The sequence below is a fragment of the Anas acuta genome, chromosome 13, assembly GCF_963932015.1.
Source record: "Anas acuta chromosome 13, bAnaAcu1.1, whole genome shotgun sequence".
In the NCBI taxonomy this organism is placed as follows: Eukaryota; Metazoa; Chordata; class Aves; order Anseriformes; family Anatidae; genus Anas; species Anas acuta.
The window spans coordinates 19786392-20333307 of NC_088991.1; the positions used below are offsets into that span (position 1 = coordinate 19786392).

At 49.9% G+C, this 546916-nt stretch overlaps 24 protein-coding genes and 5 long non-coding RNA genes across 63 annotated transcripts; 12 read left to right on the forward strand and 17 right to left on the reverse strand.

The window, feature by feature from the left end:
- The first annotated feature begins 441 nt into the window (after nt 1–441).
- LOC137863812 (uncharacterized) lies at nt 442–3597 on the forward strand. Its single transcript, XR_011101161.1, has 3 exons — nt 442–609; nt 734–2958; nt 3525–3597. It is a non-coding gene; the product is annotated as an uncharacterized lncRNA (long non-coding RNA).
- Nucleotides 3598–8633: 5036 nt separating this feature from the next.
- On the forward strand, nt 8634–18897 carry CHMP1B (charged multivesicular body protein 1B). Its single transcript, XM_068696893.1, has 8 exons — nt 8634–8801; nt 10552–10649; nt 11353–11499; nt 12150–12218; nt 12618–12725; nt 13743–13786; nt 14537–14609; nt 15287–18897. The coding sequence occupies exons 1-8, from the start codon at nt 8795–8797 to the stop codon at nt 15329–15331; spliced, it is 591 nt and encodes a 196-aa protein (XP_068552994.1). The 5' UTR covers nt 8634–8794; the 3' UTR covers nt 15332–18897.
- A 15799-nt stretch (nt 18898–34696) lies between these two features.
- TBX22 (T-box transcription factor 22) lies at nt 34697–41068 on the reverse strand. Of its 2 annotated transcripts, none has more exons than XM_068697187.1 (8): nt 40484–41068; nt 40244–40373; nt 39916–40017; nt 39669–39843; nt 39426–39536; nt 39265–39329; nt 39105–39190; nt 34697–36603 (listed from the first exon to the last, which is right to left on the reverse strand). In XM_068697187.1, the coding sequence occupies exons 1-8, from the start codon at nt 40980–40982 to the stop codon at nt 35993–35995; spliced, it is 1779 nt and encodes a 592-aa protein (XP_068553288.1). In that variant the 5' UTR covers nt 40983–41068; the 3' UTR covers nt 34697–35992. The 2 variants fall into 2 exon arrangements, with proteins under 2 accessions (XP_068553288.1, XP_068553287.1); XM_068697186.1 differs by having other exon boundaries at nt 39426–39590; nt 40484–41067.
- Nucleotides 41069–80614: 39546 nt separating this feature from the next.
- ITM2A (integral membrane protein 2A) lies at nt 80615–89931 on the forward strand. The gene is made up of 6 exons (XM_068696791.1): nt 80615–80778; nt 83873–84004; nt 84230–84418; nt 84924–85034; nt 86170–86320; nt 88823–89931. The coding sequence occupies exons 1-6, from the start codon at nt 80695–80697 to the stop codon at nt 88909–88911; spliced, it is 756 nt and encodes a 251-aa protein (XP_068552892.1). The 5' UTR covers nt 80615–80694; the 3' UTR covers nt 88912–89931.
- On the forward strand, nt 80799–83200 carry LOC137863562 (uncharacterized). The gene is made up of 2 exons (XR_011100962.1): nt 80799–81328; nt 83006–83200. It is a non-coding gene; the product is annotated as an uncharacterized lncRNA (long non-coding RNA).
- A 7471-nt stretch (nt 89932–97402) lies between the features above and the next one.
- Nucleotides 97403–100268, forward strand: LOC137863561 (uncharacterized). The gene is made up of 3 exons (XR_011100961.1): nt 97403–98558; nt 99247–99351; nt 99576–100268. It is a non-coding gene; the product is annotated as an uncharacterized lncRNA (long non-coding RNA).
- Nucleotides 100225–110518, reverse strand: GPR174 (G protein-coupled receptor 174). 2 transcript variants are annotated; one of them, XM_068696790.1, is made up of 2 exons: nt 110430–110518; nt 100225–103401 (listed from the first exon to the last, which is right to left on the reverse strand). In XM_068696790.1, exon 2 carries the CDS (start codon nt 102802–102804, stop codon nt 101818–101820), a length of 987 nt encoding a protein of 328 aa, XP_068552891.1. In that variant the 5' UTR covers nt 102805–103401; nt 110430–110518; the 3' UTR covers nt 100225–101817. The 2 variants fall into 2 exon arrangements, with proteins under 2 accessions (XP_068552891.1, XP_068552890.1); XM_068696789.1 differs by lacking the exon at nt 110430–110518 and adding an exon at nt 108166–108324.
- Nucleotides 110519–113073: 2555 nt separating this feature from the next.
- Nucleotides 113074–121429, reverse strand: LOC137863640 (putative P2Y purinoceptor 10). Of its 5 annotated transcripts, XM_068696964.1 has the most exons (4): nt 120419–121429; nt 120138–120222; nt 117843–118250; nt 113074–115314 (listed from the first exon to the last, which is right to left on the reverse strand). In XM_068696964.1, exon 4 carries the CDS (start codon nt 114958–114960, stop codon nt 113737–113739), a length of 1224 nt encoding a protein of 407 aa, XP_068553065.1. In that variant the 5' UTR covers nt 114961–115314; nt 117843–118250; nt 120138–120222; nt 120419–121429; the 3' UTR covers nt 113074–113736. The 5 variants fall into 5 exon arrangements, with proteins under 5 accessions (XP_068553065.1, XP_068553064.1, XP_068553067.1 ...); XM_068696963.1 differs by having other exon boundaries at nt 117843–120222; XM_068696966.1 differs by lacking the exon at nt 120419–121429 and having other exon boundaries at nt 113074–114902; nt 117843–120264.
- A 771-nt stretch (nt 121430–122200) lies between these two features.
- P2RY10 (P2Y receptor family member 10) lies at nt 122201–131390 on the reverse strand. The gene is made up of 2 exons (XM_068696968.1): nt 130831–131390; nt 122201–125465 (listed from the first exon to the last, which is right to left on the reverse strand). The coding sequence occupies exon 2, from the start codon at nt 125461–125463 to the stop codon at nt 124447–124449; it is 1017 nt and encodes a 338-aa protein (XP_068553069.1). The 5' UTR covers nt 125464–125465; nt 130831–131390; the 3' UTR covers nt 122201–124446.
- Nucleotides 131391–164532: 33142 nt separating this feature from the next.
- LPAR4 (lysophosphatidic acid receptor 4) lies at nt 164533–176889 on the reverse strand. 4 transcript variants are annotated; one of them, XM_068696915.1, is made up of 3 exons: nt 176067–176889; nt 173477–173718; nt 164533–166196 (listed from the first exon to the last, which is right to left on the reverse strand). In XM_068696915.1, the coding sequence occupies exon 3, from the start codon at nt 166041–166043 to the stop codon at nt 164997–164999; it is 1047 nt and encodes a 348-aa protein (XP_068553016.1). In that variant the 5' UTR covers nt 166044–166196; nt 173477–173718; nt 176067–176889; the 3' UTR covers nt 164533–164996. The 4 variants fall into 4 exon arrangements, with proteins under 4 accessions (XP_068553016.1, XP_068553017.1, XP_068553018.1 ...); XM_068696916.1 differs by lacking the exon at nt 176067–176889 and adding an exon at nt 175069–175995; XM_068696917.1 differs by lacking the exon at nt 173477–173718.
- Nucleotides 176890–208548: 31659 nt separating this feature from the next.
- Nucleotides 208549–220571, reverse strand: LOC137863685 (C-X-C chemokine receptor type 5-like). Its single transcript, XM_068697050.1, has 2 exons — nt 216229–220571; nt 208549–211079 (listed from the first exon to the last, which is right to left on the reverse strand). Exons 1-2 carry the CDS (start codon nt 216264–216266, stop codon nt 210389–210391), a joined length of 729 nt encoding a protein of 242 aa, XP_068553151.1. The 5' UTR covers nt 216267–220571; the 3' UTR covers nt 208549–210388.
- Nucleotides 220572–232983: 12412 nt separating this feature from the next.
- On the forward strand, nt 232984–237863 carry CYSLTR1 (cysteinyl leukotriene receptor 1). The gene is made up of 2 exons (XM_068697530.1): nt 232984–233181; nt 235831–237863. The coding sequence occupies exon 2, from the start codon at nt 235875–235877 to the stop codon at nt 236910–236912; it is 1038 nt and encodes a 345-aa protein (XP_068553631.1). The 5' UTR covers nt 232984–233181; nt 235831–235874; the 3' UTR covers nt 236913–237863.
- Nucleotides 237864–239211: 1348 nt separating this feature from the next.
- On the reverse strand, nt 239212–257094 carry LOC137863918 (uncharacterized). 4 transcript variants are annotated; one of them, XR_011101224.1, is made up of 6 exons: nt 256955–257094; nt 252384–252492; nt 249806–251410; nt 244447–244548; nt 244139–244353; nt 239212–239481 (listed from the first exon to the last, which is right to left on the reverse strand). It is a non-coding gene; the product is annotated as an uncharacterized lncRNA (long non-coding RNA). The 4 variants fall into 4 exon arrangements; XR_011101225.1 differs by having other exon boundaries at nt 239212–239652; XR_011101227.1 differs by lacking the exon at nt 244139–244353 and having other exon boundaries at nt 239221–239481.
- Nucleotides 240378–244162, forward strand: LOC137863919 (uncharacterized). Its single transcript, XR_011101228.1, has 3 exons — nt 240378–241606; nt 242257–242374; nt 243967–244162. It is a non-coding gene; the product is annotated as an uncharacterized lncRNA (long non-coding RNA).
- Nucleotides 256182–301786, forward strand: LOC137863916 (fibronectin type-III domain-containing protein 3a-like). Of its 4 annotated transcripts, none has more exons than XM_068697525.1 (27): nt 256182–256320; nt 260763–260866; nt 273745–273883; nt 277886–277961; nt 279173–279249; nt 283216–283447; nt 284757–285035; nt 286398–286453; nt 287607–287761; nt 288025–288084; nt 289457–289595; nt 290658–290711; nt 291394–291515; nt 291600–291774; nt 292021–292107; nt 292326–292464; nt 292980–293048; nt 293294–293412; nt 293512–293617; nt 294287–294462; nt 295065–295178; nt 295764–295913; nt 296272–296552; nt 297193–297405; nt 297762–297928; nt 298132–298253; nt 299189–301786. In XM_068697525.1, exons 3-27 carry the CDS (start codon nt 273788–273790, stop codon nt 299504–299506), a joined length of 3582 nt encoding a protein of 1193 aa, XP_068553626.1. In that variant the 5' UTR covers nt 256182–256320; nt 260763–260866; nt 273745–273787; the 3' UTR covers nt 299507–301786. The 4 variants fall into 4 exon arrangements, with proteins under 4 accessions (XP_068553626.1, XP_068553627.1, XP_068553628.1 ...); XM_068697526.1 differs by having other exon boundaries at nt 273748–273883; XM_068697527.1 differs by lacking the exon at nt 256182–256320 and adding an exon at nt 257101–257240.
- A 4439-nt stretch (nt 301787–306225) lies between these two features.
- Nucleotides 306226–309672, forward strand: TAF9B (TATA-box binding protein associated factor 9b). Its single transcript, XM_068697087.1, has 7 exons — nt 306226–306369; nt 306451–306532; nt 306770–306906; nt 306975–307109; nt 307600–307681; nt 308256–308369; nt 308514–309672. Exons 1-7 carry the CDS (start codon nt 306319–306321, stop codon nt 308678–308680), a joined length of 768 nt encoding a protein of 255 aa, XP_068553188.1. The 5' UTR covers nt 306226–306318; the 3' UTR covers nt 308681–309672.
- A 3326-nt stretch (nt 309673–312998) lies between these two features.
- On the reverse strand, nt 312999–333869 carry KIF4A (kinesin family member 4A). 5 transcript variants are annotated; one of them, XM_068697477.1, is made up of 29 exons: nt 333499–333869; nt 331386–331576; nt 331186–331278; nt 330235–330401; nt 329909–330003; nt 329572–329691; nt 328229–328404; nt 327122–327183; nt 326295–326427; nt 325964–326019; nt 325652–325757; nt 325281–325346; nt 324775–324960; nt 324020–324123; nt 323235–323379; nt 322630–322740; nt 321799–321882; nt 321539–321652; nt 321157–321312; nt 320673–320767; nt 320095–320224; nt 319172–319342; nt 318663–318770; nt 317900–317968; nt 317707–317808; nt 316822–316983; nt 315367–315486; nt 314498–314620; nt 312999–313829 (listed from the first exon to the last, which is right to left on the reverse strand). In XM_068697477.1, exons 1-29 carry the CDS (start codon nt 333857–333859, stop codon nt 313644–313646), a joined length of 3792 nt encoding a protein of 1263 aa, XP_068553578.1. In that variant the 5' UTR covers nt 333860–333869; the 3' UTR covers nt 312999–313643. The 5 variants fall into 5 exon arrangements, with proteins under 5 accessions (XP_068553578.1, XP_068553575.1, XP_068553576.1 ...); XM_068697474.1 differs by having other exon boundaries at nt 319163–319342; XM_068697475.1 differs by having other exon boundaries at nt 326295–326430.
- Nucleotides 333870–333885: 16 nt separating this feature from the next.
- PDZD11 (PDZ domain containing 11) lies at nt 333886–336437 on the forward strand. Its single transcript, XM_068697490.1, has 6 exons — nt 333886–334011; nt 334124–334207; nt 334339–334395; nt 334570–334668; nt 334824–334884; nt 335351–336437. Exons 1-6 carry the CDS (start codon nt 333925–333927, stop codon nt 335383–335385), a joined length of 423 nt encoding a protein of 140 aa, XP_068553591.1. The 5' UTR covers nt 333886–333924; the 3' UTR covers nt 335386–336437.
- Nucleotides 336438–337146: 709 nt separating this feature from the next.
- Nucleotides 337147–339142, reverse strand: LOC137863894 (START domain-containing protein 10-like). Its single transcript, XM_068697483.1, is given in 6 exon segments — nt 337147–337663; nt 337798–337866; nt 337869–338150; nt 338366–338469; nt 338681–338828; nt 338917–339142. Coding segments are annotated over 6 exon segments (969 nt in total). The 5' UTR covers nt 339061–339142; the 3' UTR covers nt 337147–337441.
- Nucleotides 339143–339197: 55 nt separating this feature from the next.
- Nucleotides 339198–355666, reverse strand: RAB41 (RAB41, member RAS oncogene family). Of its 6 annotated transcripts, XM_068697488.1 has the most exons (9): nt 355441–355592; nt 354439–354497; nt 352703–352756; nt 350787–350892; nt 347453–347561; nt 347094–347205; nt 343893–343986; nt 342004–342070; nt 339198–341486 (listed from the first exon to the last, which is right to left on the reverse strand). In XM_068697488.1, the coding sequence occupies exons 2-9, from the start codon at nt 354462–354464 to the stop codon at nt 341422–341424; spliced, it is 633 nt and encodes a 210-aa protein (XP_068553589.1). In that variant the 5' UTR covers nt 354465–354497; nt 355441–355592; the 3' UTR covers nt 339198–341421. The 6 variants fall into 6 exon arrangements, 5 of the variants coding, with proteins under 5 accessions (XP_068553589.1, XP_068553585.1, XP_068553587.1 ...); XM_068697484.1 differs by lacking the exon at nt 350787–350892 and having other exon boundaries at nt 355441–355658; XM_068697486.1 differs by lacking the exon at nt 347453–347561 and having other exon boundaries at nt 355441–355658.
- A 61-nt stretch (nt 355667–355727) lies between these two features.
- Nucleotides 355728–363260, reverse strand: ARR3 (arrestin 3). 2 transcript variants are annotated; one of them, XM_068697481.1, is made up of 18 exons: nt 361562–363260; nt 360666–360710; nt 360481–360511; nt 360220–360280; nt 359912–359956; nt 359496–359695; nt 359351–359410; nt 359089–359156; nt 358666–358801; nt 358460–358544; nt 358272–358344; nt 357641–357778; nt 357335–357418; nt 357125–357148; nt 356966–357018; nt 356691–356700; nt 356050–356052; nt 355728–355963 (listed from the first exon to the last, which is right to left on the reverse strand). In XM_068697481.1, exons 2-18 carry the CDS (start codon nt 360680–360682, stop codon nt 355864–355866), a joined length of 1188 nt encoding a protein of 395 aa, XP_068553582.1. In that variant the 5' UTR covers nt 360683–360710; nt 361562–363260; the 3' UTR covers nt 355728–355863. The 2 variants fall into 2 exon arrangements, with proteins under 2 accessions (XP_068553582.1, XP_068553581.1); XM_068697480.1 differs by lacking the exons at nt 355728–355963; nt 356050–356052 and having other exon boundaries at nt 356097–357018.
- A 155-nt stretch (nt 363261–363415) lies between these two features.
- LOC137863892 (phosphatidylinositol 3,4,5-trisphosphate 5-phosphatase 2-like) lies at nt 363416–373012 on the forward strand. Of its 2 annotated transcripts, XM_068697479.1 has the most exons (27): nt 363417–363625; nt 363759–364043; nt 364800–364863; nt 365519–365657; nt 365740–365884; nt 366060–366200; nt 367038–367125; nt 367375–367461; nt 367627–367731; nt 367810–367924; nt 367994–368100; nt 368350–368452; nt 368714–368910; nt 368989–369106; nt 369187–369283; nt 369415–369553; nt 369628–369727; nt 369948–370036; nt 370118–370199; nt 370296–370385; nt 370470–370586; nt 370678–370766; nt 370944–371031; nt 371136–371291; nt 371384–371964; nt 372087–372292; nt 372400–373012. In XM_068697479.1, the coding sequence occupies exons 2-27, from the start codon at nt 363907–363909 to the stop codon at nt 372422–372424; spliced, it is 3405 nt and encodes a 1134-aa protein (XP_068553580.1). In that variant the 5' UTR covers nt 363417–363625; nt 363759–363906; the 3' UTR covers nt 372425–373012. The 2 variants fall into 2 exon arrangements, with proteins under 2 accessions (XP_068553579.1, XP_068553580.1); XM_068697478.1 differs by having other exon boundaries at nt 363416–363625; nt 368714–369106.
- Nucleotides 373013–373713: 701 nt separating this feature from the next.
- Nucleotides 373714–378548, forward strand: P2RY4 (pyrimidinergic receptor P2Y4). 2 transcript variants are annotated; one of them, XM_068697103.1, is made up of 2 exons: nt 373714–373892; nt 376912–378548. In XM_068697103.1, exon 2 carries the CDS (start codon nt 376928–376930, stop codon nt 378056–378058), a length of 1131 nt encoding a protein of 376 aa, XP_068553204.1. In that variant the 5' UTR covers nt 373714–373892; nt 376912–376927; the 3' UTR covers nt 378059–378548. The 2 variants fall into 2 exon arrangements, with proteins under 2 accessions (XP_068553204.1, XP_068553205.1); XM_068697104.1 differs by lacking the exon at nt 373714–373892 and adding an exon at nt 375618–375869.
- Nucleotides 378549–379017: 469 nt separating this feature from the next.
- Nucleotides 379018–382784, reverse strand: LOC137863723 (diacylglycerol O-acyltransferase 2-like). The gene is made up of 8 exons (XM_068697105.1): nt 382395–382784; nt 381088–381216; nt 380892–380999; nt 380687–380757; nt 380307–380511; nt 379985–380159; nt 379707–379909; nt 379018–379553 (listed from the first exon to the last, which is right to left on the reverse strand). The coding sequence occupies exons 1-8, from the start codon at nt 382432–382434 to the stop codon at nt 379399–379401; spliced, it is 1086 nt and encodes a 361-aa protein (XP_068553206.1). The 5' UTR covers nt 382435–382784; the 3' UTR covers nt 379018–379398.
- Nucleotides 382785–383958: 1174 nt separating this feature from the next.
- Nucleotides 383959–388824, reverse strand: IGBP1 (immunoglobulin binding protein 1). Of its 2 annotated transcripts, none has more exons than XM_068697068.1 (6): nt 388598–388824; nt 388173–388499; nt 387034–387229; nt 385921–386006; nt 384747–384859; nt 383959–384487 (listed from the first exon to the last, which is right to left on the reverse strand). In XM_068697068.1, the coding sequence occupies exons 1-6, from the start codon at nt 388783–388785 to the stop codon at nt 384342–384344; spliced, it is 1056 nt and encodes a 351-aa protein (XP_068553169.1). In that variant the 5' UTR covers nt 388786–388824; the 3' UTR covers nt 383959–384341. The 2 variants fall into 2 exon arrangements, with proteins under 2 accessions (XP_068553169.1, XP_068553168.1); XM_068697067.1 differs by having other exon boundaries at nt 383959–384490; nt 388598–388823.
- Nucleotides 388825–394545: 5721 nt separating this feature from the next.
- Nucleotides 394546–397288, reverse strand: LOC137863769 (protein Wnt-11b-like). Its single transcript, XM_068697180.1, has 5 exons — nt 397098–397288; nt 396674–396909; nt 396315–396592; nt 395790–396082; nt 394546–395589 (listed from the first exon to the last, which is right to left on the reverse strand). The coding sequence occupies exons 1-5, from the start codon at nt 397286–397288 to the stop codon at nt 395415–395417; spliced, it is 1173 nt and encodes a 390-aa protein (XP_068553281.1). The 3' UTR covers nt 394546–395414.
- Nucleotides 397289–402622: 5334 nt separating this feature from the next.
- On the reverse strand, nt 402623–405243 carry LOC137863768 (transforming growth factor beta activator LRRC32-like). The gene is made up of 2 exons (XM_068697179.1): nt 405082–405243; nt 402623–404598 (listed from the first exon to the last, which is right to left on the reverse strand). Exons 1-2 carry the CDS (start codon nt 405199–405201, stop codon nt 402625–402627), a joined length of 2094 nt encoding a protein of 697 aa, XP_068553280.1. The 5' UTR covers nt 405202–405243; the 3' UTR covers nt 402623–402624.
- A 1583-nt stretch (nt 405244–406826) lies between these two features.
- EDA (ectodysplasin A) lies at nt 406827–478169 on the reverse strand. 6 transcript variants are annotated; one of them, XM_068696939.1, is made up of 8 exons: nt 477685–478169; nt 435192–435297; nt 420068–420097; nt 416321–416500; nt 415350–415384; nt 414959–415010; nt 412780–412859; nt 406827–411041 (listed from the first exon to the last, which is right to left on the reverse strand). In XM_068696939.1, exons 1-8 carry the CDS (start codon nt 478024–478026, stop codon nt 410790–410792), a joined length of 1077 nt encoding a protein of 358 aa, XP_068553040.1. In that variant the 5' UTR covers nt 478027–478169; the 3' UTR covers nt 406827–410789. The 6 variants fall into 6 exon arrangements, with proteins under 6 accessions (XP_068553040.1, XP_068553039.1, XP_068553037.1 ...); XM_068696938.1 differs by having other exon boundaries at nt 412780–412868; nt 477685–478168; XM_068696936.1 differs by having other exon boundaries at nt 412744–412859; nt 477685–478167.
- Nucleotides 478170–490676: 12507 nt separating this feature from the next.
- On the reverse strand, nt 490677–509608 carry NALF2 (NALCN channel auxiliary factor 2). Of its 2 annotated transcripts, XM_068696719.1 has the most exons (3): nt 508428–509600; nt 497783–497954; nt 490677–497330 (listed from the first exon to the last, which is right to left on the reverse strand). In XM_068696719.1, exons 1-3 carry the CDS (start codon nt 509175–509177, stop codon nt 496930–496932), a joined length of 1323 nt encoding a protein of 440 aa, XP_068552820.1. In that variant the 5' UTR covers nt 509178–509600; the 3' UTR covers nt 490677–496929. The 2 variants fall into 2 exon arrangements, with proteins under 2 accessions (XP_068552820.1, XP_068552821.1); XM_068696720.1 differs by lacking the exons at nt 490677–497330; nt 497783–497954 and adding an exon at nt 500699–508310 and having other exon boundaries at nt 508428–509608.
- Between the last annotated feature and the right edge of the window lie 37308 nt (nt 509609–546916).

A 546916-nucleotide genomic window follows, 5' to 3' on the forward strand; every position in this document is an offset into this window, starting at 1 on the left:
AAATCGATCCTCCCAGCAACGTCCTCCTGGCGTCACAGTTCACAAACCAACGCACATGAGCTCACTTGGCTTGGTCTTGCACCAATTACACGTCGTGAGGATTTCACTGAATATCGTAGGACTATTTCTCTGTCCAAATTACAGCATTGGATCATCAGGAGAAGAAAGTGCATGTGGGGTTTATGTACTTTATTGTACCTAATTGTAAAGTCGTATTGGGTTTTAAATGCCTTCTAGAAGTGAGCTATTTTATAGCAAGAGCCAGTCTGGAGGTTTTATGCAATACGGGACCTCAGGTAAATGTAAAATATGCAGGTTTCTACAGGCTTAGCTGAAAGGCATCAAACAAATACTATTTGTAATGCTTTGTTGGGCATGGATAAACCCACCATCACCAACCAACCTGTGACAAGAATTATATTTCTCTATGTCTGCAGGTAATGTTAAAGCATGTAGGAAAGGGAAACAAGAGACGGAAAAAGTGGATGCTGAAGGAGGTATAAAAACAAGACTCTGAGCTGAAAAACCACAGAGAAGGAGAATTTTATTTGCTTAATGAATGCTTTAAACCTCACTGCCTCATTCCTGTCCTAAAAGCCATCACCACCTGTAAGTGTATGCATTAAAATAGCAAATCCATACACCTCCATCATGTTTGGAAATTGAATTCTACTGTAGTTCTTCAGCACTCTCATTTAATAATTCTGGTACTTTTTTTTTTCCTTATTTTCAGTTCACTTCTTCCTTCTGGCTGATCCTCTTGTGCAGCTGAGTTTGTCAGGTTTATTTCTCCAAAGTGCTACGGAGGGCGCAACGTGCAATTCACAACTCAATAAAATTTGAAGAAAAATAAATGTTTGCTGCATCATAGATGAGATGGAGATTGTGGAGGAGGGAAGGTGAGGGGAGGAAGTAGGAGGCAGACTTTAACTAAATTGCTCCTTTCGGAAGAGGTTTGAGAATTGAGAGCAGGTAACTCGACAGAGCACAAATGTTCTAAAATGGACTTATCAAGAATTAAAATGCAAAGAGCGGAGGAAAGCATTCAGAAATAGTGGCTGTGCAGGGTGATTTCAGCCTAATGAGAAGTTAGCAGTCGGTACTGGAAATCTAAATCATGATGGGTTTGAAGTAAGGATTAAATTGTTTGAAATTGCATTGGCTGGAAAAAGTCAACAACTGCATCTTCATCTTTCAGAAAGACAGGACACGGCACACTCCTCCTCATTTCGGAGAGGCAGAAAGGCTGTACCGATAGTTCAGAGATTGGTCAACAGCTTTATTCATTTCAGAGAGGAAGTCGTTCGGATAGCAAATAACAGTGACTCAGATGTCAAAATTACCAACGCTCCTTTTCCTAGATGAGACACGATCGAGGGTCTTAGCACAGCCTGAGTTGCTGTAAGTGATGCCTCATTCTGCCCCAAAACACAGCTTCTGGCCAGCTGAGGAGATGCTACCCTGCCAAACAGAGCTCTTACTGGAGGAGGGACGAGGCAGCAGGATTTAACAGGGGCTGTCTGTCATAGAAAGCAATGAAGAGCTGTGCTGCCCTCCTGGAAATCCCTGCCTTGGGGCCTTCTGAGTGCAGAACTGCAGTGGTTCAAACCCTGCCTCTTCCACGATGCTTTATAGCCTCCTGCAGGAGTGCTGGGGCTGTAATTAGCCCCACGCTCCTCTAATGGCACTGGGCTGTGTGTCTGCAGCTCTCCCCGTGCTGTGGGGTCAGCATTTTAACAGAGCTCCGTGAATGCAGTTTGCCCTTCCAGATTTATTCCTTTCTCTGTGAAATAGTAAATTTCAAATGAAAACTTGCAGAGAACATGCAATTTATGTATTTTAATGTACTTTCAGTATGTTACTCTAATGAAAATGCTTACAAATATATGAGATGTGTAAGCTTCTTTGCTATTTACTAACTTCTTGGTGTGTCTATTACTTCCCCCACAGTAGGCAAGATATTTAATTCAGGTTGCTGAAGATAAGTGCCAGGTAATATGTATCTTCAAAAATTTTTATGTTCTTTTTAGTCATTAAAATTCAATGGTATATGTCTGTTAAAAAAAATGAAATTATAACCCGTATTTCCCTAGTAATGCTGCTTGCCTCTTAATCACTGCAGCACTGATAGGATTTGATCATTAACTGGTCAATAGTCCTGAAAATCTTCTCTACAGGTTAATCTTCTTACAGGTGACAGGACTGCAGAGAATAAGCCATGACATCTTCAGATAAACTGAAGAACGCTAGGTTTATGGGAGGGTGGAAACCACTCGGTGTTCACTCCTGTGGTTGAATGCTGTACTCAAGCACAGCTCTCCTTAAACAACCCGGTGCTTGGGGTGAAATCCATCTCCCATCGAGCCAACAGAAATCCTAGTGCTTCACATACTCGATACCGATATTAGCCTTCCAAGTAATTGCAAGGCAATAAAATCCCTTTTTCTTGTGGTACAACTGCAACCACAACGTTGCCATGGCAATGATTAAGATTCATTGGCAATATTTCCCTTACAATCCTCCAGCCATTTAAAAGTGTGTAGGATTCCCCCCCCCCCAAAAAAAAAAAAAAAAAAAGAAACCCACCATAATAAATGACAGTGTGAGTCAAAATAAAAGAAAAGAAAAGAAAAAAAGGCTAATTTCTCATTTCTCTAGGTATTATTATCTTGTTCAATCTCAAGGAACTCCTAGTCACTGGTGGCCACGTAGGTGGGGGAATAGGGTCCAAGAGCAGCTGCCACACGTGGCGTTGGAAATGCTCGGCCCTGCAGGAGGTTTGTGTTCACCACAAAATGGGAAGGGATCCCCGAGGAGCCCATCACCAGGAGGGTATTTCTTCGCAGGCCACAGGGAAAGAGGGATGTCGGCTGGTGGCGTATGCCCTGAGCAGCCTGGCTGGCTCCCTCCTGTGTCAGCTGTGTGAAGCTGATCAACCCTTTTTCAGGTTTGATTGAGGTAAGCTCCTATTTCTGAGCAGTTCTTGCTTCTTTGTTCTCTGATATTGTTGTATCTGTATTGTTGTATAATTAGGCCATCTTTACTTCTCTTTGACATCACTGAAATGAATCATTTTTTTTCCAAGTAGATGATCACTCTAATAGTTCCTATCTAATGTTGCTGCCACCTCCAAACCATGTCCTAATTAATGAGTTCCAGTAATAATATGAAAAAAAAAAAAAAGAAAAAAAAAAAAGAGTGGATATTCAGTGATCTAGTGTCTGTTTCTGACCCTGGAAAACCTTACTCGTTTAAGTAACTATTATACATGAGGATTATTGTGTAAGTTTCTAGGAGGTTGATTATAGCTGGGCTGTTCACTCCGGAGTAGTCTGCTCACTGTTAGTTCTCCATTAAATGTGTTCTCTATTAAATCACTCCTACAGCTCTCCAAAGACTTGGTTTTAAAACCACAGACAATAATACTTGCTTCTGTGAAAGTGATATTGAGAATTATCTACCGATGCGAATTGGATCCAGAAAATCGTACCCCATAATTGTGTCTCTTCCCATCTCCTGAACAGGTACTTTATATACACGTCTCCTGCTAAAACACAGAGCAGTGCAGCTGCTGGTCACCGCGTGTCTGTCACAGGTAGGCATTACAAAGCTTTTACAGTCAGGATTCAGCAATCTTTATCATTATGAATTCAGACTCCCGAGACACAAGCGAGAATAATTACTGTTACTAGCTTTGCTCAAAAGTGCCTGCTGCCACACTTATTATGGCTCATTTGCTATAAGTACTCCTACATTATTACCATATCTACAAGCTATTCATATATGAATTTCGGATAGAGGAGGCAAATGAGGAAGCTGTCGGTTCAGATGCATCACTTTTCCTGGCAGGTTTTTGCCGGAGATGCTTCAGCAGCCATGCAGCAAGCAAGCTCCCAGCCCTGCTGCTGCTCGGTCTGAGAGCAGCCTGAGGGGTCCTTGCTCCTTCACTGCCCCCTGAAGGGAGGGCAGGTATCTCCTCGGGACTGCTCGACCCAACCTCACACTTCCAGAGTAGCTGGAGAAGCCCCATGCACTATCTCAAGAATGTAAAAGGCCAATACTGATAAAAACTTTAGGCTAATAAATATAGACTTGAATTACTATAAAGCAGCATTAATCTCCTGTTCCAACACCTTTTTCTGGACACCTTATTTATGAAGCATATAAATTTATAGGGCCGTGAGATATGTTCCTTCATGTAAAGAGAAAACATGAACTCATGTTTGAAAGCTTAGCTAGCTAAAAACAATAACTCAGCATTTTTTTTTCCTAAAAATTCTGCTGTCTGAAGGAAACCTCCTGTGATGAAAGACAAGCAGTGAGGATGAATGTTTTCTCCCAAATTAGCCTTGACTGATTTCTTCTGCTTCTCACAGCTTCCAGCTACCAGCCAGAACACATTACCAGACTACAGTCAGTTTGGTCTTTTCCATCATGTATTTGAAGAGAAAATCAGAATCTTGCTATTTATTACTGCAACAAATAGCTGACTTAAAAGGACTACTGCAGAGTATGAAGGGTATGAAGTCTAGTTATGTTTACAGCAAGCTAGAAAGATTCATTAAAGAAAAAAAGCCTTAACGTAGTTTATTTCATCTAAAGTAAATGATAAATGAAAAATAAAACCCTCCATGGAAGATTGGGTCTTCATGAGAAAAATATCTCATCCTAAGCCTGACTGCAAACTCCTCTAAAATGTGGTGCAATTAACTCTTAAAGCCATTGTTACATTTACCTTGTAGCAAGGAAAGTCTGACCGTGAAAAAGTTCAGGCTTGAACTCCGGGAGCAGAACATGTTCTGTATGTGTGACAAAACTTCTGCCTTTCGCCTTGAGTAGCTGTCAGTGCTGCATTAACAGTCAAGTGCTATCAGAAATTAAGCTTATGACACTTCTCAGATGGGGGATGTCACGGCTGTATCACTCCGGATCACCAGATGGCTGATTTTCTCCCATTCGCTACTGCCAAACTAGATGAGAGTCAAACAGTGGAGATGGCAACTGTGCTTTGGGGAATGACACTGAGAGGATTCGTAATTCCCCCGAGTTCTTCTGGGATGGTGACAGACAGGCAGATTTACTTTATGGTTAGCTGCAAGTTAATAAATTAGTGACAAGAGGACTTTTAGCATCAGAACAGATTAGCGCCAAAATGTTGGTTGCTGTACGTGGCTCCTGTGCTGCTTGGAACTTCTTCAGGTGAAGCTTTAGCCATAGTTATCAAAGGAATGAAGATTAAAGGGAAATTAAATAAAAATATTACATTCCCTTCTCATTATGTACTTTGTATTTAACTAGGATGTATAGCTTTTTATCAAGCACTTTTATCACTTCATCCTGCAAAAAAATATGTATTTAATTAAAAGCTGGAGCACACTCTCTTCAAGTGATTTAAAGGGTGAAAAAAGTCCTTCAGCAAATGACATGCTTGTGAACTTTATTTCAGAAAGTTCTGTTCCAATAACTTTGTTCTGTCTCACAGTAAATCCAATGGCATAAATTCTTATTTTTTCACTCTTTTCTGGGTGTTGAATGGTTTATTAGATATGATGCAGGCTACTGTCATTTTGTTATTTCTTTTTTTGGATAGGCTGGATTTAGATGGGGGTCTTTGTCGTAGAAAAGGTCTCTGCAAATAGTTATGCTCCTGTTAACATACAATGCAAGAAATGAGAGTCCTCCTTGGTTGTTTCAAAGTTATTGGTTCAGGCTCTCAGCCTTTTAATAATTAGACACCAGAGCACTTACTTTAACAGCTTCTGTCTGAAAGATATAATATCAGGAAAAAAATCACATCTCAAGCTATCAGAGTGACTCAGCAAGGTGACTCAAGAAAATAATTTAACTTTCTGGAGGAATTACCACTTAATAAGGCAGACTGTCACGAGCTTATAAAATGACACCTCCAGCAACTCAACAGTGAACACAACTCACGTTTGCTCTTTGTGTTCAGGTTGATCCAAAGAGAAATGCTGCACACTTAGTCAAGGATCTTTTACTTATGCATACTGAAATACGTGCGATAAATGGAAAAATTTGGGAACATGATAAAATTGCTGTTTGGTATCAAATGCTTGTACTAGTGGCTGCTTGGTGCTATGAAGATTAAGGTCTCATTGCTCACGTGAATATTTGTACTAAATACAAGTCAGTGAAAGTTGCTCTAGTAATGTCAGTGGGTGTTAAATCTGTATCTTTTTTTTTTTTTTTTTTTTTTTCCCAGTTTATTTATCTTTTCCTCAGTATACTCAAATTCTGCAATATAGTCAAATTCTATTATTTTCAATCTCACAGGGAAGACCAGAGATGGCACCAGAATAGCCTACAGGTAGGACATGCTGCAGGGAATTCAGATGAGGGACACAAAATTTATAGAAAAATTGAATCGGAGTCACAGATCATTTAATTAGCTCTGTGCAATAGCATTCTGCTTCCTTTGAAAAGTAGTTCCACTAGTTTCCATAGATATTGGAGGACAAGAAACAATAGCAATAGAAACATCTGATATTACAGTTTTTCAACATTTCCCCAGTGTATCAGAATTTTATGTTCTTTGCTTGTCAAATTAAAAATTTATTATTAGTAAAAAAAGTATTACAGTGTATTAATATTACATTTCAGTATTTCCCAAGTGAAACGCCATATCCTGAGAGGGGATACTATTAAAAAAGAAACATAGCTTTTTTATGAAAGTATAAATAAATTATAGGTAACACAAATATGTAGTCTGTTACCCTTGCCCTACATATATAAAGCTCTCACGTATGTGTATGCATGTCCCTATACAAAAATATACATATTATATAGTCTACAATAATCTAGCTTTAGCCAAAGGTATGATAATTAACATGAGCTATAGCACTAAAAAACAACCGAGCACATATGTGTCTTTAAACATATGAATTAGTCCTATCGTTCTTTTGGTTTGTTTGTAGCTTGTTTGCAGAAGTTTAAATATATCATAAGATTTGGTGAGCCAGAGATATACACGCAGCAACACACAGGAAAAAAGTATTGTTGTAGTGTGCTTCCCTGTCTTCTTGGTACAGTTGCTTCTTGTTTCTTTTATATTTCTGTAGTCAAAACAAATCCATTTTATGTTCATACCTTTTAATGCAAATAAAAATATTCTGATCTATTTTGTAACCTGGCATATAGCATTTTTGTATCAGAATCTAATAAGAAACATCAAATTGGCATGTTTTAGCTATTTTATTTTATTTTATTTTATTTTATTTTATTTTATTTTATTTTATTTTATTTTAATTTTATTTTATTTTATTTTATTTATTTATTTCGGGCAGAAATGATTACGAATCTAGTCAACTTTTTCATCCCGTACAGAAAAAATAAATATAAATATTTAAATTGATATTTAAACTGAGGCAGCAAACTTTGCTCAGGTTGGCACATTCTTGGTGGGAAGACGAGAGCTGGTCATGAAGAACTGCGGGTAGCCAGTTTTGACTGGCCAAAAAATGACAGATGAAATTCAGTGCAAATATACGTAAAGCAATGCACCAAGGGAAAAAAAAAAAAAATATATATATATATATATATATATATATTTATACAATTATATATATATATTATACAATTTTTCAAATATAATGAAAGTTCTGAGTGATTTTTATTATTCAAGGATGTGTGCTGGGTTGTGCTAAAACTAAACAGACTGTTGGGAACCTCTACAAAGGAATGGAGAGTGGAAATTAAAATTACCATTATCAACCGAAACAATTTTATATGAAACAAGTTCTTTGCAAGAAATGAAGTTCAAAAAGTGCTTGAAATGAAACAAGACTGAAAAAAAAAAAAAAGGCTAACAGTGTTTATTATTATTATTATTATTTTATTTCTACGGAACAGTGTCAGAGTGCCAAGGGAACGGCTGTTTACTGCCCCTTGTGATCGCATTGTGATGTAATAAAACCAGCCAAGAGGAAGTTGAGAACTGAGGCACTTCGCGGGATGCCCTGCATGTATCTAAGGAAAGATATTTTGGATTCTGGGACTTGTAATGAATCCGGGTCCTGGGTGCGAAATGCAGCCGCACCTTTGTGGCTGGGTGCCTGGAGAGACCTGGGGCCAACACCGCTGGTGCTGCCCAGGCCTCGTACCGCACTCAGAGTGCCTGCTGTCAGCCCTGGGCCTTGCTTTGCCTTTGTGTACTGGTTCTGATGCTCCCAGGACACAAATTGCCACACAAATGTACATGGAAGCTGTTGAAACTTATTTAATATGTGTCCTGGTCTCAGATCCCGAGCAGCTGCCACCAAACCCGCCTCGCCATTCTCCCTCAGCCCGCTGTCTCCTTGTGTTCAGTATGACCCGTTTCAGTCCCAGAGCTGCTCCAGGAGCATCCCGGGTGCCACCCAGCTCAGCTAGCAAATCTCGGCTCTTTTTTTTTTAAGCAGAGAGGGGCCGAGACAGCAGCGGGACAAAATCCCAAGCGCTCCATCCAGCAGCGCCCAGCACCCCAGCCCAGCCCCGCTGCCACCGCAGCCTTCACCCATCCCACACCTGGACCCGAACCGGGACCGGGACTGGGAACAGGGCTAAAAAAAAACCCACGGAGCCCTCTAAAAGCAGCCGGGCGGGGCAGGCCGGGCCCAAGGAGGGTGCCTGAGGCCCGCAGCCATGCGCGGTCCCGCCCCGGCGCGGCTGCGCGGAGGGGAGCGGGGCCGGGCCCGGAGGCAGCAGCACAGCGCCGGCAGAGGGGAAGGGGACGAGAGCGGCCGCAGCCAGCCCTGCCCTGCCCTGTCCTGCCCTGTTCGGGGCTGCCGAGGCCGGCATGGAGAGTATCCGAGGGGATTCCGCGGCTGGGGGCTGTGGGGGAGCGGGAGGGAAGCCGGGGGAGGAAGGGGCGGGCGGTGCGGGGAGGGGAGCTGGGTGTTCCTGCTGCCTGAAACCGGCTTGATACACACACAAAAAAAAGGTGTAAAAGCTGACGGAGGTGGGAGAAACCGAAAGGTGGTGGTGGTGTTTGGCCCTGCTGGGGGTTGTGGTAGGGGCTGTGGGGTGGCTGTGGGGTGGCGGCTCCTCTGTGGGGCAGGGGTTGAGGGGACGCTTCTCCAAAGCTTCAGGATCCCAGGAGGCCCAAGCTAAATGCCCACACAAATAACCAAGGAAATTGTTCAGGAATAAGCTGCTCTGAATGCCCCTTCCCCCTGCGATGGGTGTAAGCGGTGAGCTCACGCTATGCCTGGTTGCTGTGGTCTCTGACCTGGTGTGTGCCTGGGCGAACACCCCTGAGGTATTTTCCTGCTTGGGAAATTACCTCGGCAGTGACTCAGTGCTACGTGTGTACTGCTGCGGAAAGGGGTGCTGGCCTAGGTTTGAAAACAACAAAATATAAATACAAGCAGAGCTTTTGGTTTTACCTCTGTAGTTACCTTGGTAGCTGCATAAGGCACAGCTGTAGGTGTATAGGCACAGCTGTCACTTTTTGTAACCTACTTGTGATTATTGGGCAAGGTAACAAACGTCAACAGGCTTCATAACCTCATCAAGTTGCTATTGGAGATCTAAGATGTGTGGCTGGACTGGAGGAACAATGGCTGTAGAATAACTTAAACATTTAAAATATTAAACCTCATAATGATTAGCTTTGTGTTTTCAATTAGCCGTTAGGCATCTTAGTATTTGCTACATTTTTCTCTGGGGGTGTCAAAAGGTGGCATGACAAAAATATAAAAGATCTATAAACCTTTATGCTGCTTTTTTTGTTTGAGAAAGCTCCCAAACAACATCAGTCTTTCATCAACAGTGCTTTAAAAACGTGTTATTTTCTTGTAAGAAAAACTTTGTGACACATAATTTATTGTCCCATGATAGTTTAATGTGAATCGTTTAAATCACTGTGAGAGGCTATTTTGCTGTCTTAGAGCTCTCATCTTAAGCAGAAGTTGAAAATTCAGAAAGTTTCTCTTCCAGACTTAAGCATTCTTCCCCAAACTGTCAGGTGACAACCATCAGGGACCCAGAAGTATTCACATGACCGAGGGATGTGAGGCTGCATGAGCAATTCCAACCCGGGTGTTGTGGCTGGGAAGGACAGCCCTGCCCCGCACCTGGGTGCGGTCAGCAACGCCAGTTTGCTCTTACCCTATAAATTATTCTGTTGTACTGGGGCGGATCCAGGCCAGCAAACTGCACTTCCATTTGCTGTGCTCTTCCGTATCACTGAGAGCCAATGAGTCTGGGTGTGTGAGCAAAAGCTGGCAGAGTAAGGCTTTCATTTTCGCTTGGGGTTTGTTTTGTTTTATCCATCTGTCAGAACTAGGTTTGCTGTGAAATGGAGCCAGTTGGGATCTAAGCTTCTTCCTTAAGGCCCATGATTTTCAAACCTGTATGATGTGTCCATATAATTTATAAACAGCTTGATAGGTCTCCCATTGTGTGAATTTTAAGGGCTTAGTTAAATTGTGTTCTCCAGGTTTTAATATCATTAATGGTATAATGCTGGGTTGGTAGCACTTTAAACAGGAGAGCAAAAATACTACAGTGTGAGGATTGGTCATGTTCTTGGACCCTTAACTTACACTGCAGAGCATCTGTTTAATTTGAAGTTTGCTGCAAAGGAGCTCAACAGAAACTCAAAAAAATGCGACAAAGAAGAAAAGTCTGAAAAAGCAAAAATTAAGAAGGTAAGCACTGACTCTGAAACTTGCTCTTTAGGTCTTTTGTTCACATATTATAGCAGAAAAACTTCTACTGTTTTGTTACCATTTTCTTGGTATGCATGCTGATAATACTGATAGATACTTGTGATTTAAATTATACAACTATAAATCTTCCCATATTAATAAGTGTAAGGATTCATTTATTAAGAACTTGTAGCATTTATTTACTAAAAAAAAAATTGTCTTAAATGTATTCCGGTAGGGGCTTATTCTCAAATTTAAAAATATATAATTTTTTCAGCTTGTATTAAAAGGGTTTATGAAGAGGTTCTTGAAACTAGTTTGTGAGTCCTTGAAGTAGTAAAGAGAGACCCTACATTCATTTGGCTGAATTTTTGTCATGAAATACAGCCAAGCCAACTGTATCTGTATTTGGGTCTTAAGACTGAAAGTTTTAGGGAAGAGAAACTTTCTGTAGTTCTGTAAAAACCTCCTACTTGAAACACATGCTGGACGCCTTGGTGGGAAAGTTAGAGGGTTTGCATTTCGAAAAAGTTTCAGAACTATTGTTTTGTTTGTGTTTTCTCCTTGTTTGTTTGTTTAAAAAAAAAGAAAGGTATTGTGATGAATCAATGCTTATTTCAAAAATTAAATAGGATATTTGGAAATTGTGTTCACAAAGATCAAGGAAAGCTAAAATGCCTTTTTTTCCCCCATTTTTAAACAGGCAATCCAGAAGGGTAACATGGAAGTTGCACGAATACACGCAGAAAATGCAATCCGACAGAAGAATCAAGCAATTAATTTCTTGCGCATGAGTGCCAGAGTAGATGCTGTAGCAGCAAGAGTTCAGACTGCAGTGACAATGGGCAAAGTAAGTCAATTTTAACAAATCTGTTGAAAGAATGAAACCTCTGATCCTCTTAGAAGTGACTTAAGTCTGCCTATAATGAGTTGAAAAGTTTGAGCTTTTCAGATGTAGCCATTAGTAAATCAGGTACTGAAATTCCCCTGGCAGTTTTCCTTTAGAAATAATGTTGCTATCCTCCATGTTTGTAGCTTGTAACTCCTTTTGCGTGTTGTTTATGCTCCTGAGGAGATCTTGTTCCCTTTCCAAATACATACAGTCCTACATGTGTAGAGCTAAAAAGATCTCTGGAATCACTAGTTCAGGCAGTCTTTTAAGGTACACTGTGTATTGCTCTTCAGCCAGGGAGACTATTCTGCCATATGATTTGTGTACCAATTATATCCCTTACCATTTGACAGGTTTTGGGACCCTCAAAAGTTAATGCCATGTAGATCTTAGTTTGTAGTGAGTTTCTGTTCAGAATGCGTATTTCAAGCAAATGAGTAAACTTATAAAACTTCAAATGGTAGGAGCCTTAACCAAGAGATATGTGAGATGGCAGTAATGTGTGCCCTGCTATTTGATACTGTAGAAACTGGACAGAAATAAGAGAACTTGGTAAGGAACTATTTATTTTTCTTTCTCTGTAATACATTTCTTTTATCTCATTTCAGGTAACAAAGTCGATGGCAGGGGTAGTTAAGTCCATGGATGCCACTTTGAAGAGCATGAACTTGGAAAAGGTAAATAGAAACTTTTCATGGAGATGTGCATCAAAATCAGAAAGGGAAATGTATACAAGTTCTTAAAAATGGGAATTTCAAATTAAAAGGCTTTACAGTGAGTGTGGTAGACCTGGGTACAGGTTGCCCAAGACAGTATGGTTTTCAAGTCCCAGTATGGGGTAGGTGGAACTCGACTGGATGGGGCCCTTACCAGCCTAGAGCTGCAGGGGTAGGTCAGCTTCAGAGTCCCTCCTGTGTGAGGGGTGTGCAGAGCTGGGTGGGTGAAGTGGTACAAACTGATCTCCAAAAGCTGCTTGCAGCCTTACAGTGTGGTTCTAGTTTTACCAGTTGAGATGTATTTTTTTTATGTTAATCTGCAGATCAGTGATTTAGTTTTGTTTTTTTTTTTTTTTTAAGATATCTGCACTAATGGATAAATTTGAGCATCAGTTTGAAACCCTGGATGTTCAGACACAGCAGATGGAAGACACAATGAGCAACACTACTACGCTAACAACGCCACAAGTAAGAAGAATAATTTTTTTTAAAAAGTGATCTTTAAAATTCCAGTTGTCTAAACTGTCTGCTTCTGTTCATTCTGCCTATTTTGAGGCACCAGGAACTGGAACATTTTAATTTTGTTTCTTTATGATGAAGAGACAAGTTCAAGTTACAGTCCCAAGTGTGGAGGATCACGTGTTTTACTCAATTTCAGTTTTATCAGGCTTTATTTTATATTACATATTGAAATACCTAACTGTGCTATTGACCAAACAGCATTTCAGTATGTTCTTAGTAAACTTCTTAGCCAGAAGATGCTTTAGCATTATTTAAGAAAAGCAAAATATACTGCAAGAGAATCAAGTTCTAATTCACTGATACTAAAAAAAAAAAAAGGCATTAGTCACCACAAAATTAGTAGTAGTATGTGTAATGAAAATGTTGATAATTACCTTTATATATGTTTACTAAAATTCTTAAACAATTCTTAAGATGGTTAAGAATACCGGGATAGTTAATAATGGGATAGTTAGCACCCATCCCATTGTGCTGTTCCACAAGATGCAAAGTGTGCTATTTCATCAGAAATTTTGTCAGAATTTTTTTGGAGATAATGCTTTGTAAATAAAACAGTAAATAAACCTAAACCTAATCCAGTAAACCAAATGTATTGAAGATAGGCTTTATTCCATGTTGTGCAAAGCAGTGTTTTAGTAATTCATAATCAGCAGTTGATAGCACTTACCGTATTCAGGTGTATGTTTAATTTTTTACAGATAAGTTTAATTCTTTGGAAATGGTTATTTTTTTGTTCTGTGTTTTTTTCAGAAGCTAAAGTTCAATGGGCTTTTAACAGACTTAGCTCTACTGCTCCTTTTGAGTTCATACAGGGCCCTCTGGTGGTTAAAAGCACTAATATGTTCTGTAAAGGACATTTCCCTTTAAATCAGTTTTGTTAAAAATTTGTTCTCTCAGGATTGAACAGAACTTGTTATAAACTACGGTGATACAACTGAATGGGTTTTGTTTTCCTTTCTCTAGAACCAAGTGGACATGCTTCTACAGGAAATGGCAGATGAAGCTGGGTAGGTAAAATGTTTGACTATTTTTTGGGTAGACCTGTTGGTTCCACCAGCCCTTCCATGTAAACAAGAAGATCAGATACCAGTGCTTTAAATGTGTCTGTCTCAAGCAGCCAAGGATCACTATTTTCCTTTCACCTCTGGGCATCACCAATTTATTTAGTTGCCAATATTTCATTCTTTTTTCACTCAAAGCTACTATGAATGCTGATAAAGCAGATGGTTGGGCAAAAGCCTAAAATCAAGTTATGTCACTTGTCATGTCAGAATTGTGTTATTTGCTTGGATTGCTTTAGCATTAGCAATCCTTACATTGTTTCTCCACACTTTTCCCCTTTTTTTGTCCTCATTACCAAATTAGAACTTCCTGTAGTTCTGTTCTTACTGGTTAAAGAAATATTTCAGAGAATTTTGCTTTTCTTCTTGGTGACACTTAAGTTGGAAGTGCCGCTCGGTTGTCTTAAGGACTCATTTTTAGTAAAAGTTGTCTAGGCTTTCTATCTTTATCTCACTCCTATGTATACTGCGTCCAATGCATCTTTGCTAAACTGAAATCTTGGTCAGTCCTGATTGCTGGTTGGAATATACAACTTGTGTTCTTGGTGATGGAGCTAGTTTCCTGGTCAAGCTGCCTAATGACCAGAATTGTGGTGGTTGTGGGATACTAGTGACCTCACGCTATTGCTCACAGTATTGCTCAACTTGGTGATTATTGTACTTAACTCCTTTGTTTTATTTTCCCATTAACTATAGTCTTGATCTGAACATGGAACTACCTCAAGGACAGACAGGTTCTGTTGGTACAAGCGTTGCCTCAGCAGAACAGGTAAGTTAGTTTCAACAGAAATCAATGTTTTGTAGAGAAGTGTGGGACAAGAATTAATGCTTCACTTGGTCAAAACAAAAAACATGCTTGCTAAGTTGTAATTAGATGTTAGCTGTCCAAAAGCAATACTGTGTAGTTAAGGCAGTCATATAAGCAAAAAAATTTTAACAATTTGTTTGTCTATTTAGTGTATCCAGTAAGTTCAGATGTTTTTGGATGGTTATTTCAGACTTCCAAAAAGCTGACTCCATTAACATGTGCAAGGCAGGGAGCCTCCTGTTGACTAATTTATGTAAGAGAAGCTGCAAATATTCCAAATTATTTTTAGGTTCAGTTTCACCTTGCATGTGACCCCCCAAAAATTTAGGCCTATGACTTAGTCAAGGCTGCATCCACGAATGTAATTCTGTAAAAGTTGACTTAAACTTGCAAAGATCATACATAGAAATTTATCCTTATGTGTTATGTGCTGAAACTCCTTTCTCTGCTAGAGATCAGAGAGCTATACTGATCTCTCGTCTAATCTGCTATAGCTGCTCTGAAGTAAATCTTGTTCAGATGGTGTGAAATTATCTCATGTAAAATCCTAACAAGAGATTGCTCGACCATTGCAGAACTTTCCAAAAGTTAATTTTCACATTGCTGATAATTGGTTTCTTTGTTTTACACTTCTGCAGGATGAGTTGTCACAGAGACTGGCCCGCCTTCGTGATCAAGTTTAAGTTAAACAAAGCTGCAGTCTGTGTACATGCTTTCAAAAAATCCTTTCTGTGACTAACCCTTCACTACAAATGTGGCTTAGGTGTTTAATATTTGTAATATAGGGTACTGCACTCAAAGCTTGCTCTTCTTTCTAAATACATTGAGTAATCCAAAAGTATCAGCTCTCTAATGTCTTTTTCTGTACATTTTGAAGTTGATATATTTTTTGCAAGCTTTTTTCACAAAATCAAGTTGATATTCAAAGTCAGCTGGCAATGTTGGCACATTCTAGCTGAAAGAAAAGCAGAGTGTCATTGATATATATTTTAAATTATGAAGTGATTTTTTTTTTTAAATTATGAAACTGTTTATGGTTGGAGAACTGATGTATTCGGTTCCAATGATTGTACTAGCCAACTTTCTTACGCAGCCAAACTCCTGGAACACAGAGGTGGACAGTGTGGACTTCATGAAAATACGCTTGTTAAAACAAATGAGTGGACTTCAGTCTGTGGTGGTTTTAGTATTTTAAAGATGCAGTAATTGTACTGAAGTTAATGGTTCGGTTCAAGAGTGAGTTACCAAAAGCTATTTTAATATAATCGGGAACTTGTACAGTTTCATCACTTTAGTACAGGAGGAATAAAATATATTTTTCAACTCTTTGTCAGTTCTGTCAGCTTGCTTGTTTAAGGTTGAGTGCTCTAGCTTCTCCTGTTTGCTTTCTTCTCAGTATCCTGAGGTGCAGCCAGTAATGCCACTCTCACCTCTGTTTTGACCAACATAGTATCTTGCTCCTGCTGATAAGGAGCTCATGCTATTCATTCTTTTTAGGTTCAAACTGAGAAACCATATATATAACTGAAGCCTGTTTTTCTTCATTCTTTGTCATGTTGGCTTTTTATTTGGTCACTTCTTAATATGCAAGGAAAAAAAATGGTGATTGTAATATGGCAGAAGGCTGAAGTATGGAATAAGAAATATAAAAGTGCTTTTCCTCAAGCTCACATCTTCACAGTCCTTTATCAGTCACAGTCCCAACCCTGGCTGCTGTAACCAGGGCACTCACCCAGATCAGCCTTTTCTCTGGTCTGGTGTTGGGGAGAGAGGTGAGAAGTGGAAGGGTAAGGTAGGGCAGCTCTGCCTCGAAGGGGCAGGCTGCTGGATGTGTACATCAGTTATGTTGGATTAGGAACAGCCACTTCATTTTATAAGGTGAAGTATTGCTGTCTGCAGGTGGAGTGATGTGATTTGGAATATTGCAGTCACGTCTGGAGAGGCTAGTTTGTTTTAGTTATCCCTTCACATGTCTGCGCAGGAAGAGAATCTGCTTTCAGTAGCTTCAAGCTCTTGCTGCAGTTGTGAAGTAAAGAAATGGTTGTAGACATTTGTAGCAGAAACCACTTGTGATGTGTTGTGATAAGCAATGGTGTTAAAAATCTATTCCTGACCCTTTGGGCTCGGTTTGTTTTATATTTGTAGGGATGAGAAAGGTGTGTAGCACTAGGCTTAGAATAAGTTCTTGATTCACTGGTTTTCAGGACCACATGGGTTCTTCAGTGCTGGGGAGATATGGGTTAAAAAACAACTCAGCTTTTTTAGTCGAGATTTTTTCAGTGCATTCAAAAATGAGGAAACATTTCAGAGCTGTTTCAAACTGTTCTTGATGCATTACTCTGGTCACCTTACAGGTCTAGCAGGCTGCTACATACGAAGGTGTTCAAGGCTACTGTAAAAATAAGATACAGAAAATAAGAGATACAATTCCACAACATTTCAGGTTGTTTTCTCTTTTAGACCAGCAGCCTAGATTAAAGTGGTCTGTTTAAAATGCGCTCTTTTCCCATGTTTACACTTCTTTTCAATGCAGCATTATTTTAAACACCCGTGAGTGTTCCTCCTGTAATTAGGGGAAACTGGAAGGTGTTTTAGAAACCATGTACTCAAAACTGTAGTCTAGGTACAATCCTTTAAAACGATTAGTAAACATCTTAAGAAAGAGACCATGTAGTACACTTTTCTTGCTAGCTCCTCCTGAACAGTGTGACAGAAACATAACGGTGTATCTATGCAACCAAGTTACCCACGGCTGTGGAAGCTGCTTGTGTGTGCCTTTGCCTTAGTGAACTTTTTTTGATGTTCGCTTACTTTACATCTTAGGACAGGACTATTGGGTAATAATTCCTCATCTGAATTTATTTTGCAGTTGCTTGTTGTTAGAACTGTACCATAAAGTACCGAGGCTTTCAGTGTCTGATAATTAGACAACTCCAGCTATCTTCTCTGGCTTATTTTGTGTTTTTTATGTTAATCAACATGCTGCTTTGGGACTGTTCTTGGTCTTTATTCGAGGGGGTAGACAGCTATTCTCAGGCCTCATGTATTTGATTTTCTGAGTATGTTGCCTTGCCTTGAACCTTGGGGCTTTGGAGAAATTTCAAAACAGAAGGACATGAGACTGATTAACTTGCTGCAAGAGGAGTATTAAGTAAGCTTCGTTGTCTTACTGGCTATAAGCAGCCTGTTTCATAGTTTGATCTCCCAGAGGTCCCAAGCTGAACTCTGGCACCAGAGTAGTTTTTTGGATCTTTTTAGGGATTAGCAAGTAACCTAGTGGCTCGATTGATGTAATCAGTGTAACCTCTGCAGGACTAGGATGCAAAGGAGTAGGCAGGCGTAGCTGACTTGAGGAAAAAATGTTGGAAACAAAATTTTTGCCTTGCTGCATTGCTGTGCATTTGAACGTAGCCGGGATTTTGTACCACTCACTTCTGCATGTAGATCTGCCCTCTCCTGGGGAAGGAGCACTTCTGTATGAGAGCTGGCGTTCACAGAGATTTACTACTTACACTTTTAATGTATGTATCTTTCTCCAGTCTTTTGGAAAATGCTTAAAACTGGAAGTTATTACTCTTAAAGCAATATTCGACTTTTGTATTGTTCTTCCATTCAGGTTCTCCTTGAAACATCTGCTCTTTTCTGAACAACTCTGGCTCCTCACTTTTACTTTTCTAGTGTTTCTTGGAAGTTGACTGTCTGTTTGTAGAAGCCCATCTCATGGTAAATAAATTGTACAAACTCCCATGTAACCTCATTACCAAGTAATAGTTCAATATTTGTATTTATGAGCAGACACATCTAAAGTGAAACATTGCTTGAAATGCTTCAGGGTGGTTTTTCTTGACACTTTTTTTTCCTGGTTTACTGAAAAACAGCGGTATTTTTGCATTGTATTTCCATCTGCTAGTGTAATGGTAGTCTTCGTTCTTTTCAATTTGAAAACTGAAAGCCATGAAAAGCTTCAGATGAGAGGAGGGGAGAGAAAAGTAATTTGTCTTTCTCAGTTGCGTTGGGATGAAATCATCACCTTGCATTTGTGGAGATCCTCAAAGCCAAAAAAAAATAGTGAAATTTTGTCACATGGTCAGCAACTATGTACAGAAATAAATTCTGAAGTTGGTGACGTGTATAGAGAAGAGTAATTTTTGTAGCTCTGATAGTGTTCATCTTGAAAACTGCATAACTTGTACGGGACAATTTGTAAATGTAACTGCAAATGGTAAATAAAAACTGTACAGCCAAATGATTTCAGGTGTCTTCCTAGGTTGTGTGGCTACCTACTGGCACGTCTCAGTGCTTGGGCAGACAAGTGGATGCCATCAAGGTTTTCCTGGGAGAAATAACCAGAAAATTAAACCTTTAGGGAGAAATAAGGAGAAAGTGAAGTGAGTGCTATCAAGAAAGACTTGGAACAACTTTTGGGGGAGTAATTATAATCAAGTATAAGAACATAAAAAAAAAAGTAATTTAAATTTTATGATGACATTTATAAATGTTTAGTCTGGTTTGGGACTAAAGCTTGTCCCTCGGGGTTAAGCATCTGAGGGGCTTTTCTGTCCTTAACCTATACAACAAGGGAAAACGGGCGGGAATTGGTGGGTGGTGGAGTTTGTCCTCCACAAAGCTAAAAATAAATAAAAATAACTTCCACTTCTATTTTCCCCTTCCGTTGTTGTTTAGTAACCAGCAGAGGGAGCCTCAAGCTTTGTTTTTACAGAGGTTCTGCAGAAATGATTTTTGAGTTTTTAAAACAAAGGGGGTTTCCCAGTCACTACCAACTTGTTTCAGCAACTGTGGGTCTCTGGTGGCCCCTTTGTTTCTGGGCAGTGTCCCAACCTCACCGGGAAGCGCCTGTGGCAGGGCATTCATCCTTGCCTGGCCGCTGCCCCATTTGCTGCCCAAAATGCAAACTGGAAAGGAGTCTGGTAGAGCCATCAGCTAATTCGTGTCAACATCCAACCATCGCTGCTAAACACACCAGGACTTTGCTGTCCTTGGGCATTCATTTGGGTCCTGGAGACCCACTGCTAGGAATGCAGTAGTGCCTAATTTTGTTGAAAAGTTGTTCTAAGTTCCTTAATTTTTAGTTCCTTTTTTTTTTTTTTGACAGTTGTGTGGTTTTGATTTTGCCCTGTGATAATTATATTTTATACAGAAGAAAACACTGTACACAGATGGAAAATAGGTTTTAATGGAAACTTTAATTTTCCCATTAGAAGTGCTGTCTGTGTCAGGACTTTATTTGATGAAACATATGCTTACTTTGATTTTGGGACTCTCTGTGTAGTGTATTGTATCTTCTTTTTATTTTTTGGTTTTAGTGTTGGCATTTACTCCGTTGCAAAGGCCTGGTTTGAAGTGACTGCAGCATAGTGCTCGGTGCTTTCTCTTTTGTCAAACAGTATTTTTTCAATGAAATCCCAAGAAGGGTCAGTGGCCTTGCTTGTATCGGAAGCAGCTCTCTTCGTTCCCATTCGGATAAGGGAAAAGACCGATGTGAACAATCTGCAACTAATTTTGAGTGCCAATTGAGCCTTTTTAACTTGGAAGAAGATGCAGTAAGTGAGTCTTACAGGCTTTCGCTTGACCTTTACTACTCTTTATTAAGAAAGTCATGCTGAATCAGCTGTGATATACAGTTGGAGATAGGAAATCGATGGGCTGTAGGACCTGAGCGCTTTCCAGCTCTTTGGAAAGCTTTGCGGGGTCTTCCAGCAGTGTGGGGCTTAAAGAAGAGAGGCTGCTTTCAGGCTGTTACCTACAAACGGGTGATTTCAGAGTGTAAAAGAGCTTAAGCCTCATGTTTTTAAACCAAAATGTTTTACTGTTCAGACAGGCTGTGTGTATTGGTGAGAATGGCCTAAAATGGTGAACTCCAAATGAAGCAATTATTTCACAAAAGTCTAAAGTAATAAACGTTGCACAGTAACAAACACATATCTGAGGAGATAATAATCAGCTTAATTTAATTTCCCTGCTATCTGATTCCTAATACTTCATTATAATCAATTTCTGTCAGAAAGAGCTGTCAGAGGAAAACATTTCAAAACTTCATTTAAAGACATTCAATATTCTTTTTTTGTGCTTTTATTGTTCACTTTTCAGATCTGTCATTTTTTATTTTTTTTTTTTCAAAGATTACTTCAAAAAGCTTTAACATAGCTTTGGAGCTTTTATAAGGGAGATTTCACTTGGTGCTTAGAGAAGTCAGGACTTGACTTTTTGCCTCTTGCTGGGAAAGGGGCTAACGCCAGAGCCACTCAGTGCTCTTGCTGTGATTTTGCAGTTCCAGGTACCCGCACGGAGCCCCAGCGTGGGACTTGAAGCGTGCAGGCATGGCAGGCAGGCCTCCGAGTGTTGTAAATTAGTTCCAGTCTCCCCGAGACTGCTGTAACTAATTGATATGACCTGGAAGTGGATAAAGTCCATAACAGTAAGATCGACTTTTCCTCCAGTAATTTGACAAACAGAATCTTTTTTTTTTTTTAAAGCCCTGCATAGATGACATCCCCCATTTGTTCACTGGTGATGGACGTTGTTTCCGCATGGAAGTGATAATGATTTTCCAGATTTCTGCTGATTTGTATAGCAGGTGCCTTAATTTATTAATGCCAGAAGAAGGGAAGGATTCAATAGCAACAACAAAAAAAAGGATTCCTGGCAGTGACCATATATCAAAGCCTTTGCTGATCCAGTTACGTTGCTGTGAGCATTTTGCTGCTTAAAAGCTTGATATCTCTATACAAAGTGTGTGGTTGTAGCAGTTTCTTCTGCAGAGAGATTTCTATTTGTAAAGATAGTTAAACACAATAATTACCACTAGGTAATATATATTAATAATTCTGTCGTTGCTTTTTTAAACAAATATTTAAAATATGTATTTTTTCTAATATATATTTAAATTATACAGTACTGGACAGGCTAATGCTGGAAGGTTTATTGTGATGCTTGGGAAATCTGGATGTTTTCTCAGGATGCTATTTACAGAATAGCACAAATATACACAATGATACACAAACAGCCACGCAGGAAGGCTGCTGGGCTGTCACTGGAGCTCATTGACCATTTTTAGCCCATGAAAATTGGGAAACCTCAGCGTTTGTACGGGGTTGGACTCGCAGGGTGCAAGCTGATGAAACGGGACCTGTGTAATGGAAGCTATTAGGTGCTCAGCATTTCAGTGCCTCATTCATTTTAAAATGAATAATTTTAGGATGTCACACACAGGAAAGCACACACAGGTTTCTGCACAGGGCTTTCTGTGGTTTGGGGAATCTCTTGGCATGCCCGCAGCCCCCCAGCAGCTCCAGCCGCCCCTTCCCCAGGGCTGGTGGGACGTGAACCTTGCTCTCCAGGGGTGAAAGGTTAGGGGACGTGTGTCTTGTTTACCTGCGCTTTTCAGATAAAGTTTTCGTTTAATCTGTTAAGCAGACACACCATTTTGTCCCGTGGCGTACAACGAGATCACTAACGATGCGCTTAATTACCACCAAACCCCAAATGAGTGACCGATGCCAACAGACAAGTGTCAAAACAGTTTGTCAGCCCGGAGGAATTCAGCGAGGCTTCTCTCCCCCCTCTCCCCTGTCTTTAATAGAAACATCTTTGGACAAGCGCTCTAGTGTCTGCCTGATTTACAAACAGCTTCAGCCGTGGGACTAAATCCTGTCGGGTGGCATTTGTAGGAACCTTGACTAATGACGAAGGGAGAAAATAGGTATTTAAGAGTAGGAATGAATAAGAGCATTAATTTGATTCTTGTGAAGGTTATTAAAGCAACAACACAAAACTGCACAAAACTACAGCTGCAAAGATTTAATTCAACCATTTTATCCACTGCTGACTTTCAGCACTTTTGAGGCTTTTTTCCTTGCTGGAGCTATGACGTTTCGACATTTGCATGTCGTTGCATACTGAAGGAGGCATTTGGACTTAATTTTTGGCCCTGCTGCCGAGCTGTTGTGTACATTAATCAGCCAAGGTACGGCTCGGTCGCATGCTGCGCCTGGGCTGCTCTGCAGACACAATAGGATGGAGAAGATACAGCAACACAGCTGCTAAGCATATTTAGCATCGAATAGTTAGTCACACTTCTGGCTTTTAATTGAATTACCTTTGACAGTGAACAGCAAACCTGGTGGGTGATCTCCTAAATTAAACTGATGAATGGGCTCCCTAAAATCAATTAGCATCGAGGGCTGCGAGCATGAACACATCCTGCTGCTCTGCAGGGACCCGAGCGGGGTTAGAATGACAGCAGCAAATGTGAGACAAAGTGAAAGCATGCAGCTCCTCCCGCTGCTGACCTCTGCTACCGACATGAAAGCAAAACAGGGGGCTAACAGGAGCTGAAAGAATCCGCCAGTAAATCATTTAAGCTCTGGTTTGCAGAGCCGATACGGGATGCTTCCAACCCGTTTGATTAATGCCGGGCAGTATATTAGAAGCAAGACGTGGTGGAGCAGGGAGGATGCTGCCAAGCACCAGCCCTGGTGCGCCAAGCTGCAAAAAATTGCAGCCGGCTGCCCTGTGTGCTTCAGGTGCTCAAGGCCAGGAGGAACTGGCTACCTGCTTTTATTTTGCTGGAGTGAGAGGGTCCTGGTGGGCGGCACGGAGCAGCATTTGCTCTTTTTGGCAGGCCGGTGTTGCTGCCTCGTGGCACAGCCGGGCTGGAGGCTGCTCTGACCTCTGCCTCCGCGCAACCTGACTCCGCGCACCGCTCAGCCCGAGCATGTAATGAGCTGCAGATGCTGCAGATAGGATAATTAAATACACCGAAATAGTCGAGGGGCTCTCAGGTTGTGACAAAGCGATAGAGGCAGCAATCTTGCTGGGGGATGCCGTCCTCCTTTCTGGGGGGGAGGCGTTGGAGCAAGCAGCGCCCTGGCCTGGGTGGCCAGGTGGTCACTGCCATGGGACAGAGCCCGTGATAAAGCTCAATTTATTCGGTTTGAGTATTGAAGAAGACTCACTTTGGACTATAAGCAGGTGAATCCCCCTTCCCTGCAGGTTCCTGCCCTGCACTCCCCTTCCCATGGGTACCACCCTATGGGCTGTTCTCGGGTCCGTGGAGGGCACAGCAGGGCTTTGCTCCTCACCTTTGTGAGAGAAAAGCATGGCAATGCCTCCTCCAGATTTATTTTTTCTAGGTGAAATGTTATAAAATAGTGCTTCCTAAGGAAAATATCCCAGGGAAGCCCCTCTCGGGAGCTCTGAGGTGAGCACAGCGTGGTGCACACCAGGTTCCTGCCCCTTCCCTCCAGGCTGGCATCGCCTTGCGGCCCTGGCACGCTGCTCCAGGACAAAACCACGAGGTGTCACTTCGTGCTTCCCATGGACGTGCCATCAGGACACAGTTGTGCCAAAGCCATCCCTGGCTCTGGGTTTCAGGCTGGCTGTGGTGATGTGCGGAGAGCTGGAGGAACCTCAGCCAGGAGCCGAGAGGAGCCGGGACGAGCAGCCTTCCCCTTCCAAACGCAGCTCCTGGGGCCCGTCCAAGTATTTGGCTTAAAAGGGATAAATGGGAGCACGGAGCCGAGCAGCGGGATCAGCCCCTCAATAGGATTTCATGCGTTTTCGAGTGATATCTGTCTTGGTTCGGAAAACAAAAAGCAACGAAAAGACAACAACCGAAAACCTTCGCGGTGCACAAAGTGAGAAATGTGGCTTTAATTTGGGCAACTAATCGCTTCCAGCTGAACCAGCCATTAAAAACAGTTGAAGAATTACAATGTAAATAGATTAATGCAGACAAAGCAACATGTGCACTATTCCATGTCTTCTTGTTACCTACAAAATACTTCAGCAGTGACACACTGTTAGTCTAAGCCACTTGTTAGGTTCTGTGCTAATCAGCTAAAATTAAATAAACATGACTGATAAAAACGAATGTTGTGTTTGAAAATTGATGCACCAACAGAATTTACTCCAGGAGATAATTACAGATGATTAAGTAACAAAGAAATAATTCCCCCAGCAAAGGGGAGAGCCCTGCAGTGCAGCCAAGGGCCGCGTCTGCGTGCGCCTTCCCTTTTTTCCGAGGGATGACCCCGAGCAGGAAGCCCTGTGGGCAGGCAGCGGGGTGTGGGACATCGATTTCCAAAGCAGAGCCACAGCTGAAACCCTTTGGATGCTCTTCTCTGGATTCTCGACCATCACTTGTTTTGCTTATTGCTGCCTCCTTGACGTGCTGGAGCTTTGTGTTCACCTGCATATGGCATGCTTGCAATCCGTTCATTAAATTTTGTCCTTTTAAATTCTTGGCGTTGCATAGAAGTGAGCACAGGCGAATCAGACAGGTGAGAAACATGGCATGTTTCTAAATAACAGTGTTAATTTTAAAAATAAAGCCAATTTCCTCTGTCTTCAGAAGGAGAGCAGATTAAGGTCGGTCTTCCAAAAGGGAAAATATTCTTCAGGCACTTTTTTTTTTAAAGCATTCATTCTTAAAGCGATTTATTTTTAACACAATAATATTGACTGGATGTTTAAGAAAGGGCGTATTTTCCAAATTAAGGAATGAACTCTTTGTTTGTTTGTTTGTTTTTCTTTTTTTTTGCAATTTTTTTCCTCCCCACAAGGCGCCTTGGCAGCAGCTCGGTGGCGACAGAGCCATCCAAACGGTTGTCAGGCTGACGGAAAGAAATAAATGCAAGCCGTCATTTGCAAAGCCCGGGCCCTTAATTAATTGAACGAAAAGGCCCTCATTAGTCACAAGTGAACTTTATCATCGCCTCCCAGACGAGCAGCTCGTTCCGGGAAGGGTAACGAGACACCCACCCAGGCTGGGGTCTGTGGAGGCGCCGTGATGTGAGCGAACTGATGGCAGCTGCACGCTTTGCTCTCCCCCTGTCCCTCACCAGGGGCCAGGGGTCAGCTCCTCTCCCAGCAGTGAGGATGGGATGCTTACGGCCACCTCTGTGTGCAGCATCACCGATCTGCACGTTTGGGTTCAGCCCAGCCCCGTGGGGACACCGAGGAGCTTTGGTCACTCGGAGCAACCTCGATGTCTTCTCAAAGCTTGGCTCCGACCACGTGCTGGCTATTTTGCTTAGGCTGCACATAAAAATATACATTATTTGCTGCTGTAGCACCCTAACACGTGTGTGAATAAGTTAAAAACCCTATTAGCATTTTTTTTGGGTGTATTTTAGCTATTGACCCCACTGAGGAGCCCCTGGAGATGCCCCCAGGCACTTGTCCAGGAGAGGGGGTGAAGAGCCAAGCCCCTGGCAAAGGGAGGTGTGAGCTGGGCACGTGCTGAGCACGTCGGTGTTTGCAGGGCTGGTGCAGCTGAACACGTGCTGGATCCGAGGGCAGGGAGCGGTTCCAGCTGCCGTGAGTGCCGCAGACACCAAGAAGGGTTTTTCACACATTTCACTGTGTTAAGTGAGATGTTTTGTCACAGCTCCCTGCTGCATTAAATCAGCTCCCTCGCAGAGCTTAACGCAGGCATTTCTGTGTCACTTCTCTGCTGTATTTTCTTTAGCACGTTCATATCCTTTAGCTTAGCACCAGAACTCATGTCCACGTTGAGCTCAGCCCCCATAAAATGAAAATCACTTGGGGTGCAGAGGGGGAAGTGGAATATTATTCTTCACCCTGAATGGAAATGCTAGAAGCTGACTTCTGAGCTGTACTTCAGGTTACTGAGATATAAATGAGATTGAAACTGGCCCACTGGTCCTGGAGCAGCCCGGAAAGGCTCATTCCTGTAGGATCCATCCCTGCCTGTGCCGAGGAACTCCCCAGCCACCCCAAATCCCACCTGCCCCTGTAGGGCAGCGGGCAGGGAGCGGGGCCGGGCGGTGGGAGCAGCACGAGGGGCTCTCCCCGAGCTCTGATTGACGTGCGGGGTCAGGATGTGGAAAGCATTTGTTGGACCCTGTCAGATCCCAGGGAGCTGCTGACAGCTCGCGCCACCGCTCGCTTCCTTCCCTCGCCGGCAAGATTTACGCCGCGATCGGCGGGCGCTAATTAAGCTCCACTTCGCAGGGATAAGCACCCCCTCCAAACCCGCAATTGCACATTTAATTCTGGCCTTTTATTCTGCAGATTCTGGATGGTCGGACTTCTGGGGGGGGGAGCACTGCTCTGTAATGATTTGAAATATTAAAGCAAATCCAACGTGACGTGCTGCGAGTGTGCACGCCTGGAGCCAGCGTCGCGCAGCGGCACTCAGCGCTCCTCTGCGGACCATTAGCAATTAGCAGTCAGCCCGGGATCGCCACGGATTGCCCATGACAGACGATATTAGGGGACATCTGATGCGAGGTGGGTCTCGTGCAGCTCCCGGGCTGGCCGAGGCAGAGCTGCGGGGAGAGGTTTTCGTGGTTTCTTGTCCAAGTGCAATTCAGAGCGTGCCAAAAACCCGTCAGCCGTGCCTGCGGACAGCGGGATGCCTGTGTGCTGCGGTGGGAAGGACGGGAGAGCTGCCCAAAACGGTGGGTTCACGGCTAATTTGGGCTGCTCCCTTTTCACTTGATCGTGGCCGAGCTTAAAATCCATTTGGGGAGGTGGTGGTGGTGCCGGGTAGGTTGGGGAGGGGGGATGCTGCTGCTACTCCAGCTCAGACAGAGGCACCTGAGCTGCAAACTCATCCCATGGCACGGGGACATTTGGTCACGGGGACGCTTTGGGCCTGTGCAACAGCACCCATGGGTGCACTGACAGTGGTGGTAGCCAAATGCTGCAGTCCCAAAAGCTATGGTGCAATGCAGAGCATGGCAGGAGGCATTTCCCATGGCAGGATCAGGCCCTTCCCTTTGCCAAGAGCTTGGGGCCAGGCACGGTGGGCAGCCAAAAACAGGCTCTGAGCCTTCACATGGCTCGGGTCTGCCCTGGTTTCCTCTTGCCCTCACCTCGATGCTGCTCGTCTTGCAGAATGCCTCCAAATCTGCAGATGCCTCAAACTCCGCAGTGTTTCTCTGTGAAAAACAGAGCTCCTCTGTAAATCAGGGAAGCATTTACCTCTGGATTTCTGTGCCAGGGAAGGTAAAGGTCCTCTATGAAAAATCAATGCTGAAAGCTCGAATCAATATACTCCAAGCCTGTATTTCCAAGCTGCTCCTGCTTTAACAAATAAGTTGGTTTTATCTTTCATTTGCTAGCACTGTGGATAGATGTATTTTAACAAAATCGGTGCAAAAGAGCCTCTTAATAATAAACTGCTGCTTTTATTTCAGTGGACAGCGGTGTTAATGCTGTGTGCTGGGGGGGAGAGAATGGGACAGAGAGCTGCCAGCAGAAGTGCTGGGGGCAGGCAGGACTTGCAGACACCATTCCTCACCCTTCTGATGTCCCGGCACCTGGGGGTGCCAGCTAGACAGGGGGCAGGTGCACACCCTGGGAGAATTACCATCCTTAATTAATTTGCTGGAGCTCAATTTATCGATGGGTGCAAACAAGGAAAAAGTGTGTTGGGCTGAGATGATTGAATGCAATGGGGTCCTTTTTCTTTTTTTGGAAGCGGTGAAAAATAGCAAAGGCATGACCAACGCATTAATATGCAGCTCATAAACACACTGCGGGGAAAAGCCAAGGGGAAGCAAACAAAAACCGAAATAGATTTATCAAAAAATGCTCCGTGAAGCCAAGGAATCTGCTGATGTAAACACAGTAATTGAAACTGGCCACATGAAACAAAGCCTCGCTTTCAGTGGCACCTGGGAATGGTGAGATGGAAGTAATTCCTCTTTAATGAAGATATTGTTATGTGTTTGAGGCTTTCGACAGAGCAGCAATCTCCGCTGCCTGGGAAAAGCGTGGATTAAGTTACAGCGCAGTCCTGCTGGAGGAGGAACTCGCTGCTTTAAGCAAAACCTTAGCTTGCATTATCTGTTTAATGTGTTGCACGCCATTTGTGGCATAAACATTTCCAGTTCATTTTAATTTCATATCATAGGAGAATAATAAAGACAGCGGAGTTATTGGTCACAGCTGCGTGAATGTGGCAAATGTAACTTGAAGAATTGTTCTGTCAAAGAGACAGAGCCAGATATTATTGTGTGTTTTTTTTTTTTTTTCCCTTACAGTCTTGCCAGCAGTTAAATGTGGGATTTTATTAAAAATATTTATGTAATTAAAATCTATATTCTTGAAAGTCTTTATAGCAACTGGAGTTAAACCAAAATAACACATTTACATTCAGATGTTGTCGGCTTGTAACAATATGACTCTGGTTTCGGTTTAGAAAGCAAAAGAAGAGCTTTTTAGCTGAAGCCTGAAGGTTAATATATCGGTAGCTTTGAAATGTGCAGCGATTCGAGCAGCTTGGAAGGATGGCTTTTCTAGGAAATGCTGAGTTTGGTTACAGAAAGCTGTGTCACTTGTGATCTTAGGCACGGTGCATTCTGAGACCAAAAAAATGAGTTTTATTCAATGCCCATGGAGCTTAAAAACAAACGACCAAGATCTCATCTGCTGTCTGTCAGCACGATGCATCGCCCCTTGGGCGTCCTGGTCCTTCCCTTCCCTACCTCATTTTTTTAAATTTATTTTTTATTTATTTTTTTTACCTCTAATTTTGGGGAAGGCGGCGGCCGGACCCTCCCCGCCTTCGCCAAAGCCGAAACAGGGAATTCTGCGCCGCTCCCAAAAGTGAAGGAAATTCCCCTGGCAAAAAAGCAGACTCAACAGCGATCCAGAGCCACGATCTTCTTTCTTTTCTTTTCTTCTTCTTCTTTTTTTTTTTTTTTTTTCTTGAAGCTTTGTCCAGTAATAAACAACTGTTTCAATCTGCTGCTCTGATCAAAAGAAATGTTTTAATCAGTCCCAGGCAAAATATCATGCTATTATGTTATCACTGGAGCAAATCATCAAAAATACAAAACAAAAATATCAGTTTAATACGCTCCAGATCAGGAATGTCTTGAAGAAACTCGCCTTCCTCGCAGGTGTGTCCTATTTTAAGAAAAAAGCCAGCAGAATTAGAGCGTGCGGGCTGGCTTTGGGGTGAGCGTGGCTGTCAAAGCAGAAACTGTGAGATCAAAACTGACCAAGCACAATTACTGGAAATAAAGCGCTCAGAGTGCTTCCCCCTGTCCCGTGTATGTTTTGATTATTTTTTTAAACTGACAAATTGTCTTAAAATCACCCATCCGTGTTTTCACCTGCTGCACAGCAAATCCTCCTCGTGGCGAGGCCTCTAATTTTCTTTCCTGCCATTAGACAACGAATTTGCTATTCCCGGGCTCGTTCTGCCTGTCAAGGGGAAAACGTTTCCGTGCTCTTTGGCGTTTAATCCTCCTGCTGATGCGCTACCAGGGGGTTCCTGATGCCAGCAGGAGGGAGGGAAAAGCTGCGGGCGAGCACCGGCTCCGTGCTGCCAGCTTTGGGGTCGGTTTCAACCCACGAGGGGCAAACCCACCCCCGTTTTTGGGAGCCATCCCTGCCACCGAGCTCGAGCAGAGCTGCAGCTCGTTTTCCTTCATGGGCTGTTCTGCGTCCAGGAGACCTACCCGGTGAAATTCCTCCTTTTTATGGCCCATGACTCCAGCTGCACGGGTGATACTCAAAAACAATTTAGCAGTACGTTATATTTCTATCACTGGGGGAGCGCTGGCTCGGAGCAGCCTCTTGCATGTGTCTTCACTGCCGGGGAGCTGGCAAGGCCCGTTTTTGGGATCGGCAGCTAACAGGAAGGCTTTCAGGGGCTCACATCGTGCTGAAGGGCTCCTGACTCCTCTCGGGTCTTCCCCACGCGGGGAGGCGCAGCCCTCCAGCACCACACAGCATGGCTTGACCCAAAACCACTTGAGAAAGTTGGAATATCAGCCTGGGGAGGAGAAACCACCGAGGCGCCACAGCTCTAGCCAAACCAACCCTTCCCCATCCTCCTTCTGAAATATCTCGTGGCAATGTCTTCTCATCCGCAGTTCTGCCAAAAAAAAACGCCCAAGCCAACACGAGGAGAGTCGGCGCTTCAGAGCGTGAAGGCCCTGGAGATGTTGGCTTTCGGGTTGAGATGAAGTCTCGGGGCTCGCTTTGCTTTGCTTTGCTTTAATCTGGAAAATCTTCAGCAAATAGAGCTCTGCTTCTTCCAACAGCCCGCCGCTCACCCAAGCACTGGTAGTGCTGAGCACTGGAGCAGAGGGGGCTGATGTTATCCGTCCGAATAGCCCCGATAGAGACATTAGCCCGTTTTTATGAAAGCCAAAGGCCAAATTCATATTTATCTGAGCTGCAGCAAAACCTGGCTTTTATCCTGGACATTACAACATACTGTTTCAATCTATGTTTTTATTAGCAATATTGATAACGCTGGAAGAAATACGATACAGGAAACGGCTTATCAACTTCACTTAATTTTACAGTTAAGACTTTTAATGAAGATAAAGGAAGAATTTGGTAAAGCTCTGAATCTAGAAGTGTTGTCAGTGCACAGAGAGGAGGGGGATGCTGAGAGTGATGCTGAGAGGTACCTGCACGTCCCGGAGCAGGCAGCTGAATATTCATGACAGCTTTTACCTGATGGAAGAAAATTGGTTGGTGGTCAATACTTATAAGACCATTAGTTATCCACTTTAAGATTGCCAAGGTTTTACTAGGGGTGTACGCGATGATTTACTGGAAGACTGTGGGAATCAAGGTATTTGTGTGAGCCTGAATAAAAACTGTATGGTGTGGGGGAATTTGTACCTGGGGCTTGTATCTGTGCCTGTAATGCCCTGGGGAAATGTTCACAGGGGAGCATTTTTTTATTCCCTCACAGGGTAATTTTTTTTATTTGTATTTATGAATGATTTATACCTTTTTTTTTGGAGCCTGCATGGAGGGATTGTGGTGCCGGTGGCGGATAAATCAGCCCAGCCACCTGGATTGCTCCCTTTTGTCCTGCTATCGAAAACACCCACAAAACACAATCCCACCCTCAGATTTAGCAAACCGCCATAAATACGCGGGGCCTTTTCTGCAGCACATTTTACATCTGTCAGGGGCAGGGCCTCCAAGGCATTTAAAGTACCATATGATGGAAGCTGATGCTTCCAGCTGCTGAGCGCTTGGGGTGAGGTGGATACGGCCAGGGCAGCACCCAAACAGGTATCGTGGTCCCTCTCTCAGCAACACTTCTGATGTTTAACCTCACATCTCTTTGACAGTATTTCACACCTTCCCGGTGAGTGCAAAAGCAGCAAGCACATCTTTCCAAATCTAAATAAAATAGTGAATTTCTGCTGGCTTTAGGTCGCAGGTCCGTGGTGAAGGGGTAGGGCAGTGACCATCCCCAGAGCATCAGCTGAGCAACAGCACGGGTATCTGCAAGCAACCCCACTGCTCCGTTGCTCTTTCCTCCCCTTTGGAGCCGAGGCCCCGTTTTGTTTGCAGCCTGACTGGAAGCAGATGGACCTGTCAGGGATCGCTCAGGCAGGTGAGCCGAATTGGGCTGATTAGCTGCTAAGTGCTCCCAGCTGCCCGCCGCGCACGGAGGAAATTGTTGGAGCTGGGACCCTGCTCCGAGAGGAGATCTGGAGCCAACGCCAAGAAGGAAAAAGTGGATTTCACCGAAAAGCTGCTCTCTCCAAATCTGAAGGAGTGAAGCTTTTATGATAACAGAAAATGTCTGAAAACCTCTTTAGTGCATCCAATATATCTTCAGACTTCAGAGAGGCAGAAACCATCCCAAACCCCTGCCCCTGTCTCTGGCTTTGTTCAGGAACTGCCTCTTCAGGCAGCAAATATTACTTTTACCTGGGGTTTTCCCTTAATGTCGGTGTTTTCCTCTCCAGAAACGTCTTGAATTTTACTTTCTGGTTTGTGTCATTTGATTTATAAGCTCAAAGGGTCCCTCGCGAAACCTGGAATACTTCTTCTGCTTAATTGCCACAATAAACTCCAAGGTCGGTGCTTTCGGAGAAGCAATCTGCTCCGTGCGGAAGGAAACTGTTTGATGTAAGGAAGCAGACGGTAGGTTCTCCTCATGAATGTCACCGGAGGGACACAGAGGAGAAGTGGATTTATAAATAACCATAAAATTCAGAAACTACACAAGCTCGGAGAAAGCGAAGCTCTAGTAAGCGTGAGCAGCTTGCAGCGTAATACCCAACATCTGCAGGCGCCCTTGCAGCCAGGATGGATCCCAGCAGCTCCGAGGGCTGCATCCAGGCTGCCCGGCACCGCTGTAACTCCTCCAGGGCCAGGAGGCTGCAAATTGCACGCCCCAGCCACATATGGGACAGAGTGCTTGGGGTCTGCACCCTAAATCACAAATCGTGGGGTGGCAAAAGGTGGCCAACGTGTCACGGACTTGTGTATGGATGGCAAGGGAGGTGTTTTTTCTCATCTGCTGCAAAGTGACTTCACACAAGCTAGCTGCCGGGCTGGTGATTTCAAAATGACGTGGTTGGACGCAGCACCTCCCGTTCAGCTTTGCTATCCCCATTTTACAGGAGTCGCTGCGCATTTTGTGCGTTCGCTGCACACAGATCTAGGAAGAAAGGACACACAAATACTGCGGAGTCATCTGTTTCCTATAGTGTGTGTTTACATATTAATGTGCAATACAAATTTGTAAACATGAACATTTGAAACTTTCGTAGGAACCGATACTGGCCTTTTCCCTTTCTGTAACTTTATTGGAACAACATGTCCAATGTGGCCTGAGCCACACATGTAAATAGTTTTAATACTGGATACATTTCAAATGTTCCGTGTGCTTATTTGTTCTGGTCTATATTGCTAGCCAATCCTCGTTTGTTTTGCATAATTGTGATACAAATTATCATCTAATTACAGAGCAAACCTCAAAAGAGCAAATGTAAACTAAGGCACTTCTATCAGTGCGGCTCCATCCAACGCTCCCTCTGTGCGTTTGGCCAACTTTAAACTTCTCCGGTGTGTCCACGAGATTTTGGTGAGGCTGGACAGTAAACCGCCCGTTGATTAAAAACATTATTGTTGTGTGTTTTTTTTTTTGTCTCCGTGGTTTTTAGATCAGCCTCTTGCTGTTTGAACACCAAGCCCATCCCACGTCCCAGTGCGGAGGACAAACGCGGCGCCTCCAGCGCTGCCGGTTTCATTTGCCGAGTGCTGTAAATGTGATCAGCGATTTGTGAGTAACTTCAGGCTTCTCTTGGGAAAGGTCAGGTGGCTAATAGCTGGGGTTGTTGAGCAAGTTCAATCTTTCAGAAAAACTTTTTTTTTCTCCCTGTTCCCATTAAAACAATAGCACAGTAACGCTGCGTTTATGTTCTCATTCACCCCCTACCTCCAGAAAGCTGAGAACTATTGCAATTGTCTCCAAATCACATTTAGCAGGAGGAAGCACAAAGCAGCACATAACATATGTGCATTTACAGGCACGTGGTCTCACCTGAAATGCTGACCTCGATTTCCCCACTTTCACATCTAATAAATAGCGATTTATTATACCGATGGCGATGGCAACATGCCCAACTTCCCCGCTAGAAAGTTCCCCACTAGAAAGTGCCATGCAGGCTACTTTGGGCATGGTTTGTCTCACATAAGCAGAGCCATTACGGCATGGTATGAACAAATCCAGCAAATTAATTTCCACTGAGAGCATCGCTGCCTCCTCCCAAAACCTCCCCGGGTCCCCGGGCTCCTGCAGGACCTGCCCTGAGCAGCGCCGCCGTGGGTCCCACCGAGTGGGAATTTGCTCAGCTGCAGTAGATGGGATTTATCTGATCTGAATTCAAACAGCTATTGTTACAAGATTGTCTGTCCCGAAAATAGCTATCCATCATCGGTTGAGTCTTCGGCTAGACAAACACGGGTCTGTTGGATCAGCAGCTCGTGGCCAGCAGCTCTGGAATATTTTACGCAACTGCAGCTATTTGGAAAATTGGACATTGCCCCCTGCATCCACCCACAAATCCGTAACTGATCGGGAAGAGCCTCCCAGCAAGCACAACCACGAGCAGAGCGCCCAGCCCCGGGATCGCCCCGCGTTTCGCAGGATCCGTCCCAGCCTCTGCTGCGGGCTCGCCCACCGGCGGTGAGTGACGGCTTGGAAATAAGGACTCCCAGAGGAAAAAAAAATTTCATTTTTTTAATAAAAACAGTGAGATAAACTGCTAAGGAACAGCATGAGAAAGCAGGTTTGCACAGACTGTTTAGCAGGGCCGGCGTGGCTTAGGGCTGCGTGCTGCTATCACCCGGGGCTCTGGCTGCTCCAAGCACGCTGGGGGAAGAAGTGCTGGCTGATTTTAGCAAAGACTCATGAAAGTAAAAGTGTGACTTTTTGTTATTTGAACCACTTGTTCTGTTCTTAATTTGGTGTCTGCCGTGGATGAAAATAAAACCAGGACTCTGATACCGGTTTTGGTTCTTAAACCTACGTTTAATCCCTATATATTGCTGTGTTATGTTTGTAAATACAGGATTCTCTTATCTTAATCCCCAAATACGGCTGGCCCCACTCAAGCACTTTTTTTCAAATCTCTGTCATATATTGAGTGATAAAACTGGCTTCAGATATGGACTGAGCACTGATCAAACAAAAAATATAATCTGTGCCCCGATTTATTGCGAGTTACTTTGCGCCCCTGGGACTAGAGATTGTTTACAGGAATAACAAGAATATCCACAGGTTATAATAAAATAAACAGGACTTTTGGAAGGGATTTCCAGTCTCGTGCTTCGGGGCTGGTCGAGCTGCAGCTCTCCAGAAAGGACCCATGTTCTCCAGCAGCTTCGGGAGGCATTTTTCCCTGCTGAGGTCTCTGAGCCAAGCCCCCTGGTGTGAACCAGACCGGGTGGCACACAGCAGAGGGGCTCCAGGCTCCGTGCCACAGCCCCTGGTCACTCGTCCTGTCGTCCTTCACCTCGGCAGCAGGGCTTTGGCTTCATGTTCCTGCTCGGAGAGCTGAGTTGCCCTGGTCTTGGAGCATTGAGGCACTTCCATGTGGTTAATTGGGGCTCAAGGCAGCGGGAGAGGACACCCAAGTGCCCGGCCACGCACGGCACCTCGAGGCCTCAGGCAGCCCCTCTGGGTTTAGTGGAAAATCTCCAGCGGGATGAGCTCACAGGGCTTTGGGCTAACTAAAGGAAAGCTAGATAGTTTCAGGAAAACATACTTGGGGGAGTGTATACGGCTACGTTCCCGCTTCAGAGTGCAAATATGAACAAGGTGACTGTACAGCTCGCTCTTAACCTACAACCACGACATAAATACCACCAACAGGTATCGCCTTGCTGGGATCATCGCAAATCCTCGCTCCCAGATCCTCCACACTCCCGGCGATACGACACCTTTGGCCACCAAAACTGAACCGCTCCTGCCCCACGCAGTATTTCGTACTCGGAAATTAGCAAGCCCCTGGGTATGGCTGCAGAACGGGCTCGCTTTACACGCCAATGCTTAGCGATATTACAAAATCCCACTAAAGGCAATGGTTAATTGTCGAGTGCCAGTTGGGGTGATTGCATCTGCCATCCCTCAGAGAAGCTGGAATGCTGTCACTCACTTTGAAATGGCTTGCTGCATTCATCAGTCTAGATGGCACGGAGAAGTTATAGCCGTACAAGCCATATGGAGGATGTAAAGAACAATTAAGTGCTTCCCGAGCAATGGGACTTGATGGGAAAATGTTTCCAGATGCATGTAATCCATACAGCATTTGACTAGCAGAACCGGGTACTTGAAGGCACTGCCCGTTGAAGTCTTCGGATTTACCATTTTTCAGGCTGGTTATGCCGAGGGCAGAGAGTTTGGGCATATCCACCATGAAGTGGGGCAAAGCCGGCGGGCTGGCGCCTCCCAGTTTCTCGTGGCTGGGGAAGACGAGGGATTGCTGCCTCAGGAAGCTCGCGGGGCAGATCTTGTAGTAGAGGGGCAGGCTGAGGCTGTGCAGGTAGGTCTCGGGGCACGGCACGCCGATGTTGCTGGCTGAGAGATGGAAGGCAGGTGGGGAGCACGACGGGGAAAGCAGCGGGTTGAGAGGAGAGGGCGTCCCGCCGCTGGAGGTCACTGGAGAAGAGCTGGAGCTCCCACCTGAAAACAGGAACAGAAATCACCCACAGTGACGGCCGCAAACGCGGAGCCCTTGGTGGGCTCCTGCTCCCACCGCATCTCCCCGCTGCTGGGCTCCATCCCGACACAAAGCAGCCCCAAAGCCAGCTCCTGGAAAATGGGAAGACCTCTCCCTAAGCTACACGTTGCTGTTACTTGGTGCTCGTCTAAGGAATATTCAGACCTGTCCGGTGCCATTAATTTGGCTGGGATAATGATGAGGTTCAGCTCCACGCCAACAGGTTCCTGCTGGGTCTGCGCCTCGCTGCACGACCGATAACCTCCTGTTAGACACACACACTTGCCACTTTCAGTTCCCTACTTCTTGTACAAATTATAGGCAGCTTTTCCCCACGTATAGAAGAACAAAAAAATGTATTCAGCCTGATGGAGAATTTTTTTTGTACCTTCCTGCTCACAGGAATTGACTAATTTTGCTTGGCTTCCCATGCAATTTGAAACACACACTCGACTCCTCTCGGTGTCTGCCGGAGCCTTAAACGCACATGTCATTTTGACATTCTCTTCTCCGAAACGAATCAATGGACACTTTCATAATTTGGTCGAAAAGCGACACCAGTTTACTTCACACGTGGCGAGCGCTCTCGAGGCTGCTGGTGTGTGTACCGCCACTGTTCGGCACCGCGCCTCCCAGCAGCGCCCGGAGCGGCAGCTTCACGTTCATCACCACGCTCTTTGAGAGGCTTTTCCCCCCACTTTTTGTTTCTTACCAAAGTCAGCTAGTACATGAAATCTAATAGAAAAAAAAAAGTTAAAAAAAAAGTAAAAAAAATACCCACCAACAAGAGCAAAAACCAAACCAAACCAAACCAAAACAAACAAACAAAAAAAAACAAACACCAAACCAAAAAAAAAAAAAAAACACAAAAACAAAAAACACACAGATTGAAGACTCAGTGCAAATTAATTTTTGCCAGCTCGCAGAGGATCTTCCAGGTCTGGTAAGCACCATCTTCGCAATAGCCCTGGAATGCCTGATTTTAGCGTCTCGCCCCTTCGCCACTGATGTCAGCGGCTGCTTGCGGACTGACATCGGTGGGAGAGGACGCGGGGAGCTGGGCTCCTCCTGGTGCACGCATCCTGACAGCCTCCCGGGATTTGTGGGCTTTCAGACATGTAAAAGGGTGCAGCAAAGCCAATGTTTGTGAGCATGAGGCAGCAAATGAGTCCCTGTGCAGCTAGCTAGGCAATACTGACTTCAAGGTATCCTAAGCAGTAGCATCACACAGCTCCCAGTACCAGTTTGGGACTGGGGGTAATGGTGGAGAGCACAGAGCAGCCTGAATAGCTGGCCCTTTCTGCCATTTCTACAAGCCTTAAAAATCCCAAGTTTGTTGCCATTTTTTTCTTCATCATATCATTCATGTTTCCTTTAAATTTGTCTTCTAGCTTTAGGGATTCAGGATTTTTATTTCAGCTTTTTTTTTTTTTTTTTTCCTTTCTTTTTTTCCTTTCCTTCTCATTTTCTTTCATTTTCTCTTTCTCTCTTTCTTTCTTTCTTTTTCAGAAATGCAATTTTCTTATTAGTGGAAATGGGGATTTTGTTATATTTACATCATTCCAGAAAACTGACCCTTAAAAAAAATGCTAATTATGTTACAGTTAGTAAAAAAAAAGAAATCCCAAGAAGCCCTAATATTTTAGCATCTGTATAATAAAAACTGCAAAAGCTGTGCTGGTTTTCTCATTCCTCACTGCAGCCTGTCCATCAGCTCCTCTCCAATCCACAGCCTGCCCAATAGGTTCAAAAAGAGCTTTTTACTTTAGAAATGTTTTTTTTTCTGTTTAAATAAATAAATAAATAAAAATAAAAAGTAGCTCTCTTTGCAATCTGGGAAACCTCTTAATTTCTCCAGAGCCTGATTTTTTATCTCTGCATTTTTATGCCCATACAGCACGATATTTTTTTCTTTTTTCTTTTTTTTTTTTTTTCAGCATTTTCCTACAGAGACTGGAGTGATTCGGTGTGCACCATTACAAGTTTGAAGAGCCGGTAACATAAAGGAGAGCAAAACCGGCGACTTTAACCCCAAACCGGAGGGCTCCAGGGTGCAAAAGCTCTGTCGGCTTTTCCTTCGGCGCTAACAAAAACCACTTCACAGTAACACCTCCAAAGGCTGCGGGGGGGCTGTAAGAGCCCCCTGCGGGTGCCAGCCGGGGCAGTTTGTGCTCAGTGCTCTGTTTCCCCCCCTCCTTGCCCCGCTTTGAGGGGCTGCGGGATTGCGGCACCGAAGCGGGCGGCCACTTTCCCTCCTGCGGGAAGCGCATTTTTCGGGAATAAATAAATAAATAAATAAATAAAATAATAAAAGAGAGGCTGCCGGTGTCCCCCCTGTCCCTCCCTGTCCCCCTTTTGTCCCCCACTGCCCCGCGGCCGCTTCCCAGGGGCGCTCCCCGAGCATCGCCCGGAGCCTGCGGCCGTCGGGGGCCGTCGGGGGGGCGTCGGGAGCCCCGGGACTCACCGTGGCTGTCGGCGCCGAAAGCCTTGAAGTCCAGGGCGAGGGGGGGCCGCCACGGGTAGGGCTCCAGGAGCCCGTCCAGGACTCCCCTGCGGGCGACACGGGGCTGAGCGCCGCGGAGGGGCCGGGACCCCGACGGGGGGGGACGAGCGGCGGCCGTTACCTGTTCCTGCCGGGGTCCCGAAAACCTTTGGCGAAGGGATTCCTGTCGATTTTCAGCTTCGTGATCTGCGGGGAAAGGGGAACGAGAGGGGCCGTTTATTGGGGTGTTGGAGGGGGGGGTCCGGACCCGTGCCCTGCGCCCGTGGGGGCGGCGGCGGGTACCTGCTGGTTCTGGTAGGCTGTGACCGTGGTGAACTCGGTCTCCTGGAAGGAGAAGGTGTGCACCCCCTCGGCCGGCAGCGACTGGATCTGGGCCAGGTCGAAGCGGGAGTCCTGGGCGATAACGTGCACGCGGGGCTTGTACTTGTGCATGGACTGCAGGATGATCTGTGCGGCAGGGAGGGTCGCGCTCAGCCCCGACGGCCCCACCGGGACGAGGCCGCCGCTGCCCTGCCCAGCACCTACGTGGCCCTTGTCGTCCAGCTCGTTGTTGGTGAGCTTCACCCGGTCGAAGCTGACGATCTGCCGCATCCACGTCTCCCCCGAGCAGGGCGAGTCGGGGTGGATGTAGAGCCGCGGAGTGATGCACGAGTGGTCCGTGTTCCCCGCCACCATCCACTGCGAGCTGTGGTAGACGTACCTGGGCCGCCGGCCGCCGTCAGGATCCGCAGAGACCCCCCCCGTGTCCCCCCCGTCGGTGCCCAGCCCGTACCTGTAGCGCTTGGAGTCCACGGGCACCACGTCGATGGCGATGTAGTACTGCTGCAGGGGCTGCAGCCCCTTCACCTTCACCCGCACCGACGGGAACATCCTCCTGCGGGCACGGGGAGGGCGTCAGAGGCGGGGGGGGGACGCGTTTGAAACGGCGACGAGGTTGAAAAATTAAAGGGAGATCGGAGAGGGGGGGGAAATTAATCGGAATAAAAATGCAGAACGAAAAATACCGAAGGAAAAAAGCAAAAATAAAAAGGGGGGAAGCCCCGAGGAAGGAGAAGCGGAGGAGGGAATGAGAGGGGTTTTTGGGGGGGTCCCGCCGCTACCTGCCGGCCTTGGTGATGATCATCTCGGTGCCGATCTCGTGGAACCTCCTCCAGAGCTCGGAGCCCTGCAGCTCCACCTGCACCTCGTCCCTCGCCTCCCGGCTCTCGGCGCCGGCCTTGGGCCGCTTCTCTGCGGGGGGAACACAAAGCGGAGGGGGCGCCGGGGCGGCTGCCGAGCCTGCCCCCCCCCCCCCTTTTTCCCCTTAAGCTCCCCCCCCCCGACCCCCCGACGCTACCAACCCGGCTCCGGGGCTCTGCGGCTCTGCCTGCAGCCGGCCCCGACGTCCTCGTCTCGCCCGTCGGGCACCTTCCTCTTGGCCGAGCGCCCCACCAGGGCTTCCACCGAGAAGGCGTGAGCCCGGGAGCTCAGCGCCATGCCCCCCTCCCTCGGGCCGGGGCCCCCCCGGGTCGCCGAGGGGCTCAGCGGGGCGGCGGGGCTCCCGGCGGCAGCTCCATGCGGGGTCCCGGCCCGAGCCGTCGGGGGGCAGCGGCGGGGTCCGCCCGCATCCGAGCGAGGCGAGAGGAGGCTGCGGCTCCCGCTGTTTGTTTTGGAAAGTGGTGGGAGCAGGAGAAAGCCGGAGTGGCATTTCGTGGGGCTGGGGCGGGGGAGGGGGGGAGGGAGGGAGGGGAAAGCGGGCGGCGGAGGGGAAGAGCGGGGGAAGAGGAGCCGGCCCCGTCTAGGATCAATAAAAGAGTTACTGTTCTCCATTAAATTGTAAAACTCAAAGAAATTTGACATAATTGCACACTAGGGGCCACTTTTCCAACAAAAGTGCAAATAACGTTTAACCAGAACCAGCACAAAAAAAGAAAAAAAAAAAAAAAAAGAAAGGGGGGGGGGGGGAATGAGACGGCTGCGGGACGGCTGCGACTCGGCTTTCCCGGCCCCCCCCCGGTCCGGCTGCTCCGCTTCTGCCCCCCCCCCCCCACCCCCGTCGTTTTTTTTTTTTTTTTTTTTTTCTTGTTTGTTTTTTAAAGACAGAAAATCCGCCCCAGCCCGGCCCGCTCTGGCATGACCCCCGGGATGTTTCCACGGCCCCGCTTCAAAGCGGCGGCAGCTGCACCGCATTAGGGGCACGAAGCCGGCTGATCCGCCCCCGGAGCCCCCCCAGCAGCCTCCCCCCCCCCCCGCGCCCCGCAGCGCCCAAAACCCTCGGGGGGACGGCCCCGGGCAGGGAAATGGGGGGGCAACAGGCGGGACCCCCCCTCCCTGCCGCCCTCGGGGCTGCTAGCCGGGCTGGGAGGCATTAAACCGACCCCAAAAGCAAGGCAGGTCTGTGGGAAGCGTTGGCACGGCACCGGGCAGGGCAGGTGAGCCTTCACCTGAGCCCCAAACTGTGCCCCAAACCCCATGCCACGTCCCCAAATGCCCATTTGAAGGATGCTCGTTGCTCTGCTTATGGTGGGTTTTTCACACCGATGCTCACGTACACCATTTTTTTCGCATCCATGCATTTCCCCACACATTTACACACCAAACTTCAGCTTTTTCTTGCTGGGGCTGAAAGCCAGAGCTCGGCGCCCAGCCCCGCAGCCCGACCAGGGAGCTGTGAACGAGCATCCAGGTCTGACAGCGAGGCACAGAAAGATCCAGCTGAAATCACACTGAGCTCATCTGGGAAAACTGACAGCACTGCTTCTAATGCCCATCCCTGTCCCCATCCCCATCCCTGTCCCCATCCCCATCCCTGTCCCCATCCCCATCCCATCCCCATCCCATCCCCATCCCCATCCCATCCCATCCCCATCCCCATCCCCGTCCCCATCCCCATCCCCATCCCTGTCCCCATCCATGGGGCAGAGGCTGGCAGAGGGCAGGGTGGGGAGGAGGCTGGGACCCACGGCGGGGTCGGCTGCACCTATGCAGATTTTTGTTTCTTTTTAGGAAGAGAAATGAAGCATTTCATGAACATCATGATAACGAGAACGGCATCAGCTCGTGGTTTAAAGCCAGGTGAAGCCCTGGTCCTGCCTGCAGCACGGCTGCGCTCACGGCGCTGATAGAAGCCAGCTGAGGGCACCGAGTGTGAACTTTTATCTCTGCTGACATGACATATTATTAAAAAGTATTTCAAGTAATCTTTTATTTCCTCAGCATTGCAACACATTTCAAGAACTTGGACGAGGATCAACCGGCCCTTTTTTAATTTCCTACAATGAAAAATAAAACAAAAATAAAGCCCAACCGAGATGATATAATCAGGAACATTTTGGAGGTTTAGGTCAAATTAATATGTCAGGGAAGTGTTTTCAGGGGCCTTGGAGAGCTTTAATCCGTCAAGGACTGACTCAGAGCGTTCTCAGGCTTTGTAATCTTATTGTCTTTACCAAATTATGTGGTGGTATGTAATATATTACCGTCATCAGAAAATCGAGCAAATAATCATTTGGCATAAAGTTCAGATTAACTAACTTAATTTTAAAGCAAGCGTTATACAATACCCCAGAAATGTTTGCTTAACTTTAAAATGATCTTTTACTACTGACCGTTAATCTGGTAGAGCACACAGGTAAACTCCAAACACAGACTTTTCTGGTCGTTTTTTGGGCAGATTTTGAGACATTTAATTATGTCCAAGCAGCGCTTGGTTCTGCCAAGATTTACTTTGCATTTAACAAAGCAAAACACACAAACAAACAAGCACCAAACTGAACTCGACTTGGGGCTTAGGGGCACTATGTGACACTTAAAAGCCACGTGCTCTGCATTACACGTCTAAAGCTTTAATCTTTTGTATCTCCACCTGATACGTCGTAGGTTTATGTAAAGCTGTGAATATAAATTTGGTGCTGAAACTTCTTCAGGTCCAATGGAAGGACTGGGAAGGACGGTTTGTTCTCTGCTTCAGGAACCATGAGCAAGAAAATCTTTCCTTTTATGTTTTGAAAAATAAAACCCCTTTTTCTGGTCTTGCAAACCTGTACATCCTTATGATGCTAACAGGAAAGATGCTCGCAGCTAATAGCAGAATGACAGAATAAAAAAAAACTAAAATGGACTCAAAATCATATGCTAACAAATATTTTGACTATGAAAACAGAACCGGTAGCATTGTATCTTTCATCTGGGTCGAACCCCTTCAAAACTGCCTGCTCTCCCTGTTCCTAACTGAGACCTTTAGCGGTCAAAGCACAGCATGTCCTGGGGTCATTTTTTTTTTTTTTTTGGCAGCCCTTTTTGCAAAGCCCTGCTGTGCCTGCCTGCAGAGCCTGGGTCTTCTGACCCTGCTGTATTTTCCTGCCATGTCAACATAAACCAGGACCAGCTTCTGGCCCTGTTTGTTGACCAGGACCAGCTTCTGGCTGTGTTTGGTGACCAGGACCAGCTTCTCACCATGCTGGTGACCCGCAGGCTGCCACCCAAGCAGAGGTGGAGCTGAGCTGCAGCATCTCCATCCTGGCTTCAGTGGCACTCGCCTCTGTAAGCACCAAGCAGTAATTTTAATGAGTGTGGCTGCCACTTCATTGGAATCATTAAGTGATTGCTTATTAACAGATTAATGAATATTCCTAGCAGGCAATCACTGCACAATACGCTCCCAAGGACGGAGTAAATCCCAGCAGGAAACACCCCTAGTAGCTCAGAGCGGCGCTTATGAGATGGTTTCCCCTCAAGTGCTCGAATGTCAGGTCCCACAGCACAGCTTTAATTTCGCTCTCGCTCTAATTTGGCCCCTGATGAACTCTGACGAACCCCGGCCTGGGATCCGGGCGAGGTGTGAGGACCAAACCGAGGCGTTGCAGAGCCCAGGGGCGAGGGGTTAGGAGTGGTGCTGAGCAGCAGGGTGCAACCACGCACTGGTGCACACCGTGAGCATGGCCAGGGCTCTGGGATTTCCACATTGATTTTGGGAATCAGGACATGGCACCCTCCTAGGATGGCCTTCTCCTTCCCCTCCTGCCACATGCGCTGTGTGCTAAAGGTACGTTAAAATCCATCTCCGTGATGTTGTTTTATACATAAGAATAAAACAAAAGGTTGTAGAGGGAATAGGATTAAGCTCTAAGGAAACGATTCAGTGAAGTAGAAACATTATACGTCGTATTTGGGGGAAAGTTAAACCGAATTAGGTGCCTCGGATCGCTTTGTGGTGAGGGGAGGGTGGGTGGTGGTCCCCACCTCACCCCGGGAGGTCGAACGCTCACCTGCTGCCTGAGACCTTCCCGAGACCACCACCACGGTGGGGCAGAGTGGTGGGGGCTCCTGCCCCACATCCCACTGCAAAAACAGCACTTTGTCTGGAAAAGCAAAATTTCTTGGCTCCTCTCTGTGAGGAGCATGTGTAGCAGCGCCTTCCCTCCCCAGCTCCTGCCTGCAGGATGCTGTTGGTGACCTCTTCCAAGCCCTGCCATGTGTCCAGGCATATTTATGGGTCTGGAGGAGGCTTTTCTGCCCGGTGGGAATGGGGGTTCATGGTGGGCATCCTCGTGGGAGAGGCATGGGAGGAAGGAGGAGCATCTCCCCCGGGAAGCCCACACCAGCCCTGCCCCTGTGCCCGGCTGTCCCAGCCCCGTGTCTTCTCCAGGGGTTCTCCGAAATACATCCCAGAAATATCCCCTTCCCCCTGCCAAGGCAAGGGGAACATTCCTGCCGTCTTGAACTCCTCCTGTAATACTTAAAGAAAATACTCCAAGAATGTGTAATAATCGGGGATTTGGAGAGAGCAAAATTAACCACAGGGACAAAGCGGAAAACCTCCAGAATGGCACCAAAATGTATCCTGTCCCACTTCACCACGGGGAGGAGTTGTGGGGTGAAGGACGGGGCTGGGGGACCTGGGGGACCCCCCCCTCCGCCCCACGCTTCTCTGAGCACAGCAGGGACCAGCGAGCGCTCTCCATTTAACTGCCAGGGGAACCACACCGGAGAAGGGAAATTAAAAATAGTGCTGGGGAAGCTGATTTGGGGTTATCCTATATCCCCGCGCAGGAGAGGATTGCTGGGGCCGCGTTTCCTGCCCCTTGCATCCCGGGGTCCAGCCGGCCCCGGTGGGGTGTTACAAGCAGTCCGTCCCTCCACGGAAAGGCACCTGAAGGCAGAAAAGCCTTTTTAAGGAGGAAAGTGAGGTTATTTTATTTTTTTTATGAAACGCAGCCTACATCCTGGTTTGCTTCACTGTAAATCCTAACGGGGTGCCTTGGGAGAAAGGCTCTTTGACGGTCTGCACCGCAGGTTACCGCAGCTCCATCTCACCAAATCCTGGCAGCTGCGATAGGATTTGCTCCTCGGTCCTTCGCTGGGCCTGGTGAAGGTGCATCCGAACACAACACAAGGATTTATCCCCGATCCCACCGGCTCTGCTGCTCAGCGCTTTGCCAATGGGTTATTTCTGACCGATTTCTTCCCACCGTGCACCAACCGAGTGCTTTGCAGCCGCCAGTTCGAAGGCAGGTCGGAGACGTGGTGGCGGTGATGAATTTTCTTTCCTCAGCTCTGTGTTGCTATTCTCTCCTCGGTTATTGCAGCTGATGACTGATGCAAATGCAAACAATGCTGGGAAGAGAATGAAAGCTTGGAAAGGGGATTGCGTTCGGGAGGACAATAAATCAGAAGGTTTGCAAGGAAGCTTTCGCTCATCTTCTGAGCACTGATGTGCTTTTGAGTTGTTAGCTGGCACTTTGGTTAGGAAGAGGCTTTTGAAATTAAACAGAAAAGATACGATCTTAATATTTCACGAGACCTGCCAATACAAATATCTGTCAGCAGATGTGTAAAAGAACAGCTTTAAAAAAAAAAAAGGGAAAAGAATCACACGCCATCTTCTAAGGAGAGTGATGTCACCCCCCGACCAAGCTATATATTCTTTGTATTTGAAATTAAAACCTCATGAACTCTCATTGCGAAGCTGGGTGAAACCCTGTTTTTCCCGAGTTTCCCCTTAGGGACGAAGGATATTATTTTCTGCTTTTAATTTGAAGCAATAAATAAGCGAGGTTGGCTTGCCACCCGACGGCACCATCTGAGCTGTGCACAAGCAGGAAACGCAGCCCGGGCATCTTAACGTGCAGGTAGCTGCCGTGCAAAGGCTGCCAGAAAGGCTGTCTGAGGCTGGGGTTGCTGTCGTAAGAGAAAGCCAGCGTTAGCTGAACTGGTCAGCAAGCTTCGCCAGGGATTTCAGATCAGAGAACAGGAAAATCTGTCTCCGTGGTATTATCCGCGCTTCCAAAATTTCCTTCTGGCTGCACTGGGTCACAGACCGCCGACTGTAAATTATACAGCAAGCAATCGAACGATCTTTTTCAATAAGGGAAGAAGAAAAACATGCAATGATTTAATATACGAAGCAGTTCGAGGTACGGGCTCCTTTTGTTCGCAAATGCGGACAGTCCTGTTGAGATCCCAAAACCACTCCAAACCTTCCAAATTAGCAAATAACCATCTGGTCCGGTGGCTCAACACCTTCCGTAGCCATAAATCCAAATCCCAGCCACGTTATCAGGGGATTTGCTCTGAAAAACCAGCTCGGGCCTTGGGTAATGTGAAAACAAGGTGGGCCGGGGAAGGGCGCAGGGGGAGCTGCGGCTGGGGGCAGCGCAGGGTCCGTGGGGCACCGCTGGGTGCCTGGGGTGAGCTGGGGCACCCCGCTGAGCCTCCTCCTGTCCCAAAACCATGGGTTGCTCCACGTGTGGCAGCTCCGAGCCTTGCAGCATGTTCCTGAGTTTGGCACAGCTAACACGGACATGGAGCAGTGCCCACCAGGCGTGCTTTCCTCTCTAAGGCCTAAGGTTTTAGATAAGATGCAATTTAAAAAGTAGCAGTAAAGGGGTAATATCCCTAAAAGGACTCATCTGCAGGCAGACGAGCCCCCAAATCCTCATAGCGGCTGTTTTTCTGGCCACCATGCCCCAGGAACTCAAATCAGCCCTCGATCTATCGCATCTGCCTTTATGCATCCTCTGCCCTGCCAGTCCTGGCCACGACTCTGAGTTACGATTGTAGCTCACGCACAAAATATTTGCCCCTTCCTCACCCTCAAGACCTGGAATAAGCAGCTGAGCCTGGTTTTGGACCTGCAGCAAGTTTTAGCCATCAGAAAAGTTGTGTATTCGTTGCACATCTGGTTGCGTTTGCGGTCGATATTACCTTTCAGTGCTGCTCAAGCCTGTCCGTGCCCATTAGTTACCAGAGCAAAGAGCCCCTTCATGTGCAGAAGTCCACTGTGGGCGACTTGGAGGCCATTTTACATTTAAATATTATTGGTAATTCATTACTAATTGTATGCTAGGAGCAAGTGTGGCATTAAACCAGGCAGATAGCAGAGCTGGCACCGAGGTTTTGGTGTGGGCACCTTCCAGCTGGTGCCCGCAGCCCCTTGCAGGCAGCTCGTGGAAGGGCAGGGGGGTTCCTTGAAGCTGCAGGGCGAAGGACTGTGTATGTTATCTGGATTTCTTCCTACGTTCTCGCATCTGCTCAGTTTTATTATCCCGTATCCCACATACTTCAAGCGCTTCCCCACACAGCGGAGTTAATCCCGCGCAATGGAAACCAAGGCGAAGCTCAGCAGCCACGCTCACAAACGCGTGCGGCCCCGCACATCTCCTAACTCGGGATCTTTGGGACCTCCCCAAGAAACTGCAAATGCAGTGAATCACGGAGGAGTCAGGAAAGCTTCAATTACAGCTCCGCTTTGCTGTTGGAGGGCAGGGAACGACTCCGTCCTTTATTTAATGTGCTTCCACCACCACTTCCCCAGCGCCGCGGCAGCACGTGCTGCGGCACTGCGCTGCCCGGCTCAGTGTGGTTTGTGTTACCCGGTCCGTGCAGCTGGAGGCTGGAGGTAAGAGGACTGAAAAATGCGTTATCCACTGGTCGTGAGAGTGCAGGGCAGAGCCACGGTACCTGGAGTGAATCTGCGCTCCACCAGCTAGAGAGAAATAAATACTGAGCTGACAGCACGGTGATTGATTTTCCTGTATTTTATATCAATAAAGCACAAGGAGGAAGGTTTGTAGAAAATGAATAGGAGAAATCTTGCCATTTAATCTCCATTGCTGGCAAATAAAGATGACTGTCAGAAAAGTGGGTCGGAGACCTGGGGCTGAGCTGTGCGGGGCTGAGCACGGGGCTCCTGCTGCTGGCGTGGCAATCAGGACTGCGCCCTTCTGGGGCGGCTGCTGCACGAACAGACCCCACTTTGCAAACTGTCCTCCTTTGCTTACCTGCAGAAAAATGAGGAACACCTTGAGAATGATTCGTAAGGCAAAAAGAAAAGTCTTAATTTTGCAAGCGCCTGGTTCAGCAGCTAATATTAACTGCACCGCGCCGCCAGGAAAGCCTCCTGCCGGGGTTTCGCACGTGCAGGAGACGCTGCTGCTGCTGCAGGGAGCTCCCGGGCAGCTCCTCAGTCATGAAGTTACAGAAAAGTTCTCAGTTTAAAGGAAGAAAGTCAAATTACAAACATGTAATGCGTTCTGTCTTGCCCTCCGTGCCTACAAATTGCAGCTCAAATCACTGTAATCAAGTGCAGTCGAAGGCAAACAGTATTTGTTACTTTCTGCAGCTTGTTTCCCCTCGCCCTCCTGTCGGGGGGTTCTCAGGTTTTCCTCTGCTTGTTGCCCAGGGCCTCCTCTCGTCTTGCTGGAAGTTTAAAAGCGAGGAGGGGAAATAATAGCAAATATTATTGTTATTTGTTATTAAAGGCACAATAAATCCAGGGGCAACTACAACAACTGAAATCTTTTCAACTAAGATTTTTATCTGTGTTTGATTTTTTTATTTTATTTTATATATATATATATTTTATTAAAATAGGTGCCTTTGATTGAGTTTTCCTTGTCATTGGGGCGCTCAGAGCAATAGCTTAGGAAAACAAGTGACAGAACTGCATTTAGTGAAAATCCTGATATTCACAATTTGTTAAATTATTTTCTTTCATTGTTTCCATTCTGTTTGTAGTTTGTGCCTAACCTGCACGTGTAGAAAGCTTTTATCCTTTGACTTCTGCAGCTACTGAAGGATTGGTGTAACAAGAGCCTGCAACTGCTTGTTACAGACAAATTCAGTGACTGCTTTCATAACGAAGTGATGGGGTTTGCCTGTGCTGGGATTTACCTGAGCTGTGGCAGTTAAAAGAAAGTCGTGGTTCTCCTGGTCCAGCCACATCGCGTTGTGTCTTGAACGTGACTGCAAATAATTCAGGGAAGAGATTTATATATAAAAAATAAAATAAAACAAAGTAAATGAATAATTCGTAATAATAGTAATAATAATAACTTGTACTAAAATAGCCTCGTTGCTGGGGAAAAACAAACAAAGAAACAGACTTTCAGCTCTCATATTTAGGAAGAGATTTAGGAAGGCTTTGGGCAGGGGTTAGGCTTTGGGCAGGACACCCAAACCCTCAGGGCTGCAGCACATGAGCTGAGCGAGGAGCCCCCCAAATTCAGCATCACTTCTTAGGCCACTGAGCTCTGAGCTGGGCTTATTTGGGTTTAGGGAGGCAGGAGCGTGAGGAAGGCGGGTGAGCCCGGGGTCCTGCTCGTGGTGTAATGGGTTCCGTGGGTTATAGCACGCTGCACGGAGCCTGCTGCTGGCAGCCCTACAAACAGGGCTCCTCGCCTCACGCCAGGTAGAAGCTTCCCCTCTGCGATCCAGGGGATTAGTCCAGAAGCAAACCTAAACCATCCGCCGTGTCCCCGACCTCTGAAATCCCCGGGGGTTTTGGCCCGGCTTTCTGGGCAGGCGGGATTTTGCATGAGGAGAGGGAAGGTATCAAAACCTGGCTGGTAGGCAGGGATTTGTTTGGGTAGGAAATATTTCTTACCCCCTCGCAAAAAAGCCCTGCAGCAACCGAACGGGAGGAAGAAAGCCTTCGCAATTAACCCCAGCCCAGAAAGCCTGCTCCAAACGAAGAAGGATTTTTAAATTCTGTTTAGATTTTTTTTTTTAAAAAAAAGGCGTATCAGTTTACATTTATAACGTTGGTATCATCCAGTATTTTAAATCAAATTATAGCTGTATCAGGCTGCTTAACAATGTTTCTTTTTAATTAGGTTTACTAGTCCCACATGCATTTTTTTGAAAAATAAATTAAACAAACTTAATTAAATTACATGACAGGGGTTAGGTAAGACTGCAAAAAGCCCAGCAAGAATACAAGGGCTGATAAATGCTTTCGGATCCACTCACATCTTGCACTTTTCCTAAAACCCGTCTCCTTTAGGCCGATTTCCAGAGGTTGTGTTTCCTCCTTGTGCCCCCACCACCTGCAGTGCCTTGCATCCACGGCACTGTCCAGGCTGTCTCTTTTTTGGTAATTTCCCTTAAAAATGTTTGAAATGCTGCCTTTGCCAGCAGCTTGAACAGGAGCTCCTCAGAAGGCTGCGAATTGGTGAATTTGCTTTAATTTACAGACTTTCTCCACGAGAGGTGCGTTGTGCTTGCAGGAGGTTTGCGTGCCTTCAGCGGTGACCTGCGCCGGGCATCCCTGGGGTCCCAGCTTTGTAACCGCCTGCCCCAAAGTCAGAGCCTGTCCTCAGGGTTTCCTCCTTGTTGGATTGCAGGAACCCTATCAAGATCGGGATTTCTGTGGTTCCTGCAGCATTTCTCGCTTCGCAGAATCCCCTCATTTTCACAGAAAGCGAAAGCATTTCTGCAACGCTGCCGCTACCAAGAAAACGGCCCCTTTGCTTTCATACTGGAAAGATGTGGATAAAAACGTATGGGGCGAGGGGAAGGGAAACCCCAAGGGCTGGGCAGGGGGCTGCAGGGAGCGGAACCGAACCCGCTGCCGCTGCTGCCTGCGGCTCAGCATCACAGGGCTCCTGTTGTCCCGTGCAACGCCACGGAGCACAAATATTTTGCTCATTTCCCTATTTAAAAGCGGTCTCAGGGAATTCCACAGCAGGGGAAAGCACCTTGCTGAGGAAGCACTCCATCAGGCAGATAGCATCGGGGTGGGTTCGCAGTTCACCGTGAGCTTCCCGTGGGTTTTTAAGGGGGGGGGGGGCAAATTGAATAATCCCATTGAGGAAGAGGAAAGCAGCAAAGCCGCCTGCCTCCAGCCACACGGGGCCGGGAGCATCCCGAAGAGCAGTGGGGCATCTCCCCGATGGAGACAGGCAGCTGTCACCGCGCCGCCAGCAGCGCTTGGGTCGTGCCGGTAATTCCCCCGGCTCCGAGGGCTCCGCATCTGGGGCTGCGAGGATGAAGTCAGCCCCGGAGCCGCTACGGGCTGGAAGTGATTTCACCGAGCTGCAATGCAGATGGATTAATTCCAGTACTGTAAAGTCAACATGGTCGAACACTGGCTACATCACAGTCTTCATTACTGTGGTCTGGATCGGGTTTTGATGAAGTAATTTCCCTTGAGTTTAGCACTTAGAAAACATATAGGGCGTCCTTCTCGGATTTGTCTGGAGAGCGGTCCCCCCCCCTCCCGACCCCCCCCAAATTGGCCTTTATCAGTTGCACATGGACCCCTGCGATTTGGAGGGCTTTCAAACGAGGCCCATATGGCCTGTGGCACACCATGCCCAAACAGTCGGCTGCATGAAATGGGACGCGCTCGCGGTGCGGACCCTGGATGTTATTAATAACAAATGATATAACACTCCGAGCCGGCGTCCCCAAACGAGGGCGGATTAGTGATCCTCCATCCTTCCTCAGGGCCCTGGCTCCCAAAATGCTCCCGAGGAGCACGGAGGGGACCCACAGCACCACGGCACGGCGAGCGGGGGACACCGCGGGTCTCACCCGGCCGGGCTCAGCCACAGTGAGCGGCACCAGGAAGCCTGTGCTAATCATCCTGCCCAATTTGTAGTTCCCGAGACTTGAAGAGAGCCCTTCATGCGGAGGAGATGTTTATTTTGTATTTTTTTTTCTTGGCTATAAACTGTAATTGAATCCTTGTCATGTGCAATTTGCTTCCTCGGGAGAAACTCCTGGAAACGTGACCCAGCTCCGGGCACCAGGCTCGCACTGCCACCAGCGGCACCTCCAGGAACCTTCCTGCAGGAGCCGCCTCCCAAAAAGTAGCTCCGGCTCCTCCACTTGGCACCAGGCCTGAGCAAAAGATGCTCTGAAGGGTCAATATGGTGGTGCCCCCAATACCAGCTCCTTCATCTCCAAAAACCTCTTCCCCCCACAGCTTGATGCTGGACGTCAGCACCCAGGTCCTGCTTTCCTGGAAGAGGGCACGAGGGGTGAATGGCAGGGAGGGCTGGATGTTTGCTGGAATTCTGGCTGTGCCTCACTGAAATCCTCTCAGAAATGCCAGCAGGCATCCCACTTCTCTGACTTGCAGCAGGGGTTGCGCTGAGCCTGTCCCCCCCACATCCTCCTCATACACAAGGACCAAATACCTCATGGTCAAAAACATCGGGAGTTTTTCCCTCCCTCCCCACCCTTGTTTTCCATTTTGCCTTTTTTATGAGTATGACCCCATGAAAATAATTTTTAAAAGCTCTATAAAAGCCTGCAGTGGGCTGGCAACAACAAGCAAACCCAGGGAAAACACTGGGGTGGCAGCAAAACGCTAAAAAAAAAGGAGGTGAAGAGACACCAAACCTGGCCAGCACGGAGCTAAAATCCATGGGGCTGAGCCAAGTGACTTGTATGGGGTCAAATGCCAGCATTTGAGCAGTCAGTGCCATTCCTGGGGTCCCACAGCCCCCACCTGCTGGCCCCCCACTCCCCAAGGTCTTCCTGGCTGGGGTCCTGTGGTGCTGAGCCTGGCGATGATGGGAGGGAGAGGCTGCGCTTTCTGCTCCCTCCCCGGTCTCTTTTTTGGGTGCTCTCTGGAGTGATAACGTGGAATTTCCTCTGAAACTCGAGCAGAGGGAAGGAAATTAATTTTCCCTTTTTATTTTTATTTTAATTTTTTTTTTGTAAAGAAATTATTTCATATGCCTGAGATGAACTGCCTTAATAAGCAGATCCACTGCTCTCGCACGGTGTTAGGATACTACTATTAAATCAAGGTGTTTTTTTTTTTTATTTTTTAACTTATTATAAAAAAATCACAAGGAAAAAATGTTCCCTGCTTCCCTGATTTCCAAAGCGAGTGTTTTAGGTCCTCTGCAATCAGGAAGAGCCCGTGGAAGGGGCTGCGGATTTACCAGAAGGACAGTAAATGGGAGCAGGAGTTCAATCACGGCGTCAGAAAGCGCCGCTCTCCCTGGAGCTGCTCCCCGGTGAGGGCGTGATTTACACCGCTCCTCTCCCTGTACATTAAATATTTCCAAACATTATTTCCCACTCTCTGCTATTTACCCTATTTGGTTTAATTTAAGACAAGGGGAGGAAATGTGTGTCTGGGTCAGTGACCGAGGGCCTGATCTGGAACCGGCAGCAGCAACTTTTGTTATTTTTTTTGTGTTAATCTTCAACTTTTGAATAAAACGACTTGTCCATCAAATCCTACCAACACTCAATTTTGGGTTATATTTGTCCATACCTAGCCACACAACCTTACATTACGTTTTGAGGCTGTGACAGAGGCGGCTGCTGCCATAAACCCCCTTGCCCCCCTCTCCGATAGCTTTGCTTTTCTAACCCAACGCATTTATTTTATTTTCCAGGCGCTGTGGCCCGCTCCCTTCCTGCCCTCGCCGACTGGAAAAACGCTTTAACCTTGATTTGGCGCAAAGAAAACCGATACAAGGGCCGCGGATTTGTAAAGGTATAGCTTCCTCTCCTTGTTTTCCTTGTCAATCAGCGTCCCCGCGAGCCCGCAGCGCACGGCGGCAGCACTCGCTATTTCCCCGCGCTGTCACAAGTCGCACTCCCCCTGTTAGGTGTTTGCTTCCAGAAGCCGGCTCCTGTTTTATAAAGTGAGCACTCCCGAGTAAGTTTGAATAATTTACATTTTTCTCCTACATTTAAAAAAAAAAAAAAAAAAAAAAGTTATATGAAATGTTGCAATTTATCAAAACACCTGAGGAAACATCCCGATTTTTAGGAATTTGTTCCAGTATTTATTCACCAGCACACAATTTATTTCTTTTACCGCTGCTATTTATTTACTCAACACCCCCGTGCACCCTGATGGTGGCAAAGGTGCAGGCAGATAATTTCCTAAAGCGGCCCCTGGGATTTCCCTGCGGGATTCGGATGCTGGACTTGCTCGGATCCCCTCCGGGGCTCTTCCATCAGCTCCGCAGCGCGGGACCTCCAGCTCTGAACTCACACATTTGCATCCCTGGAGCTGCAAAGCAGAAACGGCCGGGGCAGAGGCAGCTTAATAGCTTAAGTACAGAGAAAATTGTCAGGATGTGCAGGATTCAGAGCCTGCTCACTTGCCTTGGCTCTATGCCCTGCTAAAAAGGTTTTTCCTTTCATGGCCTTTCACAATACCACATTTCTTTTTTTATTATTATTATTTTTTTTTGACTGAATTGAGCCTTAAAAGGAGTAACCCTAGACAGAGTGAAATTTTCCAATCGCGGATCCCCCGGCTGCCCTGTAAGAGCTTCGCTGTTATTTTTGCCCGACAATGAAATATTTGGGACTGGGGAGAACAGAACACCCACCTTTTGCCGGCATCCGAAAAATATCATTTCTAGGAGCGAAACAGACCCCAGTGTTTGAATTATGGCCCCAAAACCGCGGCCTCGTCCCTGCAGCTCTGAGGTGGTGATGGAGCCATCTGCGGAGGGCAAGGCTCGCATCGCGGGCCGCTGATAAAGAAAGTGCCGGGGCTTTTCTGAGCAGAAGCGGTTCTTTCAGATCTCTGCTATGCGAGTTATTTTACACTTTGCCGATACGTGTTTTTGGCAACAGGAAAACAGGAAAGCAGCTTGGAAAATATTAACTAAATGGAAACCGAGGTCGTAAAGTCTTTCGGTCTGGCCAGCTTTCGTTCCTCCAATCTGTGAGCGCAGCAGAAGCAGAACCGTAAACCAATTAAAGGCAATTTCTTTTCAGAGGCTTCTCACGGAGGGAAGAGCTCTGGCGTGTCTGTGGCGGGGCGGCAAGCAGCGAGGACACCACCAAGCCCAGCACCTGCGGGGATATTGCAAACAGAGACGGGGCTGGGGCAGAGCGGGATGCGATGCAGATGTTCCCAGCTCCCGCATCCCTCCCGCTAGCTGCAGATACCAGACATGGGCCGCGCGGGTCAGATTCTCCCTCAATTATTAAGGGGAATCCGATGCCGTTTTTTTAATACCACCAGCATGTATTTTGGACAGGTTTGGGCAATTTGAGAAGTCATGGAAATTTAGCACCACATGGCCCTGGGGAAGAGCAAACTCAAAAAAAAATAAAGAAAAAAAAAGGCCAGGAGCATGCTGGCTTTGTCGTGTCCCTGCTCATCCCCACCATCACCACTCGGAAGCCTTCCCCAGGCAGTATTTTGCCTCTTTTCTCAGAAATTCCTCGGCTGCAGCGATATCCAGGCTGCCACGTCCTGCTCCCGAGCAGTTTTTCCCACAAGAGCCCTCGCAGCCGGAGGCCACGGACTCGTTTTTCCCCTCGGCACCCAAGCCGGCGAGCACTTCCAGCCCACTTTGCATACTGAGAACTCACCAACAAATTGCTTCCACACTGCACCACAGCTTCAGAAATTGTGCAGTACAAGGGTTAACCAACTTAAACGTTTAAAGAGTCATGAAATGGACTGTTTCCGCTTCCCATCTGGCTTTTATCAATTTTAAGTCGGTTTCAGAAGTACTGCTACACAATCAAAACACACAATCTCCCTAGTCAGATAATTCAATTTCAGAAATGAATTACTTATGTGCCTATAAGTAAATACATTCCTATGCGGGGAGATATTGACTGCTGTCAATGAAATAATGAAGTCCAGGGGATGCGGCCGCGGCTGCGAGCACCGACCCTTTGGAGATGTCCTCCTGTGGTGCCGTGGGACCGACGGAGCCCCCGGCACGTGGGGATGTGCTCGGACAGGAGGGGCTGCCCCGTGGGAGGGGACACCTGGAGCCTCCTCGTGTGGACCACGAGCAACGTCACGGGTGTGAAAGGGGACGGACTTGGCCATGAGTTTGAGACGCGTGGTAAGGAGGGGGAAAATATGTTGGAGGAGATGGTTGGAAGGCACAGAGACCCTGCAGAGGGGCTGCAGGAGGTCCCAGCCTACCCATGCAGACACATCTCCTCCCCGTATGCTGTTTCAGCCCTGCCTTGTTCCACGAGGTGCTAAAACCCACCCTTAGACCTATCAAACAGTGTGCAAGGAGACCTGATGATGCAGGAGGTGATTTCTCAGCCATTGCATTTTTGTTTGTGGGGTCTATACCCAACGGGGGCTCTGAGTGTGGGCACAGACACAGACGTGCACCCACATTAGGCAGGGCACAGCCTGCGGGCACCCATTTGGGTGTTGCACAGCAAAATGCTGCACACGGGGACATGCAGACTCCTGGTACTGAGCCCCCGGAGAAATTAAATCTGTAAAATCTGACGGCCATACATGGTGCGTATGATCTCAGCCCGGGGATGTGGCCTGGGGATTTTTGCTTCCTTCTCTTTTCATTGCTTCATTTAACAAGAAGCTAAAAGTGCCCCAGGGCTTGGATCGTGGTGGTGCTGGTGGAAAAGGATTCAACCGGGGAGCTGAACCTGCCTGGCTGCCAGGGCACAGGATCAGTCCCAGTGCAAACCCTTGCAAACACAAATATTTTGTGATTGACAAGGAAAGCACAACTCTTTGGGGGCTGTGTAACTGCTGAAGAGTGTTGGTCTTTTTTTATTATTATTATTTTTTTTATTTCCCCTCGCTATCTAACAGCATCAGACAGAGGTCTGGCAGGGCTGCCTGTCTCCAGCCAGCAGCTTTTCCCACTAAACCTCTGCCAGCGGGGGCTCAGCCCACGCTTTTGACCAGCTCAACGCTTTCAGATGCTGAGATTCCAGCATCGTTTTCTATCAACACTTCGATGTTTTTTTCCTGCACTTTCCCAAGTAGCATTTCCCATTTTCTGCTCAGTTTTGGTGAGCGTGAACACCACGAGCTGTGTCCTCACTCAGACCTCCGAGCCCAACCTGGGGGCAGCGGCGTTTCCCATCACCCAGCCCCAGCAGCAGCACCCAAGGGTGCTCTTTTGGGTCTCTCCGTTCCTCCACGCTCACCAAAAAAGCTCCCATGGGCAAACAGCCCGGCCCATTGCACTGCAAGATGTGGAGGTGAATGATGAGGTACAACAGGAATCACTTCGTGTAGGCAGCCGTTGGGTTTTCTCTTGTCTTTTCGACACCTGTTTAATAGGATCCAAGGCAAAAAGTCAAATTTTGGATAAAACATCATTGAGTCGCCTGAGGAGGGGCTGCCAGGAGCGTGAGCTGGTACCGACAGCTGCCAAGAGCACGTGCAGCCTTTCCCACCCTGGACCCGCACTTCCTTGAGCTAATCTCTCACTTTTTTCAGTTATTTCCTTTTTCTGTAGCGGGGATTTGGCAGAATTTGAGCAGCCCTGGCTGACGGGGCCGTTTTGGTGGGAGCTTTGCGGGGTTTGCTGCTGGGGTTTTGTCCACATCACAGGGGGGTTTTGAAAGTGGTACCAAGCAACCTGTAATAAAAAACGGATATTGCACATTTGAAGCGAAAATCAGAACCCTTTCTGTGATGACTGAAGCAGCAAAATCCCGCTCGTTACATCTTAAACCATCACTGAGGCTCTTAGGAAAGAATGCAAAAAAAAAAAAAAAAACTGCTTTGAACAAAAATGGCGAGGATTTGCTGCTAAATAAAAGTAATCCTTGCAGGCCTCCTGCAGTGCCTTTTGTCTCGTTGTCTCCATTTGGAAGCGCTCGGAGAAACACCCCTAATCCCCCCAAAAGCAGATGTCCCTGCCTTTGGGGTTGGTACGGGACTGATGGCCTTGGGGACACTGAGCGCTGGTGGCACATCTGTACCCTGGCCTCGTGGCAAAAATCCCGTCCCAGGCAGAACAGCATCACCCACGGGCGGTCCTGGTGATGGAAGTGGTCTCCTGGTGCCTTCTCCAACCCGGCACCCCAAACAAATCCGGCACATTTCTGCATTTTTGCAGCCCTGCCCCACTGGAGGGGATGCAGAGCAAGGGCAGCGCTCGCTCTCCTCTGCAGCGAGTCGATTGCTAAATAAATATGGTGCTGAAAGCCCGGCGAAATTCGGAGACAACTCTTCAAAAGGACAATTTTGGGGGGTACAAATTGTAACCGCAAAATCTGCATTTACATCTGCATCTGCGGGTAATTGTAAGCATCTGTAGGGCTGAGCGAGCGGGGATGGGAAAGGCACAGCCCCACGTTCAAGAAAATAAAATAAAAACCCCACGTTTAATGAAATGAAATGGAATGAAATGAAATGAAATGAAATGAAATGAAATGAAATGAGATGATGAAATGAAATGAAATAATAAAATAATATAAAAATGAAAATGAAAATGAAATGAAATGAAATAAAATAAAATAAAATAAAATAAAATAAAATAAAATAAAATAAAATAAAATAAAATAAAATTCCCATTTTAGTTTTAAATTTGAAGTCCAGGTGTGCTGAAATGCCTATGGAAAAGCCTCGTAGCATTTCCCATCCGAACCCTCTCTTGTCTTGGAGGGAATCAACCTGCCAGACCGTGCCGAAGTCCCTGCTACACCGAGCTTTTGAAAGCAACTTCTTCACCTTAGCCTTAGAAAAGCCTTAGGAGCAGGGTCTGCTCCTTCTTCTGCTCCTTCTTTTGGCACAGGCCAAAAATCTTTGACTCTCAAGTCTTATTTTTTCACTTGAGAAATTTTTTGGGTGCTGGCAGCTGACAGGCACTTCGCAGCCACTGTGGCTTTGGAGGGTAACATGCGTACTTTGGCACCTTGAGTTAGAAGGGAACTGAAGCAAGTTCTTGCCAATATCCCCCGAAATTGCACCTTCCCAGCTTTAGCTCTTTTTACCTTTTGGAGGCTGGACTCTTCCCGTACCCGTCACCAGACAAGCCGTAGCACCAACACAGTTGGACACTGCCTGAAGAGCAGCTTCTGAGTAATCAGCTCTTTGCAAAGTTCAGGAGGTCCTTACTTTCATGGGGGAAGTGCTTTAATCAAGATTAATTTTTTCCAGTTTTCAGTAATCGGAGCTCTTCCTGAGTTTTCCTCAGCTCTCCTTTAGGATGAAATTATCAAATTTCCATGGCAATTAAAGGAGAAAGCTGGAGCACGCGGCTCGCTCCGTACAATGCACGAAGGGAACAAGTGGCAGGGGGCTGGAAGAAGGGCAGAGCAGCGACCTGCGGGGAGCATTTTGGTGCTCTGCTGTGTCCTGCGGGGCCAGCCCTCTGCTCACCACCCTCCTGCAGCTGCAGCATTGCTTCAGCTTCGATGCTGGCTGGTCCCAAACCAAGCAGGTGCTTGGCAAAGGGTGCGTGGATGCCCGTGTTTGAAGCCTCTGCTCCTGTAGCGCTGTCCCAAGGTCTTAGGGAAGGACATCCCCATTCGGGGGTGTGCAGTTCCTGGGTCCCATTATTATTTGCAAAACCACAATCAGTCCCTAGGGGTCACAAAACAGCTTGGGAATCCCAGGAAGCTCGTGAGCCAACTGGAAATGGGATCCTCAACACGTTCCTGACTGCACACCCAATTTTAAAAGGTTTGGGCAGTCCGTGGAGGCAGAAGCAACGTGCAGCTGATGGGTATGGCATGCAGAGCAATCCATCCCAGTGAGAAAAGTAGGGGATGGGCTGAGCAGATGGGGATGCTGAGTGCTTACAGTGGCCACTCGTGCCCCAGGAAAGCAGCCCCGAACGCCAGCCCCCAGCCCGACCCTGCCCACGGCAGGCAGGGACGGGCTGTAAAACATCCAAAGCCCGGGGAAACGTACTCTAATTCTGTTATATGGCTCAGTTCCTCATTTCTGAAGCTGAAGAATAAACACTACTGAGAGCTCAGCAGCGGCAGCTGGAGGAGCTGGTGTTTGCAAAACACGGGCTGCTCCCAGCCAACGTCTTCTCCTGGGCTCCGCGAGGACCAGCAAGAGCCAGAAGGGGCAGTGCCACCCTGGAGAACTTCATCCCAGTGCTCTCAGGTGTTGCTCTGTGCCTCCCCTCCTTGCTCTCCTTCTCCTTGCCTTGAAGGAAGCCGATTCCCTGCAGGGACATGGGGCCCTTCCCCGTGCTGCAGCCCCAGCCCTGCCGCGGGCTCTCCCCGGCCATATGAAAGATATCATCCCTGCTCCGCAGGGTTGGGTTACCCTGCAGTAATTCACTTACAGTTAGCAAACGATAAATCCTCGCACAGTTGGTTGAGAAATCTGGGCTCAGAAGGTATGGAAGTGGATTATTAAATCCAAATGGCTCCGCAGCCCGCGCCTGTCCCACTCACTTCGCAGCAGAATTAACAATATCGCGGGGCATGACAAACTGCAGCGCTGAAATAGCTGCTCCCCGAGCACACCTGAAACAAAGCGACAGCTCTTTCAGTGAGGCTTTTAGCCTGATGCTAACTGAATTTTAGAGAGAAAGATAAATCTTCAGTATTTTTCTTCTATTTTGGTGCAATTTCATAACTTCCTGTCCTTTCTTGTTCCTGGTGGCAAAACCTTGGCTTAGAGCAAGCCTGGGGCTGCTCCTGACACTGCTGTGAGCCAGAGCTTTGCAGAGCAAGGCAGAGCAAGAGGCAGCAATCTCTACTGCCAAAAATCCCTTTAAAGGTGAATTTTGGCTGACAGCATGGAGCTCACACCCTGCTTTCTGTTCTCCTTCCCAGTAGGAGCCCCCTCGCTCCCATGCACCCCAAACCAGACCTCTCTGGCTTGGCTGGGGCAGACTTCAGCACCAAGTCTCTCCTGGCCTCCAGCTGCCCTGATTTGTCTGGCTTTTAAAATTTTGTGCAGACTTGAATCAAAATTCCCCCTTGAGACCCGAGAGCTTTTTCAGTGCCTTTCCGACTGCAACAAGGCAAGGAGCAGCTGCTCCCCAGGGCCGGCGTCACCCCAGGCAGCCCAGAGCTTTGTGCAGGAGGTTTGGGACATTCTGGAGACCTGGGTGCGGGAGGCACCGAGATGCCACCTCCATTTTCCACGTCCAAAACCACGATGTGAGCCCTGATGTGCAGGCTCCACGCTGCCTGCGTCACACCCGAGTGATCTGCTTCCATCAGGGATTTACAAAATGTAGCAGAAAAGAGCAGAAAGCCACTAAATCCTGACATTTGCCCCTTAGCATCAGACGTTTGCGCTGGCTTAGGACTTTTGTGTTTATCTCCCAGCAGAGCTGCTGGCTGCATTACCAAACAGTAACATTGCATTACCAAACAGTAACATTATCCACTCGGGCTTTCCAAAAATAGTCCGGGTTGTGCTCAGCAGGAGGACAATCGTGTTTTGGCCTCTGCTTTGGGCAGAGGTGAAGAATGAAGGAGGAAATCTCCGAGGCTGTGCTGGCCCTGATTTGCTGTCAGCAGCGTGATGCCTGTTTGTCCGACCTCACCCCCTGTGCCATGGCCATGTTTTATTCGTACGTGTGCTCCTTTTTTCATGCACGCATTCATTTCTTCACAAATCTATTTACTCTGTGCTTAGGGCTCTCTGCTCCCTTGCTCCCAGGCCGGGGGCTGGTTTCTGGGTGTGCACTTTAAGGAGAAGCAGCGGCACTCAGTTGCTTGGCCCCATGTCCTGGAGCTCCATGAGAAACCTCTTGAGCCGTTTCATAGGAACTGAGACGAAATCACGGAAAATCCAGGAGCACTACTTCACACCAAGCCACATGCTTTTTTTGGGGGGGAATTGCCCAGGGACTGGGAGGCACAGCCACCCTGCCACCAACCCTGTTCAAGGCAGGTTTGGAGAGGGCACAGGACACCACCTCCCGGGGCCACCAAGCGGGGCGGCTCGAACAAGGACCCTTTTTGTGGGTAAGGCACTGTTTGTACAGCCCCCTTCTGCAAAGCTGATGGCACACGTGCCCCTGAGCATGGCATTTATTTGTACCTTATGGCAAAGTCTGTCTGTGCAGCACAACACTTAACTGCTTGCTTAATTTTTAGCTTACATCTGCAGAGCTGTACCCTAAATCAGTGGGACATCCAATCAGTGGGACCTTGTCCTTCACAAGGAGCACCAGAACTTGGTCATGGAAGTCATGGTTTGTTTTTTTCCTAAAGACTAAGTTTATAAAAATGAATATTGCAGCATTGCTTTCAGGCTTATTAGCTGTGTCATACTGTTATTGCCTCCAGTCATTTTTTTAGAAAACAAATAAACAGCGAGTATTTGTCAATCTCAGCAATAAACTATAGTGGCAGCAAACTTAATCTGGTGTTAATTAGGCTTGTGGAAAACTAAATCAAGCATCAGAAACCACAGATTATTTTAGGCTTCCTCTAGCATAAACACAAAGGCTTGAGGATCCATAACATATTATTTTTGTTGACAGTTTTCCACTTTTCCCCCAATTTATTTCATGTATCCGATAGGCTGCTCCTTGATTGCTTTTAGCTCTGTCTTCTTTTGGCCTCAGCGTGGCAGTTTGTTAATCCTTCCTATTTTTGTGTATTTAAGCAGGATTACAAACTTCAAATACATTGTAAAAGGAACCTGTATACAATCTTTCAAAATCACTTAAGTGGGCCAATGACAGAAGTACCAGCCTTGCAAGTAAATACAGAACATTTCGGAAATCATCCCCAGTGTTTATTTATAAGCCATTTTTAATTACTCAGTGGGAATGAATGAAAGAACTAGAAAATGGAAAACGACAGAGGGTTTTGCATTAAGTTACAGCTCACGGAGAACAAGGGAGTGATCACAGCGCTTTCAAGTCGGGATGGTTTGAGTGTATAATTACACCCTGCTGGTTTATTGACAACCTAATAAAATTAAACTGCAAACTATTTTTCAAATAGCAGGAGGAGGATCTCTTGAAACGCTCCACGCAACACAGAGGAACAGCAGATGCCTTCCCTGGGGCAGCAGGTAAGGAAGGCAGGGAAATAGTGGGGCAGAACACTCGCCCAGGACCAGGACAGCGACTTTAGCATCACCGAGGGGGAGAAAGGCAGGCTCCAGCTTTTGGTCCCATCTGGGATGTGACAGCGAGGGGCAGCTGGGCAAGGAACCTGCAGGAGGTGGAAACTGTATGCAGAGCATGGCCTGCATGCAATGGGCATCACGGTGCTTCAGAGCGGGGTTGCACACAAAGCAAAGCTGTTGGAGACTTGGTCACTGAGCCACAAGTAGGTCGGGACTTCTTCAAACTATTTGCATGGTCCAGCCTCCAAAGCAGTCCTTGCCCCCGGGGCTGTAACTCCTCGCAGGTGCCACCCGCAGCAGGGTGAGTTTTCTTCTAGGAAGTGTCACTAGTGCAGGACTTCAAAATAAAAGCAAAATAAATAGCATTATTCAGAGTATCTGCAGCTACCAGGCTCTAGCTAAAGGCTTGCCAGTGATTTGGTGATGCTGTGAGACCAAAACGGAGGTGTGGACAGCTTCAGAGGACAGCTCCAGGGAGGTGGGAAGCTGCAGCGGGGGCAAGGGGAAGATGTTCCTCTGGAAATACTCTGCCCATCCCCAGCACCAAACCGGAGAGTTTTGTGGATTGGTCTGAGGGCCAAAATAATGAAGTGGGCTTGCCAAATGTTGGCATTTGCCAGAGCGATGCTGTGGGGAGTCCCTGGAGCCTGCACAGCTCCAGCACGGCTCAGCAACAAGCACAGCACGGTACGCTGCACCGCAGGAATGCGGGGATCTGGAAACGGGCAGCGTGCGCATGCAGCTCCAGTTTACGTGAGGCTGAGGAACAATTAATCAGCAACACATAAAGGAGAAAAAAACACGTGAAGGAGACAATCTCATTTCTGAAAAGCCTGTCTCAGGGGATGAGCAGAAAAAGCAGCACGCTGCGGCCAAGCTCGAGACAACCCTGCGAAAAGTCGCTCTGACCGTTAAGGCACAGGGATGGGAAATCTCTTACAGATGATGGCAGTTTAGTCAACAGCTTGAACACATTCCTTGTCTCATTATTCAGCTGAGGAGCTGGAGGTCAGCTTGTCTCAGACGAGCAGACGTGTTACGGAGACAAAAGGAGCAAAGTTCTCCGCGAGCCCCTGCGACTCGCTGGGAGAGCTCGAGCACGCTGGCTGCACACCAAAATCCAGCACTTGCTGTCCCTGCACAGCTCCTCCTGGGATGTTTAACTGCATTTCCATTGATCGCTTATAAATAAGTGTGCTGGTGGGGCTGTGAAGCGTCACTTACAGCTGGCTAGTAAAGAGTTAGTGCTGGGACTCCCTGCCAGAAGGGCTTTCCCCAGCGCAGAGGGAAATAACAGCGGTACCCAAGAATCACTGCCAGGAATCCAGGTGATGGAGGCAGGTGGCAATTTAGCATCTTTAAAAGCTTTTAAACTATTTATTTGATGGTCTGGGAAAGGTGAGAGGTCCCCACCCTACCCCAGGCAGCTGATTGAGGCCCTGTGGCTTTCCTAAAATCTCCCTTCGAGATTTTAGATTCTTAAAGTAGAGAGATTTCCTTGGAGATTAGGATGCACCAGAGGGGTGCCTCCTTCTGAGCAGCCCCCCAGGGAGGTAAGCGGCTGCCGTGACTATCTAAAAGCTGCAAAAAAATTATGCAAGCAGTAATTTTAGAAATGTAGCTACACGTTTGTGGTGTGCTCATCTGTATTTAGGGCAGTTGCATGGAAAACACTGTGAGTTGTGCAAGGCATGTCCTTAGGGAACAAATCTGTGAGTGCAGGAGGCAGTGCTAAGGGAAGGAGAGATGCTGTGATGCTATGGTTTAGCTAAAAAGTGTTTTATCTGCATTTCCCACAAAAACGCCCACGGCAGGGGAGGCTGGCTCCCCAGGCAGCTCGTGGTCACGGTAGAAGCACAGGGCCACGCTGACGGCTTTGTCCCTCCTGTCCTTTCCCGTCACATGGCTCAGCCCCACATTTACATAAAACAAAAAGGGATTTTCCTCATACTGCTGAAAAACTGTATTCCTTGCTGTATGCCGCATGTACACTGCGCAGTAGCACCTGCGTTCGGACACCACCAGCACCACCTTTACAGACCTCATTTTTCCCAGTGTTCATTCCTCCTCGAGTTTCTCTTCCAATAAAAGCTAGTGCTAGATGGCCTGAGAAAGAACAGCATGTTCATTTATCAGGACAAGATGATTTTCAAGCTGATTTGCATTAATTTTGAAAGTAAGATTTTTTGTTCCCATCTCTTTCCAGGAAAAACTGAAGTCATATGAGAGCAGACCATGCATTGCCTGGTTTTGATCACTTGGCATACTCCGAACCAAACTCCTCAAAGTAAATATTTCCTATGAAGATCATTAAGGGTGCGACCAACATGTAAGGAACAGCAACAGGAAAATACTGCTTTAAACCTAATACCACATCATGTTGCATTCATTAGTTGCTTGACATTGTAGCTGGAACAGGAAAAAATAAAAAGGCACGGAGCAGAAAGATACTTCAGTTCATTAAACGCTTCTGAATCAGTACAATTACCCCCAAAATTGCAGTAATTCCCCACACGTTGAAGAAATGCAGCAGCCGCTGCTGCCTGTGCACTGCCTTTTCCTGGTGGGCAGGGGAGGGAGGAGGTGTGGGAGCTCCGGCTCAGCTCAGGGCCACGCCACAGCTTGTTGCCAGAGGGACATCCCACATCCCCAAGACATTATTTGGGAGATGACACCGTGCTCCCTGCATCGCCAGAGGGAAATAATCAATTCACCAGGACACAGCCCACAGCCGGGACAGCCCAACCATGGCCCCCGGTGGCCCAGCCTGGATCTCCCAGGACAGCCAGCCGGCATGCTCGTGGGCCCACCCAGCCCTGGCCCTGCTCCTGGGAGCTCTTCAGCTTGTAACCAGCCTTACTTCACATTGGTTTATATTTAGCAAGGGGAAAAAAAAAAAAAAAGAAAAAAGCTGACGCAGTCTGGCGAGGTCCTGGCGGAAGGAAGATAAGGCAGTGGTTCTCCTTCCTCCCTGGCCACCCGTGTGTTATCTGGTGGAGGCAGGGCGGCCCAGCTCCTGCTCCTGAGCATGGGGCACGGCACCGGGGAAGGGGTTTTAAGGCATATTACAGCATTTTGGTAGCTGAGAGTGGCCAGCGGCCCTGATGGCCACGGCTCGTGCCATGCTGTTCCCCACAGGGACCTGGCTGCCCTCGTGGGTTTCGGAAACAACTCCCAAGCTCTCTTCCCTTTAGTCACCATCCCTTCCTGCCATGTTGTGAATAAAGATAGTAAACAGCAAGAAACAATCCCCCGGAAAGCGGAGGGAAGGAGATGTGGTCTGAAAATACGCAAGAAAGCAGTGAATGGGAGCGGCTGCCCCATGGCATTCAGCCGCAGGCCTGGTGCCCAAAGGCCCAGGCCTCATGGGGCCGGCACCTCAATCCTGCGGCCACCAGCGGCAAGGGGACGGCCCCACAGCCACCAGCACAGTGCTGGGCAAAGAGGATGACAGGCACGAGCAGGATTTTCCAGCATTTCATTTCTGCCCTCCAGAACATCAGCCATTTGGGCATTTCATGAATGTCACGGCCCTGTCTACTCCTCTGGGGTTCGCGATGGCGTTACACTGAACATACCCTGTACATCAGTGAGCAACCCCTTTCATCACCTTCAATTTTTATTTCACAATAAGTGAATTTGCTTTTCTTTGCCACAAGATGGAGCCTTGAGATTAAACTCGATGTTTGAGGGTTGATTGTTACTTAAGAAAATTAAGCCACGTTTAGAGATGCATGTGTTTAATTTCCTTAGATGATTATCTTTTTTTTTTTTTTTATGAATCATATTTTTCATCATCTCTTATTAGTCAGAGATGAGGAAACGAGGAAGGCTCTGCCAAAATAGGTGCCACTCTGGCACGGCTCAGCAGGGGAAGATGCTGAACAATGCAGCTTTTCTTCCTGAAGAAGAAATCAAACTGACACCACGCAGCATTCGGGGTGGTGCTGCAGGGACAGTGGGCAAAAGAAGCACATTGAGGAAAAGCCGAGGCATGAATGAAGGATAAGAGAGAGATTTGGGTGGCTTTTCTTCTCTCATATTTACCTTCTGCTTAAATATTACGTCTGAAAATCCCCTAGTAAGACACCCTACGGTGATTTCTGAAGGGCAATAGAGAAGCAGAGCTGAGAGGATTTTTCCGAGTGCTAGCATTCGCTGGGAGCAGAACTGCAAAGGCGCAGCCGTGCCGGCAGCACGCGGCTCTCCGCTCGCTGTTCGTCCATCTGTCTGTGTCACGTTCCTCCCTGACCTTTGCCAAGAGTTGCTTCCCCAAAATACAAAGCTTGTCTGTAGAAATTGTATTTCTCTTTTGATTTCACTTCCTTTCAGCCTGGAGGGATTGAACTTTGTGTTTTGCACAGTGCTTTTTTTTTTTTTTTTTTTTTTTTTTTTTTCTTAAAGCTATTGTGGAAAACATGGGAAAAGAATTGAGGTCTGGATTTTTCTCTGACGGCACTAGGTCTCTAGAAAACTCTCTGAAGCCGGTGGGAGTGGGTTTTACAGCTGCCTCTTGGCTTTTAAGGGAAGAACCATCTCCTGTGTTTGGGCAGCAGCCCCGAGAGCGGCAGCTGCACAGCTCCAGTGCACCCCACCCCTGCTGGGACCTGCGCCAGAAGGAGGAGGTTTGGAGGAGAAAGACCAAAAGTTTGAATTTGATTCAGTGTCTGCCAGAAGGCAGGGACTGATAAGGCTTGCTGGGCCCTTTGCGTCCCCCTTCGGACTCAGCAGTGACACGGAAATCGCTGAATTCAGCCAGGGGAAGGCAAATTGGCCAATACTGTGAGCAGATAACAGGCTGATGAATGAACCTGCTCTCTCTGGTCTCCACTAAGCCCTGGCCCACCTGGCTTCCCACAACACAGCAGGGTAACCTCTCTTGTCCTCCTCCATAGGGTGAGCAGGATCAGGGCACGGCTGCCCACAGCCTCAGAGAGCTTATCCACCAGGCACGGACAGCAGAGGACTTGGCTGGAGGGTGTGGGTGATCCTCTGCACAGATCCCAAAGGAATGGTCCAGCTCATGGCCAACCCAACGCTGTGTTTCACTCTTCCAAACTTTCCACTGCTCTGTCACTCTGAAACCTGCTGCCATCCTTTCAGACAGAGCTTAGCACAATGGTTGGACGGCTGCTGCTCATCCAAGTTCCCTGCTCCACACTAACATGCCCATCGCAGGCTGAAGGCACAAGCCCAGCAGCGTGGTTGTGCTGCAAGAGGCAGGGATGGGAGCGCAAATTCTGGCAGCAGCCTCCTCTCCTGCCTGCGGCACGTCCAGGTGTTGGGCAACCCTCCCTGGGAGCTCCACCCTTGGAGAGCCCTTGGTCTTTTGAGATAGAAGCCAACGCCCTTTCACATGGCTTCTTGTACCAGCTTTTACAATATCTATTGTAAATAAATAAAAAATAAAAATATCTATTTGCATTTTACAATATCTATTATTTAAAATGTATTAATTATAAATTATATATATGCAATATATGTATATATACAAATACAGAGCTGAGAGCACACAATCCCTGAAATATTTGTCTGTTGAAGAGTTAAATACACACTGTGCTTCTGTTACATATGGGGTCTGAGCATGCTGATTTATGGCATCTTTTGTAATCTGTGACTGTCTACTTTGTGGTTTCCTGTTGAGAAAATACAGCTAGGTAGGCAGGAGACATCACAGGCAGAACCTGGCTGCAGGAACATGTGCGGTGGAGGACAGCAGCACTCTGCTGGGCCACGGCTTCTCCTGGGGACAAGGCAGGGGAGGATGCACCGGGGGGGCTGAGCACAACTGGGGAATGCTTGGCCATGGGGAGGGACAGCCAGGCAGAAGCCAGAGTGGCAGGAGAGAGGAGCATCAGGGCAGCAGCCGTGGGTCTGTAACACGTTTGTGACACGTGGCTCCTGTGAGCAAACACACACACGCACATTTATTGCTGCTGAGTTTGCAGCAGATCCTCTCATACCGGTACCAAACCTTCCGACTCAGGTGTTGTAAAGAATTTCTTTATCTGTTTTCTGATTGCAAATGACAGTGCTCCCTCAGTAAGACTCAGAGAGACAGCGATGTGCTTGAGCACTGAGGCTGTACTTCTTCAGCATATGCAGGGCTCCAAACCCACCCTCAGTGCAGCGCTGCCTGATGGCTGCAATGCTTTGCACAGAGGATCAGAATGGGTATGTGAAGTGTAAAATGTTTTTAAAGAGCACTGGATTTTACGTTTTAGCAAGCTCTTCCTTCCTCTTTCCTCCAGTGCCGCTGTGCACTGCTTTCCCACCCATGCCACTTGTTCTTCTTTCCCTCCAGCTCTTTGCCCTGCACAGCGCTGTTCCAGCACCTCCTTTCTTGCTGATCAGCCTGATTAAAGCACAGAGAGCAATGTCGTTATGAAAACAACAATCTGTGCTCTGTCGTCAGTGGAATGACCATTTCCAATGTCCGCATGATGGAAAACAGGACTGAAGCTGCATGCACTTCATCCTTCTGGTACAGTAATTGAAGAGAAACTGCCCCCAGTTAATATTATTTCTAATAGGTCTTGAAATGAACCAGACACAGTTCTGCTAATTAAGGTGAAAAAGAAGCTCATCCGAATAATTGAAGCAATGTTCTCACAGAGCAATTCCAAAGACACTTCTATTTGTTATATTCTGTCTACTTATTATTCTCAGGAGGTTATGCAGGATGTAAGTGGAAGAATTCTAACCTTCCCATTAATTTCAGTGACATCTTTTTGTGTCACAAGACACCATCCAACTCTACCTAATGAAAGCAGCTAAATTTCAGAAGAGTGGCGATGCACGCTTGACACAGGGTTAAATTTGGATTCAAGATAGCTCCATCGCCAGGCCTCCGGCAAATGACAGAGAGCAAGCAGGACACAGCAGGGGAGATCATGTCCTTCACTAATGGAAATATTCACTTGGGAAGAAGGAGGAGAAAATAACCTAGAAATAAGGTCATCGTTCTCCAGACAGCCCCCTGGGAAACCCACGTAGTGCTGAGACTGAGCTAATTTTCCTGCTGAGCATGGCAGGCATGTGGACGCCACTTCACCGGGCAGCAAGAGCAGCAGGCTGTGAGCAGCAGAAGCAGCCCTAATGTAGGCTTTGGGAAACATCAAAACCCCAAGAGACTGAGAAGAGTCGTTAGCCCTTCGGGCAAATGATCCCATGTGAATTTCCAGCATACGAATTTCAAGATTATTGTTGCACGAAGCCGGGACATAATTTGGTTCCTAGTGTATGCGAGCATTACCAAAGGATGAAGCATTGCAACATAACCGCCAAGAAGTGTATTTCTCTGTGAGGCAATCCTTAAAGAAGTGGAAGTAAACACGCTGCTGCCTCTGCATGGCTCTTCCTGCAGGGTGACTGCATTGCAGGAAATGAAGCACTGACACAATTCACACCAGAAAGGCTACTCAAATTCCAAGGAATTTGAAACTGCAGAACAGAGCTGGGTTTGCCAGGACAGGACATGCACATTTCTGGAAACTCTCCATCCTATATGCTCAGTTTCATGACAGAAGAGCTGAGACTCAGAAGCAGGGCAGCAGGAACACGACCTCCTCCACATCACTGGAGCTGACCCCCTGGGCTCTGGCTGAGCGCTGCATCCTGCCAGCATCACCCTGCCCCTGCCCCAGCACGAAAGGAAAGCCCTGCTGGAAAGTACCTGGGGATTACAGCAGATGCCAGGCTGAGCGTGAGCCAACAGCGTGCTCGTGTCTTGAACAAGGCAAGCCACGTGCTGGGCTACATTACGATGAGGGAAACTTATTCCCTTCTACTGAGTGGGCTGCTGAGAGGAGTTTTGGGGGGGTGGCCCTAAGAGCTGCCCGCAGCTATCTGAAGGGCATTTACTGAGATGCCAGAAGCAAACTCCTGCCAGCGGTGCCAGAAGACAGAAGCAAGGTGCAAAGGCCACAGATTGTGGCTTGGGAGACACAGGTTGAATACCAGGAAACCAAAACTCAGTCGGAAGGCAGTGTGGTACAGGAACAGGTTACCAAGGCAAGCTGGAAAGTCTCCATCCTTTGTGTTTTTCACAATTCAGCAACACCAAACCCCATCTAATGGTGGTGGTGGCACTTCTCTGAGTCAGAGGTTGAACTAAATAACCAACCAAATTCCCCTCCAACAAACATTGCCATTTTTCCGTTATCTTAAATCTAGGCCAATACACATGCCCTTAACATTGCTTTGGTGAGATTCCAGCATATCCCAAACTGGGGATATATTCAGTACATATTCTGAACTGGAGAGCTTCATACAAAAGTGCCATAGAAGAAAACACCTTATTTATTTATTTTTTTGTTTGATTGTTTGTTTTTCAGGATTTTTTAGTTCCACTCCTTCAAAACCTGAATGCGATTCACTCTGCTGGCTGCTGGAGATTCAACGCGTTCAAAAATAGCATCGCACAGGGTCCCATCAAAGACTGCCAACATCACCAGGTGTCTCCTCAGCATGAAAACAAATTCTTTGATGAGATTTCTTGGAACAGGAAAATAAAGTACCACAAGTTATTTCCTGTATCGTGATGTGGTGTCATACGAGCAGAAAACACCTTCTGCAGTAAAACCTGCAGTCTGCAAAAATGCTGTGGACGGTAGATTTCCTTTCCATTAGAATCAAAAGCCGTCTTCTCAAAACTAATAAAAAAATAGCACTGCTACCAGGATTTGTTCTGACAACATGATATTTCATATATGCATCAAACTTAGCATGTGTATGTGTGTGTGTGTATAAGTGTGTGTGTGCACGTGGTTATGTTTCTTCCTCTCTTAATGCTTCTTCCTCTCTGCACTGTAAAGAGGAAGCTCAAGCTGGGCTTCGTAGCCTGCGTCTTACAGAATGAGCTTTCATCTTCGCCCCGGAACAGACACCACAACCTTGTTGAGGCTTTGCCTCTCAGAGCTCTAAGTCCCTTTGCTCAGAGATAAAGACCGTGACAGGATACCGCTATCACCTGTTCTGCTCCTTAACAGAACATCTCCAGCCCATTGCACAACTTTGCCTACAATCTGCAGGAAAAAAAAAAAAAAAGAGCAACAAATCTCTTTAACTGACAAGATTTGCACTCCAAGCTGCTGTTAGGACAGGTGTTCTGCGGTATTTCTATTTTTGACAGTACAGGCTTCACGCAGATGAAAAGGGACACCTGTACGCTAAAAAAATGCCTGGAGGAGTAGACGAGGGTGAAGACAGGTTCATTTTCCAAAAGTGCTTCTTTTCTGAAGATTTGTATTATATCATTAGTTGAAAGAAAATAAAACTGCAGAGCAACTGGCTGCAAAATTAGCAATGCATTCTTACTCAAAGGCAAGTACAAGGGCAATTTTTATCAGCATTAATGGGCAGCAGGTTGGTAAGTAAGGTGACACAAAATATTAGTTATATTGCTATCATCTCTAAAATATATACTTGCTCTTCTTCAGATAGACAAGTAACAGAAAACAGGGTGTATATCTGGAGGAAAGGTGTCTCTATAACTGTAGTATAGCTTTTTTTTTACCAACTATATGCTATCAGCTCCAATTTTCATATACCTCTGCATGATTAATGAAACTCTGCTACAGCCCATGAAAGATCCACCTACGAGTTTTCACCCCAGCCCTGAAACCTCCTATAGTCTCTTAGTGCAGTGCTCGGACTGGTGCCTGATTATATCATCTTGTAAATAAGCCGAGTCTCCAGCTGGAATGTGGTCTAGCTATAAATCCTTTATTAACAGCACATTAACAGATAGAGCTGGTCAATATGCAAACGGTATGCATGCGACACGTACGGATGCAAACAATCAGAACAAACCCCGGCTTCTTTCAAAACTGCTTCCTCACTGAAAATCTGAACTAGCGTTAAGCTGATCACTCCATTTAGGAGTGTCCCAGCTCTGCAGGCAGTATTTTCATTATGCCAGACAAAGCTGTGTGCAGAGCCCTATCGACACTTCCCAAAGCGCAACCACACGTAACGAGTCCAACGAGCTACACCAGGCGCTGCGCAGTTCTGACAGTGCAGGAGGGATCTGTGCCAACACAGACAGCTCTGTTGATCTGGGAAGATGATCACACGGCTGCAATATATGTATGGCTCTGGCTTAACTGCATTTGTAGGCAAGCACACGCCGAGCTCGGTGCAGATCAGAAAACACAGCCAAACAAGCTGCGCCTGTGTCCGTGCTTGCCACAGAGCTAAGTTCAAGCTAAGCCTGTGTTCACAAGCACAGTCAGCGCCTGGTTGTTTTGCTGATGCTGATAAGCCAGGCTGGACATTGCAGCAATGCCTGCCAGGCCCCAGCTGGGGGGCGGAGGTGTGGGCTGTGCTGCTGTGCTGCATTCCTGCACGGGGGCTCTGCCACCGCCCCGGCCACCACCGCGAGCAAGGCAGAGGGGGGTAGGCCACAGAGAAAATGCCAAGGATGGAGGGGTGGGGTTAACCCCAGCACTTTCCCATTTAGGGTGCCTAATAATAAGTGACAGCCCCATGGTTCTTGCATAGGCTGGGGTCCCTCGCCCGAAGCAGCCCCAGGCAGGTGGACTCGCAGCATGGTGCCATCGAGCAGCAGCAGAGCAGACTGAGCCTCAGCAAGCCCACCTCGGCCAGAGGGAGAATTGCTGGGGCACAGAGTCCCTCTGGGTGGTTCTGGGGGAAAGCAAAAAGGGGGGACCTGAGATGACACCCCTCAATGACCAGGTAAACAATACTCTGTGTCCAAAAATGCCTATTCGGTCAGTTCAGTAGCAGATAGCTTGAGCTTGGAGTGCTTATTGCTTTTCCTCTAATAAGAGGGTTTAGCAATGCTTTTTTAGACCTGCCAAGACGCTGGGGCCCTCACATCCCTCTGGTGTAATTGTGCTTGCTTCACTGCAGTTACACCAGAGGTGAATCTGGCCCTATAGTCGCTGGGCTTGCTGATCACTCTGGGCGTGCTGCTTGCTTTGCAGATTTTCTGGAGGACTGGAATTTCTTGCAGAATTCTGCTCTGTGAGGCATCTGCTGTGTGGGCAGCCGGGTCCTCTGCGCTGCTCAGGCTGAGCACAGTCATTAGAGGATCTGCTGTTGACGTTGCTGCTCGGTCGGTAATCACCTCGCCGTCGCTGTCTCCTTGAGGCTCACTTTTCTGCTCATCACTTCTGCAGTTCGTCACTACAGAGAAAATGGGCTCCTGACTTTCTCCTGAATGCAAATAGGCTACTTTGCATTTAGCTAATATTCTTGTTATAGTATTTGGTAATGAGGTGATCAGTAGGAATGAGTAATGTTTGCTGGCTCTGCCACAGATATTAATCTCACGCTGCTGTAACAAAGAAAAGCACTCCGGGAAGTCAGTGGAGCAAACACAGTAATCTCTGTCCAGAAACTGGTATCTTCAGTCAAAGGCCCAAATTCATCACAACCCAGGGGGAAAACCTTTCCCCCGTGAAAGTTCATATTGGCAGCTGGCAGCGTGGCAGTTTCGTAGTCTAAAGTGCTGATAGATTCCTTATCAACAGCCTTACGAACACGAGTGAGGTAGAAATGCAGGGACCAAAAGAGGAAAGAACCACGATCTCTGATCTGAGAAGTAGTGAAGACAGCGAATATCAGAGCTAGCGAGTGAAGGAAAACAGGCTGAGGAGATGAGGAAGGAGGAAGTCTTACAAAGAGGGATGAAAAGGGTCAGAGTTAAAAAACAGAACTTGAAGTATCTGGGTAACTACAAACAGTCAACATTAGGGAAAGTTTCCTTTTGTAAATGTTAGCACCCTTGTAGCTTCTCTTTCATTTTTAATGGTCTTATGTGATGTACTTATTATTTCCATTTTGTCGCACTTCTTTCAGTGACTATGCTATTTGTAAAAAAAAATATATATATCTATATATATCATTTGATGGATATAGTGTATATTTAAAACTGTTATCAATTACTTGTATTAATTATTGTTTCTCTGTGTGCTACCTTGATTCCAGGCTGGGGCTCAGCAGAGCAATGCTCCTGTATGTGTATTTAATAAGGGCCTGTCCCCTATTAATAATAAGGGCCTGTCCCTTATTAAATACACTGTACATGTGAACTTGTGTAAAGGGCAGAAAGAGAACCAAAGCCCCTGCTGCCTGAATGTGCACTTCAGTACTTAGCTACGTACATGGTTTGGAGTTTAACAAAAAACTTAAACACATGCTTAATATTAAGCTGTGAGTGACCATCGAAATGTAAAGCGTGTGCTTACATGTCTTGCCAGACTGCAGCCCTCTTGATCATACTTTTGTTTGAACTAGAACAATGCACATGACTGAAGACTGTGCACACACATAGTGCCTTCTACTTCAAAGCCCGAGAATACGAGCTATGACAAATGTAATACTATATTGTTCCCAAAAGGTAAAAAAGCATTCTCCTGGCATACGTGTTGCCTTCAGGGGGCAGTGGCGACCTGGTTCAGGAACGGCACGGCGGCCAACCCCAGGCCGCTCGGTCCATCGGCTCACAGACACCAATGTGGTGGATGGCAAATGGCGTTTATTGTCGAGTCACATGGGCTTATATACCCGAGGCCCATAGCGTCACTTCCGCTTGCTTACATCACAGGCCACACACTACTGTCCATCAAGGGAGGGGCTCCACCTTTCCGTACATCGCGACATCTTCCGGCCGCCAGACCCTAACTACCCACATTTCCCCCCTCCCTATGCACAACCAAATTAGCTAAAATATAACAATCTTAAGACGTAGACATCATAACTTAACTAAAAAACATAAGGCACAATAACCAGGAGAAAACTAAGAGGTAACTGGTAACCCTGAGTAAATACACTCTTAAAGTAGTTGTTGGTGTTCTACCAACATAATGTTAACTTTCTCTAACCAACTTTTAACAAACAACACAAGCATATTTAGTATACAAGGTCCAAAGATAAGATCACACAAAGGCATTGCAGCCCCCCACCCACGGAGGTTGCTTCGCTGGTGTCTGGATTCTGCCAGTGTGGAACTCTCAGGCTTAGACAGGACGCTTGCTGACTTATTGTCTTCTCTTGTCACCGGGGTATACAGATTACGGGGGTGCCCGATGATCCATTCCTGTGAACAGAAACTCAGTTTTCATTAGTTTTGTTCTGAAGTTGGGGTGTCGGCTGTTTGGAGCTTCTCTGGCCGCACGAGTTGCCATACCTTTGTGGGCCCTCAGGCCCTGGACTTGCGCCCGGGGGGTGATCACTGTTGGGTCCGTACCCATTCGCTGCTGCAGGCTAGAGCCATACAGTGTGTGATCTGTCCCAGTTACTTGGGCCTGTTGTCTCATACAGTTGTCCCCCCATTCTCGTTTAAAAATGATCATCCCACCCCCGTCAAAGATCAGTCTACAATTTTGTTTTATATCAAACGGGAGCACGTCGTCTCCCCTGAAAGCACCATCTATGAGGGTGGAGACCATTGCAGAATGAAGCCCTTTATCCACAATGGCTTTAACGATCGCTTGCACATCCTTAGGGTTTGTTGGTGAGTGAACCCTCTGCCCCCCGTCTGTCACCCAGACCAGGAACGCTAGCATGGCCGATAGAGCCAAGATGGTGCACGCAATCTTATTTTTCCTCCAATCTGTGAGAGGAATTTCTCTGCCTCGCGGTGCAGCTTTATTTCGGATGGGGATATTTTTGTTATCTGTCCCCATTTCCTCCTCCGAATTTGAATCGGTATCTGATCCGGAGTCAGAGCTTGACTGACTGCTCACCTCCACGTTCCGGTACCCTCCCATCGAGTTCCGGCCCCGCCCCCCACCCCTGCGGGGGGGCCGCTCCCTGCCTCGTGGCTCGCCCCGCCGCCATCTCAGCGAGGCGATTGCGCCACAGGAGCGTTTTTTCGGATGGCCGTTCCGATCGGCTCTCTGCCCCTCTCTCACGCTTCTACCTCCTCCCCGGTCGTCCCCGCAACCGTTCTCTTTTTCGCATTTCCACGTGTTAGTAAAACCTAACGCTTCATCCCCGTTCCCGCCGGAGGCTTCTTCACCCAATTCTTCGTCTTCTAGTTCAGCACCGTACTGGGGCGCACATGGCCGTGGTCTCTCCCAGATTTCCCCAGGCTCTGGGTCCCCACCGGCATCCCTGGCTTCCTCAGCCGAGCCACCCCACAGCTTCCACAACTTGGATACGACCTTCACAAGGGTTTCCATCTTCCTTGTTGGTCCGGGAGCTTCCTCCCCGCCGGGCTGGTCCCGCCGCTCCGGCCGCCGTTCACCCGAATCAGGAGTTTTCCCGGGTTTCGGCACCACTTGTTGCCTTCAGGGGGCAGTGGCGACCTGGTTCAGGAACGGCACGGCGGCCAACCCCAGGCCGCTCGGTCCATCGGCTCACAGACACCAATGTGGTGGATGGCAAATGGCGTTTATTGTCGAGTCACATGGGCTTATATACCCGAGGCCCATAGCGTCACTTCCGCTTGCTTACATCACAGGCCACACACTACTGTCCATCAAGGGAGGGGCTCCACCTTTCCGTACATCGCGACATCTTCCGGCCGCCAGACCCTAACTACCCACACATACGTGAGAAGGAGATAGAATAAACATGAACACGCTTTGAAGCTTGTGGTTTTTAAAAAGTGCATCAGAATAGTTTAAAAACTCCTACACATTGAAAATTAGTTTTAGTTCTATGGCAGGGTTGCTCAAAAAGATAGTTCAAGTGACGTTATCTGCTGAATCAATGATCGGCTCAATAAAACACACTACTGCACATTGCAATTAATATTCTGAGACTGTCTGGTCTACTTATGTCATCACTACCACTAAAATGAGAGGTGTCCGTGTTTAATATCACTTTTAAGAGACGTGGTTCACAGCAATTCATGAGCAGGCCTAAAGGCAACAGAATCATAGCCAATCCGGCACACCTGTTCACCCTTTTTTCTGGCCAAATTCCTCCAGTCTCTAAAACAATCCAAACTGTACATTTGTTACAGTTTAGAGCAGTATTGCTTTAACGTTACAAATCCAGAAGGATTAGAAGGATAATTAAGGATAAGGAGATTACCTCTTGCGTTTCAAGGTGATAAAGATGATCACCTGAATAAATACCAAAATAAAGAAAGAAATAAGTAAGGCCAGAATGCTTTAGTAGAAGGAAAATCAAAGATATTACTAAATTTAAAAGAATAAGTGATGCTACTTGTTTAGATGTCTTGGAATTTCCAAGCCTAAACTACAGCCAACATGTGGGAAAAGTCTGAAAGAAAACCGGGCCAGTACTAAGAGGCTAATACAAAAGCATTTTACAGACAAAACGATGAAGTCACCCATGGAGATCTCTAATATTTATTCGGTAGAACAGCCTGATGATTTCAGGATGGCAAAGAAATTGAATTGCCTTATGTCTGTGCATCTCAGGGTGGAATTTGTCTTCCCAGGCCTGTTACTTCAGATTACAGCTGGTCTACAAAATACAATCAGAATGTTGTACAATGAGTTTTATATGGAAGGAAAAGTTACTGACTAAATTGACAGCTATTATCAGTGCATAAGGATAGGAAAAAATTGTCTGATGATACTGGAATAACATTTTCCTGGACATTGCATATTTTAAAGAAGTTTTGAATATATTTTTTTTTCACATGTAGGTTGTCACAGATGCTACAAATGGCAATGCAAAAAGAAAAAACAAAACAAAACAGGTGAATCTTATGACAGTTCCAGTTTTGCAAATTCAGTGAATTAAGGTTAAAAAAAAAAAAAGTATTTGAATTGTTATCTGAGCACAGTCTTTCAAGGTGCATCCATCCCTTGCAGTGCATCACAGGATGTAGAGAGTGAAGCAAGCAGGATGTACAGACATTAGCCTTGATAAATAGCAAGGGTCTATTCCAGCTTTATTTCTGTGTCCTTTTTTTAAGTAAAGGTGTTGGGTAATTGGAAAATAAAGTCAATTCATTTAAGCACAAAATAATTAGCCTAGATTGAGATACTGAAATTTTCTCATATAATAGATAAACCGTCAGCTTGTAGAGCACAGATATTGCATTGGCCACACAGGAAATCTATCTAATCTCTTTTAAAATCTGTGTTTTAAGGACTATGCTAATAGTATGCTTTAACTCATTCTTAACATGCTAAGGCTATGAAGTATGAAAATTAAATTTTAGCTGGTTTCTTGGCAAAATGAGGTAAAAGTGTTTTCTGTTACTAGACGAAGTCAGGTTAAATAGACATAAAAGACTGTTCTTTGAACGAAGTCAAAATTCTTACTAACATGAAAGGCAGCAATATCAAACCTATGATCTTGAAAGGAAATAACAGTGATATTGCATCTGTAGAATAACAGGAACATGCTTTGAATGCTGGAATACACACTGCATTTTGTTTACACTTAGAAGAATTACTTATTGCAATATTTGCATAGTGTTCAGTTCTGTTTAATTACAGCTGTCTGTGGGGAAGAGTTCAATGGGATAGGCACCAGATTCAAAACAGATTTCTTTCAAGAGCCATAAAGTCAAATTCCAATGAGGCTGACACAGTCTTTCATCATGTGAAGGAGAAGATGGTTTCAGACGTTTTAGCACATGAAGCCTTTTCTTCTTCTCCCCCTTTGGAGACATTAATGACTGGTGAAGTCTTGTCTGTCTTCTTGGCTGCTAAAGCCTCCTCAGGCCGTATTTTGTAGGAGACGGGAGGTGGCTGTTGGTGCACTTGACTGAAAATATCCCAACGTGGTGCCATGCTGAGTATGGCCCTGAAACACCTCCTTTTCACCTGTGATGTGGTCTGGGGGCAAACAAATAATATGAGGCATTTGTGGGATTACCGATGTGAGAAATGTGCAAAGAGGGGCCCAGATTAAAGGAGGGAGGCTGTGGGATCGTGCAGCGGGTGCCATCTCCCTGCTGCTGTCCCCCCACCTCACGCTACCACATCACCGGTGGCCTCTCCCAGATTTGAGGCCATTTTTAGGATGCAGACATTTTAAGGCAGGGGTGAGCTCTGTGCCCTTGCCTGCAAAGCCCCAGGTGTGGCTGTGGGGCTGTGTGAACCCCAGTGGGGATAAACCATGGGGCTTCTGGAAGGCTTACTGGCAGCACGGGTTGCTCACTGGGGTTTGTGCTGAGGGCTGGGGAGGCAGGTGAGCCTCGGCATGGGGGACAGGCGAGATCCTGTGGTGGTCTCACCACCAGGCGCCCCGGTGAGAGGATTTATCCCCGGGTGTTCCCACAGCACCCACACCGCCGCCTCAGGCACCCTCACAGCCATTATGGCACCCTGCCTAATGGCGCCTGCGCTGCGTGGAGCCCACAGCACCCCGCACAGTGCCGGTGCCTGTTCTTTGTTACCCTTCATTCACCACTTTCAAGGACAAGATCATCTTTTTAGGGCTAAAAAGGGACTTTAGCACACTGACAGCCCCGCATCGCCTCCCCCCTCACACCCCCATACCCCCCCCCCCTTCCCCACCCGCCTCAGCAGGGGGCGGTGCCAGCGGAGGCCCCGCCCCTCGGGGGGGGGGCGTGGCCGCGGCTCTGAGGCACCGCCCCGGCGGCCGGAGCCCGTTGAGCGGCGGCAGGCGGCGGGCGGCAGCGGCGCCATGGTGAAGATCGCCTTCAGCTCCCCCTTCGCCCAGAAGGACGGCGCCAAGAAGGAGGCGGCCGAGGCGCTGGTGGCCGACAGGGTGCGGGCAGCGGGGCTGGGCTGGGCTGGGCTGGGGGCTGAGGGGGCTGAGGGGGCGGTGAGGGAGGGCGAGGAGGAGGAGGAGGAAGCGGCGGCCGCCATTTTGTGACGGCTGCGGGGCCCCCTCACGGCCCCCTCACGGTCCCCTCACGATCCCCTCGCGGTCCCCTCACGGTTTCGGCCGCTCCGGCGGCTTCCAGGCTGCGCTGAGTGGCGCTGAACTGGGCCGATTTACTCGGGGTTTGGTTTTGGAGGAGCCGTGCTCGGTGCCGGCGGTGTCAGGCCGGCCGCTGGGTCAACGGAGCGGGAGCGCTAGGGCCGGGTTTGTTGCTCGTGGCGGAGAGGAGCCGCTGTGGTTGGGTTTTTAGCCAAATAATAGCCCTGCACGCAGCGTAAGGAGCCTCCCCTGGAATTGGGGAAGGCTGTGCTGTGGTGTTGCTGCCCAGCGGGCTCCCTCGGGCTGCCAGAGCCGTGCCCTGTACAGCTAACGGCACAGCAGGTCGAGGAGGAAGCTGAGGCACTGCACAGAGGGCATGCTCTAAATCAGAGAGGTCAGTCAGTTCCTTCATCAGCTGCTCCTCACGCAGCTTGTGGTGTGCGTATCTTCAGCAGCCTCTGCCATGCAGCTGCTGAGCGCAGTCCTAGCGTTGCCCTGTGCCCTCCCTTCTGTTCTAAGGAGAGCTGAGCTCCAGTTTAGAAGCAGCTTACATCATTGTGTTACACACACCGCAGTGTTCTTGGTCAGTCGCTGTGTGCATACACGTCTGACTTTGTTTCTAATACCTCTTCGCTCTGACTTGAGGGCATGCAAACAGCGAGTTCACAACTCTCCTTGAAAACAAACTTGTTCTAATGCTTATTCTTTAGATGGGATATTTGAGGAGAGCAAACAAGCTCAGTGGCTAACATTGGTTGAAACAGCACAGCAGAAGTCCCCTAGGCTACCTGCAGCAAACCCTTGAGCTTGCAGAATTCTCTCCTTTCAGGTACTTTGGCGTGGACTGTGTCAACAGCAGCTCTTGACCTAGCTGCCCATGTTAACAGGAGTCATTTCTTTCCTCTGTTACTCCTTCTCTTTGCTTGTTACTGCACAGCTCAGAACTGCATTTTCCTTGCAGGTATTTTATTGCTCATATTGGTTTTAGAGGCTGTGTAACCTGTTGGAGCAAAGTCTTGAATTGTGTTCTCTTATCAGCTCCGTCAACTTGGTCTTCTGAGATCAGGCTTCTGACATTGCTTTTTAATATGATAAATAGCTTGGCTGTGTTTGAAACAAGTGTGGCGCAAGTGTAGCTACTTAGCCCTTGACATCATCCGAGCCCTGGGACGCCTGAAGTGCTGGAACCTGGTGCGGGCTGCTGCGTGCAGCTAATGAGAGGCCTCACTACCGATGAGTAAGGAGCGGCGAGGTGGAGGAGATGGCAGAACACGATGAGAACAGAACCAGCCTTGATCTTAAAACCAAGCTGGCTCTGAAAGATGGCTTCCACATAACGACATGTAAATGTGGCATAATTCTGACATGGAACTAGTTTAGTTTTTTGTTGTGACAAACACTTAACCAGCCAATTGTAGCGGCTTATGTCTTGCTGAACCAACGCTTTTCTGTTTGGAGGATGAGAGAGTGGAATGTAGGAGTGTTGACTTTCACTAAACAGTGTTTTTTTTGTCTCGTTAGTTGCATAGCTGATGGGTTTGACTTTTACACTGCCATATCTTGCTGAGCGTGGAAATAAGTGCAGCCTTTGTAAAAATACTGTGACTTGTTCTGATCACAGGTCACTTAAACGTATTGTGTTGTACAGGAGTGCAAATAAGGGGACCAGAATTAGGAATGGCCATGGAGGCTGCTGTGCTAAATCTGGGTGCTGAGTCTAGGAACAGCACAGAGGAAAACATTCATTTTATTTTTTTTTTTTGCACCCCATGTGAATTCATCTTTTTCTACATTTTGAATTGAAAGAGCAGGTTGTGAAAGCAAACTCTTAAATGCTGTAGTCATGAATCACTAAACGGACTACGTGCCAAACATGTAGGTTATCTAAGTATTTATGGCTTTTTTCTTTCTTTGTAGGCCTGAAGAGTTTATTTCTCCAGGTGAATGTCTATTATGATTGCTTAGGATTTGACAGTGCTTTTGTTCTTCTCTCAACTTCTCTTGTGTGGGCTTTTTGACTGAAAGCCTAGGAAGGCATGTAAAGAACAGGGCTTTAAATTGTGTCGTTCAGATACCGCCACCAACTCTGGATCAGCATTACACAAGTGATCACCGTGTTATGTAATGGTGAGAGTTGTTTCCTTTGGCTGCAGTCCTCTGTCTGCAAGCGCACCAGGAAAAAACAAGCCAGTGAACTACAGGCTTTTAGGCTGCTATATACAAAACATTACTCTTCCTTCCACCAAAGGAGCAGGATTTTGAAGCTGCAAGGTAGGATGTACCACAGGAGTTTGTTCTTATTTGACATAATTTGAAGCCGTGCTTGAGCTGATGGGTGGTTCTCCTTCACGGTGAATTTAACGTGCATATTCTGAGAAAGTTCTGAAACCCAAATGTGGGATTTATGTCAGATGCCTCTTTCCCGACTAATAGACAAAATTGCATCTTAGCTTCCTGTGTTAGTCCAGCTCTGTTAAGAACAGTAATGCTATTTTTCTTCCATCTGACGGAGGAGAAGAGGATAGGAAGTAGGCTTTGGGAACACTGTGTTCCTGAAAATGACCTTGCTCTACAAATCTTGCTTTCCTTGTACAATATTGTGGCTGCAGCACTGTATCAATTGTTACAGTTATTTAAATTTCTCACAGCTCAAGTAGTGTTTTTCAAACAGCTACAGTTTCCGGACAGAGGTTTGTCTAGAAGGATAACTGTAATGAGGAAAATATTCTCTATTCAGTGCTGTGTGAAAGCTCATCTTGCTATGATGCAGCAGTATTTCGTGGAAGTGCTTTCCTACTTCATGATACTTGACTTCTCAGCACACACCTAGAGGAAATAGAATCGTCGGGTTGTAGGTCAAAGTGAAGCACTTGGTAGCTGTCGACTTAAAATTGTGGGTGGCTACACCTTCTCAGTTCTTCTCCTTCTCTGGTTAAAGGATCCGGAAGTTGCCACACACGGAGGTGAAAACTCCTCTGGAAGATGTCTGTTGACTCTGCTGGGCTTAGCGTTCATCTTGGCAGGCGTTGTCGTCGGTGGAGCCTGCATCTACAAGTACTTCATGCCTAAGGTAGTGTGAAAGTTCTTTTTAACCATCACTGACAAAAAGTGCAATTACAAATGGATTACTTCTGTAATAGAAATCTTCTGGTAACTGGGACCTCAAGGCTTCTGTACCCTTTATAAAAGCTTCAGGTCTCAGACTTGCACTTCTTTGTAACACCGATGTTGGAAGTGTAGTTTTAAAGCAAAACTCACTGTAAAAAAAAATAACTAATCTTGCTCTTTCTTTCAGCATAAGGTGTACCGTGGCGAAATGTGTTACTTTGAAAATGAAAACCGGGATCGTGCTGTGGAACCTTATTTTCTGCCTATTGCTGAAGAAGCTGACATTCGGGAAGATGACAACATAGCCATCATCGATGTGCCCGTCCCGAAATTCTCAGACAGTGATCCGGCCGCGATTGTCCATGACTTTGATAGGGTAAGTACATGTGCAGCAGTAAGGAACAACTGGTTCACAGCTCGCTGGGAAACTAGAGTGAATGCTCGTCATGATAGCTCCAAGGTTTTCATTCTTGAGACCTGTAAGTGCAGGTGATTCTGGCTGAGTGCTCTGTGAAGTTAAATTTATTAAAAAAAGGGTGAGGGGGCAGATAATGTTGGTAATTCTAGTCTCTGCATTTTTGCACCCAGTGGTAAGGATGAAGTGACTAGGAAGACCTTAACACTTTCTCTAAACAATTAACTTGTAGAGAACAATCACTTACCAGCTTAGTCAGCTCTCAGTTCTGACGTAAAGTATAACTAACAACTTTGGAGAGGTGATAATAGCTAAGTTCTTACTTTAGACACTTGTATCAAAGCAGTGCATGCAGCTAGCTGTTCCTCATCTTTCTGAAGTTACTTCTTAGACTTTGTAGAACTGTGTGCTAATAATCAAAAAGCTGTGATTAATCAGTTGAAAACCTTTTTTCCCTCCAAAATAGCTTTTGACGGCATATCTTGACTTGCAACTGGGCAACTGCTATGTGATTCCGTTGAACACATCCATAGTTATGCCGCCAAGGAATCTGATGGATCTCTTTGCAAAACTGGCGGTATGTGGAATCTTGATTGTTTAGTTATGCTGATGAGAGAATTCTTGATAAGAATGCTGGATGTTGCTCCTGAACTCCAATCTTTTGCTAGAACAGTCCTCTTGCCATCGAAGTACATAATCCCCCTGGCTCAGTCACTGTACTAAAGTTCAGGCCAGCTGTCAGTGTATATTATGTTGAGTAGATTCGTGGGTAATGCTCTTATTAATACGTAGCTTTATGGAAGCTGAAAGCAACTAGTAAATAAGGTTAAATTTAGCTATTATAAAGCAATTTGATGAAGCTCCAAGTGTCATTGAAAGCCTAAACCTGAAAGTTGCCGCTGGAAAGCTCACTTCCCCCCCCACGAGTTTTAATGAAAAGAACAATTGTTCTGTTCTACTGGCACTGTAGTTATGAGCTCACCGCAAGCATTTTGACTGTCCAATGACTAAAAGTGGTATTCTTCCAAGAAGGCTTATCTTCTGGGTCAAGCTGATACAGCTTGCTGCTACTTCCAAATTAAATGTGATACTGAACTATCGTGTGTCGAATGTACTTTTTTAAAAAGTCATTGACTCCTCAGCATCTAATGCTAGGTGCCACCTGATGTAGCTTAGCTCATTTATTTTTTTTAGCTTAATGAAGATCAGCTTTGTGTGTCCCCTTGCCCCTGCTTTTAGGAGTTGAGGGGTGACAAGTTATTTCAATAGCATTATAACATTTTGGTGAAGACTTCATCTTTCAAGTTTGAGGCAATTATACCTAATACAAAGAATAAAAACAGCATGACCTACAAAAGTTAGGTATTATGAAAGTTTCCCTGTTTAAACTGCAAACTTTGTTGCATACAAATAAACCTGAATAAGTTCTCTTAATGCTTACTTCATATGAAGCAGGCAATTTGCAAAGCACTTGAAAGCAGAGTTAAGATTAACTGCACTCTACTTGAATGTAATTGCAGCTGTTTGACATGGCCTTTGTCAGTTTTTAACTTCTCTGGTGTGCAACTCTTCAAGACTAGCATATCTTTAATATTAAACAGATGGAAAGCTGAAATCTAGGCCTCAAGTCCTTCCAAAGCAAAGCAAAAAAAAAAGTAGTGACTGTCCGTTGTTACTGTTCTAGTGTATCTCAAGGTATTTTCTCTTTTTAGACTGGTTCTTACCTGCCTCAGACTTACCTAGTCCGTGAAGAAATGGTGGTTACGGAGGAGATAGATAACGTATCTGATCTGGGTATCTTCATTTACCAACTCTGTGTTGGAAAAGAGACTTTCAGACTTCAGCGCAGAGACCAGATAACAGGTAAGTTTCCTAGTTTCCTGCTGTTTTTTTTTTTTTTTTAAAAAAAAAAAAAAAAACAAAAAAAAAAAACCAAACACCTCCTATTGGAGTAGGGAAAGGGTAAATACACTGTCAGGGTTTTTAGACCTGGAAATCTGAGTGTTCAGCACAACTTCTGAGCTGAGGCTGCTGTTAGAACTGATGGATGTTGTTTTCCCTATTTTCAAATACATGTCTAAGTTTCAAGCACAGTGAGAGAAGCTTTTGGTTACAGAGTTAGAAGTTTTGTGTCCAAAACGGGCTTGAACATAAGCAAATGTGTTCCATTTTTCTGGTTGAAGCCATAGGTTAGTTTGGCCTAAAAACACCAACAGATTATGTGGGTCTCTGTAGATGTAGCTTACTCTTTCACTGTCCATTCTGAAAGTGGGTTGCAGGAGCATCAAATAACAACATTATCTTCTCGTTCATTTGCTCTGAGAAATACTGATCATCTAGATCTGGACATCCCAGACTTCTCCTCTGAAAGAGGAAGAGCACATCATGGGAACTTCTGAGCTCTGTTTCTGCTTCGCGTGTCTCTTTGTGGCACCCCTAGCCATTCTGTGAAAAGGAATGAATTTGTGTCAGAGGTTTGACACATTGGAAGGAGGCCTGAAGTACAGCAATGTGATGCTATGGATTTTAGTTCATTGTAGTTCTCAAACCATTTAGTCTGCTGCTCTCATCAAATGCATAGCAAACTAATCCTTTGTCAGTTACTGCCTTTCAGAATGCAAATGATGGGTTTGTCAGAACTCTCTGCTCCAGTTTTCCTGCCAAACTCTTGGGCAAGATTTTCCTCTCCCCAGTTACAGCTTGCAGCGTCAGGAGCCACATCTGCTGTTTGCTAGAGACTACGTCCTGTTACTACAAGACGGAAGGCTCTGTATGTGGCAACATAAAACAGTGGTCCTAAATAGCAAAAGCAGATGAAGAAACAGTAAATGTTCCTTTTATGGGAGGGAGAGGCATGTGTCTGAGCTGTTGTGAACAAGTCTGGGCTGACTGCTCTTGTGTCTGAAAGACTGTAGCTTACTGACAGTACTGCAGAGAGTGTTTTACGGTGTTTCCTTAAGATCATCTTGCTATAGCATGTTTCAATTCATGTTTCTGACAGCTCTGCTGCATGGTAAATGACTTCCACAGAATGCTTCCACAAAAGGATTCTAGCAAGCGAACAATGCCCCTTAGTACGGGTTCTTTCCTGTAACTGACCTTGTTTCCCTCCTGGTAGGGGGAGAAACTTCGAGTAAAATGGAGGACTGCTGCTGAGGAGAAGACTGTTCTTACTTTCCAGATTAGATTTCTAGCACACCTTTCTTCAAGTATGCGCAAAACCAGGCCAACTTAAATAATTAGGCTGCAGTGGATAAACTCCTGAAAACTGTGTGGAGGAGTCTGTTCACTTAGCTGCTGCTGCATTTGCCCTCAGATTTTGTGGAGTTGGTAGAGTGGTTTGTTAGATCAGACAGTTCTGAGGCAGTTCCCTCGAGGCCTAAGTGAAGGTGTGAGAGACTGGACAGGTCTTCCTGAATATGCAGTGTGTGTATCCAGTTGGATAGCCATTGGAAGGTTTTTAGCTAAAATAGAGGTGAATTGAGGAGCTAATAGTCCAGCTGTTAGTGTTTACAAAACAAAACAGTACCCTGCTGTGTCTGATTTAGGAGAATACTTGTAGACTTCTACAGATAGCTCTGCTTGCATACTCTGAACAATTCTGTGCTTATTAAACAAGCTTAAAGCTTTTTTCTCTAATTCTTGTATACCAGTGTATTTTAGTTGATCAGCTTGTCTCTGACTGCAGGACTACCATTTTCTTGTCTTCTATTAAAGCTTCACAGCTGGTAGAGGTAAACTGCCTGTATCAGATCCAGTGCTGGCATGTCCCAGAATAGAGAAAATCACCTTAACAGTGTTAGGAAAAAACTTCAGTAAGATCATCAGCTGAGTGGTAAATCCTCATCTCCCCAGGTGAAGACTGTGCTGTAGAATTACACTCTTTGTTATTGCATACTGGAGTGGAGAGAAGTGCTGATAAAGAACTATTTAACTATTTTTTTTTTACTTTTTTTTTTCCCCTGCACCTTTTTAGTTTTTCACCTCTTTTCCTGTAATTTCAGTCTTCTTTGCCTTACTTTTCTTTGTGGTTAGGAAGGGCTATGAGAAAGTCTGTTCAGTGCTCTCTTCTGTCACTAAAGTAATTACAGGAAACTAGGTTAAATGACAAGATCTTGCTTTATCCTCTGTCTGTATCTAGCCCCCTCTGAAATTGTCACTGTTCTGAGAATGGGGGAGGTTTTCTGATGGAAAACCAGCCTGTATCCAGCTCAGATGGTAATTCCTGGGTGTAAAAACAATATGCACAAAGTGATTGTATTTCATTGTTGTTTGTAATGACTTAAACAAACAAACCTGTAAATGCTTGCTGCAGAGTTACAGATCTCTTGCTTTACTTAGGCTCTCATCTTGTCTCGTCCGCAGGTCTGCAGAAACGTTCAGCGGAGAACTGTCACTCAATCAGACACTTTGAAAACTCTTTCGTTGTTGAAACAAAGATCTGTCAACAGTGAAAGACGTTGGATGGGAGGTGACTAGTTCACACCTTCATTGAGAAGTCTCACCATTAGATGTCGACTTCTTAAATTAAAATGTGCAGTGATAATCAAAAGCCTTATGCATTTTCTGTGTATTGCTTGTATTTCAAGAAGACAGTCACCATTTCAGCTTTTTTTTTGATCCTTGGTATACCTATTCTTAGTTTTCTGTAGAATTTAAATTTGAGTAAGGTGTTTTGGTTTTGTTTGTTGGTTTTGGTTTGTTTATTTTTGTTTTTTTTCAGAAGGGTAACATCAGTTTATCCATCGAATGCGTGTGATCTACAGTAATCTGGGAATGGCAGAAAAACATATATACAGAAATGTTAACCAACTCCTTGGCTGGAACCAGTTCTGTTCACCTTAACTTTCACAGGATGATTAATGTATTAATAATCTGTGGTTTGCACATCTTGTGTAGTTCTGTAGAGTAGCTCTGCACTCAGTCTCCTGGCTAAAAACCTCCTGATGCATATCATTGAAGGTTTATTTTAACATCCATGTGTGAAGCATGTAAAATCCAACCTCAGTGATCATAAACCTCTAACACTACCCTTTCTTTTTGTGCAATTACTGTATTGAATTCGTATGTATATTTGGAACCTTCCCTGAGCTTACACTTAATTCTTCTACCTTTGTTTGGTTTTGTGGTATTTAGTTCTTAGATTCAGATCAAGTTGCTCTTAAAGCTTGTCAGTATTTTGGTTATGAGTTGGTTTATCCTGTAACTTTCTATTTCAAGAATCTGTTCTGGTAATAGCTCACTTGTGAATGTGACTGTAGTTGTAAACTTAAACTACTGGCTTATACAAGCTTTTTAGATCAACTTTTTATGAGCAAGTAGCATTACTACTGCAGTCAGAGCATTGTTCCTTTTTTGAAAGCTGTAGTATAAAGACAGCGAAGACATAGCATCCTGCAGTTGATGAGAGTTTTATTAAGGGACTTTATATTGGCATAAATTCTGCAACCCTGTAATAAATGTTTCTCTAAAAATCTGGTGTTTGTGTGACTTCCTGGTGAGCAGAAGCAGAGGGCGCTACGCTGGTATATGGCCCATGAGGGGGAAGTGAGGGTTGTGGGTCTGGGCTAGCGTTTGGTGTTCTCCCTACCTCCTTCAGTCCATGAAGCCCCATTTCCTCTTCCTGTGAACTGTGGAAATGCTTTGTGGTGCAAAACAAACCGGAGGAACAGAGGGAGGAAAAGATGCATCACTAAAAACATGATCCCCCACGGTGTAGGTGTTAGTGAAGCTTAGTGCTACTATAAGTTGGATTCGTTGTGCAGGCTTCCTGGCATGAGGGCAGCAGCTCAGTTGTGGTATAGTTTAAAAAAAAAAGGGTGAATTCAAGGGTGAATTCTAGCACACATCTCTCAACGTTGTTGAGGAGGCTGGAGGCTAATAGTATGCTTGTGTTACTGCATTTATGGCCATGCTCATGAGATGAGTCTTTACATATTGTAACTCCAAGACAGCAGAGGATTAATCAAACATCTTACAGAAGCACCGTTCAGCTTTTACCAGCTTTAAGCACAGAGGTAGGAGACAGTGAGACTTGTATTAGTCTGATTGCTCAAAGAGTTAATGTACCAAACCCTTCTGGCTTTCCTGGAAAATATCTGTGACTTCTACAGCTGGAAGTAAAACAATAAGCAGGCTGTCTGTGCTGAGAACTAGCGAGTAAAATGCCACTACAGGAGGAGCTCCTCTGTCATTGTGAAAGTGTGCAGTGGAAAGGAGTTGACCAGCTTTGGGGCAGTGGGGAATTTTTTTGTTGTGTCTTGGAAATTAACGCAGCTCTTCTCCCTACATGTAGGGCAATGCAGAGGACATGTCCCAAAACCAGAGCTTTGCTCTCTTTGTAATCAGAGCATTTGTCTGTAAAACAGTAAGTGTAGCAGAGAATTTTGTGTCCTTAACTTTGTTACTGGACTACAGTGCTGTAGAAACCTCTTAATTTGTTAGAGAGCTAGGTATGTTTTACCAGGGGAAGCAGTAGAAACTTGTCCGTGCGGCTGCAGGCTTGCTGTGTGCTTGGACAAGTTACCGTGGGGAAGATTTCCGGATCGTCTGAGAGGATATCGAGGGTGGGGTGGTTGTCTGGTTTGGTTTGGTAGTGGGAAGATTTGGAAATGAGTTAGTTGCAGAGAGCAAGAGCATCTGACTGCAGCGTTCAGCTTTGGCTGGGTTGCAAATAGAGACGGTAACTCTTCCTTCCAGCTCTGAGCAGCTGTGCAGGGAGGGCTCTCTGTGCAGGCCTTTAACCTGCTGGCTGTCTCCAGCCACGGAGCAGGAACGCAAAAAACGCTTCCAATAGGCTGCAGCGGTTGCTCTTACCTTTGCCTGCTAAAGACTTTAAACGAATGAAGTCAGTTCCTTAAAAACCTATTAGATGTCCTAGGCAACGAGCCAGCGTATTGAAGGAACACATTGTTCTCCTCACCTCCTCGGGGCTCTGTCTTTCAGAGAGTAGCTGCAGCTTCAGCCGTGCGGGCGGCGTGCTGGGCTCATGCTCTGGCCCTGATGGCTTTGTGCTGCGGACAGGCATTCTGATCAAAGGGCTGCCGCTGCAAGGTGGCCTCCAATAAGGTCCTGGGAGCGCTGGTTATTTCCAGATCGGTATCTTTGAGGAGCTGAATTCATCTCTCCGGTCTGCAAGAGCCAGGAGGCTGCCTTGCACCAGTAGGTGGCACAGTCAGCAAGCCCTTTGCACTGGTGAGTGACTCAAACTGACACTGCACCTATTTAGGCTGAAATCGAGGTTTCCAAGTAACTACTGTACCTAAACACAAACGTGGCTTGGGGCAGGCTTCCTTCAGCTGGTGTTGAGTCTGGTTTTGGGTGTAGCTTACCTTCAGTGAAGAGCAACTTTATAACAGTAATGTGTAAATGTATGAAATACTACCCAATATCTGAGTGAGACTATGCTTCAAACACGAGTATTGTAACTGGAGGGATAATATTGCCAAGATGCAAATGCAAACTCCTTTACAGCAGTGGCTGGTTTTTACAAGTGTGCTGACTCAAAAAGTACTCGGCGTGCACAGGACAATCAGCAGCCTCTGTGCACTTGTGTACAGACAACTGTCTTTATGCCAGCTTGCAGATTATCTTTTATGATATTGTTTTTAAACTAAAGCTTTAAATACCTAAACAAATGTTAAAATGGATTCCAGTGCTTTGGACGATTCGTCTTCCAGCACTACCTTTGAGTTTTTTCAAGTTTATTTGTAACTCTGATCAGGAAAACATAGAAGAAAATGGCAAGGAAGAGCAGACACGTTTGTTAGTCGGAGCAGATGCTGTTGGCCACTGCAGAAGCCTGAAGGCTTTCTGTTTGAGTGTGACCTGTAAGATGCGGGTGTCTGGTGGTGGTGTGAGTGACAGACAGACATTGCCATTAGAGGAGATGCTACCCTACGCTAAACTTCAGGTTTTTCTTCAGCCTGGTCTTGTGGTTAAAACAAAACAAACAAAACACAGGAATTAAGTTGTTGCTTGCTTATATAAATACCTTGGGATGAAGATCCAGGTAAGGAAAAACGGGGACAGTGATGAAACACTTAAAAGACATACAGAGGCCTCAGCATGATATGAAATTAGAGCTGTAGCACCTCAGACTTGTTAAGCTGTTTGGCTAAAAGTGGGGCGTATTTCACCATAAGCTCAACCCTGTACCATGGGCTGTTGCAGCACAGCCTTGCTGGCGAGGGTGTGAAAGGCTCACCTCACAGCTGTATCGAAAGTCACAGTGTGCATGTAGGCACCCAGAAGAAAGGAATCTGCTCGGACTTCAGCAGGACTGGGCTGATTTCTGTGGACTTTCTTAGTTCTTTGCATCACAGGAAAAGCTACCAAAAACACAGGCGTGCTCAGAAGAGTTTCTGGTGGGTGATGGCAGAAATATCCCAGCTCTGAAATCAGCACTGCATTTCCCCGAGGAAGTTTGGTTTACTATATTTTTAATCCTCCTCCTGTGCTTGGGATTTGTTCTTCCCCGATTGCTTTGGCTCTGCTTACAGCAGGGTGAGCTAACTTGGACAGTCCTCTTCTTAATGACAGCAGGTGCCAGCTTTAGTTTCTGTAGGTGGACAATTTCATTTCTTGTCCCTTTCCAAAGTACTCAGGAGGGCTAGAAAGAAATAAAACATTATGGTTTCTAGGTAAAAATGTGCACAATCTGATGTGTTTAATCTCACATTCTCCTAACGTGCCCCAGACTAAAAATCCTAGGGCAGAAAAGAGCACGTGGAGGGCCGGATACATACAGTGTGGAGTCCCTGCAGGGGTACATGCTGGCCGTGTGGCTGAATTACCACTTCTGGGAAGACTGCGCTCGGGGTAGGGCTTGGAGGAATTAAAGCTGCTCTGACTGTCCTCGTTTTAAGCTGGCTGGGGGATGGCTGGGCTGCCAGCATGGCACGGTGCCCAGATGCTAGCACTGATTGAAGCTTTGAGACTCGAAGCAAAATAATTACACGTATATATAATTATAGTCACACTATTTCATTAAAATGATTTCTTTATTATGTGTTTATCTGCGTTCTATTGCCTAGGCAATAGAAATGGGTGTATTTCCTGTCTTGAGAATAATTAAAGCCTTGCCACCTAGCACTCCACCTCCAAAGGAAATTATTTCTTATAGCTCCGACTATTTTGTTTGCTTGAGCTTGTTTTCTGTCATTTTGTAGGGTGGCTCCTCTCCCCGGCTTCACACTGACAAATGTAGAAGTGAATTCACTGCCTTAAGAGCCGTTCTGACTGTGGGTGTAGGTGACCTGTGTGTGTTACCGGCGTGCTCAGCTTCTCTTGAGCTGTTCCATTTTAGGGCATGTTGACATTTGAAGTTGTTCCAGGTTAAGCCCGTATGTGGACACCTTCTTCTGGAACAAGAGCTTCCTTCCTGTCAGCCTAATCCCTGGCTGGAGAGGAGCCAGGAGCTCTTCTGCTGGCGTTAGAGTGCCTGCCTGTGGGATTCATCAGGAACAGCTCCACCGACAAATAATAAATAAATAAATTAACTAATAAATAAAAAATAAATAAATATTTATTTATTAATAAATAAACCCACAGTCTGTTTGATGATCACCAATCCCTCGTTTTGGGTCGGTGGCGTGTGTGTGTTTGCTTTCTTTGGGGAGGTGTGGCCTTTATTTTATTTATTTATACATATTTTTTTAGATGATATCGGTTGTAACTCTGCATTCTCACGTGAAGATCAGTAATTCAGTACTTTGGCTTCCCTGGGCTTGACAGTGACAGCTGCTTTGTCACCTCAGATTCTCAGGAGCCCCTCTCACTCCTTAATCCTTAGTGCTCAGACAAATCAGAGAGAGGTAGGAGCCACCGTTCGGGCTGCCCTGTCCGCACCGGTGTGCTCATCACCGGTACAGCGTGAGGCTGGCAGCAGTCAGGGCTCTGCCTCCTCACCTAACAGTGAAAGAGGAAGCCAGGCTGCTTCACACCAAGTAAATGACAGCGCTTCCGTGGCTGCGATCTGCGCTTATGATCTGAGCCGTAACTGCTGTTTTTCACTCAAGTTTGCGCTCTGAAAAGAAATGAAAGCATTCAGCCTTATCTCGTACATCTGCGCGGCAGTATAAGCTGCTTTCCTTGATGTCTGCTTGTTTCCTTGAGTTCTGCTCTCACCAAGGCTCTGGTATTCACTTTGGACAGTTTGCAAGGCACGGCTGAAGCAGGTGGGTAGCTGCCAAGCAGAAATGGCCCTCCAAAAGTGCCACCTCCTTCCACTGCTGACGGTCTGAAGGCGGGATCTGTGGTGTGGGTTTGCTTGGCTGGAGGTGACTGGGAGGTAAAACTGTCTGCCAGCTAAGAGGAGCTTGCATCTGGAGGTGCTGACTGCCACTGTACTTCTGGGGCCCTGTTTTGTGGTAGATTACAACCCTAGATTTTTGGAAGGGAAGTGACTCATGCTAACAGGAGGGAAAACAAAGTGTCTGGCTGAGCGCCCCGAGTGTGAGAGAAGGAGCTCCATATCTCAACAGCTTCTGTATCTCTTATTTATAAATACCACTGGATAATAGCATGTCCTAGACTCACAAAATTCATTGTTCCTTAGTGGAATTAATGGTTTCCCTGTACAAAACTTTTTTTTTCTCTTTTTTTTTTTTTTTTTCTTTTTTGCTTGATTTTCTACCTTTTATACGTTTTCACACGTGGAAGAGGCTGCACAGGCGGTGCCATTGCACTGGGGAGCATGGACGTGTGCTCCAAAGCCCTACTATCAGCCTTGCAGTGTTGCTTCTGTGTTCCTCCTTTTGCCTTTGGATGGATGGGGTTGCAGTCCCCATTTGCTAATCCTACCAAGGGCTTGTCGTGCAGAGATCAGATCTCTGAGAACAAACACCTGAGTCCCCAAAGTGAACTCATTCTGCTGAATGGATGTGAATGAAGGCAAACTTGCCCTCACACAGCCCTTGATGCTAACAAATCCCTGGTGCTCACCCGGGGGTTGGCACCGTGCACATCAGGGCCCTGCGCTGGGATCAGACATGGCCTTGAGTCGGCACAAGAGTATGATCCCGTTACAAAATACAATCCTGAGTAATCCTGAGAGGTGTGTGGATGTTCAATGGGAATCTGAGGGCAAACCCCATCAGAAATGAAGTCATCGGCAGGATTTCTTGTGCGTTTAGTTCAGTGCTCATGTGCCAAATTCAGCTCACTTATTTCCCTGCTGCTCGCTGGGCTGTCCCTTATCCCGGTGAGTACCAGCACCATTTGCCCCACACCAAACCATCCTGGGCAGCTCTGGTGGCTGTCTCCTGCCTCTGTGACAGGCAGAAGTTCAAGACGATGCCTCTGGCCCTGGGGCTGAGGCACAGAGGGGTCCTCTGCCCCCCGGGGAGACAGCGCCAGCTGCCTCACATCCCTTTTACTGGTAAAAGGGAACTGCTTGACCCTTGCTTGTAAAAGATTTCCTGGAATCTGTGGTGTTATTTCTAAGGACATCCCTATCCTGTGGCCGACGTGTTCCCTGGAACCTTTTGTAGCCTGTGGCTTGCTTTAAAGATAGCAACGTAATGGCAGGGTGGAGGGTAAATGCCTCCCTGACTGTCCTGCAGAGAGAACCTGGCCCTGTCCTTGTGTCCTTGTGATGGTGCTGGGACGGAGGCTTTGATGGTTGGTGTTAACTCAAATAAGAAACCTCTCATTAAACTAGAAACTCAAAGCCATGTGATTTTTAGCTTCTGTTTTACATAGGTCTCCTGGGAACTTTCTTTCTAGCTGCGCAGCCCTCTGTCTGACCACAAGGAGTTACCATTTCTTTAAATACCAGCCCTGTCATGTAATAGTGGGGTTTGGGCAACGTCTCAGCCCTGTGATTCAGTGCCGTTATGCAGCCTTCCAGCAGATTAGAGAACATAGTCAGCAAAACAGACCTCAGGGGACCTGCGAGTTTGAGGTAGATTTCTTCCTTTAGGACATTGGAAGGGGAGCAGGGAGATGAAGCTGGGCGTTTGGTGCTTGCAGCAGACCACAGATGACTGCAGGCCGTGGCTGGTAAAAGCCATGGCCTTTCCTCACCTGGAGCCCCACTGATATTTGTCCTTCTGGCATCATGGTTGAGCTCACTGGGAAAATGGGTAGGCAGAAGGGATTTGTTAATTCTCATAGTACTATATATGAACCATTATGTTACGTTCATCCTGCCTTTGCTGGTTTGTTTTTTCATTTATTCCCTTTTATTCATTTATTCCCTCCCTGAATTCTAGATTTAGGGGGGAAAGAAAGGCAGGGGGAGAAAACTTCATGAGACCTGCGCTGAAAATTGTAATCCTGACAACTGTAGCTCAGCCACTTGCTGACCGTGGAGGTCGCCAACCTCCAGGAGCCTTCATTCTCCCCCTCACTTTAACTTGGTGCTGCCACCTCCATGTCCGCCCAGAGCTGAGCACGGGTTGTGACCAGGTGGAGAACTCCTTGACGTCCCCTGGTGCCGCAGCCTGAAGGGGCTGTGGGGACATCCGTGCGTGTTGCCAGCCCGGCTTCCTTGGGTAGCCACCGCTTGGTCGTCACGTCCCCAGGGCAGGGTGGAGTTCCCTTATCGGGGAGTGCCAACTGCCACCAGAAAAACCCCACAGCAGCCTCCCAGCAGCTGGGGGTGTTTACGGATTGTATCCAGTGTTGGTTTGACGCAAGGTACAAAAATAGAGCGTGCAGCAGGAACAAGCACCTTCCCCTTTGAGGAGACAGCACTAACCGCTGAAAGTCATGTTTGGGTCTGTTCCCTGTACCCAGCACCAGCTTCTGGTTTGTCACCTTTTCTTTTTTCCACTGCTTTGAATCACCAAGAGCATTTCCATAGCAAGAGGAAAAAGGAAATTAAATCCCCTCTTGGATTGAGCAGGCATTTTGACCATTCTTCTTCCTGTACTTACAAGGAGGGGCAGTGACAGCTTTATCCCTTTGCCGTGTTTTGGGACCAGGATTTGCTCCTGCCAAAACCCCTTTACACTTAAATCTAGGCCTGAGTATATCAGACGGATACGCCTGGCCCTGGGCTAGGCACCTCCTTCTGTTGCTTGAAGATTGCTCTCTCAGCAGCAGGGGGACGACAACCACAACGGAAGGTGTACCAATGCCCCAAAGTAGTCTGTAACAGCTGGAGATTATTCCTAAATGCAGTTCAAGGCTTTAATAAAGCAGGAAGCAATAAACACCAGAGGAAAGATGTGATAAGAAAAGCAATGATCCCTGTCTCTGACTGCTTATTTCAACTGGAGTGTCGTATTTTCACCCCAAGATCCTCCTAGGGCTGCCCAGCTTCCCAAATGATCTCCTTTTTGGCACGTTTTTTTTAAATTTTGAGAAATCCTTGGGGCCTTCTGCTTTATATCAGCAGTGTTACCCCTGCAACTTAATTCATTAGTGCAAATCACTGTAGAGAAGGGCCAGTAAAGCAGTTTATTTCCCAACAAAATCATCACAGCAGCAAGTGGTGCTACCAAAACTACTGTGAGGATGTGCTTTTTGGGGCTATTTTATCCTGGATTAATAAGAGAACCTTTTTCAAAGCTGGATCTGGAAACTCTGTCTTTTGGGCCCTGGTGTATAGCATATGGCTCGTATTTGCATAGAGGTTGGTTTATCTGCCCAAAATCTGGACCCCGACCACGCTGGGTGTTAGCTGGCCGTGTGAACCCAGGCACTGCTGTGACCACTCCAGCTTCTCTGTTCTTTGTCAGGGTATTCATCAAACCATCTCTGATGATAGTTTATCTTCTTTCTTGTTTTTTTTCGTTGGATGGGGTTGATTTGTATCTGGCTCGGCCACTGTGGTTTTAGGGTACGGCCACGAGCTGTGTTCCAGGCTGCCCGGCCAGCGGTGCGGGCTTTCTGCGCGGGTGCTGAGCTGCTCTGGGGACACCGGGGGCGATGCTGATTTTTGGCCTCTAACAGCAAAGCAAAAAAGGAAGCGAACAGCGAGGTGTCGGAACTTGCTGCTGGTGCTTGCTTGATTGCATCAGAAAAGCCTAACGCTGAGTACAGAGAAATGGGCAGCGTTTGCTGGGCACTGACAACCCGATGGCAAAATAACGAATAAACGCAGCGCTGATGGATGGAGAGAAGCACATGGGGGAACAAAAACCATGCTTAGGTAAAGAACTGGAAGGAAGAGGATCTTTGAGTTATGTGGAGAGCTCCCAGTGCTTTTTTCAAGCCCACCATCAGCGACAGGTTCCTGGCTCCTGTGGCCTCCGACCTGGCTCAGCCACCTCGGGAAGGTCTGAAAAGGAGGACAGGAAGAGGGGAGGGCACAAGCTCCCCTGCTGCTGCAGCAGCCCTGGCTCGCAAGTACAACTGTACGCCTCGAGATGCAGAAACCCCGTCACGTCTCTTCCTTTGTGCATTGTTAGCAGGGGAAGCTGTGCGAGGCGGCACCGGGCTGTGATGAAACGGGCCACGGCTGGGGCAGGCGGTGCGTGGGCTCGGAGGCGCGCGGCGGCGGGGGGGCTGGTGGAAACAAGGTGGCGAGACGCTCACAAACCAGCACGGCCAGAGCTGAGAGCTCTGCTTCAACCCATGAGCCTGCCATGCTCTTCTCATGCAGGGCTTCCCAAAAAAAAAACCTGCCTTGGTGCTGCTCTTAACACTCAAAGGTCCCCAAGCATACACTAGCTTTCCGGGAAAAATGCTTTACCTGGCCTTGTGATTTATTTATTTTTTTTTTTAATTTAACTATTATTATTGTTATTTATTATTATTATTTTATTTTTATTTTTTAAAGTGAGAAACTGTATTTTTGACAAAATGAAAACTTCCCAGGAGGGTTTGATTTTTTTCAGGGTGATGGTGAAGGCTCCAAAGCTTCAAAGTTGAGAATAAACTTAATTCAACAATCTGAAGAAAAAATAAAATGTGTGGCAGTAACCATGCCTTCCAGCCTCGGGGTGAGTCCTTGGAGGAGTCTTGTTCCATTGCCAGATGACGAAAAACTTCCCTGAGATGTAACTGCTGGAAAGAGGATGCACCTTTCCTTTGGGCCTAGCACGAGCTGGGGGTTTGGGGTTTTGGGTTTTGGGAGGACACTGGAGCATCCTTCTGCTCCAAGCCACCCCTGGGCACGACGTATGCCTTCTGCTCACCTAAGCGAGGCAACATCTTTGTTCCCCAGGTGTCTGCAACACCGTTGGCCAAGTGCTACGAGGTGATGGAGAGGGCAGCTGAAGCAAACCCTGCCTGGAGCAGAGCTGCCACGGATGGCAGGAGAAGGCAGGCAAAGCACCTGAACCCGGCTCACGCGAGCTACCGCGACCATTGCAGCAGACTTCCTGTAAAAAGAGACCGTTAATAGTAATATGAATAAACCACACCGTGGAGGAAATGGCTGCTCTTGCGCCTACGGTATTTTCTAAGTGGGAAAATTGAAGCACGTCGAGTTCTTCTCGTCTGATTATTTCTGAACTTCTGACAACCTTTCATGTGATTTCTCTCCCCGCTCTGAAGCTAAAAGTGGCTCTGTGGGGTCGTGCTGGGCTGTCCTGCTGCCTCCCACATGGCTGGGGGAAGGAGGCCAGTGGTGGGTGCACGTGGCTGGCATAGCAGAGGTCAGGGACTCTCCCTCTGGTGCTGGGGGCTTCATTCCCATCCCACAGAAAACACCACTCAATTCACAGCCTGATGGGCCTAAGGGAAAACACTCCATTTAGGGTGGGTCTGAAACGTGTAGGTGTTCATAAATGGCAAAAAAAAAGCTTAAAATTGTGCGTTATCTTCAAATATGACCATTGAACTGATTATATACAACAGGAAATGCAAGCAGATATTGGAAAATAAATAGTTTTTTTTTATTGTTGTGAACAAATTACAATGTGCTGCTCGTTTTCTGCAAATTAGTGGTGCATACTCAGCTGAATGCATGTACAGACACAGGCTGGCAGTGTGGGCGGGGTGGTTTATTATACAGAGGGATTTTAAAAGTTTTTTAAAAAAGGTCTTTCTGTGTTCCAACAGTCTCTGGAATTCACATCATTTTTCTACAAAATGTCTTCATAAATAAAATCTATAAAACAGTATTTGCATTAAATAAAATCTAATATCACAGTATTTTTACAATTCAAAATGTAACATTTCAAATGTTCACGTAACAACAGATTATACAAGAAGGTGCAAATAAAGTACCAATGGAGCACGAAGCTTCTGTTGCTTGATTTTACAGACCTTACTATTAAAAATACATCCACATTTGAATATTTCTCTCAGATTTTTAAAGCCACCTGTGAGGTAGCTCCTTGGACTCGACATATAGTGAGTTCCCATCACAGTAAACTGCAGAAAGCTCAGCTTCCTGTGCCCCATCTTAACGAAGCTGGTGCTAATGACTTGAACTTCACTAAGGTGGATTTTTTACAACTACAGAAAGTTATCCCAGCCCCAAAATCATCGACTCCTGGACTCAGGGGCAGTTCACCGTAATACTGATGATAACACCACAGCAGGTGTTATGGTGCAGAGTCTCTTGTCAGAGAAAGGGGAACCATTTACCCCATTTTTGGAGAAAAAAAGGACCTGAGAGGCTCACTGGACCCTTACCCTGACTAAATACACTCAAAGCAGGGCCCTGTGTTTAAAGCTTATCACAGGCAGTAAAAAGGGCCGCTCGCGGCATTTTGCTACTTCTTACCCTGATCCAGAAATGACCTGATGGTAAAAAAATGGCTGATGATAGGAAAAAAATAGTGTCTGGGCACTTGATTGGCATTGTGATTTGGGGAGCTGTCAACTGATGCACCCCCAGAATCGAGTCCTGGGTGTTTATGGATGCAACCAGGCCTTCGGGGTGACCTGAGGCCTCAGGCACATGTAGACATTAAAGATGCTGTGCCATTGCCCGTTGCTTCAGAATAATATAATACTGGGCCACGTGCTAACTTTAGGACTGAATTCTTGCTGGATAAGGAAATCCCAAAGTCTTGGCAGCTTCTTGTCTGGTGCCAGGGTGTGACACTGGGCTATGGGTGGGTGGCAGCGGGGCAGGGCTGCGTGGCCTGCTCCTGCCAACACCAGCCTGCTCCTGGCTGCCCAGCTCTGGAGTGGGGCCTGTGGGATTTACACAGTGGTGCTTACACAGGGAAGACTTGCAGCCAAAGTATTAAAACATCAGGGGCTTGATCAGGCTTTTTTGTTGTTGTATTTTTAGCTCAAATCCTCCTTGGGGCCAGCAGAAGCGTGCCTGAGGAGCGGCTCTCAGTGTGGCAGAACCACAGGGCGGTTGAGTTGGAAGGGACCTCCAGAGCTCATTGAGTCCTGCTCGAGCAGGGTCACCTACAGCACGTGTCCTGGGGAAGCAGATCGGCCACGGGCCGGATCCGCACGAGCACCTGCGGTAGCCGGGGCCGTGCCCGGGGCAGCCAGCGCTAGCAGTCGGTGGCCTCCTCCTGCAGCGTGGCCTGGGAGTGCTTCTTGCCGCAGCTGTGGCTGTGCAGCTGCACGCTCTCCTGGAGCTCCTGCCGGGACAGCCGCCTCCGGAACTCGTCCGTAGTGAAGTAGTAGAGGATGGGGTCCACGCAGGAGTTGAGGCTGGCAAGGCACAAGGCCACAGCGTGAAACAGGGAGATCACCTCCTGGACGCGGCAGTTTTTAATCTTTTTGGTTTTGACGAAGAAATCCAGCGGGAAGCTGATATGGTAAGGCGCAAAGCAAATCAGAAATACCAGAGCGCAGGTGAGAATCATCTTCAAAGCCTTTTTTTTCTCTCCAAGATCAGGCGAAGCAACATTTTTTTCTTTTAATGACAAGATGGTTTTCCACGAGCAGTATACGATGATAAAAAGGGGTGTTATGAATCCCACCAATTCCCCTAGCGTCATCATTGCAATGGCAGTGGGAAGGTCAACTTCCCGCACGGGGAGGTCCACAAAGCACTTGTTTGCACCTTTTGCTTCTTCGCTTCTCAGCAGAGGGAAAGGCAAACAGCCAATGCAGACCACGATCCACCCAGCAATGCTGATGTACACATCACAAATGCGTTTGCAGTCGCTGAATCTGAAGGGGTACATAAGAAACAAAAGCCGCCTCACGCTGATGCAAACCAAGAAGTAGATGCTGGCGTACATATTGACATACTTCAGGTAGAAGCAAAACATGCAGAGGCCTGATCCAAACTCCCATGTCCCAGTCAAGTAGTAGAAAATCCTCAGAGGCAAGGATAAAACCTGCGATAAGTCAGCAATGGCTAAATTGATCATAAATATTACGGCCCGTTTAGTCTCTTTCATGTACCCGTAGAAGACCCACAAAGCCAATACATTTCCTATTAGTCCAGGGATGAGGATGAAAGTGTACGTAGCTGCATAGTAGGGCTTGAGGTTGGTGCTGTTGGAGCAGGTTGAGCTGTTCTCCATGGCTGGGCTCTAGATTCCTGCTCAGCTCTGGTTCCTTCCCCCAGAGCCCCCAGGAGCTGTGTGTAGATGGCGAGCAGAAGAGCTGTGAGCTCAGTAGCACCTCTGTCCCAAGCCGTTGCCTTCCTGCCTTTCGGGCACTGGTCACCTTTGCTCTTCATGAAGTCTTCTGCTGTGCCAACGCAGGCATGTGCTGTCAGCACTCCGGCACAGTAACATGGTCCTCACTGGCACCCCGCAGCCAGGTTGTCCTGAGGTTTTTGGTTCCTAAATAAACAGGTGGAAACCTCCTTCAGCTCTGATGTTTGTGCACGAGGCTTCAGCTAGGCGATCCTGTCCCATCTGGTGAGGAGCTCTGCTCTGGATTCATTCAAGTCCTGCTTGTATTGTACGTGTCCTTCCTGCTTTTTCAGAAGTTACCAGACCTTAACGCAGCTGCTTGCGGTGCTGGTAGAGCTGGTATCCCCATGGAGAAATCCATCTTTACGTGTTGAAGCAGTCAACAGTCCGGCGCCAGGTCTGCACCCTCGGTCACCTTTTGGGTGGCATTGCAGCCCCTTCCCTCAGCGCAGGAGTCTGACAGCAGGCACGGTCCCACAGCTGGAAGACAGAGAGGTGCAGTTACAGCGCCGCACGGAGCCACGGGTCGCACGCAGCAAAGCCTGCAGGAGGACTGCAGGAGAGGGAGGAAAATCTCTCCTCGACAGCAACCCCTCGCTAGAAGAGGTCAGCTCTTCACCCCTCTACCCAGCACCACCTCTCGCCCAAGGGAAGTCAGGAACAAAACACTGAGGAACGGATAGAAAATGGGTTTAATTGCACAGCCCACCCTGCAGCGGCTCCATCACGGGGCAGATTCAGCTCATGCCTGCTTTCTGCAGCCCACAGCCCCAGCACCATCCTCCCCATGGGTTCGATGCTCCCGTGGCCTCCGGGAAAGTCCTTCAGAAACTTCCCACACTTGCCACGGCTACAAAGAACCGAGAAGATGATGGAAAGAAATGCGCTGCTCATCTAAATGGCCCTGTGCATTTTCATGTAAATCTTCCATCAGCACAGACAGCGGTGCTGCACCTCGGCGTGGGAGCCCCAGGACGGTGGCTTTCACCAAACCGTCAGCGTTTGCAGGCAAAAGGGCAGCGTGGGAGGCGCGGACAGCGGCTGTCAGCTACCTGCCAGGGCTTTGGAAAGGCAAAGAAAAGGCTCAGCCTCCGCCACTCGTAAGGTGCATCAGCACAGGTGCATCAAAGCAGCGCACATTTTTTTTGGGGTGGGGGTCACCTTTTTCATTTATTTTTTGAAAATAAGACATTCGTACTGCAAGCAGGGACAAGTGGCCTGTTTATTAACTGCTTTTTGCCACAGAACAACGCACACTTTCTCCCAACAGCTTTTTCTGAGCCTTTCCATTCGCCACCTTGCAAGCAGCCCTGCTGCAGCCATGGGAAATACCAGGAGTCATTTCCCCATAAACTAAGCTGACTGTAGGAGGACTTTGTTTAAAAATTGTTTGCATAGTGGGCAGCTGATAATATCTGAATATGTCAGACCAAAAACCAACCAACCAACCAACCAAAAACCAGATCTAATAAATATAGAGGGAATTCAGATCTCTGATCAAACTTTCTCCAGGTCACCTTTTGCTTCAGCGTGAAGAACCAAACCTACAGGTCTACATGAGAAAAGTGTGGTGCCACGTGATGTGCCCGAGGCACATTTATAGATTAAAAATTTCACCCTGCTGCAATCCGTGATGCTTTTTTCCTGTACTTTGAGGCACAGGTGCTAAAATATGAAGCTTTTTAGTGAGGCTGATGTTCAGCACTTGTCAGTGTGATTGCACTGCAACTTTGGAGCAGCTTTCTGTAAAACTACAAAATCTGCCAAAGGAAACTGTTCTCAGGGCAGCTTTTATGTGCCCATTCATTTTATTTCTCTCGCCATACCATTGAGTGATGAGTCCAAAGAGATGTTTTCCTTTTTCCAGGGAGCCCACATCCAACTCAGTCAGGAGAGCAAAAGGGCTCGAGAAATAATCTCATTCAGCTCCAGAGGCGCCCATTAACGAGCCGTGGGGTCAGCTAGCCTCCTCTGCGAAGACTTTCCAGTCCTGCTATTAATTCTGAGGCTGACCTCTAGGGCACAATTAATTCTAGAAATGTGAGTAATCTCTCAGTCATGTAGGAAAACTGGTGCTTACCTACTCCTTGGTTTATCAGTCATGGGTGGGGAACTGGGGCTGAGGGCTTCAGTTTCCATTTGCTTTACTGGCACCAGTAACCGAGGGGCGTGCGGATGGGACAGGGTTTTGGCAGCGCTTGGTGCACTCCCGTGAGCTTCCCGGGGAGGGTTCAACATCGTGTGGTGTGGGTACAGACCCCGCCAGGACAAACCATCACTGGATACACAAGCTGCCTCTGTAGCTGCCCATGTTTCGCCCTCCCCACTGCCCAGGGACTTTCCTGCTACCCCCGCCTGGGCAGAGATGCTGCTGCGGCCCCGGGGGCCCCGAGAGCCCCGGTGCAGGGGGCAGCATCACCCGCCCCGTGGTGGTGAGAAAGTGCACTTTGGAAATCCCGGGCAGTCACATTGCACAGCACGGTGGTTCAGCCAAAAGCGCTGCGTAAAAACCAGCAGGAGGCTAAAAAAAGCTGCAGAAAGAGGAAATTTTGTTTCACGTCATCTGCACTCGTCTCTCGTCGGCTCAGGGCGCGTGTTGGGGGGGTGAGGCTCTCCCCAGGCACGACTTCCTTCTTCCTCCTGACCTTTTTTCCCCCTCTTCATTTTGCCAAGGAGACCCCACAGCCAGTCGCTTTAGGGTGCTTGATGAAGACAATTTGTTTGTCCTTAATGAGCCACGAACACCAGGTGAGGTTTGCAGCCAGCTGTTTTAGGGCCAGGACTCAGTAGAGCCGGGCACACGAGTCTGCCAGCTCCATCAGCAAGCCCTGCAGCCTTCACCCCAACAAGCAAAGAGACTGCAGCTCCTAAATTCCAGCTCAGCTCCTAAAGCCCAGCTCAGCTCCTAAAGCCCAGCTCAGTGGGGATTTCAGCTGGAAGCTCAGGGTCCCAATGAAGCCGTGTGGGTGGAGATGTTGGGGTGTGCGCATCCTTCCCATGGGTACCAGCGAGGGGGCACAGCATCACTGCCCGGTGCCCAGGCTTTGTACAGACCTGGAATTGTTTCTGTCCTGTTGTGGCAGTGGTAACAACCAGGCATTACAGTTAAAATAGTAATCATCATCATCATCATCATATGTAATAAATAAAAGTAGAAGTTATGCAAATATAAACCACTAATTACATAGGGCTGCTTTCAGGTTTAAAAAAAAAATAAAAAAAAAAGTCTTCTTTCTCCTGAAGCAGCTTTCTGGCAGACCTTTGGGTTTTTACCTTCTTCCCCAGGGGGGACACTTTTGCCTCTTGTTGTGTTGATTGTGGAAATTTCTCTCTTTACTTCTTTGGTAGCATCTGCCCGCGGAAGCCACAGTGCGTTTTTGTTGGCCATCCTCATGGTCTCGTTTACTTTGCCTCTGCTGAAACTTCACCGTACTTGGCACGAAGCAGCACAGCCCCTGCCTTTCTGCATTCCTGGCTGCCCTGGCACAGAGCAGACACCTCCGGGGTTACATCAGGAGCTGTGTGGTTCATCCTAACCCTGGGTACCAGTGGCCTCCCGAGCATCCATCCGCTCGTGCAGCACCCATTCTGCACCAAGCACCAGCTGCGCCTTGGGTTGCCAGAATAAATTTGCCAACGCCGTGTTTGCGAGGCAGTCCGGACACAGCCAGCTTGTTTTGCTTCAGCTGCAGAGAAGCCAAGCAGGTGCCTGTTCATCATCGTCTGTGGTTACTCGAAACATGAGTCACTGAAGTGCTGAATGTTCATTATGGGGGAAAAGCAGGGAAACAGCCAAGATGTTACAGGTTGGGGCTGTGGGGCATTGGCACAGCAGGATGAAGGGGTTTCTTTCTGTTGTTCGTCCTTAACCTTGTTTGCTCCTGCTCAGGGTATCGGTGCTTCCAGCCTTGCCTGCGCTCCCCGCGTTCCCAGCCTGTGTCCATGCTGGCTGGGTGTGGGGGATGGAGAGGTTTTGGCTGTCAGGTAAGCCAGCAAGGTCCCAAAACAACCCCAAGTACCATAAATCCTCACCACGCACTCCTGGGACTCCTTCTGGGGGGGATTGGGCATTTCTTCTACCCCCAGAGAGCTGGCTGGAGCTGTGGGTCTGCCGTGGGACAGTCAGCCAGGCCAGCAGGGGGATTTCAGTTGGGTAAATCCCCAAAATGTGCAAGAAAATGTAAACACTCTGGTTTAATTCCTGGTGACATACACTGCTTTTACCTTTTAGCCATCTGCCCAAGCTCTTCTCCTTTCTTGATGGTATTTATCCCAGCTAAAAATGGAAAATGTACCCCAAGGAGCAGAGCCAGCTGTCAGCCTGGTGCCCACACCCCTGTGTCCCTTCCCTGGCAGACGCCGATGGCCATGGTAGGAAGGTGCAGCATCAAACACCAAAATCTTGAATTTTCCACCCAAACTGTTGGTGCCCACCCTCAGGGCACAGCCACATGCCCGTGGCATGGAGCTGGGGCAAGCGGAGCCAGCGCTCCCGTGGTGCCCGCTCCATCCCATCCCACGCACACCAGGTTCACCAGGGCACCAGCAGGGTCAGGAACCCTTTTTCCTTTTCCACGAGTTTTTGCCATTGAGTGGCAAAAATTGCTGGTGGAAAATCAGCACACTGCCTTCTGCAAAGAGCAGCCCATTTAGTAACACTCCGACATGCTGAAGTGGGACGGGAGGTGAGGAGTAAATACACCACCTGTATGCACGTGCCGGTGGAGCCTGTGTCGCACGGTCCCCCAAAGCCCCCCTCCAGCCACATCCCTGCCCCAGCACCCCATCCCCTTTTGGCACCCCATCCCCTTCTGGCAGCCTCCAGCTCTGCCCAGGCTGGGGATCACCCACACTGGGTACGGGGCCTCGGGGTGCTCTTGGGGCAGCACCGGGGAATGGGGCTGGGGACCCGGCACCTGTGCTGGAGCCATGCCCCTCTCGCTGGCATGCTCGGGGCCTCTGGCCAGCACTTGCTGAACGGCTGAAACATGGAGACAGCGAGTGGCTCCTCGTCCTGCCCAGGGTCACTTCCTGAGCACCAGCTCAACCTGCCCAGCTCGGTGTCCTTCAGTTAATTTTGAGGACCCATGGTGGTTAATTCGGAGCCCCACCCGTCTCTCTGCTGGGCACCCCCAGCCCTCTCATAACGCAGGAGGCACAAAACCCACACGGCGATAATAACTAAAGAAAGCACAATCTAAACCTTGAATCGAAGGCAACGGGGGATAAGAAGCGTGCTCCTACCTTGGCAGGCTCGGCTGGCTGTGCCCGTGGAGCCCCGCTGCGGGCGCGCGCTTCCACCCCTCCCGGCACACAAAGCAAAAGTGCAACTTCTGCGAGCGTGCAGCCTGCGCCGGCGCGGGGCCCTCCCCGTCAGCCCTGGTTTATTTCTGCTCATTGTGCCAACAGGTCAGAGCTGGACCTGCTTTTTTTTTTTTTTCCCCCTTTTTTTTTTTTTTGTGGTGAAGAGAGATATCGAGGCGCCGCTGGGTTTGGTGTGTTTTGGAAACTGCCTCAGCGGCACGGAGGTTCCTGCTCAGCGTGGTGGGGCTGTGGCCCCAGCGGGGCTGGGGGGACCACAAGGGCTTGAATGGCCCCAGCAGTGTCCTGGTGGCATCGTGCAGGCACCCGTGGGCACCAGGAGAGGCTCTGGGAACCAGCAAGGGCCCTGGGCCAGCTCCTCCTTGCAGAGCCCCCCTTCTGCAAGGACACCGAGCTGATGAGACCGAAAGCTGTGCTAGATGTTTCATCACTCAGTTTCCTTTCTCTTTCCTCATTCTCTCCTCTGCTGAAGGAGATTATTTCACTCTTTTTTTCATTCCGCACCACGGAGGTTGTGGGCACAGGCCAGGGCTGCTGTCCCCATGGGCTCCCAGCACCGCTCTGCTCACTGGTGCCCAGCACAAACCCGCCTGGCCAGGGACAAGACTTGTGGATTCACACGTTTCTAATGCAGAAACACTTGCTCATCTCTGTATTTAGTGCTTCTTCCCCCTGCTGATGACAAATACAGAAATGGAAGAACTGAAAAGCCATGAGAAAAACGAGCATGTGTGCTAATTGACATCTTCTTGGCCCTGGGTGGGCGCACGCTGGGGTCAGTGGGCAGAGGGCCAGTGATGAGGGTGCGATGGGGATAAGATCTCTTTAGGGAAACTCAGCGTTGGCAAAGGGATCCCTGCCCTGGGGCAAGCAGTGCCAGGGCCAGATGCTGTCGGGAAACCACAGCCTGGTGCATGAGGGTGTAAGTTCTGTGCCACCCCTGTACCCTGCCTCAGTTTCTGCTGCAGGGCACTCGTGAGTCCTTCCCACGTTAGCCACACGGGACGTTATTCTGGGAGGCTGTGAGTCCACACAGCTGCTGTTTTGCAGGGATCTGCCAACACTGGGGTGGCCGTCAGCTCGTCCATGTCCATCTCCCAAAGCAGGAAGGTGGCGGAGCCCAGGTCTGAGCCCCTGTCACCCATGGTCTCACCAGAGAGGACAGTGCTGCCATGGAGGTGGATGGAGAGGGGCTGCTGGGGCAGGAGACCCCCGCTGCAGGACCCCACACCCCCTGCATCGGGGGATGCTTCACAAACTCCTTCTGGAGCTTATCACAGCCCCATTTGGGATTCCTCAAAAGGAGGAGGCTCTCTGTGGTCATTGCTCTGCTCTGCAAATGCAGTGCTGAGAGCAGCCTCAGGGACACAGGGACACAGGGACACAAGGTCACAGGGACACAGGGACAATGCTCCGGTCCCTGCAGTGGCACAGCTCCTTGCTGGGGAGCATCTCCCAAAGCACAGAGGCACTCGCCTGTTTGAGCAGCTCACGCTCCTGCTATATAAAGCATACAGCCATTGTTTTGGAAGCCTGGTGGTTGCTTAATGTGGGATAATTAATCTTGTGTGGGAGCCGCTGCTTTCAGCACCGTGGTATCTTCACCACAGAGCTGTTCTCTTGGGCTCTGGGATGCATCAGGCTGCTGCTTCTTTTAGAATAAAAGCACCCGAGGGGTTGGTGCTTCAGCGGGGCTGGTGGCCTTGTGGCATTGCCCCGAGACCCTGCTGAGATGCCGGCTCATTCGTGCTGGTCCTGTGGTGTTTCTGTAATTGCATCGGGCCATGGGAAGCTTCCCCGAGCGCGCTGCGCCTCCTGGCAGCTGCCTGTGCACGGTGCTCTTCACAAAGGGCTTTCACCTTAGCAGTTGCAAGAAAACCCTTTTTCCCTCCCCAAAATCATGTGATGTACAACCTGGCAGTCCCCAGGCTTCTGAATCATAAGGCTTGCCAAATTGCTACCTGAAAACAGGGCTCGCTGGGCAAAGTAGGAGCCAGCCTGCAGCCGTGTGCCGCATCTCAGCTGAGCTGCACCCTCTGCAGAACCTGCCCGTGGTCACATCACGCCTCTGCCGCCTCGTGCTGTGGGGTTTGCTGCTGCTGCAACAGCCAGCGGAGCGCCAGGAACAACGGCAGCACCAAAAACCTCCCGATTCCTGAACAGAGACTGGCTTCCGAAAACTTTACCTTTCCTTTTCCTGCTCAGATGCGCGGCGGGTGCTCAAGTTTGCACTTTCATTTCTGCGGAAGCCGGCCCGTTTATAAGAAAGCCTGGCCTGTGTTCGGGGTGGCAAGAGTGCTTACTGTACAGATCGGCTGCTTGTTTCAAAAACACCTTTCGGAGCATAACCATATCCTGTTTTGCCAGTGCCCCGCTCGGCGCACAGCTGGCGCTCGCGCTGCGCCGCGCTGCGGTCGTCCTTCCCATTTCATGTCACGCTGCAGCCGGCGCAGCCTCACCTTAACCAGCAGCCAAGTGCAAGGCTGGAAATTAGGGTGGCTGCCTGCCTGCTTGCCTCGCTGCTGGCCCAGCACACCCAAGGAGGAGCCCAGGGAAGGGCACCCACATGGAGCTGGCAGGGCTGTGACTGCGCCGCAGCAGAGCTGACCCGTGGCAGCCCTGGGCTTGCCAGCGCTGGCACAGCCCAGGCTGGGTGGGCACCGAGGCATTTTCTAGGTCCTTTCCCTTCTGCATGAGCAGGCATTTGTGGTTTGAACTGCATCGCTCCAGCCCTGGAGCTGCCAAACAGCCCCATATTTCTAAAAGAGTGCCACCCCGATAACCATCAGTGACCTGATCTTCAGCGGCTGGCTGAGTCGTGAATCAAAAAATTGGCCTTGGGTGGGATGAAATCACTGCTGTCTGGGAAGCCACTCCCTGGCAACAACGTTTGCTTGCTGTGCATCTGGGTTACCCTCAGCACTCCAGCCTGGCTGTGTCTGTTCCCGTGCCAGCCGCGGCACTTTCCCCTCGCCGCAGGGCGAGGACGGGAGGATCACCAAGTGGCCGGGAGCGGCGGCAGGGAGCAGAGTGCCAGGACGCACTGTGCCAGCACTCAGCGAGCCAGCACTCACCGTGCCTGGGGATCAATCCTTCCTGGGTGTGCAGCGCAGGCTCTGCCACCAGCGGGGTGGTTTTGCCAAGGTAAAGTTGGGAGGCACGCGGTCCCGGAGGCAGGACAAGGTATTTTTAGCAGGGTAGAGCGGAGCGGAGCGGAGCAGCTTTTCTTCCCGTCCTGCAGTGCACAGAAAGCGTTGTGCACGAAGGGCATCATTTTGGAGAGCCTTTATTTAGGTACTGGGGAATTTTGCGTGCTTAATTAACTGCGTGTGAGTAGAACAATTAATTGCATGTGAGATTTCAGGACACTGCGCTGCCGCAGCTGCAGGCAGAGTGGCCGTGGAGGTGAGCCTGCTGCTATCAACCCTCGCCCTCGCCCCTTCCTTCCCTTTCTCTCCGGCACTTCATTTTCCCATTTTAGCAGTCAGCTTGTTCTGGTCCTAAATCTTGCTGGGGATGCTGCAGTGCTGCCGGCTGTGGGACAGATTGGGCTGGCAGCCACCCGGGCTCCGGCAGGCAGGAGGCAGCAGCCTGCATAAGAAGGGAATTTCCTTGGGTTTGGGCCGGGTTTGGGTAAAACCCAGCGCAGCCTTATCTGCTGAAGCAGAACCAGCAACAAGAAAACTTTCACTTAGGCCAAGTTAGGAACAAGAACAAGTCCTCTCCTGGCATAAATCTGGTCAGGGAGTTATTAAAGATGTTATCCAACAGCGAATTCATCACTAACCTGTGCGGGTAACCCCAAAAAAGGGGGTTCTGCTCTATTTCCCCTGCAAGCTGCGGTGCAGGCAGGGCTGCCCGCAGGAATGGCTGCTGCTGTCTGCACGTGACAGCTTGCTGCGAGTTTTTATTTTGCTTTCTTTTTCCTGTTTTCCTCTCGGAGGCAGGGCTGCGTTGCAGAAGCTGCCGTGAAGCTGCGCAATCTGCAAACAGACTGGTGAAGCCCCGGCGGTAACTGGGGCTGCTGGGGAAGCTCCATGGGGCCGTGCGGGCTTTGCCTTCGCTCAGCAGGATGCCAGAAATGCCCTGAGTGGTCACCAAGGTCGACCTGGACGTCCACCCCCTGCACTCCAACGTGCCCCTCTGAAGCAGCTCTTTGCAGCCCTAAAAAGCCTTTTTTTCCCCAAAACCAAGCAAGGAAACCACACCCCTTAATTATTCTTTTCTTTTGTGAGAGGAGGAGGCTCAGGCCAGCAGGGGACGGTGTGAGCTGGAGCACGGTAAGCCCCAAAAAGCATTTCCCCAGGTTGTGTGGGTCTCCCCTCGTCTGCCTTTGGCTGGCGAGCAGTGAACTGCACCGCCTGCGTGCACCTCGCCAGGAACGCCACATGGGCTGGACATGTGCACCCAATTATCAGTAAATCTGTTCTCTATTTAAAAAAAAAAATCCTCTGCCTACATTTACTTATGTAATCCTCTGAGGGTTTTTGGCACGGCAGTCACCAACGCCTTAGTGCACGAGAGCAAACCCCGCAGCCCACGGGGCCGTGGTGGGGGGGATTTTTGGGGCCGCTGGCAGCCCAAGGGGGACCAGGAGCAGGACAGACACCCCCTGCACCTTGAGACATTGCTTTGAGAGTGATGCCGGTACCGAATTAGCTGATAAATAGAAAAAATGCAGCTGCCCAAGAAAAAGGTGCTATGGAAATGCTGCCTGGGGGTGGCCATCGGGGCTCTTGGGGCTCTTTAGGAGTGGCTTGAGTTGATTCCCCCAACCATGGGAGGGTTTGCGAGGGGCAGTGCTTGAAATAACACCCACAGTGCCCAAAGACGTGTTGAGAACATTTTATTTCCTCCCAAGTTTGAAGCCCGAAGGATGCACTCGGGTCTCAGGTTTGTAAACGTTTCTCGGTCCCAGCGAGGGCTGCACCCACCCCTGGTTTATGAAGCAGACCCGAGGGGTTTGTGTGACATCTGTATCGATGAGCAGAGGCTTTAGCAACACCCCAAATGGCACAGGCTCCTAGATGCCAGCACCAACTTCTCATCCTCTCTGCTGCAGTCCCAAGGTCCAGATTTAGTGTTGATTTTCTCGGAGGGAGAGGTTTGCTCTGCATGCACACCATTACCCGTCCTGATCTGGAGCCCGTGGCAGGATGCAGAAGGGCTGCCAAACACGACAAAATAGGTACAGACACTGACACGACAGCAAAGGCAGGGCACCACACCTAGCTGCAGTCCGGCAGGGGAGAAACACTGACGGTTGTGGCGGCTGTTTGCGATATTTTAGCGATAACACGACGGAGAACACTGTAGGGCGAACGGTCCCTGACACCTACAACACAGCACCCAAACCTCCTCCACCAAAACGTCCTCCTGGGCCCGATCCCAGCACCTGCTGCGCACAGGGGGAATTCAGCACGGATGTGGAGACCCAACGGGACCTTCACTCAAGCTACGGGGAGCACCTACGCGGCGGGGAGCGTCTTCTTTTCAAGAGATGGACTCCAGGAGGAGCTCGTCGGGCGGCACCGGGGGGATTTCCATGCTGTTTATCCGGCCGAAGAGCTTGGGGAGGGACCAAAGCCCGAAGCGGGGCAGGTTTCTCGGCTTGGTGCGGATGTCGTGGCCGGCATCCACCACGGAGAAGCTGCTGCGGCTGCGCGCGAGGCGAGCCCGCAGGGCGGCACAGCTGTGCCGCAGCAGCTGGTCCTGGAACTCGGAGGTCATGAAGTAGTAGAGGACGGGATCCAGGCAGCAGTTGAGGCTGGCGAGGCAGAGGGAGATGGGGTGGAAGCGCAGCGTGCTCCTGTGCACGGCGCAGTCCGTGATGATGTTCTCGATCACCATCATGAAGAGGGGGAAGTTGATGTGGTAGGGGGTGAAGCAGATGAAGAAGACGGCGGCGCACATCAGGACCATCCGCAGCGCTCGCTGCTTCTCGCTGGCGTTTTGCAGCTCTGTCTGGCACTCCCGCAGCGACTGCCTCATCTTCCACGTGCAGCAGGCGATGATGCCGAAGGGGATGACGAAGCCAAAGAGCTCCGCCACCGTCACCAGCGCGATGGAGGCTCCCGGCGCCAGCTGCTTCACGGCCAGGTCCGAAAAGCAGGTGTTGGTGCTGTTGGACAGGGCCGGGCTCCTCACGATGGGCAGGGGCAGGCAGGCGGCCCCCACGAAGAGCCAGACGGCCGCGCTGATGGCCGCGTCGTAGCGGCGCTTCCAGTCCTTGGCTCTGAAGGGGTGGAGGAGGAAGAGGTACCGCTGGATGCTGATGCAGGTGAGGAAGCAAATGCTGGCGTACATGTTGAGGTACTTCAGGTAGAAGCAGACCTGGCAGAGGAAGCTCCCGAAGGGCCACGTGTGGTTGATGTAGTAATACATCCGCAGCGGCAGCGAGAGGACGTGGGCCAGGTCGGCCACGGCCAGGTTGATCATGAAGATGACGGCTTTGCTCTTCTTGCTGATGAAGCGGCACAGGACCCACAGGGCAGCGCTGTTGGCCAGCAGGCCGGGGATGAAGATGATGGTGTAGGTGGCTGCGTACAGCGTGGACTGGAAGGCCATCTGCGGGTGGGTGCAGTTCCCAGAGGACGCGTTGCTCTCCATCTCGGCCGAGTCTCCTCGCTCCGTGGTGGATTCAGGCGGGTGGAGGCTTTCTGCAGGGAGCAAAAACAAGTGCTGTGATGCCCCAAACCTCTCAGTGTTGCCCCACATTCAATAAATGCACTTCAGGATGGAAGGACAAGCTGCATATACACAGGTGATTTCCGTGGGGCTTTGAGCGGGCTAATAAAACTGTCCTTTTGGATCCGCGCAGAGGTTCAGTGTAATTAGCCTCAGCAAACGATGCTGCTGGCAGCAGAGCGGAGCAGAGGCCAGCCAGGGAGGTGCAGACAGATCTATCACAGCCCTGGCTCCAGATCCAAGGCTGCTTTCCTAAGCTAATAGCCAGCCGAACGCACGCCAGTCCCTCTGTCGGTCCTGCTAACTCAATTTGGGCGCTCCCGGCACGCTGTGCAGGCATCGTGTTGTAGCAACAGACAGGATCTGCCAGCAGCAGCCCAGGCCCTGCAGGAAGACAAATACGCGTGTCTCAGAGCTGCAGCAGGATTTTTTCCCCCATTTGCCTGATTCACCTCCCACTGCCAGCGCGGGGGCATTGGCGAGTCCTGCGGGGCTCAGGGGTACGTGTGGGTCTCCGGAGGGTGGTGGATTTGCTATCTGGGAACAAAGCCCCACGCTGTGCAATTTGCCTCTGGGAGATGTGGTGCTGGAAACAGAGCCTCGGGCAGCCTGCAGGGTGTCAGGATGCCTGTGGCTTCCTTCCAGCAGCCTGCTCTGGGACAGCCCCAGCAGCTCTGCCCTTGCCACCGAGCCCCTCAGCAGTGGCATTTAATTAGGGAGCAGCTTCCCACAGCCCTGTGCCTGGTGTTTGACACAAGGACGGGTTTCCCAAAGCTAAACTAACTGCAAAAGGGAGCACGAGGTGTCAGGGTGAAGGCTCTGACCCTGCTCCTCCTCGGGAGGCAGCTGTGCAGGGGGCTGGCATGCAGGAGGAGGGTGCTGCAGAGCGGGGTGCTCCAGCTGTGTACGGGATGCTCCCTCTCTATAGATACATACGGGGAGAGAGAGAGTGAGAGAGAGAGGATGCTCCCTCTCTAGATATGTCAGATTATAAATATATATACATAGGATGTTCTTTCTAGATTTATAGGATGATATATATACACAGAGGATGCTCGCTCTAGATATATAGGATGATATAGGATGTATATCTAGATATACATATAGGCTGCTCCATAAAGATATGTAGGATGCTATATATATATATATATATAAATATATATATATATATCCCATATTTGTATCTTAGAGGCTCCAGATCTTACAGAGTATGAAGGCAGCAGCCTCTCGGCTGAGCTGCACCTCTGCTCCCAGGAGGGTCGGGGCGTTCACCCACCTCTGAGCCGAACCTGGCCATGGTGCCGGCTGCCGTTTGCTTTCTCCAGGGCTTGGCTGCAAGAACACGAGGCTGAAGTGAAAGCCCAACTGCTGCACTAGTTCACTTTTTGGCTGCTGACCACACTTAACCCTGCAGCCCTGGGTCAGGACATTTCTGCTTTCTCTGCTGAGCTGTGGCAGGGCGTGGGGGTGATCCTGAGATGTGGGGAGCCATCTCACCCGTTTTCTCCATTTTTTGGCTTTCCCTGGAAGCCCAGCACTGCGTTTCTCAGCATGGGGATGGGATGTTGTTATTTCAGTGTTTGGTTGATGCCTTTCAGCACCTGGCAAGAGTCAGTGGGGAGCTTTCTGCAAGGCACCGCCACCTCCAGCACAGCTCCTCCTGGCAGAGCGGGGATTTTAACTTCTTGGTGCTGGTTCCCTGTTTTCACTGTACGAGGAGCATTCACTGCGCCTTGCCCCAACCCCCTCTGGCCCTCCCTGTCTTTCACCATCAGTGATGCCAGTTTTGGGGCAGAAACGCTCCCGTGCTTTGGCAGGGCTGCGCCTCAGCGACGGCACCACACTTTCACAAAATATTCCCTGCCATTCCTTCATCGTTTTGCTATTCCTTATTTATTTATTTATTTGTTGTTATTGGTGCAATGGGTAAAGCCCTCTCCCAGCCCCAATTTACACACAGCCAGGAGCTGGGGGGGGCTTTTTTAAGCAGCAAAGCTGAGTTTTATCCAGCTGCGTGCTGAAATTAATTCCTATCCTGGTGGGTTTACGGGCTGGAAACAGAGAGAGAGGGGCAAGGCCGTTACTCATGGATGCAGCATCACTGAGCATCAGTTAACTTTGCAGTTCTTTAGGATGTTAAGGCAGCTATTACAACACCCACGTTGCCGTTCCTGAGTGTGTTAGCAGTATATTTTTCTGGACGCGTACATGGCTGTCATTATTGGAAATTGCCTGGCTACTCTGAATCACTGCATGCCCCACCCAGCTCTACATTTCTGCGGTATTGCATTTACTGCTCCCAGAGCCCCTGGCAAAGGCACCCTCATCTTTTCCACGGGTTTTTTGGACAGACAGTGCTGGACGGGGCCCTGGCCACAGCGGGATGGGACGGGACAGGACAGGATGGGACAGCAGAGCCTCGCTCTGGTCCTGTTCAGTGCTGGGATGCTGGAGGGAAATGCAACCAAGTCCAAAAATAGAATAAAATTAAATAAATAAAAAAAAAATCCACAATTTTGGCTTGAAATAAGTTTCGGATTTCAAGTAGTGGAGGCTTTTTGGAACTTGTTCTTTAAGCAGCAGTTTTGTTTGTTTAATCCAGGCACTGATAGGAAACACATAAACAGAGCTGATGGGTTACAGCAGCTTCTGTCCGTAACGACAAAGTTTTGCTGTTTTCTGCAAAAGCGGCTTTGCCCCGCGCACTGCCACACGCAGCAGCCTCCTGCCCTCATGCACACCCCCTGCAAGGCAAGGACACAGACACACCGACACTGCTGAGGATGTAGCACCAGGCTGCCTGATAAGATCTCGTGAAAAGAAAAAAAAAAAAAGCCCACCGTGACAACGTCGCTCGATACTGCAAGAGCTTCTATCTGCTGAAGAAAGCACATAGCAGAAACCAAGCTTACCTCCCTGCAGCTCCCATCCTTCAGGGGGAAGACATCCATGCTAGAGAGCAGGAGGAGCGAGCCCTCTGCTGCTGTTCCCTACCGGCTTTCGCAGCAGTCCCAGCCCCAGAGGCTCCCCTCTGAACTTCCACATGTTTTCGGAGCGCTGGAAGCCTGCCGGCATCTGCAGCCCAGCACGGTGGCCGCAGAGCAGGAAATCCTGTAGTTTGTTTCTCTTCGCCACACCAAATGTGAACAGCAGTGACGTTAAAACAGCTGGAAGGGCGATGACATCAGTGCATCCAGTGCCGCGGGACCGAGCCCGCGGACAGGGATTTCTTTCTGCCTGCTCAGAAGTTGAGTTGCACGAATGTGCCCTTCAGGCGAGCTGCTTCTCCTTTTCCCTGCTGTCACTCGCTTGCAAAAAAACTAAAAAATATAGAAACTTTTTTTTTTTTTTTCCAGTAAGTACTCACTAAAGGAAAACCAAAAGCTGTATCAGTAGAAACTTAGTGGAAGGTAGTAATTTTCTTGCATTTTCTTGGAAGTTTTGTTAACCTCAGACTATTTAGCCTAGAGGCTACATTTTCCAAGGGTTTGGACTTTGTTTCTGAAATAATATAATGGTTTCAGGTTGAAATTTTCCCCAAGCTGTGTTTTTTATAAAAACATAATGTTCATCATTCCCAATTCCTTTTTTCTTTTTCTTTCCTTTAATTCCTGTCCCATATATGTAAGTATATATATATAATATATATACACACACACACACATACATACATATATATATATATATATAAATTCTTGTACTGCCTGCTGAGAATGACCTTCCTCTTTTGGATTGCTGCAAACTGGCCCGCCTACAGCACAGTGAGACTCCTTATGAGCTGCCTCATTTCCAGCTGACCGATTTTACATGATATACAGTGCCGCAGCTCATGGCCCAGGGCTTGGGAAGATGACACGGCTGCTGGCACGCTTCCCTTTCTTGTTGTACATAATGTACAGTAGAATATAAGTGTTCTTAGATAATCTTCATCAGTCCCTTTCAAATATCCTATCCTATCCTATCCTATCCTCTCTTTTTTTTTTTTCTTGAGTTGGTCCCATGACCCTGCACCATTAACAAGAACATAACTGTGGAAGAGAAGTGAAAAAAGGGAGCTATCCTAACACATAACTGCAGTGTAAGCTCTGGCCCAGGCGTGGTGACCTTTCCCCATGGTGTCTGAGCCCTGCCACGAAGCTTTGCTTTGCCACAGCAATGTAGCAAAGGGAGAAGGGGACCCTTCACCTGGAGCTGCCTTCGGCTGGTGGACGTGCACTTAAATCCATTAGCCAACGTCCTCAGGAAGGCAAAAGGCAAGGCCACTTTCTCCACCAGCCTTTGCGGATGTGTCTATGGGCTACCTCATCACTTGAAGGAACCTTTGAAAGAACCCTACCAACAAATAAGCACCCGAGAAGCCCCATGTTCATTGTCTCAGGTGAGAGCAAAGTGATTTGGAAAATGCAAGAGCTGCTTATCACTTGTTTTCAATTCCCGTGCATCTTTTGTCAGCAGCTGATGCTGATCCTAGGAAGAAATACTGATGCATGAGCATCTGCAAAACGCTGGCAGATTTGTAAAAGGAAAGCTGGCCTTCCGCCAGCGCATCTCTCTCCGGAGGTGAAAGGTTTATCCCGAAGCGAAGCGGCCGCTTTACCAGGATATCCTGCCTAGGACATCCTCCTTCTGAGACCGAGGCACACAGCCAGCCCCGTACCCAGCCTCCGTGGCCCTATTTTTAGGAAGGTGCCTGCAGGGGGTCACTGGTCCCTGACCAGAACAAGGGCCAGGCACGTTGGGGCCTTCCCCTGCTCATCGCTGGGTGCTCCTGCAGGACACAGCAGCCTTCCTCCCTCCTCACCAGGGCTGGCGGGTCAGCAAACCTCGAGCCTCTGCCTCGACCACGTTGTACTGCACCTCTCCACTCTTCTTTCAGCTGCCTGTGTATTTTTGTCGAGCGTTTCTGCCTCTCTGGCTCATTAACAATACCAAGCATGCCTTTTACGCTACGCACATTTATGTTTTTAAAGGCAGCAGGCACAAAGGGACTTTTAAACAACTGTGAGACTTTATCTAAGGCCTCCAGATAAAGGCTGTCTTCACCTTTAGACTGGTATCCTGTGGGCAGAAGGCCAAGCGCAGATAATCAGCACCTCTTTGAGCGCTTGGCGTTTAGAAATATCTGACAGGATGCACCTGAAGGATGTATGAAAAACAAGCGTGGGCCATTCGGGAGGAGGAGAGGAGGAGGAGGAGGCTTTACTCACACAAAGGGCACCTCGCCCTGTGCTGCAGTGTGCCTGGGGCTGTCAGATCAGGGTCCCTGGGGCTGGGCGAGTCCATTTGCTTGCCCTACAGAGAAACACATTTTCTTTGTTTTGGGGTGAATTGCTCATGCACTAGGGGAGGAGCATGCCATGCTCTGCTGCTGCCCAGTTTTCTGTGCCTGCAGAGAGGCTGGAGAGAAGGAGCCCTCCTGCTCTGCCCTCTCAGCTGGGACGCAAACCAGCAAGGAGGGGTGAAGGAGCCTTTCCCCATCACTGCTCACCTAAGACCCGGCTCAAGCCACGCTGCTGCTGGCTGGGTCTGCTCTCATCCAGGGGAAATCCAGCAGGGAAGGGAGGGCACGAGGCACGGCACGAATCTTGGGCTCAGACCTTGGTGCGGGTGGCTTGGAGACCTCACCACATTTCCACCCTGGGCAGCTCCCCTTCAGGATGAGGCCTCACGTTATGGTGGCTCCAGCACTAGGCCCCAGATCCAGCCTTCAAAAGCCTGCATAGGCACATCCAACCTCTTCATCTGCTTAACTTCTGCCTTTGTGGCATCTCTTTTGGAAGACTTTTCTTGTGTTTCTTTGCCCAAGAAGCATGAAGACATCTTCTTCCTCACTTGCTGGCAAGTCAGGGCAGCGGGCCCAGCGCAGGAGATAACCCAGGAGCAACACCACGAAATGATATTTCTTCCTGCCAAAATAATGAGCACATTGTATGGTCACAGGAAACGGGGTGAATTACAGGAACTGGAGCTGGGCACATTGTGCCTCGGGTCGTGTGGGAGCACTGGCAGGCAAAGCCAGCACCTGCAGCACCTCCCAGCCTGAGGGCAGCCAAAATGCGGCCCTCCTCCACCCCTGCCTCTTCTTCTCTTGCAAGACGCTTCTGAGAGTTCGGAGGGCTTGAACGAAAAGATTTGAATTTCCCACATGAGTATGCAGAGGACACACTGATGGCCTTTGGTGTGCAGATTAGACAACGTGGTTAAATGGTCTCTTCTGGTGTTGGTGTGTAGGAAAGTAAGCCAAGAAGGTCATGGCAGCCTGGAGAGCAACAATTCAAAGTGAAAAGAGATTAAGGAGCACTTGTAATTTTCTGAAATCAGATAGGAAACCAAAGAGGCCTTAATTTGAATGGTTGCAAGTGTTGAGAGTGTGGCATTTCTGGGCTGGGGCTGCAATATGTCACAGGGACCGGTTTTGTGGGGGCCTGAGGGGGCTCAGAGAGAGCAAGGCAGGGGGATGGAGTGACAGCGTGAGCAGTTGAGGCTGAGGTGCTCAGAGATGCCACTGCGGTGACTGGTTATGTTATCTCTTATAGACCTACCAAACTTGTTGCTGGTGTCAGCACTGACTCACTTGGCACAGAAGTCAGGGGACATAAACGCAAAGTGGCCTCAGAGCAAGCGAGAAAGGAGAGAGCGTGCTGCTCCTCGTGTTGGGAACCTCAGGTCTTGTATTCCCACGGCATTCCCCAAACAAGCCTTTCCTCCTGAGATCCGAGGTTAATGATGGGAGAGCCATCCTCATGCTTCAGGAACGCAGAGGCTGGAGCAAGCATTCCCCTGCCAGCTCCACCCTACAACTTGCAGTACGTAGAGGACTATTTTTACCAAATTTTTGGCAAGCAATTTTTTACTTTACCTTAGCACCAATCCCATCTTAAATGATGTGAGTGCTTCTTCAAGCTGCACAGATCTGGTTCAGCAAAGTGATGGCTGGATGAGATACAGAGAGCTGGTTTCCGTGGTCCTGCCTGCATGTAAAGGCGAGAGCAGCCACTCCTCCTTACCCGGGTACATCAGGCAACAAAGGATGGGCTGTCCTCTGCGTTGCACCCTCCTGTCTTCAAAACACACTTAAATCCAGTGTAAGTGTAATTAAAAATAACAATAATAATTAACCACAGTCAAGGGGGGAACACCATTCTGTTTTGTATTTAAGAATAACAAAAGTTGCTAGTAATCAATGCACTGCCCCACGTGAACTCTGATCCATGGGAAGGAGGAAGCGATCCCATTCTGTTCTGTAGGTGTGACAACTATGAAACTCAGCTTACACTTGCAAAAACACGTTTATTTTTTAAGCATCAGTTTTGGGAAAGAACAATGTAGGACAGGCTACACAGGTGCCATAACAGTGACTTCAACTTTTTTTCACCTGATAAATGGAGATGAATAGCATGAGAGTGAAATCACAGTAAACACCTCCCAGTCACGTGCTAGCTGATCAAAGCCTACAAGCATCTTCAAAACAACAGTTGCAAGTAAAATCTCCTTCATTGATGACATTGTGCAGTGCCTAGCTTATGAGACAATTGTTACCTTGACAAAAACTTTATTATGCATGCTTGACTGTGTTCCTGAGTCAACCCTTGCTCACATTTTTTGACAGACCACTTGCAACATGTAAATGTGAATGTATATCATTGCCATAATCACTGCCAGTTAAATTGGTGAAAATATTTCCATTGACTTCAACAGCAGAGGGACTGTTTGCTTATCCTGCAGCTTTCTCATCAGAAAACTAGAGAAGCCTGCCATAATACTCTCTTCATGAAAGGTACTTCCTTCAGATTGGCATGTTTTGGTATTCTCACTTATCTACATGTAAGATTAAGTTCATCATACTGTAGACCATAATTATCGTTTCACAAATGGGAGGAGAATTCTAATAGCTTATTGTATTTAATTAATAGGTTTTTACTGCCATTTCGAGGAAGTCCAGCATTATGGATTTCTAAACCTGTTTGCTTTTTCCCACTTTACTGTGAAACAGTCAATTAAAAACCAGCAATGTTCAAAAAAAATTTGATCAAGTCAAAATTTAATTAGGTGGAATTGAGTAGTAAGATTTCAAATATATCCAGCAAGTGTTTCTGGTATTTTTTCTATTTTGTACTGACATATAAGATGCTGCCACTGGTGCTTACTGAGAATTTTACACGCTTGCTTTGGAAAGTCACCAGTTTCAAAGGGAATAAATCAGTTGCCTGTGCGTCTCTAGATATCATGAGGAAACCCTTGAAGTTATACAAAGTGGGTGAATTTGACCCACTTATTAAAATAAGGGGTAAATGACATCGTTTCTTGTCACTGCTTTTAACATCTTTATAGCTGATGAAAATGTAAACATTAAGATCAGCAGAGGAGCTGATGGGAAAAATCACAGCAAACAATTTGCTGAAGAAGTTAGCCTTTGCTCTCCTAGTGAAGCCACCTCGGCAAGGGCACCTTTCTCTTTTAAAAGATGCGTCGGTGGAAGCCACTGAGAAGAGCTTTCACAGCATGGTTCCATCGCAGGTACCTCTGGGCTGAAGAAGCCACATACCCAAAAGGCGAGGACCTAGATGGTACCACTGGGGGCAACAAATCTAACGGGAACTGATGCTGAGTCTGGCTGCACACAGCCCATGGTAGTGGCAGTGCTGCTCCTTGGGGTCTGAAGGTGAAGGCTGGGTGCTGAAGCCCCCCTTGCTGATGGGGACAGCTTGGAGGGGAAGACGGTCACTTGGAGCAAGGAAAAGTCCCACTCTACAGAGTGTTTGAGGAGCCATCAGGAGAACTTGTAGAGGGTAGCCCCCCACTGCAGTACCAGCTGTAGGTGTAAGGTACAGGATGTGTCCGTAATTAAGGAGCAACTTAGAGCTGGGTGAGGAGGAGGAATTGATGGACAAGAGTGGGAAAGAGCAAAGCAGAGGTAAGCACGGTGACCAGTGGACTTCACTACAAGCCAGGAGCAGGCAGCAGCAATCTGGGGCTGCCGGGCCGAAGCAAACAGCCACCCTTCATTTGTCTGCATCCCTGAGTGGGGAGACCAAAACTGCCATTTTTAACTACTGGCCACCTTCACATTCTTGCATGCATTGTGCATTTTTAGCAGAGAAGATATTTCAACAGATGTCGCTGTATGGATGAGTGACTGTCTTTGGTTTGACCATAGAGTCAGCAAAGTTGGAGTTAGAGTTGGAGAAATGGGGAAAAAAAAAAAAAAAAGTTCCTTGTATTTTTCCACCATTTCCCAGCAAAGTCTTTGTCACTCCCTTCTGTAGGTTTTCTGGTCCTGCTAGGTCAGGCATGGGCACCACAGTGATAGGTGCGGTCACACCCGTTGGGTCACTCATCGCCTTCCAACACATTGGTCTTAAAGTTTTATCTTGTATGTATCAAAAGATTTCCACTGCCACAGAACTCCCCTAAACACACATGCAGGATTTTGGCACTGGAGCTGGTAATTGAGTATCACAGAACAGTCCTGGATTTCAGATGAAATATCTTAATTGCTTTAAGCTGTCTTTCCTTTCATTCCTTAATTGATGAGGCACTCTCTTTGCTCATGAGCCGACTCCTGATGACCATGCTGCTATGTCTTGATATCTGGTCCTGAAACTCTGAAGTCATAAAAAAATACAGGATTGGATCCAAACAGCAGTCCAGGCTTGCAAGAGCTAAGCAAAAGGGTTGGGTGTGGAGCGTGATGCTACGCAGGAGGCAATCTGTGATAACGTTCTCTTTCACCATCATGTAGAAAAAGAAGTTGATGTGATACGGTGCAAAACACACAAAGAACACAATGGCACACATGGAAACCATCCTTAAAGCTTTCCGCCTCTCGTTGTTGTTTTGCAGTGGTATCTGGAAGTCCCGAAGAGAGTCCTTTGTTTTCCAAGTACAGAACAAAATAATGATGAGGGGGCCAATGAACCCAAAGAGCTCCGCTGTGACCGTCATCGCCACAGTGGCCACATTGCTTTGAATCTGTCGGACCTCGAGGTCCGCAAAGCAGGTTTCGGAGTTGTTTACGTAGCTCCGCATGATGGGGAACGGAGAGCACGCCGCCCCCACGAAGAGCCAGACGGCCGCGCTGATGGCTACGTCGTAGCGCCGCTTCCAGTCCTTGGCTCTGAACGGCTGGTACAGGAAAAAGTACCGCTGGATGCTGATGCAGGTGAGGAAGCAAATGCTGGCGTACATGTTGAGGTACTTTAGATAGAAGCACAGTAAGCAAAGGAATTTCCCAAAAGGCCACATGCGGTTGATGTAATAGTATATTCGCAGCGGCAGCGAGAGGACGTGGGCCAGGTCGGCCACGGCCAGGTTGATCATGAAGATGACGGCTTTGCTCTTCTTGCTGATGAAGCGGCACAGGACCCACAGGGCAGCGCTGTTGGCCAGCAGGCCGGGGATGAAGATCATGGTGTAGGTGGCTGCGTACAGGGTGGATTTGTACGTTACATTGGAATCAGAGCAGGTCCAGTTGCTCTGCGTCATGTTGGGGCTGCTGGAAACATTTGGCGCAGTAAATGGAGTGTGGGTCATTCCTGTAGAGAACAAAAATGAGAGCTGTAACAGCAAAGGCAATGCAAAAGTTGTCACTACTCACGTTTCCGTTTCCGATTTGACTATTCAGTATGAAGCAGAGGCTCAGAAATGTCCCCTGTGAAACATCCTGCTATCTTCTTCAAAGCTGCCCCCTCAGAGGTCTCCTCTTGTTCGTGCAGAGGAGGTGGGGCTGTCCCCATGCTGTCAGTCCCCTTGCCATGCTCTCCAAATTCCTTGTGGGAAAGGATAGCAGGCCTGAAAAGTTTGACAGGTATGAATGCAGCTGCTGCTCCTGAAGTGTGCTGCCACACAGAGACCTAATCCGATCACCAAATTCCATTTCTCACCAGCCTCAGACTGACACTTTTTCTTACCAAATAGTTTCATTCTTAGCTACTTCTGATTTCTGGCTCTTCTTTAGTTCAGGTGAGCAGAGATGTGCCACAATCTAGGCCATCTCTCTTTTGCCAGCTTTTTTAGCTGGGACTTCTCTTCAGGAAGGCAACACAAGCAGGCGTTCTGTTTTATAGGGTATTTCCCCGTAGGGTTACAATTCTTAGTATAGTGATTTCCTTCTATGTCTCATAAGATGTTTAAAACTGTATATCAGCTTCCTATTTCATGTGGTACTGCAGACACTGATTCACTGCTTCTGACTCATTTCCTTACAGCCCCACTTGTAAGGGGCATTTGCCAGAAAAAGTGTCTCTGTAGGTAGATATTAGTAACTCAGCCCTGCTACTAATGGTTCTTTTCTTCATGTTATGAAGAGAGGGAGAGAGAGGGAAGAAGTTAGAGCCCTCAAATGACAAAGAACACAAAAAGCTTTTTGTTCTCAGCTTGTTCATCACAGCAGCACCTGAACTTGGCTGCTTCTACAGACACTGTTTGAGTCTGCTGTGGAAGTGTTTTAATTCAGGCCCCCAAAACTCCTAGATGTGGCAAGGTCCCAGCAGGGGACAAAGGCCAGCCTTGCTGCAGGTGGCTCTGGCTGACATGCTGATGGTGAGCAGGGCCACCGCTTAATGTCAGCATCTGCAGGCTTTCCAAACAGGCACTGCCGACAACTTTCTTCCTTTTCTTTTTGTCTCCTTCAGCAAGACAGCACGAGTGCACTAAGTCATCCCAGGGCACACCTCCCAGGTGCCTTGTCCCTCTCAGGCAATCTCTCCAGTCTGTAATTCACTCCCAGTAACCCTCATCCCGAGGTGGCTCTGGGATGAGATGCCCTGCCCTGCAGTGGGATGTCCCCAGCTGCCCCCAGCCCAGGACACCACAGCCTTGCCCCTATCACAAGGCCAGGACATGTCCATGAGGAGGTAAGAGGACTAAAAGGACTCTGAGAAGGAGGGGGAAAGATGCGTCTGGCCTGTGGCTTTATCTCCACCAGTCTGAGAAGCAAAGCTGGGGGCCTCCCACTCCCCTTTCTGGTGCTTCTCAGAGGGCTGAGACGCACCCATGAGTGGATGGGGCAGGAGATGAGCACTGTGGTGTTCTCTCAGAGCATTGCTTCTCAGAGCAGTAAATGTGGGTTACATCCCGTTTCTTGGGAGGGCTGTGAATTTCTAGAGCTCTGGAGGTCTGAGATCCCTTTCCTTCTGGTCCATCTGCAGCTCTAGCTGGACACTCTGCCTGCTGCCCCTGCCTCTGGTGAGATCACTGCTCGCTACACCCAACTTCTCTCCCTTCAGGTGATCTCCCACCTGCCAAGAGGGCATTAAGCAGTCACTTTCAAAGTTCCTAGCTGCCTGGATTCCTCTGGATGACAAGGTTAGGCTGCCTGTCCTGTCCTCCAAAGCACAAGCACCAGCTGACCATTGACACCACAGAGGGCTAGGTGCATTTGCAAAAGTTTCCATTTTAAGGGCATGCTCATATTCAAATGCTGGCCAGCAGACACATGTTCTTCAGTGAGCCTGACTTCAACTGAGTCATAACTTCGCCTGTAGAGGTTCCCAAATACATTCGTCCTTTTTTACGTTTCATGTGACAAGTCAGGACAAGACTGCACCATCAGCTCTCAGAATAATCAGGCTCAGGCTGCTGACTCAAACTGGGCTCTGAATGGAGATCTTTAGGGTCAACGTACATGTCCAGGAAGTACCTGCTGAGGCTGGTGAGGCTGATGCTGTGTGCACACACTTGACCTCATCACTCAGCCTTTGTTCTGATGGCAGATAACTGCACCCAGGCCTGCAGATGAGCACAAGCCTGAGCCGCAAAGACTACAGCATGCCTGAGCCCACAGGGAAGTCCATGGCATGGAGACATTCCCCCTCTGGCTTCATCTTCATCTGCTAATTGTCCACAAGGTGTCAGAGTTAATCAAGAGTTTACTCCTGTGGCCTCCTCTTTTAAGCTTTCCAAATTTTTTCTCCAGCTTTCTACCCCCTGAGGGAGAGATGAAGGGGCTGGGGCTGGAGGCGTTGGTGGTGTGGCCACGTTCTCACGACTTTGTGCTGCTATCTTCTGGGGTGATCTCAAACCGAAAAACTCGTGTGTTGCTGATATTAGTGAAAAAACACTCCCAGGAATAGGCCTCGTATTGCTGGTGCTTACATGGAAGAGGGTTCTGAGAAGCTGGAGACCACAGCAGGCTGCTTTGAAGCCCTGAAGCCAAACGGTTACAGAAGCCACCCCATGGAAAGGCAGGGGATGTCTGAGCCCCACCACCCCGAGCAAATATAACCCAGTGACTTGTGGGCAGGGGATGTTTGGCCATTAAGCAGGGCCCATGGAGCCAGTAAAAGCCTCTCCTGTGCCTTCAGCGACCCCTGGGTCAGGCCATTTATGAAGTGGGCTGAGCAGGGTGACCTGGCTGAGTGCAGAAGCATTAATGCAATTAATATACGCATGGGCGATGTCTGCTGCTCATCAGCACAGGGTGCTTTCTGAGAATGGTGACTTCATTACAAAGTCATAAAAATATAATGACATTAATCCTTCCCTTTAACTAAATTGCATCCAGGCACATGCACAGAGGACCATAAAATGGCCGTATGGCTGCGCTTCCTCCCACTTGTTCAGATGGGAGATAAGTCCTGCCCTGTCCCCCTTATCTTCCCGTCTGAGCACAAAAGCAGGCACACAGAGATGCCACTGAATGTCTGAAACCAGACTTTCTACCTGCAAAGCTGTTAAGAAAGCGAAGGTATTTGCTGCATGATGTATGTACAGCACAGGTATAAGGCTGAAATCCTCAATCACATTTTATCATTAAATTCTTTATCATTATTGTTCTTGTTTACATGCTGCAGAGAGACAGCTCATAATGTAATATTGTATTCAGAATATACAATTTAAAAAATGGTAGTAAATAAATACAGTATTACCTAACTACAGTTTTGTACACTTAAATCAGAGTCTGTACTTCTGAGGCTGTTGCAATAAGGAATGAATTAAGCATGCACATAATTACTTGTAGCTGGATGTTTGGAAACCAAACAAGGCATTTCCAGGAAAAAAGATGATCATCTTGATAGAAATGAGAAACACAGGAATGTCATTGCAGAGTCCTGTGTCTTCCTGGTGCCTCCACCAGCAGGCTGGTTGATTTGTTTAAGACATAAATGCTTCTGAACTCTGCCCTCGTTGTATGGCTGTGAATATCTCAGGCTTTTGCACTCACGCTTCAATCTGAAACCTCTGAAGTCAGAAGTGGAAAGTTCTACAGTTATGGGTACTTTTTCTGTTTTTCTCCTTCCACAGAAAAAAAAAAAAAAAAAAAAAAAAAAAGGCAGATCTGGGTTGCGTGATCTGCTGCGATGTTTTCGTTTCGATGTTTCGTTTCATTTCGATTCTCACTTCTGCAGCCCTGGCAGCTGAAGAAGCCGGGCATGCCCCGATGGCAGGAGGCTGGCAGCTGGGTCAGAGATGGGGATAAGGGCTGTCCCACGCATGGACCAGCAGCACGGATGCTGCTCCCTGGGCTGCTGATGCTTGCACCAGTCCCAGGGCTCCCATTGACACATAACCTGACAGCGGAAAACCTGCTGTTGAGCAGCGCTCTTATTTCACACAGCCCAGGGTTCCAGATGAGCTCCTCTCCTACGCAACCCTGTGGCAGGGTGGTTTTGGCACTGACTCACCCTCGGTGCTATTCCCTTCTGATTTGCTTTAAGAAATCTTAGACTTAGGGTCTACCCAAGCTGGATTTTGTCTATAACTGCCGTGCCTCTGAGCTGTTTTGCTGTGCTCCCTTCAGAGCTGAGCTGCGAGTGCGGGTGCATGCTATCCCACCGGTAAACCACCTTTTACAAAATATGGTTTAAAAGCGTCAGTCGATGAAGTAAGCTATGTTTTAGCCAGTGACTGCAGCCTGAATTACAATTCGAATCTGTCTCAGGACTCTTGAGAACAAAACCACATCCAAGCCACCTTCTTATATTGTCATACTGACTCAAACAGTAATGTCCCACTATTGCAACCGTCAAAGAGCAGAGCGGATGGCACAAGGCAGCATGTAAATTATTTATTTGTTTGTTTTTGGTGGCAATATAAATTGCTGTTAGAAGAAAAAAAAAAAAAAAAAGATTTGCAACAGTGCAGTTGTTTACTTGCCTGTTAAGTATGATTTCCTTAAAGTAAATCTTACTTTTAACTAACAATTAAGTCTTGCTGTCAAATATGATTTTGAAGTAAAGGATATCACAGAATCACAGAATTGTCTAGGTTGGAAGAGACCCCAAGATCATTGAGTCCGACCTCTGACCTAACACTAACAAGCCCTCCACTAAACCATATCCCTAAGCTCAACATCTAAACGTCTTTTAAAGACCTCCAGGGATGGTGACTCCACCACTTCCCCGGGCAGCCCATTCCAGTGCCTTACAACCCTCTCGGTAAAGAAGTTCTTCCTAACATCCAACCTAAAACATCCCTGGTGCAACTTTAGCCCGTTCCCCCTCGTTCTGTCACCAGGCACATGGGAGAACAGACCAACCCCCACCTCGCTACAGCCTCCTTTAATGTACTTACAGAGAGCAAGATAGATAGGATAGAGGATATAGATAGAGGATATAGATAGAGGATATAGATATCCTCTGAGGAATCATGAAAAAGAAGGAATCTGTGCCTACAGTGACACTGGAGAACAGTCAGAGAACCAGTAATTGCCCACGCTATAACATTTTGCTTCATCTAGTGACAGCAACTTCATGCAGCCGCTGTTTTCACTCCTCCATGTGTTCACACAGAGGATTGGCACGCGAGGAGATCTGCTGTTTCGAGATACAAAGCTCCACAGATCTCCTCCTGGCTCCTAAGCCCTAAGGGAAAGCCCAAGAAGGGCAACACGTTCACAGGAGGCAGCAAAGGCTCATTATTGTTCTAGATCAGAAAAAGAGAGCTTAAAATCAGCCTTACCTTGTCGGGCAGAACCCCAGCGGAGTGCAGCCCTGCAGGCAGGAGGAAGTGTGCTGGCTTGACAGCTCGGCACCAGCCTTGTTTACAGCAGCGTGGAAGCCTGCATGACATCGCTGGGTGCTGCAAGGTGCTGCCCTGACTGCGCCCACTGGCACACGTCTCTGCTTGGGTGGGATTTGCTTGCCCACACTCCCAGCCCCGCCGAGCCGAGCCCCGGGCAGGCGCACACGATGTTGTGCCGAAATCAGGTCCGTGTGTCTTCACCCCTGGGGTTTTGTCTGCTGCTGCTCCACCAGGACGGCTCAGCTCCCTTGGTTTTCTGCAGGAAAGGGTCCCGAGTGGAGCCGTGCAGGGCTCCCCTTCCTCCTCTGCCAGCCGCCCTGCTCTGCACCCTTCCTCCCTCCAAGCACGACTCCAGGCTAACCACGGAAAGCCTCAAAGGTTTCTGCTCTCAGCTTTGCCCTCGCCTCCCGACCCAGGGGCTGCGCACACGCATCGCTGGGTGTGAGCCTCCGCTGGTGGTTGCTCTCTCGCACCACCTGCTAACTCCTGCTGCCAGTGGAGTCCAACTTCCCAATGGCTTTTTATAGCGCTCTTCTGAGCCTTGCTTGACATTTCTCCTGCACTTAATACGCCGGCTGCTCAGATTACAGATGCTGGGGCTGCTGCCAGCAATGTCAAATGGTGGCACTTCTTAAAATGTTTCAAGCCATGGGGTTAAGGCTGGCTTCATCTAGGGGTTAAACACTTTAGTGAGGCTCGGACCTCACCCCTTAGAGGGGGTCTAGATTTTCAAAAACCCACCAGCCCCCTGCTTGGTCCTCTCCAAAAGGAGCAGGAAAAAATGGGACCAGCCCCTAGCAAGCCCTTTGGTTTGTGGGCCATGCCTTGGAGTCCAGCATGGGCAATAAATTCTCTAACAGGACTTTTCAATTTCATTTTTCATTACCACTACTGTGGCCCTCTGGGCATCAAAGGATCAAAACCTAATGGCTCTAATCAAACAAGAATGACCCACAATGAACACCCCTTAAAATGCATTGCTGTGCTTTATAGGCTGCCCCGCTTCCATGAATTGTCAAAGGAACTTGCTAGAAGTTGGGAGATTGTCAGGTGTTTATTTTAAAACTTTTTAAAAGGGCTTCATGAAAAGCAATAGTGAGCTTTTGGCCGATATTGCAGTGTTTATCAGTACATCCTGTTTAGCTGATTTTTAAGTTGTTCGTCAGCAGTGGGAACGTATTTACTGGAATTTATCCAGTCTCAGAGCTGTCTTTTGCATTCAGTCACCTAACAGTAGCACAGCAAGCTAAGCAGAACCTTACTTGGGAACAGTAATTCAGAAATAGGTCAGTGATTGACCTGAGTAACATTTATGAAAACAAATATTTTCTCTTCTGCAGATGTTCTGTGGTCTGCAGGAGCTTCTGCATGTAACTCTTTCACCCCTCATTCGGTTGCCACTGATGGGCTTGATCAATTTGAGCAAAAGCCATATTCTTTGGAAAAAGGAGAGATGAAGTTACCCATAGCTGAACTTGTCCATGTTGGTATGGGAAATGCATTGACGAGTTGCGAAAGTAAGCCCTAAAGATACAAAACCTGGTCACAATGCACTGCATGCTTGTGAACAGCTCTGCTTACAAAATAGGGGCAGCCACTGCTGCTGCCCTATGCCTACACACACAGATTGTTCTAAGTTTAGTGCGGACGGTTATACAAAAAGCCTGGTAAGAGGACAGATTTAAAGGCGCAAATCACAGCACCTGCAGAATAGTTCTGCCGAATTTCTTCATGCTTGAGTTTACCCATCTGTAAACAGGGATAATATTTTCCTGTCTGAACCACAAGGCTGTTTGTTGTCTGGGCTTTTGGAAGAGTTGGCTAAAATAATGTATACAGCCAAAAACCTCCTAAGTCACCTGCCCAGTACCAAGCTACCACCCCTAAGGTATGTTTGGCACTAGAAGAGGACTGTGGCATAAGCAGCCTGGAGGATTCACGTATTGCTTGCCTGTATCACATATCCATTTCCTAACCATGTTATCCTGCAGGCAAGGAGTGAGGAAGTGGGGTTTTTGCTGATAAAACCAAACTCGCACTAGGGATTTTGCAGACAGTTACACTGGTTACAGATGTACTTCCCCCATAGATCTATTTGTCCTAATTATGTTGTTAAAATTTCAATTTGCATACCATGCCTAAAATTGTTCCTGCTCTTGGTTTTTGCTTACCAGAATGATGTGCTTACCAGAAGCATTTGCTCTCAGAAGTACCTACGTGAGAGGAGAGCTCGATTCCTGCAAAATGGCACGAGCAATAGCTGCAGGAATTCTGACCCGCGGCTCAGCCTCAGCCGTATCTGTGCCTCCTGGGGCTGGCTACTGGTGGTGCAGGGTGCTCTGCAGCACGGCTGGCTTCTGGGTCCTCCACTTTAGAGATGAGAAACCTGTGTGTGGAGCAAGGTCCCTGGCGAGAGGATCCCCTAGGGTGCCGCAGCCACGGAGCTACCTGCCTGCTGGGTTTAACCACAGAACCAGCCTGGACGTTAGAGGCTGCAGCTGTACGTGCCTGCACCACCGCCGCCACACGGTGCTTCAGGAAGAGTTGAGCAATACCTGCTCTTACTGCCTGATGCAAAAACTACTTTCAAATTTGCCTGTTTGGCTACTGGGAAGTTTGTTTCAACGTGCAAGAATGACCACATGCAGAAGCATGCTACCGCACCTTCTCCATGCTTCTCCTTCCTTTCTGAGCTCCTTTCCAAAATCCAAAATAAAGCTGGTGCTGTGTGGCTTACTGGGCAGGAACAGCACTCAGGCATTTTGCTTCACAAAACATGCGAAGCAGTTTTTTTTAGATAAGCATGCTTTCTGCACACAAGGAAAAAAAATCAGTCTCTGACAAAACAGATTACAGCCCTTTAGTGGGAGCCAAGACAAAAAGCAAAAACATGTCTAAATGATTATTAGTATTATTATTTTACATAATTACTATTTTTATATATTCATTATAAAGGCTATAATATCCTTATGTATATATTTATATATAGTATATAGAAAATATATAATGTATGTGATACTTAACATGCAATATGCAACATATACTATATAATATATAGTATATAATATTTGTTTACATCGTACATAACATTATATAACTTATATTTTTATCTCTATATAATTCTTATATATTATAAAGATTTATTTAAAGAAATAGTCACTTAGGAAGTGAAAAGCATATGTGGACTCTGAAGTACATAAATGTGTTGACGATTCTAAAACCCTCTCGCATGCTCTGAATCAGATAAGAAAAAGAGGAACACGGAAGGACAAACATTTCAAAATTTTCTACTCCCCCTCCTCCCTTCCTCCCCCTCCCAATGATGATAATTTTTCCTTTGAAGAAGAAGAAAAAAAAAGTATAAAAGAAGGTAAAAACTGGGTGTACTGTGAGAAATAATTTCTAATTGCCTGACTGTTTTTTTACAGCAACTCGAACACGACTGCTCATTATTGACTCTTTTGCTGTTACAGAGCTAAATTACATAGCACAGTTACATCATGTAGTTAATAATTTCCCCTGGTCCTAGTACCAGCACACATGTTACTTCAGTCCCAAAGGAAAGCAGATTCTGTTGGAAATAGGTTTTTAATTCAAAAAAGGAGCATTTGTTAATAGAGAAGCCTGCAAGCTGTGTCTTAGTTCATCACTTACAACATCCCACAGCACTCATTCCCTTCGGTAGAATATTGAAAAGGTTCATATTTCAAGAGTTTCTACAGTACCAAAAAATATATATATATATCTTCTCCAATAGCAGAAAGAACATCTTGTAACATCTTGGAGACGCACAACCTTAGAAGCTCACCCCAGGTTTTATTCAGGGCTGCTGAGTACCTTGAATCTCTGGAGCTGAACGAAACTGGGAAGATTTTCTTATGACAGTTTTGGGGTTTGCTAATACCAGCCACAAATAGTTACCTATCAGAACAGTTTATTTATTTTATTTTTTTTATTGTCATTTGCTTCTAAAATCCTGTGTGTTTTTTTCAGCAGAAACTAAAAAGGAGGAAACATGTCTTATAATCTAACACACCACAGCCTCTGAGAAGTATTTTCCATGCAGCTGATACTAAAAATAGGTTCATCCGTTGTCTTTGCTAAAACTTCTTTGCCATCCTAAACAACTCAGAATCCCTCAATGTGTAGAATCCAGTAACCTCTGGCTTTTTGGAATGGATGAGAGAAAATTTGTGTGTTGGAGGGACCTGGGGGGAATGCTTGCTTGTATTTCACAACGTGGTGATTTTAATTGCTTTGCCCACTTTGTCCAAGAGGATGGAAGAAGTTCTCTTTCCAAAGGTGTCTACATAGCATAAGTAGCCCATGCTCTGGAGGTGAGGAGGAAGACTGGCATCGTCTGGTGAGATCCAGCTAACTGTAAATGTTACACAACTAACAGGCTTTAGAGTCCTCTGCACAAGGATTCAGCTCTTCCTGGACTTCTGCAAGGAGTTTTTCCTATTTTTTTTTTTAGTACCACGTCATCAGACCAAGGGAGCCCAATCAACTTTGAAGCAATCATCTGCTAGAGTTGTGTCAACTCTTACATGCCTGTTTTTTTGTTGGTAAGCTAATTGTAAGAAGCGTGGTAATGAACATATGCAATGCTGGTGCGCAGTTGTATGCCCCCAGGTTTTTGCCATTGGGAACTTATACAAATATAGTAGCTGGCTTTCAGAAAACAAGGCTTTCAACCTGTGTTGGAACCTTTGGGGCATTCCCGTGCCCGCACCTCATACTCTGCCCAAGCCAGCAGGTGTGATAACTGTAAAGAGAGAGAGTGCCTGGGTCTCTTGTGGAAAGCTCATGAAACCAGTGTGGGAAGATCCAAGGCTCTGAGTTCAGGTATTTGCATGCTTGCATTACTTCCTCTCAGCAAAACAGGCCAAAGAAGTTCCCATCCTTTATGTGACACCACCTACAAGAGCACACATGGTGGTTTTGGTATGCATGGAAAGGCAAAGGAGTGAGCAGCAAGGAGGTTGGAAGGAAAATGGTGCAGCTTCAAAAGCCGTTGTCCCATCTGTGATGCTGCAGGCTGCTGCACCCTGCACAGGACAGCTGCAAGGTGAAGGGCAAGCATTTTCATGTGAACTGGAACACAAAAACAATGCACTCCACAGGGGATTCCTGAGGCTGGAAAACACCCTCCTAACAAATAAGAGCCACATCCACTCATGTACTTCATCACGTAAGGCTGTGCTTCCCCTTTCACTTCAGCTGGGTAGACAGCAGCAAGGGTTTCAGCTGAGAACTCGAATACATTTTAAAAAACAGGAATAACTTGATGAGAATGAGGTCAAACGGCTAACATACACAAATGAGGTCAGTACGCAAATCAAACCATACAAGAGCTAAAGTCAAAGCAAGTCAACTAAATGGAATATATCAATGGTAGGGGCATGACGCTAAAGCTAATTCCCTGTAAGAACCGTTTATATCTTCTGCCCTAAACCAAAGCCAGCTGCAGCTGAAGGAAGGACGAAATCCTTCCTAACTCCACTGACTGTCCTTCAAAGTAATATTCAAGTGCATGCAGCCAGCTGTGCATGGGGTAAGGCCCAGCAGCCATACGTGCTGCTGGCAATCCTTGGGATCTGCAGGAGTCCAAGCTGGAAAACTCTGCCCAGGGTCAGCAGAAAAGGGGTTGATGGCATGCAGAAGGGCGAGCAGATACAGGGATGGAGAACAGTAGGGCTGCAATGGAATCACCTTGGCTTCATGCTCTGTGGGGCAAGGCTGAGCTACAAACGAGTTATTTCCCAAGGGAGGCTGGCAGATCCCTGCATCCTCAGGCACTGTGCAAAGCTGGCAGCAGCACGCTGGATGCCGTGCAAGGGCTGTCAGGTGAGGTGTAGGACAAAAGAGGCGTATTGAGAACATGAGCACACATCTAAGCGTGTGCCTAGCTATCAAGATGTAAACCTCTTCAGAGAAAAAAGAAAGAAAAAAAAAAAGTTAAAAAAGTTCAGTGACATCAGCAGCTACCACAAAGACATCAGCAGCAGAAGTTACACTTCAGCTCTGCTTTGAGCAGCTGCTGTCTGGTGAAGGTCTCTAAGGAGAGTAATTCATGTGAGAAAACAAGTTCATGAAACAAATAATTTGTTGTTTCATGAAGATCAGAAACAGCACTGACAACACCTACAAAACAAAGCATCTACCAGAAGGATGTCACTGGTGGGTGGGAAGAACGAAAAGGCAAGGTTTGAGAAGGTTTTGTTCCTATCAGTATTTTCAATGATTTCAATAAAGTCTTGGGAGCTAGCTTAATTTCCAAAGGTAGAGGTGCAGGGATGTGTGTACACAAAAACAGAGTGGCTTTATCTCAGCGTTTCCTGAGAAGCATTATATTATCTAAGTGTACTCTGGTGGTGTTTTTGCTTATAGAGAACTTATATAAGCTATCGCTGGCACTGTGTGTAGCAGACTACCAAGCTGCCTCGCTGTACTTGGACTCCACTGATGCTGAGTACTGCCCCTGGGAACGCCAAGGTTGCTCCTCCCTGTGGGTACGGAGGGAGCCCTGGTTGAAGAGCCACAGTACGGCAAGTTGTAGGCAGCCAGGCAGAGGAGAGCTGGGAAGAGGCTTGGAAAGGGGCTGTGGCATCCCACAAGAAGGTGAATTTGATCTTCTGAAAATGGTGGGAGGGAGCAGAGCAGGAGCCAAGGGGAATGAATGCGTGTCGGACCTGGGGCCTGCTTCCCGTTCTGGCGAACGCTGTCCTTCGCCTGCATCTCAGGAGGGCTGTTAATAACTCCAGCTGTGTTTTGGAAGGAATGAATAAGCCAGTGCTGTTACAAGCAGTTTCATATGGACAGAGGAGTCAAGATTTCCTTGGCAATGACAAATCATTGGCCCTGTTGATTTTTTTCAGTTGCTACTTCTACTTTTGATGATTTCTCCAGTACCTCTATATTTAAGTTGTCTCTCTCTATTCTCTCTCTTTTTTTTTTTTTTTTTTTTTTCTGTTTTCTTGTTTTAACTTGTCTTTCACTCACCAGGCACTGCTTTTCTGGAAATGCAGCACAATAATATCTTAATTACATCAGCAGTATTCCACAGTTTTGCCATGGCTTGAACAGAGAGCATCCTTCAGATGCTGGAATGATACATTAACACAGATACATCATGCTTTTCTATAATTTCATCTCTATTTTCTCACTTTTTTTTAGTTTCTCACCTTTTATTAAGCTACTAATTCCTTAAATAGCATTGCTGAAGATTGGATATTTGTTGCCTTTAAGTCAGCCTAAGCTTATTTTTCACTCTGCATTACAGTTGTGTCTGGAGAGGGAAAGTGCAGCTGCCAGTTGCACTATACCTGAACCACTATCTCAAAACCCTTATCCTAAGGTTTCAAGACAAGCTGTAACTGCCAAAATACCATGCAAGCACTCCACACAGGTTCCAGGGCTGGTACAGTGTTTACATTTTTGCACAGAAATCAGGTCTGCTTGAAGTGCGTCTGAGCTGTGTGTGCAAATATTAAGAGCATTTACCACAAACATGTCTTGCAAACAACTTCCCACACACACTGCACACATTTAGCTAAGATTAGGGAGTCGGGTCACAACAGTTCTACGTCCCCTTGAGGAACCAGGTGTCCTACAAATTTCTAACTTAATTATAACATTCAGTTTATGCTGCTTTAAAATTGAAACTTTTGAGAATGTTTGGGGGATTTGAAAGAAAGCCTTTGAGACTGGAATAATCCCTCTTCATTTAAAACCTGTCAAGAAACCGAAGAATATAGTCAGGGAGGCTCCACACATAGAACATCCCAAAAAATAGGCAAAGAGAGAAAAAATTCAGAACTGGCTTCTTAAATATAATTCCAGACTGAAAGCAAACATTCTTATTTCCCCTCCTCCCTGAAATCAGTGGAAGAATGCCTTGTGGTCATGGGGACACTGCCTTAGCTCCACATTTCCAAGAAGCACATCAGTCCTACGATGCCCCGTAAAGCAAGCCAGAGGGAACAACAGTTTTTGGGGGGCTCTGACTGAGAACGATAATTGGCTTTGCACAAGACCATTTACACTTTCTCATTTCAGGCTGGGAAAGTGCAGGTGGTGTGTTTGGTTGTGGGGTTTTGTTTGTTTGTTTGGTGTGCTGACCTTTCTTGAAACACTTGGTGCTGTGTTGTTTTTTTTTCTGTTTACTCTGTAAGCAGAACACGGACATTTCACAGATCTGTTAGCAATTCTCAGGTTCCTCTTCCAGATCGACATCACCCCCATCTCTGTTTCTCCTAGGGCTTCTTAGCATCTTTGCATCTAGATAATTTTTTTTTAGCCACAGTAGATGTTAAAATATATTGTCTTGTACAGCTGCATCTCCTAAACACATGGTGCAGCCATTTTTTGTTCTGAGAACTATTAGACAGTTAAAAAAACAACACTGGTTTGTGGTCAAGGCATGCACAGTGATATGCGAACTTTTCTCAATAGAACAAAGGTGTCAGGGTGCAAAGATCTGCCCTGATGATTCTTTTTGCTTCCTTGCTTTCTAACTGGAAGGAGAGCAATAGCTGGAAGAAGCACTGAACAGTCGCTGTATCAGGAATTTCAAGTTAGCTCCATTAATGTGTATTTATTAGATTGACACGGAGCAGAAGACATCAGCCTTCCTCAGAGCATATCCTGCCTTTTGTCAGCAGTCTCAACAGATGCTTCAGAGGAAGGAAAGAAACACCTTCCTCAGTGTGTGTGCTGCAAGACAGCATGTATTAAAGTGGGAGGAAAATTCCAATGAGAGCATGAGGGGGATGTTGTGAGGGCTGGGGAGGGTTTCACAGCTCCTGCTGCAGCCTTGTGGTGGCCAGTGCATGTTTAGACAACTCAGGCGAGAAGTGCTGTGCCCTGAAAGGGGGTGCTGTGGGAGAGGTGCAGGAAACAGAAAGGGATAAGCACATCCTGAGCAGTTCATGGACCAGCTTGCATGAGGACGGAGGGATGGTGACCACACAGAGTCTGGTGCTGAGGCAGGCGAACCACAGAACAGGCATGCAGAGCACAGAGAGAGCACAGGACTGACTTCATGCACTGTCCGGCCAAATCTGCAAGCAGGAAATGCTCGCTATTTGCTGGCAATATGTTTTCTTGTTAAAACTGGCAAAAGTAATTAAACCTACTCTCCTGGGTGGTGAGTGGGCAATGGCAAAAAAATATATTTTTGCTTCCTGAAACTTAGATTTAAGCTACTGCAGAAGCCAGAGGAGCTCTGCAGCTGTGGGAACTCATTGTTTTTCTGTCCTAATTTAATCCTCTCTGTTGAGAAAAGATTACCAAAAGATGGAGGGAGGGCATTTAAATTCCACTGCTGTGCTGCTAAAATGTGAGCCTTTTCACATCGAGGTCTGAACTCATCTCCTCACATATCCAACAGCCTCCTCTGTTACATTTGTATGTTGAAAATTACATGTCTAGTGCCAAAACTCAGCTACCCTTCATCTCATAGCTGTTTCTTCAGACACAGCTATATATAACTTTCTGCTGAAACCAGCCTAGAGCATTTGTGACTGCTTCCTGCTCATGTATGCTGGGGCTAAAGCCAATGCATCTACATACCCTTGGGCACTAGGCAATGCCATGCCTGATGTTAGAGCACTGAAGGAAATGCAGAAGCTCTGTTGTGGCCCATGGGCTCTCCTCCTGTCCCGGGGCAGCAGGCTCCACAGGAGAGCAGGCGCTGCAAGCAGGGAAGAGCTCAGAGGAAAAGCTGAGTCCATGATGTGATCTTTCCCTCCTTCCTTCAACTCAGTGTATCTTGTATTCTTGGCCGCACAAGCGGAAGAGCTGAGAAAGGAAGGGTGGAGAAGGTGCCCTTCGTTTTTACAAGGAATAAGTGACAAGCACAATATTAGGGCAGTTTCCCCTGAGGTATGAGACATGGGTGGGAACCCACATTAAATGCCTGCTCAGAGCCTGAGCAGGTCCTCCAGCCACGTGGACATTACAGGCAAGGGGCAGCAGTAGCACCACCGCAACTGTGCATGCATTTGGTTTCTGTCTGTTTATTTTAAGCACCTCTGCAGCTGCTGTTTGAGAATAGCCTGTTCCCAGCAGCGCACTGTGAGCGCAGAGACTGGGCCAACTAAGCTCTTCGTGAGGCTTGAAGGAGCAGCTCTTTTCTGGATTCCAGCTGCACTGAGGCAGGAGTTGAGCTGGACAGGGGCAGCTCCAGGCTTGTGACACAGTTCCAGGGCCATTTGGTAGCACAAGTGGATTGCAAAGCGGCTGCAGCACTTGGTCTGATCCAGGGAAGTGGTGCCTGCATGAGACTGCAGTGTTGGTACCTTTGTTCTACCAAACCCACTCTAAAGAAGCCCAAATCCTTTGTTCAAGCTCATCTTTGAGTGTTTGGGAGTGGTTGCTGACAGAAAGCTGATCATTGGTGAAGACAATCAAGAGATCTCCCCTTGTGGGTCACCAAAGAAAACTTTGAGGGGAACAAAACACTTATCTCAATCTATTTCTCATTAAGATCTCAATGTATTTCTGATCAAGAGAGTAAATTTGGACAAAAGGCTGCTAATACTCGAACACCAACCAGGCAGCTGTATGACGTGCAGCATTACCCGGTACAAATTCACGGAGGTTTCACATTCTTGAAATTTTCACTTTGGAGCAACATGGTTGGGAACTGTTTGTCCTCTTGTATAAACTTGTCCTCTACTCCCCACTGCACGTCCTGGTTGATTTGACTGAAGTGTGACTACCCCAACCGGCATCCAAACCAACGCTGGCCCGCTGGATAATCCCATGGTGTCCAAGTCCCCACGTCTTCCTTCACGCAGTCACTGCAGCATGCATTACCTTCAGACCTCTTAGCTCCAGCATGGAGAACAGTGTGGTTGTAACAGCGTAGTTCCTTGCATGAGCTGTCTTAATATTTACACAGCTTTGTGGGCAGGTTTTATAGCCCACACTGTTTCGTGCAGCTGCGACTAGACCGTTATTAGTTCCCCAGACGGCAGGTCTAAAGGCTCCTGAGGTATGAGATGAAGCACAGACACGTTTGTATATTTATGTAACTTCACTGATGACTTATTTGAGCACCCTGTGGCCTTTAACATGTTCAGCATTAGGCAGGTCAGTGTTATTAGCTCTGTTTTATAGAAAGGGGACCAAGAAACAGGAACAAATAAGAAAAAAAGGCTTCTGATTTCTCATGTTGATCTTGGTCCCTTTACCTACACAGCCCTTTGTGTCAGTTTTTATTCAGGTCTGCCTCTGTAGCTGCCTGCCCTAGCCAGAGAAATCCATTTGCTCTGCAGCTCTGCTGATGGGCACATCGGCCTACTGCCCTCCAAAAAGATACTCATAGATTTTAGGGCCTTTTACTCTTCATAAAGACTAGAATGTGTCCTGCACTCCATGGCAGTCTCAAACACTTTGAGTGTTTCAAACCTCACAATCACTAGGGCTGGCTCCACTCTGGCTAAAGCTTCTTCTTCTTCTTTTTTTTTTTTTTTTTTTATATATATATATATATTAAGCAGTCGTGGAAAAGAGTGTGAGAGGGGTAGGGCCAGCAAAGGCAGCTGGATAGAGAGCTGAAATGAGCACTCAGTGCAGTGCACTGCTCACATCCAGGGCCTTGAGTTCAGCAGGGTGAACTTCTGTTACATCAGGTGAGGCTGCTCCCATCACCTAGGACCTGACTTTTCAAGCAGTCCATGTGAGAAAGGGCTCCAGATGAGGTGGATGAAAGACTCGTGCCAAGAACCACCGAATTTTGGGAGTTGCTCAGAGGTCAGCCCTGGCGCAGATGCGTTGGCCAGGAAGATGCGGGGTGGCCAAGGGAACCACAGCCAGCCACCTCTCATGGACATGCTCCTCACGCCAACCTCACCACTCTTTCACATGCTGCTTGGGCCTTGGCTCTTGCCTCTGCCAAAGCTGTGGTTGATGGCTACTGCAGTGGAAATCCACTCTCCGCTTTTGTAGGCCCTCCTCACCACCATGGGGCCACAGGGCACACAGGGTGCACACCAGCATGCAGATGGGCTGCAGAGACACAGGGACGGGAGGTGAAGACCATCAGCTGCTATCTCCTGTCCCTGTGCTTGCAGAAGGCCAGCAGAGACCTGCTGAGGGGAAAGGATCAGACCAGGATTTTCAAGACCACATTCCCACACTGCGGTCAGCAGTTACGGTGGTGGTGACGAGAGGGAAGAGGCCTCTGTTGTGCAGACAGAGCACTGGTTTACTGGTAAAGGAAGAAGGGTTTTCAGGGGCCTGCTGAAAGGAAGTTTGGTGTGAGAGTGACTCGGTGTCTTACTACACAAGTCTGGAAGGCTGCAGGGCTCCACAAGCAACAACCTCAGAGCAGCATGATTTGCTAGCAGCTACATGCAGTTACTCAATCATTACACGAAGTCAATACTCCTTAACAGCCCTGGAACAGTTTCACCTGGGCTCCCCGCACCTGCCCACGGCTCCATTTAAGCTCAGGCCAGCAGCCTCTGCTCTTTTCTGTGCTCTGTGCAGGCATGCCTGCCTCCAGCCCTCCTCTGGCTGTGTCTCTAAGATGGACACCAGCTGTGCTATGCAGGTAATTCCTCTCTGAGGAGGGTCCTTGGATGCACATTGTGCCTTGTCTTGAGCCTTGTCTTCGGCCTCCTGAGGGAGGGCTTTGTATCCAGGCTGTAGCCCGGTCTCCAGCCTTGCCCCTGGCCCTGGTTCTTTGCTCTTGCTTGGGCTTGCTGAATCAGCTCCAGGCCTGGCTCAGTGCTTGCATTGTCTGGGACTGTGGGTGGGATGAACAGCATTGCCAGAAGCCCACTGTGCCTGCCCTGGGAGGCTGTACCCTGTGGGTGCTGGGGCTACCCCTGGCTCAGCTGACCTTAGGGAACAGCCACCCTTGTGTCCTCTGTAGCTTGAGGTTGTACAGCTCCCTGAGAAGGCCTGAACATCTTCTGCTTCTCAAACAAAAGAGCTAGAGCAAACAAAGGACTTAAGGCTTTAAATCTCGCTGTTAGAGTGACTAAGAGTCTTTAGGGATCTTGCTGGAGCCCAAAGGAACATTCTGCACTTGATCAGGATTACTATGCTTAGGCAATGCTGAGTTGGTCATCTCCTGTGACTTGAGGCATGCAGCAGAGCTCTGGGGTCTTTGGCTACCAAAAAGAAATGAGTATGGTCAGGGTGTGATAGTTTTAGATGCCTGTTCTAGAAGATAAACTTTGCTATTGTAAGTGCTTGTTTTTCTCCAGTGACTAAAGGGAAGTCTACATGACTAATTAGTACCTAAGATTAAGCAAGTTGTACCCCATGCCCCGTCTGGAACCACTAAAATGGTAAGATCAGAAATGCCTGTAGAGTTTAGACAGTAAAAGTACAAGAAACTGCAGGATCTCAGTTTGGGATTAGAGGCTCTACCTGTGTGAGCTGCCAAAATCCTGTTTGGATCTACCCTGGCACACATGGTTTAAAGGTCAGAGCAAGACCTGGGCCTCATTCTCCTTTAACCTAGTGCCTTTCCAGCTGCTAAACTGCTTTTTCTTCCTTTCATTTATGAAACCACTGCTAATGGGGCTGTGTAGGCGCCTTCCCTGCCAACCTCTGACCTATTTCTTGCTCTGTGGCAGTCATGGCTGTGGAGTTAATTTCAATTTCATACAATTATATTTACAGGGTAAATTATTTTATAAATGGCTTAATAGCTTCTTGGGCTTACTTGCTATTTTAAGATTATTTTTCAGCAGCTTCAAACCCTGGCTAAACAGACGTTCCTCTGCTGAAAATGTGCATTCAGAACAGGAAGGAGCTTGACTTTGTAAAAATTTATTTCCCTTTTAACCTAATTATGTGACTATTTGTAACAATAAGCTTCAGTTCCACTCCAGATACTAAAATGTCTTCTGTAGGCAGTTACTTGCTTCAGGCTATAAGGTATTTACTATTGAAATGCAGTGAAATGAAGAAATTTAGACGTATAACATTGAATATGTGTTATTAAAGACTGGGCCCTGTCATGAATTGCTTGAGAAATCTAAGGAGCTGGAAATAAAATGCATGTGGAATTATACAAAAAAAGTTCATTTCTAAAAATCATTTGTGGCAATCAAAGTTAACTTTAAATGTTTTCTCAGTGAAATGAAGGTGAGTGAAAAAAAAACTTCTGTAGATGTGTAGGTGTAGGGAAAGCAGAGAATTATTCCACTGTTCAGAAAAAGTGAAATGAGGAAAAGATGTCACTTTGAAACAAAGAACCTTGTGAATTTTTGGTACAAAGTTTTCTCTTACATTTTCTCTTACAGATATTAGAGTCATTTCCATCAACCTGAACTTGCTTTTAGCAGTAAATATGTACCCGAAAGTTTTAAACAAAATTCACTTCAAGTGCTGCATCTTCCTGTTGCTTCATTTCCCCTTATTTCTTGCTCTGTGCAGCTGCTGTTACTTTAATTAAAGTATAATCAGGTGGGCACTGAGAACAAGGTCTCCTTGCTGCTGGCACAGTGTGGTGCCTCCATGCTGCCTGGCCTCTCCCTCTCAGGAAACAGCAGCTGAGGGGCTGGCAGCATGCTTAGCTGTGGCAGTGGCGGCTGCCTCCAGCAACAAGAGAAGTCCCTGCCCTTTCTGTGCATGTCCACATGCTGTCCTGGGGCTGTGTCCTCCCTCAGCTCAGCCCCAGGAGCCACAGCTGTGCTGGAGCTTTGTGGCCTTTTATGAATGAGCTGCAGGCTGTTGACACACATGGGTGTTGTGGCAAGGTCTTGTTCTTCGGATGTTCTCCTTGTTTTATTTCCTACTGTTACTACTATTCTTTTTTTGGCTTTTTTTTTCTCCAGTGTAGAATGGACCAAAAGAAGTGGTGGGCTGAGCTGTGCTGCTTGCCATCCCCAAAGCACTGGGAGTGTGTGTGGGTGGTGTGTCCTCTGTCCCTCCTCGCTTCCCCGCAGGTGCTGTGACTACTGGTGCACAGCACATCGACTTCATGCTGCCATAAGCCCTGCTGCTCGCCTGTGGGGGGCTCTTTTGGGGCAGAAAGGTCTTGGCAGCACTGTGGTGGCAGAGGGGAAGCAGCTGGGTGCCTGTGGTGTGGGCTGCTGGTGGTCTCATCCTTGCCAGCGGCCTCTGTGCTTCAGCAACGGCTGCTGAGGGAAGGTGTCTGTTTCTGTTAACTGAACCCAGAAACACTTCTCATTTCTGTCTCCACTAGTGTAACAGCCCCATGTGTTGCTTTTGCCTTCTGTACACACTTCCTGACAATAAAGATGTTTTTTTCTGCCTCTCTCCTTTCATTCTCTACTGTTCCCTCCCTCCCCCCCATCAATCTCCAATCTTCATAAAAGCCCCTCATCTGTTCTATTTTTATTTTTTTTGTTCTAGCCAATAGTTTTTGTCTCTGTCCTCCTTGGTTCTGAAGACCTTTTTCTTATGTAGGCAGGTCATCTCCCACACTTGTTTCCACTACCATTTTTGCAAACTTGGCTCTTGTTTTGTTCATTTCCTGCTTCGTTTCCTTTACCTCTCCCCTATCTTTTCCTTTTTGTCTCTGAAATCTTTAATCTGTCTCTAGACAAAGTCATCCTCCCTCACAGGCCCTTCAAATTTCAGTCCTCCAGGCTGTTTCTGCCCTCATAATGTTCGCTTTCACCTCCTTGCTGCTGCTTCCCACCCCACCTTCACACACCTCTGCTCAGCCCACACACACCCTTTCTCCTCCTCTGCCTGCTGGCTGTTGACAGGGATCTTCACTTAGCTTTTCTTCACCAGCCGTGTTCTCTGATGTCAGTTCATGTTTTTGTCTCTTCCTCCTGTGCTCCGTGACCTCAAAGATTTGTCTTGCACTTTGGCTCCTTCCATGTTGTCCAGCTTGACAGCTCCAGTCTCTGCCCTTCATCCCATGCCCTTCTGCTTTCATTTCTGAGAAGAATCTCATTGCCTTTCTCCACTGCATTTTGTGGTTTCTTTCTCAGAAATTTTGATTAACTTAGGGATTCTTATTTGGGTTAATCAAACCCCAAATCCACAGTTCTGACTGCTGCTTGTCACGTTGATTTATCCTGCAAGCTCCAGCCTCTTCCTGCCCTCAAACAACATTTCTATTTTTCCTCATATAAAAATGACAAAATCTGACTACCAGCTGAGACTACCTTGCCTGTTCAATTCTTCCTTGATACTCTAACCCTTCCTTTGCACAATTCCAAGTGCCATATATCTTTAATAACTACCATCCTGTCTTCAGTCTTAGTTTACCCTGTCAGCCAGTACTTCCAACTGTGCTCTGCCTGAATTTTGTCTTCCCTTAGCCAAAACAGCGTTATGTGGGTTTCTCCTATGTCTCCAGTCTTTCTGAATGCATCTTTGTCTGTTCTTCAGTCTCTTCCAGATGATCTCACTTAGAAATATAAAATCTTTCTCTATGCTAAGCAATGTACAGAGCAAACCCCTTGGGTGTTTTTGGCCTGACCCCACTCATCTGAATTAGCACCCCAGGTGCCCATTCAGCTCAGTGTTGTCCTTGCACTGCCTTTTCAAACTCATCACTGTATCCTTTTTTTTTTTTTGTCACAGAATGTAGCACAGAAGTTTTAATCTATCATCTGATATGGCTATAGCTGTCACATCACTTAGCAAGCTTCTTGGAAGTTCATGGTGACTCCTAGTGTCTATGGAAAGCAGAGAGCTGGCCATCTCTTCATTAGGGCTTTTACATACTTGAGGAAAAGCAGGGCCTTTTTCTGTTGCTGAAGGAATGGAGACTTATTAGTAATTAGGGGATGTTAATGACTGACTAACCTCCAAACAAGTAATTTCCCAGTTTCTCACATTCCTCACCTCAAGATGGTCTTATCTAAAACACCCAGCTTTGTTACCACGAAAGACTTCTGGCTGCTAATGTGTAGCTCCTGCTTCCCTGGAAAGAACCGTGCAAGCTAATCTCGTCCCTGAAGTTTCCAGTAAACCACAAAAGCATTTCAGTATGTGTATGAGTAGAACAGGATGGAGACAAGCTGGGTCACTGCGTGTAGGTGCTCAGGGCTGTGCCTGTGCTTCATTAGGAAAGGAGAAAGCCTACCATCTGACAGTGATGCTGTAGGGGTCCACACCAACCACCAGTGCTTTCAATTTGGAGTAACAACTTTCTAAGAGGTGTGAAAGTGGGGGACAAAAAGAGCTTTGTTCTTCTAAACCTCTGAGGTTTATAAGAACCAAAATAATTTGGTTTAGGTTTACATTTGAACAGATGGTTCTTCTCTCAGTTTTAACCACTTCTGTGTCTGTTTGGAAGCTCAGTTTCACATCAGCTTTTTTTTTTTTTTTTTTTTTTTGGTAAATCTAGGGGTCTTTCAGATTGCCTCTCCCTGATCATCTTTCTTCAAGATGAAAACAAGTGGTTTAGCCTTTTGGGTCATCATCACTGTTGTGGATCTTGTTGCAATAAGCCTTTTATAAATTGTTAAAAAAAAAAAAAAAACCTCCTGTAATGACCAAGTTCCCTTTTATGGCAGTGACATTCTGGATCAGGGGATTAATAAGGAGAGCCACCTAAAAGTACATTCAGTACCTCTATTTAGAGAGCCTCATACTGCTAATTCCCAGCACTCAGAGGTCACTGCCTGCAGAATTGTCTCTGCCATCATAATGCGTGTTGTCAGATGATGACTCTGAACTGCAATTCCAATTTGATAATCCATGATCAAAAGGAAAAAAAGTGGGCACAGCTGGAGTTTGTTCCACACCTGAGCCTTGCTCCAAGGTCTGAACCAGGATGGGGAAGCCAAGAGAGGGCAAGCCTGTGTGAGGAGCTGCTTGAATAGTTTGATTTAGATTAGCTCTTTTTTTTTCCTGTTATTTTTACTTTTGTCTTGTTTGATCTCAATTCCTAGTTGAGGAGAATATTTTATTGCATGCAGTAAGTATGCTGAGGAGGTGTATACAGCATTGCTGGTGTTATTTCTACAGAGGTAGTTTCAAGCTTAGTTGAGAAAATGAGCTTGAACTGCTTGGAGTGGTAAATGAGAACCAAACACTAATATCTAGGAGCAGATGATACACGATGGCTTGAAAATCTAGTGAAGCAGTGTTTCTCCTACGGAGCTGCTTAGGTCAGTGCTTTCTCTTGGTTTCCCCTCTGAACACACGATGGCAGCATATGCCTTCAGCAGCAGTTAAAATATTTTATTTTTAAAATAACTGGGAGCTAGCTTCTAATCCTCTTCTTGAAAATGGCTTGTGAGAAATTAAAGAAATATTTATTTGCCCATGCCTAAAGTCTCATTTTCCTTCCCTTTATAAAAATGTAGTCCATTCCTGATTCCTCCCTTTTGGTTTAGTTCTGCATTTATGCCTAATACGGCTGAATTCTCTTCTGATACCATGTCCTACTGCTCACAGTCAGTGCCTTTTGTGCAAGGTGAGGCTTCTCTTGTGGAGGTAATGCAGGTTTGTGGTTCTGATAGTTCAACCTGGAGCTCAGGCTGCTGCAGTGGGAAAAGCAATTTTTTTTTTTTTTTGCTTTTGAGTAGCAAAAATTTCATCCAAGGATGAATCTGCCAATGGTGGGACAAAGATAGTGGCTCGGGGAATGAGGACCTTCTCAAACAGTTGTAGGGAAATGAGTTCTTGCTGTGAATGTCAACAGGATCTGAAGCGTCTTAGCCTGTCCTGGAGATTTCAGATGAGCTGAGCTTTTTGAAGCACCATTATGATTTTTTCTTCTTACCTTTGCTTTACTTACAGGATCATGTGGATGCTAACAATATTTTTTCCTCCAAGGATATCCCCAATTTCCTATCCGGAGGTGGGTTTACGGAAGGAAACCCTGTCCCTGCTGTGTTTTAGCGGCCCCTGAGCTCCTGGTTGTTCTGTGTCCCACGGCTGCCGCCCGGTGGTGCTGGAGCTCCTCACGGGGCAGCTGCTGGGGAGCTACAGCCTGGAGTCACTGTGCTTTGTGTTTCACGTCGCTTATCTTTTGCCACTGCCCCTGTTTGAGGGTATGATTCTAGGGGCTAGGCTTGCATTAAGCCCCTAAATCAGCTAATGTTTTGTTACAGCAGGCAGTTAGTTGATCCCAGCCTCAGTTCTGATTCCTTAATGCAGGGTAGTGCATTTAATTACCTAACACCAAGGTTAGGGGGCTAAGAGTAGCTTGAGGAGATACATTTAGGGAACACAAGTTGCCAGGCAATATTCAGGCAGATTTCCAAGGGCAGGAAGATGACTGCAAAGCCAGCACCAGGGCTGGTTTTACCTTCAAAGGTGGCATAAGACTCTGTAAGCAGGACATGCCTGAGAGCAGCTGACATCTCTATGCCTGTGAAGTGACAAGTGTCCCGATGCAAGTGGCTAATGAACACATTCTGTTTCAGGATTCCCCCTCCAGATGGTGGGCAGAGAAGTGTAGTGATGATCCTCCTACCTTCTCCAGTCTCACCAGTCCTGCGATGTGTGTAGAGGACAGCCGCTGGCGTCACCCAAGCATCGCATCCCCCTTCTTGCTGAGCATCTTGACTTTGGATCAGTGTTAATGAGACAGCTGCTGGCTGTGCAGATCTCACTCCTTTTCAGATATACCATGCTTTTAATGCCCACAAAAGCTGAAAGGAAAAGATGCTTTGTTCTATCGTCTTCTGAGATGACATAACCTGCATTTTTAATTGTCACAGTGTCTAATGAGCTATCCCTGTGATGCTTTAAAGGACTGGGGAAGGTACACTGGAGCACACTTCCCTGGGTCTTGTATCAGTCAGTATCCAAACCTCAGCTCTCACTTGAAATGAGCTTTCCATGTGCTTCAAAGACCGAAGAGAAATCCTGGCATTGTCTATAAACTAAATTCTTGATATTTTGAAATAATTGTGCAGCTGTTGCCTTAGGCTCTAGCACTGAATAATGTCAGCAGTGTTTTTAGCATCACATGGCTGGGCGTGTTTAATGGACATGGTAGGGTGACTGGCCCTCTGAAGTGAAACCCAGCACACCTGGATATTCACAGCCAAATAATGCCCAGCTGCCTCCTTCCTGCTGCTAGATTTGTGTTGAGCTTTCAGGGGGAAGAACAATGTTGTCAGCACTCAGCTGTGAAGGAGGTGGCCATGGAAGCACTCATGCATGAAGCCCTGTGCTAGTGCAGGCAGTGGTTTGCTGCTTCAGGTGTCCAAACTGCAGGAGTTCGCAGACTCTAGACTATGCCTTGTTTTTTCTGGTTTGACTGTACAATCCAAAATCTGTTTTTTTGTTGCTCTTCTTGTTGGTTTTTAGGGAAAAACCGTCTGTCTCACTTCCATGGTTGGTGGAAAAAACACCCTATGCAAACCACTTCAGTTCTGATCCTGAAACATAGTGCGCAAGGAACGGGCATCTCTGCATGACCCCTGAACTAAAGCTCACGTCTTTCAAGCCTGTAATAGCTGTAAAAGCCTGTTAGAGAGCAGGGAGCTCTCTAGAGCTGATTTTTCCCTTTGATTTTGGGATGAAGGGGTGTGAAATTTGTTTGGGGCCTGCTTCAGTCCTACCTATGTCCCAGTTAGATCTTAGCTGGAGCATCTGATAGGGCTGTGCTTTTTCAAAAGCAAAGAATTGAAGGTGTGTAGCATGCTGGGCAATTTTTCAGACTATTTCTAAACAGCGTAAATGTTGGTTCTCCAGCTGATGAAGAAAGTCTGGGCCGATCAAAGGGAGATTAGTTTCTATGTCAGCCATCTGTCCTGCCTCTTCCTCTGTGTATTGGTGTGACCATAAAACAACTGCTACAGCACAGTTAACAAGCTAAAATGTTCCTGCATGATTTCTCACCACTGAAAATAAAGCCAGCTTTGCTCTCTTGCCCTATACTTTCAGCAGAAAGCTTGCCTCTTCCATCAGGAAACAGCATTTTAAGTGATGTATGGAAATGTTTCTCACAGAGTGAGAGCAGACCAGGAATGTGCAGATCCTAAAAGGGTTTTCATGCTAGAGGAGTTCTTATTTTTAAATAGATTGATCTTAAAAAATAAATCCAGTTGGTTTTGCACGTTTGGCATCAGATTTCTTGTAGTAGTAGCAGCAGTAACAAGGTATTTAAATAACAACCTTTTCCCTTTGCCAGCTTTCTCTGCTGTCCTGAAGCTAGCTTAAAAGGAGTTGCTATGGAAATTCAACTTTGCCAGGCCATATGCATGGGATTAGAGCTTGACTATGAATCAAGAAACAAAAGGAACTGGATGAAAAGTCTCTTTATCCAAATACACATCTTCAGCAGTGATCACTTGTAATCAAAATTCCTTCCCTGATTTTTCTGCTCGAGGCACAAAACAGCAAGTGTGGCTGCAGTGCAAGAAGAGCTAACACGAACTAATTTTCCATTGCTATAGTACTGGGAATAAATAGCCTTATTTTTAGGATGGAGCTTGCTAGCTAACAATTCAATTCCTGGATTATCTGCATCCCTTTGTAGTTCAACTTCTCTTATGCCCATATAGAAAATATTTTAACATAACTTTTTTTCTTGCCTGCTTTGCATGTTTCCAGTGTGAAGAGTAGCACAAATCAACTCAGCTACCTACAACCAGGTTTTTCCGTGAGAAGTGGCAACCTGGCAATCTCAATCACTTGTTTTTAACTTTTTGGGGTCTGGAATTGTGTGACATGGTGTGGCAGGCTGAGCTTCATTGCTGCAATATTGACTGGGGAGACAGGTTTTGAAAGGATTATTTCCCATAGTCCTGTGAAATAACTGAGGCAGGGGAGGTCTCTTTCCATAGTGTGAGGTTGCAACCTGACTGCTGCTCTGTGCAAAGTTGTGACCTTGAGCTGCACAATCTGACTGCTTTGATAAGCACCTCGCAGTTCTGGCTCTGTTATAAAGCCGAGACACACAGCTTTCATCAGCTCTGTAAGGGGCCTAGAGGCCTCTCAGGGTCCCTGGCCAGGCACATTAAAAATGAGCTGGTTAAATTTTTCCTGCGAACGTGTCCTCTAATGTATCTCTGGGACTTTGTGATGCGGCTCAGCCCATCCCGTGTAATGTCAATGATGCAGACAGATACCAGGCCCTGACTCTGGTCTTTATCCAGAGCAGTCATGCATGCCTAATGCAAAAAGGAAAAAAAGAAATAAAAATATGCTTGATATGTTTTCATGAGAGAGCACTGAAACATGTTCTTTTGCTTTAAACCCTGCAAGAAAGGGAAGTAAACTTGATCTTTGGTCCTTGCCTAGAGCCCTTAGGTTTCTTTCTGTAGCAGTCAAGTGAGACAAAGCCAGTAAAAATATATCCTGTTGGAGCCATTGGTCTCACTCAGCTCCAGCTGCAACTGTCTGTTCTGCTCTACCAGATGAAATTTCCCTGCTGGAGCAGGGGTTACACAACGGAGTGGTTTTTATGAGGAACTGTTTCAAATCTCCTGTGCTACCCATCTCCCCCAGCTGAAATATTCAGAATAGCAAGGGAAAGAGCAGTCCAGGGGAGGTGTGAAAGCAGCACCAGCAGCGGCTGCTGAAGATGTCACTGCATGTTCATAGAGCCCGGCGTGGTGTTTTCTTAATTTCCTGTTTGAAGCGCAGACAACCGTGGTGCTGATTCTTTACCAGATAAAGATCGCTTCTAATGGTGACGGTGTAGCTAAGAAGCACTGTGTAAATTTAGGGTAGTTGTAGTGTTTGTACAGGGGCTGGTTCTTTAATGGTGACCATTAATCACACCCGTTAGCAGAGGCTGTGTCCTCCTTGAAAGCCTCCAGAGGAGACCTTCATGTGAGACCGGGCCCATGGCTGTTCTCATTTCCCAAACAGACCTCTGTCTGGGACCAGGGCTCTCTTGCCCTGGATTGTCCCTAAATACAAACAGGAAGATGTGGAGATAGCCAAGGCCTGCTTCTGCGAGTTCCCACGCAGGAGAGAAGTCATTCTGGAACGGGTGGGTAATTCCAGCTCTCGCTGTTAGCTCCATGCCACAGACATCTTTCCATTACCAGCAGCTTGTTCCATACATCTGCTGTGTAGATTTCCTCGTAGCATTTCCTTCTTACCGAGATTTCTGTATGTTCCCTTTTTATTCCATACTGGGATAGTTTGGTATGTACTTTCCTGCAGGCACTCTCCACTGCTGTATCTGAACTGCAGCACGTTTTCCCCGTCAGGGCCAGGCACTTGGCTCCCTGAAGCCCCTGCCAATTCCACTCCGCAGCTCGAGTGATTTGGCACCCATTTCTCACAGAGACCCTCGGTATCCTACACCTCCGTACATGCCCCTGATATTTGTATTTATCTTTGCCTGATTTGGGCTCATCTGCTGTGGAGTTTCTGCAGATGTTTCTTTATTTAAACCATACTTTACGAAGGGAAGGAAAGGAGACACGCAGAGGAAGGAGGTGTGTTTCACAGTATCACATTTATTCTGAAGTGGCTCTGATGCCAGGAAAATGTGCACATCGCTCATGATTTTTCTCATTTGTTCTTCCCTCCGACTCCCCCCTCAGAAAAACACCAACAGGAATTCCTCGCTTCCTTACTTACTAATTAAATCTCTCTGCCTACAATAAACCAAGAAGGTCTATCAATGAGGCAGTATGTGGTCAAACGCTGGTTGGAACTGCTCAGCAGGAAATTTGGTAGGAAAATACGACTTCAGCAGCTTAGCAGGCTTTATTTTTAGGGCGCGTGAGCTTGTTTAACTTGCAGATGCGAACTGCCAGATTTCTATTGTTGTCAGATGGCTCACGTCCCACCAGGCTGAGTCAAACTGGTGACTCACCGCAAGGAGGAATCGCTTTGGCAATAGGCTGTGATTTTCTTCCCTCCTCCAGTCGAAGATGTGCAATAGATAAAAACTTGTTTTGGGAAGCGAGTTTCCAGCTTGCTCTGGTTTAAAAATCCCTGTTTGTAATCAAAAAGCAATCGGACTGCAGAAATTGTTTGAGAAGCACCTGATGTGTTGAGGTTTGGTGCTCTTGTGGGTGGATGTGGGCTGCCTCTGCTCATGCTCAGGGCTGCCCAGGTGCAAGCCAAGCCCCGAAGGGAAACAAGGGGGCCGTGTTTGCTCGGCGCTGATCCTTGGCCGGCAGCCCCTGCCGAGAGCTGGGATTTATTGGGCCGGGAGCACAGTGCTGCACTGAGGCTGGGACGGGGCTTTCAGGTGGGAGCTGGCTGGCATCTGGCCAGCCTGGCAAGTGGATGTAAATCCAAAGGCTCGAGTCCGTACGTTGTTTGGGGAAACTCAAGTTCTAGCTTGAGAGCACAGCCTCTCTTCTCTTCTCCCTGAGTCCTGCTCCTCCCAAATCCTTGTCCTCTACAGTACAAACTACTCCACGAAATCACTAAATTAATTGAGATACGTAAACATAGGATTATCCTGGACTTCTTAACGTGCTCACTTCTTGCTTTTCTGCCTTTGAGGCTCTTTAAAACCTTGTGTGCAATCAGATACTGGCTTGGATACGTGGAGAGCAGCTTTCAGGCCATTGCCTGTAGGGGTGAAAAACCCTCAGGGCACTTCTGGTTGGTCTTGCTGTGTGCTCCAAAGCAGCAGGGGTTGTGGGTTGGTCAGTCTGTGTGTACCAAGCGGGAAGGCAGCACGCCTGACAGGCTTTAAGCCATAAACAAAGGGCGTTTCTGTGGGCTCACGGCACTTTGCAAAGGTCTCGCCAATTCACTTGGAAGTTACTGATGGGGAACCAGCATTAGAGCATTTTTTGTCCTGTTGTCCCAGTCACCAAGAGGCATTTGGACCTAATGACTTGTCACCTTGCCTAGTGGGCATGTTGTCCAGAGCCCTGGTCCCCTGCACGTGAGCTTCCTCCTCTGGGTTACAGTGCGGAGGGCATTGCTGTTTGGCAGCTCTTCAGGCACTGAGGAGCTGGAATTTTGTCAAAGTTGAATTGCACTTGAGCATGCTCCTTAAAATGGAGACCAAACTCTTCCTCTAATGCACCACTAGGTGTTTTGTAGGCCTTGTAATTGGGAAGAAAACAGATGGCCTTAGCAAAAGGTGTAATTAAAAATCAGTCGGCCTACTACAGTACGGAATTTTTGCTTATCACAGGCTTATGTTGGTTTAATTTTACTGACTTAGGTACTGAGGGCTCTGTTATGAGTTCATAGTTTGGTGACTAAATGAGGTTTTTTGTTTGTTTTACTTTTAAGGAAATCTGCTTATTGTGAGTTTTACTGTAGCACGTCCTCAAGCCCATCACTGAAGCGTTAGATCACACAGCCTGAGGTCGTGGTGTTGGACAAATCCACGTATGATTTAATAACCCTAAATGGACTATGTCCAGTCCTGCAGTTTTTCTGTCAGTCTGGCCCAAGGCCATGGCAGTCTGTCACACGCAAGGACTCTGCAATTGTACACACAGCCTGACAGTGATTATCCAGCTCTTTTTTTCCTCTTTGGCCTTGTAACTGATCTGTATGCTCTAACTGTCCTGCTGTGTCTAACAGGGATAAGGTGATAGCTGTCCCTCCTCAGCTGCAAGCTTGCTCATAACTTTAAAGCCTGCATTTAATAGTAATGCTTATTTATTTTCCAAGGACATGCTGCTATCTCAGCAGAATGTACTTTAATACAGGAGCTGGTGTGCAAACCCAGACAGGTTAAGATAACCATGTAAAAGCAGTAGATTATGTCAAGCTCTGGAAGCAAGGAAGGTGACTGCTGGGGGACGCATGCAGCAGCAGTGGGAATCATGTTGGGTGATGGCTTCATTTCTGTTCTGAACTGTGAAATAATGTTTCAACCACCCTTGATAATTATGAGCAGTGTTCCAGGTATGTTGCTTTGCAGTGACCTCTATGGGTGAGACTGGCTTTGGTCAGGTACTAACCTCATCAGCCAGGTAGTTTAAAGGTAAAGGAAATAAATTTAAAAAAAAAAAAAAAAAAACCTTTATTATATGCCCGGCATTTAACCAGGGAGCATGGCTCTGTGATGCACTGTCCTGAGCTGCAAAGCTGGCTTTAAAATTTGCTGTTATCTTACACCCATTTCCCCCCCCCCCCCCAATTATGCCAGGACAGCCACTGAGGGGCTGGAGCTGGTAACAGGAACTGTGATAAAAATCCATGTTAAAAATACTGACCCTCAGCCTTTTGAGGGAGAGGGGAGGGGAAATAAGGGTTATATTTAACATCTCTTGTTGTGGTGATCTCCCGGTCAGTTGATGCAGAGCTTGAGGTGGTGGAAGAGCTAGAGAGGTGTGAGAAGGGTGGGTAGCTGCCTCTGAGACTGGCTTCATTTGTCACCACACCACCCGCCCCCAAAAAAGAAAGGATTGAATTGTGAACCCTGCTATCAGAGTATTAATCATCACTGCTTGTATTTGAAGAGTATTTTAGAAAATATACTCTGTGAATTTAGCAAGTGCTGCATGACAGTGAAATGTCTCACGTACCTCCCACATCCTCATTTCTATCTGGGGTCCCTGGCTGCAATGCTGGTTTCTGATGGGGAGATAATGTACGGGAACAAGATGGGTATCAGAACTGTCAAAGGTCAACCACGATGTGGCTGTACCAGCACAGTGACAAACAGCTCTGACCTCCAGCCCCCTTTCTCTTGGGTGGGATGGCTCCATCACACAGGTACACACACACACACCTCTTCCACACACACCAGTGGGAGCAGGATTGGGCAGCCTGTTCATTTTTTTTCCTGCCTACAAATAAATATTCCTATGAGCAATACTGAGAACAGATGCAATTCAAATGCTCAATCTGCAATGGAAAATCTTTAGGTTAGTGGATGAATTCGAAGTTGTTTTTTGCCCCTTGATCTGTGGCTTCTGAGCTGTGCACACGCTAAGTGACCGCAGCGAGGAGCTACCCTGCTTAGTGCGGCTCCAGAAATCACCTCCAGACAGATCTTACTGCAAGAAGAACATTTAGCAGGATGTGATTGTTGGACCTGAGGCTGAAGTTTGTCCTTTAATAAATTAGAACTGGTTTTCCTCACAAATCTGAAAATGAATCATAGTTTCATCAAATTACCCTCCGGTTGGGCTGCAGAGTAAAGTAGTTACGTACGTGGCTTTAGACTGTTTTTAAGTTATTTTGCTTACTTGATATTGTTTCATATGCAGGGAATCTTGTTTCTGATAGCTCTGAAGTTGCATGAGTGGATCTCAATTCTATTGTTGCTTCAAGCCCAATATGAGGGGCACCGATGATGCTATTTTTGCCAGAAAATATTCTCATGCTAAGATGCTTTTACAGCCTTACCTGGAGCAGCACGGTCAGCATCTGAGTTTGCAAAATCTCTATGCTTACACAAGATTTTTCTGGTATTTTGTCTGTGATGTTTTTGGTTTTTTTTTTTTTTGCGCAGGGGTGTAATGTACAGTTACAGAGCAGGCTAGAGTTTGTAATGTTAATAATGACGGGATTTATTATTAGAAGATAAGTTGACTTTTTTTTTTTTTTACTTGTGTGAGCTATGTGAAAGTTGTAGAGTCATGGGATGGGAGATGGTCCTACATCCGTGCTGCGGAAAGCAAGGTCCCTGGATTAGGAAATGAAATAATGGAAGGAAATAAAAAGGAAATAAAGGAAAGGAAAGGTAAGGAAATAAAATAAACCTCTGCCTGTCAGCTCCTCAGTCAGATGTTCAGGTGTGCAGTGCAGTTCAGACACCTTGGGTAGGATCTCAATACTCACTTTTGCCAAGATCACTCTTCTGCCAGGTCACTTGCAGTGACAGCGCAGCCTGATGCTAGCTCTGGAAGCAGCACAGCCTGGTCTGGTGGGCAGGAGACATTCGGGATTAATTTTATTCTTAGTGCGAGGACACAAGCTTTGTGCCAGGGTTGAGCTTGAAGTTAATGTAAGAGCCAAATCACCAGCCCTAGAGATGGATGCTTTCCTTTTCCCATGGAGGAGGAATAGGGAATAGGAGGGTGAGAGAAGAACTACAGATGTCCTTGCCAAAAGGAGGGCAGCTGCAGGGGGCACAAGCAGAAAGGGATTTTGGCAGCCCAGGCTCTGACTTTGTTGTCTGGTGCTGGTGAAGGGAGATGGGATGTCAGGGAAGTAAACTTATTAAAAATAGGCTCTCTGGCAGCTGTTCTGGCCTCATTTGTCAGTTGTGGTCCTAGGATGATGACTTTCGGAAGTGCCACGGTGAGTGAGTTTGAAGGAAGCATGGCACGACTGCAGGGACAACTGAGGTGGTGATGCACCGACTCAGATGCAGCCGGGGTGGGATGTGTAACAAAAAGTTAAAACAACCAGTTTCCCATGCTCGTGGCTTCCAGGAAACTGCATGATGGACGTAGCCAGCGTTTCTCAAGAACTCTACAGAAAACCTTCAATTTAAATATTATTCCAGTTAATGTGTGTATTTATAGAAGTCAGGAATAAATGAGCATACTCACACGTGCTGTTTTCCCGGAAAAAACTTTTTCATTATGCGCACGCACACACGTGCACACACATGGATTTAAAAAAAGAGCAAGCAGTGCAAAACATGCACGTTGTTAATTTCTGTACAGTATTTACATTGGTTTAAATCCCACAGGCAGAGAACAGCCAGTGTAGGGTTTTCTTAGGTACTTGACAGTTAAATGTTTTGGAAAAACATGCATCCAGTGATCCTAAAGAGAAAACTACCCGACTCCTTTCTTGTCCTGGTGTTTTAGGTGTGCTCATGAGTCCTGTTGTTTTTCCATGGAAGAGATGAAATCTAAGAACTGAGAGAACAGCCAGCACTGTTAAATATTATTTTTAAGTGAAGTGACATTTTCCATAGAAAAACAGGAATAGCACTGTTTTTCTTTCTTTGCTGTGAAATGGGGGTAAAATCACTGTACTAAGTGATGGGCTTAAGACTGTCTGTCTGTTTTGTCCTGCCTTTACCCAACCCCAGGCAGTTCCCTCACCCTGCAAAAAGCACAGCAAGGGGCAGAACTGACCCATGTTAATTTACATGGGTATGAGCAGGACAAACGATGAAAGATTCCAGCAGCTGGAATTAGTACCTGGAGAAGAGGATCTGTAATATCTATGGGAAGTAAGAAACGTGCCCTGTGTGGGTTGTTCTCGCTTTCAAGGCTGTTTGAGCACATTGTCTTGAACCTACCACAAGTCTTGCTTTGAAAATTCAGCACCTCGTGGTGGTTTGAGCTGTGTCAGAGGCCTGATGCACTGCTCACACCCAGGCAGGATTCTCAGGTAAGCTTGAGGTCACACAGAGTTAAAATACCTCCCTTCGAGCATTAGTTGGGGGAGAAACAGGGTTTGGACTTTTTAGCCTTGTGAACAATAGCTGTGCCTCTTAATGCTGAGCAACATAATCTGCTTACTGCAACAAGGACTATTTTGTTGGTGCCCTCACCTCACGCCCTTGCAGCCCGTATTTTTGGCAGCAGTGGGGATTTGGGGTTAAGCTCGCTCTGCAGGCACGGCCTGGCTCTGGTGTCCCACCCAGCGGAGCAGCACAGGGCGGCTCTGCAGGACGGCTGCCCCCGTGCTGCTCTGGCCTGTTTTGCTTGGATTTGTCGGCCTGGGTTGATGACAGTTTGAGCATCTCCACAGTGTGCTGGGGAAACAGCCTCAGCTGCTGCGTGCATGGCCCAGTTCCTCCCTGTTACCATGCGCCTCCTGTTTTCTTTCTCCAGACAGAGCCCTGTGTAAATGCTCCTTCACAGGGACTGTTGTTGTCTGCTGCTGTTCTGAGGCAGCATTTCCAAGACAGTCATTTCCTGCCCATTTTGCAGCAAATCCACCCGCTGGGAGAGACGCAGAGTGGTGCTGGGGAGTTGTGTAGGGACACCAGCCTTCAAGAAGATCACTAAAGGGGCTGTAAGAGTTCATCAGTGTGATTGGTCCTATTCTCCTTTACCTAATGTTTCCCAGAGAAACGACCTCTGGTCTATACAGCATGTTTCCCCTGGATAGAGAGCAGAGCAGGACTGGGTCTCCTTGTCATCCCTGCAGCACCACAGGGAGGCCTTCCAAAAACCATCCTGGGGGTGTTTTTAGAGGCTGAATCCACACAGCAGGGCTGTGATGGATGAGGGTGGGGGGAACAGCTTTGCTCTCTGAGGAACAGCTGTGTATGTGCATGGGCAGCACAGGGACTTCTCATTGTAACTTGTGCAAGGACCAGGGCATGACTTGTGTATGACTTTCGCTGCCTCCTTGCCCTTGTGCTTCAAATATTGGAGCCTGGGTAATTTGCACTGGTTCTGTGAAGATGGGGGAAGATTTGTGCTGTCACACAAACACTTGGTGCCTTTCTTCTGATGTAGAGCCTGCTGTGTTACCAAAAAAAATCCTCCTGTGTGAGGAGGGGCTTTCGGGGTGGCTGTTGTTCAAGGCTGGGCTTCCTCACATCATGACACCTACCCTGGGAACTGGGGCTGGCACGGCGCATTGCACAGCTGTGCATATGCAGAGGCAGTTGGGCAGAGGCTGCTTTTCAGAGCTCTGGCGTGCCAGCAGGGAAAGCACTGCAAAGTGCTGTGGTGAGCTTACAGCGAGTGAATCGCATGGGGAGGGATGGGGAATAGGAAAAGTGAGCTGGCTGGGAGCGGTGAAACCCTTGAATAACACAGTATGTTTAGCATCTGAGAGCACTGCCACATCCTGTCTCCTAGCTTCAGCTAGATAAAGGCATTAGCTTCTAATTTGATTTTTGCTTCTAAACCCCTAGTTGTGGTGCGTGCTGTTTGCTGACAATAGCCCTTTGTTAGGCAGAAGGAGCTCTGCTGCGTGTTAGCCAGAAAAACTGTGAATCCACTCTTCATTTACCACCATCATTCCTCCCAGCCTGGCTTTACCAGCATCTGAAAAATTACTTTTCTTCTTCCTGAATGCATAATTGGTTATTTATACACAAACCATAGAGCATTTACTTGGTATACCTGACCTAGAAAAAAGATTAGTCAAGAACTCTTCTACCAGATGTGAGTGTCAGTCAACATATGATCTCCATATAATTTATAAGGTATTAAATTACAAAATAATGAATCTTTTCAGTTAGCGTTTTGGCACATGATGATAGTATTACATTTTATGTGAGAATATCGACCGCAGCTCTTGCCCCATAAAACTGCAAACAGAAATTTGTAAGCATTGGCACTCATTTCACTTAGAAAAAGACAACCATTATGCTCGGATTACAGTCAAGCTATGTATGTACAGCCTGGAGGTTGTCCAGTCACACACAGTTCTTTCCCCCTCTCTTTTAACATTTCCTTAAGAAGGCTAGACAGTGGTTTCTAGGTTAGATGTTTTTTCCCCTGGCTTTAGCTAGAGGAAGGTCTGCGGAGCACAGAGCAGGTCTTCCAGGATCCTTGCAGACAAGATGTTGGCCTGGTGCTGAGCCTGGTTCTGCCCTGCTCAGCCCAGAGTGACCAGGTGAGAACAGCCTCATCCCACAAAGCTCCTAACCCCTGTGTGACGTGGGGATGCTGGCTTTCTGCTCCTTGTTTGCAAGTGGGAAGCAGCAGCTTTAAAGTAAGGTTTGCAAGCAGACAGTTAAAGGTTGCTCATTGCGAGCAAGCCAGCCTGTAAACAAGTTTCTAGTCTTTGTAAAACTGAAGAAAAAAGGCTTTTTATACCACGTACAAGAGCATGTACTCACGTGCCATATATTTTTCTAACCAACAGGCTGAAATGAATCTTCAGTACTGTAACCTCAGCTTTTTAGTGTATTCTTTTTTCCCTTCTCTCTCCCACCCCTGTGAATACAGCACTCATCTCACCCAATGCTATTTTCAAGTACCCATTAGTGGCAGAGTATTGGGGGTGGGTGCCCCATCCCTCTTGCCCAGCTTGGGATGTCTCCCAGCCCTCAGAGGCAGTGCTGTGCCTGGAAAACCCTGCCTCTCGCCTCGCTCTGCGTTTTGATCTGAAGTTATGGAAACAGCTTCTCTGAAATGTATACATCTTATGGCAAGTGTTGAAACAGGCTCATCAGCCAAAGGAAATACGAAACTTTAAAAGTTTAAAATAGTTCAGGCCTGTATGGGAAGGAAAGGGGCATGGCACGGACTTTCACTTAGTGTACGGTTAAGTGACTGTGCTGAATTACAGGGCCATGCTGGTGGATTTAGGGAGGAGCATTGGGAGGAGGCAGGTGAGAGCAATGCTCATTAAAATCAGATGTTGGGGTCTTGTGCTTTCAGTGTAAGGGGATGAGCAGAGGTGTTCCTCAGATATTGAGGCTTCTTAAAAGCTTCATTAAACACAACTCACTGCTTCTAGTTGTGGTAAACTTTTCCCAGCTGCTGACAAATTTATTGTAATTAATTTATTGTAACTGTGCCTTTGTCCTGCCACATCTATTTTATTCCACCAATGGGTTTGAATAATTTCTGCTTGTTTTCACCTTTTTCTCTGCTCTAAAGTGATGTCTAAGTTTGATGTGCAGCAAAAAGCTCCCAAGCCAGTCTTGTGTGCAGGTTTCTAGTGAATACAGCCATAACTCAAAGCTGAGGTGGAATAGTTTGGGTGCTGTAGTACTCTGCACATAATGAGCTAATCATACTTTTCTGCAGTAAGAGCCAACAGCCAGGGGCAGTAGATAAGTGGCAGCCATTTAGGGGTTAAATAGTGACCTCTAGGGTTTGCTTTAGACTTGGTAAGCTAGTTTGGGAAGACTTAATTCTAAGTGAATGTATTAATAAATACTCCATTTATAGCATAACATTTTTCTTTGCAGCTGAATTCTTTATACACTTCAAAAAAAAAAAAACTGATTGCTTTAAGAAGTAATCATGCTTGTGTAGCTTGATATCTCATGAGACTTGATCTGAGGGAAGTAAGATAAATGGCTGAGTGGAAAACATCTGTTCAATTAATATTTTGTCTTTTTTGGCAATATAGCCCTAGAAGTAGCGTTACGGTGTACCGTGGAAAATGTAGATTACTGATCTAACAAGTAATAACTTCATACTTCTTCATGTTTACTTGGTTTCCTCATTTATGTGTCTTATGCTTAAGAATGAATTGGCCTGGTAAAGTCAGTACAGCTTGAAATGCGAAACAACAGCTGGAGAAATGAACCATGTAGTAAAATGCAACAACATACAGATAGTTAACTTTCCACATATTTATATAATCTATATCTGTAAAAGGAAATGCAGGCTATGCAATAAATTAATTGCAAAACAAGAAAACATTGCAACTAGGAAGAGTGTGACTTATTTTTACTTTTTTTTTTTTTTTTTGGAGTTATTTTGAGACCTAGTTTAATTAGTTGATTTTGTAGCAAAAAAAAAAAAAAAAGCAAACCAAGCAATCACAAGATCTTCTGTTAATTGGATGCACTGACACCAATTTTCTATATCCAAACATGCTTTTTTGTGAGGTCAGTACTCCAAGGTTCTTCAGCCTTTCAGATGTATGTGATTTCCATGTAAGAGACTTGGCCTGGCAAGAACTCTGGGGTTTCAGGCCCTTTCCTTCAGCTGACTTTATGGGTTAAGTCCCATAATCTCCTGGGATGTAAAAACCCAGGTGCAACAGAGCAGTAATGTGCTCTTTAATTCTCCCTAGAGATGTCACTTAAAATAAATTACAAGACATGTTAATCTTACAAAAATGAAACTTATTTCAAAACTGCATCATTATTACTTTTTTTATATCAAGTAACTGATCTGCTTACTTTCAAAACAATTATTTACATTCCAAGCCTTTCCATACAATAAACTTAATATGCAGGTACCTAGTGAAGCCAGGATCTATATACTCTTGTAGTCAAGGAAAAGCCAAAAGCTTTTATTATGCCTTTTTTAAGCAAACATACATATTGTGTGAAGTTACTGAGTTAACATGTGATGATGCATTTCCAGAAGGCATGAAATATTGACAGATCTCTAAGAAAAAAATGTTTCCCAGCAGGTGCTATGTTAACCACTAGGGGGAAAAAATGCCAAATGTTGGCATATTAGGTTAAAGAATCTGTTCTGTTCCTTTCTTAGCTGGTGCATTTGTCAGCCATCCATGCTCTCCGAAGAGGTCCACCAGGAGTTTTATGTAATGCTTGCCTGTCACATCTGGTGGGGCAATCCCAGTATAACAATTTGTCTACCTGTGTAGTTATCCCCAAGTAGCTTTTCTTCATTAACGCCATGCAAGAACCCATATGCTCTGAAAGAACTAGTTCACACATGGTGTTAATCAAAAAGTAATGGGGGATAACTCCATGTGTAAACATGGCACTAGAAATGGGATTCAGATGTTGGATCTCCCCCATTTGTAATAGCTTGGTCACTTATTTCATCCTGTGGTGCTGGTAGCGTGGTCTTTGTGAGGGGGGTCTCAGTCTTGAAAAGAGAATCCATTTTTATCTGGGTCTTTATGTTGAAAGATTTCTGGAAAGATTCTGATGTGAAGTAATAGATGAACGGGTCAAAGCAGCAGTTCATTGTTGCAATGCACAACGTGATTGGGTACATTGTCCTCGCAAACCTCTCCAAGGAGCAATTTGCTATTGCTTGGGACCGCACGAGGGCATACAAGAAGAGTATGGAATTGTAAGGCACAAAGCACACGACAAAAATGGCCACGTGCACAATGATCATTTTCAATACTCTCTCTTTGTTCGTCCCGATCTGAGACAAGGTGGCAGGTTTCCGGAGAGTCCTGAGAACTAAAGAAGAGCACGTAAGGTTGAGTAGCAAAGGAATTATGAATCCTACCACTTCAATAAATATAGTGATCTTAGACAAATAGGTTTTCCAGATACGTTTGGAAAAACCTTCAAAACAAGTTGTGCTGGAGTTGGAGATGTTGGTTGTGGAAAACAACGAAGCTGAAATCCCACCACTGAGGACCAATATCCAAACACCTGCACAGACTATGGCTGAGTTTCTTCTGGTCCTTATGGTACGAGACCGGAATGGGTAGACGATAGCGAGGAAACGGTCAACACTAATGCAAGTGAGAAACAGCATGCTACCGTAGATGTTGGTGAGAAACGCTGTACCAGAAATCTTGCACAGGCTATCTCCAAAAGGCCAGTGCCTGTTGAAATTGTAAAAGATCTTAAAAGGCAAAGTGAACACAAACAGCAGATCTGAAACTGCCAGGTTTGTCATGAAAATGGCAGTTTCGCTTCGCATTTTCATCCGGCAGCAGAAAACAAAGAGGGAGGCACAGTTGGTAATTAAACCAAGGATGAAGACCACACTGTACACAGCTCCATACAAGTTGTACTTGAAGGAATCATCTGTCAAACAGGTATGATTGTTGCTGTGGTTTCCCATGCCAAGTTTGTGATGTGCTTCCAAAGAACTTCAAAGTCTACTTCAGTGCCGTCCATAAAACAAGGCAGGGATCTCTTTTCTTCCTGAAGAAATGCATTCCAGGAAGGTTGCTTGACACCCTGCTACCATGTCTTCAGTGCAAGTCCTTTCATCCTAAAGAAGAAAGAAATAAAGCCGTCAGTTTTGCAACCTCCTATCATATAAATTGTCTGAGTGCACACACTCCTCCACATGAATGGGTGTGCAAACAAGACCAGTAATTAATTTACCAAGTACTCTTCATAAATTCCACCATAACTGGGATTTTTCGAAGTTGAACACAGCAGTTAAGACATGGCTTTTGCCTTGCTTCCCCCTTTGCTCTCTTGTCCTCCGATTGGAAGAAGAGTGGTAGCTAATTCCAGCTTTCCACTTGGAAAGGTTTTTCTTTAAAATTTGAGATGGAATTGGCCCAGTGTGCTCGGGCAGAAATTAAATCACAGACCCATGATATTGCCCAGTTGTGGAATTAGGTCTGAAATCTTCACCCAAGCTTGTGACAAGAGCTGAAGGAGCTGAAAGTTTTCATGTTTGTTTTGAAAAGTGCAGGAATTAAACTTATGAATTTACAACTTAATGAAAAAACAATAAAAGCAATAAAATCATTGACAGATTGCTATTTTGTCTTTTTTCTGCTTGGAAATAGGAACATCCTTATGTTTTTCAAAGTGAAAAATGTATTTCAGAAGTCCTTCTAAAATGCTTTCCAAATTTATGCTTGCCACTGAAAAATTTGTGTTTTTCACAGAAACTAAGCGTATCATTTCACTGTTTTCACAGAAACTACATGTATTGTTTACTGAAGGGATGGGTTTCAGATGTAAAATGATTTGCAAAATCAACTCTCTAAGTTGCACTGACAATTTTCTTATTTCCCCTCTTTGTCAAGTTTGAGAACTTGAAATTTGTAAAAATTCATGAACTACGCTCTTGTAAGACTTTGTCCAATTCAGTAAGCTTTAGAGAGGTATAGACTTAAAGTAAACAATGGTGTTTGTTTGAGATAAGTGCTTTATGAACAATAAGTGTTGTATGGACTGTCCTGGTGTTCTTGTATCACCCTGTGAGCAGAAGCGAAGGGAGAGTCTCACCGACTGGGTTTGTGAGCTGGAAATGGGCATGGCAGTGGGACATTTTGGAGCTGTGCAGCAACGTTGGGTAACTTGGGCAGAGAACTTTGCCTCTTTAAACAAAGCAAACCAAATACAAAGCGAAGTTTGTAAATTCTTTTGTAGTTTGTAATCTAAGGAACATCTTAGTAACTACAACTGCAGAGTAATTTCGAGATGAAACCGCTGTGAAGAGTAGGATCTGTTCCAGAAAGTGCTTCTCTGACTACATGGTTACAACAGCAAACACGTAATTGAATGTGTTTGTGTTAGAGACTGAAACAGCAACACGTAAACAAACAAACTGGGGCAGAAAGCATGGAATGGAGACAACTTGAGATGCAAACTGATCAGAATCAAATGTTTTCCTCCTGGGAAAAACTCACGCTGACAATTATTGTTACATTCTGGCAGCGAGTCTGCTGGTAAAATGTCAAGTGCTGAGGAAGACACAGCAGCCATGGCTTGGCTACGTGGAAAGTTCCCGTTCTGCTCACCTCTGGGAGAGCCCAGGCAGCAGCAGGCTCACTGTGCGTGCCCCTGAAGGCAGCGCTGTCACCCAGATGGTTCTCTGCCCATCGCAGATCGGCTGGGTTTGAAGCAGAACAGGAAGGGAGGATCCCCAGATCTCACTCGTCAGATGATTTTTCACTTTTTTGACATTCAAAAAGATGTCTTGATACTATTGCGTGTATCCTGTCAGGGAGGTTTCTTGCCCTCTGCAGGGATGGTATCGGGTCTGGGGCATCAAAGCAGTGCTTTGAGCTGGTTTGCTGTCCTGGGTGGATCTGCTGTGTGTGCATCAGCTACCACAGATGACTGACACAAGCTCTTAACCCAAATTAGCGAGCTCCTCCTTGTCTTTTGCACTGCATGTTTGTGATAACGATATCCTGCATTAGCAAATATTCAGATCAGAAATAGATGTGTCCTTATCTGATGACTGTTGATTGTGTGGCAATGGCAAATGAGATCAAAGCCCAGGTTCGGGCTGTCTCTCGAGCAGCTGTGGGCAGATGATTCGTTATGTGTCGTACAGGGCTGGGGGTGGACAGTGTGGGAAAGGGCTGTGTGGGGGAGCAAAACGTTCCTTAGGCCTCTTTGGGCTTTTTTGCTCATCTGTGTTTTTCCCATTACATTCATGGGAGGTAGATGGAAACCCCACTTCCCAATCTGTGCACGTAGCTCAGGGTTTCGGTTATTCCTCAAAGCAAGACCTGACACAGAAGGCTTAAGACTTTGAAATTCCTACCTTTACTACTGCCATAAGTGGGCTTTGCCAGCAGTCTGACCCAGGTGCTTGTTATGCAGGAGGAAAGGTGCTTGATTATTGGATCCTTCTCCTGTTCTGTATCAGCCAACTGCAGGGGCCAACATCAGTTTTTCTGCTGTATAAATCTGAGAACTGCCTCCCAGCAGTTGTCTAGCTAGGTTACAGTCTTGAAAATACAAACCTGTGCTGTTCACCTGTCTAACACAGAGGTGTTTAAACAGGGCGACAAGCTGCTTTCAAACTGAGGCATGTGCTTTAAATTCTGCAGCATCAGTCTGCAGATTTAGTTTGCTGGATGTAAGATTTGCTTTCCTTCTTTTCACTAAGGATTAAAGCAGCAGGATGCTCTTCATCTATATCGCATTCACCTCTGTTGCTTTGCTGGGGGTAAAAAGCCCAACAACCTAGCAATGCTTTTTTAAAACATTAGTTCTCTCTAATCTTGTGAGATACAGGCTTTATAGGACCTGAAGCCAAAAACTGAGAGATCAAAAGGTGGGAATATCATTTCTGGGGTGTTTTCAGGAGGTTTTGTCCTGAAATCTCTCTAGGTTATAGCAGGGCTTGTGTTTTGACAGACTCAGACCCTGACCTTGTAAATAAATATTTTCCTTGGGCCTAGCACGTGCTTTAAGCCTTGGCTCAACAAGAACTCCTTTCATGAAGGGGTTTTCACTTCCCTGTTACCCAGGAGGTACAACAACTGCACGATGTGCACTTTGCACCCACCACTGAGACTGTGTGTGATGGTTTTACTCCTGCAAACTATCTTGTCTTCAGTATCTTGGTGTTTATTTCTCTCCTTCATTCCACTGTAATTATGCAGAAGGCCCCAAAAAGCTTTTGTTATTGTTGGGGCTTTGGTTTGTTGTTTTTTTTTTTCTTGTTTGTTTGTTTTGAAGACTTTTGTTTAGATCATTCTGCATAAAGCTGTAGGACTTGGATTCTTCCAGACAGTTGTAAGCGCTACAGGGTAAGGTGAGATGTACTGTAACTGTTCAAATATAGATTTTATAGACAGAAACATCTATTTTCTAGCTGCAAAAGTGAATGTTTTTGATAATCCTATGGCACTGCTAGTGGGCAATCATAAAACCAAAACGATCATTTGTAAAGGCTCACAGATACTCATTTGAAAACCACACACTGTGAAATCAAAGAAACCAAAGCACCAATGGAGACGCAGCAACGCAGCCTCTCCCTGAGCCCAAACTGCTTTGCTACTCCTGCAATATCTGTAACAACGGGATTTCAGCTCACCAAGTGTCTCTCTTCAGTAAGAGCTGAATTTTTCATGGGACACCAAGTCTGGGTTTGGCTGTTAAACTGACTGCTTTGAGCTCTCCATCTTCCCAAGCACCTCTTGCAGCCTGAAGGTAACCTGTGCATGTTTCCTCCCAGCAGGGTGGGAGCAGGAAGGGTTCGGTGATGGGAAGCGAAGCAGCTGCCTGGAAACAAAGCACCGCTGACTATCCGAAGGGATGGAAAGTAGGAGTGCTTTAATCCCTTTCATTTACTAATCCGAAGTGATGTAGCTGAGAACAGTAGGAAAGAAGCAGACAGAGGGGTGACTTTGAAGTCCAGCGAAGGTTTCTGTAGCTTCAAAGGGCCATTCTTCCCTGTGTTTTATCGCAGAGAATGCCTAGGCTGTGCAGGGCAGGAGGGGATGGTTGCTGGCGATTAGCATAAAAGGCAGCAGAAAGGCTCTTTATTCATGACTTTGACACTTATTGTGGCAGGGCCTGCAATGCCAGCGGTACCTCGATTCCCCAGGATTTGCCACCAGCGTAAGGACATCTCTCACACCTGCTGGGAAGGTGATCCCACAAGTTACGCTTGGTTGTTTCAGCCCATCAGGTTTCACCAGCAGCTTTCCCAGTCTTGGGCAGAGGAAGAACGAACTGGAAAATTGTGGCAGCCCCTCCTGTCCTCCTGCCACCGCCCCGGTGGCTCTGGCTGTCTGGGAGCCTTCATGACCCCCTTCCCCTGCCTGGGAGCCAGGATGCGAGTTGTGGCAGGGCCCCGGTTTCATTCCTCTCAAAGATGGAGCTGGGAAGTGGAAACCTGAGCCTATCGGACCCAAACCTAATGGTGCCTCTTTTTTTTTTTTGTTGTTAATTGGTCAGCACTGCCAGTTGTCTCCTAACTGTCCTTTGAGACCCACAAAGCATTTCCTGCTCATGGTGACTTCTCTGTGCTGTATCTGTTTTGTATTGAGCTAATTAAAATGTTTCCTTCTGAAGAGAATAGTGAACTGACTTACCCCATATTCAGACACTGATCCTCAGGGCATGACTCTCTTTTTGTTTTCACTGAGAATGTCTCTCTCCATTTACATCACCCCCTTAACCCTTGCAGTGCTTTGGCCTCAACATCCACAGCTGCTTTCAGAAGGCCTGGCCCGCAGCCCAGAAGCTGTGGAAATCACCCCAAACTTCCCAGCGAAGTCTGCGTTATCTTATTCCTGTAAGGGGGACACTTTTGCTTGCAGAGGACCCATCAGTCTGGTGATGGAGGACTGTAGGAATGCTGCTCTTCTCACTCTCGAGTTTCTTTCTGAATAGAGATCACTTTATAATAGTATTGCTAGATTCAATAGAGAACATGGTAACAAGATTTAGATGCAAACTAAAAAAAAAAAAATGATTGAGGAAAAGCATCATTGCACTGTTTGGCCCAATTCTTGAAGATTTACAGGTTGTTTTCGCTCAGGAGTAGAAACTGGTGATGGAGGTAGCTGTGCCTTTGATGTAGCCCTGTTTATTTACAAAGCAAGTTTAAGAAGAAAAAAATAAGAGAGTCCTGTTTCCCTGAACCGCTTGGGAATCCAACAACAGAACTCGGTTTATTTGCTTACGCTTCCAAAACTCTTTCCAGCCAGCGTTCTGCCCAAAAAGCTTCCTTTCTTTGCCTTCTCTGACACAATTTCCAGTGGTTCCTTGGTGATTGCTTGGCTTTTGGGCTTCTTGTTGCCTTTACCCTGCTCCTCGCGAGGCGCCTGCAGCCGCATGAAGCCCTCCTTTCACCTGAGCATCGCTCCCACAGCCGTGGTTCCTTTTCAGTCCCTTCGCTGAAGCAGGAGAGCTGAACTTTCACCTCTGTTTATCCAAAAATTATAGGCTTTTTTTTTTCTTTGCATATATTAGCATCAACAAGCTTCCATCCAGCTGCCAGCACCACAGCACAGATGCCTATTTCAGCTTTTGCAAGCTAAACCTCAGTACAGGGGAGGACAGCTGGTTTCCTTGTGGGTCCACATCCGTGGAAATTAGCAGGACAGAAGACAACCTGTATTTCTCTCCAGCGCTCAGGACCTTGAAGGATCTGTGCCCTGCATTCATTTACTGTCTGGAGTAGATAAAACCGGGCTTTGTTCTCTCTAAATGCTTTATTCTGGGTGCAGAGGGGAAGGTCTGAGTGCTCCCTTCTGACAGGAGTGTGGACTGGGTGGATGATGTGGGCAGCTGTAGTCTCATCTGGCCTTGGGAGCACTGGAGATGTGCCGTCCCACACCGTACCACCCTCCCCACCCCTCTGGGGAAAGCAGCAGGGCCTTGAAAAATATTCACTGGTGTGTAATGGGAGCACGTGTGGGGAAGCACAGCGTGCAGCTATGCTATTTTTCTGTAAGAGCTACAGGGTAACGCATTGCAGCAGGGCGTTAAAAACAACATAAAATGACTCCACAATGCAAAAACACCAAATCTCAGCCAGTGAGGGCAGTTCCTGAAGTTGCTTAGAAATTTTTTTTAGGGGAGTGATACTTTGGCATGATATAAGGCCCCCTGCTTTCACTGGGGAATATAATTTCTCTTTCCCATGTAAAAGCAAATGCCTGCCAGGGAAGAAGATGCTGTTATCTGTGGGTTCAAGAATGAAAATAGGAATAATATTTGATAAAAGAAAAAGAGCTTAATTTGTGGCTATCTATTTTTGGCCTATATTAGGGACTTAAGATACTGTGACAGTGACATACAGAGAAAGCAACCTGCCATGTTGTTAGCACCCGCCTTTGTCTCAGGACTTAGGGACCAGTGAATGCCCCTCATTTTCATTTGCCAAGGTAAAGAGCCTGTGTTTTCTACAAAACCAAGCCAAACTGCTACAAATGGTTCAGAAAACTTTCCTTGCAGCTAGGGTCAGCTCAGGCTACTTTGGCTCTGATGCCATATGCATCTTTATCCCCTCTTATGGGACTGAGCTCAGAAGATGGTGCACTGTCTATTTTGGGGAATAAAGAGCTCCTCTTTTCAAGGAGAGAATTTGCCTTTTGTGAAAGGCAGTGAGCTTCCCTTCCCCGAGACTAAATCAGGTCCTTATTTATGGAGGAGGTGCAGCGTGTGAAGGAGCAGAGCTGCTGCACACACACTTGACCTGGGAAGACCTCCTGAGGAATGGATGCGAGCTCTGGGAGCCATCCTCACCCATCCAGCCCATGGATGGGGTGGCTTACCAGCCACCCAAATAGTCATTTGTGACTAGGGGCCATCAGACAGGGGCCAGCACATCATCCATGTACACAACAGTCAGATACCAGTAAATGGAAGCCCTGACACCACGGCTTTAGCTGGAGTTTGCTGCAGCCTGCCCAGATGCATCGCAAACATCGCCATAGGTAGATGTGGCCCTGGAGAGACCGAGCAGACTCCAGTTCATCGATTCAGCAAATCTTATGTGATTAATAAAATATCAATGGCAGTTTGAGGTTATCTTACATGTAGGCATTTACCATTCCTCCTGATGCGCCAGAAGACACAGCAGGGCCACTGCTGCCCGGGTGAGCAGGTCACGGGGCAGAGGAGCTCTGGCACCCCTTTATGGGGCACCTGGGCAGCACCCAGCAGGAGCTTGAGCTCTGTCTGCTGCAAGCAGCCGTGTCCCAAGTGCTAAAGCAGTGCCACAGGAACAAAGTCCTCGGCTGGGACTTCCCAAATGGCTTTGCCATGAACCGTGCTCCTCAAGGAGCAACCTCCTCTCGCTCCGTTCCCGTGCCGAGCACAGAAGTTACCTACCTTCCTATCCTGCTCCCTGTCCCCAGGATCTGGCTGAAGGTTTGGGTAAAATTGCCTTAATTCCTCCTCTTGTGCTCCAGCCGTGAGGTGACAGGCTGGAGGAGGGCAACCATCTTACAGCTGGGGGTGCGTCCTCTCTCCGGTGCGGGCTGCAGAGCTCGGGCGCAGCTAATGTTACCGCTGCTGTCGCTCAGAAAACTGGAAGGTGCAGTTTTTCACATTTTCTGTCTCATTGCAATACTCTGCAATGAAAGCGAGCGGGTAATCACGTTCAGGCATTGGTTCCGTTTGTCTCTCTGCGTACAAGCTCGGCTCCTCACTCCAGATTTTTATCAACTGACCTAGCCCCAGCCAAGCAGGAGTCTCATTTTTAGTCTCAGAGGATTAAAGTGAAATGCACGCTCAGCTTCCCCCACCCTTCCTCCCTCCCATGTTTTTCAGGACCTTCTTTCAAAATGAATAGGCTTTGAACCCCTGAAGTTGCAAGGTTAGTTTCCTGCCTGCTTTATTTTGGCTTTCAGAATGCTAGTAAGGGAAAGAAGATGAAAAACTGCTACGAGGGGGCGATATCCTTATCACCGACCTGTGAACTTTGCACTTCCCATCATCTTGGTTTTACTATTCTGTTCATATAGGGGAGCAGCGCTAAATCACACAGTTGTCTCCTCTCAAAGAAAGGTTAAGGACAATCATTTAAAAAAAAAAAAAATCTTTTCTTGCAAAATTTCTGCAGTGATTTTATACTGTGTTAAGTCTTATTTCTTCCAAATGGCTGCATCTTCAAATTGTTTTCAGTATGTTGTTCATCGTTCATTTTGCTTCTGACAGCGTTAGTTTTATCTGCTTAGCGCTCTATAGGATTTTTTTTTTTTTCCAGTGGAATTTTACTACTGAGATTAAAAGGAGTGCATTCTGGCCATAAATGGAAGTCAAAAAGATAAGCAAAATGCTACACTTCTGCAGTACAAAAATGCAACGTTTCCTAATTTTAATATAGCCTATAGAAAGCAGATCTCACAGTACGTGAAGCAGAAGGCATGTATCACTGTAAAATCATTAAGTTTAAGCCGCATTTATTTATATAGAACCCTTTCTTAAGCTCCTATTAAAGTGTTTTTACAATACTGACTTCAAGTACAAAAAAAAAAGCCCTCAGCCAGGCATATTTTTCACAAATCTGCAACAAACAACAGGGATGGAAAAGTCCTTAACGTGTCATCTGCAGCAACACAATGAGAATTATGATGTGAATTATGACGATTTCCACAGCAACAGTTGGGACAAGCAGCTTCTCCAGTAACTACTTTCCAAAAAGTTGGAGAGATCATCTTTTTTCCCTTTAAACAGAAACATTCACCTCCTCCATCCAAATCACAGCACAGCTCAAGTAAGAGGAATGAGATCTGCCTGTGCAGAAAAAACACAGCTAATCTCCATTGAAATGCACAACTCGAGCCCAGCCGCCTAGATTTATACCCCAGCTTTGTCTGAGCTGGCAGCTTTTAGGAAACGCTAAAATCTTTTTTTTTTTCAGGGTTGACATGAAATCTTGGAGGTTTTTCTGCTGCATTAGCGAAGAAGCAGGCACTTACCGGGGCAGAGCGGCCGGGGCTGAGATCACGCCCGTGGCACCGAGCCGCTCGGCGGATTTCGGACCGATTCCCCCCTGACAGCCCCCATTTATCCTTCTCTTGTGCACGGAGCCAACGCCGAGCTAGTCCCACACGGAAGATCTGCAGGCTCTCGCTCCTAAAAGTTTGCCGTTCATCTTTAAAGCGCAAAGCTCCCGGCAGCTCGCTTCGTTCCTTTGTTCGGGGAGGGAACAAAACTGCTGAAGGCTGCAGCCATCGTGTCTTGGGAAACGGGACGCAAGAATGGGCCCAATGTCTGTGCAGGGGCTGTGGGCAGGGGGAACCCTTGGGGGTCTCTGTAGGAAACGCTTTCCATTGGGCAGGGATGTATTATTGGAGCCAGAGCCCGCCCCGCGCCTGGCTCTGTGCTGGGTCCCTCTGGCTGGGATTTCTCCCCCGTTGAGCATCGCTCGGCTCTGGGCGAGGGTGAGCAGCTCAGGGGCAGCTGGCAATGGGGAGCACCGAGGCTGGGGTGACAGCACCCGGACACAGCCCGCAGGAGTGCCCACGCCGGGCAAAAACTCTAAAAAGCTCGGCTTTTCCTTTGCGTGGCTGTTGTTTTTTGTCCTTCCCATTGAAAAATTAAAAGTGAGGAGGGGGTGGGAGACAGGGGGGCGTTGGGTAGCGCCAGGGAGCTGCAAAGCAAAGCCTTCTGTACAAACAGAAGAGCTTTCCAAATCTGTTTAGAAAGATTTTTTGTTTGCTTGCTTTTTGTTTGGGGAAAATTCTCAAAGGGGTTGCCTAGAGCTGCCTGGACTCTTTCTCCCCAGCAGTTTGCTCTGAAAGCCTGAAAGTTCCTGCTGGAAAACCTGTAAGCTCTCAGAAAATGTAGGGGCACAGCTCTAAACACTGCCTTCTGACTCCTGCCTGTGCAGCCTGCCCTGAGAGCTGCTGCTGCCTCTGGGTGAATCTGCCCTCCAGCAGAGCCCGTAGCTGCAAGCTGTGTTTTTATCTCTTACCTTTCATATCAGCCCTCCGGCTAGGACAGAGGATCTTCAGGCAGCAGGGAGGAGAAATGCAGCAGCCGGCTTATTTGTCTCAGCCTGTTTACGCCGTGCAGCAGCCAGTGCCCTTTTATTTCTCTTTCAGCCCTCTGCAGTTCCATAGGTTTGAAATCCTGAGTGTGCTTTCAAAGCCCAGCCTCCCACCTAATGTGTCTCGCTCGCATTGTGCTCGTCTGTCCTTTTCCTCCGCTCCTCTTGGCTGTTCCCACAGGCAGCCAAGGCCAGTAAACAACTCATTGTGGAGCTGGAACTAATGTTATTCCTTGGGCTGGTGGCTGATGCAGCGGGCTCTGTCTCGCTTCTGCAGCACGCCCAGCTGCCACCGGCTTTTATCCAGTCGATTCAAATAACTTCCTGAATATCTCATGTAACAGCCCCGCTCCAGTCTGCAAAACCTCATCCTCTGAGGGCTCGCAGTTTACATCGACTGTAAAACGCAAGTGTGGATTTAAATTGAAAACGCTGAAGGTGCAGATGTTTCCTATTCCTGCTGGCCAAAGGGCCATTTTTTCCCTTTTTCAGCTGGCACGTAAAGATGAGAGACAATCTGGGTAAATTGTAAAGGGATGGCCATCGCCACACATCACTGGTGCACAAGTGCAGGGGTGAAAATAGGGGCTGGGGAGGGCTTAAAATGCAAAACCCACCGGTATGAGCAGTTGGTTCACGTGCTGTGGCTGGGCACGGAGCCAGCAGGATGCCCGTGGGCTGCCCGCTGGCAGCAGGTAAAGCCTTCGCAGTCAGGAATTACCAACTTTCCTCCATCCTTCCCAAAATGTGTGGCCAGCAGTCAGCTTTTCTGGCTTGTGGGCATGCTCATGCTTTCATGGCAAGGCTGATTGCTCGGGTGTAATGCTGCAGCTTTTCAGCCCCTGGCACCATTCTCATGCAAGCGCAAATACCCTCAGTGGGGACAGATTAAACAACGAGTTTGCATTTCAAATCCCTCTGTTTGGGGAAAGAAGCGTGGTTTGGATGGTTTGGGGCTGGGTGTGCTGCAAGCAGTGATGCAGAGTAGGGTGAGCACACTGATACCTTTGTGGATGGATGTCTCGTGGCTGAGCCTTCAGAGGTACCAGTCCCTGGGCAAACCCATTAGGGAGGCTTGCTGTAGTTCTGCTGGAAGAGGGCCAAATTACTCCTCGAAGAATAAATACAGGATAATTTTTTATTTATTTATTTTTTAAAAAACCTTCCGTGCTTCATTCAGTATTTGGCCAGAACGTAGCAATTATGCCAACTTTGATGCTTTTGGATTTGAACCAAGCAGCTGTACCTGTCTGGCATGTTTGCTTTCTCTCTAGATAAATTGGTTCAATTAAACACTCCTAACAAAAGTCTTCAGCTGTTGTGAACTTCAAGGGCTCTCAGGAACTCCTCCTTATAATGTTACCGCTAACTAAACAGGAGATTGGGGATGGTATTTTTGTCCTTCATGGAATTCGTCATTCTAATCCACTGCAGTGGTTACAACCTGCTCTCCATCCAGGGTTACCACTGAATTCAAAGCATCTCTAGTGAACAGGGTGTTCAGTCACCTTGCCTTTTCTTTTTTTTCCTTAAAAAGGAGCATCTTTTTCTGCTAGCTATAACCAAAACTAGATGGTACGTAGTAGAACATCAAGGATGACCCATGATGCTACCCTTCAGCCCCCAGAGTTCATTTAAAATACATATATATTTTTTCCCCTATGGAACATAAAAATTTTTTTGTATTAAAGAGAAAGAAAAGGTCCCCAGAGCGATATCTTCCTGGTCCCATCCACGGGACGTTTCGCAAAGCAATGCACAACATGCTTTTGCCCTCTTGCCACACCACTTTAAATAGGCCAAATGCTGTGCTATCAATGTGCTCTGTATATTTTTTTAAACGAATAAAGTACAAACATTTCCAGCAAAGTACCCTTAACATAGGTTTGTTTGCCAAACATGAAAAACGGAGGTGGCTGCCTCTCTTCTGGGTTACAGTTACAGGCGAGTGTTTTCTTTAAAATGGAAAAACAATGAGTAGACTTCGTGGCTCTTCATCTCCCCTCTCTGCACCACTCAGCTGCTGTCCCCACCCTGATCTCATGGTGTTCATCTTAGATTTGGGATAGGGTGAGACGTAGCAAGCTCTCCTTGTTAAAACATTGGCAGTACATCAATAATCTCTCGTTATTTTGGAAAACAAGGCAAACTGGACTGTTGTCTCATTGGAAACCATGGCTGCTGAGAAGGCATAACATGTTTAAGCACAAGTTTTACCCCTTGTTTGTAGTACTCTGATTTTCTGCTTGTTTTACTGATGTTTTTCTTCTCTTGTGTTTCTGGTTGCCTGTTGTGTTCATGGTCTGGGGGCTGTTGGACTGGCATAGGAAATTCCTATCGATACGAGCCAGGCAGGAATACCTGAACTTAGGAAAAAATGTACCCAGAACAGCAGCATACTGCATTTCTGGACGATTAATGGTTAACTCTTATGCTGTCAAACAATTTCAGTCAATCGATGCTTTATTGTGCCCAGACTCCTACTTCAGGGCACTTACAAGCTCTCAGAGGAGCCAAAGAGCAGAAACTAAATCAAAATTGCATTTTAAAGGCCACTGGAATATATATGATACAGACATTAGCTTTTCCCCTTCCTCCTCTGCTCATTGGCAAGACTTATTTCCTCTCTTTGCTTTCTTACAGCTGCAGACTTAATTTGTCATTTGGTAGCTAAATATTGCAGGGTTTTAGTTCATCTGGGTCCGGCAGCACATCCCAGATGATGGGAGGCACTGGGGAGCCCTCCCTGCTGGAGAAAAGCCTGTGCCCAACCTGCTGTTAAGCTGCAGTGGTTAAAATGGAGCATCCATGGGTGGCTTCCCAGCATCAGAGCAGCACAGGGACCCAGCTTAGTGAAACAGGTAACCGCATGTTGCCATAATATCTGCCCTTGGAGCTTTCAGAGTGATGTATTGAAAAACGTTGCCCATGTGCATTGCGTCCTTATGATGTCCTGTATCATTTCCTCAGCCTGCGAGGCTCACAGCTTCCTAAGGTCTCAGGCTTTTCAAGCAGCAGCCTTAGGACAGCAGCTCCTGTGGAATGAGGTTAATGCTGGGGTGACCCCAAAGGAAACATTTGGATGATTGAAAAAAAAAAAGGTTCAACTCCGTTTGAACAGAGAATTTCATTCAGATGTTCTCCAGGAAAATTAAGGAAAAAATTAGTAACACTGATATTTTCCTGGGAAAAAAAAAATAATAATAAAAAAATGTCACTTTACAGAAACCACAATCTCTGCTGGAAAAGATTTTGAAGGAAAATTCCTGAGCAGATGTAGCAGAACCCATCAGGAGCTCACTAACGCTGCAGTGTTCACTAACACTTAATGGTTTGTCAGTGTTTCCACTTGAAATACTTTTTGAAGAGTTTTATAAAAAGGCTATAAAAATTGTTTTGGAATCAAATGAAAATGTGAAGCCTCATCCTGTCTATTTGTTTTTAAATGTGCATATAGAAGGGCATTTAAAAATCATTTTAAATGCTGCAGATAGGTGACAAAAAAAAAAAAAAAAAAAAAAAAAAAAGCAAGTGTGCACTTGAATCAGTATCCGTGCAACTTTAAGAAGCCTTCATTTGTAAACCCTGTTTTGTTAACTTGCCTGCACTCAGAGCTCCATTACTTCCCTCTCCAGCAGGGCTTTTTGCTAATAAGGACAGCGTATTTCTTTTCCAGCTGTTTATTGAAGTCAAAGCCCTTTGGGGCAGGGGGCAGGTGCTGCTGGTGCCAGCGCAGCGACTGAACGCCCAGCAAGCCCCCAGCGCTGCCAGAGCTGGCAGGCTCCTGGTGAACCCGGCCTCCTCACACCCAGCTTTACTCCATCCACTGAAGTGCTGGATTAACTGATTAATCCGTGATTTATTTCCCTCGGTTTTAGACCCATCAAATAGCAGCTATTTTCCTTCATGAGTCCTGAGGGCCTGCCTTTATTAAGTGCAATTAACTTGAAGGGAAGGCATTAGAATATGAGCTGCTGAAATGTGTTTCACTGAGCAAAAAGTAAAACAGAAATCCATACTGTTTGCTTGGTCAAACAGAAACCTCCTGCGGCACCAAGTCCCTGAACCTGAATATCCCTCCAAACCAGGCTTTTTTCCCTAAACCTCTGCTTTTCGTTGCCTTGCAGCATCATCAATAAGCCAGGAGTGTCAGTCTTTTGGACGGTGTCCTCACCATGCCTCGAGGCACGCCTCTCTTTGCTTTCCATGTTTCACAGTAACTTAACCAGGCTCTTCCAAGTGTGTCTCGGTAGCTTCAGAGTCTTTAATTTTCCTTGTCAACAGGTTCTTTCTGCAGCCTCCCTACTCGTTAGTCATTTTTCCCCATAACACGAAGCAATTTCCAGTTGTGCATGACCAAATCTAGACCATGATGTCTCACTTCAGAAACTGCATCCAGGAGGGGTTTAGCACACAAAAGATGCTCCAGGCAAGAACAAAATGCCTGATTGTTCCCTCCTCCAGAACTAGTAAAGAAACTGTCCTGATTTGGGGTGGGATCTGGGTTCACCAACTCTCTTTACCCAGTTCAAAGGGACCGGCTTTCAGTTTTGCATGCTTCAGGATCCCGGCGTTAATAAACAGGAGGTAATGTATACCCTTGTTTTGACAAGAGGCACCGGCGATGCCGAAATCTTATCCCCTGGAAAAGGAGCAGGTGGTTTCCAGCAAAGCTGCTCGGCTGCCGGCGCGAGCCCCTGCCAGCACCCGCTGGGAGCAGCCGTTTTTTGGGGCTGTGCCACAGCGGGGACACTGCAGAGCATCCAGCTGAGCCAGCAGGGGACAGCGGGGGATATCGGGGGATATTTGGGTTCAGCAACACGAGCCCAAAGGACACGAGAAGCTGGTGAAGCGCTGGGTTCTGATGGCAAAAAGTCAGGGTTGGAAAGGAGGCTGGAGCACCTCGAACAATTGAAGGCACAACTGGGCAGGAGCTCGCAATTCTGCTGTGCATGAATAGAAGGAAGAAGCAGCTGAATCTCAGGAAACGTTTCCTAACAATGCGGACTGTTAGGCTTCAGCGGAGGCTCCCGAGGGAAGCGGGAAAAGCCCGTGTGGGCTGAATAATGGAAAACCAGACAAAACCGTAGCACACACACACTGGAAAGAAACCCTTCAGCTCGGTGACATACAATTCACAATACCGAGTGAGCGTGACGCTGCTATTACTAATAGCATCCTCAAGATGCATTTTCTGACACAGATTTGGAAGAGTTGTTACAGACGGGGAAGCCGTGAGCTTTGGGGGGGGCTTCTCTCCCTGCAAGGCAGGGGGTGAGGAAGGGAGAGGGGCTGGGGATGTGCTGCCCACCCCAGCCCGCAGCGCCTCTGCACCATGCCAGCAATGCAAGGCAGTCATCCCAGCTGCCCTCGTCCTCTAGAAGCTTGTTTTCTGCATTTTCTTTAAGGAGTCTCTATTAATCCCGGTCCTGCTCCCTCTAGAGGGCAGCTGCTTCCCTTAAAATGGCCTGGGAGAGTGATCTCCCCACAGGTGTTTTCTGGGTTTTGCTTTCCGTGCAATGAGTTTTGGGTGCTCGCAGGATTTTGGCTGTTCCTAGGAAGGCAGGATGAAGCCCCGTGATTCACAGCCCCGTGGGCTGAGGAAACATCACCCCCTCTGTGGCTGCATCACCCCCGGGGGACGGAAACGGAGCTCAATCAGTGAGCTCCATCACCAGCCAGGGCGGCTCTCACAGCATCACCGCATGCAACAGCACGGCTGGTATCAGAGGATTTGTTAGTGCGACAAAAAATAGGCTAGAAAGGACTAGAAATTAAATACTTCCAATTCTCAGGGGTAGCCCAGCCACTGCAATAGCTAGGAGTGGGTATAGCTGGTGCCTTTCCAGATGACCCTGGAGTGCCTCGTAGCACAGAAGGTGCCTGCTCTGGGCATGGCACAGCCCCCGACCACCTCCTGGCCTCGCAGCGAGGCGTGCTGGTGTGCAGGGCTGCACCCAGACCCAGCCCTTCGTCCCCAAGTGCTGTTAGTAAAGCGCCTTAACGGGGCTAATCTCGCCAAGCCGTGCGCTTTTCTGTTGCACAAACTTCGAGCTGGGCAGCGCTATGCAAACCGAAGCAGCATTATCCACGTTGCACCACCACTTAACTCCTGCTCTCTACCAGCCCGTTGTTGGGAGCGCTTTGGCATCACGTCAATCTGATTGCAATTAAGCTTTTTACAAAGCATCGTTCAAGGCTGGCTGCGCGGGTTTTAATTGTTTGTGCTCTGAAAGGTTCTCCACAACGGATGCTCAGGGTAATATGCTCCCAGCCACATCGGTAATGCCCTTGTTTGATAGATTTGATATATTTTTTTTGGATTTTTCTATTTTGGTGCCAGCTTGTTTGTTTTTCTGATTGAAACGTGGTTTCTGAGGAGATAAAATTATGGATTTAATGCCCTAGGGTAGTTCATTTTTTCCTACCAGCAAAAGAGGTTCTCACTTTTTTTTTTTTAATTATTTTTTTTTTCCCAGAGACTCCAAAAAGGTGCCGGTATTCCTAAGGAAAGTAGGATGTTACGTGTAAAAGAACAGTATTTTGTCTAATTTTGTGAACCGCTATTTGCATCTGTGCTAAAGCAATGTGAAAGTAACATTGGGTTTGCCACTACAAGCCCTGTCCAATTCCCTTCTCCATTAATTTAAAAGCATCTTGCAGTAGTGCACTGCAAGTTGGAACCCGAAGGTTCCCCCGATGGGAGGAAAGGTCCCTCCTGCAGCTCCTGGCAGACACTTGGCACCCAGTGGGAGTCCAGCCTGGAATTACAAGTTAATTCCCAGGCTTTAAATTCACAGCCCCAGATCCATGCCCACGCTGGGGCTGAGGAAACGTGGCAGGGGAAGGTGAGCTGCGTGGCTCCGGGAGGGGGATTCAGCCGGGTTTCCATGGGGTCACCTGGAGAGCTGTTAACGGGCCGAGCACTGCAACACCTCTCACACCTCTCAGTGTCACTGCTGTGGTTTTACAGCAAACACGGGTGCTGTCAGCAGCAGCAGATGGCCTCTGCTCGCTTCCTCGGAGTGCCCAAGGTGCAAGGCCACAGGGAAGCTCAGCGTGCGACACCTGGGCCCTGCTCAAATGCTGCCAACAGGTCGTGGTGCGATGAGGACAGATGTCCCCCTGCCGTGCTCAGAGGTTCGGGTACAGCGGTACCCTGGTGTGCCTGTCATGATGCATATTTGTTTCTGGTAGCAAGGCTGCCACGGGGCACCGGGGGAGGATTTGTTCCAACCATGAGGACTTTTTGTGAGACGTTTGCAGCTCTCGGCTGCTCCACAGAGTGGCTGAGATCCAGTCCTTTTAGAGGATAAGGGCATTGCTGTGGTGCCGTCAGGGTGAAAAAGAGCATAAAGACCAAAAAAAAATATGGAAAATACACTGAAAAAAAGCTGCTTGTCTTAAAACGTCTGTGCTCCTGAAAGGAGGAGGGGCGTGGAGAAGCAGTCGGCCCCGCCACGGGAAAGGTCACCCTGTCTAGGAGCCCCCTAGATAAGAATGGAAATCCTTTTGTAACATTTTCCATACCAGAGGGGAAGAAACATTTCCAAAAGCATTGTTTTTTTTCCAGAGGAAAGCAACAGCAGCGGGGCAGTGACTTTTTTCTTTAACCTTTTCTCTGGTGACTGGCTGACACCAGTGATGTCCTTCCAGGCTGAGCCTGCAAACCATCCGACACCGCTGTCCCTTCTCTGCCCCCGTGGGCTCTCCTGCTGCTCTCTTCGGGTGCAAGCAGTCCCTGTTGCAACTCGTCTGATCTGGGAGAGGTTTGGGCTTTCCTGCTCTCCTCCTTCCCTGGCCTGAGCCTGCCTGCCCAGGGTGCAGCGTCCTCACCTCGTGTCTTTGCTTCCCAGCACCACAGTCATCTCGCGGGCTCTTCCGTCTGCTTTCAGGGCACTGAGTCTTTTTTTTTTTTTGCTGAAGGCACCTAAATGTTAGTTAATTTGTGTGCCGCAGGCTTGGCTCGATGGGCACAGCGTGGGAGCCAGGCTCTGAGGAGCATTACCCACGGCAGCCTCACTCCTAACTCGTGGGCTTCCTAATTTAGCATCACTAAATGAGCAGGGAAGGACAGACGTATTTCCTGTGACTAGGAGCAGGATTTACTGCCGGATTCCTCTCTTCCCTCTTTTTCTGTTGCTCTTGTCAAGTGGGAGAGGACGTGCTCCACGGAAGGATTTTACTGAACGTTTGACACGAAGCCTCTCCCCTCAGCGTGACAGGCTGGAGCGAACCCCTGAAGTTTTAAATAGACAGACTAAAGGCCTTTCCTGCTGATTACTGAGAAGCTTCTTGTTTCTCGTGATGTAATTTCATGAATTTGTTATCACAGACTCCTCAGAGGCAAAGCAGCTATGATATGGGTGAAGATGGGATGCTTTTTGTGTAAAACAGCTAAAGAAAACTACAAAATTGATTAATTTTCTAGATTTCTTTGCATATTGCAGAAAGTTACAGAGGGCATGGGCCCTAATTTCCCTTCCACACTTCACGTCACTGACCTGAAGCCCCAGTTCTCTTCCTGTCCAGAGCTGAGTGTGCAGGTGGACCAGGAGCAGTGCTGGGGCTTCGCTCATGGTCCCGGTCCCACCTGAGTGCTGGTCGCTGAGCACTGCCATCGCCTGCAGGATTATCCCGGCCATTCCCTGCCACTGCTGCCTTTGTCAGAGCTGAGGATTTGATCAGCGAAAAGAAAGCCAGGAAGATGCTCACTGAACCCAGCGAGCGAGTGATACAGTTCACAGCCCGCAGGCCTGCTTTTTGGAGCTGTTCTGTGCGTCTTGGAAACGGTTTCTATTAACCTCGTGCAACCAAAAAGCTTCCAAATGACCCAGCTTCCCAACTCCTTCGCTGCTGGGCCTGAATCCGCGCTGCTTTCCCCAGGGAGGGCTGGGGAGGTCGGGGAGCAGCGGGCTGTGATACCCGCTCTGACTGCAGCGCACATTCAGAGCCCGACGGCGTGCCGAGGCCGCGGCGATGCGCCTACCCGCAGCGAGCACGGCGTGCGGCCGGATTGCCTCCCCCTTGGCAGAGGAACCTCCCTGCTCCTGCAAATTGCCCTTTTTGAACCCTGGCCTGCGAGGGCAGCTCTGTCTGTCCGGGGATTTGGCTGCTGACAGGCGAGCTGCAGCTGTGCATGCCTGCCAGCAGCACGGTGCCGTCGCCTCGGCGTGCTTTCCATGGCAAAGGCAGGGCCCCAGGCAGGACCCCCCAGCCCCGCAGCTAGGCAGCTCTTCTGCAGGAGTTGTGGATGCAGTTTCCTCGCAGGACTGGAAAACAATGAGTTTTCAATCAAGCCACCATCTCCCAGCTCTGTGCCTGGGGGGAACGTGGCTCCAGCTGCACTGCGCTGCGATTCAGGACAGGAAGCAGAAGCCAGCACGCCCAAAGGGAAGCACCGGAGGAATTCGGGGAGACAAAAAGCAATTAAATACCCTGGCACTTGGCCAGGACCTCGGGGTTGTCACCCCATGTCCTACAGCACACTGACAGCCACACGTGGCTCCTCGTGTCCCCGCTGGTGTGGGCGGCACGGGTGGGCACGGCAGCGGCTCGGGGCGGTCGTGCTTTGGGAGCTCTCCCTGGGGAGTGGCACAGCTGGGCTCTGCTGGGCCTTGTGATACGTGTAGGTGTCCTCACGAAAATTTTGAGCAACTTTTCCGATCATTGCTAGCAAATATTATGTTTATCCTACTACCAACACATCTTTAAATAGCGCAGGTTACGTTACAAGCTCCCTGCTTAAAGGGTTTACCGCCATCACTTTCACTGAGCGCAGCTCTTCCAAAGCAGTTTGAAAAGGAGCAGAGCCTCTCTAAGCACAACTTTGATCCTACTAACATTTTTTTGGAGCAAAAACAGTTGCCAGAGGCTCTCCCCTCTCCGTCAAGTCTTTGTTACACCTCTTCTGTGAACATTTTTCCTCCCCTTTTGTTTTCCTTAGCCTTCCCAAACCACCTTTCCTACCGTCTCCAAAATCCTGCTGAATCGCTTCCAAATTGCTCATCACCCCCCTTTCCCAACGCAGCCTTTTGGTACAAGCTGCCCCCAACTGCCAAGCACATGGTCCTCTGGCTCACCTCGGAGTGAATGACTTCTTTCTAGGATCCCTTGAGAAGTATGATTTCACCTCTTTGGCTGGGGTGCCCTGCTCCAGTACTGGTGGGACATCTGTTTGCAATGTGAGCAATATAAAACCATAGCCTTTTTTCTTTTCTTTTCTTTTCTTTTTTTTTCTCTTCACGTTAATTCTTCACACACAAACTTGGCCTCTGCTAATTCATAACGATGACGGATGCACCTTGAATCCCAGGAGCACTTTGCACGTACCGCTGGCTCTGCCGTGTGCCCGTGCTCGGAGAGCTGTGGCCAAGGCAGAGCAGCAGCTGCTGGCCCTGCTGGTGTGAGCTCAGCCTGGGGTTAAACAGGCTGCCTGTGTTTCACAATCTCATTCTTTTTAACGTGCTTTCATTTTTATTTTATTTTTTTTTTATCGTGCTATCTTTTAATGAGGACAGTGTTGCCAAATGACAGTTCAATCTTAACTTTCAGCAGCACTAAAAAAATACCATTCACGAAATAGATGAACCAGAAACGAACCAAAATCGAGGCCTTTTTGGGTCTTTTGCTGCAGTGGCAGCAGCAGCTCTACAACTATTTTCAGTAATGGTCCTTTATTTGGAGAAGGAGGGAGGCAGAATAATCAAGATTCTCCTTCTGCTGGAAGGAGTCAACGTACCCGGTGCATGGGCTCAACTTCGCCACCGCTGTGGTTGGTTTGGGTTGTATAAGGGTGAAGTGAGAGCAAGCTGACTTTAAGAGCCTGAGTTTTTTCATCCTCTGAGCCCTTTGCAGGCAACAGAGCTTTCAGTTTCTTAAATGTTTGCTGCAGGCTGTGGAGAGGGGAGGTAGGCAGGCAGCCTCACGGCTGTGGCTCACCTTCCTAAGGAGAGGAGGGGAAAGGAGCCACCGAAATGGCCCCTGACTCCTTTGGGGAGAATATTGCACACACAGAGTTCTGGAAATCACCATAATTTCTCATCACTTGAGAAGTTTGTGATCATATTCCCTGTTCTTCACCCCCACGCAGCCATGTATCAGACTTTCTCCATCCCTGCGAGGGGCTGTAACCTGCCTCTGGCTTCTCCTCCGAGCTGCTGCTCAGTTTTGCTCTCCTCTCCGGACCCCTTCTTGGTTTAGTTTTGCTGCGAGCACAAGCTATGACCATTCCTGTGTCCTTGCAGCGCCGGAGTTAAACTTTCCCCTTCTTTTAGAAGAACACATGGTTTTGCTTAGCACTAGCTAAGGAATTACAAGCCGTATGTCTTGAATATGTATCTGCCAAGGTAAGTAATCTCTGCTGTGAACTCGAACAATCAAAGCTCGTGCTTATTTGTTTTCGTACGTATAGATTTGCCAGCTGCTGGTCTCTAACATTTATGGGTGTTTTCTTTTTTTCTACCCAAGCCCCCACTGCTGTGTTTGGCGAGGCGCTCTGTCATCCGACGTGGGGTGGGGACCTGGGGGCGGCACAGCCCTCCTGCAAACACACGGCTGGCTGGGCAGGAGCAGCCCAGCTGCCCTCATTTACCACTTCTACCAAACCTACAGTGCTGGGGCAAGGAGGTACAAGCCGTGTTTTGCACATCCAGCAGTCAACTCCCCAAAAACGGGCTGCTGGAATCCCCGGTGCCAGCTGGTCAAAAAGCCGAGGGGTCTTGGTGGAAGCAACTGGATAGTTTCAAGAAACTTTTCTGAAAGCATACATTGGCTTAAAGGAATTAAGGGAAAACCTGTCTCTGAAGGTGTCTGTCACATTGTGTGAGATTCCTGAGCATTTTTTGCAATTCACTTTGGTTTATGCATTAGTTACGTTCTGAGTGACAGCTCTGCAGAAAGAGCAAACCCTGGAGCCGTCGTGACTTATTTCAGGTGTTGTGATTCCTGTGCAGAGGTTTGGGTTCACGTGGCACACAGCGTGGGATAACTCTCAGACGCTTCCTTGCTGGCTGCGTGTTGCTCAGCTCTGTCAGCAGACTCCATGGCTGGATTTGTACCAGCATCCATGGGCTAGGCACACTGGGTAAGGACAACTGGAAAATATTTGCGCTGTTTATGAGACAAATCAACAGTTCTGCATGACTCTTACACTGAAAAAATGTTACGTGTTTTGAGCCATGACTTTCAGAATTGCAATATTAAAGTCTCTGCAGAAAAAGTATTAATTATGGTAGGAGCTCCTCAGTAAGGGATGGGGAAAGGTTTACTGTAAAAATTAATTGTTTTGCAGGACTGCCTTGCAGCATGGACATAGGCAGTGTTTTGGGACCATTTTTGTTGCTTTTACAAAGAAAAATAATTTCACACACGTTGTCATTCAGGATTTGCCTCTGATCTTGTGGCTCACACCCAGACAGGTGTGGAGGAGCAATAACGCCTCTGTTTCAGTTGTCTGCACAGTTTTTGCAACAGGTAGTGTGCTGCTTTCTTCATGAGCTGCCGCTCTACTTTAGTGCACTGGATGATAAACAGCAGGTTTCAGGACTTGAAAAATTGTCTTAAATCTTTACAAAGGGTTTGCCTAGCTCAGAGCCTTTTTTTCCTTGCCAGATTTCAAAGGCTTCCTCAAACAATGCCAGCAAGGGAGATTCTTGGGGACATTTGCTGAGAACATTTTAAAGTAGGATTTGGAAGCGATTATAATGTGCCTTTATGGTGCAGAGAAAAAGAGATTTGAAATGTGGGCGCTGGCTGGTAATGAACTGCCTGAAATGACCATTTGTTTTAGTCCTGTTTTGGTTACTCTGCATGCGTCCAAGCACAAAGCACCCGCTGATCTCTCTTCCCCAGGGAAGCCCTGCAAGCAGCCCAGCCTCAGCCTCCCCTGCAGGCTGGCTGGACCCAGCACCTCGGCTGGAAAACCTCAACCTGTGCTGCTGGCAGGGGCTGCGTGCATCTCTCCTTTGATCCGGAGAGCCACAGGCGAAACAGCAACTGGCACGGAGCCTGGTGCAGCTCCGTGTGCGAAAGCAGGGCCAGAACCCAGCAAAAGTGCAGCCAGAGAGCAACGCGTCGGGTGCAGCGAGGCACGGACAGCGTGATGCTGCTTTTCCTGGCTGCACACGAAGCCTGTAACCCCCTCTAAAGAGAGGTTTCAGGTTGGGAAGGGAGGAAGGAAGGAAGGTGTCTGGTCCCTTCTCCCCAAGGGAGAAGCTCCCGGGGAACGAGCAGAAGGAATCCAAGCCAGTGCAGCAGGAATGGCCATCTGCGAGTGCTCTGGGTCCCTGGCAGCCCAGCTACACTAAACCAGGACAAACAAGATGAAAAAAAAATCCACCAACTGCCACAAAACAAGCCCTGGGACATAGACAGAGCAAAATCTCAGCTCACCAACCTCCCTGGGCAGCGACCTGCGTGTGATCTCCAGCTCAGCCGGGGAGCAGGCAGGAATCCAGCTTTCTCTGCAGTGTCCTGAGGGCTTCCTCTAGTCGGTGGGGCACTCGGCACTCGCTTTTGTTTGTTTGGGGTTCTTTTTTTTATCAGTCTACCTGGGAGGATTTCCTGAGCTGCATCTATTCTGAGCTGCGTACCGAGGGCGCTGCGCTCAGCACCCAGGTCCCGCTGGCTGCAAACACGCAGGGTGCAGCAGTCCCCACGTCAGCTCTGCTTGAACCTGACGGTCAAAAATAGCCCCAGCAAAGGCTGAGAGATGAAAGGAGCCCACAGCATGTCCACAAAACACAAACCCCTCAATGGAAGGGCAGCTCGGTGAGCGGAGGGGAGTCCGGTCACCAGCGTCACCGTGAATGGGCTGCTTGTGGCAGGGCTTGGTGCAATTTGCACAAGCAGGGAGACTGCGCGAGGAGAAACAACGTTCAATGAAACCTTTTTAAAAGCTCTGCTCTTCCAGCCCACATGAAACATTTAAGCTGCAATGAATTTGATACCTCCAGATTGGAACTCACTCCATTACAGCAGCACACAGAAGGAGGAGAGAAAAACTCGTTTGGCTTCATTTTCGGGTAAACTTAGACTTCTTCACAAGCTTTTTTTTTCCCCTGGTTCCCCATGTTAGTAGAAGCAGCTAACACATTCTTACAGCTTTACAACAGTGTCAGTGTGTTGGCTACCAGCAGTTCTGCAGATAGCTGGGAGAGAATAAACCACAGTGTCAACGTCGGGGCGAGGGAGCCACCTCTGCCCCGAAGCAGCAGGTATCTGTGGTTCGGAAGGGGATTTTCTACAGGGCAGAAAACTGCCAGAAGAGCTGTGGGGGAGTTTGCAGCCTGCTGGGTTTCCTCTGTGCTCCCCAGCCACTGCCCACCCCTCCCAGTGCTCGGTCGGTGTCTCCAGTGACTTATTTAAGGAGGCTTTAATTACCGAGGAGGCAGTCTGTTAGTTCAGCAAGATGATGTCCACATTTCCCGGTTTCCAGTGGACCCAATTAAGCTGCTGGATGTCAAGCAGAGCTACTGCCTTCCTGCGAGCCTGATGTAAAGCTGAGAGATTTTTTTCCTAAACCCAAGCGCACTGGGAAAAGGCACCTGGAACTGGTGCCAAGCACAAGTGGGTATAAATAATAGGAATTAAGAGATGCAGCCTGAGTGAGAGCGTGTTGTCCAAAGCCATGCATTTGGAGGAAGCTCACCACTGTGTTTTATGGCCCTGAGATGACTGCAGGACAGTGTATACATACCCTGGCTGGCTCTAACTCCCTTGGGGACCCACAGCCACCACCACCCAGCCTGCCCGAGCAAGGGGAAGCGGTGGAGATGGAGGTGGAGGCACGGGCACAGCCATGCCTGCAGGCTACTCATGCTCCCGGGCTCATCTCTAACATGCAGGTTGTCCAGCTGCTCCGGAATAAAAATAAAATTAAAAATCCATAAAAAGCATTGTTTTTTCTCCCTTTCACAATCAAAGAATCTCATCAGAGATGTGCCCACAGCCTTTCTCTCATTGCAGTTGCTGACTCCTCAGCCCTAGAGGCAGCAAATGCGATCTCTCTGATCCAGATGTTCCTGGTCTCCTCTTCAGCTCTGCTTATTCCCCCAAATGTAAGATCCAGCGTGGCTGACATTCAGTTATTAGGGTGCCATTCTTGCTACTTTCTCTATGACCCTGCACATATGTGCTGTCACACAGCAAAGTCTTCCAAGACTAATACTGCAGACAGACCTGCTTTTACTGCTGTGATGTCCCGGATCTATCAGCAGATGACTCCTACAAGGCAGAGATTTGAGGTATGGCAGAAGCATCCCGTGCTAATTAATTGCTGAGGAACTAGGGGTGAGTGCTGGGAGGAACAGCCTGCCACCAGCCCTGCACTGCTCCCGGGGCTGAGCTGCTTTTTTTTTTTTTTGCTCAGGTGTCCCTGCTCCAGCTGCAGCTGGGGCTCAGCCGTTCTCTGTGAACACCCTTCTCTGTGTACAGCTCGGGCTCTGTTTCGGCAGAGCATTTCAGCACGTGCTCCATCATACCCCGGCCCATTACAGAAGTTAAGTGCCTGCTTGGTTTGAAGTTTTTGCTTATGTATTTTTTGGAGGGGGTTGGAGCAGAATTGCCAAGTGATGGGCAAAGCCCGGTGCCGATACCAGTGACTTCGGCTGTGTACCTGAGCGCCAGGTGGACCTGGCTGAGTTGCCTCCTGTTTTGATGCTTTTAAAAAACTGAAAAATAGTCCAAATCTGTAAACGTGGGAATATACATTCCCAGAAGTCATCTGCTGCTAATTTACAGTTGAATCAATTCATTTTAATCCGAAACCAGCAGAGCAGTTTTCAGTCTCCGAAGACCCTTGAAAATTACACTTGATATCATAAGCAAAAGGATTGCAGGGCATGTCTTTCCCCCAACTGCTTTATTTCACCAAGAGCAGTTAGTGCTTCGCCAACTTCTGTCTCTGAGGGTCACTGCAAATGTGTTCTCCTTCTGCTTCTCATATAAAAGCGAAAAGTGAGCTGTGCTTGTGTAACTCGTTAACTATTCTTTACGTTTTAGCTTGGGGGCTTCTCCTTTCCCCTGCATGTGCACAGCTTGCTCTCGCAGACTCCTCTCCCCCTAACCCAAGAAGAGTACGAGCAACCTGCGCAGAGTGCTCACAGCAGATTGTTATGATTTATCTCAGGAGCCAGTGCAAAACAAATGAAACAGCCGGATGCTTTGATGTCCTGATCGTTGGAGAGGCTGCTCGTGGCAAGCCGTCAGCGTGCTCAGCTTTAAATATGAGATCTTTTTTCCAGATCACCTCCTGATAAGCTGATTCCTACCTGCGCCTTCTGGTCCTCGGGGTGCTCGCTGGCTCAGTTCTCTGTGTGTCAGTAATGGGAAACAGTTCCCTAACAGCAGAGAAGATGCAGATAAAGCAAAGGAGCTTACACAAAACACTGGAAGGTATCCAGTGGTCAGACAGCGATTCCTCCCTCTCGGTGCTTGTAACACAGCGCAGCAGATGGCCACAGGCAGGATGCCCCTTGGTCTGGTTTCATCCTCTCTTTTACCAGTGCTTTTGGGCACAGGCTGTAGGACACATCTGGGACAGGGCTGAGGGCTGCAGGATGTGCACTGAGCTCCGGCTCATGTGCACGTAGCCATCCAGGGGATGCGATCCTGATGTGAATACATGGGGTGAAATCCAAACCCCCAGCTCAAAACACAGGTCTCAGGCCTCGCCTGACTCAGCTCCGAGAAGTTACACTGCACAAGCCATGCTGCAAGTTAAAATTATATCGGAAAAGGGCAGATGGACATTGCCTGATTTATTTTCATTTGCCTGTTTTTTTTAGCTTAATGTCAAGGAAAGACTTTGGTAGGAAACAGTAATGTTATGCATCTGGCTTTAAGCACTGCTGGGCTCGGTGTCTTTTGCCATGTTTGATTTCTTGCAGCTGCTTGGACTTAGTTAATTATCTCCTTAAAAGAGGAATTTATATTTTCACAGGATGACTAGGAGGCTGATGGAAACGTGCAAGAGAGCAGAAACACAAATGTTTAGGCAGACCTGGAAAACGCTTCCCACAGCCGACCACGCAGCTGCAGCTAATGCCAAATGCTCTCTGTTTGCTTTCCGGGTGATAGATTTTTCTTAGGGGATAAGTTGCTGGAATAGTTTGAAGCGAGCATCGCCTCTGCACAGCCCTGGGCACGCTTCCGTACAGGGCTGCACGTAAAAACAGAGCTGGGTGCTGGGACCCGGTGAGCACCAGCAGGTTTCTGAGCAGTGTTGTGCTGAGACAGCGGGTGCACGGTGTTAGAAACCCCACGGTGGTCTCAGGACACCGCTGACATCGCCGTGCTGGCGTTTGGGAGGGATGTGCCTGACGGCGGGGACCTGGCCTTGGTCCCTGTCACATTGAAGGACACTGCCGGAGCCCAGCGGGTTATTTGGGACAATGGAGAACTCTCTGGGTGCAGAAGAGCAGTGGGTTCGGAGGATATGAGGTCTTCCTGCAGACTTCCTGCAGGCTGTGCTCCGAGTTCTCCAGGACCAAGCAGTGCAGACAGCGCTGCAAACATGAACGGACCCACCACTGCCTTTTGGGGTAGGGAGGGAGGGTCTGAGCCCTAGGGGGGGAAATAGCACCAAAGGAGGGCTCCCTTCTCCCATTCCCCCCAGCAGAGGGTTCTGGTCACACGTGCTCACGCTGGAATTCCAAAAATACATCCACTCTTGTTGCCCAAAAGCGTGACATGAGATCTAGCCTTGTTCAGTCTTTCCCTTCCTTTGAGCCTTTTCAGCTAATAATAGGCACATGTAAGTGATTAACGTAACCTCGTGTGACTGTTCCTTGGTGTTTGTGCAATCCTCAACATGTGCTTTATCTTCTGAGTGCTAAGCGAGCGCATTTGGCATTTCTCACGTTAGGGACTTTGCCAGCCTGGCGGGATGTCGTGTTGCCACGGCCAGTCAGCTCCCCCTGCGCTTTCCCCAGACCTCGCTGTCAGAGCGAATCACTTATTTTATTCTGGTAATAAATGCTTCTTGAATTTGTGACCTTGATTTTCAAGACCGGCTTTTTCTTTCCCTGTGCCGTGCAGATGCAGTCCTTGCTTCTCTTCTCCATCTTTAGCACACCCTTCTCACTCCACGTCCTTGCCATCAATCAGCCAGTCTGGGTGGGTCCATGGCAGATGCCAAAACCGAAGTCAGAGGGAAAAAATAATTAAAATCTTAGAAAATCTTTCCATATCCCCAAAGAGATTTTGTTTTCTTTGAAAAACATTTAATAGAAAGTTGGATCTGGGTTCCACATTCACTCCAGCTGGCAACCAGTTCGTAAAGAAATCCAAAAAATTGTTTTGAAGGCATGTTACTGACAACTCAACCATATAACACACCAAATTATTTTAAAAAGCAATGGAAATATGCAGAAAAATATTTTTTTATTTATAACATGGTCAGTTCTAGCAGTTGTGAGCCCCTCTCTGCTTCGCTGCCTCAGACCCGTGATTACTTTCCCCACACTTTTCACCATGAGACTTTCTGACCAAATTTCCACAAGCTGCCTCTGCCCGTGGAGGCACACCGTGGCTTGCTGGTGGCACTGCCAGATCCTTTTGGGCTTTGGTTTCATAACCTTCTCCGTGCTCTTTGGGTTTGGAGTGCTCGTTATGATCTTTGGATAATATTTGGAAGTGCTCATCCACGATGGGGTCTCCTGTGGCCTCCCAGGCAGCAGAGCACTGAGGAAGTGCCAGCAGCCAGCCTGGCTGTGGGCAGTGCCAGCTGGGCTTTTGGGGCCATGCTCCTTCTTTGGGGGCGTTCTCCTTCGTGTTTGCATGTTTGTTTGTTCACTAGGAACAAGGGCTACCTTTTATTTCTCTTTATGGTGCTGTGTGGATCAATCCACTGTAAAAATATCATTCTTTTTTACATTTTACATCTTTGAAATAAGGACAAACATGTTGTTGGTTTTAGTTTTTTGGTTGGTTGTTTGGGTTTTGTTTATTTGATTTGTTTGTTTTCCCCAAAAGGACAATTTAGGGGCAAGATAAAACAATAATTTTAAAGCTGTACCTGGGAAAAAGGGTGGCCCTCATGCTGTAAAAACTGAGCATGGGTGCAAGGCCTTGCAGTAGCAGCATGGATAAAACGTCCCTCTGGAGTCCCATTTCTTTGCAGTTTGTCCCAAAACACATCTGTGCACTGTGTCCCCGTGTGGGTTAGCTCGGTGGGGCCGCACCTGCTAGGAAATAGGAGGAAAAGCGGCAGGCTCCTTACATGGGAAAAAGAAGTCCCAGAGCTTCACAGCATTGCAGGGGGGCACCCATTAAGTAGCCAGCGAGGCTGGCCTGTGAGGACAAATAGGGTCTGCCCACCGAACAGCTCCTCTTCCTGTCTGTTGGACCACAAAAACCGTGCTCGAGAAGCACAGCGCAGCACCTGGTGCTCCAGGGGCTGCTTTGCAGGTTACCAGCAGAGGAAAGGGGCTGCTGGCACCCACAGCCAACGCACCGCAGCACCCTGCGGGCTGCTGCACACCTATTTCACAGAAATCTTTGTACAAAGTAAGCTTTAAAGTCATGCTTGTATTTAGAAACAATAACTAGCGGGAAGGAGATGCAGTTTGAGCCCTGGCCCCTTCACACCCCCAGCTGGACCTGGCGCGAGTGCAGCGAGCCACAAGCGCCCTTTGTGCAAGCTGAAATTCCACTTAAAGCATCAGCGTAAGCTCTAGTCCTTGTTCTCCTTGCTCTGAGCAACTACTTAATGCTTTGGAATGGAGTGATCGGGGTATCCTGGAAATCCAATTAATTTCCAAAAGCACACAGGGTCACAGAGTAATTTTAAGGCAGGGAGTTAAACTTGTTTCCTTTTCTTTTGTATTGAAAATCATTTTAATTGTGTACGGAGCACATCCGAGATAAGCATTTTTACAGTAAACATGCACAAGTACCAGATTCTGCGGGGAAACATGGGTTTGCGCTTTTTTTTTTTTTTAACTAGGGCTTTAAATGGATCCCTTTATAATTCTCAAGGTCATTGTTAAATATTTGAAATAGTTGGTTGAATGCCAAAATATTTTCATTGCTTGAATTTCTCTCCTCGGAGAATTATTGCAGACAATGAAATGTGGCATCTTCCACATTCGTGTCAAAGAGAAAGCTGCCCTGGCGAGCAGCTCTGTAACCCGGGAACTCGACTAAAGTGTTATGCTTTAGGACAAGGAGTTTCATGGTATATTTAATTGCTGGGACTCTGAGGCTTCCCTACTGCAGTCTTACAGCTTTTATGTATCACGGCAAGAGATCTCATTTCTGGGTTTTGTAAGAAATTTGGGCTGAAGCCTTCGGTGGTCCTTAGCAATGCTTGGCTGGTGGCAGCATGCAGCGAGGGGCTGAGCTGGCATTTCTGCTCCCAGCGCTGGAGCGCTCTCCAGCAACATGCACCGAGCTGGGGAGGCAGCCAAAAAAAAAGGAAAGGGAGGTTTTGCAGGTCTTCGTTCCCAAGCATGCTGTGCTGACTCCCAGTGAAAGCCTGTGTAAGGCACGGGGAAGAATCCTCCGTGGCTTGGATCAAACCTGAATCTACAGAGGAATACCTGAGCGAGCCTTAAGCTGGCCGTACCATTTGGTTTTCTGTTTTCTGAATTTACAGTGGAACAAACTAATTAAACTCCTGTGATCCACTCTTCCCCATTGCTTTCCGTAGGGAAGGAGCTGAGGGGTTTTAAATGGGGCTGGGAGATCGGCTGCAGCAAAGGAGCCAGTGTCGGGCACACAGCACAGCCACGCCGTGTGTGAGGATGACCCAAAATGTTCCGATGACTGATGTGTTTTTTGCCCGACCCTGAACTTGTATGTGCTCCAAGGAAGAAGTAAGCAGAATTTTCTGAAGCGGGATTACAAACAGGCTTGGCTTTTGTCTTCCTTCTGTGAGAACGAAGCCGGAAAACAGATGAACCTGTGCTTGACCGAACAAAACACGGTGATTTTGGTTTCCTTCGGAGCCATAGCTTGGATTTCTGGCCTTGGCTGATGCTGAGGTTCCTCAGTACCTGCAAAAAACTGGGCTGCTGGCCCCATTACAGACCCATGGCAGGGCTGGATGGTTCACACGTCTGACAGCTGGAACGAGAAGCCACCAGTGGTTTTGAGGGATTTCATTAAAAAGACGTTTTTACTTTTGTAAATGAAACAAATTTTGTTTTGCAACTGGTTAATCCCTCTTCTTTTCTCATCACAGGTGATTTTTTAAGGGGAGAAAAGAGCCGAAGCTGTGATTTATTTCTCTTTCTCTTCCTTGCTCTTAATGAAAATCCAAGTAGACCGTAATCCAAGTAAGCACATCCCATGGAGGGCGGGGGGAAGAGTTCTGGCGAAGCAGGGAACCTTGGAAATTTGTGTGTGATTCCTCTCTGTTCAGCCAAGTTTCTGAAACAGCGCAGTGCACGAGCGGCACGAACACAGCCCCTGCCGGAGCGTTTGCTGCTGCAGAACGGATCATGTCGGTGTTTGGTTCAGCAACGAGGGCAAGTGTGAAGCCTTGCCTTGCACCTCAGGCACTGAAAAATGAATCTTAAGGCTGGAAATCGGTGGAGTACAGTCTTAATTTTCTGAACCTCACAGCTTCAGCTGTTCCAGGCTCATGTACCTGATGCGTTTAAACGTGACCGTGGTTGTCTGGAGGTGGCACATTGTGGCTCTCCCAATTTTTTTTTACAGGATCTACGCCTCCAAGCGTGCACTTCTGTAGGTACTAAACAATGCAGAGGGGATGCTGAGGTGCACAAGGTTTATAAAATGTTTGAGTGCTGGGGCATCGCCTGCAGATGCTGTGTGCAGCCCAGGGGGACTGGCAGGGTTACAACTGCCCGGCGTTAGCGGGGAGGCACGAGGTGGTGGCCAAAGAGCTGGCTAACGAAAAGCCCAGCTGCTGTCAACAGAGGTGGTGCTGAGAAGTGCAGGGCTAGGGATGTTATTTCTTTATGATCTCTTTTCTGGCCTGCTCAGTATTTGTTTTACACAGCTGCCTCCAGCATCTGCTTTTCATCTCTGCTCTTTGTCTATGGAGGTATTCAGAAACGCCTTTCTTTCCTTCTTTCAGCTGCTTTAAGTGTCTCCTGTCTTGCCAACAAAACGTGCGGATAATTGAGTTCAAAAATCATTTTGAGAATAGGCTGTTACAAATTTTATCCAAAAATAATTAAAGGTAGTAATTTGAGCTGCCTTCCACATAAGGCAGGTGGGAAAACGCAGCAAGATGAGCCTGAAACTGCTCGGGAGCCTGAACCTAAGGTGAGCCCATTTGGTAGTTTCAAACTGAGATCTTTTCCTCTCCTTTTTCCTTTTTCTTTCTTTTTTTTTTTTTTTTTTCCCTACCTGGCAGCTTGGAAGCAGCTCTCCCATCCTCGAACTCTCCCTTCGTCCCTGGGGTACTCAGGACCCAAGCCGTGGCTCGTATTTTAGCCCAGGATCCAGCTCCAGAGCATCGGGTGAGCATCTCTGGCTGGGCAGCTGTCCCTGCTGGCAGCAGCGGCTGATGCTTTGCTTTTTGTTGTCCACTGGCACGAAAACGCTGCCGAGCTGCAGCCCTGTCCTGCCACAGCTGGGTCTCTGCAGCTCGGCTTGGCCCAGCTGTGAGCGGGATGTGCACATGCAGGACGGCTGTATTTAAACAGCTATTGTGGCTGTCTTCGCTTCTCTCTCCCTCTCCAAAAAAATGCGGGGTTGTTGCTTTTGGATAACAGAGGCCAAAGCTCTGAGGCACTTCTGGATAAATAAATACAACTTTTGCCCTCAGCAAGGGGCAGAGTTTTGCCCGGACGGGAGGCCAGCAGCTCCACGAGCCACACTGATGCCCCCTCCCTCCAACATTCACTACAGCCTCCTCGAAGAAAAACCCTTTTTCTTTACAGAAAATTCCAACCCATGTGGCATTTTTCCCATTCTGTGCTACTTATATCCTCTCCTCACCAGGGCTCCCTCTGCACCTCCATCTCAGCTACCTGCTGTGGACAAAGATATTGTCTGCTCCATCTCATGTTTAAAATGGGTTTTTCAGGGACAGAAACACTGAGCAGAACTGGGCCAGGCAGGGTCTGGCTGCAGTCATGGGGCAGCACTTGAGGTCCCAAAATCTGGCCCTGGGGTTGGGGTCTGCCTGGATCCGCATCCACTGGTTTTCTTCAGTTGATGCAGGAAAATCTGATTTGTCTCCATGTGCTGGTAGATCCAGAAATGTAAACTATAGTAAAGTATCTGCTTATAGAGTGACCTCTTAACCTGAGGCTTTTTTTTTTTTTTTTCTGTTCTGGGGTGAATTCCAGCAAACCACTGTGCTGCTGTGTTTACAAGAAAAATGCATGTTTTCTGTGTTCTCAGGGCCATGGCATGCCTCGTTAAAAATGCTCTTCAGGAAGAAGAAGGCGAGCTAGCGTGGCCCAGGATGGATTTATCAGCAGGGCTGGGGAGGCACAGACAGAAGGATGCTGGCTCCCCACCGTGGCAGCGAGCACGAGCTGGTGGTGGCAGTGGCGCAGCCACAGCCGAGGTGGGCGCACGGTGGGTGGCAGTGGGGTGCCAGCACCCCCAGCCCCATGCCAGCCCCCCCCCAGGCTCAGCAGCTCCTCTGGCAGGAGCTGTTTCGGCAAGTGGCCACGGTAAATGACAGTTCCTGTAAATGGCAGGCAGGGTCCCCCACTTCCCGATCGCTGCCGCGCTCTGTAAACAGGCTTCTGTGTGCCTGGCACAAGATCAGAGCCTCGCTAATCAGCCCGGCCAGCTCTCTGCAAAGCTCTGCGGCTCTGTGCTGAAATAAAAGCCAAAAACAATATGTTTATGAAAGCAAAACATCGCAAATACGCTTTATTTACACTGCTGACATTGAAAAGAGAAACAGATGCCTCTGGTTTGGGTGTCTGTCTAGCCTAATTTCAGGAAAACGTGGAGATCAGAGGGAGAAAGGAGAAAAAGGAATAAAACTGCACAATCTGTCACATCTCCAGCTTTAAGTGTTATAAATCGTTTGTGCTCTGCTATGGCAAGCAGAGAGGTGCTGGCATTGCGAGATGCCAGCAGGGTGATGCCACCCTGGCCCAGCTGGGGAAGAGACATCGTCGAGCAAAGGGGCGAGCGCTGCAGCTGGGGGCGAAGCAGAAGCCTGGAGCCCTCGACCAGGGGATGCACAAGTGTCACAGGCAGCTCTGACGGACCCTTGGTGCAGGGGCTTTTGCTGGATGATTGTCCTCATTGCTCTCACTGGTAAAAATGGAGCAATATGTTAAGCTGAGCTGCTGACACGCTGATTGTCTGGCTGAGAAACGCCTGGAGAAATGGCATCTGAAAAAAGGAGCAGGGCAAGAGCCAGCCTCTCCATAGCTCTGAGACTTCTGTTAGAAGAGACAGCTGGCAGGAGCTGCATCGTGACATACATTTCCTTAAAAATTATCCTCAGAATGGGGTTGGAGAGCATTCATTTCCAAGCAGAGGCATCACGAACAAGGAGAGCCAAGCACACTGCGAGCAGGGCCACATCCAGCCCCAGGGCAGTGGGGGAGATGGCTGAGCTGTGCTTCCTTCCCTAAATGCACACGGACAGGCACGAAGCTGGCGTTATTTGTGTATCCTCACGCTTGCCATTGATCGGGATGATTAAACGTAGGATCTCTCGCTGAGGTGTCCCCACGTTCAGCCTCCTCCACCCCACTGCAGCACGGGGAAGTAAAACTGGAGAAGCGATTGGGAGACGTGAAGGAAGTTCCTCCGTCAGTTCCTCTCTTGTGGGATTTGGGGGCTAGTTTGGGGTCCTGCTGGCTGCCACTCGGCGTGTTGTGGGGCCGGGGGCTTCGTGCAGGAGCTGTGTTGGCACCAGAAGTCCCAGCAGCGCTGCTTTGGGGCACGTTCAGACCTCGCAGTAAGTGCTGAGCAGTTACCGAGGCTGCCAGCTTTGGGCAGTCTCACAGTGCATCTACAAATATATAAGTGAAGAGAGGATTTTCTTTTGTCTAGACGCAACAGTTTGTGTCTCTTAGGCAGAAGGACTCTTAGCGAGGGGTTGGGCTGAGTGGTGATGAATGCGCAGGTAGATGGCACTCGTTCCCCACCTTATGTCTTCTGGGACTCCTGACAAGGCTTCACAGTCCTGAGCAGCACCAAGTCCCCGAAAAAGAGCCAGGACAGGGCCACAGGACAGCAGTGCCCTCTTGGACACACCAAGCAGGAGCCGTCCTGACCAGGAGGCTGCTTGAAAGGGCTGCAGAGCCTGCACCGAGCAGGGCAGAGCACAAACACTGCTCAGCTCTGTGGGGAAAAAATGGAAAGTGTGTGGGTTTGTTTTTTTTTTTGTTTTGTTTTGTTGGTTGGTTGTTTTGTTTGTTGTTTTGTTTTTGTTTTTGTTTTGGAGACAGCTTTTGTTCTTAGTTTCTGGATGAAAACTTGAATTGTTAATCCATGCAAGGATTTATCTAGTCAAAAATGCGACTCTTTGTTGAAAAGAAAGCTCCGGAGCAGAGTGTCAGTCAGCCAGGGCAGGAGCTCATGGTTAAACATACACTCAAGCACAGTGAAACAGGGCAGGCATCTTTTACAAGTGCCAAACTTTTCTTATTTATGCCTTAGGCTGTAAATGCCATGGGGAGGGCTGAAAGCTGGAGCAGCCCTGAGCCACACTCAAGATCACCCGCACAGGTGTTTCGTAATATGCAGATCTTAAAAAGCTCACTTCTAGTATTTTTGCTTGAAAAAAATCTTCCTTCTGTAAAAGCTTTAAGTGACTCCTTGTCCTTCCTCATTTCCCCTTGAGGTTACAGCGATGGTGCTGCTGGATTTAAACGCAATGCAGTGAATCATTGTGGTTTGTTTCTTGTTTATTTGGAATAGTTTTGGGAAACATGCTCGGCTCTAATGCCTGTTTCTTTCCATTTACCTGTCATTAGGCAGGATTGCAAGACCGGATGGCAATGAGAGGGAGGGTTTTTCCCTGCCTTTTAGTGTATTGAACTGAGGAGTTGGACGGACCGGTGGTGGTTTCTGCTGCCCTGATGAGCAGCTCGCTGCCACCTCCATGTGCTGCTCATGCTGGAGCTGATCCAGGGTCACTTGTCTCAAAGGTTTCTGCTGTGGTTATTCCTGGGAACTCAAGCTTTCAACATTTGCTCTGAGCACAGCCAGGTCTCATTTTGAAAACACTGCTCTCCCCCCCTGCATGTTCCCATTTATCTCTCTGTGATCAGGCGAGCACGGCCCCACACTGACTTGAGCACAGGCTCCTTGGAGCAGACGGATCAGCACCTGCCTGGTGTTCAGACAAATCCCTTGGAGCCCCCCCTCCTGTACATGCCCAGGCCCAGGGGTTTGGCACGTCCAGCTTTCCGGAGCTGCTGGAGGCTTCACAAACCCCCGAGCAGCAGAAGCATGCTCCAGGCACGGCCGGAACTGGTCGCTGTGTGCAGCCAAGAAAGATGTGCTATTTTTCTGCTTCTGCTTTTGTTATCAGAGAACTGGAAGTAAAATGCTCACAAATACCAAAAGGCAGAATGCAAATCCAAGAAGCAGAAAACAAACCCATATTTGGGCTAGCAGTTTAAAAATGAAGAATGGTGTTAGACTAAACTATCCATCTCTCCCTGGTAAATATTAATTTCCATGAGTATCAGTGTTTATTTAACACAAAATAAGCGTGACAGATTTATTCCTCAGCACTGCCTTTACAGCTGGGTAATTTCTTGACCTCACTCAAGTAATCCTTGGGGCGAGGGAGAGGGGACTCAGCCCTGGTGGGATTTATTCGACGTAGCTGCAGCGTGCAGAGCAGGGCTCCCGAAGCAGAGTGAGGTGGCACAGGTGACACTGCGGTGACAGTGCTGGCAGCACCACAATGGGCATGCGATCGTCCAGCTGTGTCATAGCATCCAACAGAGCAAACCAGGACCGTTTTCATTTCATCTGGCCTAAGCCATTGCTTTCCCAGCAGAGGGCACGATGTGCAAGTGAGAAAGGTGATCAGCGCCGAGAGAGGCAATTTCAGCAATGACGCAGCACAAACAAGCAGGAGGGCAGCCAAAAACCTGGGGGCAAGATGTGCCGGGTCCCCAAGGGGCTGCTCAGCACCCTGCAGAGGGTCTCGCTGCCCCTCCAGGCACTGCTCCCCAGCCCGCAGCCCTGCTGCCCAAATATCTTCTGCACTTCAGAGGACACTCGGTTTCATTATTAAACACCCTCAGAGCTATTTTAAGTGTACCGGGGGGAAAATTCTGTGAATTAAAGAAAATTGAGCTAACATCTGTTTGAAGGGAAATAATTGCTCATTTTCCAGAATTTCTTGAACACCGATGACAAAATAGCACAGTTTTCCAAGGTAGCCCTTTGTCTGCTAGGCACATAACTTACTGCAGGGAGCAAAAGCATCTCTTCAGCTTGACTTGTTTGTGTGGGTTGTGCGAGGTCTGAAAGTCCTTTGTTTGGGTCCTCAGTGCTTGAGAAAACAGATCTCTGAAAGATGACCTATGTATAGAAAACTACTTTCTTGTCTGACTGTCTCTTTCTCAGAAATGGCTCCTTGGATTAATTTCAAGCTTTATTTGTAAGGGGTGTCTCAGCAAAGGCATGAGAAGGGTTCAGTTCTTGCTGCAATTATTAAGTGAGGAAAATATGCTGTTTACCCTCAACAGTATATTTTAACAGTACCATTCCTGTTATTCCCATGACCTGGAAATTTCCCTCTTGGTGCACCATCACATATCTATTCCAAATCTGCTTTTATTCCAGCTTCCTGCTCATACAGTAACACTGCAGCGATGCGGTTCCTGCTTGACCCACACCTGAAGCACCGAATCGTTTGCATCTCTCTGCTCCTGCCCTGGGTCCTCCAGGCCCACTCACCCCAATATTTGCTGATCTCTTCTCCCTGCTCAGGGAGGGGGGCTGCGTTCCTCGATGCTCTCATTGCTTATGCACGGCTCCCTTGGGAACTGTGTGCTAGAGTTGCTTATCTGCTCGTGGCTACGAGACAGCCAGACGGATCCACGAGACTTCAAGGAGCTCGAATGGCAGATAATGATGTGCTCTGTGAGGATTTCACACCCCTGCCCGTTGGGGCTGACGTGTTTTGCAATTTATTTTATGCTGCTTGGCAGGTGTTGAAAAAGAGAACTTGCACCAAAGACAGCACTTGAGTTGTTCACAACCTTCACACGGCAATGCAAAGATCTTTGCACCACCCAGGTTGTTGGCATTTCTTTTTCACCCTTACCCTTATTTTTAGGATGGTCTCCTGATGGACAGCAACCCACCTTGTTTTCCCAGTTGGCCCATTAGCTTGTAGCCAAGGCTCTTTTCCAGCTTTGGAGAGATTTGGCCAAGGTTGCCAGCCCCTAAACAACAAACAGGCTGCAGACGTGCTCGTGGCCTTCCTGCCCTGCTTCCTCCATCACCCCCAGCTCACCCTCACCCTGTGGGGTGTGCTGTTAACAGCACCTTCCCCGACCACTGCTGTCTTCACATCTGGCCACTTTTTTCGTAGTTTCCAGAAGATCTAATGTGGACTTCCTGCCATTCACCACGGACCCCTGGGCTACACATCACTTGGGAAAGCCCTTAAAAGCACCGCAACACTTCTTCAGAGCTCTGAAAGGGTTTCAGGCTGCCCAAAATGGAGCATTTGGTGTTAAGATCCAGCACATCCAAGCTGGACGAGTACCCTGTGTAAATGCCTGTCTGGCACCAGGCTGCGTCCTGCCCTCCCTGTCCCATCGGTATGGGGAAAGTTTTCCTTCCTCAGCATCCCACAAAAGGCTTCTGCGGTCGGGGAGAGGAGAGGATGAGCTGAATTTCCTCAGCTGCCAAGGGAACAGCAGTGTCCGCGGTGCTGATGAAGCCAGGGCAGTGCATGCTGTTGGTTTTCACTGCAGAAAATTGCCCCAAGCTCCTGGCAAGCACAGACCTGCAGACAGCACCCTGACCTCGCTGACACTGCTGTGTGAGTGACCTGAGGGGCCGATCGTCAGCTCAGGCCACCAAGGGAATCGTCCTTCAAGTGCAAAGGTAAAAAGGGCCGTGTCTATTAGCAGGGTTGTGGAGAAATCCCCTTTCTTGTAAAGATTTAGAAACTTCATCTGCAGATGTAAGCAAAGGGAGTGCAGGATCTGTCATCAACCACAAAGCGATCTGGGGATTCCAGCCATGCAAAATTGTGGGTAATTTGGTCCTCTGCCCAAAGTGCTGCCCCAGAGGACAGTTTCCTTGTGAAACATCTCCCTCTGCTGCAACCTGGCCACTGCAAATAAAGCCCAGCCCGCGGGAGGGACGCTGCCGGTGGCTCCTGCTGCCACAAAGGACACACCAACACAGGGAAAAGCTACAGACTCATCGTCCCCTCGAGGACTCGCTTCAGACCATGGGCTGAAGGGCAGGCAGACAGCAGCACTTCAGGCCCTTCAGCCTTCAGTAACAGGAAGGGGGCTCCTCTCACCCAGCAGCCAAATTTGCACCAAGCCTGCGTGTAGCCCCTGGATTCTCGAGCTCCCTGGTGGCTTTCTGCTGACAGGGGAAAGGAAACGCTTTCTATTTATCAGTTTTATCATCCTGTGTAAGGTTTGTTTCCTCTACACTTGAGAAGGTGATCAGAAGTGGAGGAGATGTGGACAGACTGCTGGTAAGCGTGCAGCAGCAGAACATGAATTTGCTTTCAGTTGCTTAGATTTGGGACAGGAGATACAGGAGTGTGGCAGCGTCTCTCTGTCCTTTGGTGTTTCTCAGTGTCCCCATTTGCCTCCTGAACAGTCAGATGTGGCCAGAAGGTTCACTAATAAAAATCTTGCCACCTTTGACCATGGTAAGGTAACCAACTTTTCTTTAGATCTTAGCCAAGTGAATTCAAGCCCCAAAATTTTATTGTAACCCCGTCTCAGCTTTGGTGAGCAGATTCAGACTTCACCATGGATGAGGAAATCCCCCCAGGCTGCGATGTGTTCTGCACCTCTCAGGGTTTTTTTCTTGCGAACCCGTTGTGGCAGAGGCACAGCAAGGAGCAGGAGGAGCAGCCGTGGTTATGGGGCCTGAGGTTACTTCTGCAGAATGACGGCAGCCCTAGGAATTTGCATTTTTCTTTATAGGTTTCTCTTGCTGAACCCTATTTGAGGATTCATTTGCCTTTCGGGGGATGTGTGGTTAGCAGAGAGTGCAATAAGATGTGAGAGCCATGGGATTACTTGTTTCTATGTGTATATTCCTCAGGTTTTGAACACAAAGGATCAATAAATAGGTCACTGCTCCTTAATATGCACAAGAGCAGGTAGCAGGATAATGCATCACTCAGGCTCTACCAGAGATAACCTGGTTTTATTTGTATTTTTGGGCAGATCTCCATCAATAACTCCCCAGAAAGTAGAAATCGTCCTGAAGATGTATCCAGCACAATACTCTGGGACACAAACCACGTTCAGACATGCTGGAGAAAGATGAAAACCCTTAGTGATTCCTTTGCTTTTGTAGGGCAGTGCTGTAGCATTAACATCAGCTAACATCCTTTTGGGTTTTAGCTTACTTTAGATTAGTGAAATGCTCATTCATGGCTGGAAATGAGTCACTTGGGGGGGAGAAGAAATTTCTTGAAGCCTCTTTTTGCACAGTGAGAGCCTCAGCTCTGCTTAGTCACTATTTTGTGGATTGTCTTGTATTAAATGATTCACTTTTTCCAGAGCATGTGAGTTCTTGACGTTTCTGAATGTTAGAATAACAGTTGCTTTGGTGCTCAAAGCACAACAGAGACAAGTGGACGGTATTATTCAAAGGCTGACCTCACAGTCAGATGAAAAGCACATCCTGGTGCTTGAGCTGCTAGGATAAACTCGTTGCCTAGGTGTTTCCTGGGCAGAAGATCTTGAGGCAAGACTGCGAAGACAAATAGGAAAGGCACAGCACAGCACAGCAGACCTCCCTAAGGGGGTTCTGGCTCTTGTCTGCTCCCACGAGCACTTCCATTTTGTTCTCTCCTTTTCTAAAGCTGCCAGGAGTGCCAGCTGCTGGTCGTTCCCTTGCCGTGGCAGAGGGGGAGATGGGTGGATAGTGAGGACAGCTTCCTTTTGCTGTCATTTGAACCCTGCCGTGACTGATACTGAATGTATCAGACGCAGAGTAGACATCCAGGAGATGAACCCACTGCAATAACTGTTTTATTAGCCATTACCAATATGTCTAGATATAAAAAGAATTATTAAGAAAAAAAAATAATAAAAAAATATATATATTACAGTGATCAGAAAAGGGCTTCCCCTTGCCATAATCACTTCTCTCCTGACAGAGCACCTGGACAAGGCTGCAGGCATCCAGACAGGGCAACCAAGCTCCTGGCCAAGGAGAGGGAATGGTCTGTGGCCAAAGACACTGAGTTACAGCCTGATAAGTGAACTGTGCAGCCTCAGACGGCCACAGCCTAGAGCCAAAGGACAGTAAAGCAGGCAGGCAGCATGGTTTCCTATTGCCCATTTTCCTCCTGCTCAGGGAAAACAGCACTGAGCTAAAGCTGAGTCAGTAATAGGGCTGCTAAAAGCTCCGTGTCCCCATGTCCCCCTGGCAAGAGCAAAAGAAAGGGCCAAGCACTGCAAACGCTTGTGCATGTGCAGCTTGGTCCTGGAATCCCAATTCCCAGATGCCAAAAAGATATCTGATGTGTTTTACTGTAGGCTACCTTGTTTTTACACGCTGTCTACGCCAAGTCATGCTCAGTATTTGCTTTCATTAACTTCTTAAGAAAAAAGATTGTCCTGAGGGCAAAAGCACTTGTCACAAAAGCCAAGAAAAAAAAAAAAAAAAAAAGTATTGAGCCAAGTGGTGAATTCAAAGATTAAAAAAACTGTAAGCCTTATACAGCAAAAAAAAACCTCCAGTCTGCTGGTGATTGGTCAGGCATCTGCTATCTGCTTGGGCTTTTGTAGGAAAAGCTGGAAGTGTAGTGGTGAAAGGTCCTTGGAAAGAATGAATGTTTGTAATAAATACTGCGTACGCTTTAACAAACAGAACTTATTTTATTACGGCACTTCAGGTGGCATTTAGTTTCTCATGAAAGCTCCTGGGCCTCCTGTCACCTTGGGTCACAGCCCACTTCAGGCTTTCAAAATACAAACACGTCGCAGTGCCTCTGATTGTTAGTATGTCCTTCTTGCAGAAGAAATCAGCTTTGTTGGGCAACATCCTAGTTTAAGGGATTGCGTCAAAGTTTTTTAAGTGACTTGATTATGTTTCTGTTCTGCTTCTGCTCGATAGCCAGCCCTCAGCAGTGCTTCCTTTGAGCCCTCTGAGAAACGTGTCAGGCTCTCTTCACTCGCTTCTGGCCCTGGATTGTCCACATTTCTGAGGACAGGAGCTCTGACACCACCAATATTTATCATAAATAACTGCTTGTACACAGCTAGCTTCTGTGAATTTCCATAATTATAATAATCATAGTTTTTGTGTGTGTGTGTGTGTGTTTTAAGTCTTACTGCAGCCAAACAGATTAGACAATTTTAAAAGATTTTAGCAGTTGTAGGTAAGAGCTCCTTACTTCTCACCTCGTAGAGCCAGCCAAGTACATCCACATTATTACTGCTTGATTTTTGACGTAGAAGCAATGATCTAGCCCTTTCTCAGGGAGTGTAACAGGAATCATGAAGAAATGCAGAGAGAAGGAGGAAAGGAAGCAGGGAGGATCAAGTTTATTGTGGTGAAGGAGGGAAAAAAAAGAAAAAAAAAGAAAAAAAAAACACATTTCTGAGACCAAGTACAAAAAGTGTAATTGCGAAATTCAGAAACTAGCTGGTGAGAGGAGCAGAGCAGGAAACTCCTCCGCACTCACTGCTTGCTTTGTCTCTCTGAAGTCTCATCTCTAATTGACAGCTCCTGGGCCTCCTGTCACCTTGGGTCACAGCCCACTTAGAGAAGTGCCCACAGATCCAATTTTCAGCCCTAACAGTCTAATTGCCCAGGAGCTGGTGCTGGTGGGGCACGCCAGGTACTCGCGGGTACAGGTTTGTGTGTGAGGACCTAACGCAGCCTGGAGGGGAGCAGCTTGGAGCCAAAATCAGTCACACTTGGGCTTTGTGCCCCATGGCGTTTTCCTTCTCAAGTAGTCAGAGTTTTACTGCTGTGTTCAAGCAGGCAAGGTGAATGTCTGGAAACATGACAGAGGGAGTCTGTAGGCAGCATTTGGGCTATTAATACGTTAATTTGGGCTTATTTCGCTTTTCTTTCCATCTTTTATGATCCCTGAGTTGCAGAACGTGCCGCAGAAGTTTAATCTCAGCCCCTTTGTGATGGGACAAAACGCAGTTATCCCCATCCCCGCCACACGGACGAGGAAACTGAGGTGTAGATCTTGAAGGCAGGGCAACACCAGGAGGCGTTCTCAGATGATTTAAAACCTTTCTGAAGCTGGAGGCCAGCTCCCACATAGCTGTGTGCTTCTGTGCGTCACAGAGCATCCGAGGGAGCTGGGGTACTTTATGTTCACTGATAACCTCCCAGTGCCTCGAGGGGACCCCAGGAATCACCACAGCTGGGTAGCAGCTCCGTCACACATCCCCCTGAGCTTCAGCGTGGTCGGAGGAGCACCCATGGCCCTGCTCTTCCACACCCTGGAACACCTCCGTGTGTCCTCTCCTGCCTCAGAAACCACGGCCACCAAAACCACAGCTCTCCCTGGGTACAGGACATGGAGCCCTTGGAGGCCTCCCTCCACTTGTAGGGCTGCAGCAAATGATTGCATTCTGGCTTTTCTGGCTGGGGATGTGCCAGACACTGCCCTGCTGTGGGCGCCTCCCAGGAGCAGCTCCATGGGCACACCGAGGTGGCAGCTCTGCCTCGTTCTGTCATGGGGACTCCCATGGTGGGGCCGATGCTGGCCACGGGACCAGCCCATGAACTCAGCCCATGGACTCACCTTATCTCTTGATCCTGCCTGCTGGTCCCAGTGGTTTGTCTGGGTTATCGAGATTTTAGGACATAGGCAGTGTCTTTAGTGTACAAATACACAGCTCTTGGCTCAACAGATCCCTGAGTAAGCCTCAAAGCACCCTTTTTAGATAAAAATACTTGGATTTTTTTTTCACTTCTCCCAACCCTGAATGAAATGTTGTTTGTTTCACCTGCACAGTGAACAAACTCTAGATTGAGAACATGCAAGGCGGGACCGCGTTGTGCTCAGGCTGCTAGCACAAACAGCCACAGCAAAATGCTGCTGCTGTTGTTGTTGAATGGTTTTCAAACCAATACCTGGAGCTTGCATTGAACTGTCTTTGGTGTCACAGCAATGCCTTCTCTGGCAATATGCATTACTTTGTTTTTAGTGTGGATCTGTTGGACATGCTAAAAAATATTTTGTAGTAGAAGTACACGTTGACAATCCTTAGAAGAATGCCCAGGAAGTAACTGAGGGACCTGAGGAGGGCTGCGGCCCTGATGGAGAAATAAAACACCAAGGGGCTGCAGATGGGAGCAGGAGTGCTGCCGGCCTTCAGGAGGTCATCCATCTGGAACAGGATGCACTCGGCGGCTACCAAGAGCCAGATGATCCTGGAAGTCCACCGGGCATTTTTCACTGTCCGCAGGTGGCGAGACTCTGTGGGGAAGAAGGTGATCAAGTAAGCCTCGAGGGCAACGCAGCTCAGCAGCAAGGCGCTGATGTGTGCGTTTGCAGTGAGCAGGTTCTGCAGCAGGGCCGAGGCGAATGCTGGAGATGAGATAGCAACATCAAAGGTCCACGCGACCATCTCAGCAGCAACGCTGACAGAAACCAGGATGTCTGCTTTTGCTAGACTCGCGATGAGAACTGCGGTGGACTTGGACGAAACCTTTGCAGACTGCAGGATGATTGTCACGTACAAGCTGCCCAGCAAGCCCAGAAGGGTGCTGACAGCGTTTGAAGAAGACAGGACAAGGTATTGGATATATTTAAGTACCAGGTATCTTCTGAGATCTTTCATGTGGTCTCTCTCCATAGAAATACTAGTCAGGGAAGAATACCTGGAATGCATATAAAAAAGTTGATTACATGTAAGATGAGTGGGGTACGTTGCAGAAAATTAGCATTATGTTACCTGCTTTTGTACAGGCACTGGCTGGCATCCTGCACGCTCCAGCATCATTGTGGCTTTGGTCAGTTACCCAGCTTCAGAGTCATTCAGTATGTGAAATCCTCACAGCTCATCAATTATTAAATAAATTGTGTATAAAACCCAAGAATTATAACATTTTCTTGTAATTACTGCAGGGGTCATTTCAGGGAACTGGAATGACTTAACTATTACTGGGAAAATTAAGGTCGGAATAGGGCTACTTTCGTTATGAAAGCTTTTTTTTCTTTTTTTCTTTTTTTCTTTTTTTTTTTTTTTTTTCTGTTTGCCTTTGTGGGTCAATAATTCAACATAATATCAAATATCACTGTGAAATCTTAAAAGAAAAATGAAAGAAGTTCCAGAAAACATGAAACAGCAAAGGTGGGCTCTGTCTTTCAAAGGGAAGAGCAAGAGTAGGCAGTTCCCAGAAAATGACTGAAATAATCAAACACATTGTTATCTAAGAAATAGAGTGGACATAAGGAAGAATAATGTGGTTTTCTCACAGATAAAGCCTGTTAAATGAGCTCAGCTTGCTTCAGTAGAAGGATAATAGATCTCGTGGGGGGTGAAACAATCAGCAAGCATCATATGTCTTGAATTTTATTAAGACTTCCAATATTGCTTCATGAAGCATTCAAAGGATCAAGCTAAGGGAATGTGGACTAGATGAAACAACAATGAAGTCATGCATAGCTAGGTGGGAAAAGAAGAAGAGGCTAATTATCAGAGATGGAAGGAATGCTGTATCAGAAGATCTTGCAGACATCTGTCCTTTTGTGCGTTCTCATTACCTACAACAGGTATCAGCGTTTGTGCCTATTAAGTTTGCTGATTAAGTTTGTTACCACGAACCTGCAAGTAGTGTCAGATCTAGACAACAGCTGATACCTGCGAAGTGATGAGTGAGAAAAGGAACGGAGGTGTGGGAGGGAGAGGGAAGAAGCCCGGGGAGGAGGACGGCTGCCGTAGGCGGCGGTGCCGACGCACACGGTTATTGATACAGCCTGCACCTTGCGGTGCTTGCAACACCCCCAGCTCGTGTCAGCAACGCTTGCGCTAGGAAAAGGCAGGGACCGTCCTGTGATGCACAGGCAGGAATGGTGTCTGGAAATACATGGGATGAGTCTCCGGTTTTGCTTGGCACGAGTTCGCTCTTGACTGAAGCGCTGAAACCAGTTTTGAGGTCAGCAGTTCAGAGTATTGATTGCTGAAGGTGTTTCAAGGAGATTGAAGACAGTGATGAGAGAGAGATAAAACGTGATACAGAGGGAAGGGAGCTGGGGTTGCGCAGTCTGGATTAGAGGAGACACTCATTTCTTTAATTTACGTTAAGATAATTCAGATCACAAGTGGAGTGTTCAGGGTGGGCATTAGGAGTACAGGGAGGAACAGACATCATCTGCTGGGAAGCTGATGGACTTCAGTTGCCTCTCAACCCTATTTCTCACATCCCTGAAAAGCATTTAGATTACCAAATGTTTACAACCCCTACCCACAAATAAAATAATATCAATTTTGTCAAGAACCATCTGTTCAGGTAATATTTAAGTTACGGCTCAGGTCACACCTGAACGTTTGTTCAGGACACCCTGGGACACAGCAATGTACTCTTTGCTCAGAAAGCACCATTTCCAATCATTAAAATAAGATCACTGTTATAGTTACAATTTTGTTTGAGTCATCTACAAGGCTGTTTGTGTTGTGTTTTGAGTTCATCATTTAGCTGTGCCTCAGCTGTTTGCTGTAACACTTCCAAACCCATCTTTATCCAGACTCTGTTCTAACTAAACTTTGACAGTTATTCCCTTTTATTTTGAGTAGTGGCTCTAAATTTAGGTCATTGGTGAGGTGAGCACAGATTTAGCTAAATGTAACAACACCATTTCTTCTATACTTTAGCACCAATCTCCTTATGTAAGTTCCTGGTATTCCTAATACGAGCACCCTGGAGCTCATACTACAGAGCTTTTCCTGTAGAGTTACCTAACAGGTCCGGGTGGCTGATTTAGTTCCTGCCTGGTTTTTTGTTTTGGTGAGATGATGCAAAAGTGATAATTCTGTGTAAATCCTATGAAAGGTACTATTCAAGCCAACTTTTTTAAGGGTGGGATTCCCGTTGCTTGTTGAGGCTCGGTTTATACCACGTTGACTCATCCAAAATTCATATGCATCTTTTCTCTTCTTTTATATGTCTGAGCCAACTTGTTAGTGGAATCCTTTTCCAAAGAAGTAGGAAAATATTTAGTCCTTTACTACATCTGAATTGTGGTACAGTTCATCTTGCCCTAGTTTGCCACAGTGATTAACTAGAAAAAAATGATACTTCAATTTCTGTAAAAAGCAAAAACTTTCTGTAATTCGGTGTTCTTTCCATTAAAACAAAGTCCCTTGACCGTGCAGTCCCTTTACTGTAAACTAACTTACAAAGAAGCTTTGTTTCACTGCTGATGAAAGAGGAGGTGAAGAGAAAGGTTAATCTCTGAGCACTGGTTTGGCCATTTGTTTGGATAGAGAACATTGATGAAACGAGGATCTACTTTTGGAACAAACCATCCCAATCCACAGTGGGAAAGCTTGTACCTCTCCCTGGCTAGGAGTGGAGAAAAGCCAAGCTGTGGTATGTGTAGCTGAACTCTGATTTATCTTGTTATTCAAGCACGCTGCTCCTTGTTTGAACAGATATTATTAAGAACATTTTCCGCTTTTTTGGATTGCAGCCAATTTTTTTGTATATTTTAATATTAAGTAGATTTTTGAGCATACAAATGATTTCCCTGGAAGGTCTTAGGTCATTTTAAGACAACTTAGCTCATTTTAAGACAACTGGTCACTGCCATGAGTTGTCACATGGTGGAAAGTACACATAACCTCACCCAGGCTGCTGCGTGCTTAAGGTCGATGTAGCTGGCCACAAGACTTCAGCTAAATTCAAGGCTGTGATTGCCAGATGAAGATTAGTAAACAGATCTAAACTGGTCTGAGCAGCTGAAAGAGTGAGGAAAATGTGCAATTCATTAACTTCGGGCTTTTACATCTCCGTAAAATGTGGAAATAAAACTTCACTGGAAAATAAACTGAATCAAGAGGAAGTTTGCCATGTTGATAAAACCAGATTTCTCCAGTGAGCTTGCCCATTCATGTATTTCCTCCATCCTTTTTTTCCTTTCTTTCTCTCTTTCTTTCATTCTTCCTCTTTCTTTCTTTCTTTTTTTTTTTTTTTCTTTCTTTCTTTCTTTCTTTCTTTCTTTCTTTCTTTCTTTCTTTCTTTCTTTCTTTCTTTCTTTCTTTCTTTTCTCTCTTTCTCTCTTTCTCTCTTTCTCTCTTTCTCTCTTTCTCTCTTTCATGTAAGTTCACAATGAAGACACCAATGTTTGGATTTACAACAGCTCTTCATCGTGGCCATGTGGAACATTTTAACATGGCACTTCTGGGCGTTGGGTCCTATCTTGCACCCCAGGTCTTGGTGACGAGCCCCAGGCTGTGGCAATGACGAGTGCTGGAAAAGGATGCTGAGCAGCCGGTACAGCCGGAGGACATGCCCAGAAGCAGTCGGTCCAGATGCTTAGGAGCTCAAAGGGTTTTTCACATCTTCCCTTCCTGAAAGCTTTACGTAACACTGCCAACATTTCAGGTAAGGTCACGAGGCACTTTGCAGAAGAACTGGAGTTTCCCGAAGGCTGATGCCTTCCCACTTTCTGTTCAAGACATGTCTGTGGTGTCCTTCCTTTCAGGGAACGGCTGCTTCAGGAGACGGGATCATTGTTGTGGCTCCTTCCCTCCACCCCTTTCATGCTATGATTTAGTGGTTAAAGCTCCCACCCAGAATGCGGCAGAACTAGGTTCGATTTCCTCCTTTGCCGCAGGGGATTGAGATGTTTATCTCTCAGCAGCGTCCCGACCAGCAGGCTGCAGATTGTCCTGAGGCGGGGACGCTTTTCGTACCACCTGAGGAATCTGGGCACAGCACAGGAAAACAGTTGACACCCTGGGATTAGGAAAGGGTCAGGGACCACATATGGGTAGCTGGGGGGGGGTTTCTAGGGAAAAGAGCATCCCAGGTCCCAGTACTTGCTCCAAACGCTACCTGGATACATCTGCTCCAGTAAATTAAGCAGAGCTAGGAGACATTCCTGGCACTGGACCTTCATTAAGTTGTATTTAGAGCTTCAATGGCCCTCAGCACAATTTTGGCACCTGCTGGTGTGCACCCTCCTGAATGCTGTGTGGGCATGGGCTAGGTTTTAGGGGAAGCAGGGAAACACCAAGGATAGATTTGGGTGCAGTCCTCATTGCTCCATCCAGCCTCAGTGCCAAAGATTGGTCCTGGCCTTATCAGTAGGCAGCCACAGCCTTCTTATAAATTAAAGAGCTTCCCCCAGCTGGCAAATCCTGCCAGCCCACAAAGGACCACGGGGAGCACAGAGCAGCCGCTCTCCATCGCCAAACCTTCCTCTGTCCTCCTCTGTCCATGCCAGGCAGGTGGGATCAGGCCTGGGATGGGGCTGGGGGGGGGAACAGACATGGGGCTGCTTCCAAAACGGCTGCCCCCATCCTGCCACAATGGCCAGAACCGGCAAAGAAGGCAACCTGAGCTAAGTCATCTATTTATTTATGGTTTTCAAAGCAGCCTCTTGTGGTTTTAGTTGCAGGTCATCCGCAGGCGGCTTGCTGCGTGTGGACGGTGACACTCAGACAGCTTCTCTTTAGTCCTGCTCCAGGTAGCAGCCTCAGCTCAAACCCATGGCAGGTCTCCTGAATTAGCATTTTCATCTGTGCTGGTTTTTATCTGTACCGACATTGTTCTCCTGAGACAATTTACAAATTCCAGTTAACAATAGCGCCTCAGCGGTCTTGGTTATGTCATTGTAGTCTGAGAGGCACATAAAAATATCTCCTACTCTTAAACAAAGAATTCCTTCCAAAATTCTTCTTGGAATCGTGTCAGAGAACATACATGTACAGGAGAACAACGTTGAAACCCAAATTACCACCGAATACCCTGACTGTAATGAAACATGTTAGCTTTCACTTAGTTTAAAAGCAAAAATACTTACATTTGCTGGAAAAAGCAGCCAGAAATAGCTTTCTCCATCACTGTATGCTGTGTATGGTCTGCAGCAGAGCTAAGTGTGCCGTTTCCTTTGGATGGCTTCCTGGTTTTTATATATAGCCCCGTGCATAGTGCACCACGTCAGAGCGCTGGGCTACGCCAACAGGATTTGTTTGGCTAGGCACCATCCCCAGAGCTGGTTACACAAGAACTGCTCGCCTGAATCATGACAGTTACTAACTTTCAATTGTCTGGAAAAACTGATGTTCTGTTCGGCAGAGGAGTCCCAGACACTTCCCTAAATACATGGCAACAGCTGGAGCAGATTACGGGGAGAGCTTGGGCTTGTCTGGGTGTCGCATGAGCTTTCACAGATTATCCGTGAGTTAAAAAAAATTAAGTTTATCCTGAGTACAGAAGCGGTGTCCTCTGGCATGCAGAGCAGGACCGGACCATCCTGGCAGGTGTTTGTGTTGGTGTTGCTGGGGATACCCGGGTTTGGTGCTGATGACGTTGGCACAGCCTTCCCCAATTGTTCTCCAGGGGTGACGTGGAGCTGAGCTTGTCGGTGTCTCAGTGCTGGGCAGGCTTCCCACGGGGTCTCACTGCGGTGGGAGAGCAGAGGAGTCCCGCAGATATCCTGAGGAATAGCAGACCCACGCGTTGCTACACACACCATAGCTCCCGACCTGATCTCGAATACCCATCTCCTGCTCAGAGCCATCACATCAAAGCGGGGAATTAAAGGCAGAAACAAAATCTGCCTTGCTTTCTGAGCTTGCCAGCCTGGTACCACCTCTGCTGGCGGCACCCTTCCCCTCACCACTCCTCCCAGTGTCAGAAAGCTGTGGGAGGGAGGATAAAGTGGCTGAAATCCCAAGAATTACAGCCCAGACCTGACCAGGACAGGGCCCTGCATTCACCTGCGTGCTCACAGGCAGCTGCAGCTGTGGGTTTGCGACAGAGTCCTGGGGAGAGGGCATTCACCAAAGCCACAGAAAGTCCCCCCAAAAAAAGGAATTTGACTTATGATTAGATTATATACATTTTGATTTATATTTATTTTTGTATTTGATTTTAATAAGAATGAGTTAGCTTTTGCCAGAGTGCTTTTTAATTTTTTTTACATCTACCGTTTCTATGATAGTTGGTTATTTTGCTTGTCAGGATGATAAAACAAAATTGCCAGCTGCGAGAGCATAAATTCAGAGAGAGTCACATGCTTTCTCAGCAGCTGGAAATTTCATAATATTACCCACCCCCGGAAAAGATAAAGCAAAACCCTCTGCTTCGCTGGGGCACAACCCGTTTCATCAGAGTGCTTCCCCCGCTTGTGCCCGCCCTGCACAACCCCGGTACGGGGTTTGTGAGCTCTGGCCAGCTCTGGACATTGATGAGCAGTGTTCTTTACACCTTTAATACACCACAGCATAACATTGCTACTCAGCTTATCGAATCATAAAATTATATTTGACTTTAAAGGAACTTATTACATCCCATCAACACAGAAGGTTCTTTTTCACTGCTGTTACTCATCCAGTACTTTGTCTTGATTAGATTTTAATGTCCCCTAATGACTTCTCCTCATTTCCTTGAGGCCCAGTCTAGATCTTCCTACTGGAAATGGCATTTTTGCTTGTTAAGTGTCCCCTTGTTACTTGCCTTCATTTATCTGAAGTATCATTTATTCTTATTCTATGTTCTCCCTTTATTTTTAACTTCCTTGTTTTTTTGTACCTACCACATACATAAAGATTTCTAGGCTTACTCTTTGAGTCTCACATATGTCGTAAATAGGGCCAAATGTTTCCACCTTGTTACCTAGGATGAGATGCATAGGAAAATCAGGGAGGCTGTATGGTGAATTTTTACCAGATTTTCCAGGAAAACAAAAGCAAAGACCATAATCATCTACAAGAATGGATAAGGAAGTCTCCTTTTCAACCTCAGGCAAGATACACAAACTTTTACTTTTCTCATACTTCCTACATTTCATAAATTATCTGACCGAAAGTCTAAGACCTCCAGTTTCCTTCCAGACTGTTCCTATACCTTTCTTTCCTCATGACCCTTTCCCAGGACTTTTCTGGCCCTGTGTTCTTGTTGGTGGCTTGTTTTTCAGGCTGTGCTGTTTGTTTTCTGTAGAAAACTAAATGCTGCCCAGATGGTGTGGGACTATCCAGCTCCTCACACCTGAGAAGAGATACGGAGTGTGAAGCATGTGACAACACAGAAAACCACATCCACATCCCTCAGCTTGCCACAAAAGAGGGTGGTGAGCTCATGTCTGCGGTCTTCCAGTAAGAATTGTGTTCTTGGGTTTGAAGCTGCACCCACCCTATATGCATCCTATATGCATTTATTGTTGTTCCTAATGGCCAGCCAAAGCACTGGAGCAGCACCGAGGTGCCCCTTGGAAGCACACACGGCCACAAGAGCTGCTCTGCCCCCTGTCCTCCCTCACAGAGGGAAATGGGAGCGAGCTGTGTCACTGGGAGCCACTGGTCTGCTCCCTGCCTTGCTTCACCCCAGAAATCCGAGCACCAGTCTCAGGGCAATGAAAGGAACTCCCTCCGTGCGTGCCCAAGGCCTGCCCTGCTGCCTGGCTGGGCTCTGGGTGCTCTTTCCCTCTGGGGCAGAGCAACACTATCTCCAGTGCATATTTGATAAAGTCTTTTGCATTTCAACTAGGTTCTTCTGAGTGCAAGGAGAAAACATTTGCTATACACCTACAGAGAGAGACCCAATGCGCCACCTCTGTCCGTTTCTCAGCGTGTACCACACGTGCTTCTTGCTCCACGCTCCGTGAATTTATTTTGCTCACGTTTCTGTAGTAACACGGCCAGGAATTGAGCTTTGCTTCACAGTAAATGAAACTGCACCCAAGCAATATTCACGTCCCACAGCAGCACTGCTGTGTGTTTCCAAGTGGTTGAAGGATGCCTGGATTTTGAGTCACGCTGGAAACCAAGCCTGCTTCTCTTCCAGGAAGGCACTGCACTTCTAGTCTCTGTGTGTGATGCTCACCCCAATTCCACGCTCCCTCAAGCTCCTGCTCTCTCTGCTCTGCTCTGCTAGCCTTAATTTTGGTTTAACCAGGCATCACGGGGCTGCTGCACAGCCAGCTTTGGTCCAATTGCAGCTCTGTGTGGAGCCACCAGGCAGGGGAGGAGATGGTACCAGCAATGGGCATCCCAACACCTGCCCTGGTACAGGCAAAGAGATGAGCAAAAATTCAGTCATTTCCAGGACTGGCGAGACTTGGGACACACTTGGGTGGTTCCCCTTCCATCCCAGTCCCTTGCAGCACTGGCACCAGTGCATACTGGGCATCTGCGGACACCGGTGGGCTCCCACGGGGCAGGACATCCAGGGAGCCGGCGGGGAGGCTCTCATGTGGATGTGTGGTTGCTGCTACTGCTCTGGAGTGTGTTCAATGTCATTTCCCAGAAACGTGTCCTCTGCTGTCCTCAAGTGCCAGGACGACGAACGTGTTACTTCTCCAGACTTCCTTTGGGAATCGGTTCCTCCAAAAACACTTGTGGTGCTTCCCTTGAATATCAATCCTACTTCAGTTTTCCCTTGAGGGAAAAGGAAGTTCTTTTCCAGTGACTGAGGCTACAGTAGAAGAAAACATTTGCAACTATGTTTGTCAGTTTAGCATTGGTTGTTTCCCAAGTCTACGTTGGGTGGAGGTTGAGATTTTCTGTTTGCTTTTCCTGGTATCTGGGGGTTGTTTTGCTTTGCTTACTTTTTAAAGAAAATTGTGTTTTGTTCAGGCTCATAAACTGGAACAGTGAATTATCATTGAGTAAAGAATGAAGATCCCCTGCTACTGAAAACTCAGTTGTTAACTGAAAACATCCCTCAAGGTCTGGACACACTGCGAATGGCTGAGTTCATTAGAGCGAGATTTCTGTTTCCTAACAGCAGCAAGAAATGGAAGATTTGCTCAGTCCTGCTGGGCTTCAATTGAATTAGTCCTAAAAATGTGCCCGAAGATTTCCTATGCAAACATCAATATTTCCCCTCCAAAAATTACTCGTACGAAGGCAGACAGCCTGCAGTGACAAAGGCTCGTCCTGTGGGATATGGAATAATAAGAAATCCTGTTTGCTGCCAACACCTGGCCCCGTCTCTGGTGACCCGCTGCCCTCCTGCCAGCACGGAAAGGTGACGTCTGTCCTGGTGTGAGAGGCGTCAGTCTGGGCAGCAGCCTGTTTCTCTAACCTCATACCAACCACCCTCGTTGCAGGTCACGTACTGGTACAGGGAGCAACGTTGTCCCAGCCTTGTCCCACGTCCCATCAACTGCGTATTGACCCGTGGTCTGTGCTCTCCAACTTCTACACCTATGTGGCAAACGATAGCAGGGCAAAAGCTTGTCGTGTTGGTGGGAGGCAAACACAGAACCACCAGAAAAACCCAAAGGAATATTTGAGGTTGCAAGAGTTCAGCTCACACGTGGAGGCATGGCCGGGGGAGCCCGTGCTGGGCAGTGCCCTCTGACAGCTCCACCAAAGCAGGAAACCCCAGCCCGCTGCAGGCACCAGAACTAGTGCCACAATTTGACCCCATCCTGATCATTGTACGTACAACCACCACCTGGAACCACCCTGCTGCTGCCGAAGGAAGCTGAAAAAAAAAAAGAGCAAAATGAATTACCGGCACTGCCGTCGTTGTTTGCCAGGAATCTGCCTTCTCGGTATTAAAGATTGACATTGGTTATCTCCAGCTGGCATGGGGGAAAGTCACTTGACAGTCAGAATAATTTATTGTTCCTTTAATAAAAGATCTGAGGAGCTATTTAGAGTGTTATTCTTGCTGAAAAGAATGGAAGGAGGAAGCAATTCTGTGCTACTCCATGCAATTCCCATATTAGTAGATGTATTTTGCTTGGATAGATGACAGACATTAGTAAAATGTTTCTTGTGAGACCACACAGATGGAAAAAATAACTTTGATAGAAAAACAGTTAATTAAGAGAGCAACCTAATTGCACAGTAGTTAAACCCACTGGCAACCTTAGAAATATTTTTGGGAAGCCCGGTTGTCCTAAGGGAGTTACTTAGGCCTATTTAATGCTCAGATTGCTTAAACATTAAAAAAGTTGGCCATTGTCCCTCATTGTTAAGATTTCTTTGTGTTCCCACTTGATGTTTTTTACATCAGTAGTATAATTATGGGTAGGCAGGTTTAACCTGGCAGCCCACAGCCACCTGTGAGCATGCAGAGAGGGTAAATCCCAAGCCAGGAAATTCCTAACTGTGTCCATAGCCACCTCCTGCCCTCATGTGTGCCCTCGCATCTTTCCCACAAACACTTCACCTTTATTTTGATAGACAGTCACAAACTTGAAAGATGCAAGACTCATGATGCAGAAGCACATTTGTCTGACCAGAAATTCTCAATGCTAGAAGTGTTTTTAATGCTGCGTGCAAGTGACTGCAGCGGTGACACTGCCCTTGATCCCCTGTCCCCTTCTGCATGCCAGAGACCTGGCTGGCCATGCCCGCCCTGCACTCTGATGTTTGCCATGAAGATTTTGAGCATCTCCTGTGTTTCTTTTCACTGGAGGGCTGCTTGTGGCTAGAGGATCTTTCAATCCCACCACAGACAAAGCAGTGCCCAGTGGATGAGCTGAGAAATCCCCAGGAGCTGAGCGGGGCCCGCATCCAGCTCTGGGGAACCTGCCAGAGCCAGCACAGTGATGCGGGCAAAAACACAAATCTGAACCCTCAGGTGGCCATCTCATACCCTATAAATATAAGTGTAGGGTCAGGACAACCGTGTGTCGTTGGCTTTGGTTTGGATGCAGTTAGCAGAATAGCTGTCATGTATTTAAGGTTTCTAATCTGTTTCCACATCTCAGTGTTCTGCTTTGCATGAGGCAGATCAGTCTGGTCTTTGACTTAGATTTGCATCGTGCCAGATGACCCAAGAAATCTGGTAGTGCCCAAGTGATGCTCGCTGCTGCAGACCAGCTGTCCCTGACACTGCAGCTCATGCCAGGGCGCTGTAGCAGCAGCATTGCAGGTTCTTCTCCATGTTCCTTTGCTTCTTGTCTGCAGCAGTGGTGCTGTAGCTGAGAAAAGGTGTGGATGCAGCTTAAACACCTATTTTACAGCAACAGCTGTCACATCTCTTCTGCACCCGTGTGGCTATTGCACAGGTTTGGTTTGCAGAAGTCATAGCAGACCTGAATCAGTACTGTAAAAATACGTTTTGGTGAGCTCCAGATTTGAGCTATGTCCTACAAAGCAGTTTCCTGGGTTGCACACAGGATGCTTTTCCTGCTGAGCCCTCCTGTTTAGTAGAAATACTGAGAAGATAAATGTAAAATGTTCGTTTCTGGCTGACAATGCTTACCACATCCTCTCTGGAGAGCCTGCTTTGGCCGGGCGCTGTGGCTGACCAGGCAGAGGCAGTGTGGACAGGTTATGGGGCCTGGCCAGCCCCACTGCTGGGTGCACAGAATTTGAGAATGGGCAGGGGCTGGAACACCCCAGTCCATTTCCCAGGCTGCTGTTTTGCTTTCCTTGTGGAGGAAAGCAGGAAAGGCTTGGTTTGATTCCCATGGAAATCCTTAATTCACAGCCAAGCTTACTTAATTATTTTTTTGTGTGTCAAAGACAGAGTTTGGGGCAAATAGCTTGGGACAGGTAGTGCATTAATGGCACGGGAAGGTGGTGGTCAAAATAGGGGAGGAAGGTAAGTCTGGACCACTTGTCTCATCCTCTTCTATGGTTTCTTCCCCGTGCATCCAGGTCTCAGCCGGCTGCCGTTCCTCCCTTCGGCTGTGCTGGCACTCCTTGCTGCTGGGCCATGCACGGGATCCCTCGGGTTACCCACAGAACTCGTCTGGGTTTACAAACACAACCCACAAAACTTGAGTTTGGCTCCGGAGTTTACTTTGTGGCCTCCCTGATGTCACCTCTCTGCAGGAGGGAGGGGACCAGAGCATCGCTACCCGGTACTGGTGCAACTGGGCTGTGGGCGAGCTGGGACAGCTGTAGCTGTTGTCATCGAGGGCATCAGAGAGGAAAATGGATTTTATCTGCTCAGAGAAATTCTGGTCGCAAGATCAGAGAAAGCTGATAGCGAGTTTTCCAGGGCTTGTCGCTCAGCAGATCATCAGCCTGTTGAAGCTGATAAGATGAAAGAACTGGAGAGAGTCCGGGGCATGGAGTAACAGATCTGCTACGCTGGGGAATTACCACACGTTTCTTTTTTTCTTTTTTTTTTTTTTTTTAAGGCCACAGCAGTGGTTTTCAGAAGAAAATGACTTTCACTGCCAGCTGAAACTAGGTGGTGTTGCTGCCTGCCCTCAAACACAGCCAGCACGAGCGGGAATCACTGCCATGGCTGCCACCACAGGCTGCGCAGACAGCTTTTGTTTCATCGTGATTTGCTTTTTTCCTCCTCTTGAGGAGAGGACTGGGATGTGTGAAACATTTTGCATGGGAAGGCTGGTTCTGCATCTTGTTTCTGGGGTCCTCTTGATGTTGCCTTGGACCAAGAAACTTTAGGAAGGAAAAAAAGGAAAAAAATAGGAGGAAAAAAAAAAAAAAGGCTGACTTAGGACACTGCTGCTGCTACAGTAGTCAGTGGGGTTGTGAAGATAGAAGGGCCGAGAGCTGGTCCCTGGCAGGGAGACGCAGCGGGTACTCCTGCTGATTTCTGTCCTTGCATGGCCCTTTGGATTTGCTCTTTCCCAAATTCCCGATCTTTGTAGAACAAAGATAAAGCTAACATAATGATGGTCCTATTCTAAGGAATCCCATAGTGACCAAGAGGAAAAAAACATTGTGGGAAAACTTTGAAGGAAAACATGCACAACATAGAAATAACACATGAGTACAGCTAAATAAATAATGGATCAGGCCAAGACTTCAGCCAAACCCAGTGCTCGTGGTTCCTGCAGTGAAAATCTGGGATATAGAAAATACTAGCTTGATACGCTTTATTCTGTTCCAATAAAGTACTTTCAAGGCAAGAATGAGAAGCAGAAATCTGACTTTGAAGGCAAAGGAGGAACCTGAATGTGACAGTACAGAAATTGGTTATAGGTTTAGCACTGGGCAGACACAAAATGCTTCAATTTCTGTGGAAGTTCACATCTGCGTTATTTCCCTTGGGTCTGCTGCCCTTCAGGGAGGACTGGCATGTACAAAGTACGTGGTAAGTCTGCTTGAGTTGCATTCGTCTGAAATGTGATGGTGCACATTGGGAAAGGCCCTGGAAGAAGAGCTGAAAAGGTGGCAAGATAGAGGGAAGTCCTTCAGTTCCTTTGTAACCCATATTAAGAACAAGTATCTGAACAAACATCCTTTAATAGCTATTTCTTGTCAGTCTGAGCATATAAATTAAAAAGAAGCATAGCTGATTTATCTTGCAGCACTTGGAATGCCTAAAAAGGGCAATTTCCATGATGTAGGATGATCTTCGGGGGTGGAAAGTCAGCCAGAAATCTCAGATATGTGTGGACAATTGTCTCAGAAGTCTGAACTTTCTCAAGGAGAGGCTGGTGTTGGGGCTAACACACAAACCATGGCCAGCTCAGAAATTGCTCCTCAGCCTGATCCCAAAAAGCCAACCAATATGGTCTTGGTGCACCTGCAGCCACAGAGGTGAGCATGAGCTACACCAGCACGGTTGTATCTATCTGTGGGTAGCAAGGATTGCAAAAATCCCTTCAGTCATTGATCATAACATCAGGGCATCCTAGTTTTACAAAAGCCTGATCTCCCCTGATACCTGCAGGGGCTCCGGAGACAGCAGGTCCCTCGTCAGCGATGCTTTTCCTCCCCACCCAGTTTGATCTGGCAGCCGAGTGCCTCAGACCGCGGGCTGAAGAGATGCTGCGGTCGCCTTGGCATGCAAGAGCAGGGCTCCAGGAATGGGTGGCTGTGGGCTGTAAATCAGCCTGACGTGAGCAGGAGATGGCCCGAATGATCTGAACGTGCTGGTAAACAGGAAGGCAACGATCCTCTGCTGTCAGCGTGGGTGACTGGGGGGCAGCCCCTCTGTGGGCACGGCCTTGGGCCTTCTCAGGGGATGGGCAGGGGGAGGGATGCAAGCGACAGGCAGAAAAGTAGTGAGAGCCTGAGGCAATCCTTGAAGAGCCAAGATGTTGGACCACACTCTTAAAAGCAATTAAATAGCTGAAGGTGTTTAGAGCAAACCAGAGGCATTTGATACTGGAACAACTCAGTGACCCCAGCAGCCCGAGGTTTGCAATGTGACTTAGAAACGCCCGGGCAAGGGAAAGAAAGAGGAAACGGGCAACATGCCGTGATAATTAACACCACTAAGAGCACTAAGAGAGAATAATTATTGGAAATGATGTTTCAGGTTAGGACTGGGAATAATAACAAAATTAAAAAAAAAAAAAAAAGTGGTTACTTGAGAGTAAACATTTTAATAACTTCTTGATAGAGGTCCCAGTTGAGTTTCAGTTCTGCAGAATTTAGATAGAGACCATTAATACATATAACATGTTTCTGTGCTTGAATCTGGTGGGTGAAGTTTGCCAGTTTTTAAGGGAGAAATGTCTTTTCCCAGGACTGCTTCTTCAGTGTACTTCAGGGAATTATCTTGGGAGTAAAATGATTCTGATAGTTTTGCTGTGACTCAGGCAGATAGCTTTATTCTCGAGAACCAGAGCAGCATTTCTGAGGACTGTTTTCTGTGGATTGCTTTTCAATATTCACAGTCTGCATTTGCCAAAATATTCTTCCGTGTAAACTGAAGGAAAAGTAAATCCAGAACTGAGTAAACTCTGACGTGGTGTCAGGAAACAGCCCCCCAGTAAAGCTGCATCCTCAGCCCGCCTGCAGCGTGCACAGACTGTGGTTTTACTCCTGTGTCTGTACAGAGACGTCCTGCTGGCTGCTCCAGTCCTGCACCCATCTCAGAAGCAACCAGGAGCATTACTTCTTGCAGAACTTGATTTGACAGGCATAGCAATAGAAGTGATTTATTTCCTGTGTGTGCTTCATAGCATCAAATACAGCGAAGCATGCTAATGTACCGCTCTCTGTCTCCAGCGTCATCTGTTAAAAATCATCTTCATTAGCTCATTAACTTTACTAATGCTCTTGGATATTATTAAGGCAGCTTTTGGAGCACTTCTTAATTTCTAATCATAAAGATTTTGTCTGTCCTCTCTTTTTTGTCTGTCCTCTGTTTTGTCCTCTCTTGTCTGCCTGACAATGATTTTTGAATGTGAACAGAACTACAACTGATAAATACATTAATTCTGTACAACCACAGGGAAAGAATACGAAAATGCAAAAGCTGAAAGTGCATTTCAAAATATTGACTATTACAAGAAATAATGAAAAAAAAAAATTATTTTTTGGAAGCGTATTTCAACACTGCTTTGACAAGAAATGATTAGTCATTAATCAACAAGAGCCTGTGATTAAGCATTTTAACAATGGGATTAGATCAGTATGAATACAGTGATTAGTGGAAATATCCAGATACTGAAAATGTCGGTGAATGAAAAATAATATTGGTCTATACCAGCAAAGTCGTGTGAGGTTTGTAACTATTTCACCTCAGGGGCAAAGTGACTTGGTATCTAATGGGCTGAGCCCTCCACTCCGAAATTATGGGAAATCTCCTGACCAAGCCAAGGAAGAGTCCTGGTGGTTCAGGCGTGGTTGTGACATTTTGCTTGCATGGTCTGCAGAGGATGAGCTGAGGATGTGTGCAGGTCTTATGCTCGGTTGGAAGAAGGATGCTCCTCGCCGCAGCAAGACGTGATGTTTAGGTCAATGGGAAGCTGTCTGATGGTGTCTGTCCAGGTAGGGAGTCTCTCTGTGGTGTGAAATTAATGTGTAGAAGATTCTCGATGGGCACTTTTTCAGGCTGCAGCTGTCGGTCCCAGCACCAGGCGTGTAACAGCCAGGACTTAATGTGGTCATCTCCACTTTTTTGCTTTAGATAAGCCCTGCAGCTGAAAGGCATCATTTCAAGTGTTTTTCCTTTTTCCTTTCTGTGGCTCCCATTTTCCATGAAGGCTCTCATCACACCACTGCCGTGTGGTTGTGCCCCACGGAACATTCCCAGCACAGACACGGAGTGGGAGCAGCCCAGCACTGCTGCCCTCTGTGCCTGCCCAGCACCGATGTAAGAGATTGGTAAGATTTATTCCTTGTGGGTGGGCATCAAAATGCACGTCACTTTTCAGCTAATCGAGAGCAAATCCATGTTGATGAAAACTGCAACTGCCCATTGGGCTCATTTTAGCCTATGCTAAAATTGCCTGGTTTTAAGTTGGAAGATCAGCAGAGAACAAGTCTTTTCACCACGGACTTAGTTATTCATGGAGCCGAGCAAGGAGGGAGGATGAGGAACGGCAAAGTGTGATCCTCTGCAGTCCATTTATTTCCTTTTTTAGGGAGATTCTGAAATCTACAAAAATATGGCTTGTATGATAGTTCACTCGGTAACACTTTTAAACCGAATTTTAATCCTGCAGACAGTGGCAAGGCACAGAGAAATTGAATTGTGGCAGAAAGAGTCACATCCTTCTCTGGTGAGGGCTTTTTTTTTTTTTTTACTAACTAAAAAAAAAGAGCCCTGGCTTCTCAGCACATCAGATAAGAAGACCACAAGGAGCATCGTGTTGTGTAACTGAGGGGCTCAGGTCGCAGCCTGGGGAAGGCACGCACCAGGAGCTGGTGGCAGGGCTGAGCAGGGCTCATTGCCAGGGGACTGGGACCACGTCAAATGAAATCCACAAGGAGAACATAAGGCAGACATACGGGAAGATCTGCAGAATGGGTAACAACCGAATCAGAGCAAAAGCAGATCCATGTGGTGGTGCACAGCTCATCTCTCTGACCAAGAACGTGAATTATTTTCAGCCAGTTCCACCAGTGACATCCAGGAGATGAGAAGAGGTAACTATTAAGGCCCAAACTGCTACTATTTCATGAAACTTCCCTACGATATCTCCCACGATAAGTAATCAAGTATCTGTTCTAGAAGCAGAAATACAGAAGTGTTGTGGATGGACACCAGTTAGCTGCAAGACCATCTTTTAATTAATTCCTGCACTATATGTCCCTTTATCTGAATCTCAGATCAAAACAAACAGCCTACATAACTATGTCATCGTTTTTCAGAGGTTTTTCTTTTTAATTTTTCCTTTTAAACAAGAAAAAAAGGTTGAGCGCTTGAATGTTCAAAGAACGGAAATTTCTAATATCATTTCCCCTGGTGATTTTAACAAAATTACTTTGCATATCTGTTTATCTGCGCTCATCTTTCTCATGTTGGGTGTCTCAATTTCTGTTGACTTAAATTCTCAAAATGCAATCACATATCCTCGCATTAGCTGAGACAAAATATTTATCTGTTGCTACGTTTCCATTAAATACCACCATATATTTTGATTCAAAGCTGATTGTTTCAGTCCTTTTCTGCTTGGGCTGGCATGAGCTCCCCTGATAGCTTCTCCGGTCGACAAACCCCTTTGCACGTGTCCATCAGCAGGCTCGGAGGTGTGTGTTTGACCATCAGCACGGCTTGCAGCCTGCTTCTCCATTCCCCTGGACCTCGAGTGGGCTTTTGGAAGGCAGATTATTTTGGACCAGTCGATATTTTTCCTAAGAAAAGCCTCTGCTGCAAGCCAACCGAAATTGAAGCCAGATGGCGAGGCCTAAAATGTCATTCAAATGTGAACCGATGAACACGGTCTCTGGGACTCTGTGGTAATTTACTTGACTTGTAGTGTGTCATGGGTAATTATCTGTCCATCTTCAAATACGTAACAATAGCATATATCAACAGAAGTACGAGATAAATACAGTTTTCATTATGTGTGAAGTGCCTCTTATCAATGTTAAGATTTAATAATGTTCATAAATTTGCCTTTTAATTTATAGTTTTCAAAATTTGCAAGTGAGGCAAGCCCAGAAATATTCTTGGTGCCAAAAATTCACTTATTTTTATCACGTTTTTAACATTCCCTTTCCAAAAAGAGAAAGCCAACTTGCATATACTATTTCTGGCTTTTTGGATTACTTTCTAAAATAAGAGTAAAGCAAAATTTCCCCATGAGATCTGTTTTCCAGCGTACAGTTGAATTTCCCAGGGATCAGTCTGTTTTCTCACCTTTCTGAGCAAAACAATTCTGGTAGTTCATGTAATCTGAAAACTCTGCTATTGTAAAATGAACATCAGAGGATTCATGTCGTCTCAACGTTGCAGGTGAGAAAAGGTATAATAAAAAAATCTCTGACGGACTATTTTATTCCTAAAAGTTTGCATGTTAATTTTTTTTTTTTTCACAAAATAAATAAATAAATAAATAAATAAAAAGTTAAGAAGCAATAACTCTAATGACCCTACCTGAAACAAAACTAGCTAATCGAAGCACAACTTCCTGTCAGTTTGAAAGTAAATGATAATTAAATTTACCTGGGCAGACTTCCACTAACCCAGACTACAAAGCCTAAATCGCTGCTGACCTGCAGAGACTCTGACACCCAGCTAAACACTATGGGACAGTAAGTGCACCTTAGGTCTGGTCCATTCTGGAGGGGAAAAAAAATAAAAAATTAAATGATAGAATATTGTTTGGGGCAGATCTGTGTATAATTGAAATTTTGCATTAGTTCTGGCAAAGCCAGGAGAATTAAAATAATTTCCCAGCTCCTGGCGAGCCAACGGAAACACTTCCTGCTGCTTTTGCATGCAACCATCATTCACAAATGAGCGCTGAATAGTTATCGTTTCGTGAATGGTATGTCTGCAGTGTGACTTGGGGAATGATGGAGACACTGCTTAGAGAAAACTATCTCCCCCATCTACTAAAGCACTCACTCGCTGCATGTGCAAAACAGGAAGAGGAAGTAAAATTGGCTCTGCCAGGACAGCTGCTCTTGAAAGCGTGGCTATTCTGTTACAGGTTGACAAAAAAAAAAAAAAAAAAAAAAAAAAAAGACACAAAATGCAAGGAACAAACAAAAAGGAAACCCTCTTTTTCAAACGTGCAGTCCAAGAGTCTTCGTGCCTCCCGTAGGTTCCCACCTTGTCGAGGTGGTTAACCACACGAAGGGCTTGGGGCACTACCTGCGAGATGCCGTCACCTGCCATCAAAGGCAGCGAGACTCGGAGGCGTTTGGCACAGACAAAGCCTTCTGGTTTGCATTTTGGATGGAAACCGTGTGAACCCTGTCGTCGTCAATGAAGCAGAAATAGCCTTCTTCCCTGGCTTCCCCTTCTGCCAGACATCCCCATCCCTGCCTCCTCCTGAGAAGAGTCTCGTGTGCGAAGCAGTAACACAGTCCTCCAAATATTTAGGCTAACAATGATGGGATTCTCTGAATGCTGTCCTTGCGGTTCTTGCTGGCTGTAATTTATTTTATTTGCCTCGGGAAAGCCCACGAGGATCTTGGAGCAAGTGCATTATTCCAAAAAAATGCGAACTACAGGCAGTGCTGAAGTCATCCTATTGTCTTGGCTTTGGCTACCCTCAGCTCTCTTTCTATGAACAAGTGGTTAAAAAAGCTTTTATTTGCAATAGGATACAATCAACAGCTTCATGATCTGAATCACATCCTATCGGGTCTAGCCCCAGTAAGAGATGGTCCCCAGGAGAAACAAGTCCAAAGCAGAGCAGAGCTTGGTGCCCTCTTTGTGCAAGATTCAGAGAGAAGTCACTGCTTTTGGGAAGTCCCAGGAGAGGAAAGAAGCTGCTAAAAAGATTTTTGCTTTATCACAAAATACTGTCTTTCCAATTTCTCCTTCTTAAATAGCCGGTGTGAAAGCAATTTCCAAAGCTGAAGGGCTTTCCAAGCAGGCTGCAAACTATTTACTATCTGACATTTTTTGTCAAATAATAAGGGCTGAGCATCTTCGTTGTGATGCTGGGAAGGAGTCTGGTGCCTGCCCAGAGCTGGGAGCATTCAGGGTCCAGGAGGAGAAGGCGAGGTGGGTACAGTTTGTGCCAAGTGCCAGCTCACCTTGATCCTGAAGTGTGACCGGGCTGCTCCCGCATTGGGATGTTCTTAGGGCAGATGCACAAAGCCCGTACCCCTCGGTTGTGCCTGATCCCACAGCCCTGTGAAGATGGACTTCAACTCTGAAGGAGAGCTAAGAAATCACCTTATGCCCCGTTAGCAGTGAAATGACAGGGTATAGCTACCTTTGTTCATCCTGACTCCTGCAGTGCTGCCCTCCTTCCCTCCCTGACTTCCATCCCTCTCCCAAAATGCCCTACGACTCTCTTCCCTCCTATCTCCAACCTTCCAGTTCTTGAAAGGAAGGGACAAAAAAAAAGAAAAGGAGATCAAAGATAAAAATTTAAATTTAAATTAAAAAAAAAAAAAGGAGAAGAAATAACAAAAACTGAGTAGTAAAAAGCAGAAGGAATGGCAAAAAGAAGTAGCAAGAAAAGCAGAAGGAATGGCAGAGCGGAGTAATACCAAACTACGCACCACAACCAAAGCAAGCTACAGAAGTGGGTTCGCAGCAGCAGACAGCAGGCAATGGGTCACCTCGCCTTGGAGGCTCTGGGACCTCCGTCCTGGGACGTGCCCAAGAGCAGGTGGGACACAGCCCTGAGCAAGCTGGCCTGACACGGCTGGAGCAGAAAGTTGGACTGGAGACCTCCCTGGATCCCCTCCAACCTGAATTATCTCATGGTCTCATAGTTTGGGGTTTCCAGTGCCCGAGGAAGGCTGTGGGGGAGGCAGCTGCGAGGAGAGCCCCCTGCTCACCCCCTCGGTGTGGTGTGGATGAGGAGTGCCTTCCTGCGGTGTCCTGGCCTGTCCTGGGCGTGCACAGCCAGAGGTGCCAAGGACCCACAGCAAACATGCAAATCTCTGATTCAACAGCAGGAAATCCTTCTGGGACGTGTCGGGGGGGAAGAGATACAAGCAGAAAAACGGGAAGGAGACGTGGCATCGCGGCTGGGGGAAGTGGGCACAGCTGCAGGGCTGGGTGCTGCAGTGTCCAGGCAGGGATGGGTCTCTAATTCCAGCACCAGGTGGGCGAGGGCTTTGCCTTTTCCATCAGCCCACCTGCAAGCTTCTGATTTTGCTATGTGAAGTAAAACAGTGAAGAATGAGGAATACGAGCACGGTGAACAGCAGCGTGCAGTGATGGAGCGCGGTGGCACTTAAACACCCGAGTACAAAACCGAAACTTGCCGTTTGCAGCTCGCAGGAGGCAAGGAGCTGGCGGAAAGCTGGGAGCAGTGCTGGCACCGAGCTTCAGCGTGGGACACTGACCCCGTGGGGGCAGTGGGGGCTGCAAGTCCCTGTTCAGCCCCCGCTCACCTTCCTCCCCATCGCTCCCTATCCCAAATGCCACCCATGCCAGGCTCGCAGCAAACCCTAGAGCAGCAAGGTTTCCTTCCCATGCCGAGCACGGCTAAATGAGGGTGGGAAGCCCTTTGAGCAGGAAAGGGCAGGAGCCTTCCTGGGGACCCCAGCGGGTGGACACAAAGGCAGGGAGGGGTTCCCCTCAGGACACCCCCATGGAGGTGTCAGGGGAACGGGTGGACCTGGAGGGATGCGATTGCTGAGAGCAGGGGGCAGCTTGTATGGGATTGCTTGGTCTTTGTCCGTTTTTTGTTTTTTGTTTTTTGTTTTGTTTTTTTTTTTTTTCCGCCTGTGGCTTTTGAAGGGAATCCTTAATTCCGGGGAAGCAATTTCCCCGATGCTCCATTTCCCACGAGAGGCTGCAGCTCGCTGCTAAAGCGGTGACATTAATACCAGCGGACCTTGGGGATCGCATGGAAGAAAAGCACCCTCCCGGGTCCCAGCTGGCTTTCGGAGCCCTTCCTGGGCTCTGGGGGGGGGAAAGGCGGCGGCGGGGAGCGGGGCCGGGCTCCTCCCCGGGGCGGGGGGGGGGGCCGGGGCCGGGCTCGCCCCGCTTGAAGGGCGGCCGCGGGGCAGCGCAGGGCGGCGGAGCCGAGCGGAGCCGGGCGGCGGTGAGCGGGGCTGGGGGGGGCTCCGGTGGGCGAGGGGCTCCCGGGGGCTGCAGGCACCGGAGCTACACCGGGGGGGGGGGGGCGAGGGTCGGTGGGGTGAGATGGGGGCTGCAGGGGACGGGGGGCTGCTTTGGGAGGTGCCCCCCGTGCGGGGATGGGGTTGTTTGTTTTTTTTTGGGGGGGTCGTTTTTTGGGTTGCAGCAGCCCCTGGGCTGTGTGGAGGGAAATATTGATTGGGAAATAGCCGCGGGGAGGTGAGCGCTTCGGTGACCTGCTGCTGTGTTAAAACGGTGAATGGAAATTTGTCTGCACAGCGAGATGCAGACCCGACCCGGAGGCTCAGCTGGGGGTGCTTTTTGGTTTTAGGGGTGGGGAGCTGTCCCCTAGCAGCCCACAGCGGTGTTGTAACCCTGAATTTTAAGTCAGGTTAGGCAGACGCTCCAAATGGTGTTGGGGAGGGCGACCCGCAGCAGGGCTGCTTGTCCTGCAGCCTGCAGGAGCAGCTCCTGCGAGCCTCGGCTTCAGTCCCCGGAGGAAGTAAAAGTTCATAAAGCAGCTCGGCCCCGCTGAAGGAGTGATCGCAAATGTGGCACGGAGATTATATAAGACGGTTCATCTAAAGAGCAGATGGTGGCAGAGATCTCCTGATTATCGCTCAGACGCCAGGGCTGTGCCGGCAGCCCCAGGGGCGGCTGCTGCGAGCCCAAACTTTTGCAGGCATCATCCCCGGTGCTGTCCCGGCAGGCAGGGGGGGACCTGACCCTAAAAATGCCGTGGGGAGACCCAGGTCCCTCGCTGCCTGGACCCCCCGGTGCTCCTCTGCGTTTCCTAGCAGGGCTCTCCCCCTCCTCTGAGCTTTGTGTGACACTTGCAGGGATGGGAAACGGCTCGGTTTATCCACTGGGTTGTCCCATTTTCTGCTCATTCTTCAAAATAATCTTAACTGCGTGGAGATGCTGTCAGATGAGAAACCTGTAAAGTGCAAAAAGATCACCCCAGCCTCTTAATCTCAAATATCTTGAATAGTTTTCTGTGTCTGAGAAAGAACTGATATGTGATGCCTCAGTAAGTGCCGAGATTTTATCTATATGGGTTTTCATGAGCTAATTGAGGCTAATGTGTTCCTGCAGTGCACAGCACAGCAGGGTTTTGCTCGGCGGGTCTGCTTCCTAGGCATTAAAGCAGGGCAAGGGCAGTGGCCGTAAGAGCTTGAATACCTGTCCAGATGATCCTGGCAGATGAAAACATGCAATAGGGATCGTGCAGCTTTTTTTTTTCAGAGAATAAACTACCTGCCACTCCCAAGCAATTGGTTAAAATTACACAAATGTTACCACAAACTTAATTTCAGCCCTTGTGTCCCCATAAGTGTCCACAAACAGACCAAGGGGGAAAAAATGTGCTCTCTTGTGCCAGATTTTGCCTCTGCTCCCATCTCTGCAACCTTGCTGGCATTTTTGAGCTTTAATGTGTTTTGCATGTTGGAGATAATCAGAGGATTGTTTTAAGTGCATCATCTCCCAAATAGCTGAAACCTGGCTGAAAGCTGGAAGCCTCAAACACCCCAGAGTGGTTCTGAATTCCCAATGTATCCCAGGGAAAGGGGGAGAGGCTGAGGGCATCCGTCTGCACTAATGCTGCCTGGCTGTTTTCAAGGATGAAAATACGTACCACTGAAAATTGGTTTTGAGCACATAGTTTGGGTTCTCATAAGTGATATTGTCCTGGCTGTTGTCTTCACTGTTTTTCTTCAAGTCATGGTATTTCGGTCGGCAGGTGTCTCGCAGTGCTGATCACTGGGGTTTTAGATGTCTCCGGCCGAAAGTGAGGTTGTGTGTCTGAGACATCAGAAATTGAAAAGGAATGGGAAAATTACGCAGGGGTGAAACACCTCTTGCTCCCTCTCGCTGTACTTTAAGACACCCCAAGTTAAGAACATCTTGTCTTACTGTGCCCAAATGAATATCTGAAGGAAATGATAAAATTTTCACAAAAGAATGGCTGAGACCATTTGGAAACAGAGCCCTGGCTGTACAGTCAGCAGAGCTGACTGCTGGGGAGCCCCAGTCCTGCTAATGGCTGTTGGAGCAATGTGAAAAGCAAACCCAAGAAGAATCCCATGGGTACTGATGTCTGCAGACCAAGCAGGCTGTCCTGCCTTCAGAAGCAAGGAGCCTTGTCACAGCCCCATGCTCTCACACCAGTGAGCCCTGGCGTGTCCTGGCTGACAAGCATCTCTTATCAGAAAGTGCCGTGGCCACCTTTGTTGCCCGTTTCTGCTGTTTTTCTGCTGCTTTAGTTTGCAGGCAGTTGGAACCTCCTGGTATTTTGGTGGAAGGAGGATGCAGCCAGTACTGAGGACGTATGAAAATGTGACCCCCACCTTTACGCCACCAGCTGTAGGTGCCAGCTGTGGAGCAGTGGCTGTGCTGGATCATTATAATTATGTGTAATTAACTGTGTAACGTTGGTCTGTGCAGAGCCACATCCATTCCTAGCTGTTCTGTCCTTTAAGAGAGAGATGATAGGTCTTTTCTCCTATTTCATAATGATATTTTATTTTTGTGTGCTGCTCTAACATAACTGACTCCAACTGTACTACAGCTAACTCTAATATAATGATAAGTGACTGATTTTTTTCATCTGTAGGCCTGAAATTCATCGCCAGCCAGCCAGTTCCTCCCCCCGTAAAGATGACCGAGCTCTTTGACAACCTGTCGTGCCATCACTCCATTGACGACTTCCGAAACCGCGTGTACTCCACGCTCTACTCCATGATCAGCATCATGGGCTTCGTCGGCAACGGCGTGGTGCTCTACGTCCTCATAAGGACGTACCGGCAGAAGACGGCCTTCCAGGTGTACATGCTCAACCTCGCCGTGTCCGACTTCCTCTGCGTCTGCACCCTGCCCCTGCGCGTGGTCTACTACGTCCACAAGGGGAACTGGTTCTTCAGTGACTTCCTCTGCAGGGTCAGTTCCTACGCCCTGTACGTCAACCTGTACTGCAGCATTTTCTTCATGACTGCAATGAGCTTCTTCCGCTGCATAGCCATCGTTTTTCCAGTCCAGAACATCAATTTGGTCACGGAGAAAAAGGCGAAATTTGTGTGCGTCGGCATCTGGATTTTCGTTACCCTGACAAGCGCTCCTTTCCTGCAAAATGGGACCTATCAACATGGCAACAAGACCAAGTGCTTCGAACCCCCAGAAGACTCTACCAAGACAAAGCTGGTTGTGATCCTGGATTTTATTGCCCTCTTTCTGGGTTTCGTTTTTCCCTTTATTGTCATAACCATCTGCTACACCATGATCATAAGGACCCTGATGAAAAATTCCTTGAAGAAGAACCAGGCCAACCGCAAGAAGGCCATCTGGATGATCATCATCGTGACAGCCACCTTCCTGGTCAGCTTCACCCCGTACCACATCCTGCGGACCGTGCACCTCCACGTGCTGCGGCTGAAGAGCGCCAGCTGCGAGGACACCGTGTACCTCCAGAAGTCGGTGGTGGTGACGCTCCCCTTGGCCGCTTCCAACTGCTGCTTCGACCCACTTCTCTACTTCTTCTCGGGGGGCAACTTTCGGAAGAGGCTGACCACCTTCAGGAAGGCTTCTTCCTCCAGCATCACGCAAGCCTTCAGGAAAAAGTTCTCCATAAAAGAGAAGGATGATGAGCCCTTCGGGGAAAGCCAAAGGGAGAATGGCAACGCCTCCGTGGCCACGTCGTAGATGGGCGATGCCTTCGGGTAGGATCTCGGATGGGCAATGGTGATCTCAAAACTGTTCCAGGAGACACAAGCAAGGCCCACAGGCCTTTTTCACGATTATATTTGTAGTAATAACGGTGGACAGTCTCTGATTTCTGCTGTTCTGCTGCAGTGCGGTGGAGCTGATGGCCCCTGCGCCGCTGCTTGGGCACGCGCAGCCACCTCACATGGAGGAGGCACCGGCCAGCAGCAGTAAATTGTTGATCCGATGATAAGTTCATGTAAACACACTTTTCAAAGCCTGTATCGTGTTTGGGAATTCGCTTCATTTCACAAGTCTGCAAAGAGCGCTAATTCTCTGAGTCAGTGGGAAATGTAAACACAACATTTGCTGGACGCCGCACACGGGAGCTGCTGACACATGAGGAGGGCAGAGTTTTCATTGAATCTTAAAACAGACGCTAAATTATTTACACAGCAGAGGTCAAGATAATTCCTGCCCTGCTCCCAGCTGCTTCGGCTTTGGACTTCAGGTTTCAAAGAGAAGTACACGTGTGAGGCTTGCAGGGTGGGTGCCCGGGTCTGTGAGCCCAGCGGTCCCACCCGGACAAGCAGCAACCTGGGCACGCTCTGGTTTGCAGCAGATCTGCAAGGGGGTTGAGCAGCGGGGTGTGCAGCCAAGCTCCTTGGCAGAATTGGCTGTGATGTTAAGCTTGGATACATCTCCTGTGCCTCGGCTGTGCCTCGCTGCTGCTGAGCAGGGGCTGTTTCTGCAAGGCTCCAGTGAAGGCAGCTGAGGCAGCATGTCTTGGTGTTGCTGCACCCCCTTGGGCTCTGCCTGGGGGGAGAGCATCCTCTGAATCCCTAGAAAAATGTTCTTTGTGGGAGTAGCTTTAAAATTATGGTAGCCTAACATGCGTTTGAAATTCATTTCAATAGGACTGGTACTGTAAGTGATGGCTGCAGGATGCAGGTTATCACTCCAATTCTTCAGGAGTTTTACCTAAAAATAGCCTATTACTATTTAATTTTTTTTATTATTATTTTTTTATTTTTTTGCCTTTTGGAAGTATTGACTAAGTTAAAAAAAAAAAAAAAGTAGAAATCATATTTTAAAAATAGCCAAATATGACTGAAAGGTGGTCCCATTTGGGGGTGTTCATCTTGCTGACACCGTGCAGAAGAGATGCAAGCCAAGGCACTGGGAGGGATCTGAGGAGACGTGGACATGAAGAGCCTGAGTGCCGGGTGTCAGTCAGGAGCCCAGATGAGGCTGGACACGATGTCAGCTTGAGTACGGCGTGATGAAAAACCAGATCGAACTCGGTTTCATTTGTAATGAGAAATTTCCAAATCCTGTCCATAAGGAAGCATTCCTGTGGTTTTCCAGTAAATCCAGTGTAAGTGAAGCCAGTTCTGCCTTTCTTTTAGTGGAGCAAAGTTCAGCCCAGGATGCGTGATACGTGAGGACAGAAATAGTGTCTGAATCCTAGCAGAATTCTGTAGCTGGAAAACGTGGCTCATGACAAATAGGAAATGTGTTTTAGTGTTGTGGCATTTGTGAAGCTCCTTGATGTCTTAAATAAAGCAAATTGTTTTAATACTGTAAAAAAAGAGTGAGCAGAAGGGTTTGGACTGGGAAAGGAGGGGGCTGCTTGAGATTATTGTTACACCTACAGGGAGGAGTAGGTGTTCGCTCTGCACACCACAGACTGCAAATCCCCGGCTCTGCAAAAGACATTTGAAAAAAAAAAAAAGAAAATTCACCTGCAGAGCAATTCGTGGATGGGATGTTTCAACAAGACCAGAAACATCTTCAGAAAATGTTCAAGATCTACAAAACGTGAAACTGTTCGTGTGGAGGAGCTACAGCTCCCCTGAGCCCCCCTGGAGGGCACAGCTCCCACTGCACTGCTGGAACCACAGACAGCTGGGGGAGACCCGCATCAGCAAACATTTCTGTTTTAAGGGCAGCACCAAGCACGGTGGCTGGGTCCCAAATCCCTGAAGGCATTGTGTAACTGTGAATAGAAATCACCGTGATAAACTGAGGTTTGGAATATGTAGAAATAACATGTACCTTCGCCAGTTTTAAAGTATTGTGTACAGTAAAGCTATATATATATATATGTTGCAAAGCATTTTTATTATGCCAGAGATCTTTTTTTTTTCATTGTTTTTATTTTTTTATGAGACAATGGGTATGACCAGAGAAATGACAGTGGTTTTTTGTTTGTTTGTTTGTTTTTGTATAATAGGAAAGACTGTATTTTAAAGAGGGCTGCTGAAAATTAAATGGAAATGTTGCAAGTTAAACCTGAAGAACTTCTGTTTTCCGTGTCTTGTTTTAAACCCGCTGCATGCAGATCCTTCTCCCCTACAGAAGGTTTCTATCAGTTCACAGCACTAGGGAGCAATATTCCCACAATAATCGTTAGTAATGATGCAATAAAGCCGTAGCAGCACAGAAGCTGGTGGAGCAGTGCCTGGAGCCTGCTGGGGGCTCGTGGCCCCGGCTGTCGGGGTGCTGGAACCACAGGAGGGAAGCGATGCTTGGGTGAGGATGATGGAGCTGGGAGCCTGGCATGTTTCTGTGCAAAAAAAAACAGTGAGAAGGATGTTTTCGGTTTAGGATTTCCCAATGTACGTGCCAGCTCTGGCAGCTCGTGTCCTCTGCTGCCCATGGCCCAGGCACCAGTGGTGGAACTGGGAAGAGCAACTGGAGCTGAGCCATCCCGGTCCGGGGTCTGGGTCAGAAATGTCTTTGAAGGGAAAGTGCGGTGGTGAGCTTCTTGCTTGAAACTGGACTTTTTTTTTTTTTTTTTTTTTTCTGTTGCATTTGCTGCAATTCGTGGAGCAATAGTGTCACCTAGTGCTTCGTCATCCCTGCGGCTGCTGCCTGGTGCCTCATGCGGGTTCTCTTTGGTTTTGACACGCAAGGCAGCTCCTCACCTGTCAGGCTGCCTCTGTTCCTGTTTTCCTCTGGTGTTAATCATCTTCAGTTCCCCCCTTCCCACCCATTCCCACATTTTATTGAATAATCCTGGGGTTTTCCCTCTCCACCTCCGTCCTGTTTGTCCTGGGACATTGCCTGCAGGAAGAGGAATAACTGCCTGCAACGTGGGGATGGGAGCATTTTGCATCTATGCGGTGTGGAGCCAGACGGTGCCAAGTCCCCATGGCACGGGCACTGCAACCTTGGCATTCGGCAGTAAATTGCCCTTGCCTACCTCTTAGCAAAGGGAACGGTCCAGCCTTTCCCCGGTGCACTGACCTTTCCGTGGCTGGTCTGGCAAACAGCAGTAATCCCTGAGCTAACACAGGGCTCAGCAGGTACATCAGGCACCTGTGCTGGTACACGTCACGCTGCACCATTTCTGTTTGCTCCAAGATGGGAAAAGAACTGGAGCATCGCGCAGACTCCCTGCCAGCTGCCTTGTCGTTTCTGGTTGCGACTCGCTGGAGACACGTTGCCAGCCCTGAGCGCTCAGAAACCTTGGCTCAAGCCTTGCAAATCCCAGCTGCCCTAATACTGTTTTGGCTCGCTTTTTGTTTGCTGTTCTGTGCCTGTGCCTGTAGGGTGCAAGCAGGTAACATCTTTGGGCTCCACTCTGCAACAGCTGCAGCTTGGGATATGTTTTATTATTATTATATTTTTTTCTTAAAGCAAACTGAGACTCTCATTCTGAACAGTCTCCTTCAGGAGTCTGAGTCTAAAAGTTGTGGGAAACTGAAGCATCAGCCTCTCAGTTTAAATTCCCATGAATTATTTGCTGAAGCATCATTGTATGTAGAGGTGTAGCTTAACCGGTCAGAGAAATAATTGTACTTCTCAGGCTCAGAGACACGGAGGGAAGAGAGCTGCAGAGACCCTTAATGCAAAGAGCAGGACGCAGAGTTAGGCTGACTTAGCAATGGCAACCACTGCTGGAAACACCTGCGCTGGTGGAAATGTCTGCTCCACACCTCTGCTTTTAGCCAGCTTAAGTCAAGCCACTCAGAGAAAGTGTGTGTGCATTTAAATTACACACGGGGCTCAGGCAGTGCAGTCACTGCATTCTGTACACTAAAGTCTGAAGAGATTAAAAGTGTATTAACGGTTAAAAAATAATAATTAGGTGCCCTGAGCCACTTTTCTTACTGCTGGGTGCCTGTAAGTGTGTGGAGCATCTCCTGAGCAGCGCTCGGAGCGTGCTGCCTCACCGTGCACAAACGGTGCTTCGAGTCAGACAGTGCTCACTCCCCTCCCAACAGCCCTTGGTTACCCATTTGTGGAGAAGAAAAAAGAAGCAAAAATATATATATAGGATATATTTTTAAAAAGGCAGCTCTCAGCTGAAGCCTGTTCCGTGTAATAGTATATTTAACCTGCAGGTGTGAGCATACATAAGGGTTGAGGCTGGGAGGAAGGAGGCACTGACACCTTATTCCCCTTTCAGTTTCAGCACACAAAGCATAAGTACAAGAATATGATGGTGATGGTGTAGTCCCTTTTGAAAAAATAGGGGACTCCGGTCCTTTTCGCAGTGGGGTGGATGGGTGCTTCCCTCTCCCAGTAAATAACGTGAGAAAAACCCGTGCTAACGCAGTGCTCGCAGCAGGCACCAGACCCACTGGGATCACCACTGCCTCCTGGGAGGACACAAACGTCTCCCTTCCACCAAGAACTTCTTAAAAGGTCATATACAAGAAAGAACAGTCTGTGTGATGTGTTGGGTAAGGCAGTAATCTTTTTTTTGGTGCAACATAGCAGATAACATGCAATATTTTCATGGGAAGACATGGCAGGTGAGAAATCTGGGTCTAGCAGATGCCCAGGGAGGGCTCTGTGCATCCCTGACAGACTAAAACCTCTCCCTTTTACCTCCTGGAGCACAGTTTTCAGGAGCACAGTTTTCAGGACAAATTTCTGTTCAAGCAAAGAGCACCATATGGGCGCTGTTTTGTCTTCGAAGGGGCCTATAGCATGTTTTTATTTGTGCTCATTTTCAGAGAGGGTCCAAAGCAGCCACCTGCTGCCAGAAGCTAACCACAGACTAGATTTCTGTTTGCAAAAACAACGTGATCTTTCTGTTTCCAAGAAAACACGACAAATCTCAGTTTCCAGTAAATCCTGGCCTTGATGGCTCCGCGCTGCTCCTCGCCTCCGCTACCTCTGAGCTGCTGTGAGAGCTGCGGGGTGCCACCTGTGACATAAGTCCAAGAAGATGGATTCATATTTCTAATACTCGGTGGCACTTCTATCTTGTTTACAGGCCTTCTGAGGTCTTTTATTCCTCTCATTCCATAAGTGTATTTCCTTATCTAACCCTACAGCAAGTTGGCATTTGGCTGTTTTAACTCCATCCCATTTTTGCTTGCTATAGGGCCAAATTCCAGTGCCACACACTGGGATATCCAGAAACTCCACACAGGATGCAACCACCCTTACTCTGTCTTCATGAAGTGCCTTCAAATAAAACGCTCACAGGATGCGAGAGGCAAGTAAGCCCTCAGTTTAACAAGCAATAAGCTCCAAGCCCTTGCAATAAGGAGACGTTTCCTGCTCTGCAGGACACACTTGTGCCCGGGGGCTGCACAGTGAGGGGCTGCAGGCACAGGTCCACGTGCAGGAGCTAATACTTGTGCTGGATCCCAATGTAACGTTTTCCCTGGATCCACTGCAGCCTGACATTAGCAGAGGGACTTCTTCCATGTGGCTGGAGGGAGAACACTGGGCTCTTTATCCTCCGCTCGTGGCAAAGGAGGGTATGATCTGATTGCTAGGAAAAAAACGAGCAGGAAAAATGAAGGAAAGTACATCAGGCTTTAAAATGCCGTCAGAGTAAGCGATTTTGCTAGGAGTGCACTTGGAATAAAGTGATCACACCGTTTTCTTAGACATTTCTTAAAAACGGTGCAGAAAGCAAACCTAGGGGATGGGCAGCTCGGTGTGCTGCGCCCTGGCACACGGACCAGAAACGTTGGGAACTGAGCTTCAGTTCTCTGAAACCATTAATTTCGGCCCTGCGAGTGGCCACATGCACAAACAAATATTCGGAGTATTTGCAAACATTACTGGAGGGGGAAATGTGCCTGTTTCTTTCCTGTCAATGCAGCTTCTTACGCTTCAGAGGAAGCAAGGCTGCTCTTGGAGCAGAGCAAGGACCCGGTGTTAGTTTAATAAATATATTCCAGATGGATATTCACCAGATTTGGGGGGGAGGGGGAGGGAAGGAGGTAGCAAAAATACCCTCTTTTGATCATTAATGAAAACTCGCCTTCCAGGAATGCTGTTGCATGTCCCTGCGAGGGATGCTGAAGACTAAACAGAGCTTGTTTTCGGTTTAGCCCGCTGGAATCTCTTTCATTTGTGCAGAGCACATCTCTGTGATGCTCCGCATGGGTTTTTGGCCTAAACACCTTTAACCTCAAGACGGCTCCACGCAGCCGTCCAGATAAAGCCTTGTGAGATCAAGAGCAAAGGGCACTGAGTTTCGGGATGGCTCTCGGTGCAAGGCAGCATATTTTGTCTAGCAGTGCTGTGTGTGCTGCAAGCAGCTCGTTCTGCTTGCACTAACCAGCAGTTAGTGCAAAATGTGAGCACAGGACCTGGGTCTGCTTGCCTGGCTCTGCCTGCATGGGGAGGAAGACCCCGCAGATCCACTTGGCATCTCCTGGCCAGGGACAAATCCTGCTGCCATGCATGGAAATGCGCTGAAAGCCATCTTACGCTCTTGTCCTTTGGTTCAGGATGGGGAGGACAGGTGGTAAGGCATGCAGATGTGCTTGGGTTTCAGCAGATCAGGCCAGATGTGGCAGCAGCCCCTTGGAAATGCCAGAAAGTGGCTCCTCGGTTGGCAGGGGTCTCCTGAGGTGGTGGGCTGGGCCTGGCACCATGCCTGGAAAGGGACCAGGATCAAATCTTGCTCCCTGCTCTCGTATTTAAGTCTCAACCAGTTTAATAGCATGCCTCATGCACGAATTGCACATATCCCAGGAGTCAACCTGGTTCTATTTCCTTTCTGAGTAACTCTGAAATGAGACAGCCCCCGTTTTCTGACCTTTTCTCTCTCCACATTACTCACAACAGGAAGCCTCTGGAATGGTGAGCACGTACTGCTTACGTGAGTGAGGGCTGAGAAATGTTACCATCATTCTTCAAGAAAAATGGAAAGGGAAAGCTCCCCATAATTGGCCTTGAGCCTCTGCCTGCTGTCAGCAGCACCTCCTCCCACCACCTCCATGTCCTTCACCACCCTGACTTACTATGTCAGGGGTTCCCAGGCCTCCTGAGCAGGTTCACGTTCCTCCTCTCCCTTTGCTGGGTGCTCAGGTGGGACAGGCATCCCTGCGGCTCCTGGCTGTGTCAGCAGCATCCTTGCCTCCATGGGACAGCTCGTGGTCCCCAGCTGCCCTGCCTGGGCCAAGGAGAGCCACAAGCCTCTGAGCATCCCAGAGGGGCTGGCAGGGCAGAGCTGGTGCTGACAGGAGGACAGTGGGTCCCTTTTTAGAGCTGGCCCCGACCTGCCATGAAGAAGTGCTGCAATCCATGCATGGAGTCTGCCTGCACTCACCTGTGCTGTGCAGGATTGGAAGGGGCAGCAGCCCTGCGCTGAATTCAGGTGGTTTTCTGCTTCGGGTGCAGCATGATGACTCCTCTCAGGGTTAATCATATCCTGTGGTAGGAAAAACAGACATCAGGGATGTGAACTAATAAAGCAGAGGCACTGCAGGATGGCTGCCAAGGCCCTGGGGGACTTCTGCACGTCCTGACGTCCTGGGGACTTTCATCTCCTAGCCTACCCGGAACCTCTTCAGGTCTGATTTGCACTGCTAATACCAAGCTGATCTAGCTGAGCTAGGGTTTGATGTCATTGCAATTAAAGCTAAAATGAAACTCTATGAGCTGGGGGTTTTCCAAGGTCCAGCAAATGCCCCAGGGTTTTTGGGGCATCTCTGTCCGTGGCAGAGGAGATTGTAGTGGGTCAGCGTTGGGCAGGGGAAGGAGCAGCAACAGAAATTGGCACTGATGGCTCAGCGATTGCACCCTTCCAAATCAAATTTCTAAGTACAGTAACTCTCCTGTGGTGGGAAGTCCTTCTGATGAAATAACCCCTGCTCCTTGCACACTTTCAGCATTACACTGAGCTGACATAAATGTAAAGGCACAGAACCTCACCGCCTTCTGCAGCTCCCAGCAAGAGGTGCCTGGTCTTGTGGCCCCTGCCACAGCAGCCGGACCTGCAGCATGTTATGTATTTTGGTTTTCTGCTGTGTATTGCTACTGGATGTGCCTCTAAAACAACGAGCTGTGCTGTAGAGACACATGCTGGTAACACTTTACGCTCATGCAGGGCACATTTTGTTGGTGAAGTGACTCTTACAGTGAGTTTTGAGAGTTAACGTCATTGCAAGGGAAAAATCATAGAAATATAAGATATTAGGTATCAAGGCTGGGACAAGTTTCTCTATAATAGTGCTCCTGCACAAAAGCAGATGTCAAGGAGCAAAACGTCGTAGCTGTGGCCACACCATGTGCAAGGAGCCGCCTGGGTCTGGTGTACGTATCTCTCTTGCTTTGTCTAACTGCAGTACTCCTTGGGCTGCAAGCAGGAGAAGCTGCTCAGCCCCTCCTCCACATCACTCCCCCCCCCCCCCCCCCCAAAAAAAAAAAAAAAAAACAAGAACTGTGATAATAAAACATTAAAGTTGAGAGTTAATCAAGCACTCGGCCCAGAGAAGCCCAACGGCTGAAGTTTCAATCCCAAATTTAATTTGATCATGCAAGAGGCATGGAAATGCTTCATCCCCTGGTTTCCCTGGATTGCTGAGATCTGCGCAGGTTACCCGGGCTCTAATCCCAATTGCAAAGCTTGTGTCAATACAAACCTTCTGGGCCACAGCCCCTGGGCTTGCTGGGAGAGGGAGGAGATTTGGGGCTGTTTGATAAAATTGTAAATTGGGGGATTTGCTTGTTTCTTTTTAGTTTATGTTAAACTTTGGGAGCTCTTCTTTATTTCTGCATGTAAACTCTGCAGAACAGCACTGCCTTTACAGTCCCGGCTTGCATAAACACAGCTTAGGTTCTGCCTGGATGAAGGGATCTATATTTAAATAATCGTGGCTTTTATGATTGTTTTTGCTGCAGAACTCTCTCTATAAATACCAGCCTGCTTATCCGAGGAGGGTGCTGAAAAGGCAGCTACACGGCACGTGAGCAGCAGGCAGCAATGCCGAAAAGCTGCTTTCTCCTCCCAAAGACACACAAGGTTGGCACACATTGTCACAGCAGAGGGGCTGGCTCCTGCTCGCAGACCCCGTGCAGAACGAGAGCCCCGTATTTGTCCAAAATACATGCTCCATGCTTTTGCTTTTAGCCAGGTGGCCGGAACAGGTGCTGAGGACATGTTCAGGCTGGGGTAGGATTCAGGATTCTGATACAGGCGGCCTTTCTTGGGTGCCTGCCATACCAGGTTAGCCACAGGTACACATATTTCATTTTTGGAGGCTTCCGCTCAGCTCCATTTGAAATTATTAGGATAAACGCAAGCAAAGATTGAACCCTGTTAGCATGGGTCCAGAGGAGGGTGATCCAAGGGCTGGAGCAGCTCTGCTATGAGGAAATGCTGGGAGAGCTGGGGATGTTCAGCCTGGGGAAGAGAAGGCCCTGGGGAGACCTCACCGTGGCCTCTCAATATTTAAAAGTTGTTTATAAGAAAGATGTCGGGAGACTTTTTACAAGGGCATGTAGTGATAGGACAGGAGGCAATGGTTTTAAACTAAAAGAGGGTTTAGATTGTATATAAGGAGGAAATTCTTCATTCTGAGGGCAGTGAGGCACTGGACTGGGCTGTCCAGAGGAGCCATGGGTGCCGTGTCCCTGGTAGCGCCCAAAGCCAAGGATGGGATTTGGGCAGCCTGGGCTGGCAGGAGGTGCTGTGCTGGCAGGGGGTGGCTCTGGGTGGGCTCTGAGCCCCCTTCCAGCCCAAACCATTCTGTGACCCTACACAAGAAGGCCACTGGGCACTTGCTGCTGGTGCTGTGGTGGCTCAGGCAGCGCCATGATGCTGCCCCGGGCCCTGGCTGCGCTGCTCACCCGTAGGCCCGCGCCTCTGCCACAGCGGGTCTGGCACAGCTCCTGGCAGCTTATCAGCCCCTCTCTTACCACGCTAACAGAAAACCGTCCTCTGCTGCCGCTGGGGCTTATCTCGCCCCCAATATCGCAAGAAAAGGGTAACCTCTAACGGGCCCAGGCCGGTCACTTCCCTGTCACAGGGAGCGACCGCTGTTCCCAGCCTGCGAAAGAGGACATGAGGCGGTGACACGCCAGGGCACCAGGCTGCTCCCAGCCCTGTCCATTCTCAATGACACCTTCACACTGCTCCTTAATAACCCTTTTATTTTGCCAAAGCATTGTTCAGGTGGCTCGTTTCAGGCAGGACACGAAGGTTGAAAAGTTTCTCCTGAATCCACGGGAGTGGACCTGGGGGCCAAGCACACAGAGCACCACCACGACTCCGTGCATGGCCACAGCTTCGAGCTTTGCCTTCTCTCTTCTCCTTTTCCCATAGATGATGGGAAAAAAACTCTCGGCTGGCGTCTCAGTGACAAACCCACACTGGGCAGCAGGAGATAACCTCGGTTCTCAGCTGCTCGGGGCCTTGCTCCAGCCTGCAGAGCCACGTGGGCAGCCCTTGCCAGAGCACCAAATGTACAGGGAACTAAGCAAAGCCAGCACTTCACGTTTCTGCAGAGAAGCTTTCATAAGGGATATAACAGCCTGCACCTCCAGCAGCTTCCATTACAAGGCACTCACAATAGCTGCAACGAGAAAGGCAGCTCAGATTTTTTCATAGCAAGAGAAGATGGGAAAGGTGGGAACAAGCCAATTTTTTTTTCTTCTTTCTCATGCACAAAAGGGTCCTTATTCATTTTAATAGCAGGTTCTCTCACACAGCAATCAGCTCTGCCAGCCAGACAAGGGGAGAAGGGCTCCTTCTGCAGCCACCTCCTGCAGATGACTGCCACATAGACCTTCCCTGAGGATGGGAAAGCAGATCCATGACAATCTCAAAATGGAGAGCATTAGCCCTGAACAAATAAGTAGATTGTAATAATGGATACAATATGGAGGGTTCCTCGAGGAGCCAATATTTGTATTCTTCACAGCTGCATCTTTTTCTGTTTTTTCTTTTTTTTTTTTTTCCTTTTTAGCCTGAAGTGCTCCCAAATGCTTCGTGCCATGTGGCTGCTTCTTATTTGCATCAAAGACCTGATTCATTGCTGCTCTGCACTTTGATAGATTACGTCTGCTCCTGCAAAGCAGATATACAATGCTCGTTGGAGAGCATGGCGAGCCTCTCCTGCGACGGCACACAGCGCGAGCTGACACGCTGGGGACAGTGCTCCAGCTCCGAGGTGTCGGCTGAGTGCTGAGGCTGGACGTGGAGCCCCCAGCACCGAGCTGGGGCCCCCAGGCCTCGATCAAGCGAAAGAACAAAAAAAGGGAATGGAAACAATAATGAGGAATGGGGTTATTGTAGGAGAGAGCAAGTAAAAGAGGTTGCTTGGGGACAGTGAGGAAAATGCCAGATAGGAAAGCAATAGTGCTCTGAAGAAAGACAATGGAGAAAGGAGAACTAGAGTGAAACAATTGAAAGCCCATGTTAAAACGGAGCAGAAGGAGCTCTGATCGCAGGCAAGCTGTTTTCACAAAGGTGCTGCAGCTTTGTTCGTTTCCAGCTTCATGCACATTTACGGCATGCAAATAAAACTCTTTTCCCCTGCACACATAATTAAGCTGAAACTTTTGGTGTTAACATTATGCCACAAGGGAGACAGGCTTTTGCTCCCTAAAAGTGAAGGGAGGGGGTGATAGAAATGGGAGGCAGCCAGAAAATTAAGGGAACCTGAGCCACCTGATGGAACATAGGAAACCTGCACCAAATACGCGGCAGAAAACAAGAAAACAAAGCAAGCAAAGCAAGAGCATCACATTACACTTGACAGTAAAATATTGTCGGATTGCATCAGTTCTTTCTTCTTGGTGTTTCACCTGCAGCTTGTCTAGCTATGACATTTAGCACGAGTTTAAAAAGAGGCCAATATTTCAACAGCGAAACCCTCAGCCTTTTGTCTGATGGAACAAATCGATTCCAAATGTTGAGTTTTCAATACAGACTATAATTTTGTTACATTCAGATTTATTCTGCTTGCTTGCTTTCCTTTTTGTCTTTTTCCTCCTCTCTGTTCTTCCGAAATTGGCTCTGATGCAATCTTCTTGCTCTCCAAAGCCCCTTTGCAGCTGTGGTTCATGCAGCAGGAAATGAGCCTCTGCCCTGCCCGGCCCAGGGAGCAAACCTGCCCTTCCAAAATCCCACAAAACAGGACAAAAATGCGGGACCCTTGCTGTATTCAGCATCTTGCAAATTTTATCTTTATGTAAAGCAGCAGTAAAGAGTGTTCCTGAGTTGTCTTAAAACATTTTCCAGTCTAGTTTATAAAAATTGGTGCTGAACTCATTTTGGCTTGCTCCTTTTCTCGCTAGCGCATGGACAAGCATCCTCCAGCTCTAACATGTTTAAATTATGGGTGTTTTGAGCATTTCTGAGGATCCAGCTACTCGGATTTCTTAGAAATATGACCACATTCATGTCGGGCCAGGCAAGCAGACCTGATTTAGCTTCACTGGCGCTGCTACCAGGTCAGCTGCAGAACTGCCTGCGTATTTACCCCGGGAGCGATGACTCCGGTCCAGCTCCTCGGGCTTGACTCTTCCCACCCCTGCAGCACCCGGTGTGTCTCCTGTGTGCCCAGTGCCACCGGGCTGCGGGGCTGGCACCGGCTCCCTCCCACGTGGAGAAGCTGGGTTTACTCAGCTGGGTGCTTTTGTGCTGAAGCAAAAGGTGAAAGTGCCACGTTACGTTCACTTACCCCTGTATTTGCTTGGGCCTGCCTGTTGCCAATGCTTTGTTGCAGCACGGCGCTCTTCACTGGTGGTTGTTTTTTTTTTTTTTTGGTTTGGCTCTTGGCTTGGGGGAAGAGTTATAAAATTAGGGGTAAACACAGCTAGTGTTTGGAATTAGACTGAATCGGGATATTTGATTCCTATCTGGGCCCTGGCTGAACAACCAGGGGAGGAACTAAGCAGAGAGAGCCTGCAGAAGGTGGGGAAGGTGCGGGTGAGGCCGGGCAGGTGTCCCACATCCAGCTCCTTGCCTAGCGGTGCTGTGCAGCAGCAGCATCCCCAACCTGGGGACAAAGAAACAAGCAAGAGCTGCCTGGCTTCCCATGAGGACAACACCTGTGGCAGGGCAGTGCTTGGGGCCGGCACCCCGAAGCTCGAGGTACCCTCAGCCAGGCTGCTCTGAGGCTCTGCAGGGCCAGCGGGGCTGGCTGCTCCGAGCCCGCTCACAAATGGTGTTTTTCCCTGGGTCCTCCTGGCTCCCTGAAGCAAATAGCAGGAGCGAATGTGTTAATTACAGGGGCCGAGTTCAGTGAGGAGTCAGAGCTGCTGCTAAATATACGCAGCCAGCCATTCGGCTGAACACGGCCGGGCAGCCAGACGCGCCCGACTTTCACAAACAAACACCGTGCTGCACCTTCAGCCTCCGGGGACTCGGTCGGCTTTGAAGAGGCCCTTTCAGCTGCTTTCCCCCATCATTTCAAAAGCTGCCGGGGCACAATTAGTTGGCCACAGCTGACCAGCAGCCTGTGTCGAGCTTCAGAGGAGTCGTGCTGCCTTTCTGCACTCCCGGGCATCGCTGGCATTATTCACAGCCGTCCCTGCTCCCCAGGTCCCAGCAGCTAGCGAGGGTGGCGAGGGTGAGCGTGGCTTCTTCTCCTCGAACGTGGAGAGGTCAGCAGCAGGGCTGCAGCAAGGAGCCAGGGTTTAACTCACTTCTCCGAGCAGGCCCTGCTGGGTTTCCAAGGAACTCGGTCAAATCTGAAGACTGGGACGAATGAAGATGCAGGGTGTAGCCTGGGGCCAGGACACACAGTGTTTACACACAGTCTGCTCCATATAATAAGTGAGAGAAAGAATCATAAAACAGATGTTCTGTGCAAAGTGCAAATTACCCAGGCGCTGAACTTCATTCCTTTCCACTTAAAACAACCATAAATGCATGGTATGTTTATTGTGGGTTGCAACGGGGTTTGCTTTTTGTTTTGCACCTTTATCTTTGACTTTGTAACAATAGCAATGTTGATATAAAAATAATATTCTAGGACCTCATGTGTGAGTTTTCTGGAGAACTTCTTTGCAAGATGTTTCTGGTCTGCAGCGGTGGGGAAGGCACCATTGGGGAGTTTCTATGTTCTGCTTGGAGAAAGAAGCACAAACAGCGAAACACAGAGTCCATCTGCATCACCTGCCAGATTTTTCTGCCAATTCAGCCTGGCCAGTCTGTACTGATAACAAGAGCTGTCTTCTTTTTCACATGCATCCTTTTCTTTCTATAAGGAGACCACTGGTTCCAGCTCTACCACATCACAGCGCCTGCTGAAATAGCAAGAAATACAGCAAACGGAATTGGACTGGAAAAAAAAAAAAAAAAAAAATCCAAGCTTAATTTCTTCACTTAAAATTGCATTATTTGGTAATGATAGAGTGTACACATCTACAGAGCATGGAATGAAGTGCTAGAATAATTCAGAGCCTCTGATGGTATCTCCTATTTGCTTAGATAGCGTCGGTTAATGTTAAATCACCTCTGCTGGTGATGACTTGCTTCTGGGGTTCTATGGCAAAGAAATGGCAAATTCTCTGGACGAGAGATGCCTGCACCTGTGCATGTAGAACAGGAGGCATGTTTCATATACCTGTAAGGGAAACTCCTGCTCCCAGTGCCCTACAGGCTTTTCCCATTGTGCTTTTTTCCCAAATATACAGCACGGAGTGCTGTTTTGCTCTTGATGGACCAGATCCTCAGCTGGAGAAAACACTCCTAATTGCATTGGGGTGGATGGAGCCGTGCCAACACACACTGGCTGAAAACCTGCTCCATTATACACTGTTTACTTTTGAGGATCTAAGCACACACGCTTCCAACAAAGTTCTGTTTGATAAAAGTTTGTTTGCCAGGTTGCCTTGCCTCGGTCCCTCCTGAAAGTGTACACAACAGTATTTTGTATATAATAAGAGAAAATGAAGTGAATGTGTTCCAAGACCTTGTTTGCAGGTCCTAACGAACTCAAGAGATGGGCGGCTTTGCTAGACACTAGCTAAAATAACCACAATCATAATTATTATTACCATGCAAGTATGGAAAAAAGAAGTTTTTATTACGGGCTGGAACTAGAAACCCAGAGCAGCTGCTAATCATCATGATAAGTGAGTTGTTGGCTTGGAGTTGGTGTTTTTTTTGTGTGTGTGTGTCCGGGTATTTACTGTACCCGACTGCAAGCAGAGTTTTTTGTTACCCAGGCCTCTTGGTAACCTCTCCACAGGCCCCCCAAGTCCCCCTGATGTGCAGTACGGAATACACTGTAATTGTAATTTTCCTCTTACCTCACTTTTCTCCCCTTTCTTGTTGAAGGCTTCCCTTTTCCATTTCTTTACTTTCTTCCTCCACTTTTTTTTTTGTTTGTTTCTTTCTTTCTTAACTCACCTACAGCAGCTGAATTAGCAAAGAAAAAATAGATTACAGTTCCAAATTTTCTAATGGAAGAATGGGCATGTTTTTGGCACTGCTTCTTGCCATTGTTTTGTTAAGACCGACTCTCCTTAACTCTCCTTTTCCATCCCAGAGACTGCCCTTCCTTTATAAGCCCAGATTTCTTCCCATTTGTGCTCTCTTCCCTCCCTCCTGACTCATTTCCACTTCCCATTCTGGCTGTTTCTTTTCTCTTTCCTTTTCCTTCCTCCAAATGTTTTGAGATTTTATTTTCTGCTATTTTTAATTCCTTCTTCCCAGGCCCGGATCCACCCCAGACCCAGCAGCGTTAGCGTCTGTGCCTCTCTGCCTTCTTCTCTAGACGGAAAGGAGGCCTGGGCAATCATTTCCTCAAATTCCAGCTTTTTCTAATCCCCTAGTGACTCGAGATGAGCAGTGGTTGCCTTTGTGTGTGAAAGGTGGCGTCACCACTGTCCTTGTACAGTCCTTATGGCTCTCCAGGAATTTCCAGGAAAATATAGCTCAATCTCCCTCCCCTTGACTCGATCCATTCTGTCCTGTAATTTTTGACCCGTTTAACCATGGCCTTCTTTCCAGGCAGTTTGGTCACTCTGCTACCCATGCCAAATATTTCTTCTCTACAGCTTTGCCATCTGGAACAGCCTGCATGCCTTCAGCCTCGCCGACTGGCCATATAGTTTCTAGTTTCAGCTGAAAAGAATTTTCCTTTACTGTCATCCCATAGCAATCTGAATGTCGGATGTAGGCAGCAAACATTCAGTCATTTATTTTCTGCGGTGTGGGAATAGTTCTCGTACTTGAAGCAATTTCAGTTTTAAAGGAGCCCTGGAGCTTGTGGAATGTGGGCAGTTTTTAGATCTTTCATCCTAAGTCTCACTAGCAACTGGCTACGGTTTCTGTATGCTTTTCCACCAGACATCCTATTTGCTGGAATTGCCAGTGAATACCTTGCTATTACAAAAAATATATTTAGAAGGGAAAATTAAGGGGGAAAAATGATTTTAATGAAAGGCAGGCAGGAAAGGAAAAGGATTTTTCTGAGTGCTAAAATACTGCATTATTACCTACAAAGGAATTCTTGTAATAACCAAAGCTGGGAGGTCCAATAGCCTTCAGTGCAAAGAATGCTCAGCATTCACCCCCAAAGACCTTCTTTATTCTGGATATCAGACACAGTGTGCTCGTGATGGGGAATCAGACCTCTGTATATCACACAACACCAGTAGTCGTAACTTCTAAGGTTTAGCTGGCAACGAGTAAATACTGAGCCTGCAAATTCAAAATAGCCCTTGAATTACTGCCTCGAATTCAAGCTTCCAAATCACATCCTGATGGGTCTTTTTCAGAGATCTCCCCAAAGTACAAATATTTCACTTCAGAACTGAAATCCCCGGGGCGCTAGCTACGCTTCGCTGCAGATTAGCTAGAGCCTGTGGAGTTATAAGATTCCTGAGATGGAGTGCTGAAGATTCCAGGAATTCTCTCAAAGGTGAAATGATTAACCAACCTTTCTTTTGTTCCCAGAGCACAACAATGCAGAAAGCAGGTCTGCATTGACTCCTGTGCTAGACTTATCTTCTACCATATCTGAAGTGTTCACAAGCCTTAAATCTGAGCTGGAATTAAAGAATCTCTTCAGAATTATTAGCGAAATCAGAAGCTGAATATTAGTGACGAAAGTAAGACATGAGTTAGAGCAGCAGCTTATTTTTCTGCTGAATCTTCTTCTGGAGATTTCAATCTATTTTATGGGCATAAAGAATTATTAATGTATCTTTGACGATAATAATAATTGCGATGTGCTGATCCACACTACTCCACAGGGCAAAAGCCCTGCTCCTTTTCTGTACCAGAATCAGGCCAGTGGTCACATGTGAGCATTAAAACTTTTGGAAGCAGTAGAAAGAAGAAAATTCAGGGCATAGACCGTGACAGAGCTTTTGCCAATGATCTTGTCAGGAGGAAAAGGCTGCCCCTTTTCTCCACCTGGAACTGGCCATCGACCCAGCTACCAAATGTTGCTTTTCAGATCAAAAAGGTGCAATGAGCTGCTCAGATAAAGAAGCTCTTGTACATCTTGTACATCTTCTGAGCTTAAATAAACAGGGGTGGGAGCACAGACTGCAATGAAAAGGTAACAGGCTCCTTGCAAGAGCCATCTTTTAATGTGCCCGTGGTGTTACTCCACACCTTATCTACACTTTTGGTGCTGCACAGTGACAGCATTGGCCCATCTTCTTCCCCAAACAAATGTAAAGGAGCTTTGTTCAAAATCTTTAGTGGAGTTTTACCAAAGATCAAATGCAACAAAAGAGAAGGAAAGGGCTAACACTGCAGCAAGGGCCCAGCACAGGACACAACCTGACGATGATTTGACCTGTTCTTTGCTTGCTTTATTTGCAGAGAACATACTCGCTATTTTAAGTAGAATTAATTGCGAAGTTATGCTGATTGTTTTGTGGCATTTATTTACCAACGTAAGTTATTGGTTATCTAGAAATTGAGCAGAAGCCGCCACCTCTGGCCTTCCTTAACACTGCTTGCTTATTTACAAGATGGATGGGAGTTTATTTTGGTCCTGTTCAGCACGGGCCGTCCAGTATGTCACATTAACCACTTCCACTAGTCTCGAGAGAGAAATTCTCTGGCATAAAGGAACAATTTCTTCTATTCATTACAAAACTTCCTATACTCATTAAAAACGTATCTGAGATCCACCCAGGGGTAAGTACGTGGCAGCTCATTTTGAAAGGCCAGTTTTTTTGTCTGTTATACAATTTGCATCCCAGCCTTGAGCCTAACTTTTCTTCAACGCTGGCGTGACTGGCGGTTTACTTGGGGCTCCTGTACAAACACGGCCAACAAATTTTATTTTGCACTCATACAGAAACCGGGTCCGGTCCAGGCTGCGTGCAAGCGTTCCTTGACCTGTGGTTAGGCTGTAAAATGCCATTGGGGATTTAAATGTTTCATGGTGCTGCATGTGGCTCATCTACATGAGGGGTGTGAGGTGTGAAGCCCCATCCGTACCCCAACCCCAACCCCATCCCCATCCCATCCCTAACTCCATCCCCATCCCCATCCCCATCCCCATCCCATCCCTAACTCCATCCCCATCACAACCCCAACCCCATCCCAGTCCCAAACATGATCCCTACCCCATCCCCATCCCATCCCTAACTCCATCCCCATCCCAACCCTAACCCAAACCCCATCCCAGTCCCAAACATGATCCTAGTCCCAAATGTGATCCTAGTCCCAAACACGATCCCAGTCCCATCCCAGTCCCCAATCCCATCCCTAGCCCATCCCAACCCCAACCCCATCCCAGTCCCAAACATGATCCTAGTCCCAAACATGATCCTAGTCCCAAACACAATCCCAGTCCCATCCCAGTCCCCAATCCCATCCCTAGCCCATCCCAACCCCAACCCCATCCCAGTCCCCAACCCCATCCCAGTCCCAAACACGATCCCTACCCCATCCCCATCCCATCCCAGTCCCCAACCCCATCCCAGTCCCCCCCACTCCCCTCCCGGGCCCCCCCCACCGCCCCCAGACCACCTGCACTCAACCTCCGCCCTCCCGCTCCACTTTGTGCGGCATCGAGCGGCCGCGTCCCAGCCTTGTTTGGCTGCCCGTGGGTTGCCGCGCCCGCCCGCCCCGCTCCCGCCGCCGCTGCCGCTCCCGCCCCTGCCCTGTCCGGCCGGCCGGCGGCGCAGGCGCAGTGGCCGCATTCCATCATGGCGGAGCGCTCCGTTGGCGGGCGGCAGCGCCGCGCCTGAGGCGGGGGCAGCGGCGCCGCGCACGGTCAGTGCCGCCCCGGGGCTTCCGCGGCTCCGAGCCGGTTCTTTGGGACGGGACGGGACGGGGCAGGATAGGATGTAACGGGACGGGAGGGTGCAGAGCAGAGCGGTGGCGGTAGCTCCCCGCCCGGGGTGGTGGTGGTGGTGGCGGTGCGGGGGCAGCGTGAGGCAGGGGCCGGGCTGCGGGGGGCTGCGGGCGCTGCTCGCGGTGCCCCCGGCTGTGGTGGGCACCCGGTGGGCTCCCGGTGGGCTCCCGGCTCCCCTTTCTCTCCCTTCCCTCCTCCCTCAGCGCCCGCAGCCCCCCGTGCGCCCCGCTCGCTGCCCGGGGGGCTGAGGGGGCCGCGAGCCGTCCCCGTTCCCGTTCCCTTTTCCCCCCCCCATTCCCCATTCCCAGCCCCGCCAGCCCCCCCCCCAACCCCCCCCCCCGCCGTTCTCCCCGCTGCCTGCGAATGCCACGTCGCCTTCTGCCTCAGCTGCCTGTTCCCCTTCAGCGAGCCGGCTCCAGACGCCTCCCCCCCTGCTCCTGCCGGGCTGGGGCTGGGATGCTGGCACGGCTTTTGGGGGGTCCCGCAGCCCCCCGACCCTCCCTGGGGCACGGCGGAGCTGGGGGGACCCCGCTGAGGCCGCTCTCTGCTCGCCCCGTTTGGTGCCTGCTGTGCTGCGGCCCTCCACGGCCGCCTTCCTGCTGAGGACTGGGGGAAGCTGTAGGGTTTCGCAGCCCCCCAGCCCCTGCAGCCCCTCTGCTGTTGTCCACGCACTGCAAAAACCCCGTTTGCCGAGCCCCGACGCCTCGCTGGCAGGTGGATCTGCGTCCTTCCCCAGCTATTCCCTCGCTTTTGCGCCTGGGGTTTGAACCTTGCTGCTCAGCCCTCGCGTTGGAGCGATGGGGGCTTTTCCGTAGGTGCTTCTGCAGCCCCAGCTACCGTAAGTTGCAGTTTCTGTTGATTCCTGGAATAATTTATCTCTCATCTGTCCCGTGGCGGTGAAGTCTTCAGCGTTGTCTGTCATCCCGTGCCTCACCTGGTGCCTAATTGTGAGCACGGACATGGTGCCTGCTGGCGTGCCGATGGCCACGCGCCTGTCGCCTGCGATTCCTGCTGCATCTTTAATGTATTTATCGCTACAAAACCTGGTCCGATAGGCAAAGACTATCTCGGTCACAGATGGAAAGACTGAGGCACAGGAATATTTATGGCCCAAGGTCACACAGGAAGTATGTGGTGAGGCAGGGAATTGAATCTAGATTTCCTGAGACTCAGATTGGTATTTTAACCAAGGAAGCATCCTCTCTGTGCTTTAAGCCAGTAAATTGTCCTTAGAGTTAATATCCCGCATGGAAGGGAGTACTCTGTGTCTTGCGCGGTATCTTTGTGAGCAAAAAGCAAAATCCAGGTGGCTTCCCACACTTGCATTCCTTTTTCCTGTTTTATGTAACTTGTATGTGAGAAAGGCTAAGGCAGTAGAATAGGAGAGATGTTGACCTCTCAAGACTGTGTGTAATCGTGCAGGCTGAAAACCAGCCAGCTATTACGCCGTCCTCTCCTTTAGGTCTTGGTACCTCACCGTGTTCCAAATCCCTGAAAGTCTTGGAATGCTGTTGTTGTCTGGGAATAATTTATTGTTAGCTAGAATCAAATCTCAGTCCGTACAGCTGAGTTGAAAGCAATCTGCCGTTGGTTGGATCAGAGCTTGTGATTTTTAACGCAGCAGTCCCTGAATAAACAGAGCTTGTGTTGACTGTCTTAGACGTCTCCTGGAGCAAGCTATTACAAGTCGTTCGTTCACTTGTAGGCTCGGTGCTGCTGAAAAACTTGGCCTTAACTGTAATTATTCCATTTCGTTGTCAGAGTGCTGCTTAATTTCAGCTTCTCAGGTTCCATATCTGCACAGATACATCCTAGGAGCTGTTTTCATTCCCGTTATGTAAGGATCGCTTACTTTTGTTTGTAAAGTTCCCTAGTTAATTTCACTGGAGTGTTGTAGTTGCCAACAGTTTTGAAGAATCGAATGCTAGAATGGTTTAAAACCGTAATTCCTGGCGTGCTCACCTTCAGAGAGAATAGAGATAACTTTGCCTACACAAATCTGTTTCCTGCCACAGCCCTTGATCACAAACTGCATCTTTCTTTGATGTTGTACAGAAACCAAATTTGCAACAAAGCTGAATATAAATGCTCTATATAACACTTTTAACGGTCTTTTGTTTGGGTGTTTTTCGGAGGCTAGTATTTGCATCATGTTGACAGTGTGGGCTGTCACACCCATACCAGCGCTCTTTCATCTTTTAGATTTATTTTTAGAAAAGGTCTGGTGGGTCCTTAAAAAACAGGATTTTGTGTTTGCTGTGCAGACAGTACAAGTTCTAGTGCTGTGCTCGCGAGAGCGCCTGCCCTTGGCACCCCCCAGAGTCTGGTACGCTGGGGCTGTGTGGGTATTTGCAGACCCATTTGTACACCCGCTATTAAAAATGTTTTGGAATCCCTTTGGATGAACTTCATGCAAATTTAAATACGCGTTCAAGGTTGGAAGACTGAAGCCAGTGCTTTTATTTGATGACCTGCCATTTCGCCAGCTTTGAAGACTTCTCGTCAAGCCGTAGAAGTACGCTTGTGGCTTTTAAGAAAATATACAGCTGGGAAGGCATTCCTGCGATATTTCACGACTTTGATGCGGAGTGCTGTCAGAATGCCTTCCCTAGTTATATATTGTCTTCTTTGCCTGTCATCATTTTATACGGACGGAGAAGAATTTTAAATTTACCTCTGAAAGCAGATGAGAAAACCCCACCGTTAGCCGTACTGCAACGGTCAGGAGGCTGGAGGTAAAAAATAGTATTTCTCGCTTCTAACTTTGGTACGTCTCAAAATGATCCAGCCTGAACTATTGGTATTCAAAATTGTGGTTGCTCGCTGCTCCAGTTTCAAGGCTGGTGAATATCAGAGAAGTAACCTTTTCATTTTTTCACCTGTTTTTAGCAAGTTGTCATGAAGCTTACCAAGGTCAAGATGGTTAGTTTTCAGCTGTTATCTTTGCTGCAAGCCAGACCTTAACTGAAAAGTTTTGGATTCCTGAGTGAGGAGCACACACTGAACCCTTTATTGCATTCTTGAAGAGCTTATTGTAAAAGCAGCGATAATTTATTCTTTCAGTGGTGCTAACACAATCCTTTCTGTGTATTGACCAGCAAAGACAGACCACTGGCTCAGCGCCCTTAGCCCGTTTCAATCTTAATGTAAATCTGCTATTGTTCCGAGTATCTTGATTGATGTGCAAAAATGCCTCCGTTTGCGCAGGATTCACTTTCCAGCACCGGGGCCTGATGCTTTCTATCTTTTTGTCCATGTCTCGTTAAAAGTAGTTCAGGAGGACACGCTGAGGCTGCGACTTGGGCAACATCTGTGGCTTCGCGACGGTATCACCTTTCTGGTGGGAGCAACAATGGATCTGCTGTGTTTGCAGGAGGGAGCTGCGGGAGCCGTGGCTGGCTCGGTGCAAAGTTAGCCAGCGTAGTCTAAACTACCTCAGTGAGCTCCGGGGGTGCTGATTTCTTACTGTGGTCCTGTAAAGCTGCAGGATGTACAGGCCTGTGCCATAGCTTTAGAAAAAAACATACCGTAAATCAACAAATATTTGTCAGACTTGTTAAGTTTGGAGACCCAAAGCGGTGCAGTTCGTGTTCCTCAGTGTGCAAACTGTTTAGGAACTGGAGTTTGGTACTCGACCCGGCGCCACAAGAGAGGTGATGATTTTTACACCATTAAATGTAAAATCCTGAATGGCTTTGACTGCTGAAGCCATCCGTTACCTGCTCGTGGTGGCACATCTGTAGTGGAACAGATCCTAGAATAAAGCCGTGCTGCCCTGTAACAGTAAACTCTGCCCATGTTTTCTGGATTGTACAATTAATCTGTTTTCAGTGTACCCTAGCAGAGGGTAAATATGCTCCTGGTAATTTCAATTCGGACACCTTTGCATACTGTTTGGAAATTGATTCCCCACACACACACGTTATTGTCATATAGAGGAACAGAGCACTGAGCAGACAGCTCGGTAAATACACTCATTGGCCACAGAATGCGCTTCATGCGGGAACCATCATCATCACATTCAAGTTCCTTCTCACGGATTAGATCATAGCGTAAGCAGTGGAGTGTCTTTGGCCAATATGGCATTAAATGTATGTGCAATATGTTTACACAGTTGTCAGATTTTGCATTCTGTACACAGAAAGGCTGTGAAAGGTCTTTTGAGTCATTCACAGCAGAGTCTTCCTTGAGTTTTATTTGCAGAATATAGTGGAGTTGATCACTGGCTGTTCTCTGATAGCTTCTGCTCTTTTGTTCAATCTTAAGTTGTTTTCTGCATGGTTTTCTTTTCTCTCCCTAAGACTTTGTGCTTGCCAGTCACTAAAAAGAAAATTACTATTACATTTTTTCTTGTCTACAGAAAGAAGACTGAAGGACAGTACAGCACCTTGCTCATACTACAGCAGGCACTGACCGTGTACCATTCATCAGCAGGAGCAATTTCAAGTCAGGAGAGTGACAACGGTAATTAGACATCATTTATTATTCTCCCAGATTTTATGAGGCTTTTTTTTTTTTCTGTAAGTCATTTTAAGGTGAAACAATGTACAAGTATTGGATGGACTTTTAGGCCTAGAGGCTTAGAACTCTTTTTTTTTTTTTTCCTTCTTTGGTCCCCTCTCTTTTTTTTTCTTTTTTAATTACTGGGTAACATTATCAAAGAAAAAATGAGTTAGGGAAGGAAGAGCTGATAGAGTTCTTGAGGTAAGAAGAGACTTGTTATTTCCACATAAGCGTTATTGATTTTATAATGTAGCAACCTTATCTTTATTTTGGCATTAATCTCACACTCCTTCCCCCAGATGGAATTTTTGTCTTAATGAGACTTGCATAATTGGCTTTTGTATAAAGAAAGTAAATTCTGTTTTTAGCAAAAGGCATTTCCTGTATAGAAAACAGTTCAAATGAATGGTTGCTTACTGATAAGTGACCAACTGGATGGCATTACTTAGATACATTGAGTTTAGTTGGAGCTCGTGAAGTTGAGCTCTTTGCTCATGGAATAGATCAAGTCATGGAACTGATGTCTGTTAAAAAAAAAAAACTGCCATCAGTATGATATGCATGTTTTTTTCTTGAGACCAAGAACTCTACAACTTGCTTATTTTTTGAATGAAGGTTCCTGTGAATTATATTGTGTCATACAAAACAGTAAGGCCCCTACTAAACCATACCAATTGCTGTCTTTACTTTTGGCTTTTTTTTTTTTTTTTTTTTTTTTTTTTAAAGAAAAGTTTTAGAAACTGTTGGCTAAACAATGTATTTTACATGGAAAGAGAGTAAGCAGCTCCAGTACAAAATACTTATGGGTTGAAAAAATTCACCTTTTTAATGTAAAGATGCAAAGTAGTTTTTTAATTTTGTAAAGAATTTAAGTATGTCCTGAAGGCCATAATCCTAAAGGCCACGATCACGTTTCTCTAAAAGGAACTTCTGCTTATAATCCATGAAGTGCCTGTTGGAAGGGTAAAGGTTTGATCTTGAAGTCATGTTTATGAATTCACGTATTACTAGCTATTTGTGAATTAGAAGAGAGCATTTGTTAATACTTGTCAGCATGTCTGTCCATCCGTACTGCACAACCATCATGTAGTCATTAATTAGCCCTATCCTTCGAAAAGCTTTTGATTGGGTTTGTGACATTGGCTGCCACATAACTTACAACAGGGTGAAATTGCATTTTTGTGTTGCATGAAATCAATGTAGAAGAGAGCGTGATAGCAAATGCATCATTAAATACAAAACACATCTTTGGCGAAAAGTTACGTGCCCTGTGAGCAAATGGAATTTTTTCACAAGATGTGATAAAATGACATGGTCACTTTTTTTTAATATTACCTTATAGTCTTCTGGAGTTGAATGCGTATTTTGGGAGAAAACAGTCTAACCAGTGAAATACATGTTTCATCTCAATTTATAAGCGTTTTTCTCAACTGTTTAAAATCTTCTGGTAAATATCTTCAACACTGATACATCTTTAATGGGGATCAATTGCTCTCAGTTCTGCTTTGTGGGGTCTTAGTCTTCCAAATGAGGGGCAGTGTCCTGTGCCCTTAATATACAACTTCATTTAGGATGATCATACTACAGTTAGCTGCAGGAATAAAGGCAGCCTTTTAATACTTGCATAGATTTGCAAATATTTATATAAAAAAAATCATATTTGATTGCACCTCCACACTTATTGCAGTTCAACTGATTTACCAATAAATCCAGGTACAGAAGCAGATGATTTTAGTGTATTACCATGCAAGAGGTAAACTGTTAGATCACTTTATGCATGCTCCTGGCCTGTCATGAATGCTGGGTGAAGTGTTGCTTAAGACTGGTGTATGATCTCATACTCGCGTTTTGCCTTGCATTTTCTCTGAGCTTAAAAAAATGCACATATTCTGTTACGATGAGACTGCTCAGATCTGGTAATTTAAGTAATTTATTGGTGTGTTTTTAGCCCTTGGTTTAAGTATAATCTGTTTTAACTAGGCTAATTTGATCTGCTGGGCAGCTAAAGCATTACATCCTGAACCTCTTCTCATGTTGTGCAAGTAGGTCTTCAGTTTGTGTATCAAAATAAGTTTTCCTTGCTTGAAGGTTGCATAATCTTAAAGCTGTAACAATGCTTTGTTTTCACTGCATCATTGTTCTTGAAGATGTATTTTGTAAGAGCTCTTACATGTAAAAAACTTGTTTGTAAGTTTGTTTGTATCAATCCATCGATAAGTTGCATCAGGAACATTTCTGATTCCCAGAAGCAGATTGAAGCAGAGCTAGTGGAAAACTACCCCGTGCTCTCCTTAGTGCCTACGGAAACCTGCTTGTGTTAGTCTCATGAAGTCCTGATTTCAGTTCTCTTGCGTTAGACAGCAGCTGACCGATCCGAGCAGTCTCATGGTAGAGAGCCTTTCCTGGAAATGGGGTTGTTGCTGTTGTTTTTAATAATCTGAATGATTGCTTCCTCTCAGTCGAGTTTAAAAAAGTTCAAGGTTTGGATTGTGTTTGTATCGCGCCGGCCATAACAACTCTGTGTGTCTGCCATCCCATAGTGCTCTGTAGGTTGGTTCAGGAGGGGCATTACATGGGTCAGGCACTGGAAGGGCCTGAGCTTTGGTGCTGTAACCTCAGGAGGTTTCGTTGGCTCAGGACGCTGACTTCCCTGGCTGCATGCAGCACGGCGTGGCATGTTTGATGTCTGGGAATCTGTTGTATGGGACCAAGTAGGTCAGCCGTGCTCAGGGTGCGCTTTGCTAGCTGGTCCTCTGCCAGCTCTCGTTTGCAGATTAAAGAAAAGCATTTAGAAGTACCTGGGTATTTATTCCTTGCTGTGAGCTAGGGATTCCTCCCTGAACAGGGGAGGCTCAGGTGAGCAAGGTGCTGTGTGATATTTCTGTTCCTCTTGCGGCAGAGCTGTCTGTACGTACAATAGCTATTGCTTTAGGTTTTTTCTGCTCTTTGAAACAACAGTTTTTCCCGTGAAAATGAAGGAGATTGGTAAATATGTTTCTTTTGAAGGGGAGAAAGTTTCTATAAAAAGGGATTCAACTTCACGTTCCACCTCAAGACCGAATCTGTCCCACGAGGAAGAATCGTGCTTGGTTATCCAGATACATAACCTGAATTTCAGAATCTCAGAGCATATGCAGCTCCTGTAGAAACTTGCATTTCCCATCTTGTAAATCTTGGCACCATTTTAAACATTTTGCTTCATCTGTTCAGTTCTGCAGTTACTTAAAGCTGTAAACACAGCTACCTGGGGGGGGACTGGTGGTTTCTCCGTGGCTCTTACTGCTTATCACCAAGGTGTGGAAGAGTTCCTCCTATTTTCAGGTACAGAATAGGGCCTGTGCTTTTAAGAGTGTACTGTTGCCTTTCTACAGCTGTGTGTATTTTTTTTTTTCGGAGAAGTGCCCTATTCATTTTCCAGCTGTTCTTTACCACTGGTAACATTATGACTGCACCACGAGTCCTGTAAGGATGCTGTCATTACTTCTGTTCTCTTTGTGGGGTTTTCTTTTCTCATGTTTCTTTCTTTTTTAAATCAAATTTTCGTTTCGAAGACATGCTCTACTTCTTGTGACTCTGATCAGAAGTTTTCCTGGCTCGTGCATCTGTTTTTCAGTGGACCATGTTGTGTGCTGCTTCCCTACCTCTTCGGCCATTTAGTCAGACATTTGGGTGTAGCGTTTCAGTCGTGGGTTGTTAATGGGTAAACAAACTGGTTTGCATCAAGGCCCGAACAACCTGAACAATGTTTTGAAATTGAGGGGACACGGTGTCACATTTAGAAAATTATGTTATTACGTTGCAGCTATTCGAGGCTTTTTTATATAAGCCTGGAAATGTCAGGCTTTGTTCAGCTTCGGGGCGTTAAAGCGCGCAGCTTGGCGTATGCCAGAACATCTCATCTTCCCGGCCAGTGGAAAGAAGCAGTCAGTCTCGCTTCTGACTTGTTTGTTTCTTTAACTACACCAATACAGCTGAAAAATACCTGAATCCCGTTCCTTTCTGTAAGTTGAAATAAGAATGAAACGTTTTAAGGGCTCTGTCCTTGAGCGCTTCTGGGAGCAGGAGCGAGACCTTTCAGGAACTCCTGGCTTTCGTTTGACGGGGCTGGGCACTTCGGAAGCAGCACAAAAGCGCTTAGGATATGAGCCTGCTTTGCTGGCGATAAGATAGAAAATGTAAACCAGCTAAAACGGTAAAGGAAAAGACCTAAAAGCAGCGCGGTGTTTGCCGCATAGAAACTGTAAACACAAACTCGATAGGCCTCAAAAATCAATAATTGGGAAAATTATAGCATGATCAATGAGCACACTGTTAAATTACAGTCAAATCAAGTCAAATCCAATGCACAGGGGGTGTTGGCAGGTACTTTCTCCTGGGGTGGCAGCTCCTAATGGTGGGGTTTGTCTCCTGGAGAGCAGCACAGGGCTCTGCCCACGGACGGGGCTGAGGCCCTGTAGGGTGAGTGCTGCCCTTCAGGTGCTTTTGCCTCTTTTTCTTCATGGAACAGGGAGCTCTGAAATCTTCAGGCATGACTACAAAGCAGTCTGTAAGTGCTAAGGGCAGCTGGTTGTATAGTTTTTATTAGAGGGTGGAGGGAAGCAATTTTTTTTATTGCTTTCCTGGCACTGTTGCATCAGGAACCTGATCCGGATTGTTAAGGGAGGATGAAAACTGATCCTGTCACTCGTGGCAGAGTTCCCACGTGTCTTGGTCTGCTGTATCTGCTGGTTCTCTGGTTTTAGGGAGGGTTTTTTTTGGTGGCTGTGACACGAGGACTCCTCATCTTGATCTTAATATTCCTTCAGTGATAATTCCTATGGGCAGCCAGGTCTTAGAGTACCCTCAGAGGGCTGAGAGGGGGGCATTAATACTTAACTTAATCATCCTTAGCAAAAAAAAAAAAAAAAAATGCATCCCCTAATTTGAGAATTGCCTTTTCTCCCCTGCTCTCATACAGAGCATTTACACCTTGGGCTTCCCCCTTCCGTGGGTCCTTCTTGCCAGTGGTTGCAGAAACCAGCCAGCTTTCTGCAGCTTTTAGGATGCTGCTCGCGGTCCTTCTGGCAACTGGACTTGTGTATTGATCCTCAGATGGCTTCAGAGGGCTGGAGGACTAGCCGGGCTGGTGCATGGTTTATAGTCACTTCTGTATTTTACCATGGAAACTATTAGCACTGCTTGGGAATAAGCATTTAAGGAACAGCGAAACTTCCTGGAAAACACACAGGGTCTCTGTAGAGTTACCTCTACGTATCCGTGGCCTCTTCAGGCAGTCCCTGCCCTGCCTTTGAAAGCTTTCCAGCAGTGCAATTCTTGCAGTTGTCACTTTGGATGCGATCCCAAGCAGAAACGCTTCTTGGGTGAGGGCAGTGAAATGCTGAGGCTCGGGGATTCGCATCTCTTTCCACACGTAAAGCAAGTAGTTCCCCACCACGGCATCTGCAGCAGTTTAGGTGATGTCACTGTCAACGTAGAAAAAGATTTGAAAAGGCTTTCTAGAAGAAAACATTCGATGCAGCGCGCTGAAACCACGTACGGTGGAGCTGGGGGGGTGTTTTGTTGGGGTTCTTACTGTTCTACAACAAAATAGCCTTACCTAGGGCAAAATTACATCGTTTTTTCCCTGCCTTGAGTATTTACAATGTTTGACTGAGCACGTCTGTAGGGTAAGTCATGAAGAGCGTTTTCAGTATCAAAGTTGTGGTGCCCTCCTGGACGGGAGCCAGACTTCACGCAGGATGGTGCAGACAAATTCACTGGGGTGTCGTTATAAATTATTTCCAACATTTTAATCAAAACATATATTTAGTTGTGAACAGATGACTGTTCTGGAGCGATGGTGGTCTCTTCAGAGCTAAAATTGTAACTGAGCTTCTGTTAAGCCTGATTCTGTTAGGTCTCTCACTCCCTTAATCTTGCTGAAAGTAAACCGATCCACCTAGAACGTCTCATGTGTGGTCCTGTGGCAGAGGAGAACTATTTTGGGATCGGGATGATATCTTAAACACCTTGTTAGTACTGTTTATTTGAAAAACTTGGGTGGGAGAAGGTAGCTTGTATCTTTTTTTTTTTTTTCCCTAAATGTTTCCTACCTCAAATTTGCATGGGGCATGCATTTCAGATCTGGAGAGGTGGTTTTTACAATTCATAAATCAGGTTTGATCTTTCTGACGAGGTTATTCCTTAGCCCGAGGTTGGGGACTTTGTTTGTTTGTGTATTTTGTTCTTTTTAACAACTTTTGGAGATCGTTGATGCAAACTTTACCTGACAGGTTGGAGACTATTTAAAACCTCCAGAACTCTCAGTTTGCAAGATTTGGCAGTGTGAGGCATGGAAGCAGCTCGGCATTTGCTTTGTATCAGAGGGCATGAACACGGATCTGGTTCTATACAATGATATTTTCCAAATGTAAAAGTAACAAAATACGTTGCTTGGAAAGAGGATTTTTCCCCTACTTAGAGAAAATAATACACATTATGTAACATAGTATAATAAATAGATATAAAACAATAATTAATAATTATATTAATACATAAAAGTATAATTAAGGGTTTGGGGTTTGATACAGTAGTGTTTTAAATAAATAGCAATATAATAGTAGTTGGCTTCCTGCAATAACACAAACTTTTGCTCAGACCAGGAGGTTGCATAAGGCAGCGAACCTAGAAATCAGGAAGTCTGAGCTAAATTTCTTGCTGACCGTCAGACTTCCTCTTTGGTCTCGGCTACATTGTTCTCCTTCAGGCCTACTGTATTAAAAAAAAAAGCTCCATTTAATTAATAAGGTCCTTGAAATAGGAAACTTTCTCATATTAAATCCACCACTTGCTATGATAAAAATTCAGTCTTTGTGATACTTTATGTGTGGGCTTAGAGGCTTTCCTACTGTTTATTAAATCTGTTCAGTTTCTTCTCCGGAAAGTGGAATGAAGCTGACCCATTTCTTCCCACAGTGTTCTCTTTCTGCATTTCGTGTACATTAGTGTGTGTACGAGGCCTTTCTGGAAAGAAATTTTTAAAATACTAGGATAAGATTTTAACATGAAATAACGGGATTTCTAAAACTTGCTAAGTATATAACACTGCTACACATTTGCACAATAAACCTCATTCTGTGAGTGTCATTTAAGGATATAATGCCAATAAAAATATTTTTCAATATGTGAAGTTTTTCTTTTGTGCAATGTTATAAAAAACAATAAATACCCAACCTTTTCTTCGTTTTTATGAACCCTGTACATAATAACTGCAAATTCATTGTTACTGCTTTAAAAAAAAGAGCCTGTAAAGTTGTTGATGTGCTGTTGGTGTTTCCTGGTATCTGCTCCAAAATTCGTGCTGAGATGGAAGTGGAGCCTTTGCAGAGGAAAATGTTTCCACTTGCTGTTCCAGTTGGGAAGTTTTCTGGTGGGAGTTGAAGGTGGCACCTCATTCCGAGCTGCACGTTGACAAATGGCTAAACGAGCTTTTGTAATTTTTGCAAAATTTCCTAATATGCAGTAAGCATTATTTCTATTGGGTTTAGTAAGCTTTTGTTAATCGCCACCCCTGCATACATAACTTTTGTTATTAGCTACCCCACTGTACTGACATTGCACGTTTCTTTCACGTTCTGATGGAAACTATTTGAGATTTCATTTTCAAAATGTCTCGTGAAAATCCCTGATGTTTCCCAGGCTTAAGGTACAAATCTCACATCCTAAAGCCCAGCTGGCTACCTGTGCTTTGGCTGTGTGGCGAGCACAAGAGTCATTTTTATGCAAATAAAGGCCCTGCTTTATCACGGAGGCGGTGACTTCAGATGGGAGTAGGCAGGAATCAATGAACGCTGAGTTCAGCGCGGATCCTCAGCAGCTGGACGGGCTCCAGGATGACTGCAGCACTGGTGGAGAAGAATTTGGGCTGGAGAAAAGGGAAGGCCGATGTTTCAGTCCTGCAGAGCCTCTGCGTTTTTACTATGTCAGGAAGTGAGGTCAGGCACAGCCGCTGTATACTGTAATTGTTTTCTGGAAGGCTAGTCATTAAGATTTTCTGTTTTTCTTAGAAGCCTTTGTAGTGTGAGGCTGTCAGTGGAAAATACTGCGTTTTTTTTTTAATATGGTTAACATGATTAACCATATTACATTTAACGGTGTTGGATTACTCAGAGCTTCTCAGAGTTTACTTCTAAAATATGAGCTGGTTTTATTTGGTTTAAAAAGCCTTAATATCCCACTTTGTCATACCCAGATATAGCAAAACATTACTTTTAAAGTCTGTTAGCATTAAGTAATTTGAAATCCATCTTTCAAGACTTTCATATGAGCTAATATTCCTGGAAGTCTGATCAAATTTGTAGGTATTAGAACAAAGTGACATTCATTTTAGGATCACAGAATGGCAGGGAGTTGGAAGGGACCTCAAAGCCCACCCAGTGCCACCCCCTGCCACGGGCAAAACACCTCCCAGGAGCCCAGAGGGCCACCACTTGTCACCAGCTTCCACCTTGACACAGAGCCATCATCTGCAACTCTGGCTGCCAGATCCAGCAAAAATCCAATCAATAAGGAAACAAATGTGAGTCCTCAGTGTAACAAACTGATTACACTTAGTTAACTATGTGTCAATGAGTACTACAGGTTAGTGAAGCAAATTCAATTTATATATTGACATAATCATATGTATGACATAATCATTTTTTCACTTATTTGTATTCCAAACTGAGACACCAGAATGAATTCAGGCAAGATGCTGAATGTACACCCTGCTGTATGTTAAATTTTAATATATATTCTATTAGCTTTGTAAAATTAAAATATTTCAGCATTTTAGATGTATTTTTCTTGAGCTACCTCTCTTGGAGGGGTGTTTCTGAGCTGGTTAGTCCTGCTGCTGCTTTTTAATGACTGTTGTGCTGGATGGGCTTTAATCCATCCTCCAGGCCAAACAAGGGTGGGGAATGACCTTTAGCTGATGCATACTAGAAACCACTGTAAGTAAATGAATCAGGCAAGAAGTACCCTTACAAAACATAACCTTTCTAAAAATTAATCTGTTTAGCTCCATGCTGACTCAAAAAACATCCAGGGCAGGGTGACAGAGCTCCAGAAGATACATCTCCAAATTCTCTTATTGATTCTTACATAACCATTCACTATCAGTGTATTCTTTGAAATGTGGAAAATGACAAAATTTGTCTAGTCCCTGATACTTCCAGAAGGGATTTTTGTTTTTTAATCCATAACTTTAGATTTTGCCTGTTAGCACTGACTGCAGTTTTAGCACTGATGCTTCTGTTTGTTTTCTTCTCGCTGCCCACGTGGATAGCTGGTAGTGATGATAGACTTAAAATGTCTCAGGGCCAAGAACAGACCCTGGAAAATAGCTGTCTGAGCCTGTCTTATCAAGGTAGAAGTGACCAGCTGTGACAGATGGCCTGAGGTGGTTTTGGGTTCAGCTCTACCTGCAGGCGGTTCTTCCTTCTTTGGGCCACCCGCAGCTCACCAGCTGGGTTTGGCTGCCCGAGCTGACTTGTCTTGGGTTCTGGGTAAAACCAAGAGTTCAGAGAATGCCTGGGGCAGGGGCAGAGCTTCAGGGGAACTGTGACTCTTCATTTGGTAACACTTTGACCGGGGGAGTTGTGGCTGGAGATCAGTTCTTGGTTCTCAGCTCTGCCGTTGTGCCCACGCGCTGCTTGTCCTCCACCTGCAGTGCTTGCCCTCCTCTCACAGCAGCCATGCAGCGTTCCTGACCCTGCTGCTGCTTTTGTGTTAAGGGTCAGGGGGCTGAGCTAGTCACTGAATATCCCGAGTTGGAAGGGACCAACGAGGACCATCGAGTCCAACTCCTGGCTCCACACAGCACCACCCAAAAATCAGCCCCTATGTTTGAGAGCGTTGGCCAAATGCTTCTTGAGCTCCAGCAGGCTCAGCGCTGTGCCCACTGCCCTGGGCAGCACGTCCCAGTGCCCGACCACCCTCTGGGTGCAGAACCTTTCCCTAACCCCCAGCCTGACCCTCCCCTGTCCCAGCCCCATGCTGTCCCCTCGGGTCCTGTCGCTGTCCCCAGAGCTCAGCGCCTGCCCCTCCGCTCCCTGTGAGGGAGCTGCAGGCCGCCACGAGGCCTTGGCCTGCTCTGCTCGGGGCTGAACAAACCCAGGGATTTCAGCTGGTCCTCATACATCTTCCCCTCCAGACCCTTCACCAGCTTCACAGCCCTCCTTTGGATGCTCCCTTCCTAGACAGCAGGGCCGGATGGCTTGCTCCTAGGCTAGCAGTAGCGGAGGTGCGGGTAACGGCTTTTCAAGATGCATTTCTACTTCTTTGGGTTGTTTTTCAGGAAATTGTGCTGGGTAGTAACTTCTTAGGGATTCTCTTTTACCCAATATCACCTGCTTCCTTGAACGAAATGGAGGTGAACCTGTTGGTACCATGCTTGGGTGTGCTTTGTTTCCATCGAGAAGTTTGAGCTGTTAAACGTGCTGGGGTTGAGTCCCGTTCCTTCTAAACAGCAGAAGCGGTACCTTTGAGAGCAGCCCTGTGTTTTGCTGCTCCTTTATCAGTATTCTCAATGTAATGAAGCTGTGCTCTTAAAGAAGAAAACAAAACAAGAAAAAAACTGAGGGGCTTTGCAAATAAAAAATGATAATAAAAAGCAGTGTGCAGCGGGCTGTGCCTCTTTGCTGTTCGGGTGCTGTCACTTGCAGCCATCTGAGCCCAGCTGTGAAGTGTTGGCTTTCTGAGTCAGCTGAAACTGCCCAGGGGTTATTGAAATGGTTTCATTTACGCTAGCACTTCCATTTTCTCTTAACATATGGAGATTACTACTTGCCGTGAAATAGTATTCAGTGTTTTTGGAGGCTGTCGGTAACCCTATGAAAACACTTGTTTGAAAGACTTCAAGAGGAAGTTCTTGGTGTGAAACATCCCAAGGTAGAGCATGAAGCAAGCAGGAGGGGTGTGTGTGGAGGTGAAATGTGCCTGCTACCTGTGCAGTCTGGGATGCTGAAAGGCACCTGGGTGTTGGACGGCGCACGCAGAGCCCCCGAGAACTGCACCCAGCCAGGTGGGAGACACGGGCAGGAGCAGCGGGGTTATTTAAAGCTGCAGGTGGCACTGGGGCTCCTTTCAGAACACGTCTTTCTACAGCTGGTTGTTTTGGTTAGCTCAACAGCTGAATGCAGGTTTAGTTGCTTTTTGATGAAGGGTTTTCCCCTTTATATTAAGTGCTAATTTCTGTCGTCTTTGAGGTTTTTAAATGAAGGAAATGGATACTGTGCGCACACGCGCATGTATTTTATATATCTAACATAAAATAAAACAATGTATTTTCAGTCTGCTTGTGTATACTGAATTCCTATTATGGAAGCAATTTCTCTTAAGGCTTAACTATAAACCTCTAAAAATAGAAGAGCTGTAGAAGAAGAAACTACTGCCATAATTTTAGCATACTGACTGGCAGCGTTACTGTACAGATATTTTTAAGTGAAATAGTTGCATACAGTCAGATGAGCTTGTTTCCTTGGCAGTGGTAATTCAAAATCTGGCAAATAAGGCAGAAGATTATTCTGTTCAGGAAGTAAATAACACGCTAAGGTAGTTAGGTATATTTAGGACAAACCTGATACAAATTTAAACCTTGGAAGTCACGTCTAGCCCTCGCACCTGGCTCTTTGGTCCCTTAAAATTGTGTTACTGGAGCAGCCCTGGAAAGCAGTTGGTATGCAGAATTCAGCTAGTTTCCTTGGCAGTGGTGGATATTTTATTATGTGGCTGTGCGATTGTATCAGTTATTTTGAGATGCTCTTGCAAACAAGAAGCAGTGTGGTTTTGCTATTGCATGCTTCCAGCCTCTTTACCTTGCAATGCTAATGCAGGGGAAATCTTGCAATGCCACCTTTGATACAGATCCTTTCTGGATAATAGGAGTTAACACCAGCAGAAATTATGAAAGTCCAGCTGTATTTTTCCCACTGTTGCTAGTCTGCTGAAGATACAGACCACAAGTACAGAATTAATCAGTTTTGTGGCTTTTTTTTTTTTTCCCAAATACTTTCATTTCCATACTGGCTATAGAGAACTGAACAAGGATGTAGCAGTAGAATATAGACTGGCTTGGTTCGTGCACAGGTGGGATGTTGTTTTTCCGTTTTGTTCATATGTTTTGCTTTTTAATTCAATTGGAGTATCCTAAATGCATTTTGGTTCTTCTGTCTGGGTTATAGGAGGTAATGGGGAGGAAGAAAGAAATGTCAGCATTTCCTGTAGTCTGTTATCTTGTGCTTTTTATGGATGCTGAATTAACTATACACCAAAAATTCATTAACATTTGCATTATATTTTGCCTTATTGCAATTATGGTTTATTCACTAGAAGCCCAAAACTGTGCAGCACTTTTCCATTTGCATTTCTCCATGACTTAAAGACTTTTGTGCAAAGTACTCTAGTCTCTCTTGTGTTACCTTAAGCTTTGCTTTCACCGTGTCAGAATTCTGCATTAATGACTTGTTGCAACATTGGAGAAACTGCAGGTTTTCTAATCAGCACAGGGACTGAAATGTATGTGTAGTATGTGAATTATGTGGCCTAAACCTTGAGTTGTAACCAGTTTAGAAATTGTAATTCCAAATTTTAAGAATAAGGTGCTCCGTAAGTGTAAGCTATGCTGTTGTATAGTTGTGTCACCTATGTGCTGATTTCATCACTTGTGGCAGTGCTGAACGAGCTATGCATGATACGTATTTAAAGAATTTGTTTTTAGAAGAAAGATACGCATTGCTTAAACACAGTATTTGAAAAGGACAATTACTCGGGAGAGGGGGAAGGTTTAAATCTAATACTGGCACTGTCTTTTGTTTTAGCAGGTGGTTAACGTGAGCAATTGTCAATGAATGGTTTTCAGACATGATGGCCGACCAGCCGCCTCCACTGGAAGCTACGCCCATACTGAACGAAGTGCCGCTTCTACCTCATATGGTTAATGGGGACAGCATACAGCAGGCAAGTAAATCTGTTGCATTTCCATACAGCTCATGTCATACTGTGCCTGCGGTGTTGGTAGGGAGGCTGACATTCAAGCACACTGTAGAAAACTGATGCTTGAAAGAAGAAGAGGCAAAATAAAGCAACTGTGGTACGAATTTACAAAGTAGCCCCCTCCCTGGAAGTGGTCAAGGCCATGTTGGGATGGGACCTTGAGCAACCTGATCTAGTGGGAGGTGCCCCTACCCACACAGGGGGGTTGGAACTGGATGGTCTTTAAGGTCCCGAACCATTCTAGGATTCTGTGAAAAGCATGTGGTGCTCAACACTGATGTTGGCAGTAAACTCGAAGTGCTAACTATGCAGAGGAAGAAAATCATTCAACGCTACTGTAGTGGAAGTATGAAAAGATTGTGAATTGAAAGGGATGTTTTATACACACGGAAGTGCTTTAAAATTAAACTAAAAAATAAAAAGAATAAAAGGAAAATCTATTGTCTGGATGTAATATTTAATAAAACTAAGGCTGTGAAGGCTCTTCTTAAAGCTCAGGTAAAGTTATAAATATTAGAAAGTGGCTGCAGTGCTCTAAACTGAGAAGTCTGTTGCAGGGAAATGTAGAGGAGAGGAAAGAAGACCTCTGGTTTCCTGATACTAAGAACCTTCATTATTAATTGCAGTGCACTGGTGAAACCTGAGTATACTTTGCTGAAACTTTAGAATTTTATTGGACACAAGCCTTCAGAAGTACCTACTATGAGTAGAAATACAGACAAATTGAAAGCAAAATTATTTGACTGAAGTACAAGCTTGTTCAAGTTATTAGTAAACTTGAAGTGAATTTATTGCTTGGAGATAAAAGTTAATTGCCTTGTACTGCAAGTGCCACGTTGTCTTCCCCTTTTTTGGAGGTTGATTTTCAGTGTGTGTTCAGAAATATTACAGACATCCTGATGTTTTAACACTGGATCTTGATTTAAGAAGCATCTTTCCCCAGCTCCAGCAGCTACAAACATTGTAGGAGAGAAGAGGGGGGTTTTGTTTGTTTGTTTAAATAGCTGACTGTCTATTTGTTGGCAGGAACAACAAAAGAAAACATAAATTTGAAGGCTTTATTTAGCTGGAGTTAAACAATCAACTTGTTGAAGCAGGGGATTAAATTGTCCATTGCTTTATTCTGATCAATATATAACTTCAAGTATCTGGCAGTAATGACTGTGTCTTGAAATAAGCACAGCTATAAAATATCTAAACTAGTTCTGAAGTTCTAGCATTAGCAACGTGAAATTTTAGACACTGACCAGCTGTGAGATTATTCAGTAGCTAATGTTTCATGTTGCACAAGGAAAATAGATCAAGTAGGCCTAATTGGAGACCGGCTCCATAGCTGTTTTTGTACAGCATGTCTTTGTGTAGATCAGTGTGTAGAATACTAGTGTGCAGTGAATGACCCAAAAGGTGACCCTCGGTGAAGTCTTGAGAACCTAGTGGAGGCCGTTTGCAATTGGGTACAGTTTAAAAAAATAAAATAAAAATTTGGGGATGCACAGGAAAATGGTATTTGAAGAGTAGACTTGAAAACTGAGAGTCTCCAAGACTTACAGTTGAGTTGCTTTGAAAGTAATGAGTAAGTCTGTCAACTGAACATAGGTGCATCTGTCTTCAGGGGTGGGAATGTCATTTCATTGAGTGTGCCAGCGTGTCTCATTCTAGCACATCTGCATATAAACAGCTACATCATATTGCCATCCTTCTGTCACTTAACAAACAGGCTTGCTGCTCATTTGCTGCATTTTCTTGTGGAGGAGAGACTGCTGAGCCACAAACCCTCTTTCAAGTAGAGTATTAATTTATTAATGCAGAATTTTAATTATTTGTTGCCAGAGCCACAGAGGGCAGGCTAATTACAAAGTATTGCACAGTGTTTTTCTCTTCAGAAATAAAATTTGTGCCATTCCACAAGTCACTGCAGTCAGATGCAGCATCCAATTCATCAGTTTCATTTCACATGAAGTGTACGTAAATTGGAAATTTTCTGGAAGGATTTCTTGTTCTGAAAGAAAACTACAGCAGTGGAAGTGAAAAACAGCTAAAAGCAAAACCCTGACCAGTGCTTTGAAAGAGCTTTCAAACTGTGTTGATCCCATTAGTTCTGAAATGGGTATGTGGGACACCTGAGGCTGTTGACATTACTGGGACTGCTGGCACTAGTCTGGCCTCCAGCTTGGCTTAGGCCGGCTATCGAAACACTCGAGCTTCCTGGAAATTTTCCTTGATGGAAGGTAGATGGAACTGCTTTTGCTTCATTAATTAGGGTGAGTCATTCCTCCAAGACACTGCCCCCATGCATTCCTGAAATTCCAGTCTCGGAGCTGCTCTGCAGTCCTGTGATTACACCACTTGTGATTCTTTTCACTGAGTTCAGCTAATAGCTTCCTGAACTGCAGTTCACTGAACTTCTTCCCAAGCTCTGACCTGTGCAGAGGCTCTGAATTTCTAAAAGGATTCCTTTCCTGCCTCTGAATTTTCCTGTCCGTGGAGATGAGACTAGCTGTGAGGTTTAATACCTGCCTGGGGAGTCCTGTCCCCTGCTAGTGTGTCCTTCCCTAGCAGCTGTATTTTAATGCAGACCTTGTTTTTTCTTCTTCTTTGTGCTCTGGCAAATTCCCAGCCCCTTATTGCCAGTTTTGTTTCCTTAAAAAAAAAAATAAAAGTAACGTTGCATCACTTTCTTTACTTCTAGAATTTTAGTAAAGTTTCGTATTTGCTAATACACTGAAATGACAGATCTGCTTACGTTTCAGTGTTTCAATTATGGCTTTTTTAAAAATATTACCTTCTTCTGTCCTCCTTGTGGAGCCATAATAAATATACCTGGCTGGCTAAATGACTATTTCAGGGGCATTTGCTGTCCTACTTTTGTCCAGAAGCAAGCTACCTACCCAGAGTAGAATTATTTCTCATACTGTGAACTCACTGGAGTGGGGTTGGTGTTCTTTGGTGTTCTAAAATACATTTCCAAATGTCTTTTATTGCAGTTTTTAGATTGAATGTCTTTGTGCTCACCATCACCAGGGTGGAATTTTGACTGTAACTTTGCTGTTCTTACGTGGCCAACCCCCCTGTTGTACTAAAGAATTAGACCTGCGATATAGTAGAATCTCACTGTAGAGTTCTCGTAGTGAAGTTCTCAATGTTACGGTAAAACTGAAGCATGGTTGCCAAAATGTTGTAATTCTGTGCTAGTGCTAGAATGAGGCGATAGTTTGCCCTGTGCAGCACAAGTGAATTGGTAATCTGGACTGCCAGAGGAATCATTCTGGCAGCTGTCCGCCCTGATTTGGGTGACAGTGAATATGCTCTTGTTCAAATTGACTCGGTGACCCTCACTGGGAGTTGCGTGTCATTAGCTACAGGATCACACAGATAGGAGAAAACACATCTGATCTTTCAGGAGCTGCAGAGCAGAGGTGGTCGGCATGATCTGCTTTACCACCTCATTCCCTCTTCCTTCACTCCCAAAGGACCTTATGCTTCTGTTAAATTAGCTGATAACATGAGGAAATACGTTGTCAAAATGCCTACCATCAATGAGAAAATGTGGCTGCTTTTTGCACAAAGCAGCTTTTTCTTTTCCTGTAGTCTTGATTTTTGCCAGTTTAGATCTGGAACTGAAGTATTCTCTTAGGCAAAACTCAGAAAGCCAAGTGAAGAACAGGTCATTTATTGATTCAGAAAGAAGAATATACAGCAGTGTGGAAAATAGAGAAAATAAATACTTGATTATTTCAGGTGTATCAATGGAAGCACTGCAGGTAGTAATTTATATCAAAGTGGGAGGAAATTTCATTCTTCCTCAGTTTGCCTTTTAATCTCTTAAGGCTGCCAGAACCTCTTTCATTCTAATCAAACGTGTAGGTATAAATAAAATGGTTGTATTTTTCCTCTAATTAATCTCTAAAATTAAAAAAAAAATGAATAAACAAAAAAACAGCTACTCTATATTTTGCTTTTTTGCAGGTTATTCTTGTGCAGGTAAACCCAGGTGAAACATTTACAATTACAACTGAAGATGGACACATTCAGTGTATTCAAGGTAAAGGAAACACTGAAGTACCCAATACAAATATTCTTGCTCTCTGCAAATGTCTTAAAATTACTACTAGAATTTTTCTGTAATGTCAGATGTGTTTTTTATGTGTTCCATGATGTAATAAATCAGATTTTTTCAGTTTGTACTTAAAGCACAAATAAGACAGCACTGAGAAATTGCCAGGCTTCCTTGCATCTCTGCAGACCTTGCTAATAACTCTTAAAAGGTTGGCATTTCAACAGCTCTTTTAATGATTTAATATCTACAGGATATAGATAAGATCCTGTAATGATCCTTCTTAGGCTCTTAACACACGAATTTGTGAGATTTAATCCAGACTTCTCTAAACAAATGTAATATGTGCCGTGTGATCTCACTTTGAGGTCAGGTAGCAGCATTAGCAGTTTGTTAACATTGAGGGAAGCATCACTACTGCCTGTGTGTGGCCTCAAAGTGCTTTTTAGCTGGTGGGTAAGTGACACGACTGCAAATCTGAGGCTGGTTCAAAATATCTCCTATAAGTCAACTTGAATTTATCAGTACTTCCATTTTAGGGATACTTTTCACCATTTCAAATCATATTATATAAAACATGTCCATTCTGCTTTGATCAAATCCCAGAGATGAGTAAAACCTTTCAGCTTGAAGTGAAAAATAACGTATCTTTATGTTAAAAAAAGTAAAAAATTGTTGACTAGCAGTCAATGTTACTGTAGCAATTGTGTTTCAATATGAGAACTGAAATTGATCTTAGCTAATGGTTGCACAGTTACAGAATTACTGATGGCTGTACAAGCATGGTGGTTGGGATGTGTCTAATCTGTGCTTTTTGTAAAAATGATTGCACAGCCACACTTACACTGAAATGATGGATGCTTCCAGAAAGTTATTAAATCCTACTTAATTTCACATTCAAAACAGGCATTAAGTTGTCCTTGGTGAGACACGTTGTATTATTTTTCTTGATGAAAATTTGGTGCAGATTTTTTGTTTTCTTAATGCTCAGCCTTGTTATTTAAGTCTCTCTCCTGAATGGTTTTTCACTGGGTTGTTGAAGCCTTGCCTCTAAACCTGTCTGCCTGAAGGAAGTTCCATAACTGTAGAGCTGGGTCTAGTTGCTGGCTTTTGAGACACCATCCACAGCTTTCGAAAGCAGGTGTCTCGCGCCTGTAAAAGCCTTGTTTGTTTAAAAGTGGCACCTTATTACTTCTCAGGTCCAGCACATGTTCCTATGATGTCACCAAATGGTTCTATGCCGCCTATTTTTGTGCCTCCCGGTTACGTATCTCAGGTAAATGTTAATTTATTCTCATATTTAAGTATGTTTGTGGGTGTGGCTTCTTAACAATAAAGCTATTGATTATTTTATCTATAACAGCTGGTAAAAGCAGCTCTCATTTTTTCCATTGAACTTATCAAATATTTAACTTCGTTGTACGCGCTCTCACCTTGATCTAGTTTTCTTTCTTTTATTAGTATTTCAGTTACTAGGCCATAAAGGTTACTTCCAGTGAGGCAGTAGGTGGCCCTGAATTGGCTGGCTGTTGAGTTCCATTAGCAGGATGCACATCCTGATTTGCCTTCAGCCTTGTTTTCAGGGTGAAAGTAAGTGCTTAGGGCACGGGAGCAATGCCTGTGGGTTGTAGCATGCTAAGTACCAGGGGACTGGTGAGTACAGATCGTGCTTGGCTGTGCTAGAAGCAGCCTGGTGAGAACATAGCTGGTGGCAGCAGCTGAACTTGTCTTGTTCATGCTGTGGATATGAGACGTGGGTTTCTTAGACTGTGGTTATACGGATCACATACCAGTACCATTCTCTCTGTCATCCCTCAGGTCTTTTTGTTTTTGTTTTTGTTTTTTTTCCAGACTGCATAAGTTATTTCTTTTTCATATCTTCTGATAATTCAGATTTTTCTATTCAAATATAACTCCTATTTATTGAAGTTTCCCGTTCCTCTACCAGTGCTGATCTCCCTAACAATCAGTAAAATCTCTGCCATTACAGCAGACGTGTGAACAGGAGTGTTAATGCTAGTGACATGTGCCTGTGGAAACAGCAGGACTCTGGGCTTCTCTCCTAGCTTTACTTTTCCATTCTCACTGGTTTTCCACTCTTCTGCACTGTTAAGTCGAGGCAAATCAGAGCGGTGCGTGGTGTTTGAACTATTATCAGGCATATTTGAAGTTCAGTTTGATTGACTTTTAAATTACTAATTTTTTAAAGGAAAGTAATTAAAAACACCTTTTTTTTTTTTTTTTTCCAACAGGATAAAACAGGTTTCTTGATTTCTAGTAATGTTCCAAATGTACAGTTTCCAAGCAGGCTTGAGAGCCTTGTTAACCCCTTGTTCTTGTGTTCCCCAGGCCCTTGTCTTTCTGCAGACAGCTGCCTCAGCAGTTTGTGCTTCTGCTGTTATAAATAGGCATTTTCATGCAGACCCTGAAGAAAGATCCCCCCAGATAATTTATGCTTCAATACGAAATTGGGTCTTCATTGCAAACAGTCTGCAGAGCACTGGCAAATGCTGAAGTGTACAAACTGAAAAATACATTTGTTCTGTGTTAGCTGTCACGTGAAACTAAGGTTTTGTTGTTTTGTTGTTATTTTTTCTTTCTGTTGCTTTAATTCCCTTGGTCACTATGACAGTGATAGACAAGCTTGAAACCAGGTTTAATCAGTTATTTGTGACTTGCTTCTCAGCAGATGAAACTTCAACTTTCTGTTCCAGAAACTGTTAGAAGAAACCCAGAAGTAGTAATTTTGGTTTCTCCCAAAGTGAAGTGAAGAGATTCAGTAGTGGATAACGGCGACATAGCAGGTTCAGACTGTAAAATCCTGTACAAGCCTTCGTACAGTAACACATCCCTTCTGCCAGAAAGTGGGCCTAATGAGCTCGCTTGTTTACTATATACGCAGAGCAGAGTTAATATAACTGTCAAAATTTGCTCTGAGCTTTGGCTTACATACATTAAAGTGTGTGTTATAGTATTATGCACAGTAAGATGCTTGAAATGGTGTATTTAGTTCTGTTGATAAACCAAAAAGCCCCCCACGTTGCTCCAAGAACAAATTGTATTCAGTGTAGCAGAAACTTGGTCTTCAGTGACTTCTTACAATGTTTTTTTTTCCTCCTTTTTCAAGTCTGTTAAGAATTGCTAGGAATACAGCTGGCTCTGAGGTCATTTTACAGCTGAACTTTGTCAGAGCAGTTTGTGAGTGGCCGCATTCTGTTTCCTTTACGAAGAATACTTTCTGGTTAGTTTGCTCTATCTTCTGCTGAGGAGCTTTTCAAAATGTACTTTTGGCATAAGCAATATTTCAACATCCGTAATGCCTTCTTTGCCAACTAGGAAATGCTGGAGTGATTTCTTATAGCCAAACTAAACATACTTTAAGAGAGGATCTTGAAGGAACTAAAAGGATAAAACATATGGTCTGCTTTCATAAAAATGCTTTCATTAAATGCCTGAAAATGTAAGTTTTGTTGTTTGTTTTTTTTTAGTAACAGATATCTGTGTAAATAGCTTGAGATCTTCTAGGAGCAGATTCGATTTTGTATGATTTATTTTACAGATTTCATAAGGAAAAAAATAGTTTTGCATCTCAGTTTTGCTTGCCAGCCTGCATCTGGACTGGCCCTACTTGCCACAGGTCCCTACTTGCATCTGCAGGCAGTGGTTTGGGCTATGTGGTCCCTCGCTGTATTAATACTAAAACATCATAAGGCCTTTCCTAATAGCATCTGTGATTTGTATTTTTAAGTGCAACTCGGAGGAGAAGGCAGATGTAGAGGGAAGGAAGCACAAAGCTGCAGACTAATTCTGAAACCAATTAAGAAAAACGCCTCGATTAATTTTGGAGTGTCAGTTTGCCGTTAAGATTGAATATTTTTCTATTATTGACTTTTTTTTTTTACAAATTGCATTGTTGATACCTGATTAATTTTTCTGTGCAAGGGAGAATAGACCAGAATGTGCTCGGTTTGTAGCCTGCCTTCAACAGGAGTTAATCCAATCTTGTTGCTTCTGAGTCAGACTTCCTCGTTCATTAGTGTGAATGTTGTGCCAGTGCACTTCTATATGGTGACGGAAGCAAACTGAAATACAGCCAGGTCATCTCTCTGATGGACAAAGGCCTTTGACCCCATCAGAAGTGTAGCTGCTAAAAACTTGATCCCTCAGATAGCAAAAAGGGATAGTAACCACAGAATCCGAACGTGTTCACCTCTGGGTGACAACAAAGCAGCACAGATGGAAACAGCTCTGAATGACAGCTGGAGAAAGGACCCTGTAAACTTCACCCTCTGGTTGTCTTTTCCAGATGTCTTTTAGATGAGGCTAAACTGGGCAGCATAGTTTTACTTCAGTGTCATCATTGTTTGATATTTCTTTCTGTGAATCCTGTTCTGGTGTTAGTGCTTGACTTTGTCTTCTAAAACCTGAGCTCTGTCTGAAGCCCTTCCTCAGCTTAAGATTTAGAGGGGAATTACTGTATAAAATTCAATGTCTTTCAAGTTTACTGTAGGAAAAGGAATACACTGAGATAGCTGTTAATATATATAACTCTGGCTGAATTAGACTCTGAAAGGAGTCTATGTGTTGCCAGCTTAGGACATGCTCAGAAGTGTGTGTTTGTGTGTGTGCATACACAGGGCAGCTTTTCCATGCGTTAGAGCAGCAGCAGCTTTTTATCCTAGAGTTCAGACACGCAGACAGGTTCCTTGTCTGAATTCTCTTCGCCTGTGGCAAACATGAAATATTTTGACATTTGAGTTGGGTTTGATCGCAGTGCAAGACAGCAGAGCTGACTTGTACTACTTTGTACTTGCCACAGGCTAGGAACATGTATGCAGACATGGACCACAAATGGGTGACGTGCAGCAACTTGTACGTGTGATAGTGCTGTCAGGCTGGATCTGCTGTAAAGCAGGTCTTCTGGCTGCAACTGCAAGCAGAATAGGAATTGCACCCTGATCGATTCACATTACTTGTTTAAAGGAATGTGTACATTATTCAAATCTTGTTTAGCACTTTGATGTGTGAGGCTCAGCTTCTTAAAACTGACTGCCTTCAACTTCAGTTTCTTCCAGTGATACATGCTGGGTATATAAAAAAAACACGGGGGTTCGTTTCTGCTTGTATGTCCTCGACTGTCAGATGGCAGGTGCAAACCTGGGCATGGAGATGCTTGATTAAATGCACAAGATTTACAAGGTTGTTTCTGCACTGAGATTTCATTTCTTACGTTGCTTAACAGGTGGTGGAAGAAAATGGAGTTCGTAAAGTGGTGGTGTTGCCACACTCGGCTGAATTCCATCCTTCCATGCATCCTCCTCCTCCTCCTCCCCACGTGCCACATTACATGCACCATCACCATGCTCTGCTTCCCCACCCTCCTCACCCGGTGTACCCTCCGGTTCCTGGCACAGGAGAGCTGCCGCCACAGTTCATCCACCAGCATCCACCACCACATGTTTTTCAAGAACAAGGTGAGAGTGCAGCTGACGTTTAAATACACAAGAAGTGATTTCACTTTTTTTTTTTTCTGAATTGAGGCACCGAGTTCTGTTGGTAGCTCCTTCACACATTTCCCGTAATTTTGGTGCTAGTTATTAGCCTCCCTGAACCTTAGGCACCTCATGAGGTGCCTTAAGGTACTCTTGTTTATAAAGGATCTTGGAGAGGCACTCTGCAGGTATCATTGTATAAAGTTTAAACTTTCTGCTGTTCTGTTTAAGGATCGAATGCAAAAGGGATAGCTTAGAAATGTTACGATTCTCTATAGATATTTTTAAATGTCTCCCTTTGTCCAAATTTGACTGAAAAGAAAATAAAAAGCAGTAGCATACATAGACCAAATACCGTAGTCATCTCACAGGAGAATGAAATGCAAGTTCACACTGTATCTAAAAATTGAATGAAGCAATATTTCACTGGAGGACTGGGATCACTGCTGACTTGAAACAGGCTATAAGCCTGATTATATAAACGAGCATTTAACATAGAAAGAAATGAGGCTGGGGAAGATCATTCTCTCTCTGTCACGCTCAAATCATTAATTAAGCTGTTTCAGCTAATGTCTAGGGTAAAATAGTAGCACCTAAGCTATATTTTAAAATGTTAGTTTGGGTCCTAAACTTGCTTATGCTTTTTTGAAAGTATGAATATAGGGCTGCATCAGGGGAAGAAAGGCAACTCTGAGGCCTAATCTCGAGCAACTAACAAAAGATAGTTGTCTGAAGAATTGAATTGGAAACAACAAGAAAAAAAAAATCTAAACTCAGTTTGTGATCAAAAATATTAAGAAAGAATAAATTCAATAATTTGAATCTGGGTTAAGCAGAAGAAATGGAAATTTGCCTGCAGATATTTTTGTGTGTGTTTTATTGTAGCATTTAATGAACATGACATTTCAAGACAAGAATTAAACTTCCAGCTGCTGTTCTTCTCCTCCTACCTGATCTTTATACTCATATGCTAATTTGAGTGCGGTCCAGAAACTTTTTATTAGTGAAGTTCCTTCAGTCTAGTGAAGCTGTGCCACCCAGCAGTGTAAAATGTGCATGTTTCTCATCAGCTGCTCTGCTGCCCAAAGCCATCTGAGCATCAGCTGGGGCTCGGTGCAGCTGTGAGCCATGCAGCTCCATGTGTCTTCAGACTTACAAAAGCAAGGCCAGTCAAGTTGCATGTTTTTTCAGGTTCCAGTTGTACTGTAGTTATTCTTCTGATTTTAGAGCCTTTCTCTGTTGTCAAATGAGTTGTACAGAATGATGAAAAAAGTTCTCCTTTGCTTTGTAGAACCTCGTTCTCATGGAAGGACAAATTTTATTCAGCGGGATGAAAGGAGTCTCAAAATGCAAGAACACCTGAAGAAAAGACTAAAAGACAGACAAGCTAGTGGTCACACTAACAATAAACTTAACAGTCCTCCATCTTCACCACATAAAGTTAATAATTCTTCCAATGCAGCAATTCAGAATGGAAATGGAAAGGGACAGCCAGGGACAGGAGGACCACTAAAGCAGAAGCAGATAGGAAAAACAAAGGGCAGTCCAGATGGGAGTCCAGAGATGGGAGGTAAGTTGTATTGAAAGGGCTTAAAAATAAATTAATAAATAAAAAATACTAGATTATTTTGTAACAGAAGATGTGATAAGTTTACTGTAAAATGATTTCTGCAAAAATTGAATTTGTAAGGTTTTTTCTCTACTTGGGATTAGAGAAAGCCTGATATACTTTTTGTTATGTTTGGATTCTTTTTCCTCAAGACATTAAAGTAATGTCAAGTTTTATCATTTGAGATTTATCAAATAAGGTATTTAAGAAGATTTACATCTAAACTTCTTAGGGCTCTGTCTTTTCTGACCTGGAACTCTGATCGGTATTCCAAGTGAGAATGAACTGTTCGTATTTACATACCTTACTGTGACCTTTGGTGTTACTCTTTGTCCTAACATTTTGGATAACTAGCTACTTAAACCTTGGAGAAATATGAAGGTTTGAGCAACTGTCTTCCCAGGTTGCTGTTTGAGCAGTTGTAATTTTAGTTCATTATTTTTGCTGATATAAATGTTTGAGCTTTTTAATAACTTACGGCTTTTGATTTGCATACAGTAAAATACTTTGTGTAAATGTCTTTCATTTTGGTTTGAAACTTTTTCTCCGATATACAAATGGTTTCCTATCATGATTCTGTAAATAATTTGTGCATCTCTTAGTGGTGTGTGTGTCTTAAAGTAAATGGTCTTTTTAGGCTCTAAGGTATAGTTCTCATCTCTGTCACTATTGTATTTAACTCTTCAGTTGTAGACATAAAGGAAATACCTGACTTTGTCAGGGGAAGTAAATAGAGGTGAAAGCTTTTATCCAGCTTATTTCAGGGACTAAAGACATTCTTGATTAAAGATTTGTCTCAATACAAACTTGCTTTGAAAAAAATCCCAAGTTGTTCAACATGGACAACTTAAAGATAGGATTCAGTTTATAGGTGTAAACCTTTTGATACCTGTGGGTATTTCTAATACACAGTTTTGATCAAGCTTCTTCCAAATTATACCCAAAGCAAGTGGTTTACAATGGAAGTTCAGGGAACAGCACATACAATAGCAAGATAAGATCTTATTGTCATCTTTAAACACCTTTCGTTTTTAGAGGAATGTGTTTGTGTTATCAAAGAAAATCCACTAATGCTCAGATTAGGAAAATATACCCTTTGTGCAGGATGTACTAAAAGGGTTTTTGTAACACTGTTAGTTTTGGATAGTTCATGTTTCTAACCATCCTGCAGCCAAAACAAACAGAGGAAACTAACTCTTTGCACAATAAGTACTATTGTTAAGCTCTTAATGAAGCGAACTCCATCTTGTGGTGGCATTTTTGTAACAGACTGTTTTTTACTCTTGAGGTTTTCTCTAATCTGTTTTGTATTTGAAATTTCAGAATCTGACACAGAATCCAAGAAATACGATACTCACTTAAGCATTGGCAAGCCAGTAGTAAGTATTATCCTTTAACACCATTATTTTTGTGGATATATTTTCTATTAAACAAGATGCATCTTTCTCATTGATCACGTGTTCTTTTCTTTAATGGTTTATTTTTTTAATAGAAACGATGTATTTTCGTTGTAAGAGTTTGTATCTGGGAAAGGGCAACCATCATATAGAAACCTACTTTTTCTCATCTTTCTGAAACAGTTTGGCTCGTTTTGCCAGTCTGTAAGCCAAGGCAGTATCTACTGTTGATGTTGTTGTGTGTGTATATAAGGACTTTAGTACCTGGCAAGCAAAGGGCCTGCTGAACTAATGGAAGCCTATTTGCTCTTTGAACCATTCTTCATTCAGCATAGATGATTTCAGATACTGGGAATACAGTTTACAAAAACAGCTCATCTTTTTATGTTATGTTTAGAAATTGGAGCAAATATTTGAGTGTTTACAGACTATTTAGGACATTGGAATCTGATGACAGACATTGAAATGTCTAAAGGCTGAAGTAGCACCAATTTTTGATCTCAAGCATGTTTAATGAAACTCTTCTTTGCATTATCTATGTGTTGAGCATGGGTTATTATTTTTTTATTTTATTTTATTTTTTCTAGCCTTTCAGGCATTCTTACGGTCATATTTTTCACTGCTGCCTCTGACATCTCTACTTAATGCCATCAGAAGGCTTTGTTGATTTTTGTTAGAGAAACTTGCTTAGACCAAATCTTGTTATCATCCAGATTAGTGGTTACGTGTTAAGGTCGATTAATGGAGTTGTAGTAGAGTTAGAAAGTTATGTCATCTGACTGTGCCTAAAGGTACATCTGGTGCCAGTGTTGAAGACTCCAGATCTGAAAATTTGCTCCAAATGAAAGATGCAAACAGTGCAAGTGAAATAACAGATTTTCTCTTCGTACACTGAGACAACTTAACGTGCCTATAAGTAAGGTTATACAGTCTCTGAAAGGAAATCCTTTAGTTTGATAATTGAAATGAAAACAGAATAATGTAAACTCAAATAATTACTCAGTGTTTCCATTACGAAGGTAAAGAATTCCTCCAGTGAGGAACTTCATGGGCAAGCTAGCAACACCATGTTATTAACTAATTGACCTTTTATTACAGAAAGCAAACTTACTTGCATTATTTATGCTTTTAATAGGTTTCTGATATACAAGCAAGATCAGCCGTTCTGTCCTGGAATCTCCCAGTTAGTTCACAGAATGGAGAGAGCCATAGTCATAGTCCAGCAGCATTTACATTTGAAGTAGCAATATCCAACAGTGGTAAAAATGGAAAATTTAAATCTGTCTATGTGTAAGTTTAGTTTCTTCATTTAAGCACAATACCGATGTTTAAAAACATTAACCAATCAGCAATCTCTTTATCAGGAGCTGTTTGTTGACTTGCAGACCTACATACTTCACGTGAAATAAATTTTAAGTAATGTCAGTATGAGTTACGTGGACAATGGAAAACTTGAAAATTAAATGTGTGCTAGATGGTTTTGCTTTTCAATAAGCTTTTATCCAATAATGTATAAGGAAGAGCTGTAACTTTTTTTTTCTCCCTTTCCATAGTGGGGAAGAATTAACAATTACACTTCCTGATCTCAGACCAGCAACTGATTACCATGTCAGGTATGTTGTTGGAATACTTAATGTTGTTTCTCAGATGTTAATTACAAAATCATTCTAGCTTCATGAAAAGGGTGTGGTCACAGACCACATTTGAGGAATATTAAGCATAGAATAACAGAGCTGCGGACATCACTGTTGCTATCTAATTCCTTCTTTTCTTCCAACTCCATTGAAGTGTCGCCTCACTTTCTTCAGCTTTCTTCCCTACTGTCTTCTCTCTCTTCTCGTTTCTCCGAAATATAAACATCAAGTTATCCTCTGTGGCATCTTTTCTAGAATGACAAGTTTGCACTTAGTGAAAGAGATTGATGTGGGCTGAAGGCAGTAGCAGATAAAATAACTTAAACTTCAGTGTGGATTTGGAAGTTTGACGCGTCAGCTTGGTTTGTAAAGTTGCTTCTCTGAACCGCAAGCTTCTGTAGCCCTGCAGGAAGAGCTGAAACTAGTTGAAACAGGGAGATAGTAGATGCTGTGTTACAAGGGAACAAGATGTTCTCTTGGCAATGAAGCAGAGCTCCATTTGCACAGCGTAGGGTACTGGAAGATGGACAATTTTTCACCTTTCTGAAAAATAAGGCAATCCATTGCTCTTGAAAAACAAACATAAGTGAGTAAAACTGTCCCAGAGATCCTGTCCCATTTGAACAATTACTCCGAAATGTTGTGTAAGTGTAGTCCACATTCGATCTCAAGGTTTTTCAGTGAAAAGGTTCATTTCAAGTCAGGTATTCTGTTACCATTTGGTAACGCTTGCTATAGTTTTCATCATGCCTCCCATGAGTATTTCATCACTAAAATATCTCCACTGTGATAGAATAAAATGCAGTCCGCCCTCTCACTGTGATGATTAGAAAAGAAAACTTCTGTGAATGATCTTGGTCGTGTTTCTTGGAGACCAGGGGCCTACAAACATCTAAATAGACTTGTTTTTTGTCAAGAGACACGCAGATTGGCACATTGTTTCTGTCAAAATGTGAACAATAGAAAGGATTCCTCACTAATTATTAGTTCAAAATAATTGTAAATTAAGGATATTGATCTAGAAGGCTCCGTGTGGTGAGTGTCCACATGCAAGCTCCATCACGCTGTTGTCAGTACACACCCGTGTCCCTGGTTCTGATGGGGACATCAGTTCCTGGAACCTAGAACAAGATCATAAACTCAGATTTGGCTTTTTCAGTCTTGACTGAAAAGGCATGATATTGTTGTCTTTAGGACTCAGTGTCTTTGGGTACTTTTTTCCAAGAGCTTGGGCATTCTGGTTTTGCTGCTGTAACCACAATTTGCAATTAAGTAAATTTCTCAAGCTGCCAACTTCTCCTTAAATTTTCAGTTGCTAACGCAATAACGTAATTAATTGTCCTCTGTTCAGAGTTTCAGCAACCAGCAGTTCGATCAAAGAATCCGTTTCAGAATTAGTAAGCTTCACTACAGAAAGTTGTGAGCCGGATTGTCCAGCTGCCCCGAAGCTAATTAACAGAACCAAAAACAGCCTGAGTTTGCAGTGGAAGGTAAGTAGACTAATGTATTCATATATGGCATGTTTACATTAGCTCTGTCAATAACTTGGGTATATTAGGTGTTGGCTTTTAAGTTGCTTGGTTAAGACTGAAGGCTGAAATCATGATCACTTCTTCCTATTTCCTTTACTGCTTCCCTATTTTTTTGCATATCACTTTAGTATGATCGAATTTGTAGCAGGTCTCTCTAAGTATGAACAGTTGTTCAACAGGAAAGTTTTATTCTTAAATGGCATCATAAGAAAGGATGGAGAATTGACGTTTTGCTTGGAGTTCATAGATAGATGTGACTTAAAAGAATTTGGGAATTATAATGTTAGTTACTCGAACCAACTCATAGTAAATATCTTTGTCTAGTTTGTACATTTACTTTTCAATCTAATTTTTGAATATATACATTATAATCTGTGAAGATTTGGTATCTTTGGTATCTGTTTTTTATTGTCTTTTCATGTTTTTCTTATGACTATGCTTATACCTGGAACTAATGGTTTATAAATGAATAACATCATTTAAATTATTTGTATCTATTCTGAGGAAGGATAGAGTTCCCATTTGTGTGCCATAGAAAACAGAAATGTTGCTTGTCTGAATGCTTACATTGCTCAAACAGCCAGTTGGCAAACACACAGCATGAGGATGTAAAGAAAAACTTTAAGACTGTTTTCATTGTTCAGAAAATGAAACTGCCTGTAAGTTCATATTAGAAACTATCAAAACTAATAAAGTTAGTGTAACAGTTCAGAGGGCCACCAGGAACAAGGAATTGAAATAGCTGCTAGTGCTTACCCTGACTAACTGACTTCACTGAATACGTGTGTCTATGCCCACAATAGAGTTCCAGGTTATCAGAAGTATCTTTGTAGAAAAAGAGGGCTGTTCTGTATGCCTACTGCAGATTCCTTTCAGCTGTATACTAAACAGTTATGTTTTAAAAGGTGGTTGGAATATATATATATTCAATTCTTAAAATGCTTTGGTTTAGCATGCAATGTATATGTGCGAAGTTCCATCATTTGATTTTAACTTTTTTCATTGTTTCTTTATTTTCAGTCCTCAAATGACAATGGTTCCAAAATAACTAATTTTCTTTTAGAATGGGATGAGGTAAGCCCTTTTCTAGTGGAAAAAAAAAAGTCATAATGACATCTTTAGGCCAATTATACCTAAAAATACTTTCTGCTTAGGTACATCCACTATTTTGGTGCAACTGTCGAGACAGTTTTAAAGTCACTAGCCAATTAAAAAGCTTAAATCAAATTACCAGTATTGCAGCAATTCAAGTAGATAATCCTTTTAGATCCTCTGAGAGGATAGTGCAAAGCTTCCTCATTTGGTTCTTGTCGTTCAGAGTATTAATTCCTATGCTTTGTTTAAATGGCTGAGTGTTTGGCTTGTATCTTCAGTAGCTATCACAAATACCACTGAAATTTTGAACTTATTACATAAATGTAATTCTGAAGTGATTAAAAAAATCAAAAGTGTGTTTTGTTTTCAATTGCAGTTTTATTTATGACCATTTTGTCACAACTCCAGCACTAAAAAATCATCACATCTCAATCAACATGTTGTCTTATTATCTGGAATACTCAGGATTGCTATCAGTAATACTCAGTATGACCCTGGTGACATTATTTTTTTACATTCTTAAGGCTTCCTTTTTTTTGTTGTTGTTACTAAATTTGTGAAACAAAATTTAGGGAAAGTTAGAGGTGAAGAAACTGACCTTAGCAGAGAGCATACAGTCCCAGTGCAGAAAGTTGCTCAGGTTGTTCTCACTTTTTTAAAGGGGAAGAATGGACCCTTCAAAGAATGCTACTACGGGCATCTGAAGCAGTATAAACTTACCAAACTCTCTCCTTCTACAAAATACTCACTTAGACTAGCTGCTAAAAACGATATTGGAATGAGGTAATGAACGCAATTTATAATATCATTCATTTTCTCTGCAGCTACATCTGCCGTCATTAACTTTCTAAAAAATACTTTTTCCAGTGGGTTTAGTGAGACAGTGACATACTACACAGCAGGAATCGTCCCGCCACCCCCAGCGCCCCCAGTGCTCGTTGAAGCAGGAGTGACCTGGCTGTCACTGAAGTGGAGCCCACCTAACGGGGTGTCTTCAGATGACTCTCTCACTTATAGTTTAGACATGGAGGAAGAAGGTTCTGTAAGTGCTGTTTTTTATTGCGTGGATAAAAGCTTGATGTGCAGTAGTGCATAAATAACAATTTAACCCTGTATGTTACTTCTCAGTAAAATGATGCAAAATAGTGCAACAGTTGGCAAGTACTGTATGTATTTATCAAACAAAGATGAAGTTCCAGCTAAAAAAAAAAAGTCTAAAAGTCTTTATTTTGTTTTCTCATGGAAAATTAGTGTCTGCATTTGTTCTTTTTTTTTTCCTCCTTTACAGGGTTATGGTTTCCAACCACAGTATAATGGAGATGAACTCTCATGCACTTTAAGAAATCTTAGGAGGAGTACATCCTATAAGTTTAGGGTTTGTACTATATTTTATTTCTAATTTAATTATGACTGCATTTCAGGGGGTTTAGCATTTCTGTGTAGCTAAGACACTTTTTGTGGAGGCTGGATAAATTAACCTGCAATTCTCGTGTGTTTGGTTTTGTTTGCATGGAAGAATTTTGTAAATCAGCTAGCTGTGTATTACCTGTCATTAAATCATTTGCTTATATGTTCTCTTCATTCCTGAAACAGCTCTTTGCCTACAACAGTGAAGGAAAAAGTAGTCCTAGTGAGGTAGTAGAACACAGCACCAATCCTGACAAACCTGGACCGCCAAGTAAACCAACTGTAAAGGGAAAGATCCATTCGCACAGTGTGAAAGTTGCGTGGGGTAGGCTACCTTTCGTTAGTGCTGTATTTGAGAGCTTCTCATACATTTGTGTATGCAATACGGATCAAAAAACAGAGGCAATCTCAGGCTAATTACTTGTCTCTGTAGAGAATGTTATTGCAGAAGAAATACATAGCATTAAAAAATGCACCTTGCTCTGGTTTGGGGGCTGTAGTCAGCAGTATTCATTTTAGCATATGCTTTATATGCTAAATAGCACCATATTTACCATGATGCTTACATAATTTTTACATACTCTTAAAAGTTTGCCTCTGAAATTGGCAGTATTTTCTTAGTTGCACTTCTTCCTCACATAATCACAATTAATAATAGAAAAACTATTGTCCTGTAAAATGTATTTTGAGTGCGTGTTCACAGTTTTTTATTTAAATTATGTTTTCTACTTGAATGAATTCTATAACAGATGAAAATGTTCTCTGAAAACAGATGATAGCAAATTAATGCATTGTCTTTAAAGCTTCAATAATTTATTTTAAGATGCTGTTTTCTTTCAGAACCACCCAAAGATAATGGAGGATCAGACATTTCTAAATACTTTTTGGAAATCTCAGAAGCATTAATTGGTAAGCCATTCTCATTAAGTACTAATTCAGCTTGTGTTACTAACTCAGCTTGTGATTCACTACTCCTTGCTCTAGTAATTACTGTTCTTTTTTCATGTCTGTTTTTGTTGTACATGTTCTTTGTGTAAGTGATACTTCAGATTGGATTCTGTGGCTTGATTATCTTCATAAAAAATTGTGTGAAAATTTTCAAGGTTGATTTTTGCAAAAACTTTGAAGTATAAAGTATTTTCTTTTTACCCCAGGGAGTAAATGGGATACCATATACAGTGGTTCCCAGAGAGAGCACACATGTGATCATCTCAAGCCTGGTACTTCATACAGATTGAGAGTTTATTGTGTCAGTAAAGGTGGCGAAAGCCAGGTGAGAAAAAGGAGAATAAATTTGGTTCTGAAAGTCATTTCATTCTGTTTAGTGAAAGATTTTGTGTTTTCATGCTAAAACCATGTGTATTACCGCTAGGCTTCTGATGTTATGACTGTTACAACATCGGCTGTTCCTCCTGGACCGTGTCATGCTCCGTGCCTGGCAGGCAAAGCTAAGCCCAAGGAAATCACTTTACAGTGGGGTAAGCTCCAGCAAAATATTTTTCTCATTTTTAAACATCAGAACAAAAATTAAAAATCTGTAGAACTCTTTAAAATGTTTACTTATATGTTTAAGTATTTTCATATAAAAAGAATGTAAATTGTATAGCCCACGTTACTAGTTTCTTTTTAAAAAATAAAAATAAATAAATAAATAAATAAACAAAACATGCTAACCAGCTAAGATTTGGTGATACATATATGTGTAACAATATGGAAACAGTTAAACAGAAATAAAGGTCTTGAGGAAAGCTTGCTGACTGACTGCCTTGTTACTGATGTGTTATGGGCAATTTGAGAATCACCCCTCTTTTTTGTTTGTTTGCTTTTTTTTAATTTTTATCTTAGTGAAGGTAATAAACAGTAAAGAAGATACATTGTTTTTTGAAGGCAATGTATGAAAAATATATGAAAGAACCTGAAAGAACCTGATAAAGGCTATCTTAAAATTATATAACAGTATCAGGGAGGGAGGAGGGGGGAGCATCATGAAGTGTTTCTGCTCAGATATGATGAATGCCTGCACTGGGATTCTGTGATTTTTAGAATTCATTTGGCTTGACATGCAGCTTGAGAAGGCTAATTAGAAACAAGATAAAGAAAAAAGTGGTTTCTGAAATGAATAGAAAAAATCCCTTTTTATTTTGTAGGCCCGCCATCTGTCGATGGAGGTTCCGACATAACAGAATACATTGTAGAGATGGCAAACTCGGAACAAGATGAGCGCAGACAAGTGTATCAGGGTCCAGCATCGGAATACGCAGTGAACAACCTGCTTCCTGGGAGAACATACTGCTTCTGGATACGAGCAGCAAACAAAGTTGGGGTAACCACTCTGCTAATGAGAGCAGATATTTTTATGCAAGGGATAGTGATGGTACTATCATGTTAGGAGCCTGATTGTATTTTGTGGCTTGTTAGATTTTCATTGAAGGAGCAGGATTTTTCATGTGGATTCACTGAGGTGGGGCTAAAGAAAGGACAGTTTTATAGTTTTACAGTTAGTGTCGACTTTTACAGATTGGTGGTGTGGGAATAATATTGTGTAGAGAGGTGGGGTCAAACAGTGCCACGTTTGAACAAGGTTAGGTTAGGACAAATGGTGGTTGCATAAAAGTCTTTCTGAAGCATTACCACTGCTTGTGGAAGCAGAATCCTGACTACAGGGAAAGGAGGAGTTACAAGGCTATAGGAGAGGGTAAGTTAGTGGGAGGATCACAGATATCCTGTAGGCATGGGGCCAATTTACAGAGTAAACTCCCTGGAAGGAATTTCAAATGGCGCTATGAAACTAAGCACTGAAATCTTCTATTTGCTTCCCTATCAAGTTAAAAATAATTTGTTTTCTTTGGCTTGTGCACTTGCACATCAGTTTTTGCTTTACTACTGTTGCTATATACATGCAGTTGTATTTTTATTTTTTTTCAGTTCGGTCCTCACTCGGACAAAGCAGAAATCTCTACTGCTCCCGGGCCTCCTGATCAATGCTGCAAACCTGTAATAACTTGTAAAAGTGCAACTTCTGTTATAGTTTCATGGGAGGTAAGTTTTAATGTTTTTCAGTAATATACAAATTAATATTTGGCTTTTAGAATAATAGTAATGTGTAATATACAGAAATGGAAGAAATGGCAAAGGTATGGGTGTAATATTTTAAACATTTCTCTATAGAGCCATACGTTGTTCGTGCAGATTTTGTCTGCTACCAGTTTTCATTTTAAACTGAATAAATGGAGTGCCATTTAAATTCTCCTCACGGTATGGCAACTAGTGTTTTGCTGTTAATACATGGAAGCATTTTAAGAAGTCGACCTTTAAGTCATTTTTTTGAGTATCGCTGAAAGTTTGAGTTTAAATTTCCAGTGTGGTTGTAAGAAATCATGCAGTACATGTATGCTACAGCAGTAGCAGCTTCAAGCATATGGGTACGATGTTCTGGCATTGTTTAATGGTAGCAAAGAGCCCAAGTATCATACCTGAGAATTAAGTTTGTTCTCTAAAAGGAACTCAGTTTTTCAATCCCAGTGCTTCTGTTTTGATGTCTTTGTGTGGTGTAATGAAAGATCTTGCATGTTGAACATGTATGTATGTGCAATAGTGAAGATAATTTGTCACTTAAACCTTCAGAGTCCCGCATGCAATGGTGCAGAAATAAGTGAATACAGACTGGACTGGGGTCAGATGGAAGGAGCAATGCATGTCATTTACACTGGCCCTTGCCAGAGCTATGAAGTAAAGGGTCTCACACCTGCAACCACATATTACTGCAGAGTACAGGTATGAAAAGCCTTTTATTATGTGTTACTAAACAAATGAGGAAGCGCATATAGTTTGCAGAAAAAAATCAGTTAGAGATGACAACTACATGCTGTCACTTACTAAGACAATATTGCTTTAAAAAATCACTCTCCCTTTCCCTTCTCCCCAAGTCCTTCCTAACTGCATGTATCTAAAAATGAGGTTTAGGTCAAGTGTTTTATTAAATAGCAAACATTTTGCCATGTTTGTGTGTTGCTTGGGAAATTTCCCATGCTCTTCCAAGTTCCTTTTAATGACATGCAAAAGAAAGCATGACAGATATGACTGATTAGAAAAAAAAGTGGATTCAGTAAACAACACGTAATCTCTCTTTCAGGCTGTAAATATCTCTGGAGTTGGGTTGTTTGGTGAGACTGGTGTGGTGACAACCCCTGCATCAGTGCCTGCAGCAGTGTCAGTACTGCATTTACTTGAGGAAGATCAAATGGAAATTTCTCTTCCTTTATCAACGTGCCTTGCAATTCAATGGGAAGAACCGTGTTGTCATGGGTCAGAGATCACTGGATATAATATAGAATATGGGGAGAAGCAGCTTGTAACTGTTGGAAGAAATACAAGCCATGTTCTTGAGAATCTGCTGCCTGATACTCTGTACAGGTAATAATAATGATTTTATTCAGAAACCACGTTTGTAGAACCTGCAGTCACTAGCTTTGAAGGTAGTGTTTTTAAACTTTATAGCAATTTCATTCAGCTTACAGAATATTTGCTTGATTCACTCTACAACTCTGAAAAAAATAAAATTGTCATCTCCAGATATAAACCATGAAGTTCAGCAGCAGGAGTTGAGATTGCTGTGTTAAGATTCATTCCATCTCAAAGCCAAGGCTTTATTCTAAATTTTCAGGGTTTTTAACTTTTTATTCAGAAGCAGTGCATACAGTGATGTCGTCAGTATCTCACAATGTTTGGTTTAACTAAAGCCTAGTTCAGATTATGGATCTTCGGTGTCAGCAGGAGGCAAATGGTAGAAGTAAATGGGATCTTAGAGCGCCTGGGCACTTGCTCGCTGCACAGAATAAACCTGAACAATTCTGAGAAACACTGAAGTTTCATTGTGTCGAAAACAATGTAATTATTTTGACCTGTTTTGAAATAGATAATTTGTAAAGTTAATTTCTGACTGCATTTTAATTGCTTTATTGTTTGTAGTCATATTCTTTACAAACTTTAACTCTTCATTAGTATTTTTTGTGGCCTCAGTAAATTAACCATGTCACTTTTCTCCCATTTCTAGAATTAGAATACAGGCCATAAACAGCTTTGGAGTTGGTCCTTTTAGTCATTCCATTAAAGCCAAAACGAAACCACTACCTCCTGACCCTCCTCATCTTGAATGTGTGGTCTTCAGCTACCAGAGCCTTAAACTGAAATGGGGTGAAGGTCCCAGCAAAGCTTTAATTACCAACCCGACACAATTCAACTTGCAGATGGAGGACAGGTTTGGCAGGTAAAATAATCAGAACACTAAGAATGCTACAGCTGCATTAAAACTTCATGTCAAGTTTTTTAAGACCATTTTAAGTATTCTCACCTCTGTCTGCGCCAGTAAGTTATTTGGGCATCCCAAAGTTTGCCACTTTGTGTGCATTTTTGTATCCTGTCTTTCAACCAGAAGTGCTGTTAATAGCTGTTAGCTAGTATTTACTTGTAAATAGTAATTTTAGTATAGTATTTCCACTACTTTTGTACTAAAGTTAGATAGAAAAATATTCACCAAGCTAACTTACGATATTGATGCACAAATTTGTGGTTACTGAGTAATTCTAATTCGTATATATTGTTTTGTTTTGTTTTGTTTTCCAGGTTTGTTACTGTTTATAGCGGTCCTTGTCATACCTACAAGGTGCAGAGACTCAGTGAATCCACTACGTACTATTTTAAAATCCAGGCATATAATGATGCCGGAGAGGGAGAGTTTTCTGAAGTTTACGCTTTCACTACAACTAAGTCTCCACCCGCATCTCTTAAAGGTGAGCTTACACTGCTCTAGAAACCTCTGCAAGCTGTTTTTTTAGTAGGTAGAATGCTAAAACCTGACTCCTTTCCCAGTGAGACCTCTCCGTGGCCACTGTGGGACTGAACAGAAGCTGGCTATCTTACATAGAGATTTTCTACATTGGTAGAGACCATTATTCTCTTTTTCTAAAATAATAAGAAACCACTTTTTTTCTAGCACCCAAAGCAAATCAGCTGGAAGAAAACACTTATGAAATCACATGGGAACCTTTACAGCCGATGAAAGGAGATTCCATTGTTTACATCCTTCAGCTTGCTGCTGGGAGAGAGTTTGATCAGGTACCTTTTATTTAACCAAATGAACTTGAGGCGTTTTACTTAAGGAAAAAAAACTCCTCTGAGGATTGTTTTGTTTTTTTTTTTCTTAACCAAATGTAAATAAGTTATTCCCAAGTACATTGCAGATACAGTGTCCTTTGTTTAGCTCACTTTGGAGATCTGTTCAAAGGAGCACTTTTGCCTGTCTTCATGTTGTTGTGCATTTTTAATCACCCCCACAGGGGAATGTCACTACAGACTGTATGTTCAGGCAAATACGGGTGGGCAGTCTTTTGAGAGTGTTGTTCTTAAGACTAACTTAGTTTACACAATTCTGTGCTTTCTTCAACTTGTCCTTTTCATTAGCAGGCAAATTGCTGCTGCTTCTGCTCTTTCTTTGAAGTAGAAGCACTTAACTGGAAATAATCTATAAGGCACAGATCATAATGGTTCAGGTCTGTTTTGGCCCTTTGGCTTGTGCTGTGGAAGAAAATGACTACAAAGGCAGGTTTGAGAGTCACTGGGAGAATTGCTTGGGGGGTTACCACTGTTATTACCCAATCTTCTCAGTGCTTCCCTTGGTTCTTTTGATCCTTAAACCATACAGTCTGTGGCATCACTGTCTTTGTTAGTAGCGGACATCACTTGCCCCACATTTGTAGGGGAATTATACAGACCCGTGGTTCTGCAGAACTATATAGATTTATTTTTTTTCTAAGTTTTGAAATCCAGGTCCATCAGTGTGGAGCACTGTAAGAAGCTTTGGATTATTCACTAGAAAATGGATCATAAATTCGTAAGAAATAAAAGCTGAGATTTCATTAAGTTGGCTTGAGAATGACTTCAGGCCACGTCCAGTGCTGCCTGTGCTCATAAAGCGGAATGGGAAGTATAACTTCATGTTTGTGAGATGAATCCCAATTAAAGTGCTTTCTTTTTCTTCTTCTTCTGCCTAGGTATACAAGGGACCAGAGACTTCCTTCCGTCTCACAAGCCTGCAGACAAACTGTGAATATCGGATCAGAGTCTGCGCTGGCCGTCAGTCCCAAGACTCTACTGGATCCCAAGAACTGTATGGACCTTACAGTCCCAGTACAGTATTCTCATCTCAGAAACAGGAGCTGGTTCCGCAGTGTGCTGATTTGACAACAGAGCTGGCAGAGAGTAAGAAGACGTTGCGTGAGGAGCGCTTCATTGCTATCGTTCTTCTTTGTGGGTTTGCAGTGGTTGCTATTTTATTTGCTGTTGTTATTCAGTACTTTGTAATCAAGTAGATGAGAGCCTATTCAGTACTCAGCTTTTTGTACAGAAGCTATTTCGGGTATTTATGGTTAGTTCTAATTAAAATCCTAGGTGGGGATGTATAGATACGTGCATTTCCACTTTTGCTGCTGGCTAACAGTGAGGCTGGGTTGGCAGATCCTTTCCAAATACTGAACACAGATTTCTTGTAGAAAGGGTAATCCTGGGTCCTCTGTAATCAGGGTTAGCTGTTAATAAAACAGCAAAAACTGCCTTATCGTGCACACGGGTGTGTGTGCACATTCTTCCTCTCTCCGAATTCAAGCGGGGCCTTTGGCCAGTTAGAGAGAGAAGGCGTTCCTAGAGCAAGTCCTCTTCAAGTACAACTAGACCAGTGGTAGCCGATCAGCAATGTTTAATCAGGTATCGTTGTAGTTTGGTATACATGAGATACAGCAGCACAAATGCTTAAGCTTAGAGCAGTACTGTATTGCAAGACATTACTAGAGCATACCACATTTAATATACTGTAGAAGGAAAGCAGAATATTGACTTTGACTTAGTGATATTACTACTTTACAGTTATTTTAATATTTTGGATTCAGTAATAATCATTTCAAGCGTTATAGTAGAGGGTGCCAGCATTTTTAGAATTTTAATCAAAATGCTCGACAAAATGTTAGCAGGATGTAATGTACATGCTGCAATTGCATTCGTATGTAACGTTGCAGAAAAGGCCCCTTTTGTATTGTACATTTCTGAATGAAATGCTTTCTGCTGTTGGTGAGCAGTTGTTGGCCCAATCCACATTTCACTCTCAGTGCCTGAGAGAAAAGTAATTTCCTGTGCTTCTGATTAAATCTTTGCAGTGTTTTCAGAAAAGCACAGGTATTGTCTTTAAGGAGAAAGAGTGCATTTATGATAAATGTTACACTATTTGGCTCAAACTGAGCAAATGTTTTTGTACTATTATTAACCTAAAAATGAAAGTTCAAACTGCTTTTGGATGCCCTTCTATCTTGATCTGAATTATCAAATTGTACATGAAAGAACTCTTTTTAGATAACATTTATACAATGTTTTAAATGACTTGCTATCCCAGTGGTAGCAGCTTCACATTCCATTGTTTTCTAGATGGGAATGTTCAGCCTGCTATGAACTTTTCTGAAACGCGTCCTGTTTGTCTGGGGGGTATTTTTTCGTGGACACTGTGCACTACATATGACTGTTCTTGTTAAATCTGCTTACGAGTATCTAAAGGCGAGCCCGACGGCTCTCTTCTTTTTATCAAAGATTTTGAAAGCTGGAACTCGCAAGTTTAGAAAAAGTTTCAGAATGGGTCTTCCTGATAGCATTGAGAGATGCCCTACAAAGGCAGATTCAGCGTTATTTTGCAAAGACTACACTATATACATCAGAGCGATGCACCTGTATGTGGAATGTTGGATGTGCTAGTGCTACAGGCTAAGTATTTCCCGTAATTAATCACTTTAAGGGTCTTTCTCCTATGGCAGTTGATGAATAATGTTGCGTTATAGTTTGAGGCATTGTGTTGTATTTCAGATGTGGAAAACCTAAATTATGACATAGTATCGCTTAATACTCTTAAAAGTAGATTTATGGTGCAATCTGAAATTAATCTTTTCAAAATGTACTCTTCATTTTGTACTCTATTTATTTTGATTAAAAGTCCTGGAAAATGTATGTTTGAATGTATTGTTCTACTTGTAGCAGAACTTTAAGTTAATCATTTATTATATCATAGAAATCTCTCCCTCCACTGTTCGAAAGAGATTTATACAGATATTAGTGTCTTTAGTTTGCAGAAGGGTTTACAATCTGTCTTTCTCTTCATAGTCTACTTTTAGCAAATACGACTGCCTTCAGCAAATCTCTATTGCCAAAGGGTTACTTCTTTAACTCTTAGAACGAAGTTTGTAGAGATTTATTTGGCAATACTTTTTCTGGTGATTTTAAAAGATAAATTAGAATCGCAAAGTAAATACTAACAAGTCACGACTCCTAAAAGGTAAAATAAAGTTCCTCTGTAATCGCCACAAAATACTCGTGTTTCCAGGAAGTGTACTGGGCAGCCTGCCGTATACCGATGTCACGTCAGCTATTATCCATTCCAGAACGATATACCCTAGTGGCATTAATGTATTAGGTATCTTCATTTTTCTTGTATTGTAATTTTGAGGTATCTCAAACTTATGTTAAAGCTGCCATGCATTGTATTACTAAATTGTAACTATCAAATAGATAATATATTTAATACAGCCAATAAATAATACAAATGTATTCAAATTTGACTACCGGGTTGCGTGTTTTTGTGGATTTTGACTTTATTCAGTCATTTGTACAGCCTGTAATTTAAGCTGAAGAAACATGTTTAGCATGGTTACTGAGGATCACGAAGAACTGTCTTTAAAGCAATCATTCTGGATGAAAAGTTGTTTGAAATGCACAACTGAAACCTGTCCGGTTGCCTGCATTTCGTCTGTGGGTGAGGAAGGTGCGCCAGGCAGGTGTCCCAGAGGGTTTTGGTGACTTGAAAATCAGGGGAAGATGCACACCCTTACCCCTTACCACCTGTGCCCCCAGTCTGCTGCACCTCTGGGGAAGAAAACCAGCTGCTATTTCTCAAACCATTACTTTTTTTTTTTTTCTCTTTACATTGGATGAGGAAGGAAGACACCAGGTGCCAGCCAGGCAGGCATTTCCATGCAGAGCAGGAACATGCAGATTTGCTTCTTCCTTCCAACTATTTTTGTCCAAACTGCAGAGGATTTATCACTGCTCAGCTTTCATTTCGTCTCATGCCATGAAGGGTGCACAGACACCTGCTCCTTAAAGAATGGCTTTATCCTGCCTTCAGGACTCTGTGCAGCAGTGCTTGCTGAGTGCAGAACCTGGCCTTTCCTTGCCCATCTTTCCTGCGTGGTCCTTCATTGCCAGTTCTGCTGGTGTGTGGGCATGGCCTCTGCTCCAGAAACAATTTCTGATGAGGCTCTGCAAGGTAGGTTTTTAGCACGATGCTGTCCTCTGGTTTCTAAGAGATGTCTGGGCACCAAACTGCTGTTTCTTGAGCCCTTTTTTGGGAGGTCAGGCAGGGCTTGGGACAGCCCCTGGCGATCTGGGCTCTGTGTGTGCCTGCTTTACAAACAAGGGAGAAGGCGAATGTCTTCTATCCGCTGCTTCCTGCCCTTGCAGCCTCCCAAATCTCCTAAAATATTACAAACATTTCTCAGAAAATGTGCAGGGAGAAGCCAAAAGGATAGCCTTATACATGTTGCAGTCACGCAGCACAGTTTCTGAGGACGTCAGCTGGAGCTGTTTGGCTTCTTGTGGCTGCTTCCCGTGCTGCCCGCCATGCTGTGATCCATCTTCCTCCGACTCCACACCGACTGCTAATGATGTGCATGAAACATGCACCCTTTGCACTGCTTTTCTCCTTAACCTGCGAGAAGGTGCCTGCGCTTACCAGGTGGGTTCAAACTCTTCTTTGATAGGGGAAATGTAATCGGCCCTTTTGGTCCAGTTCCACAGCTTGCTGTGGTTACTCAGGGCCCTTCCCACTTGAGCTCCGCCTCAGCAGATGCCCCAGAGTGAGAAATTACTGACTGCTGCGATGAGCTTGTTGAGTCAGGATGGGAAAGCCTTTATTTGAGCACAACGAGACAATCTGACATTTAGCCCTAATTTACTTTCCACTTCAGAAGATCAGAGATAACGAGCTGGAAGCACCAGTGCGGGGGAGGCAAGGGGAAATGGGGCCAGTGCTAGAGAAAACAAGGGAAGACTCCAGGAAGCTGGAGGTTATCTGCTTGTGGCAGGAGAGCAGCGATGCTCAGCATCGGAGACGCTGCAGTCGGTGCTTGGTTTGACAGCAGGATGTGTCCCGCCACGCTCCTCGGAAATTCCTCCGTGGCTCAGGAACTTGGCTGCTGGATGAAGTGAGTGGGGTACCCGGTACAAAATAAGCCTCTTCTCTTCCCTCCTCCTTGGACTTCTGCTCTTTGCAGTTTTTCTTGTCTGAAGAACTGTTCAAAAGCCAGCATATTGCGGAGCCAAATACTGTGGGATTTGAGCTTAAAAGGTCAGTGCTGAACACAGTCACTGCATTATGTTGACAGAGCTTTGGTTTTAATGTTAGCAGAATTTCTGCTGCCATTTCCAAGAGGCAGAAGCACGGGCAGTTGTTTTTTTCCAAGACATTTAGGCACCCCAATAGGTAAAAAAATAAGAAATAAAAAAAGCTGTGTGCTAAGGCTGTGCTTTGCTGCACCTTAAACACCTCTAGAAAACCTGTTGAAAAATCCCCACCACCTGATTCTGCTGGTGGGGGTTTAAACAGCACACCCTGGGCTGAACAATGGGCGGCTGTCGGCCCCATTTATTCGAGCAGATCGCTCCCAGCTGGGGGACAGTCACCTCGGATGAATGTCCCCAGCTCTGCGGTGACAGACGGAGGAGCCAGCGCTCGGCCTGGCCATGCCGTGACCCAGTTTCCTGTTTTGTCATGCTGAAAGAAACCTCAGTGTCTGGGCAGAGATGAACGGTGACTGCTCTTTTATTCGGCCAGCATGCGGAGCGCCCACAGCGAGCTGAACACAGGCATTCATAGCAGCGCCGGGGCCCGCGTGCCCCAGAGGACTGGTGGTGAGGAGGAAGCTTTCGTGGCCAAGCAGCCCCAGCCCAGCTCAGCAGCAGATCTGTTGCAGGCAGTGGCTGCTCGGCTGCCCACACAGAAGGCATTTGTGGCCTCAGGGACAAATGTCTCCCTTGAGGAATCTGGCTCTCTGCATCTTCTCCTGGCCACAGCTTTCCATGCTGTGAGTGGCCACAGCTCCCGATCGCGCTGCTTGGCCTGAAAAGTCGCCTCTTGTAGCAGGGCTGGCTGGGAAGCGCGGTGACGGCCGGGAGGAGAGCCCCTTGGGTCCAGAAGGGCCTCGGGCTGCTCTCTGAGGTAAACCCACGGGCAATATGAAGTACCTTGCTTTCCTAATGCACCGGGAATAAATGGCAGGGCCAGCGGATGGCCTGATGATGCCGAATTTCAACCTAACCCACAGCCTGCGTCTTGTCTGTGGTGGAAAAGCTCCCCTCCCCCTCTTTCCTAAAACGAGGGGAAAAAGTGGGTTTTGTTTGTTGTCTAAGGTCAGTGTCTGGAATTCATCCTTCATTCCCTCCTAGCAGGATGTTTTTGTGTAATACACGATGACTCATGAAAGTCAAATGACTTGGACTACAATGCTACAGCACTTCCAGCCAAAGCACCGCCGCAGCAGCAGCATTCTGGCCGTTTGCACATCCAGCACTGGCGCTGGCACGTGCGAGATGCGGGCTTACAGCTCCTCGAGCCGCCACGGCTGCTGCAGGGCTGCCTCTGCCCTCCTGAGAGCAAAGGGCCCCGTGCCAGCCCCAGCCCCTCTGCAGCAAACCCATAAGGAGCCTGTCCCACTTGCCCAGGGCCACGTCACGCCGTGAAGCACCCGCACCCACCGCCACGGCCGCAGCCTGAAACAGCTCGGGGCTGACAGGCGGCTGCTTGGGCTGCGGCCAGGCTCTTTCCGAAGGGCCCTGTGCCAAAGCCCAGGCTGTGTCCAAGCGGCCGTGCAGGGCGTTGTGCTTTTGGGGTCCCCGGGAGGCCATGCTGGCGAGCTGCTCCCCACACCCAGCTCACGGCTGCAGCTCGGCCCCTCGGCGGTGCCAGCACAGGGACAGCCGCCCTGCCGAGCCCAGTGCAGCCCTCGGGATCCCTCATCAGCCACCAGCTGCCATTTCATTAAATTCTGAGGGTTTGGACATTGCGTTTGCATCCATGTAGGTTGAGTTCACTGCTTCCAGGTGTTCAATGTCACCCTCCATGTGGATGAGAAGCAGAGCAGGAGTGCCTGCTGCTGGAACGTTTCAGCGTGCGCTAGGCGTGAACCAAGCGAGCAGCTGGTTACTTCTCCGTGCTCTGACGGGAGGCTGGGCTCCCTTCCCCGTTACATCAGTTGGCCTGACGCGGGTGCTGCTCCTTCCCCAGACCTCGCTTCATTTGGGTCGTGGCACCCAGTGACAACGCTGCTGCGAGCTCTGCTATGCTGCTAATCCCCGGGCTGGCCGAAATCACATGAAACCAATTTTTTGGTTGTTGTTGTTTTCCCTTAGAAAGCGAGCGAGGAACTTCTGACGAGACTTGCGTGGAATTTGCACAAAGATCCTCGGGAGCTTCTAAGCTATGAAAACAAGCTGTGCGGGCCCTGCTGCCAGCACGCGGGGCTCTCTGTGGGTGCTGGGGCTGGGGATTTTAACAACGGCACTTTGAGGAGTGGTGAGGGAGGTGAGGGCAGAGGGGGGGCATTAATGAAGTGTAGGGGGGGCAATTCATGCTTTGGTGTGTTACTGCGTTGTCACGAGTATCTTTATTTAAAAGCGTAAAGAAACAATAAATAAATAAGTAAATAAGTAAATAAATAAATAAATAAATAAATATTTGGGCTGGGTGGTGGCGAGCGCCAAGCTCATGCTTTGGTGTGTTACTGCGTTGTCACGTGTATCTTTATTTAAAAACCTAAAGAAACAATAAATAAATAAATAAATAAATACATAAATACATAATAACATAAATAAATAAATAAATAAATAAATAAATGAACAAACAAACAAACAAACAAACAAACAAACAAACAAACAAACAAACAAACAAATAAATAAATAAATAAATAAATAAATGAGAAATTTGGGCTGGGTGGTGGTGAGCGCCAAGGCCCCTCCCAGCCAGGCCGCGTTGCCATGGCAACTCCCGCCGCCCGGATCACGTGGCCGGAAGCGGGCGGTGAAGAAGGCGGAAGCGATGGAGCCGGCCAAGATGGCGTCTCCCAAGAGCGCCCCCAAAGACGCGCAGGTACCGCGGGGCCGCGCCGGGCCGGGCTGGGCTCAGGGAGGGGGGGTGCGGGTGGAGCTGAGCCCTGGCTGTGTCCCGCAGGTGATGGCGCAGATCCTGAAGGACATGGGCATCACGGAGTACGAGCCGCGCGTCATCAACCAGATGCTGGAGTTCGCCTACCGTGAGCGGCGGGGCCGGGCCGGGGGGAGGCTGAGGGGGCTGAGGGGGGCCGGGGGGGGCTGAGGGGGTCTGAAATTAACCTTTTCAAAATGTACTCTTCATTTTGTACTCGATTTATTTTGATTAAAAGTCAAAGGTCTCAAAAGTCAAAAGGGATCAAAAGCCACAAGTCTGAGGGGGGCCGGGGGGGGCTGAGGGGGGCCGGGGGGCGGCAGCGAGCGGCCGTGTGTGCCCGCAGGGTACGTGACCACCATCCTGGAGGACGCCAAGGTGTACTCGAGCCACGCCAAGAAGCCGAGCGTGGACGCGGAGGACGTGCGGCTGGCCATCCAGTGCCGCACCGACCAGTCCTTCACCTCGCCGCCGCCCCGCGATGTGAGTGCTGCGGGCGGGCAGGGCGCGGGGCCCGGCGGGCGGCCTGGGGCTCACCACCCCGCCCGCAGTTCCTCCTAGACATCGCCAGGCAGAAGAACCAGACGCCGCTGCCGCTGATAAAGCCGTACTCCGGGCCCAGGCTGCCGCCTGACAGGTACTGCCTGACGGCGCCCAACTACAGGCTCAAGTCCCTGCAGAAGAAGGTGAGGGGCCGGCAGGGCTGCGTGCACTCAATGCACACACAGTGCGTCGGGAGAGATGCTGGGCTTGGGGTTTTCACACCTCAGAAGGATGGGTGGGTGGAAATAGCACTTAGTTTCAAGTTAGTGGCCTTCTTCTAGAGGGATTTGTAAATATTCTTACTGCTAGTTAACTTCAGCCTATAAAAAGCGCGTCTGTGAGTCTGCTTAGGCTTAAAGCAGCATTTTCAAGTCATACATCAGCTTGGAAAAGGCAAAAGTAAGGTAAGGCATTAGTACAGAGCCCCGAGCCCACAAGCTTTCCAGCTCACATCCATGGTGTTCACACCACAAAGACTTAGAGAATTTTGTGTCCAAATACAGATCGTGATCTAACAAATTATTGCTGCAAAATAAGCTGTCTGTGGTCTCTGGGGGGGAACCACCTCTTACTGTCATGTTAAGAACTGTTACTTTCTAATGTGATGTTAAACTGAATGTCCTGTTTTCACAGGTCTCTTCCTCAGCAGGAAGGATAACAGTCCCTCGCCTGAGCGTCGGTGCTGTGAGCAGCAGGCCCAGCACCCCTACTTTAGGTAAGAAACAGATCCCTGGGGCCTTCTTATGTTGATTTTATGAAGGAAAAAATCTTGGGAGATGTTTTTAAAGACTGCTTCAAGCACTGATAGTGTTGGGTGCCACCTGAACTTGGTGGCATTCAGCCCCTTAACTAACAGCGCGAGTTCATTTCAAGAAGATGATCGTAATCTGGTGTTTGCATACATAGCTGGCCTCTTTTCATTCCTGTATTTCTGAGAGTTTCTATAGGTGAAGAGACTATTTAAGAAACAAATTATTTTTTTTTTCTTTAGTGCAAGCACTACACAGAGCTGCAAACAGCAGTAAATAAAAACCATTGTTAAAAGGTTCACAGAATTGTGACCGAGTGTGAGCACTTCCCTGTTAATGCGTGTGCTTGGAGCTAGCCCCGAATATCAGTGTTCGTAGTAAACTTGCAGTTTTGCCTGAAAATCTGACTCCTGACTATGCAGTATCAATGTGTTCCTGTGTGTTCTCGTTACTTTGACAACAGCAAGTTCTGTTCTGAAAGCAGACCTAGAAGTGTAAGTGTGTTTTCTTACATTTTCACTGAAACATTTTAAATTTTAGGTACACCCTCAGCACAAACCGTGTCTGTTTCAACAAAAGTCGGCACCCCCGTGTCGCTGACTGGTCAGAGGTTCACCGTGCAGATCCCGTCTTCTCAGACCACAGTCAAAGCAGGTAAAGTGCCCGCTGTAAAACAGACACTGCCTTCAGTGGCTCCTTTTTGTGTTAGTTTTAGCAGAATATTTAAGAGAGGGGAAGCTTGGTTTCAGTGCGGGAAATTCAAGCTGTTTAATTATTGTGTTTTTTTTTTCTTCACAGCCACACCAACTACACCGACAGTTCAGAATGTCCTAATTAATCCTTCATTAATTGGACCAAAGAACATTCTTATTACTACAAACATGGTATCATCGCAGAATACGGCCAGTGAAACAAATACCTTGAAGAGGAAGCATGAAGATGATGATGACTACGATAACTTGTGAAGAGCCTGTCCCCTCCCCTCCTGTTCATCAGTGATTCATATTGAGTCTGATAGGGTTTATTTCTGAGTGGTGTTGTAAGCTGTATGATAGCTTGTAAATAATCGGGTAGCATGCAGTGGGGTGTAGTGGGAGAGAGAGAGATCATCATGCTGTGGAAAGGCAAAAAAAGAAGTAGTCTTTTTTTCTGGTCTTTAGTGGCTTTTGAACCTCAACAGCGGGGATGAGCACTGGTCGCTGTTACAGGCGTGCAGTCCTCACCTCTCTGTTGTTGCCTTACTTCAAAGAGAAGAGTCTGTGTTTCTGAAGACTGGCAAGGCAGCTGCTTGTAGTACTGCTCTGTGCCAAAAAACCTTTAGGAAACAATAGGTAGCAGAGAATGTGAAATAGAGGCTAAATTTCAAATTAAATTAACAAAAAAAAAGTCCTGTGCAAGGAGGAAAGTATCCAGGGCTACTTTTTTTTTTTTTTCTTCCCTGAAACACATTTACAGCTTCTGGCTTTTAGTTGTATGCATTATTGTCCATGTGCAGCTCTGGATGCTCTCTTAACACCAGAAATACAGATGCGAGGTGAGGAGGATTTGTCTGAATACTTAACCTGATCACCTGTATTCATTACTACATGAAGGCTGTTGGCCTTAACACCTACTAACATACCCACAACTCCAACCCAAGTTAGTGGAAGAAGTAAGAGCCCACCCAGCTTGTTTTTTTATTTATTTCTGTTGAGTTTTCTCTCAGTCAGATGTCATTTGGTTAAGCTTCCATTTTTACATGTGAACTGAGTGAACTCACTGTCAGCATGGCACAAAGGGGGATCTGGTGAAGGGTAAATTGTTGCGATCTTGACTTCAGGTGTCTGATTTGGTGCTTCAGGTACTTCAAAGTGCTGCTGGTGTGTTGTAAGAAAGATCCCGGGTAGGCCGTGCTAAACAATAAATGAAGAAGTGTTTTTATTTATATATTAAATAATAAAGTGGTGTGCTTTTGTAATGATGTCTCTTGGTGACTGCTTTTATTTGTAATGCCTGACAGGACTTGGGCTTGCAGAGCTGCTGTGAGAATTCTGATTCGATTGCAAACGCAAAACCAGTTTTCCTAATAAGACCTTTAAAGGGTCACAAGGAATGGAATGTACTGGTCTTTAAAGGGATACAAAAAAAGAATGCTACCTCCTTGCAACACCACTTTTTCGAGTGAATGACAACCCCCCCACCACTTACCCCCAGCTAACTCCTTACAAGTTTTGAGGCTGCTGAATGTATTCTTCATAATGATGGCATCATTTTTCAGTCATTTTTGCTTGAAGAAGTGCTGAATGAAGCTTTCTCTTCCCTGTGGAAAAAGGAAGAGTAGATGGGTGAGTTTTCAATGTGAGACTTTACAGAAGGATTGGAGAAAAAAGCGTTTCAGACTCCTACCCCAATTTAGATGTGCATGCACATTTGTGTTACACGCACGAGAGGGAATATTTACTTATCCAGGCACATAAGCACGTTCTCAGGCACCTTTTAAATCTAGTAGAAATCTGTATGTATATACACACTGCTGTATTATACACACACTCATGCAGACATCTCACACGTACATGATCTGTGTACATAATCTGTACTTGTATCTCACACCATTTTTATAAAGCTATACAACATAATGTATTAAATGTATGCATTATACACAGCTCATACTCCTTCACAGACACTATTCTTATAAAATATTTTATGTATATGTAGACATAATTATATCTTATACACACCTACTTTTTAATATAATTCATTTATGTATTTATTTACACTTATTTTACCCATCTACAAAAAGTGAACACCTGTAGCTTTATTTCACACACACTCACTAATGCAGTCCCCGTTTATAGGCATACATTTGTACTCTACACACACACCCAGTCTCAGACACCCCTTCGTCTTTATATCAGTATAGAATAATATATAAGACACTACACAATACTTCATTGTGTTATGAATTACATATTGTGCATATTCTATAGCTATTGTGTAATACATATATAAGTAATATATAAAGTATTTATATTAAAAAACACTCACATGGTCGTCTTCACATGCATACACGAGTATTTTTATGCTCTGCAGTCTCATACACTATTTTCCATACCTACAATATAATGTATAACACATAATGTATTAGCTATAGATATAGATAAGATACACAATTGATGTACATAATTATATATGCATCTATACTCAGCCATACCCACAACTGTCTGTCTTGCATGTCTTGTACTACATGCAGATATAAAATTAGCTTCTCAGAGTATGAAGCACCTCTCACAAAGCTTTTATATACATATGTTTAGACTCATGCTTTCTTCACACACACTTTTATCACCTGTATCATATGCGTATTTATATCCCTACATGTAGTTTTACTCTGATGCTTAATATATGTAACATACATATACATAACCTGCATATTATGCATGTCATAAATATATACATTAATTTGATAAAAAACATTCTCAGAGACCTGCTCACATACATGTGTAGATTCTCACTACAGCGACATCTTTTTTATATATTTATAACGTGACAGACTATAGAATATAGAGCCCTAATCACTCTCAGACACCCATTCATATACGTGAAGCACTCTAAAACATACATATAAATAAAATTCTATTCTCCTACATATACATACAGCTAATAATATACTTAATACACTTAGATGCATTCTTTTATATTCTTACACCTTGCTTACTGCCCTCACACCTATGTACAGACACCTTTTTATATTATATATAGAGTATATATTCACAATCTATATAACATATAGAATATATACTACAATACGATTTGATATACAGAATTATATATAACATATTTTAGTATTTTATACAGTATATTATATATAGCATTCCATATGATATATAGTATAATGTGAGATGTAATGTTATATTAATATTTATAGTAACACTCATATATGTACACACTCTCTCACGGACACCTACGCTTTTATATGCATATATAAATGTATAATATAATAACCAAACTAATAATATCATGTATATTATAAGCATAAATGTATATTATTTCCCTCCCCCGGCTGCATACCTCGGTACGAGAGAGAGAGAGAGAGAGACAGAGACAGAGAGAGACAGAGAGAGACAGAGAGAGAGCAGGGCTGCACTGGGGTGCCCAGGGAACACAGTTTAGGAGAGTCCCCACAGAGCTGCAGGGGCTGGGGCAGGAGAGGGACTTCAGGCACCCCCCAGACCCTCTGCACACACAGCCCACAAGCACACGGGTGGAGCAGTGCACCCGACAGGCAGGACAAGTCTCCTGCAGCCACAGGCACTTGGTGCTGTGTGTTTCACCTGCACGGATTTGCTTCCTTTGTCCCGTCTTTGTTCCAGCTCTGAGGCAGTCGTGAGTCACTCAACATCCCTGCATCAAGGATAGGAAGGAGGCTTGTGGGGTGAGATGAGCACCTTTCCCCTCTCGCAAGGACTCACAACTTACCAGCTTGTTTAAATCACTTTGAAACGAGCATCTTCAACGATCCAGGACTTCTTACCTGGAAAGGAAAGAATCTAGCAGAGATGTCACCTAACAGCTCTCCGGTGAGCAGGCCACGTGTGGGCATTTTCACAGACAGCACATGCCTACGGCCCCAACCCGAGTAATTTTGATGCCAGGAACACTTGCAGGGCCTGCATCACCCCGCTTGTGCTGCAAACACCCAAGGGCCTGCACAGAGCCCAGCTCTGCTCTGACATCAGACACAGCAATGGGAGAGGCATGGTGCTCACTCACCGTGATACTGACCTCATTTAGGAGAAACCTTCCTCTTCCCCTTTGATGGTTATTAAAGGCATGTCTGAACAGCTCCTGGGCTGAGAAGCCTGCTCAGCTTGCACCTGACCAGAAGCCACCTACCATGGCTAATACAGCACCAAGCCCCAAAAATAAACCTAAAGCACACGTAAAGCTCAAGGGAGGTACAGTGCTAATGCACCACTCATCCACAAGACACAGGGTAGAGCTCAGTTGTTACCATTACCAGTGGTAATTCTCTCCAATATTACCAATTCTCTCCAATGCTTCCACTGGAGAAAAAGAAATGAGCACAGGAAAAGACAAACAGTTTCACTTTTCTTCATGCTGTAAAAGAAAGCAGCATTACACAAATCAGGCTGCCTGCTTTTTAAGATATAACAGAAAACTTCTAAAGCTGAACACAGCAACCGACAAAACACTTCTGAGACCCATTTTAATAAGAGACACTAATCACAGAGATCCTGGAGTGGATACCAAGAACCACACAGGCAATAAAGAAAGACAGGGTCATTTTTTTTCCAAAGTATTTCCTTTATTAAAGCTAATAAAACAAATTAAAATTACCAAATCATTCACATAGGGCTAGCAAGTTTCTAATTTCATTGAACAAGAATAGACCAGTGCCCTAAACGGTACAAGAACACTGGCATTTCATATCTGCTAACTAGTTTAAGACTACAGACAGTGTCTCCTCAGAATCAAGCACCAGTGGATCCCACATGGCAGTTTAGAACAGTTCCTCATATTGTATTGGAAGAGACAAAGCCAAGATTTCCAGTGCAAATGCAAAGTTCTTTCAAGATCATGTATCACCTGTACCCAACGCATTCACAGCTCAGGGTGAGGAAGGCAGCTGTAATGAACAACCTGGATAAATCATCTGCACTCACTCCAGAAATTCCAAAGAGGGAAGCCTCACCATCATCCTTGTAGAAGATATCTGGCCAAGCCCCACACATACAAATATTTACAAAGAATTGACACAATCTAGCAAGAACTAGTGCTCCACTTCCTTGGTGCTGCCTGCAGCTGTCAGGCCGGACAATGGACAAGTCTACGCTGCAGCAAGAGTTCCCAACACTATTTTTCCTTTTAAAAAATCCCCCTCATCTGTGGCGTAAAGAAGTGCAGCATGACCCAGTTGTCAGTCATGGCTCAGTCAGCTTCCTCTTTGATAGGGGTACAACCTGAGAAAAAGCTGGTGTTGCTAATTAGCATTCTCTTCTTTTTCTTCACAAATGGCAGCTGGTTCTCTTGGGACTCCTCATCCATATCGAGCACAGGAGCAGCAGTGCTGGGCTTCTTCAAGAACATTTCTTGGTCTGTGATGTCTTTCAGGACCTATCAGGAAAGTGAGGAAGACAATTTGGCAGTTGGTCACCACCCTGAAGCCAACCAGCTTGTACTGGAGCATGGAGACAGCGCATACAGAAGTTGTCTTGCCAGGCTCAAGAATTGCTACATTTCTTGACTCGTGTCAAAATTCTGAAGGCCTGTCATGGTCTTCATGGGCTGGGCAGGGCGAGACAGCATAGAAATAGCGTGCAGAGGGTACGTATGAGGGAAGTCATTCAGTTTACCTGAGGCAAAACTCCATCTGCCAAGTCAGGCTACACACTGGCATAAGACCAGCTTGGATGTAGATATCATTTTATCCTAGTTTCTCAATTCTCAGTCTCTTTTCACTGCTGGGAGGTGCAGCAGGACTGTACGGCAATACAAGAGTCAATATGGATGAAGTCAGCATATTGGCTCCAATTCCTTTCACAGAAAGCCTACGTGGCAGTTTTAGGATGAAAACTTAAGAATTCAGCAGACTCAAAATTGAAATACAAGCTGACTTAACAGCTGTATTCTGTTCAGAGTTTTCTAGCACAGTTTCTTTTCTTGGTTAACCACCACCCTTTAGATCCAATCACTAAACATACCGAGTGGTTCTGAATGCGTACGTACCATGGTGTTTTGTTTGTTTTTAATAATAAAAAATAAAAAAAAGCTTTAGCAAGTACCTTTGCAGTTGGGGTGATACACACAGGCTGAAAGAAGGTCTCTCCTGGAGTCACTTCAGTAGGGTCTTCTAGTTTGAAGGAACCTTCTGAGTCCCTTGTTTGGTCCTCACACACCGTGGCATTCTGAGGGACAGAGTTCTTTTGAAGCACTTTTACAACATTTAGCCCTTCTTTTCCCACCAACAGCTGAAGAAATTCTAAGGATCTCTAAGCCACTTTCTCTCTAGTTCCAAAGTAATTCCTGTTTCAGGATGCTAGGTGCCTCTATCAGGCAACCACTTTCATGAAATAACAAATAATTAAAGAATTACTATGGAGGTTTCTGCTCCAAATCTTTAAGATCCAAGAATACAGCATACATTGCAAGCAAGAAGTCTAATGAACATCAGTTGTTCATGAACCACTCTGATGCTACAACCCCCCTCCCTTAATTATCCCTTTTACTCCTTAAAAAAAAAAAAAAAAAAAAAAAAAAAAGGAACAAATATAAATATTTAAATAGATTAAGCTTTCATGCTGAATGACAACATACAAGTTTTATTTACTGAGTGGCATTAAGAAAGGACAAATTGCTTGTTTTCAGTTTGGTGGCTAGCAACTAGCACTAGGTGAATATATGTGGCTTTGGATGTTGCCCAAATTTCTTTACTTTAGCGTGAGAGCCTGGCACTGCAGTAGCAAACTTTGGACTCAATTACCGTGGATAAAACAGTGAATTACAGTGACATTTACAAAGGTTTCAGGAAGGTGTGTTCGCTTTAGCTTGACAAACCGTGCACGTATGCCAGCAGTGGAACTGATTATCCATTCATCCAAACTTGCTTAAGCATACTGGGTAGTCTGGATGTTGGGTTACAAGCGCTACTCACCGGAAAGCTGGGGTCTCTATTTCTGCATTTTGTTGGGTCACAGTTACAGCCTCCAGTGCAGCCCACCTTGCGCTTCCTGCAGCCACACTGTTTGTTTCCACATCGGCCCTTGCAGCAGCACTAAGCAAGAGAAGAGTTCTGTGCAGAAAGAGCTTTGGCGTTTTATAGACTTCCTGTAGATTGCTATAGCTGTCAGTGCTTGAGGCAGCCTGAAGGACAGCACTATTCCAAGCTATCATGAACCTTTTATTTCATTGCTAGTCCCACATCTCAGGAAAAGCAGTAAGATCTTTCCACCTACAGAGCCATCTCTTGCTTCAGGATCCCCAAAATAACGATCTTTGATTATCCAGTGCCTGACTTCAAGTTACCCGACAGGAACCTAGTTTTAGTGCCAGCTGAACAAGCTAACATTTAAGCACTAAGAGAAACACCATTAATGTACCTAGGGTCCTCCATCTAGATGGAGATGACCCAACTGAGCTATTTCATGGATGAGAGGAGGTATTTTCTTTGCTAGTCTGGGTATGTGAAGCAATAGCAGACTGCATGGCCCAGGTGCCCCAAGCTACAGTTCAGAACTGAGAAACAATTTGCGCTGGAGTTCCACTGGGCTACGTGCATGAACTTAGAAGAGCCAGGTGCCAAACACACACCACCCTTGTTCTTGCAGTGTGGAAGAAAAGAACGCACCAAAACCCAAACCACTCAGTAAATTCAGAATTCATCAGGGTGACAAGCACCAGTGAAAGAAAGTAAAGCTACCCCTTCAAATTCCTAAGCTTTTCTGTAGTAGCTGCTGACATTGTCAGTCACACGATAGTAAACTATGCAGTAATTTACCCTTTGTAAAAGGAGACAAAGACATCTCATGATGGAGGTCTAGCTTTAGAGCACTGCAAACCCAGAGATGCCCATTGGTCCACAGTGACTTATATTCAGCAAGATCAAGTCATCTCTTCCGCATTGTGAGAAATTAACTGAGCAGGAAGCTGAAGCTTCAAAGCCCAGCAGGCTGATGGAAACAGAATACTGAAGCTTCTGTCAGTAGGACTAAGGACCCACAGCACACCACTGTGGGAACAGTATATACAGATATATGACAGACCAGCCTTTTTTCCCTGCTAAAAGAGGCTCAACATTTGGCTGCTGTCTAAAACATCTAGGTCAGCTGCATGCCCAGAAGTAAAAGGGAATGCGTGTTTCGCTTGTGGTAGTTTTTTCATTGTACAATTTATCTTCTATTGAGGCAGGTGTTGCTGTCTATAGACAATGTTTGCTCTGTCTGAAGATCATAAATAACCCATACCAGCTTTCTATTATAATAATACTGTTAAAATAAACACTTGGTGGAGACACTGCGGTTTCACTGTTGTGCTGTACGCATGCTAGATGCTCAGGGATGAAGGTGATTCCCTTAGTAGTAAAAAGTGACTAAGAGTAACTAGATCTTACCCCCATCATGCTCTTCTTTCCTCCTTTGACTGCTTTTATTGGAACCCATTCTGCATCCTCCTTCTCCTCTCCAGACTCCGCAGAGTCAGAAAAAAGCTCTTCTACATCCATTTCTGGGGTTGGTGCGCGGGGTTTTGTTACTGTTTGCCGGCGGGTCTTGGGCTACACACAGAGAAATTACAAAGATTGAGGCCCCAGAAGAAACATCAGGGGATTGACATTTTATTAAGGCACTTCAGAATCCAGCCACCATATCCCCATTCCTCTCAAGACGGCCAAGAAGATTAGGGAAGGGAAGAAACAAATGATCAAACTGGCAAGGATTAAAAGTTCAATTGAGCAGTCAGTTTAAAGTGCTAGAGTCCATAAAAATATAATGGACAAATCCTTGAAAAATTAGCATAAAACTGTTTTGCCAAGACTATAACATGTATCATTTATTCTTCCCAGCACTAAGCTTTGGATCTTTTGCACAGCCATGATTAAGTGTGCTATCACAGGTACCTTGCTCCAGGATTCAAAGACTAGAAATGCTACAGAGAAAATACCTAGATACCTGGATTACTAGGAAGCACGCAGAGTCAGACATAATTAAACTGAGGAAATGTGTTTTTTGTTTTTTTGTCATTGTTGAGCTTTGTTCTGTTGTGCTTTTTTTTTTTTTTTAAGATGGAAAAAATGCAAACTACTTTCAGAATTATTTTGAAAACAGAAACCTTAGGGACCATCTGATGTAGAGAACAAGCCTACTAAAAATAAGCATAAGAAGATGCTTTGTAAAAAGCAACATGGGTGAAAGATACCAAGATTTTTAGTGGCCGGCATTAACATTCAGAAAAAAATAGGTACAATACAAGAATGAAAATTGGTATGCAGCAACTTTACTTTGGGTGGAATGTAATCAAAAGAAGAATCTGGAGACTCGGGCGACTCTTGTTGAGTGCGATGAAACTTCTGTCCACTGGCAAGTTGGAGAAGCAGCAATTTCTGTTAGGAGGGACAAAAGTTAGCTTTGTAAAGCATACTAACCCAACTGCCAAGATGCTCCCATGTGACTTATGTCTGTACAGATCCCTACCTGTTTAAGAGTGTCATTTTCCTGGAGAAGTTCTTGGTTCTTCTCGCTGATCTTCTCCAGCTTTTCCTCCTGTTCACAATACAAAATGAAATCTATAGGCTTACATGGGGGTAGGACAAGTAGTAGTTTGGGACAGACTTTTATGTTTGGATCTTTCTTGTAACGTCAGAGGGGGTTTCTCTGTATTTTACAATAAGACGTCAGGTCTGACTTCTAGATCAGGAGAATCATTAGCGCTACTACCTAGTTTTATGCATGATATAGGATCCTTTCAGTTGTGCTGACAACTTAAGATCTAAAATCTCCTCTATTGCCAAGGCTTACTGGCAAATTAGGTGCACCTAGGACTGACGTTATCCCAGTGTGTCACTGAATGTGCCCTTCTGCAGGAAGTGACGAGACAAGGTACAGTGCGTACCATGCTAATATGGTCTAGCTAAAGCTATTCTCCTGCTGATAATGCAGTGGAGCTGTGCTCAGCAAAAGATTAGTAATAACATGTTGACCACCTCAACTGAAGGTATCCTGAGCAGAGAAGTCTGCATGAGCCAGTTAGATTCTGTAGGTCTTGGAGAACAGTTGCTCTTCAGGCTCAATAAGAATGCCTCTTCTTCCATTAAATAACTGTAAATGTATAAATCTTAGCAACAACTGGAAAAGCCCTCAAATTTCTCTGCATGTTCCTCACTGTAAAGCAATTATTCCAATTAACATGTGGCCATAACGAGTAGCCTCTGGATAAACAAACACATCCAGACATTACCTGACACTTAAGTTGCTCTTGCAGCTGTTTCTCCTTCTCATTTACTGAATCTTCCAGTCTCTTCTCCACTGCTTCTTTTTGCTGAAGTTGGCTAAGCAGGTACAGAACCTAAAAGCAAGTTAATATAACAGACAAAGAGGTGTGAATTCCTAAAGAGATATCTGGCAGCTCAGACATGAAAGGCCCAGACAGTTTCAGAAAGAAGATGCTTCCTACTGTTTCTAGCATTATTTTGCCCTGATCCCCTTTAAAAGTCATCTTATGCTGAGATATAACATTCACACTTCAAACACTGTTACTGAATAAGATAGCTTGCGAGGGACAGAAGATGAATAGGGAGATTTCTTTGGCTTTTGTTACCTATCCTGCAAGAGTCCAACAAATCTCCAACAACCACAAAGTAACAGATCAGTTTCAGCACGTCTCCACTGCCTTTATCTATGAGCAGATCTGGGAATCAGAGTTCTAAGATGCAAGCGAATGAAATCTTCAGAGCCCACCTCTTTTACCTTCTCCTGGTGCTGTTGTTCCCGTACCAAAACCTGATTTTGGAATTCAGCCTCCATTTCTGTTATGTAGTTTTGCCCTTCAATCAGCATCTTCTGTATGTCTGAGCAGCTAGCTTTACTCTGCTGAAGGCTGCTCTCCAGCTTGCTTTCCTGCACCTTGGAGGAGACCAGCTGAAAGACAAAAGCAAGGTGACTGCTCGGTTCCACATTTCATAGAGTGCACTGGGACAGAAATAACAGTCTGAAGGCGTAGCACTTCTGCTTAACTGCCAACCACCCTAAGAAGTGGAACAGCCACTTCAACAAGGGGAGTAGGTGAGACATCCAGAGCTAGACATCTGACAGCCACTATGGAAGTGCAGAACAGATAGCCATATAATTTTCATTGTTTTCTTCCATTAGTCTCCAGGTGCCAGGGACTGCCACATAATTGGCAGTAGAAGAGAGTAAGAATCGGACCAATGCTGAATCAACTGAATGACAATCTCATTCGATCTTCTCCCCTCCCAACATCCATTCTGATCTCAGAGTACTGCCCTGTTTCTTCCTGCAGATTTCCTATTTATTCAGGAATTATTTTCTAGGTACTTTATCCTCTTATCTTCCACCTCTGAAATTTGTCTCTTCCCTTTTACTATTATCATGTACGTGTGCTGCTAACACAGCTTTAACTGGCACCTCCAGACCGATGTCTATACTGCTTCCCTCTTCCCTGATCTTTTTCAATTTCACTCCCCAAAATGATCTGCAGTAGAGAAGAATATTTTAATCAGAAGTCATGAGGGAAATAAACCTCATTCAGAAAAACACTTCACTTGAATTCATCATCTCTGCTGTCAGCCTATGATTCACTTCTTTCATTCCCGGCTAAGCAGACTTCATTACTAAAAATTGAAGTTCTAAAATAGGTAGACTCAGTTTACCTCTGCAAGGAGATACTTCAAAGCACATTTAGCCTCAGAAATTGTTGCAATATTGTCCCAACGCTGTTTCGCACGATCTCCATTGTCTGCATCTAACAGTTTCTGCTGTAGGTCTGCTATCTGGGCGTTCCTTTGGAAGAATACACATATTTGAAGTCACAACACAGGAGAGAACTTGGGCTAAAACCGTTGTTATCAGAATATTAGACGAAATACATCAAGTTAATAGTGTGACTGCTTAGAAATGTAGACTCTGGCTGTCACACTACACCACTCTCCTCCCCTCCACACCTCCAATTAAAAGAAAAGTGTTTCCCTCACTCACAAATGCTTGTAAACAGCTAAGAACAAAACAATATTAGTGACTGAGTTGTGTCCTTAAATCCCTGCATTAAAAATATATAAATAAAAACCAGGAAAACCATATGGTCTTATTTTACAATTTTCATTGTAAAATTGAATGAATTCTTTCAATTTCTCTTCTGTCTCACAGTACAGCTACAGATAAATACGAGGTTAAAAAAAGCCAACAGCTTAAGGTGCAAGCTCTGCAAATCAGCTTTATAGTAATATCTTACCTGAGCTCCATCTCAGTTTCCAGGCTTTCTATCTGCTTTGATAGAGAAAGGTCTGCCTCTGATGCCTTCAAATCTGTGATGGAGTAGGTGCGCCTCTAAAGAATTACAGCAATAGACAGAAGTGAGCAATATCTGAAGCAATGCATGGGAGCCAATCTTTTGTCTATAGGCATTTCAGCAAAAAGTAGTAGTAGTATTATAAAAGCCTTCAAGCATTTCTCCAGTTTAAATCCCATTGTTCCTTCCCAATAGTCTTTGGTAACAGCTGTGACCCACTCACATCCATCAGATTCACTGCATTAAGTAACAGGTTACTTAAGCAGCTCTTCCCTGACATGTCACAGGACAGTAAGAACATTAAATCCTTTCTTCCTGAAAAGGAACCATCACTACCTCCCTTCTGAGGGAAGGGGTCAAATAGGAGTAATGGTAAGGTACAGGCAATCATCAATGTGGGACAGGTAACATGGCATTTCCCTCTTACCCGGAGCTTTGGAGGTGGGTTTTCCCCAGAGTCTTTTTTCTCTTTAAGCTGAAGGAGCTCCTGTGCCAAAATCTTTCTGTCCTCCAGAAGGTCTGCAAGGTGCCGTCGAGCCTCTTCAGTGCTAACGAGAACCTCTACTTCATTTGCCAGCCAGCCCTGCAGGAAAAACAGCACAGTGGGTCACTGCAATCTCAGCTTCAGGACTGGCTCCTGCTCTGAAATGCCTTCACAGCTGAACTGCATAATCCAGTTGCTTCCCTTAATAAGTAACACCACATTCCAACCCCTTGCTCTCCAGCCATCAACTCCAGCAGCACCTCATGAGTTAACAAACCTAAGTTTGCCTACCGCTTATTGGGATGCACAAAAAGTTGGTACACACCTTTACTCGTGCAGCAACTCCTTCCATGCCCCGATTTTGTCCCTCCTTCCGTTTATCTGCAGCCTCCTGTTGTTTCTGCAAAGCATCTTTTAGGCGCTTGTTAGCAGCTGCAGCCTGCAAAATAGTTTACACAAAAAAAATGATATGGCAATTAATATCTATTGATTGAAAACATGAAGTGTTCAGATTGCAACCTCCAACCACATTTTGCAGACATTTGGGAACCGGTCAGGAGTTTGTAGCAGGTACTGACTCCCTACCTCTTCTGCTTTGCGTCGAAGGACATTGGCTTGCTTCTGAAAGTCTCGTTCAAGCTTAAGTAGGTCATACTGCCTCTTGCGATCCTGCAGAAATACGTCAGATGGAAAATTACGTGTCACCTTTATACCTATGGCCAGTTTCACACTTATTGAAACAGAAGAGATGCATTACAGAACAATAAGCGTAAGAGCTTCATGACAATGATTTCACTGATCATTACAAGCTTAAGCCATGCAGTGCCATAGGGAACTCAGGCTCTTAGGCTTAAAATGGCTAGAGAAGAGGCTCCACAATTTCCACCAAAAAAGGTTTAGGAGCCTGAAGGTTGTAAGAGTCTGCAAAACATGAGCTTAAAATGCATCATCCCAAAATATTGGAGTAAGATTTTTACAGCAAGAACTCCTGTCAGATCAGAAAGCAAGACGTAGAGATGTATGTTCTACATTACACGTGAATGCTACAAGTCAGATGTATTTAATTAACTCGCTGTTTACCTGGAGATTCAATATTCCTTTGAAAGGTAGAATACCTCCCATTTTGTGGCCCAACCCTACAACTTTAAATACTTAAAAGTACTGAATATTTTTGGCTTTTACTTGAGTTGAATGTTGATGACTTTTGATAGTTTTAAGTGCTCCAGACATTAGCAAGTCCTTTTACAAGTGATGAAAGGTGGTAACCGTATGAGCTAACATTTTGTTATCTTCAAAGCATTCCCCAGATGTTTTTCCAGATGCTTGCAAATTAAACAAAGCCTCACAGCAAAGACATTAATGATTTGTTTCACTCTGAAGATGGAGGTACTGTTTGGGGGCTTATTGTTTGCTCACCCGTTCTTTCAGCTGGATCACTTCCTTGTCCTTCTGTTGTTTCCACTGCCTAAATTTTTCAGCATCATCCTTCATTTGGCGCATCAACTGTACCCTTTGGGTTTTCATTTCCTGGAATATAGAAATGGCTGGAAAAATTGCCTAATGCTTTGACTCTGGGTAGTTTCGACCTATATTTCCTTGCCGTGGGTTTGTGGATATGGGTGTCAGGGGGTGGTGGTGGACGGGAAGTACCACAATATGCTGCCCCCTAGGAGTATATGCCTAAGGATGCTTTCAAAGTGCTAAAATCCAGGAATTCATTTGTAAGATGTAAGAGGAAAACACATATACACATGATGCACTCGTGGGACTCAAAATGAAGTGACTTGACTAGGGCAACAAATTATCAGGATAGTCAGAAGACACTTCAGACTTCTTTTCCTCCACAGCACTGTAGTCATCTGCCTACTGCATCACACTAGCAATGATGGCCACGTAGTCAAAAGCATCTCACCAAAAGACTGGTGCCCTCAGTCTAATAAACAGAAATCGTGAATATCTTCTGTCTGGAAATTGCTTTGTCTAACATTGGGGTGAGCCTGAGAACAGCTAGGGTTAGTTACCCTGATCTCCTGGTTCAGTTTGGAGACAGTGCGTTCTGTAGATTCCTTCAGCTTTAAGAGCTTTGATTGTTCATTCAGCTTTTTCTTCAGCTCATTAATTTGCCCTTCCAACTCCTGAAGTCTTTTCCGACGCCGTTCACTCAGCCTGTAAAGAAACCACCCTTTAATAACAGGCCCCTAATTACTGTTACTCTCAAACAAGCCTTCTCCAACTTCAGAGATACTTTATGAAAAAGGAAGCAATTCTGTATCACGTTTCCCACTGATCCTTTCAGGCTTCTTTACAATTCATACAACTCGCATGGCATGTGAAAGGGAAGATTAGGCCCAGAAAGCCTACCGTACCTCACGGTTCAATGACTACTTCTCAGGTGGCAGGGGAATGATCTTCTGGAAACTAAGAATGTCTCAGGCAAAAGGCCAGTTACTTACAAGTGACTCAGCACTAAGGAGCTGAAGCACACCTTGTGCTGACCCCTCATCTTGTTACAAAATCCTGTACCGTTCAGAGTCAGGACTCACAACAAAAAGATCACTACAGCGCTACCAAAAGAGATGCTAGGGCACAAAGGGCCTGAGTTGTCCACATTAGATGAATCCAGTTTTTCTTCATATTCTATCTAGTTCTCCAGTTTCACACCTCAAAACTGTTCTTAATCCTGTGCTTACACCAAAAAAAGAACTTTTCAATACAGCTGAAATAAGGCCAAGACAGCAAACTTTTTCATGCGCATTAACACAATTTTGAGTGCTATAAGCCATGCAGCTTGTGTAGTCAGTCTTACTTGGCTTGGTTGACATCCTTCTTTGCCATTTGCAGAGCAACGATCAGCTCCTCCTTTTCTTTTTGCAAATTGCTGACTTCTAATTCCAGATCCTTGATATTAGTCTAGAAAGGACAGGAGTAGTAAGACTCACAAGGAAAACCTCAAAACCCCAACCTCAGAGACAAAGCTTTAAGATGGAAGACCTTAAGGAACCATGTTTCTTTCCAAGAGGCTGTAAAACGTTTTTTAAAAACAGCACGTGTCAAAACAGTTAAGTCCTCAATACACCAAAATCATAGTCCATAGAACCATTCTAACATAACTAAAATTATAAACAAACAATTCGAGAGATCCCATCACAACTGGCGAATAAGGGAAGCCAGATCAGCTGGCTGCACTATGAAATTTGACAATGAAGTACCTGCATTTTGGCTCAGAGTGGCCAAGCAAATCTGAGTAAAAAGTTGAGAAACCCATTTCACAAAGAACAGGCAGTGGCCAAGAACTTATTTCAGGGAACAGACCATCTTCAGCTGGTAGGACAAGATGTAGATAATCAGACATGGTTTCTCCTCATTCTCTGCTGACACTTTTAGTCAACTTCTCACCCACGCCCAAGGGGGGCAGTGACCGTAATTTAAGGAAAAAGATGCAACAACATGCTCGTGAAAGGACAGATCTTCTCCCTTCCTTCCTCAACATGAAGTGAATCCATGAATTGGGGAAAAAGAAACTTCAAGAAAAAGCTCTTGTAAGAATCTGTAAGAATTTACCTGGTACTGGGACTGAATGGGCTCCAGCTGACTATCATTCTGTGTCATTTTTTTGGCAAGTGCTTCTTTCAGAGCCAGGACTTTATTCAGTTCAATCAGCTCTTTGGACATCTGTGCTTGACGGAGGGCATGTTGTGTGCTGAAGTCATCTGAAGATCTCTTGACATCCTGTCCCGTTTCTGCTTTCTGTATGAGACATAGCAATGAGCTGCAGAGGCCAATCTAAAGCTCTTTGACTACTTGATTAGTTTTTTGCAGAGCATTGCAAATCATTTTTACATTAAAAAAAAAATAATAGATATTCAGAAATTAGAGCAGGTTTTTGATCTTGAACTAACTGAGCAAACAAGGGTGTAGAAAAGCAGCATATACAAATGTGATGTATTATTTACCAGTCACTTGAATTAAAAAAAAAGAAAGCATAGACATAAATAAAAGAGGAGGAATGGGATAAAGACATGCCCTGGTTGGGTCTGCACTGCAGACTACGGACTCCCTTCACTTACAGTCATAGCATCCTGTTCAGAGCTTGCCATCTCCGCAACAGCTTCCACTGTGGCAGCTCTTTCACTCTAGATAGGATAGAGGAAAAAAATGTCGGTATAAAGGTAGAAAATATGAAGTTAATAGCAACCTGTTGGTCTGTAATGACAACATAGGTTATTCTCCAACCATGAGTAGCCTTGCTGTTGCATTAAAAGTGCAGCTTGTTTGGAAGTGGATGTTAAGAGTCACTTAATACTTCTAATTCCTGGGCTCCTTAAATAAGGCTTCTGCTGAGTGAAATCCACTGCTCAAGCGGATCAGCGTAAGAGCACTAAATTCCATTAGTAAACTCATTTGGCACATACTCTTAGCTCCTCAAATTCAGTTTTACCTGCAGCTGAACCAACGCTTCCTGCAGATTGCAAATCACATCTATGTTTTCTTTTAGTTCCTCATCTTCCACAGTCTCTACCAGCTTCTGGAGATCAAGTTTGCATCTGCAATGCAGACATAGGAATAAGTCCATGAGTCCTATGTGGCAGGTTTGTGTCACACGTGACAATATAATAAACTTCCCCACAGAACATACAAATGAGTTCGGGATGAACAAATGTGAGTAGACAGTATCCAGTCTATCCCAACATGAACATTTAATGCTAAAAGGCATTTCCTCAGCACAAGCAGGGTATGGAAACAGACTTACACAGCGTGTTGAAGTTGCTCTAGTTTGGCATTCATCTTCTCATTTTCTTGTTCTGTCTAAGAGAAGCCAGAATTATACTGAATTATAGGAAGCATGAGACAAAAGTAAGAAACAGCTAATTTATTTGTAGCTAAGGACAGGCTGTCAGCCTGTTGCAAATCAATGCACCAAAACGTTTTCCACAATTTCTTCCACTAGTTTGAAGTCCTAACACCAGTTTTGGCAGGAATACACACTCTTAGCATGCCATTAGGACAAAAGCTGCTATCAATCTTCAGCTAAGAGGGAAAGGCGTACAACTTAAGGCTCCTCTCAGGTAATTCAGCCTTACCAGAATGATCCTTTCCAACATCTGTGCTGTCTGACCAGCAGCTTCACTCAGCCCTCTGCTCAGCTTTTCATTCTCCTCCATTAGCGACTGGTTCTTCTCCATCAGGGACTGCAGATTCTCTGAAGGTGCCATACTACTGAAATATCAAGAACCAGTTTGCTTGTGAGCATGACTTCAAAGGTTTGTAATAGCACTGAAATTACCTCCAAGTTTCCTAAATAACTTACAGCATATACAGGTTGTAGCTGATGAATAGAAAGACTGGAGGAAGTCTAATCTGAATTGAAAATCTCTGAAGAATACAGTATACTGAAAGAAGACATTTGCAAGAGAAGAAAACAGACCCCTTTTTAATAATAATGCTGTTTAACCAATGCTAAGCCTGTAAACTGCATTAACACGCATTTTGAAACATCCTTACGCAACATCCACACAGTTCAAACTCTTCCATTTGCTCTGTTCTTTTAAGATCGATAGACATAGAGGTGCCAAACATTTAGAGGTATAAGGGTGAGGAAGAAAGGAGAGATGGATAGACTGAGAAACATGTAATTAGAATTCATTGCCTCATTCCTTTTTTATTTCCTACAGTTGATTTCTGCAATCCTAAGGGGTTTGCTACAAAACTGCGTGACCCATACATGCATGGAATTTCAATAAGCGTGACAAAACGTGCAGGAAGAGAAAACAAATACTGAGAACCTCTTAGGAAGCAATAATTTTGCTTTACCCTCACTCTACAGTACTGTCTGGAGCAAAAGAGATCTAAAGCCTTTGCTGGTGTGTGATGGCTATTAGCTACATTGAGCATAATCTACAAAGCTTACTTGATAGACACTGGGAGGGTCCCTCCATGGGCCTGCAGCAGCAACACCTGCAGCTGTTGTACCTATAAACACAAACAATTACTGCTTGTAAGCTTCTCTCATACAGTAACTAGCTGGCTGAAAGAACACAATTCAGAACCTTAGTCTTAATGAGTCACCTGCTCCAAGATTGTGTTTTACTGCTTCCTGTGGGAAGGGATCACATCTCTACTGTATTTGAAGTAATTTGTTCATAAAAAAAAAAAAAACAAAACCAAAACCAACAAAACGACCTTCTCTTCACCAGGAGTGCTCAGGTCACAGCATGCTCAGCATGCTCAGCCACCTGCAGGCAGCTAACATGCCACTGTGCGGGGTGCCAGAGGTCCCACTGAGTCAAAGAGAAGGTCTCACACTTCACTGCACCAATGCTCTGTTGCTGCATTTCATGTGAGACAGAGTCAGATCCTTCGCCTTCCTAAGCTACTTGAATACAGGGCTTGAGTTTACAGTACATTAGTAAGTGTTCACTAAACTCTAGCAAGTGCTTATATGCAAAATCAAAACCACTTTACTGGCTCAGTTTCAAACCAGGCTATTGACTGTTCCTAGGAAGAGCTAAGAAAGCTGTATCCTATACTTGCTGCCAAGTGAGCACAGAGAGCCTGGTTTAGCTATCTCTAGTAGATAAGCCCTCTAGCACTTCTAGCTTTGGATTTAACCAATTCCAGTTTATGCAACTTATCTCCTCCGAAGCTGGCCACAAGCTGCTCTTCACTTCCCACTCTGCTGCATGTAGGCAGGTGAAGGCAGCACAGCAACCATCACCGTATCTCTATCTTTGCCTGCAGGCTAACAGGCAGGTAATATTTTGTCCAGTGGAAGGCAAATGTAAATCACACTAATGATATGATTTTACTGTAACAGGGAACGGTTGCTGTAGAATTACAGGAAGCACTCACATATTCCCTGTCCAGCACTTACACAATCATCTCAAGAGATGGAGAAACACAAAGTGAATATTTCCCCATATTCTGTGTAGGTGCCCTGTTTCTTTGTTTGGTGTTCATGGAGCTGATTACCAAAAGGCTAAATCTGGTCTAACCAAATGAAGAAAGTGTCCAGTACCTGCTGCTTTAGGTGATGCAACTCAGCCGCCTGGGGATCGACGTTGACAATTGGTTTGTTTTTTATTTTTCTTGCCCTGTCAGCGTAACGCAGAGTACTTAGAGTTTCTTCTAGATTGGAATCTGCTGGGCTTACACAGGCAATCATGAGAGTGTGGCTGTTACCACCCAGAGAATCTGAGAAGGAAAACAGGACACAGTCAGTGCTCTGACAGAGAGCAAAAATAATTAGGCAGACATCACTATTAAGATACTTAAGGCAGCATAGCACATCTCTGTACTACAGCTGGATTGTATCTAGGTGTAGTTATGTCTCAGGAGCATTTCCTGAATACTGAAGTCCCAAAGTTGCCTCAACTCTGAGCACCAATGTTTTCACATCAGAAGCTCCAGGGATATTGTTGTCCCATTGAATAATTTTGGCAACCACTGTAATTTCTATAAGCAATTTATGGTATAGTTCTTCCAGGTTTTTCCCCTCCCTCCTCCCACACAGTATTACTCAAGACCTCCATGGATATCCAGACATCACAATTCACACTGTTCTGCAATCCAAGGCAGCACTGACTAGCACATTTGTTCAGATCATCAAGCTGCACAGCATCTTCTCCTCTGGTTTCACACTAACACATATTGGCTACTTAAAGCTTGCAGCCAGAGAAGAAGGGCCCACATCCAGCTCTGCATAATCCATTTTCCTTGCATTAGATATTTGCTGATACAAAAATACTGGGAAAGCCTATCATTTTGTACAAAATCACTCAACTATCCAAAAATTCCCAGTAAATTGCATTATTCTAGCTACACCCACATTACAGATTATCTTGAATAACATGTATTATAAGACCATTGCAACCATTAAAAATAAGCACCATGAAGAAAAGGAATTAAGAGAAACAAAACAAAACAAAACAAAACAACACACAAATATTTGAAGAGCACACTGAAGGCACAGACAGCATGAGTTTCATTTTGGTAGTGATAAATCTCCAGTAAGTAGTTTTAATCAGGATATAACAACAGATCTCTGCTGCTTCCAGATTAAAAATTCTCACCCTCCTTCTCCCCACCAGAAGAACTGCACTGAATTTATCATGTTTCCTCCCATCACAGAGTAACTGTGAAAGAGCAAGACTTAAGAGTCCCTGTCTGAAAGCATTTGTAACCTAAAAAGAAAAGTTCAGAAGAGGTCTAGCAACAGCGAGAAGAGAAATCAAACCAACAAATGCAATCACTGTCAACAGCAGATCCCACTTTGGGCTCTAGTTGTATGGCTGTTAGGTTTTTTGATAGTTTTTTAAAATGCATCTGTAGATTTAGGCTTTGTCGTGATCCATCTCTTACCTTGCAGCAGTCTTGTTAACTTTGAGTCTCTGTAGGGTACAAAACCACCCTTTTTATTTTCATCACCTAGAGCACTAATCACATTCCCCAGGCAAAGGAGACCTCTGTTAATGTTGATACCTGCACACAAATAGATGATGGTGAGTAGAGCTACCTCAGTGGCTAGGAACTGGTCAATTCCTGCCCTTTCTACAAAACAAAGGTGTTTTTTTTTTATTAAAAAAAAAAAAAAGAGTGCTTATTTTAAATGTTAAAGAACCACATGGCTTTTCTTGATAAGGACTTGATTTATGAACTCAAAAGAAACCCAAGCTACACCAGTCCTTTTCCTACAGACCTTCTTTTAGTCGGTCTCCTTCAGCCTTGGTCTTCTTCTGTCTCTCAGAGCCCGCAAGATCAACCAGGTGCAGCTTGGAGTGAAAACTGCTGTTCCTATGGCAGAAACAGACTATTTTACTGTCTCAAATAAATACAGAGTTAGGAAAGGAACTGTCTAGTGGTTACTACAGCTGAGCTCCAGTGCTCAAATACCTGATAACAGAAAGCACTAAATAAAGTGCCTCAAGTGCCTCAAGAGTAGCTCAGCTGCATTAATCCAAGAGAATGAAATCCTGAGCAAGTCTGACTCTAACACCTGCTGCGAGTAGCTGTGGCATCACTTACTTGTCACTTTTCTTTTTCTGATCGATGCAAATGGTGAAGATAGCATGGGACCGCGAAGACTGGGAGTTCATTGCCGTGGAGGCCACCGTTCTGGAATTGTTCCCCTGCTCTAGGCAGGACACAGTATCTTGTGCATGGGCGACACTTCTTTCAGTCAGTCCTATAATCTATACCCAGGAAGAAAGCATCATTTATTCTCTCCTTCTTCTTCACCCTTGACGTTCTACATCAGGAAAGTTATCTCCTGCCTTAGCCAACAGCGAAGTGAAGTCTGTGTACACACATACTCACAAGCATCAGTCTCACTTCATGGAGGAACTGCATCGCTGCTCTTTAGCAGTGACAGTGAGCAGCACAAGATCACACAAAATACTGACAGATCAAAGTGCCAGATGTCCTGTATGCTTACCTGCTGGGTATGACAACCAACAGCCTCCCCACCACTACAAACTACATGAACAAAGCATAACTGATGGACATAGGTTTAACTACAAAAATACACAGAGCATGCAGTAGCACAAGGGTTCTTCCTGCTCTACACTATAAACATGCATCTATAGGAAATTGCTAAGAAAGTAACTTCAGCATTTGACCAGCTTCTGTCAGGATCCCTTTGTTGCACGTGACTTTAGCAAGTAAAATTGCAAATGGGTTTGAAGTTTGATGAAGGGACCTGAATTACAACATTTTCACGTATTTGCCTAAATTAGCCTTCAAAGGAAAAGTCAGATTACAACTTTCAAGTGACTTTGTCATGAGTGGCTAACCCTATTAGCATTACACTTGAATTTAAAGATCATCGATAGCTCAATTTTGAAAGGAAGGTGCAGGTTTTGTGATTTCATATGTACAAATACAAAGCAGTGCTCAAGCAGACTGGCAGTTCTTTCACTGAAACATTTGTCCCCAGCAGTATTGCCCCCTTCCCTTTTCAACCTCTTTTTAACAGACCTTTATGCCTTCTTTAGGATCTTCCCGTATACTGATTTGAGAAGACCGTTCCCTTGATGGGCTGAGCAGGTCTAGAATATCCTCATTGTAGATCTGAAAGCATCAAAACAGCAGTTCAGAGTCAGCAGCTTTTCCAGAGAACAACTCGCTTTACCTGCAGCTCATAAGTTCATAACAGTTTAAAAACCAACAGTGTTTACCTCCAAATAGGAGACTTTGAGGACAAATTCCCAGTCCTGCCTCTGCTCCTTCTCCTGAAATAGCAGCTTGATTACGCGAGGGATGATCCCCACGCTTGGATCATGCTCTTGACTGGCAGTGTAAGCACCTCCCATAGAATACGTCTTTCCAGATCCTGTCTGTCCATAGGCTATGACAGTAGCATTATACCCTAGGGGAACAAAGAAGACCCAAATCAGAGAGCCAAACAGAAACCAGAAGAAACTGGCAAGCAAAGCAGCATTCCAGGAAAAGCATCCTTCCAAACAAGCACTATTATTCACTGGCAGTTTATACAACCTTTATGCATTGGTCACAGTCGGCAACATCAAGGGAGAAAAAAAGTTAATAAAAAAACATACATAAAATTAGTTTACCAGCTTTTTTTTTTTTTTTTTTTGGCAGACTACCTCTAGTAAAGCAACAGAGCGATCACAGAAACACAATGTAAATTTTCTGTCATTCCAGCTGCACTTCAGCAACAGAAACAGCTGCTGGTACAGGATGCTTATTAAATCACGGCATTATTCTTAAGAAAATCCTCTCTTGCTTTATAAAAATATGTATTCAGGTACAAAAATAATCCAGTGACCACAGACAGGTCATGTTGATGGCAGTATGGAGTACCAGTGGCTGTAAACAGGCAAGATTGGGCATTTTGCAATAGTTCCTGGACATTTTAGCCTAGCTTCTGGATGGATCTTTGTCGTGGTTCCGCTCCAGTGGGCAGCCGAGCTCCACCACAGCTGCTCTCTCACTCCCTCTCCTCAAAGAGGAATGGGGAGAAAATACGATGAAAAGGGCTCAAAGGTTGAAAGAAGGACAAGCAGATCACGCAGTAATTATTGTAACGCGCAAAACAGACTCGGCATAGGGAGACAGTAAGATTTATTGGTTATTACTAACAAGCTAGAGAAGTGAGAAACAAAGGAAAGAAACCAAAAGCACCTTCACCCCCCCATCCACCCTCTTCCACCTCCTCCCCCCAAGCGGCGCAGGGGAACGGGGGAATGGGGGTTATGGTCAGTCTATATCACTTCTCTGCTGCTCCTTCTCGGTCACTCTCGTCCCCTGTGCTGTGGGGTCCCACCCACGGGATGCAGTCCTTGATGAACTGATCCGGCGTGGGCTTCCCACAGGCAGCAGCTCTTCCAGAACTGCTCCAGATATGGGTCCATACCACGGGCTCCATCCCTCAGGAGAAAACTGCTCCAACTTGGATTCCCCACAGGCAGCAGCTCTTGCCAGATCACCTGCTCCTGCGTGGGCTCCTCTCCACAGGCTACAGATCCTGCCTGGGATCTGCTCCGGCAGGGGTCTTCCACAGGCGGCAGCCTCCGTCGGTGCAGGGCCACCTGCTCCACCGTGGTCTCCTCCACGGGCTGCAGCGCAGAACCCTGCTCCACCGTGGTACTCCATGGGCTGCAGGGGGACATCCTGCTTCACCATGGTCCTCACCACAGGCCGCAGGGGACTTCTGCTCCGGTGCCTGGAGCACCTCTTCCCCTCCTTCTACACTGACCTTGGCGCCTGCAAGGCTGTTCCTCACTCTCCCAGCTGCTGTGTGGCACAGTGTTTTTTCCCTGTCTTAAATATACTCTCACAGAGACGCAAAACAACATCGCTTATTGGCTCGGCTCTGGTCAGCAGTGAGGCCCTTACTACACATGGGGCAGCTTCTAGATCCTCCTCACAGAAGCCACCCCTATGGCCCCCCTGCTACCAAAACCTTGCCACGTAAACCCACTACAACCTTTTAGCCTAGCTCCTGGATCCTTTACATCCTGGATCCTTTACATCCCAGATCCTTTAGATCTTGGATACGTTAGCCTAGCTCCTGGATCCTTTAGATCCCAGATCCTGGATCCTTTACATCCGGAGTCCTTTAGATCCAGAACCTTTTGGCCTAGCTCCTTTCAGCTTAGCTCCTGGATCTTTTAGCTCCTGGATCCTTTAGCCTAGCTCCCGAATATTTGACATCTTGGACCTTTTAGCCTAACTCCCGGGCCTTTCAGCTCCTGTGGAGCCCCAAGAGTTGCTTTATGAGGACGCAGCACCCCGCGGGGCCTGCTCCCGGCTCCTCCTGGCACCCACCTTTGAAGATGCCCCTCACGAGGGGGGCGACGGCGGTGTTGAAGACCTCCTCCTGCTCCACCGTGGGGTCGAACACGAAGTCGTAGCTGAAGACCTTGTCGCTGCCCACCACCACCTGCGGCTCGCCGGGCACGAAGGACAGGCAGCTCTGGCAGCCCTCGCTCGTCTCCTTCGGCACCAGGGGCCGGCAGCGCAGCGCCACCCGCACGGGGATGCCCTTCTCGTCCTCCCCCCGCACCATCTCGGAGGTTTTTTTTTGGGGGGGGGGACACACGGCGGAGCTCGGCCGGGCTGAGGAGATGATGGCGGCCGGGGCCGTTGCGTTCAAATCGGCGCGGCGGGGCGGGGCGGCCAAAGGCATGGCGGCGCGTCACGGCGGGGCGGGCAAGGGGAGGAGATGAGGGGAAGGGAGGAGACAGAGGCGCCATGGAGGCCCGGCTGCCCTACGACGACTTCCCGGTGGTGTTCCTGCCGCCCTACGAGAGCCCCCCCGCATGGGTGCCGCCGCACGAGGTGGGGGGGACGCGGGGGGACACGGGGATGGAGGCAGCGGGGGGCTGCTGCTGCCTCACCGCCCTCCTCTCATCTCCCCTCTCCTTCTCTCCTCTTCTTCTCCCCCTCACAGCGGCTTTACCACCCCGACTACAACAACGAGCTCACGCAGTTCCTGCCCCGCACCGTCGTCCTCAAGAAGCCGCCCGGGGCGCAGGTAGGATCCCCCCAGGGACCCCCTCATCCTCCTCAAATCCCCCCCTGGAAGCTGAGGGGGGCGAGGAGCTCCCTGCCACAAGCAGGGAGCTGTTGCTGTGTGCTATGGTCGGTGTGTGCCTTGTCTTGCAGCTGGGCTTCAACATCCGTGGAGGGAAGGCCTCGCAGCTGGGCATCTTCATCTCCAAGGTGTGTCCCATGGGTGCTGCGGGGACTGGCACAGGTCCTGTGTGTGTCCCCTGGCCCCTTCCCCTTGTGAACATGCTGCACGGGCACGGTGAAGGGTCCTGGGGCCAGGCAGCCTGTCCCGTGTGGGAAGGGAGCTGTGGTGCTGAGCTGCTGCCTCTGCCCTGCCCTTCGCAGGTGATCCCTGACTCGGACGCGCACAGAGCTGGGCTGCAGGAAGGGGACCAGGTGCTGTCCGTGAACGACGTGGATTTCCAGGACATCGAGCACAGCAAGGTGAGCACGCCTGCACCTCAGCGTGTTCTCGTCGTCCCAGCAGTGCACACCCCAACATCTCTCTGCCTCTCAGCCGACAGCACCACGTAACTGATGCACCGCTCTTTCCTATCCTCAGCCCTCCCTGGTCACTGATCAGCTTTTTCCATTTTCAGGCTGTGGAGATCCTGAAGACAGCCCGTGAAATCACCATGCGAGTGCGTTACTTCCCCTACAGTAAGTGCCTGCCGGCTCTGAGTCTGCTCACCTTGCAGCATTTCTCCCTGGGAAGCAGACCGCCATGCATCCTGGCCAGTCTGCCTGATCTCTGTCTCAAAGGATGTTTAAATATTGTCAAAATGAGAAAAAAATCACCAAATTTTTAACTCTTGGTTGCTGAACACATAACGCCCAGAGGTACTGGGGGGAAGGAGGGAGGAAAGTCAAGGGAAGCCAGACAAGGATTCTTCATAAAATGGAAACTGATCCTTAAATGAAAGCGAAGGAAATTAAGGTGCAAGGGAAGGGAGGACTTCAAAGCAAACTTCTTTTCTACGTGTCCTAAAATAACTTGAAACAATGGCTGGGATGGAAATGTGCTATTTTAAAACCAGCTCATCTTAGCTAACTCCCCCTCACTGTTGACAGTCACCATCGACAAACACTTTTATCCTTCCAGCCTTGCCTTCTCTCTCTCTTGCAGATTACCAGAGACAGAAGGAAAGAACTGTTCACTAGTAGGCAGCTGTCTGCTGGGTCCTCTCCAGAGCGGCTGTCCTGCAAGAAAAACTCTCCACTCCCTTTCCTCAACATCTGAGATGCCGTGTCAAATTTCAGCTGTCACTGGAGGCACAACTTCATGGGCCTCGGCTCTGTTTCCTGCTTGGAGGACACCGCAGAGCCTGTTTAGCTGGAAGATGGATGAGGCTTCAGTCTGTACTCCTTCAGCTGGGTGGTGAAACAGGCTGATGGTGCTGGTGTGGATGTGGGTACCAGCAGACAGCTTGTCCAGCACGATCTGTGCTTCTCTGCTTGTAGGATGTAACTGAAAGGAGTGCTCGGCAGGTTCTGGATCCAGCTTTTGTTGCTAGGATGTAAGGCTGGGTCTGAGCATGCTGGAGCAGAGCATGGCCTTAGTCCTCCAAGAGATCAGCCTGTTCCCTTCTCTGGTGACATGAAATCCTTTCCCTCTCCACTGTCCTACCTCTGCTCTACACTCCTGGGTTTGCTTGGGATACAAATGGGAGTGAAATCCAGGCAAACTTGATGCACATCTCTAGCTGCACTCGTCTCCAAGGCATGCGTGTACCGTGTCACTGCTTAACAACCCCTGTGGGACAGGACCAGGACACTTGGAGCACATTCCTAAACTGCAGTGACACGTAGCCAGCTTCCCTCACGCGTGGTGCTTGTGTTAAGGGTTTTACTTGCTGGACTTGCTTCCTTCTCGTGGCACAGCCCTGTCCCTTCCAGGTGCTCCTGTCAGAACTCCCTGCTACTTGGAGGTAAACTTCTCCCTTTTTCCTCAGCCATCTCCTCTCCTGCTGGGACAATTCCCCCTCCTGCTGCTGAAGTGGTGGGGTGGCAGCTGTCCTGCTGAGAAAGGGGAGGAATCCTGCTGGGCCCTGTGCTGGGAGAACACAGGTGAAAACTTTGGGGTTATCAACTGGGTGCAAATTGGGGTAGTATCACCTTGTAAATGGTACTGGGACAGCCCTCGCTCTGGCCTTCTCCGCGGTGTTTTCCACTTACCTGTAATAACTGACATAATAAAACTAGTACAGCAACCAGGCTCGCCTCATTCCTACTCAGGAGGTCTCGGGAGGATTCATTGCCACCCTCAGCACTGCCCCGAGGAAATGCCCGGCTCGGCTGAGACAAAGGTTGACTCCAGTTGGCCTTGCAGCCTGCAGGAGGAAGCTGTGGGACCTGTGCCAGGTGCAGCTCACTCACCGGGGTGTTTCTGCACCGGCTGCGATGGAAGTCAGCCCGTGATTACTCTGCTGTGGTGTTACAGCACTGGCAGGAGGAGGAAGGGCTGCAACGCGGGGTTTTGTCTGTGGTGGCACCAAAGCGCCTCAGTTGAGGCAGGAGCAGCGACCCTAAAGCACCTCCAGCTCTGCCTTAGCTCAAACAACGGGGGGGATAAAGTTGGGCCAGTGGAATTAGATATGCTAGGGGAAAAAAATATGTAAGAAAAATAAAACCAACAGTTTTTCTGCCAGGGAAAGCAGCAGCCAGGAGCACCCCCAACACCAGCCTGAGAAGGTCAACCGAGAGATCTTCCACGAGCCCCGTCTGTCTCCTGGCTCACACCAGTTTTGCAGCACCCACACGTCTCTCGGGGAGGAGGAAGGTCAGGCCGGCAGCGCTGGGGCCTTGCCTGGGAGAGCTGCAGGCAGCCTGGCCCTGCCCAGCGGCAGCAGCACCCCAGGAACCGCTCGGTGACACCACGACATGGCCCCAACTGGAAGGAGCAGATTCTTTTCCAGGACCATCCAGGGTTTAAGTAGCTTTAATTGACGGAGCAGTGGCAGAGGCCACGAGCAGCCTCGCTCTGTCAATGAGTAACTCCCCAGCCATTAAATCAGCCCGGCAGAGGCACAGCACCCGGCTCCACCTCTTGGAGCAGCAGCGACAGCCCCAGGACAGGCTCTGTCCTAAGGCACAGCAGATTCAACCAGGTGGGTGCAGCCCGAAAGGCCACAAATGTGGGGATTTTTGTGTAAAATCTCCCTGTCCCCCCCCTACACCTCATTGTAACCCACTAGACTGAGCAGCACCACGAGCAGCATCAGTTCTCCGCGCCGCCGTGCTCGCCGCTCTCGTCCTTCGCCTCGGCCAGGCCGCTCTCGTCGATGTCCTCCAGCGAGGCGCCGTGTTGCAGCTCCAGCACTGACAGCGCCAGCTCGGGAAGCTCGTTCTGCTCGGGGTACAGCCAGGGCTTCACGTTCAGGCCGTGCTGCTGCTTCCAGGCAGGGTACTGCACGCAGGCCTTGTGCAGTCTCTTCAACATCTGCTCCGAAACAGGGAAGCACAGGGGGGACAATGGTGGAAGCTGAGAGCTTGGCACTTTTCCCACCCCACAGCCCCGAGCTCCAGCCAGGCACTGGGCACACCCCCTTGGAAATTTGGGAGCTCTCCGCTCACCTGCGGCACCAGGTACTGAGAAACTTTATTCACGACCCACTTGGGCAGCGACCCTGATGGATTTGGGGGGAGGAAAAACAGAAGTTAGCGTGCCAGGAGAGGGCCGTGCTCCTCCCAGCGTCAGCGCCAACACACGCCGGGGGGGCTGGAGCAGGGGAGGGCCACCTTACGTGGCTGCCCCCTGAATTCTGAGCAGGATTGGTGTCAGCACCCCAAGGCCAGGAGCAGCAGTTACCTTTCGGATCCACCTGTGCCAGGTAGGTGAGCCTGCAGCTGCTGGGCCCGGTGGGGCACACCAGGTACCCCATGAGGAGCGCGACCGCCCTGACCAGGTCCTTGCGCGGGGGGTATTTCTGTGTGGGCACAGCAGGCTGTCAGGCGCCCTCCTCCACCCTCCCGGCCCTCTCCCTCTCTGTTTTGGCACTGAATAAACCGAGCAATGAGGCTGGAGGAGCTGCCTTGAGCTGAGGACTCGGCCAGGAATTTGTCCCTACCTGCGAGGGGCTCTGGGGGTCCCGGTTTATCCCGGGTGGGATCTCAGGGCCAGCCCGGCCCCCCCAGCACTCACCGGGTGCTTGACCGAGAAGCTGATGATGGTGTGACAGCCGTCCTCGACCTGCCAGGCCCGCAGTGTCACCACGTCCCTGTTCTTTAAGGGCTTTGGGCATCGCCCTAGACAAGGGGGGGAAGAAAAAGGAAGCTGCTTCCCAGGCCCCAGCAGCGTGCGGGGCCCACAGCCCTGCCCGAGCACCCTCCAGAGCTGGTGTTGTGATCCCAGTGCCCTTCACCAGCCCAATTCTCGTGGCAGTGACCCTGAGCCATGCCCCAAACAGAAGCAGGACAGGCCCCATGAGAGGCTCCAGCACCGGAGGGCCCCACTCACAGGCGTAGTAGCTGACGTTGGCGTTGGCAGCCACCCGGGCAATGTCGTGGCTGGCGATGACGTTGGTGTCCCACTGGCGGCGGTACTCGGCATCGTGCAGCACGTCGTACACCGTCCCCGCCGCCACCTCCGGGATGTCGATGCGGCACTGCGGGGAGCACCCAGAGCTCAGGGGCCGGGCTCTGCCCACCCACCCACCCACCCTCCCTGGTGCCACTGCCACCCGCAGCGCCCACCTTCAGCTGGTGCACGGTGCAGCCCGGTGGCGGCGGCTCCAGGCAGACGGCGAGGCCGCCGCAGTCCCGTTGCCAGCCGCCGTCCTGGCAGCGCCGCTGGAAGGCGCGGAAGGCGTCGGCGTCGGGCACCAGCACCCGCTCCATGCGGGGCACCCGCTCCTTGTGCCGGGACAGAGCTCGGAGCCCCGGCCTCCACCCTCCTCCGGGCTGGCCCCCGCTGCGCCCGCCCCCAGCGGCCGCCCCGAGCTCCGGCTGGCTCGGGAAGCAGGAGAGAGGAGGCGTTGGTGAAATAACTTTATTTAGTGTGATACACGGCTGTGGTCAGACAGTCCATACTCAGAGTAATAGTCACACTTACTTGGCTAACAGCTAGGAGACAGCAGGGCCGGACACACACTCAATATAATACACATCCATAGAGAAGACAGTGGGAAGTGAACTATTTTATTTCACTAGTTACCCCCCCCCGTTACTTACGGTCCCCCCCTCCCTCCCCCCAGGTCCGTGACTCAGAACAATACGAGAGCAGGGGCCGCGCACGCCTGCCCGTGAGAAAGAAGGGGAGAGCAAAACCTGTTCTACGGCAGACAGACACACCGACAAACATCAGCAATTCCCACACGACAGGAGTATGTACAGAGAGGGGGCCGAGCTCCCCGCCGGGGCACCAAGGACCCGGCTGGGACGGTGGGTAAGGAGGGGAGAGGGGGGGACACTCCAGAGTGAAATGGGAAGCCACATCCCAGCTTCCTCCTGCAGCCGGCTCATGTGGAGGGGAAGGGACGCAGCTCCTCCAGCTCCCGGGCCAAGGCTGCCCCTTCCCCTCCATCCCCAGCCCGCAGGTTTCAAAGTGCACACGCTGTGTCAGTGACCGACCAGGCATCGTGCTGGGGGAGTGTCACCAACCCGCCAAACACCGCCAGGGGGTCGTGCCCTGAGCACCCAGTGCCTCCTGCTCCTGCCCACCAGCACCCCCGACACAGGCCGGCTGAGAAAAGGAACAGGGAATGGCTCACAGCCGTCTGGCTGCTTCGTTCTCCTCTCTGTCAACAGACAAACCTCCTGACTTCTGGAGCAGACGGAAGGGGGGGATAAAAAACAAACGCACAAACCCACAATAAAGGTTTCTGAAGAGCTCTACTAACATTGTTGGAAACCAGGGGTAGAGAGCTGGGGGAAGAGCGAGGTATTTCCCAACCCTGGAGGTCCAGAAGCGACACCAAAACGCACTTCAGCAGCGTACATTCCTCTAGCCGTGCCTGGTAACAAGTCCCTGCTACCACTGATCTGTTTTGGCAATGTCACAGCTTACCATGATTCCCAAAGTGACGTGTCTAGTAGCCCCCACCCCCCGTAAGTCTACTACAAAAGCAGAAGCAGCTGTGTGTGATTTCATCAAGCAGCAACCTAGGTACAAAAGCAGAAAAGCTATCACTGGCCTTCACTTTGCTGGGGCTCTCCCAGCGTCCGAGAAGCAACTCCGAGGTTGTGTGACTGTGAACAGGATGGAGAGGAGGAAAGGAACCTGAAAGGCATCCGTGACTCCCGGGGCAGGTGTTGTTCCTGCAGCGATGGACCCCACAGAGCTGCTTCCTTCGCTGTTGGCAGCCAGGAGCCTACAAACCACCCTGAGGATCTCTCCCCACCCGGCCTCGTGCTGCGAAGCCTCTGCACCCGCTTCCTCCCCCACATCTGACAGCCAGCACTCACCAAGCACCAGCAGCCTCCAGATGGGAAGATATTCCCACTGAAGGGAGCGCCCTGTGGGATGGCTCTGCTACGCAAACGGGAGCACCAAGGTCGAAGCTATCAGTCTGGGGGCTGCCGGGGCTCTGTGTCGCAAGGGGCTGAGCGTAGGGCAAAACTCAGAAGTCGTGAGCAAGAGTTAGCCAAGATCATCCACAGAAAGGAGAAACCGAGGAGCTAGCACTGCGTGTGCCCTGCGGGAAGCAAAAGCCTAGAACCGGGTAACCTGTGCTGTCCAGAAAGGCAAGGCCAAGTCAGCCAGACTGGTTTAGAAGGAGCAGCCTTGAAACAGAGGAAGTGGGGATGCAGGACAGACGTGGCTGGAGTGGACAGGGAGCTAGTTAAGATGCAAGGCAGTAAAGGAAGGTGGACAACCCACCCCCAAGCTTGATTCTTGTTTTCCCTAACTCGGTGGCTTTTCCACGGCATTCACAAGATACATCTGAGCAGACAGGCTCGAGGTGGAGGAGGGAGGGAGAGGAAGAGAGAGAGAAAGAGAGAGTGTAAAGGGCACCACAGTGCCAAAGTGCACCAACATAAAAAATAAACCAAAATAAAAGACAGGACACTCATTCTGCACTCAAGGCTCATACCATGCAGTAAGAGGGGCGGCCGGGGCTGCTCCCCACCAGTAAACAGGGAGTTCGCTCGCTTAGTAGGTTGGTTTTCAGCCCACAGGAGGGTTGCCTAGCCAATGAGCAGTGATGTTCTTCCGTGAGACTGGCCGGTCGGGGAACGTGCTGCTACAGAACGGGGCTGTTAGCAGGAGCAGCCGCTCTCCGTGACTGGCTGCTCAGGAGGTTTCTCTAGTTTGATGTCGATCACTGAAGGGGACAGGTTAAGGAAATAACCCATCTCGAGGGAAATAAAATAAAAACTAAGAGCTAGAGAACAGAGAACTCGAGCAGTATCTGAAAATGCTGCCAGCTGCCCTGGAGCTGAGCAGAACACATCCTGCCTGCACAGGGTTAGGCGCAATACCAGGGGACTGGGTATGTCAAACCCATTTAGAGCACAGAGCCCAGCTGGACATGTCTGCAAACACAACAGCCCTGTGCAAAGAAAAGAAAAGAAAATATTATGGTATTTTAAAACTGTGTGAGCTTTACTCCAAGTTTAAGGGAGTGCTCACGCTTCTAATATTTATCTACATTTATGCAGGGGCCACAATTGATGGGCACAGGTAAACACCACACTACATGGTTTCAGCCATGTGTCTGCAAAACCCCAGCAAAAGCCAACCCCACAATGTGCAAAATAAGTCCGTAAGCCCAATCTGACCAAAGGTAACTGCCAAACCCCGTGACAGCAGGAGATCTGCCGATGAGAAAACAAGGATACTGTCTTCTTTGCTCTTCTCTGGTGTGCTGTCCATCCCGGGTAAGGCAGCAGCCACACGGCGGAAAAGCTGAAAAATAGCAATAGGTAAGTGAAAAGCTTGTCAGAAAGAAATGCATGTTAGAACAAAACACTGCTCTACAGCAGATCTGAGAATTGAACAAATATGTTTTTCCACAAGAAACCCAACAGGCTTGGTTAAACCAATTACGTTATGGACTGCCTGCAGAGCAGGTGATTTATGTTTTTCTGTTCCTAACTGAGGTGAACGTGGAGTTCTTTTTCAACAGAAACAGTTCTTCTAGGGGTGCACAGAAGAACTCCCTCCTGCACTCAGTAAGCAAGTCAGAGGCTACAATTTCCCATTTCCATACTCAACTGCTTTTATACACAACAACGTTACAGTGCTGTACCTGGGACTGCTGACAAACCTTTGGTCTGTTGGGAGGTTGCTCAAGAAGCCTGTGGAATAAGTAAGGTTTTACAGCTGACCTTTCAGTTCAGTCCTGCTTTCAGCTGGCTCAAGTGAGCTGCACATAAGCTACTCTGGATATGCTAGATCTGGGAATGACTAGCATATCCCCAGAAAAACAGAAAATGGTTTTGCATAATTTTTCTAGTCAGTGCTTAGAGCTCCTCCTGCTGACATTAACGAAGCAGCAAACAATACAGACACCATGAGGCGGCTGGTGAAAAATGCTGCAAAGATCTTTTATTTAAAGAACCAGAGGAATCATCTGATGGTGATGATTTTTCCTCCCAGTAGCTTGGCAGTGGCTTTTCATCCACATCTCCAAATTGCATTACTTGGAAAATCAAGCCACTGAGGCACGAACAAGCTGCTGCCATCAGTACCTGCCCTTAACAATCTTAGCCACAGAAATTCTCACTGCAAACACCCACTAAGCAAATAAAGCAACAGTAAATTAGAACCAAAGATTAAAGTGGATTATATCCAGAACAGCTCAAAGAAACAAAACCAAAGTCTCCTAATCCCACTGTCAGGTTCTCCCAGCCAGCTGGTGTGCAGCAAAGTAGGAAGTGCGTATCCCAGCCAGGAGCTTCCTGACACCAACCATGCTCATGCTTTCTGACGATACCCAGGCCTCACAGCTGCCTTATCCTTCAAGTTCTCTCATGCTTCAGAGCAATTTCTGAACTAGGGGTGAATGGTCTCGAGTTTACAGCAAGAAGCATTGTGCACAAATCAAAAGACAAGAAATTTTCTTTAAACACATAAAAAATGTGGGCTTACTATTATTTTTTTAATGTAAGGGTAGTTGAAGACTGCAGCAGGTTGCCTGGAGAGATGGAGTCACCATCCTTTGAGATATTCCAGACCCAAGTGGAGGCAGTTCTGGGCAGCCTGCTCTAGCTGACTCCACTAGGAGCATGAGGGCTGGCCTAGATGATCTCCAGAGACCCCTTCCAACCTCAATCCTTCTATGGTTTCTCTCTGCAGCTTGCCAACAGAGCCAGGAACCTCCACTCTAGTGCATCAGCACATGCTATTACCCTGCCTGATGTCAACAGCAATTTTAGACAACAGTGCATTAACGGTTAACAAAAGCAAAGGAAACACAGAATTGTGTTTGACAGGCGGCACTAAGCAGTGACATTCCTATTGCTCAGCACATGCTGTTTTTAGAGTCTCCTTCCTTTCAAGGCGAGTTAAGCTTCCTTTGCTTTAACAGGGGATTGTTGAGACAACAGGAAGGAAGCTTCCACTAGGAAAAGCAGCAGCACTGACCGCTGGGCAAGAAGCGTTTCGGGGCCTGGCAATAAAGAATACAGGCATCTGGGGGAATACGAGCCCTAAGCAGCATTAATCCTCCCACAGAGCAGACAGCAAAGCACACATTTCCTGTCTATAAAGCAGAACATTGCTCTACCTGTTTCACATTGTATCCAGTCTTTGCACTGGTCTCGATAAACATCACATTCAGCTCTTTGGCTCTCTGTTCACCTTCTTCCGTAGTGATTTGCCTGGATAAAGGTGCAAAAAAGCAGAAAGACAAAAAGGAAAATCAGACAGGAAGAATTAGAGATATGTGACTGAAATGCTGTCAGTGGAGGGCCTCTTCACCACCCCTTACAACAGAGCACAGCCCACAGATGGGACCTCTGAGTCTTTAGGACCCCTGGGTTCTCCAGCTAAGACAGAAACAACCTCAGGAAAGTTACTCAGGGAACACCTGGACTCAGGACCGTTAATAAAGGACGTTCGGCACAGGATGAAGTTTGTGTGGCACACCCGAGTCTCATTCACAGCATCCTCAAGGGAAAGAAGAATCCCCAGCAGCTGCACCTGCTGCAGAATGCAGTTTCCCAAAAGTCACCAGAAGGGAACTCTACGAGATTACAGAACGACATCAGAAAGGCTCCAGCAGCAAGTGCAATGGCAAGTGCTGTGCTGCTGCGTGTGAGCCGGCGCCTGGAAATGCTCTGACCAACACCCTGTACATACCTGGTGGACATTACATCCTGCTTTAGCACTGGTTTCAATACACATCATAGTCAGTTCTTGGGCTTTGCTCTCACCCTCCTCTACAGAAACCTGTCTACAGCAACGAGAACAAATCACAGAAAAGAAAAACCAAACCGAACCAAAAAACGACAGTTCAAAAATGGTAAGAAACAAAAACTGCAGGGAAAAAACAAAAACCAAACAGCTACCAACTGAAGCAATGTTAGTAGGAGAGAAAAACTGAACATGCTGCACCAAATGAAAACAGCCCTATTCTGAGTTCAGCTTTCTGGCACCAGAACTTAACTTGCATCATCACTTGGTTGTTACCATAGGGTGAATGGTTTCCAATATGCTCTTTTTTGTTTTTCCCCAAAGATGTGCTGAGGCTCAAGCTGATCCTGTGGCTTTGTCCAGCTTTAAGAGGCCCAGCATTTCAGCCTGCCACAGATCTAACTTTCTCTCTGGTCAAGGCAAAGTGGTTTCTTTTAACAATAGCTGAATATACGCCCTAATTCCACACTCATGCCTAGACCAGGACGACTGACACTTACATCAAACTCCTAAAATAGGAATTTTTAGTGCTACACAAAGCCCAGCTGTTACTATTTTTCACACACGTTTCTGGCATTTTTATCTGTATGGCAGTGCTGGGCCAGCTGTCCTGTGCACACACGCTACCTCTGAACCACCTGGAAATACATCAAGGCAGAAATTACCCCACTGGCTTTTCCAGTTCCAAAAGAAAATGGGGAGTGATGTAAAGCAGCGTCATGGCTTAACCCAGCCGGCAGCTAAACACCACACAGCCGTGCGCTCACCCTCTCTGGGGTGGGGGAGAGAAATGGGAAAGTAAAGCCCGTGAGGTGAGATAAAGACAGTTTGTTAAGACAGGAAAATAATAATAACAGCAATGATGATAATAGTACTACTACTAATTTGTGTACAAACAAGTGCACCTTGTGCACCTGGCCAACAAACAGAGCTGTCTCAAGGACAACATCCCAGATTTTGTTCAGTTGCTTTTGTGAGCTGACTTAAGAGCCCAGACTGCTCTGAGTTCTTGCTGCCTGGGTCTCCTAATCCAAATTGGCTCCATATATTTCTCGTATTTCTGATGCTCTGAGGCACCATGCTTCCCCCAACATTTCTGGCAGGCAAGGCACAGGTCACTTAGAACAACCTCCACTGGAACTGGGAAAAGCAAAATACACATCAAGGCTGAGGTGGTCTGTGTGGTGCACACAGGACAGGTTTCACCACGTGTCATCAGCGCAGAGCCTACACTGCACTCAGCAAAAGCTTACTGTTATCTTTTTCCCCACTGACTCGAACCACCTGTCAGTTTTAGTACCGTCTGTGCTCTTCCTGCTCGGCTTTGCAAACTAAAAACAGACAGCATGACTTGCGCAGAGACAAAGGGCAAAAAGCATCTCCCAACACCATTTTGTGCAGCCAGGGATGCTGCCTGTGGTCTCACACAGGCATTTGCAAAACACCAAACACCCAAAGAAAAAAAACAAATCACAATACATTCGGAAGCAGTATTTACACATCAGGAGTGAGCGAAGCGAGGTTTAGAATTAGAAATGTGACAGCATCCAAAATGAAACAACCAGACTCCTGTTAGGCCCATCATGCCAAAGAGAGCGAACAAGCAGGCAACTGAGATATTAGGGCAGGGTTTTTTTGAAGAGAACAGCTTTTTAAGGTGTTATCTTTTGAACAGAAGTGTCTCATGACCGGGCAAAGAATAAAGTTTTGATTTTAAGAGAACTATGAGATCCGTGTATTTCCCAGCTGTGCTTTCTGACATGTTCTCTTTTGCACCAGGTAAAAATTCCTCATCACTTCAACGCTTCGTATATCCCCTGATACACAAACCACACCTTTAGGAACAGCTGGTGTGTGTGAAACCCTTTAAAGTATTGGGACTGCGAGCAGTTGTGTGGCTTACACCGACTTCCCTTTGCCAACTACCCGTGAAGTTGGCCACTGAAATGAGAAATCTTCCTTATCTACAGTATTACTTATAGCTGCATAAAGAAGGAAAATCTCTGAAAACATTAATCAAGTTTTGTTAATTCAGCAATCAAGAAATGATTCTGAAATAGAAAAGCCGAAGTGCAGACCTGTAGCCCTCTAAGAATCTATTCCATTGGCTCTGTGAGCTGAAGCAGCACTCCAGGATTGGTTTTAAAAGCAGAATGCTTTACAACATGTCCTAAAACATGGAATCCATGTGATTTTAAGAGTCTAATTAACTTTATGTCTCTCGGGAAAGTCTGCTTTTGCTAATCTAGTTTCCTCTCACACCTCCAACATCACAGTTGGTGTCACATTACGGCACACAATTTATGTTCAGAGATCAACCTTTTAGACTGATAATGGGAATATTTCATGCTGCATCTTGTAACATGAAGAAACTTCCCTACGATCTTACAGCTGCGCACACAGGAAGGGTCACATTCACGCGACCAAGGAAAAAAAGGTAGATTCCCTTGCTTTGGCAAGGCATCTTTTTGATCTGAGATAAGTTTTATCTCCGCATGCAAAGAAAAAGCAGCTGGTCAGCTCCTTGCTTTTCCTGGGGAGGGCAGTGAGGCCGCCAGCTCCCCTCCATTACCTCTTGTCGGCCAGGTCAGTTTTGTTCCCCACCAACATGATGATGACATCGCTGCCCCTCTCTGTCCGAACGTCATCGATCCACTTGGAGGTCTGCTGGAAAGAGTTCAAGTCTGCAGGGAGGAAACAGAGGGGAAAGCTAAGGACAAAGCCTGTTTTAAGCGAGGGAGAACACTTATGAAACTAACTACACCTGCATGCAGGTGCTCTCGAGGTGTCCCCGCACCACATATAAACTACCCACAAATCGTTTTCCGCCTGGGCAGAAAACCAAATCAACTTTTTGCAGAACTTGTGGAGGTCACATACTCCTGCTCACATGCGGTACTTCAAATAAGGAGACAGCGAAGCAGCACTCACTTGTAATGTCATACACTACCACAGCAATAGTGGAGTCGCGGATGTAGCTGGGAATGAGACTGCGGAACCGCTCCTGGCCTGCTGTGTCCCAAAGCTGCAGCCGAACCTGCTGGTACCAGGCCAGGGAGAGCAGAGAGAGAGCGCAGGAGAGAAAAGAAAGGAGGAAACTGTCCTTTAGAGAAAAGGCCATTTCTACAGTTAACTGCATGCAGCTCAGGCTCAGCAGCTGAGACTGACCTTGCAACCCAACTCCGAATACGCAAACAGCACACAACTTGGCTCTTCTGCTTTTGTTTGTAGGCAACGTGCTTTCGTCACCTCCTTTGCCTGCCTAGAGGTTCTCCCACTCCCTCAGCCGTGGCACTGAAGAGCTGAAGGCTGTGACTTGCACCTCCAGCCGCTGCTGCCAGTGGTAGCAGGCACACAACACGGAGCTGATCTTCCCAGGCTACCCAGGATTATTTACGGGGTACATATGGGGTCTCCACGGAACTCCCAGCCTCCCATGACATCAAATCTGACACTGAAGCTTTTGGGGCAGTTCTTGCATGGCAGACACGCAGCTCCCCCAGCCCTGACACCAAGCAGCACAACAGCACCCACTCTCACAGCACCGAGTGCCCAGAAGATGGTGGTGTCCGTGGCAGTGCCATTTCCATGCAGGGTTAAGGCAATCGCTACCTTCAGGTCCAGCAGAAGCAGTGCTACAGTGCAGGCAGCACACAGGACACGGGGCTCTCCCTTCCTGACAAGGTTAAGAATCAAGTACCAAATGCTCTGACAGTTTCACCTCCAGAGCCACAGCTACGCCCAGACTGAGCTGCTGTACGCTAGCACTGATGCCTGGTTATTTCTCCTCTTTCACCCTTTTCATCTTCTAATCTCTGGGAGCATCCGGTGCACATACGGGACAGCAATAACCATCACTGCGTCCACGTGGTGCTGCGACCTGCCTACTTGAAGCACCAGCAGCCAAAAAACGCCCAACTTGCCCACTGAATGCCCAACAAAAGCTTTCAACAGTTGGCAGCGATGCCATTTCCTCCCGAGCTGTTACCCCATGGAGCTGGCTGCGCGAGCAGCGCACACTGCCAGAGGCAAAACATTACAGGAGCAAAGTCAGGGCTCTTCCCTACCCCTGGAAACTCAGGGTGCTGAACTGCAAGCACTGCGACAGTTTTAGAGCAGTGCTGGCAGAACGGATTGATGCTAACGCCTGCTTCAGGCTCTTGCCTTCAGATTTCGCAATTAGGATCCCTGTGGAGACCCCAGGACATCACTGCTGCACCAGAAAGTTTACCCTGGTGGTGATTTAAATGCTCCAACCCTCAGTCTCACAATCAAGAAGGCAGCTAGAGGAAGTACTGGTGAGGAACTGGCCCTGGCAATCCTCTTGTGGTGAAGGACAAATTACGTGAGGGAAGTTCTCCAGCCAGCGTGCAGGTACCACGCGGGCTCCCCTGAAGGGAACCAAGGAATTACCTGCAATATTCCTGGGGTCTGTCATTTCTAGAAGTTTGCATGTGCCCATTTTGGAGGAAAACCCATAAATAACCCTCTCACACATGACAGTGTGCACGAACACACTGCTGGTCTGGAAGGAGGAGAGTCCCCAGCCAAGCATTAATAGAGTCTCCCTAAGGAACGAGGTCGCTGCGTGGCTGAGCTGCCCCAGCTGCAGCGTGGGGCTTCCACCACAGGCCACTTCCACTTCAGGATGCCCAGAGATTAACAACAACTAAACAATTTCTCTTTTTTTTTTTTTTTTCCCAGCCCACCAGACGCTAGCCAGCGGTTTCTCTCTAGTTAGAGCATTTTGGCAGGTATCTGAGTATGCCACGTAGGACTGTCCCTGTTGTGCCCTACCATGACCAGCGCTGAGTTAGAGGGCTTTTGAGGTTCCAAAATACAGTTACGTTAAACAAAATGCACATGCACAGCTCTTCAGAGTGGAAGGAAACTGTTTTCCTAATCCCGCCGGCCACCATTATCATGCCCTCGAAGCACGAGCCTGGTCCCTCGCTGACACAAGCAAACTAAAAGCCTCTTAGTGGCTGAGATCGGAACAAAAAGCAGTAACAAGAAAAAATGAAATTATCTGAAAAGATCAGACCATTACTGAGGCACAATGAGATCAGCTATCACTTCATTATTTTTGACATGTCTGGAAGCCATTAAGAACAGCCTAGACTGTGGCAAAATTTTCCCACCTGCCTGGATAAATAGCATCCTATAGCTGCCACCACAGTGGGGAGGAAAAGCTGCCGACCTCAGCAGTCTCCTGCTCTGTCTCACCCAGATCCCTTCCCAGCATATAAATCATCCCGTGCACATCCAAAAAGATCAGTTTTACATTATTTTGCACCGTGCCACAAATCCTCCTTGAGTCAGGCACTTAAGCTCTAGGACTGGAGCAGCAACCATGTCATTATTTCGTGCAATGATTAATCTCACACAGCTTGTTATTAAGCATTTCTGTTGACCGAAGTGAAACAACCCCCCTGATCCATGAGGACTTGCTATAACCTCGATTTGGGGCAGAATGGAGATGGGCCAGAGGTTTGTGGGGTTTTTATTTTTTTAAATCTTCAGTTTTTTCTTTACTTTGTTCACTGGTATGAATCCAGTCTAGCTATGTGTGCTGATACTGGAGCTTAATTGAAAAAGACAGATCAAGTGGAGCCCAAAACCAAGTTATAACGAAATAATTATATTCATATCTACTATTTAAATACTGCTGCCAAGAGTTACAGACAATTCCCCTTTAAGGTTGTTTATTCTTTAGAAATGATGGTGGCTGTGTCTCTCTCAAAAGCCCTCTGGTGACTCGGATGAACTGCCAGCTCTATTCTTCAATGAAATGGGAGCCTGGAACCCTCACAAGGCACAGCACAGCTTCCATTTCAATGGATGTTGCAATTTGCTGCTTTGCCCAATCTGACAGGATTTCATTTGTTTGCCATCTGAGGTCCCTCGTACTACCTCTCTAGTTACCCAGAGCAGAGAGGACTTGGGAGGTTTAAAACTGAACAGAAAAAGTAAAAAGCTTTCCAAATTCTACTAATCTGATTGTTAAAGACACGCAGTCATAACCCCTGCTCACCCACCTGCTGCTCCTCTGCCTCCCACAGCCTGAGCTTTGACCAGAGCAGAGTTAAACGATTCCCTAGGTTGGGGTTGAGATGCAGTTAGCAGTGCCTGTGGGGGAGGATGCTCACGTACCTACAGTGCTGGGGCCTGCCTTAACTCCCTTCACACACCATCAGCACTTCCAACGCATACAAGGCACCCGTGAAAAGCAAGGCCCCTGCAGCCACTCGGGCTCAATACCTACTTGTAACGTCAAAGACAATGACAGCCACAGCAGAGTCACGGATGTAGCTGGGAATGAGGCTGCGGAACCTCTCCTGGCCGGCTGTGTCCCACAGCTGCAGCCTGATCTGGGAAATGGAAAAGTGCAGGGGGAGAGGGAAAGGAAGGAGCAGGAAAATGGAAAACAAAACCGAAACTCAAGTGAAATGAAAAGAAAAAGAAAAAAAAAAAAACTGCAAGGCAAAAACAACGCAACAAAAGGAAAGTTAAAATGGAACAGAAGCGTGAAGAGAGCCACCGAAACCTCCAACTGCGCTCTCGCGGTCAGCTCAGCCTAACACCTCAGAGAAATCTCCCCCTCCACGAGCCCGGTAATAACTCGCAGGCATGAACACATTCTTCCACTTCATCAGAAACCCAGGATATCCTGAAAACACCTCCCAGAGGTGTGGGCACTCCTAGTTGTCAGGAGCGCATCACCCAGCCGCCAATTTGATTACTCTGCTGGAAAGCTCGATGTGAAGTGCTCAAACATGGCAGCGGGTACGAGCCAGGACAGCAACCACCCTCTGGACTGGCTCATCTCCTGCTGAAACCCAGTCTGGGAATAAACTGGGAGGAGAAGCTCTCTGCTTCCAAGCATGATGTAGCTGTAATGTGGAGCCGCCAGCCTGACAGTCAGGAGCAGGGATGGGGCTCCTCACGGCCCCGGTTCACTCAGCACCACAGCTCCCTGGGCACTAATTACACACCAGAAACACCACACCATGGTCACGCTCTGGGGAAAGCTACTCAGAGAGAGTTCTGGGTGTTAAAGACACACAGAACCCGGCTCACATCTCTTTGTTCCTTCTGCTGGCCAGTGCACGCTGCCCAGGCCATCCTGAGAGCTGGGGGATCAGCACAGGTGGAATTTCGGGATGTATCATTGAGTGTAAAGGCTTATCGAGTATGTCGAAGCATCTGCTGCAGTTAGAGGCTTCGCCTTCTTCATCTCATTTGCACTACTGCAAAATCCAACACAAGCCCCAGCTGAGAAACTCTTTCAATTCCTGAATTTTCCTGGCTCTGTGTGCTGGTTTTCCTCCCTCCCCTTACCCCCGTTCAGCAGCTCTGTTACTCTGTCGGGCTTTACGGGCTCTGCAGGCCCCCTGTACCTGCACTCCCAACATCTTCTCCCCCTGCTAACAACACTGAAGAACGCTGTCCAAGTAGTTTCTCTCAAACAAAGGCTGAACAAGGTCTCTTCTAGCAGCAGATCACTGGTAAGGTGTGGCAGAAGCACTCTCGAATCTCACTACACACAGGGATGAGACTTCTTCAGAAGCAACAGACCCCAAGCGATGGAGGACATCCACCGCACCACCCGCCCTTCCCTCCTCCCAGCAGCTTCCTTCTTCTCAGCCAGATATAAAATTAGCAAAAGGAAAAGATCCAGCAAAACTTGAGCTAGCAAAAAGACAAATACTGCAGGACAGGAGAGGGATGTGAGGGGTCTCTTTATGCAAGCTAAATGCAGAATTGCTTTATTAACAGGAAGGCAAAACTGCGTTACAAACGGAGCCTTTCTACCAGGGGGAACTGTGCCACCGCTGCTTATCCTGAGCGACTTCAGGACTCGGAGCCGCCCGGGGCGTGCCCATGCCCATTTCCACCAACAACCCCAGAGGCAGAGCTGCAAATTCTGGGAGCAAACCACGCCTTGGGCAGGCACGTGCAGCAGACAGCTGGCTCCCCGGGGAGAGGGACACGAGGAGCTCGCCTCCGTTTTGCATGAAGGAATTTGACTTCATTCTGGAGTTTTTACCAGAAATGGGAGACTGGGTCAGTCTCAGCCAAGGCTGCTGGGGGATTTCAGCAGCGCTGCAGGAGCGGGCAGGCAGAGCCGCACGCCCAGCAGCTGTGGTTGCCGTGCTATCACCCGGCCGCCTCACTCACCGTGCGATCCTCGAGATACATCGTTTTGGACAGGAAATCAATCCCGATGGTTGCCTGAAAAGAAGAAAAGCATCAGCAACTGCAACTCGCCTCCCAGCATCTGCACATCAGATCTTTCCATACAATCTCTAAAAAACGCTCCCCAGCTTGTAATTAAGCTGCTGAAGTCGTTTGCGTTCCATAGAGGTGATACAAACAAAGCCATCGAGGCATCTCCACCATCTTCATCTCCTGTTATCCTCCCAACACCTCCGAACCACACCAGAGCCTAATTTTGCCTCTCAGACACTCAGGCATCTTAACTCAGATCCTATCTCTCCCGTCATCTCCCTCTGGCTCACAGCAACCCAGCCTGCTAAGACTTCTCTGATTAGAAATACCCAGAAGCTGGAACAAGTTACATAAATTGTGAGCAATGTGCTGAGACCTAAAAAGTAACAGTGATTCAGGGCTTTCCGATGGAGAGCACGCCTCCTTCGCAGCGACAATCAGAAGCTTCGTTTCCCAGGCAGTTCTTCCTGCCAGCCTCCTTCCATTCATGTTTCCATCGCTGTACAGCAATTCCCGTGCAGAAACATTTACAGAAACTTACTGAGAATTAAACGTTCCCAGGCATTTAAACCAAGCAGGCGTCCCAGCCCACCCCCACCCCAGGAAAAGGCTTACTGAGGTGACGGATTTCAGTATTTTCGGCCATCCCCAGACTCAAACACTGCCCTGATGTGTCCTGGAAGGACTCCACTAGAACACGAACCACCTGACAGCACAACAGACCTCAACCACCAATTTCTGTCCTTAGCACCCATCTCTAGGTGCCCTGTTCTCTGCAGCCCAGACACAGTTTACAACAACTATGGTGACGAGATGAACCCACTGCAGCGCCCTACAATAGTCAGGAATAAAAGAACCACGCAGAAAGCACAAGATCCAGCTTCAGTAAGTGCCTTGTCCTCCAGAAAACCACCTTCTCTTTTCACAGCCAGCTTAAAATTACTCCAATCTGAGCCAGAGACTCCTCCTGGCCTGCACTAAAAGAAAACACCGGTCTCGTCTTCCTTAAAGGTATTTGCTACTCCCTTAAATACCACTAAGTGCTTTTGATGCAACTCGCTCTTCCCCAAATCTTCAGGCCTCCTACACATCCTCAGCTTTTCAGCCTGAAGCCTCTCCATCCCTACCCTACTCTCTCCCTGCCAAAATTCCCCTGGCTTTTTCTATCTATAGCCTTTTAGTTGAAAAAAAAAAAAAAAAAAAAAAAAGAGAGAGAGAATACACCGTGCTGACATCTTGTGGATCCAGCTCTGCGCTCTGGACTCAACTATTCCTGTTGAAATGGAAAAGTCTATAACGATGAAAGAGACCAAAAACCACCGTAAGCACATTTTTCTCTTATTGTCTCTCCATTTCCTGATGCTTCACATCCATCTTCAGTCATCCTCCCCATTGTCTTCTCTGTTCACTGACCCCACAAATCACCGTTTCTCCCTGTTTTCCTCAAGTTTCTCCAACAGGATTTAAACCTCGCTGCTCTTTTGCACACCACACTCCCTGGTAATATACAAGATCCTTGGGCTGAACCACGAGGTCTCATCTACATTTCAAGGCACATTACCACCTCAGAAACGACACCGAGCTGACATCTCCTGCAGAGCTGCGTTTGCCCTAACGGCTCCCCCAGGAGCTCGCCGAGGAGCGGAGAGGAGAGGCACTCATGCAGAAGTGGCTGCACCACGTACCTGGTAAGTATTGTCGAAACTGTCATACATAAACCTGGTGATCAGAGAGGTCTTCCCCACTACAAAAGAAGAGGGAAAAATTACTTCCAAGCAGCAGAGGGAAAAATAACTGCTGCTGGGGCAGGTGACGTGCCGGGAGCACCGGTCACCAGAACCACGCTGCCAGAGGAAGGCCGTTCCCCAGGCACTGGCTCCTGACATTTTGTGAATAATTTCCCAGCCGGTGATTTTGCAAAAGAGCACTAGGCCAAAGGAATCCATGAAAGTGAAAAATGAATGATGATGAAAACTCAGTGCTCAGCTGAGGTGCTCTGCGATGCATGTGACAGTTCTCTGCTTGCTCTGAGCCAGCAGCAAACCTGCTTTGTTATTCACATTTTCCCACTTATGTAATCAGCAAGCCCAGGGGTTCTGGAGGCAAACAGCAGAACCCAGCACGGGGATGCAACGTGGGCACTCTCCAGCTGCCTCTGGCTCCACAGAAGGGCAACGTTTACGACTTGGATTTCAGACGTTACAAACTTTATTCGGAACGAGGTTTTTGATACACAGTAAACTTTGACAGCTCGCTTAAAAAGTGTAAATTTACGTATTCAAATACCGCCTAGAGGCAAGGGGCAGAAGGGAGAGGAGCGGGAACCAAAGACCAGACCTCGGGTTCTCTCCCAGGGAGGGGGGAGGAGGCCACGGGAAATACAAAGGGCGCGGGGAGAGGAGAAAAAGGGAAAGGGAATAAATCGCCGGTTGACGGGAGGCTGTCACGGTCGCGCCTCGCTACGGCTGCCAGGGCCCGGACAGCTCCTGGAAACCCCCCGGGGACCTGCAGCCGGCCGGGAACCGGGGGGCGACGGCAGCGGGGCGGGATCGGAACGAGGCCACCCGGAGCCGCGGCCCGCCCGTGGGCCGAGCCAGGCGGCGGGGGATGCACGACGGGGCCTCCCCGCCCGGTAACGGCCCGGTAACGGCCCCCCGAGGCCTTGCCCCTCCCGCCGCCTCGCTCACCGCTCTGCTCGCCCAGGAAGACGAGCTTGAATTTCCGCAGCGGGTTCCCGAAGTCGCCGCCGCTGCCGGGGCCGGACATGGCGGCGGGGCTGGGGCTGGGGCTGGGGCTGGGGCTGGGCCTGGGCCGGGAGCGAGGAGGAGCCGGAGCCGCAGCCGCCGCCGAGCGCTCGCCGCCACCGCCGCCCCGCCCGCGTCACTTCCGCCGCCGACGCGCTGACGTCACGACGCCGGGCGAGGGGGGGGGCGGGCACGGCGGAGAGGGGGGCGTGGTCAGAGCGGTAGGGGGCGTGGCCACGGTGGGGGGCGGGAGGGGCCAAGATGGCGGCGGGGGCGTGGCCACAGCGGGGAGGGGGCCGCCATGGCGGGGGGGGGGGGTCCCAAGATGGCGGCTGGGGGGGGGGGTCACAAGATGGCGGCGGGCGCTCAGCTCTCCTCTTTTTCCGCCTCCTCCTTGTCCTCGTCGTCGTCCCGCTCGCCCTTGAGGCGCTGCCGGGCGAACTCCTCGATGACGATGTCCTCCTCGCTGCAAGGCACGGCAGCGCTTAGCCCCGCCATGCCCGGCCCCCCGGGGATGGGGGTTAAGGGGAAAGGGCGGCGGGGCTCCGTTACCTCCTGTCAGCGCGCAGCGGGGCCGGGCGGCGACGGGGAAAAGAAAGAAGCGAAGGAAGGAAGAAAGAGCGAAAAGAGTCAAAAATGGGGCTGGGGCAACGGGGCTGCTCCACGGGGAAGGTGAAGCCAGGGGGTGACCCCAGAAAGCCGCCCCGGGTGCCAGACCCCAAATCCTGGCTCCCAGATCCCGTCACAGTGTTAAACACACGCACACAAAACCACACCCCACAAATTCGGGAGGCAACGCTGGGCTTGGGGCTGGAAGAACGGGCTCGTGACCCCGCTCCTCACGCCCATGCTGCCACAGCGGGTGTCACACTGCTGGGTGTCACCCCTCTGTGACACCGCCAGAGGTTTGGGTGTTTTATCCAAGCACACTGTGACACCGCCACAGGTTTGGGTGTTTTATCCAAGCACACTGTGACACAGCCACAGGTTTGGGTGTTTTATCCAAGCACACTGTGACACAGCCACAAATTTGGGTGTTTTATCCAAGCACATGGTGACAAAGGCACAAATTTGGGTGTTTTATCCAAGCACACTGTGACAAGGGCACAAATTTGGGTGTTTTGTCCCAGCACACCTCCGCAGTCCCACACTGCTCAGTGGTGGCTGCACAAGGTTCGTGTCCCCCCCCTTACCTTGGCTTGTCTGCAGTCCGTGTGAGCGCACAGCACAGCGAGGCAGGGGTGGAAAGAGACAAAAACATTCAGGTTCACGCAGCAGTGGCCCTCAGGAGACATCCCTTAATGCTTGGGTGCTTTTCTAGACAGACACTCGGACGGGGGGCTCATTCTGTGGAGCACCTCGCCTAACATTTGGGGCTGCCCCGTGCCACCGCTGCTACCAGCTCCCATCTGAACGGGATCTGCCTTTTCCTCCTGAGTGCTCTCGCTGTGTCCCAGGTGCCACTTACCGTCCGCAGGCTTCGGGTGCATCAGGATGACGGGCAGCTCAACGCCAACGTCGCTGGAAATTGACTTTTTTTAGTCAATGCCCCCAGCACCACACTCAGCACGGGCCCCGAGCACCACACCGTGCTGGTGCTTGGCCCCACAAGCACCTCCCTGCTTACCTGGAAGTGAGATCCCCCAGGATGCTGCGCCACAGAGAGAAGGGACAGAAAGCAGCCAAGGAAAGGAGGGGAGATGTTAGGGTTTGCTTTGAGATCAGCTAAAAGATGCTTTAGCATGGATGAAGGGCAGTGGTAATGGGGCTGGAGGGGACCACGGGGACTCAGCTGCCCCCACAGCCACGGGGAGCAGGGGATGTCCCTGAGCCTCACCCTCCTCGGGACACCACCAGGTTGACCTTCACTTTGTAGGACACCAGGATCCCCAGCACCTCCTTGTCCATGCCGGGCCTCAGGCTAGGAGAGAGAGCAGGAAGATGCCACCATCCCTCCCAGCCCTGTGACAGCTCCCGGGGCTGCCTCCATGCCCCAACTGGTGTGGGGTGCGCTGGGGTTAGTGGGGAGGGACAGCACAATGTGGCAGCCAAAGAGAGGGGAGGGACGGCCGAAAACAAAACTTCTGGAGGCCACTTCAGCTCCCTGAGCGGGGATTTCTCCCGGCACAAGCCCGGCTCTTACATGGTGGTGGAGGCCAGGTTGGTGTCCTCGTGCTTGAGCTTTCCATCCAGAGCCAGGCCTCGCTTCTCGCGGTTAGCCGAGAGCGTGGGGGTGACGGAGTAGGTTTTGGAGAAGGTGGAGTTGGCCGCCACGTTCTCACTGGAAGGGGCAGGAGAGGAGAGCTCAGGGCCAGCAGCACCCTGCTGGGTGCTCAGCGCCACGCCGGGGCAGGGCAGGGCCCCCTTCCTGCCCCATCCTCCCCGCCGCAGCTGGCTGGGCTCATTTCCTCCTTTTGTTCCTTTCTACAACCACTTCTTTTTTTTTTTTTACCCCCCCACTTTTGCTCTGTCCCTCCTCTTTTTCAGGGGCCCAGGGGCCTTGCCTGACTGCAGCTGGCCTCAAGATGCAAAATGGGGAGAGGAAGCAGCCTGGGGACAGCTGTGCAGCTTCCCCCGGGGACATCCCCGAGCTTGTGCTGGGGGGCTCGACGTCCACAGCCTTCCCTCTCCTCTGCTTCCTCAGCATCTGCTCTTCTAACACTGATTTATTTTTTTTGCTGCCCGCTTTAACACCATCGTCACCACCCACTCCTCATCCGCTTCCTCCCTCTTCTCCCCCGTGCCACGCTGCGTGCCGGATCCTTTTTGCTCACTTGATCTCCTCCATGCACACGGTCTTCGTGTATTTATCCAGCGAGTAGAGAACCACGTCTGTGATCTGATCCACTGAGGCAGACGAGAGGGAGCAGCGTTGGGGCGGCGGCAGGGACCGGGCGCGCGTTCCCCATCCCCGACACCAGCACAGCGGGCACCAGGACGTGCCCCTCGCGCTCGCTCTCACCTGAAATCTTAATTTTCTTCACAATCTTGTTGGTGGTGTTGTTGATGTTGACAGTCACGTTGATGGGGTCTCCGTGGTAGTAGATCTGCAGTCAGAAGAGACCCGGTGACGTGGCCAGCCAACAGGAATGGGGACAGAGACGTCCCGGTCCCCATTTCTGGGGGTGCTCGTGGTGGCACAGGGCAGGGGACGGCCCCTGTGCTGACCTCCCTGTCCAGGGAGGCCTCGAGGTGTAGGGGCTTGTCAGACATCATGAACTGCCGGGTGGTCTCCGCTTTGGGCGCGGGGCCCGTTTTCATGGGTGCAAACTGGATCTTGCGGATGATCAGGCGCACCGAGTTCCTGCGGGGCGAGAAACCGTCGCTGCTGGGCACCCCCACGCACAGGGGGACAGACACGGGGCTTGTTTTTGGGGGCATCCCAGTTCCTCTAGTCACACCATGCAACCTACAGCCTGCTTTTAGGGCGGGGAGGGCGCAGGCATGGGACCAGCACCCATCCTACGGGCAAAGTGCCCAGTCCAAGTGTGCCACGGCACAGCCTTGGCCCGGCCCTGAGCTGGCCACCCCAAAACGGTCTGGTTGTTCAGTTTTAGGCCATGGGGAAGTAAAGGGTTCCCCCGCAAATACCTCTTGTGGATCTTCTCCTCCAGGTTTTCAGCACAAAACCCTTTCACCTCGAAGTCCACGCCGCAGGCCTGGGGGCACACATTGGGTTACAAAGCAGGGGGGGCTCCGAGCTGCCCGAGGTTCGGGCTTGTTCCCCTCCTTCCTCCATCGCATCCCGGGAGATCCCAGCCCCAAATCCCCCTGCCCCTTCCCTCCAACCCTCACCCCACCTCACGGCCACCTCCCCACGACTCGGGGACACGGGTTGGGGACAGCATCTGACCTTCCCCACATCGTCAGGTCCCGGCTGGAGGGTGACCGAGCAGGGCAAGTTGGTGGCAACCTGGGCAGGAGAGGGAAGGAGCAGATAAAGGACGTGCCCCAAGGTGAGCCCCGGAGCCGTGGCGATGGGGAGGAGCAGCCCCTACCTCGAAGGTGAAGGGGTACGCGTTCTCGCCGAGCTTCTTCATCAGCTTCTCCTGCAGAGGGGTGAGGGTTTTGGGCACCTGGTCGGGCACCGGCGGGAAGATCTGCGTGGTCAGGACGTAGAGGTCCTTCCTGAAGGTCAGCCCGATAACATCGAGGTCGTCCCGGCCGTAGCGGAAGGCGCAAGTCAGCGTCACATAAACTGGGGCCGCCGCGGGGGTGCCAGGAAGGCAAGGGTTGAGAAAGGAGGGAGGAAAGAGGAGCTGTGTTTATATCTCGTTGGCATTAAAAGCCTGTTATCTACAGCAATGTGACCGTGTTAAAGATCTGGCCCCAAGCACAGAGCTAACGAGATCCATCGCATCTCTTTCTTCAAGGCACAGGCAACTTCAGAGCTTTTGTCCCTGCCCCTTAGTACCTTTTCTGTCCTTCAGGTACTCCGGGTCGATCAGGCAGACGCCATCTGCAAATAAGCAAAAAGGAAAGGGCAGAGAGCTCGGCACGGCAGCGGGAGAGAAGATCCTTGTCATAATATTGTGCTTTTTCAGGGCAAAATTGTCTGCTCATCGGCTGGGAGGGAGCTGCCTGTTGTGGGGACGGTGGCACTCCCTTGAGCATCCCCCCCAGCAGGGCTTGTTTGCAAAGGGCTTTTATCTTTAAAGGTATTTCTTTTCAGGAATTTGTAGGAAAACGCTGGGATTTTGAGCATGCGGGGACCCCACTCACCCACAGAGTCCACGGACTCCACGTGGTCCACGAAGTCCCTCTTCCCCAGGTAGATGGAGAGCTAGGGGAGCGCGTGGCGAGAGGGAACGGGTTAGTGACTGCCATCCCACTGCCCCGAATTGCCAAGCCCCCAAAGTGAGCCCAGTGGGGTGGCACCAGGACAGGTAGAGAGAAATCGGGAGGTTTCCAAGGGAAGGAAAACCCAGATTGTGTCCCCCCACCCACACTGGGGGCAGCCCTGTAGGTCCTGTAGGTCCTCACCTTCCCGTTGGGGCTCGTCTTCTTGAACACCCTGCGGGGAAAACACACACACGGAGAGGTTGGGACGGCCACGGAGAGGTTGGGACGGCCACGGAGAGCCTGGGGGCAGCTCCACACCCCCCTGGGGCGAGAGGAGCATCCCCAGGAGCCGCAGCGGGGACATCAGAGCCCCTACAGACACTCACTTTGCTCCATCTGCCATTTTAAGTCGGGTGCCGCACGGCTCGGACCTGCGGGGAGAAAAAGGGGGAAAGTGGAGGAGGTGAGGAGGGGGAGCAACGGGGCCAGGAAATTTGCTGCCACGACTTAACAAGAGGAAAGTGCTCAATTGGTCCCGTTGCTCGCAGGAGGGCGAGGAAGACGCAGGTGAGAGCCTTTTGGCTGCCCCACGAGCCCCGAGCCCGGCGCATCCATCCCCCTGCTCCCAGCCTTTGCTTGCTCAAGCCCAGCGTCCAGAATTAAACGGCAAATATCTCGCTGATTTGCGGGGAGATTAGAAGGGATGAGCTCAGCTTCTTAAACTTTAGGCTGCTTGGACATTAGCGGGGCTTAAGGATTTGACGCCCCGGGGCCGTGTGGGCAGAGGCGCTCCTTTACGTAAGCTGGAGAGAGAAAAAGGAACCCGTGGGGAGGGAGCGGGGCAGATGCTGATCCCTGTCCCCATGGGAAAACAAGGGATTAATCCCAAACACAGGGGCTGTGATCCCCTGGGGGCTGTGGGGTTGTGAAGCTCTGCGGGGTCCCTGGGGCAGCAGCACGAGGAGGTGCGAAGGGCCTGGGAGCAGAGCGGTGCTGTGGGGCCCAGGATTTGGGGAAAGGGGGGTGAAAGGCAGGGGAGAGGGGAGCCGGAGCCTCCTCTGCGTGTGCCGAGCCTCACGGAGGGGGGATTGGGGCTCCTCCTGGCTTGGCTCAGCTCTCCTGCACCGCTACGGATGCCCCTGCCCATGCTGAAAGCCATCTGGGCAGATTTTTTGGCCCTAAGCCTCCCTCCTTCCAGCCCTGAGTCCGGCACCCACGTCCCTGCCCCACAGCACCCCACAGCACCCCACAAAGCAGCCGGGGCCGTGCAGGCAGCACTCACCTGGGCTGGGTGCTGCTCTCCTCCTCTCCTCCTTCTCCCCGGCTGCTCCCCGTCTTGCAGCCTCTTATACCTGCCCCAGCCCTCCCCCGGCTCCTGCCTGGCTGGAGATGAGTCGTGTGTGTGTGGGGGAGAGGTATTTTGGGGCTGGAATCCTATTAATTGATTAACCGGGGAGACGCTCCGTGAGTAAGAGTGGGGCCATCAATACGGCGGTGGCTGGAGCCCCGAGAAAGCAGCTTACGGGGCTTGGCGGGGCTTAGGGGCAGGGTGATGCTGATTGAGGCGGGCAGGGGGAGGGCAGGGGGAGGGCAGGGGTGCCCGCTCCCCCCGGCATCACCCCAGCACCGCTCCCAGCCCACGTGGAGCCGGGGCAGCCCCGGGTTCGGTGGCGGAGGGGAGGGAGGGGGCTGCCTGGTCGATTCGCCCCATGGCCAACGTGCCCACGGGGATGGCACCTCCAGCTCTGGGGGCTCCCTAACTCCTAAACCCTGCTGGGGGGACCCCAAAAAATGCCAGTGGGTGAGACCAGCTGGTTTAGGAGATGCCACGCTCCCGCACCCAGCCCGGCTTTAGGTGCCGGCACGTGCTGAGCGGGGCTGGGACTGGTGATCCCTGTTAATTGCACGCAGGAGAGCTGCTTAGCTCGCAGATTAGGGGGTGCTATTTCTGCCAAGGGCAGGGGACACGTGAACTGCGACCTTCCCGGTGGCAAAGGTCCCGGGCACCCTCCTCCAGCACGGTGCTCGGGGTCCCGGCTGGCCACGTCCATCCCCGTGCTCACCCCGCTGGCCGGGGCACCACGAGGAGGGGAGCCAGCCCTCTGCCTGACCCCGGTGATGCCTTTCTCCCGTTCCCTGATCACAAAAAGGTTCCATGCCTTGTCCCAACCTGCCCTCCGGGGCCCCGTGCCACGCTGCGGTGGCGCCGATTCCTGAAAGCCCCTGAGAGCTCCGGGTCTTCCTCCCCTGATCTGGATTAGGGGCCGTGGACGGCGCTAATCCCACCTGCCCCCAAAGCCAGGCGGGGAATTATTGCCGTGCTGTTAAGTAACAGCCAGGGGCAGCGGGGGGACGGGGGCTGTGCCACCACCCTGCCCTGCTCAGGACGTGGCGAGGGATGCAGGCACCAGCAGCCCACAGCCTCCAGCCCAGAATTAACCGGGCTGCACAACTTCTCGGTGGCGCTGGCCACAGGTTCCTCCGTGAGCCCGGGGGATGCCGGCACAAGGGGAAGCCTCGGAGAGGTTTGGGCGCACGGTGGTGGTGGAGCGGCCCCGTGCCGGGGGCTCCTTGCTGCAAGGGGACCTTGCAAACCGCCCTGGGCTGTGCAAAGAGAAAAAATGGGGAGCAATGTAGGTGGGTCCCTGCGGCAGATGGTGGCTGCAGCTCGTCTGTAATTAACACTGCAGTGCTAATCACCAGCGCAGCCCGGGGCAGAGCTGCCCAGCACATGCAGGACCCGCTCAGTGTCTGTGGCAGGAGCAAAGCCTCTCCGTGAGCCCCAGCAGCCCCCGAGCCCTCCCCGAGCCCCCACACCCCATTTCCAATCCCCCTGACCCCATTTTGGGATGCCCAGGCTCCCTCGGGCACCCGATGCCCAAAGTGGCTGGAGCTGGCCCCACGGGGGCTGCGGCGCCCCCACATTTTGGGGGGCACCCCCTGAGCCCCTCTCCTGGCGCACAGCCGAGAGAAGGGAGCTCGGAGAAAACGGGGAGTGGGGCGGCGGCGGAGCCCCCCCAGCCTCTCCCCGCCGTGCTCGGGGCGCTGGGCCCCGCATGGCCGCCGGCTTCCCCTTGGCAGCGGGGCTGGAGAGGGAGGAGGAGCGAGGAGGCCGGCGGGGAGAGCAGAGCGCAGAGAAGGAGGAAGAGCGCGGGCGGGCGCCGTGGTGCTGAGCGGGGGCACCGGGGCCACCGGGGAGAGGGTGCTGCGTGCCCTGCGCCCTGCCGCTGCCCCGTGGGGCAGGAGCACGGCGGGCACAGCGGGAGGGGGCTCGGGGCTGCACCCCAAAAAACTCCGCTCGCTGCCCCCAGCGCCCTCCGGGAGCCGCAGGAGCCACGAGGGAGGGGTGAGTGCCGCTGGTGATGTTCGGGGCGCCCGCACGGCCTACGGGGTGGTGGCCCCGGGGTTGGGGTGGCGGCACGGGGTGACCCTGCCGGGGGTCCCTGACGCTCGCCTCTCTGCCCCGCTGCGCCCTGCAGGCTGGAGCCCCCGGCATGAGGACCCCCCGGACCCCCAGCATCCCCCCGCAGCCTCCCTGCTCCTGCTGCCCCCTCGCCGCCCGGCTGCGGGGCTGATGTGGGGCTGGGACCACCGGGGAGCAGCGGCAGCCTCCTGGCGCCCCGGGGGATGGCAGCGGCCAGCTGGTACCACCGGGACATCAGCCGGGTGGTGGCCGAGGACCTGCTGGCCAAGGCGGGCAGGGACGGCTGCTTCCTGGTGCGGGACAGCGAGTCCGTGGCGGGGGCGTACGCCCTTTGCCTCCTGTGAGTGCCCCCCCTGTGCTCTGCTCTCCGCATCCTTCTGGGGGCTCGTTGGGGAAGGAGCTGGCCCCGTCCCCATGGGGTTTGGTGGGGCTGGGGGTGCTGTGGGGCCCTCAGGGCAGGGTTTTGGGGTGGGGGTGGGAATTATCCCACAGCCGGAGGGATGTGCGCGGGGTGCGGGTGCTGGTTCTGCTTCGCTCAGCTCTCTGACACCGGGATATCGGGGTGATGCCCAGCTTGGATCAAGGGAAAATCCTGGCAGAAACCCACACCAGGAGCTCCCAGCCCAAACCCAGCCCCCCCAGGGGATGGGGGGCAGCACCCCGAGCCCTTTGGGGCTGCCCACCTTAGGGTGCCCTCCCTGGGCGCACACAGACATCCCCTCTCCGTCCAGCCCCTGCTCTTAACTTCTCCCATGCCAGGATTTCGGCACCCCGAGCCCCAAAACACCGCTGCTGGTCCTCCAGGACCCTCCTGCAGCCCGGGGACGCATCAGTGGGGCCAGGAGATCTGGGCTGCTGTGGCACGGGGCGGTGCCTCTGTGGGTTTGGACGGCTGCCCCCCAGCTCCCCGTGGCTTTTCCTGGCCGGGCGCGAGGTCCAAATTGCAACCACATGGTGCTGGGGATGGATGCGGGGGTGCAGGGCACGCTGGGGGGGTTGGGGTGGTGGGCAGGGCGAGGATTTTATGGCCAGAACCAGGAGCTCAGCTCCAAATCCTGCCGAGGGGGCACGGTGCAGACGCTGGGCTCTCCCCCAGGTTCCAGCGGCACGTCCACACCTACCGCATCCTCCCCGACGACGAGGGGCTGCTCTCGGTCCAGGTGGGTGGCGGGGGCTCGCCGGGCACCCTCAGGAAGCAGGTGGGGAGGGTGTGGAAGGCTTTTGGGGGGGGGGGGGGGGGAAATTTTGCTGCCACCTCCAGCTGCTTCTGCAGGGCGAGCGGTGCGGTTTGCTCTTTGCACGAGCTGGCTGCAGCGGCAGCACAGGATGTGCGAGCTCTGCACCGAGCCCTTCTGCAGCCCGGCTGGGAACGGTGCTGCCCCGGCAGCCTCGCAGCCTCGCAGCCTGCTGCTGCTGCTGCACCTGGGGCAGCTTTGCAAAATATTTTCCCCTTTCCTGTCGCTCTCACCGTCCCGGTCACAGCAGCCCTGCAGCCCCGCTCGCTGCTGGCCTGGCCCCGTTGTTCCCCCTTGGTGTCCCTTCGTGTTTTCTCTGGGTTCCCAACTTTGCCACCACCCTTCCTGTGGCCCTAAAAAAGCCCCGCTCTGCTTCCCAAGGGGATATCCTCATCTCCTCCCCCTCCTTGTCCTGCTGCCCTGCAAGGTTGGCATCCAGCTGGCACCCACCGCTCGGCACGGGCACATTTTGGGGGACAGACCCCATCTGGCACAGCAACCTGCCTGGGGGTGCCCCCATCCCTCAGACCCCATGGATGGGGGGCACATCCCATGCCAGCATCCCCTCTGCCTCCCCCAGACCATCCAGGGCATCCAGGCCAAGTGTTTCCGCACGCTCCCCGACCTGATCGGCGCCTACCAGCAGCCCAACAACGGGCTGGTGACCCCCCTGCTCTACCCCGTGCACCGGCACCGGGACGCGGCCGATGAGGACTCGGGTCAGCGGGGCCGGGGGCTGCGGGATTGGGGCTGGGGGCTGCCAGGGGTGCCCGTGCTGAGCTGGGGGTGCTGTGCCCGCAGACGGGGAGGACGGCAGAGGGAACCCTGCGGGCAGCGCGGTCCCCGCCGGGGGGCACGGGGGGAGCACGGGGCTCGGCGCTCCCCATGCCCGGCCCCACATCTCGCAGCAGCTGCAGCTGAGGCTGCAGGAGCAGGTGCACAGCAGGTAACATCGGGACCCTTCCCTCCCGAGGGGTGGGCACGGGGCACGGGGAGAGGAGCAGGGGGTGCTGGTGGTTCCCAAAAAAGTAGGGATTTCGTAAAAGCTGAGCGAGGTGCCCGGGGATGGCGCTGCCCCGAGCTCCGGGCACCGCTGCTCCCAGCCACTGCCTGCCCCACAGCCCGGCCAGCGACTTCATGGGCTTCATGGCCGAGTACCTGAGCCAGCACCTGCAGCTGGACCTGGAGGCGCTGCGCAACGGCCACCTGCAGCTGCGCCACCTCAGCACCGCCCTCGTCACCGCCTGCAGGGCGCTGCACAGGCGAGTGGCACGGGGACAGGACACGGGCACTGCGGGGACACTCGCCTCATCCCCATCCCATCCCCATCCCCATCCCCATCCCCATCCCCATCCCATCCCATCCCATCCCCATCCCCATCCCATCCCCATCCCATCCCATCCCCATCCCATCCCATCCCCATCCCCATCCCCATCCCCATCCCCATCCCCATCCCCATCCCCATCCCATCCCCATCCCATCCCATCCCCATCCCCATCCCCATCCCCATTCCATCCCCATCCCCATCCCCATCCCCATCCCATCCCCATCCCCATCCCCATCCCCATCCCCATTCCATCCCCATCCCCATCCCATCCCATCCCCATCCCCATCCCCATCCCCATCCCCATCCCATCCCATCCCCATCCCCATCCCCATCCCCATCCCCATCCCATCCCATCCCATCCCATCCCATCCCATCCCATCCCATCCCATCCCATCCCATCCCATCCCCATCCCCATCCCCATCCCCATCCCCATCCCCATCCCATCCCATCCCATCCCATCCCCATCCCCATCCCATCCCATCCCCATCCCCATCCCCATCCCATCCCCATCCCATCCCATCCCATCCCATCCCCATCCCCATCCCCATCCCATCCCCATCCCATCCCATCCCCATCCCCATCCCATCCCATCCCCATCCCCATCCCCATCCCCATCCCCATCCCATCCCATCCCCATCCCCATCCCCATCCCCATCCCCATCCCATCCCATCCCATCCCATCCCCATCCCCATCCCATCCCATCCCATCCCCATTCCCGGCGGGGCACCGTTCCCACTCCATCTCTCACTCCCCCCCCCACCTCTCTGCAGTGAGATCGACTTCACGTTGGCGGGGCTGGAGACCCTGGCCAGGGTGTTCGACCCCCCTGCGTCCCCTCGCAGCCCGGCCAGGGAGCAGGTGAGACCCCGGGGGCTCATCCCGCCTGGGCACGGGGAAGGTTTTTGGGGTGGTTTTAGTGCCCGTGAGCACCCAGGGGTGCTGCGTGTGCCTGGTGGGGACATGGGGTGGCTCCCTGCTGGGACAGGCAGGGATGTGTCCCCACTCCTGGTTCAGGATGGGGGGAGCCTGTCCCTGCCCGCCTCGTTGTGCACCCGGAGCCAGCAGGGGGGAGCACGGAGCCCAGCGAGCGCCCCTCCTTCTCCCCAGGGCTTTCTGGCCAGCGATCCCGACCTGGAGCTGCTCCTCAACAAGATCTCTGCCGTCAACCACCTCCTCTCATCGCTGGAGAAGAAGGTGCCTGCTCCCTGCCGGGTGGGGAGCTGGGCACAGCCAGACCTCACGGCCTCTTCCCGAGGCTACAATCCCCTGCTCTGCGCTCCCAGTCCCACCATTCCCCCAAACTGGGGGCACCTCAGCCGCCCCCATCCCGTCCCCAGCTCCCTCTCCTCCCGCTGCCAGGTGCTGAGGTCCCTGCAGGACACGGTGTCGCGGCACAACCTGGCGCTGCCCAGCCTGGCGGCCCCTCCGCCGGCCACCAAGCCCCTGGCCGTGCAGTGCTTCGAGGTGAGGGCACGGGGTGGTCCCAAAACCAGCATCGCTCCTGGGTGGGGGCCGCCTCGGGACCCCCTCCTGGTGCCGCAGGTGAAGGTGGGCAAGTCGCAGCGGGCAGCCCTGAGGGTGGACGTGGAGCTGGGCACGGTGACCGTCACCAAGAAGGGCAGCGGGGCGCCGGAGGAGATCATCCCGCAGGATAAAAGTATGGGGTCGGGGGCCGGGGGGCGCGCTCCCCGCACTGGGGGATCCCCTCCTGACGGCCAGCGTTCAGTCCTGCAGCTGATCAAATACCAGAGCGTGCAGAGCAAGGTGAGGCTGGTGTACGACCGCGACCCGCAGCGCAGCCTGAGCAAGGACTTCGTCTTCCCCAGCGCGCGGGTGAGCACCACCAGCCCCTTTTTCCCCCCTTTTTCTCCTCGGAGAGGCAGTTTTGGGAACACGGACCCGTTATTTAGCCACGCAGTGAGCAGGCACTCTCAAGGTCCAGGCCACTCGCGTGAGCCGTCTCTGGCACCTGGGGGTGCCGTCCCCCTGACGCAGCCGCCTTTTAGGGTGCTTTGTTCCCCTACACCTGGGTCCAGCCCCAGGGCCCTGAGCCCCCCCATGTGCCCCCCATCTCACCCACAGAAGCGAGAAGCCTTCTGCCAGCTGCTGCAGCTGATGAAGATCCAGCACTCCAACCTGGACGAGCCCGACCTCATCTCGGTCTACGTCGGGACGTGGAACATGGGTAAGGGGCCGAGCTGGTCCTTGGTGTGGGGAGGGGGACGGAGAAGCCCCCAGCCCCCAGCCGGGCCATTTTGGGGTTTGCGCTGTTGCTGATGGAGGCGTGGATGCCTGGAGGGCTTCACACCCCAGCACAGGTCTGAGATGTTCATGGATGGACCAAGCGTGATGTGTCCTGACCCCAGGGGGTCCCGGAGACGCACGGGGCAGGGCCCGGGGGTGGCGAGGGGCTGGAGGAAAGTCACCCGCTGGCCCCGTCCCCCAGGCAGCGCCCCGCCGCCGCGCTCCCTCGCCTCCTGGCTGACCTCGCGGGGCTTGGGGCGCACGCAGGACGAGACCACCGCCTGCATCCCCCACGACATCTACGTCATCGGCACCCAGGAGAACTCCCTGGGCGACCGCGAGTGGGTCGAGTTCCTGCGCGCCTCCCTCAAGACACTGATGGCCATCGACTACCGCGTGGTAACGGGCACCCGCTGGGACCCCCCCAGCCCCAATCCCGCTGTGGGGCGGGCAGCTCACCCCCCGTGTGCCCCACAGGTCGCCCTGCAGTGCCTGTGGAGCATCAAGATGGTGGTGCTGGTGAAGCCCGAGCACGAGCGGCGCATCAGCCACGTCCACACCTCCAGCGTCAAAACGGGGATCGCCAACACGCTGGGTACGGAGGGGACCCCACGGAGCCGGGGGGGCTGCCCCATGGGGCTCCTGGCCCCCCCCATGAGCTCGGTGTCCCCGCAGGGAACAAGGGGGCCGTGGGCGTCTCCTTCCTCTTCAACGGGACCTCCTTCGGCTTCGTCAACTGCCACCTGGCCTCCGGCAGTGAGAAGACCCACAGGTGACGGGGGGCTCGGGGTGGCATTTTGGGGTGCCCCGCTGTCCTTGTCCCCAGCTGGCAGGGACGGGGTGCTCCGGGGTGTTTTTTTGGGGGGTTGATGTGCGGCTGCCGTCCCCCCCGGTGCGGCACAGGAGGAACCAGAACTACAGCGACATCCTGCGCTCCCTGGCGCTGGGCGACAAGCGGCTCAGCGCCTTCGACCTCACGCTGCGCTTCACCCACCTCTTCTGGTTCGGGGACCTCAACTACCGCCTGGACATGGACGTGCAGGTGGGTGCCCCCCCGGGACCCTCCCGGCTGCCCCCAGGGGCCGCCGCTCACCGCTTTGCCCTCCGCCCGCCCAGGACATCCTGAGCCACGTCACCAAGAAGGAGTTTGGCGTCCTGCTGGCCGTCGACCAGCTCACCCTGGAGCGGGAGAAGAACAAGGTGTTCCTGCAGTTCCGTGAGTGCAGGGGGCACGCTGGTGGCACCCAGGGACCCGCTGTCCTGGTGCCCCCTCCGGCACGTGGCGGTGCCTGCACAGCTCTGTGCGAGATGCCAAAAACCTGGGGGATGTCGGTGTGCACCATGAACCCCCCAGGGCAGCGTCCCCACGGGAGCACGCAGCTTTGGGGACAGCTGGAGGTGCTGTCCCCATGTCCCCTCTGTGTCTCCATCCCCAGGAGAGGGTGACATCTCCTTCCCCCCCACCTACCGGTACGAGCGGGGCTCCCGGGACAGCTACATCTGGCAGAAGTTCAAGACCACGGGGGTGAGTTCCCAAAGCAGCACCCCGGGGGAAAGCAGCCCGAGCCGGGGAGGGGACCCGAGCGGGCTGCTCCTCTCCTCCTAGGTGAGGATCAACGTCCCCTCGTGGTGCGACCGCATCCTCTGGAAGTCGCACCCCGAGACCCACCTGGTCTGCAACTCCTACGGTGAGCGGGACGGGGACGGGGCTGGGGCTGAGCCTGGTGCTGCCCGAGCTGCCCGGGGCTCAGGGACAGTCCCCAAGTGTCCCTGTCCCTCTCCAGGCTGCACCGACGACATCGTCACCAGCGACCACTCGCCCGTCTTTGCCACCTTTGAGGTGGGCGTCACGTCACAGTTCGTGCCCAAGAGCGGTGAGGACGAGGGGACGGGGTCTGTCCCCACGGGGATCTGGGGACCCACCCCGCACCCGCTGAGCCCCCCTGCACCTCCCGCAGCCCCCGGCAGCAGCCCCGAGCCCCTGGCCTGCATCGAGTGGGAGAGCATCGAGGTGATCGTGAAAACCGCCAGCCGCAGCAAGTGCTACATCGAGTTCCACTCCTACTGCCTGGAGGGTGAGGTGGCACCACGGGGAGGGTCCCTGGGGTGGGCACGCCGGCACGGGGCTGGAGCTGTGCCCCCCTTTCCCCGGCTCTGTCCCCGCAGAGGCTCAGCGGAGCGGGGAGAACAACTCCCAGAGCTGCGACGTGCCCGGCTTCCTCAGGATGGGCTGGTCGGCCAAGCAGCTGCCCGTGGTACGCCCCGCACCCTGCAGGGTCCTCGAGCATCCTCCTGCCTCCTCGTCCCCATCCCTCTCACCTCACCATGCCCTGGGATGAACCCCGAGGGGCACGGGGGGCTGTCACCGTCCCCGAGGACAGAGCCCAGCCGTGCGCCCTGCCCCACAGCAGCTCCCCTCTCTCCCCGTGCAGCTGAACCCCATCCTGTCCGACCTGGAGTACCTGGGGGACCAGCACCTGCTGCTCAGCATCAAGGGCGTGGAGAGCTGCGAGTCCTACGGTGCGTGCATGGGGTGGGGGCACGGGCAGGGAGCTGCTGTGCCCTGGGGGTGGGGGGCTCGCTGGTCCCCGGAGCCACCCCGTTAACGCGGGCTGTGCGCGCAGGCGAGTGCTGCATCGCCATGAGGTCGATGATTGGCAGCACGGCGCAGCAGTTCGAGACCTTCCTCTTCCACCGGGGCGAGGAGACGGGCTCCATGCGGGGCTGGATGAAGGTGCGGGTCCCCAAGGAGAGGCACAGCACCCGCGAGAGGCTCTACGGTAAGGCGGCCCCGTGCCACCCTGCTCCTGCCACGCAGTGCCCGTCCCTCCGGCACCCCCCGGGGGCCAGGTGACATTTTTGTGCCCTGCAGAGTGGATCAGCTTTGAGGAGGAGGACGAAGCTCCGGCAGCGGACACCCCGCCGTGCCCCAAGCCACCTCTCAGGTACCCCCCCGGCTCTGCCTTGCCACGCACCCCATCCCCAGGCCGTGCCGAGCCCTGCCCCGCAGCACCTCGCAGGAGCCGGCCCCACAGCCTCCCGGAGGCCAGCAGCTACACCAACCCAGCCTACTTCATCTTCGAGGGGCTCCCCACCGCCTGTGGGGTGCCGGCGGAGAGCCCCACGTGGGGGCAACGGCCCCGCAGCCCCCTCAGGGCACGGGTGCCCTCTCCCCGCGGGTTCCTGCTCAGCCCCCCGGGCGCGGGCAGGCAGAAACGCCCCAAATCAGCCATCCTGGAGAGGGATGTGCCAGCGATGGGCGACTGCTCGCTGACGGCGCTGCACATGGCCTCGTGCCTGAGCCAGCTGGAGCGGCTCGCCCCCGAGCGTGCGGGGCACAGCCACAAGGTGCAGCTGCGCCAGACCCACAGCGCCCTGGAGCCACCCCCCCGGCGCTCCCCGGGGCTGCCGGGGCGCCCCACGGATGCTCGCCAGCACGGCCACCCTGGAGAGGTACCTCCACGGGGAGGGGGGGGTGTACTTTTGGCTAGCGGGCCACCCATGGGTGCAGGTGGGCACTTTTGGTCCTGCCGTGGTGATGTTGAAGCCTTTCCCTGTTCTCTTTTTCCCCCCAGTGGCCCTGTGACAGGTCCCGCAGCATGGGGCTGGGCCACCTCAGCGTGCAGCAGGGCGAGGAGGGGCTGTGTGTGCATAGCTGGGACGGCCCCGAATTCTTCAGGTACCCCCCGGCCCCGGAGCTGGCAGCGGGGGGCTCGGAGCAGCCCGGCACCGCTGCCCCCAGGGTCCCTGGCAGGGCCCCGCGCCCTGGGGGGGACGAGAGGTGAGCCTCAGGGCAGGGCGCAGGGGACCGAGGGTGCACCCACCGTGTCCCCAGGTCCTCGTGGAGGCCTGGGGGGTCCCCGCTCCTGCTCAGTGGCTTCCCGGCAGGGGATCCCTCTGGCCACGTGTGTAGGGACGGCACCAAGCGGGACCTGCTGGAAGCCGGGGGGCTCAGCCCTGCCCAGCGCAACGCCCCCCGTGGCGAGGTGCTTGGGAGCCCCTCGGGGAGCCCGCCTCGAGCCAAGAGCATAGACCCAGAGGTGTGGGACTGGGAACATCCCACAGGGGTTCTGTGGCCAGCACCCAGGACTGGACCTCCTGGCCGTGTGCCCGACCTGCCTGGTGTGCCTCGGGACAGCCTCGGGAAGTGCCTGTGGCCATGGGGATGGATGCTCTCCGGCTGTCACCGCGCGTCTCCGGCCTCCCAAAACCTCCCCAAAGCAATGGAAGGACCCTGCTGAGCCCCCCAGCGAGGGGACACGGGACACAGGGCTAACGGAGGCCGCTCAGGAGGTGGGGACCGCTGGATGCTTTGGACCTGGAGGCTTTGGGCACCCTCGTGCCTTGGGCGCATCGGCCGCTCCCTCGTCCCGCCGCTCAGCCTGGCTGGGGATCCCTGAGGATTTCTCCTCCAGCGGCTGCTCCCGGGGCTGCGTTGTGGTTTCTGTACGAGCTGCACCTTGCTGCTCCCACCTGCAATAAAGTCTCAGGGTTCGGAGGACTTTGGGGTGCGCGTCGCTGTGCGCAGCCAGGGGCACGCGCTGCCCCCACAAAGCACGGGGAGCGCCGGCACCCGGCTGGGTGCTGCCCTCCCACTGCTGGGGTGCTGGGATGGGCCCAGTTTTGGGGACACCGTGCCCAGAGATGGCCCCAGGTTTGGGGACACTATGCCCAGGCTGGCCTCAAGGTGGCAGTGGCCACCTTTGTCCCCAGGAGAGCCCTGCAGGTCTGGGGTGCCGGGCAGGGTCAGCACCCCAGGGGGCAAGGGCGCTGCTGGGACCCCCACGGCTGGGGCTGGATGGGGCAGCCTGTGGGGCTGGGGGCTGCTGCGGTCCCCAAGGGATGGAGGCCGTGGTCCCCAGGGGTGAGGGACTGTGCTCTGAAGGGCAAGGTCCCCGTGGGAGAAGGGTCATGGTCCCCATGGGCGAGGGGCTGAGGTCCCCATGGGTGACGGACCACGGCCACCGGAGGGGAGGGTCCCCATAACGAAGGGTCCTTCGCCCCCATGGGTGACGGGCTGTGTCCCCACGGGGGAGGCACACATATCCCATATCTCTGGGGCTGCCACGGGGGCCGCAGCCAGCCCGAAACCTACAGGGGCAGTGGACGGGCAGCGGTGGGGCTGGCAGGGGCGCCTGGCACGGGTGTTGGGTGCGCTGCGGGCTCCTGCCCCCGCCTCCGCCCGCCTCCAGCCCTGCCTCTCCCGGGCACTTTGCTCCCAGCGGTGGGAGAGCAGGAGCGGGGTGTGCACGGGAGGGCACGGCACGGCACGGCACGGCACGGCATGGGGTGGCACAGCAGCAGGGCCCCCGGCCCCATGGCGCACGGGCGCTCCCCGGGGGTGCCCCGCGGCTGAGAGCCACCTCAGCCCCGCACTGCAGGTGAGCAGGGGGCACTGGGGTGGGTATGGGGCAGCTGGATGGCCCCACCATGGCCCTGCAAACTTTTGGGGGCTCTTTGGGCACTGCTTTGGCCCCTCCAGGGGTGGAGGTGGCATCCTGGGGTGGAGGGTTGAGGGGATGAGCCTGTCCTCCCCATGCCTCCTCCTGCCCCTAAATCTTTTGGTGCATCCTCCTCCCGAACGCACCGCGGTGCTCCTCCATCACCACGGGCCTTCGCCTCTCCTGGTGCAGCCACCTCCTCTTCTTCATCTTCCTCTTCATCCCCCCCAAGTGCTGCCTCCTGCGAGGGCAAAGCTGCCCCTTGGGCTGCCAAAGTTTTGCCCGGTGCTGCCGGCTCCTGCAGCAAGGAACCTGTCCCCCGCTGTCCCTCTGAGAGCCACCTCGGGGCATGGGACAGGCCTGGGGGTGGGGGACGTGGTGGGCTGCCCCCAGGGAGCTGCACAGCCCCGGCGTTGCTGGAGACCCCGGGGAGGGCACAGCTCCTGCTAGGGCAGCCCCCGTGAGCGGAAAAGGAGCGGACAGAAACCAGGTCACGCTCCCCTGGTGCCAGGGCTTTGGCTGGGCGCACCACGTGGCGATTAGGGACAAGGGTCCTTCTGCAGCGAGTTTTGCATAATTCCCCCTTGTTTTGCAATTTCCAACGGCTTAAAAGGGAAGAAAAGCCCCGTGTGTCCCAGGCCCCAGCCTCACGCCACCCCGAGCCCCTTGGCTCCGTCCCCCTGCCCCGTGTCCGACGGGCAGCTCGTGGCCCTGCTGGTGTCCCCAGCCCTTTCTGCCTCTGCTGTCCCCCCCGTGTGCCATCCTGCTGTCCCCACCAACAGCTCACGGAGCAAGGGGGAGGCAGGTTTCATGCCTCGTGCACCCACAAAGCAGGCAGGGCAGGGCTCAGCATCACGCTCCCAGCTCCACGGCGCTCCGTGCCGAGCCTCCAGCTCCCTGCCGGCCCCAACGGGGAGCCAGCACCAAGCTCGGAGCCCCTGCTCGGCCCCCAGACCCTCCTGGAGGAGCGCACGGGGACGGTGCCGGGCAGGGAGAGCCTCGCTGGGGACGTCACCGACGGGCTGGAGCGAGCGGGCGGTGACGTGGCCGCGGGTGGGGGGGTGTAAATCAGAGCAGTTTAAACCGCTGACTTTGATCGTGACTAAGATGAGGAAGCAGGAAACCTTGCCTGCTGAGAGCAAGGCTGTCAAATGCCCTCTTCTTTCGCATCGTGATTTGTCGGAGGTTTTCCCAGGGGACGCTTGAAAAGGAGCAGCTCACTCGGGGTGCCGCGGGCAGGCTGTCCATGGGCCCTTCGTGTTCGCCTCCAGAAGTTGCCCTCTCCACAGGGCCATCCAGCCCCACGCTGCTGCTCACACCTTTTCCTTGCACGTTTCTAGCATCCGATAATTTTATTTATTTATTTTTAATTGGATTCTTCGTGTCTTACTCATTTATTGACCTGCTTCATGGAAAGCGGCTTTGGTCACCGAGACCCGCGGCACGGCTGCTCTGGCCGGGCTTCGTGGCGCACTGCTTCGGCTCACGCGCCCTCGGAGGTGGGAAGAGGAAAGAAATCTCGTGGTCCCTCCTGTCCCCGTCAGCATCACGGCTCCCAGCCCCTGCTTCCCCTCCGGTTTGAGGGGAGCTGAGCGAGCTCCCGCTGTTAATATTTGATCCGGACCTGCCTGTGCTCTCTGACCTCGCCCCACCGCCAGGCTGCCCGCGGTGGGGAGGCCGTGCCAGGGCGCCTGCTTCGGCCCCAAAGCCGCGCTCAGCCCAGAACTCAAACAAAAAGAGCAGGGGGGTGCGTGCGGGGGGTGCCCGCCCAGCTGCTTTGGATTGTTTTATGATCATCTCTGTCAACTCGGGGCTGTCCCCGCGGCTCACCTGAGCCACGGATGCGCCCTGCAGGAGATTCCTGCCAAGGACGCTCCCTGCCAGCAGCCGCACGGCGCGGTGGTGGCCAAGGACGGGGTAAAGGGGACAGGGGGAGAGGGAAATGGGGGGGAAAAGCAGGGGCAACGCCACCGTCTGCTCGCACCCAAACCGGCATCCCCATCGCAGAGCCCTGCGCCAGCGCGGTGCCCACCAGCAGAGGTGGCACAAAGGGGGCACCTCCCCGGTGCCGGGGGGCTGGGGGGGTTGTGCTGCAGCCACCCCCTGCCCAAAGGGTGGAGAAGCGGCCGGAGAAGCTCCCTTTGGCTGCAGGAGCAGCAGGAGCTGAGCTTTGGATATCTGGAGAGGGCAACGCCAGCGTTTCACGGCTCGCCCTCACCCCTCGCCCCCGGGGAGCGCTTTGCGGGGCGCTGAGGATCCCGCGCTTTGATCCCAACAGCGCACGAGGGGGGAAACGTCCCCGATGGCTTCTTGGGGAACTCACGCTGTCCGGGGCCGGGGCTTGGCGCGGGCACAGCTCCTCTCCGCACTGCTGAGCTCATCGCCCTCCTGGGGAGCGCAGCCGGCAGCTGGGGGCCCCGCGCTGCGCAGGGACCCTCTCCCAAAGGCTCCTCCAACAGCCCCCCGAGGATTTCTCCGGGGCCACGGCACCCCCCCCCTGCTACCCCCAGACAAGCCTTTCTTCTCCTCCCGCCTTTCTTCTTGGCAGGGCCCCCTCTGGGACCGGCAGCATTGTCAGGATGGTGCCAATTAGGCTGAGCAGGCTTCCAAGAGGCCGTGCTGGCAGCGAGCGGGGCTGCTGTTGCTCATCAAGGTCTCATTGTTCGCCGCGCCGCGGGTCTGCTGGCCGGGCCCGGGCGCCCTGCCCGGCTCCGCGCGGCGCGGGTGTCACGGCGCGCCGCTCCGAGGGACGGTCCGCGGGTGTCACTGGGGGGGCTCCGAAGGGGAGGACGTGTCAGGCTCCGAGCCCGGAGCTGAGAAAAACCAGAGAGGCATCAAAGTGGCCGGAGCTCCTGGAGGGGGGGAAAAAATCTGGCGTCTTTGGCCGCCTTCCCCCGCTTTGTGCCTGACAATGGGCCGGGATCAGCAGCTAATGTGTGGTTATTAACTGCTCCCCCAGCTCCGGCCCGGAGAGCATGGCAGTCCCAGCGAGGATGTTCCCAGTTGCCCTGTGGACACCGACCCCGACGGCCTGGCCGGGAGGGAACGGCACGGCGGCGGCGGCGGAGGAGGCCAAGTGCGTCTTCAACGAGGAGTTCAAGTTCATCCTGCTGCCCATCTCCTACGGCATCGTCCTGGTGGTGGGGCTGCCCCTCAACGGCTGGGCCATCTGGATTTTCGTCTCCAGGATGAGGCCCTGGAACGCCACCACCACCTACATGTTCAACCTGGCCGTCTCCGACACGCTCTACGTCCTCTCCCTCCCCACCCTGGTCTACTACTACGCCGATCGCAACAACTGGCCCTTCGGCAAGGCGCTCTGCAAGATCGTGCGCTTCCTCTTCTACGCCAACCTCTACAGCAGCATCCTCTTCCTCACCTGCATCAGCGTGCACCGCTACGTGGGCATCTGCCACCCCATCCGCTCCCTCAAGTGGGTGAAGACCAAGCACGCCCGCCTCATCTGCGTGGGCGCCTGGCTGGTGGTCACCGTCTGCCTCATCCCCAACCTCGTCTTCGTCACCACCAGCTCCAAGGGCAACAGCACGCTGTGCCACGACACCACCAAGCCCGAGGAGTTCGACCACTACGTGCACTACAGCTCCTCCGTCATGGCCCTCCTCTTCGGCGTCCCCTTCCTGGTGATTGTCGTCTGCTACTGCCTGATGGCCAAGCGGCTCTGCAAGCCCAGCTTCTCCAGCCCCGGCCCCCGCGTGCCCTCCTTCAAGCAGCGCTCCATCAAGATGATCATCATCGTCCTCACCGTCTTCGCCGTCTGCTTCGTGCCCTTCCACATCACCCGCACCCTCTACTACACCTCCCGCTACTTCCAAGCCGACTGCCAGACCCTCAACATCATCAACTTCACCTACAAGATCACCCGGCCCCTGGCCAGCATCAACAGCTGCCTGGACCCCATCCTGTACTTCATGGCGGGGGACAAGTACCGGGGACGGCTGCGCCGGGGGCCAGCCCAGCGCCCCCGGCCCGCGCCCACCTCGCTCCTGGCCCTGGTGTCCCCCTCGGTGGAGAGCAGCGTGGGGGGCAGCTGCTGCACCGGCGACCCCCGAGGGATGGGGACGGTGGGGAGCGGAGGCGAGCGGTGAGGGGGGACAGGGGAGCGCTGTGTGGGACCCCCGGTCCCCCCAAATCTGCCCGGAGTACTGACTGCAGGCCCAGGGGTGGGCGGCTGTGGGGCACGTCCCACCCCACGGCGGTCCTGGGGACACACGAGGACGGACAGGTCACCGGGAAGATGGCACACGTGGCCCTCCCCGGGCACGTGTGGCCCTCCTGGTCTGCTCGATGGCAGCCTGCAGGGGCCAGGCTGATTTTGGGGACGGAGAAGGAGCACCCCTGCCTCTGGGGTTAGTGACACATGGACAGCCGGGGCGGGGGCCACGGACCTGGCTGGGGTCTTCCTTGAGCCTTTGCCACTCCACCCAATGCTGCCAGGGGATGGGGCTGGGGGTCGAGCCTCCCACTGCTGCTGCCCTGCGTGGTCCCTGTGTTGGGGACCCTTGGGGAAGGCTGGGGAGGGAGGTGGTGAGGGGTCCTGCTGCTCACGACCCCAATAAAGCACCTTCCCCCTCTCCACATCGTGCCGTGGTCCTCCTCGTGCCAGAAGGAGGAGGGATGGGACGGCTGCGGTGAGGGGGCAGCGGCACGGCCCCTCTGCGTGATGGCACGGGGCCAGGCTGCTGGAGGGGTGGCAGTGCCGTGACGAGGGACAGGTGGTGAAGGACTCCGGGGGAATCTGCCTTTACGGGTGTTTGCTTTCCAAATGTTTACCCAGAGCCTTTGTTTAACCAGGTGCCTGCGTAAAGAGGAGCGGGCTGGAGATGGTTATCAGCGCTGGCGACTCCCACGGCAGCCTCGGATGGGACAGGGAGAGACGGGGCTGTCCCTGCCCTCCCACGGCCCCCCCGGTCCTCCCCGAGCACGGGGAAAGGGAGCCCAGAGCATCCTCGGGGTGTCCCCCCCGTGCTGTCCCCCTTAACGCCCACACATCCCAGTGCTGTGCCCTGTCCGATGCGGCCCCCCCAGCACCAGCAGGACGCAGGGAGGGGGTGGAAATTTGTATTAGGGAACGCACCCGGCCGTGCCAAGGTCACTGCCACCCGTCCCCAAGCCCGGGCGTTCCCCCCCTCCCCGGGGGGACATCTCCCCAGCCTGCTCCTGCCCCCCATGGGGAAGCCACCCCCGGGAGCTCCTTCCTCTTCCTCACGCCACCCTGTCCCCTCCCTCCTCTCACAACCTCCCGGTCAGCGTGGGGGGACCGTGCCCACCGCCGGCTCTCACCCCCACGGGTCCTCGCCAGCCTTCGGGTGCCACGGGAGGAAGAGGAGGAGGGGGAGCCGCAGGGCCACGCAGCAGCCCCGCGTCCCCGCGTGTCCCCCGTGCGCCGGGCAGGGCCGAGCCCCCCACCCGGCGGCGCCCGCCGCGCTCACACGATGCGCAGCTCGTCCGCCTCCGACAGCCCGTACTTGGTCTTGTTCTCGTTGAAGAGCTTGAGCAGGGAGCGGACGTACAGCTCGTGGTACATGTCCACCGTCTCGCGGCTCGGGTCCTCGATTTTGGGCACCGTCACCGGTTCACCCACTGCCGGGAAGGGGGGAACCCGCTCAGATCGCGGGGCAGCGCTCAGCTCATCGGGGCCACGAGCTGGGTTGTGCCTTCCAAAACCACCCAGGGCATCCTCCTCCTCCTCCTCCTCTTCCTCCCCGCGCCCTCAAACCCGCTGGAGGTGCTCACCCACGGTGGTGATGGGCCGGGCGTAGGGCAGGAAGCCCCGGGAGCGCACGGAGGTGAGGCCCCTGCCGTAGAAGACGCAGGGAGCGAAGCCCATCATCTTCTGGAAGCGCTGCTGGATGCTCCTCATCCAGCTGCCCTCCTCAAACACCACCTGGCGGAACAGGTCGTTCTCCCCGAAGGAGAAGGAGGGGACGAGGTAAGCCCTGCGGAGAGGAGGTGGCACGAGGTGAGGGGACGCCGGGACCCCGCTGCTCCCCGCCGGCGGCGCCCGTGCTCACCCGTGCTGCAGGGCCATGCGGACGAAGCCCTTGCGGTTCTTCAGGATGAGCGTGGTGATGCCGGGCCGGCAGGAGAGCGACTCGGCCGCGCCGCCGATGACGATGGCCACGGCGTTGCCGGTGCCGTTCTTGGAGAGGAGGTACCCGATGGCACGGCGCGTCACGGGGCACAAGCCTGCGGCGGGGAGGGCAGCGCCGAGCTGAGCGCAACGCCGCGGGGACGGGGACCCCAAGAGGGACCCCGCACGGCAAAGGGGTCCCCCTGCTGTGGGAGAGACCTCGGGGGAGCCCCCCCTGCCCGTGGGTGATGTCCCCAGCTCACCCCCGCTCATCAGGTACTCCCTGAAGAGGGGCAGGCGGAAATTTCCAGCCAGGGTGGTGAGGGAGGGCCGGATGCCCGGGAACATCTCGGCGAAGCCGGTGGAGCCCGTGACGAAATTGCAGAAGGCGCCGACGCAGAGGATGCCGTGGGGGTGGGAGCCGATGATGTAGTTGTGGCTGGGGGACAGCTCGTGCGTCTTCACCAGCTGCGGGGGCAAAACGGGGCTGGGGCAGGGGGCACCAGGGCGCCAGGAACGGTCCCCAGGGCAGCACCGCGTGCTGCAAGCAGGGGACACGTGGAACAAGGAGCCTGGCCCGGCGCGGGCATCCCGGTGCCTCCTTTGGGGTGTGGGCATCCCCACCCGGCACCCCGCTCCGTACCTTCACGGGGAAATAATCCCGAAAGTGCCTCCACACCGGCCATCTCCGCAAGCACGGCAGCCTCCTGCCACCTGCAAACCACACAGGGATGGGGTAAGAAGGGCCCATCACGGCAGGCTGACTGCTAAATAATTGGCGTGGACCCGCTGCATCCCTCCTTCTGCCATTTTTTTGGCAGAAACGGGGGTGCCCCATCCCTCCGTACCTTTCTCCGGCGTGTCCCAGTCAAAGATGACCCAGGCCAGGTAGAGCGCGGAGATGGGCCAGAAGCTGGTGAAGACCAGGTAGACGAGCAGCAGCAGGCTGACGGTGCCTGCGGGATGGGGACGGGGATGGGGACGGGGATGGGATGGGTGAGCCGGTGCCTGGCCGCCCCCGCCGCCCCCCACGGCCCCACTCACCCAGCAGCAGGAAGCTGAGCACCCACTGCAGCACGGCCAGGAGCTGGAGCCAGGCGCGCACGTCCCGCTGCGAGGGCCAGGGCACGGCGAGCAGGGTGCGCAGGGTGGCCAGGAGGCTGGCACGGCTGCCTGCGGGGACGGGACGGCTCAGAAGTGGCCCCGTGGCCACCCCGGTGCGGAGACACCGAGCTGGGGGTGGCCCCGGTCCACCCGGTGCTGGATGGGCTGGGGGATGCCCAGCCCCGAGCCAAAATCCACCCCCCAGCAGTGCCAAGGACAGCGGCGAGGGGTGAGGCAGGGGAGGGGTGGCCGTCCCCAGCACCAAGCCCCCGCAGGGCCAGCGCGGCCCCGCTCGCTCCGGCTGGCCCTGGTGAACCATTAACAGCCCCGGCGGGGTGCCAGGATCCAAACTCCACCGCACGGCCCCATCCCTCCTCCCCGAAATGAGCCCGAGGCGTCTGTCCTGACGGGCAAAGGTCTGGAGAGCGCCTCAATGGCACGCAGCGGGGCTTGGGAAAACAACCCAAAATCTCTCAGAAGAGATGCACGGGGCAGGAGGGGGGAGGATGGAGCTGTCCCCATCCAGGCTGGCCACCAGCCCCCGGGGGGAGCGGGCAGCGCAGGCTCAGCTCATCCCAGCTCAAAGCCAACCATCAGCGGGGCAACTGGGACGAACAGAAGGCCAGAGCCATCCCCAGTGGGGAACGATGGGCTTCCCTCTTCCCAAAGCGCTGGCCCCGCTCCGAACACCCCCCTGCTCCACCACGAACACCCCCCTGCTCCTCCACCTGCCCAGAAATCCTCCAGCCCCGTGGTTTTAACTTGCCCAAAACCCGTGATGTTTACAGCAAGGACACAGCTCTGCCCAGCCCAGCTGTGCCTACCCAAAAGTTGCGTTTTTAGATGTTTTCACACTGCCTCCCCCCACCCCAAGCACTCCACAAATCTTCAAGGCCACACAACGAAAACCATCAACCGAGCCCAGCAACTGTGCCAGTGCCCAGCTACCCCCGGAGCCTCCTCCGAGGATTTTGGTCTCCGTGGCTCTGGGCACCGTGGGGACCCGGAGGAGAATTTGCAGCATCTCGCAGGAGGAACGTTTCCTACTGCATGGTCGGCATTAACTTCAGAAATCCCACTCCTCTTGAGCACCTTTCTGCTTTCCTCTGGTGCCACTAACCCCAAACTGCCCCAAACGCCCCCCTTCCCCCCGAGCAGTCAAAAGCAAAGAGCCAACAGTGACAGCAAGGAGCTGACACAGCGCCGGAGCGTAAGGAGCCCTCAAACACGTTTCGGGTATTTCTTACCGCTCAGATTTTGGGAGCAGGCTGTGATGATCGTTTTCATGGTGGCGGGGAGCTCTGCTCCAGAGCCCAGCTCAGCAGGTTAAAAGGCGAGTTTGGAAATCCCAGCGGCGATTGATCGCTGGTCCAGCCTCGGTGACCGCCCCGGCCGAGCCGAGGGAGGCTGCACGCACGGAGGGGAGCGCAGCGGAGCCAGACAGAGGGTCCAGGACAAATCCTGGGGTCTTTGGGAGGGGGAGAAGCCACGCAGAGCACCGAGGAGCCCCCAAAAAAGGCAGCTTGGACGTGCACAATTAGCAGGGCTCCTCGTTGGTGCCGGCAGCCACCGTCCCCCAGGGAATGGTAGCGTCCGTGCCGTGGGTATTTCACAAACCGCTGCCACGCTCCGACGGTGTGACGCCCTCGAGGGACGCCCCAAAACGTCCCCCCTGTGCTCTGTGGGGTGGGACGCAGCTTGGCGAGCCGGCCAGCGGCCAGGGCCAGCGCCGTGCCCTCCTCTCCCACCCACCTTGGCGTACGCCAGCCCTGGCAGGTTGGCGAGGTGCCTGGGGACACAACCTGCTCCAGCAGCTCACCAAACAGCCGTCACGGCGAGCCGTGGCTCTGGCTGGAAAACAGGCAGGTGAGACTAGAGGGGTTGGGGGTAACTAAAGCAAAAAAAAATAGGAGAGAGACACTGCAAAAGGAGTGAAGAAAAAAGAAGCAAAAGCAGCAGAAGCATCACTGAGGGAACTCAAGAGCAGCTGGGATGGCTCCGTGGCTGTGTGTAAATGTCTAAGCTCTCCTCAGTCCAGCTGGCTGCTCAGGTGTGCCTGAATCATGCTAACATGAAGGAAAAAAAAAAGCTGAGTGCTTTCCATTTTTAGTGTTCCTTGCATTTTTGACAAGTTTAGAACAATCTCAGCAGCAGCTGCTGGCCCACAGCTGGCAGGCACAGAGCTCCCAGCAGCAGTTCCTCCGTTGCTCACCCGGCAGTGGCAGTGCCACACTCTGGATGGGCGCAGGTACAGCACAGCCGTCATGTTCTCTCTTCTGTCAGTCGAGGAGCAGCACCAGCTGCTATTTAAGCTTGTTTGGAGGACTGCAGACACAGTTTTCGCCCCTTCAGGGTTATCCCATAAGCAGATTGCAGAGCACGCCGACCACCAGCGCACTGCTCTTCTGAAAACGGTGCTGCTGGTCCCTGCAGCACTCCACGAGGGTCCCAAGCACACCCACACTACACGGACCTACACACATCTACAGCTGCACAGAGCCCACCACGCCAAGGAAAGGGACAAACATTTATATTAAGGTATCTGTACCATGTGTAGTATCAGTATTTTAACACTTTGCCCTCAAAATATCTGCGCTGTTTAACACAAAGCTCCCCAAAGCTCCCAAACCCTTCATTCTGCCAGCCTGGGGAGGAAGGGGATGATGAGGCTGTGGAAAGGCCACCAGATGGCCACTTACTTTGGCCAGGGCTACTGACATTTGCCACCCCCAACTCCCAGCAACCAGCCCTGCACATTTCCTCTGAAAGGAACAAAAAAAAAAAAAAACAAGGGATTTTCACAGCAAGAACTAGGCAGAACAAGAGATTTTATTTAGTCTAAAATATAGAGGAAAAAAAATAAATACATCCACCAACAATACAAAGAGAAGTTTCCAAATTCATGTACTTTTCTTTCAAGGACTTCCTCTGACTGGGAGAGCAGAGGCAGTCTGGCCCCTCAGACAGCGCCCCGCTGACAGGAGCTCTGCGGTGCCACTGTCCATGACGAGCTCGCTCTCAGTCTGACATTTCATGTAAACCAAAGCAAATTGTCGCGTTTACTCCTCCGACTCCAGTGACTCCCAGAGAAGCCAAGGACACCTCTGCGTATGTACAGTGCATTTATTCCTATATCGCCAAGACACAGGCAATTCTGACAGGATTTCCAGGCCCTGCTCTCTGCTGCCACAGCGTCAGCCCATGTTCTGCCGATTGCCGTAGCCTCTCGGGTGTGTATCTTTCCAGTCATCCCAGTCTCGAGCTTTTTGAAGAGCTTCCTCATCGTCGTCCTCCTCCTTTTTCTCCTGCTGCTGCTTCTGCAACTCTTCATCAGCTGTATCTGCTGAAGGTCAAGAACAAGAGCGAGGGACAGTAAGACAACGGGAAATGACAAGTTGGGGTCTCCGAACAGAATCCCTCCAGGAGTCAGCCTAGACAACGCAGGAAATGCTGAGGAGCAGCCAAGCAATCCGTTTATCCTGAAGCCTAGTGGAGAAAGCCAGAGGGTATTTTACACCCTAAACACATCCCCCATTCACCATTCTCCTCGAGAGGGTTCATGAATTCTCTATTTCCATTTTTGCCCTACCCCTCCTTACCTGATGGCTTCTGAGGTGCACTCTGACCATGCATTGCTTCTTCCCGTCTGCGCTGGTCATACCAATCATTTACGGTCATAGTTGGGAGGCTGGGATAGCCAGCACCAAACACCCTGCAGGAAGAGAGAGACGGTCAAGGAAGGCACTTCATGTCCTGTATGAATTGCAGAAACACCAATAACAATGCACAAAACTACCCCATAGATCTCCAATTTGTATTGATAACAGGAGGCGTGTTACAATGAAGACTTTGCCCGAGGAGGGTATTTCCATAATCCGGGCCTTCAGCAGCAGACTGCTCAGTAGCACTGCCAGGATAGCACTGCAGGAGTTAATTCTGCTGCTTTAGAGAGGCAAGGACTGCTTTGTTCCAAAGATCTCGAAATATTTGTCCAATCCCTAGAAGAATGCTGTCCGCTGGCTCTGCTTGCCCATAAGGACACTGAGAACTGAATCAGGCACAGCTTAGCTAAAGAGGTATCTGTAACCCTCAAGTCAGATAATGTCAAAACCACAAGAAATCTGTTTTCTAGCCCACTTTGTGCTTTAGCTGCTGTATCACTTGCAAGAATCTCATAGCACCATGAGGTGCTGAGATCTTGTTACCCTAGGGAAAGCCCTATAGTAAAAAAAATTTAAGTAACAGGCTATTGCAACTGGTGGCCAGGCAGGTACCGCAGCTTCTCAGCCCCAAAGATGACTAATTTCAACCCACCAAAATCCTCCAGAGTTTACATTAGATTAAGCGACTACATGGACTTTTCTATGTCATGCTCTTTATTTTAAGAGCAAAGAACAATCCTGTTATATCACAACGAGGTTAGAGGGGCAGAAGAGCCTTGCCTCTTCCACAGCTTACTAAACAGCAAGCACACGGCCTATAAACTAACGCAGTAATACTTCAGTACGGTCTCCTCTTCTGCCACCCCAACAGAACAACCAGCATTAGCTGAGACTCTGAAGCATGCTGGTAACAGAAGAAATGACAGAAAGTGGAAGAAACGTGTTAGAAGTTTCCCCGTCCCCTGCCCAGATGCACAACACATGCAATCTCGATGCGACACGCTGCCTGACGGTAACGACTGTGCTTCTGCCTTTGAAAGAGTATTTTGGGATTGACATGGGAACAGAGCGCTGCATTACACCGCGTTAAAGTAACCAAAAATAAACATACTTAGACTGAACAACGTCCCGGGTAAGAATGAAAGGTTTCAGTGGAGCTCTGACTTGCCGGGAAGTACCGTGAGGTGGTGCTGAAGACTGAAATCGCAAACAAGAGTCACAAAATAATCACGTAGATAGGAGTCCCCTTCTTGGCTTCCCACCCCTCAGACAAGTTACTAAGGGTCTTGTAGAAAAGAGATGCCTCTGCTGTCAGAGCAATGCCCCAAGACGGACAATTCAGCCCTTAATCCAGTTTAAATCATGAACTCCATCTGTGAGCTTCCACAAATCACTTCTCTTTGTGCCTTTGTTACACCCGTTCCGATCAAAGCAGAAAGCTGACAGAGCTAAACCAGATCAGCTCAGATCAAAGCATGAAATACAGCTTATTTTTTCCATGGATCAAACAGAGTACACTCTGAAGCAAGTAGGGCTCATCATTCACGAAGATATCACCCAGGGCACTACAGAAGAGCAGAGCTCTGCAATGCCAGCAATGAATTGCACAAACCAGCCGTACCAGCAAAGCTGGTCTATGGTACACTTAGGCACGTTATTATTAATTTTTTAATTCTAGACAGATGTTCTAGGTGAGAAGCATAAAGCCCAGAAACACTGTGCCACACAAGATTTGTTTTCCTCATACAGAACGGGCATGGTTTTTTTCTGTAACATCACGATGTTCTGTAGGCTAGAAATGTAGGCTTGAAAGAAAAAAAAAAAAAAGAAATCTTCGGGGTCTTGTCTTAAATGACGTAAGTATTTGGTTCTTTAGAGTTAAGGGTCTGGCACAACCCAGCAAAGTGGAGAAAAGCCTCTGCACACAGGTCAGTTCAGCTCTGATGTTCAGTGCTTGAGCATTTTACACGCTGTGACTGTCTAGGACGTGTGATAGCACCAGACAGGCACTAATGCAAAAATCAGACCACTGGCTGTTCGGAACTAAACCACGCCCTGTCCATTTATATTATGCATGAGCTAGACTTCAACCTGGAATTCACAGCACAAAACTTCGGAAACTCTGCTAATGAATTGTTCTGAGGTTCATTTACCCACAACAGTGTCTGTCATCAGGTCTAACCACGCAGAGTTCACAGGACCTGCAGACAGAGCTATCTCATACCTGTTTCGCTGCATCTCTGTTCCTCAGGATTACCATTTCGTGGTCAATGCTCTCGATTTCCTCAAAGCTGATGTTGACCCATTTCTGGATTTGCAGTAGGTAGAATTCCCGCATCTGATCCTCATCTGCCTGCCCACTGTCCACAAAGGTTCTCATAGAGGCCAGCCTGTTCTCCAGTTCCTTCTTTCGCTTGTACCTGGCTCAAAGAGAATTAAAGGACATAATTTCAGTAAACTTTCTCTAGCATGGCCCAGATACAGTGCTTAAGTCTGTGTAAGAGCTTTAAGATACTTTCACATGTTTCAAATGAAAGTTGCATACAGAAAGGTAGGTTCTGATGACTTACTGATCTAATTTACGAAGCTCCTATTGTTAGGAAGTTTTGGGAAGACAATTTAAATTTAAAGACAGGGCCCCTCCCAATAATTTTCTTTGTGCTAAGAGGCCAGCAATCCCAGCTGAGGATTGCTGACACAGAGGACATCCAAGAGAAAGGACACAGCATACAAGCGTTCTTCTATAAAATAGACTCATGCTCAATAACTCCACAGAGAACCCTTAAAAATACATCTTAAGCACGCGAGCATCTGCCTGTGCTGCTGAGGGGCAAAGCAAACCGCTCCCTCCTGGGCTGCTGGCAGCAGGGCAAAATCTCTGCAGTCAGCCACTGAGAAGGGCAGCTGGGACGAGAGCTCTGGAGCCGGCATGAGGATCCAGGCTGTCAGAAAACGGTGATCTTGCTAACCCACCTGGGTTACTTTTAGGACAGAAGCTGTGTTTTGGCATTTATGCAATTTAAAGCGTTCTCAAGGCCACCTTGGGCCTGTCAGCGTCACTGCACAAAGCAACAGTTTGCCTGCCACAGTCCTCATCCCAAACACGACGGAGGGGCATCGACGGCCCCTGAATTAAAGCTCAGATGAGGACATTTGGAGGAAGCTTCCAGCCCGGGCGGCTTCACAGAGCTTGTTATTAGGGAGCTGACTGCGAGGAGCTTTTGTGTGACCCCTCTCTGAGGACCGGGCGCCACCGCCACAGCCCCAGCCACATCCCCACGCCCCCCGCGCCACCCAAACCCACTGAGGGACCATTTTAACGCCTTGAACTGCGTTCAGCCCCGGCCTCTTTGCCCTGCTCACCTCTCGATCTTGGCCTGCCGGCCGGCTGCCATAGCCAGCAGGCTGCGCTGGGCGGCGGGGCCTCGGGCATCGGTGCGGGCGGCCTCCTTCTCCTTCTCCTCCTCCTCCTTCTCCTCCTCGGCCCCCGGGGCGGCGGGCGGCGGGGCGGCGCTGAGCCCGTAGGCCCGGCAGAGCTGCAGGAAGCGGCAGAAATGGGCCCGGGCCGCCTCCAGGTGCTCCCGCCGGCGGCTGGCGTCCACCTGCCGCAGGGTCAGGGCGCCCAGCAGGGCGGGCACCGCCAGGTACCTCAGGTCGGCCGACGCCACCTCCTCCAGCTCCTCGTTCTCGCTGCAAGGCACAGCCCGGCGTCAAGCCCCCGTTTCAGCCTCCCGGTGTCACCCCCGTCCCCGCCGCCTCCTCCTTCTCCTCCTCCTCCTCCTCCTCACCTGAAGAGCTCCAGCTCCGCCACCATAGCGGCCGCCTGCCGCAGCGCGCCCAGCCCCTGCCGCACCTTCTCCTGCACGGACGGAGCCCCCGAGGACGGCTCGGTGCCGGCATCCACCTCCTCCCACAGCCGCCAGCCCGTGGCCAGCAGCTCCGGCAGCCGCGCCCCGGCGCCGGGCAGCTCCGCCATGACCGGCCCGGCTCCGAGCCTCCCCCCTCAGCCCCGCCGCTTCCGCCCGCGCCCGCGCCCGCCCCCGCCGCCATCTTCGTGAGGGCGCCGCCGCCGCCATCTTGGTAGGGGCCCGAGGGGCCCCTGAGGGAAAGGGCGGGGGGTCCACGCTCGGCCAAAATTGGGCTCCGGGCAGAGCAGCGGGACCGAGGAAGTGTCCAAATCACAACATTAAATAAAAAAAAACAGAGTCATAGTGAAGCAGACAGTGCTGGTCCCCTTCACCTCTTAGCCCCCCATTTACCCCAATTTGCACCGCCCCCATAAAGCAGCAGATCCCTGGTCTGTTTAATTAATAGCATTAAACAATGACGCACACAAATTTCTCATCCTGGACCACATGGACCTGGGTTGCCCCAAGCCCCTCTGATCACCTCTTCTTTGACTTTCCTCCGCTATCCGCACCTCTGCAGATCGTTGTTTTGCAGGTTTGGTTGTTGCTTGTTTAATGGTGCGAGCCTCTTTCCATTAATCTCACCAGTGTGTCTCTTTCCATTAATCTTAAAATTAATCCATTAATCTTAACAAATTAATCCGTTAATCTTAAAATTCATCTTAAAAATGCAGCAGAAAACTGGAGTTTGTCTGCACAGCACAATGCAGCGCCCTGCATCAGGAGCCAAGCTGGAATTAAACGCGTTGGCTCCAGAAACACGAACGAGCAGTGCAATCAGCAGTGTCCTGCCAAGCCCAGCCAAAGATCGTGCTAATGAGCCACCCTGCCCCAGAACCCCGCTCTGGTATCTCTGCAGGGTGCTCAGCTCCCTTCCTTGGGTGTGTTTTGCCCATGCGGCTGCACCAGAGGGAGCCAAGCCATCACTAGCCTAGGGTCGCTCTGTGGGGTCCCCAGAGTCACTGCTGTCACAAAAAGCCTGCCCCAGGTGCTAGGGCAGGAGCTCTGTCTGGGAGGGTAGGTCACACATGGTCCACTCCTACTCTTGGGAGAGCTTCGGCAGCCCCTTAGGACGTCAAGGCTGGAATTCACTAGGGGTTTGTGCTGCACACAGCTATCAGTGCATAACATGGGATCAGAACTTGGCAGATCATCCAGGCAACACACAGTGCACAGCATGGATGCTCCGCTGCAAAGTCCTACACTTTATTATTTAAGTGCAGCGCCCACCATTTCATCTCCATGTGTTGTTTTTATAATAAAAGTAGGATAAGGACCCTTTACCATTTCTTTTTTGGTTAGCTCCTGAGTCCCCTTTGATAGTATCTCTGAAATTAAAACAGGCATCAGACAGGTAATGGTTAAAGCTGGGCTTTTACAAGCTGACGTGCAGAAACACAATACAAGTTAATGACCTAGATGTGAAAAATTTATATGGTGTGATAATAATTCAGGGCAGGCTGGAAGCACTCAACTTCCACAGATGAGTCAGTTTATGACTTAATCTGTTTGTTTCCCTCATGCGTACATGAGATAGCTTGATAAAAAGTTAATCGTAAAAGATAGAGGAGTTGTGGGTTTAGGTTCCTTTATGCCGTGTCCCAAGTACGCCCTGACGGATTTGCTCTCCTGTCATCCTCCTTCCATGTGACCGTTTTGCTCAGACTGAAAGCGCAGGCACCAGTAGTATGAGATATGTCAACAGTTTAACACATCATTCTGTGGTATTCCTGCGCACCAGGCAGGAAGCGAAGAACCACGCTGCGCCCAGCAGTGGAAAAAATAATTAATATAATAATTGGAAGTAGAATGAGGACAGGAAATCTACAGCCATTTTTCCTTCACCAGCAGAAGATGCTATGACACCCCCAGCAATTACGGCCAGTTCACCTTTATCAGAGAGGCAACGCTCCAGTCTGTGCAGCATCTTCCCCTCACATATACATTAGTTAAAATCAATAGTAAACCTATCAAATCATTCCCCCACCTCCCTTCCCGAACTTTTAAGATTCTAAATTTCAACAGCATTTTTGAGGATTGTAGCAAAAGACACTGTTGGAGTGAACTCCTTCAGTGCCTTAGCCTTTGCGTTACCCAGATAGCCTCAGCAGTTATGGGATTACCCTGCCTATAGGATATCTCTGTTTAATCTTGAGCAAACATCTCCTTTGGGCATTCTTCCTTGAGGCCTTCACCTCTCAGAGCAAGCCAGATAGGTTCACAGGGAGCTATTGGCTTGCTCTCCAAATCATTGTGAATAGGCTGATGATGCAGCACGGACCTCAGCCCACTTCCCCTTCCCTTAAAACTGGAGGCGGGGTGGTGGTGGTGGTGTCAGCTTTGACCCAGATTATCAGGGGCAGCACAGGACAGGCCTCGAGCCACACGTTATCACTGCTCAGCAGACAGGCTGGACTGAGGGAGCAGGAAATCTATGTGAGGCTCTGTTTCCTTCGAGATGGAGAAGGCTTTGCTTGCAAGAGCCAAGTCGGTGAACCTGTCAGCTGGATGGAAGTTCCCGAATCTCCTTGCTAGCAGTTCATTAGCCCTGTTTTTACCTGCTGTCCCCACTGGTCAAGAACAGGTTTCTCTTATACCACAGAGGCATGAAATCAGTAAGGGCCAGTGACCAAATTACCTGTCGTCTGCCTGCTTTTCAGCCCCAGCACAAGGAACTGCAGGCACCCACACGTCATGGGCTCATGGGCTCGTGGCTGCTCCTGCTGTGGAGAGGAGGCTGCTCCCTCTGAACCCAGCACAGCCACTGCAACAAGCGCCCTTCAAGCTATGCCCAGGGGCCCTCAGGCTGCAGTCTGGTTCCCCCTCTGGTCTCATGGCTGTTACTCACCTACGTTCATTTGTCCCAGTCTCTCAGCTGAAGATCCCCATGAGGGCAATCCCTACTGTTACTTGTCATCCTCAGGACATCCTGAGGAACACCCCAGAAATAAAGGAGAAGAGAGATGCAAGGGAGTTTCCTTAGATACAAAGCCTTTACTCATGCTTGTGTCTTGTGGTGCGAGAGTGGAGGCGCCGACCATCCCAAAGGTCAAAGTAACATCCCCCAGATATTTACAGCACTGCAGACGTTGATCAACAGCTCAGCACTGAGGCGGTGGCCCCACCATGCATCTTCTCCTTGTTCTAGCTCAGGTGTCCTTGTGACCAGCAGGAGAAAAGAAAGAGAAATATCCCAACATGTCCTAGTGTCATTCTTACCCCAAAACTTTTGCTTGTTTACCAACATCTTGTTGCCTTGGCTTGGATTATCCTCCTGGAATAAGTTATGCAACATCTCTACAGGATTAAATAATAATAATAATAAAAAAGTGCTTTAGCAACAAGGTCAAAAGAGCCCATGAAGATCACTCTCCTTTCTCCAGACTTCATTGCCTGCACAATCTAGCCAGCAGGGAAGGATCACGTTCACACCAGCGTTACTCCTTTCAAACACAAATTAGAAGTCAAGTAGTAACTACGGGCAGGCTTTGCAGAGCAAACCCTTTGCCCGGTTCTCACCACATTTCATGCAGAGGGCTGGTTTTCTTTTGTGCGCAGGCCACATTCAGAGCCATCTCTCCCATGTCAGCTCACAGCACCAGAAAGTGAAAAACTTCTGCCACCACCATAGAGAATTCAGCTCTGGGATTCTCATTTCCAGCGACAGATAAACAAAAAGCCACAAGACCCAGGGAAAAATGGCTAGTGACAGGAAAGTCAAAGAGGTAGATCCGTCACATTAGCAGCGAGCCCGACGAGGGCTCATGAAGCAGAGGGTAATGACAGCAGTGTACCACAGCCTGGAGAGGACTGATTGTGAAAGTGGGGCAAGAAAAACATGCGAGGATGTGTCTGAAGGGCTGCAAAGCCATAATTGTTACAGAGATCCTCCCGGTGTCACGGACAGTGCTGTCACCGTGCCCAGGTTTGGTCAGGTCCTGAAGAGGTACCTAACAGAGCCTGAGATGGTTTTTTGGGGGGACTGAAGTTGCAGACAGCTAAAGAAAGACCCGCTAGCACTGATTTATTTCGCTGGCAGTGCTGCACTGACTAGTGCTGGAAGCCACCCAAGGGTGATGTCAGGGGCCAGGTTTTCCCATCTTTTACCTTGGAGGGTGCTTGTGCTGGCCTGTGCCAGGGGTCAGGGCTCTGTGCTCCCCCGGCAGCCTTTATGCTAGCTTCCCTGCCAGCAGAGTTGGAGAAAATACATCCAGTCAGATGGATCCCCTCAGCCCGCGGGGCCAAGTGGGTGGTTTATTCCCCCCGGACCCACTGCCGGATATTAATTGCCTTGTTCTGGCTCTCAGTCCCTGGGAGACTCTTCCAGCCCAGCAGATCTCACAAAGCTGGTGATTCCAGCTGCGGGCCCAGATTGCAACGCTTCCCCCTCTAAACGTTGTCACTTTGCTGTCACCTCCCCACCGCAGCCCCTCCTGCCAGCCTGACCCTCGGCACCCTTCTGATAATTACAGCACTTCCCTGCTGCCCGCAGGACATCAGCAGAGCCCAGTGCCCCCGCTGCACCTCGACCCCTCCAGCTCGTCCCTGGGCCATGCAGGCAGCCTGAGGAGCAGAGGGCTCCGCATATTCAGCCCTTGCCCCTGCCTTTTCCCAGGCAGAAACTCAAACAGGACCTCTCCAGGAGGGGATCGCGACATCTCCCCGGGGCGTTCCTCCCTATTGTGGCTCCTCTCCTCTGCCCCAGGCGCTGTGTGTTTGGAGTTACCAAATGCAAATCACATTTCCCACCCTCCTGGCTGGCTCTCTCCCTCCGCAGTGGCCTTTGCCTGTTTTCTTCTCCCCAGCTCGTTTTGCAATGCCCTGGGGAGCTGGGGGGGGGGAGCTGGCAGCCCCTCCTGGTTTCACCTCCCTCTGATCCGGCCCTGCGGCGCCTTTGGGGTGCGCAACCCTCCTAACGAGGTACCTGCACCCTGTGTGCTCCGCCTGGCTCTGGGCACAGAAACCGCAGCCCTTCCGCAGCCCAGCATCCCTTTTCCGAGGAATGCTGGTGACTAACTCCTAATTGCATTTTAAGAGAAGCTGCAGAGAGCTTCGTGGCCTCGCACAGCTGTGGCGGAAGCCTCGCAGCTGCGGCCTTGCTGTCACCCTGGGAAGGCTGCGTGTCAGCAGCCCCAGCAAGTCAGCGGCACATTAACAACTGATAATGGTAGTTAACTCGCTTAGTTAGCTGTGTGAGCATCTGCTTCACCCCTGAGCATTTCGGCTTCCAGCTCCCAGGCTCCTCTCGAGCCACCTTGGGCTCCCAGCTATTAGTCATTGTTAATAAGGAAACCTGGAGCACATTAAATGGAGGGGATGGTTTACAGTAAAAGCTTATGAATTGATTCTGTGACCCAGCAGAGGCTGTTAAAAATGATTGAGTGAATATGGAAATGAGTAATCTTACAGCTGGACTCGGGGCTGAGCACAGCCAGCTCCATTCAATACAAACCACAAATAACACAAGGCGCACGCAAAGCTGGCCGAGGCTCTCGGGCACAGTGGGAGCTGCAGGAAACCGTCCCGGGACCTCGGTCACATTTACCTGAGCCCCTCACGCTGTGGGTTCTCCTCAGCACGTGTGCATTTAGGCTCGGCCCTTCTCTCCAAAGGCTGCACGAACTGGAAACTCTTATTCCATCTGAGCACTTGGCCAACCCCTGTGCTAAAAGCAGTCGAGGCAACAGAGGGAAGTGACAGGCAGATGGGGACCCCATCCATGAGGCACACTTGTTTAGTCCAAACTACATGCACCGGGATCAGGAAATAAGCCCCAGCTGCCTCAGTTTCCAGCTACCAGAACTTTTATGCTTTGTGTTTTAGGGTCTCCTCCCGGGCTCATTTTCTCTGTGCATGGCAAGGAGCTGGAGGGAGGTGGGCTTAGGAAATAGAGGTCTGTCGCAGAGGGGAACGGTACGATAGGTTTATTTAAAAAGCACAAACTGGAATCCTGCTTACACCAAGCATGGAGACAAAAGGTTTATTCTGATGTCCCTGGGGCCCTGTCCTCTCTCCAGGCCAGTGCCAGCTCGCCTGGTATCAAAGGGGTCGGAGGAGTGGGCTGAAATCTCCTCGCTGTGAGAGGTTGTAGGGGGGACTGATGGGCTCTGGCTCCTGGAGCCATACCTGGTTCTGCCTGCATCCCAGCCGTGTCGTTCCAGATGCTGCAGAGGGCACTGGAGCAGTGTTTGCCCACCAGGAGGTTTTAATGGTGCTGGGTCAACCCCCAGCAGAAACCTGCTGCCAGGGGAGCTGCCCGTGACCCCCTCACCCTACGCAGTTTTCCTCCCCTGCAGCCTCCTCCCGCCGGGCAGCTCGCTCCCCCCTGCCCATCCATCACTCCTGGCTTTCAGGCCACTGTCAAAAACCTCCCGCGACAAGACAATGGCAGCCCAGGGTCCCCATTCACCCCTGGAGAAAAGGGCGACGTGATAAATGGACGGTCCCCAGCTGGAGACGGGCGCTGGATGCCCCCACTGTGCCGCGGGAGGGCAGCCCTTTGTCTTGCTCCGGGCAGAGGTCGGGTTCGGGGTTTCGGCTTCCCATCATCGCTCAGTTTGGGGTTTTCCATGGCAATGCTGCAGCCCAGGCTCCCAGCGTGGTCCCCTCCTTGCCGAATTCGGCGCATCCCCAGCGGCTGCTGCCCAGTCTCCAGCTGCGCCCCGGGGGCCACCCATGCCCCGTGCCGCCCCGGGTGCTATTTGCAGACGTATTTCTCCACCAGCCGCCGGCACCTCTTGCACGCCACGTAGCAGCACCAGTGGTACTTGCAGTGGCACCTCTCCACCACCTCCTCCGTGTAGGCGTTGTAGCCGCGGCCGCAGCACAGCAGGTCGCAGCCCTCGCTGCCCACCGAGCTCTTGTTGCACTGCCTGCCCAGAGGAGAGAGGGGAGGGGTCGGGACCGTGCCTGCCGATGCAAGCAGCACTGGGGGCTGCACAAAACTTCCTCACACCCCCCTGCCACCACGCAAAGGGATCGCCCCGACCGCCACCGAGCACTCCTGGTTCCACGTGCCGGATGGAAGCTGTGCCTGGGGGGCTGCCAGAGCGCATCTGCAGCAGTTCCTTACCTGTCCTGCGTCCCCACAGACCCCAGGGGGACGTTGGGCACGCAGTAGTCAGGGGAGCTGATGAGATAAACCAGATCCGTCTCCTTCAGCAGCCTGACGCCTGTTTCTTTGGGTACCAGTTGCTTCCTGGCCCCGATGAGCCGGTGGGTCACCCTGACGGCTGCCAGGTACTTGGACTTGAGCTCGGAAGCGATTTCGCCCAGGCCTGGCAGCCCCTTCCAGCAGGTCTTAACTGAACAGGAGCCCGAAACACCGTGGCATTTGCACCGGGTGTCCAAGGAGTCACTGAGCACCTGCGGAGGTTGGAAAGAGGATGAACGTGCTGCCTGTGGCTGGCACCACCCCGCCGACTGATTTGGATGAGCATCCACGGGAAGTTTCAAGAGATGAAAGAGCTCTGCTGCCACCTGAGAGAGCTCATTTTGTTTAGGGGTGGAAGAAAACGATGCTACTGGGACAGCGGAGTGCCTTCTTTTAATAAATATTGAGGGGTGATACGCACGTAACCCTTGGGAAGGCACCCACCTGCCTGCCCGCCGCGCCGTTGTGTAGGTTGACGGCCCTGAGAGCCGTCCTGCCCGGCCCGCTGGACTTCACGGGGCTGTCGGCAAAGGCGGCACCGAGCTGGAGGCCGTAGCTCAGGTTGTCCCCGCAGCCCCCCCATCGGAAATCGGGGCCCGGCACCTCGGAGGGGGCAGAGCCGCAGGAGCAGAGGGGCAGCGACCCCGAGGCGCAGGCTCGGGCGATGGCGTGGGCGACGGCGGCCGCGGCCAGGGCGTGCACGAAGGCGGATTCCCGGGTCCCTGAAAGAGAAGGGAATCTCGCGTCCCACAAGGGAAGGAGGCTTGTTTTGTTTCGTGCTTCCCGAGGGGAGCCCCCTTTACCTTTCAGCAGGTCAGGACCGAAGCTGGGGGCGCGCTGGATGGAGGAGCAGTTCCACCTCATGCCCTCGAAGGTCTTCTGGCAGGCGCTCACGGTCTCGGCGGCCGCCCGGACGACGCTGTGCATCACCTCCAGGTTCCTCCGGCACGTCTGGAAGTGCTCGGGCACCACCCCGGCCAGCAGCCCGCAGTGGTGGCTTTCGTCCCAAGCCACCCCGCTGCCGCTCTCCGCCAGCCCCCTGCGGGGAGAGGAGAGGGGAGATGGGACCGTGGGCACCGGGCTGGGGGCCAAGGGATGGGGACCGCAGGTGACGAGCAAATGGGGACCTGGGGACAGGGTGACAGGGGGCAGAGCCGCTGTGGGGGACCCCTGGGGAGCCCCCCATCCTTCCTTCCCCTTCCTCCCCCCTTGCGCCCCGTTACTCACAGCCACTGGATGGCCGCGGCGAGCCCCAGCTGGCAGAGCAGCAGGGTGGTGGGCACGGTGGGGTGGCCCATGGCTGGGGACAGGGCTGGGGATGGGGATGGGGCTGGGATCAGGGCCCCCGCCCCCTTTATACCCGCGGGCGCTGCTGTCCTGCCCCCCAGGGAGGGGAACAAAGGCGGTTTCGGGGCCATTCACAGCTCACAGCCCTCGGGGAGGCTGCCCCAGCCCCTGTCCCCCAGCCTGGGTGCCTGGGGACCCTGCTTGTCCCCAAAATGGCATCTCCTTGGGGAAAAAGCCACGGTGGCACAGCGCAGCCCCATGAACGTGGTGGCAGAGGGTGCCTGGGCTCTGCCCTGCGCCCCACCAAATTCTCAGCCCACTTCTCAGCCCAGCAGGGCACGGGGGAGGCCCCGGCACCACAGGCGCTGCTCTCCCAGGTGAGCGGATATCACCTTTGGCATCTCCAGGAGAGCCATTGGACTGCAAAGCAAACACGAGTTTCTTTGCTCAGCAGATAAAAACTTGTCCTTGCACACAGGGGATGCTGGCAGGGGACGCAGGCTGGCAGGAATCAGACAGGGATGACATTAGGAAGGGACAAAAGGGGTTGGCAAGGGCTGATGCTAATTTATCTCTTTTTTTTTTTTTTTTTTTCTCCTTATTTTCTTTGCTCAGAGCTTTAAAAAAAAATAAAATAAAATCCATTTTCCTGGACCCAGAGAGAGCGAAAGCCTGAGTCCCTCTGTCCCCACAGCCCCACGGTGACGGGGAGGACTCGATGGCAAGCAGGGCTCCAGATGTGCACGGGTCAGCCAAGGGCACGCACGATGCTCTCGGGGGCCCAGAGCAGCCCCAGCCCCCGGGGATGGCAGAGGGAAAGCTGTGCGGGGTGTGGGCACTCCGGGACCCCCGTGCCCCCGAGCCCAGCGCTGCGCCAGCACTGGAGCTAATTGCGTGTGGGGAAATCCTGCCCCCAGACAGCCGCTGCTGGGCTGTGCTGGCAGACAACCCACGCTCCTGACCCATTGTCTCCGGCGGGGCACCAGCAGGGCTTTCACAACCCCGAGGGCCAGGCTGCTGACAGCCAGGGCGAGCAGCAGGGGCTGCAGGGAAGGGGCCCCGCGTGCACCCTGCGAGCAAATTCCCCGTAACCTGGTTCAAGCACTGCTGCAGGGAGGTGATGGGATGCGGTGCGACGTCTCCCAGCTCCGCACGCCGCTGTGCGCCCTGCGCAGAGGGGCTTGAGACAGCCCCAAAACTAAAGGCACCCACTAGGAAACACGGAGAGGATTTAAGTTGGGGTGGTGCCTGGGCACGGGGCAGCTGCAGAAGTGTCCCTGCTGCTGCCAGGCTTGGTGGCAGCAGGCAGCAGCTCTGTCTAGGACTTCTAGTCTGGGATTTCACTTTCTCCCTTGCTGTGCAACTTCCCTTCTGGCAGGAAGGTGCTTTCCCTCCGCAGGGCTTCGCGGGGCGCCTGGTGAGCATCCCCCCCGTGACCTCCCTCTGACTTGCTGGCCCCTGAACCAGGGCCAGGACACACAGCCTGAACTGGTGACCTTCCCAAACCCCTCTCCTGCGCCCCAAAGGCTGGGGAGCTTTGTGCCTGGGCAGCGGCCCATGAGGAAGGGTCCCCGAGGAAAGGGCCGAGGTCACTCCCGAATCCCAAGCAGAGCCACGAGGGGCTGGGCTAAAAGAGGGAAAAGAAAGGGAGAGGCACGGTATTATGGCTCCTTGGCATCAGCTGGTCCCGATCCCGTTAATCTCCCTGCTCCTGGCTGAAAATAAAGCCCTACAAAGCAGCACCCGGTGCTGGGCCAGGCTCTGGTGCTGCGTGGGACGGGGCAGCAGCTCCACGGCTGTGGCCACCAGCTCGGTGCTGCTGCTCTGCGCTCTGGAAGTCCCTGATATTTTTTGACATCCCACCTTCCCAGCGTGGCTTTTTGCAGATCCTTCTCCTACCTTGGCCAGAACCAGCTGCGGTGTCCCCACTTCTCCCTCCCGCTGGCCCCGTACGGGCCCTTTTCGCTCCGGCCCTGAAGATTCTGATCTTGTGAAATGTTTTCCTCTGTAAGTTCCCTTTCGCAGCCCTGGGGAATGGGGAAATGCCTTGCGCCTGGAGGGGGACATCGCGGGGAAATCTGAGCAGCTTCTGGAGGGATGAGGAATTTTTGGACCAGGAAAAGCTGCTCTTGGTGGGGCCGGGAGGGGATCGGGTGCTTTTCCGTGCATCATGCGCGCAGCCTCGCAGGGAGGTCAGCGTTGAACCCAGCGCACGTTGGAATTGCCAAGCAGAGATAACCCTGCCAGCCCGCTCCAGTGCCTCCCAGTGCCTCCCAGTGCCTCCCAGTTAGCAGACAGCACCAGCCTGCTGTGCTGCGAGGGCGCATCGCTGGCCCACGTTCAGCACGGTGTCCTCCAGGAACCCGGGGCTTTGCACCCCAAATTTTAGTCGTATTGACCTGGGGCTAGGTGAAACCGCAGCGCTGCTGGAGCCACGCTGGATCTGAGCGGGGTCAGAGCTTCCCAACCAGGGCAGAGCTCTTCTCAGGGCAAGCTTTGTGCCCGATGGGAGAGGGCATGTTGCCACCTTCTGGCCAGCGGCTTTGCTCTTAAGGGCCACCATCTCCCCCCAAATCCGAGTCACAAGTGTTGATCTCCGAGGGACTTTGCTTCCTGGGGTGTGTTTTTGGGCGCAAGGTGACCGCGGGACGCAGGCGGGTTCGCGAGAAGCCGCTGCCAGCACAGGGCGCAGCGTCCACAGGCTTCTGATGCCAACCTCCGTCTGCCTCCTACAAGAGGTGATTTTCACCTCTTCGCAGAAACGTTTAGCGATGACTGAGCAGCAGGAAAAAAAAAGGCTTCCTTTTAAAGCAAACGCAACACTTTGTTTGATGTCAGTTCCTCTTAGCTCCATCCTTGAAGCAAGCGCAGGGCGAGCACTAAAAATACCCCTTCCACTTCCACGTCGGGCTGCCGTGGGGGCAGCAGGAGGCTGAGGAAGGGGGTTCCCGGCCCAGCAAAAGGCAGCTCCTGGGGCAGAAAGTGAAGCGGTGACCAGTTGGGTCCCTCTGGTTTGTGAACTGGGCAAGCACCTGGCGATCCCTCACCGCGCATCGCCCCAGTTTGCAGTCCCTCGGGGAGCTTAAAGCTTCACCTGAGGATCCTCCACGGGCTCCCTCCCTCCAGGTGCTCCTCTCAAGCCCCTGGAGAAGACGGTGCCCTCCGCACCCCACGCTCACCTACCCGCCAGGGAGGAACCCCAGCCCCGTGTCCGGGAGGCTGTGACAGCTGCGGTGACACCGGGGGTGGTGGCACGCGTACATCCAGCCTGGCTGTGGGTGTCCCGGCCACCTCCAGCCCTGTCCTGGGGACACGGACAGGACCTGGGCTGGTGGCACTGGTGGTGGCCGCGGTGGCAGCAGGTGACCGACCCGCTGCAGGACGCTGCTTTCCAGCAGGGAAACCGCCCCCCTTCCTCTTTCCGATGCGCTCAGGCGGTGACCTCAGTACGGGACGGATACCCAGAAGCGCTCCGTGGGTGGCAGCGACCTGCCAGGAGCTGCTCCATCAGCTCAGCACCCCCAGGAGCATGGGGACACCGCCTGCCCGCTTCCCCTCTGCACCCAGAGGGTGCTGTGCCTGGAACCAGTGGTGCCTGGCAGCTGGGGTGGCTCACGCTGGAGGGGAACGGGGCACCTGGGGACATCTCCGTGCCGCTGGGATTGGGGCCGGCTGCGGCAGCACGCCCTGCCCCCAGGGCCCCAGGACCGCAGGGTGGGGGCACCCAGCTGCACAACATCTGCCTGCGAGCCCGGGATGAGCGAAGCTGCCGCAGGGTTTGGGAGCTGCTTTCCCAGCCCCTTTCCCTGCCAGCGTCTGCGGGCTGGGCAGGCTGCGTGCCGGAGGTTCGGCGGCAGGTCCCCGGCCGGCCGGAGCCCCACCAGAGAGGAAGAAAGTGTCATGAATAACACGCCCGGCCTCGCCAAGCGGGATGGAAATAGCTGGCGGGAGTTTTGTTGAGTCACGCAGAAGGGGCTGTGGCAGCGAGCGATAATGGAAAGCAGGGGTGGCAAAGTCCTGCGAAAGGGAGGGACCGGCCGCTGGCACGGGGAAGCTGCCACCAGCCCCGTGTCCCATCCCAAAGGGACATCAAACCCAGCCTGCCACGGGGAGCCCGGCTGCTGTGCCAGGACGGTGCTTCCCCAGAGCCCATGGGAGCACGGAAACATCACCCCAAAAAAAATTCAATAAAAGGGATACCTTCGGCGGCGGCGTGCACGCACGTGGGCTCCTCTGGTGGGTGAAACACGGAGCAGGGGAGAGGGGCAGCTCAGCACGCCGGGCAGCGCCCCGAAGGGCATCCCGCACCGAGAAAAAGGGAAAACACAAAAACCGTGCTCTGAATTCGGGCTGGTCGCAGACGAGGTAATTTCCACACGGGTTAGCAGAACAGCTAGCTGGGAATTCCTGATAAAATCTATTTTGCTCTGAAAACGGACTGATTCAGTGAAATGCGAAAGCTTTCCACTGGAAAGAATTAGTTTTGCTGGATTTCTCAACTAATTCTCTAGAAAAGTTGTAAACGGTCAGAAGATTTTAACCACCGCTGCTCTCTGTCAGGCTCCGATTTATACCCTTACAGCTTGGCACAAACCCAGGACATTTTGACATAATCATTTATTTGCTCAAACCTCCAAATTCTACAGATCTCTTAACCTCGTTTTGAACCAAAAAAATGCTTCTCCAGGCTTTCTTTTCCTTTGTTAAGGCTCGTTGCCCCCTGCCCTGGCAGCCTCTCCAGCCCCTTGGCTCAGCCAGCAGCTCTCTTCCACCCCTCTTACCCTGCACCACGAATCTTTTTGCTCTCAGAAATGCCCTTTGCTTCACAGTAAAACCATGATAAGCTTGAGAAGAAAAAAAAAAAATTAAAAAAGGAAAGAGGTAATTGGGATTTTGAGTGAATTCCAAGCCCTTTTGCTCTCACATCCCCCAGCACAACAGGTGTGTGGATGAGGAGGTGGCGCACGCTGGGCCGGCTGGGGACTTTCAAGGTGGAAGCAGAGAGATGTGAAACACGAGGTTTTTGGCACGCCCTGATATTTTCCCTTTCCCAGAGCTGGTCCCCGGCCCTGGATGGTGGGAGAACTGCGAGGCTGTGCGGGCAGCCACCTTCTCGCAGCGGCTTTCAGCAGGGACAGAGCAGCACCAGCTGGGTTTTCTTCTCCTTAGTGCTGAAAACGTTGGAGGGCAGGGCAGGACTCCCCCTGCGGCTACTTATTTAAGTGTCATTTAATTATTAATTATTTAATTTCTTCCACAAAGTAACGTGGACGGGGACACCTCCCTTCTCAAGAGCGAGGGGGCTGCAGGAACCCAGCCCCTCCTGGTGCCTGCCCAGCGCTGGGCTCAGCCCCGACGTCGCTCTGCAAACCACGCAAGATGTGGAAACGTGTGCCCAAATTAATATTAATAATAATATTAATAACAATTAGCATTCTGACCAACAGCTGCAGCTCCCAGCACCTGCCTACACTTTAGTGTCACCGTCTGCTGGCCTCTCCTTGGCTGCCTGCCCCGTTCTGGGATGGGGCACGAAGCCGCCCCCATTGCTGCCCCGCGCAGCCCCGCACCCCGGCGGCTTCTGCCCCTTCCTCAGGAGGCAGCACGCACCATAACCCAGGCACAGCAGGATGCTCAGCACCACCAGCAGCACCGCCAGAGCCCCTTTGGGACGCGGGCAGGGCCCCCAGGGGTGGCTGCTGAGCGGGGCCGAGAAGTTGCCGCGGCGGTGGCCGTAGGCGCAGAGCGCCCGGTCCAGGTCGGGCAGGCGCACGCGTGCCGCCCGCAGCGCATCCAGCCAGCCCAGCCCGCAGCAGCTGAAAGGGTTCCCGGCCACCCACAGCACCCGCAGGCTGCGAGCCCAGCTCGCCACGGCCAGCTCGGCCAGCGCTGGCAGGTTGTTGTCTCGGACGTCCAGGCTTTCCAGCGGGGAGCAGAGAAGCCCCGCGGGCAAAAGGCTGAAGCGATTGCCCGACAGGTCCAAGGATTTGAGGGCGCCCAGGCAGGGCAGCTCTGCCGAGCCGTCCCCCATCTGGTTGCCCCGCAGCCAGAGCTCCTGCAGGGAGAGCTCCAGCCCCCCCAGGGCTGTCCTGGGCAGGGCCAAGCCCCCGTTCTCCGACAGGTCCAGGGAGAGCAGCGAGGTCTGGTTGAAGGCGTAGGGCCGCAGCCGGGTGATGTTGTTCCTGGAGAGGCTCAGGTGCTTCAGCTGGGGGACGTTGGAGAAGGCGGTGCAGGGTCCTGCCCCCCGAGGGTCCCCTCCCGACGTCCCCCCACGGTCACCTCCCCGGCTCTCACAGGGCTGGAGGCTGTTGGAGCCCAGGTCGATCGTCTCCAGCTGGGGCAGAAAATCAAAGAACCAAGGCGGCAAGGCGCGGAGGAGGTTGTCGTGGAGGTCCAGGGAGCGCACGGAGAGGGACACGTTCCCCTGCAACGTGGCCACGCTGTCCCCTGCTGCGCCACCTGTAAGCGTCTCCCTTGTGACGTCCTGGAGACAATTCATGGCCACGCTGAGGTTGTGCAGAGAGCTCAGGCCACGGAAGAAAGCAAATGGGAAGAGCTGCAGCTGGTTATTGCTGAGATCCAAGTTGGCCACGCGGGTGAGGCCAGCCGCGGTGCCCGAGGACCCGTTAAACCTCCCCATCTCGTCGTAGTGCAGCGTGAGCGCTGCCGGGAGGCCTGAGCTCGGGGCCAGCGAGGCAATGAGGTTGTTGGAGAGGTTTAAGTGCGTGAGGTAATGCGCTCTGGGGAGCTCCGGAAAATAGAGGAGCCTGTTGTGGCTCAGGTCGAGCACCTGAAGCAGGTAGGGTTCCTCGCCCTCCTCCGACACGAAGAGCTCCAGCGCGTTGTGGCTCAGGTTTAAAACTCGCAGCTGCCTGAGGCTGAAGCTGGAGATGCAGTGGAGGGAATTGAAGGCCAGGTTGACCACCTCCAGCTCCTCCAGAGCCCCGAAGGCTCCCTCCTCGATTTCCATGATGTAGTTGTTGCTGAGGTTGAGCTCGCTCAGCTGCGGCGTGCTCCAGAAGATGCCCGCGGGCAGCTTCGTCATCCTGTTCCCGGACAGGTCCAGCTTCTTCAGCGTGGGGAGGCTGCTGAGGTACCAGCCGGCCATGTGGCTCTCCAGGTTGTTCGCCGACAGGTCCAGCACCTCGATGTTGCCGAGCAAGCCGAAGGCTGGCCCGTTAGCCAGGTAATTGCGGTCCAGGCGGTTGGAGCCCAGGAGGAGAGAGCGCAGCTGGGGGAGCTGAGCCAGGGCGGCTCCCGACACCGCCTCCAGCTGGTTGGAGCGCAGGTCCAGGTGCTCGAGCTGCCCAAACCCACTCATGTGGCTCTCCGACAGGTTTCGGATGAAGTTGTTGGAGAGCTCGAGGTACTTCACTCCTTGGCTGAGCTCCTCTGGAAACCTGTGCAGGCCGGCACCCTTGCATGACAGCTTCGTGGGGCTCTAGGGAGAAGCAGGAAAACCCATCAGCATGGGACAGGGCGCGCAAAGGCACCGCCAGCCAGGGGGTGTGCTCCTCTCCACGTGCCTGAGCGATGGGAAGATGAGCCCCGTTCCGTGTCCTGCCCCGTGATGGGAAGGGGCCAGGCCACCAAAAGCTGCTCCAAAAGCTCCCTCCAAAGTGGTCCCCTCGGAGAGCACCCAGGGCATCGCCGTGGCGGAGCAGGGGGACTCTGCTCGAGGTGCCACCAGCACAGCAGGACGGAGAGCGGCTGGGAAGGGCCCTGGGCAAACAGGCTGGAAGGCAGGAGAGCCGAGGGGAGGACGAAGGTGGGAAGAGAGGGAAGGAAAAAGGAGACGGAGGCCGGCTGGGGATGGACGGGGGGATTTGCGTTTGGAACCTGCCTGCGCTGCGCCCAGCTCGGCGCCCAGCTCAGCACCATCGGGGAGCGCTGGGGCTGCGACAGCCCTCGGAAAGAGCCTTACCTGCTGGCACGGCAGGGGTTTGGGCCTCCCCGCCCAGCCAGGCTGGGCTCCGAGGACAGCCGGGAGCAGGCAGAGCAGCAAGCATCGTGCCCCGGTGAGCCGGGCTCCCAGCCAGAGCATGGTGGGCTGCGGGCGCTGCCAGCCCTGCCCGCTGCGCCGGTGCTCTCCGGCGAGCCGGGCTCGCTATAAATAAGCCTCGGCGTGGGATGGGGGAAGGAGATAACGCGGGGGGTGTTCGCAGCTACGGAAGTGGGAGAAGAGAGACATACGACTACGGAGGGGAAAAACAGTGCACGAAGCCACAAGGAAGGGAAAGAGAAACCGCTGGAGCAGGGAGGCGGCAGGGCTGCGCAGGGGCTCAGGTGATCGACCGAAACCGCCGTGGAAATCAAGTGCCAGGGAGGAAAGCTGCTACCTGGGAAAGCCGAGGGTTGCTGCGGGGGTTCTCCTGCTCTTCTCCAGTTTCCTCTGCCCTGTGCCAGGGCTGGGCTGTGCCCGGACCCCAGCAGTGGCCACCAGGACCCCTGGGACCCTCTGGGACACCAGGACCACAGCAGGGGGTGCCTGGCACAAAGCAGAGCCCTCAGAGGGGACCAGGGGTGATCACAGCCCCTGGCACTGTCAGCCCTTCCCCTGTCCCCAGCGGGATGCGCAGGGCTGGGCTCCTCCCCGCCACGTCCCCACGTCCCCAGCAGGCCTGGAAAGGGGCGGCTGTGCCACCCAGGAGCCGTGGGGACACCTCCTGTGGCAGCTCCAGGCTGTGGCCGGGTCCCCAGAACCGCACGCCATGGACACAGGTGTACTCATGGTGACATCTCCGTGTCCCTGTGCCACCTGGTGGTGACAGTCCCTGGGGACACAGGGCCGTGGCCATGTCCTGCTCACAGTGAACTCAAAGCGAGCTCTGCAAACCAGACTTTTGCTGCTTTTTTTTGGCTCCAGGGGGCTGATTTCTTTCCATCTGTAGGAACACGTCCAGGCTGCTGCCCAGCCTTAGCTGTTGCTCCAGAGGTAGAGCTGCTGCTCTGCTCCTGGCCATGCCTGGCAGAATAAATGCTATAAATATTAATATTTTTCCCTATCTGCATATCTGTGCAACCCCTTACACCTAACGATGCAGCAGCCCGGCTTCCCCCGATGGTGCCCTGATGGAGGATGTGCTCCACCGCAGCCGGGGCCAAAGGCAGCTGCAGGAGAGCAGCCCCCGATTGCTCCCGGGGGCGCTGGATGATGCTCACACATCTGTGCAGACGTGGGAGCAGCCTCCGGCCTCTGGCTGAACCTGCACAGCCCCGGCCCCCAGCCAGCACCTCCCGGGGAACCCCAGCCCTTGCCCCGGCCACCGGGCACGGGCCCATGTAGCAGGCACGGTGGTGAAATCAGCCAAAAATCCCTGATCGGAAGCGAGGGACTTCTGCAGAGAACCCTTGGGCACTCACGTCCTGACCCCATGAGCTCCCCGTGCTGAAGAAAACTCGGCACCCGAGGTCTCAGCAGTGGGGTGTGCGGGTGCTCGGGAGCCAAGCTATAAGGCCACCCTAAGCCACGAACCCAAACCCAGAACGCAGCACCTTTTGTTTCCTCCTCCTCCTCGTGCTGCCTCTCATTTGGGGCATCATTCCAGGTGCCCTGCTCCCACGGAGGGGGATCCCCGAGCCAGGGCAGCAGCACCCCCGGGCCGAGCTCCTCCGCACCCCCCACCTGCCAGGCCGATGGAGCGCTGAGCACGGAGGAACAGCCAGAGGTCAGGAAAAAGCTTTATTTGCAAAGAAAATATTGACAATTTACATAAACTTACATCCTAATTTATATACATTATGTATAGTTTATATACAGATAGTGTCTTGGATAAAGATGTCGAAGCACAAAACAGCATCAGGATATCTCTGTGCAGCTCGGACAGGTAACGGGCTCGGAGCTGGGCGGCTGTTCCCACAGCCCCTCTCCCATTACGCTTTTATTGGGGAGGTTGAGGAGAGGCTTCCTCCTACACCTGGACGTGATGCAGGCAGACATCAGGGGGGGATCGGGCTTGCAAATGGGTGCAGCAACCAAACAGCTGCGCCTGGACAGGGGACAGAGTCTGGTCCGTGGGCCAGAGAAATGGAACAAACCCGAGCAGCCGGCCCAGAGGAGGCTCAGCTCGCAGCCGGGGGCTGGCTGTGACCAGCTGCCTTTTTGCTCCCGAGCTCTGAGCTGACCCCCCCGGGGGCGTGCTGCTTGCGGCATGTCCGGATTTCACAGAGCCACGGCAGATGCACACCTGGGAGCAGCTCCCAGCTGAACATCTGCCCCGTACCTTGGCAGACCGCAAGGCGCAGCCTCTCCTCCGCTTTCTCCAAATGCCCACGCCGGGACTTTTGGGGACAGTGAAGGGGGGCTCACGGCAGGCACACGGTAAGTCAGAGGGCCACGAGAGAGTGAGCGCCTTCACGGGGCTGATTGCCAGAAGAGGGGCTGCCCTAGCAGATGGAAGAAGGACCAAGCGAATGTAGTTTGCTCATCTCTCTCCAAACACAGCCCAGGTGCCCTTTTCTGAGCACCAAGTGCTGGAAGGACACTGCCGAGTCCCCTGACGGGCTGGCAGGGGGCAGCAGTAAGCCCACAGCTGCTTACCTGGGCGAGAAAGGCTCTGGAGGAAAGCACAGCCAGGTTTTTGTGGGCAGGGAGCCGTGCCCGAACGCTTTTGCTGGAGAGAATCCTTCCTTCCAAAGGTGAACACAAGAGCAGAGCCGGCTTCCCTACCGATTGTCCCTGCATAGAGGGTCTCGGGGGGGGAGAAGGGTTTTGAACGAATTAAATCCCAATCAGCTGCTTGCTACATTTCTGCAAGTGGAGTCCAGCCAAGCACGGAGCAGCAGAGCTAAGGCACGGAGGTGAGAGCGAGCTAATGCTGCCGAGGGGAAGGCAGCAGCGACTGCTGGGGGGACCGGAGCGCTGCGCCCCCGGAGCGCTGCGCCACCGTCTCCAGCACGCCGATGTCGGTCTGTCCGTGGGGAGCTCCCTGCTCAGCCAGCCTAGGGACGGACACACATCGGAATGAGGAGACGTGAGAGGGAAAGACTGGAGCGAGGCCCTGATCCTGCTGGAGGTGTTGGACCCTTCCACACGCATCCTCCTCGAGCTCTTTTGTGCTGCTCCCAGCCCTGCCTGGCTCCGCGAATGGAAAGCTGCAGAGGCACCGAGGGCGGTGGCGCGGGGAAGTGTCATACAGAAGGAGCTGTGCTACAGCCTAGGCAACCTGCACTGCAATACTTCATTAACGAGAACTTGTTGCTGGGTGGCCCAAGGGTTTCAAGTATAAAACACCCCCGGGGCTGCCGCAGGGCCGGCGACGCAGCGATCGCTCGGAGCAGCGGTGGAGGTGGCTCTTGGCACGAAGGCCACCCCAAGCCAGGCACTCCCCGGTCTCTGAGCCCACATCGTGGTGCTCAGGCTGTGGTGTGAGACCAGAAGCTGCCCCTAAAACCTTCTGCTGCTCGCGAGGAGGGAGGCAGGAATCACTTCCCCGTGCCCCCCTCCCCGCTGCCCTGTGCGCATGCCAAGGGGGAGCTTGGCGGCGCTGCCTGGGGTTTTTGCAGCAATGGGATTCTCCCTCTGCCTCCTCCTGCTCGCAGCCATCCTCAGAAGCGACTCACAGATCCTGCCAGTGGGGGACAAAGAATGCAAACTGCATCCATCGTGCCCTCCCGAGCCTTTTCATTATTTATGCTTGCCCCAAAGTCTTGCTGTTCAGCCTGTATTCTAAAGCAATTCTGTTAATGATTTGCTTAATGTTCTCACTATACACAGTTGTCCTGATTCATTCTTGTCAGAGGAACATGTCCTTCTTAATCCATTTTAAAGGAAATAAACCACAAAGACTAGTTAAGTGCCCCTAAGGCTCTTGCTCGTCCAACATGTTAAGGCTAGAAAGGAGGGGAACATATTGAAAAAGAAATAGCAGGCAATTTTTCATGCAGTTATTTTATAAACTGCACGCCTCCTGTGAATAGCGAGGCCGAAGCCAAAGCCGGGTGCCCCCAAGAAATATTTATCTCCCAATAACTGCAATAGTTGGCAAGTGAGATCACTCGCTACGGATCGGGAAAAGCGGTGGAGCTGAGGGTGCCCCGGCCAGGGCGGCCGCACCGATGGTGACCCCACACCCTGCAGGTGAGCTCTGCTGCTGGCCAGGAGCTGAGCTACAGCACCCAAGCCATCGTTTTGGGACTTGCTCCCAGCCCTGCTATTCCTTTTGGCCATAGAGGCTGAAATTTTGCTGCCCTCTTCGCTTAATTAAATGTGCTCCAAGAAGCAACCCGGCTGCACCACCGAGCCAACGCCACCTCCAAACCCGAACCGAGGCACGGCACGAAGAGCAGCCAGAGCCCCAGCCCCGCGCTCAGCCCAAGCACATCTTATAGCTTTAGATCTCCCCAGTTGAGGGGAGGTAACGGGAGAGAGTTGCTCAAGAAGCCAAAAGAAACAATAGCGTCCCAGCTACCCTATTAGTCACCAGAAATCGAGTTATGACTAGACTCAGCAGGGCTCAGAGAAAAGAAAAAGTGGTGACTTCATGCTGGACCAGACTTCTTAAATACACATTTTTGCTAGAGCCTCCATCACCACTTATTAGAGCATTTTAGGTAGAAGAGTGCCAAAAGGAAAAGGGTGTGGGGAGGAAGGATGAAAACCACATCTAAGAGCAGGGCAGTTGCTATTAAAACAGAAAAAAAAAAAACGAAAAAAAAAAAAACCCTTTCCTGTTTGAATATTTTATTCTTAAACATGACAAACTTCTTCAGAGTGTTTTCACAAGTACTTGTGTCTGCTCTACATGGCTCTCTGAAGCCTGTAGAAATGTGTTCTGGTTTGCAACACATTAATTAAAAAGACAAAAAAAAAAAAAAGAACCAAAAAAACAAAACAAAACCACAACTTGCTGTAACAGCAGCAGTACTTTAAGGCAGCCCCCGTGAGGGCAGCGTACACCTCTGGGGCAATGGCAGGAGCTGAAAGTAGCAGAGGCTCTGGAACCGGGATCATCTTTATCTTTGGGACTTTGCGATTTCTGGGATGTAGAGGCAGATTTCTCTGTGCTAAGCCTGCTCTGGTAAGTGTTTAGCTTCCTCTCAGACACACCGCTTTTGCAGCCTGCTTTCAAGCTCTTCGCCTTCCTTTCTCACGCTCCTGAGGATGAATGTAAACGCCACTGACTCTGTCCTACTCGCCTCCCTTGGCACCGTGCTGCCCTCCCAGCTGGAACCGGGAAGGCAGCAAAGCAGAAACCCCATTTCTTGCTCTCGTTAGCGGGCAGAAGCAGGAGTGAAGCCTAGGCAGGACCCCTCTGACCGGCGTCTGTCCTCTCCTGCTGCTGCCTGGGATGCTCTTGCTAGTGCAACATAGAAGCAGAGACCCACATCACTCTCAACAAGCCTCATGTGAAGATCACAGAGCGGAATATCAGTGCAGTAATACTGGAAATACTGAGACAAGGCAGACACGCCAGCCTTTCTTCCTCACAACGCTTTTTCAGCTAGCTTTTTGATCCAAGTCTCCATGCGAGTCACAGAAGACATTGTGCTTCCTGCATTCACATATAGGAATAAATAGCTCTGGATCAGTTTTCTTTATGGCCGGATTACAGAACCCCCTGAAATACTGATACGCTTATGAACAGCAGCACTGTGCAGTTCTGTGAGTATCCTTGGATATGCCAAGTTCATCTAGGATGCTGGCGCATCTCCTAGGCGTATAGCCCCAAAGAAAGTTGTGTGCTTGCTCATGTTGATGGAGATGTCAGCATGGACCATTTTCACAGCGATCTTCTGCCTGGCTTTGAGGAGGCAGACCCCAGCTGTATAGCAGGTATTGAAGTTGGTCTTGCCGGTCTCAATACTCCGAGTGCATTGCAGAAAGGGTTTCTCATCCACCACCACCTCATAGCTGGCAAAATCTGTGAAGTTTATGTAGTATACCTGATGTGAAGCAGGAAGAAGAAAGACCGTTAGGCAGTGTATTTGTGCACCAGGAAGAAGTCCACATTCCTCTCAAGGCGTACGCATGGTCCCTCTGCTATCGATCCCTTCCTTGGCCCCATGCTCACGGGAGGTTGGCTGGTTCAGGCAGAAAGACCCTCAAGCCAACAAAACGTAAGGAAACTTCGTATTTCACTTCACACTAACAGTACAAGCATGCAAGCGTCTGCAAATCCAAGTATCTTTATGGCCCAGCTAGGAATGCTCTCGTTAGCCCCTGCTCATTAAAGGAAACATTACAAACCTGTGCAGGCTGAGTTTCCACAGCCTGAGAACAAACCTATCTGCTACACACAGCTTTTCATCCAACAAACAGACAAAGATTTGAACTGAAGTCCTCTGTCACTTACCTGGCAAGTCCTGCTTTCTGGATCCCATGAGCCTCCTTTAGTGTGGACATCAAAATGCCCTAAGATGCCTGGGAGCTGCCTTCTGTGTAACTGGACTTGAGGCGCTTTCAAAGGCACAAGCTATTACAGGGAAGACACTCCCAGCCTCCGCAGCTTGGAGGGGGATGACCTTAGGGTATTTGCACTGATTTAACTCCTGGATTGAGTGGCTAAGTCCCCATGACTGTGACTTGCTCAGGTCCTTAACCATCTCCCATGTGGAGTTATTTTTCCTGCCCCCATCCAAGCCAACGCATGAGCAGCTCCGTGGAAGAGCCCTGCCTCACCTGGCATCCACAGCCCGTTTTATCAAACCTGGCACAGTCAGTGGGCCGGCTAGCTGCATATAGGCAAATCCTGATCAGGAGATTGGAGGGGCTACGATCTGTGCCAGAACCTGGACAGATTTCCAGCCTGCAGGTGACCGGGCACCCTGCCTGCTCTGGAAGGCTGGGCAGAGAGTGGCAGCTCACGCTCCTGCAGCTTAGAAGCTGCTCAGAAACTTGCAGGAGACTGGGAGCACTGTGCTAAATGACAGTACGCCTCCTGCATTTATTTTTTTCTGAATGAGGAAAGGAAATTACGTTTTAATTCCAGTACCCTAAATCACACTATGAATTATTTTGTTCAGTACTTTCTACCTAGGCAGCTCTGCACATCCATCGCTGGTACCAGCTAGAGCAGCAGCTGAGCCATCCTGCTGCACCACAAGGCTGCTGGCACATCGCGTCCCTCTGAAGCTACACGAAGAACGTGGAGGCAAAATGCAATTACCTGGGCTGGAGGTTGGCCAGGCCCCCCGGGCTGGGAGCCCTACGCTTAGAGAGAGCGACACGGTTTCTCAAAGACCGCAAGTTGTCGGGGTTTTGGGATGACATCCCTCTTAAAGCGCAGAGCCCAGCTTCCTGCTGGGCCTCTTGCTCTGCAATACGGTTTAGATTTGCTGCTGCCTGCCTGCGCAGACGGGATGGTGGGGGAAGAAGCCATCGGTGGCATATGGGATTTGGTGGGGCGCCTGCGCGCGTGTGGCAGGAGCTAATCTCTTGCAGCTGGTGTGATGGCGAGACGTCTGACCTCGCACTTCCAAACTCTAACTTCTTCCTCCGACACACATCTCCTAGAGCATGAAGTGGTTAAAGGTACACACAAGTTCTTGGCATTTGCTAGTTGTCTGGAGCCCTCTCGTGGTTCATGCAAGGCTTCCATTGGAACACAAGAATAGGAGTTAGGCCTAGGACCGTACTCACTTCTACCTGACTATAGATGAAGTATGTGCCGTCCACCAGTACCTCCAGCTCCCCACTGCGGGCATGCAGCTTAAACACCTTGGGGTTCATAGTGATGCGAGACCAGTCATTGAGGACTCCACCTGAAAGATCTCAGTATGAGAAAACGGCAGTCACTCAGTACCCGTCAGGATGAAAAGCGCGGGAGCACAGAAATACAGTCACATTGCAAGCTTTCACACACAACGACACAGACCCACGTTCAAAAGTCAAGTAACTTGGCGAGAAAACCCCAGCATTAAGGGCTGTGCTGTGCTAGTTTTGCCTCCTTCCCATGGCGCTGGCTCTGATTACACCCGCACTAGCTGCTGTCTGAATGGGACACCCACACCATGCAGCGTGCAGGATGAGCGATTTCCATCTCTGCTTATCCTTGTCAGGAGCAGCTCTTCTCACCTGCCCTTTTGTACTACGCTGCATTCATCCCCAGCATCGGATGCAGGCGAGCTCCTCTTCTCCCAAGGCTAAGGTGAGCCTATTATGGTACCTGAGTGTTTCCCAGCCCTGACAAAATGTTCTCATCAGGACTGCGTGCTGTCATCCCCACCGCACAGCAAGGCCACTGGCACATGGAAATCCGTGCCAGTACTTTAATGTATTTGCTGTGTTTTCCAAATTCATCTCCGAGGCCAGGGGCTGGGTTTTGACACTCTGCATGCTCAGCCACAGAGCACAAACAGCTTCTGGTAGCTGTGGTTACAGCAGCCCTTCTGCAGCCCAGACCCCAGGCGCCTCTCGAGGTTTTGGCCCTTTGCTGCTGGTGACTTCCCTGGTATCGTGGAAGAAACTCTGCAGAAGGGAAGCAGCAGAATCCAGCTCTCCAGGCAAGATTCCCAACTGACATTACCCAGCCAGAAGACTATTCAATCTCCTCGACTCCCCTTCTCTTTATTCATTCCCCTCCCCACACCTCTCTACCCAGTTTCCACGCTAAACAAAGCCAAACTTGCACAGTGTGCTGCAGACGGGTGCTTCCCTGAGGATGACAGCAAGGCCGGGATGAGAACAATGATTCCTGTCCTTATGGGAATTGGACTAAATGTGGCAAATCTGCCTGCCCCACTCAGTGCTGCTGAGCACGAAGACACAGCCTTCACCTTCATTTTAAGCCCTGCGTTTCTGCTCCCTGCCCCTAGCTGCAAGCCCGGCAGGCTGCGGCTTCTGCTCACTGTCAGCCGGACAGCATTCATGCCTGGGCGGCCAGGGAAGGCAGGCTCGGGGCTGGGGATTGTTCCCGAGCAGCAGGGAAGGACACTTACGGGGTAATTCCCACTCTTAGAGAGTAGTGTACACTCTGTAAACATCCACGCTTCTCATTAATAACGGGATAATTACTTTCTGCACATAAGCAAAGCAGCATCTTTTCCCTCGTGCTGTTGCTAGAAACGGCCAATTTCCTTTTTGGTTTTTTTTTTTGGGGATTTGGTGAGCACAGGTCCTGCAGCCCTGTCCCCAGGGCTCCCCGGGGTCCGGGCAGGGGACGAGCCAGCTCCCCTCCAGCACAGCGAGACATCGCCAGCCGAGAGACAGCGGCTAATGAATGAGAGCCAGCTGTTGGCAAGAGGAGCAGAAACCCGAGCAGAAATCGGAGAGGGATTCGGGGAGGAAGGAGGAGAGCAGAGAACTGCTGGTGGATGTGGGATGGCTCGGCAGGAGCTGGGCTGAGTTACAGATGGGGGGGGGATGCTCGGGGGGCCGGGGAGCTGCAGGGTGTGCTTGCCTGCAGCGGGGCAAGGCAGGAGGAGCTCGCAGCTGTGTGTGTCCCTCTGGAGCTGTGCTTTCCCCTGAAATATATTCTTGGGGAAATGGGGAAAAACGCAGGCTAATGGGGTTTCGACAGGAAAAGGATATGCTGCTGGCTTAAAATAGAAAACGAGAGCAACAAAATGGACTGGGAAAGAAGGCTGGCCGGTCAAGGGGCTGAGGAAAAATGATTTCACAACAGGTGGGAGGGGGCACGCTGTACCTGGGGGCCAAGGGGAAGCGAGACCCAGTGGGGCTGGAGTTCTGGGAGAACAAACTGGGAGGTCTGAGCACAAAAGAAATGGGGAGGGACACTGAGCAGAAAGCCCCTCTGCAGTGTCTGGGCACTGGGCACCCATCACAGGGTGCTCTTAGGTCCAGGTACGTGCCTGGGGCTGCAGGGCAGGTTCAGTAAGTGCCAATAGCATCAGATCCTTACCATTCTTCACTTGGATTGCTGAGCCTTGGCCTTGAAGGTGGACCACAGCTGGCTGCAAAGAGATGACAGGGGTTTAAAGGGGGTCAGAAACACTGCGTCATCTTATAGTAACCTGACATGGCTTCACGGCTTTTGTACATGACAGCACTCTGAGATCACTGCTGCTTTTCATAAACAAACACAAAAAAGAAGATGGGAGCAGCTGAGAACAACACGCTCAATACTGGACAAGAAGCGAGAAGCCCAAGCCAGATTAACAGGGCTTGCTCTTGAGCAATGAGAAAAGTGAGCTCGGTCGGTCATTTTGTGGGGCTGTGATTTAGCATGGAGGGGAAGGGGTGGGTTTTGCATGTCGGCAAACAACCGGTAACTTGAAGGAAAATCAACCAACCTGGATGTCTCTGGAGCCTGCCTTGTCTGTGGCACCTGCAAAACGCAATTTCACATCATTGCAGAGTTCTGCTTGAAGGAGCTGCAGTAAATATTGCTCTAAAGAAAACTTCTCGTACCCCGTAACAAACATTAAAGACCCGTTTATAGCAGGAGGAGGATGTTAACAGCTATCCTGGGTATGGCTTCGTGTTAGAAAGTGTGCAAGCAAGGAAAAGCCTCACCCCACTTCTTTCTTATTTCATTCCCGCATTTCTGCCTGGCATCATCACAATGCCCCAACGTTATTCAACCAGTTTCCACTAGAAGGAAAAATTGCACAACCCTTTTGCCGATCAGTAGTGGTAATGAAGACTCTTGGCTGCAAAGATTACAAGTCTGACTCGGCAGTAATGCAGGTCATTCACTGCGTTCAAGCTCCATGCTGAAATCTCTTTTCTCCGAGAGCCAAATCTCTGTTAAAGAGGAGATGCTTGCGGGCAGCACTCTCGAGTGCTAAGGACCTCATGCTGCTGCTGGCCTGTGCTTCAGCAATTTCTGAGACATAAACTGAAAAGTCAACCGAGTTTTCCTCTGAGAGCCATGCAAGCCATAGGGTGACAGCCCTGATTTCTCTGAAGAAGCATTTTTTAATACCAGACTGTTCATGTGCATAGCACAAACAGTGATGTGAGCTTCCACTAACATGCGTTTTAAAGAGTAATTACAGTCAGGGATTTTTACAAAATAACTGGCACGTGACTCCACGGAGGAATAATATCATGCACAAAGCAAAACACAACCAAGGACCGCAGGAGGAAAACGTATTTTCATCTGACTTGTATGGCAAACCCCGTCTGACTCGGTTTCTCGTGCTCCCGGGATGTTTTGGTGCCCGTGTTAAGCAGCACCAACCCGGTCCGGGTGCAGAAATGGGGTTTGTGTCAGGAATGGAGGCAGAGGGGACACCCTGCCATGGGGACGAGCGGTTACCTGAGGGGCCCTGCAGCCCAGGGGGTCCCTGAGGGCCTGGTGGGCCGGGGGGGCCGGGGGGTCCCATGACGGTGGTGCCGGGGATCCCGGGGATGCCGGGAATGCCGGGGGGGCCCTGGGGGCCAGGAGGGCCGGGTGGCCCCTGGGGTCCGTTGGGCCCTGGAGGACCAGCCTTTTTACCTGAAAAAAAAAAAAACAACAAAACAAGGCCAAGTGTGAGTGTTTCCCACTTCAGCCCCACTCCAGCCCCAACAAGGAGGAGCACCCGGCCGGATGGGCCACAGAGGCATCTTGATTTTACAACAAAAACAGCTTTTTGATGTAGAACAGCTGCAACCTTTCTCACCTGCTGTACGCGTGTGCCTTCATAGCTAAATCTTTAACAGCGGCCTGCAGGGCCGTGACCGGGCGCCATCACATCTCCTGGCCCAGGGACTCCTCCAGAGGGCAGTTCGGAGCCGAGCTGCAGCTCCCGCTCTCGCCCCTTCCCTCCCCGCAGCATCCCGGTGCCGAACACTGCAGGAAGCACCGAGATGCCCAAAATATCTCAGTGTCCAGTCTGGGCTTTGGCAGGGCTCGCTGAACCCCGAGGAGGAAAGCACCGAAGAGCTGCTGCGGTCCTTGAGCACCTTGCAGCAGGCACAGGGACAAAGGATGGGGAAAGAAAGTGCAACGATGCAAGTAGATGCAAAGACTCTGATCAGGCACCGAAGTAAGGTCTGCAGGGAAAACCTGACCTGTGATTTCCTGATTTTCCAGATCCCCGTGAAAAATTGTGGTCTTTTGAGGTAGTTTTTGAAGTGCGATTTTCTAACAGCTTTGATGCCAAAGAGTTTAATAACATGGCAAAGCCATTTCATCAGAACAAAACCATTTTTTAGACAACAGCAACGGCGAGGATAGAAAATAAAGACTATGGGTATGGTTTCTGCATACATTTAGGTCCTTGTTTCTCTACTAATTATGCATCGCTGTGGTGGGACAAAACCACAAGACATGAACTTGGTGCAGAACTGGAAGGATCCAATCTGGTGCAGTGGCCACCAGCCGTGCTGCCCGGTCGCAGTGTGCCACACGGTCCCTTCCCGTGTCACCTGCCCCAGCACCCAGCACTGCCACGGGGCCTGGGCTCAATCCCCTGCACAGGATTGACCTCCAGCCCTGCTTTTTGTTTCTAGGTGTAAAGGAAGCAGAATGCTGTCGGGTGCTTTGTTTAAAGTAGAAAGCTACTTCAAGCTAAATACTAATTAAAATAATATTGCGGTAACGCTGGTATCCTACAAAAACAGGGCAAAGGCTTAAGGGGACAAATTGTTACCTGCAGTGGTTTTGCCCAGATTAGCAGAGGTGCCTTCGAATCTGAGCTGGCTCCAAGCCAGGCTGCCTCTAATCCAGCAATTCTCCGCCTCCTCCTCAGGATAATGACAGGTTTTGGAAATCCTCAGCTTGAATCCAATCCCTTACCTATTTCCCCTGCAGCACACTTAATGAATTCTTTTCCTCCACGCCCCCTTCCATCTAGACAATCCCAACGCAGGATCACAGGCACTAAGGCAGGAATCCCGCGGCTGTCTCTCCTTGCTTTCTTTCCCAAGAGGGACACACATTACAGCTGTTTTAACTAATCTGTCTCAGAAATCTGGTCTGCGACTAAATTAGCTGCTAGTTTAGCAGTAAAACAATTGCACATAATTCTGAAGCCGCACAGGGACACTTATTTTTCTATGCATTCTTGCTCCTTCAAGTAATTTCGACTTCTTCTCTGTATTAATGCAATCCTGCCTGTTAAAGTCACAAGGCAAAAAATAGTTCTGGGAGCGGATAAAGCTCGATTCATCTTCCCACTGAGGGGACCATTCATGGCCGAGCTGTGGTGCAAAACAAGCTGTGCGCCAGGGAGCTGGGAAAGCCTGCAGACGCTTTTAGGATATGTGGGGAATGAGATGCCATTGCTTCCTCTTGCTTTTCACTTTTTTTTTTTTAAGAGCCACTTATTGGGGCAGAATACGAGAAGTCCTCATTCCCAGGAGTCCTGTGCGCCGTGGGGTCTGTGCCGGGTGCTCATACCAAGCATGGGAAGCCAAAACCAGCTCTCAAAACCCAGCTCCTGAGAGCACTCAGTGTTTAACAACGAGCACAAAGTCGAAGCTTTGGGCCAGGCAGGCAGCACGTGGCTCTTGCACAGCACACGAGGCCTCGTGCAGAGCTGCTGTCCTTCTTGGATCTGCAGAGGTTTGAGAACGTCCCGTGGCGCTCCCCAGCTCCACGCAGCTCTCCTCCTTCACCCCCAAGCCAACTGAACCAGGCACCATCAGTCTGCTTTCCTTAATTGTCATTTGCTAAACAATAAGCTCTAATTCTTTAAAAAAAAAAAAAATTGACAATACCATAAAACTGAAATATTTTATACAGCACTCCAGCTGTATGTAATCCAGCTCTACGAGATCCCTCAGCCACCCAAAACTGCTACGAACACCACAGGCACCATTCGTTATTAGTTCAGCTGCTTGAGCGCGGGTTTAGGGTTTCAGAGTTTTGTTAGGACAAGCTTTCTGAACATAAAATTTTATGCTGCTTCGGAGGGTAAATACAAGCGAAGCTTCCGACTGCGGCCGGTCCCGACCTCTCAGCCATAAATTGCGCGGCCGCGTGCGGGGAGCACCGAGGCGAGGCTGTGGGGTCGCAGCAGCACGTGCAGCGGGCAGGTTGCTGCTGGAAGCCCCCGGGTAGCAGAGCAGCAGCCGTGAGCACCGTGTGGTTCAGAGACAGCACGTCTGGGGGAGCCCCTGAGTTGCACACAGTCCGTGCCTTTCCTGCAACCTGCGGCAGGGCAGCGCGCACCGCGGTGTTCGAAACGCTCCCGGGAGTGTTTGGATCGTTACGAGGAGCAAGAACAGGCAATTGGATTCTGCTTCCCTAAAATCGGGGCTGTTGCATGTTTTTGGGAGTAAGTCTGTAAAGCGACTCAGATCCTTTGGCTCGCTTAAGGTCCTGGTAGCAAACAAATATATTATGGCCATTAAATGTTCTCAAGGAGTCCCACACAAGAAGAGATGGCATCAGACACGCCACCAAACACAGGGCTGCGTGCTGAAAACCCGAGTCACAGAACCTCACCAGCGTGCGTTTTACGAAATAATCAGTTCTGTATTGCAAACAGCTTGAGGAACGTGGCAAGAAAGTCAGACAGGATGGATACCTGCGGGCTGACCAGCGCTCAGCATGGAAACAAGGCAACACTCCTGAGTTTAATGCACAACAAAGCTGCAGGGTACATTCACATTTCGTTTGGTGAGTTGGAAGCAGACACCAACCTGCAGCAAGATCCGTGGCAGAAGAGAGAAGAAAACTAAAGCTGCTCCAGCAAAGATGGCTGAGCCACCAGCACGCAGCTCGCCAGCGCTGGTACACGACAGCTCCACTATTTAATTATGGCACCTTTGGAATTACTCCTATACGGTGCAATTAACTTCCCTCGGCTCCTAAAGACGGCTTCAATAAATATCTGTAACCCCTCGCTGCTGCTGCTGGGGAATGCAATGCTGCCATAGCAGTAAGGGCTTGTAGGAGCAGCACACAGCCTGTTTTATCAACACACGCTGCGTTAATCCTCGCTATTTGCTGAGGGCTGAACGCCTCATTGCTTTTCTCATTCATATTGGTTAAAGAGAATTCATAGCTGGGGCAGTCTTACACAGGCACAGCAAGGGGCCATTGAAGTAAAATTAAATTAAAACTCAAACTTACCCTTTTTCTTGTTTTTAACTGAACTTGGACCTGCAAAGGAAAAAAAAAAAAAGAAAACTTGAGACTCAGTGATCATTTCATCTTACATAACCTCCCCCATCAATAACCACTTAGCAAGAAGGGTGTCGCTGCGATGCTGGAGCAAAATTGGTGACAAAACCAGGAAGACAAAGATGTAGAATTTTCTGCTTCTCACCAGATATTTTATTCAGATGCCATCTTACTTCCAGCTGCTCAGATCTCTGCACAGAGATTTGCTGTGCATGGGCAGTGAAGTTGCCAATACCAGGACTGCACCCCAAGCTTTCAGACAGCAGAAACCCTCAGACTTAGCAGAACCCATTTCTGGATGTGACCCATACACAGCACATTATTTGGTTATTTTTCAAGCAGACGATGGACGCATTTATAGCCCGTGCAGTAGCACACGGACTGTCCCCGTATTTCAGACCCGGTGGACACCTGGCAGGGGGAGTCAGTCCCAAGGGCCCCTGAGGTGCCAGGACGGAGCCCGTCGCAGCCACGTCCAGGTTTGGCCATTCAGGGCCCTGAAAATTCCCCTGAACTCCACTTACACCTGCAGCTGGGAAGCTGCAAAACCAGCAGAGAGCAGGTTTGCTAAAACCACGCTAGCTTGAAGTCACCCAGATTAAAATTTAAAATTGGCACATTTAACTTCCCAATGAGGACAGGTTAGAAGAAAGTTAACAGGGCTCAGAGCTCAGCTGAAAGCAGCAGCCCAAGTACTTGCAAGCAGTGTTGTTAAAAAAAAACACATATGATTTAAAAAAGAAGCAAATAATTACTATAAACTCTTTATCAAAGGGAATACAAAACTCCCTAGCAAGAAGTGGAAATATTTATAGGTAAGCTGAGAAACTACGTGATGTCTTGAGCAGAAGTTGAAGTGTGAAACATGTGCCACTGCTTCCTTGAAAATTAATCATGGATGGAAATAAACTGCAAGAATCCCCAAATACTCTCACAATTTGTCAGTCAATTCCCTAAATGCACCAAAGGCTGAACTCACCTTTAGGTAAAAGAAATGTGTACAATACTCTGATTTCCACCTCTTTTCTGGTTTCAACACAGATGTGAAAAGTTCAATTTTTAATTTCTGTTCAGGCCAATAGCTAATTAGACCCTGGAAGGCAAAAAAATAATGCCCCAGCCACGTCCAGCTCCAGTCCCCAGTGTGCTCGTACACCCTGGGAAAGGGGCACCTGTGCTGGGGACACGAGCATCCCAGCACCGAGTGCTCAGAAAGCCCAGCCGTGGGTGAAGGAACTGCATAACTTCTAGGAACGGATGGCAGCGAGGCTGCTTCGAGTCATTAGTGGTAGGGAAAGCCAAATTGCAAACAAGCACAGCAGTGCCGTGTTCCCATAGTTAGGGGAGAGATGAGAGAAGGACCAGAGAAGTACCCAGTGACCTCACTCCTGCCTTTCCAGCAGGAATATTCGATTATGATGTTGGATCATGGGAAATTTATGCTGTTATCTAATTTATTACCTCTACTAATTTACTGTTTTTTTTTTTTTAATTTATTTTTATTTTTATTTTTATTTTTAAACTAATTCTTATGTTCGGAATATTAAGAATCATGAAGATAGAAACCCATGTGTTGTCCTGCAATGCCCATACCAGTATCCTGCTGTGGAGAAATGCTGAAGCCAACCATCAGGACCAACTGTACAATCTGTCATGTTCTGCAAACACCGATGGGTTTCTCTGCCCCTTCTGAGCTCTGCAACTTCCCGCGATGCAGAACTCGCCACGACCCCGCTGGCGATCCCCGCGGGCACCAGCTAGTTAATAACATTTTCAGTGAAAAGAAAAAAAAACTGTCTGGGGACACCATTTAAAATAAAACAACGCAGCAAGCGAAATGCAAGTGCTGTGTATGTGTCTCTTCAGACCTTGGAGTCACGAGAGTTTATTTCATGTTATATATATCACACCATTAGCGCTATAACCAGAGTGAAAGTACAAATAGCTGCGGCGAGCCAAACACATTTGAAATGGATGGAACCAATTAGCTTCAAAGATGAATGGGAGGAATGAGAACCACATGTGATGTCAATGTTCACAGTCTATATTACAACACACGCATCTGTTCCAGGCACGGCAGAGAGAGATGTTACGGCTGTGCAAGTGAATCTTTCGACAAACACAAAAATACTTCTGACATGAAAAAACACAATATTATTAGACTTGGGAGCTTCTGAGTCTCGGGGGTTTGCATCTGTTCATCTCCCAATAGGAGGGGATGGATAATTTAATTGTAGAGAGAGCCACAAGGTTCATCCGATGCACCAGAAGACCGAGTTTTCCTCATTTTTGCTCAAAATGGCAAACTTTTCTGAATTTATTCTAAAACAAAGTCTCAACTGAGGCTGGGAAGAAGAGCTCCACCAAAATATCAGACGTGTGTTCCCTTCCACACGCAAGGTGCCGAGGCACAGGACTTGAAAGGCTCTAGATGCTCGCTGGCCCAACACATGTGCAGAGGAAAAAAAAAAAGTCCTGTGTGCCGTACTCTTCGGAGGCCACTCCCCAGTATTTAAACAATAAAGTCTGTTAAGTGCTGCGATACTTGAAGGCATATCACCCTCTGGTTATCGGCTAATCGAGGGAGCAGGTTAATTACCGTACAAGTTAAGCAGGGTTTTGGCTGGAGCCTTGTCCTGCACCGTTACTCCCACCTCGCCCTCCCTGGTCTCAGAGCCTTGTACACGTTGGACTGGAGAGTAAATCGACCGGCCAGTTGCTCCCCAGTAGCTATTTGGCCTTATTTATGTAAATAACTTTTAGTTTGCTTTTTTTTGCAATTTTCTGACATCACCTCTGCTCGTCATGAGCTCCTTTCACTATCTGGCATGTCCTTAGCAGAGATCAAGCTTGTGGTCTTGCCTGCTGGTATTAAACGCCACCATCACCACAGCATAGTTTGTTTTTTCTCCATAGGTGCTTGTGCTCTGCTTTTACATTTCTTCCTAAAAATCCCACCTCTCCTCTGCCTCCTGTCCGCATGCTTTCTGCTCGTGCTCGAGGTCAAACCAGACCCCAAGGTTTAGGGAAGTCTATCCCCTTCTTTACTTCCCTTTCATCTGAAATTATATTCATGCTTATGCTCTAATCCTTCCTTGAAGGAGCTCTCAGCCCCGTTTAATCCTTCATTTCAGCTTTCTTTTGCACAGGAAGGAAAGTTGACAAGAACCGCTAATACAGAAGAGAACCGGGATATCAGAGGCAAGGCTGCGAGGCTTTGAAGGACGCAGTAATAAGCATGGGATGGGACTGAGTCATGCAAATTTTGCAGCCCTATAAATTATAAATACACAGGGAATAATACAGATTTCTGCTGTATGGTGGAGCTCTTCAGCCGGAGCTGAGGAGGACACAGTCTGCATGCAGCGAGCACAGGTTTGGATGGGATTTTTTGGCTCAGAGCAGGCCCCCAGCATCACGGGGCACTGCCTGAAAGTCTCACAAACTCATCGGTCAAACTCATTGCTGGTTTCGTAGGTGCTAGCAGCAAGCCAGCAAACTTTGTACCTAAGCTAATGAAAATAATTGCCACAGACGAGCTCCTGTTGTGTACAACAGCACCTGCGAGCAGCAGAAGACATCTATGGATGCTCCAGGGAAACAGCTCTGGCCCTCTGCTCCTGCAGCCCTAACATCTGCTGGGCAATTTCCAAGGGCTTCAGAAAAAAAAAACAGATGGTGATGCAACTCAAGGATATTACATATGACATGTTTTCGCTTATAAAGATTAAGAGAGTTTACTTTTTTTCCCCCCTGATTTTACTTTCTGCATGCTCCACACTGCTATGATTTACTATAAATACAAAAATATCAAAAACTTCTTTAGGACATGTGCCGATATAAATAGCACACTAAAAAAAAACCTGCGTTCACTTATTAGTTGTGTGTGTGGATTAACAAGAAATAGTTTAAATTCTTTCAAAACAGTTCAAACTGGTTTTATTGACGGGAACAGATCTTTGTAATTACTTTTATTTTATATAAAACCTATAAAGGGCTGACCATTATAGAAAACCATCAAACAAAGGGCGAGTGCCTAGGAAAGCTGCTGAACTTGCTCAAATTCGCAGTTGTCAGGAGCAGAACGAGCCAGCGAGCGCCACTACCGCGTTCGAGCAACATCCGCAGCAAATTCAGAACAAAGACATCCGCTGATGGCTTCAAGGTGCTCACCTTGGGGAGCAGTTGCAGGGAGGTGCGCCGCAAAAACCACCACGTCCTCTGCAGGCGGTGCCAGCCCACTGCCCGAATTTGCTGTTTTCACTGCTCGCCAGGATCAGTACGATGTTCCTGTCCTGTTTCCGAGCACTGAGTTACTCCAGTCAGCGTATCACACGTCTCCTTGCCTAAGCACAGCTCTGCTTTGGGGAATCTGTGGGACTGGGTGATAAAACCGAACCGTATCCACGCTGCCATCACCGCTCTGCCTCTGGGATATGAGAAGTTACCTTCCTCCGAGGGCACAGACAGAATCGGACACAAAATCTGAGTGATTCATAACACCACAGAGTCTCCCAGAAACGTCTCATCGCTTCTCACTCGTTTATAAAGTGCAATGCTACCACTCATTGAAATCGTTAAGCCCACAGCTACTTTCACAACCACCATCGGATTCTGAAGATGGCATCAGGGAATCTACGGGACTGATCTAATAGGCACTTTTTCAAAACTCTCTCTCTTTGTGCACTACCAAAAAACCTGCAGCTTTTTCTTTGAAGTGTGAGCTTCTGGCTGTAGCTGGAAGAAGAACATCAGGTTTAATGACCACTGCTCTCAACAGCTATGGATATTTGTGCCAAGTATTTTTCTTTTTCTTTTTTTTTTCAGTATTTGCTCTGACAGCAAGCACCTTCTAGCTGTGAAAGAGAAGATGGAAAGAGAAGCTCAAGCGTTACTTCTGAGAGTAAGATTTCAAGCGATGAAGAACCCATTACATTCTTTGATATGTTGTCTCCATGGGCAAGATCAAAAAGTCCACTTAAAAGTGGACTGAGTAAGTCCACTAGAGCTTGGTCGTTTCATTTACAGAAGGCGTGTAATGATATTTACTTCACTCACACGGGTACGAGATATGCAAGGCTTTTCAAATATTTTTTAAGTGCAGCGTTATTAATGCCAGACTATGGTGGAGTTGGGGAAAGAAGGATGTTAGCTCCCAAACACATGCTTAATCTAGAACATGTGGTTTTTGGGGAGGTTTGGAACCAATATGTTTTCAACATTTTCAGGAAATTTGGTCTAGCCAGATGAAAGCTTCTTGGACCCTACTGAAATATCAGTCGGTGATACAAATACTGCAACAAGATGAATTTTTCCCTTCTCCTAAAAAGAAAGTGCTTCTTCACCAATTCCAGGGAACAAGGCAGCGGATCTTGAGGAGCAGCTCCTATTGATATGATTACTCCAGAAAATACGATGAATTATAGATCTAGGAAAACGTCCCAGAAGTAAAACACATCATGTGCTACTCCGAGTGTCTGGTATGCCTTGGCAGAGCGCTTTTTGGGGGGGTGGGATGAGGAAGGGCGGGCTCCTGCTAAGTGTGGAGGAAAGATGCTGTCAGCAGCCACAGGCAGAGCGGCTGAATCCCAGCTAGGGCTGGGATGTCGCAGGTACGAGGCCAGCACTGATTGCAATAAATCCAAATACACTGAGCATGCTGCACAACCGAGAGGGGAGCTTATTGTACAAAGCGGAGGGAGAATAAAAGGATGAAACTCTGCCGTTTGATGTATAAGCATGTAAGGCAGAGCCCTGGGCCATGCAGTTATTCTCAACCACCATTGTTGCCTCTCTCTCTGCTTTTGTTCCAATTTTGTTTTGAACTCTTCAAAATTCATGCATGGACACAGTCACCCTTCATTGTCTTTTCCTCGTTACTTCTTTGAGACGCTCCACGATGGCCCCCCCCAGGACAGCATCCTTCATCTAACGGCCGCCTCTCCACCTTCACCGCCTTTCACTGCGTGCGTTAGAACATTAAGCCCCGAATTTCAGGAATCTGAGCTTAAAAGACAGCGTTACCCTGTCTTGTTCTGCAGTTGCAGGCTGCCAAGTGCCCAAGGCTGGCTCGGCACCAGCTCAGAGCTGCCATGGTTTCTGATACCCCACCCCGGCGCTGAACTTAAGTGCCCAATGCTCAAACCAGTTTCCTCAAGCCTGGGAGATCATGGGGATTTTGCAGCTCTTTGTGCTCTTCTGAGGCACTCCCTTGGCTACATGCACTTTTAAGGCTATTCTTCATCTCCTTTAAGGACTTTTCCCATGTCTCCATATGTCTCCAGGGGAAGTATCCCACACGGAGGTCTCCCCTGACACTTCTGGGACTCTGCTGCTTGGCCAGAAGGGTCTGAGCAGAGCTTGTGCACCACCACCAAAGGCTGAAGATCATTTCTCTTGTGGTAAATGAGGTATGAGAAAGGCTTTCTGCTACCTCACTGCTCTTCTCCTCCGAGCAATCTGTCAAAGGACAAGCCTACGTCCATGTGCTATCCAGATGATCAGATTCTGCTCCAGGAGCTCCATGGATCAGCAGCCTGCTCCCTCCCCATCCCTCTGATCCCCTGCACCAGACCCCAGCGCAAGCCCATCGGGCTGAAAACAAATGGAGAAGGCACAGCTCATCCCAGCCCTGCCTCTCGAGTCCCTGGAGCGACACTAGATGCCAGAGAGCCACAATCCCTCTGCCTCAGACAGCTTCAGACTATGAGACATCTCATCACGTAACAGGTTTTTTGTTGTTGCTGCCATTGTTTTTTTCTCCTGCCAATACTTCAGAGGGATTTCTGCCTGGTTTGATGATTAAGAAACAGGGCTCTTCACAATGGGGAATAACTCGGTCAAGTTCGTAAGGAATGTGAGGACAGTTAATGCAGAAATACAGAGATACTGGCTAATAAAGCCAGGCAGTTGTGGTGTAATTTATATCGGTCTTTAATCATATTAAAGGGAAAAAAAAATCTTTAGTTACAGCAGCTCAAGATGGTCTGTCTGAAGTGGGAGCACAAGGGACAGACCTAGGAGAGCATCGGGCAAAAACCTGATTCACTTGCCCAGGTAAAGGCACCCTGTTGAGCAGCACCCTGTTGACACCTTCTGCACCAGTTGGATGGGGGAAAAGGATTAGGATGAATGTAATCGTGCTCATGCATTGAGGGGACCTGGTGACCTCCCGGGGTCTGCTCCAACCCATGTTCTCCACGTCCTCAGCTCTGCTGACAACTGCTCCTCACCACTAAGCAGCAAAACTCCGGCATCCTTACTCACTGCAGCAGCAGCTTCAGTTGCTTTACCTGGCGAAGATCGACCAGCTGATTTATTAGCTGATTAATTCCTCTATCCCACCCAGCCAGGCTTTGGGCACAGCCTGTGATGCTGCTCCAGGGGGACAGGCACGGCAGCTCCATGGGCAGCACCGGGCTCCGTCCTCCCTCTTCTGGCCATGGTGAACCACCGAAGAGTTTGAGGTAGCCCTTGAAACCATGCCACAAGAATAGCTGAAAGCCAAATGTTTCATTACACTGAAGGTTCTCGCGTTCATTATTGTGCTTGAAAAAATGAAGAATTTCAGCAAACTGAGACGAAATCCCTCAATCTTCGATCTGAGGCAAGGGAGGCCCCAGAGATGGCACTGGGCTCTACCCTTGCACGTGTGTATGTATCACTTAGATGAGGCAAGACCTCAGGACAGCCTCCTGGTAACGTGAAGGGTTGCCTTTTTTTTCTTTAAATCCAGTCTCCACTGACTAGGTGCAAGCACATCGCAGCGCAAATGTGTTCCTGAACAAAGACAAAATCCTGCTCCCAATTAACTCCAGAGCCACTGTTGCTGGCAAAGTAACGTTGCACTGACTTTTCAAAAAAAAAAAAAGAAAAAAACAATCAAACATAAATCTCCACCCTTCTTAGCTCCGTTCCCACATAATCAGTCCCAGCCAAGTTCCTGGGGTTCACACCAGAACCTGTGGCCATCATATTTCATTTTCCGCACTCTCACTGGCTAGGGAAGAAGAATATGATGTGCCTTTTGTTTTCCTTCAGGCACTTAGGTTGGATTCCAAAAGCTGGATCTTTACAGCAGAGCTGACAAACAACATTACTATTTCTATTTCAAGTATCTAAAGGCTTTTTCTTGCCTTGCTGGCTGGACCCACAAGGCTTCTTTTCTATACAGCGCTGCACCCTATTGCTTACTTTATCAATACCGCATATTTGAATTCAACAATTTAAAGCGTAGTATTACAGCTGTGTTTTTATTTTGTTTGTTTTATTCGGTTGTTGCTTAACACAAAACACTCTGACATTTTAAGTCATATCCCACTAAGATAAACAACTAACATATGTCATGAATTCCAGTAGAAATGATTCCCAAGTGGCGCTGCAGCAAGGTTTTAACCGAGCCTATTAAAGACTCTCCCAAATTGTTTGCTGGAGATTTTAAACGCATGCCTCCCCGCTGCAGCCATCCACAAGGAATCGAGGGCAGGTGTGAGGAAATCTCCTCAGCTATCTCATCTCTGCCCAGGCTGACATGTTTTTCTTCCTGCTGCATGTCATTCTGGCTAATTGGATTGCGAACCTCTGCAGCAGTGAACAGCTGCCTGCAAGCTGATGGTTTAATTACGCCGAATAGCATGGGACCTATATCTAAAGACAAACGTGCACTCGGAGCCGTATGAATCCGAAAAGCAGCCTTAAAGAAATCCAAGGGACGGAGACCGCTCTCTGGGAAGCCCGTGCCTTTTGCGTGGCCTCGTCCTTGCAGCCGCTGTGACGCTGGGAGCTGCTCTTGGCTCTGCCAACCCTGGAGTTTACCCAGTCACATCACTGCAAATAGATTAACGTACTTAACCGAATCCTGCTCGCGTTAACGAGATCGGTTATGAGTCCAACAATGTCGCTATACATCATGGCTAACAAAGCCCTAATGAAAACAGGGAATTATCGTGCCTCATTCGCAACTTTTTCCCCAAAGAGCTTCTCGGTGGTGGTGTTCTTTAGCTTTGTGCAACAGCACTTTTCTTTTTTTTTTTTTTTATGGTTAATGTATCTGGTCTACTCTAACTGAGCCGAGTTTTATTGAGCGCCCAGACAGGCCACAACTGAAGACAACTTCACAATTCCCGTCACCAGAGCAGCAGCTCTGGGTTTGGCCATCCGGTCCCGCCCTTGCTGCCACGGACAGAAAATTGGGTTATTCTGCCCAGGATCTGCCCAAGGCAGATACCCTGGAATTGCTGCAGCAGGATGCTGAGCCTGAACCCCAAGCCCTGGCCGTTTGGGAAGGTTTGCACGCCCCGACTCGGCACCAGTCCCCCAGCTTTTGTGTCAGAGCTGATCGGCGACCAGATGCACTTGGAGCATGTGCTGAGCAAACTTGTGCCTGCCTGCAAAGTACTTGTGGATGTGGCCAGCGAGCCGGTTTATTCACAGAAATCAAAGCTCAGCTGCAAATACTTCAGTGAGGCAGACAATAGAGCCCCTCTCGTACTGTGGGAAAGAAATCACCACCTACCAGTCCCGTCGAGCATTTATAATGCCTGGTACAGGGCATCCACGGTCCAGATGCGCACAGCTCGGATGCGATCGCATTCCTGCCTTGCTGTGACATCTGTTCTCGTCTCATTAGCCCGCACCGTGTTTTGTAACAGGAGAAACCGAGATTCTGAAAAAGTCAGCATCTGACCAGAGGCATTATGAGAAGGCCCGGTTCCACAAGTGGAATTCAGATGGGATCCCCAGTCACTTCTAATGATGTTGGACCCTGCTCAGCATGGAGTATTAAAAGAAGTTGAAAAGTTTAGGTCGAGTTTCAGCAAAGCCTGCTGCAGCACACGGCATTGGGTCAGGCACTAAGGATCCATCAGGACAAGGCTCAATTAGCACAAGTATCTGAAAACGCAATCTGGGTGGAGTTCTGACCAGGGGATTCCTTCTCGAGCCTTCCAAGCATCCTCAGCATCCCCACACCTTTCCCTGGCGGTCCACCTACCTCATCCAAAGCGGACAGGAGACAAATGGGGAGGTGCCAGAAGGACAAACACACCCCAGGGAAGCTCTGTGAATGGAACTAACCAACCCATCCCATCGTTAGGAATATGATGAGTAAGGAAGCAGGGCTTCTGCAACAAGCCAGGTCAGAAGTGGAAGGGAAGGCTACTGGGGTAGCTGCGTACCAGCAGAGCTCAAGAAGAAATCCGGACTCCATCCGCACCCACACCACACCATGCTTCTGCATGGAAAATGACTCCCTACGGTGTCCCAAGCCGGGCTTCAGCAAAGCCTGTTAACAGACACCACAGCGAATCTGGCTTCAAAGTGATCTCAGGATTAAGGAAATTATTTTGGAGTGGTTCGAGCCAAGGATAAGCTGAAAACATTTCAGCTGCCTAAAAATACACTCTTTTACAAGTTACACCTGGAGCAAGAAGCCCCCCTGGAATGTATTTTTCCCCTTTATTTTCACTTGTTTCCAGCAATGACTTGGTATTAATCTGCCACTAGCGTAAAGTAAGAGAGCTGAAAACTGTGACCTGAACTCATTCTGAATTTTCAGACAGTTGTTAAGCTTCTCTGGATCTGTCTCTGTGGAAACAGCGGTTAGGAACAAGCACAGACACAAGACCAGGGTCTAAAATTAGTTTCCTACGTTTTTATCTATGTGTCTTCATGGAAGGAAAGTGCCCAAGATAAGGGACCTTATACAAACTGCCCACCTTATTATAATAAACCTCGGTGTATCACGGAGGTAAGGATCTGTAAATGAGCTGGGGTCTTAGTTTTAGCCACAGTCACAAAAAATACTGGCAGTGATGTCATGGTCCTTGTACATGAAGAATGAAAAATCTATTGCAACACATCTTAATTCCTCCCTTCTGCCATTTTGGGGGAAATCAGAGAGAAATCCTGGGGAGGAAAAATCAGAGAAGAGCGAGTATTTTCTGGTGAGCCTTTCCTTGGGACTGTCTCCTCCGCTCCAGTATCCAGGAAATGTTCTTTATTTATTGAGTGCTCATCACCATGGTTTCGGAGCACAATAAGGCTCTATCGCCCTTAATACATCTGCGTTTCTGAGAATTCCTGGACTTTGGGGAATTGCACGGGGCCGACACAAAGGAACCGATTGTTCTGGGCTCTGGAGTCGGAGGGATGTATCTGCCCTTTCCAAAGCAGAGGAAGCGAGCAGGAAAGGTCGCTATTGTGATCCCTACAAAAAAAAACCCGGCTGCACCCCCGCAGGAGGGGACGTGGGGACGGGGGCAGCCGCAGGTGCCTGTCCCTATGGGGTGGGGGGCTCGGGGCCAGCTACCTGCAGCCAAAACCCCGTCGGCACTGTTCTCCCAGCACCAGGTAAAAGCAGGGCTCTTCTCGAGCTGCTGCCATCCCGGTGAAAGGAACCGAATTTTTGGTTCAGCAGAAACCATTCACAGCGCTAAAAGCAGTGAGTTCTCATCAAGGACTTTCCTCAGCAGTAAGGACTGCCAAAGTAGTAGGAACCAAATTGTTGTCAGCTTAAGGACAGCCATCTGCTCAGCCTCTTTCCAGCTGCCATGCTCCAAATCAAAGAATGGATAACAATCATTTATGTTTCTCACCAAGCTCAATATGAAAAAACCTAGGAAGGGAGAAAAAAACAAAAAAAACAAAAAAAAAAACCAACCCCAAACCGAGAAGCAAAAACCAAACAAACCAGGAAAGCGGCACTGCAGGGATCTAACTGGGAACAGAGATGAAAGTAGGAGAAAAAGAAACTAGTTTTTTTAAAACAATGTTTTTTAAAGAGTCCTATTGACATCTGCTTTGTAAATGTTCTGTCATTATTTATAACCTCAAGAGCACGGAATTGTCTCTGTAGTTACAACCATGCTACTCCCATATTTTGGCTTTGTTAGCAAAGAGCCAGCAGCATTTTTACTGTTGCTCTGGGAATAGAGATCTAACATTTCATACACAGTTTATTTAAAAGTGGACTAATTTAACATTCTTGATGGTTCCTTTTAGCACAACTGTTGCTAATTACCAGCTCCAGAATGATTTGTTAATCTGGGAGCTACAGCGGTTCCACAGCAGCATAAATACACCGAGACAAAAAGGAAGGAGGGCACAAAGAGGAAAATAAGAGAGAGACATCGGAGAGGGGCAAGTTTTAGTGAACTAGGGCAAATTAAGCGGCAGGTGGAGCCGGTACCGCGGAGCGCCATAAACCGGAGCCGTAAAGAGGCTAACCCCGCGCCTTGAGAAGTCGAAAGGAATCGGAGCAGCTTTCAAAGCTGTGCAAACGTTGGTTTTGGAGGCATGGAGAGGAAGCTGGCTTGAAACACGATCTGCGCTCCTCGGGGCTGGGGCAGGCACCAGCCTCCCGTTAATGCTGCTGGCTCCTGGCGAGGTGACACGGCGCGGCACGGCACGGCACGGCACGGCACGGCACGGCACGGCACGGCACGGCACGGCACGGCATGGCTGGCAGCCGGCAAAGGGCGAGCAGGAGCAGGGCGAGCCGTGGGGCAGGGCACGAGGAGCCTCCTGCTCCTCCCAGGACACGACCCCGGCTTTGTTCAGGCGGTTCCAGGGCACCGCGCACGGAGGGGCGCAAACAAAAAATTAAGCAAACACGCTCGTAAAACATGACAAGTGAGCGGTCCGCCGAGGAGGAGCCCTCGAAGCACTCGAGTCGTGTTTGGCAGTGGCGGGGCGTGATTGATGGCCTTGCCCTGCTGCACACAGCTTTTTGTGGGCTTTTTCAGAAAGCAGCACGGAGGCAGCACACCGGGCTCACCGCCCCCAACCTCCCACCCTGGGGAAGGGGATGGGACCCTTCTGACCCCTCCTCAAAACGCCCTTTTCGCTGCCCAAGCTCCTTTTCCTAAAAGAACCCGAACTTTTAGGAAAAGAAGCAGAGTATCGTTGACATCTACACAGCATCCAGCCCATGGCTTTGTTGGGAAAAGCTGGTGAGGACCCCAGCAGGCACCCAGCGAGGCCTCGCAGCCTCCCTGCAGCCACGGCTTCTCACACGCCGCATCGCCCCAGCCTTTCGCTGCATGTGTGAAGGGACTTGAAAGTTGGTGAAATTAATTCCAGACCAATATTAGCGAGGCCTCAAGTGGAAAGCACATCTCCTTCCTTCTGGGAAGTTACAGTGCTTCCACTTTTATCTTCGCGAGGCTCTTTGGAGATCAAAGATCCGATCAGCTTTTCCTTTGTAAAACTCATGGAGCAAGCGGCTTTATCGATACCGTAACAATCATTTATTTGTGTGCATATTAATGATTCATTCGCCTTCTCCGAAAAACAGATTCCTGCACGCAAACCTAAAACAAACCCCAGGAGTCACACGGGGAAGCAAGCTCTGTTGTTTGTTTACTGATTTTATGGTTGTTACAAGAACAATCCCTACCCTGACAGCTTCCACTTGTTAAATGCCTCCCTCCCTCATAAAACCGAGATGGCCAAACACCAAGCAGCCGCCTGCCAGCACAGCCCATCCTGCTCTTGTCAGCAGGAGAACAACCTGTCACTGGGGCACTTCTTCCCATCCCGAATACCTTACACGGTCAAAAAACAACTTATAAAAAAAAATAAAAAAATAAAATAATTGGTGGAACCACGCTAGATTGCTGGAATGATTCAGCCCTGGTGCGTTCAGGGAACACGGAGTGGATGTGGGACAGGCACGGAGGCTTTCCACACCGGCTTTCAGCAGCTCCTTCTCACAGCACCACGATTCCCTGCACATCTGTCAATACGAAGCCGGTGCTCAGCCAGCCGAACGGACGAGGCTAATTCCACCAGACATCTGCCGGCAGCACTGAATTTGCACGGTTCCCATCGAGGGGAAACTCGCTACGCGCACAAGCGCCTCGCGAAGACGCTGGAATGGATTTCGAGGAGTCGCTGCAAAAGGCTCCGCATCCTCCCCGAGCCATCTGAGCATCAGGCCGACACCGACGCTGAGGATGCTGGACCACACCGAGCTGGAATCACTCAGTGAGTCTGTACCAAATGCATCATACTTGTCAGCGTTTCGGCGAGGAGGAATCCTGGGAGTTTCACGAAGCTATTTCTTGGAGCGGAGCCACCGCAGAGCGTTTGCCACTGCGAAACTGCGAGGGGAGGATGGGGAGCTCACCGAGCCTGGAAGCCGAGGGGGGAAAACTAACGCGGGCTGAGAAGTTTATAAACGCCGTCAGGGCTTGACAAGCTCAGCAGGCACCGAGCCATGCACAGACCACTCCTTAATTACTTCTTGCTCTAATTCACGCGAGGCAGCCTCGCCGCTCGCTGTCAGCCGGTGCCAAGGCAGAGCCGAGCGGGGCGCACGTTTCTGCTGCTGCTCGGCAGACCCTGTCTGATGGGGGCAACGTGGTCTGGCTGCTGGGATGGCTGTCGGTAAGCTGTGGTTGTTCTAAATCTGCCCTAACGCACCTCGTACTCTGATTTCTGTCCTGTTTCACATACCAGCTAGGGTAAGGACAGCAGCAGTAGCAGCATTTCTGCTGAAAGATGTGGTCGAGTGCAGGAATGGTCGACAGCAGGAATGGGCTCCACCTCCCAGAGCCTTCCAGATTGAGGATTAAAACACTTTAAAAAAAATAAAAAAACACAAAACAACAAAAAAAACCCCATCCCATCCAGGAGCAGGTGACGGGATGGTCCTTGCAGAGGAGGCACCCTCAGATACCACCTCCAAACCCAACCAGAAGGTCTGGTTGTATTCATCTAAAACAGATGAACAGAGCAACAAATACAGGTGTACGAGTACAAATTATTAGCTTGAATGAGCACAGAGCCTCTCTATTAGAGAGTAAGAGCTAACGACAAGAGCACTGAGTAGCACTAATTTGTGCAAGCTCACTGGAGCTCCAGTTGTAGAAAAAAGGCCTGCTGGAACTAATAATCTCGAAGGCAATCAAAATTATATAGAGACAATTATAAGCCACAGATGACACTTTTTTTTTTCTCCCCTTACATACGGAACTCTGCATATAACCACGATCAGAAAAAAAAAGGTCAGCCAAATGATTACGAGCGCGAAAGTGCCCGGCACAGCAGCAAGGAACGGAGTGACACTCACCATCGGGGCCCTCGCTGCCTTTACTCCTTTTATTCCGCCGGACACGTCTCCCTTCCTCTCCAACGTGCAGCTTGTCCTCAGGGTGAAAGAAGTTCAGCAAGGCCAGCTGGAAGAACAAGGACACGGTTAAGCATCGTGGCAGTGGGTGACCCAAGCCCAGCAGCAGCAGGATGGACGCGTGGCTACACCAGAAAAGTCATTTCTATCACCCTCTGGTTTGGTAACCCAACGAAAACCACCTTGGTGCCCGCAGCCGGCTGCCACTGCCATGCAGATCATGGAAGATGGAGCTGGAGATCGGCACAAGCCCCAAACGCTGATGCAATCCTTGCTAATTACCCTCTGTAAAACTTGCTCAATCCTGGAGCTCTTTCACCAGTATTACTCACTGCCAGTAAGTTTTTCTCTCTCAAGCCCTCTTCTGTAAGCCTCATTAGCTACTGAGATTCAAAGGTCTTCAGGGACCTTTAAATCCAATTCAGTATACCACATAATTAACACTTTAAACCTAGAGCAAGTACATCTTTATAACGCGATTTTTGCCGAGAGGCAAAAATTTTATGTAGCGACCTCCTATTCATGAAAAATAGTCGCTGCATTAAAAACTCTTTGACAGTTATTAAACACACATCCCAACCCCGAAACTTGGGTTTCGGCTCAGAAGCCTCCCCAGCCCTCCTAGCTGCGAGGCGGCTCGTTGCCCGGGGCACTTCCCCAGGTATTTCCACTCCATAAAATCCGAGATTTCACACCAGATGAAGGAGGCAGGAGGAGCCAAATGCTCCCGTTCTGCCTGCTGCTGCACCCGCCAGGAACCTGGGCAGCTTCACCAGGATGGGGTTTTCTTTTTTTCTTTTTTTTTTGTGCTGAATAAACTTGATGGCGGGTATTTGATTCACAAACACCTACCCGCACCAAATGCATGCACGCCCACCTCAGGGAAGAACGAGCAGGCTTCAAAAAGCAGCTCCGAAGGTTATCAACCCTGTCACTGCCCCGAGAACAAAACCACGGCATCAAAAGCATCCTTTAAATAGCAGAGGAGAAGAAACTCCTTTCATGGACTCCCAGTTAAAAGAGTGGCTCGTGAAGCTGCAGGTCATAAAAGTCCCCGTTAGGATCATTAAAGGCCTCTCTGCTCCCGATGTGCACCCAGCCCTGGCCCTCCCCTTTGCTCGCACACCGCCTGCGAGCTGCAGAGGGCTGCAGGAGGGGCTGGATCCTGCCCCCATGGGAGGTGGGCTCAGCAAAGCCACCTGCTCGGGCTGTGCCTTGCACCACTCGTTTCCTACCTGGGTCTGAAAAAAATGAAGAGGGAAAAGCAGCGCTGTGGGCAGGTGGGAATCCGCAAGCGTTAGCTTTTCTGAAGGAAAACCGTAAAACCCATTTAAAATTGCCATTGTCCCCCCTTCTTTCTCCTCGTTTGTGGATGTGTCACCTCCAGGCAGCAGCACACAAAAGGGGGGAACTGGCTGAACCTACAGGGTCAGTGCCTTGGCACCGACAGAGCCGTGGGTGCAGCCGATGCTGGTGTTACAGCTCCTAAACCCCGACTCCAAACCTCCTGCACTTTAAATTCCTGCCTTCGCAGCACGTGTTTCTATTTATTTCCGCAGCTGGCAGGTTGGGGACGGGCAGGATCTGGCCCCCAGCCGCCGGCAGAGGCACGGAGAGGCCGCTCGGGCAGCCGGGCTGACGCCCAGGGGGCTGCAAACTCTTTGCACGGGTGCTGCAGCCAGTGAAAAGCTCCCAAAAGAGAGGCTTCAGAGCAGAGCGGAGAAAACGGAGAGCAAAGCAAAGCCCATCCAGCCACAGAGCCCAGGGAACAACACAGCAGCCCAGCGAAAGAGCTGGCATCTGCCTCCTGTGCGAGGCACGGGCAGGAATCCTGCTGCGCCTCCCCAACACAGCGAGCCCCAGTGCTGTAAAACGAACCGAAGCAACAAATTACTTTGTAGGTCAGGTTAAAAGGCCAACGAATTCATCAGCGCTGCTTTTGAATGCCGTGGTTCCCTGGCTATCTGGTTTGGGGCTCTGCAAAGCACGCTGAAATAAAAGCCCTGCCACGGTCCGAGCAGCACGCGGGGACCTGCGCCCAGGAACCCTGCAAGGGGGTGGCACGGCTGCTGGCAGAGCTACGGCTAAAAATCACATCCCTCATCCCAAGGAGGTTTTGTAATGGCACAGCACTAATTGTTTCAAAACAAACATGTTTCATTTCCCTGCTATTGTGAACACAATCTCAATACGACAGCCAGAGTTTTGAAACGCTGCAGCACCAAACTGAGCTCGCCCAACGCCCGGCTGCGCCTGCAGAGATCACCTCACGGCTGGGGAGCACAAAGGGCTCCAAACAACCTTTGCTGAAGCCTGCTGGCTCTTTAAACCTGCCTTAATTCAACACCCAGCAGGGGACACAGAGGGCTGCAGACGTTTCGGGGCTCCCCTGATCTCCATAGCTCTGTTTTGTCACAAAGATTATTGATAAATGCAGCAGGACCATTTATATATATATATATTTATTTTTTTATATATATATTTTTTTCCTGACAGGTATAAGCAGGCTTCTCCTATGCCACACTCTCATGCTTTAAAGAAACAAAGCTTTCAACATGCTTGCAACAATCTAGATAATTTCACCTGAAAAAAAAAATAAAATGTGAGAACTCCGAATGGCTGAAATGCCTTGGTTTTTCATTTCGACCGAGGGTTTTGTTTCCCAGTGAAGCAAAATTTCTTGACCAGAAAGCTTTTCATAACCTGGGCAAAGCCATTTAATTTTAATCTCAGAAGGAGAAACATAAGAGACTGCCGCAATATGTTTATTTCCCAGTGCAGTTCATCAAAATACCCTTCCACCACCAAATTCTAACATCATGGCTCAAGCATGCTCTGATAAGCATTACTTTCAATGTGAAATCTTAGATTAAAAAAATATAATAATAATAAAAAAATCAAAAATTAGCCTCATAAATTCAAATATTCAGTGAATAAAATGCAAACCCAAACGGTGCCTACGGAGCAGTGGGAACCAGCTGTGACACCCAGTATTGGCTAAAAGTAGATCTAACCATTAAACTCTGCCTTTCTAATCAGACCAAGTCAAAAAGATAAATGACAGTGAGGGAAATGAATAAACCACTCACTCAGAAAAATAATAGAGCTAGCTTAAGACAGGGGCTGTGACCACACCAGCTCTGAGCACACAGTGTCTGAGAACAATCCCAGTGAAAGTAGGGTTTGTTGGAGGAGCACCCACGCGTCCTCCACGCTCAGGCTGCCGGTACCGAGACGAACGGAGGAGTTTGTCCTGCGGACTCCCTCTGCAATGTCAGTAATGCAAATTATGGCATCAAATCTCCCCGCCTCGCTGCTCTCAGGCTGCAGCTGGGGATGCTCCGCAGCCCACGGCCCTCACGGGTGGGAATTTATTTGGGTTGGTCCCCACGCAGCTGCACCGCGCCGGGGAGCCAGCGATGCTCTTCCCATTCGCCACCCCGGAGGGCTGATTACCAGAGCAGCTCCCGGCTCTTGGCCTCTGCATCTTTCGCTCTGGAGGCCAGGTTGCATGTTGTCATGAATTTAACCTCGTCTACTCTCCTGTTGTTTTGTGTGTCCACAGCTTGAGAGGCTTCGCGCAGATGTTTGCCACCCATCTCGCGAAACACAGCACGGCCAGGCGGGATGGGATGGATGCAGGAGGAGAAATTACCTCCAGCAAAACGGTCTCTAGGACAGCACTACAGCACAGACGCTGCTGAAAATAACCCTTCACGTGTCTGCCCAACGTGACGAGCAACCAGGACGTGTCTGCGGGCTCCCCTCCTGGGGGAGCGGAGGAGCGGGGTGGAGAAACGCTGTTTGATCCCATGCAGTCATGCCATGGGCACCTCGAAGTCTGGAGCAATCACCACTTCCCTCCCCGCGTCAATCTGAAGTCCTCAAATTACCCTCATTTGAGAAACACCACGTAAACCCATCAGGACTCGCCACGTTTAATCAAGGAGATCGCTTGTAGGATGCTAAAAGGTCAAAAAGCGAAGCGAGGAAAAACCCTGGGGGAAAACATACCTCAAAATAACCTGCGAAACAATAGCGAAAGCATGCCTTACCAGCATGAATCAGAGATACCTTGGTTTCTGTCAGCAAAATAAAGCACAACAAAGACGTGCACACAAAAGCACCGGCTTGCTCTGCAGCGACATGCAGAACCCTCTCTGGAAACGCTGAACAAGAACGCTCTGGAATGGCAAGAGAACACAAGAGGAATTGCCAGGGCACTGCAGCCACCGAGAAGTGAGGCTGCTTTGTAGGGAAGGACGTGCCTCACTCTGCATACGTAGGAATGAAGATGATTTATTTTATACATCTATATACAAATATATACATGTATATAGATGCAAAGGAGCCATGAAATAGGAAGCTGGAGATGAAACTTGGATGTACCATGGAGTTGTGGCTGAATATACAAATTACTGGTAATAATAATAATAATAATAATAATAATAATAATAAAGCAATGCTGGGATGCTAAATTAATTGATAAGATTTGCATACTCAATCGCACCTCTCTGCAAACACCCAGACATACACAGCCCTCAGAAACACCTGGTAGGGGAACGAGGACTCATTGGACACCAAGGGAACGTGTTTGAAACGGTCTAACAGCTTGGAAAAGAGGAGATATAACTTTGGTGGTGGTGTGGCACGGCTGGAAAGCAGCTGAAAGGTGAGGTTATGGGTCGAGAGGAGCACTTTAAAGGAACCAAAAAAATGTGTTACAGAACTGAGCTGCTCTGTGTTGGCTCTGCAGCGAGAAGCACATTCTTGAGAAGTGTTTCCGAGTATATCCATTACTTTGAAAAACACCAACAAAAGGCTCATCTGCATGCTGCATTGCCAAGTTTGCTTCCAATTAATAACGGGAGAGCGAGAGCAGCCAGCTTTAGATCTAATCAAAAACCTCACGCTCTCCTACAGCACATTAGCTTAAAGCACCACTGAGAAAGAATGAATTTGTCCTCTTACATGATTGTTTAATGGTGCTGTTAAAATCAAATTCCCTCATTCATTTGTAATTTGGGATATCGTTCGTGTTGAGGAGATGAATAAGCAAACTGAGCTCTTCAGAGACATTCCTTGCAAGCAATGCTGTTGTTTTTCTGGCGCTCTGAAGTTCAGCAGTCGGAGGTTGTGGTTCGAATAACAGCTACTTGAATATTAGCCCCATTGTCCTACATCAGAAATTTGCCTGTGGTAACACGTGGTGTAAAATACTAAGTAGATTATTTATGTTCAAACAGGCTCGAAAGAAGTTTTGGGGGTAGCTTTGTTTTGCCGAAAAAGCCATTCACCATATTTCCAGCCTCGCTTTTGTCATCGTTCCTTTTTCTTAGAAAAATGCAAGAAGTGAAAGAGTAAACAGCCCACATTTCAACATGACAAAACACGACAGAAATTTATACATCTTGCTGGTGAGACAAGCCACAGCTCTGGGTGCAAAGCTGCTGTAACGCGATCTAGAGCGTGGGGAGGGCAGCGAGGACAGTGCCCAAAGCCACAGCCCTGGTCGCCCATCTGCCTCCTCCACACCTCGTGCTTTCAGCCCAGCTCAGCTGCTCGGCTCCCTCCTTTCCAGGGGATCTGAGCCGGGCTACACGCTGTCCTCCTAAATCCCTCCGCTGGCTTTTCTGCTGCGCGAAGGCTCAAGTATCATCCCCTCCTTCCAGCTCGCCCATAACTCTTCTCGCCCCGATTGCTTCATCTCTCTCATCGCTCCCCGTCAGCCTTCCTCCCTTTCGCTCCCAATGCCAGCCGGCTCGCGCTTCTTGCCAGCTATTCACACTGCAGCCCGAGGTCCCAGAGGCACAGAACATCAGCTTTGAATTGACAGAAAAAAAAAAAAAAAGAAAAAAAAAGGCAAAGAGAAACACAATTCCCCCTCGTTCTAATCTGCACGTAAGCATCCTTGCTGAGGTTTTCAGACTCGACAGTGAACTTTAAAAGTTTTTGCCTCCCAAAGGCAAAAGGAATTCTATAATCTCCATTTCCTACCCAGGGGATAAATGCTCGAGGAACGCTACCGAGCTCACCCGAAGCAAAATCGGGCTGTTTGTGCCGACACGGGGACTGAGCACTGCCTCTGGGCTGGATACGGGCACGGCCACCACCGTGTCACCATCACACCTCGGGAGCTGTTTTGAGGCGCTTCCTCGCGATCTGCTGAGCGTTTCTGTCCTTAGGTTGGTTGGAAAGCTGTTCAGAGGAGGACTGCGCAATCAGGGTTTTTAAATACGAGCCCAGTGAGTCATGCTCTTGGGTCTTCTAGGCACTGTGGTAATATAAAGTTATTAGACAACAATAAAAGAGGAGGGAGCATATTTTCCTAAGTTTTTATTGGTATTTTAACTTCATTACTCAGGAAAGCCACTGTATTTTTCAGCGCAGAGCATGAAGTCTGATTGCCAGTTATCAGTCCGAGCCTCGTTACGAATTGCCAGGCCCAGGGAATTAATGCTCATTAGCAGCTCTAACCCAACTCGTAAACTTCCCTGCACAATCAAACCCTCCAAGAAAGGTGGCTCTGCCAGGACCGGTATCCTTCCAGAACAAAAGGCAACTGGCACCTGGATTAAATACTTTAAATTTTCAGTTGCCCATCAGTAGATGGTTAGATGAAAGGAACCCAAACGCCAGCCCACTCCCCACACACAGCCCCATCACCGAAAACCAAATGCCTCCCCAAATACCCCAAACACTGTCTCACGGTGGTTTCTCCGGCTATTTCAAGTCCAGAGGCTTTGGCCAGCTGATCAAGGCAGCTTCTGCGCATCCCATAAACCCGCTTTAGTTTAACGTGCAACGCACGGAGTATTTATGTTTCTACCACTAACTCGTTGCTACTTTTCAAACACAGCTAACTGCTCTTTGTTAATCCCCCACTCATGTTACAGAAGGGAGAACAAATGAATATTTTCGCTGTGACTCAGAGCAGCTTAATCAGCCCGTTCTGTCACAAACACCGGCCCACGGCCCCGCGCAGGCAGACAAAACCCTCGATAAACGGAGCAGGGGAGACGCAGCAGGGGTAGGTGCTCCCCGGCTGCCCAGAGGAAACCCCCAGACCAGCATCAGCTCCGCTCCTTCCATGGATGTGTGTGTTAATTACAGACCACAAAATGAGGTTTTACAGGTTAAACGCTTCAGTTTGAGCACCACAACATCAGCCTGCTGCAGAGAAAGGCCAAAAGCACACTTGGTCTTTGTGCTGGCCCGGGGAAGAAGTCCAAGTCTTGTCCTGTGAAGGCTCCTTCTCAGCCTGGGGGTGTACAATATTTACTGCCCGAGCCATGACTGCTCTTCCATATTATCAGCTGCTGGTACGTGACTTTAGCCTAGAGGGAGAGCTTTCCCCACGCAGAAACCTCGGCCACAGCTTTATGAGCACGAGCTCCCCGACAATGCCGAGGGAACAAAACCCGAGGCCGCAGCCAGAGCTGCCAACTAAACGGGAGACAGAAGCAGCTCTGTGCTGGCATCGGCGCCGGGAGCAACTCCTCGTGTGACCATCCCTGCTCCCATTTCTGCAGCCACGTGCGGGCTGTGACCCAACCAAGGCGAGGTGCCGACGGCCACATCCACCTGGGGACCCGGCGCGCTGCCCGCGGGCAGGTGGCTGCGCCCACGGACTTTGCTGTGCGTGTCCCAACCAGAAGTCAGCCACGGGGAACCGACTTCAAGGAACAACTACCTCCCTGGATGTCCATCTCAAGACACTCTCAGACGAGTTATTTTGCCTGCTGCCTGCTGCGAGGGTGCTTGGTGCAGGCGTGCCACGCTGCTGGTGCCAACCGGACCCGCGGAAAGCGTGCGCTGCGCGCAGCACCGAGCGCAGGCTGAGCTCCGCAGCGTGCTGCACCTGTTGGCACTGGAAGGGAAAGGCAGAAACACAAGCCAGATGTTAGGTAGAACAAGGTCAAAGCTGAGTTTAACACCACATACGCAGACACCTGTGCTGAATTTTTCAGTGGTAGCGGGAGTAAGAGGTTCCTGCTGCGGACTTCCCTCTGCGGGCAGGCAGACCTGCAGTAACCCAACACTTCCCTGGGAACACACTGGTTAAAACGCTGAGAAGTATCAATGTCAGTGCAAGGTAAGGACCTTAAATCAGTTCCTTTCGTTTCCCAAGGAAATCAAATTTAGCTGTGAACCAGCGCCAGACAGAGATCTGCTGTCTATTAGCATGAATTCTCAGTTTTTCACATTTTAATTAGCCTTCATAGTCTTTTTTCAGCCCCATTTTCAGCCAGCTGGGCTACGTCCCCCTCCATATGGAGGTCACAGTTCCTTCTCCTGCATACCAATAGCAATTCTTTTCTTATTTTAGCGTTTACATTATCAAAGCACTTGCACACTTCAAAAAGCACAGCGCACGGTTGCTTTGGAGGGCCACGAAGGGAGACACCATGAGCTCCAGCGACTTGATACTAGCCACATTTTCTCCTCCCTTGCCTGCTCTGTTTTTCCCCATCTGTGCTTTGCTCATGCTTCCTCGCCACCTGGATCTTCTCCAGGCCAGCCAGGACAGCGTGAGCTCCATCACGCAGCCCTCCTTGAAGCCCAAACAGCTCTTCAGGAACTCCTGCAGCCAGGCAGGGCTCCAGCCAAGAGCTCCGGGGCTCTGCTGCTCCGCTTGGAGCTCCTCCCTTGCCCTGCAAAACGAAGAGCTGGGGGCTCTCCAGCCTCTAAAGGCTTGCTCAGGCCACCACCGGGTCTTCTCCTGAGGAGGAGACATCTTTTTCCTACGTTCAAAAAGAGTTTTAAGAATGCCTGGCATGATCTGTTAGCCACGAGGGAAACAATTTACGTGGCTTGCACAGCACACGACATGAAACACAGCGTGCTGAAGGTGCTGCTCTCCCGCTCTGCTGCTTCTCCTCCACCCAGCACTGTTACCTCGCACCACTTTCAGATGTTCCTGCTGAGATGGGAGCGCTGGAGCCCCTGCTGCTGAGGCTGCTGAGCAGAGCAGCCTCCTGAAGGCTCTCCATGGAGCACACAGCAGCAGGACCTGAATTTATTCCATTTCCCAGCTCTCCGGTATTTTTCCCTTTATCTTTCAAAGTCCTGCAGAAACCCTTCGATAGGACTAGTTACAGTGAAAAACGGGTTAGGATTTACTCGTTAAAACCATCCCTGAAGTAGGAAGTTAGGAGAGGACATTTGTTAGGCACCAGAACTGATGCTTGCTCTGCAAACTTTATTCTGCCCTTGCCACAAGAGATCCACTCCCACCCCCTCTTCTTTTCTCCCTTTTTCTTGAATGTTCAGAAAGCTTCAGCATTTTGAAATCTTCTTGCTATAGCCTGTTCAGATACAGTTTTAAAAACATTTTTCCTTGCTCCTTAACAAAACAAAACCTTCTTGTTACAGCGCTTTTGTACTTTCAGCAAAAGGGTTTTCAAATCCTGTTTTCTAAATCTGGATGTTAAAATCGGCCTTCAGCTACGATTAATTTTTATGACACTTCACTGGAAGGAAAAAACAGAAGGGAAGGAAACAGGAGGAGGGCTTCGAGTAGTCCAAATGAAATAGTATTGCCTTGAGAAGAAAAACAAGTCTACTGTAAATGTAACATCCATGAAATAACGCATCCAGAAGGAGACGGAGCCAACTGCAGCCCGGCAGCTGGGAGCTGCTCTCGGTCAGGTTATTGCCCACGCACCTCGAGTAGCTGCTGCATCCCAGCCCTCGGTGAGCCACAGAGCCCCGAGGAAGCACGGCCAGGGCAGCCTGCGTGTTAGGGACTCCTAGGCCATCGCCTTCAGTTGCTTTTGTCAGGCACCTACTGCTGCCTAACTAATCGGATCCACTACAATTCGGGTCAGGAGAGCGGTACGACCACACACAAATAATGATTAAATGGTCCAAAAGCGCTCGCTGCTGCCCCGTTCCTAGCAGGGCACCCACCCGCACTGCGTAAAACTGCCTCTTTGGAAGCAAAATGTCAAATGTTTTTGGCAACTCCTGCTGCAGGGCGCATCTGTAAGGTCTGTGCATTACACAGCAGATGGGAAAACATCTCCCACCGGGCAGATACGGGGAGGAAGGCTGGCTGGAAGGAGGAGAAGCCACCCAGCACGCACTCAGCTGGTGCATGGGATCGGGGAAAGGGGAAGGTCCCCTGAGCCCCCAGCTCCTGAAAGCAGAGAGCACCGAGGTACTCGCACGGCACAGCACACGGCACCTGGGAAACCACTTATCTCATCTCCAGATTAACGCAGTTCTTGCCAAAAATTCAAATGGAGTTGCTGTTTGTTTGGTTTCCCTGGCTGCCTTCGCCTGGCTGGAAGGCGCAGACACCCCGGAGCACAAAAACCGCAGCACGAGGATGGAAAACCCGGCAGCTTCCTGCACACGGCTTCTCCACAAGCAAAGCCTGTGCCGTCGGGACCTCTGCTGCCAGCAGTGCCACCGCACCGCCCCTCCAGCTCTGTGGGATTTTGGGCAGCCGAGGGCACCCCGGGCAGTCAGAGCCACCAGTCCTCACCCTGCAGGGCGAGCAGGCTTGGGAAACACGATGTGATTTTGTACAACACCATGGAAACGGTGGAAAAAAGAGCTGGGAATAATTCAGGAATTTTAACTCATTCGCATCTAAATTTTCCACACAACCCCATCGCCCCCAGTTGGTCCCAGCAGCAGCAACGTGCAGATCCCCAGCCATGTTTTCTGGGCCGTGCCTCGGGGCTGCCAAAGAGCCCAGCTCCACTCGCTGCTCTGAGCCCCAAACAGACCCACAATCAGAACAACGCGAAAGCAAAAGCACCGCTGCCACCAGAAGAAAAATGCCTCGACCTGCCCAGCAGCCTGGTGAGCAGTCACTCGAGCACAGTGCTAGCAAGTGCATTTTGAGGCTAACAGAAGGAATTACATTATATTTTTAGCTAATAAAGCTCATTTATCAGGCTCAGCCTCTGGCTGTGGGCAGGAGAGGCAGCAAAGCGCTAGGAAAAGGGCGAGGTGCTAGCTTGCTCTCCCCTTCATGCAAGCCGAGCCCTTCTGCTTTAAACTTTGATGTGCTGAACCAGCGAGCACGGCTTTTAACGAGGCGAGAGCAGCGACAGAAGGATGCTGTGCACGACAGCCCTCGGCGCAGCTTTCCATGACACCGGGGTCCGCGGGATGTCAGGCCAGCCAGATGTTTCCAGCTCGCGAGCCAGCCCAGCTGCTGCACAGCTGCCTGCGCCGCCGAGCCGAGCCGAGCCGAGCCGGGGGCTCGCTGCTCCCAGGTTTGCACTTTGAGATGCGGGAGCAGCACGCCTTTGTGCAGGCCAGAGAGCTTGTCAAAGCCAGTTAAAACGGCGAGGTGTCATGCTAAGCTTGCACAGGCCGCCGCCGCCACCGCGGAAGGTGCTTCCTCCATCATCTGGGCGCAGCAACGCCAGGCACGAAAAGATCAAGCGCCTCGCTGAAGGTTACAAAGAAAGAAGTCAGGAAAGAAAAATTTAGTAAACACTGTCCATGCCAAATTCCTAAAATAAAGGCTAAAGCGGCTCATACGAGCTGCAGGCTGGCTCTTCAGTCTTCTGCGATACCACCAAGCCCCCAGCTCATTCCCAATCTTTCACAGTTTGGTGCTCAGCTGTCAGCGTGCCCCCCGTGCAGCCAGGTATCCCTCACCTCCTCCAAATCGGGCCCCACTCATTCTCTCCCAGGGAAATCTCATCTCCCTGCTCTATCTTAGTATTTAATCTTTCACTTTATCGTTATCCTTTTTTTCCTTTTTTACCCAGCAAACTGCTGGCTGGCAGACGTGGAAGAGGCGAGCCCTCCTTTGCTGACCCACGTCCTGCTGGCTGTGAGGCTTCAGATGTGTACATAAACACACAAAAACACGCCTTTGTACCTCAAATACATGCATACACACGCACCTTGGTGCGGCACGCATGCTAGAGGTCTCGTCCAGGCACTCTGCATGCTTTCGGTTAATGGGAAACACTGCTGTAGCAAAGAAAATTAGGAAAAAAAAAACTCACTCCTGCAGCCAGGGAGCATTTTCCTGCTCTGCTGGGTGAGACGAACAGCTCCATGGCTTCGGGCTGAGCATAAGAAAAAGGACTGTTTACAGACAGAGTTTTGCAATTACTCTGAATGTCATCCCAGGTCACATTTGGCCGTGGTGGGGCCACGAAGCCGAGCGAGGCTGAGCTCTGTGCAGCCCTACCTGCGTCCCGGGCGGCCAAAAGCACCCAGCAGCACGCGAGCGTGGGCAAGGACGGGCAGCAACATGTGCTGCAGGGGGACCCGGCAACCTTCCGGAGGCTTGAAACCGAAGGAGGATGGAAACTGTTTGATTTTTGCCAGGAAAAAGTATCAAATATATCCTCACTGGGTTTTTTCAGGCAGTTTTGCTGGGGTTTGTTTGTTTTTGAAGCTGAAAATGGCTTTCTAAATCATCCTAGACAGACAAACAAAGAGGGACATCACACTGATTAGATACCCAAACAAAAACCGCTCCACTGGCCAGGTTTTACGACAAATTTAGCCTCCCGAAGCCTTTATTTCCCCATGGCACTCACCGAACCCACTAAGAATAAGTCTTTGGTGCAAGCAACCGCCCGACCTGCGAGGTCTGCTACAGGTGGAGGGCAGAAACCTGGTGGAGATCCCAGCCCTGAGCAGCAGCCGCCGAGCATCTCCGGAAAGTTGGCAAAACAGCAGAGCTCACACAATCTGAAGCTATTGGCATGGTCTCGCTATCATGAGGCTTCATCCCCTTGACCCCCGGGATCAGCCAGGCTGGGAGAGGCTCCCAAGTGCCCCCAGATGAAAGGGATATTTTGACATTTCACCAGAACCTTAAATAAACAAGAAGCAGAGGGGGCAAGATGCTGCCGGGAATGACAAAAGGCAGCTGTAAACACGACTGTAGATAAGGCAGAAGAACATTTTAAACAGTTGTTTGCACTGGATGACTGGAGAACAAAATATGGGACGTGTCCACACCCACTGGGAAGGGACCTGCTGTGGCCTGAAGTCCTTGCCGTTTACGATGGGGTAGAGCAAAAAAGGCCCTCTCCCTCTCATCTTCAGAAACCCAGACCCCAGCTTCTGCGACACTCCAAGACAAAGAACCCGAAAATGACCAAGAAAGAATTTTTAGAAAAGCAGCAAAAACCTCCAAAGACAGCAATGGGGTGCCAACAGGCGCCGAATTTGGGGGAGTTCTTCCCGTAGAGTCAACCCAACCCAATGACACCAGATACGTTTCTCACGTTAGGCAATCAAATTCCAATTTTTAAGCATTACCTGCTTACCTGAGAGTGCCCACAGCTAACATCCAGGACAGCAGAAACTACAACACTGCAGTGAGACACCAAAACCATCAAGGACACCATGGCGAGCCATGGACACCGCAACACCACACGCCAAGACCTTCAGATTCCCAGGATGGGAAAGCTTTGTGGTCTTAGTAACGCGAAGGTCTGACACCGAATATCCAAAAGCAGAGGGAGATGATCAGTACTGATGACATTATAGTTAAAATCCCACCTTCACACATCTTTTTGGGTCTAAAGGGATATGACAACAAGGTCGGTGAACACTCGAGGGCTTTGACGAGCAACGTGCCCTGCCTGCAAGAGGTTTTCATCAGCTTCTTCTTGGAAGCAGGGGGAGAGCACAGCAGATGCACGGGTAAAACACGCACGGTTCACAGCAAACGTCCCATCTCCTCCTCGTCCCCCCATGCACCAGCCAGGCTGGTGGGCTGAGGAGGGGCTCCAGTGCGGAAAAAGCCCAGCCCAACTCCAGCACCAAAGCCCACACAGCTGTATTTTGGATTATTACAGACCCCAGATGGGTTATGAAGAAAGCCTGGTGCCTCTGTGAGGCATGGTGAAGGCGGTTTGAGGAGTCCTGGGGCCAAGTTGCCACCGATGGGTAGGACTGACCAGCTGGCATCAGCACAAGGCTTTGGACCTCCTTAGCTTTTCATGCATAGACAGCAATTTGTGTTTTTTATTTTCTTTTTTACCAGCAGACCGAAAAACGCCTACGTTGAGATAGAAATAATACCACCCATGTGAGAAATGAGCCTCTTGTGCTAGATCTTATTGTCCTGACTTAAAAAAAGAAAACCCCATAAAGTGGCAAAGAATAGAAACTCCCAATAAAGCAGCCTTGTAAAATGGGTTATTTTGGAATATTTCGATGATGGGTAGTTATGGCAGCAGTCACACACGGGGCTCATACATCTCGAGAAGGTTCTCCCTCATCACCTTGACCCGCAGGTTCACCCGGGGGATCTGTCCCCTGCAGGGACCTCAGCCTGGTGTCACTCAGAAAATGTTGATGTACAGAAATCCCCTGACTTTTCATGGGATTTTATAACTGAAACGTTTTCAAAAGCCATACCTGCTGTCATCCAGACACCCTTGTGGTCTCACGCAGAGTCTGAAGAGCTGACTGCTTGGGGTACAACACAACGCACCCCAGAAGACAGCTCGATGACATTATGGGCTTACTGGTGCTTCCCAGCACTCCGAGCCAGCCGATATTGGAAGTCCTGTTACAATTACTGGAGGAAACAACACAGCTATTCGAAAATCTAGGAAAACCTTGTAAAATCAGCCGAAACAATTAGAATAATGAGGAGGCAAGGCAGGAAACTACACCAAGCCAACAGCTCCCAAATGCTTGGGACCGGTTTTGTCCCTGCTCCAACTCCTCTGGAAAGCAGTGAGGAGGAGGAGGATGGAGGAAGAGGAAGGTTCAGGAGCCCCATGCTTTAGGACTGCTTCTTCTCCAGTTGGAGTAACTGATTGCTCCCAGGGGTGGGCTTTTTGATTTACAAAAATGAATGACCTCTTCAAAAATGAAGAACTCCTCTACAGCTGACGAGGATCTGGGGCAGTGCCTGGTCCCTCGCCCTCATCTTCCTCCCCAGAATTGCAGTGAAATCCCACTTCCAAACATTCAGCTACTTAGAAAAAGCACCGAAGCACTAGACAGGGTAAATATTTACCCAGACCGGGGTTCACCTTTTCAAAGTATAACTGGGCTTCTTACCACGAGCTCGGTCGATTGAGTTTTGTTGACACTCGGTATGTCAACAACCCATTGCCGAGCTCAGCCAACATTTAATTTGAATCACATCTCTCGGAAGGAAGTGACCTACAGATGTCCTAGGGATGAACGAAGTCACCGAGGAGTGACGGCAGTGGCTTTAACATATGGGGGAATTTCTGGATGCTCTGGTGTTTGGACAACATCCCCAAAAACAGAATATGGAACATAAAAAGCGACCCTGTGCTAAACCCAGACTGATGAGCGCCGTTGGTCACCGAGTGTTCCTGCTACAGAAGCTGGGGTGCCCAGCTCCAGATCCCAGAACTCCAATAATGGTTGCAGATATTGGAGTGATTCGGGTACACGCAGCAATACAACACTACGCACGGATATTTTCATGGATTTGGCACCATTAATACTCCACTGGAAAAGCGTCCTGAATTCTTGCAAAGTGATGGTGAAGAATTGAGGCAAAGCAGGCTTTGGGTCCTGGGTCACAGCTGCCCACAGGCTGACCTAGCAGCTGCGAGGAAGCCAAGTGGCACGAGCCTTGCAGATAGGGGCAAAATGGTCCAGAGCATGGTCAGCAAGAAGAGCTTGAAGGCATGGCAGAGGCATGGTCTCTGACAGGCAGCTGCGTGCTAACAGGCAAGAGACCGTGAAGGACAGGCGTGATCTTAGGTATGGAAATTCCAAAAAACTAATGATCACCCCAGCCTCATTACCAGATGCTGCCATATATCACTTGGAAGGCCGAGCAGAAAGTCAGACGACTTTATGTGGTAAGGTCAGCATTTAAATCCAGAAGAAACAAAAACCCTCTTTCAACTCTTCTAGCTGAGAAAAAAAAAAAAAAAAGAGAAGGAGAAAACATCTGAAAGGGATGAAACATGTGCTGCACCCCAGCAGCACAAATGTAAAACCCAAAGCAACGTCAGCTAACTCCGCTGAGAAACCAATTACACTTTGACTGAAAGCGCAAACCACCCCGCACCTCCTGAACTTGCTTTCTTCGGGGATGCTGTCAGTTTTCCATTAACAAAGGAGAGGACGGATTTATAAAACAGCTGTTTCTGTGCAGACTTGATATCCAACAGCATGTCCCAACACCTACCCCTTCGGTCTCGGTTTATCGTTTCATCCACACACCCTTAAGTGGCTCTTTGTCAAACACCTGAGTGTTGACATATCCTGTTCTGCAGAATTATGCAAAATGGAAAGCCACAAAAGGCTGGGCTGCACCACATGTTTTTGTGGATTAGCTGCTATCCTTCTAGCCAGGAGCAGTATTCGTACCGTGTACTCACCGAACTAATTCCCTTACAGATGCGTTCAGCAGAACACCAAATGAAGGGCAGCAACAGTTCGGGGCACCACAACAAACACCGGTTGCTCTTGCGCTGCCTGGTGACCTAGGAGATGCGCAGACCTTCTCCAACTGAAAACGTTTTACTTCAAATAAAATAAAAAAAAACACCACGAGCAACCACCACGTATTTACTGCATGCAGAGGGCAGGAGAAAGTGTGAGAAGGCAATGGTGGAAGCTGTTCCTCTGTTCCTCCTCTTTGTTCCTAATTCACCATCTGCAAGTCAGCTTCCAACGTGTCTCCCAGGGCCTTGGTTGTGCTGCACTTGAACGCTCTTCGACTTTCCAGCATCCTTTTTTAATGCTAACCTAAAACCTTGTTTTTGAAGAGAGATTATTCACTAGCAAGCAGATTTCGAGATGCATCGTTATCTGGTACTGCCATCTCCCCATTAACATGGTCAGGGGGATCAATGCCTCTCACTGTGCTCTGATCACGAAAGCTCCAACTGGTGAGGACTGTCAACCATGAATAAGACCGGGTGGTGAGTAATGTTGAGATAACACCCGCAGAGCTGCTCTGCTCCCCACGCCACTTCTGTTTGCCCAGGCACGCACTGACGCACGTGCTTGGTGCTCGGCACAGGCTCCAGGTGATGCTGCATATAAATACCTTGTGTAATGTTTGGCACGCGTGATGTGGCACATCAGCTGTGAGGCTTCCCAAGCACTCCTGGTTCGAAAATTGGGGCTCTAGTGCCTGAGCAAAACAAAGCAAAACAACCCCCAAACAAACAAACCAAAACCCACCACCAAAACAAACCGATCCCTCCCAAACCTCTAACAAAGTTCTCGTTTCCAAACAATAATGCCACTAGAGAAAGGCAGAGCACCTCGCAGCGAATATGGAGAATCTTTTATCCAAAAAAAAAAGGCAGAACAAAAATCAAGTCCCGTGTTTCTGATATATTCCATCAGCTTGTCGCGTTACCCAGCTCCTCTAGTCTAGTGTTTTTAAGAAACCCTAAGACGCGATTAGCAAGCTGCATTTTCACTAATTTCACAAGTTTAACAACTGATTAAGAGATTTAAATGTCAAACTCCCAAATAGGGCCCTACAGAGCAAAACCAAACAAAACGAGTGGAAAAAAAAACTTCAATTGTGCTTCACAATCAGCATTTGGGGCATGACAAATCCCTCCTCACACTGAGAAACGTGCTCTCCTGCCAGACATTGCTGCAGCTAGCAGGATGCTCCTTCTTCCCTACTAACCCTTTCAAACAACTTGTTCAAAACTGATTTTTATTTTCTGGAGAGCAAATGCTCAGAAGCAACACTACCCTTCGTCCTTCCTCCTCACAAGTCAATCAAAAAAAAAACCAGCTTTAACAATAGCTGTAACATGAGCTTTTACATAGCTTGAGGTGATCTTTGTCTTCTTTCTGGTAACAGGATGATGTTATCTCATGTGTACTGGGTGCCTGGGACACTCAGAAGAATCAATAAAAGAGTGGAAAGGAGGTATTTATTATAATTAATATAAAAAAATGAAAATTCCAAAAATTAATCCTCAGCACCCTCCTGCCCCGCAGTGCACAGGCAGGCTGACTGCTCCTGGCTCAGCACAGACTCGGGAGTGATGCAACTTCAACAATCCTTTCAAGCACTTTTAATGCAAATCTACATATGGGTTGGAAATGCACTCAGCCAGCTTGGAGTCATATGTTGCATAAGAGAATTTACAATATAATCTGGAGAAAGAACAGCACATAAACACAGTGCCTACATAAGCAAAGAGCCTTAACAAAAAAAAAAAAAAAAAGAAGAAAGGTTGCAGAATAGTCTGGCAAGGTTTGAAAGAGATTTCGTATCAACTGACAATCTGTTCAGATTAGCCCAGATAATGCACCGACACTTGAACTTTTAAAGAACTGTTATTTCCAAAACAGCAAGAAGCGATCGGCCGCTTGAACAGCAACGTGAGCGTGATCTAAAAATGAAAATATTCAAAGACAGAAGAAACCAACAGTAAAAACTACCTGCTACAAGAAAAAAAAAAAAAAAAAAAGGCCAGAAAGAGCCGCTTTGTGCAGTGTGCCCGTGCAAACATGATTCCCATCCCCATTCCTCGAGGCTTTAGCACGCTCTAGGCAGGGATCGAGGCTGGAGCCCATCAGCATCTAACAGATGCCGAGGATTTCTGGCAGCACACGTGCGTTCCCCAAACGAAACCAGCAGCTCCTGCCTCGGCCAGGAACATGAGGGCTGGCACGGTGGTGGTGGTTTGGGGGAGAGGAGCCGCATTTTGGCAAGGGGAGGGCGGGCAAAAAGCCCGTGCGGTACCCACCGGGCTTAACCACCAGCTCGTTATCACACGAGGATGTGCAAGTACAACAAAGATAATGCAGCACAGGACGTGGAGCTGGTAGATCTGGCTTCTATCACTAATTGCAAATGAGGCTCATATTTAAAGCCACTGGCATCCATTCTCCCTTGGCAGTCACTTCAGTTCAGCCAGATATATGCAGAGTCATGCCATTACTATGTTTTGATGAGGATTCTGCCAATTCTTTGCATTACGACCATATAGATGCACTTTTCTCTAACACTACCTGTTAGCTACGCAATTGTACAATAAAAGCAACGTGGAAAATCTTTTTTTTTTTTTTTTCTGTGGCTGGTGTTCTACTTGCCGTCATCTCACTCCTTCAGGGACACAGGAGATTTGTGCAAAAAGAAAAAAAAAAAAGTCCTCTAATACAGACATGTCCTTACCATTGGTTTTCACCCCGATAAAGGAGAGATTTTTAGGAAAAAATGCACCATTTTAAAGCTACCAAATTGCCAAGGAGAGAGGAGCAGCTGTAGACCTGAAACTTCCAATCCACTTTATCAGTGATTCTCATCCTACTCTCCATGAATTGTTAGGACAGACCTTGCTTTTACCTAGCTGTAGCTTCTCAAACCTGGATCTTTAGCCAAATGCTCCCTCTGGCAATATTCCATTAAATGGGTTTTGAACAAATACCACCAGGTTTGCAGTGTGTCCCTATGGCTGCAAATTCTCCAAAAAAAACCAACCTTCCATGCAGCTCGACATCTCAGAAGACTCGAGGCCAGTGCCATGCTCACACCCTACCTTTTTTCATTTGGACTACCATAACTTTCTGCCAGACAGACCAGAGCAGTCCCCAAGAGGTCTGTGAGCTGTAACTCAAGCAGCCTGGCCCCGGGGAACACATACTCGTCCACTCATCCCTGCAGCAGCTCAGTACCAACACAGGGACGACTCAGAGCCTCAGGCCCAGACGGTACAAATTATAACTATGTGAATCGCAGCCATAAAATAAATATTCATAACAATAGAAGAGAATCCAAACCTTACCAAGAGGACATTTGCCTGCACTATATTTTTTTTTGTCAAAGCTTGCTGCATAAATCAGAGCAGAATGGTCTGGTTTTGATGACTTTGTTTGAGGACGAACATGTTGAAGTCTCTCCTAGTCTTCAGAAAGGCTTTTCCAGAACCACCTTACACGTTTTACAGGACACTTACTATTGCCCGTGGGAGTTTGATTGGGTCACTTGGATCGTACCGCTGCCCCTAGCATCCGGGGAACAGAAGCGATGTGGCTCCATTCCCTCTCCCTTTGCTCTGGATCAGCTTTCTCCCTGCAATCAAAAAGGCTGATGTCCCCAATTACACCTCACATCCCCACTGAGCAGTGGATGCATGTCCACAGCTGACAGGACAGGAGGAAGATGCCCAACGGCACGATGTGCCGCTATCAGACAACGCGTCCCTATCAGACAATTGTACCTCTCCTACCCAAAATGGTTCAGTTTCACTACAACAGCCTTCTGCAAGTGAAAGCTCGGATCTTCCTCAAGCTGCTCTAGCAATTTGTGATGTATTTTTTTCATTAAATCACTCATTCCAAGTTGAGAGCTTTCCGTAAATTTAATTTGAGCTAATCACTTTCTTGCCAAAGGAGAAAAACAAATCAAAGGTTTATTTTAATGCTATTGAATTCGATGCCTGTAAATTTAATTTCTATCTGTACTTTTGTTTAAACATTTTACAGTGTTAATTACAACAAGCAATGCAAATTAGTTTTCCAGTGTAATAAAAGGCCTGCTATAACAGATAATAAATAGCTTTGGACCATAAACTCTTTAAGATGATGTTGAAGTGCGTGTTCTGACTCACAGGTTAAGATCAAAATCTCCATCCTAAAACCAGGATGAGGATCTCTGCAGCAATTACAAGCTGCAAGCGCTCTGACGCAGAACCTCACATTCTTTCCAAAGGAAGATTCTGGAGCAAACCGAAGGTCTGAAATCAAAGAAATGAACGCTGAAAACCCAAACGTCTGAATACTGCTGGGCTTGGACTTAGCTGCTTTAGACAGGTACTGTGAAACCAACAATTCCTTCTCCCCCGTGACCATTTAAATGCCGAGCTTGGTGTAAATCAAGGATTTATTTATACTAATAACTGTCATACTCCGAGTCATCCAGCCCTAATCCCCTATCTTAAGGGGAAAAACAGCTCCAAAGGACCACAGATACTAGCAGTATTTGTAGGACAAGCTCAGCATTTTCTGTTCCTCCGTGTGGAGGCATGGGAGGTCTCACCTCCACCTGCTCCCAGCCTGCAGGCTGAGGGAGCCGAGATCCCCGTGCAGGGCTCAGGCTGTGTCGCTGATAGCTACAGGATACGCACGATTTGGAGGACATCTGGTTGATCCCCCCCTTGAAATCCCAAAGCCCGAGCGAGAAGGGAAGGTTGTCTGCCAGCACATTTACACGCCTGATATCCTGCTGACACGGGTCCAGGGCAGGCTTACCGCTTCCAGCACGGAGCAGGTGATGGCTGCTCTCGTTTGCTGACATGAAATATGGCCTGGCCGCTGCCAGCCAGCACTTGTATGGCACGCCGGCCTCCCTCCCTGAGGCAACACCTGAAGGCAGCCCCATGACCTCCTGCCCACAGCCACCACGGCCCACAGGGCCTCAGGCCGCAGAGCAGCACCAGGACAGATTGGTGGGGCAGCATGGAAAGGCACACAGGTTAATAAATACACGTGGTTGTGGTTCCTCGTAGGAGGACAGGGCCTCCCGTCCCTCACAGAGCAGGCCCCATGAGTCCTGCCAGGTGAGCATGGCTGGTCTGAGAGCAGGCTGACAGGGAACTCGCTCTTTACTGAGTTTGAGGCCATGATGCAGGAGGACGAGCGAGCTCAGATGAAGGCACGGGGGGACTGGGCTCCAGTGGGCTCCACCAGATAGGGAACGGGGAAGCCCAAAGGCTGCAGAAAGTCACTGTGGCAGGGCCAGTAAATCTGTCCTGGTAACAACCAGGGACTCCAAAATCCTCTTTTTCAGGGGTCAGCAGTGAGACAGTGATATGACCACAAGCACCTTGCTGGTCACCACAATGTTCTCTGGACAGCCCTGGTGGCCTCACCATGCTCAATCCATGCTCATCTCCAAACAATGAAGGCAACCAAAGCGGAGCTGAGGCTAGGCCTCCTCTTCTCCTGCCCTTTAGGACACCAGCCGTCAGCCCCTGGTCCTCACAGCACCTCATGTGGAGCAGGGACAACGTGGCCTCAGCCCCAGGAAGGTCCCTCGGCTGTGGAGGGGTAAAAGTTGTTTAGAGAATGACCCCACAATTAGTATTAAACATGTACCTTTTGTTGAAACGCTGGTGTGCTGCTACCAAACACCGCTGCCTGATCCCGGTTTTCCCATCTGCTGTGGCTCGAGTGGAAGATTTACCGCGGAGCAGCCCACCGCCCGCAGGGTTTTCCATCACCGTCTGTCTCCCTCCTTGCTCTCCTTGCCCAAGACAAGAAAGCCTGGACAAACAGCAGCCGAGCGCCTGCTCCCACACGGCCACGAAGAATGCAGATTTTACAACCAAACATCTGGCACATCAATGGCTTTCACTGATTCCTTCTGCGTGGTGCAAATGACATCGACTCATTGATCTCATAAGTTAATATATGGATTTAAAAATAAAACAGGCAGTCAGGTGTTTTCTCCGCAATTGGCCTTCTGTCTCTATTTTAAAGGCAAAACCAGCCAGCTAGAGCTTTAGGAAAGGCGGAGAGGTCTAGCTGGAAGTGGTGGCATGACCTCGCAGCACGCTGGGCTGTGTTTCAAGAGATCTGGTTTCAAAATGTTGGCTCGGTTGCAAGGCTCTCCATGGCCTTTGGCAAACGAGTCTTTGCTGCACCTACTTCTACTGAAACTGGGGTAAAACTTTCCCCAAACCCAACAGGTTCCTCCTGCCCCAGGGAGCTCCAGCATAGATGAAGCTCATCCACCTCATATCAGGACTTAAAACGTGAATTTGTAGCTGTAAAGGAAAAGTCTTGACTAGACTCTTTGGGTAGGTAAAGTAATTACAGTGTACAAGAAAGAGGAAGGATGTGCGACTCAAAGACACTTAAAGAAAAAAACAATGTTTAAAAGTGAACTAGCACAGAAAAAAAACAACATTTACTTTATACACTTTTGGGGACACTGAGAAGCTCTGGGGAAAGATGGACAGGTTCAACACAAGCATGCACAAGACATATGAGATGCCTTTAGCTTGCAGTACTGGAAGTGTAAGTCCAATTTCTTCTTCCTGGAAAAGTATGGGCAATGAGAGAGATCTGGTAGGTTTACGCTATAAAAAGAGAATGGCACAACACAGACAAGAAGGAATTTTCCATTCAGAATTAATTTGTTTTCATTAACACCCAATTCCATTGCTCACTATTAGAAGAAAAGCTCTTTTGTTAAAATTTGTAGGGGCTGAAAAGGCCAATGAAGGGCTGAAAATGCTCCTCCCCGTAACAATGGATTCGCTACATGAGATTTCCCACAGAAATACGTAATATCAGGCTTCGTGTTCCTGATATTTCTAAGGTTAGAAAGTGCAGGAGAGCCACTTAGAAGCAGAGTTTGGTCTCCTTCTGCCATAAAGACCAACATTTTTTTGTTTTCATGGTCTTCTGCATTTTATTTCCTGCTCTACAACCCAACAAGAATGATGACGATCACCTCAGCATCTTTATTCTTTTTTCTCCATCCTTATTGAAAAAAACTTTCTAAATAAGTAAGAATTCAATATAGGAATTTCACAAGCCCCAGGGAAAGCTGCAGCCAGACAGGGATACAAACATCTCCATTAATAAGCTCCTTCTGTACTTTAGAATAATTACTAGCAGGTAAAGTGAAGAGCATAACCCAACTAAAGTGTGGGAACGAGGAAGGAAATCCGACTCGGAAATGAACAGAAAGAGGATCCTATTCTTCTTCCCTAAAAAGTAAAATTCAAAAAAGTGAAATAAAACAAAGGCTGAGATAGCCCAGAGGATACAAAGAATAGTAAAAGCCACTTACAGGCTTGTGATAGAAGGTGGTGAGTTTTTTTTTGTGTGTGTGTGGAAACCAGTGTATGTTTTATAGACATTTTGTATTGTAGCTTTTCTACAGATTTCATGCAAGACCCTGGGAAATCCAGAACTAATTTCACATATTTACTCCTAATGAAGATATTTCAACAAGAAGAAGGAGAATTCAGAGAGGATAAAACTGCAGAGCTGAAGGACATGGCTTTGCGGAGCTCTAGGAAACTACATGAAATGACCACGAGCTTGACCATTTCCAGGTATCCTGAGCAGGGGACGGTTCCCCACTGCTACGAGGCAGAAAACTGCACTCAACATGGACGTGGTTTTGTTACAAGTCACTCCAAACCTACTTCAGTGACCACGTGTGGTTCATGCTGTCTGCAGAGCTGGGGAGCAGCTTAATGCAGGCACACTGATACCATCCCCACGGCCATCCCGGGATGCTCACCAGAACCACCTCCTCCGGCACAAGGTCGCTCCTAGCTGAGACCCAGAAGGCGAGGGGGGCACGGGCCGCCCCAGGACTGCCGCTGAGAAAAGGACATATATGAAATATTTCCTGGAGCTGCCGCGGAGCAGAAAGCTTTGCTGGAGAACATGTTTCCACATCGCCCCACAGCTACGAGCGCTAGCACAGCCCAGTCACGTCTGGCAGCCCGGCGCGAGCTGGCAGCGGCGGCTCCCCCGGCCACGGCACGGGGTGGGGGGGACCCCTCTGCACCCACCCCACCTGCACCCGCCTGGGAAGGGCAGCGAGCGGCTCCCCGCTGCTCCCCTCAGCACGGCAGGTCCCAGATATAAGTGCACTTAGCTGCTATACCGCCTGAGCTGTTCTTTGTTAGCTTTTTTTTTTTTTTTACTATGTTTAAAGTTGTATATTGTTCCAAAGTTTCCTTGTTTCATGTCATTGTTTGTTGCTGTGTTTGAAAGTTGGCACATATTTGTTCAATTAAAGATTTATTTGCACTATTTGTTGAATAAAGATTATTCTTGCTAAAAGCTAAATAAAGTTTCATAAAAACTCACACATCCCATAAACAAAATACAATGTCCCTTCCAAAAAATCGTTGCACAAAACATTTCAAAATCACTCAATTCATTATACAATAAATCCACACACAAAATAACAAGACCTCGCCAGAATACATAATAAAATCTCATTACAACACTTTCAGACCCGAGCTTCAAAGCAGGGACACAAAGCCTCCATGAACCCCTGGCCTTGGAAATTGCCAACCGAGCGGCCGAGGAGGCTCCCTGGTGCGTCCCGAGAGCCTCCGCACCCATGGGTGACGGCTCCGCGCCGCTGACCACCGCCCTGCGGCGGGTGCTGTCGGGAGCCCCCAGCCCCGCTGCGGGACCCCCACCTCCGCCCCGGGCAGCCCGGCGCAGCCCAGTGCCATTGTGCAGCTCCGCACGGCTGCCGCGGAGATGCTCTCTCGGGGCCTGAGCATCAAATAAAAGCGCTCGCAAACCACGGAAACAGAAGGCGAGCAGGGTTTCCAAAAGCATAAGGAGGAGTCAGCACAATTGCCACACGAGCCCCGAAAGCAGAGCTCCGTTCTTCATTAAAGCAACAGACGGGAGTTTCTCAAAGCCATGGATCCATCCCGAGAGCAGCACATTAATAATCAGCTTGATGACGGTTCGTTAAAACTTAGCTGGTCTTTGGTAAACCAGTCGGGAAAAAAGAAAAGTCCTTTAAGTTTGTGATGGGTTTTGGGGCAAACGCTGTGTTGCAATGCACTGAGGGAATCCCAGCCATGCAGAAGCACCCCCCGTGTGCTCCCGAGCTCAGTGAAAGCCCTCAGCACCATTTGCAAAGCAAAGCAGCAGCCCCGAGTGAGGCTCTGACACCAGGTGGACGCTGGTGTTCAACGTGGCAAATGCAGACAGCAGCAGCCCTGTGCTTTGGTGCACGAGGGCATCCCAACCTGCTGCACCGTGGGTGTGGATGGCAGTATTTGCCACCCCGATGCTCCATGGCCCCAGTTGCACCCAAACTATGCCCAGCTCAACCACAATTTGGAAGTTGGAGAGGGTTTTCCTGGTTTAAGTGCCATAAGAAAAGCTCCCAAGTGCACGGTGCTTCCCCGAAGGGCGAGCGTCATGCAAGAGCTGGAGCTGTATGGATGCACTTACCTACTTGCCTCTGAGCAACAGCTGTCCGTGTGGATCCCATTAATTCGGAACAGCTACTCTGAAACAGCACTTGTGAGAAGCACGGAGAAGCCCTCAGCAAATATCAGAGAGGGAAGGGAGATGGGCCAGAGCGGGAAGCTGGTGGCAGCGCTGCAGAGCTGCCCCACTGGGTGTCACAGGGTGCTCGGACTCAGCTGAGCAAGGACAACGCCGGAATAAGGCCAGAAAAATCCTGCTGAACAGCACGAAGCTGAGGAGCGGCTTTCCAAGAAACATGGAAGCAAAGCTGTCTGTGCTGCCCGAACGTTAAAGTGGAAATTTAAAACAAAAAAAAAATTTAAAAAGCTAGAGAATGCAGTGACACCCTTCTGAAAACGCAGGTGCCAGTGCATGCATTTTACATCGCCTGGATAAATTCCTTTCCCTTACTAAGATTTGGTCCTGGAAATTGTGCCCAAGGCTGGGGACAAACACGACGAAGCGACGAAGCCGAAGAGGCACTTGGCAAACAGAGCTGGGACCACGTGAAGGTCACCCACCTGTTCCAAAGCAGGGCTTAGAGATTTGTTTTTTTCCATTTTAAGCACACAATCACTTGCATTACTTACTAGAGACACCGCCCTCCAAATCTGCCGTTTAATATATTGTCTAACCATGGAGAGGAGTATGAACTCATCGTGGTTTCCCAATCCTGACCAGGGGCTCCGCGAGCTACTGGCAATACATATAATAAGTTATTATGCAAATAAAAACTGGACCCAGCCAAGTGAAATATGCTGGCTCTTCAAGTCCCATCTGCATCACAGCAAGGATCTCAATGAACTTTAAAATACTTATTGTCACCACAATGGGCAATATTATATTCTAGTTTGGATCTGTTCCTTCAGAGCATTAGCTCTCATTTGTAGATATTTTTAGATTTTCCTATCCCACTCCTCATTATGAAACACTGAGCTGCAGATTGATTTATTTCTTAAAAGCAAGTTGCTGTTTTCCCAATAACAGATTTAACAAATTTGTTCCACCTGTTCAGTTATGCTTCCAATGTCTTTTTTGTGGTTTCATTGAAGTTTTTTTTAATCCAAACCTCAAAGACTCTAAACTCAGCATTAAAAGACAAGCTCAGCATCATCACTACCACTCACAATTCAAATGCTGCTCCAAATTACTGCAAGCTTTCATTTGTAAGTCGATACAGACAGCAAGATTATTAAGCTTAATGGCTGTGGGCACAAACACACGCTTTTCTGAGGACGTTCTCCTACTGTACAAACCTACCTCTGCACCGCGCAGCAGCCTGCCGCACTCCTCTCATCGCTTTTCTCCTGTTACCCTGGCTAACCTTAGCCCTGCTTTCCGAACAGAGGGCTGTTCCACAGGACAAAAATCCCATATATATTCATCAGAGTCACCGCAGGCCGGCGGAGGGCTCGGTTCCTGCGGCAGCACCAGCCGGGGTCAGCAGGCAGGACAGGGACAAAGGGCTTAACGTGAGACCCCTGGGCTGGAGGCGGCACGTGGAACACAATCAGCGCTGCCTTGCGTGTCAAGGTGCCTGACTGCGGCCCTAAAACTTGAAAGGAAAGCTCGTTGCTGCGATATTTCATTAATCTAACAACAAGCAGCTTGCCGGCACGGCCACCACGTGAGGAACTCGACAGGTTAGCATTAATACCAGCAGTGAGAAATCACCCCTATGGTAACAGCTCGTAGCTAGAAGGGTAATTACCTTTCTGATACTTCTAAGCGAGTCCAGATAATTGCCAACTCTCAAATGGCTTGAAATAAAAACAGGGGATGACAGGAAAATCCAATGCATTTATAGCCTTTCACATAATACTACAACTCCATCCTGATAATCATAAACCATAAGATTAAATAAATAAAATCCCCAAATAATTAACTTTATTTAACAAGTTTAACCCAGGGAATTGTGCGCTATCAGGTATTACTGTAGTCAAGAGCTTCTAAAATAATTAGAGGAAATATTCGCTCATTTGGGTAAGAAGAATGCACAAAGTAACAGCAAATGGCACAAAATAAGAAGGGGAGCCTTTCAGAGATGGGGGAAGAAGGGCTGAAAACATCGACTATGAACAGGTTTTCCAGTCCTGAAAGCTCAGCTGTGCTGGACATTGCAGGAGATTCCTGTGCTATTTGAATGGCCAGAAATGAACCCGAGGTTGACCCCTTCCAGCACACAACCCAGCGACCGGCTTGGACCAGTGGAGACCAAGACCAGTGGGATTTGTGGAGGACCACAGCAACCACCCCGGGGTTGGTACAGGTCAATCCACTTTGAATTCACATCTCAGATTAATCCCAAAATGCCCACAAGCACATGGGATTTTGCCAGAGCAAGCAGCTGCCCGTGGCAGTGCAGGACTCTCCTGACAGCTTCAGCTGGGTGTATTCTGTGGTGCCAGTTTTGGTAAATTCAGTCCTTGGACCATCATAAAATGATAAAATTATATTTTAAAGAACATAAGCAGTTCATTTACTTACAAGAATAACACATCTGCACATAGCACTAACTCACAAATGACCACACGAGAAGTACAAGTTTAGGTCTTGGAGGGGAGCGGGGGGCAGTGGAAATCACTGCTCCTGAGTAGTTCGAGCATTAGTGAAACAATTTTCAGATTTCAAAAATCATTCTTCAGCAAGTATTTTAGAAGTAACATTCAGCCGTAGCGATTTATTGGCAGAACATGCGAGTGAGTGCACAGGTGTGCAGAAGAGCTGGCCAAAGAATTCTGCTTAATTTATGTGCAAACAATTATGTTATGGAGTTAGCATGGGGGGAAAAAAAAAAAAAGAAAATAGGATTCTGTAAGAAATAACCCAACTCCTTTCAATCTGCAAAACGCCTGCATTCTGCAATGACAGCAGAAATGTAAAATGAGAATAATCTTTACTTGTTCATTCTTAGCACAGAACTGGGAAAAGGCAAAATAATCACCAAAGGGATCCTCTAAGTGTAAAATATGCATGGTGATGTGTTTCCAACTAGGCTAGCATGAAAATTTAAAACTTAATCCACTCTACGTGTCTGATTTTCACCTAAAGCAATTTTTTTAAAGACTATCCAAGGCTTCATATTACCAACGAGATGCTCGAGAGGCTGGGGTGGAACCACGAGGCGCACCCTGGCCTCTGCACCCCTCCAAGCCCTACAGCCCGGCCTCAGGTGCCAGCTGCTCTCCTCATCTCACACACAGGGCTTTTGGCTCTGGACAGAAGTGCCAAAAATTCTCCCCCAAAGCCCCGCTGCACTTCTGGGGGGTGGATGCGGCCTAAGGGCAAACTGAGAGCTGATGGAGTGAGAAGGGCAGCGAAAGGGAAATGCTTGCACAAAACCAACGTGCACGTGCCCTCAACGTGCTTTTATCCAGCACTTGAAGCAGGACATTTATCACCACCACTGCTCAGCCCAGATGTTTCCACCCAAATGAGAGCTCTACAGGCCCAAAAGCCACCGTGTGCATCACGAGGCCCGAGGGCCGAGTGCCACACAGCACCCTCAGCCAGCAGAATCAACCAAAAATGTATAGAGCTGCCTGGAAACAGCATCCTCTCAGCCAGGCCACAGCTACACTGCCTCTGACGGAACAAAATTAGTTTTTAAATGTGACAAAGTCCCTTCAAAATATTCATTTCCAGCTGCAGAATGGATCCACGCTGCTGCTGTGGGCTGGGGGCAGCTGGTAAGGCCACGCTGCCAGTAAAATAGATGAGTGCCCACAGAAGTAGGCAGACCTTGGAAAGGGCTGAGGTGGACACTGTCCAGAAAACTTAGCAGCTATGTCAAGAATCCGACTTCTTTTTTCTTTCATTTTTTTAAAGGTGCAAACCTCAGAGCAAAACAGACAAAGGGATAAGAGCCCTCCAAGGCCCTCTGAGGACATTTAATCGGTGCTTTTCCCTTCCCAACCAAACACTTTAACAGCATGAGCATTTAACATGGGTCCATTTTTGGGCAAGGCCAAAAATAAAAACCAGGGAAGAATTTTTGGAACAGCGATAACTGCAGCTCAATCTTGGAGAGGTAAGGCATATTTCATGTTAAGATGTCACAGACCAACATTTAACGCTAACAGCGTCATTTGCCCTTCGGCTGGAAGAAAGGCATGTAAGCAACCTTGACTAAACTAAAATTTCCCCATTGCAAAGCATTTCTGCCTGCGATCACCAGTTGAGTATCATGTTTCTTGTGCCCTGCTTTGTACAACAAACCCTCTAAGGCCGTTCTTAGAAACGATGCATTATTACTCGGTGTTATGTGTGCCAGCGTTAACAGAGCGCTCCAGGTGTAGTTTGGACCAACTTCAATGTCAGTAGCCTTCTCTGTCGTGAAAATTAATATTGAAAGAAAAGGAAACAGCTGGATCAGAACAAGTGTTACTGCTTTACAACGTGAAAGACTAATATTGATTTTTCATGGGACAGTGCCTCCATTTCTCACAACTGCACTTTTGCTTCATTCTCCAAGCACGGAGACTTTTTTTAAACAAACTCTCTAACTACACTTGGCCTCATTTTAATTACCTTTTAAATGCCAAGTAGTCAAACAAAGAGCAAAAATAATTTGTTATCTTGAAGCTGCATCTGCTCCCAAAACCTTCAATGTTTTTCTGTTGCTATTGTTCTGGGGTTTGGGGTTTTCGAGAAAGCATATTTAATGATAGCAAAATTGCTAGGTAAATATGTCAGTGAGACCTTTCCTTTCAGTCGTAGCCTCGGGGCATGGTTTCTGTTCACAACATAAAAATTTGCACTATTTGCCAGATTTGATACAGCAAATGTGGATCCAGCAGAAGATACCTGTCGTTGCTTTACCAGCAGGAATATTTAACCAGTTCAGTACCTGATTCAGACGTCACTTGAAGCTGCCCAGATGTCTGACTGAGAGCTGACCAAAAATTCGACTTCCCCAGCCGCCCCCGCTGACTGTCGTTATCAGGATTACCATTTAGGAGACTTTTTCCAGCAGCGTTGAGCCAAGAACCAGCAAGCCCTGAGAAGCACACAGTGCTCCGGGGGGGGGACACCGGCCCAGGGACTTTGCTCCAAGCACAGCTGCAGCCACCCATGAGTGGCCGTGCCCCGTCTGGTTTAACAGCAGGTATCCACGAGTGCAGGGTGACAGTGCCAGGGAAATGTGCAAAGTCTCGGTTACACAGGAACTGCTTTCTCAGGGCTAGTTAATACGTTAGCCAAAATTCCTCCTCCCATACTTGGTTAGCGTAGGAGAACTCAAATTACTCCAGGCTCGATGCAGCCCTCGGCAGTGGGGCTGCAAAGGGACCCGAGGGGGCAAGGGGATGGAGGAGAGGGGCTGGGGCTTCACCGAGATTGGGAACACGCTGAAGAGAAAAACCTACCTCTCCTCTCACTTCTAAACATCCCCGTTTTTTCCGAAAAGAGAGCGAAAAGCAGACTGACAGACTAGGGAGGAAAGAGTTGACAGCTATTTGCTATATCTAGCGTAATTTTCCTTGGCAAATTCAGGCTGTTGTTAGAAATGTGCGCCAGACACTTGGATCAGCAGAGCTGAGCCTGCAGGAGCAATGCTTTGTATTTAACACTTGAAGACCTCAACTTCCGAGATCTTATCCTACCATTTCATACCAGCAAACGCATGAAGACAGCACATATGGAACTGACTAAGGCGCTTGATGCAACGACTATAAATTGTCCAAGTTCTGCAGCCGCACATCAGAGTGCTAACAACAACTGTGCAGTACACATTTGTTTGAAGTCGGAGCCTGCTTTTATTACAGGCATGCTGCTTTCGGCTTCAGAGCCGCGCACGGGCTGCTGCTCCCCGCTACGTGACTTCGCTGACGCTTGCGGCATTTGCAGATAGCGTGCGGCCGAAGGAGCGCGGCGCAGCCCCAGCTTCGGTGTGCTGGGCACACGTGGGTGATGCCAGGGGCAGAGCTGCTCGATACGATTAAATTGCAGACACTGACACAAGCACGGAGTGCACAGGCTCTCCAGCTCCTCCCAAAATCCCACCACGCGCACACCGCTGCTGCCCGGTAGCGTTTTTGGCAGCACGAGGTTTGGTGCTTCTCATTGAGCCGCCGTCTCGCCAGACAGAAATCCAAGCAAGGCTTGTGTTGAGCCTCCAAAGGCCCTCGCAACTGACCTCTTGAAGGCTTTAAAGAGCGTTATCCTTGTTCTCGATGCTTTCACCAAATGCATTTAGCTGCAAGAGCCATTATCAACATACCTGAAGCAAGTTGGAATCAGACTCCTTCCGAAATCTGGTCCCCTTGGCTGCATCCCTGCAAAATCTTCTTACTATTAGCCTCAGCAGGGTTTGGCCAGTTATATTATGACTATTTTTTTTGGTTTCTGCTTATCTTTTTTTTTTTTTTTTAATTGAGATATCATGGTAATTACCACATTGTGATGCAACTTGTCAGTAGAAACGGAGTCAGAGCCAAACAGCACCCCAAGTGATCGTCATCTCTCACATGACAATAAAGTGATGCAAAGTTGCACTGTTTTCCCTCAGGTTTTGGAGAATCACATGCGAGTAACTCACCGCACCGTTTCACCACGCAGCAGTCCCGAGAGCTCCCATTAGCACTGACAAGGATTTGGCTGGAAAATTGCGGAGCCTTAATTAATGCCACAGAGATAACAGAATCAGATTCAATTTTAATCTCGTCAGCGTGACTAAGCCCAGCAGGAGGAGGCAGCCACAGAAGCCTGCCGTTCCTCTCCTCGCCCAGCAGTTGCCATCACCCCAGGTACCAAAGCCACCCTCGCACAGGACCGCACGCCAGGCAGAGCCAAACCCGTGGGTTGCTCGTCCCCAAGCAGGAAAACTGGCTGATGACTTTGCCCCGCAGGCAGCAGAGCCCTCGATTTCAAGTTCTAATGGGGGACAAAAAGTAGAAGGCTCACGTTATACCAAACAAACCAAGACCTGCATGCTCGTCAGCCACGATCATGGTAATTGCGATGGAAATTTCCTTCATGCTGATTTCTTGGGGCTCCTGCTTCTCTGCAGCACCCAGAATTTCAAGCTGACCTAGAAATAATGCGTCTATAATGAAGAACGAAGTATCAGACCATGCCCTTGCTGTCTCCTCACTCTCAGCTGAAGCTGGACATGACTTTCACCCCTGGGTGCCCAGGAGCAGCGCTGCACCTCCCCGTGAAGCAGGCAGCTCTGCTGCTGCAGATCCATCTGGAACTCATACGGTTCCAGTGCTTCACTGCTGCCTTTGCGAACACAGCACCTGAAAGTTAATTCTCCTGCTCGGGTCTGAATGCATTCATTTGAACCCAACGAGCTCACGTTTCATTTTATTACTAAATACAGTAATTTTCCCGTGTGGGGATTTAGTCAGTCTGGATTCAATATTCAAGTTTTAGGAAACAAACACTACTACAGCTTCACAGAAAGGGCCTCACGGCCACCTAAATACTACGCTGTGTCACAAGCAAGCCATCAGCAGTCACGGGGAGCAGCAGAAAAATCCCGTGTTGTTAGAGCAACGCTCGTTAGATCTTGTCCAGAACAAAACCACACAGAAAATAAAGTCACACCTTTCTTGGAAGTAGAGATTAAAGAGTCACGAGCACATATAAACATCAAAACCACTTCAAAATTCCACAAGAATGGCATTTTTATATTGTGCTCTTCGCGTAGCTGCGGTCAACGAGCATGACGAGAGCTTCTCCAGCCCAGCCACCGCAAGGGAGACAGCGAGGAGATGGAAGCACGACCAATTTGAGCATATAAACCATAAAATTGCATGCTAACATAGTTACAGACATTGTGCTTTTTTATACCGAATAACACTAAAAAAGAACCCAAATCACATGAAGGTACTTTAAGCTATAAAGCTTCCCCGTAAAAAGAGAAAAAGCCTATAAGCAACTTCGAAATTCTTTAAAAATGAAGTGAAGCATCAATAAAAAGTGACCTGTAAAAGCAAGCACATTATGAGATTTGAGTTTCATGTTTAGCTGCTTTTTTTTTTAAACCTTAATCACTGAAAAAATATATATATACATGTGTGTAGTGTAGAATAAAATTTGGATGCTGCATTTATGAGCAGGCGAGCTGCTGCAGCCAGGCAGCAGGCAGGTAGCTCTCACAGACAGCAAGGTCCAGCCTCGTGCAACATAACTCAAAGTCGTGTAGGGCAGCTGTCTCTGAATTCAAACCCACAGCCCCGTTACCTGCCAGCTCCTCCTGCACACGTTCCTGTCTTTGTCCTCAAGCAAAAGACAGCAGCACCGCTTCTACTGAAGAATGAGCTTGAGCCTTAGCACAGCATCAGTAAAAGCTAAGACCTGGTGCAAAGTCCACCAGTGACTTAATTTTTTGCTGAAGAAAGATGAGAAAACTCCTCCACAAGCACACACAAGGTCTGGAAGGGGAGCAGGCAGAAGGGATGAGGTTGGCGCGTGCCATCTGTGAGCAAGGGAAGGTCTCCATCCTCCCTGAGCTTTGCTACCAAACTTCAGCTAGTGGCACTGCTGCGATCCTCCACATTTACGATAATACAAAAATAAGGAAAACAAAACCCAAAAGAACGCCACCTCCTCCAAACACCTGAGCAGCACCACGACAGCGCTCAGGTGCTATAAGCTTTCCCAAAAAGAAAACTTTGCCACTAGAAAGAACACCAAAATAAAGCAAATTTTGGTTACTCAGTATTATGCAACAGGCCTAACACTATTTTCCCCTCCTTTAAAAAAAAAACACCAGGACGGCCGCACTTCTCACTGGGATTTCTCCCCACGCTCGAGAGCGAGCCCTGTGCAGCTCAGGGGGCTGGGCAGGCATTTGGAGGTTCGAGCTGCTCCTTTCAGCAAGAGGAGAAATAGTGCAGACACGGCGAAGGATGGAATTGCAACCAATATAAACGCGAAAAATAACGTCATGGGTTTGTTATCCGAGGATGCCAAGAAATGAAGATGATAACTCACATTAAAGCCAAACTCCGGGCCAGCAATAAAGATGTTGCGAAAAAGAAGATACAAAATTCATTTAAAAACGACAACAGATACCTTTCAACTCCATCCTTCACCAGCAATGAGAAGAGGCTTCCCTTTGACCTTCAGCAGAAAAATGTCCCACGATTTCCTTGGAGGCACGGCGAGAGCCCAGCTTCTTCCCACGCCCCGGGGCCAGGAGGACGGCGGGTCCTGGGGCCAGGAGCTAACGCTGCTGCACAAACATGCACCAGCAAGCCCAGCCACAGCCAGGAGCAGCCAATTTGGGTCATTATCACTAAAAAGGTAGTAAGGGCTGCAGTGAAAAACCAGCTACTCTCTCTACACGTTTTCACCCTGCTCTCTCTCGGTATGCCTCACCAATTGCAAATCCAGCAATCCAGATTTCGCTCTCGTTTTTCTGCCTACGTATGTTTAATGGGAAAGAATGAGAATTAAAGCTTTCCGGACAAAACCAGCACCCCTCCTAACTTCCATCACCAGGTTTCCCAAGCCCTGATGAGGATCTAGGTGGACAGGGGGCAATGGGTCAAAAGCGCTAAGCCAGAATGAAAGAATCCTACAATAGCAGTAAGGAAAAAAAAAATCTCCTTTATCAACGTGAGCTGTTTTTTCAGCTCAGTGTCACAGCAAGGTGGCACAGCAAAAGCTGTAAATGATTTACTGGGTTTCCTACCCCATGGGAAGTTAAGGAAAAGCGCCGGTGAAGGCCAGCAGCAGCGGTGCAGGAGGCTGAAGGACACACTTGATCCAAACCCATTCCCTGGGCCAGGGCCCTGCAGGTCTTATGGTCTTGTGACCATAAGCTGCATTTCACAGTAAGCTGAATTTATACCTTCAAATTCCTGAGCTTCCCTTTAGCCCCAGAAATCAAGCTGGCGGGGTATTCGCTGCATACCTGGATGCATTCCGTTATTTTACCTTAAGTGACCCCCATTCCCCACTGGGGCTACCCCTAAAATCAGGAGGGAGAGAGGGCAAAAGAGCATCTTCTGGTGCAGGGATGCTCCAGCAGGTGTTTGTCTCATCTCTGCTCTTGTTTCAACCCATTAATTTATTATTATTTTTTTTAGTAGACAAAACCCCCATGCCCACAGCGCAATGCTCACTGTGACGGGGTGGAGAATACCGACTGGGATAAGACCCCAAAGCCCAGGGACAAGACCCCAAAGCCCAGGGACAAGACCCCAAAGCCCAGGGACAGCATTTTCCTGAGATGGGCACATCTCGCTGCTGGCAGAGGCTGGTGCTGGGCACCACAGCCCCCCTTCCTTGGCAGGGCAGTGGCACCGTGGCGAGGAATCTGCACTTCTGCCTGTGCCACATGGGACTGCAGAGCTGCTACCCGCTCCAGAGGTGGATTTCCCATCAAGTGATGGCTTAAGAAACTACTTCACTGCCTTCCTCCCTCTGCCTTGTTATGTGCCTGGAGAGAGATTTAAAACACAGAGGTGAAATGAATTGCAAAGGGAGGATGAATGGGAGCCAAACAAAGGCTGCGCACAGGGACAGCAGCACAGGGACAGCGCACAGGGACAGTGGCACCAGCCCATTGCCCGGGGCAGATGTGGCATTTAACCCTGCTTTGTGCCTGATGAGCTGCTAAGGCTCTGGGAGCTATTGGCACATTGTGCCTCTTGTAAAAAGGGGGGAGTAAACAGCAGAGAAAAGAAGGGCCTGGTGTTGTGAAGTGCCATTTGCCATCACTTCAGTGGCTCGGGCTATTGTGATCTCTGCCTGGATTTAACACATATTTAGTCCGTGCCTCCTGCTGGGCCCCCGAGCATCCCGCTGCAAGGCCATGCAAACCCTGCAACCCTGCCAAACCGTGCCCTGCAGCACCTGCTGCAACACCAGGCCACACGCACAACCAGGCAATGCCGTGCCAAAGCCAACACCGCGCACCGCGAGCTGCTGCGCCCCCGTGCCATGCCACACCGCACCCCACAAAGCCACCGTGACACCATGCCAGGCACACTGCTGCAAAGCCATGCAACACCGGTGTGCCTGCAGCGTGGCAGAGCTCCCCACGTCTGCTTGCACGCATTTAATTCTCCCGGATGATCTGAGCAAGAAAACAGCGCTGCGGGCACCCCGCTCAGCTCCGCACGGCGTTCCGCTCCGCCACGCAAAGACAGGAGGCGCAGCACAGAGCTAAATGGCTTGCAGACCTACAGATATTTCGAGTGGCTGCTCTGTTCCTCCCGCTGTGCAAGCCATTTACGAGGAAGTGGGAGCATAGTGGGGAGAGCCGAGCTGCAGTCGAGGTGCAGCTTGAGTCAGAGGATGCTGGCACTTGCCATTTGGAACGCATTACAGCACTGGCATTTCATCAATACAATCTCGCATATTTAGTACTTTGCACTTACAACAGAATTTTATTTGGCCTTATGGAAAGAGCTCATTTTAATATCCCCGCATCTGTTAGTAATTATTTCGGTTATAGTAGCGTTCAGGCCCAACTGGCATCAGCACCATTAGCATACAAAAACAGTTCGTTTCCCCAAGAGTTTAACAAGAGAGCGCTTACAACTGCAACATGTAAAAGCCTAGGCAGGAGTTTTATTTTCCGAACCTATAAAGACAGTTAACTATTTTCAAATTGCATCCAAATCTCGCTGTAATTTGTATTTGTGCACAATGAATCCTGACAGATCACATCTTCAGAGATGCACTTACCACTCACTCATTGCGGGGAATTTGTTTACTGCTCTACGCTGGCAGAAACCCCTCAGCCTCTCGCATACGGGTTACCTTTTGCAGCCAGACACCTCTAAAAAAATAACATCCTCTTAAGTGTTGAAAGATATTAAAATACAAAGTCATTAACATATAATAAGAGTGGATTGAGAGCTTTGCATGCTCTGAGGTTCTCAGGGCTTGGCTTCGAGTCAAGAAAAATATATTGGATTAGTATGAGAGCAAAATTAGGACTGTGTGCAGTTTAATTAGCATTACAAGATACTACATGTGTATGGAAGAGCAGGGAAGATTTATAGTATTATGCGGTAAGAAAAACAACATTAAAAGGTTAAAATACTACCACGGTTTGATAAAGCACTTTGTGTTGTATCTGAGCCGAGACCTGACCAAGCTCTTGGCTACTCCCGTGCTCACGTTTCTGTTTCCTACAATACATCAGCACCTCCGTGATCCCAAGCGTTTCCTCTTTTCCTTCCCGCGCATCCCCGAGTGCTCTCCACGCTTGTCCCCCATCTACTTTTCCTGTGCTCTTGGCTGGGAGAGGGAGGAGAAAAAAAAAAAAAAGCTTCCTATTGTGCTGCACAGTTATCAACTATTTTCCAGCACCCGTCCCCCCCGCTGACGTGCGCAGGGAGGCAGGAGAGCTGGCGCGATCCTACCGACGGCTTCCCCCAGGCGTGAGCCTGCTGGGCTGAGCAGCTGGGCAGCGACGACATCCAGCAGCCCGAGGCTCAGCCAAAAAGCAAAACCTGCGCTCGGCGTCGTGCGAGAGTCAGCGAGCAAGCAGCACGAAGAGGAGCCGGCGTGTCCGCCCGACCTGCTTGGCACGGGGCAACTCGGGGGAACAAACGGCACCGAAGAGGCACGGTACGTCTGTAAATAAGCAAGCTTGTTGGTGCTGGGGAGGCTGAAACCCCAGCACGCCCCCAGCCTCACGCAGAGCACGCGCGAGGCGCACGCCCGGCACCCGCTCCCGTTCTCCTGACGCCGTGCACGATTTTCTCCGTAAAGAACTGGAGCTGATGGAGCCGTGCCAGGTTCTGCACAGAATATTCCTAGGCATAGTAGCACGAATGTGTTTTCTATTTGATATCAGGCGATCACGCTACGCGCCTCTCCCCCCGGCACACCCCCCAAACCTCACGCAACCTCAGGCATGCCGTTCCCCCCGCCGAGGGAAGGGCACCATCAACACGTGCATGAAGGTTACCAAAGGCATCGAGCGTTATTAGCCAGATAGCGCGCTGCGGTCTCCCTTTACTGTCATGTACAAGCTTCCTTCAGCGACAATTAGGATTGCCAAGTGTAATTTGAGGGAAAACAAACCATTAAACACATCAGGACCGCGCTCTAGCTCTTTGCAGATCCGTGGTGCACCCGCACGGCCTCTCGGCTCGGGGTGCAGGAGCCAGGCACACGCCACGGGGTGAAGGCATGCAGGTGGGTTTGGGGCATGATGAAGGGTGGAGAGGTTTCTGAAGCAGCTTTAAGAGCTTTTAGGCCACACGATGGTTTGCTGTGCAAATCATAACTGCGCCCTGGGGCCGGAATTGAGACAGGGAGCATAATAACTGGTATTTTGCACCGGCGAGGCAAGGACACTGAGGTATCCTCACGCCGTCAGAGGACAAGAGAGCTTTTCTGTGCAGTTCCCCGATCCCACAAAACTGCTGCTCCGGAGGGCACCAGCTGCCCGTCTGTCCCTGCTTCTGACCTGTTGCATTCCAGGAAAGGCCAGGGATCAAACCCCAGGGGACACCTCCGGGCCACCCCTCCTCCTTCCTTACCTGCATCCCAACCATTTGGGACCACTCTGGCAACTTGGCTGTGGGCGTTTGAAAACTCTTCCAAATATAAAGGTTTAAATCATCAAATACAAAGAGCCAACAGCTCAAAGAATAAAACCCTCGGTGGTAAAAGGTCCCTCTTCTGAGGGCACCCGTAGGTCCTGTGGGTTTATGATCAGTCAGGAAAAACAAAAAGTGCTCGGGTCACGTATTTTCAGTCCCATGTACACCTTGTGTTTTAGGTCACTGGCACAAGCAGTGGCTGGGAGCTCCTGGCACGGGATGGCCCGGAGTGGGACGTGCTGGTGGCCACGGGCTGTGTGCCCTCCTGCAGCACCGGTCCCGGCACGCAGCGAGCTCCTGTGGCTGGCCCCGGTGCCCAGCTGCTGGTCAGGGGGCTCCGTGCGCATCCATCCTCTGCTCAGCACCTTGCTGGTGCAACTCCACGGCAGCACCAAGCAGCTGCCCTTCACGCACGCCTCCAGGACGAGCCTGGTCTGGCACAGCTGGTGGATGTCTGACTGCACTCCAAGAAGGTTTTGGCACTTTTTGTGCCCGCCTCAGGACACCCGTTTGGCCCTGCGCTGGCCTCGAGTGCGCATCCCCAGCAACGAGTGCGCATCCCCAGCAACGCGGTGCTGGGCCCCTGCAGCAGCCCCGGCCCTGTAACAGCTACACCACAGCACCTTCCTCGTCACAGCCCATGTTTAAATCCGCAAACATCGTTTTGGGATTTGGCCCGGGGTGTCCTGACGCTGAAGAGCCCGGTGCCCCGACCTGTCCTCCCATGAGGAGTTGGCACCGGCACGGGGTCGGATCCTGCGCCGCACACAGCTGGTTGTTGCTGGCACTCAGGATCCAGCAGGTTCCCCTGAGAAGGCAGTGCTCAGCCACAAAAACGGCGATTTTCTGACAACAGAACATCGCCCGGATCAGGCACAGAAGTTTTAACCAGGCCGTATGTGGTACCCTGCCGCCTGCTCCCTGCGCCGGAGCCATTACCGAAGCGCCTGCCAAAGTCTAACGAGCGCACTGACAGACCCGCTTTGTGCTCCACGAGCACACCCATCCGCAGAGATGATTTGTATTTTGTAATGCCAGCCGGGGCCCAACGCACCATGACAGCAGCGCGGCCGCCACCCAGCCCCGCTCGCCTCGGAGCGGCAGCCATTGAAGAGTCAATGAATTAAAGCGGCATTAACGAACTTTTAATCTAGAAGCCAAACTGATGATGCAACGCTCTGCAGCTTCTGGGACAAAGATGTGAACTACAATGCCTCAACCTCTGCCATGAAAAATTGCCCTTGTATCTTAAATTAGTTACATATTTGAATACCCTGTAAGATAGGAAAGCAGAGCGTTATCGCGCTGCCAAATCTCACTCCTGTCATGAGGTCATTTCTGGCACGCCGCCAGCGAGGCTTCTGCCAAAATATCTGCGCTGACCATCGCTCCCCGGCCTCCCCCTCCCTCCCGCCTCGGGTCAGAAAGGAAGAAAATAAAATAAAGGGGGGGGGGGGGTCAGGGAGGGGAAGGGCTTTAAAGCAGCTCGCACGAGCGCAGCGGCACACGCGGCGCTTACTCTGCTCCTTCGCTGACCGTCCCGAGGAGAGGTGCAGGGAGGGCTCATGGGGTCGCCGTCCGTCGGGACGCTGAAGCCCCCCGCTGCACGCCCCGACCCGTGGGGAGCGGTGTCACCGCTCACAGCCCCCCTGGTACCCCTCCAAAACGCTCACTGAGTCACTCCCGCTTCGGTTCTGCTGCCTTGTGCCTCGGGACACGTTTGCATGGGATTGCACTCGGGGTTTAACAGCAGCGCAGGCTGGCTGCTAGGGCTTGGAAAGCAGCTGGGAATCCTACAGGCACGGGGAGGTTTCTAACACCGTAGTTCACTTTTTGGGGGAAGGCTGTTTGCAAACACCTCGCCTCATTGCTGCGATCAGGAAACAAACGGGTACACTAGTGAAACACTGCAACACTGAAGGCTGGGTTTTTTTCAGCTGTAAATACGCCCAAGCAGGCAGTAATGCAGAAAAGTCAGTGAGAATCGGGGGAGAAACAATGCCACAAGCACCATCAATCCCGTGGTGTCAGTGCACGCGCTTCCAAGCAGGCAGCTTTCGGGGCCAGCAGCTGGGCTGCAAACTGCTGCCCATCGCGCCCGGAGCCCTGCCTGCTCCTGCTACCAGGAAACTTTCTCTCGCGACCAAGCACTTCAACATGTCTGCAAGAACCCTTCCTCCTGCGCCTGACGGGGCAGATGTGAGGGAAATAAATTAATAATTAGCATTACCTTATCTGGAGTATGTCAGCTGTGGAGAGCAGCATTTGGATCTCGGCACACATTCGGAGACAAATTATCTAACGCCGTAATTTATGAATGCCTCAGCTATTCATTCTGGTATTTCATTAAACATGCGCTGGAAAGAAGAGCTCTGAAGCCTGAGCAGATTTAGCATGATAACACGAAAGGCACTCCAGCCGCATGCTATTACAAGACAATCCAAGAAGCCAAACATGACATCGGGCGGCTCAGGCTCGCTTTACGCTTTACGTTGACACTGCTTAAGTAACAAAGGGCAGGGGAGATGGCCGGAGAGCTCGGGCTCTCCCGCTTCGGCTGCTGCTCGGGCTTTGCTTTGGGAAGCCGGAGCCCCAGAGGGGTTTTGGGCAGCCCGAGCCTGCCCTGCGTGCGCGCACGGAGGCCGAGCTCGCCCCGGGGCCGTGCGGGAGGGACAAGTTCCCAAACCGGTGGCTCTGCGCACGCCGGATTTGTGCAGCCCCCCGGGTGTGCTGGCTGGGGGGCGATGCGGGCGAGCGGACCCCTGCACCGGGGAGCCCTAGGGCGGCTGGGGGGGGGGTGAAGGGGTGGAAAGCACTCCGGGTGCGCACGGAGAGCCCGGTGCGCGCCCTCGGGCCATCCGCCGAGGTGGCGATGCTGGAGTCGCGCCGGCGGATCGCGATAGCGGGGCTCGACGGCAGGTGGAGCGCGGTGCGCCCCGGGGGCCGCCGTGCCGGAGCGCTGCCGCCGGCCCCCCCCCGGCGACAAGTGCTCGCCCCCGGGCCCCCCCGGCACCCACCTGCTGCTGCTGCCGCCGCTCGGCGCCCTCGGGCGGGCGCTGCGGGCGCGCTGCGGGCGGAGCCGCGGGCGGTGCGGCCGCGGTGCCGTCGCGGCGCGGGGGGGCGTTGGGCTGCGGCCCCCGCTCGCGGCGCAGCTCGGAGCGCAGCTCCAGGTAGCAGCCCAGCGTCAGGACGTGCAGCGCCAGCGACAGCGCGAAGAAGCCGAGGAAGAGCCGCCAGCTGCCGCCTCCTCCTCCTCCACCTCCTCCTCCTTCTCCTCCTCCTCCTCCTCCTCCTCCCCCTCCGCCGCCGCTGCAGGCGCAGCCCCCGCGGGCCGCCTCCCCCCTGCGCTCCGCGCCCATGGCCGGCGGTCCGAGCGGCGAGGCGCACAGCCGCTACTGCTCCATGCTCCGCCGGGCCGCCCCGCGCCGTGCCGAGCCGCGCCGTGCCGTGCCGTGCCGGGCCGGGCCGCCGGGGGCTGCGCGGCCGGGGCCGCCCCAGCGCCCCACCAGCGGGCGGGGCTCGGCGGCGGGGAGGGGCGGCGGGGGGGGGGGGGGGGCCGGGGGGGCCGCTCCGCCCCGAGCGGCCGCGGAGCGCACGGAGAGGAGCCCGACGGAACGGGTCTGGGGGGGCGGCTGGGGGTGCGCAGGGATGGGTGGGATGGGAGAGAATGGGAAGAGAGTTAGGAGGAGAAGAGAATTGGGATAAAATTAGAATTAGAAAGAGAATTAGGAGTAGAAATAGAACGGAATTAGAATAGAATTAGAAAGAGAAGAGAATAGAATTAGAATAGAGTTAGAAAGAGAATGGAATTAGAATAGAATTAAAATCAGAAATAGAATAGAATAGAATTAGGATTAGAAATAGAATAGGATGAGAAGTGAAATGAAATGAAATGAAATGAAATGAATAGAATGGAATAGGACAGAATAGAATAGAATGGAATGGGATAGAATGGGATAGAATAGAATGGGATAGAATAGAATGGGATAGAATGGGATAGAATGGGATAGAATGGGATAGAATAGAATAGAATAGAATAGAATAGAATAGAATAGAATAGAATAGAATAGAATAGAATAGAATAGAATAGAATAGAATGGGATGGGATGGGATGGGATGGGATGGGATGGAATGGGATAGAATGGGATAGAATGGGATAGGATAGAAGGGATGGGGTCAAACAGAAGGGGATAGTATGAAACGGAACAGCATAGTATAGGAGGGAATGAATGCATCATCCTGATTCTTCACAGGGCGGGCAGACTTGGTGTTCCCTTCCAGGCACATTTTAGAGTGCAGAAATTAAAACTCGGTGATGGAGATATTTTGGGGTAGAGCTGGGATATTTTTGGGTAGAGCTATGTGGTGCCAGGAGCTGGACTCGATGATCCTTATGGGTCCCTTCCAACTCGGGATATTCTATGATGCTGTGACATGGGATGTGATGGAGTGAAATCACAGAGTCACGGTCCTGAAATCACCGAATGCTGTGGGTCTTCACTCTCACGGTGAAGAAACCACCTCTGGGCCTCCTCTTCTGCACACCAGAGGGCCCAGGTCCCCTCCAGCCCTCCCACCAGCCTTGCTGTGCTCCTCTGGATGCCCTCAAGTAACTCAATGCCCCTTTCATGTTTTGTGTTCCTTTTTGAGAGGGAAGACTTCAAGAAAGCAGGCGAATAAATGACGAGTTTGGGTCACTTTACGTGCCTGAGAACACAGGCGGTGGGGGGGGACACGAGGAGTTGCCAGCTCCCTGTCAGAATTAGCGCAATGGCACATCTGCAGGCCATCCCGATGCAAAAGAGAGATAGAAAGAATAGCATGAGATCAGCCTGGTCATCTCAAAGACAATAAGGAACACGCACAGAAAGTATAAATCAGGCCACTTCCCAACGCCATGCGCAAAAGAATAGCACGAGCGTGCGGGGACACAGCTGGAGGGAGCGGGGCCGTGGCAGCGGGGGACAGCAAGGACAAACAGCAAGTGGCAGAGATAAGGAACGTCACCCAGGAGGTCAGCAAACAAGGAGAGAAAGAGCAGGTGGAGGGGGGCTCCTCTCAGCAAGGAGGAGTGTGACCGGCCAAAGTGGAAAGCGGCAGAAGGTTTGGGGCTATTCCAGTAAGAAATGGATTTTTTATTTTATTTTATTACCTTTTTTTAATTGGGTTTCAGGCAACTGCTAACACCAGCAGCAGGTGAGTTAAAGGAGGGAAAGTGGAAGGTGAATGAGTGTTTTTGTGAATAGCTGGGCCCAAGGAAGACAAAGTTTCAGCCAAATGGTTATCAGCTGCTTTATCATGATCCTGCCTTCACGTTCCCTCGCCCAGCCTGGGGGATGGGGGAGGAAGGCAAGAAGTGGTGCTAGGGCAGGGGAAATTGTTTGAATGAGCACAGGCACCTCTGGGCACAGCTTACGGATAGCTGCCAGCCAAGGAATCAGGAGAAACTCTGCAAAAATGTTCCCCATTCCTATCAGCAATCCGTGGTTTCACTTGGCGATGGGACGGAGAGGGCAATGGCCAAGTTTCTGTATGACGCCTCCATGGCACAGGCTGCAAGCGAGTCAGGATACAGGGTCAGCAACAATCTTAACAAAGAGGAGAGCTGGCCTGAAGAAAATAGGATGCAAATTAAAAAAGAAAGAGCTCAAAAGTGTTCATGCACACCAGAATGAGCAGCGAGTGGGCACAGGGCGAGGCATGCGTGGCTGGGTGGCACCGCTGCAGGACGCTGCTGTTGGGTTGGGTGGATCTGGTGAACCTGGACCAGCAGACCCCGTGATCCCACAGGCAGGGCGAGCTTTTTGCAAGGCAGCCCCTTTCCAGCAAAAAGCCTTCCAAGCACTGGGACACATTGCCTGGGAATTTGTGGGGTCTTCATGACGCGGTATTTGGTAGATTATGGCTATAAAGAATACTGCGGTTGCTGTTTATGCTGCCTTTGGGGAGGTGGATGAACTAGATGACCTCTTTGTAGTCCGTCCTAGACTTATTTTACTGCAAGAAGGATTTGTGATATATTTTTTTTTTTAGGTTCTGTGTAATAGTCATGGAATTACATGAGCGTCTCTGTTTTCATTTAAGAGAGAAATGTTTCCCTAATATTTGTGTAGAAAAAACTGGAAGCATTAACCAGCGCCAACCCTAACAACTCAAGAGCAAAAAGCAAATAAAAGCAAGTGGGCCCTCTTTGTACAAAATTCCGCAATTATTTTGGGGTCATTTATAATTATCTGAACACTTATGGTTGTTATTGTCTTTCAAGATCCAAATTGTTTAAAAACAATCTTACATTGACTTACTCAGACTTGCAATAGCCGAGCTCTATTTCAACAGTAATTTATGTTACTTTTAGGATGACTTTTAGAGGTCAAGGCAGCCCACAAGTCCCTGAAATACTTTGTACTCTGTGTTCTTAGGGCCTGAGGACAGATCTGTGCTGCAAATGTCTTAATCCCACGCTACACAGGTGGGTCCATAGCCTATTAATATTAATTATTTGTACAAAGTCAGTTCTCCAGCTCCACTGGGATCTCATTAGGGACATTCATCCTATGAATGAAGTACTCAGGCTTCCTGGAGCAGGTCATCGTACAAAACCCTCTCAATTAAAGATAAATCACACCCGATGATATAATTAATCTGTCGCCCCAGACCAGAGAGAGGTCCTCACACGTTGGCCATGTGGCACTGGCCCATTCCCACGAGCCGAGGCTTTACTCTTTCTCTAATATTTTAATTTCTCTCGTGCTAAGCCTGGCTGCCAGCTTCAGGCTTAGGTGAGAGCACGTGGTGGAGAGCCTGCCCTTGCTGTGGGTGTTTCCTTTCTGAGCCATGAGCCCTTTTTCTCTGCTGAACGCAGCCACCGCCCTTTCTTTTACAGGTTTCATCCCCTTTTTCTGAGCCATCCCGGCTGCACTGCTCTCGAATGGAGAACCTCGAAGGTTTAGGTTGTCTTCTGTAGCCCGGCCTCGTGGCTCCGAGGAGAGGACGGCGGAGAGAAAAGCCTCGCATTCATCCCAGAGCCTTTGCTCTGGTGCAGAAACGACAGCGATCCTTAATGCTTTGGACTGGCTGATCAAAGGCAGGGTCCACAATAGGGAAATAAAGAACAGTTCTTTTTAATCAGGAAAGAGCATTGCTACACAAGGAAGAGGTCCCCCCACCCAAATTTTGCCTCTTTATATCTGCTGGAATTTATTGGGTCCAGCTGCCCCTGCTTTTTTCTTTTTTCTTTTTTTTTTTTTTCCCCTTGAACAATGGAGAGAAATCTAGGAAAAAAGGAAACATTCCAAAAATAAAGGCATTGTTCCTTCCAGATCGAGCTGCGCGACCAACTCCTCCGGAGGACGGGTCGGGGCTGGAGGGAGGAAGGACGCGCGGAGGCGATGCCTCTGGTGCCGGGGGGCTTTTCCCCTCGATTCCTGAGCTTGCTGGCTTTGCCATCACCGCGTTAAGCCAGCCTTCGTGTCCCAGCAGCACCGAAATGAGCAGCAGGAGGAGGAACCTGCTGCAGCAGCTTGTGGGAAAAGCCCTCTGAGCACAACTCGGGGCACGTCAGGGGCAGAGCCAGTGCCCGCTGTTGCGCATGTTTAAGGGATTAGTGAATCTCCTGGAAGCACGATGCAAATGAGATTTTAGCCCATTTGCCATTTACTTTTTGGCAACAGCTGCAATATTTGCAGCAGCAATAGAGTAGGTTTTAACATGCGTGACCTAAAAGCTTTGGAATTCATGACTTTCCTTTGAGGAAAGCTCCACTAAATTGCAGGAAAGCCATCTCGTTTGCTCTCTATGATGTTAGCAACGTTAATACAATGCAGCCTCCTGAAACCTGACATCATAGCATGCCGAGAACGTGTCCTCAGATATGTTTATAAGCCCTGAGGACAAAGGATCCTGACTTTTATAAAGCCTTCATACATCAGTGCAGCTACAGATGCTCTTCAGCGAGGGCTGAGGTTTCTTGTAGGCGATCATTTCCGATTGCATTTGCAGCAGCCACGAGCTCTGCCTCTGCAGCCACGGTTGCTGTGTGCAGCTGAAGCCCAGGGTGCACGGCTCAAACACCACGTTTGTGTCAGAGAGCAACACACGGAGCACTTGCATTCATGGGGTTGCTATCTTTCTGAGATCTGATTAGGAGGCTTTTGAGGTTTTCCCCTCTCAGGGCATCGCTGTCTGTCTCTGATCGTTTGTCTGTCACCCTCATCTGACTTGTGAGCTCTTACAGCTGCCACTTAAACCACCCTGCCCCAGCTCCATCCCGTTCCCCACCTGGCCGCAGTCACTGCAGGGACCTCAGCCTCCGAGTCTCACCCCAAAGCTCTCAGGGCTGAGATGTGCAAGGCCGAGCAGGGTCAGAAACCACTCGGTATGACAGCGACAGCTCAGCAGCCACCACATTTTAAGCCTGAATTATATTTTCTTTTTTCTGCAATGTGCAGTTTCACTTGAGGGTCTCATTTTAAATCATGAGATATGAAAAAAATGAAAAGTAGGACCCACCACTATTTATTGACAGAAATGTTTGAGATGCCCTAATAATTATCAACATGTAGTAACAACAACAGAAAGGTAGGCTTGGGCTTATGTACACTCGGGTCCTTTTTACAGAGGAAAAGGAAAGTTTACTGACCAACTCTGCTTATTTTCACACGTCCTTCCTCCCATACCCCTGCCTTCTAAGAATTATCAGCAAGTGGAAATCCAGCTTCCTGCAGAGCCTTTTGCTTTGCTTTGTGTTTTAAAGGAAGATGGAGGCCTAATTGCTCAGCCAGCTTTGCTATTTCATTCCATTACGGAGCGTACGAGAGGGAAGTTTGGCCAAAAAATGCTAAGTTAAGCCTAAACACAGCTTCTTCTAGAGAGGGTAACTAGGATGTTGCTCTTGGTTCTGTTGTATGTTTATTTATATGTTATTTGGTGATAATGAAAAACAAATGCTCGGAATCTATTCAGTTCTTAAACTTTTATAGACTTATTGTCTTTATTTTTCAACTGTGCAACCGTCTCTCAGCCTCCCCCTCCCTCAGACACATGGAACTGCAGTCGGTGACCAGCGTCAGCTGTTCTCTTACTCATCCTGGCTCGAACAATGATATTCCACACCACATTATACAACACCCCGGTACTCGCTGCCTCATCGCCCCCAACCCCTCGGCTCCCCACATCACAGGTCGCGCGGGCCGGCGGGCGGCGGAGGATTCCTGCTCCTCATTGTCCTTGAGCGCCGGCTTCAGGACTCATTGTTGCGAATGAAAGGGGAGAGGATCTTTGCCTCCAGGAACATACGTGTTACGTGACAGGCGCCCTCTCAGCAAGCCCACAGCCTGCTTTGCTCCTCGCCCTGGGGGGGACGCCTGGCACCAGCAGCCCCCGGGGAAGCAGGAGCGTGCGGCGAGGCTCCGCGTGTCTCCAGGAAGGACCAGGAGGTGGGCGCTCCTCTCCTCTGCCCGGAGCTTTCCCAAGCCCCAGCATCTCTGCCCCTAAGATATTTGCTTGACCTGGCTCTGGATTTGGTGTTTATGGGTAGAAAAGACCCCCTTGGTTTGGGTAGGAGGTCACCAAGCCCCTTTCCCTGCGAGCAGCAGCAGTCGGGTCTCACGGCACTTTGCTCGTACCGGGGCTCAAACTGTGGCCCCGCTACATCTGCAAGCGATTTCGGTCATTTGATATTTGTCTCTGCTAATGTATGGCACTAACTACCTCTTTGAAGAAGCGGCCCTGATTAAATTATTACCCACAGAATGCAAGTCCCTAAATGCAGAGAAGCACAAGTCAAGGAGGCTGGAGCAGGCACAAAGCAACGGCGAGAGGGTTTCCAGCACGCGCCCCGTTGGGTTTCCCTCTGACAAAGGGTTGAAACCAGGGCTACAACCTGCTCCGTGGAGAAGTGTGCTTCCTTCTGCCAGCTCCATCTGCCCTCCTAGCCCCCCCTGAGGAGCACTCATCCTGCCCTTCCCCAGGCACACCCCACCTGCAGCCGCACCTGATGGGTGCACACCACAAATCTGGGCTGATGGTGCATCATCGCCGCCTCTAAAGCACCCGAAAGCCCTGGCTTTGAAGAAGGTAAATCCAGGGAATTTATATCAAAGCAGGAGCAGCCATAAGGAACTCATATGGTGCTGTCATCTTCTGCTCACTCCTGGGTTATTGGGAGCTGCGGGCTCGGGTCCAGCCGAGGGACCTCCCCAGGTGACCTGGGATTTCGGGGATTTGCTGCCTCAGGTCTGGTGGTGTTACGTGACAGCAATAACCACGGGAAGAAAAGCCCGAGCATTTGCTCTTAGATGTGTCCCAGCAGTTAGAGATTTAGGCGAGGAGAAAGATCACAGGGCTCAGACATAATATCCTATAGTAACACGGGCTGAAACCAGCAATTTCCTCTTCGGACTCCACGCCGGATCAAGGTTTGATGAAGCACGCCACTCAGAATATTGGTTAGAGGATTTGGGGAGAGCTAGTAGCCATTTGTTACGGCACGGAATACTAAAAAATTACACTGCTTATTACAAAGGCATCTTTCAAGCAGCTAACAGATATGGCCCTAATGAGTGCCATTTGCCTTCATCTCTTTTATTGCAGGTCCAGCGGCCACGGCTCTCCGAGCTCTGGATTTCCAGCGTTGGGGAAGGCTGCGTTTCTAGCCCAAACTAGCCAACACAAACATATGTGTTTCATCTCAGAATAAAAAAAAAAAATGATTGAAAAATAGCAAACCATGTAATTTTTGAAATGAGTAATTCATTTGTGATTTTAAATAAAATGCTTTTGGATGTGAAGGCCAGCTTCTCTGGATCAATTGGATGAAGACATCTGCTTTATTTCAAGGAGATCTGAAGAGGTAAAACTTGACAGTTCTTTGTTTAAATCTTCGCTATCTCCTTTGTATATCTAAATTACATTTATTGATATACAATGTTGACGTTTTTGTAATACTTTTAAATCTCATAACCTTCTGTTTCAAATTCACAGTCTTCTACCACTTAAGCTATTATTATTTTTACCAGTCCCAAGGGCGTGCTAGAGTCTCTTTGGTACAAATTAGAAAGGCTTTTATGAAAAACTTACAGTTTATATAAAAGAGGTTCTCGTTGGCTTCCCAGCTCCACCATCGCTAATGCCAACGTGGTAACAGCTTCTCACGTAGGCTCACCCGGAACGGGTCCCCGTGGCATCTGGCACGTTAGCGCTGGTGTGAGGCTTGTTCACAACTAGACTCGAGGATCTGAGATGGTGTTAGAAACAGTAGCAATTTCCCCCAAGAGGGAAAAAAAAAAAGCCAAATGTTGACAGGCTGATGAATACACACATGTCAGGGGACCTTCTGACAGCAGGGCTCTCCTCCAAGCTGGTTGCAGGCCTACCTGCGGCTCAGCTGCTAAGCAGGGTTTGGTACAAAGAGGTGGCAGAAGCGCTTTTGGGGAAGACAGAGCACTGAATGATTTTGCGTGGAACAAATACTGGGGTCGAAATGATCGAATAGCCCCCAGGAGCTGCACCAAGGTGGCACAGGGCAACACCAAGCAGTTCTGAGGTCCGTGTAGTGGAGAAAAGCTGCAAGGAGAGACTGGGAAAGACTGGAGGGAAGAGAATGTGAGAGTGTGTCAGGGCAAGCTCTGGGAAGAGAGGTGGATCAGACCTGAATTGTGGCCGGGGAGCCTGAGAGGAGAGAGGTAATCCCAATTACTGCATACCTGGGGCTGCCACTTCATCCTGTCTCCCTAGAGCAGCATTGGTGTATGACCATTTCTGACACTTGGCTCAGGTCTTTTGGCTCTTCACATTAAGACAAGCGAGTCTGGTGCGATTTGACATCCTCTGGGTTTATCAGGCCCGTGAGGGTCTGATCTTTGCTTGCACTTAACATTTCCCTCTTCAAAGAGAAGAAACATCCTGCAGGCTTCTCCCTGTAGGAAGCTGCCCAAAAGGCAGTGTGATGGGGGATCCCCAAGCACCAGATGAACGCCCATGGCATCCTGAACACATCCCAGGGCACATTTATTGCTCCCAACACAACATCAAATCCTCCTCTAGAATCTCCTCGTGAGCCCTCACCTTCACCAGCGGAAGGCTCGTGATGACTCTCACCAGGATTTTTCTCCATGCTGCCTTACAACAAGGAGCAGAGTTTGTGTAGGACAAACAGGGAACAGATTTTCCATGGTTGGAGCTGGGCTGCAAAAGAGACGACTCCATGGGGCCCAAGGAGAGCAAGGCATTTGACAGAGGATGAAAAAACAGTGGACTGCCTTTAAACATCACCTCCTTTTGGGTAACAGTTGGACTCAATAACTCACAACTAAGCACACACCAGGACGTGCCTGCTGACCACCACCCGGTCCTCCCCGTAGCCTGGGGATCTGCCCTTCTGGAGACTCCAAGAGCACGATGACCAGGGTTATTTTATTCCAGTGCTTCACACAGGCTTCCAAATTTGTATTTTTCCAGAATACTGGGACCTGATGCTTCACCTGATGTGCTCTTATTAATGGGGTTGCTCAGCCCTCCGGGGATGTCAGCAGCACCAGCAGCTAACGGAGAGGGTTGCCAGGTAAACCGCTGGCTCCAGGCAACGCCACGGAAAAACACAATCAAGGTCCCCACGGCACCAGCAGTTAAAATTAATTCTGTTAAATCTGAGTTAAAGACATTGGTGTTTGCAGTGAAGGAAACATCGGTGTGACCTGGTCCTTCCTTGGTCACAAAAATGGATCCAGCAGGGCAATAGGGGCCACCGTGCAGGTTTGGGGTTTTGGTCTACAGGGGGCAAAGGAGAGGCCAGGAAAAGTGGAGCAAGGGCGAAGCTGAAGAGCAGCCCCCTTGCAGCTCATAGCATCCAACATATAGTCACCTACAGCCCGTCCCAGCAACATCTGCTCTGCGATGGCAAGGGGGGTGCTAATGAAAAATAAATTGTAAGCTCTTACTTAATGCAAATTTTTAGACAAAGAGGAGAACAAAGGAATGCTCCAGGCAAAAGTTGCGGAAAATTATGATCATTAATAATTTCTTCAACTCTGGCTACAAGATTTTCATCAGTCTTCTGAGGAGGCATCACGCTAACTTTCCAGTCAAAATCCATAAATCAACGAGGAGTACCTGTTTGATCACAGAAATAAGAGGAGAACTCATCCCCAACATCAGGGCCTTCTGGTTTCAACACGTCCCCTACAAGCGGCTTTTGAAGGGCCTGGAAGCGTCCCCATTCTCTGCGTGCGCTCCCTTCAGGATTCAGCCTCACACGTTCAAGTGGTGGCGTCAAAAAGGAGGCCCTCGAGTTCGGATTTAGGTCCCTGGTAACACGTTGCCTGATTTACACAGGTTTTGTTGCGTGCAGGGGGGACAACGAAGCCTCGTGGAATTGTTCAGAAATCCGGTTATGAGGGCAGGGCGATTCCTAGACACATGTGCTTGGAGACTGGGCTGCTTTCTTCCTGACAGGAGACTTCCAACACCTCGCACGGGGTCTGTCAGGCCATGGGGATACCCAGGGAGGGGGCTCCTCATGACCCCCAGCAGAGGTTACCCCCAAATCCAGCCCCCCCCCAAGACCCCTGCTCCTGCTGGGTCCCACCTAGCACATCAAATCACCTCCAACCCCGGGCTGTGGCTCGGTTTTGCACACCATTTATTGATCTGGGGGGGGTTGCAGCACTTCCATGCCGCATTTTTACGCCTCCCACCCCCGTTTCTGGGGGTCGCAGGCCGGACACAGCCGGGCCCCCCCCGGGCGCCCCCTGTCCAGGCGCGGCCGAGGAGCGGCGCTGCCCCCTGGCGGCACGGCCCCGGCCGCAGCTCGCTCCTGCTTGGCCTCTTCACTGCATTTTGATTATTTTTTTATTATTTTTATCCCATGGCCCAGCCAAGCCCCCTGGGGAGCTGCTCTCAGTGCGCGCTGGGGGCTGCAGGCGGTGGCTTAGGGCTGTTGGAGCAGGAGGGGCTCAGAGCCCGCTCATGCAGGACCCCCTGCCTCAAACACCAAGACCCGGGTTACCAAAAGGCCCTACCAAAATCTCACCTCTCCTAACACCCAACGGGATGCTGCTGTGCTCCCTGACACAGCGGGCTGCAGACCATGGCTGTAGCCGGGTCCAAGAACGCAGCCACAAAAACCCAGGGGCTAAGCATCAATCCAGAGCCCGTACATAAAGGGGTGCCAGGAAATCCCTTGGATATGGCTCTGGATCCCCATTAACTGGCATATGGACACCCAGGAGCAGCACTGCTCCCCTGTGCTTTCCCCAGTTGCCTGCCCCGAGCTGGTCCCAGCAGAGCCCCGTGGGCTCAGGACCCCCTGCAGCAACCCCCAAACCCATGGCTGGGCTCTGCTCTCCAGCATCTGCTTCCCTGGGAGCCTAAACACAGTCCCCCCTAAATGAGCACCTCCTGTTTCTGACACCTGGCAGTCACTCTTCCCCATCAGATGTTTGTATTCTTCTTCCTGAAAATTACCTGGATTTTGGCTCATTTTTGAGCTTGGGGCACCAGGATGTGGCACTCCAGGCTGGACTTTTTCAGGGAAGGGGACGTAAGCCCCTTTTACAGAACCTGGGCACCGCGGTGCAATGCTCCTTCCCCTCCCAAACATCTGACTGATTTCAGGCACCTGACAGATTAGGACGACACCTCAGGTCCTGCACTGGGTGGCGAATCCCACTGATGCACGCACGGATGCTCGCAGTGACAGAGCTCTTACCTGGATGAGGAGATGGTTGATTGGGGAATAAATGGGGAATAAATGGGCACCCAAAGCCCCCCCAGACCCCTAACAGCACAGCCAGGTGCCTGAGCCAAAAGCACTCCCAGAAGCTGGGCAGGGTCAGGCTCTGCAGGTGCCCCCAAAAGAACAAATACACAGAGCAGGGTGAGGATCCCTGACCGTGCAGGGAAATTTCTAACTGGGTGCCTCTAGCTTCCAGGTTCCTTCAAAAAAAATAAATAAAAAAATAAAAAAGAAGGAAACAATAAGCGGAACAGCCAGATTTTAGCATAAAGGACCCCAGCACCCTCAGTTCACACCACTAATGGTGCTGCATATCCACACCACCCACCACTTCCCTACCTGAGTGGTGAAGTTACCCAAGAAACCCGGTCAGAAACCAGCACCCAGTGCTTTTGGAGAGCTCACAAGACCCTGCAGGTGACTTTCCTTCTCCAGGACAGCAAGAGGGGGATTTGGGTGGTTGTGTCAAATTGTGGCTCCTTCTGACAGGGGGTTTGGTGTCACCTCCGGGCAGGGACAGCCTGGGGACACTGAGGGCTGGACGTGGCTGCTGGCTCTGAGCGGGGCAGGGAGGAGGAAGGAGCCAGAAGCCTCTCCGAGGTGATGGCAGGGGGAGATGTCCCCGCTTCTTCCCCCCTCTCGTCCTCCGGCAGAGCCCACCGCCTGCCCGTTCCCCCTGGCAGCTGCCTTCTGTACCAAACACCCTCTTTGTATTCGTATTGTTTCCATCTCTGTCCAACCTCATTCCGTTTGTGCTCCCTGCTCCTCATCCTCTTTCCAGAGGGAGGATTTGCAGCTGGGGGCAGGGATGGCCAAGGCGCAACTTCAGAGTTTTATGACATGGCCTTTTGCAGCCTGGCATGCAGCATTCAATTTGGAGCGGAGTGTCCTAGCTCTGTTGCATGCCGAGATCTGTTGTCCAGATGAATTAATTCCAGATTATATGTGGGTGTGGACTTCAGCTGGGCAAAATTTGGATACCCTGGTTTAGTCATTATTCTCTGATGAATCTCTTGGTGACAGTCTTTGCCCCTATTGTTCTGAGGTGAGCCCCATGGCAAAAAATGTGAAGGCAAGAAACAAAAGAATATAAAGAAAGGTTACGAAATCAAACTCAGCGAGGCAGGGTTATTGTCCCTCCACTCTGCCTCTTCTGTCCTCCTTTTGAGATGGGGCTGGGGAGGAAAGCGCCCGCCGGACGGGCACGCTGGGCACCGCGGGGGCCAGGCACCCGACCTGCGCATCCCGAGGCGAAGCACAGAGAGAGGGAGCAGGAGGTTATCATCAATTCTTAACATTTTATTTCTTTACTGGGTTAAACAAGGAGCGGAGAAAACCTCTGCCCCGAAATACAACAGAACTGAAAGCATTACAGGTACAGAGACTATTGAACACAGAGAGTAGTAGGATAATATTTTTAATACAACTGAATTATAGCATGGTTTTGTGTTTTTGTTTTTGTATTTTTTTTTTGTTTGTTTTTTGTCAAACCATTTTGGAAAATAAATGTAATAGGAACTAGTGCAAAAAAGTTCTAAACATGAAGCACAGTGTATAAAATGGCATAAGAAAACTGTCCCCTCGAGGACACAGTCACTTTCTTATGACAGAGGGGAGAAAGAGAAACAGAAGGGGGGTGGGAACAGAGAGGGAGGGTCAGGAAGGCAGAGGAAGAAAGCTGGAAAGAAAGAGAAACTGGGCAGGGGGATTAGAAAGAATATTTTGACTTCAGCAGTATGGTTTGTTGGTTTTTTGTTTTTTGTTTTTTTTTTTTTTCACCTCGCCACCGCGTACTGTAAAAGGACCTTTTGGTAGGTCTGAGCTCTGTAACCACCAACATTTCACAAGCACTTGAGAAGGGTTCGGTCACCAGCAGCCCTTTCTGCCCGCACCCAACGGTGTCCCCGCGAGGTCCCCCCCCTGCGCCCCGTCCCCCTGCCCCGTGCCGGGGCGCTGCGTTTGGGGCTCTCTCCTTCGCGGCGCTCTCCCTTCAAATGGTTCTCGTCGAAACGTGGTGTTTGCTTTTCCCCATGCACACACGCTCTGCGGTATCCCTGCCGGACCAACGGGTTTAATTCCTTCCAAATTTCAACTCCCATGAACATGTGGGAACATCTCCGGGGTTGAAGGCTTCCCATCGCTGCGCCGGCTGAATGCTTTTGGAGGCTAGAAGGAGCTGGATTCAGTTTGGTTTGGAAAAGAAAACAGAGCTTGCTCAGAGGGCTGGCCGGGGGCACCCAACACCAGCTGAGGACCCGGAGGAGAAGGGGGGGGCTGCCCTGCAGGCAGCAGCACCTCGGCATCAGTTCCCCGTCGGGAATATCCCCAAGCAGCTCCCCAAGGTGCGCTGCCCCGCGCCGAGGAGCCCCGGTGGGGAAGGAAGCTCTCCAGTTCGCTTTCAGCCCGAGAAACTGGCCGGGTGCTATTTTGAGGAGAGCTGGTTGGAATTCCTCACAAATTGCTATTCTCTCCGAATCCGCTGCCACCAGTTCCAACTGTGCGAGCAGAAAAAGTGTGATTGATTTTTTTTTTTTATTATTATTATTTTGCGTTTTGTTTTTTTTTTTTTTTTTTTGAAAATGAAAGGTTTTGTGGGAAAGGGCTGTTCTTGGTGCATTTCTCAATTTGAAAAAAATCGGTCGTAATTATCAATATGGCTTGTTTTGACAAGTTTCAAAATTAAAAAAAAAGAAAAAAAAAGAAAAAAAAAAAACCTCTCTGGCTTGAAATGGCTTTTTGTTTTGCAACTCGAGCACGTCCCGTTCCCAAAAAAAAAAAAATACATTTAAAAATGGTAAAACCAAACCCAAATTTCATGACCCAGAACCAATTAAAAAATAATAATAATAATTGTGGGGGGAGTTTTGGTTTCCAACAGGCAAAGTTGCAGACTGCCCGGCCTGCAGAAGGATCGCCGTAAAATGCTGTTCTGAAGGTTGAGGGGGCTGGAAGCAGCTCCGGACTGCGTTTTGAGGAACTGGGGCAGGTCTGCAGCTGCCCCACGCTCAGCTGCACCACGAGGCAGGGACCCAGGGCTGCCGGCGAGGCTGGGGGGGTCCTGGGCACAGCCCCCCGGGGCAGTGCCGCGGGTCTGATCCGCTCCTTGTTCCTCAGGTCGGGACACGCAGCATGGAGCTGATGGGGGATCAGGGAACGAGGCAGCAAGAGAAGGTCCTAAAGGATTTAAACCCAAGGAAATGGAGCTATGGGGTTTGGGAAAAACTGGCAAGGGGAACGTTCCCTCGCACAGCTGCCACCATCCTGTCCTGCACGGGCAGCGAGAAGCCCGAGGACCCAGCTACACCCAGGCCTCCCCGGGCACCCCGTGGGCCGTCTCCTGTGCTTTGTGTGCAAGGAACTGTTACAAAATCCCAGAGCAATGCCCCCTGCAACGGTTCAGCTTTCTCCTAGGGGAACGCCAGCAGCTGGCCTGGCTCGGGGAGCTCGGCGCTTGGTTTGCAAACCCTGCCCGCACGCGGTGGCGGGAGCCACGCAGCGAGCAGGTTGGGAACAGAGAGATTAAAACCCAGCAACCTTTCAAAGGCATCATTTAAGAACAAAACAACATGATTTGCAAAGGGTTTAGCCTTTGTGTGTGGATGCAGTGATTCCTTCGCCCCGTAGCTCCCCGCAGGGAGCAGAGCGCGTCCCGCTGCGTGCCGCCCTCCTCTCCTCGCCCGCACCCCGCTCCCGGCCCCCCCACAGCAATGTGCAGGGGTAGCAGCACCCACAGAGCCACACGGGGTGGAAAACACCCAAAAAAAAGCTGCTGAGGAGCTTTGCTCCCCAAAGCCAGACTGAGCAGTGCTTGGGCAGGGCACGAGATGGACCTGTGCGAGCCCCCGAGCCCCGGGAGCGCACAGCAGGCTTCTGCTGGGGAGGGACAGGGGGACCCCGACCTGGGCACCTTCCAGCCTGCAGCGGGGCTTTATTCACACCAGAATCTGCCCTCCCTCAGCTTTCGGATGTAATTTAAGGGAGATTTATACTGCTGTGGATAGAAATCCACAGGGCAGCTCAAAAAGCCTATAAACAGAATTGTTGGCCGCATCGCATAGGTTTTCAGAGAGATTTTTTTGCCAAATCTATTTCTGTGCTGGGTTCGTCTCTCGGTTTCTATAGGCACTCCTTTCCGGGGTGGTAGCTAGGTGTCAGATTGTACTTTATCACAATCCAGAGCACGACTTTTTGGGGTTAGAGGCCGAGGTGACAGGGCTGAGGGCGATGCAGCGTTGGGCTGCGGGATGCCCCGTTCGCCCACCTCCCTTCCAGGCACCGCGGGGCTGCCCGGGACGCAGCGACGTGGCAGCGGGCAGTGCCAGCGCCACGCCGAGCAGCAATATCGGGGATTTTTCATTTTCCTTCTTTCTTTTCTAAAGGCAGGGCAGAGGAGCCGTCTCCCGGCATCGCCTGCAGTCCTGAGTGGCAGTGAATGAACTGCCCTGACATCTCCTATTGAAGCAAAGCAAAATGTGTTGAACAAAAACCATTTCAAGATGTTTTCTGAGTGTTGCCAAGTTACTCAACATGTTCTGCTTTAGTTGTCAGATGCTTTCAAAGCGATTTCCCTAACTCAGAGCACGAATGGTGAGGGCTCTCCCTGGGAATCTTTTGCCTGGGGCTACCATGGATCTGTATTTTCATAAGAAAAGGGCTCAAGTAATGATTAATCTTCACCAGAGGAAGCAGGGCCTTTCTTTGGGATTTTTCTTCAGTTATTTTTAATTAATTTGTACAACTGGCAGCTACATTAAAGTGCAAAACACAGGGCTGATGCTGCAGAGGGGACTGGCCACGGCCACCTTTCCCCCGCCGCCCGGGGCTGCCCGCGAGCATCGTCCCAGCACCGCGGTGGGCACTGGGAGAGGGAACGGGATCACTGGGCTGGAAGGGAAAGGAGAAAGCACCTCGGGTTGAATTCCCGGGAGGATGAGGGCATTTGGGGTGGGTGTTCCCCTGGGGGCTGCACCCGGAGCTGCTCTGCAAAGGGCCCCTCCTCGCCCCAGGCACGTCCACGCCACGCTGCAGCGGGAGCAGCGGCAGCGGGATGGATGGGGGCAACGCCAGAGCCCCCTTCCTGGGCTCTCCTCTCGCGTAGCAAAAGGGAGAGCCGATCGGGAGGCTTCCTGGAGTTGTAATGTCAGAGCAGGGAGAAGATTTTTATCTGATGGCCCCGTAATGATGGACTGCAACGTACACCGCTTCCAGCTGCTCCGTCCTGTTCTGTGAACAGCCTCGTCTGGATCCACTTAACGAGATTGGCAAAGTGTTGAATACAGCATATGGTGCCCTAAAACCACAGAACTTATTGACAGCAGCCCAGACTTGCTAAATAAAAGAACTCCTTCCAACAGCCTCGCTCTGTGAAGACTCAGCACTTTCCTTCCAGTCACACTAGGTAAAATCCCAGCCCCTGGGGCTGGCGCGGCCAGCGAGCCTCCTTGGGCCACCTGGGGCCGGGGGCTCCCTGCGCTCAGCACCCCGGGGCCGCCTGGGATCCGCTCCTTTCCCGGCCCCGTGCCCCTCGCCGTGCTGTCCGCGGGCCGGGGGCTGCTTGGCCCCGAGCAGGCTGTGCAGACAATGAGCAGGGCCGGTGAGTCAGGGCCGCTGGCTGACGCACCACCCGGGGCTGTTCCCTCCCGAGATGAGCCGCTCCGCGATCGGACGCAGCCTATCTCCCAAGGAGGCGCCTGGAATTAGCTTAACTCTTGGCAGCGCACGAAAAATCTAATTTCCTTCAGGACGAGCTGGATCCGGCCGTCTCGAGGCAGGCACACGGCTGCGCTCCCTCCTTTGGTCTGGCCGTGGGCTCTCACGATTCGGCACGGCAGCGGCACCACTCGATTTTGCAGCAACAAGCGCAGGAGCCACGCTCCTGCTTGCCGAACCGCTGCGTGTCCAGGTTCCCCAACCAGTGCAAACGTGGCTGAAAATGTAGGGATGCTGTTAGGAACACCCAAACAGGAACTGCCCTACCTGCTCTGGGCAGCATCAGCAGCAAAATCCGCTCGGGATGCGCTCTGCTTCTTCCCCGAACGCGAGTTCTCCAGCCCGGTACCGATGCCAACGAGCTGCCGGGCTTCACATCCGCAGGGCTTTGGTCACAGGTGGCACCTGAACACCTCCCCGGAGCTCCGAGCTTCAAGGCAAAGCAGGCGTTGAACGTTCAGCTGCTTTTCAGAGCCTCTTTGGTCTGGAAATGGGCTGGAAACGTTGGGCAAGCAGTCTCTGTGCGCCCACCCCGGTGTTCGCCCCGTGCCCACGGGACCCCTCTCGCCTCGGGTGCCTGACGAGCGGCACCGTCCCCCTGGGGCCGCCCCGCGAGCAGATCCTGGTGGGTGGATGGAGAATTTGGGAGTTTCTGAGCAGAGAGGGGACCTGATGAAACGCTGAGCTCAGGTGAAAAGGAAAGAAGCGAGCCGATCCGGGCCGCACCAGCCAGCACCTTGCCCGACCGTGTCCCGCTGTCCCAGCTGGGCTCCTAGAAGGTTTCTGATCTGGGGCGCATCCAGTGATAAAAAGCAGTCGCGAGAACTCCCTTCCCCAGCTGGGCTTTATTAGCGCCTCTTCTTTGTGTGGGAGACCATCCCTACCAGCCAGATTTCGCCAGCCCTTCTGCCCAGTCCTTCTGCCATCCAGCAGATGATTTGCAGCCGCCGAGCAGGGACGGACGCCTTCGGAAGCCTTTCATCCAATTGTTACCACGCCTGATCCCACCGCGAGCTGAAGACTCCCTCAGCTTCTCCTGCGCCCTGCCAGAGCCACGTCTCCCCGACTCCGCTCCGAGTCATGGGGAATGAGAGCCAGAGGTTGTACGAAACCATCGGGACACTTTGCAAACAGGGGCACCAGGACGCCCCTTCCCACCACCCCGAGCACGACCGGAGGAGCAGGTGGGGCCGTGGGGACACCGGCCCCGTGGCGCAGCATCCTCCAGCCCCACCAGCAGCAGGAGGAGCCCGGCCAGCCCGCGCAGGGGCTGCCTTGCACCAGCGGGGTTTTCCCCGGGGATGGGAAGGGAGGACAGGGATTTTCAGAGAGGTGCTGCCTCCGTCCTGCCCGGCCGGGTGCGGGGCGTTCTGGACGGAGGAGAAATAGAAAACGGGGGTCAGGCTGATTTCCAAACTCTTGGCATTTGGCTGGCGGTGAGGTGAGGTGCGGGCGCCCAAGGCACTCGCGGCAGGCGGCAGGGAGGAGCGTGGCAGCCCCGTGGGGCCACCTCCTGCGAGGGGGGGACCCCGTCCCCTCTGCTCCCTTGTCCCCTCTGCTCCTCTGAACCCCCTGCTCCCCCTGCTCCTGCGCCCGGCTGCTCCTGACCGAACCCTTCTCAAAGCCGAGTCCCGCAGCCCTGTGCGCATTAGAGACTCTTCATCACGGGGATGCCCCGCGGCGAGCAGCTCTTGGGGGTATGTGCGGGGGTGTGTGTGTGTGCGTCACCCCCAATCCCGTGCCTCCCATTGGAGGAATAGCATGTGCCCCCCTTCGTGGAAAAAAGATCTGGCGTTCTCGGAGGTCGGCTCCCCCCTCCGTGTCACTCGTCCCGCGCCACGCTCTCGTCCAGGGCGGGCAGGGCCTCCAGGCTGAGCCCCCCGCCGCCGCTGTGCACGCTCGAGAAGGACACCATGGTGTGGAGGAGCATCAGGACCAGCACGCACAGCCGGAGCCTGCTGCTGCCCAGGCGAGACCCTGCGGAGACCGGCAGCAAGGACGGGGAGTGGTGGTACTGGTGGTACTGGTGGTGGTGGTGGTAGAGGTGGTAGTGGTTCTGCCGCTGGTGATGGAGGTGGGGGTCGTGGCGGTGGTAATGGAGCGACTCTGACGCCGTGGATTTGGGGGATGTGTTGTAGTTGCTGTCTGGGGGGTGGTCGCAGGAGTCCCATTGCACCTCGCAGCACTTGGCCTCCTCCTCGGGCAGCTGGGTCTCCAGCAGCCCTGCGGGAAGGGAGCAGGGGGTCAGCGGGGAGGACGAGGACGGCGAGCAGAGGGAGCGAGCGCGGTGCCAGCCCCAGCACCGGCACACCCGGAGACCCCCAGCAGCAGCCACTGGTGGGACTGGTGCACAGGGAGGGACCCCGGCGCGGTCAGGGCTCCCCAGGCAGCACCCATCTGTCCTGGCCCTGCATCATCCCATCACCTTCAGCCCCCTCACACTTTTTTAGGTTTCACTGGGCTTTTGTTTCCCGAGCTGAGCCTGCTGCTACCTCTCCGTGCAGCGCTTACATCTCACCCCAGCTCCACGTCCTGGCACTCAGCACGCACTCGGTGTGTTTCTGCACCACTCCTCCCCCTCCTCTCCTCCCCAAAACGACCTCACAGCCTGGCAGACGTCCTGCAAAGCCCTGCGGGCTCCCCAGCACCCAGCCCTGCTCCCGCGGTGTCCTTACCCGTACAGATGAAGCCAGGCAAGCCTCCGTAGATCAGCTCGTCGTTGTCCGGTAACACGAACGGGCACCTGGTCTGCACCTCCAGGCAGTATTGCTTGCATGGGATCCGGTGTCGGCACTGTTGTTGTGTCACGTTGAAATACTCGGAGCACAGCCAGGCCTTGTAGACAGCCTAGGGAAGGCACCGAGGGGGACGGGTCACCCACACACGCAGCGGGGGAGCACGAGCGCCGCGGAAACCCCGGGGGTTAGGGGAAGGGGAAGGAAAAGGGGATAAAAAAGGGGAAGGGGAGGCTGCTTACCTCGCTTGGCAGAGCTTGGCAGCACACCCAGGCTACTCACTGAGCTCATCCAGCAACTCAAGGAGACCTTTAAAGCATTAGGGGCCGCAGAACTGCTCTACCAAACCGAAACCACCACGAAACTAAAGCAAAGCAGCCGCAGGGACTCGTGTCCCCCCCCAGATGGGCACCGCTGCCGAGACCAGTGACCGAGACCGGTGACGGAGAGCTTTGTGCACCACGTGCAGACGAGCTGCCACTGCTCAGCCCCCTGCCCAGAGCACCCAGATCGCCCCCCAAGGCACCCAGCACACCGAGATGTCCCCATGAGCCACGGGATGGGCAGGCAGGGAGCAGCTCATGGGGTTTGTGCGCTCCCGTCCCGCTGCCTGCCCGGCAAAATTAAGGTCAGGTTGATGCCCACAGCCAGCCTCCGAGCTCCCTGCGAGTCAGAGGGAAGGAGTTTCCCCCCTAAATGTGCTGGGATAAAGCCCCTGCTCCTCCTTCCCGAGGGGTTTGTATGTTCTGGAGGCTTTAAACCCATGACGTTTCCAAAACCCCCGCGTTTTCCACAGATCCTTATCACCCTTTGTTTGCACCCTGGTGCTGTCTCAGGATTCGTGCTGGTTGGGAAATTCTTGGCAAGTTCTCTTTTTTCTTTTCCTTTCTTTTTTTTTTTTTCCCCTGGAAAATGCCCGTTCACAGACCCCAGCATTTCCACGGAAGCGTTGTTTTGGTGAAATTTTCATCAGAAAAAGTTTACCGGGGGCCAGGACGCAGCCCCCGGGGCAGTCAGCAGCCCCCGTGGCCACGGCTTTCGGCTGGGCTGTGGGAGCGGCAGCCACAGCCCTGCTTTTTCTCTCTGGATGTTAATTATTCAGGCTGAGTGGAACAGCTCCAGAGGAAGACCTGGCTCTGGAACCAGACTGCGAGGACACGGCCAGGAGGGAGAGCCTGGAGCTCCAGTTCTGGATCTGCCTCTGCTGAGCTCATTCCCTGGGGCCGAGGAGGAGGGGAGCTGGGCAGGGAGCCCGGGGTGATCGCTTCCCCGACCCCGCTGCCTCTTCCTTTTCCCAAATCCCCTTCTCCAGGGCCTGGGGATCAGCACTTTGTGGACTTCCCAACCAGCAGGGTCTCGCCGTGCCCGCAGCCCCCTCGCAGCCCCTCCGTCCTGCGCCTCCCCTCGCCGCTTGTCCCCCGCAGCTTCCTCCTGCTCTTGCAGGGGACGCCTGAGGATTGAGGGCAGGAGGAGATTTACTCGCTGCCTGACTCACCGCGGAAAGCTCGCCCGTGTCTCCTCCTCGCTCTTTACCGTTTCTGTAGGAATTAAGCTGCCTTTTGATGGGCGTTTCCTCCTTTCTGCTTTGGGGTTTGGCTGCTCTGGGAATCACAGCATCAGACTCCCCAGCCGGGCCATGTGAACACAACCGAAAAAAACCCTTCCCCAGAAGTCCTAAAGAGGTCCCTAAAAACCTTCCCCAGAGTCTTTCTGTGTTCTCGGGGTGTCTGCACAGAACCACGTCCTGCTTTTTTCCTTGAAATAATTCTGCTGGTGGTGATGCCAGCACCTTGTGGACACCGGCGCTGTCTGAACCACCCTCCGGGAGGCGCAGGGCAGGGACGGAGGAGCATCAAAAAGATGCTCCAAAGCAAAAAAGCAACAAAACAACAAAGCTCTCCCCGCCTGGGCGGGCAGGGAGCAGCCGGCACGCGCTGCCCAGCGAGCCGAGGGGTGGCGAGGGACAGGGAGCCACGGAGGGGCCGTAATCAGTGGTTACGCCAGGTGCAGGGAAATTGGACGCTTTGAGAAACCCAGCGTCGGGTTTAGAGCTTGGCAAAGCTTCCCGGGGCTGCGCTTAATTGCAGTAATATTGGGCTGTGTGGAGAAAGCCTCAGGGGCGGCTCTGCAGAGCCATCCAGGAGCGTGCTGGGGTGGCTGTGCCCTGGAAGCTGCTCGGTGCTGCGCTCACGACTCCTCTCCTCCTCCTCCTCCTCCTCCTCCTCCTCCTCCTCCTCCTCCTCCTCCTTGACCCGGTGGCAGCTGCGTGGCCGTGCACACTCACGGGGTCACCGGGGACCCGGTGCCCAGCACCCCGAGCTGGCAGCAGAGCATCTCCAGCGTGGCCTGGGATGAGCATCTGGAGGGGCTGCGCCTCATTAATCTCGGACGCAGGGAAATGAGCACCGCTAATGAGCCGCTCGGGCACCTCTCCAAGCTCTGGCACATCAGGATGCGGCGAGGGAAGCAGGCCACGTAAGGGGGAGAGAAGAGCCCCCGTGGATGGCAGCGGATTAAGGGAATGCGAACGGCGCTGGCCGGCCCGGAGGAGTCACAAACACAACTGCAGCACCCAATTACCGTCGGATTCAATTACAGCCGCCTGCAACCCTGACATAAATGGTGCTGGGCTTTGGAAAGAGCAACGTATTTTTTTTTTCTCATGAGCCTTGCTCCGTGCCGTTCCAACATCCTATCTGCAACAGCTGGTTCGTCGGTCACTTGGGTATTTCTGGAGCCGGGTCCTGGCTGCGCTCTCCCCGCCTTGCCCCTTCGCATGCTCCCCTCTGGGGCATGGGGAAGAGGAAAAAACACAGCAGAACTGCGTGCGATCGCTCCTTTTTTCAGCGTTTTTACTTCTTTTTTTTTTCCTTTCTATAAAGCTGCCTGGTGATGACAGCGCTGGAGCCGGGCACCCCCCGTCTCACAGGGGGAAGGCAAGCGGGGGCCGGCTCCTCGCCCAGCACCTAAGGGTGGCACTGACCTCGCCACGGGGGCCACCAGCCAGAAATAGGGTGCCCGGGGGGTGCTGGGGGGGAAAAGGGGGCAGCAGCAGGGCAGTGGGGGCATCCTCTTCCTCCTCCTCATCCTTGCCGTGCTCCTGGCTGGAGGCCACCTTCCTCCACGGCATCCTAAATCCAGTCTCAATGCTGCTGACCTCAGTGGTTTCATGAAGAAACTCGTTTTTAGGGTCTTTGTTTTACCCCCCAGAAAAAGGGAACGAGGAAGCTATCCGAGAACCCTCTCCTTCACAAATAGAGCCCCCTGAAAGCAAGCCCGAGACACAAGCAGCTCCCTAAGCTCATCTCTGCCAAAATTCTCAGAAAGCAGCCTTAGGGCACGAGCACGTGCCCCTCACCTGCTCAGACACCCCACAGCCCTGCCTTCAGCTCGCTGCGTGGAGCTGGCAATGCAGAGAACGAGCTCCTACACCTCTGTGCACGCACACACACAAACCTCCAACCAGGCAAGTGGGAAATGTGGGACGTTTCCCCTGGGAAAGCTGCTGGGCGCACAGCTCGGGGTTTTGGGGACAGGGCCCTGGCCATACAGCTGCACCTGCTGCCCGCAGGACAAACACGATGCCCCGCTGGGCACAGGGAGAGGAGCCCCAAAAACCACCCTGGGGGGGACAGAAGGGACCCTGGGCCCCTTCCCTCCCACCACAGCTCCCAGTTTGCCCAGTTTAGCTTTGCCACGATGACCCCGTTGCCACCGGTATCCGGCCGCGTGCCCACAGCCACCCTGCTCGGGCAGACCCCAGCCGGCTGCCGCAGGGGTTTGATCCCACCCGGCCTCTTCAGAGCACCCAAATTCCCACCAAACGCTGGTTTAACAATGAAATGCCACCTTGGGGGCGCCGCATCCCTCCTCCCAGCGGGGACGGCGAGGGCTGGGAGCGCTCTGCCCGCCAGCCCCCCGAGCACAAAGGCCAAGCCCCGGCGCAGCCTACGTGATGTCGGCGGCGTGTTCAGTCCCCCCACATCCTGGCTCTGTCCTCTCTGCCCTGCGATTTTCTTCTGGCAGCGACAGCCCACGCTTTGGACAGTGTCTGGTACAACGCGGCCCCAGTCTTGGTGGGCTGCCTGCAGGCGCTGCTGTAAAACAAAATGTATTGAACGTAAACAAAATGCACATTGAGGCCGCTGCTTATGGAAGCGGGCGAGGACTGGGCCCCATTGTGCCACAGGCTGCACGACACGGGCAGCAGACAGACCCTGTCCTGAGAAACTTGTGGTGCGCACAGACCCGAGAGCAAAGCGCCCGCGCTCCCACGCAGAGCCGGCGGGGCAAGAGGGGCGGCTGTAAATCCCCGGCGCTGCTTTCTGCCCTGCTTTTGGAGAGGCGTTTTTGGCCGGGTTTGAGAGGGGACAAAGTGCAGCTGGACGGGAGGGCACGGCGTGAAGGTATGCATGGGAAGGGGCAGCCAGGATGGGACGTGGCCGGCGGGCAGGGAGCAGCCGGGGCCCTGCCGCCCTCAGCAGGGGCACCCTGGTGGCCTGGGGGTGAGCCCAGCAGGGGCGTGATGCTGAATTGGGGGATGGAGGGGTGGGAGACGCCCGGGTGGAGCGGCACTGCCCCATCCCGATGTGCCAAACCCCAGCAGGTAGTCCCCAGCCCAGCGCCTGGTCCGGGTGCACCCATCCCATCCCAAAAATCAGAGCCTGAGCGACTCCCAGCACCCACGCAGGGCGCAGTGAGAAGCCACAGGACATGGATGAGCGATGGGATTACCCCGGAGCAGTGCCTGGGAGGCTCCAGCAGCTCCCGGGGCACGGTGCTTCCTGCAGGAGGAACCCAAGGACCGGGAACTAACGGCACTGAGCCCTGCCTGGCCCTGGCGAGGGGCACACCGGGGATGGCGAGAGCTGGAAGAGCAGCACAAGTCAAATGGTGGCTGGGACCTGGCTCCAGAGCGGCGCTTCCCTGAGCAGCTACACCCAAAATGCTGCTTGGACGCAGAAATAACAACCCCGAGGAGAAAACGTGGTCAGGGAGAGGGGATGCGCCCCCAGAGCTGCCATCCATCGGGGGCTGCGGCGTGTCCAATGCAAGCGAAGCCTGCGGGGTGTGGAGAACCAAGAGCAGCACCCCGAGCACAACCCCTGGGGGCTCCCAGCTGAAGCACGAAGCCCGGGGAGGGTTTGGGAGCTGCCCACCAGCAGCAGGCACCTCCTGGCAGGACTTGGAGAGCCCCAGCAGCAGGCGCAGCCCCCTGCCACCTGCCAGCCCCCCGCTAAAAAGGGACGAAAGCTGAGTAAAAAGTGATTAAAACCGAGTAAAAAGTGATGAAAGCCGAGTAAAAAGGGATTAAAGGCGGCCAGGAGGATGCAGACGGTTCCGACAGAGCCGGGGCAGACGCAGCCATCAGGTGCCCGCGATCCATCAGAGGCGCTGGAGGAATTCACCCCCCGTCAGATACGGCTGCAGCCAGGGCTCCAAAGCAGATTAAACATTGATGGGGCTAATGAGAACATCCTGTTACATTAGAAGGGATATAAAAAAATAAAGGCGAGACACTTCAGTGCCACAAGCCATCAATTACCCACAGCTGGAGCCTGAAGAAGTTTCTCCAGCACTGCGGGGGCTCTGCTGCGAGGGCACGGCGGAGCAGGGCGCGCAGCACCAGGCAGGGTTCAAGGAGACACCTCAGCCTCACGCCGTGTCTCTGGGGGGAATCGGGAGCCCAGCCAGGTGCCACCAAGGCCAAAATCAGCCCAAACGACTTCGTAATCACTGAGCGGCCCCGTTAATTGCATCTGCTGACACTGCCAGGCACGGAGGCGCAGTGAGCTCCCGGAGGGACCCCGAAACAACAGAAGGAGCCCGGGGAGGTGAGAAGAGGGGCAAGAAATGAGCAAAACCCACCGCAGAGAAGACCCTGCCAGCAGCCCTGAGGGGATGGTGTGTGCCCCGAAGAGCCCACAACATCTCCCCAGCCCCGGTGGGATCCGGGCAGCAGCCGCTGGTGGCTGGTGGGGGTCTCTGTGTGATGCCAGGGGCTCGGGCTTTGAAATCCTGAGCATTTCCAAAAGAAAGAGAAACTTTTTGCCAAAACTTTGCACATCGCCTGCAGGCTACAGCCCCCACGGCCTCTGGCAAGGCTCTACCCAGGCAGGGGCAGCTGCCCTGCAGAGATGAGATGCCAGCCGAGGTGCCAAACCTCTCCCCCCTGAGGGGATGAGCAGGGGCAGCTCCTCCTTCTCCAGCCAGCGCCGGGAGCTCGCCGGGGCAGGGCACTGGCACGCCAAAGCCTTGCCAGGTGGTGCCTTCACTCTGCCTTTTGCCATCCGTGCTCACACCAGAATTTGGAGAAGTAAAAGCCAAAAAGTGATGAGGAAGGAGAGCGGGGCCGGGCTGGGGAAGGAGTTGCTCTGCTGGGGGCCTCAGCCAGCACCGTGCCCCCTGCCCACCCTGCACCGTGTGGCCAGCTGGCTCCTGCTCCCCCGGGCAGCCTCTGTGCCTCATTCATGGATTTGCTGTCCCTGAGTCATTGCCCTTCAAACGACAGCGGAGCCCGGCCTCCTCTGTGCAGAGCCAGGCATGAGCTGCATCCTAATGCCTCCCGCTGACGGCAGGAACAGCCCCCGGCAGCCCAGGTGCATCCTGCCCGCTGCCAGCAGAGGGAAAACCCCGCGGGGCATCGCCACGAGGCGCCCCCGCTGCCTTTGGGGCTGCAGGAGAAGCCTGCCTCGCTGCGGGGTGCTTCAGAGGCACGGGGTGGGTGAGCACCCTCGGGTGCCGGAGCGGCTCCGGGCTGCGTGGCGACCCCGCAGATGAGGACAGGAGCTCCGAGGTGATGCTGCCAGGGTCCTTTGTGCCCGCGGGGCCAGCACACATCGCACATCACCTCCTTGTAGGGCAGCAGCCTCACGAGCTGTCCCCGATCCGGGCCCCCCGGGCACCGCGCTGCGCCCTGCCTGCTGGCAGCGAGGCTACCTCGCCAGGTCACCGTAAATACAGGCTGCCGAAAACGCAGCGCGCTGTGCCCACCGGCTGCCTGCAGCCCTACAGGACCACCACATGCAGGACACCTTCCAAAAACCATCGGTAGCTGCTGAAGGATCGCCCCATGGCTCTCGGGCCGGAGCTGCAGCCCTCGCTCCCCGCGCCCCACGGGCACGGACGTGCTCCCCTTCGGCACCACTTTGTTTCCTGGCAGTTTTCAGCCCAGCCTCGCCATCCCTGTGGATGCAGGGAGAGCCTGCCCCGTGGCAGGGCGGCACGGCGCAGTGGTGATGGGCTCTGTGGCAGCCTCGTGCTGGGAAACCCACCCAGGAACCAAAATCCACTGGGAATTTCACCGGGCAACACCGAGACCTAAAAGCCGAGCCTGCTGCCGCTGCCCTGTACGGGGGACCAGCCTCTGCGTCCCACCAGCGCTGCCCAAAATCCTGGGGAGCGAAATCCTGCCCTGCCACGCACCCAAAAGGGGTCCCTGATGTGGGTAAGGGGGAAATCAGGGTGGGGAAGGAGCTCCAGGCAGGGCCGCAGCACGATGCAACAGCCGCCGGCCCGAGCACACAGAGGAGCCCTGGTAATCTAATCAGGGCTGAGCCGCTCCAGGTCCTGTCCAGCCTGCCCTTCCCAGCCCAGCTCCTGCAGCTCCCGCCTGTCAGCCCTCCTCTCCCCACTGCTTTGTTTCCCGCAGCCTAATGAGGCCTTAATTCACCAGCCGTGGTCCCATAGATCTTTATTTGCCCGGGTAAGGCCGGGGCTGCGCTTCCAGGAGCGCTCTGCGCAGCGGCTGTGGGCTGAGGGAGGCAGCACAAGCACAGAGCCTCCGGCTTTAAAGCCACAAAGCCCTGACTGCGTGGCAGCCGAGCTGCAGGCGACGCTAGGCTTCGTCAATTCGGGAAGAGGGGGGAAAAGGAGGAGAAAAACAGCCCCAAGCACCAGGCGGGGCAGCAATTTGGAGGAATCGGGATCTCCTGCCACGCTGCATCACGCATGCACGGAGCCCGCTGGTTGCGTGCCCGTGTCCTGGGCTTCCCCCGGGATATTCGGCCACAGTTTTGCCACCAAACCTCACCGAGCGCACAGCACCACAGGGCAGAACGTGCAGCGTTGTTCAGCCTTCGGGCAGGAATCACAAACCCAGGGCGCTTTAAAGCTCCCGCCCGCCGGCTCTTCCTCAGGAGGCTGGGGGAAACCAGGCCAAAGGGGGGGAAACGAGGCCAAAAGGGGGGGAAACGAGGCCAAAAGGGGGGGGAAACGAGGCCAAAAGCTCACGGCCACAGCACCGGGCCAGGCTGCTGGCGGCCTCAAGTCACAGCAGAGGAGAAAGCTGTGGAGAGCCGAAAGCAAAGCAGCTCAGCACGCAGGGAAGCGCCTCCAACAAGCGCCCTGCTTCCACCGGGCACCGCAGCGAGCGCTGGGGTCGACGCCTGCAGATTCGGGCGCCCACGCCGGAGAATTTGGGCCCCGGGGAATGCCTCGCGGGTCTCCTGCTGCTGGCGGCCTCCTGTTGCTTCCCAAGTGGCGCCTGTGGAGCCGCGGCGCTGCCGCTCGCAGATGCTCCACGGAGGCAACCGCGAATGTGAGAAGGGCGCGAGCCAGGATCCGCGCCGCACGCCTCGCAGCTGCCAGCTCCAGCTTCGCGGCTCCCCAGCTCGTTTCCTGCCTTCCCACCACGGCTGCTCACGGCCCACGGGCACCAGGGGAAGGCTCATCCATGCAGGGCTCTGTTTCTGGCTGCCTCGGAGTCCCCAGAGCCCAGCTGAGGACTTTCTGCTCCGTGTGCTGCTCTCTCCAGGTCTCTGTGCTGGGGTCACGCAGCTCAGACTCGGCGGGGATGGATGCGGGGGCTGGAGGGCGCGGGGAGCTCTGCCCCAAAACCCACCTTGTCTATTTGGGCTCTCCTGAAAAGCCACCACCAACCTCTCCCTCCTCGCTCTCAGGGGACATCCCCTCACCACCAGTGGGTGTTGCCTTCAGCCTGACCCCGTGGGACCCCCGCGAGGGCTGCCACTGGCCCAGGTGGCCACGAGCCCTTGCCGGAGCCCACTCCATCCCTCCCAGCTCCTCCTGCTTTCTGCCGAGCCCACCCGGCACCAGAGCACGAGATGCGGGGCCAGCAGTCGCCACCGCCTGCACGCACGGGAGGCGCACAGCACGCTCAGCCCCCGCCGGTGCCGGGTTGCTTCATTCAGCACCCAGATGCAGCCACGGGAGCAGAGCGGCGGCACCAAAGCGCTTGGTGCCAGCCAGCTACTACGTACCTCCGAAACCGCAGGGGGAATTTGGGCGAGCAGATTGTAATTACCTGCCTTGGCGCCGGCCCAGCACGCCAGCGCCAGCTCCTTTCCCAAAACGGTTCCGGGCGGGAGCGGCGCAGAAACGCGGTCCTGAGAGCCAGGGCCAGCACCTCGCGGCTGTGCCCTTGGTGAAAGGCAGGCCCCGTGCCCCCAGCGCCGTGCCGGGGGGAGAGCATGGCCCCGAGCTGCCTGTGCACCCCTCCAAACCCGTTAAAGCAGCGCCCGAGCCCTGCACGGGGAGCAGGGGACGCTCTGCGGGCAGCCCTCTCGGGGCGGCGCACGAGGAGAGCGCCTGGCTGCGAGGCACGGCGCTGCCTCTCCACCACACGGCTCCGGGAGAGGGAAGCAGGTTTAATTACGGAGCCATCATGCTTCCCGGAGGCTGCGTGCGGAGGGAGGTGGCAGGGGCGAGCCGGGCGGCCGTGGGGAGCCGCGGGGCTGGGGGCACAGCTACGCTGCTCGCTTTTGGGAAGAGACGGCACCGGGCTGAGGTTTGGTCCGTGTGGTGCTGGGGAAGGCAGCCCCGCAGCTGTAGGAACACGAAGTGCTCCCCAAATCCCTGCTCTGCTGCTAACACCGCGCTGCTCCGAGCTCTCCCCTCTGCTGGGCACAGCAGGGCACGGGGACGGCTGCTGGAGGAGCGCTGGCACCAGGGCAGATCGGGGGGCACCCCCAGGGCGACCCACCGGGGCTGGGGGTGCCGGGGGTGCCGGGGGAGGCAGATCCCAGCTCACCAGCCCATCTCCCTGGGGCAAAGGGATAAAAGGGCTGCAAAAGGGCTGCGTGCCCGCCGTGCCCCCGGGGAGGGGGCTGCAGCTCCTTGGTTCATCTCAGGTCACCGCTGACCCTACAGCCTGGGTTAATGCTGTCCCCAGCGCCGCGCAGAGCTCCTCTCTGCAGGCCAGAGGCGGCGGTGATGGCCTCACGGTGTCGTGTTTGGAGGCTCTGCCTTCGAGCCTGCTTGCCCTGCCCTGCCTGAGCCCTGTCCCAGGACTCTGGCCCTGTCCCCAAGCGCTGCCAGCCCTTGGGTTTGGGCAGCACAGGGAGCGTGGCTCCACCCGGCACGGGGGCAGGAGGGCTGTGAGCCCCCAGCACCGCGTCCCCCTGCTGCCAGGAGCTCCGGGGCTGTGAGCAGCTTGCGTGCCTTGTCCCCTTCTCCCACCTCCGCCTCCTCCATGGGGTTTTTGGGCCCGTTTGCCTGCGTTAGAGGCCTGGGGAGAAGCGCCACGGGGAGAGACCCATGGGGATGGCCACGGGTGGCCGTGCACCATGGGGGTCGCGCGCTTCGCCCCCAGCCCCACACCTCACCACGCCGCGCCCCCTCGTACCTTGCAGTCCCTCACGCAGGATCTGACCGAGTACTCGTCCGACTGCAGGTATTTCTCCAGCAAGAGGTCGAACTCCTCGTATTTTTCCTGAGCGTGTTGGTCCAGCCGCTGGTACGCCTGGACGCAGCTGCTGCACGCCTCCCCGCCCAGCGCCCCGGCCGCCGCCGCCGCCACCAGGTCCAGCATCAGGTTGTCCAGGCTGCAGTCCAGGCTGTCGGGGCCGGCCATCTCGCGCAGCAGGTCCCAGATCGTGTAGCTATCGCAGAAGGAGAGGTTCAAGTTCCCAAAATACGCCTGCAGCAAGCTCCTGGGCGCCGGGGCCGTGCCCGCCAGCTGCCCGCCGGCGAACGAGCCCAGCAGGCGCTGCAGCGAGCCCAGGCGAGCGCAGGCCGAGTCCAGGTCGCCGCGGGGAGCGGGGCAAGGCCCGGGGGCCGCGGGGGGCCGGCTGAGGTTGCCCACGAAGGCCTCGCAGCCCCCCCCGGCCCCGCCGTCCTCCGCCTCCCCCAGCGCCCTGGGCCCGCGGCCCCGCGGCCTCCCGGCGCCGCTCCGCTCCCGGGCGCGCAGCTTGGCGGCGGCGGCGCAGAGCCAGAGGTGGTCGGAGAGGAGCACGGTGAAGAAGAGCAGCGAGGCCAGCGACAGGCGCCATTTCTGCGCCCGCTCCGGGTCGGCCGCCGGCTTGTCGCTGCGCCGGGGGGCGCAGCACACGGCCCCGCCGCCCCCCCGGGGGGACAGCCAGGCGCCGCGGATCATGGCGAGGCGGCGGCGGCGCCCGGCGGGCCGGGGGGACGCCGAGGGGCGCCGAGGGCCGGCCGCGAGGCCGCCGGTGCCGCCGCCGCCGCCGCCTCCTCCGCCTCTCCCCCCCGCCGCCGCCGCCACCACCGCCGGCCCAGCCCCGGCCCCCGGCCCGCCGGCCGCGCCATGCTGCGGCGGGGGGAGGCGGCGCCGCTCCGCACCGGCACCGGCGGCCGGGCTCGCCGCGGGGGCATGCCCCGCTGCCCGCCCCGCTGCCGGCCCCGCTCCCGGCTCCGCTCCCGGCGCCGCTTCGGCTCCCGCCGCCTCACGCCGCTTTCCGCCGGCCCCGCGGCTGCCCCTGCTGCCGCCCGCCGCCGGGCGCCATGGGCCGCCGGCCTCACGCCGTCGCCATCTTCGGCCGCGCCGCCGGCACCTGGGGGGGCTGCGCCTGCGCCACCGGCACCGGCACCGGGACCGGCACCGGGACCCCCCGGCACGCAGCGGGGGCAGCGCGGATCGGGTCGGCACGGGGTGGCACGGGGTGGCACGATTTGGCACGGTTTGGCACGGTTTGGCACCGGGTGGCACGGCACGGTTCCGTTTGGCACGGTTTGGCACGGCTCGGTTTGGCACGGTTGGGCATGGCACGGCTCGGTCCCGTTTGGCACGGCTCGACTCGGCACGGCACGGCACGGCACGGCATGGCATGGTGCATGGTGCATGGCACAGCATGGCACGGTGCATGGTGCACGGTGCATGGTGCATGGTACATGGCACGGCTTGGCACAGCGCCCTTTGGCACGGCTCGACTCGGCACGGCTCGGCATGGCACGGCATGGTGCATGGCACGGCATGACACGGCATGGCACGGTGCACGGTGCATGGTGCATGGTGCATGGCACGGCTCGGTCCAGTTTGGCACGGCTTGGCACAGCACCCTTTGGCACGGCTCGACTCGACACGGCACAGCATGGCACGGCACGGCACGGTGCGTGGTGCATGGCACGGCATGGCACAGCACCCTTTGGCACGGCTCGACTCGACACGGCACAGCATGACACGGCATGGCACGGTGCATGTGCATGGCACGGCTTGGCACAGCACCCTTTGGCACGGCTCGACTCGACACGGCACGGCATGGCACGGCATGGTGCATGGCACGGCATGGCACGGCATGGCACCGTGCATGGTGCACGGCACGGCTCGGCACAGCACCCTTTGGCACGGCTCGACTTGGCACGACACGGCACGGCACGGCACGGCACGGCATGGCACGGCATGGCACGGTGCATGGTGCATGGTGCATGGCATGGCTTGGCACAGCATGGTGCATGGCACGGCTCGGTCCAGTTTGGCACGGCTTGGCACAGCACCCTTTGGCACGGCTCGACTCGGCACGACACGGCACGACACGGCATGGCACGGCATGGCACGGTGCATGGTGCATGGCACGGCTCGGCACGGCACCCTTTGGCACGGCTCGAGTTGGCACGACACGGCACGGCACGGCACGGCACGGCATGGCACGGTGCATGGCACAGCATGGCACAGCATGGCACGGCACGGCACGGTGCGTGGTGCATGGTGCATGGCACGGCTCGGCTCAGCCCAGCACGGTTCATGCCTGTCCCGGCTCGGCCCGGCCCGGTGCGGCCCCGCCGTGTGCCCGTGCCCGGTGCCGTGGTGCTGAAGGGACAGCTCCGCGCCTCCCTCCCGCACGGCCCGGCCCCGGGAGCCCCCCCTGGGCTGCAGCCGGGCTCGGGGGGGGGCACCCCGCGGGGGTCGCCGCTCGCCTCCATCCCGGACAAGGGGCCGGGAGCTCTGCACCGTGAAATCCAGCATCGGCTGCCTCGGGCTGGGCTGCCACAGGTGGGACCCCACAGATTTGGGGAATCCCCTCAGGGTGTTTTTTTGGCCCCACAGACCCGAGGGAAGTCGCCTGCAAGGGTTGAGCTGCTCCCTCCCCGAGCCTCATGCCCTCACACCCCAATCCCAGCCTGTCCGGGATGGCGCACGAGCCCCCTGGCTCTCTCCTTCCTTTCCTTTTCTCTTTTCCTTCCCCCTTCCAGGATGGGTCCTGCTGGCGGGAGGGCACCCAGGGGAGCCTCAGAGGATGGAATCGGCGCCTGGGTGTCCCTACAGCACACCCCGAGCCTGAGCCCCAACAGGTAGCTCCACGCTCGCTGAGGCACCGAGGTGAGAAAAGAGCTGGTGGGGAGCCAAGAGAGGCTCCACGGGCAGAAGGAACAAATGTCGAACACCGCCGGGAGTGACAGAAGCCAAACTGCACCGTGGGCTGGAGGCAGAGCCCAGGGGACAGCATCACCTCCCACCTCGGGGTCACCCTGCAGCCTGGCCTTCCTCCTTTTTTTTTTTTTTTCCCTTGTGCACATGGTCGTACCAAGGGTTGGGGCACCAGAGACGTAATTTTGGAAATAAATCGTGTTCCCTCAGCAGCCCCGGCACAGGCACCAACGCCCCGCTCCGTGCACGATACAGGAGCCCTGTGCCCCTTGTCTGAAGCACGCTGCTGCCGTTCCTATAAAGGGCTAACACACAGCAGCACCCCAAACCCCTACGTGCCCCATGAGATGCTGAGAGTGCCCCAGTGCCCTGGGACCAGGGCCGCACAGCCCAACCCAGCGCTGCTCCTGCCTCTGTGGGTCCTGCCTCCTCATTTCTTCGCCGCCCAGCCCTGCTGGGGGATTTTCCAGCTGCTCGGGGCCGTGCTGGGAGCTGGTCCCAGCTGTGCTTGCTCAGGGCAGCGCTGCGGAGCCTGCCCCTGCCCCGCCGGCAGCACCGAGCCCCGATAAAGCTGCTCAAACACGGCCCTGTTTGGCGAGGGGGCCGTTTCCAGGGCGCGCTGCTATGCCCCCGGTTTTCCCTGGCTGGGAAAACATTACCTGCTCCTCCCAGCCCTTGCTCTTTCACTGAAAATAAAAAAAAAAAATGCTGTACACACAGCCCCTCGCGAGCAAACGGCCCCGTTTGCTCAGCCTTCCCCGGCCTTGTCTCCGCTTTTTTTTGGCCGCCCGGCGGGCAGGGCGCTTTGTTAACATTTCTCCGACACCAGGCAGAGACACGGGGGCTCAAGAAGAGGCATCGGGGGGGGAAAAACCAGCAGGGGAGCCCCCACCAGATGAGGCCAGCGTCTTGCTGCGTGCTGCGGTGCGCAACAAGGCTCGGTTTAGCTCCCTGTGAAGGCTCTCCGTGATGTGTTTTGGGGGTCTCTTGGCATTTGGCTGGGAAAAACGAGCCATGAACTGTGGCAGGTGCCAGAGGAGACCCCCACCCCCATTACAGAGCTCGCCAGCTCCCAGCTATGGGGGATCCTGCTGGGCATCAGCGGGGTCTCCAAAGGGACACCCCCGGTTTGGGAGGGCTTCCTGCAGCCAGGATGAGGTTGCTCGACGCAGAGAGAGGCCCTGAGAGCTCCGCAGCTCGGCCACCCTTGCTCTGGTGAGCAGCAAATCCATACAACTGCCAGAAGGTGGAGAAAGGGGCACAGCCACCCTGACATCCCAAACCTCCCCGCAGGGGGAGATGGAAGGGCAGGAGAGCCGTGCCTTGGTGCCCAGGTTGTGCTCCCCAGCACTCCTCAGCAGCTCCCTGCCCCAAAAAATCCCCCACAGGACCCAGTTGCCCTCGGTGTTTCATGGTGAGGCTGAGGAGCCCCTCTCCGGGGGGACCCCGCTCTCTTCACCCCCATCCACAAATCCTCCTCTCCCCCCAGCCCTGTCCCCTGCCGACCCCGGTGGCCCTCGCGTGGCACCGCTTGGCCGCGTTTCCGTCACAGCGGGGCCGGTGCCAGCAGCGCCCAGCCCTGCTTCTATACGGCCCCCCTGGGAAAGCCTGCAGAGCGCACGGCCCCGCGCCCCCCCAGGGCCGCCAGGCTCCCGGCTCCTGGGGCGAAGGCTCCAATTGCTTCAGCTCCCAGACAATGGGGAGGTGGCGGGGGGCTCCCACAGCCCCCAGGCTGCGGGCTGCATTTCCCAGGGGGGCCACGGCCGGAGCTGCCACGTCCCCTCCCAGCTCAGCGGTGCCGGGCTCTCTCCGGAGCAGCCCCGTGCCCAGGGACCCGTGGTGCACGGCCTGGGGTTTTTGGTTGTCGTTTGCTCTCCGTTTTTGGTTTCTGCTCTGCGTTTTTGGTTTCTGTTTTTGGTTTCTGCTCTGCGTTTTGTTTGCAGCGCACCGGCCGTGCGCCCCTTCTCCGCTGCCTCTCCCTTTTGCCTGCCCCGTGGCTTTTTCACTGGGCATCCCTCACCGGCGCTGCCAGGCGCACGAGGCCGGTCCCAGCCCCTTGCTCCACAACCCAGAGCCACCTCCGCAACTGGGAGGACTGGGGAGGGACAGAGGGACAGGGACCAGACCCCACCGCCCCCCTGCTGCCACTAACCCTGGGAGCAGGTCCCTTGGGGGGCCTCTCCACGCGTACCCAACCCGTGTCCATCCCCCCCAAGTCCTGCTGCCCTGCACGGGCCATCGATCCCCGCTTGGAGGGGTCTCCCCATGCTCCCCCCGCGCCCCCCCTGATATTTTTCAGCATCCCCTGGAGGAGATGGGCACGCACACACCTCACCAGGACCCCCCCACTTCACCTGGGGCGAGAAATCCCAGGGGACGAGGAGCACGTTGGTGCCACGCCACGCCAGCAGGACGGCCACCCCGCTGGGGACAACCCTTGGGGCCGCTGGAGGAGCCCCCCCCGGGCCGCTCCATGCTGCTCCCAGCTGCGAGGGGTGGCGAGGGGGGGGTGCGGGGAGCGGGCTGCGCAGCCCACAGCAGCAGATGTTGCTAATTGAGCCTTTGAGCTCTGTGCCAAGCTGGGGCACCCAGGCGCTGCCCGCCCTTCAGAACGGCTGCCAGGTCCCTGGCTTTGAAGATTATTTGGGGGGGGGGTGGGGGCTATGGGGGGGCTGTGTGTGTAGATCGGATTCAGGCGGCTGCGCGCAGCCAGGGGGAGACCTGAGCTGAGCCTCTGCGCACAGGGCTGGGGGCTGGGGGCTGGGGGCTGGGGGCTGGGAGCGCTCCTCCTGCTGGGGGGGGGGCCTGGTACCTGGGGCTCACCACGGTACCAGGGTCAGGGCAGCTCGACCCCAGGGGGCAGAAGGGGAGGTGGCACCCCCGAGCACGGGTGGCTGCTCCTACTTTTTATTTTTATTTTTATTTTTATTTTTATTTTTATTTTTATTTTTATTTTTATTTTTATTTTTATTTTTATTTTTATTTTTATTTTTATTTTATTTTTATTTTTTTATTTTTATTTATTTATTTATTTCTATTTTTATACTTTTTTATTATTATTTATTTTTTTAAAATTTCTTTTTATTTTTTAATATTTTATTTTTTATTTTTATTATTTTAATTTTTAATTTTTAATTTTTATATGTTTTTAAATTTTATTTTCTATTTTTATTCTTTTTTATTCTTTTTTATTTTATTTTTTTTTTATTTTTTATTTTTTATTTTTATTTTTCAATTTTTTATTTTTTGAATTTTATTTTTCATTTTTTATTTTTTTTTAATTTTATTCTTTTTATTCTTTTTATTTTGTATTTTTTTTTTAGTTTTATTTTTTAATTTCTTAATTTATATATTTTTAAATTTTTTATTCTTTTTATTCCTTTTAAAATTTATTTTTAATTATTTAATTTATTTAATTTCTTTTTTTTTTTTTTAATTTTTCTATTTTTTTTTAGTTTGGTGGTTAAAGCTGAAATGCCCTTGCTCGGGGTGGCAAGCCCTGGAGATGCCTGGGGGGGGGAGAGGAGCATCCCCGCCCCCCCCCCCAAGGAGCATCCCCGGCCCTCTGCTGCCCCCGCGTGGGCCACCGGCACCGCTGCGCCCCTCGGCCCGGCCCCATGCGGGGGCGACCCTAAAACGGGGGGGGGATGCTGCTGGAGAGCTCCCGGCACGAAAATGGGAGCTGGGAACCCCCCCAGGGACAGGGCACGGGGGGGGGGACCCCAGGCGGGGATCCCTGGGGGTTGCTGGGCGAGCTGTGGGACCGACCCTAGGATCACAGCCCATGGGGTGTGAGCTGGGTTAGAGGGGCACAGCCTCATTTTGTAGGATTAAATACCCACTCTGAGGGGCGCTGCGTCCTGCGCCTCCCCAAAGTGGAGGCTGGAAAGGGGCTGGAGGCCAAAAAAGGGTGGGGAGTCCAGAGAAAAAAAAGTAGAGGTCGAATGGGTGGGAAGGCTGGACAGAAAGGAGCAGGCAAAAAGGGGTGGGAGGGCAAATAAAGGGATTAAAATTGTGGTAGGGAAAAAAACAAACAAACAAACAAAAAAAACCCGGAGGCTGAGAAAAAGTGGGAGCTGGAATAGGTGGGAGGTGAAAAGGGTTGGGAGCCCGGAGGGAAAAATAAAATAAAATAAAATAAAATAAAATAAAATAAAATAAAATAAAATAAAATAAAATAAAATAAAAATTAAAAAATAAAATAATTACAAAAATAAAATAAAATAATAAAATAAAATAAAATAAAATAATAAAATAAAATAAAATGAAATGAAATGAAATGAAATGAAATGAAATAAAATAAAATAAAATAAAATAGAGGCCGAAAGAGAAATGGGCAGCCCAAACGGGATGTGGGGCTGGAAACGGGTTGGAGGCCAAGAAGGGGCTGAGAAATTGGGGGAGGCCTGAAGGAGAGGGGGAGAGAAAGGAGTGGGGGAGGCTAGAGGGTGCGGAGAGGCCAAAAAAATTGGAGCCCAGAAGGAGAGGGAGGCCAGCAAGAAGGGGAAGGCCAAGAAAAAGGGGGGAGGAGGCTGAAATGGGGTGGGAGGCTGAGGGGGGGCAGAGGTCCCCAATTTGCGCATCTGCCTGGCTGTGCCATGAGCAGGGCGGGCACTAGAGGACAGCCGAGCTCCATGGAAAGGTCGGGAGCAGGCTCCAGCCCTGCACCCCGTGTCCCCCCCAGCACCCCCACAGCCCCCCACAGCCTCCCTCCAGCCTCCAGGGGTCTGTGGGGCCGGGGGCTGCGTGCGGGACCCCCCATGAGTGGGGCAGAATTGGGGGGCGCAGGGTGCCCGTGCCGGGGCGTGGGGCTGCGAGGTGTCGGGGCGTGATTCGGATGCCAGCCCCGAGCGCTTCTCGGGGGCAAGGAAGCTCTCGGGGAGGTTCCCACTGCGCCTCTGCCCCGCAGCTGCCACCGGTGCATGGCAAATATGGGAACGGTTTTGGGTGCTCCCCGCTTTCGGGTCACACGGGGTGGGGGCTGCCGAGCCCCGCTTGGAAGAAAAAATGAGCCAGGGAGAGGAAAATCCTAATGCCATGGCTGTGAGACGTGGCCCTCTGCAGAAACACCTCCTGCTCCATCCCGTCCTGCTGGAGAAGCGGGGGGCCGGGTGTCCCCCGTGGCGAGGGGCCCCCCCCGGGTGCGCGTCCCCACCGTGGGCGCAAGGCGGGGGCCGGGGCGCACGGCGCTGCTCGGGGTGAGCAGAGCAGCTGTGTTTACTTTCCATCCGCTGGAGGGAACAACAGGGGATTTTTTTTGGGTTTTGTTTTGCTTTATTCCATTTCATTTTTCTTCTTTTTTCTTTTTTTTTTTTTCGAGGCTTTGCGTGTCCTTCACCAGCCAGAAACCGTCACGTAAACATCCGGCCGCTCCGCCAGGCGCGGAGAGGGGGGACGCGTCCTGCCTCCCCCCTCCGGCCTCCCCCTCCGGGTCCGGGTGGCACCAGAGGGATCCCCCTGGGATGGGCAGGGTTGGCATGCTCGGATAATGTCCCCAGGGTCCCCAGCACGAGGGACGTGGGGGACAGAGGCTGTGCGCTGGTGGCAGCCAGCTCAGAGGAACGCAGTCCGGCGCTTCGGAGAGATTTCGGAGCTCGTGCTGTGCCGGGGCAGGAGGCGCGGGGAGGCCCTGAGCACCTCTGCCAAGACTTAATCAGCAGGTTTGTTCCGAGTTGTGGCCGGCCTGATTAATCCAGGCTGTCTCCGCTGGGATGCTGATTTCAGAGCCTGCCGCTGAGAGCAAATTTCGGGCTATTATTGCGCAGAAAATTGCTCAGGTTCTGGCTGAATTCTCTGTGTCCAGGGAAACGGAGCCATACCTGGGTGGGACCGATGCTAACGGCTGCCGTGGGTGTCCGAGGGGCTCTGGGGACTTGGGACAAAGCCACAGCTTGGGGACACAGCAGCCTGAGGCTGAGGGGGACACGGGACCTGCGGCTGGCCCCGAGCACCGTGCCCTGCAGCGCGGAGGAGAGGAAGCAGCGTGCTTCGAAGCAAACCTTCCCCTCCGAGCTCCTGAGTCGCTCACCACCAGAATTTTGGCCAAGGGGCTGCATCCAGGCAGAGCATCCTCGGGTTTGGGGCAGGTGGGAGCATCCCGGAGGGATCCCTGCGGGGCCGTGCCTGCCAGGAGAGCAGCCCCAGCGCCCGGCCGAGGCCTGGCGGCGGCGGAGGATTTGCTTTGTTTACTCTGCAACTTTGGCTGTGGCTGGAGTTTGTTAAGGGGTCAGGCTGATTGGGCTGTTTTCCTGTGCTTTACAATTTCCTATGTGGTGCTTTAATAGACGTTAGGGCGCCTACAGCTACAGAGAGGCACTTTATTTTATTTTGGCAATGGAGGGAAAGAAAGAAATAAATGCACCCAGCCATCGCCTCCCCCTCCCTGGCCGCCTCGTTCGCTCGCTATCTCTCCGCAGCCCCTCACCAGCTTCCTCTGGCTCGGGGGAACCTCGTTTAAACCAACCACAATATATTTTTAACGAGGGCTGTTAATTAGCCCCGGCCCCAGCCTGCTGTGCGGGGCTGCCTCGCGGGCCGGGGCTGTGCGGCGCAGCGGGGCGGCGGGGGCCGGGGCTCTCCTCTTGGTGTGGAGACACCAACGGGGGACCCCTGGCAGTGGCTGCATGATCTTTGCTCCAAGAAAGCTCCTCGGGAGGAAGGATTTCTTTGGGATTTGGGCAGAGGAATGGGGAGACCAGCAGGGAGGACACCAGCACGATGATGGAGCAGCCCCCGAGGCCGGCAGTGCTGTCCCCTTCTCCATGGCGCATCTCCTCCGGGCTCCTGGGAAGGCTGTGACATTTTCTGCTGCTTTTTCATCTCGTGGGGAGGAAGGTGGGGCAGGGCATGGGGCTGCCGGGTGCCCAGGGTGGCCATGGAGCTGGAGGGGAGGTCACCCAGCAGTGGCACGGCCCCGTGGCACCGCGGGCACCCGCGCTGGTGGCATCCTGCCCGCGGGGCACGGGGACCTGCTGCCGGGGCTTGGCCTGTGCGCAAACAGCGGGGCCGGTGCATTGATAAGGTGCCAGCGGTGCCTTTCTCGGGGCCTTTCCCTGCTCTCCCAAGCCCCGAGGGCAAACATTCCTGGCATATTTGTCATGTTCGGCTCAATGCAGCATCCTTCAGAAAAGAAAAAAAAAAAAAAATCAAATAAAAGAAAATCCGGTTCTGCCACTGCTCCCTTTAGCGCTCTCTTGCACTCCAGCTTTTTAATTCCAGCCCTGAATAACTCTTTATGGGGAGGCCTGAAAAGCTGCAGCCGGGGCTGGGGGGCTGAGCACAGAGGTGGGGGATTATGGGGGGGGGACGGGGGGAGCAGGGGGTGTCACCCCCACTGCTGGCACCCCCGCTGCAGGGACTCACAACCGACAGGGCTCACGTGCACTATCTGCTGGGGTAAAGCAGGGGGAGCCTCGATCAAGGTGGCTTTGGTACCCCCAGGGACCAGGTGTGATGCTCCCCATGCTGGGTGTGGGTGATGGCACCAGGGATGTCACCCAGACGTCACCCCGGGGCCGAGTGCCCACCCACCCTTTTCCATTTTCCATCCCCTTCCTCTCTTCCCCTCTCACCCACCACCCTCCTCCTCCTCCCTTCTTCCCCCAAGGCGGTGCAAACCCCACGGGGCACATTTCTCACTGCTGCTTTGCCAGGCCTGGGGCTCGGCGGGGCCGGGCAGTGCCACCTCCACGTCCCACAAGGAACCCCCCACCTGCCCCATCCGCACCCCGCAGCCCGGGCACGGTGCCCCGGGCCGGCCGCTCGCCCTACCCTGCCCTGCCCTGCCCTGCCTTGCCGCGGCTTGCTCGGCGCTGGGGCTGCCGAGCTCCATTTCAAAGGACACCTGGGTACGGGGGCGAGCTCCACGCCGCTTCAGAGAGCTCGCCGAGCTTGGGAAAAAGCCTCCGAGGCTCTTCCCCAGCTGCTCGCCTCCCCGCCACTCGCGCACCAGCCCGCGCCGCTGGCACGCTGCCTCCCCGCCGCGGACACGCACAAGCCCGGGCAGCGCGGAGCAAGCTGGAGGAGCTGCCACGGGCACCCCGGCTTCAGGGCTCCACCTCTGGGATGTGGGATGGGACGAGCATCCCCCAGCCCCGGGATGAGCATCCTTTGGTCCCGGCCAGGTGAGGGGTCTCGGCTGCGCCCCGCTCCCCGCCTGCAGCTGGATGCTCGGCGCTGCCGGGGGCCTGGCGGTGCTCACTGCCTCCTCCTCGCCCTCCCCGAGGAAAGCGATGTTTTTGGAGGAGAATGAAAGGAAAGCAGGGAGCGCTCGCTGCGCTAATTCTGTCAGGGAGCCAAGAAATATGAAGCGCCCCTTTGTTTTGCGAGCAATTATCCTCCCCGAGTTGGCTTTTTGTATCTCGGTGTGTAAAACCAGCCCTTAACATCCTCCCCTTATCTGCGGGGAGCGCAGATCTCTGCGCTCCGACCTCTCTGCCTCCAGGTCAGGCTGGTCCTGAGCCCTGGCGTTTGCTACGAGCAGTTTCTGACCCATTTTTGGGTGCTTTCACCAAGCCCCTGGTGCAAGGTGCCCAGCCTGGGCAGGGCTGGCTGAGCGCTGCGCCCACGGGCACCGCAGGAAAAGGATCTGGGAATGTTTGCAGTGAGAGGCAGGGTTTTATTGGGCCCTGATAAGGAAGCAGGGGGAATTGCCCCGTGTTCGTGGTGGCCTTGGTAGGAGCAGGAAGAAGTCTGATGGCTTGTCCTGCTTCTTTGAACGAGGAAAGCAAAGGCTGACAGAGCTCCCTGGTCCCCTCTCAGGAGACCTGTGGGCAGAGCGAAGCTGCAGCCCTCACCCCTCACCCCTCACCCCTCAGCCCTCACCATTCAGCCATGTCCCGGCCATGCCCCAGCTCTGGGGACATGATCGAGCCCCCTCGTGGTCCTGCCCTGCACAGTCCCCAGCTGCGGGGGCTCAGCGGGGGAAGCCGCGGCCCCATAAACAAGCTGCAGTCCGGAGAGCATCCTCCTAAAAGCGTCCCCCTCCCCGTTCCTCCCCGCAGCTGCAGCTGCCTCCGGTCTGCAGCGGGTCCGGGCGGGCCGATAAACACGGCCGGCGGTCCAAAAACAGCCTGAGCCTAAACAGGACGGGGACGGCCGCATCCGTCCCCAGAGCTGCCAGGACGGGCTGCCCCGGGCCCTCACGCCATGGTGGAGAAAGGCTGGAGGGGCTGGTGGCGAAAAAATGAGAAATCTGTGAGCTAAATTTGATTTCACGTCTGTCTGAAGGTGCTTTGTTCACGCTCGGGGCTTTTTGTCCCCAAGACAGCAGCCGGGTGGCTCGGTGCTGATGGACGAGCCCTGCGCTCGCTCTCGGGCTGCCCGGAGGAAACAGCGAAGGAAATTTCCAGTGCTGGGGGCTGGGAGGAGCAGGAGCCGCTGCCCAAGGCATTAAGAGCCTCATGCAAAGCCCAGACACAAAATCATCCTGCTCGTTTCAGGACGAGGACACGAGCAGAGCCGTGGAGGGGGGGCGCACAGCGGCACGGCGGCACCGAGGGTGCCATGGGCAGGGCTGCACCCGCACACCCCACATCGGCACGGGGAGGCTCCGTCCTTATCACTGCAGCCTGAGCTAAACGGGCTGGCAGCTCGGCCAGGAAGGGATTTCCTGGCGGGGGGAGCGGGGGCTGAGCCAGGCTTTGGGGTCTGGCCCTTCCTCGGGGTCGTCTTCGCTCTGATGGCCAACCCCAGGCGTGCGCCTAGGTGTAAGCCAAGCAGCCCGTGCCAGGTCTTGCTACCTACTTAATACCTGGGGCCCGCGGCGGTGGCGGCTCCCTCCTGGGTCGTGAAGGTTTTTAGCACTCTGCTAGAGCCATTTTAGTGCTCGGAGGGGCCGGGTCCTGGCTGGCCTCAGCAGGCAGCGCTGGGGCCAGTGATGTTATTCCAAGGATGTCTTCCCCTATACAGAGCCCGCGGGACCTACAGAATATCCTGATCTATTTCTCTCTCTCTCTTTCTCTCTCTCTTTTTTTTTTTTTTTTTTTTAACTTTCTCTGATGTAAGCGGAAATAAATCTGCTGCTCTGGAAGCTGGGGAAGCTGCAGGTCTCTCCGCAGCCTTGGCGTGGGGCTGGGAGCTCGAACAAAGGGCAGATCTGTCCCTCCTCACCCCCCCCGGGGCCAGGGCTGCAGAAAGCATCCGTGCTGAGAGCCGGGCTGTGGCTGTGCCCCTACCCTTTGGTCTGCGCGAGGGGCTCCATCTGGAAGCACTAAGGACGAGGGGGGGGGGGAACCGAGTTCCCAATATTGTGCTTGGCCGCGCTCTTGTTGTAGCGACTGCTGTTAATGCAAATCCCGTGTTGATTTTCTCCAGCTCGCTCAGCTCGGTCGCGAGGCGAGAGCAGGATTTCTCTCCAGCTGGAGCCGGGAGGCAGAGGGGGGGGGGTCCGGTCACGCAGGGCACGGGGCATTGCAGCCCCCAGACTCACCCACACGCTGCCCCGGGTGGTGTGGGATGAGATCACCGGGGCCTCCTCGTGCCCCCCAGGCACCCGCCTCTGGGTTTGCCAGGCTCAGGAAGGCGTATTTGGGGTATATGGGGTGGGATTGCACACAGGGTGGCTCATCCCGAGCACCCGCAGCATTTTGGGGCAGAATCTGCTTTTCCAGAATCTGCTTCTGGGTGGGAAGCACCTGGGTGCGCCTGGGCAGGGAGCGTGCGGCATCCCCAGGTCACTTCTCAGCCGGGGCTGAGCTCTGGAGAGCTTCAGCTGGGAGGGAGAAAAATGCCTCTGACGCGGGGAGCGAGCACCAACACCTCTCCGTAACCTCGGCCCGGAGCTGCCGGGTGTGGGCAAGGGTTTTCCTGCCCTCAAAGGGCCCCGCGCCCTGCGCAGCTGCCCTGCAGCCTCCCCTCCCCGCACCGAGGCTAGGGGCAGGGTCAGCAGGTGACAATTTGAGCAAAAACTGATCCCATTCCAGGTTCTTGAAGTCATTTTGCCTTTGTAATGTGCTAATTCCTGGGCCCGGAGAATAATTGGTTCCAGACCCCGGAGCATTGCTGCAGGAGGGTGATGGCTCTTGGCAGCCCTTCCCACCTCCAGCGGGAACCTGCAGCTGCGCCGGGGCCACGGCGCAATTCGTGCTGCGGGATGACGGCACGGGGATGGCCCCAGCTCTCCAAGCTCCCACCGAGCCCGATCCTGCCCACGGCAGGGCCGGGGAAGGGTCCGGGCAGTGCACGGTGCCCTGCCCTCGGTGGCTGTGGGATGCAACCCGGGGCAGCGCCTGCTGATGCTGCTCATCCTCCCTGGCCTCTGGCCGTGCCCCCCGCCGTGGGGGCCATCTGCTCATGCTTTTTTCTTTGCCTCCAGCTCCCCGGGCCGGAGGTGTTGCTTCAATCTTTCCGAGGGTTCAGGGAGGTCAAAGACTTTTTCCGACGGTTCCCATCGGGCTGCACCTTCCCCAGATTGCATCAACGCGCCTGGCCCTGCAGTTAGCTCATCCCTTGGCCGGGATGTTCCCGTCCTGTTTGCATTTATTCACCCATCTGCCACGGATCCTGGGGGGGCCGCTTCGGGTCTGCCCTCCTGGGGACCCCCGGTTGGAGCACCTGCGGTGTGGGTGCCCCCTGGATGAGCATCAGAGCTGGGGGGGTCCCAGCAGCAACTTGAGCCCCAGCTCTGCCTTCCCATGCAGCCCTGACCCAAATGTGACCCAAAAGAGCAATAAACACAGAAAGAAGCCGAGGCCCCCCCCGGGATGGGCAGTTTGTGGCTGGATGTCACCGTGGCACTCGCTGCCCTGCGCTTCGGCTGCCTGCAGGCCCTGTGCTGGCCAGCACCCGCTGGGCATCCCCAGGCAGGACAGGGTGCAAGCAGCCCGTGCCGTGTCCCCCCCGGTGGGGCAGGGGGCCAGGAGGGGGCCAGGGGAGGCGCGGGGTCGGGGGCAGCCACCCCCACAGCGCCCCGAGCCCCAGGGGAGCCGCTGAGGATCCAGGAGCTTTTCTGGTGAAGACAGCGCTGGGGCAGAGTCAGCTTACGTTTATTTTTTCCTCTAATAAAAAACTAATAAAGGAGAAAATGAAAAAATAATTTTCTGGAATTTGGCTCTGTCTGCCCGGTTTCCTTTGTCCGATCGGCAGGGGTGCGTACGTGCTCGCGTGTGAGCCGCGGGTCACTGCGGCGTGGGTGCCTTCCCCTTCCCTTCCCCTGTCCCCTTCCCTTTTCCCCCTCCCCTTCTCTTTCCCTGTCTCCTTTTTTCCCCTTCCCCTTTTTTTCCTGGCTGCAGGGGTTACGTGGGGGGAGGCTGCACCGAGCAGAGGGGCTGGGGGCTTCTGGACGCCATCCCATCCACACCTTGTCCCATCCACAGCCTTTCGCTCAGGATTTGATTCCCCCAAGACCCCAATTTCCCATTTTCAGACAAATTCGCTCTGAGCCTGGGGGCGGCCACGCTGCTGGACGGCCACCACCAGGCTGGAGGAGCTGGGGGGAGCACAGGGCCGAGCCCCCCTGGTGCCGAGCCCCGGGCACAGCTGGGGACACGGCTCCCTGGTGCGTCCCCTCCTTGTTGTTGTTTTGGGCTTTGTGTCTCCCGGAGAGAGCCGCCCGGCGTAAATCTCCACCAACGGCCCATCCTGCGTTATTTATGCTCGCAGTGGGACCCTTCGCGCTCTTTTATCCTGCCTCTCTAATACGAACCAGAGATTTTTTTGGCTTAAAAAAGTCTGCCGTGCTCCCGCTCCTTCCCCCGCCCAGCCCCGCTCCTTGGAAGTTCAGATAAGGGGAAGATTTATACGGGCGAGGAGGGAGGCGGCGAGCAGGGGGTTAAGAGAGAGCCGCTTTTGGGGCTTCTTTGAAGATAAATTTAACTTCTTCTTATCTGCGCTTCGTGCACTCAGGAAAATGTTAACACCGGGGATGGCGGCTGGGAAAGGTTGGGGGCTGTTTTTAAGCTCCAGCCTGTTCCATTTCGGGTTTGGCCCAGCGGCATCCATCCCTCCGGGGGCAGGTCCACGAGGCTCTCACCCGGCAGCGGGCGCAGGGCACTGCCGGACTCTCAGGATGTCTTATTCCCCATCTCAGCTTTGGGGGGTGGCCCCGTGGGGCACTAATCGAACATCCCCCACCCCTGCATCCTCTGACAGCACCAGGAGCGCACCCCCGGCCCCGCAGCTGGGGCTAATGAGCGCCGGGCTCATTAGTGACCCACGCGCTCGCGGCACAGGGCGGCTGAGTTTGGCGCCGGCAGTTATTAGTGCGCTGCCAGCTGGGGGTGGGGGGGACCCCAGCGGTGTGAGGGGGGCTTCATGGTGTGTTTTGCTGGGATCCTGCACTTGCCTTCCCGTGCAAATTGATCCCGAAGCTGCGAGGCTGCCTCTGCCCACGGGGTCTCTGCCCTCACCAGGGGGCTTGTGCCACACAGAAGTGCCCCAGCGCCTCTGTGGGGAGATATCCCACAGAAATGCAGCACTGGTGGGCAGAGGATGCAAACACTTTTTTGTGTCTTTTATTTCTATTTTTTTTATTTATTATTATATTTTTATTGCACACTTTCTTCCACTGGGAATTTCAGGCTGAATGGTGGAAGGTTTTATAGGCAGAGGGATGTTCTCCAGCAAGGAGGGGACAAGGAGAAGAGGGCTAGGTGTGTGCAGGGAATATTTCCCCCTCGCTGCTTGGCCTCTAGGACAAGACAGACGTGGCCGTGGGGAGCAGGGGCTGCAGAAAGCCCGGGGCAGGCAGGCACAGGGGGCTGCTCGCGGGGCGCATCCTTCCCACAGCCCCGCAGCCCGGGGAGCCGCGGGACTGCGCGGAGCCGGGCCGGCTGCGTGTCACTGCAAAGGCCACTTCCCCCCGCTCGGCGGGACGGTGGCGTGGTGACCCGTGACCTCGGTGTCAGCAGGTATTAACGAGCTCCTCATGCCTGGTGGGGAGCGAGAAGCCAGCCCTGGAGGAGCTGGCTGGCTTTGGGGAGGCGAGGAGCGTCCCCGTGCCGCGGCACCCCAGCGCCCTGTGGCCCCCTGCCCACCCCCAGCCCCTCCGGGTGTGGACTGGCTGCTATCTCTGGTCTCCATCACTAATTTATGTGCTGGGGCTGCCAGGGCTGCTTTCATTCACGGGAGGAGGGAGGGCAGGTCTCTTCAGCCCGGCCGTATATCTGCCGGGGGTTATCTAAGAATTCAGCCCCGCTATCGCCTCTCCGGCCAGGGTCCCTCTCCTCGCTCCGATGCACTCCAGGCTTTCTGCTTCCCTCCCAGGTCTCTGGGTGCTAACCTCGTGCTGGGGATGGAAAGGGCCCCAGGGCTTACAAGGCCCCTGGGGGTTTGGCTCCTTGGTTTTTTGTCTTGTCTTCGCTGCCCCTTTGGTGCCAGGGCTGCTGAACAGCGCTCTGAGCGAACGGCCAAACCCAGCCGTAAGTGCTTGAAATCTAAACAGCAAGGACAAACGGGGAAAAATAAACCCGAGGGAGAAAGGGATGAAATAAATGACTTTCCTAAGCCCATAGCAGCAGGTCTAGGAGTCAAATCAGTATCTTATCCACAGAGCAGTGATGTTTTCCATGTGCTTTGTGCCCTCCCCGCGCAGTGCACTGTACGGAAAGCGTGTAGGAAACCATTTCCTCTGCTTTTTACTCCCCCTCAAAGGTAAATGCCGCATAGAGCAGAGGCGATTCATCAGGCTGAGGACCTGTATTTATGTTTCAATCAACTGGAAATGAGTAAGTACCTGGGTAACAGGAGCGGGTATTTTGCATCTGGCTGTTGAAAGGTCAGGGACCCTTGGGGTCTCCGCTTCTCCTGATGTATGGGGCTGCGTGCTCACAGGCTGCCCCCGCCAGCCCCTCTCGACCTGGGGAGGAGAGGTGGGCACTTCCCAGAGCTGGTGGTGAGAGGAGAGCCGGGCTGTCCCCTGCTCTTGCTCCCAGCCACCCGTCTGTACGTGTCTGGGGAGGTAAATCCGTGGTTACACGGAGGGAGCAGTGCCCTGGGCAGCTGACGCGCTCTCCATGGCAATTTTTTCCCAATCCCTTTGTTGCCACACTGGGGGCTGCTGCCTCCCCAACACCTGGATCCTCCAAGCCCCACACTGCCTGGGACGAGCCGCCAGCATCCCTGCGTGCAGAAATTCCCCAGAGCAGCCTGGAGAGCTCCTGGCAGAGGCTTTTTGGTGGTGGCAGTGCTCGGGCAGCGGGCTCGGGAGCCCTTGGGGAAAGGCAAAGCCCCCAGGCAGGGAGGATGGGGGGAGCCCAGCAGTGGCTGGCACGGCTGGGCTGGCAAGGAAGAGTGCAGGGCCCACGGGGAGGCAGCTAAAAGGTTTCTTTCACATCAAGGAGCCCAGCTTGCCCGAGGGCAGGAGAAGCTGCAGCAGGTCACTTGTACGGGGGATGCCGGGATGCTGCGGTGAGGGCATGGCACAAAGCGCTCCAGCACATCACAGGGAGAAACCCTGCAGGAGGATTTGTGCAGGCGCGAGAAGCCCGGAGGCAATAAGAGCAAAACCAAGCAGGGAAGGGCACGGCAGAGGACAGGGGTGATTCCTCCTCCCCAGCTCATGCAGCTGCGACAGAGCCCTGCCACGGGGAGAGTGAGCCGCCGCCTCCGGAGAGGGCTCCCAAAATAACTGGAGAGCCTGCGAGCGCCGAGGACAGGCAGCCTTTTCCAAGAGCCCAGAAGGATGAAGCAGCTCAGCTGCTAAACTAAATACATCGGGCTGGGAACTGTCCAAGGAACAGAATTTTCTATTAGAAATGCCGATTCATCAACTTTGTCATGAACTGAGATTTTTTTTTTTTTCCGCTGCAAAAAAAAAAGAAGAGAAAAACTGTCCAAATTACTGAATGTTTAGCTTTTTCTCTCTCAAACATCCTGAAATTAAATCTAATTGTAGGAAAACTTATTAAGAAATAAATGGTCTTCATGACTGAAACAAAAGCTTATGAAAACACTGGGAGAGCACGTTTCGACTGTCCTCAGCTCCTCTTTTCCCCTTCCCCATGTCCCAGTTTCGGTCACTGAGCTCTGGCTCCCCATGTCCTGCCCTATAGCTCGGGCTGGGGTCGGTGCCTGGCCGGGGGCGAGGAGCCCTGGGGGGGGCACCGAGGGTCAGGGAGTGTTGGGGGGCCCAGGCCATGAGCTGGGGATCACAACTGCTCCTCTTGGTTCATCTCAAGGCAACGTGGGAGCCGTTTGGTGTTCTGCCCCCAGGACGCTCAGAGAGGGACTGCAAAACCCCCGAGGCATTACCAGGTGCTAAAGTTTTAACCAATGTTTTAATTAAGCCTGTGGTCCCTAAAAAAAAAAAAATACCTTAGTGAAAGATTGGAGAAAAGACCGTCGAGGAAATCTCTGCCATACAAAGAGCGAGGCTGTGTGGAGGCAGTAATGGGTCTAGCAGAAGTTCCCTCCGTTGGATATAAAGTGAGAAAAGATGTCTTAATTGCTAATCCAGAGAAATTCGGGGCAGTGGCTGCCGTGTCCCCTCCCAGCGCAAAGCGGATCTGCAGAGGATTCCTGCAAAGATTAATCATGGGACCAATTCCTGCTGCACGCAGAGGTGAACCCGAAGGCTGGAGGAGCTTCACGAGGCACCTCTGGAAAAGGGATTTTTCCTGCTGAAGAGGCAGCTGGAAGAGGTGTTTGCACCCGGAGGGGTGGCTGTGCAGGGCTGCTTTTAGGACGGATGGAGCTGGGAGCTGGGGCAGAGCCCCCCTGCATTTGGGGCCCACCTCACCCACAGGTGCTGCATCCTTCCCGCTGGTCTGCTTGATAACCCAGTGCTGGACAGGGGGGGTAAAGCAGGGCCAGGCCGGGGTCTTGTTTTCCCATCTTCACAGCAGGGGGCCAGGGAAGAGCCCGGTGTCCTGAACCGTGTCTGGAAGCGTTTGCGCAGCCCCGGCTGGGAGGGGGTGGCCGTGAGGATGCGCGGGGCCGGGGCTGGGAGCGCAGCAGCCTGTGTGGCGGGGACGCACGATTTAGCTCAGCCATCCTTCCTGCCCGCCGCTGACAGCCCCCCGGCCCCCGGGGGTGTGCGTAGGGACGGGGGGAGATGCAGCTCCTCCTGTCCTTGAGGCTCCTGGAAGAATTGCCCCTCGCTCAGCCCCCCCGTGCTGAGCCCGTCCCAGTGGCACGGGGCTGCTGCTGCGCTCCTGAGCGCAAAGCCACCCATTTCTCCTCGTGGTGATGGGGGAGAGCTGCTGTGCCACTGGGTCACCTGCAGCTCGGAGCTGCTCCTGCTGCACAAATGTCACCTCCGTAAGGGCTGTGGGACACCCCAGCAGAGGGGTGACAGGGCTGCTAAGCCCCAGCCTGGGTAAATTCAGTGCCCCCCCGGTGCGGAGAGCCCCACAGCGCTTTGCTGAGCACCGGGGAGGAAAGAGGCAGGGCAGCAAAGGTCCCGATCAAAGGCAGGTCACTCCCACCAGCACATCTGAAGCCACCCAGCGCTCCCTTCCCGCTGAGCATCTGCCGGGTGATGTCTTTCAGGTGGCCCAGCAGAGGCACATCTCGGGAGGGGGCTCGGAGGGGGAGGCTCAAAGGGAGCGCGAGGGCTCCGTGCGCAAGGAGGGGGGACAGGAACGGGACTTTGGGGCATCCAGATGGGAACCGAGTGCAGGACTGCCACGGGCAGTGCCAAACCAGGGGGGTGCTGGTGTTGGGACAGCAGTTTTGTCAGTGTGGACATGGAAACTGCGTGAAGAGAGAAAGAATTTGATAAGAAAATGTGGGGAGGGATTTTTATCTTCCAGGAGCACGGAGCAGGGGTTTGGAGGAGAACCGGGTGGAGGCCAGGGGCTGTGTCCGTGCTTCCCGTCTGCCCCGGGAGACTTTGCCCCTGCGGCACCCCGCTGCCGTGGGGCCGGTCCCGCAGCAAACACCTGGGTGGCTCCGCGCCAGGGCAGGGCGAAAGGAAAACAGAGGCCTGCAGGGCTCGGCGGGTCGCTCGGCTGCCTTATCTCCAGCGCCTGTTTGCTCCAAGATTAGGGCAGAGCCCAAAAAAAAAAAAGCCCAAGGCAGCCCCGAGGAGCGGGTTCGGGTGGGTGCTGCGGGTCGGGGACTTCCCAGCATGGTAGGGCTGGCGGGTAAAGTCCGGGCAGGCTGCAGGTGTGATTTATGACTCATTATTCCTCGGTACACGAGCTGGTTAATGAGCAATGAGGGGTCAGGCAGGCTCGGGGGGATGTGGTGAAGGGGGGGCCCGGCTGGGCGCACCCATGGGAGCCCAAGGGCTGCACCCCAGGGCAAACCTCAGCTGCTGCCACCAGCTGGGACAGGGCGCAGCCATGGGGGGGGCTGGCAGGAAAGCTGCCCGAAACCTGGCAGAAACCAGCTGGGACCTGGGAAAACCCGGGTGTGAAGGAAACAGAGCTGCCGAGAGGGCAGTGCCCAAGCACCAGCGGTGTCTGCAGGGTGGCGAGCATTGGGGCTCACCCTGACCCCGAGCACGAGGGGAGGGAGGATGGAGAGGGGGCCTCCTGCAGCCCCCCAGCCCTGGGGGTGGCAGGGAGCGCCTCTGGCTGCCCTCCCACCCCGGGCACCGAGCGGTGCAAACATTAACAAGAGGGAAAACACGAAACTAAAACCCCAGCGGAATGAAAGCGCTCCCCAGGGGGAGGGAGCAGAGAGCACGGGTGCCTTGGAGCACAGGGGGGGCTCTTGGAAATGTCTGGGTGCTGGCGTCCCCCACGCTGGGGCTGTGCACCCATAATGGGGCCGTGCACCCGTAATGGGGCTGTGCACCCGTAATGGGGGCGTGCACCCACCCTGGCTTGCTCAGTGCTCTTGGCACGGCCGGGGCACCCCATCCCCAGGCAGAACCCCCGAGCCCTGGAGGCTCACCCCCACCCCGTGCATCCCTCGGAGCGTTTCTGAAGCTCTGATCCATGCCCGTGGGGGGCAGCAGCCCCCTCCCCAGCCCTGACCCGTGGTGCCGAGGGGCTCTGCAGCCTGGCTCTGGAGTGTGGCCGGGGTTGGGGAGCAGCGAGGTGTTGCTCACAGGTCAGCGGCGCCGGGCAAAGGGCGCTGCCCGGGGGTCTTCCTGTTTGCTCTGGGGAGGGGATCTGCAATAACAGCCTGTGCAGAGCCCCTGCGGGATTTTGGAGGCTTGGCCACAGCAATCCAGGGGCTGCCACGTAACATCAGGGCTCCTCTCCTTGGATCCAGCACCCTTGGGTGCAGCACCCTTGTGTGCACCCGATTTGGGGCAGCTCCGCTCCTCGCATCACAGGAGCCGTGCGCTGGCTGGGGAGAGCTGCCCAGCTCCGGCGCAGGATGCTCAGGGCCCGGGGGAGCGATCTGTTTGCAGATGGGCTGAGAGCTCGCTCCCATCCCTCCCGTGAAGCTGCCGTTTCATTAAAGTGGAATTCAGCCGAAAGGTCAGCGCAAACCCCTCCTGAGCTCGCCGCCGCGCCGCAGCCCCCGCGAGCTGCCCACGCCGAGCTTCGCTGCTGGGGGGAGCGCACAGCCCACCCTGCTCTGCTCCTGGTGGGGCAGACGTGCAGACAGACCCTGCCGGGGCTGTGAGGTGACGGTGGGGACAGCAGGGCAGCATCCTGCCCGCTGGCACGCTTCTGCAAGGCTGGCCTCGCATCCGCAGCGCCGGAGGAGGCGGCCAAATCTGCCTCTCCAAATCCCTCCTGTTTGCCCTGCGATACGTGTTTAGGGAAATGAGAAGAAAGTGGCGGAGAGGAGGTGGAGGGCCCAAATCTAATTTAAGTCGGGCGCATTAGGCCGGGGATTTATTTAGCCCGGGGAGTGCTGGCTGCAAATGGGGCCCCCGGGAAGGCGCTGGGCCCGGGACGGCGGGAAGCTGCCGCTCCCGAGGCCTGGGGACAATGAGCTATAATTAATATCTGCGAGGAATTAGGAAGGATTTGGAGAGAAAATGGCCCTCGTTAAGCAGCAAGGCGATCTCAGCTTCATTAGCTATCTATTTTGCTAAGTGGTGTCTCCTTCTGGCAGCGGGGCTGGGTGGCCACCAGCATCGCCCCCAGCCCCGCTTCTCTGGGCAGCACGGGGCCAGGCACTGCCTGCAGCCCCCCCAGCCCCTGCCAGGGGACACCCCCACATCTGAGGGCTCTGAGCTCCTCCCGTGCTGCTTCAGGGCTGCTTGGTGTCTGGCCTTAAATAATGGGGGCAGAGGAATCCTTTTTTCCTCCCTGGGGATCGGATATCAGGGGAATTAAGCCAGAAACAGGACGCAAATCCCCAGGCTCCCCTCTAAGCCACTTGCACACCGCCAGGTGCCTCCCCGGAGACCCGGAGCTGGTTCTGCCTCCCTTTGTCACCCCAGCCCAGCCTTCCTCTTCGCCTCCTCTTCCTCACCGCACACCGCAGCCACGCTTCGCACCCTGCCCTGCCCCGCTGCCAAAGCCAACACAGCCCGGGCGACCCACTCAGCGCTGGCTGACCCCGGACTGTAATCGGCAGGTAGGAAATAAATAATGCCAGAAAGATAAACAGAGTCAATACGGCCCCGGCTAGTTCACTGCAGAAAATGTTTGCAGAAGGAACGTGCCCATCCCGCCCGGCATGAGTCAGCACCAGGCAGGGTGTGCTGGGGGGGGGGGACGGTGGCAGGACCCTGCCTGCACCCCTGGGGGCTCCCCAAAGCTGGAGCAGGGTGAGCAGCACCCGGCTTCTCCTTGCCCCTGCTCCTCCCAGCCCCACTCCTCCTCTCTGCATTGTGCAGAGCCTGAAGCTCACCCTGCACCGGGGAGGGGTGCCAGGACCTTTGGGTGCCCCCAGCTCCCCAGGGGGATGCTCGCCCCACAGCTCCTGGGAAGGTCCCAGGAGAGCACCGAGTTTTGGGGAGTTTTGGTTCCTCCATGCTGCTGGGACGTGTGGGGACGTTGGCACCTCACTGGGCATGAGACGGGAACCAGGGGGCTTGGGGAGACTCCTCCAGAGCAGGGCGCAAACTCCTAGAAGGCGTTGGGGGAATTTCTTGAAACTTTGGGGGTGTTGCTGAAGTGCGAGAGGAAAAATCCTAGAAAGCACAAAGAAAATGGTTGGAAATCACTGGGAAAAAAAATCCCAGAAAGGTCTGAGGTTGTGCAGCTTCTGGGAAACAGGGGCAGAGTCTGGGGAAAGCCCTAGACTGAGGATTTCCTCAGTGGGGAAATATCTGAAAAGCATTTGGAGAATTTAATAGGAAGATTCTAGACTGAGGAATTTCTTGAGGGCACTTGTGGGCTTCTCGAAATGCAAAGGGATGCTCCTAGGCGGGTTGTAGATAAGGAAATACCAGAAACCTCCCTGGAAGCCTGGAAAATTCCTGAGAAGGTTGAGATGGATGGAGAGCAACGAAGCTCTGGGCACTCCTTGGGGTGTTCCCGATTGGAGAAGTCCTACGAAGCCCTTGAATGTTCCTGGAAAAGTGCTAGACACAAGGCAAAGAACAACCTCTGACAATCATAGGAAGGCTTTAGACTGAGGAGTTCCTGGAAGGATCTGGAAAATTCCTAGACAAAAGCGGGGCATTACAAGAAAGGTGCTGGATGAAGGGTTTATGGGGAACTCCCCAAACTCAGTCTGCCCCAAACTTCTCCACTTTGAGGGCGAAGCGTTTCTGCTCGCTTGTTTTAAAGCTGCCACCCGAGGACGGCTCTGTCGCTTTTCCTGTTCACTCCTCTGCAAGCCTCTGTAATTTTCAGTTATTTGCCTCTTCATCTTCTCCTCCAGGCAGAAGGGCCCCGGTCCATTTCGACTCCCTGCAGGCGCTGTCCCTACCTTTGATCCCCGCTGCCTCGATTTTCTGCACCCTCTCCTCCGCTCGTTTCATGGGTCAGCTGGGGCCGAGCTGCAGGAGCTGCTCAGCCCCCGACGGAGGAATAATGACGTTCCCTCTTTTGTTCTCTCTCCTGGCTCCGAGAGCCCTTCATGTCCCGCTTGCCTTTTCTGACTCTGGCTAATCACCGAAAGGATGCCTTCAAAGAGCTCGGCAGCGTCTCCAGGATCTCTTTAAAGCGCAGCAATCGCCGGGACAGAGCCTGTGTCTGTGCAGGGACGGTGCAGGGCGATGCTTTTCATTTCCATCACCGTTCAGAGCTGAGCGCCGAGGCCGTCTGCCACCTCACCAGGAGGTGAGCGGGGTTTGGAAAGGCACCGTGGGCTCGACAAAAACCCTTGAGACGCTTCCCCCGGTGTCAACGTTACCCATTCCTTTGGCACCCCACAAGGTCAGACGGCACGGGGGGAGGCTACAGGGCCCTTTTTAATTTTTTATTTTCTTTTTCTGGAGCTAGGCAGGAACTGGGCTAACATAAACAGGAGGAGCTGGGGCGGGACGGGCAGCGGTGCGCCGCGCTGGCAGAGCCTGCCGGGGTCGGGCAGACAAGATGAAGTGTGGGATAGCGAGCGGGGCTCTCCCAGCACCCATAGGATGTTAGTTTTCGGACTTCATCAATAAGCTTCTCCTCCTGTGGCTCCCCAAGATGTTTACGAAAGAGATACAGGAAGGGAGGAAGATCAAACCTGCCTTCGCGAGGCCTTTCTGGCTTTATCTGTGGTTTATGAGGTGACCGGACCTTGGCGGCTCTGTTTTAACTTGTTTTGAAGCCTGGCCGTGCTTTATGATGATTTTTCTGAAATGTTTTGACAGAAGCGAGCTTCACCCGTCTGGGCTCCCCTGCGGGAGCTGCATCTCGGGGCTGGGGGAGCCCCGGGGCCCTGGGAAGGCCGGGAGCTGTGCGGACAGCCGGGATCAACCCTGGGATCGTGGAAAATGCTGCGGGGACGGAGCAGGGACAGAGCCAGACCCGGAGCAGAGCCCCCCGGGTGCGATGCCGCAGGTGGGATGGACACGAGGGCAGAGGGACGTGGCTTCTTCTCGGCTCTCCCCTTCCCTGCCCGGGTGGAAGGAGCTGAGAGTGGCTCAGGCTCGTGCCCAAGTGCTTTTAATTCAGTTCTGGTTTCCTTCTGGTGCCCACCCAGCCTCGCTCCTGGGGCCGCTTTCTGCAAGGTGTGAAGCTGCTTCCCCTGAGCCAAGCTCAGGGCAGCCTTCATCTGCCTTGAAGTGGGGCTTTCCAAACTTCCCAGCAATGGTTTTCCAACAGATATTTGGGCTTTTAGCCATTTTTTGTAAATTTTCCCCGATTTTTCTTTCACTTACACCCATTTCATACATTCCCCAGATGTAAACTACATCTCTGAGACCAAAAATAATTCAGTTTTTCACTGAAAATCAAAAGATTTCAATAAATCGCTCCCATTTTTACTCACTTCTTTTGCAGACAAGACACAAAGATGGCAAGGGAGCTGCTTGTGGGGGAAAGGGATGGGGTGGGATGGGATGGGGATGGGGATGGGGATGGGGATGGGATGGGGATGGGATGGGATGGGGATGGGATGGGGATGGGATGGGGATGGGGATGGGATGGGATGGGATGGGATGGGGATGGGGATGGGGATGGGGATGGGATGGGGATGGGATGGGATGGGGATGGGGATGGGGATGGGGATGGGGATGGGGATGGGGATGGGATGGGGATGGGATGGGGATGGGGATGGGGATGGGATGGGGATGGGGATGGGGATGGGGATGGGATGGGGATGGGATGAGATGGGATGGGATGGGGATGGGATGGGGATGGGGATGGGATGGGATGGGATGGGGATGGGGATGGGGATGGGGATGGGGATGGGATGGGATGGGGATGGGATGGGGATGGGGATGGGATGGGATGGGATGGGATGGGGATGGGGATGGGGATGGGATGGGATGGGATGGGATGGGATGGGATGGGATGGGATGGGGATGGGGATGGGGATGGGGATGGGGATGCCGTCTGAAGGAGCGGGGCCAGGGGAGGGAGGGCAGGAACCGACCCCGAGCTCTTGGCACCGTGGCGGGGCTGCTCCTGCTTCCCGGGGAGCTGGCAGGCGCTTATCCGGATCGAGTACCTGCTCCTGGTAATTAAGGACATGTTGACATTAAAAGCCCGGTATCTATTTTGTTTAAGCACGCTTACGGACTAAAACCACCCTGCTTTGTTATTAGCTTTGCGGAGCGGCGTGTGCAGCCGGTGATTAGCAGATGAGCGCAAAATTGCCTCCTGCTAATTAATGCAGATTCCCTCCCCCTTCCCTCGCCGCTGCCGCCCGCTGCCCTCGCGGCTGTGTCCCTCCAGCCCGTGCCACCCTGTGCCACGTGTGCCATCGCCCTGGTTTGGGGACATTTGGCTGCACGGGCATGGTTTTGTGCGTGCCCGTGCTTCCTCGTGTGGCTGGGGCAGGCGGTTAGCCCAGGGTGGAAGGGAGACCGCCAGGCAGCGAGCCGCGGCTGCCGTTTGCATCTCAGTGGGTGTTTTCTTCATTAAAATGCTGTGGGAAGAGGTTACCTCTCCTGCCTCGGTATTTATTGCTGCTGAGATGGAAGCAAAAGCCCTTTGTTAGGGAGGATGTAAAGCAGTTTGGGCTCAAAGGGCTTTCTGGGTGCTCCGAACCCACTGGGCCTCCTGTGCCTGGGTCCAGGAGGGACAGGGGGCAGGAGAAAACCTCACCGGGGCTGTGCTGGTGCTCGGGCACCCGGCCACATCCACACCAGCTGCCTGGTGACATGGGGGTGCCAGGCAAGGGAACCCCTCGTGGCTGCCTGCCCCTGGCACCCAGGTCCCCACCGCTTCGCCCTTTTGGCTGTCGGATAGCCCAGCTTTATTGAGGGCTCCCCAAGAGGCGAATCATCCCTGTTTGTCACCAAAATGGCACCAAAATGTTTGGGAGCTTACTGCTGGCAATTATCGTCTGCCTCGCAGATACGGCTGCTTCTGGTCTGCTGCTCCCTTGGAAAAAAATTGCCTTTTTTTTTTTTTTTCTATGCATTTTGTTTTAAACATCATCTGTTGGACAAGCAGCACCTGCTGGTTAAAGGGCGTGTGGGCAGGGGGAAGGGGCTGCGCCCCCACGGCCCCCGCCTTGCTGAGGGGTCTGCAAACCTCGGGGGGGTTGGAGCAACCCCTGGGACCACAGACATGGGTGGGGAAGGGGAGATGCAGCGGGTGATGGCTGTGGGGGGAGATGTCCTCAGTGGGGCTGCCCTAAGGAATCGGCTGGGGCTGGGGGCAGCACGGCCCCCACGGCCCCCCCGGTGCCTCCCCAGCCCCCGTCTGCCCTCCTGCTGCCTGCGAGCGACGGCTTATCTCGGCTGGACATGCTTTGGAGGCACGGCTGAAATTGATGCTGCTCACTGAACTCCTTAATTGCTTTTAGTTGTAGAGTTATTAAGGAACAAGATTTAAATAATGTCAGGGGAAAAAAAAAAAAAAAGCAGCACGGTATAAATGAGCTGAACGAGCTCGCGGAGAAGCTTCCTCCAGTGCCATGATTAGTCCTCGCAGAGGCAGAGCTACGGCAAGAAGTCGTAGGCAAAGGCTTGTCGTGCTGCTCCCCTGGCGCCGCCTTTCAGAGGGCTGCAGGTTTCCTATTTTTCCTCCAAATCTGCTTCGCATTTAGGCAAATACTCCGAAGATTGCCCATGAATAGTCATGCGAGCGCTGCCCGTGCTTGTGCGCTGCCTTTGCTTCAGCTGCTTGCGCTTCCCACAGGTATCCCGAAAAATGAGTTTCCTGGCAGAAACGAGATGAGAAAAAGTACAAAATTTTCCTTGAATATTCCTTATTATTCACCGAAGAGCCGTTGGACTTGCAGGCACTAGTTAGCGCTTGCACTGAAGATCTGATATGAAGAGCATCGCTTGCCCAATTAAGGCATGGAAATGATGCTGGGGGATTTGCAGCCAATTGGAGCGAGATTTCGTGGTTCAAACTGCAAAACGCTGCTCCGAGCCCCCTGCCAGCCAGGGAGGAACCACTTCCAGGCGCTGAGCTGCCCTCTGATTCCTCCTGGCAGATCCTGCCTTTGTGTGTGCGTGGGGGTGTCTGGATCTGAGAGAAATCACGCTTATCTGGGGGAAATCCAAGCGCCACAAGAAGCCAAATCCTTCGGAAATCTTCCCTTGATCACAACTCAGCACGCTCGGAGGGTTGGGGAATAAAAGCCGACTTTTGGGTGCGCGCTGACTGATGGAGGCAGATCACAAGATTCATGCTAACCAAACACGCTGAAAAGGGCATTAGAAAAAGCGCTTATTATCTCTCCTCCTGAGTGCTAATTGGGGTCATGGCGTGATTTCTGGGACGATGTTGCTGCTACGCCCGGTGCGAGCCGCTTGCTCTTTGCGCAGCCAAGCCGCGTGGCGGGGTGACGGGGGCTCTCCGGCGAGATGACAGATCTCCAGCCGATCTCGAAATTCCTGCAGAAAATTGGCTCTCCCGGCAGAGATGTCCTTGGTAGAAAAGACATTTCCTGCGCGGAGCTGTACAGAATTTGGATGTCACTATTTCAAATGTCAAGTGGGAAAAAAAAGCGGCTGGCTGCGCGTTGCTGTCTGAACGGGAGCTGCCCGTTCGTTTGGCCATCCCATTTACGTGGCACGCAGGGAACTCGGTTCTTTTAGAGGGAATGCAGGGAGAAAATGGCTCAAAGAGAAGGAGAACAGGAAAGGAAATGGGAGAAAAAGACAAGCTGGTGTCAGCACTGGGAAGGGCACGGCCCGAGCAGCTGAGCAGGGCAGGGTGCAATCACCATGAAGGCAGCAGGGGCAGGCAGCCTCGCCTCTCTCCATTTGGGAACCGAAAGTGCTGCCCTCAGCCTCGCTTTTCCCTCTGCGGAACAAACCCATCTCTCCACCAGAAGCCACCCAGCCTGCCCACAGAAGTGCTGTGGCGCATCTTTGAGGCTGGGGAAAACCACCAGCAGCAGCAGAGAGATGAGGCACCTCGAGAAAAAAAAACAACACAACAAAGGGCTCAAGATCTCTGCTGCTTCCTGAGGTTATCTCTGCATTTCCAGGGGCACAGCCTCCTCCGCCCGCAGGACCAGAGCAGGGCTGGGGCTGCCGGGGCACCCATGGGTGCTGGCTGTGGGCAGCCACCTCGTGCGCCCCGGCCAGGGCAGCGCCGGCTGCGTGCGCTCCTGGGAACTGGAGAAAAGGAGCAGGGGCTCCTGGCGATGGGGCCGGTACCTCCCCGAGATGCAGCTTGTTAAATGACTGGCTGGAGGCGAGACAGACAGATCGCTCGATAAAGATGTAAAGAGAAATAGAGGGTAAATACAGTAATCTCCAGAACTTCCCGCCGGGGTGTTAGCACTGGGGTTGTAAATACATTGAAATCAAAGACTCATAAAACATGCAAATTGCTCAGTGTGTGTTTGTCTGTCTCCTTCCCATGTCTTTGCCCCTCTCCCCCCTTCCTCTGGATTTCTATCTTTCTATCTCTCTTCTTTCCGTGATCTCCTCTCCTCTCCCGATGAGCCTGTTAGGGCGAGGGAGTGAGTCTTTAAAAGACATTTTTGTGGTTCTGGGCAGCAAGTCAAAAAAAATCTGCCTTTTTTCCTGCCACCCTGCCCCCTTCCCCATTCCAGACTCAGGGACACGTCACCCCAAACCTACACAGCCATCAAAATAAACATTAATTAAGATATTTTCAGTGATGTTCGCTGTCACAAATTACCAGCCCCACAAAAGAAATGCTGCTGTGCAACTACTCATGATGTCAGTTTATCCCTCTTGGCGATTGCTGAGATAAAACATCTTTCCTGCAGTTTCCTCTTTCCGCCTTTCGCCCCGTCCTGCTCCGTGCCGTGAGCCAGCGCTCCCCGGTGTGCGGGCTGCGGGGATGGGACTTGTGGCACATCCCCGGTGCCAGGGCATGGAGCAGCGGTGAAAACACACAGCACACTGCCTCGGTGGGAGGATTTCATCCTCATGGTGCCCTGGGTGGAATTGGGACCCCCTCCTGACCCGTGGAAGGGGTGAGGAGAGGCTGTGGTGTGCAGGGGCGCAGAGATGCAGGGCGCAGGTTGTAGGGCTGCAGGGTTGCAGAGCTGCAGGGTGCAGTGATGCAGGGTGCAGGGATGCAGGGTGCAGGACCCCAAGGTGCAGGACCCCAGGGTGCAGGGTGCAGGATTTAGGGGTTTTCTGGCCCGGGGCAGCAAGGGATGAAGCCGGCAGGGCAGGGAGGCCGCGTGGGCTGCAGGAGGGCTGCCAGCAAGCTGGAGCTGGCAGCGCAGGGTGGGGAAGCAGGAAAGGGAGCCCCGCTCCTCCTCCCCGCGGGGAGAGCTCTGCGGCTCTCGCAGGAGGGTTTTGAGTACACACAGACTCTCTGGAGCCTCCCATGTAAATCCTGGCAGGACCCAGCCAGCTCTTAGCTCATGCACGTGAGATCACCGAGGCGGTCGGGGCACTTGTGCGGGTCCGTGTGCGCTGCGCTTGCTGCGGGGACCCTGCCCCGGCCCAGCCTGCCTGGGGGGGTTCCCCAAGGGGACAGGGGAGAAAAATTCATCCCTCCCAGCCCGTCTCCTCCTGCTGAGGTAGCGTGGCTACGTGGCTGTGCACACCAGCCAGCCTCTCCCAGATGCATGGCAGGCACCCGCCGTGGTGCCAGGACGCAGCAGGGACGCGGGCAGGGGCTTCTCCAAGCTCCGAGCTCGGCACAAAGCCCCAGGCACCACCACCTGCAGCCATGTGCCCAGCACCTCGAGGCCCCCGGCCTTTTCCCCACGGGCAGGATACGGCCTGAGGTCGCCTTCTGTTCTTCTGCCACCCTCAATCATCTTTCCTTTGGTGTTAAAACCTTGCGGGATATTTGCATGCTGTTGTGACTTCCCTTAGCCGTTACCAGTCCAAAGAAAACAGCTCCATGTGTTTGAAAATCTCAGCTTACATACCATTCCTCCAGCTTCTGCTCCTTTTTGGGGCTTTTCCTTCTTTTGGTGGATCAGTGACCTGAAAATGCACTCTGTGTTTTCCCTCGGAGAGGTAGATGAGAAGAGCTCGTGCAGCCAGCTCTGGCATAGCTGCATATTAAAGCCTCCAGCAGCAGCCCTCGCTAAGCTGCCGCCTGCCAGCTCTTGCTGTGACGGTCTCCTCGCCTCCCCCACCCCGGACAAGTTTTTAATCACTTGCCCCAGATAGATCAGATTAGTTTTTTTTCCCCCTAACAATATCATTAAGTTTCCTGCGCATATTTCTAGCCACTTAGGCCCCCTTTCATGTTGCCCCGACTGTGGAAAGCCGCACGGTCCCTCGCTTCGCCGTATCCTCGGGAATTTCATTGACAAGCTGCTTATCTTCTCTGCCAGATCATTAACATGCTGTTTACGCGCTCTGCCAGGTCATTAAGGAAGATGTTAACGAATGACCCCTGCAGAACCCCACGGGATCCTCCTGGCTCCACCTCCTCGCTCTGCTCCAGCTGGGGAGCTCCTCGCTTCGCCCCCCATCCCCACCTCGGCGCTGCTCAGCTCAGGGCCGCTCGCGCTCCAGCCAGCTCCAGCAATCCCCTTTATGTTTTCGACGATATTGTTAAAAGAGCTAAAAATACCTCCCTGCCACTTGACATGCATCCTTAGGCAAGGCGATCCGTTTCTGGCAGGCCCCCGCTTCGTTCCGCTCGCGTTTGGCCGACTTCTGGGCGCTCGGAAACCTTTTCCCCTGGGTGTCCCGGGGGGATGCTGGCTGGCCGTGCAGAGGGGCAGCGGTCGCAGCTCCTCGGAGGCTCAGCACCCCACAATCTCTGCTCCCAGCTCTGGAAGTGGCAGAGATTTCTCCTTTTCTCAGCCTCCTCCTGCCCGTCCCACAGCAGCTGCTGCCTTCTGCGCCTGAACTCCGCGCCCGAGAGGGGGCAAAGCGCCGAGTTCAACATCTCTCACCCATTTCTGAGGCCTCATTAATTTAAGCCAATATTCTTTCCTCCCCAGAGGTCCCGATGAAAGAGAGCAGCTCTATTGAAGATGCCTAAGCATTAAGCCTGTGCTCAAGTTCCATTAGAGTGCCTGATTAAAGCGCTGAATGACCGGACCCGGGACAATGCTAAGTGCTTTCCTGAATCAGGTTCCCTGACTTCCCAGTGCCTGCGGCTGCACACTGAGCTCCTGCTTTCTGCCACCATTCTTCCCCCGGAGCCCCTGGCCAGACCCTTGTTCAGGCGCCTTTTTTACATTTGCTTTTTCTTGCAGGGATTCTTTTTTTTATCCATTTTTTTTTTCTTCTCTTTTTAACCTCAAATCCATGAGTGGCCACTTCTGGAGTGATAAAAATCGTATTCCTTGCCTTTGTTTTTTTTTTTTTTGCTTTTTCTTCCAGGCAATTGTAGCTTACAACACCTTAATTATCACGTCTCTGAAAACCGGTTAAAGATTTTAATACTTCCTTCCCCAGACCATTATGCAGCAGACTGCTCAGCCCCATAAAATGTGCCTTCTGGAACCCAACCGCCCCGAGCTGCTGCGTTCCCCTGCTCGCTCCTTACCCCGACAACTCAAGAGCCTGCGGCCAGCACCTTGCCTCTCCCCCGACCCAGCACCCGCAGCGGGTGGGAGCTGCCTTTTTCTAGGGCTGGAAAAACTGCGCTGGAGCAGGGAGCACGCGAAGGGCTGTGCTGGGCTCCTGCAGCGCCCACACCTGCTGCCCCGTGCGGATGGGATGCATGCGGGAGGAAGAGGGGAGGCGGCGAGAAGGCTGCAGGCAGTCGCAGCAGATTTTCGGTTAGAATATGGGCTTTTAATTTAAATCATATTGCACAGCTAGCGACTAAGTTGCGTCATTTTAATCAGCCGGCACATCTGCAGAAGGTGCAAGTTTCCAGGAGCCTGAGCACCAGAATGATGGTATAAATCACAGCGGAGGAAAATCCTTGACATCACCTTCATTTCTGAATTTGATCCTCTGGTTTAGCAGGGTAATGTCAGCTTTCTGGCACCCGTTTTGCCTGGCTGTTTGCTATTTAATAGGTACAAGGCTTGTCAGAAATCTCCATGCAGCCGGTGTCCTGGTATTCCAAAAATCCACTTTTGTCTTTTTCCTTTTATTTTTCTTGAAGAGGGTTGGATTAACCCCGAATTTCAGCCCCAATTCACCTGCTACCAACAGTAGGGCCCACACCGCATGGAGGTTTCTGTTTGCAAAGGCTCTGCTCAGGGACGGGGCCGTGCGTCTCCGCGGGTGGACTGCGAAGCATTTGGGATAACTGTGCCGCACGGGTTCGGCTGCGTGAGAGCTCCCATCTCACATCTCATCACAGAAAGCAGTTTGGGGGAAAGTCTCCCAGGCCCCACCGTGGCCATGCCTTTGGGACAAGCGGAGTTTATTCCCTACCGCTTTTTATTTAGGTGAGTTTTAAATAACTCCAAACGGCTTCCCTGGGGGAGCCATCCCACAGCCGAACAGATTTCTGCACTAAGCACTTTTTTCCTGGTGTTCAGCCTAAATTTTTCTTTTGCTCTGTTTTATCCCATTACTCTTTTGCTTGAAAATGTCTCAGGTAATTTAAATATGAAGTGGCTGTGGAATACATTTTGTGATGCAGATCGTTACTTGATGAGGGTGTGATTGGGCTGCAGGAAGGCTGCAGGAGTGTGGGTGCCTGCAAGGGGGCCAAGTGACTCGTGCCCTGCCTTGTCCCTGCAGAATGAAACATTTGGGGAATAAAAAAGGGGCAGGTGGGGGTGAATCCTCCCAGGAATCGCATCGTTGTTTAAAATCAGGTTTAAAGGGAGGGGGAGATGGAAGCCAAGAGGCTGGAGTGCACGTGCAGGGAGGGAGCAGCGGGGACGGGCACGTCCAAGGGGTGATGCCCTTGCTTCTCCCACAGCCACGCGCGACCACCCTGGAGAAGCGCCAGGCCTGTTGGAGACCCCTCGGCTCCCACGGGAGCCTCTTGCGGCTCGTTTCGGTCCTGGGAGCTGCAGAGCAGGAGCTGAAGCTCCCCGCTCCTCGTGACACCCGGTGACACCCAATACGCCCGCCAGCTGTCCCCGCTCGGGACATCAAAGGCAGGGAGAGCAGCCCCTCGCTGCCAGAGCTGGGGAGCGCGGGCCAAGCCCCGCGTCGCGCCTTTGTATCCGCAGCGCAGCCCGGCGCAGCGCTCCCGCTGCGTGCCTGCCTCTGGGTCTGCTCTCCGTGTGTGTTTGTGTGTCTGTGCCACGGAGGAATGCCTCGTACAGCTGGGCCCGGGCCTGGGCCGCATGTGTATTTATATTTGCCCCCCACGCTTGTGTGCGCATACGTGCCCTTGGCATGGGATCTTATAAGCGCTGCTTCCCCTGATGGATGGCATGCGAATCCTTCTGACAGGTGGGGGGCTCGGTCCAGCGCAGCGTGAGCCCTCTGATCTCTCTCAGAGCGTGTGAATTTTGGCTAGCAGGTGTGCCCGAGCTGTGCACCCTCTCGCCGTGCACACACTCGCCGTGCACACACGCTCCATGCACGCCCTCTCCCTTTTGCCCTTCCCCATGTGAGCGCAGCAGGGCTTCAGCTTTTCCTTTGTTTCAGCATTTCACCCCACGGTTTTGATTCGGCTCTGGGTCCCCAGGGAGTAGCAGAAAGGCAGCAAAAAGGGAAGGGGGAGCTGAATTCCTATTGCTCCTGGGGGAGACAGGCAGGGATGGGCAAGGCGACAGCTTCCTGGCAACTTCTCTCCCGCTCTCAGCTACTTGTCAAAACACGAGGAGAGCTCACAAAGCCTGGGATTTTTGGAGAAGGATGGGGTGTCGTTGCCTCCACTGCACCTGCCCAGCTAATGTTCTTCCTGGCAACTGCTAAAAATCCTTGCCTCCACCCTCTCCAAAATAGCAAGCCCTTCCTCCTGCTGCTTGTGCAGCTCGTGGCCGTCTGATTTCACTGGTTTCACTGGTTGCCAATGGTCACCAGCACAGACGAGGTTAGGAACCATTTGTGGGTTTAGTGGCCTTCATTTCTCAGCAATTAATTCTGAGGAATCAGCACTGTTTGGCATCACAAATTTCCTTGCTTGGTCTGGGTTGGAAAAGCAGGATTTTGTGTCTGAGAGACTTTAAAGGGTGGGAGCCCTCTGTGGTAAGGGTGACCCTGGAAAGGTGCTCCCACAGCCGGGCATCCAGCCCTCCACACCAGCAGCCTGCAACGAGCAAAACCTCTCCCTGATCCCCGGTGCCTTTCCCATGCCAGAAGTATTTGGTTTTCCCCATGTCCATTGTCCAGTGAGAAATTCCAAGAGGGGAAGAAATGATAAAAACATGGAGTTAAACTGGATATTTGCACAGCATTTAAGCATACAGCCATACTGGTGTGTCAGGTATGTACAAACCATTTTAATCCATGATAAAGAGGCGCTGGCTGACCTTTGGATGCTTGTTGTTGACATTGCCTATCTTCAACTTGTAAAGAGTACCCACAACAGCCGGCGCTTGCGCTGCTCGGGGCACTCGCCCCACTTGCAGGGCTTTGTTTTCCCCATTCTCAGGGTGCACCGACATTGATTAGCACCAAACTGGTCCCCGCTGGTCTGCTCTGAGGTGGCGAAGACCTCGGAGATGCAGAGACAGCGGCGCCGCGTGCCAGGGTTGTTTGCAAACAGCCCCCGTGCCTTGTTTCCCGTGAGACAACCCACGTGAAATGCCGAATGCAAAGCGCCTTCGTGCGCTACAGGTGCGCACCTGGGGGCACCGCCAGAGCTGTTGGCCAGGGGGGCACGGCGGTGGCACCGTGGTGTGGGTGCTGTGCCAGACCCCGTGTGTGTGGCTGAAGGGCTCCGGGAGGGTGTTGGGTGCCAGAGCCCAGTTCAGGGGATGAGGAGGTCCCTGAGCTGTTCTGCCTCATCCCCTCCTCATCCACCACGGTCCCGTTGGCACGAGGGAGGTGTGGAAACGCCGTCCTCCAGTCCTCCAGCTTCTAAATTCCTCGGCTCCCCATCTCCCACCTGAGCCGGAGTGCTGTGAGAGCAGGCGTCTCCATGGCAACTAATCGTGATGTCATTTGCAGAGATTATTGGGCAGGGGCACCCAGGGGTGCCCGCCAGCTGGCCGGGCCGGGGGGCATGGGGGCTGCAGCGCCCTGTGCCACCGCCCCCCCCCCGGGCCCTGCCAGCTCCCTGCCTGGCGCTTGGCTTCCCCACGGGAAGCGGCGATGGGAGGCGCAGGGGGGAAGTCACCGAAGCTCTGCTGTGGTTCTCAATTCCCCAGCCAGCCTGCTTGGAATAATTACCGTTGTTGCAATATAATTCATTATGGTAGGCTCTAAATCCTCCCACCTAAAATGAAAATATTTTTTTCCTCCGTCCTCGAGGTTTTTTTGTCTCATTTGAATTAAGGTGTCATTGGAAAAGCAATTGATAGGCTCATTCATTTAGCCTAAATCAAACTGACATTGTCTTCAGGACTCTAACTCTCTGTAAAATGCCCGGCATAACCTAATTTAAGCAGCCGGGGAACGGCTCGGACAAGGCCGTGCTGCAGACTCGTGCTTTCAGGAAAGCATCTGCACAGCTTCAATTTAACAACACATTTCATTCCAGATTTTAATTTCTTTTTAAACACAGAAACCTAATAAAGCTCGATCCAAATCTGATGGCAACATTGTGCCATGTGAGGCGCCAGAGGAAAAAAACGCGCAAGTAGCCAAATGAGAAACAAGTAATGGGGTTGAGTGCATTTGAGGTTGTTGCGAACCAAGGGGTTTTTAAGTTGTGTTAATAGCAAATGATGCAACCTTGGAGTTTTTAAAGGATGTTTGGAGTAGAATGTAAACTGACTGTGGTGAGGAGCCTCACGTTCAAGCCCAGGTGCATTTATGAACGTTGAATTGTTAAGGCTGGAGAAGACCTCCAAGACCATCTGGTCCAACCACCCAATGCGAGTTCCTTTCCGATTTCTCGTCGATGAAGTCACCTCACACCTCGAGACACAGCTAAAACGCAACCCTGAGGCTTAGGAAGTGTGGAACGAAGGAGAAAGAAGAGCAGTCGGACAGGGAGATCAGGCTGCCGAATTCTCTCTGTGCAGACAAACCTCTCGTTGCACAGGCATTTTGGCACAGGTTCTGCATTTGTGGGCAATTCTGTATATTGGGGCAATTCCTCATTTTCGGGGCAATTCCTCATTTTGGGGCAATTCCTCATTTTGGGGGGAACTCCGCATTTAGTGGTCAATTCCTCATTTTGGGGCTATTCCGAGTTTTGGAGGCAATTCCGCATTTGGGTAGAATTCCACCTTCTGGGATCAATTCCGCATTTTGGGATCAATTCTCTATTTTGTGGGGAGCTCCGCATTATGAGACAATTCCGCATTTTGAGGGCAATTCTGCGTTTTGGGATCAATTCCTCATTTTGGGGGGGCCTCCTCATTTTGGGTGAATTCCTCATTTTGTGGCAATTCTGTATTTTGGGATCAAGTCCACAATTTGGAGGCGATTCTGCATTTTTGGGGGACCTCCTCAATTTGGGGGCACCTCCTCATTTTGGGGGCAATTCCTCATTTGGGGGCAATTCCTCCTTTTGGGGGCACCTCCTCAATTTGGGGGAACCTCCTCAATTTGGGGGCAACTCCTCATTTGGGGGATCAATTCCTCATTTTGGGGGCACCTCCTCAATTTGGGGGCACCTCCTCATTTTGGGGGCAATTCCTCAGTTGGGGGGGCACCTCCTCATTTTGGAGGCAATTCCTCATTTTGGGGGCAATTCCTCATTTTGGGGGGACCTCTTCATTTTGGGACAATCCCACATTTTGAGATTAATTCCTCCTTTCGGGGGCAATTCTGC

Bases quoted from the DNA above. Each gene is read 5' to 3' on its own strand.
- PDZD11 (XM_068697490.1), top strand. From the start codon at position 333,925: ATGGAGGCCCGGCTGCCCTACGACGACTTCCCGGTGGTGTTCCTGCCG. The intron at 334,012-334,123 runs GTGGGGGGGACG...TCCCCCTCACAG, and splicing joins CATGGGTGCCGCCGCACGAG to CGGCTTTACCACCCCGACTA. The intron at 334,208-334,338 runs GTAGGATCCCCC...CTTGTCTTGCAG, and splicing joins AGAAGCCGCCCGGGGCGCAG to CTGGGCTTCAACATCCGTGG.
- LPAR4 (XM_068696917.1), bottom strand. From the start codon at position 166,043: ATGGGAAACCACAGCAACAATCATACCTGTTTGACAGATGATTCCTTC.
- KIF4A (XM_068697473.1), bottom strand. From the start codon at position 333,859: ATGCCTTTGGCCGCCCCGCCCCGCCGCGCCGATTTGAACGCAACGGCC. The intron at 323,380-324,019 runs GTAAGACTGACT...GTTTCTTTACAG, and splicing joins AAGGATGTCAACCAAGCCAA to GCTGAGTGAACGGCGTCGGA. The intron at 321,653-321,798 runs GTAGGGAGTCAG...ACTATTTTGCAG, and splicing joins TTCGACGCAAAGCAGAAGAG to GCTGCAGCTGCTAACAAGCG.
- P2RY10 (XM_068696968.1), bottom strand. From the start codon at position 125,463: ATGACCCACACTCCATTTACTGCGCCAAATGTTTCCAGCAGCCCCAAC.
- CYSLTR1 (XM_068697530.1), top strand. From the start codon at position 235,875: ATGACCGAGCTCTTTGACAACCTGTCGTGCCATCACTCCATTGACGAC.
- EDA (XM_068696933.1), bottom strand. From the start codon at position 478,026: ATGGGCGCGGAGCGCAGGGGGGAGGCGGCCCGCGGGGGCTGCGCCTGC. The intron at 420,098-435,191 runs GTGAGTGTCACT...TTTCCTTTGCAG, and splicing joins AGGCAGCGAGGGCCCCGATG to GTCCAAGTTCAGTTAAAAAC. The intron at 415,011-415,349 runs GTTGGTTGATTT...ATCTCTTTGCAG, and splicing joins CAGGCTCCAGAGACATCCAG to CCAGCTGTGGTCCACCTTCA.
- LOC137863916 (XM_068697525.1), top strand. From the start codon at position 273,788: ATGATGGCCGACCAGCCGCCTCCACTGGAAGCTACGCCCATACTGAAC. The intron at 287,762-288,024 runs GTAAGTTTAGTT...CCCTTTCCATAG, and splicing joins AAATTTAAATCTGTCTATGT to TGGGGAAGAATTAACAATTA. The intron at 297,929-298,131 runs GTGAGCTTACAC...CTTTTTTTCTAG, and splicing joins TCCACCCGCATCTCTTAAAG to CACCCAAAGCAAATCAGCTG.
- TAF9B (XM_068697087.1), top strand. From the start codon at position 306,319: ATGGAGCCGGCCAAGATGGCGTCTCCCAAGAGCGCCCCCAAAGACGCG. The intron at 306,370-306,450 runs GTACCGCGGGGC...TGTGTCCCGCAG, and splicing joins GCGCCCCCAAAGACGCGCAG to GTGATGGCGCAGATCCTGAA. The intron at 306,533-306,769 runs GTGAGCGGCGGG...GTGTGCCCGCAG, and splicing joins GATGCTGGAGTTCGCCTACC to GGTACGTGACCACCATCCTG.
- GPR174 (XM_068696790.1), bottom strand. From the start codon at position 102,804: ATGGAGAACAGCTCAACCTGCTCCAACAGCACCAACCTCAAGCCCTAC.
- RAB41 (XM_068697484.1), bottom strand. From the start codon at position 355,519: ATGTCCGGCCCCGGCAGCGGCGGCGACTTCGGGAACCCGCTGCGGAAA. The intron at 347,562-352,702 runs GTGAGTGAGGCG...GCCTGGTACCAG, and splicing joins TGTATCTCGAGGATCGCACG to CAGGTTCGGCTGCAGCTTTG. The intron at 341,487-342,003 runs GTATCCTTGTTT...TGTCCCCTTCAG, and splicing joins AGAGAAGAGCAAAGAAGACA to TGATCGACATCAAACTAGAG.
- TBX22 (XM_068697186.1), bottom strand. From the start codon at position 40,982: ATGTCAAATTTCTTTGAGTTTTACAATTTAATGGAGAACAGTAACTCT. The intron at 39,330-39,425 runs GTACCCGCCGCC...CTTTCCCCGCAG, and splicing joins CAGCCTACCAGAACCAGCAG to ATCACGAAGCTGAAAATCGA. The intron at 39,191-39,264 runs GTAACGGCCGCC...TGTCGCCCGCAG, and splicing joins CGGGACCCCGGCAGGAACAG to GGGAGTCCTGGACGGGCTCC.
- LOC137863768 (XM_068697179.1), bottom strand. From the start codon at position 405,201: ATGCTCTGGCTGGGAGCCCGGCTCACCGGGGCACGATGCTTGCTGCTC. The intron at 404,599-405,081 runs GTAAGGCTCTTT...GCTTCTCCCTAG, and splicing joins AACCCCTGCCGTGCCAGCAG to AGCCCCACGAAGCTGTCATG.
- ARR3 (XM_068697480.1), bottom strand. The intron at 359,957-360,219 runs GTGAGTGGGGTC...GCTTATTTGCAG, and splicing joins GGAGTCCGTGGACTCTGTGG to ATGGCGTCTGCCTGATCGAC. The intron at 357,149-357,334 runs GTGAGGCTCAGG...TCTGTGGCGCAG, and splicing joins CTGGTGGTGTCCCGAGGAGG to CATCCTGGGGGATCTCACTT.
- LOC137863640 (XM_068696964.1), bottom strand. From the start codon at position 114,960: ATGTGGGGCAACACTGAGAGGTTTGGGGCATCACAGCACTTGTTTTTG.
- ITM2A (XM_068696791.1), top strand. From the start codon at position 80,695: ATGGTGAAGATCGCCTTCAGCTCCCCCTTCGCCCAGAAGGACGGCGCC. The intron at 80,779-83,872 runs GTGCGGGCAGCG...CTCTGGTTAAAG, and splicing joins AGGCGCTGGTGGCCGACAGG to GATCCGGAAGTTGCCACACA. The intron at 84,419-84,923 runs GTAAGTACATGT...CCTCCAAAATAG, and splicing joins TTGTCCATGACTTTGATAGG to CTTTTGACGGCATATCTTGA.
- NALF2 (XM_068696719.1), bottom strand. From the start codon at position 509,177: ATGATCCGCGGCGCCTGGCTGTCCCCCCGGGGGGGCGGCGGGGCCGTG. The intron at 497,955-508,427 runs GTACGAGGGGGC...TGCCTTCCCTAG, and splicing joins CCTGCGTGAGGGACTGCAAG to GCTGTCTACAAGGCCTGGCT. The intron at 497,331-497,782 runs GTAAGGACACCG...CCCTTCCCGCAG, and splicing joins GCCTGGCTTCATCTGTACGG to GGCTGCTGGAGACCCAGCTG.
- LOC137863723 (XM_068697105.1), bottom strand. From the start codon at position 382,434: ATGAAAACGATCATCACAGCCTGCTCCCAAAATCTGAGCG. The intron at 380,512-380,686 runs GTACGGAGCGGG...TTGCCCCCGCAG, and splicing joins GGGATTATTTCCCCGTGAAG to CTGGTGAAGACGCACGAGCT. The intron at 379,554-379,706 runs GTGAGCACCTCC...CCTTCCCGGCAG, and splicing joins CCGGCCCATCACCACCGTGG to TGGGTGAACCGGTGACGGTG.
- LOC137863685 (XM_068697050.1), bottom strand. From the start codon at position 216,266: ATGGAGAAAGCTATTTCTGGCTGCTTTTTCCAGCAAAT. The intron at 211,080-216,228 runs GTAAGTATTTTT...TATGCATTCCAG, and splicing joins GGCTGCTTTTTCCAGCAAAT to GTATTCTTCCCTGACTAGTA.
- LOC137863892 (XM_068697478.1), top strand. From the start codon at position 363,907: ATGGCAGCGGCCAGCTGGTACCACCGGGACATCAGCCGGGTGGTGGCC. The intron at 365,885-366,059 runs GTAACATCGGGA...CCTGCCCCACAG, and splicing joins CAGGAGCAGGTGCACAGCAG to CCCGGCCAGCGACTTCATGG. The intron at 370,386-370,469 runs GTGAGGACGAGG...CACCTCCCGCAG, and splicing joins ACAGTTCGTGCCCAAGAGCG to CCCCCGGCAGCAGCCCCGAG.
- IGBP1 (XM_068697067.1), bottom strand. From the start codon at position 388,785: ATGGCGGAGCTGCCCGGCGCCGGGGCGCGGCTGCCGGAGCTGCTGGCC. The intron at 388,500-388,597 runs GTGAGGAGGAGG...TGTGCCTTGCAG, and splicing joins GCGGAGCTGGAGCTCTTCAG to CGAGAACGAGGAGCTGGAGG. The intron at 384,491-384,746 runs GTAAGGAGGGGT...CTTGACCTTCAG, and splicing joins TGCACCTCAGAAGCCATCAG to CAGATACAGCTGATGAAGAG.
- P2RY4 (XM_068697103.1), top strand. From the start codon at position 376,928: ATGGCAGTCCCAGCGAGGATGTTCCCAGTTGCCCTGTGGACACCGACC.
- CHMP1B (XM_068696893.1), top strand. The intron at 11,500-12,149 runs GTAAGTCAATTT...ATCTCATTTCAG, and splicing joins CTGCAGTGACAATGGGCAAA to GTAACAAAGTCGATGGCAGG. The intron at 13,787-14,536 runs GTAGGTAAAATG...CATTAACTATAG, and splicing joins GAAATGGCAGATGAAGCTGG to TCTTGATCTGAACATGGAAC.
- LOC137863769 (XM_068697180.1), bottom strand. From the start codon at position 397,288: ATGGCCCCGAAACCGCCTTTGTTCCCCTCCCTGGGGGGCAGGACAGCA. The intron at 396,910-397,097 runs GTGAGTAACGGG...CTCTCCCCGCAG, and splicing joins GCCGCGGCCATCCAGTGGCT to GGGGCTGGCGGAGAGCGGCA. The intron at 396,083-396,314 runs GTGGGTGCCTTC...CAACCTCCGCAG, and splicing joins ACGGCGCGGCGGGCAGGCAG to GTGCTCAGTGACTCCTTGGA.